The sequence below is a fragment of the Falco cherrug genome, chromosome 2 (genome assembly GCF_023634085.1).
Source record: "Falco cherrug isolate bFalChe1 chromosome 2, bFalChe1.pri, whole genome shotgun sequence".
NCBI lineage: Eukaryota > Metazoa > Chordata > Aves > Falconiformes > Falconidae > Falco > Falco cherrug.
In genome coordinates, this window is record NC_073698.1 from 95511987 (window position 1) to 96088702 (window position 576716).

Here is a 576716-nt window from a genome sequence, read left to right on the forward strand (position 1 = left end):
CTAAGTCATAAAAAAAACAAAACCCCAAATAAATTCAGAATCCCACCAAAATAAAACATGAATTTATTGGTTAGTTAAGTATTTAATTGTAGAGCATAGACTTTGGAAAAGGATCAGAGACTACAAAGCAAAACAAAAAAAATCTGCTCTTTTCCCCTAAGCATCAGGAGTAGTGTCTTAATTTAATGGTGAAGTAGCTTTTTAGCTTTTATTTCCCACTCATGTTCTCCAAGTTACAGGAAACAGAAACATAAGGTGGAATGACAGTAAGATGCAAAAGGCATAGGAAGTTATGTAAATATGTCTAAAACAAAGAGCTTTGCTTGCCTTGAGACATGTCAGAGTGCATACGTTAACTTAATTTCACTTACAGATAAAACTGTCTTTCTTGCAGCTAAGTCAAACTTGAGCCGATGATTCATTTCACTTTGCATAAAGACGAGGATGCCAAAACAATATCCCAGGCATGCAAAAGTGTAAGCCCAGAGATCTCAAGACAGGAGTATGGCTCAGGCACCTCTCTGCAGCACCTCGGGGGGGGGGGACACGGACAACATGACAACAAAAACCACCAAATTAAAAAAAAACAAAACAAAACAAAAACAATCACCAACTACATGTTTGTGTAGTTGCACTTTTGCAGTGGGAAGCAGGGCATTACCAAAACCTGCTTAAAGAAAAGGCACAGTGGGCACTGAATAGCTGCACTCTCACTCTCTCTGAGTTGTAGTTTTTATTTGTTCCGAGCCTTTTTACTGAACAGGTCAATCAATTCCCATTTTTCATTTTTTTCTTAACTTGAATATCTTGTGCTGATAAAGCACTTTCAAGTATGACTTTTTGAGTTTATCATTTTGTTCTACAGAACTCTGTAACTGCCATTATGGCAAAATTTTCCCCACAGCATTCTTTGGAATCAAAAATGTTTGGAAAGTTGTTACTTCAACAGTGATGACCCTTTCTGACGCCCCTCTGCATTCAGCAGTGTTTCAAAAAGCAAGCATTTAAAGATCAAGCCCACCAGTGCCAGTCTGCTGGTTCCTCTGGCCAGTCTTTCACAACTCATGCTAACAGGGCAATATTTATGATATATGTGTGCAACTGCAGAGTCCCAGCTGGAGTGCCATTGAAGGAAGCACAGACAGTGATTCCTGCCACATTTAAATTACTGACAAAGTTGCACCACTTAGCCTTTGCAATCTTTGAACTTGTCATATATCGAGCCAACCAATGAACCAACCCACCCCAAAAAAAAGCCAGCACACAAAATTGTATTTATATCATTACTTTAGGAACATTTCTGTGGTGGTATTCTAGATAGCTCTACCTTACTCAGTTGAGTTGCTCCTTATATTTATGATCCTGAGCAAGCATTCTAAGCTGCAAATATAGTGCTTGATATTGAAACTAAAGCTTGAAAATATTTGACGTTAGAAACAAATATCTTTCAATTTCCAAAGATAAAATTACTTCTCTTTCACTTACCTGATAATTCTTGGAGACCTTGGGTTTGGAGTTCAGAACCAGAAATACCAAACTACCCTATGCTCAGGGTGTTTCACAGCAGGGCAGGGCTGGAGATCATCTAGCAGATAAAACAAAAAGATTGTCTAAAATGTCTAGAATGAAGATAAATGCTTTTGTGAACCTGAGCTTTCAGACACTGACACAGCATGAAACATTTGGAAAATTTTCTCTCACTCCCAAGCACCACCCATAGAAAAGGCAAAGCCATCAGCGTTTGATGGAGTTTTTGCAGCGGGATGAATTATCGTTCCTCTGCCCAGCTGACTCCACACTTGCTCTTAGTTCTCAGCAGGCATGAGGTAAGAAATGGTAGGTTGTGTTTCAGTGAATAAGGCTTAACAAGAGAAAGTGGAAGACCAATAATTTATGGAGCAGAAAATGGTGGTAATTTACAAGCATTATAATTATCACCATCTAGCTGTTTTGACAGGACATCTGGGACTGCGCTTAATCCAAAGGAGAAAAGCTAAAAGTATGCTGTAAAGCCTTCATGCCACTGGAACTCAACAATGAAGCTGAAGATGACATGCTCCTATTTTCTTCTGCAAACAACATTTCCGTTCTGATAACTCTATGCACTTTGCAAGACGTTCTGGTAAGATATTCAGAAACGGAGGTAATTTTTCTGAAACAAGAGGAGCATACACTTCCATGTCAGGTTGCTTATGGTTGTAACTAAAAATATAGACAGCTTCTATGATGAGATGAGTTAAAATAGCAATGCACTTAGACTGAAAGGCAGTGACTTCACAAATCCCAGACAGCCCTATAAAAACACGATCCAGTAGTTATGGTAAGATGACAGTGTTGGCATGAATGCACCATTTAAAAACAATACAGTACATCTCTGAAGAATATCGATCAACTCAGATTTACTATGGGTGCACTGCTCACTACTCCCAAATGCTATTTTATAGGAAGCAGCCAATATATTGGTAAACATTTTAGAAAAAATTAAATACATTTCAAGTTCTAGTAAAATAATTGGAACCGTCTAGGGTTTGCTTAATTATGCAATTATTAACCCCTAAGTCAGTGATTTAAAACCTAAGTTAAATATATGAGAAAAGCCTGACATTTCATTTTAAATAAGATTTTTTTCAGAGTAAGCATTTGAATTACTTTTTTTCATATTGGAACACTCCTATATGTTATGAAATTATGTTGCCCTGCCAAGTTAAGATGCTTTAGTTAAATTTAAAGCAGACTTGCTACAATCACCAGAGAAAAACAAAATATGAAAAATAAAGCTGCAATAAAGAAATCTTCCTTGAGTCATTTTATCAAACCTGTGATTTCAAAGTCTATTAACAGCTGCAGGCCCAAAAAGAATGTGAAATCATTCAGGCTGACAGATCCAGATGTCCTTTACCACTAGAGGTGAAACTATAATTTCAACAGATCAGCCAATACACTGAAAAACTGTACTGTCAACTGACAGCCAGTGGTCAAATTCCATCTATATCGTATTATAGAATTATAGTTATTATAGAATTAAGTACATTTCAAAATGTACAACAAAAGGTTTATGAGAGTTTTGCTGAAATAATGTTCATCATGCAGCAGCTCATGCGTCACTTAGCAGCGCTTGCATTAGTGCTATGCAAAAGCAAGATGTACTGCATATGTACACAAAGTCTGTGTTTACAACCTGCTAAAACACTGTGATTAACTGCAGGTCTTACAGCAGCCATTTTCAGAAAACACACAAAAGGTGGACATCCATAACCTCTGCCTCAAAAATGCAGGGTGCTGGCTTTGTTGGGCCACATCCATCCTACCAGCCCCACTCCTCTACGGCTCTTCCGCAGCCTACAGCCCTTCCCTGCCATCGCGAGGGAGGCGAGCACGGGCGTGCATCACACGTGCAACAGTCCACACAGCACCCAAGAGACATGGATCAAGCCAGGGGTTTTGAGGAGGAAAACAAAAAAGAATTTGTGTTGGAAAGTGGCATCTCTGGAATGGGGGAGCTTCCCATTCCACCCTACAGATGTCCCATTGCTATGAAGAAAAGGAGAAAGAGCAAAATGCCAAGAGTAAAGAGAGGTCTGCTGTCCTCACCTCTCTTCCATTACTTCATTACCCGAGTAACTTGCTGATTTTTAACATCCATTCTACACCATTATCTGCACCGTAAGTCAAAGGGTCAGATGTGTTAAAGGACTCAGGTTTTGCAGCAGCAGCGATGATTACAGTGTCAGCCTTTCTCAGTGCCTGGCTGCCAAGACCCACCCCTGCCAGGTGGCAAGATGCTGCAACAGCCCTGGCATCGAGAGTCCAAGTTTTCAATGGGCAGAGCTGGGAGCAAGGAGGCACCTGAGCTGCCGAGACGCACCATGGAGAGGCACCTGTCTGAACGCCCACCACTCGTGTGACCACACCTGCTCAAGTCACCATTATAATGTTAGCCTCAAGTCACACTAGGGGAGGTTTAAACTGGATATAAGGAAAAATTTCTTCACTGAAAGGCTGTCAAGCATTGGAAGAGGCTGCCCAGAGATGCGGTTGAGTCACCATCCCTGGAAACATCCAAAGACATGTAGATGTGGCACTTAGGGTTGTGAGTTAGTGGTGGACTTGGCAGCGTTAGGTTTATGGTTGGACTCCATAGTCTTAAAGGTCTTTTCCAACCTAAATGATTCTATTATTAGCATCAGGTTGGGATTTCTACCCTAGAGTTGCCTCCTGCACTGCAGCTGTACATTGTATGGGGCTCTCGTAACACTGAAAGGTTGTAACCTCTGTGACAGGGAAGCGGGAGGCTTCCATTCTAAAAGAAGTTATTTTGTACAGATCACAGCCACCATCCCAACCACCCTGCTGCCGCTTTTGCGGTCAGGATGTTCCTCTGCCCTCTTGTTGCAGTTGTATTCCCGAGCAAAAAGAAATTAAAGATTCAGTGGACTGGAGAGAAGCTGCCTAATCCTTTAACCAGTGATGTGGAAACTTGATCAGAAGTATTGAGGCTTGGCTTCTAACTGCTGCTCTAACAGCTGTTTGCAAGTGTGCACAGAAACAAAATACTAAATACTTGGTGAATGTAAGTACAAAAATCCGTGCATCTAAAGAATTAGCTTCGGGAGTGGGAAGAAAGGATCAAGGTTTGGGGGTTAGGATGCTAAGTTACTCATTCCCATGTAGGGAATCTCAGCCCTTCATGAATTTAGGCCAATAATGAATATGACTGGAATGGCGGACTTGAACCACAGGCTCTCCAGACTGAGCCACCAGCCTTGCCTTCACCTCTACCAGCTGCTCCCACCGCCCTGCAGGTAACAGTGATTTATATGCAAAGGCGTATTTACTCTCACAACAACACTGCTTTGTCTATTTCACAGTTACAACAAAAATAAGCCCTTCCTAATTATCTATCCAGCTTCATATGGCACCTAGAGTGGCTGCCATAGCCTTAGACATTATCTTGCAGGAAGGTGCACACTCCTACCTGGTGAGGTCCTAGGAGGCTGATGATAATCTTAGACCATGAGCAGCCTCATTTTGCAACCTGCTTTCCTCTGTATTCCCGCTAAAATATTTTCCAAGTTTCTGATACATGCATCTTCCTTTGCAGATAACATTAGTTTATTGTTTACTTTTTCAGGGATCCATGAAAATAGAAGTACATAAAACTTTGCCAAAATGTTTAAAAAAATTTTTAAAAATTATTCAATCAGTGCATAAAACAAATATTTCTAGAAAAACAAATAAAAAAATAACATCCGAATCACTGCCTCAGTTTTTCCACCACTTTTTTGGATATGTTCAATGTCTGCAGAAACACCAGGGTTTTGTTCAAGCATGGTCTCCTCCCGTCCCCACAGCCAAATTACAGCTGTCTTTCTCTCAAAATCAATGAAAGACTGCTTATAAATAAAACATTTTTCCTTTTAGAAGTGCTGGTCCCTTTCTTCAGGCAATGTCCTTCACTAGCCAGAAACCAGTAGTCATCGGTTTCTTGGCTACCTGCTCATCTGGCAGAGTATTATTTGCCTGTCCTTATAACCCCAAGGATAACAAACACACAGTTTTGTAGCCCTCCGCTAAACACAACGGCTTTTCCAGCGTGCCCTAGGCATGCCAAATCAAGACAAGGAGGTTGTGTTGTAGATACAGAAGCAAACACACAGAAGTGGATGAAGATACATTTAGCCACCTACCGACCTGCGAAATCACCGAGGGATGAAAAGTCAACAAGTTTCACAGGCTTGCTGATTTTGTTAAAGCTTTTGGTAAAAGGAGAGTCTCCCACCACTGGCAAAACAAAACGACAGCCAAACCTTATCTTTTTAAAACACAAGCGCTGACAAAACTGGGAGCAGAAGATAAAAAAAGTTTTGCTTTCTTTCCAATAGTGACTGAAAACAAAATCCTGAAGCCTCTCTCTACGGATGCGTCTCCCTCAGCGAGACCAAAGACTGCTGTTAAAAAACAATTCAAACTATTTGCCCCCGGTTACAGGATGTAAGACTGTCCCTGTCTCCTGAGGAAAACACTATCCCCGGGGCTTCTGCACACACATTTGCATTTTTAGCCTTCTCTTAATCCACAGAAGAACCTTACATGTATCAAAGTCACATCTTGTCCTCAAATGCTCCTTTTTTCCTTTAAACTCTCTAGTTTATTTGGTGATTTATCCATTATCCCCACTTTCTTTGCAGCCTCTTGATACGATCTGTGAATTTGATGGATGTGTAAGTTTTCTTCTGTAATTATTTTAGGTCATCTATAGAGAAGTGAGCATTAGGCTCAACACTAATCTCCAGTGAACTCCACTTTGCAACTTTGCCACTCATAATTGCTTTGGATTCCGATTTTTCAGCCAGTTTTGTATTCATTATTATATTAATTACATATATATTAATAATTATTATCTCTGTGGGGTTTTTTTAAAGGAATTGTTTAAATTGGATTCTCTTCATGAAACGCTTCAGATTTTTGCAGAAATTTTTTTCCTTTATTTAGTGAAAGTACAAATAAATCAAAGAAAGGAACCAAGTTTATTGGGTTTTCCTTCAACCCATGTGGCCTGCAGCCCATTTGCTTATATATGACTGCTTACACAATGATTGCTTTCATACTCACTGTACTGTAAAGGCAGTATACATACTGTACACTTCTATACATAGCATACTTCTATCCTGAGCAAACTTCTAGATGTATTGCATGGAAGTCAGGATGTTCCACAGCATAATAGAATTTTACTTCCTGACTCACTATAATGACAGCTGCTTACACTTGCATATTTGCAAATACGGATATTTACTATCAGAGCAGGACCTGAAATGCCTACTCCTTATCTCTTCTTCCTGCAGGTAAGATGGAAAGAGAACTAGCTCAATATTTATATATCTCCTTATAAATGTTTTCATGGTACAAAAGTTCAAAAATTAAGGGTAACTTGTTGTTCTTCTAGAAAAAAAATAATTCTTTAATGTGTCCAGCCAAACATTAAGCATTAATTAATTGGATACCCCATAAAGAAGTGTAATGCTGGTCGCATACATCTTTCTCCTCTAGAACACTCTTTAAATAGCACCCCTTTTAACAGCTTGTTAAATAGCTTTCCACCAAAGAGAAGAAAGTATAGAAAATGTTTGATATCCAGATCAACTGGACCCTTCCTTCATATCAATTTGTGCCTTGTCCAGTATCACCATGAGATGACAGAGCAGAAATTCCTTCGCTTTGATGACTACTGCTAACCCCAGTATTCAGGGCTAGACGGTATGCACATCTCCCTGTCCTCAGAGGCAGCTGTACTTACAATTTTCAAGGTATTATCAGAGGCAAAGGTGCTGACTTCACTTTGCTCTAGCACATTTCAGCTAAAGCAAAATAAATGTTATAAGATGACTGGAAACATAACCCTGCATTCAAGGAAATGGTGTTGTCAAACCAGGGGACAGAAAAGTTTTTTTTAAAGTGTTTTGACTGATTTGCCTCTTGTGCTTTCATGTCTGCCACTCATAGCTCCACAAGACTTGTCAAATTCGTTTTGCTTAGAGGAAGATGTGAATTTGCTTCCTGTTTTGCTCTGAGATGAAATCAAGGAATAGGGAGGTGTCACAGGAGTCTTCTGTAATCTTTCCATACACTAAATATTTCTCCCTCTTGCACTTGGACAGCATAATTAAGAAGTCCTCATTTAGAGTTTGAATCTTTAATCATGGTTTTCCTAACAAAATCCTCTTTGGTTTGATGGACTTCATGTTAGTTCTCCTCGAGTGAACCCCAAACTGATTACTTGGCACAGAGCATTATCTAATTAATTATTTAGAGAAACAACTACCAAATTACACTCAGAGATTGAGCAGCATATGGTGATTCAGTTTTAATCCTCTACTGCAGAGTCTAAATCCCAGGTGGGGGACTACTGTCGTCTTCTGATATTAATCTAATTGCATCTATACTATCCCAGAAAATGAACTTCTTGTCCTTACAGATTTTTCATCGTTTCATCGATAGTGACAGAGAAGCCTACACCCACACCAGTTTAGAAAGCATGTGTGACAAGTCCACAAAATCCACTTGTTCACCATATTTCTGAGCAGTTCTGTGCATTCTCAGCTCCGTAACACTCCCACCATCACCCCTGCAACGCCACCCTCAGCACTCGTTTGCCAAGGCCCTCGCTTCAGTGCAGGAAGCCCCATTTCTTACCATTTCCTTTCATCCACTCTTAGTACACAGGTGCCCCAGATGGACTTAAGGAAACAGAATCAGGGTTTGGAGATTTGTTAGCTGTGACGACTATTCACAAGTCTATTTGGAAGAGTAACTGGGCACATTAACAGCTAAGCTGACACCAGACACTCTGCAGCTTCATCTGATCTCAAGTAGAAGTGTCGCTGCATCTTTTGGGTTTGTGTTGTGGGTTCTTTTAACATAGCCTTAGGCTACAATGGCTTCAACATTGTATAGCTAGCAACAAACCAAAACAAAACGAAAATTACAAAGAAAATCTAAGCCCTGCTTCAAAATGCAGTGTTACATTTTTCAGCCCAAATGTCCATGCAAATGACAAATATAGCATTAAACAGACTAGAATGCGTGTCCTCAAACTTAAGGAGAGAAATAAAATATTTCAAAAAATGTATATTCAGAAATAACTCCTTTCATGATGCCCTGCAGCCATCTTCATCCGAGCTTCTGTGCGTGGCCTGAAAACCAACCTACCGCTAATCCTAAGCAAACCCGCATGAAACCCTGTGCTACATCCAGTCGCTTAAATCCACGTGGTGGCCCACAGCTTATCTGTCCTCAAACCCTTTCACAGCACCATACGGACCACACTCCCACCTCATACACCAGCTATTCTCCAAAATTCAAACACAGCCTTACAATCACCCACCACCCTGCAGGCACTGCCCTCCAAGCCAGGTGGAGATCAGCAAGGGCAGCCCCACAGCCATGCAGTCTGTGTGCTGCTACCCAGCCTCAAGGTGTCATAGACCTCTTAAACCCCCATATGTGGCTTCAACCCACGAAGTACAAAAACCATGGCTGCTTTCTCACTGGTGCAACAGGCTAGGTGAGAAGAGTGGCAAACCCAAGCCCAGGTTGCATCCTCTACTCTTTTTGTATCATAGGCTTCTGAACAGAAGAGCAATGATTGATGTGAGGATTTAAAATTTGTGATTGGTATGGAATTGGAGAAGAATGCAGTCCTACAACAAGAAGGATGCTTGAGTGGTGCTTATTTCTCCCTAAGCAGCACCAGCTTTCTCAGTGCTTTAGCAAGAACTGCTGTAGGGTGCACTGCATAGGATCTCCAGGACCTGAGAAAGCACACATTTTGCTGTCTGGCTGCACTTGCCAGCGTGACACCAGTAACCATGGTCCTAATGTTGCAGGAGAGACAGGCAAAAACATAGTGTTGATCCTACCGGTCCCTTACTTTTTGTTTGCCTGCTTTCAACTGCACGTTGTGTACACACTAGCCGTTACTTGCCAGCTCCCTCCCTCCACAGTTAAGTTAACTCTTCACATGTTTTGTGCAGTTATTTTTTTCCAAGATTCTCTCTTTCCCCTTTTGTCATGGGTTTCTGAATGCTCTTGTAGCAACAGCTAGGTAGAACAACAGCTAACCTCTGCCGGGCTTGGAGTGAGAGTGATTTATATCTACAAAATCCCCTAAATAAAGGAGAGCAAAACGATCAAGGAAAAGCCATAGGATGCCCAAAATCAATTTGAATGTATACATATAGTACAGGGAGGGATTATCTCACCCAAAAGTTCAGATCTGTAGTGGGACTTTGACCCACTCACAAAGCTCACGCCCTGGGCCCAGTATTCCTCAGATAAATTACTTCAGTATCTTCTAGCAGACTAGTGGCAAGGCTGTTCTCAAGGCATGCAGAAAAGGAATACAAAAGCTGTACGGGGAAATCAGAGCAAGCAAGTGGAAATATCACTCTCCAGGTCAATGAGGAAGAAAATTCTTTTTTCCAGGTCTGTGGCTCTCACTGCCTTTTCTGCGCAGTGAGACAGTGTTATGAGCAGTGTGAAAGGTGGCCTCACGCAGCAAGGTCTGTAGAGCACATAGCAAAACCTCTCAGGTTGAGTAGTTACCAAACCCAGACCTCCCACTTCCTAACCAACCTTTAAATCAGTGCATCAAAGGGCCTTGCCACCACATTTCCAGTCTGCTGCTCCTCCTGTTGCAGTAGCTGCTCTTGCTGTAATGCTGGTTGCACTGCCATCGGCAAGACACATGCATCCTCCTCCAGCAGATGCAAGTGCAAAGACTGGTGCTCAATCTGTACGTCCCACACGGCCTCGCGAATGGCCTGGCATGTGTACCAAAAGCTCAGTTCAGCTTTTTATTATTTAAATATCTTCACTGGAAAAAACTGGGCTGCTACAGCCATACAGATTGCTGTACTAGATTTGGAAAGAGAAAAGATTTGTGGATTGCTCCCTCTGGCTTACACAGATCTGACCTCAGCCTAGATTTTTCTTTAGACACCTACTGTCTTTGACAGAGCTGGGCCTAAGGCAACAGTGACAACTTTTTGTCTCTCTCGTCACAACCAGAGAAAGAGAAATAACTCAACAAGTGGGTCTAACAACATAAGCATATTAGTCTTGCACATACAGTGTAGAAACAGTAGAGTTCTCATCTTGCTTCCTGTTTTCTTCTGATGTTTATTTCATCAACTTCATCATCATGCAGAGGGTAATTCTGTTACTATGGTAAACAATTTATCTATCTTACTTTATTAATAGTCACTCCAAACAAGTAAAAAAAAAAAAAAAATCTACAAATTTAGATTTATGCCTTTGGCAAAGGCAGACTGTTTTGCAGATTAGCAGATATAACCGCCCTACCCGGAAAACCTTGCTATCCGAGGCTTGTGTTATGTTAGCGCAGATGTTCACAAATAAATTCAGTCTCTGATTATTTTCAGATTAATGGCATCCTGCTCTATTAGAGCATTGCCAAATCATCATTTTATTGGCAGTCTTGCAAGGCTTTGTTTTTTTCACTAAAGCTCCAACTCTAAAGGACATTTAGCCAAAAAACTCAGTTTTCCTTTCTAAAGTCTCAAGCAAGCCTTGTTGCAAGCTTGACTCATGTTACCCCAGGGGCCCAAAGAACAGGAGTTAATCTTCACATTTTCTTAATCATTCTCAAGACTTTTAAGGGTCTGACTCACGATTTCTAATGCCTACAGTTGGCGATACTGCATATACATTACATGTGTCATATCATCCATCTGCCAGTAAGCAAAATCTTTACGAAATGTCCAATTAGTTACTACTCACGCTGTTCCTAATAAGTGATTTTTTTTTAAATGCACAAATCTCTGATGCCAAAGAAGTTATATCACTGCAGCAGTCACTCACAGCAACAGAAAATAAATTCCTCATTAATCTGATTAAAAACAATTAGTAAAATCTACCTCCTACTCAGTCATGCATGTGAAATCTAAACAGAACTACTTTAGATTTCTTATCTCAGCAGCCTACAAAACAGAAGGTTGTAAGCATGAAAACTCTTACTAAATATCAACTATGGAAGCATTCGCTGTACTGCTGTCGTTAAAACACAAGTGTAAGAGGCAACTTGTGAAGGTTTATTCCATCTGAGGAGTCTCTCACGCTTACCGATGCTCCAGCCCACCAGTGGAACACCACAAGCACCTTCCACGTGGGCTGAAGGTACTTTGCGAAGAGCTACAGGTTACCTTCGTCCTTCTACTGAGACCAACACCTTCTCCAGGTCAGCCACATGGCAGCAGATTTGTCATATACTGTATTTTCAAGAAGCTTCTGCAAAAAGAAAGGCAGAATGTCTCTTTGCTCATGACATAGGATGATAGCATTTCTATGTTTAAATTAAAATTGATGGCAAAAAATGATGTTTTGATTACTCATGTTGACATTTTAATCAATTTTACACTTCAGAGAAAGGCCCTCATTTACAATACTTGGCATCGAGTTACCCAGACAACAGAGAGCCATGTTTAAAATTGAAAACATAGAAATACACACAGTAAAACTAATTTCAGGCATATTTAAATTATCTGATAACTTGACTAGATATTCACACCATTCAATTTACCTGACTCTTTCATTTTGGCTCTACTTTCAAGCCTACAAATAAGATCCTAATTATATTTAACACATTTGACAACTATACCTCAAAATTAATCAGAAACATCTGAACACTTAAGAAAACTATGTGCAATTTGCTTAACCTGAGTCAGAACCATTCTCCTCCTCTCCACAAATCTCATAAGCATGTTCTTGTAATTTTCTAGACTACTAGAAAAATACAAGCAAGGTAAGAAGAAAGGGAATAAAGTAAGAAAGTACTTGGGAGATGTCTTTGTTTCCAGGACTTTAAAAGATTAGTAACATTTATCAGATTAGTAATTATTAATAGCTTATAATTAAATACTAGGAAAAGTTTAATGAATTGAACATCTACTCAACATTCAGATATTAGAGGCGCAATCAGTACACTACTGCTGTGATGGAAATGTCTGTTGTTTATATTGTCAGGAACTACACACATTTATCTCTACATTTCTTGCTATATAAACACACTTTGTTTTCTGGCACTGCACTTGAAATATCCCCATGAACATATTGTATGATTCAACATATTTAATACCTGGGTTGCTTTCCCCAGAAATAGATCCAATATCTCGTATTGGTAAGAGAAAAAGTCATTCTCTATCAAAACCTTCCACCATTTCTGGGAACAAAATGGCAGAGAAATTACTCCACTTCTTAGCAGACACTTTTAAAGGTCAATATTAGTGCCAGGATTTACCAGTTTGCACTTCACAGATTTCTTCATTCTCTTTAACAATGATGTTAGCCACTTCACATGATGTGAGTGACCGCTCCCAACTGACATACATGGGAAACAACATGTACACACTTTTTTTTTTTTTGCCACCTTTTTATTTTTTTTTTTTTTACCAGACTGCTCCTTTTTATCTTTGAGCACATTTTTGTACTTCACTGATTTTATTCAGCTGGCTATAATACTTAGCCTTAATGCAAAAAAGTCATCTGCTATATGAATTAGAAGGGAAAAATACATAATGCATGCAAAAGGGAGAATGCATTGAGTTAGATCTCAGTAAGCATCTAACATCTGCCACTCAGTCATTGTTGACAGCATTTTCCCAAGGCAATATATATCCCAAACTTTGGTTTGGGAGTTGGGCGTGGTGGTGGTGAAGTAAAAACCACCAAAAATTGATGCAGAAGCACTGCATTGGTACCTCTGACTGCAGAAGTATACTACCTGTATTCCCTAATTTCATACAGAAAAATGATGCAGCTATACAAAAAGCTGAAAATCACTCCAAATTCCTTGTTTCATAAGCAAGCGAAATTGACTGCATAAACGCATCAAGGTTGTAATGATTATGATCAAACATATTATAAAAGTAACATATCATCTAGAACCACTGTTCCAGGGAACTAAATACACTGAGATGTATTAACATAGAGAAATAAAGAGGTAACTTGACATGCTAATGCAATTAAATGCAATCACCTCATGTCACGCAGGAGATTCTATAGAACACAGGACAAACATATTTCTTGAGACATTTGGCCTGAGTATGCTTGCATTGCAGTTATTTGGCATTTTCTCCTTGAATTTCGAGTAAAGTTTGTGCGCTCTGAAGTGCAAACTTGCTTTCCAGCTCTGTTAATAGGTCAAGAAGTTAAAAAGTGATCAAACACACGCCAGGCCAGCAGCCAAGATGCAGCTGGCTGTCCAAGAGCTGCCAGCATTCTGCTTTTGTACAGCTGGCTACCACAATACAGGCTTGACTTGACACTCAGGTAATGGTAACACATGTCGCTTCCTTCCCCTCCCCGCCCCAGAAAGCTTATTTCCACCCCTGTATACATACTTCTGGGAGACACTTTTAAGACTCCAGAGGGGAAAACGTCTAATTTTCAAGAAATGAAGGATTTAATATATACATATATATTTTAACTCCAATAACAATCTCCCCAGTATATTTCCCAAATGTCTTGATAACACTTTTTATGATGCAAACATGAAAAGCAGTAACAGCTTTTTATTTCCAATCAGCTTTTTATTCCCTCTTTGACTGCAGACATTCCACTCAGCACAATCCAGAGCAAGGTCATCCTGCACTACCGTTTGACAAGTTACCGCTAAACATTTCCAACGTAACGGCTGACCACACACACACACACACACACAGAGTCAGCCGACGCCAAACGCCAAGTGAAACACTACCATCCGCATAAGCCTGCTTTCAGCACGGGACATGGAACACGCTTTAAATTAGCCCTTGGTCACATCTGCCTCTGTCATCTCAGGGGAAGAGGGCACTACAGACATGTAGATGTGGCACTTCGGGAGGCAGTTTAAGTGGAGGATTTGGCAGAGCTCGGTTAACAGTTGGATTTGATGATCTTAAAGGTCTTTTCCAACCTAAAGGATTCTATGATACTATGCAAAAGCCTGAGCTTGGAAACAGGAGTTTGAAACGGAGCTTGAGAAACACGGCAACACAGTAGCAAAAGGAAACCCGCACCAACTCTAGACAGTGCACATGAAAGGGGTTCAGGGGTTTTTTGAAGCATGGTAGATACAAAGCCTAAAATTAGGAACAAACCATAAGAACACTAAAGTTATATTCTGTTAATAAATTTTTCTTTGGTAATCGCTACAATCTATGTAATGCATTTTACATACAGTCAGTTCCATGCATCTGTGCCACAATATCAAGTTACTCAGGCACCTTCACGCTGACAAAGTTAGAAGAGATACTGAAATTAGCAGTATTTGTGCAGACTGAGCATCTCACGTGCTTACAAGACAGCACACTTTGCATGCCACATCAGCTGCATTACCTGCTTCTAATCCTAGGCTGCAATTGCTCTCCGCTGCCTTCTCCCAAAAACAGCCATATTCAAAACCCTATATCACACCTGATGTTAGAGCAGCCTACTCTTGAAGGCAAGAGCAAGGACTTGCCTTCAGCAGAGAAATTTACCAGTTTAAGTATGCGCTATAATTACACTGGTATAACTTCCTTAAATACACAAACAAAAGACCCTTAATTTGCAACCAGAGCACGTGAGTTACGCAAGCAGCTATGCCAGCATATACTACTGCCCATTAACCTGCTTGCTCAGCTCAGCTCCTCCTCTGTAGGAGACTGTCTCTGAAGTCTGCTGGCAGACTCACTGATGTGCTCCCTAGCCCGCTTCAGTCAGTTTGCACATTTCTTCAGCTAACCTTAGCTGTTTTGACTGAATCGGGTTAGAAAACATTGATATGATTACCTCTACAAACAGCAACCAGCAAATGAGAAACAGCAGAGTGCAAAGACCTCTTTCATCAGTTCAGATGGATATGAACCCCATCAAAAATCTCATCAGTCAAGGGCATTCAAAGACTTAGAGATTCACATCAGCAATGTATTAAGCTCCCCCTAGCCACATTAGCCCTTGAATATTCCACTCAAAGTGAATTTTGGGGGTCATAAGTCTCTCTACATTTTAAGACTAATAAGAACTACCCTCCTATGCAACCTGGTTCAACTTTTTTGCAAGCCTCTTGCACTGCTTCAAAAAAAAAAAAAATCGGGTATAAAAATAGGAAAGCGGTAAAAGAAGAGTGGCAGTAGGGTAGAGTTGTCAAAGATGTGCATTACTGTAATAAAATACAGAAACCTAAACTTTTTAAATTCAGAAATGGTGTCCAGGGAAGTCATGTCAAAAAGTGCAAAAGGGTGCTACTTTTGAGAAAAGATTTTTTGTTGTTACGAAAGCAAGACCATTTGCAATATTATATCCAACTGCAGCTTTGAGAGAATTTTACAGAGAGGTTAGTTCACATAAGGCTGTATTAACTAGACCTTCAAATGTTTCCCCCCCATCATATATTTTGAGAATCATCACAGCGTAATGACAAGGCAATACCAACAGTTTTAATAACCTCTGCATGCAGAAATTATCATTTTAACCATTAAACACAGCCATACAATATGGTTTAAACTCTGTTCATAACTTGCCTTATACTCACAGGTACTAACAGTGGAACAAAAACAGATTTGCCATATTACACACAAACATTTCTGCAATACAAAGGATTGAGCATTCCAGGCAGTATTCCAAGATTAATCTTGTTAGACAGTCATTAGTATTTTGTTGAACTGCCTTTTTAGAAAAACGGGGCCTAAGCCTAGAATGAAATATGTTTGGAAAGTGGATTTTGAGGTACTTGAGTTCTACTAGAGATTCAAAACTTCTGCAATTTGAGAAAGACTAAAGCTTAGGAATTTTTTTTGGTTCAACAGAAATGCATTTAAAAAAAAAAATAATTTTTTTTTTTTTTTTAAAAAAAAAAGAGTACTACTACTACATGGTAATCTTTAGAACTAATGATCACCAAATCTGCATGAATCCATGCCAAACACTCACTCAACAACCATTAAGTTTAACATATTTTTTACTTTTTTTTTTTTTTAAAGGCAAAACCTAAATTGCTAAAACAGAGGTAATCCTTATCCTTTCAGTTCAAAAGCTTTCAGAGTGTACCAGTGTGTCAGGAGTGACACTGAATGTCAACAGTAGATTTCAGATTTTCTTTGGCCTCTTAAACTAAGCTTGCCATTGACATTTGAAAGATGACTCCTCCTAACTACTAGTTTCTGCAGTTCTGGGAGGAACATGTTGACTTTTGCATTACCGGTAAGTGTTCTAATGGAAGTTTTCTGAACTAGGCAGGATTACAGAGTGATTAATGCAGTACTCTATGAGCCTCGAGTCCTGTATTCTCCCAGTGCTTTTAAAATCTGTGTCTGTCTTGACACAGCAGAGGATTCTGAAGGCCAGAGTTCTAAGTCACGACTGAGGTTTTGATGACAAGACAAGAATGATACTTCAATTAATTTCTACTGGATGTGTTGTCAGATTTCTAGGAACCCATTTCTCACAGAATTCCTATTTCCAGAGCTAGTGTTTAAAACTGGCTAAAGAGACATCCTTCAAGTTTGTAGAAGACTCGGTGATACAGAAAGGGTTTCTCTCCCTATGTTGTCAATGCTCTCACCTCATTGTATGCACACTTAGTAATCTCAAAAGTACTAATCAAGCACAAACAAGATGGTTTAGACAGTCAACATCACACATTTACACAGCAGCCACTGTGAACTTTATTAAGAAAAGAAGTGTTTGCCAGTTAAACTGCCATCACTTTATCAACTTCTCTGCTTATTTGTAAAAAATCAGCTCTTTCATAATGGCTCTGGAAATCATTTATTGCCAGGTAAACGCTGGATCACTGGCAACGTATGCTCTCCTTGGAACTCTGGCAGCCTTACTATGAAAGGAGCTATAAACACCTTTGCAAAATGCAAAGCAAGCAACACATCTTTCATTCAAGCAACAAAGTCATTCTTGAGGCAGATGTTATGCTAGCCAAACAGCAAAAACACCTTTACATTAAGCAATCTTTTCTGTCATGACAGTTCCACAAAATGAAGTGCAATTTGTGAGGAAAAAAAAATGCTTAAGATACCACTTATGCATTCTCTTCATGTAACTGTGTAGTCAAGTCTTATTTCTCAGGCTGGAGAGGTTGAGCTAAAATGAAACACAGCATGATGATCTATCTTCATGAAAATGTCCTGTTGCTAATGCATCTGCTTTTGCTTCCTTTGCTCTTTAATAGTCCTATGCAGTCCTATGCATTAGAAGTCAGAACAAGGCTTCTTCGTTCATTTGGAGTCAGAGTTATATTCAGTTCTCTAAGCAACTCACAACGTAGTCTATAGAAATCTCTGAAAAGAAGTTCTCCATTCCCAAATAATCCAACAATCACAGAAGATATTTTCCTATTTCTTCAGCTCCAGAAGTTGTTTTAATTCCTTTTTCATCTTGTAGCCATGTGGCAAAATAGCATTGTCATGGGCTACATATAGTAAGATTTAATCTTTATTAATAGCTTCAGTAGATTGCCCGAGGATTTTTAGTACTGTAGTAGGCTTCACATGCAGCTACATAAGCAGATTCTGGGAAGAAATCATCATGGTATTCTGCTAAAAACCTGAGAAGAAAGCACACCAGAAAAAGAACAGAACATGAAACATTTAAGACAAAAAGCTATTTTCAAATTAATTTTTAAGCTTAGCAAAACCACAGCCTGGGAATTAAGAATTATTACACTTTGAAATTTGGCATACAAAAGGCTTGCCCTATTTTTACAAGTTTTACATAGTGAGAAAAGCCTTGCCCTATCATTCGCAAATCCAAATAGCATTAAAAAAACTGCTCAAGCTCAATAAAAACAAATGCACAAGTTGAAGCTACACTAAAAAAAAGAATGCAGAGAACTATCACAGAAGAAAAAAAACCTGAAAAGATCTTTCTGCAACTTGTCAGTCACCTGTTCAACATAAAATTTTCATTTATGTCAAAAACAGGATTTTCAGTTATCACTATGTCAGTGTTTTATATAAATGGCCAGTAACGATTAAGTCAAACCATATTTTTTAAAAAGTAAGTAAAGCTATGATTTGTTGTTTCTTGTGCCTGTGCATTTAGGGTCTCTGCCTCTCATAGTTTCTGATTTAAATATGGCTCTCAAAGACAAAATGCATCTTTTGCAAAACCAATTCCCTAATTTCAGATTTCTGCAAGCTGGTCTTCAAATATTCAAACAGCAAAGCACCCAATATTTTATCATGTCTTTCTGCCCTGCTAACATGCAACTCTTTCTTTGGTTTAGGACTGAAAACAAAAATAAACAGTTCTGCTACTAACACAAGTAATAAAGAGCTAAAATGACCATATCCTCTGTGTTCTTTCCTTTTTATAACAAAATACCAGGTATGCAAATTGGGGCAAAAGGGTAAAATGGATCTGAAGGAAATGATCAAACTGTTTTTCCAGAAAAAAAACACAGACCTTCAAAAATATCTGGATATTAAAGATCAGCATCAATAAAAATGGCAAAAGGTTAGCTACAGATTCTCTGTTTGAGTTCAGCTGGAAGCAACGGAACAATATCATTTGCAGAATCTGGTTTCTCTCAAGAACCACTGGCTAGGGAGACAACTTCACTACTGGAAGCTAAAAATACCAGTTTTGCATAACCAATATTCTGTACCAAGAAAGTCCAAATAAAAAAAAAAATGTATAGGTGAATGCAAGTAAAATCATAGCATTTCTCCAACCTCACCCACAGTTATACTGTCTGAACTAGGCATATCCTTTGATGTTAAGAGAGCCAAAGCATCAAAGAATACTGACAAAGTTCTCTATTTAAGGCAATCTAAATTTAATCAGGAATATATTAATTGCTGAGAGCTCACACATAAAAGTTATAGCACAAAAACACAGATAAATCAAAAAAGGTTGATTTTTACACACACACACAATCCTTGTACTTAAACATGGGCGTCAGACAAGTGCTAAACTGGAAGAATAACTGGTTACATCCTACTAATTCTAGGAAAAAAGCAGTGAGAAATACAAGCTTTTTTTTTTTTAGAAGAAATCAATCCTTCAGTGTGTCACCATTTATTTAGAAGGCACTTTGTCAACTTCTTCTGTACTTCCTTATTTCATAGGAGTTCTGTAATTAACATTATAGAGGGACCTAGGGTGGTTTCTGATGTAAAAAGTTTCAAGGTTTAAAAGAGGGAAGTGAACTGGCTGGCCAACCGATACATTCCCAGAAGATCAAATGGCAGCTTGGTTTTGGTTTTAAGTATTACCTAAGGAACTGGGCAGAAAAGGCTCCGTTATGTGACCCATAACAGCGTCTATCTATTATTTCTGGCAGTATTCAGCTGGGCAGGTACTGCCAAAAGAGAGTAAGATCTCTCATCTTTCTTTAAAGCAAGGATCCAACTGGCTCTGCCACAGACTGACACCACATAAACTATAATAATAAATGTGTAAGAGCTAAGTAAATTTAAAGTTCCACACAGTCTTCATTCATGCAATCCTACTCTAGCATACTTTTCACGTATAGGTATTCACACTGTGCTAGTTTCTCACTGGGTCCAACAGTAGCTTCCGATTTTATTAAATAGCACAAAGTAGAAGGGATTACATAATTAAGTTTGAGACATTATTAAAAAATTTCTATGAAAACTTTTTGCCAAATCAAAAAAATTGCTTTTAATATTACAGCATATTAGTTGCATTATACCAATTTTTCAGACACAGAAATAAAAGCATTTAAAGAAATGAAATAAAACCAGCAGCAAAATATTTTCCCCTGAAAGAACAAAAGACAGTCAAAATCAATGCTAAGTCACAACTACTAAGGAAATCCAAATTAAAAATTTGGCAAAAGAATAAACCAGAAAAAAAATAGTTTTATTCTTTTCTTGAATTAAAAAAAATAGGACAAATTAGATTAAAATCACTGATAGTTGATTAATACACTGTTTGAATGACATTACTTAGCGATTATTAGCCCTTGTCTTTAAAACCATTCACCACCTAATTTTCTAAGCTTACCAAGGCCATAAACCGTCTAATAGTTTATACAATGCTATTTTTCATGAGATAGATACCTCCCAGAAAATAATCTAAAGAAACACAAAAACAATTCACACAATCAGATCCTCCCAGTCTTCACTGAAACATGTCATTCATTTGCACTACAAACACACACCCCTTCCTCTAGGAAAACCACTACAAAAAAAGTACTGAAATCACAGCAGTTTAGAATCTAACAAAATACCTGAACGTTGTAACTGCTACAACCTCTGACTACTTAGCTACCAATCACTTACTGGGATATGTGGGATTAGTATGAAGCGAGTGTGATAAGGCTTAAAACTTAACAGACTTCAGTATAACTTTTAACACGCTTAGGCTGCACAAGACAAAGATGAGACACAAATGGAATTTAATAATTCTCCAATAGCACTTGTTAATGACTTCAAGAGATAAACAAATTACAGAGGCCAATCAAATTCCTAGTGTCACTGGATAACATTCTGTAAAACACAGAACCAAGTGCTAGATCATACTAGGGACTATATTTTAACAGAACATCAATAAAACAAAGGAACCTTCAGAGGACATTGAGTAGACAACAGTTCCAAGAAATTTAAGGGCAAGTAATGGGAAACAGGTTCATTTTCTCTTGCAAATTTCCTGACTTTTGCTTAAGATCATCAATCATAAATGCCAGTTTGGTGCAAGCTAAAGTGACAGCTGGTAAAGATGAGGAATTTTAGCTGAGATGCTTGTGGCACAGCCACAACTCAAAAAAATATAAAAATAAGAGCAGGCAGAATGCATGCAGTCAAATGTACATCTCTGTTCTTAATATAACAGTTGTGAAACACAAAATACCCCAGAGCTGACAAACACAAATTACTTTCTGCAGAGAAGCTGGAGAAAACAAGCAACAGAACACAAGGATCAGCTTCTGTCCCAATCCTTTGTATATTTGTACACAAAGCGCAGTAGCCCTTCTGAGGCTGCTTTCTATTCAAACTACATTGCAGCGCAGAAAGCTGGCACAGAAATATTAGGAGTCTCATAAGACTCTTAGCTACTGGGTATTTCACTAATGCTTTGCCCTCAGAAAAGCTGAAATAGCATAAAGATCAATTACACCGGCACCTGCAAGTCAGGAGCCGAGATTTAAAAACAGAGGGAGCTGTACTTAGCAAGCTGAGCCAATGTTCAGCTATAGATCAGAAAGCACATTGCTATTTAGCTATTCAGAGCAATGAATTGTTTCATTACTTTTAACTTGCAAACCTGATTAATTCAGTCACCTGTTGCATTATTGCCTTTTTCATTTTTACACTTTTTACAGAGTTCATATGCATACACCTACACATGAGTAATTGAGTTTTAGATGCATGGTCCACATAAACATCCTGCTGTTAAGACTGCACCTTTTTTTCTCATCATGATCAGCTGCAAAAAGAATACTTATGCTTTACACTCATGCTCAGAACATAGAGGTAACCTCTCTACCAAGGCTCCTAGAATAACAACACTCCAGGAAGGACTAGAGGGGATGGAGACAAGGGAAACAGACACAAGGGTGACCTAGCTTGAAGAACTTCTGTGTTCTGATTTTCAAGTGTGGTAGTCTGTAAGCAAGCTTACCCCAGGTGACTCCAAGCAATACCCTCACAAATACACTACCATCTGGCTGACAGTTATGCAGGCAGATCTAGCAAAAAGAGGCACGGAACCATCATTACCCACATTAAAAGCCCACTTGACACATGTATGTAAGGAACCTTTTTCAGAGTCCCTGAATTAATATGAGCTTTAAGAGCATCATCTGGTAGCAAAAATGTCCTTGTCTCAGCAGCGTCAACACAACCTATTACCTGAACAGCCCCTGCACGAAATAAAACATTCTTCTAAACTTCAGCTACCATCACATGAATAAGCTCAGGAGCAGCCTGGAAAGTGTGGAAATTATGAAGGAATGAAAACTTTACTGATTTTAAGAAGGACAACTTCAGACATAAAGGTGTAAGGAAAGTGTTAAAAGGAAAAGTTTCCAAGAAGGTGACATCTTACACACGGTACAGAATTCTAGCAGGTAAGCAGATGCTTTGATGAGATCAGTGGCCTGGGGTAGATGCTGTTTGAAAGGCAATTGTAATGATCTAAAGGAATTTGCTTAAAGAGCATGATGGATCCTAACTCTATGAGTCACCTCATCAAAAGAAATGTCATTTGCAGATTAAGAAGCTATCTCCTTTCCGAGACTACTACTCAGACGCAGGATTTGAAAGCTAAAAGGCTTGGTTTCACACAAAAGTGTATGCCACCACCTACCCCCCACCCCCTCCAACTGACAGGCATGTCTCCATCTATAAGGCTGTTCAAGGTAAAAGCTTGCCCATACAAAGTTCATCATCAGCCCAATGCAGTCAACAAAACAAGTGAAGCAAAGTTTCAGATGTTTATTCTGATATCCAGTGTCTCAAGAATCACACCAAAGGAACAAACAGGCTTGTTTCGTTGACTGGAGTCTTGTCACTCATCCACATACAGAAAGCAAGGTCATCTTCCTTGGCCTTTAAAGAGCAAGTGCAAAGAATTCCAAAGATGCCAAGCTGCCAACATAGTATTTCCAATAATCAGACTGAGTGAAAATTAGAAGTGATAACTTCTACTAGACCTTTTGGGAAAACAGCCCTACAAGAGCTCAATACAGCAGTCCTTGGCTGGTCTTGAGGATGACGACTCGCTTTTGGCAAGGCCAACACAGATCCCAGAATCAAGTCCTAGATTTGCTTTTTAAAAAAAGCTACCATAACACACTTAAAAATATTTTGGACAACTTTTCAGTTAGATGCATGACCCAAGCCTCTGCTATTATATGTAGCAATACATTCATTCAAATACCCAGGCACCTGACAGTTTGGCAAGCAGAAGGAAGACAAGCAATCTACATGGTGAAGTTTCAGGAATTATTTTTGGCAAAGCAATCAAACCTTAGTAAAGAACAGAAAGTACACACAAGCAGATTATGCAGTCAAACCAGTCAAAAAAAAGCCTACCAAAAATAAGAACCAGTACAATACCAGGTACTCATTGACTAAGAAGCATTCAACATAAAGGTGGCAGAAGTTCAAGAGGACCCAAAATAGCAATTACCTCTTTATCCCAGTCAATGAACACAGCAAAGCCCAAATAACAACAGTAGTAATGCCTAAAATAAGGCATATGGATTCACTGTGCAAGTAGAATTCCTTTGCTACAAAACTTTTAGGAAAAAAAAGTTCCTTTACCTGTTTGTGCCTATAAACACACAACTGTCCATTTACACTCAGAACCTTGGTTTTCTCACGTTTAGGCTCTTAATTCCATAAGGTTTTCTAGTATGTTGTAATTGCTATGCTGCACAGGTACCTTTTGTCAAGTAACCAATTAATCCCAAAATTGACAGGCAAATAGAAAAGCCCTAATCAATATAAGAAACAGTAGCAGAACTGCATTCTTTGTGATCTTGCAAGAAGTGATTTTTAATCACTTGCCATCTTGCAACTTTATTTAGTTGCAATGACCAGGAACTCCCTTCACAAGCAACTTCACCTAAATACAATTTTTTTTCTATTCCATTCACCATGTGCAATGATTCATTTTTTCTTTCTCAGAAAGCCACTAATAACCTCTCATTAATTGCACATTAGCACAGACTAGTGGTCATAATTCACCACTGCAGTTACATATAATAAAATTACGATACTCAAAAAATGTTGTGCTATCAAAACCAGAGATCGAAGTCTCAAAGTTACTTCAAACAATTTGTCATCTTTCTACGTACACATTTTATTATCAGAGTTGTCTAGTCTGGTCACATTCCGATTGGCTTCCTTCTCATAAAATGCTCAACAGTATTAAAATACTTTTCTACCCGTGGAGCAGAGTGGCACAATAGAGACAACCAGGTTGTAAAACATCAGGAAAAAAAACAAGAGAGACAACTTACAGGATATACTGAATTTGAAATATCAGTGGTGGCTTTTTAACAACACTGAAGTCTTTGACCATTAAGAATGCAATTTTCCATAATCTGAAATAATACATATTGGCCTCATCTGGAAAAATGTATTAGAAATTTAAGAAGCATTATTTTAGAAATACTTCGTCGCTTACAAAATACTTATGGCTTTCTGAAGTGCTGTACCATTTTGTTTTGCTTTTTTTTTTTCTAAAATGCAAATGACATTAACTGAATTACCTCAGTGAAGATGTCTTGCTATTCTAAAACCAGACATGTTATATTCTCCTAATTTTTAAGTATCTCCTATTGGTCAACAGTCCTGATAAATGACCACTCTGATCCCAAAACAGATTTTCAAGTCAAGGATGTGTTCAAATCAATGGAAACAAACTGGCAGCTTCTTGCCTATCCATTTCTCATCACTCAAGCTGCCCCTGGAGGCACGCTACGCACCTCACAGTACAGAGAAGTTGTAAAATACAGCACACAGAGCATTTAATTAAAAATACAGCTGAAATAATTGTATTAGTTAAAAGGCAATAATGATTCTATCTCAAAAAATATTAACAGGCAGAAGACTTAATCAGGGGTCCTTTGCTAGTAAGACCAGCAGTTAGTACACACCAGTTACTGTGTTAGCTCCCACTGCTTGCTCCTGAGGACTAAACTCAAGCTGTAAGTGAAATTCACCGAAACAAACTGGCGTGTTTGTCACTGAAGTCCATTTCAGGCTGTTGTTCTTCTGCAAGTATTATAAATTCTTTCAGAAGCTAAATAATTTCAAGGCAAAGACTAAGAGTTTTGCACTTAATTTGAGAAACTATTTTTTTTTTAGTTGTGCAAATTCTATAATTGAGAAATAAATACTCATGTTCTCCATGAAGAAAGTTTCATTATGCATGCTAGTAGAAAGCTGCACTAAGCACAAAGAGTACAGCTTCTACTTAATATGAAACTCGAAAAAAGTCCATTTCATACATCCCTTAAAAATATATGTTGCCTGGGAAACTGAGATCAATCTTGTCTAGCAGCAATCTAAGGGCATGACTGGAAAAAACTACCCATGTAGCATCTCAAAGTGAATTTAATGCATCTATCAAGTATGAGTAAACTCAAAACAAGCTTCCAGATGAAGTGTTCTATTAAATCTGTTTCTCAGCCCACATGAGATTAATAATGCAAATGTGAAATGAAACTGTAAATTTCAGCCATAAAATCTTAAGTCAAAATTAAATCAGCATCTATGCCAGAACTAAATCAGTTGTGTACCACATGAAAGTTTTCTTTAAAAATACATTAACTACTTTGCCTGGACTATTCTACCTAGAATTCAAAGGAAGATTCAGAAACAGTTTTATTAATGCAAGCAGACAGCTTCAATCCCTTTTCTGCTATTAGAAAAATAAAGGACAATGCTTCACCTTAGCCTCAAGTTTTCTCTTGTGATGAGAACCAGCTAATGCAGACGTATTTCTGTGATAAAAATCAAGTCTGAACAGGTTTCTAGAAAATTTAATTTTGACCACTTTCAATGACATATGGAAATAAATATCCAAATGAAAGAAATCCTGACGTGCCAAGAACACATTTTCAACACACTTGAAAAAAAGAAAAAAAATCTAATAATTTGCATTGGAGTTTATGTTACTTATTTGAATACGCAGTAGCATGCCCAGTAAGGAAACTAATCTAAGAAGAGTATTTATCACAAAGCTACCCAAGATCACATGCCTCCTACAGCAGTAACTGTAACATGGATGTTTTTTCAGGAAGGTTCTCAATTTGACCAGTTCTGATGAAACCAGAGAAATAATTATTTCACCACAGAAAACAAACCTTGAGAACTGCATCAGCAAAACATACGTGATGCTGCCTTAGAAAGCAGTTGGAAAGAAACACACATGCCTCGATATTTTGTTGTACCAGCTATGCAATATCCACACAATGATTGCCTTAGGGTGCTCATTCCAGTTTAGTTGTAGTCCGGTCTTAAGGACTGAATGCCCACTAGCACTGGAGCACACTACTGGTTAAGTGTTTTCCAAAAGGAATGCAGCTTGTGTACACAGCACAAGACAAAGCATGGTAAGCGGGAACTACTGAGAGATTTGCTTCAAAAGCACAGCTCTACCTGACCTAAAAACGCTTATATGGAAACGCCTTCTGATTATTTTTTTTTATTTCTACTTATAGATGACTACACATTTCAACAAGATGGTCAGATGGAAAAGTAAGACACATGGATACTACCACTAGTACTTTCAGTTTAATTAGCTCCCTACATGTACGGAGGCGGGGGGGGATGTGTTTCCTCCTTCCCCCTATTCCACCCAACCAGAGCTCATCCATAGACTCAGTATGAAGAAACTGCATTTAAGATGCTAAAGAGTAGAGACCTGCTCTGACCAAGTCAGAAGAATCTGAACAGGCAGAGGTTTGGTAAAAACTGATTTGATCCACAGCAAGTTAAGCACCCTACATAATATTCACACCAAGCAAAAACAGGTTTCCAACAATAAACGCTAACACTGTCCTGTTTAACGTAAAGGTATTTTGGATACTAACAAGGATTTGACAAAATAGAAATGTAAAAAAAGGAATCAGCAAAACTTGAAAATTAAATGCTTCAAGAGAAAAAATTTGTGGTTTGGAAACTTTGAAATTTAAGACAGCTTTTATTTTCAATAAACAATTAAAAGTAAAAGCATTTTAATAGTTTTACCTCCCTGATCTCTAACAGGACTTCTGATATGCTAGTACTACATTATGTTACTTCTCAGTAGGTGACTACTTAAGCCTTTGACCAGAACATAGTTAGGAGTTCCACGTTTGTTCCAGGTGTTGACCATTTACAACACTTTCTCCTCTAAATTTTCCCTTGAAAATTTATCTTCCACTGCATTGATGCTGCATAATATAGTGCCACACATTTTAACTACTGGTACAATTTCATGCACAGATACTACCTAAAGTACCTCACAAACAAAGCTGATCATGGTGCAGTTATGACCATACTGACTCCAGCCATGGAGCAAGCATGGTCAGAGAGAGTTTGGGTACCTCTACAAGCCACTGCACTGCATAACAGAGAAAACTTTCCGTTCAAAGCTCAGTTAGGACAGTCTTTTCTTTAAAAAAACCTACCATAATTAGAAACATTCTAAACCACAAGTTTCTCCCCCTGCTACTATAAAAGCAACATCAAAACTCTCAGATTATGCTCTCAAAACTAGCAATGCAGAGTTTGTATTTCCTCATAATACTTAACTAAGTCAAACTTGTTCTTCAATACATACTACCAAACAAACGTTTATACTTCAGTTCTCTATCGCTATGTTTATCAAAACTAGGGAGCTCAGGTTCCCTTCAATTTGCATTAAAGAATCAAAGAAATCTTGGTTTAATCTTTATTCAAATTGTTATTTCTAAAATCTTATATTAATTTTATCATATTATTGTTATTTCTAAAATCTTATATTAATTTTATCATATTCTTGTAGCTATAGAAAACTAACATCTTATTGTAAAAATCCTTTGTCATTCCAGGACACTTAGGATCTATTTAAGAATGTAAACATTGCTGTGGTACATTGTGTCACATTACCTCAGAAACATTTCGAAGTGTTTTACTAAGGCCTTTAGGTTTTTGTCAGGAAAGCACATCTTCCCCAGTATTTCTGGTAGCTTTACTGTAAATAAGAGAAATAATGTTTACACCTGTTCTTGTAAAAGCAGCTTCTAATTACTTTTATCCACTCTACAGAAAAGAAGAATATAAAAATTTCTTCTCCCTGCAGCCTCCGCTTTTCTTTGCAAGTTACTCAGTGATCCTTCAGTGACCTTTCAAAGACTCACTACAAAGAAACGTGCTGAGAAAGTGAATGCTTGGTTTAATGATGTTTGATAGTATATTGGAAGTAATGCTTGTTTGCTTTTGTTAAGTGAAGGCTTACAGAGCCAGTAAAAGAAAACCAAATTTATGAACAGCCTAAGAGATTTAAACAGATTAAAATGTATGTTTCTCCAAGAAGAAAACTAAATATAATAAAGCAAACGGTAAATCGCACAGATAAGATCACTGGAAGAAAAAAAAAACCCAAACAAAAAAACCACAACAAAACAAAAGCCCAAACAAATCAAGCAATTTTGGTTAAGCACATAGTTCCACATCAGTTTACCAAACATCCGTAGCAAATGTTGAGATCCATAAATATATGAAGGAGGTGGCGGTTGATCACTTGGTGGATAATTTTCTGGCATCAATTTCCAGGACAAAACCTAACACGAAACATTAAAATGTTGGCTGTGAAATCTTTATAGCACCATAAATAAAGTCTGTACAGAATTTAAAAATCAAAGATGAAATAAGTAATACAAACAAAACTTTTTCTTACATAGCCCTGCTCTGAGGTCCATGAAACCTTTAATCATTGAATCTAGGACAGTAACAAAAATCTGTTACCTCATTCAATTCATTGTTTCTTCTACCTTCAAAGCCAGTAAAAACTGCACTCCCCTCTTTGCTAGGAGTCAAAGTTATAGGTGAAGATGATCCACTATGGACAGGGGTTTCTTCAAAAGGGAAAAAAAAAACCAAAACAAAAGAAGTCAGAAAGATTTTATCATTTGTTTTATGGAACTGTAAACTATTAAACATAACTAAGGCCTGCTGCTAAAACGTTTAAAGTCTTAAATACTGGAATTCAGTATACGCTATCCTACAGCAGGCTCACAGAAAAGCGACTCCTTGAACTCTGTTGAGAAACACAGTACCGATGTACTGAGAATATTGCTTTGTATTTCCCCCTTTGGTTTAACAGCCTTAGAAACAAATAACTGATACAAAAAGTAATGAATTCCCATTGCAATCATTCAGTTCGCAGTCCACATGGCACTGATAAAAAAGAAGGAAAAAACCCAACAAGATGTAAGTTTGTGTAGAGCAACAATTTAAAGAGCAAAACCTACTTTTTTCCAGGTGCAAGAAGAGCTTTGGCATAGAAGCTGGGGTCTCAAGATGCCGTCGTTTAGGTTGTGGGGAAGCACTGCTTTCCGATAACCTGTCGCAGTTAGAGCTATGGCGCGTAGAACGCCTCAGCGACTGCAGAATTTCAGGTTCAGCTTTTCGTCTTTTTGGCGTGGCTGGCTCCCCTGTTGTAGGCTGGCTGTCAGTTGACTGAGGCGTCGGAGGATTCAATAGAGGAGGACTTGGGGAAAGTTCCTCCTGATTTCTAAGAAATAAAAGGCAGCTTTACAGAAGTGATCTCTAGATCAGTGGTTTTCCCCCAAAAGAGATTCTTCTAGGCTCACAGATCTTGTTAAATACTTACTCAGATTAGACAATCTCCTCCCAATAACTATCAAAGTGATGAGGCCTTCTTTTAAGTACTATTTTCCAGAAGTATATTTATTTCCAGATTTACAAGTTAATGAATACAAATTTACATTTCAACATAATTTTTCCCCCACAAAGTTGCAGCATAACTCTACACCAGTCAGTATAAACCCCTTTGGAATTAACCAGATAGAAATTCAGAACCTGAATTCAGGCAAGCAAGAAGAGTTTATTATCATCCTGATAAAACGCTCAAGTCAAACCCTGTGAGAATATCATCCCATTTTGAACACATAACCATATTTCATTGCATTTTCCTTAGGAGATAAGCAGTATTAGACTTCTTTTACTCAACATACCTGTTAGTATTTGTTGAGTTTTCTTTGATGGGAAGAAAGAATTTTGATGAAGTTACCTTCTTAAATTGAGCTTGTTCATATGGATAGAGCAAAATTAATGGAAGTGTGAAGTCAAAGGTTATTCGCAGCCCATCCACCATCTCTTTACATAGCTCAACACTAAAGCGGGGGCGGAAAAAAAAAAAAACAGATAATGAATTTCAGAGTCGCATGTCAATTTTTCAGTGTAGTTGTAGGAGATTCCCCTTTAATACAGATCATTAACATGTTAACTACAATATGCTGATTTCATCACTAAGTAATGATAAGTGATTAAAAGCATAAAGACAGCAATTGCTGTTGGTAACTTCAGAAATACAAATTTCAAAAGTCTGCTTAATAAGCTCTCACCGTATCATACAATTGCTCGGTTGTGTTACTATTTACTGGATTAATAAAATCTACAGTAAACCAAGTCAGTCAGATGTTCTTCATGTAAGTATTATTTTGTCTCTCCAAGTTTACAATGCTCAGAAGAGGCACCTGCCAGAGAAAGTAAGTACTCAACAGATTGAATCTTTGTGTAAAAAGCGTATGCAGAACTTGGTCTACAGCTTCTAAGATGCAGTTAAGGCTGTGCTTAAGAGATAGCCAGTGAACCAACAAAACCAGATACATTTGCACTGGAGATCAGTTTCCAGTGACCTGCTCCAACAGGACACTTTCAGAGCAGCACATTTAGAGGAATTTCAGTTTTAGGCTTGTGTAAAAGACTCACAGTGTTAGGTGGTGAGCAGATGCGCTGTTACAAGCAGAACCAAGAACACTGAGTGCAGCCCACTTGCAACACCTTCACCTCTATGAAGGTATTAGTCCCTCACATTTCAAGTGCATGTATGTGTATGGTAACAGGAATGTGATTCCGCCAAAATGACCCACATTAATAAATTCCATACCTCTTATTACCACTACATACCACCTGCTAGAACTACAGCTTTAAAAAAAAAAATACTACATATAAATTGGGTCAGGGAAGCATCATGTGCAGAAGCTCTATCACGTCTGAGAAGGTCAATTACCTGCTGTGTTAAAGCAGTAAGGGCAGTACATAAGCTGTCAGCTGGATCTCTCCTACTAATGGATCACTGAAATTATACACATTTTCTTAATAAAGACTGTGCTTTAATAAGGAAAGTCACTTAAACATACACCTCTAAAAATCATAATGTGCGTACAACCTTCTGTTCATACTTCTGATGTCTCATCTAACTTCTTTGTTTGGGAAATTACATTACAAAGAAAGGAAGTATCACCAATTGTCAAATAATGAAAGGCACCAATATAAATCAAGACACTTGCATAGACCACAATATTGCAAGCAATAGCAACCATTGAAATAGAACACGGTAACAAGTCAAGACTTCTTTTTGATAAAATCCAAGATTCTACCCCAGTGTAGACTTAGGTCAAGAAGCAGTCCCATCTAAGATTGAAATCCTTTAACGTACAAGAAAACAACAAAAAAAACCCCACAATACTGCCAACATGCAGCATTAACAAAAACACTGCATTTGTAGCATGGTAGAAGAATATACGACTCCGTTGAGAAAACTGCAAATAAGATGCAGGATTGGTGTTATTAAACACATTGTTTCCCTATATGTTGACTCTAGGATTTAAGATCCCATGGGGGGAAAAGAAAAAAAAAAAAAAAATCACCTGCACTTGAAGCTCTCTAAGTGCTTATATTAAATTTTTATCTTTTACAAAATTTGAATCTGTACAGTTTTATTTAAGCAGGGTATTTTCGTGTCAGATACTCTCTCAGTGCTCAAAAAGTTCTTCACAAACAGCAACACATTCTTCCAAAACGGGTCACAATATTTACAAGAACTGTATCACTCACATGATAAAAGAAGATATCGATGCTGTTGCACCATGACTTTTCAGAGTATAGGGACTCTCTCACTAATAAACAAACTGCCAGTATTACTGTAGTACTGTAGACAGGTATCTGTCAAATATTTTAAGCTCCTTCAGCATACATCACAGCATAAGTCCACAGAAGTGAACAGCCTTGAAACAGAACACAGACTGCCAGGCCATTCTTCTTGTGGACTAAAGATTACTTACTTCTTCTCTGGTGGCACATAATGAAGATTCATATTAGCATGTAGAGTCATCTGATGGTGCCGAGATCTTTCATTGGCTGAAAAAGCAGCATTAATAGCAAAATGTTTCACGTATGACTCCAGGATGGTTATTATATTTGTCTGACAAGGAAGCTTCACTAGCTAAAAAAGAAACAACAAATTAATATCTTAAAAACAATTAGTAAGTATACCAAGCTAAAACTGGAGCTTGTAGTGTACCAACTAGTTTAGTAAGTCCCAATTGCATGCAGTTATTTCAGGAGTGATTAATTTCAACCCTTATTTTGACCAACCCTTTACAAATATCTAGAGAAACAAAAACATGGTCAGATTAACAAGCTTACTACATTGCCAGCTTTAAAAAAAACAACCTGTACTCTAAAACACAATTGGGTACTGAAATGTTAAGATTCTTAAATATAATGACAACTCACTGTTTTAGCTATTGAGTTCTGCTCCCTACACTCTTTATTCTTCCTCATACTGCCCAATAAAGTTAAAAAAAAAAAAAAAAAATCGGGAGTTGTTATACACAAGAACTACTTTTGATGATCACACTTTGCACATTCATTTCATACCCGTTTTCTTCTGTTAATATAGTAACAGTCTTCCTCAAGCTTCTTTTTCAAGACTTCAGGAATTTCTATGCTTATTGCTCTTTCCTCCATGTCTCTTTTTGTATGAGTGTCTTGTTCTTCTTTCTACAATGGACCAATGCAAGAAACAACGTATCAGTTGTGCTTATGAATATTAGCAAAAAAGAACTTCAATAGTCAGGATACAATATACAATCAAGTTTTGTCATGCAGAAATAAAATTGTTTTATTTTTATAGTATAGTAAATATTTAAGTGGATGGCTTACTGTAATCTGCAAATTCATTTTTTAAAACTTTTTTTCCCCTTAGCATTCACTGAAGTATTTAGCACAAAAGAATGAACAGAAATTTGTCTGGTTTTGCTGCTTCAGATCACCCACACTGTAGTAGTTCAGTTCCACAGACCTTCAGAACAAATGTTCATGCTGTACTTTATTTTTAATAATGTAGAGAAAATAAATGTTTTTTTCTTGAAGTCAGTCTTCCACATTCTAATTTAAGACCAGACTTGACAGATCCATTTCACAGTAAAATACAAAAGCCGGAAAGGATCCTGCTCCTATTAGGATTTGTCCAACTTGCATAGACCAGTAAAATTTTACAGCACCCACAAATGTGGATAACCCCCTTTGCCACATTCTTTCTACATAAGCCTTCTGTGTAGAAAGGGAGGGAAAGAACCAAATGTGTATTTTTAGATTAATATCAAAGAATCCTACAAGAATATGGCATCTTCTACAATTTTCAAAAACTCAACCACAGTAAGCACCAGGAATAGGAAAATTACCCTTTTAATTCCAGCTAAATAACCAACTGTGGCCTATATTTCATCTACTTCAATTTTTCCAGAATTTCAAATACAGTTGTTTAAATTCTATTAAGGAGCTCATGAATATACCATTTCTGTCCTCTCTTCTATGTCACTTTCTTCACTTTTTATTTCTTCATCTGTTCCTTCATCACTGTCATCAGAAGAAGAACTACTTATAGCTGTGTAAAAGAGATTTCACATATTTATCTCACATCATTACATTGCAGAGGTTAAGACCAAACAGTTTCAGGACTCAATAAAAAAAAAAACAAAACCAAAACAAAGAACAACCCACCAAAAAAGCACAACTAGCTTGTCTTATTTAATGAGGATAAATAATTCTGATTTAATTAAACACATAAATATTATTTACAGCAAACTATAAACTTTCTAAAGATGTAAGAGAAGACATTTAGAGATTTACAGGAAGTATTCTTGCACCCCCTGTAACTGAAAACCACTCACTTTTAAAAGCTCCCTACATTTCTGAACAAATCTTCTCAACGCTTATCAGACTTTAGTTCTGAACAGGGGATTAATGTGCTAATCATCCAATTGGAAAGTCTGGATCTGTGCAGCAACAGTTGCCAGAACATCAGCCAAGTGCCAGCCAGTGCTCCTGCTGGCTTTCAAGCTACAAAGAAAAATCCTATGAAATTAAAGATCTGGCTTGACAGTGAAATCAGCCAGTCAGCTGACAAGAAACAGATCCTTGTGCCATGTGGACTGGGGTGGTAAAAAAAATAATCATCTTATTGCCCCCTAAAATACATAGAAACACTAGTAAGCAAAGTGTCTTCTTTCCCAAGACCAAATAGAAAACTGAGGGCTTCCTGCACCTATTAATACTACACTAAACAAAGCAGCATTAAGCTCTGAAATCATTGATTAGAGTGCAAGTGATGCAAGGAAAAGCCTCTGGAATACAAGAAAAGAGATGCTTAGCATGAAATATAGTGCTCACTCTACATATGACTGCCTCCATGTATTTCAAACAGGACCGTGATACTCTTTGTGTCATCCTAACAGCATGGTACAGCATGCACAGTACACCTAGCTCAAAAAGTTAAAGGCATCATGCTGGTTATCAAAGAATGAAAATAAGCTCACAGTTTTCACTACTTTCATCATTTTCTTCAGCAGGAAGGCTTTTTAATACAGAGTCAACACCAGGCAGCCTGCAACGTCTCTTCTTTCTTCCCTTTCTTCTCCTACAGAACATAAAATAGTTCACTGAAATTTGGCTAGTGTTATTTGTTTATCCTGATTACATTGCATGCAAATGCACAGGAAACGTATGTTTGTGTTATCTTCATTAACTGATGCCGGAATAATTTGGACAATGCTTATTTGAGAGTGGATACCTTAATGTCTGTACATTACCTCATATTCATGTTTTTAAGCAGTTCTTCAAGCCATGGCCAACCAATATTAGATTATTGCCTTTGGCTGAAAAATACTTCAGGTTTTCCTAAGTTATTTTTCAAGTACATTACTTTGGGAGGATGTAGAGCCCATACGCAAGCATTTCGCAGCAATAGTTTAAAATAACATAGCTATTAAGTGTTAGTCATTCACAGTGTTGTTTAATAACAATATGGAGGTATCTACCTTAGTATGAGGAGAGTAGCTCTCTAGAATGCACTGACTGTACTAAGTAGATATCTACCACCTACAGTGTGAGCTTAGAGGCTAAACTCACTCGTAGACACCTGGATGTATTTGTTTGAATCTGAAACTGAATGTCTCATTCATTTTGAAACCAAAAGGATTTCTTACATGCGAGCCACAGCCTTCCGTGCCAATTTACGCTGTAATCTGCGGTTTTCGTCTGTATCACGAAGAACATGATCTTCAGCTGCCCATCTATCCCAGCTAAGGTAGATCAAAGAAAATTAACAACAGCTACAAATACATGCCACTCATAGTTACTAATAAATTAACATATATTAAATCCAAAAAGCACTTTTTTAATGTCATTCAGAAGCAACTTCTTTATCACAAGGTTTGCATCCTTTTGTATCCACATGGCTTAAACTCTCACGTTGCTATCTAAAATCTCTCAAACCTTGATTTAACATGTGACAGTGTTTGTAGTACCGACACATGCTACAGATCACAGTCAGAGGCTGCACTCCTGTACTGTGGCCTTGATAACCGACGAATCCAGGTCTAGATTTAACAAAGTATAAACTCCTTTTATTAATGGAAACCTAGGAGCTACAAGTATATGCCAAAGACAGATATCCCATGAAGTTTAAACTCATGGCTATGAAACTGATCCACTGAAATTTATGGATACAGACCAATGTGTCAACGCCAGCAAGAATATTACAGGCATTCACAAAACCAAAAAAATACTCCCACAAACGTCAGTCTTTCGATATTCTGCACAATGCCTTTCTTTGCACAATAAAACAAAGAAAATGCAAGAACTGAAACCATGCACACAGGATCTTACCTTCTGTTCCAACCGTTAAAATGGATCAGATACTCTGGAATCTTTCTGCCTTTCTCATCTTTTCCAACAACAATGTCAACAATCTGAAACAAATATTGAATAGCATGTATTAAAAACCTTAGAGGAAGTAAGCCTTCCAGCATTTAGGGAGTTTATGCACAAAGAAAAAAAGAAGCATGCATTTATGGAAATGAAATATACATACAATGTTGCCAGTGAACACTGATAAGAGCACGATACAGATTATACTAAACGGTCAGAAAAAATAGGGGTTTTGTTGAGCACTTTAAATGTTGGGGACTGCTAACCATCTTTGTCCTGTCCTCAAGTGTCCCATGCTTTCAAGTCAGACAAAAAGAGATGCAAAACAATGCAGTATCACAATACAAATATAGAGATATACATCTGGGCTACTAACGTTTTCCCCTGTGTGCTCTCTTCATGCCGTCAGAGCAACAGACAATACAGCGCTCTCTATATAATCAGAAAACCTTCTCTGAACAACACAGAATCTTGGCCACAAAATATTAAAAGGCTTTATGAATGTCTGAGCCTTTGTTTTCTTCCTCTTTTTCACACACGTAAAATGTGTCAGTCTGAAAGGGCCTGCCCCTCAAAAGAAAAGTCATTTTGGGTGGATCGTTAAGAACCAAAGGAATAATTCTGCCTGCACTTGAACGGCTCTCAATAGACCATGTATCTCCAAATGCACCTAGTAGTTAGGCTGCAGTAATGTTTTAATTTGAGAATTCAGAATATAAGAACTATTGATGGAGTCAAGGACAGTTATGCTGGACTTTGCGGTATTTGAAAGTAAAAAAGAAAAGGCACCATCATCTTTTGCACCCAGCTGACCTCTAGGGCCGGCAATTAAAGCTGTTCAGGTGGTTAGAACATTTAAATATATATACAAACAAAAGTGCAGCATAAAATATGACAGGAAGGTGGAGCTCCTGATCAAAGATGTTTGAAAAACTGTAATCTACACAACTAGCAAATGTGCAACAAAGCACAAATCTGGTCAAGAATCTGGCTGCAGTACCTCCATTTTCATCCCTCTCCGTAACAAAACGAAAGGTAAAAACCACAACTCAGTTCGCTGAGTACTTGGCACTGAAAGATCACCTCGCGTCCCACTGATACCCTAAAACAAGATCAAATTTACATAAAGCTCTACAATTACTATCACTACTATGAAGGCCCGGCCCAGTGAGTCAGGCACCTCTTACTGCAATGCTCATGGTCCACCACCCACTGCCTGCTACCGTATTTCTGTATACTCTCCCGTACCACCCGGACCATCTAAACCGTTCTGAAAGGCCGAAGGAAGGGCAGTAAGCGCAGGGCAGCAGGGAGGGGCAACACGCCAAGCTGTGCTACGTAAGCGCGGGGATGAAAAACTTTCAGAGTTCCTTCGCAGGTGCCCAGCGAGAAGGGCCGGCGGGAACAGCGCCCCACACGCCCCGAGCCCCCGGGGGCGCCGCGCCGGAGGGCAAGGCCCCGACGGCCCGGGCTCCACCGCCCGCCCCTGTCACCGTCACCCCGGCAGCGGGACGCACCGCCCCGCCGGGGGAAGGCGCACGGGCTCGCACACGGCTGCTACGCGCGCCGCCGCCCCGGAGCGCGCCGCGGGAAGGGGGACAAGCCCCGCCGGAGGGGCGGGCTGGGACGCCCGGGGGGCGACGGCGGCGGCACGAAAGGCCCGGCGGGGACGAGCACCGCCTCGCTTTGTCTCCCGGCCCCGTGACGGCGGGCGGCCCTCGGCCCGCAGCCGCTTCGCCGGCTGCCCCCACCCCGGGCCAGCACCCGTTTGCCGCAACAAGTGCCGCCCCCCCGCCGCCGCCGCCGCCGCCGCCGCGGCCCCTCCGCCTCCCGCTCGGGGGCGCGCGCGGCGCCCGGCGGAGCGCGCGAACGGCAGCAACGGCCGCGGGCCGGGCTCCGCGCCGGCCCCGCCCCGCCGCGTGCGGGAGGAAGCGCGCGGGGGCGGGGAGGGGGGGCAGGGTCGCGCGCGGCGGGTCACCTTGGCATCATAGAGCACTTTGGCCTTGGTGGGGTCGGGCTCGAAGCAGAGAACTCTCTCCCCACGGTGGAACTTAAATTTCATTCCCCGCGAGGTCATTTGTTCATCATGGCGCAAAGGAGAGAAGCCCCGCCCCCTCCCGCGGGGCGGTGCTCCGGCCGGCCCCGCCCCGCCCCTGCCGGCCGCCGGCTCCGCGGGCGGAGGCGGGCTGCGCCGCGGCGCACGGCGTCCCCTGCCCTCGGCGGGTGAGGGGCGCCTGCCGCGGAGCCCGGCCGCGCTCCCGTGCCCGCCCTGCTGGTCACCGCGGGGGGAGCGGTGGCGAGGGGACGCGTCCCTCCGGGTGGGAGGATGGCCGCCTGCCCTGGGCCGGCGGGGCTCGGGCCGGGTACGGCGCGGGCTCTCGGCCCTGGCAACTCACCCGGCCTTGCCGCCCGTGCTGGCGGTGCCCCGCCGCCCCGTGAGCGTGGGGCTGTGCCCGCCGGGGGAGCGGGGTGCGGGGGAGCGTGCGTGCACCCCGAGAACGACGGCGGCCCTGCTCCCGCCCTTACTGCTTCCCCGAAACATCACCACGCGGTTTCCATTCCTTACGCTGTTTCTCCGCTAAGCGAAGAACCGCCCTGTACTTCCAGGATGACTATTTAATACGTTGTAATCTCCCCCAGGGTTTGTTTTCCTCTCTATGGTTCTTTCAGCTTTCCTGCAAGAAAATAAACTAGAAATAAGTAGGGTGATGGACGAGAAACTCAATTACTTAAGAGTCTGATTTATCTTTCCAATGTTCAATTTCAAATTCTTCCAAGTCTCAAACAGGATGCAAATAGTGGAAATTATCAAAATCAATTTGCAGTTTTCTTGCCCATGTACTTTATGCCAACTGATGCTTGAAAGGGGCTGGGGTTCAGTCAGGGAAATACTGCAATTTGCCACGCAATCTTATTAGATGCTCCCTCAGGCCATTACAATTTTGATGCCAGTTCTGCATTTCTGATTTACATGAGACCATGATAGAGCCAGGAGGCTTGAGCTTAGCCAAACCTGTAGAAACACCAGTTAATTCATGATTATTTAGCATTTCTGAAGTTACTTTTCTGTAAAAGCTGCTCAGGAGCTGGATGGCTCTAAAAAGAGAAAGGCAACTGTGCAATCAGGCATATGCCAGACCAGTGCTAATGGAAAGAGTAGTTCAAATCCTCCTTTCTTCCAGCCTCTGAGGGTGACAGCAAAGCTGGAAAATGGCAGGAATGCTCTGGGGGAAAAAACAGGGAACTGCTAGTGTATTACCAGAACATTTCTGAAAGGAAAAGGCAATAGGGGATGCCCAGAAAACAATTCTGAGAGGATGACTGCTCCCTGGGATAGGATGGACCCAGTACTCCCATTTCTTTTGATGCAAAACCTATGTATTTTTCATATTGGGGGTGTTGGGGGAAACCTGCTAAGACAGGGTGGAGTGGGAGAAGTCAATTGATGGAAGAGAAAGAGTGTGATAAAATTCAGAAAGTGTTCCTGAAATTATTCAGAGCTAGAAACTGGTTCCAAAAACATATGGATGCAATGTCAATTGCAGAAAGGGTTATTCATGTTCCCTTTTTTTAAAGAAAAAGGGAAATGGTGCTTGACATTTGTACAACAAAGCTGCTTCCAAGGGACTACCATGCTTTAAAAAATGGGAAAAACAAAAAGCAAGGGAAGAACAACAAACTTCTGCTTGTGTCCCTCCCTCCAACCTGGTGTTAAGAGTAATTGTTCAAGAGGAACCTCCCATGATTTCTGCACAGCCTGAAGTATTTCTGTGTTGTCTTCTAGATTCACCCTTTCCCTCCCTCCCCACTGGTCTCCACTTGCAGACTGTGTCTTCGTTGGTCTCATCTCAGCCTCTGCTAGTTCACCCCACCCCACTTTAAATGCTCCTACCCAAGCTACTCCTCAAGACATTTGACTCAAATTCCTTCTTACTTAGGTTTCCCAACACACACATACAGCGCTCTGCCATAGCATTTCAGGTCCAGTTATTGCCTTGTCTCGTCTCTCCTTGCTCCCACACTCGAGATACATGCACATGTGCATCTGCCCTTATCTCCCTGAGCCACCTTGCTGTAGATGAGCCTTGCCAGACCTCCCATCAAGGCTCCTCCTCTAGCAGGATTTTAGAAAACCTGTATGTGGGCAGCACTTCAGTGAAGATCCACCCAGAGGGAGCCCCGAGAGCAGGAAGGCTGGCATGCTGAAAAGTGGCCCTGTGATAGTGCTGCCCGAGCAATGTCTACGTCTACCAGATGAAATGCAGAACATGGATTTTTCAAAGGTACTGAGTTCTCTGTAGTGAGGATTGCCAAATGGCTGTGCAAAAGAAACAAACAAACAAAAAAACCCCAAAAAAACCAAAAAACCAAAACAACCACAACCAAAAACCAGCAATGGCCACTTGGAAAATGGTGGTTGTGCGTGATATAATTAAGATACAAAGAATCACTAACAGAGACTGAAACTAAAGCAATGATTAATGTGACCTATTGAATAAGCTCAGTAAGACGTAGCAAGCTTCCTGAGACACCTGGGATATAACAATAGACAAGGGAACTGGGGTAACAGAGCAATGCCGTCAAACTGTATAGCGCAGAGAAAAAATGAAGTTACATAAGAGCAAGTAGTGCACGTGTTCCCCAAGAAAGTTCTGCTGAAGTTCACCAACTTGTCGACCACCAGGGGTCTCGAAAGACCCCAAGAAAGACTCCTAAGAGCAAGAGTGCATACATGAGTGCCTTATGCAGATGTACATCATTTCAGGGAAGTAGTTATAGTATGTATTAGATTTCAGGTTCTTGCCATATTTTCAGTGTCATGCACATGCATGTACATACTGCCTGTGCAACACTTGTGATGAGTTTTACCTGCCATATAGCACATAAACAAAAGGTCTAGTGCCAGATATATCAGATTTAGCAAAGCTTGAAATATAGTTCCTTGCTCATATCCAGCAAGTCTGCTACCAGAAGAAATCAAAGGCAGCAGGGCTCTGTCAGGCGCAGCACCTTTGGGTTCAACGTCCCAAATGCCGAGCAACAGGGAGAGGAGTAAGTGCAACCACCGCCGGCACTTGTTCTACATTGCTGAACTAGATGAGCTGAAATGCATATTCTGAAGAGATTCCCAGGACACTGTATCACCTCCAGGAAAGAAAAGCGATTTTACTGTTCGTAAGGGTGAGAGACCGGCCTGGGAGAAGAGACCCTCAGAGAGACAGAGCAGCCCTGGAGAGGAGACCCCATGCTGCTGTGAAGCACACTGCCAAAGCATGCCCCACCACATCATGAGGGCTCAGGTTTCTCGAGGTAGTATCTGAACCGGCTGCCTTTACAGCAGGCTCAGAAAACGCGCTGCAGAGCACGCCGCGGTCACGCAGTTTGTATTCAACCGACCCAACAACCGGCGTTTGCCGAGGGGAGAGGGAGCGGGCCCCCTCCCACCGCAAGGCGCACAAGATGGCGGCGGCGCGGGGCTGCCGCGCTCCCCCCCGCGCGCGGGGCCGTGAGGCATGCTGGGAGCTGTAGGACGGCCCGGCGTCGCTCCCTCGGCCGGCGGAGCAGAGGCGGCGGGTGGCCGCTGAGGAGCGTGTGGAACCGGTTCCCGCCTCGTCGCTTTGCGCGCAGCGCTTTGGGAAAGGCGGGGTGTTAGGCTGGCCGCGGAAAGACGGGTGCCCGCGCCCCTGTGGGGCAGGGGGAAGCCGGGACTCTGGGCGGGCCGCAGCTGTGGGGCGCCGGTGGGGGCGGAGGGCGGCGGCCGCTCGAGCCGCGGTGTGAGGTGGGGAGGCGCCTGCGGGCCTTGGGGTTGCCGCTGGGCAAGCGGGCCGGTGCCCGCCGGCGAACTGCGCTGTGCGGCGCTTCCGCTGCCGCGGTGTGGAAACCGCCATGTCGCCACCCCCCCACCCCACCCCCCCGTCTGCGGTGTTAGGCTCCTAGTTGCACCGGTAGCTTTCTGGTTTTCCCACCTGCAGGCAAAAAAAAAAAAAAAAAGTGACAACACATTAATATACCTTTCGAATATGTAAGATACATTTGTCGTGTGAAAACCACACGGATTGATTTCCGATCAGTCAGCATTAAAAGATGAAAGTCTTAAGTGTGTTCAGGTTGCCACTGAGGAGTTTCCAGGTACTGCTGTTCAAGGTGACTGTTCACGATGTGGTGAAGGTCTTGGACATCTACAGCACAAACAGCAAAAGTGAATTTCCAGAAGCAGCAGTAGAGAGATATGTACACGCATTGCTTATAGTTAGTAGTAAATCATGTAGTAATTATAGGTTGGTCTAAGTCACATTAAACCATAGATGTGGCTGTATCTCTTAAGAAAACGATAAAGATGCATCTCAAACACTAGCAGGTCACCAGCCAAAATACACATACTTGCAAGACACCGATTGATTGGGCCAGGGGTTCACTACCTGTTTCGTCAATGTTTTCTGTTTTTCTGGAGAAAAAACATAGGATATGCATGAGCCCTATGAATATGATTACATCTTAAATGCATGTCAGCCTCTCCAACAAAGTCCTGGCTGAAAGGATGCCTAAAGCAGTGATCAAAGATGCAATCTTCTGCCATGTTTGCAATGTTGTGTTTAACAAATAAACAGTTTTGCCTCCAAGAAAGGCCAGCTCTGTCAGCAGTTTCTCCTAAAGTGAATAAGCTGTCTTATCCTAAATACTGGCTGACTGCTTGTATCAAAAAGAGGCAAGACATTTAGTGGAAGTCTGTTATATATGGATATTTTTGTTGAACTTATCCTAAAGACATACACAGTTAGTTTGACAAGATGTAATATGCTTAGTTCTGCTAGTTGTTATTGTTTGAATCTTCCCTGATACTCATTTTGTTGCCTGGGACCTGTTGGTATGGCAGGTGTGTAGTTACCTGGGTCATCTTAATTGGTCCAGTACTTAGCCCACACACACTGAATGGGAAGGCACATCAGTTGAGGGCAGTAGAGGCAAGTGGTGTTTGTTTGAACTCCAGCAACCATAGTGTTAGTGTGCTCTTTACAAATGCCGGTGAAACTTCTGCTATACTTAAGCAAACAATATTTTTTTATGCCTACAATGAGTTTTTCTTTAAAATTCCTCCTTCATTCTTTCAGGCTGGAAACCACAAGCAGCAATTTTTATGCATTCTGAGGGTATTTTGGCTTTGTAATGCTCTCTTCACATCGCCCAGATTGGAATCCCTTGAGATTCCGTAGCTTTCTTCCTAAACCTTATTTAACAGCCATCACCTGCACAGATTCTCTTGTGTGTTTTGTTCGTTAGAAAAAAACCCCTATTTGTTTTGGAGTTGATCAGAGGAAGATAATACATTATTTTTGGCAGAATTACATGCTTCCCTTTTGACCACTCATTTTTCACAAGTAACTATAACCAGTAGTTTTAACATTAGCATCATGGAAATTTTCCCATTAATATTACAGGACACTCAGAGGAAGCAGAGGACATCTACAGTGAATGGAGGAGCCAGTTAGAATCAAAGTACAGCTCACAAGAAATAGACTATAACCTTTAAAGAATATTTTATGCCATAAAAAGCATGCTGGATTGCAATGCAGATAATACAATTTCAATGTGTGTCTGCGCATTTAATGAAGTAATAGCCCAGTTTTCCTCTCCCTGAAGTTAATAAAAAATAGCTTGAACACCAACACAATGCTATCCTTGATTCTTTGAGGTAAGCCTCAAAAGGCTTAAATGGCAAACATTTAATAAAGGGAACACTCTTCTCCAGTATCTCTGAACTATACATATATATATATAAAACCTAAACTATTTGCTTAATTTTATTAAGGCAAACCATGTTCCTTTCAAATCTCCTAAAGTTAACCCCTGGTGTTTACACTCATTTCTGCTGTTTACAGTGGCTTCATAAACCTTCAGCCTAAACAGAGAAAAAGAAGTAAGGATTCTTCCCATGAAACAGCTCAAGAGACAACTCCTGACGTCACTTAAATGAAGCATACTTCCTTCTGCTTCAATATAATTACATTGTGAGATCTTAAAAATAATAACAAAGAAAAAAAACCAAAACAACTAAACACCTGTACTGGGCTTGCATGGCAAAGTTTTGGTAGCAGGGAGGGCTTCTGTGAGAAGATGTCGGAAGCTTCCATGTTCAGTGGAGCCAATGCCAGCCTGAAGATGGACCCACTGCTGGCCAACACTGAGCACATCAGCAATGGCGGTAGCACCTCTGTGACAGCACATTAATAAGGGGGGGGAGGGAAAGCACATTGCAGCACTCTCCAAACTATCAAGCTGCAACAGTGTCTTACACCAGCATATTCTTCATGCAGTCCCTCTGGTGCCTTCTCCTCATCTCATCCAGGGCCCACTCTCTCTTCTCTTGCTTCTCCCTCAGCTGCTCTCCCTTCATTGGCTCTCCACCACTGAACAGCACCAGCCACAGCTGCACCTTATCTACATCAGCCAACCCGTCCCTGAAGCCAGCCCACAGTTGTATATTATCAGTGCTAATTAACACAGCTTCATTCCTCTACAGAGGCAGAAATCTGCACCAGTAGAAGAGAGGAGTGGGACTATGTGAGAGCAACAACCCTGCAGACACCCAGGTCAGTGCAGAAGGAGGGGCAGGAGGTGCTCCAGGTGCTGGAGCAGAGATTCCCCTGCAGCCCGTGGCAGGGCCTGTGGACCCATGGAGAGAAGAGCCCAGGCTGGAGCAGGCTTGCTGGCAGGACTTGTGACCCATGGGGGACCCATGCTGGAGTAGTCTGTTCCTGAGGGACTGAACCCCATGGCAAGGACCCATGTTGGAGCAGTGTGTGGAGAACTGCAGCCTATGGGAAAGGCTTATGTTGGAGAAGCTCATGGAGAACTGCCTCCCATGGGAGGGACCCTAGGCTGGAGCAGGGAAAGTGTGTCAGGAAGAAGGAGTGGCAGAAACAACGTGTGGTGAACTGACCACATTAGAGAAATCAGGAATTAAGTTAAGCCCTGGGGAAAAGGGAGAGGTGGGGAGAAGGTGGTTTGGGGTTTTTCATTGCTGATTTGAATGGTAGTAAATTAAACTGATTTCCTCAAGTTGAGTTTGTTTTGCCTGTGACAGTAAATGCTGAGTGATCTCCCTGTCTTTATCTTGATCCACGAGCCTTTTGTTCTATTTTCTGTCCCCAGTCTGGTTGAGGAGGGTCATGGTAGTGTGGCTTTTGTGGGCACCTGGCATCCAGCCAGGGTCAACCCACCACAACACCCTAATTTACTGTAAAGCTACAGACATGTCTGGGGTAAAAAAGGGCTTTGCTTCCATATGCTACAGATGGGGAGATTATCATTACCTATAAAGGACGTTCCCCGGATGTTGTTTAGGTATCTGTTTCAAACTCAGAAGTTTCAGCCAAAGCAATTGTTGCTTCTAGGGACAAAGCTAACATTTCTCCTGCACAAGGGAAAAATTAAAAAAATGCTGGTTCTAAAGCCCTCAAGGTTTTCAGCAGGATGATGGCCTTAGTGTCACAAGTGTGCTTTCTGCCATCCCTGTGAGGGTAAGTCCAGATTCTTGCAACCAGGCTATGTTTGTAACACCACATGAAATATTTGAAGGACAGCTCTCCAGCCAAGTGCCCAGACCTGGCCACATCCACCTTGCAAAGCAATCGCTGCCCTTCCATAAACCTAAGACACACCTATTAGTATGTTTGTGCTTATTTTGTCAGCTGTTTCTTTTCCTGCCAAAAAAAGGCTTATTGGAGTAATGATTTCATAGTATGAAGCTGAGAACATGTATGCCGTGCTCCAGAGAGTCTGAGGGTGGTGAAAAAGGATGATGCTGTGCATGGGAAGAAGAGAGGAGGAAGGCTGATGTGGCATTTGCCTGGTGCATGCTGCCTGGTGGAATGGGCTGCAGATGCACCGTCTCCTGCTCTGGACCCCGTCTGGGACAGCGCTAGTTGACAGGAGGCAAACCTTTCCCAGGACACGTGCTTGCAGTTAAAGCATAATAGGCGATTAGCTGTACAGTGCTTAAGCTCATTTCCAGGCGCTGCTTTTTTGTAGTACTGTAGACATAGCTTTAGAGTCCTTTGGGCAAAAACCATTATACTGTATGTGATCAGTAGAGACTTCTTTAATTTTAGAAGGTCTCAGGCTAGAATTTCCTGAAGCAGTTTAAGAAGTTTCTGCTGCTGGCTGTTTTCTCCCCCACCACCATCACCTGTCCTGGCGCAGCTGTGCGCACAGCAGCACCACTGGTCTGCAGATGGCTTGAGAACTTATAGCTGTAGCAAAATTGAGCAGAAGCTTGGGTTGAAATGCAAAACATATATAGTAACAAATATTCTTTAAAAAAACATAAAGACTTAAATAACTTCAGGGGGACATCCCAATTAAATTGATTTCACTATTTTTGTCTTTGTTCCTGTCCTTAAAGTAATATTAACACTTCAAGACAGCAGGGAACTAAAGCTAAAACTTTCACACCCTTTTGGTTTAAATGGACCATGAAGAAATCCGGGACTGTGAAATGGTGCTGGCAACAAGGCGTGAAGCCTGCAGGTGTCCAGGCAGCAGGCTGTACAATCTTTGGGCATTCAATTGTATTTGCAGTTTTATCTTCAGATTTGCCCCTTGGTGGCCCAAGACTCTTAGAAGACTCTGAGCACTCTTATTCTCAGAGAGGCTTGATCATGGTAGCAGAGTGAGGTCAATGCAGCTGCAGAAGTATTTGAGGGGGGAAAAAGGATGAAATATTCATAATCACAAGTAATTTGATGGGTTTCCATTGAGGCTTTACAAATGCTCAACCCCATCCATATAGAATAAATGTAAGGAAGGTATACAGAATTTTGCTGTTCCCCTACAGGGTCTGTCATTTTATGTTGCTATGGAGGGCAAAAGACTGCAGGGGAAGAAGTAGAAATAGGGTGTTTATACATACCACATACAATGGTAATGAATAGTCTGTAGTAGACACAGTCGTCTGCCACACTCTGGGCATTAGGACTGTGCATACTTTCCTTGAAAAAGAAATTTCTCTCTTGGAATGTGAATCTCCCTTATTCCTGGCCTTCACACTGCAGCATCATAAATAATGCAGTAAGCTGCTGCCCCGAAGTCAGGAGCTTGGAAAAAGAAAAAGAAAATACAGACCCTCTGGCTGCCTTGATGTCCAGAAATGTGCTGAGGGAGGCAGAGTGTGAGAGGGCATGTGCAATTTGAGTGGGGAAGGAACAGCTGGGGTCATCGCAGGCGAGGTAGGTGGATGAGCGTTTTGTGGCTGGGCAGAAGTAGCCTGTGCCAGAGAGAGCAGAGGGCACCCCACACCCCCAAACTGGGCGCAGAAGTGGCCATTTTCTGGGTGTGTGGAGCACTGTGCACCAGCGCGTGTCCCCTGGCTGTCGGAGTGGGCTGCCCAGGGTGTGAGGAGCACCACCTTCCTTTTCCGTTCTGCAGTGCCCACAGCACAGAAGAGTGTTTTTTTGGTTTCTTCCTCTTTGTAAAGCCACTGCCTGGGTATTGATACTTGCAGGGAGGTGGTCCCTTGATGTGGTCTGGAGAAAAGTTCTCCAGTTCAGGCAGCTGCAGAGGCTGAGGTAAAATCCTTGATGTTTCGAGGGGACCTTGGGGTTCACATGACTCTTATTTTCCACTTTAATGTGACCTCTGGAATCCCAGCAATCCTACTCTTCTCCATGTTTTTCACTCTTTCCCCTATTTCTTTGTACTATTTTTTTGTCTACGCTGAGACATTTGGTTTTCCTCAGTTCTTTTTCCCACCCACCTCTCGTTTTTGTGAGGTAGGAAGAGATGAAATGATTTTTTGTTTTATAAAGAAAAAGGCTGATATCTCTCCTGGCATGGGAGATTAGTGACAAAATTTGCATCTGCTTTTTCACCAAAGTCTTTTTTTCATTCCCATTCAGCTTTCCAAAGGAGCTTGTGACCACCTCCCTGAGGCTTTCTAGTAGTGCTCAGGAAGGCTTCAGACAACAGAAATTCTGTGTAAGCAACTTCCACCCCGCCTGTGTCGCAGCTTCTGATTTCTTCTTGCGGCCTTCAGCTCCCCACACCTCCCACTCATGTGGTTGGAGTGCAGGTCCCCATTAATGCTCTTTGGATGTAGGCGTTTTTGCATGACTTAGAAAGGCAAGGGTGAGCCCATGCACGGGGTCAGGATTTTTCCTCATACAGCTGTAAGAGTACAAATTGGCAATTCATTACAGTAAATGGTGGCTGATACAAAAATCTGACACTGTGCACTTGTTCAAAGAGCCAGAAAAGTTGATGTGAAGTACAGATAAGCAAATTGCACCTTCTCTTGAACTATCCTTTTGCAAAGAGAGGCATGTCCTCATGCTGCCAAACATACTGCATAACTTCAGTTGATATGCTGATACAGTAAAGTCTTTCTTTCATGTGTCCATTCTTTTGCTAAGCTCTACTTTTCATGGTCATCTTATTCCAAAGAAGGGGAGAGACTTCAAAAAAGAACAAGATACAATGTGGTCTTTTATTCTGTGAGGTCACTCAGTCAACACCTTCTGTTCCTCCCTTTGCTTCTGTACCTTTACATTGAACGAGTCAGACAAAGCAAAGTTTCAGAACTCAAGGTAGTGTCATTGAAAGATGATTTAGCATTCTTGAAAGGTTTAGCTGTCTCTAGTACAACAGGATCTGGACTATGCCAGTTGTGGAACATCAATGTAAAAAAGTTACCAAGGTAACCTTTGGAAGGCACAAATAACAAGGCCTGCTATAATGAAGATATATTTTCTTGAAACATTCTTGACAGTATTTCATCTGATGTGACAAGTGTACTTTTGAATTATTTCAAAACAAACTGACATGGCAAAATCCATATTGAAGAAAGTGTTGCTTAACTTAATTACTTCATTAAAGAAATAATGGTGGAGGTAAGGTCAATTTTAAAGTTTTAAGTTCACGTTTTCACATGTTTATACTTTGTCCAGTAGTTTGATATTTTTATGCTTTATTTGACCCCTATGCTTTTAAGTGACTTTTTTATAATTTACAAATTTTTTTAGTCATCTCCTGAGTTATTTAGACCCTGAACATAAATTTCTGTAGTTAAAACATTTGGGGGATGTGTATTTTCTTTTCTTGCTTGCTTGGATGACCCCAAAATAACTTTAGCTTGAAACTTGGCATGTAGTTACTTTGGAACAGAATGTCATTTTTCTGAGTGCTCAGAAGGAAAATTATCTCTAAAACAGTGAAGGCCTCCATGCTCTTCCCTGCACATGTATTTGCAAAGGAGTCCTTTAGTTTGGAGTGTTGGTCCTGACTTCATGGGAAATAACCATGAATGGCCTTTGCTGTCCTCAGAGTGAGGATCTGACTAATGGATTTTGGAGAAATAAGTGTAGGAAGGGGTGGAGTTCTGGGAGCAGTCATGTGTCTTCCCACATTTTCTTCCTCTCTTCTCAAGCTGAGACAAATTGTTGTGGACAGACAATAGCTCTGGCTACGGTTATAAAATGAGGGATATTTGGCATGAGGTAGAAGCCAGAGGTAGGTTTATGAGTCAAGGACTAAGAGTGGTGAGGGAGCAGATGGTGTGGGAAAGAATTTGTGGAGTCGAATCGATCTCTGCGAATTATGCCTTTGTGGTGTAAAACCCCACCCTCTCGGTCTTCCTTTGCTTCCAGGCTCTGAGCAACTTGGAAACCAGTTCAGAAATATATTGCACATGTTCCCCATCCCCTCTGCCCACTCAGTCCATCCTAATTTAGTTATAAGGAAGGCTATGCAAACCAGTCTGAAAATGGGATTGGAAAAATAAAGCTTTTGTTTTCCCCACTCTCTCATTGCCAGAGACTTTCTCCCGTTTCTTAGAATACCACCCAATGTTAATTTCATAAAGCTGTCCACAATGAGCTTCCTTCAGGCTTCTCTTAACATTGTTTCACTGTGTATAAATACTACTGTGAAAAAAAGAAGCGATGAGGAATGACTCTGCAGGCTGGTGGCTGCGTCCTTCCCCCAGGAGGCAGGACCTGGACCTACCCCTGCTCCAGTGCATGTTCAGTTATTCACAAAGAATGAAAAGCATCAAGAGGAAAAACTGTCAGTCTAGTCTAGTCTAGCAGCTGGTGACCACAGCAGTTCTTCAGATATGGGGAGAAGTGGATTCAAATGTCTAAGGTAGAGAAACTACCATAGTCCTGATTTACACCCCCTTAAGTGAGTTCTTTCCAATGAACTGGGAGTAACAACTCTCTTCCTCTGATAGTTCTGTGATTCCTTTCCCCTAACCAAAGCTATCTAATACCTAGTATTTCAATTAATTTCAGTACAACTCACATTATTTTCTCAATTAATGGGATTTTTTTGCTTTCTTTTGCTTAGTTTTAGATAAAATTTTTATTATTAAAAATCTAATAATAGAAATGTTCCCACTATGTTTTATTAGTGAAATTCAGGAGATTGTTTATGCTAAATTAAAGCAATTACTTCCTCTTGTCTATTACTCAGGCTTCTATCCCTGGTACACAAAGAATTAAAAATGTGTTTTCATATTCTTTCAAGCCTTGAGTAATTAATTTCTCAACATATTTATTTTGTGGTAAGTGAATGCATCTTTGTTCTTTCTTGTCTATTCTGCCTTCTGGTATTAGTCGGTGTGCTCTGGACTAACCAGCTTTTCCCAGGGAGGAATGGTTCAGCTAAAGATTGCACAGTGCAATTTGTTTATTTTACCATTTGCAAATACAGCTAAACAGATGTGAAGCACCCTGAAAAAAGAAAGCAGGAAAGCTTCAGATGGTGGGCTCACCTATGTTGCTTGGCTGTTCTGCTGGAGACTGAAGATTCAGCAAAACATGTAATTAGCTCATATTTGAAATATCTCGTTTGGTTGGAAATTAAGCATAAGCCGAACTCAGTTCCTATTTAGCAAAGAGTATTAATACATGCTGAAGTATTAGTATCAACTTCAGTGTCTGGCTTAAACTGTGCTTAAATCTTTAAGGTTAAGACAAATCCATCTTTTAGAAAGAGAAAGCTCCTTAGCTGTCCTTGTCATTATATCTGTGCGCATAATTTGGAGAAATATAGGGACAAGATGAAAAACAGGAAATTAATATTCCCTGGTTAATCTAGATTTAGAGGAACACTTTTATACGAGTCCATTTAATGGACTAGTTAGACAAAAGGCAGCAGGGGATCCTCCTTGAACCATGGGAAACAATAAAAAATTTGGCTACTGGACAAAACAAAATAGAGGAGAAAAATTGATTATTGCTGTTAAAAAGAAAGAGAAAGCATTGAATGATTTTCCTGTAAATCCTGTTGTTATTACCTGTCTTTTTACTAATTGTTAGATCTTCAGACAGGAAAGTGATCTACATACATTAAACTTGTATTGATCTAGAGAGAGCCCCTTACAGCTGCAGGCAAGTGAATGGGCCGGTATAAAGTGACATTCAGGCTCATGCAGTTATGAGGCAACAGCACTTTAAATCATATTTTTATTTGAAGGCATGGCTTTTGCATTTGACTTTAAAATGATGCAGATACCTGAATGCCCAACTCGGCAAAATAGTTTGGAATCATCTGTTTGAAAAACACGTTAACTGATAAGATACTGTAAAGGTACTCAAGAAATGATGACTGCCTGCAGTCGTGCTGCTAACTCATGGATTGTAACAATGAAATGCTTAATTAATCTTTAGGAAAAGCAAGATCTTTTCCTTCACCTATTTTCCATAAGCTCTGAGCATAGAGCTCTTCACACCAGCCCTCAGGTGATGCCCTTCTGACTGGCAAACAGCCAGTTCCAGCGTGATCTTCCACTGATAGCATGCATCACTGTGGCTGCTGTAGGAGTAAAGGGACCCGGCGTTCAAGGGAGGACAAAACAAAAGCTGAGGACAATAATGGAAACGCAGGGATCACCAGTGTGACAACACTGAAGGCATCTGCTTTATCACATTCAGTGGCAGGAGGTGAACATCATCCCTGAATACAGTTTCTCCAGGGAGCCTCTGGGGCCCTTCAGGGCTGGAGAACAGAAACGAGGGTGATGCCCAGACTCTAAGGGATGGGACAGTGACAGTGATGTGGGAGGCTCTTGGTATCCTGCTGCTTTCAGACACAGGCCCAAGATGCCCAGGGGTCAGAACAAACAGCCATGCTAACAGGCACAGAAGACAGCTTGGTAGGTCTTTTGCTCATTTTTTTTCTGCTTGGGTGGGTTTTGTTTTTCTCTTTGTTTTGGGTTGTGGTGGTGGTGGTGGTTTTTTTGTGCTTTTTTTATCATCTTGTGATATTTGCTATCAGGAAGTTTAGTGTTGCCTGCTACATCTTGTGCTCAGCCTGCCAGTGGGATTCAGTCCCTCACGTTTCTGTGGAATTCAGATATGGGTATGCAGACCTACACCTCCCTCACCTATTCCGCAGTGCTGGCTGTGCCCTGGTACCCTCAGCAATTCATCCCACACCTCATATGGTGGCAACTTTAAGAGAGTGAATGCAGACACAGATATAAACGCTGATTTTTATTGGTTAAGTAGCTGGGTCTGCTTTTTTTTTTCTTCTTAATTTCTTATCCCCAAACCAATTTTCTGTCGTAAAGTGAAAAGAGTAAGGGCCTATTTGTTCTCTCTGCAAGTACTTACCAGTCCTTCTTTGATTCATACACAGTGTACTAGCGGTTGTAAAATCAAACTGAAGGTATTCAGGGTACCCACTGACATGTCCGATGGTCCTGTATAGGCTGCTTTCTCCTTTCCATAAGTTCGGGCACTTGTGAATATCCTGTGCTTGAACAGCGTTGGGGCATATTGGTCTGGATTCCCCTGGGCTTGGGTAAGATGCAGTTTCACTGATTAGAGTAGAAGAAGTTGCCAGGAGCTAAAGGACCAGTTAATGTCCCCTAATTAAGTCAAGTCAATGCAAGAAGTTTACCCCTTTAGAAAAGCTATATTTAATAGATGCCATACTAATTAAGGGGAGGGGGGGAGGAGAAATACAGTCAGTATGCAGTCAGTAGCTGCTTTGAGGAGCCCAAGGCCAGGATTAAACTTGTCAGAAACAGGGGACCCAAGTCAATGGAAAATGTAACAATCCTCTTTGATGATGATCATCTTGACAGCCTACTAGAAAAAAGGAATAGATGGGATATCTTGCAGCCGACTATCAAGTGTATAACGTATTATGCTTATTTTCCTTGCATGTGTCAGTTAAGAATGACTAAAGGTGACCAGCAAACCAGAGGCTTTCAAGCCCCTAGAGGAATAGAGATCCTAACCCGTGGTCCAGGTCTGTACTTGTGATGCCCAGTATCTCAGTGCCCAGGGGCCCTTGGGGAGCTATAGGATTCTCCTTCATCAATCATCAAATGAGGGCTGCCTTGGGAGTTTATGAGAAAACCTACAAATCCAGGAGAGCTGGTGTTGGATGGAATCTTCTTAGTGGGCAGTGGGTACCGGGATGAGTCTTGGGTCTTTCCAGATTGTGAGTAACACAGGAGGAGAGCTGAGAAAGGCTGAATAATCTATGAAGCAGATTGTTTCCAACAGCCCAGAAGGTTGTTTTTCCCAGTGCTGACAATGAAAAGACAGGATGTTGGGATTATAGAGATGCTAGCTGGAATAAGTGGCTCATTCCCATCCCATATTAATAGTGTATTTGGCATCCAAAGGATGACATTTTGCACTTAGATTCTTGTGTAAACTAAATCACTTTACATGACACTGGTGTTTTTATATTTCTACTTAATTTATTTATTGAAGGCAATTGTTTATATCAGGCTACTCATGCAATGTCCAAACTTCTTCGGATCATGTACACTAAGCTGTTAAGCAGAATAGCCTTGGCTACTGAAAGTGGCATAGATTTATATCTCATACATAACTGAGAATACCAAGGACTAGAAAAACGTTCCTGAGAAATTATTCAAGTACCTTTTGAAAAGGAGATACAAGAAAACTGACTTATACCTATAAAGCATCATATAGACAGAGCATAATACATAGGAAACATATGGTTTACGTATAGAGCATGAACTTGAAAATGAAGACTGAAAGACATTTTACTGATCGAATTCCCGAAAAATCAACAGATGGGAAAGACATGGTTATTTAAAGGCTGCGAAACGGCACAAATACTGTTAGACTCTGACTATATTTCAGTGAATAAACAAATGCAGTCCTTAGTGCACAGTAACATAACATGTCATTCTGACGCTAAGCACAGTCCGAGGTAAGGAAAATGCTTCATCTGGTTGTTTTATGATCATCTCCCACATTTTAAGCATACATTGAAGTGAAATCTACATGTGGGCAAGGAAAAAAAATATGTACAGCCTATTTACATTTAAAAGAGGATATTAATTCTTATAGTTTACTTCCAGGGAGGCACTGAAGTCCGTTCTTCTTCTAGCAGGCAAGCTGAGGGTGCTGGTGTCTCGGCACCCTGCTGAGGATGCTGTTGCTGACTCTGGGCATCGTGGCTTTTCCCAGCCTTCCCAGCAAGAGACCACTGCTAACCCCTGTCCTCGTGCAGGGAAACGGTACCTGACAGATAACCACAGCTTTCACCTGACTTTTCTGAGAATTTGCAGGGCATTTTTTTTTTTTCTTGTACAGTAGTTAGTTTTTCTCATTACAGGAAAGCCCTGCATACTGTTAACATGGATGTGGTAGCATGTATGAAAATGTCTTCACGCCAGGTTGGAATTGCCTTGCTGTAGCTCAGGTGCCAGGATTTAAGTGATGTTCTGCTCTAAGTTGGGTTCATACAGACAATTTCAGAGTAAAGGCGCAGCACTAAACTGATTATCAGATTACATTTTATTTTTTAAATGTTTACTGCCAACAGCTTACAGCCTGTCTGGAGACAGACGATTACATTTTCCACCTATTTATGAAAATAAATCTCTTTTCCTCAAGATGCCTTTTCTGTTTAAGCAAAACTAAATATCTGATTTTTTGAGAGACTTGCTGTGGTTAAATTGCTGCCATATATTTCCTGTAATAGTGATCTCAAATGAGTTTGAGAAAATAATAAAACTTTCTGTAACACCCTTAGTCCTTCTTAACTAACAGGGCTGAATACAGTCAAAAGTATAGTTTCTGAAATATTCAGCCTCAACCCAGCATGGTTCTGTGTTGCTTCAGGTATCATTTAAGCATGCCGTAATATTCCCAGGAACTCCGATTGTCTCTTCACAGATGACGTTATTATAAATAGGACATCATTTTTCAAACAGATGATTTCTGGTGCAAATGATTTGCAAAGGTGACCTTGAATTTGTGGAGACAACTACAAACCTTCTTCCTGGTATTTAGCTTCTTCTATTAAAGAGCCAAGTAAGGGAATGGACAGCACTTCATATTTTAACAACAGGAAAACACTCTTCTAGGATGTGCCCTTTTCATATTTTCAAGTGCAAAGCAAAGTGAACCTCTTGTACTGCTGAGAACCTCTGGACCTCTTGGTACATGAGCCTATTGAGAAACCCTGCTGCAGAGATTGCACAAACGTGTTATAGCACCAGTGTTTAGATCCCACTGCAGAAAACTTCATCTTGTTTAGTATTTCCAGCTGAGGGTGGAAAGATATCCTTCCAGCCTGGAATGATTTCTTGGGTATTAGCTAAACATATCCAGGTTTATGGCTAAACTGAAATGTGGAAATCATAGATTAATGCCCCTTTTTTGCAATTTCTCAGATAATTACTTAATTCTGAGCACATGAGGGGTTCCCCTGACCACACATGTGTTTTCAGAGGGGACTTCAGCTGCATGGCTGTGCTTGTGAGATGGAAACTTTGTATGAAATAGCTTGTTTTATTACGTGCTTAGACTGTGGTTTGACAAGATGATTTAGGGCGTTTCATACCATATGTAACAGGCACAAATTGCGAAGTGCTGGACAAACTCACTCTGCTGGTTCATACTGGTTCAAAAAATGTAGGTAGGAGGTATGTCTTGTCTTAGAGACTTGCGTAGTCTGAATTATTATATAAGGTACATATAAGGTATTATATAAAGTCTTATACGGCCTTCTTTTGGCTGAAGTATTGTTTGTCCTGCTGCAGTTGGCATAAAACCAACATATGTTTGCATTCTGAGTCAGCGTAATGCAGAGGTGTTCACATCTGCTATCATCAGATTTGTGTTGCCAGGTGATCCAGTAGTACAGCTTCTGTATCCATCACCATGACTTATGTCAGTTTTTACAGGAGAACTTAATCCAAAAAACAGCAAAACTCCCTCTGAAGTCAGGGGGCTTTGGATCAAGTCAGTCCCTCATTTGCCTTGCTCCCACAGGTTGAAACAGACTGGGTAACTTAATGGGTTTTTAAAAAATGCTTCATTTCTTAAGAGAACAGCTTTGACATAATCTCAATCAGTAAAATGTTATAAAATTGACTTTCCCACAAATAAGAAGCAGTACATTAGCGTTTCAGAAAAAGCATTTTATATTTAACAGTGCCACATCTTAACTAATTTTTAAACTGATGTATCTGTGGTATTTTTTGGAAAGAAATCTTCAGTGTAGTTACTGAAGTAGTTACTGTCTTGTTCATGTCTTAGCCCTGGGGAGAACAGGGAAGGAACTTGTGATGTGACACAATAACTGTCATGAGATCACCCCTGGCTCAAAGGTGCCCTCAGCCTAAGGCAGATAGCTGAGGCATCTAACAGTAGTATCTGCTTAAGCTACAAAAATTAGATGTAGTTTGGGATTTCAAAGGCTTCAAAAGATGGGAGTGTTTCAATATGGTTTTAGTTGTTGCCTGGCTTAATTACAGTACTCTGTTAGCACAGGCTGCTGCTGGTTTCTTTTCCTAGCAGCAAATGTGAACGCACTCCTAATTCTCCTGAGAATGATCCCGTTCCCAAAGTCATACTCATGATAAGGCTTGTGACTGAAGGAAAAAAATAAAAGCTGCTCACAAAGTTGTGTCTCGGATCTTTTCAGACCTGTAGTTTGATTCCTGAGACATGTTTCTCTACATTGTCTTTCAAAAGGTGTGCACCTGCCAGGCCAGGTGGGGCCAGCCTTGTCAAGATGGTCACAAAGGCCAGGAGGTTCCACAATGTTAAGTGAAACCACGTTACCTTGTCATTCCAGATAATCATTCGCCTGCTTACACATGTGCTTCTGGCTACAGAGTCACAGCATGAGACATGCCAAAGTCACAAAAAAGGGCTGTAGGGTGCTGTGGGAATAGTTAGCATTGGAAAAACCAGTCAGCAGATGTTTGCGGCATTTCATATGGTTCCTGCAGTTCTCTGGGATTCAGTGCAGCCCCAGTGCTCTGCATCATTAGATTGTAAATGAGATTGCAGAGGTGATGAGTTGTTGTTTTGGTTGAGTCTTTTCTGTCCTATATCTGCTCCTGTAATGAGGCCACAGTACATACTGGGAATCCTATGTGCTAGAGCATATGGTACCAACTGTGACGGCAGGAGAACTTGTTACATCTAACACTAAGACATTTTTTACTCTCTGCATAGGCTGTGCTACAGCAGCACAGAACTACTTGGAGTTCAGCGTTTACTCAAGCCAGTCTTAGGCAGTAGTTTTATTACACTGTGCGTACTGAACATGCATTTTTGCGGGGACCGATAGTGCTTGGGAATGGACGGGAGAGCAGCAGCAACACAGCACATTTTTCCTGGGGAGAGAAGCCGCAGCTAATTGACTTCAAGGCATGTGAAACACAAAGGCCTGCTCTCGGAGCAAGGGGAACTACAGCTTGCCCAGCAGAAGCTACAATGATCAAGCAAAAGCAACAAGTTTGACAGAGTTTCCACTTTCATTTCTTGAGCACCGGGGCCAGGGAGCCATAGACCTGAGGTCTGGGAAGTGGAAGGCGAAAAATTAAGCCAGCTTAGATAGTATTGCAGCATATAGACACATTGAAAAAGGACACTATTGAATGATGGCAGTACAAATTAGCAAAAATTTTGGCTGCAAAATTTAAGATCATTTGCTTCACCTGTCCTCCTTACTCCCACCGTGTATCATCTTACCCTTGGGATTTCTATTAGGACAAGAGTATTTCCACCTTTTCTTTGCTGATGAGAGCCATGGAGAGCCTTAAAGGTCAATTTATTTATTGCAAAAACAACATCCTGTTTTTAACCAGGTCCCATGCTGTTGAGTTAGGAGTGTCAGTGGTGAGAAGGTAAACAAAACAGCAGCAGAAGTGGGAAAGAGTCTCGTAGTTTGAGGGCGGCATTCGAAGCGGGGCTCCGGAGCAGAGCAGAGACAGGTGGCAGGGATGCCAGCAGGGGGCTGGGATGGGGACCTGGGGAGGGACCACAGTGGGGGCGAGCACCGGGACCAACCAAGAACGAAAGGCACATTCATGGCACTCAGAGGTGTGGTGAGGAAAGAGCAGGTGGGAGGACATGCAGAGCCCTGGGCAAAGGGGGAGATGCTGCTACAGGGAGATGGGGTGTAGAGAGGCTGTGGCATACAACATGAGTAGACCGTCATAGGAAACTGTGTGAAGACCCCAGCTGTAAGGCAAGGGGGGAAAAAAAGTGCACCTGGGTGTTTTTAATTTGACCCACAGTAAAAAAAAATTTACAAAAGTTAAAGCAAGGAAAGAATCAGAGCACGGGCTATGTGTAAAGAATAGAAAAGTCAGAAAAAACTTCAGAGGAATAGTTCAGATTTAATAATTAAGTCTGTATTGTAGGCCTGTATTGACAAGAAGCAAATGGTGTCCTTGAAAGGTGCCTTCTCAAATTATGTCTCTTTCTTATCAGTAAGAAATAGGGCTAAGTCTATTAACCTCCTCCAACTTTCTCTAAAAATGTTTTGTTTAATCTAAAAAAAAAAAAAAGCATATATTTTTTCAGAACATAAAGTTAGCTCAAACAGACTGAGAGTGCTTTTCCTTTTAATCTTTTGATTTGCTTAAGGAGCTGAAAAAATCGGCCTGAGGCTCAGCCAGAGCAGTTACAGGTATTTTGCAAGCTGCAAAAGTTCACCCCTTTTTAGTTAGTGTACTGGGGTACACTAACACGCATCTCTTCGTGGGGCAGAGTAGGAGCTTATGGAGTTACTGACCAGCACTGTATTGTAACTCACTGACACGACTTGGAAACGCGCCACGTTTGCATTGCTCAGCTAAGGACTCGTTCAGCACATCCCAAAGAGAATGACAAAGCGCTTTCGTACCCACGGGCTGCTGCCAAATGATCCTGAGGACTGCGCTGAACTACACCGCTTTGCAGTAGGGACCCTTATGCCAGCAACAGCCATATTTCAGCAATGCACTAGCAGTGACCTCTTGCTTTCAGCAGGCACAGCTCTGATGCTGGCAGAAGGCCAGGCGAGTGCCATATAGGGTGAGCTTTGCTGACTCACATGAGCCATACATCCTCCTGCGCTAGTGAAATCCTCAGCTGACCTGTGAACAACGCAAAGGAGGATGGATCTATCCCTAATGCTGTAACTCAGAACTCAGCCTAGTTTTTATGATATTAAAATCTTTCCAGTTAGTGCAGAACTGCAGAATGGGTCTATACGGCTAAAATCAAACAGCAGAGCTCGCATGTTTCTAAGTTTTCAACTTGAAAGGAAAATGAGTATCTAAATGCAATGGGAAGAAAGTAGATTAGAATTAACAGTATGTCAAAATTAACCATTTCAACATATGGTCCATTGGATGGCCAGGACTTGTTACAGTATTCCTGCTTATACTGAAAATACCGTTAGTTGGATGTGAGCATGCAGGCAGTTAATGGAAAGAATGGGCGGACTGTGTTCTCTTATTTAAGATACCAAACTGCTGCGCATGCACGCTTGAATTCTACTTTCCACTTTGAGCAGATACTAACTCACCATTTCCATTCCAAATGTTTATTTTGTTTATCTCTTCCCATCTTTTTCCCAGGACGCATGATTGTACTCAGAACAAATTCTCCCCCTCAAGCTCCACAATGCGTTAGAACTAATTTCTACAGCCAGAAGGACAATCTGTGTAATAATTTCTGTGTTATGAAAACATAGAGTGTACTGAAAGTTGGTAAAAATCGAAGTATTCATTCATTATTTGCTGTGTAGTCTTCTGGGAGATCTAAAAGCAATACATGAAAAGACTATCAGTGTCTCAGGAGGATAATGAGAACTTTTATTGTCCAGGAAAGAAAAGTTTATATTGAAGCTTAGTGGATACCAACGCTACGCATGTGAAGAGCCATCCTGTTTTAAAAGAAGACAGATGTTTTTCTGATGGTGGGAAATTTTCCTGGGATACAAGAATGATGTGCACCAAGAGAGCAATCAAAAGACAGTGTCTCACCAACTGTTCATGATCTGGCTTTCTGTCCTCACTCCACTTACCTGGGTTGGTCCAACAAGAGGTGCCTAGAGTTTATGTGACAAGATCTGTGATGCACTGGTGAGATAGCAGCTGCCCCCGGTCCCAAGTTTCAGACAAGGGCTGCTGCTGCAGTTCATGGATGCAGCACGTCCACAGCTACTAGTAGTGCAGCACCCGCGGCAGCCAGCTTCCCGACAGACTATTCCCTCTCTGCTTGAGAGCTGGGAAAAGTCTGACAGCTCCAAGAGACATTTCTGAATTGCAAATGTGGCTTTGAATGGAACAGACACATGTGGCCATTTATTTATATATGCTTAGACTGCTGACTTTCATTTAAGACTTGAAAATGAAATTAGCTTTTTTATTTACGTATGGGGGGGTTTTGTATTTATATAAACTTAGGTTTATATTCTGGGGGAAAGAGGAATAAAGATACTGAGGCACGATGCTTTGCCCTCCTGTACAGCAGCTGACAGAATTAAACCTAGCCACATACAGGTCTAATCATTGCCACAGTCTGGACCGGTGTGACTTGGATCTGGTGCTCTTGTCTCCTTAGACTGCTTTGTGAGCGGAGCCCTGGCTCTGGAGCTCACACCACAGAGGTGGACATCTGCCTTGTCCAAAAGCAACAGGTGAGCAGCAGCTCATCTCCTTCATGGTTCTGTCTCACTTTATAGCAAGCAGTCTGGCACCACACAGGGACTTGGACTCGCCAGACCTACATCACTGGGATGCTGCCACAGCTCTGCGGTACCCAACACCAGGATCAGCTCAGCTGTCTCTGCACTGAGCATCTCCCTCCCCCTGCTGCAACAGTGAAACTGTAGGGAGTCTGCCATGCCAGTGCCATAGTCAGACACATGCCATGGGTTCAGCTTTCTCTCATTGGCTTCTTGTCTGCACCTCCAGGATTTTTCAGGTGTTTCTTTTTGTATTGGTATTAGGAAGGCTTAGTATTATTCTGCTTGCATGTCTGGATGAAAGGAATTCAGTGCAGCATTATGGAGGCATAATATAGCCTAGCTACACCAAATGCCTCTCGGGAGGCAGCGTGTGGTGGCCGTGGGCTGGTTTGTACAAGTTATGTCTTGGGAAGAGCCAGGACAGTGTCCAAAGGAGAAATCCAACCATCTGGAATCACTTCTGTGAAAGCCCATAATTTCTAAATCCCAAAGCTCTAGATCCTACAGTCCATGCACACCCAAAAATACAATTAACATTGACAAAGGAAATGGCTGTATCAAACAATCTTGAAAAGAGAGCTTATTTGTGTTAAATACAGATTAAATTCCAAGTTTAAAATGGCAATCAAGTTTTTAATTTCTCCTTTCAGCTGTGGTTTTGTAATAAGTAGAAAATAACTGCACAAGCATTGGTTAATTTAGAGAAGTCTGTTCTGAAGGGAGATTTTGCAAAATGTTAGGAGTAATAAAACAAAGCCATTTTTACATTGTGCCAGAAAAACGCCAAGTTAACGAAAAAGTCTGGCCCCAAGCTGGACCACCAAAATAGAAACTAAAGATAGTGCTACAAATATAGTCCCAGAAATTGGTTCACATAAGTTTGGTTATCTTCTAAGTTAAAAAAAAAAAAAAAAGGAATGATTTAAAAATTCTGATTTAATACTACTTTGGAAAATCCCACTTGTACTGCAAGCCATCTCCATTAATGCAAAAGCCAAGACTCACTTTTTTTGTTTACACACAACCTTTATGCATGTACAAGTTGTATGACAAGAGGATTAGAATGTACTTCCAAGGCTTTACAGTAAAGCAAGAGAAATTTCTGTGCAAATCCTAGATTGATCCATTTTCCTTTCATGGAGTCAACCCCCCCCCCTCCCCCCGCAAAATCATAACATGATTGAGATGGGTTTTCAGTACCTTTTCTGTGTTACAGAAATTGCCATTTCTTGGAAAAAAACCAAGCAAACAACTTTTCTGATGCCGCAACTTGTTAAAATAACATCTTCAACAATGAAAACACTCGATTGGAACTACCTTTATATATAAATGTAATAAATGTACACAGGTGTGATGCTGAACATAAGAGGCCCATCTGTTGAGAAAAAATGGGAGTCATTTTTACACAGTTGCAGTAGAAGCAGCTTCACTTAAAACAGGTTGAGAGATACTTCTCTGGCATAATGCTGAATCTGTCAGGTGGCTAAGTTTTGGTTTAGAAACATGAGAAGTAGAAGCCTGTACTGTAAAGAACAGCACAGTGTCTCAGAGAACAAGAAACCTGAGAGGAACAAAATAAACTCAAGGACACAGAAGTTGAGCTTTTTTTACCCACTACCCAGAAGAGGTATCTGGAGATGCTGAAAGCACCTTCATCCAGAAGCTAGAAGGAATACTGGTATATTCGAAAATTATGCAGTATGAATAGTCCATGTTTACAGGAAATATTAAGAAATTGCACAAAGCCCTGGGAAACCATCAGACTACACAGAATCAAGAGTAGATAAAGTCCAGTATACATAAAAGTAAAGTAGCACACATGGAAGATAAACCATGAGTATATCTTGGAGGGCTTGAAATAGTTTCTATTCAGGGCGTCACCGTGGACTGCCCCTGGGAACAACTAAAATCCTGCTTCTTCCATCAGCTCCCGGAGCAAGATGAGGTCAGACAATTGTGGTGCAGCCCCGGCACAACACCACTTCATTTTATGTATCCCTCCCACGAGCCCTCAGCCGCAGTTCACCCCATCTCCCTCCCAGCAGCACTAGCAACCGTGTAAGTACTCGTGTGTGGTGTGGGTGCGTTTCCTACTTCACCCAAATCCTTAAAATGGACCTCTTAGGTGAAGGTCATTAACTAATACTAAGTAAACCCTCCCATCCTTTGCTATCTCAAACGGCTCACACCTCTTCACCGGCCCACCAGGGTACTGCTGGCTCATTGACTCCGGTCCTGCCTGTTCTCAGAGGGTGCAGCAACAAACAGGGAACAGCAGAAGATCGGGTAAACTGCCCTCTCTACAGTTTCCTAAACATTTCTAACCTTCACCACGATGTCTGAAATTGCTCTCCTTTTCACAATGGCATTTCTCCCACAGAAGGAGCTAGGGGGGCATACAACAACAAATCAGAAGAATAGGTCCTTTGCTTGTTGTTCATCGAGTAATTAATCAATAAGGCCACCAGAAACCTGTGGTGGAACTTCACAGGCATTAAAACACCAATACAGAAGTTAATTTAATGACCACTAGTACTGAGCAAAGTAAACTAACTAACAAAGCTATCTAGAGCTAACATTTCAAAGCTTTCAGGTTCTTGCTTGACTAGGCCCAGCATTTGCAACATTACAACATTGTTTTTAAAACACTGTATCAAAGAGGCACACATGCTCAAGGCAACATCCCCATCTCAAGAAAGTCACTCCAGCATTTTGAAAGAGAAGTAAAATATGTTTTGCTTTCTTGTGGCTTGTCAGGTTAAGCCACAGAGCCAGCCATTTTACCAGGATATGTTTTGTCAAATAATTTTCTCCTGCCAGAACCGAATCATCCTGTGCCCATGCTAGTCAATACACAGGGCATACGGTGACACACTGCTAGGTGATGCAAGCTATAGCAATAAGCAGATTTACCTTTTCTGGTCCTCCACCACCGTGAGACACAAACCCAGCTATAACCAACATGTTGTGGACTCCAGAAAGCTTAGTAGCATTCATTGCATTTTTCCAAGACTCATGAGGAAACATGTCCACCAGCCCTCCTCACCTGTTTCTTGGTTCCAGTGATTCCCTCTCACAGCAGCTTCACAGAAAAAGGTGTCAAGACTGAGCTGCAGGAACACCAGAAAAACATAAAAAAAGAAGAGTTTCTTCGTTTCCACGCTCTGCAGAAAGTGCAGGCTGGAGAGATCAAGAGAAGCAAAGAAGTATTGCGTATCTTAGAGCCTAGCAGTTCAGTTGTTGTGAACCAGTGGGGAACCACGTGGCCCATGACCTTGTTCTTAGCTTTTATCCACTTTAGGAAGCACTCCACAGCTTCCTCATACAAGAGGCAGATAAAGGATATGCTTAGACATTCCTCTCCCTTCTCGTGGGGAACAGCTGAGATTACTTACACTTCTAGGCAGCATGGGGCCACAAGCAACTTGTGCTGCTCTCAACAGTGTTCTAACATGCTTGAAGTTTGTTTTCAATGTTTTGAGAACCAACAACAACAAAAGTACCACCATGTTTTTAAATGCATGCTAAAAAAACCACAAAGCATTTCAAGCAATCTTAACACATAGGCAAATTGTATTGTTCTCCACCTTATTTACACTGAAAGATTCCATTTTATCCTTTTTCATTGGCAAACAATCAAAATGTTTAAAATAGAAGATGCATGTTTTAGGAAATGATGCATACCAGATACCACCCACTGTCCTCTGAGAGAGCTTTGCAACTGTATCTTATGTGTTATTATTTGTTGCACATTCCAGTTACACAATGAAAGTACTTCTTGTGTCTTTTTTTTTTTTTTTTTAAAGCATGCTAAGGCACAAGAAGAAAGATCCTTTCAGCTCCCTCCTTGAGCTACACGGTTCTGTAACCAGCTCCGTGAAGCGCCCTCATGCTTGGTGGGTCAGCATCACCAGCAGCCTGGCCAGAGCTCCTTTTTTCTGTTCATATTTTGGCCTACAAAGCATGTACAGCAGTAACGATGTGCACGTTTTGGTTTCTGGTACCAAATCTCATTGAGATACTCTGCCCATAGCTTTTCCACTGGCCAATACCACCTTAAGCCAGGTAGCTGAATCTTCTTTTCATAAATGGGAAAACAAAGGGCAGCTTGGGTCCCCTAAAGTCTTTTTTTTTTTTTTTTTTTTTTTTTTTTTTCCCCTCAATGCCACCAAAATTATTGTGCTGCTTCTGGAAATCCTCCGTGATCTTGCAGGTGTAAACTCACTCATTTCTCTCCACAATCCGATGTAATGGCTGTGAAATTTCCCCTGTTACCCACCAGTACTTGATAACAGTCACATATCTGGCTTGGGAGACTGCTGGTGAAGGAGAAAGGACAAGGAAAATGAGGTGGAAAGAAGGAAAATTAAATGCTTCTCCTCCCAACACACAGCGCTTTGAGAAGCCTATTGCCTCAAGTCCCTCGTTAGCTGCAGTCACACCCAGCCCAGGAAGATACACACGGGCATGCCCTGAACAAAGACACCCTTGGAGATTTCACCACCTCAGACTGATCTTTATTTATTCGCAAGAATCTGGAGTTACTAACATTTGTAATCCCTCTCTTAAGTTCTTGTATATACTTCATTCCCCAACTTTAAGGGAGAAAAAAGCCTTTTCACTTAGCACTGCATGGATCGTCCATGGGATACACGTATACGGTAGGGAACCATCTGCATACACTGGCGGTATTCCTTCTGAGGATGTGTGTATGTCATTTGACTGTTGTGGAAGGAAGAAAACCAACAGAGGAGATAAGGTAAGTATGGTGGAAGATAAATGCCAGAACGATCAAGCAGAAGGTGGAAAGTTCAGACAGAGGAGGTATGAACTCTTGGCCCATGTTACACTTTTCAAGGAGCTGTCTCGTCTGTGTTTATGCCAGACATCTATAGGGGAACATACAGTCCAGGTCCTCTGCCACCATGTTGTCCTGCAGCTTCTCAACTAAGCAGCCCCACCAGCTAGCACCAGCACATCCAGCCTTTAACTGCCTGCGACTGCCTCTGCTGAACAAGCCACACACAGTCACGGGCTGAGACTTCATATAGCCTCATAATTCTTATTTTGGGATGATACAGGACATTTATGGACACTTTGAACATCAGCTATGCAGATGGTGCTTATGATCTCTGAAGCCAGTTTAAGCCATACCTGACTTTAGATTGTCAGAACTGCCATTTTAAGTGGCATTTTCTATATCTGCTGATGCAGGTGCAGATACCATGCTCGTATTACAAGGTTCAGAAAACAAAAAATCCTGACAACTGAACATGATCTCAGTTTTAGGCTTTGCACAGAATGAAAAAAAAAGAATAAGCTGAACAGTGACTGAGTTTTGTGGAAAGGATTTTAGGGACACAAATGTTTGCAATAAAAAATTCAAAGAAAACAGATTTTGTTTAGATGTAAACATTCCCCTGCTGCCCTGGAAATACTAACAGAGCAACATTGTACTGAGACATGGGCAAGAAGCAAGTGTTCTTTAAAGTAAAGAGAGAGCAACAACCACCAAAAAAAAAAAAAGCTAAAAGCACTTATTGAAATATTTCAAGTTTACAAATATATAAGGTATTGTAAACATGTTCCTGCTCTTTAAATCTTGGCTGCTGGCTAGCCCATAGCCCAGTAAACTGCCAAACTGCAAAAATGCCAACTGGTTTTGATGAGAATTCCCAGAGAAAAAAAGCAAGAAAACCCCAAACAAATAAAATATATTAAAAAAAAAAAGTGCTGGACCCCGATTACATGGATACAAACTTTATGTGCTTTATGCATACTGAATTCCATGAAAGGGTAAAAGTCAAACCTGAGTGCCAAAACAATAGGAGAAAAGTAACATCTAGCTTTATAATTTTTCCAGCTGAGTTTTCAGGGACATAATCATTGTAGAAAGAACTGCCAAAAGCACTCCCATAGACATTATCAACTGTTGCAGTCCCTGTTAAGCATATGACCTAAAAAACAGTTTGACAACTTCACTAGGCAACATTTCCACAAACATCTAGGCTGTTAGCGCTGACTCACATCCCTGCCCTCAATGCTTACAACAGTCTCCAGGCTTTTAGTTTTGATTTTACCACAGGAGTGGACAGAAAGACCTGCTGCCAGCACCACCAGCTTCTCAAAAACACAGGAGCCTCATAGGCAGCCAGGGAGTTTCCCATGTGCACTCCATGCAGCCACACTTAAGAGACATACTGAATTTCTTCATGCTAGACCATAGCAACTTGGCAGAACTACCTACACGGGGGTGAAAGGCTCCGTACATGCAGACACTCCAGTCAGACACTGCCTGTACCCATGGCTGGCCCTCAGGACATGCCTGCCGTGTTCATCAGATTTTTATAAAGAAAGCAAGTTGGTGAGACTATGGGAGAGAGAGGAAGATGAGAAAGCAATGGTTTAAGCCTAACTTGAAAGTCACATTGAATAACTAACAGGATTTCATCACAGCCCAGAAGTAATGATTTTGCTAAACTGCAGATGCGACAGGCTACCCCACATGCAAAATGTTCTCCTGTCATCTTACCTTTAAAGACACATCATCACTAATAAGGCCAAACTACTAACATCACCTCGTTTTTTCAGATGCTCCAAATTATCTCAGACCTAATTGCTGCACACAGAAATCCCTTTTATCTGACTCTACCTTTGCTAAATCTCAACTCTAAACTCCCCAGCCATGTCAGCTTGCTCAGACTTAAGTATTTTAATCTCATGCCTAAATTGCAATACCTTTTGGGCTGTCAAGAGTCACACTGCACTGGTTTTAATTTGTTCTTTGTAATAACAATACCTATCAATCCAGCACACGAAAAAACACATCCGTGGAAAAAAAAAAAAATCCCATCTTGCTAGAAATCCCTAAAAACAGACTTAGCCAAAATTACTCCCTCAAAGTATGTGCTGCTTAATTCTAGTCAACTGTCAGAAAACTGTTTTCCGTAAGATGCTGGTCCTCCTGAACAAATCAATTCCCACGCATTTTACAAGTATTCCTACTTGGAAATTCCATCAGTCTTGGTGAAAAGCTTTGCTGCAACTTTGTACAAAGACACACATGATTTTTTGAGAGAAGCGTAAGAAATTGCAGCAACACTGAAAAGATGATATCCCCCCATTGTAAGTAATAGGACTTACAGAAATAGTATTAAAAAAAATATCCTGTGTATCATTGATTTATGCTGCAGATCACAGTTACTACAAGAGTAACAAAATCATGGCTCATTTCAACGTTAAATGTCTCACTGACACTTTATCTTCACACATCACTCAGTTAAAGGGTTGCCGACAACATCTGCTTTCAGACAGCAGGCATCTTCAGCATCTCCCTGTTGCCTGCATACCATTTAAGTGACGGCAATTTTAGCTTATGATCATCAAAAATAATCTAACCATGAATCAGAGATGAACAGAAGATATGCAATTCTGTACCACCCTTTCAACACAGCCAGCACATTGACTCAGCAAGGACAAGACATCAGAAGCTGTAAAGGTAAGATTCACCCAGTGCCAATCTGCAAAACCATGCAGTAACAAACTGTTAAAATTTGAAGAAACCCACTGAAGTCCGACATTTTTAACAAGAAACTTAATGGACAAGGAAATTTCACACAGAAGCTTACAGCACAGCAACAAGGAGGAAAGCACACATGCAACAATAAACCCCAAAGCAAGGATTCACAAGTACCACAATGAAATTATTGTGTGGCTCAAAGACTGCGATGAAGGCCAAGCTTACGAAGAAGGAGAAAAGAAAAAAGGGGGGGGGGGAGCCTCAAAACCACTGCTGCTAATAATTTGAAAGGCAAGTTTCTTTACGAAAGCAGGCAGCCATTTTGAAGCAGCCACTGACACTGGAGAGCAAGGCAAAGCCTTGGCAATTGTCTACAGCAGACACAGAAGACAGGGTGGTCCAACCCAGCACTAACCAGGAAACTAGAAGGTGACAGAGTGCCAGGAAGGGCACCAGACTGTATGAAGGCTGAAGAGAGTAACAAACCCAATAAATTCTTGGCAGAAGGACTCATCAAAGAACATTAGGAAGTGTTTCAGACTCCAGCTGGGTATGCTGCTCCCAAATGGCAAGAAAAACAAAACTGTTGCTGCTTTGCTGCTCTGAGTCATTAGGTTAAGACCCACAGTTGCGCAACTCATCAGTAGGACTGAGGAGACCAACATCTATCTGTTCATCCTTCTTCACTCCACATTCCCCGCTTCCCATGCCTCTCCCCAGGTTCTGCCACTATTACAGCAATTCCTCAAGAGGAGATGCCTGCAGTGGTTCAGGTGTAGCAACAATGACGAAGAAATGCAGCAGGGACCAGCAAGTAACAGAGTTCCAATTTCTTAAAAAGAAAGCAGGACAAGGGAAAAATAGCACAAGTGATCTGACCATTGAGCTTAAGCCTCTTCTCAAAAATGAAAGGTACTTTTAAAACTTATAATTCAATCTGTAAAAGTGCTCTACATTCTACTGTATTGAATGCAGATGTCTCAGCATTCACTGGATCAGAGTCCCAGTTTTGAGGCCACTAAAATACTGGTATTTCAGTATAGCAGCTATTTCATTTTCACAGATCAAGGCCTGATACCTATTGTCATCCCAACAACTGGCAAAGATGAATAAGCCATGACAACTACAGTTACAATGTTATCAAGACTTTATGTAAAATATTGAAAACAAATTTCAAAGGCTGGGTTTTTTTCTGTCAATACTTAAGATTCGGTTGTGCTTTGATAACTGAAACCCAGAATTTTTTTAAAACATCTGGTGACGGAAAAAATGATTACAAAAGGGCAAGCAGCAATATAAGAACAAGGGAGGAACAAAAAGGCTAAGATTAAGAAAGCATTTATGTATAAAAATTTATTTAGATGGAATCACAAACAGTTTAGTATCCATTTACAAACACTTCATATTATGCATATTATTGAAACTATCAAGAAAGGTAAAGGAGAGCAGATAATGGCAACTTTTTCCTGAAACAACTAAAGGCATACCCTTACCATCATGCGCGTTACTGGATCATAGTATTACCTTGATCATACTCCCTAATATGCAAGGGAAAAGGAAAAAAAGAACAGAATACCGAGATGCAGAATGATTAAATCGTGAACCAGTGAATATGATTTTCATGAACACCAGACTACAAAGGTCTAGTCTGATGCTCAGGACCTCAAGTATTCTATGAGGATAAAAACAGAATAATAATTTAGGTCAAATATGATCAAGAATTTTGTAATGTGTAATTGGGCTATAACTGATTTCTGGCAACGACAGCAATGATTAATGCATTTTTCAGAGAAGAATGGAGAGGCGATACTGAGCCTCACAGAGCAATTCTGTTGACAACCTGAGTTATTATACCACGTGTATGATACTGCTTCAAGTCAAATACACATTTGTGTTGCAGATATTCTCAATGAAATTGTAAAAGTAAACAGCTGTAACAAGACAAGTTATGATTTATTTTTTAAAAAAACAAATATAGTACATAGGTTATTGAAGTGTCCGGTTGTGAACTGCAAAGATCCAGGATTGCACACAAGTTTGCCCAAATGAGAAGGGTTAATCTGCACATTAAATTGGCTTATACTTTCAAAGTAGTATTTTAGGGCAGGGTTCTCCTCCGGGAGGACTGCTCCTGACCTCATTCAACCAATGTTCAATTTATTCACCTTCCTGAATCTTTGCCCTCTTTGGATAGTCTGTGACAAGTGCTGCGCTGCAGGAATTCCTGTTTTCCAGCAAACTGGCTTGCTCTGCAGGTTTGTAGTCCATTGTTACAATTGCTGATTGGGTAAAATGAATTTCCTACGTCTTCTCTAGCACAGCTTGCAACGCAACAGAAGCAGAGGTAAAAGAATGCACTAGAATACCAGAGCTCCACTTAAACACCAACGGAGTCAGGCTGTTGGCACCAATGAGAAATTCTGTATTTAACAAATCTGCAAATATTTAAGATCCAAAGTTAGTCAGTTTTATAAATAAACTCACCCACTTAGTCTGACTGCCATCCCAACTGGCCTTCTGTTTTCATGGAGTCTGGAAAAAGAAAAAAAAAAAAAAAAAAAAAAAAGAGAATGGTCTGAAGTCATACATACAGACATAGATTTGCAGGCATGAACCTCAGCTATCCTACGTACGTGCCAGTTATCACACTCAAACTAAAACTAGGGTTTCTCACTTTGTTCCTTCTGTGTAAAACAGTTACAGCTCTTCACCAGTGCCTTAGAGAAGACAGCTAGCTTCAAGCTGTCTTCCTTTACTTTGTCTTTATTGGTTAACCTTCTGTGCAACTGCAGAACCAGAGATACAGGCACTATTATCAAGCTGCAATTTAAGAAGCCTTCAACTGAAAGCGGAAATGAAATCCAGTCAGGCTGCCTAATGCTATCCCTTGAAATTATGAAAACAAAATCAGTTCAAACAATGTGAAAGAAAAGGTCTTTGTAAAACACCTCCTCCTCCTGACAGCATGAATGTGGAATTAGGTTCTGGCCGAAGCTGTGAACCCATGAAAGGCTATTCTCTTCCATTTTAATTCTCTGATTCTTTTGCCCAAACATGAAGGCACGTCTTACTTCTCTGAAGTAGTTTTATACAACATAATTAGAGCTTGCAAGGAGCTGGGGAGGGGCAGGGGAAACCCAGAGGTCGCCTCTAAGAGATCACCATTTCCTTGCTGCTGCCTTGCCAATGGTAAACTCCTGATTTATCCTAGGCCTCATCTACATTTAACAGCTGCTCAAACCATCATTTCAGTTAAGGACATTTTTCTCTTTTAAGCAGTTACAAAAGACTATGTGCTACCAATTAAAAACTGCTCTAATAATAGAAAGGCGGTTGAACCCACAATGAACAACTGCACAACTTTTGCTTTCCATTGTGCTGCTAAAGTGCTACTGTTTTTACAGACATTAAACTTTTAGTATTTTTAAAGTTACTCAGTTAAAATAAAACATGTCTCATTTTTCTTTACACAGTTTTGGAGGTGGGAGGAGGGAATCAATTCCACTGCTAAAAATCAACGGTGACATTTCCACGAAACCAAAGGGGATCGAGAGCTCTGGTGTACCTCAGCAGACAACAGTGCAAACCTCTGCACTGACAGACTGGCTGCGTGTGGAAGAAGTTACAAGTCTGGTTAACATGACAAACTGAAGATGCAGTCTTGAATGAGATGAAAACTGTAAGCCATTGCCCATCTGGTGCTCACAAAAGATCACAAAACAGTAACTGAGTAACTGAGCTGTTCCTGAGAATGGAGAAATCTAAACGGAGATATCAGAAAACGTTGCATAAATCTAGAGCATCAACCACAGAAGGCACCAAGGCCACAAGGCCTGCACTGGGACCTATTTATCTATATTACTGTGTGGTGTCTGCTCCCATTGTTGCAGGTTGGCTCAGTGAAGTCATTCTTGATAGGTACCAAAGCTGGGACTTGGTGTGACACACTAAACACTTCCAGATGCCCTGAAAAAGGGTCCTCCCTTTCCAGATCAGGCTAACAGAGTCAAACAATTTAGCCACTCCTCCGCACCGGCAATCTCTGGGAAACACTGAATCTGATGAGCTAGCAAAAACCCTTCAGAAACACAAAGGTTCTTCCTACAGTTCTAAAAAAGTTGTTTAGAAAGAAATAATAGCCAATATAACAGAATCTCCTTATCACCATCCAGCTGGCGTGAAACTCAGCGTTCAACATTTCCTGTGCTGCAGACTTCACAGACTACAGCTACTGGTATGAGAAGCAGCACAACCCCCAAAATATGCAGGCAGCCCTTTGTACCCACGGAGCTCGCTGTCACAGCCCAGGCAGTGGAAAGGGCAGATATTCCTATGTATGTCAGGGGTTACACCAATTCAGAGACCCTCGATGCCTATGCTGAAAGCAAAACCTTAACGTACACAAAATCCTACTTCCTTTAATCACAGACACCATCTTTTCCCACAGAACAGGCCAGACCTTGTGGATTAAGTCCACTAGTGGGTCCCAAACCAGGTTACATCTCCAAATCACAGTGAATTTGCAAGCTGGGGCCATTCATACTGAAGTTTATTCACATCAGTTCTCCTGGCCTCCACACAGCCTGCAACTACCACATGCTCCCATAGCAACAGAAGAGTCTGTACTCTTTGTCTTACATACGGACAACTGTATTGCTGAGAAAGTTAATTTTTTAAAGACAATTCGGGGGGGGGGGAGCGGGGGGAGGGGAAGGAAAGAAAACCAAAACACTTTTCTTCTACCATCTTCAGGAAAATGTAATTATATACCAAGGGAGGGAATTAGCGGGGGTTCCTAACTTCCGGTGGCCAGAGCAACAAACACTGCTAACAATTACTTGCTAGGAACGTGCTTTTTTCTCCAGCAATGCCCACACCTCCCACGGAGGCCAGTCGGACACCCGTGCGGCCCCATGACCCACCAGCTGATGCTGCAGCCCTAGGGCTAGCACGAGCGACAGGTCAGCGCTGCGACACGGGAGCTGCCAGCCAACTCAAGGGCGCCCCGGCTGCCCCCTTCTCCTCTTCCCCTCCGAGGGGGCCCCGTGCCCAGCCAGGGGAGCGGGGAAACACGCCGCCGGCCCGTCACACCTGGGTTTTCTCCTCCTGCTTGGGGCTCTGGGAGGGCGGCGGCGGTGGTGGGGCCGGCGAGGCCTGCGTCTCGCCCTCAGCACGCGGCTGCCTGCTGACGAGCGACTTGAGGGGCGCCATCCACTTCATCCAGAGGTCGAGGTCGACGTCCCCCCAGGGCAGGTTGGGATCCTTGGCCGCCCGCCGCCGAAAGTCCTCGTCATAGTTCATCCACGAGGTGCCCCCGTAGGTGGCATGCAGCTTGCGGATGGTGTCCAGGTACTTGAACATGGCTCCGCAGCGCGCCGGGTGCTTCTCGCACAGCACGCTGGCGTACACCAGGAAGGCCGAGACCCACTGGTCCAGCGTGTCCCCCGGGCGCGGGCCGTGCTCGGGGGCCAGCTCTGTGTGAAGCAAGGAAAACAGGTCAATGAACTCCCCCCGCCAGATCCGCTCCTTCGTGGCCTTGGCCAGCTGGTAGCCCAGCGGCCGCCGCAGCCCCACGTAGGGGGTGGCCGCCGCCTCCGCCGCCTCGCCCTGCCCCGCCGCCGCGGCCGCCGGGCCCCCGGCCGCGCCGCTCGCCGCCGCCGCCGCCGCCGCCTCGGCGCAGGGGCTGGCCGCCGCCGCCGCCGCCCCCAGCGCGGCCTGCCGCTCCAGCCAGCGCGGGTTAACGTAGACGGTCCGCAGCCGCGGCGCGGCCCCCGCCGCCGCCCGCGCCGAGCCCTCGGCGCCGGGCTGGAGGCGCAGCACGGCCAGGGCGGCCGGCGCGCCGGCGGGCAGGTCGCTGCCCTCCCGCCGCGGGGCCGGCTGGGCCGCCGCCGGCACCTGGAGCAGCGAGGGCGCCGCCCAGGGCGGGGAGCCGCCCCTAGGCCCGGCCGCCGCCGCCAGCGCCTCTAGGCCCGGGAGGCCGAGCCGCGAGCCGGGCGCCACCGCGCCGAGCACCCATCGGGTCTCGGCGATCCCGGCGCGCTCCCGGGGGCTCCGCGACCTCCCCTCCTCCCGGCGCCCGGCGAGCGCCGTCCCCAACGTCAGGGGGGCCGCGATTCCGGCCCGGCGCCGACGGCGGCTCCGCCGCCTCCCACGTGGCATCGGCGCGGCGGCTCCGGGCAGAGCGCGCAGCGCGGGGCGGGGCCTACGGCCCGGTGGGCGGGGCCCGGTGGGCGGGGCGGGGCTGCCGCAGCGGCACCGGCACGGGCAGCGGCACCGGGTGGCACGGGTCGGGCCGGGACCCCGCGGCTCTGCCCAGGCGGGCGCGGCCCCGGTGGGCGCGCGGGTTAAGCGGCGCCCGGGATGTCGCATGGGGCTGTGCTGTTCGGCACTCCGGTGCCGGCCTTGGGGCATATAACGTATACACACACAGTCTCTCTCCCCATCTCAAATACATATATATGACTATATAGTGTATATATACACACTATGCATATACACGATATATATCTAACCCCATATATATAGATATACATAGATATACACTCTATATGCAGTGTGTATATATATACATGCTATATATTGTCATATATGTATGTATATACACCCCCAAAACTGGGTGCCGGCTCCTTGTGTGGACTTCAGTTACACCCCCACCCCCGCAGCTGCTTCCACAGATGCCTCTGCAGGGCTTTCTCCTCGAGGAGCAGCTCTGAACACCGTGCTGAAATGCCTACAGATGGATCGCTGCCGCTGTAATGCAGACAAAAGTTCTGAAAAAAACATAACAGCTCTTCTGCCTCCACAGAAAAACTGGAAGAGCTGAATTTTAGTTTTCAGTCTTTTTCTCCAAAAAATCAAATCCCAGGAATTACAAAGTTAGGAGTTCTTCTGCAAGTAAACAGTAAGCTTTTTAAAATGCTTTTCTCCTTAAGGCACAAAGCTGTGGAAGGTTTTGTTGGCGAAGATCAAGGCAAAGAAGACATTAAGTAGAAGCATAGTATCATTTAGATTGGAAAAGACCCTGAAGATCATCAAGTCTAACCATAAACCTGACACTGCCAACACCACTACTAAACCATGCCCCTGTGTCCCTAAGCACCATGTCTTTTAAATACCTCCAGGGATGGTGACTCAACCACTTCCCTGAGCAGCCTGTTCCAATGCTCCATAACCCTTTTGGTGAAGGATTTTTCCTAACATCCAACCTAAACCACCCCAGGCGCAACTTGAGGCCACTTCCCCTGGCCCTATCAATTGTTACTTGGGTGAAGAGACCAACACCCACCTCACTAGTTCAGGTAGTTGCGGAGAGCAGTAAGATCTCCCCTGAGGCTCCTTTTCTTCAGGGTAAACAACCACAGTTCCTTTAGCTGCTCCTCATAGGACTTGTTCTCTAGACCCCCAACCCTGTCTGTGTCTGTTGTCACTTAGTCACTAGGTCATCTGCTGCTTTCAGCAGAAGTCCCACATCTTCCTTGTTTATTCTCTCACTGCTACTGCTGTGGCAGAAGCTGCTCTTGTTGCCCTTGACATCCTCTGCTGGTTTTACCAACAGCTGAGCTTTGGCTTCGCAAGCACCATGCTTGTATGCCCAGGGAATGCTTCTATAATTCTGTTCTATGTGCTAAGAGTAAAGATATTCCAGGATAAAACTGACGGCCGGAAAGTCATCGTTGTCAGATACACTCATCCCTCAAAATATTTCTGAATTCTTACTACATTATATATCCATGTCACTCTTGCTCATTTTCAGAAATACAGACTTGAAAAGTTGAGGAGGGATTTTTCAAGTTGCAGAGTCAGCAGACTACTGTGTAAGGTGGTGACAGGCAGTCAGACAGAACAAAGAATAAACATCTTCACTGGGTTTAAGCTTTCATACGACCATGCAAACTGTTAGGAAAGCCTTTCTGGCTGCAGAAGTCAGCACATCCACTGCCTGGATTGCTACCCCCAGCTCCAGGAAGGACTGCCCAATTCCTTGACTGCTATTGCAACCTTATGGGCAGCAGTTACATGAACAGCTTTGCTTTGGAAGAGAAGGGCCGATGACCAATATTAGATTAACTAGTGTTGTCTCACTATTCCTCTGCATGTATGGCTGCACAGCAGGTATCTTGTGTCTGGAGGTTACTGCTAAGGTTTGGGGACTAGAACTGTCTTTTTGTTCTGTGCTTGCACAGTGCCCACCAGAGCCCCGGAGCCCAGCTGCATGGCTGGTGCTGCCAGGTCTCACAATAATGCAGGTCATAGTGCTAATAAACAGCAACTTTAACAATAATCACTAAGTGCTTATACAGCTGTTGTCCCTGAAAGATACAGATAGCAACTCAGACAGGCAGTGAAACTGTCTACACGAAGCACCTCTATATGTATTTACTCACTGAATTGCAACTGTGATTCTCCAGGTCTCTGTGTCATTAAAACTATACTCCAGTTTTTCATGAGGGCTCTCATGGAGAAAACCAGCTGGGCAATAGTAAAAAAAGCAGGTGGAAATAAGAATGCTTTGTTCCCACTTAGAGTAGTTACTCATAAGCTGACGTATGCTCCTAACATTGCACTTACCTGATAGTTTCTGTCTCTCTTCACAGGTTGTGTATGCAGTGTGTAAAGACCTGAGTCTGCACTTGGAGGTTTGCCTGCTGGCAGCTGGCTGTGCCCAAGAGTATCAGATCTTCAAAGTGGGCAACACACCTTACTGAGAACAGCCAAACTGTCTCCAGCGGATTTTGGAGGCAGGAGTCACTGTCCTCTCCTCTCCTCTCCTTATGTGATGAGCTCCTCACAGCTCTGAATTTCCCCCTCTGCTTTTTTCCTTCTGTCTTCCTGTCCCTTTACGTTCCCACGATACATTTGTAGAGGACAAAAAAAAAAAAAAAAGTGAATAGTTGGAGCCACACATCTGTATAGCTGTAGTGTAGACGTGTCTCCCTCAACCAAATTGCTCGCATGGGCACAGAACCACAGAAACAAACTCAGAACATTGTTTTATGCTTCAGACCTTTTTAGTCTCAAGCATGAGACCCTATTGAAGGCATTAATGAGGAGGAAAAATGAAGCTTTAAACAGAAACAGCTGCAACCTTAGCTGTGGAGGAGCTAGCAGGCTTTGAAATTAGGCAATAGAACAGTTCATTAAAATAAGGGAGAAAAGCTCCTTTTCAGACAAAAAAAAAAAAAGGGGGGGGGGTAGGGCGTGGGAGAAAAAAAATCCCATTTGGAAATACTGCATAAAACCAGAACACCTCCCTTTGAAAGTGGATGGGCTAGCGTGCCGGTTCTCTCTATGAACCTTAACTAATGCCACAAAGGAAAGAACTGTCTGCTCCCTCTGTTGATGAAACTAGAAAACGCTGCCATGGTGCACGTAACCTGCACAGACTCCAGGATGCCTGGGAGGACAACACAACCCTGCAACAGGGTTTGAGGAGAAAACGCAGCATAAGGAGGAAATGACCCTTGTGTTGTGCTCAAACGCTTTTTTTTTTTTTTGCTTTTTTTTTTTTTTTTCCTCAAAATAGCCTGTCTTTTTCTAAGGAATTTGAATTGTTGTCTGCGATGCTTCTGTGGAGATAGTGGAGCTGGTGGTTTATCAGGTCAAAAGAGGGGTGCTTAGGCCCTGTGGAATCAGTAGTCTACCGGTGATTTCATCTGAGATGGGGGATTTTCAAGAATTGCACTAGTTCTTGGCTAGTCTGCCCTTAGGTGCCTTCCACTCCTTCACTAACTAGAAGTATAGTTCTAGAAGCAAAGCAGGATATGGGTTTGTGTGTTTTGCTTTTCATCTAGAAAAACATAATGGCTGTAGTCTTCACTGACAAAAGAGCAACAGCTCTGAACTGACCCATGAAGCTAGCGGTTAGCTGCAGCTTACTAAAGTTGAAACGCTACATGAATGACGGTGTGGGGCCTGCAGAAAGAACCTGACAAGCGCTGCCATTGAACTGCTTCCAGTGAAGGGAGGACTCTAATGTTCCCAGCTGGGAGATGGGGGCAGGAGTTGGATCCTGTGGCTGAGGGACTGTTTCCTCCACTCCAGGTGGGGAAGGAGCTGGCTGGCTGGCTGCCAGCCTTCATGGGGCTGTGCAGTATTCTTCCCCTGCATGCATTCTGTTGCTGCGTTTCTTTATGGTTTTGGCTTTCCCAAGTTTGTTCCTTTCCCCCGATAAAGGTTTCTTTCCCTATGCATGGTGAGAAAGCACCGAAAGTCGCTACAGAGGATCAAGCAAGTTTATCTATTTCTCTTGAGGAGGCTTGGCTTCATTGGCCCCACTCCTTTATTTTCTGCTGCCATGAGGTACCCAGCAGAACAGTTACGGGCCTTGTGTGCCCCACGCTGCCTGTGGGACTCCTGCCCACGGGCCTCTGTGTGGGGTTATTCTGCGAAGACTGTCAGACAGCAGTAGCAGAGCGGAGCGTGCCCTCAAAGCAGGCGTTCGTTGTGGTTGAATACATAAAACCATCTTCTCAAATTGGCACGGGATGGGAAGAGACTTGGGCCAGAGCACCCGGTGCCGGTTGCCCAACAGACGCGTGCTGTACACCACCCGCACCCAGCCCATCGCCGTAAGCTTTCACAGAAGACAGCAGCTCTCCCCGACGCCGCCGGGGAGGTTACGGGAGCCCCCCCAGCCACAGCCCAGCACTCCCCGCCATTCACCAGCGCGACGGGGCTGCGGCGCTGGGCTCGGCCGGGTCAGGCCGGGGCTCTCCCCGGCTGCGCCGCCGCGGCGGTGGCTCCGGCACGGGCACAGCTGTCCCGCTGCCTCCCCACAGCGCAACGCGGTGCGGCCGCAGCGCCCCGTCGGGGCCGCCCGGGGCAGCTCCCGGGAGCCGCGGCCCGGGGGCCCGCGCAGCGCGGCGGGGCCGGCGCGTCCCCGAGGTGGGCGCCCCGCGGCGGGGAGCGGGGCACAGCGGGCCGGCTCTCCTCGGCCCGGGGGCAGGCGGGCGGGCCCTGCCACACCGGCCGGGTGGGGGGGCGGCCGGCGGCTCCCCCGCGCATCGCGGCCGAGGGGGGAGTGACTCTGGCAGGCGGCGGCGAGCCGAGATAAAAGCTCCGCTGCTGCCTCCTTCCCTCCCCTTTTCTCTCGTAACTTTTTTTTTTTTTTCTTTTTTTCCCTCCCTCTCCCTCCCAGCAAAGTGACCGCGGCGGCGGCAGCCCGGGAGCAGCCCCAGCGCCGGCCGCCGCCATGAGCCCCCCGGTACCGCCGTCGGGCCGCGCCGCCGGGGGCTGAGCCCGGGCGCTGGGGGACGCCCCGAGAGCCGCGCCGCTCCGCGCCCCGCGGCGGGGGCCGCAGGCAGAGGCAGCCAGATCCCCGGACCCCCGCCGCCCCCGCCGTGCCCGAGGCTGCGACCGCCGCGATGTCGGCGCAGAGCCTGCTGAGCAGCGTTTTCTCCTGCTCCTCCCCGGCCGCCGCCGCCCCCGGCACCGCCAAGAGCCTCTCCAAGCGGAGGCTCCGCCAGACGCGCAGCCTCGACCCCGCCATCATCGGCGGCGGCCGGGAGGACGGCGAGGGCGCGGGACGGGCGCCGCGGGCGCGGGCCACCGGCAGCCCCCCGGGGGAGCGCCGCCGCCCTCGGGGCGCCCCGCCGCCGCCCGGCGCCTCCTACTCCAGCCCCAGCACCCCGCTGGAGCGCTCTCCGCCGGGCAGCGCCCTCTTCGACGAGGAGAGCCCCCGCGGGAAGCGGAGCCCCGGCTGCGAGCTGCCCTTCCTGGCGCGCACCCCCTCGGCCTCGGCGCTGAGCGGCCCCGCCGGCCCCGCCAACAGCATCTTCTCCTCGCCCCGGCGCTGGCTGCAGCAGAGGAAGGGGCAGCCCTCGCCGCCCGAGCCTCGCCCCGCCGCCTACGTCGTGTGGAAATCCGAGGTAGGCCCGCCCGCCCCCGGGGGACGGGCACCCGCCGCGCCGCCCTCGCCCTCGCCGCCGCTGCCCGCCCCGGCGAGGCAGCCGGAGCTGCCGTGCCGCCGGTGGCCGGGACGGGGTGGCCCCGCGGGGGCGCCGGCTGCGCCCCCCTCGGTGGTGCCCGCGCTGCCGCCGCCGTGCTGCCGTGCTGCCGTGCCGCCGCCGTGCCGCCGTGGGCAGCGGGCGCGGGTGCTAGCGCCGAGCGCGGGGACCCGCGGCGCTGGTGGGGCGGGCGGCGGCTCTGGATGTGCCCTCGACGGGCTCCGTTTATAGTTGTCCTGGGCATGTAAAACCGCCCCCTCCCAGTTTCACACCTCGTAAACTGAAGTATGCGATGGCTTCCAACAAGATAGACAAATTATTTTTCATGTGCACACCCAGTGGGCTGTGATTTATTTGACAACATACATGTGTCAAAACCACATGAGGAGCAATTGTATTCCAAGACAAATCCAGCTTTGCAGTGCAAATATTTATTCTCTTAACTTGGATGTCGTCGATGTTGGGCTGCAGATACCATACCACGTGGACGAATGTATTCAAGGAATGTGGCATTGTTTCTTGATAGCAGTTGCTCGGCGAGTTGGTTCTGCGCAGCCCTTTGTAGCAGGAGAAGAAGGAATTTTTTGTTTGAAGAAATTCTCTGTCCTGTCTGTAGCGATGAGGTTTCCTGCTTATCTGTTTAGTAGTTCCTCCTGGAGCTTTTGCGTTGGGGTTGGAAGGCAGCCTTTTCCTTTTAATTCCATTTCCATTTAAGATGTATTTATTTTAAGCAGCCAATGCCCACTAGATCTATCAACAAAACAACCCCGCTGTTTCAGTGGGATGCAGATGTCTTTGAAAAATTGTTATCTGACACAGGGATCTGGGATCCAAAGCCAAACTAGGCACCATGATGGCACAATATTAGGAAAAGTAGTTTTTGGGCAAAGGCTGCCTCTCACCCTGAACAAGCCCCCACGTCCTGCTGTTAGCTTGGGGCGTAAAAGTTGTTGACAACTGCCCATTAGGATGGAGCACCAGCACTTGGCTGGCGACTTCGACCACGGCGCTGGCTAATGTTGAAAGAGGCAGCAAAGATTTTTAACAGTTTTCAAAAATGGATTACTATTAAGTCTTGTGATCAGAAGTTACTCTTAGCTGTTTCATCTTGTTCCTCAAATTTTAAGATAGTTAAAAGTTCAAGATTTCAAAGAACTTTGTGGGGGCAGCAGTGACAGTGACAAAAAGCCGCCAGTGAGACAGCGGGCAGTGACCTTTAGTTGGCTGCTTGCCCACTTACAGTCTGATAAGGAACATCAAAAAGTGTTAAGATAGGTAAGATTTCCCGTGCAGTTTCCTGACTGAGTCCAACACTCAGAGCATGGTCTCTGACCTGCGAATGTAAGCGGATCTCCCTGTTTTCACTGAACCCATGTGAAGATGTCAGACACTCGGGGCGTATTTTTTCAGATCTTTATGTTGTCAAACCACATAGCGCAGCACATCTTCAGACTGCAAATTCAAAAGTACGATTTTGTTCCTAATTTGGTGTGTGTCTAGCATTTTTAAATAGTTAAATATTTTTGGGGTGTGTGTATTATATTGCTAATGATTGCAGTATAGTGATGTAATTTGTAGTTAAATTTGATTCAGCACGGCTTCGTGTGGTGTTACTGTTCTCTTACAAATTGTTGTTTACTTGGCGTTTCAACCTGGGTGAGTGTCTTTCATATATTTAAGAAATGGGTGTTTACAGTAACAAAGTATGGTCTTGTATTTTGGACATATCTTTCCTATTGGTGAGACCTGATTTTTAGAGTAATCGAGGCATATGTGTGAGTGTTGTTTAAAAAAAATAATCCCCTTTATGTTAGGAAAAAAACCAAAACAACGTGTGATACTGTTGTAAGAGAACTGTCTGGGGAAGGTCTGAGCCCAGTGCCGTCACGACAAGCAAGTATCCGCATCTCTATGCTGGGTCCCCGTGCCTGGGCTGGACAGGTGGCCAGGCAGCCCCTCTCCATGAGCCCCCAGTTGGGCACAAGTGTCGTGGTGGCTGTTGTCCCAGCAGTCACAGTGGTGGTGCTGCACTGCAGGAGCGGGGTGTGCTGCACCTGTAGCTGGACTCGCATCGTCATTGCGGATTTGTGGCACTGCGTGTCAGTTGCCATAGAACTTGATACCTGCTGGTTTCAGAGTTTCTGTTTTCAAAGCATTATACAGATATTAACTTAGTTGTAACTATCAGCAATGGCATGTATAAATTGTTTGACTCTATATTTTAAAAGAAACTGCACATACATAATTTTGATCAAATTCCCCCTCTTATTGCAGGCATGCATCCTAATGGTCATTCAGTTTGGTTTTGTCATAAAACAGCATTGTTCATAAAGGATTTAGTTGTTTGCTTCCTGTTTAGTCTTTATTGGAAAAAGACTTGTTTGGTTTTTAGGAAGTGAAGGATTCTCTGCCTCTGGGGCTTCGCCCTAGCTGTGGCAAAGCGCGTGTGCTTGAGGAGGTGAAAACCCCCCACATTTCACTGGGTGAAAAGGAAATTACTATTTACAGTACTGTAAGTTTCTAAGCTCCCATTATCCAAATTATGGCATTCTTGATAGGAAACCTGTAGTTCTGCTTTTTTCAACTTAGAAAATGAAATACATCAGAACAATGATTTTACTCAGCTGTAAAAGACAACCGAATAGATGGCTACAGGATGAAAATGAACATGGAAGGTTTTGGTTTGATTACATAAAATTCCCATCCTTATTAGCTGGAGGATAAAAGAAGTGTTCACTGCAAAATCTGTTTTCTTTACCTTCATTCCAACACCTTCAGTATAATTTCACTTTCTGGAAAATCTTCGTCTAAAACCACTGTGCAAGTAACAGGGTTATGCACTAAAAGTGGTATTTTAGGAGATACACGTGGGAATTATTTTCTTCCTCCTACTTTAATGCTATGGAGATTTTCTCTTCAGAACCTGCCAAAATAATAAGTTCTGCACAGAACCTTCTTGGCCTGCCCCAAGCTGGATCTGTGGCAGTGTCTGGAGGGAGATGGTGGCGATGTGGTTTGCAGCATGCGTTGGCACACCCTGGGGCAGCCTGGTGCTGCAGGGCGGCCGGGGTGGCACCACCAGGCACAGCCGGATTCAGGTTTTAAAGTGTGCACCGGGCGCTCCCTTGCCAGCTGATCTGTGATTTCTGTATATGAGACCAAAATGTCCATAATAGTTTTCATCTGAGGCCAGGAGAAGGATGGATTGTTTGTTTTATTTTTTTTTTTACTGCCCTTTGACTCTTCAGCATTTTATACTGCAACCCTGTCTACCGGCCTAGGGAGGGAAAGGTTGCTGCTCAGTTCATGCGGCCATTCATAAATAATTTTTAATGGAATGCCACAGTGCACAGGGGATTTCCAGTTTCAGCGGCAGGTCACACCTAAAGGCCTTACACAAAGAAACGTGTTAGGCCCGTATTCTTGAATCCACAGATTTTTGGATGTGAAGCATCATGTGACAGAGTTGTCTCTCACTTCTGGATGATCTGGCTGTTCTTTATCGATATGTGATTTTATTCACAAGAATATTTTACAGCTGTAAAGATTATTTTAGGTAGAGCTTTACTTTGCTGACAAACATTCTTTCCCTTTTCTATTATCTGCTCAGGTATAAGCAGCTTAAACCCCCTCCCCGTTCCTGGGTCTGTGGAAATCAGTGACAACATTTCCAGTGGTTTTAGTCTGGCAAAGACAAGGAGGATTTTTAACAAGAGAAAAAAGATGCTCATCCCCAATTCCGATCGGAATTGTCCCTTTAAGCCATTTTCTTTAAAGAAAATTCACTTACAAAATTAAGTCTGTTATGACTATTATGCTTTCATTAAGTGTTTGATAAGGTTAAGTGACTCTAAGTAAACTATGTATCATGTAAAAAGATGGTAGAAATATCTAGAGATACCTTAATGCCTTGATTCGGCCAACATTTAGTCATATGTTTATGCTAAAGTATGTGAATAGTCCCGTACAAGTTAAGGGTGCAAGTGTTTTACAGTGACTGACTGGAATATGTTTGCCAGGTGAAAAGCCCAAAACAGTTCAAAATAAATAGATCTGTGTGACGTCTCAAGTTGTGTTAATTGTGCTGATTCTTCTGTCCTAAAGACGGCAACGGAAAGCCACAGCATGTGGATAACAAATACAGCACACCATGTGAATGAATCTGACTAATCGCTTTGTTATGATAAACGACATCTACACACTTACACTTACAGGGCCTGATTATTTTGCTGTCGTACTCTGTGTGTTACTGGCTGATTAAGCATTAACATCTCCAGCTAACAGGCTTTTCTGGGGGAGAGCTGCTTTTAAAGTAATGGTAACATCATGTCTGCTGCCTTCCTGCTAGCGTGCCTGGCCGCCGGGAAGCAGGAGGCACCACTGTGAGTTTGCACAGTGCTCCTCAGCGCCGTTGGGTTGCTGTGGGTGGTTGGCTCAGCCCTTCCTCACCTTTTCCTCCTCCTGGCGTAGCCTGCCATGGACCTGCTTCCTTGCCCAGGAAGGCTTTCCGTGGAGCACAACTGGGCAAGGGGTTTCCCATGGTGCAGGAGAGCAGTGCGCCCTGAGTCCTCACCAGGTTTAGAGGGAGAAGCCAGGAGCTGTCCTGGTGTGTCCTGAGCTACTGGCTGGCCAAGCTGTGGTGAGCTGCAAGGATGTTTGAGATACTCATCTGCAATATCAGAACATTAGTTTAGCTAAATATTTTTATATCCTCTGTTTGAGTCATATGGAGTGATTAACTTAGGACATGGCTGCTGGAAGTAGTGAATGTTCACACCACTAGTTTCAGCTCATAGGTGCCCTGGGAGATCAGCTTCCATAAATTCACTTGCTTGATACTTTAAGAGTTTAAATCCATTGGGAAAGTGGTCTCAGATTCCCTATTTCCGTATCTCTTTGCTTGCCAAAGTTTCCCCCTGAGCATCACTGGTTTTTGTAAATTAATATTAACTCAGTTTTTCCAAGTTGCTGTGAGTGGCTAGCTTACTTTTTCTGCTTTTTTACAGCCAGTGCTTGCTTCAAAACTGTGCTGATGGATGGACATACATGAAAAATTATTTCAGAGATATAAATAAATAAATAGAAAAAAATCTTAATTCCATTAAGAAAAAGTCTTTAAAATTGGGCAAACGGACAGGTCACATTCCTGTAAGGATATCTATCCTCAGGTACTTCAGATGAGTATTTTTCTTTGAGGTTAGTAGGACAAATTCTTTTGGAGAGAAAGGACTGATCGCATTATCAAGTTTACAGGAGCAGAACCTGTTCATTGTAAATTTAGAGGAAGGAGAGCTTTTCTTATTTTTTTCCTTCCCCTATTCAACTGATAACAAGTGATTGATACATATTCTGAAAATTGTAAGTTACCAACAGAAAAGAGAAAAAGAAAGCAGTTTTCTCCTGTTTGTTAGGATGCATGAAGAAAATGTGAAATAGGAGTATATATGCTGCATCCCTTTTAAAAGATCTAGCATGAGATATGTAAGTGAAGTCATCCTTTCCCCAGTTTTCACTAGGTGTTGCACTTCAAGTGGTTCTGATGTGACAGCGTATTTGTCATGGGGGCAAAGCTGAAGCTTCTGAGGTGTAAAAGCAAAGCTGCTGCACTTGGAACTAGGAATAAGGCTTTGCCATAAAAGACTGCAATAGTTCACATGGTCGAAAGGCCAGTACTCCCCAATAAACTAATTTAACACTATACATGCAAATATTTTAATGGAATACCTCCTCAACATTTATTCTCTTGTGACAATGTCCTATTTACTGCTCTCTAGTTGCCATAGTCTTACAGGCTGTATCTTCACTGAGCTGTTTGCCTCATGTTTCTGACTTCATTGCTTCTGCATTTGCCTGCTTATTGTGTTGCTTGTTAGGATGAGATGCCCTAGAACTGTTTCCTTGTCAGGTGGAAAGTTTGTCTGTCTTTGGGAAGGAATTTCAGAGAATGTATCAGATTGCCATCAGCACTAGTTGTTCATTTTGCCATAGTGATCTCTGAAGAGTGATATGTAGCTCAGTGTGAGCTCAGAGTCTGTTTTACTTGCCCTTAAGCACTTTGATACCTAACCCAGACATCTTTCTCTATGGATGGAAGAGAGCTTTGAATGTATTCCTGTGTAGAGCCCCAATTAACCATCCAGGAAGCAAAATGGGGGTCTAGCATGTTTAAATGGCTTTTTGTCACCATTTTTCTTTGGTCTTCCTCCAGACGTTTAAAAAACTGGACACTCCCCCATACCCAAGATTGTTAACTTGCATTTTTCCCTTTGAGGGGGGGGCTTTTTAATGAGGTGTGTGAGAACTGTGTTTTGGAAGGCTTTTGAAGTAAAAAACTGTGTGCTGATATTTACCACTGAACTGTTCTGCTTTATTTTCTTCCATAAGACATGCTAAAACACTAGACACACAGACTAGTTTCAGCCTAAGTCCATCCTATTCAGTGCTGTAAGAGTTTTGTAACTGCAGAATTTGGTGGGCAGAAATGTTGTGGGTCTTGTATGAAGAGGAGTGCCATTAAAAGTAGCTAAATATATTCAACTTTTCTGAATTTGGCAAATGCACTCTTCCCAGTCCCAACTAAATTACATTTGAAGACATTTGGTGAAAATATGGGAGTTGACAGCTAGGACAGACAGAATTCTCCCCAAGTGTGCACTGCTTAAGTAATGGGAAAGGAACTTGTGAAAATAATAGAAATAAGACTGAAAAGTAATTTTGGGCAGCCTCTAAAATATCAATGGCCCAGACTGCTGTCTTGACTTCATGGTGGAGCTGGCAGTACATTTAGCTTTGCAGACTCTCTCGTATGACAAGAACTACAGCTGTCGTGATTTGCAGGTGGGGAAGTTTTCAGGAGTCTGTCTTCACTCTTCTGCAGTGTTGTGACTGTGTAGGCATATAGGTATTAAGCATACTTTGGGGGATTTTTTTTTCCTTCCAGATGTAAATCCCATAATGGAAATGAGCAGGGAGTCCTGAGCAAGTAGGGCTGACTACTTGTGATGGTATAGTGGTAGCTAGATAGTATCAGTGTCAGAGTTGTAGAGTTGAAATCTTAATGTAAAAAGGTAATGAGAATGAAGATTATAATGGCAATACTATTATAGTGTCATTAAATGTGATATAATGCTGCTCATATTTGATTTTCTGGTTATGTGGCATAGTATTTGAGAACATAAGCATTAAGAACACTGGAATTAAGCTGATGTTTTAAAACATAACTTTTGCACATCCTGGGTTACGCTTGTTTTTAACAGACACAGGTGTCTGGATGGTGGGAGAAGAGGCCAAATACTCCCTTGAGCTTACAGAAACTGGAAGGAGGGCAATAAGGAGGTAAGGGCAAGGTTCAGACTTCATTGGAATTTGACATTGTGACTTATCGTCCAATTTTGCAAAGTATTGAGCTCTCAGGCTTCAATCTGACAGAGTACTCAGGTGTGTGCTTTGCTTTTGGCTCGTGAATCCTGCTAATCAAAACGAAGTATCAAGCAAGAAGCAAAGCCTTTAATTATCATTCAGTCTTAGGAATTTTACTTCTTTCACCTCTCTTTAAAACTTTTGCGTCGGTCGTTTTTTGCAGACTTTTAAGCTCTGTTTGTTAAAAATAATTTCTATTGGTTTTTATCTATTCTTATCGTGTAGCAATAACACATATCATGGAAATGTATGTGCACACTTTCTGGTTGAATTTCAGCTTTTCCTAGGTGTATACAGACTGGCTGTTTCAAGTTACATGTCTGTTCCACTCTGGTTGTCAGCAAGGAGTTATTAAATCCTGGGGAGAGTTAAGAGTGTTTTTGAAGGATTTGTTGAGCTTCCAGTGCTTGACGCTTGCCACATTGTTGTACTGGAACCAGATGTTGGGTACCACATGTTCGTGTTTTTGGAGCTAAGTAGGTTAGGTGCTGTGTCTCTGGCCTATAAAAACAAACATCAGTTTCCCACCCTAAAGCTCTCATCCCTGGGTCATCACCCTCACAGCCCTGCCTATGGGAACCGCTTGCATCAGCCTCCCAAGTTGTGAAGCCAGAACACTGTCTTTTTCAGGATCTTCCTACCTGCTCTCTTCTGTATTGTCTCAAAGAGAAGACCTTCTGATTTATGGTGTTTATCCATGAGGACCCTTTGACAGTGTAAGGTTTCAAAGATATTTTTGAGAATTGCACTTAGTGAGGACGCACATGAGCACTCAGTCCCATGCAGAAACTCTCCCTGTGGCTGCTGAGAACCTGCTAGGACTTTGGGTAGGTCCTGCTTTTCTCTTTTCTCCCCTATTCATTTATGAATTCCTGATCCATCCACACAGACCTTTCCAGGTTGCGCTTGTCTTTTGTCCATTTCTAGTTGTCCTTGTTATGTATATCTTCAGTTATCCTCTGGGCCAAATGTCAAAAATTAGGGTAATGTGTCTTTCTGGCTTTCATCACCTGAAGTTTATACTAAAAAAATAAACTGCTTTACTGTAGCTGTAGCCTGTTATCTGGATCGGCCAAATGAAATGTTAATGAGTCCTTTTGTTCTCATAAATGGGTTTGTCTCATAAATGGACAAAATGGTTTTCAGCCAAATACAGAGTATGATACAGAGTTTGCTAACAAATGAAAGTTTTGGTTTTTTTACAGTGTGATTAAGATTTCTTTTGCACTGCCTTAAGTCTTGCTTCTCCAAAGGACTGGCTTCCTGGATTTGATTTTTCAGTGATGGGACTGTACCTCCACTGAACATCTATAACTGATTTTGTGAGAGGAAGACTAATACAGATTTTCCATTGCTATTTTCAGGTTTTATTTGCTTTATCCCTTTGTTTCCTGCCACTGTTGTAATATGGCAAGCTGGTTTTTGAGCACCGTCTTTTTCTTTTTTCTCTAAAGGGTGATTTCGATTGAGTTGCACCCTACTGAGAGTAATGTGGTGAGAAACCAGTTGGCAGTGCTCTGTTCAGTTTTCATTTGCCTCTCTCCCTAAAAGTCTAAAAATATTCTTCCTACAGGAAATGTTTTTCATTCTGTTATGTCTTTTGCTTCCCGTAGGAGGTATTTTTTTTAATTTATTGAATAAACCTTTCTGAATTGTATTCCCATAAGAGTTTAGGCACAATGGAGTCTTTGGGCAAACTGTCCGAGAGATTTCACCATCTTCTGTTTTTAGAAGATATGCAATTGTTTCTTTATACAGTGCTGTCAAGCTCTGGGACAAGCTGACACTTATGTGAAATGGGAGAATTTGAAGCTAAAGAACACAGATTAACACATCTGCTACAAGTTCTCAAATTTTGTTGTTTTGATTATACATATCTCATGTTTATCCTTCTTAAATCATACAGAAATCCCTCTTCTCTTTTCCCTGCCCTCGATTTTAAAAGGATTCCGGGTGGTATTTTGATCTCAATCTCATTACCACGATTTCTTTCCTAAGTGTATGTGTATATAGGAAGGCTAAATCCTTGTAACATCCTGGTTGGAAGTCGGCTATGTTTAGTTGTTAATTTAATGTGGATGACAGTGCACACTGTTATTTGAAAGGGGCGCTGGGGAAAGAGACTGGGATAGATTACATTTTCATGCTCCAAAATAAGACCCTATCTACTGTATCCTAAATTAGAACAATATGGTTGAGTTTTCTTGTGGCTATTTCATAACGTTCCTGCTGACAAAATATGGTGTGCCTTTTGCTTATTGCTTCACTACTGTTTCTCAAGCACGTGTTCGTGTCTTTGCATCTAGTGACAGCTCTTGTCACAGCGTGCCATGGGGACACATCTCATGGGTCTTCAGAAGGGGACAGCATATTCACAAATGATATGGCTGTGCCACAGAGTGGGTACCAAACTACAGCCAGCTGGGAGAATTAGGTGGGCCAGTTACTTAAATAAACACAATAAGAAGCTGGGGGTTTTTTCAGAGCTAACATGCTTTAATTCTATATTCACGAAAGAAATGTGATGTAATTGGCAGTCAACCTGTATTTAGGGTTTTAAAGCAACTTTTTAGTGGAATAATTAGTAAGATTTACATTGGTGAATTTGCATATTTGAAAAATCTCTGGCACACTATGCTTCTAGGTCTTGTTCTCTGAGGTCTGAGCACATACCATTTCCACACTCTGTCAAGGCTCAGGTGGAACCTTTCTGTTTCATAACCCTTTTCTCAACAGAGGCAGTGCAAATGTGACAGAAGAACATACTTTTCTTTCTTGGAGTGAGCTACGTAACAAAGCCTCCCACCTGTTTTTTAGCCCAGATGCAGCTGAATTACACTGCCTCACATGGATCAGAAGAAAAGCAGTTAGGGAAGTTAGTGAGTGGTGGAAGGGTCATCATTTGGAGAACAGGATGCCTGCATACAGGGTTGTATGGGCAAAAGGGTGACTGACAGGTGAAGGAAAGTGACTTCATCCTTGCCAGTCCGCATCTGAACTCCTTTGTACGAGGGAGATGTTGACATACTGGAGCAAGTGGAGTGGGGGGCCATCAAGACGTTTAGGGGATGAGAGAAGAAAAGGCTGCATTTGTTTCAGCCTGGTGAGGAATAAGGAAGGACGTAATTCCACTTTTACTACCGCATGGGGACTAAGGAGAAGATGGAACTGGGTGTTGTCAGTTGCACAATGACAGTCACAAGTTGCAGCAAGAGGAATTTTGAGCAGATCTAAGGAAAAAAACATGTCCAGCAGGAGTGGTTAAGTATTGAAATGGGTTGCCCGAGGAGGATCTGGAATCTGTCCTTGGAAATTTTCAACCCTTGACAAGGCAAGGCCCCAAGGAACCCAAGAAGATTTTGAAGCTGGCCCTGCTTTGAGCAGGATATCGGACTAGATGACCTCCAGAGGTCCTTTCTGACATAATCTTTTCCGTGATTCTGTGATTGAGAATAATTTCTTTCCACAGTAGAATGAAAACTCTGCTGTCTTCCCTTGTGCTGCAACATACCTTTGATGGAACAGAAGTTGTTGGGTTACTGCAAAAAGTATTATGCTTTCCAGCATCAGCATTTGAAGCAGGCTTATAAGTGTGATTTCTTTCATTGCATTATTCTCCAAAGTTTTTGCTGTACTACTACTCTGTAAGGCATACCCTACTATTACACTGCAGCTACACTGCTGGTGTCTCACAAATGCAAAAAAAAGTCAGGGTGTTTTTTTTAAAGATGTCAGAAAAATTTAGGAAAAAACCAACAATCAAGCCCTTCTTAAATTCAAGTGTCTTGCAGAAACAGTTTGACAGTGCTGTAGCGGAACATCAGTAGGGATTTGGCATGGAAGTCTCAGTAACTACTTGCCAGGTGGTTTTCCTGTCAGCTCATTTAACCAAGCCTGCCTGCATCATATTCCAGCATTAGGGAGCCCAGGGCTTACAAGGTATCTACCTTCAGGACAGTGTGCTGTCGGGACAGACCTGCTCTGAAGTTGAGCTCCATCTGCTTTTGTGGGTTATTTCACTTTCAGTTTAAAAATATTGAACATTTGGCAAAATGCCATGGTCTTTTCCTGCCCCATTTCATGGTAGTTCAGTGTGATCGTGACAGGCCATATGATGTGCTGCCTAAAGCATTTCAATTCAATGCCTGTAGTAAAATGATGGTACAGAAGCATTCCTGTCAATTTAGCTCTTCTAACTTTCATTTTGGTCACCTTCCTGAGCGTATTATAAAAGTAAAAATAATCTGGGAGGGAAAAGGAAGAAGAAGGAAAAAAAAATTAAAGATGTATGTGAGAAGGAAAGGGAATCTTCTGCCGAGCTTCGAACTGGGAATTGCATCAGATACAGAGAAGAATAGGTGTGGCAGTAGGACAGATCAGGCTTTGGCTATATTGTCTTACACAGCAACAGTTTTAACCTGATATTGACCTTACAACTTAGGAGCTTAAGGGTACAGTTATGTAACTGGGATCAGTCAAAGCTAAACTAAACTGCAATAGGCAGATGGGGCCACAGGGCCTGGAAAAAGCTGGCACCAAATTGGCTTGTTGAACTAAATGCTTCCACGCTGCTGTTTAAAGGGAGCACAGGTCATCATTTGCTGCTGTTTACGATGCAGTGGTGGGCTTTTTTGAGCTTCAGGAGAATGTTGGTCAATATCTGATCTCCTGCGTCTTTTTTCCTTGCTCTTGAGAAGCGATTTTGGCAAGTCTGCATTTAGCTGGCAGAGGTTTTGTCAAGCAGGTGCAGTCTCCAGCATTGAGTATGAAGTGGCTGACAGAAGGGTCTTCCCAGCAGTAAATGAAAGTCTTGATGGTTCGGAGTCATAACTTTTTGCTGTCTTGACAAGTACTTTTTTTCCTTGAATGGACAAGAAAAAGAGAAAAAAGGTGACTGTGGATTATGGCTGCATGGTTCAAACAAGAGGAGATAAGGAAGGGGAGAAGATGGAAACAGTGTAAGAAATGAATAGCTAAGTAAAATATCATTTGGGCTGGAAAACAGGATTGCCACTGAAGTGCCACCACCACCAGGAAGAGGAGAGCTTTGACTCCTGCTTGGGCATCCCTGCCCCGTCTCGCTCATGGTGTGACGTCCTGGTTTCCTCCGGGGAGCACTGTGCCCGAGGTGCCGTCCTGGGGCTGCTCCAGGCCTCACAGCTCTGCCTGCTGTGCCACCTGGCCCTCAGAGAAGCTCCAGCCCTGGAGCGGGTTGGTAAGATGCAAGGTTGGTGTCGGACCCAGCGGTGTGTGGTCCCTACTGGCTGCCGCGGTGTGTTGCACTCTGTGAATAGTTCCGCCATAGTTTCTAGCGATGACATTTTCTGAAGCCCCTGACTCACTTTTAAAGATGAACCTCGGGGTCCTAGGTAGTTTTTGAAACCTTATCCTAGATCTTTTATATCCTTACATTTTTTTACAGTAATGAGAACCTCTTTCCTTTCTTCTTCCCTCCCAGAGGAACAGGTCTGTAATGCTGAGGTCTTCCACACGAATTAATACCATTTTTTCGCAGTAAAGGGATCTTATGTCTTGTCCATATGTCTTCTTGAGCTGTTTCTCATTTCAGTAGTGCTTTCAGCTTGTCTCTCTAAATATTGTTCATGTTTTGTTTGTGCTTGTTTTGTAGTAATTACTGTGTGCTTTGGCACAACTTGCTATATTATATTTGCCTTCTACTATAATTTGTTGTTTTCAACTTGTGACAATCTATCCAGTGTTTTTTAGGAACAGGTCTTCAGGCTGTATCAGTGCATTATTAAATCACAAATGTATGCACTTTCTTTCTTTAATCCAGTAGCATCCAGTTTATATGGAACTTTTATATGGAATTTTCAAATGGAAATTCTGATTGCTGTAGAGTGTGGGATCTGGCATAAGTGCCAGAATTAAAAAGAGAAGATCTGCTGGTCTTTGGTAACTGCCTCTGTCCCTGTGATAGCTGGCCTGGAGGGACACTTGGGGAGCTATGCTGCAGTGCTGCATTTGTCAGAGCTTCCTCTCTGGGAGTCTTTTGAAAACAAAGCTCCTTGGTGTTTAGATACTGGGTTTGAGGGCTTGGTTGGTTGGGAATCTCTCTGACAAACTGGCTGAAAGCTGGATATCATCTTGCTTTCTATGGAGGATATCCTTCCTGCATCCTGAAGGCTGCCAAAGGCTTCAGCCCCAGGAGAGCCAGTGAGGTGACACTGCAGAAGGAGTGGGTAGAGATAATGGGGCATGATCCATATTGTCTTTGCTCCACAAACACCAGGTTTTACTCTGTGGCTTCCAAATCCCGATGACTGGGGTAGGGGACAGAGAGAGCAATCATTACTTGGCAGGTTGAAGAGCTGTTGCACTGTGGAAACAGTGGTATTGGGAAGCAATGACCTCATCTTTATGGCCATACTGCAGTTGCAGTGGCTACACAGTTTCTTAAAGTCTTATATGGCAGGTCATCTGTCCCAGGTGTGCTGAGCCCTTGGAGACCCTTCTTCTGGAACAAGTCCAGCTACTTGGATTTAACATTCAGCGTGGGATTTAGCCACAGAACGGTTTTGGAGCTGAAGACAGCAGGCTTAAGATGTCATTTGAATTACAGTTGAAAAGAATGAGATTCCTGCAGTGAATTATTTGTTTCTGGCTTCCTTACAGTTTTCTGAAATATGGTCCTTTGGTTGAGATAAAGGCATTTAATAACCATATTGCTGTGCTATAAGGTGATTTGCCCCTGTAATTAGAATAGGGCCAAAGCATTTGCAGGGAAGCAGGAGCTCTTCTTGTGCTGTGTCTTAACTCAGCCAGATGGAGCAGAAGCCAAGGGGAAAAGAGAAATATGGTTGGCAACATCTGGGGCAAATCAAAGCAAAGCTGGAAGGGAGCAGTTAGTTGGGATGTTTGCAAGAAGAATGTGGAAGATTCCTGTAGAACATAGGTAGCAGGGGAGCTACAGAGGGGCTTGCTTGCTGACCCCTCTTGAAAGAAAATCCAACACTAGAGGAGACTGAAGGCAGAAAAGCAAAGGGGAGTTTGCTTGGCTTGTTCCTTGGAGCCAGTGTTAAAGTGCCAGAGAAGCAGAGGAAGGGGTTTCCTTCCAGGCTGGAGGGCTGGGGATGACTCTGCAGCAGAAGCAGCTGCTGAGCTGTCAAGGACACAGAAGCAGCAGGATGCGGGGAGTGTAATGGGACCTTCCATCAAGTCCAAAGGTGGGGTGTTTTTTTGTTATTTTGGTTATTTCATAACTCAGCCTTTGCAAGCAGAGAGACTGAGAGTCCCTGCTGGGAAGGGCAGGAGGTTTGGGAAAAACTGGGACGGCTGAACAGAGGTCTGGTGACCACTGAGAATAGGGGGAGATGGAACTGGGGTGGCCATTGTGCTGATGCGCTCAAAGTACCATATATATTTTGGGATAAGTGTTTGAGTTGCTGGGGCTTGTTTTAGTGTCAAAGATTATTTTGTGCAGCGGTGAAGAGCTCCAATTGGCTTTGCAAGCCTTGATGAAGCCTTGAATTGAATCACTGAGAAGGGAAATTGTTAATTGCATCTCTACATTATCACACCTTCTCTGAGGGGTAGTTGCCCAGGAGAGCTGGACTGCAGGTAGTTGATGGGAGGAAGGGGAAAGGTTTAGGAGCATAATAAGGAACAAGGAAACTAGAGGTGCTTTGGGATGGCTGGTATTATTAATTGCAGGGGAATTATTTAACTTTTGTGACAAGATATTTTGCCTGTAATATATGTAGATATATATTGTTTCTTTCTAAACTTGCAAATAAAGTTTGCTATGTTATTTTTTTGCATGGAAAATATTCTTTGTGTCTGGATCTTTCTTTTCCATGAAGCATTGCCATATGGAAAAATGTTAGTTTAACCATTTCACAACAACCTAAATACATGTGTAGTCCAAGTTACTAAAAACCTGTATGTTACTTAGACAAAATTTCAGTGTACAATGCCAAGGAAAAGAAAAATCATGTAAAATGTACCATTTCTTTGTAATGTATGTCTCTCTGTTCTAAGTCGAGGTTTTATTGTCCATCTTTTTCTTTGTTCTATCAGGAAACATCTCCCAGCTATGAGATGTGGTTTCCTGGAGATGAGACACTGCAAAGCAGGGTGAGTGAAGTTCGTAGCGGGTAGAGCTGAGGCTCCTCAGACATGTGTTTGAATGCTCAGCGTGGTGAGTTAGTGGGATATTGCGTATGCCGCCACATCAGGTGTAGAGGACTGAAGGCAGTGGGTTGATCAGCACTGATAACATACAGCTGTGGCCTTGCCTCAGAGGCAGTGGGTTGATTGACATGGATGATGTGCAGCTGTAGCTCGTTCCCACTAAGTGGTTAAATAGCCCTGAGGATTGTGGGAGGGGGTCAATGGAGGAGGAGTAGTGTGGTCTGACCTCTGGAGGAAGGAGATACAGCACAGACAGTAGAACCTGACCAATGGTAAAGCCTTGTTGCAGCCTACTAGTTTGATTGTGCTGCAACAATTGGTGCCCATGTGAGGCTGGCTGGGTTGGACTCTGACTACAAGGACCAAGAACTGCCGTGCTCAATTCAGATGGCATTAGGTGTCCCTACCAAACTCTGCCAGATGCTTCTTACTGAGAAGCTTACAGAACAAGGAGGAATGTGAGTAGTTATGAGATAAAATAGTTGGAGGTCCCTTGCCTCTGGAGAGAATTGGAGGGCTTCTGACTTTACTTCAGAGTGTGGAACTGGTGATTTATGCTCAACTGGCGCAACATCCATGTGTAGAAAAGAATCGAGCACGCTGAATTTGGAAGAAATGAAGAAAATTTTTTTTCCATGCTTTGTATTAGGATAACTCTGGAAATACTCTTTCTGGTTTTGCTTTTGTTCTTCCCAGCTTTTTAGGAGATATTTGGACTAAAAGAGTTGAAACAGGACTGAAGACCATTGAGGGAGAAATTATTTAACCAGCTTGTGAAAGGATCAGCTGCAGATTTTACTGCAGGGACTAAGAAGGCTTTTGCCCTTTCGTTTTTCTTCCCTTGGTACTATGGACCACTTTGTAAGAATACATGTTTTATTTACAGTATGCACAACTTAGATCCTTCTGTAAAGTATCTTTTGAGTTCCTTCCGAAGAATGGGACAGAAGCAGTGAGCAGGAGGTCAGTGGGTCCTTAGAAGCTGCTTGGGAGTGGCTCGCTGAAGCACTGGGAAGGGACAAGGCTCAAAAAATCATTAGCTGCAGATCAGCCTGTGGATTTGGTGGCTAATCCACACAGGAGCATGGATAGTGTCTGCTGTGAGGGCTGGGTCTCTGTGCCACATGGCCCTGCTGAGTAGGGCAGTGGGGTGGGCTAGGATTTGGCAAGTGCTGCTGGGTGTTTCCCTGATGAGGGGAAGAGGATGCAGCATTAGTTATTTCTGGAAACTACACAGCCTAGAGAAATTATATTTAGCTGTTAGATAACTGGTTTAAACTGGGATTATGCCCAAATTAGGGACGAGACAGTAAAGCTGAGTGATAAGAGTATCTGTTGTTTCTTTGCTGATTGTAGGGGGTTGAGGGACAGAAATGAGCATCTGACAGCGTGAAAATCCATGCAGAGTCCAGAGGATTCATGTGGGCATCCCTGCACTGCTGATCATCTTGCATGCAGAGGTGATTCTTACATTACCATAGTGTCTTGGTATCCTATTTGTGGGTTAGGACATCACCCTACAAGATTATGTATAGACACGAGAGACTTTTTTTTTTTTTCCCCTTTTTCTTCCAGAAATTTTATGGAAGAGACAACAGATAGACACAGTTGCGCCAAGAGTTCTACAGAGACTGTATTGTGACGTTTGGCGGCCTCAGCAAACAAATATTTTGCCCTTGCTAAGTCTTAGAGAGTCTTAAGCCTTGGGAATAATAGGTTAGTAATACTGATATGTAGGGTTAACTTCCTCAAGAACGAGGGGAGGACTGAAGTGCACAAAACTGGGTATCAGAGACCTGACATGGTGGAATGGATGTAGGCAGTAGCTGAGGGTGATGGAGAGGATGGGACTAGTTAGAGGAGATATGTTTAATGTAATAACAGGCTGAGATGCAATGGAGGGCTGCATAGAAAAAGGCGACATCATCAAAGGCAAATAGTCTTTGCAGAGAGAGCATTCTGGACAAATGTAAGTTGGGCAGCATTGCGTTGGAAAGGCAAGGAAAGAGAATGCCAGAGGTAGAAGTCTGTGTAGGATTTCTAGCTGGGTTTTGCATTGAAAAGGCTGTGTATTGACAAATTGTGTATAAATATAACAACTTTTAGCTCCTGTCTGGAGGTAGGTGATGGGAGGAATACTGCATGTACTGACATTTGTTGTCTTCCTGCCTCCCTTTCCACAGGCATCACGTTTTCCCCCTGTCCTGGAGAGTATGTCTAGATGCACAGTGCAGCATGCTGTAAAGATCTCTGGTTTAAGCTGGGAAGTTGCTGTGGTGTAGGGCTGCTGCACGGGGTCTGCTGAGGTTCCAGAGTAGTGCAGCTATGGTAGCTCAGTGACTGAGCTAAGAAATCCAATAAAACCTAATAATGTCTTGAGGGGAGGATACCAGCTAACTGGGAAACAGCAGTAATAATAAAAAGTAAATGAATGTAAGTATTGGTCTACTTTTATCTCTAAAGTATCTTAAGTTTTTCATTAGCACACACTTATACCTTACTGGGGTATTAGATCAGACTTACACTGTGAAAGGAGTTTGACACCCTTTACATGTGAGATTACTGGGAGATGAAGCAAAAAAGTTCAGCTATTGCCCCAGTAGCGAGACCTCGCCATCCCACTTGTCACCTGTCCCAACTGGGACCTGGCTGGCTCTCTGACTGCCTCTTGCCCGGGGCAGTTTTACTCCCCTTCTGAAGAGGTGTCTTAGATCTTCTGTCTTGATCCCTGCGAGCAGTGTTGGCTGTTGCCCCATTGGTCTGCTGAGCATGTGGCGATGGTGCACCTTAAGAACCGGTTACTGGAGAGCTGTGGTAGCTGTGAAGGTACCACTCCCTTGGTGGGTTACTGGATCCTGGTGGCTGGACAAGAGGGGGATGCTGCCCTTTCAGCTGGCAAGTGCAGAGGCGGCGGTGTCAGAAAGGGAGGAGGTTGTGTGTATGGTTTTAATTATGCAAATCTGAACTCTAGACAGAAACACCTCTTTTTTTTAAGAGCAGCAAAAAGAAAGTCTCGATGAACAATACCAATAGGCTAAGTAATTCCTTTTGTTTCAAAGTTACTCAGCTTATTCCAAGGACCTTTTGCAATGTTTTCTTCACACATTAAATGTCTTAATGGAGAGCTGGCATCTTGCTGTGAATTATTAACACTTACCTAACAGGAGTTTACATGTGTTTGCCTTGAAACTTACCTCAGTAATTCTGTCTGCAAACACTGAGTTGTCAAGCCTGTGCTGTAGTAAAGGTGTGGATGAGGTAGGAGAAAGTGGCTGCCCGTTGTTTATACATAACTCTGTGCTGAGCCTCCTCCCGTGTTGCTAGCCATGAACTCCTGAGTTTCTTGCCTGTTTGTTATGACCACCTAACTCCTTCTGAACTGTTACTCTGCCAGCAGCAATAATTGTAAGCTTCTTCTCTAAATACCTTCTTTATTATTTCTCTATGAGAAGGACAAACCAGCCTTTAACCATATGGAGCTGGTACTCCAGAGTGCTTCATTGCCTGGAGCCCTGTTCCTGCCCCCACCTAGTACCTGTGGGGCACAGTCCAGGGTGCAGCTTTTGTTGTCTTCAGCACCTCAGCCCCCTGACAAGGAAAGGTGCACCCTGAAGCGTGACACTATCTTTCATTTGGATGGGTGTCTTCATGTTCTCCATTCAATACCTTTTTGTAGACACTGCCAAGCTTCCACCTTATGTAATGGTTAATAATGTCTCACAAGGAAGTTGCTGGGTATTACAGCCAAGGTTGCATGGTATGGTTCTTGGTTTTGATCCTGGTGCCCCCCCCCCCCCCCCCCCCCCGAACTGTAGCATCCTCCTCAAACCAGGTATTACTTCTGTGAGAACTTGCTTTGATGGGAGAGAAACTTGCTCCAGTAAAAATTGCTTTTGTGGTGGCCACTTCTTAATGCTGAGGGGGGAAAAAAGAGAAAACAGTGCAACAAAATCACCAGAAGCTGAAGACCCATTTTTTAAGAGGCCAAATATCTTACTTGGAAACATAAGTTCAGGAATGTGACTTGAATTATTGGTGACCTTGTCACTTGAGAAGATGAATTGTTATCTTTTTTCCTGGAAGATAGGTATTTCTGTGCCTTGGTTAGATCTTTGTACAAGAAGTTGAGAGTGGAAACGGGCAACTTCTAATTCAGGGTTCAGTATTTCAGCCTTGTTAGGGCACCAGTGGCTTTCAAAGAAGTCCTTGGCCTGGTAGTTAGCCATTACCAAGAGGAATCTAATAATTTACCTTTATCTGAACAAACCAGCTCATAAAAGGACAGCACAAGGATCCAGCAGTAGGTGCAGTGAAGTCTGCCCTGACAGCTCCAAATTTGTTGTGTTGAAGGCAAATATACAGAAAAGTTCCCTGTGCAGCAGTTGCAGCTCGTGGGGCAGTTGCACAAGGCCAGGCTTAGCCACCACAAGGTTACTCAGCGGTGTTGGTGGCACTGGCGAGACATCTGAACATGCCTGGCTGTCCTTGGGTGCACGTGCCAAGGCCCTGTGAACCCAGGCTCTCTGAAGGGCTCGCATGGACTGTGTGTGCTGTCTCACCTATGGTCCCTTCATCGGAGGCAGGTGTAAGTAAGGTACCCCATATACTGCTCCTCCACCTTTCTTCTCAGCTGAGTTACAAAGGTGTGCTTCACGTAGTGGTAAAATCAGGAGAAGGTGGCTGAGCTTTGCTTCTGAAATACCTTATTCCACTGGAAGAGTAGAAGTGATGGAGTTCTGGGCATCCAGAAAGATGGTGGGTTTGAAATGAGGGAAATGGGTATATGCTTAAAGCATTAAGGCATGTAAAAGCACTTTGCACTCCCTTTCTGTTAAATACATGCAATCCCACAAATAGAACAAGAAAAATTATACTGTTCAGTGACAATATGTAAGATTTTAAATATCTTCTTTTAAATTTTTTTCATCTTAAATGGCAGTTACAAGGGTGAATCTTAGAATTAACTACAATATGTGTTTCAACTTAATTGATGAATCTCCTTAAAATTGAAAATCTTATTTTTTCAAGTAGTTTAAAGGAATACAATTGACTCTCCTTAAAGACATGTGTATCAGCTTTTTGGTTGATTTCTGATCCTGGGCTCCAAATCTGCTCAAAGACATAGTAGGAGAGCTGCTCACATGCAGGATTAATTAATATTTATGGTGCCTTTATCTTGCTAGAATGTGCTAGACTTTGAAGTGCCATGCATGCTTTGATTGTTTTGCAAAAATACAAGGCACTAGTCTGTAGGAGAAATATTTCTAGTCAGAAAATCAGAGACTTTTGTAGCAAGCTCTGCTGTTTATTTTTTTTTTAACAAAATGGAGAGATTGGTGTGGCTGACAAACATGAAGCTTTATCAAGCAGCATGCTGATTTTAATTGGTATGGTTTCTTTATCGGTGGTGGTCTTACTTAAAACATGTCTTCACATCTTATGGAATCAATTAAATATTACTTTGCAAAGGGTATGGTGTTTCAACAGATGTGTAAACACCATGCTCTTCCTAACAGAAAAAGGTCACAAATAAGTCAGCTTTAAAATTAGGGTTGGCCATGTAATGCTCATGAAGGAAATACAGTCTTTTATACTGGAAAAATAGAGGGATTCTGTTCCTATTTTGGGACTGAAGCAATAGAATTTTTTGTCAGAGAATCACAACCATGCTCTATTTTTAATACATGTATTTATTGTAATAAAGTGAAAACTAATATTCAATCAAAAACCCTATAGTGTGATGTTGTCGGTCAGGGCTCTGTTGTGGTCTGTGCTTGATGGTATTTATTTCTGCCTGTGATAGGGGTTTGTTTTTTCAGTTAATTTGCCTTCCAGTAGTAGGGAGGACTGTATTTACTAGTACTTACCATGCCTAATCTAACACGAACACCTGCTGGGAAGCTGTAATACAGTGTCAACTGCGGCGGCGAGATAAGGACCTGATTTGTTTTTACTTGACACTGTTTCATATTTACCGTATTTCTTTTTAAAACATTTTGGAAATTTTGGTTTGGTGTGCATATTTATTTAAGCTGTCCCATCAATCACCACTGTGTTTTACTTCTATAGACAGTGCCGGGTCTGACTCCGGTATGTCCCTGCATGAGCCTTGATAATCTTTTGTGTAAGATGTGATCTGCCTCTTTCCAGACTTCCTACATCCCCAGGCTTCAGTACTTCATGGCTTAGCCAGATCTTCTTGGAGAGACTTGTTCATGTTGTGAGAGGAGTGAGCAGCATTCATTTAGAGAGAGTGTTGCTCCTATGACTTAATCCAATATACTGACTGGGAAAGAAATGCCAAATGTGTATGATTATTGCTATATCTGTTACGCTGTTTGCAACTGGTGAATTAACACATGAATACATTTATAAGGTAGTATTTGTGATAAAATGTTTTTAGTCATTGTTGGATGGGGTATGACATTTCTTTGCTTAGGTGCCTTACCACACCTTGGAAGCAGGTAGTTGACATGTCGTTCATGTTAGAAGTAGCATTCAACAGGATACTAATTACTTTGTCTTTATAGATACAATCAATATTATATTCTGTCCTCCTCTGCTCCCAGGAGAAGGATTAAACCCAGATAAAACTGGTATTAAAAGTATATATTCTGTGCATATCCAGAATGACAGAACAAATCTATGAACTGAGGATCTGTAAGGCAACAGAAATTAATGAGCAGATTTCATCTGTGTTGTGCATTTATATTGATGCTTTATAATCTGATTTATGTGGATGTATATTTTTAGGTATCCCTTGAATTGAAGGACATCACACATTCTGATGTTTCCATATAAATATAATTTCATTTGTATATGCTGAGATTGGAAACAAATATGTAGCTGAAAAGATAAGACTTAAAAGGACTACACCCATATAACATTGCAAGTCTATTTCTTGGACATGTGTCTGTTCCTTTATAGTTTTGTGCATGAATAATTTGTGTACATTCAAGTAAAGGACAAAATGTTTCGCACATTTGGCTTTGGCAGGCCAAATGGTTATGTGTGAAAACTGGACAATAATAAAGATTCAGTATTGGCTTCACATCTGAGGAAGTTCTAGAGCATAATACTTTCCTCCAAAGCCCTCTTTAAGCTTGTGTTCAGTAAATAGCTTCAGATCTTCCTGTGCAGTGCCATTCTAGCAGAGGAGGAGCAGCTCTGGCTCGCCAAGTACTGACCAGCAAACTGAGATGTGTGCATGGTGCGTCTGGACTTTCGGACAGGGGTGTGCTATGGAGCCCATCCCCATCTGCTAAGATGAAGAAGCCATGCTGAATAGGTTGACTCTTGCTTCCTTTGTGTGTAGCTTTGAAGAAATAAGGGAGTGGGAAGAGCAGGTCTAGTGCAAACCCAGGTCCTACCCCTTGGGTAGGGACAAGAACCAGCTGGACCCAAGGGTGCAGAGGAACTCCTGAATCTGTTGGAGTGCTCCACGGAGCTGAGTTAGCTGAAGATTTAGATTGGCTGTCCCCATCAAATCCTTAGGGCTCTTCCGTGTATTAGGAAGAAAGCACCATGTAACTGGTTTTATCATGTGACTTTCACAGGTACTTTTCATTTTTGCATGTATCCACTGCCTTGTTCCAGCAACAACATTAACATGCATAGTTACAGAAAAAAGTGTGCAGAGCATCATGCCAGAGAAATTCTGGGTGATCACGTAATTAATGACTGCTTTCCACTTGACTTTGAGAGTTGAAGTTATACAAGCAACTTTATCATCAAAAGTTTTTGGGTTTGAATACTTAACATTTGTAAGGTTTTTTTATATTTTTGTTAGGTGGCCTCTTTTACAGGGTTGCGCTTACCAACTGCCTAAATGCTAAGGCAGAAAGGGAAGGATGCTTTCTTTTTAATTTAAACCAGTCCATCCAGGTCAGAATTCTGGGAATGCTCAAAAAATAAGTTATTTTGTTAGGTGTGTGTATGTGTGGAAATGTGGAGTTGTTGCAGTTGCTTTTTATGTTGTTGTTTGGTTTGGCTTTGTTAATGGTGAGCTGCAAATGAAACTATTAAAATTCCACCCACTTCAGCACAATCTGTATAAACATGGGCCTTCAGAAGGCCAGAGCTCTTTAGTTTTAATCTGAAAAAAATTCACTCTATTTAGTGTCTTTGATACTTTGTTTCCACTCATGCTTTGGATTATTGAGGTCTGCTCAGCTGACATGATTCAAAACGCATCGTACTTGCCTGGCTAATGATAGCGGTAGGTGAGGTGTCCTCTCCTATTTCCCATCCTCAGTTTCCCTGAGGTCCCCTGTTGGCTTTCAGAGCTCGGTTGAATTGGGGCTTGGCTATGTGTGTGAAAATGCATGCACCCACAACTTTTTAAAATGTGTTTCATTTCTTTAGGGTACTATAACTCTGTGTGGCAGACAGCCTTCAGAGTAAGGAACAGACTCCCAAAGAAAATGTAACTAATTTGAAGTGATTTGGGGGCTCTCAGCAAAAAGTTTTTGCAAAGCTTTCTTGTCCGTCATGAGCAGGTAAACATCCAAACTTTGCCTCCTCACATTGCTAAAATAAGCATAACTGCAGACATGTGCTGTGGTTATTCAGGCAAGCAAAATTCCCTTTAATAACGGAAAAGAGAAGAGGTCACTTGGAATATTGCCAAACCTGTAAAATTTATCAAAAGATGTGAATCGCATCTGTAATTGCATTAGGAGTTAATGACAGTAGACTAGAAAAAAACAATGTATTCGGTTGTCTTTCCTTCTCAGGTGCTTTTGGCATTGTCAGAGTTTGTTAGTTAACCTTTTGGGTGCTAAGGATGTCATATGCTGTCTATAGCTGCGTTTAACCCTTTGTCTGCTTCTTGTCTGGGTCTTCTGTTTTATGTTTTTAAGTAGTCCTTTAGGTCATGTTTGGGTTTGCAGTTCAGGCTGGTTAGCTGGAGTGATTTTAAGTACACACTTACTAATTAATCACTGATTTTAAGTGAGGGATTTGATTTAAAACTCTTTGGATTGTATTTCATAGTTATTTTTCTTGCAAGATGGATTTGTATTGATTGACAGGTTTCACCTGTTGAGTATCAGTGGCAATATAGTTTTTTCCTTAATTTGGTGGTACTTTTGCTATTCAGACTGACAAACTGCGTATGTACTTATTATAAATGCTGAATAATGTATGTAGCATGCGTTAATATTTTACTCTTGGTGACATCTTGGAATTCAGTTCACGAGGCAGAGAATCAGTGTTAAAGAATTCTTTAAATACTGAGTTACATGTATGAGAAGCACTGAAAAGTGTGTAAACCCATGTTTTGCTGTTGAAACTAAGGGAATGAGCAGACAATCAGTTAAACAACAGTATGTGTACATTAAAATTATAATTTTAATTTGGATCAGGAGTGTGCATTTTGAAGCAACTCTGACCATCTGCACTTGTTGAGCTGCTCTGTCCTGAAGCAGCCTTGGAGCATGTGGGTGGAATTGCTTTTGCATGAAATCAGACTGAAAAATGCACTAGTGCATGTTCAGCCTACATCAGGTACTCTGGATGTTTGAAAAAGCAAGCAGTGCTTTGCTTCTACAGCTAAGGGAATTATTAACTTGTTAAAAATCCTGGGCAGTGTCTATAGGTAGGACTGTGTAGGTGTCTGAACGGACGGTTCTTGGCTTCCATTTCTTTCAGATTTTAGAGCTAGATCTGTCTCTTCTACCAAGTTTTTATAGATTTGGAGGGGGGGGGAAATCCTTCTAATCAGTTCTTCAGCCTTAAGGAACTAGTTCTTGAACTGTGCCAAACTGCAGAAAATGCTATTATCAGCAGAATAGTTTGTGATTGAGCAAACAGTTTTGCTGGTCTATCACTTTGATGCATCCTGCGGGTCCTTAAGCAGTTTGTTCTCCAGTTGAGCATTTTAACTTCCTTGTAGGCTTCATCAGCTGATATGTTCTGTTTGAATTTAATATCAATTCTCCTAATACAATGAAAAAACTTAAGATTATAGTAAATAAGATTTTCACATTCTAAAAGTTTGTTGATTATTCTTTTTGGGGAAACTTTCTGAGTGCTAAGGATGTCATACACTGTAGCTGAGTTAGAACCACTTGTCTGCTTGTCTAAGTATATCTAATTAGAAATAATATAACTAAAACCCATAGTTAGCCATCTTGTCAGTCACTGACATCTCTATTGTTCAGAACCCTTGGATGCAAAACATACCTGGCCCTCATATTTCTGGTCTTTAGGCTATTAAGAGTGTATTTTGGGGAAGGGTGAATATGGGTGTTATTTTGCAATTACTATTGCATCCTTCTGCAATAAAGACAGAATGCAAAAGATGCAAAGAAATCATGCAGGTTTTGTGAATTTTCCTTATCCTTGTGTCATCCCTTCTTGTTCTGTTTTGCTTTCTTTTATTCCAAAATGTCTCTTCCAGCACATGGCTGGGAGCACCCTAGGCTTAAGATGTAATCTTGCAGCAAATGAACCACTTCTGTGCTTGTACCAGAGTCAGCTGTGAAGTAAGCAAGGAAGTGGCAGGGATGGGTGGGAAGAAAAATCATGCTGTGCTGCCTCCCAGGGACAGTTGTGTGAGCGTGGGTGTCCTGTATGCTCACACTTGTCTGTGTTCTTCTGAGACAGCCGGCGTTGGGCTAGGGAAAGGCATCACTGTCTTTTGTGTCCCAAAAATAAAGCAAGGGAACAGTGCATCTGGGTGCTGGGAAGTCAGCAGCGGTTTCTGTGGCTATGGCTCACTGGTCTGCCCTTAAGGATTTCTGAAACTGGCCCTGTGGGCTAGCTGGGGCTGCAGGCAGAGGTGAGGGGCTCTGTTTTGGTTTCACAGCTTAGTACTGTGCGTAGCAGAGTGTAAGCCCCAGGCTGGAGCTGGCCAAGCAAGCAGCATAGATGCAACTTTTGTCTTGATATCCTGTGAGACCACAGCCTGTGTGCTCAGGAGGATGCAAGTTGAACTCATTCTTGTGCTTACCTAGCAAGAGGTTGCAGTTGTCTGTATATGCAACAACTGAAAATGAAGGAAAAATTTCCCTTGTTGCTTTTGGACTGTCTAGGGCCAAAGTAAGCACTGATACTGGAATATAAAAGAAGGCTTTTCTTTTAAGTGAGGTCTTTTCACTGTCTGTGCTTTTGGCTACTAAGGAAAGAATACTTTTAATATTTCATTCTTGTAGATAATAAGTGTACTTGAACAATGTGTTAAGCATCACAGCCCTTCTGAGTAGGGAGTGCTGTCAGCTCTTGGCTTATTTCCTCATGCAGTTTGGTCCCCAGTTTGGCTACAGCAGCACAATTTCACAGTATGCACACGGAGTTTTATATCCATTTTCGACAAAGTTTTTCTTTGGCATATTATGTGCTGTCATTTGATACTACAATTTTATATCCTTCCCTTCCCCTCCTCCTCTGCCCCTACTGTGTTTTTGATATCTGTCAAAGTTGCTCAATGGCTGTTTGCAGTTATTTACCTTTTTCACAACTCTTGTTCAGTATGGTTTATATTTTCTTCCAGCTTGTTGCGTTACGCTTTCAGGTCATTGCTCTCTACATTCCCTTCCCAGGGAGGTCATGGAGGATCAGACCTCAGAGATCTCCAGGAATTTTCTTCAGCAGAGTCCAAGGTCGTGAGGCTGAATGCATTGTTTGAATATCCATCCAGCAAGACCTTTGGATATGTGACCGAACTAAGCTGAGCACTGCTGATTGCAGCACTCATGATCACTCTGTGTTTATTTAACCCAGGCTGTACTTTAAAGAGATTTTTATTCCAGGCGTGTTTGGAATCCTATGTAAATCACAGTGGCACTGACTTCCTTATATTATCTCTGAGTATATCGCCACTGAGCAAACAGGGAGGCGCTATTTTTGCATAGTTGTATAATTAATGAGGTATTCTAATGCGTTTTAGATCTTATTATTTGGGAGGTTTTTGAGTGAAGTTACACAAGGTCAGCATTTCAGAAAAAAGTGAGGCTACATTTTATAGTTGAGGGAGTAAAGATGCATGCGTTACTGGTTCTGGTGGAATTTAAGTTTTGATAAAAATGTCCGTAGTTCTTCTGATTTCAGGAGGAGCTCTCTCCTAAATGGGCTAAAAACTGTTTTCCAGATTCTGCTGTTAGACAACTCCAGGATTTGCCAGTATGTGAACTTTGCCAAACTGCAGGCAAGTGATTCTGATAATGTTGCGGGCCGTTTCCCTGTGGCTATTTCGATCCTTGTGACCGAAGGGAAAAATGGTAAAAATCACATGTGTTTCCACTTAAATTTCTTCTGGGATGACATAAACAGTTATAAAAGCTAGTTCACAAATATTCATGGGGAAGGAAAAATAGAAACAGTAAAAGAACTGGAGTAGAGGACTGGAGGCACAGGGTTAGGATAGCTTCACCCTAAACCCAGCCTTTGAGGACACCCTGGTGTGGAAGGTGGGGCTGTCTAACAGGAGGTAGGGAGATGGACTGGGTGTCTCCAGGGCCATTTATTGTAGGATGTATTGGGAATGGTCATTCTGCCTTTCATACGTTTTACAAGGTTGTTTCTTTAAAAACTGTACAGAAATGGAAGAAATCTGCCAGATCTGCTGTGTTTGGCACTGCAGCCTTTCAGGGGCTTTCAAGAGGCTGGTGCTCAGAGCAGGCTTGGTGCATGCTGTCAGTCTGAAGGTGCAGGGGCTTTGGGTGTAGACCCAGGATGCTTTGGGATGTCAGGCAAAGAAACAGGGCTTTGTGGCTCACTTTGTGATCATGTTGTCTCTCCAGCTTGCTGGGATGGAGAATGGAGAAGTGCCCGTCCCAGCTGCTCACAGGCTGCTCCCATCGGCATGGCACTGCTCCAGGCAGCTGGCAGAGCCACTTCTGGGATCTGTGTTTTAAGTCTGTCGGCCAGGTTGGTTTCCAGTACTGCACTCTCTTAATGTGGCTATTTCTGCTGAAAAGGTGCTGGAATACTCTTGGGAGCAGCTGTGCCAGCAGTCCAGTGAGGTGATAATCTGTGGTGAAGGGGAGATGACAGGCAGCTGGGGCAGACCAGGGGCCATAACCTTTGCAGTCAGCACAGCTGGCATTGCCCAGCCGCATGCAGCCAAATACCTCGGCATCAGGAAGGCATTTAATACCCACTGTGCTGTTATTTCTCATTATATATACCAAGTATGTTATCTTTAAGTTCTGCGGTAAGAATTTTTTGTGCTAGAGATGAAACTCACACTATTGCGTTCAGTTTTGCAATGTCCATAAATTCTGGGTGGGATATAAAAACCATTCTGCAGTAGGGATAGTTGTAATGTAACTGTAGGCTCCACTGCAGCTATTTGAAACATTTTGAATGGTTATGGCAAAAAGTATGAAGAAATGCAGTATTTGGCCATCACTGTAAGTTAGTGTGTGCTGCTCCAGCAGCTCTGTGCTGGTCAGGCTGTGTGCTGTGGAGTCAGTCATTCTGGCTCTGGCTGTGGCTAATGCTCAGTGCTGTAGAAGAAGGTGAAAAATGAATAATGCACGTGCGTGTGCTTGTGTGAATACAGTCACAGAAGGAATTAATACACAGTAACTTCAAAGAGCACTCTCTAGCTAGCAGAAAATCACAGTTCAGCCCTTGGAATTTTTTTGTCCCAAGATGTTTGTCCGTGTTGCCTTACAGGGCACAGTTTGTAGTCTTCAGTGTATACAGTAAAAATGATGCAACCCCAATTTCAGATACTCAGCCGTGACACACAGCCCTGAGAAACACTCATTATTCTTTGGCTTTGCTCCTCTTTTTACTTCTTATTTATTTAAATAGATTACATTCCCATTTGGATGCGATTAGCTGTGGTTTGAAAGTATTGCTGTGGTTTGTCCTGTGAAAATGAGTGTAGTATTTAGCTGAACGATGTCTGTTTCATGACCTGAAACATCTTGGATAGAACACACAAGAGTGTCAGCGTTTGTATCTAACTAGATTTCCTGTCATATAAAGACATGAGGCACGTTTGGGGACTTTTCATGAACTTTCCCATGTGGAGAACACAGAATTTGGGGTTTTCTTGGTAGCTTTTCTAGGAAACAGATGTGTTTTTTTCTCTCTCGCTCTTGAGCTTCTGACTAAAATTAATGAATGTATCCAGAACGGGCTAAAACAGCAGTGCTCAACATTTTGCTGTAATGGGGCACATCAGAGCATCCTGCAGTGACCTGCATGGGTGTGCATGGTCCCCAGTGTGTCCCCATCCCATACCACTGTTTATATGGCTCAAAGAAACCCATATACAGCTGTGTTTTCAACAGTCAGCATTGTGACTTTGCCCTCAAACAATTTAAATTTACAGTTTTGGGATTAAAAATAACCAGATAAGTCCAATAGATTATAATTAATAATTATTTGTGCCATTTAATATGGCAAATTCCAGTTTTCTTAAAGAGACAGGATTATGTGGTTTGGCTTCCAAATTTGTTTTTCAAAATGCAAAACGGGGCATTTAAATTGCTGTGAATAGCTATGTTGCTGCTATGGACATGAAGTATTTTTCCTAATTTCATTTAACAGTTTTATTTTGGATACAAGTAATTTTGTTAGTGTTGGAAACGCGTGCATAGTGACATAGCTCTGATGTTGAAGAACTGAAACTCTAATTGACTAGCCTTGTCTCTCTGAAGGCAGAGTGTAAAGTAAACAAGAAAACACAAACCATAAATGGTGAAAAGCTTACTTTTGAATTTTAACCTCCTGAGCTAGACTACTGAAAATTTGTGCTGGGAACTAACCTCAGCATGAATGCACACCATTATTTTAGTGGAAACATACATATTTTTTTTTCATTCTCTGTAGTGGAGGTTTTGTTAAAACATTGTGTAACCGCTTAATGCTGTGTATTTGTTTCTTAGCACAAACTGAATTGTTCCTTGATTCAAATTGAAGTAAATTCTTAATTTGAATATAAACAGATTTTTAGAGTTAAAAAATAAGGTGCAAACTAAACTAAGCTCAATAGCGGTCTCCTCCTTGCTTGTTCACCCCTGGGATGCACCATTCTGCATCCCCAAGGGAGACTTGTGCCCATCTCAGGATGTCCCCTTGCCGAGGGTTTGCTTTATGTGCACTACTGCTCTCCTGGGCTGGATGGCAAGTGGTGCAGGTTGATGCTGTTAGGCAGGGGATGAAGCATATTTCTCACATTAGCCTAAGTGGCTTAAATAGAGGACAACAGAGGCCTCTTACCTTCAGGTAAGATATAACTAGCTGTGAAGGGTCTATGTTTGGGGAAGAAAGTTTCTAACTTTATTCTTAAGCATAGTTTCAGGAAGAATAGGAGCTCGTTGCCACTTCTTTTTTGTGAAGCAGCAGCCGCCACAAATACAACAAGACGGCAAGTTGTAAACCTGGATTGCATGTGTCTTCAGTCACATGAATTCAGGTAATCTCAGTTTTTTGCTGACCCTGTTTCCTTAACATTTTTCTTGCAGCTTAGGATTTGTTTCGTAATGACTGAGTAGCTACAGCCTTAAATGGGAAATGCCTGTACCTGTTACAGTGCTTTACACTGCACATTAGTAAAGGGTCTACCTGTAGTATAATGCATGATATTTTTGATGTCCAAATTCAGTGGACCCTGAAGAAATTTGTGACTGGTGTTGAATACAATGACCAGTGCAGAATTCAGCAGCAGAAACGTGAAAATGCTGTCTGGTGTCTCCTCTTTGCATTTCCATGCATTTTGGCCTTTCTGCCAGTATCGGAATAGCCTTAGATACTTTCAGGATCTTGCTTGTGATGGAGCCTGCTCTCATCAGCTGTACCCCATCAGGTCCTGGAGTTCCTGCTCTAAGGATGAGTCATGTTGCATGGTCCTCTGGACCTGATGTGAATCTATCTGTAGTGAAGAGAGAGACTTCACTGAAATTTGTGTCAAACCCTTTCTCAAGAGCTGGACCTACCTGAGAGAACCTCCATTCCCACAAGAAATTAGCACGATCTCAAAACTGTCTGTGTTTGCAGCTGACTCCAGCTCCCATGGTACAGCTTATCTCATCCCTTGTGAACGCTGAGAACCAAATCTTACTAGTTTTTCAAGCTGAACCTAGTAGAGGAGAATTTGTTCTTTTTTCTATTTTGAGGCTTTCTATTTTTATACTGCAGTGAAAAGCAGTACCTAGTACTTAACTGTGAACCTCTGATTTCTAAATGCAGTTCACTCTCAGGATCAAGGGAATGGAGGCTGGTTCTTCATTTTGATTTTTCATAGACTTTTCCAATCTCTTTGAGCCAGTGAATAAATTGTCCCCAAAAGAGAGCGCAAAAAAAATTTCCAAAATATGTATTTGTATGATAAGGATGGACTCCTGAACTTTACCTGGTTACCTATATATATTTTTTTAAATGGAATTAGTCCTATTCATTTTCTTATCTGCATTACTCTTTAAACAGCATTCAGATAGGCATGATCAAGGTGGTGAAACTGTGTTTAACCAGAATCCAGCACTGAAAGAAGGGTGATTCTTAGATCACTTTCTGAAACGCTTACAGTCCCTTCTTCTAGTATTTTAGCAGCATAAAGTAAGCCACTGCCTTTTCATGTTGCAAAATGTTTTGTAAAGGCATTTAAAGCCTCCTGTAGTCATTAGGATTCCTCAGCTGGATCCAGGGATATCATGCAGAGCTGCAAAAAACATCTTATGATTAAGGCTGCTATCTGGTGATGCAGTCTTCAGAAGAACCGTTTGATGCTTTCCAACAACAACTACATTTTAACCTATACCAATGATTTTTTCAATACATTCTGGAAGTCTGGTAGCATTTCAAGAGAGTGTGCAGGGTGAGGAGGCGCAGAATCTAACAGCCACATAGAGGTGAGGCTGCTGTAGTTCTGTGTCCTCAGGTCCCAATAGGCACACATTCACACTATATGTGTGTGTGAGCGTACATGGTCACATATGCACACAGGTCAGTGCAGAGGATGCACAGCAGTCATGCAAATATGAGTGGTATAGATGGCCTGATACTGTTTTTCATCTCCAGCTGTTTAAGACTAAAGTCAAATATAGACTTCTGTATAGCACATCTGTATAGATATATGACACATACATGTACATACATGTTTTCAGTCTAGCCTGTAGCTGCCCCTGGATCCCAGTCTCCTCAGTTGGTGGCACTTGGGCATGCAAGCCCCCAAGGTACAGCCCCACTGCAGTTGCTGGTACCCCAGCTGCATGGACCTCTCTGCCCATGGTCCAGCTCCAGCTGCGGCACTCGGATGCCTGTGTGCACGTGTGTACACATGCAGGCAGAATAGGCTGCCCACGGGTACGATCCCCTCTTGTGATGGCTTGGGGAGCAGTGAACAGGGCTTCCCTTGTGTCTGTGATAATCAGTCCTTAATCAGCCACCCTAATGAAGAGGCTATGTGCTCAGGCTGCATGTCTGGACTTAAATGTTCCCCTCCTTTTTCTTTCCAAACTGGTAGGACAGGCACCAAGCCACTTGTACATGGGTGAGGTGGTACCTGTAGTTGAGCTGTACAGTGTGCTCATTTTCATAAGGGCCTTCTTGCTGAACATTTGTTCTAACATATTTTGCATTTTTTTTGATACTCAAGTTCTGGGATTTTTCTCGCACCGTCTGCACACTGCTCAGAGAGGCTGGGCTGCATAGGCCGATAGCTTTTGAAAAGCTATAGCCAAAACCTTGTGCCCCTGCGGCAGACTGCTGGGAGGCTTTCAGGAAGGCTTTGAGCTTTTCAGTGGGAAACAGAGTGATGGGTTCACCCTGGAAAGATGATTCAGTACCCTGGAAAGAAGGAGGTCTCTGTGTGTGTCATATTACTCAGAGTCAGCTTTATCACTGAGAAGATTTAATGATAAAAGCATGTTTGCTCAAAACACAGATTTACAGGAATGGAATGAAGTCACTAAAAAAGTCAATCACAAAAACATATTACTGAGGGTACACTTAAAGCAAATTCTTCTTTTCTGCTCCAACATTTTGGGTAGCTTGTGAGGCTAACTCTTTTGCAGTCTGCTCTGCAAAGTAGTTAGAATTAAGTGGTAAAATATGCAGGTCTGGCTTCTGGGTGGTTCCCAGAGAGATCTGCTTTGGGTAATCCCCTCTGTCACTGGCTTGGGGGGAGTGAACTCCTGCTTCTCTTCTGCTGTGTCCCTGGCCCTGTTCCTTGTGGTGGGCCATGGGGCAGCATGTGGTGGTGCTGGGCCAAGGTCACTCACACTCACCATCTCCCCATAATGGCTTGACAAGCATTTCTATATAGCAGTGCTTTAAGTAGGCATTAAGCTGCTTTTGTCAGGTTTTGATGCTCTTAATGTGATTTAGAATGTGCATGTGACTTAGAAGTTTTATTTCATGACAAGATATGACTTCCCCCCCCCCCCCCCAATATTGATTGTACTTGCTATATGCTTTGCAGAAAGCTACCCCAGGTCCACAAACATGTGGAAAAAGGAACAGAGTGCCTTGGCACTGTGATCTGCTACTATCAAATAGATGAAGGGTAACATCTCCTAGGACCCTACCAGAGTCTGGTTTCTTACTGAGTTTGTTTTATTTCACTGCACTGGAAGTGCTCTTTCATGGAATGAAAATATTGAAGTGGGAAAGCTTAAAGAAAAGGAAGTAAGCTTATTAGAAATTTGGAGCTTAGGATCTGTTTTTAGAACTTCAAGTATTCAACACTTGGTTCAAATTAAAGCATAAGCCCTTAGGCTGAATCAGTGACTAAAACTGAAGGAAAGAATAAAAGGTAGACTGACCTTCAGATATTAAAAAGCATGGTTCGTTTTGCATTTAGGGGGAAATTAGAATGACCTCCTGTCCAAAATGGCGTGGAATAAATTGATCCAAGGTGACCTTTTCTGTTCATTGCACTGGTTGGCTGTCCTGTAGGACAAAACAGCTCTGGACCAGAATTGTGGGGCTGGCGTCACCAGGAAGGTGTATTGGTGTATGCTTAGTAAGATTGTCCTGAGTTGCAAGCCATTAAACTGTTTGGATTTCAAATATCAACATTTAGCCTGAAACAATGAACCAGTCTTGAAATCAGAACAGTTTTCATTGCATAACATGGGAGTATCATTGCAGATGGTTGGAATTCCAACCATCTGCTCTAGTGACATTAACTGTAGCCCTCAGATTTGACCTTCCAAAATACTTTCTGCAGCCTAATGTGTGAGCCTGTGTTTATGAATACTGAAGCGTTGGTTGAGTCATGGTAAATGCTGGTGTGCATGGTCTTGCTCCATGGAAGTAATTAAAATAGTTTGTTCCACCTGCTGGCTCTTGCTGTTGGTGTCGGCTGGAAGCAGTGCATTGACACCAGAAGAATCATTGTTAGAGAGCAGAGAATTAAGTCTCGTGACTTCAGTGCTTGCTTGGTTGACTTTTTCTCAATAATTTTTTTTCCTTGTCTTTGAGAACTGTCTTACGTGAACTTCAGTTGAACTGCTGAAAGGTCTGATGTGCTTGGTGAGACTGTCTGGCCTGTTCAGTTTTCCTTGTAAAATGAAAGGAGGTTTCCCAGTGACTACTGTGTTGATAGCACTTTTTGAAAACCCTGTAAGGATGTATTTATTTTTTATTGTGGAAAACACCAGGTTGAAATGAAGAAGCAGGAACTTAGCTTTTTTTCAAGGCCAGATATAGATTCCCCCCCCCCCCCCTTGATAAATGGGTTTGGCAGTTGGTAATCAATAGTTAAGACATTTTGAATGATTGTGGGATGCTTCACCAAGTACAGAGCAATTAATTGTTTCTAGCAGTGGTACTTGCTTAATCAGTGTTGGCAGTGGCTGGAGAGGAATATGGATGTTGTACTGGGCAATGATTAGGCTCCATGGATCTTTCAAATCTGGTAAGACTCCAGAAATGTGTAGAAACTCTGTTTTGTAAATTAAGATCAGAAACTATTATTAGCTTTTGTTTGTAGTTCAAGTGTGATGTCATATTTGGCATAGTGCTGCAGAAAAACTCCCAGCTTATGGCTCAGGTCTGTTCTTCCTCAACGTGGTGTCTTCATGTCTGCTCTCGAGGCTGCCTGCCTCTCCCAAAGAGGAGGTGTCTGTGCGATACCAGCTTGTTAGGGGCTGATTCAGTGTTACCCACCCTCATGGGAAGAGGGAAAGGAGGCTTTGCTTGGAGATGGTCATGACTGCATGATTTCCAGCCACCTTATCCTTACATAAAACTAGATCAAACAGCTTTAACTTTTTAGGCTAGCATAAAGTCCTCTAAGGCCAGTCCAGCTAGACAGCCCTGGGCTTCGTGGGAGAGGCACGCAGAACTTGCTTCTGCATTTTTTGACGTTTGTTCTCATCCTTCTATTTATACTGCTGAATAACTGTAGTAATTCAGGGTTAAAAAAGGCTTGTGGAAGCATAATATCGCAACAGAAACATATGTTATGCGGTAAAGCATCACAGGAAACAATGTTCTTCCAAGTTTCATGAAGTTGCAGTATGCTAGTGGCCCTTTTGTAAGGTATTTTCCAGTCCTGCCTTTTCACACAATGAGCATGGGAGCTGCTGAGTTTTGGAGTACTATGTTAACTAAAAGTCACTATGAATGTGGAGGAATAATTTGATCTGTACTCTCTCTTTTCAGTTATCTTAAGTTTCTGTGAATAATTATTTGAATAAGATTTTGAATATATCAAAAGCTTGAAAGCCTCCTGTATATTGTGACTATTGAAATTTAATTTGCTACAATCAGATGTAAACAAAATCTGTTCATCGGAAGGGCACATATAAGGAAAGGGAAATACTATTAAAAAAGCATCCTTTCAAACCAGACATGTCATCAGTTTGAGGACAATTTTATTCATTTTTTTAAATTTTTTCCCTTGTTTCTGAGTTCTTTGGCCAAGTATGCATAAGTGCTTAACGAGAATACTGTAGAGTTTGCAGTTAAAAGTAAAATACGTCTTTGTCATCTGACTTTTGTTTTTGATGTGCTGTTTTCTGGCCAAAATGTCCTCCTTGCCCTTTGTCCACAGAAATCTTTTCCAAATGTGAAGTTGTATTCTCTTAAAAGGTTGAAAAGGATGCAGTAGCCTGAGGGGCAGAAAAGCCTATATACAGTGTTGTAATAATGACAGATTTAAAGCCTGGTAACTTGTGAATTAATAGGAGTATAAAAGAAAGCATAATTCTAGAAATCAAGCACTCCCTCATTCCCAAAGGAATTGTACAGCGTGTTTATAGACCGAACATATCCTGAGAGAAGGCACTTCACACCATTGTTGTATTGGGCACAGAACTATTAGATACTGAAGAGATAAACAGAAGGGTAAGTATTATGGAGGTGGAATTTATATTTACAGCTGCCTCCTCTCTATGTTAAAGTTAGATTTCAGGAATGAAGAAGCATAGCTTTATAGGCAAGTGAACAGAAAAGGTAGCCCAAGGAATTGTCCCCTTACCTTTGTTGTGGCCATGAGGGGCCAGGATGTTGTCAATGCTGGCAGTGTGGCTGATGCTGCTGTGTTTCACCTTGAGATAGCTCCTGCAAGACCAACCTGGTCATATGTTGCACATGCTTTGCAGCATTCCCAGTCAGAGGAGCACCGTGCCAAGAACTTGGACCAACCCTTGGGGCTGCAGAGGTTGTGTGGACCTACTGGTGCCCACTGCAGGTTGGATATTCTCCTGGCTGGAGATATGACTACAGAGATGAATACAAACTGTCCCCAAACAGTATGACTTACAGAAAACACTTTACAGCCTAGTTTTGTGGCAGGCTTTTATTGACATTCATTTAAGATAAACAACATCATTCCTGTGTGGTTTTGCAACTCATGAGTAATGACACAGTGCTGGACTATTCCGTTTAAAGCCTTTAGACCATCATGGCAGTGTATGTGTTGTGTAAGGCTTTATATGGGTTTGTCAAAACTGACAGTTGTCTTAAAGGCAGTAACATTTCCAAAATATTTTCCCAAATTTTTTAGAAATAATTACTGTATTGTAGTGGAAGTGAAACAAATGTTCATCTCCTTATTGCCTGTAAAAGTGCTGCCTTGAATATTCAGCTTAGCCTGGCCAATAGTCCTTGTGTGACATGTCTGTCTTGCTATACTTTCTACTGTTTTTCACTTGGAGTGAAGCCCTTGGTTAACTCTATGAAATCTAATCTACTATTCAAATGTCCAGTTTTCAGGGCTCTGCAGAAAGTAACTGCACATGAAGTCCTACTCTACCTCTCAACATCAGTAGCTCTAGCCTGGGTGGTAAGCATCTCACAGTTATCAGGAACGGATCAAAACAGTGACACCAAGACAGCTAACAAATGTCACCACTTCATGTACACAAATATGTTTTATAGATAAGTGGTTTTAAAGAGTACACTAGTTTTTACATTAAAAAAACCCCAACCTTTTCCTATGAAAACTTTTAAAACTCAACACTAGGAGAGGTGAAAAATGTTCTTTGTACAATTGTGCTTGCCTTAGCGTTATGGTGTGTTAGAGATGACTTTCCAAGCATAGCAGCTGGGTTTTTCATGTTTAAAGGGTCTTGGTTTCTAAATAATGTACATACTTCAGTAGAGGAAATGAAATATGAAAACTGTAATGTAAATATTTTTAATCTCAAAAGCATGTTGCTTCTGCTATCTATGTACATATATACATACATACATGTATATGATTTCTGAATGTGCTGTCAGGTGCTATAGGCCAATGTTTCCTGAGAGTTTTTAAGTGTGAGACGGATGAGCTGGCAGCTCTCTGAGCCTGTTCAGTGCTCTGCTTCACATCTTTCCAGATCAGAAGGCATTGGGATTTATTGTGCTCTGCCTGCCCCAAGCATTTGCAACCTCAAGAGGTGACAAAGGACAGAAAGTGACTACTGGAGGACACTTGTGCAGTAGTTCATCTAAACTCCTGCAGTAATTAATTTATCTACTGGGGATTCATCACATTGCTGAGTGTTAAATAAACCCAGACATTTACAGTTGATGTTAAGAAACAGTTTGTCTTACGACCCAGCAGGAATTTTGTTTTGTGGCTCTCTACCAAATAGCTAATATGGGAATCAAGAAAATAGTTCCTGGATCTCTGCTGACTTTGTTTAATCACTTTTCGTCTGTTAGTGACACATACTTAGTGCAAAATAATTGTGAAAATCAGTAGCATATGGAGCATGTTACTAGCTTTAAAACACAACTTGCTCACTCCCAGGCTGAATGTTTATAGAAGGTGTTTTGTGAAATTCACTGTCTTAACTTCTTACTTAAGCAGTCTTCTAAAGAAGCCCCAAATATGCCAAGCTGTTACAGAATACTTACAGCAGTCTGACACGGCTTTTTGAATTCTGCCAGCTTCCCAACAGAATGTTATGCCAGAAGTATCTCCTTTTTCCTTTTTTCACTTTTTTCCTGAGGTGTAGTAGCTTCATTTGGAGTAGAAGATTCCTAAGGCTCTTTCATAGTGCTTCAGGCAAATACTTGTGTAGTCCAAATTTCAGCAGTTTATACTAAATTTAATAAAAAAAATCTGCAAATGTGATGCTTGCAGGTTAATTTTCCTCCTTGACTTTGCTTCTTATATGCTTGTGATGGTGGATTTGTATAAAGTTCCAAAGATGACAGTAACATCTCCTTACGTTATTCCTGGTGCATCTGTTCCCAATAGTATCTGCTGACCTTTGCTCTCAAAGGAAGTTTATGCTGCCCTTGGGTGTTTGTGCCAGCATTGCAGAATCAGCTGATTTATATAAAAGAGGGAGTTTAACTTATTTTATGGCTAACACAATGGTGAAATGAAGTTTTTGTAGTTTGCCTTAACTTTTACAGTGTTCAGTCTCTGTTCTCATTTTCTAAAACCATGCGAATGGCTGTTTACTGGCATTTCATGGTAATACAGTGAAGCAGAAGAGGTCCTTTTCCGTACTCCACTGCCTCCCAGGGTATCGTTCACAACTTGTGAAGAGGAAGGTTGCATGTGAAGGGCTACCCAAATGCCAGATTTGCCCTCACTGGACTACAAACTCTGTAACTGTATTACCTAGCAAGCACTTTTGACTTTCTAAAATTCTGGGTGGATTTAACTGAACTTGAGATTTCTTTGGTTAATTGAACACATGGTGGAGAACACCTGTGGTGATTTTTGCATGGTGGATGCCAGGGAAAGATGTTTGTTAGATGACAGCAGTTCATTTGATGAAATGCGGTCTCCATTGCTACTCTTCTCTCACTGTGTTTGCTAAACCTGAGTGCATACCCAATTGTTAGTTTTGCTCTTCCACATCTTTTAGCATTGGAACCTGGGGGGGGGGGGGGGGAGGGCAGGAAATCCAGTTGAGTCACTGTTATTTTTGCTCATCATACAGAGTTTATATTTTAAAAATAAATGAAGTTATTTTTGCAAAAGGGCAATAATGCATGTGAACATAAAATAGGAAAATCACAGTGGAGACAACTAATCTGTAGATGTTAAATCTGCTTTACAAATTAGAGTTCTACCAGTTCCCATTCTATCTGGGACCTTTCTGCAGTGAGACTTTTGAAGGCTACAATGTGTGTTTCACAGTAGATTGATGATAGTCAACAGTATATTTCTGCATTAGCATTTATTTTTCAAATGAGATACAGAAAGAAACTAGTCCTGTGTGTTCTTCAGATTAATTTCTGCTCTATTCGACAATAATGTATTGGGCCTTAAGGCAAGAACAGAACATGATGATCCAGGCTGACCTCAAGTGAGGCCAGCCGTTCCCGTATCTACCCCAGCATCTCGTGGCTGAAATAAACTTGTGATTTATTTTTTAATTACAAAATTAAATATATTAAAAGCAAATGAACGCTTACACTAGTATTAGACACATTTGCTCCAGATGTCAGATACACAACCTATTTGAAAATTTGATTCCTTTTTCTCCCTTAGCTTTTTCATACTGAATAGAAAATGTGTTAACTGTGGACTGGATGAAACCTTACAACATTTTTGACATACCTTATACTAGAAGTAAGAAGGGCAAGATGATATGCTAAAAACACAAGTGGTCGGGGGAGAAGCATTAGGAAACCAAGCACAAAATCAGAACAGGATTGGTGGACAAAAAATTGCAGCAGAGAGGTTGTTCAGGCCAAGTGTTGGCAGGATAGGGCTGGGAACTGTTACCAAAGAAACTATCTTTTCTTTGATTGTATTGTATGGAAGGGAGGAGGACGTTGCATGCTTTTTGTAAGGAAGTTGGGCTTTATCAGACAAATGCTTAACTCCATTGTGGTTTCTTTTTCTGACAAGTAACCCACAAAAGCAGAATTCTGGCTTTATGGGTCACAAATGCATAAAAGCTTATATGCACCATACATACACCTGTGAGTATGCATGAAATGTTAATTTGCTGTACCAGAAATTTAACAGTTAGTGAAAGTCAAAACCTAATAAGGTTATCTGCTTCAGCGTAACGTATTTAATTTCAAAACTACTGTGGTAAAGCAGGTCTAGGCATCTACGCCAATACACATGAAAAAATAATGAATACATTTTATACTGATTGGCCAAGTTCATCTTGCTCAAACTTCCTTGGCTCCAAAAATAAAATAACTATTGACCTAATTCTAAAAATGTACAGGATCAGCTAATATCTTAATTCTGATTTCTTTTGTTCAGACTTTGAAATGCTATCACTTGCAGTTGGCAAATGCACACTGGTAGGGAACAGTGCCATCGTGAAATGCTGCAGACTGAAAAAAATCACCTGCTTGTCCTGGAATGAGTGCCATCGCTGTCTGACGGAAACGTCAAGCTGGTCTCTCAGCCTTTGAACGGGATGAAGATGTTTCCAATGGGAGAGGGATTTACCTATACAGCGTAGGGGATGATGCAGCAAGAGGTGACACTTAGCATTTTGCATATGACTTCTATCCAAACATAGGACTGTTGTGTGTTTTTCCCTTTTCTCTAAAGGCAAACCCACAATCTGGGAAATATTAGAAGAAGATTGCTCATGTACTGGAAGAGATTCAGGGCAGCTGTTTGGTTTGGCTGATTCAATTTTAAAATAAATATTCCTAACAAAATAATAGAAAAATATATGTAGAATATTGTACCTTTGTTTGGCATTTATGGTATGGTGCACTAAGTTCTCATTAAAGTTATTGTTGTTTTTACATAGTAGCTGGGCATCGAGTCAGAACAATGTATGCTCACAAGTAACTAGGCCTGTGCCTGCAATATTCAAGCAATGTATTGGCTTTTCTTATTGCCCTTGCTTTGCTCCTTTTTTTTTTTTTTTTTGCTTGGGCATTAGGTTTGTGAGCTGGGTTTAATGTTGGAATTCAGTTACTGGATTGTTTTTCCCAGTTATTTCCCCCAGTCCTTTCTGCACAATCCATTGATATCTATATTGAAACTGGGCTGCAGTTAATCTTCCAGGGGTGGACTTACTGAAAAGGGAAATTGCGCAGATTAGTGTTTTCCCATTTTTCATGTTTATGTCCTTTGGGATCCCAACTCAAAGGTGAGAGAGCAAAAGGAAGATACACATCAGTTTATGATAAACGTGGTCCTTGTGAAATACTGCAGCTTGAAGATCGGAGGTATGAATTTCTTGCCATCACTAAATGAATTTGCTCTGCTTCAGCAAGCTGCTCCCAATAGCCAATTTGTTCTGTAGGATATTGCTAGTGCTTTTTATTCCTTCTGTTGACAACCAGTTCCTACCCTTCATGGGTGTGAGCAGGTTTATGGGCCCTGCCCTGTCACCTTGCCTCCCCTTTGAACTTGAATCCTTGGATGAAATCTGGACCTTCTTGTAGACCTCATTCCTTGCATATTTGTTTAATTTCATGCTGAATTGACTGTCTTTCTGCTCGGGCTTTGCTTTGATGTGACCACATTTTGTTTTCATTATTTAAAGTTGCAGAAAACCTATTTCCCGTTTCCTTGTAATTCCTTAATTTAGTACATTTTAGTGCATGTGTCCATGTTTCTTTCCTGTGTATATGATGTCAAATAGAGAAGAAACCCCAGGGTCACATAAAGAAAAGCTTTATCAGCATTTGCATGGGAATAACTCTGTCATTTCTGGGCAAAGACTACAAATTAGTTATTCAAGACATGATAAATGAAGGAGAGACTATTGTAAGAAACTTTTCTATCATACATAACACATATAAATCACTGTATATGGGCAGAGGAATACTTTCACTAATTTAAAATTCTTGTGACTAGAATGAATTCAAAATATAAATGTAAGTTTATTAAAATCAAATCAATTGAGCAAGTTGGTGGTTTTTAGAGCAGTTTAGGTGTGATGAAGTCTTACCAAAGCAAGATACACTCTGGGAGATGCTTGGCTAGATGGGAATGCTGGCTGACTCCTTTAAGGACCATGTCTCCATCTCCAGTATAGTTTGTCTGTTGTGAAGCCATCAGCTTCCAGAGTACTTGGGCCTGAGGCAGGAGGTGCTCTAACTAGGACTACACTGCAGTCCAGGGTTTCTGGCCCTTTTCTCACCTGTCTTCTCATTGCCCACCTTTGTCCTGGCCCTTCTCATTGCCCACCTTTGTCCTGGCCCTTCTCATTGCCCACCTTTGTCCTGGCCCTTCTCATTGCCCACCTTTGTCCTGGCCCTTCTCATTGCCCACCTTTGTCCTGGCCCTTCTCATTGCCCACCTTTGTCCTGGCCCTTCTCATTGCCCACCTTTGTCCTGGCCCTTCTCATTGCCCACCTTTGTCCTGGCCAATTAGGCACACTGTCATTGCGTCTATAGTGGCAGTGTTTATTTTGCTGAGAAATCAGAACTTACGTATTTTTGGCAGAACAACATTTCTGTCTCAGGGTTGATTTGTAATGTCTTTTATGAGGGTCCAGTTTGGTCAAGAAAGAAAATGAATGCACTTGAAGCACGCAGGTAAGACCCACAAAGGGTCGGTAAGCCAGTACACTTGATTTTTGTGAGCTCTAACAGGCCTCATGTTGTTCAGCCTGGATCACTAGCATACCTTGCCCCTTTGCCCCAGGGTCCCTTGGGGGCTGTGATCAACCATAAGTGTTGCTTCTGTGTTGGGGGCCCACTGTTTCAAAGACTAGATTTAGCTTGATGCAGTTTGAGCTCAGAAAACTTCAGTGATGTAAAGGACCACCTTTCAGGCCTGCAGAGATGTCAGCAGTCAGACTTATTTGGTGATGAACTTCTTCATGGAAGAGCAGTTACTTGTTGCACTTCTCTCCACACTGAGTCTGGTTTGTCCAGCACCTCCCCCCCTGAAATTTTTGGTCTGTGAAGCGGAGGAAAACAACTTCTTCCTCTGAGATACTTGTACAATCAAAATAAGCACCTCATTTGAAGCTCACTCGTGATCTGGAATATTAAGAGACATTCTAATGGAGGGATTAATTGTGGCTTTGGGGATGGGATATATTTGACTAATTGTGACCTGATCCTTAAAAGAAAAAAGAAAAAGCTGGGCACAGTTCTGATTTTGAATGTCTAATTTTCCACTGCTGATAGTGGGTCTAAGTAATCTGTTGCACTTTAGGAATAAGATCTTGGGTTTATAGTAGACAACTTTGTACAAACACAGTTCAGTAGCTGTCAAAAATGCAAATGAATTTTTAGGAATTATAGAGAAGAAATAAAGAATAAGTCAGAAACAGAGCTTTTGAAGCAGTTGCCTGATCCATTCTTACCTCCTCTGCTTTGGTTTACCTGGGAGTAGTGTCAGGGCCCACAAACCGGATTTATTTTAGGTAAAACTCACCCAGAAGATGCACTTCAGAAGCAGAACTAGTGTGTTCAGTGTGCAAATGGACATACAGTCTAATCTGTTCCAAAATACACCACACACCCCCACCCCGCCCCAAACTGGTGTAGGGGGTCAGTTCCTGTGCTCTGCGCACCTGCCCCCCGGTGCTGTGATGTGGAGGTACTGGAGAGGCTCCTGCTCCAGGCCGATGGCACGGAGGGACGTGCCATGCAGTTGTGCTTGCTGCATGGTTGTGTTCCTCTCCAGGTATTGGGGACCTGATACTGCGCTAGGCTAGACCTTCAGTCTGTTCTGGTTTGCAAAGGATATCAGGATCTTAATTTTAATGGAGACACTAATACAGATATTATTGAACAACTATACTTGGCGACTTGTTTGTGTCAGTCTCAACTAGCCTGGAGTGGAGGCAGCGTATACATCTCAGGTTTTCTGGGCCACAAACTTGCCTGAAGTGCCAGAAGAGCAATCCCTGGGGACAGTTAGTGATGGGAGCATTTCAGCTTGCCAGCATTTCATTTGTAAGAGCCGTTCAGTGTAAGGCACCTTTTTGTGCAGTGCCCAAACCACGTGCCATGAGACTGAAGGAGCATGTCAGCAGCAGGTGGGCAGCAGTAGAAATGAAGGGGGATATGTACAGACACACAGAATATTTGGGTAGCTCTGATTGCTCCAGTAATCAAAGGAGAACTTGACATTTTAAAGCAGGGTACTATGCAGAAAAAAAAGTCTTAAGAGAGGACTTTGGCTCCATGTTCTCAAGCAGTCTTTCTTTGGAGGTAGGTCTCTTCTCCCAGGTAACTAATGATAGGGCAAAAGGAAACGGCCTCAAGTTACGCCAGGGGAGGTTTAGATTGCATGTTAGGAAAAATTTCTTCACTGAAATGGTGGTCAAGCATTGGAAGAGGCTGCCCAGGGACATGGTGCAATCACCATCTGTAAATGTTCAAAAAACATGTAGATGCGGTGCTTAGCAACCTTTGTGGAGGATATCAGGTTCTTAACTTTAATGGAGACACTAATACAGATATTATTGAACGGTGGAGTTGGTGGTCCTGGGTTAACGGTTGGACTTGATCTTAAACATCTTTTCCAAGCTAAATGAGTCTATGATTCTGTTCTTTTTCATCCAGATGAGTTGCCTGCAATGACCCTGCCTACATGAGCAGTGAGGTTTTTGCAGGTGCTGGTCCTATTAATCTCAAGGTCAGAGGCCCTGGTACACTTAGTGTGTCAAACTTGGGATTTTTTTATATAAGTGTTCAATTTTCAGATGAACATCAATGATTAGTAACTAACATGCATACACCTGTGTGGAAGGAAGGATGCTGGTTGGGTGGTGAGCTGTCACTTCTCTCTCCTTTCGTTTTTCTCTTCACTTTTCTCCTTTATGGTCAGGCTTTGGCTGCAGTCCCTAGAACCAGCTGCTATCAGACTGTGGAAGATCTTCCTCTGATGCCAGCAGCAGCATCTGGATGCCTGGCATAGCTCTTTGAACAGTTGTCTTCATTTTTGATGTGGTCAGTATGCAGCTGGAATTTTTTATCCTGCCTGGATGTTTTTTCTCTTTGGCTCACCTTGAATTATTTGGAATTTATATGTTTCCATCCCATAGGGGAAACAGGACTCTTTGCAGTTACTTCTCAGTAGTTGTATAGAGGATTCTTGCAGCTGAAATATAGGGAGAAATAGTTTCTGCCTGTTTGGATGTGCTTCTTGCAGGAGAAGCACACTAAACCTTACTCTCACCCTGAAGCTGTTCACACTTGCAGGGTGTATGCTGGGACTGTGTGTCCAAAAGAGAAGCCTTTGTAGAGACGGTTGCAAATTGTTAAAAATACATTTTGTATCAGAAAATTCTGATTTATCCAAGCAGAGAATTTCTGCAGTGTGTATTTTTTAAAATGGAGTTTCGGCAAGGATCTTTCTTGGGTCTAAGGTAAGATTCCTGCTATCAAGTAAAGATATGAAAGCAATAAAAAAAAACACCCCATGGATTACTAGTAATGGAGCTCTACCTCCCCTTCAGTTGGGTATGAGGGAGCCAGGTTCAGGTTCCTGCTCTAGCTGATTTAGTGATGTGACAACCTGGCTGTGAATTTGTGGTGTTTCCCATTACAGCCTTTTGCTAGGCCAGCTGAGGTGTTAGCCCCATGTGCCTGAGAGACAAGGAGCTACAGCTGAGTCCAGGGCTTCCCTGAATGAAGGGATGGATTCAGGAGACAGAGGTGTCTGTCCCCAAAATGTTAGAAAGAACTATGTTTTGTCACACGGTGGGGCAAAACTAAGTGTTCATGCTGCATTTTTCTTCTGAAGGGTCTTGTTTGTGGTCTGGGCTGTACCTAACCACTCATTCTTTTTTCGTGCTTGCTTACTCTTTTACTGTGTGTGGGTCTGAGACATCTGGGGTGCAGGTTTCTTCATCCTAGAAATATGCCTCCACTGCCCCTTGCTGTGCTGAGACAGATCCTTGCCTGGCAGCAGTTTCCTTGGGCTCCAAGCAAACACGCACCCCACAGCAGGAGAAGCCAGAGGATTGCTACCAAATTAGGAGACGGGGTTGCTGGCTAGGTCAGCAGAGATACTGTGGAAATGTAAAAGACAGCTTTCAGATCTGCCAGCTGCTATGAAGTAGCCTGAAGTAGTTTCTGGAGCAACAGCTATTTTTGGAGAGGCAGTAAAAGCGAGCAAATGTTTTTGGGCTGGCTGGGACTTCCTTTACTTAGGGCTGGGTGGTCGTTGTTCTTGGTGCCTTCAGACAACTTTGTTTAGGAGGAAAAACTGCATTTCATTGTGTCATGAAAATGTGGTCTCTGAACTACATCAGGAAAGTCCTTTGTGGGAAAGCACAAAGCGGTGTGTTGGCACTTGCAGTATGGCCGCTGCTGGGCTTACAGCTGTGGGGCCCGGCAGCCCCTACGCCTGCCTGGCTCAGCTGCTCCCCTGCTGTACCAGGTGCAAGGGAGGGAGAAGAGGTTTTGGCCTCCTCAAACGCTTGCTTCTTTATGGAATTGGCCAAAAGAGCCGAGTGGAGCTATTCTTGCTCAGGAAAGCCTTTTGCAAGTGATGGCTTTGAGTCTTCACCACCCTGAGTCATTTGTGGCAGGAGAAGCTGGCAGTGAGCAGCTTGGGACAGCTGCTGCTGCTGGCTCCTGCTGAGGATGGACAGGCCAGGGACCGCTTTCACTTGTCTCCACTGGTCCCTGTCACCCAAGGTCCATCCCAAGCAGCAGTGATCCCCTACCTCCCTATGGCTGCGCCCCTGGGGGCTGGGAGGAAGAAGTAGGGGAGAGCTGGAGCCTCCCAGGTGATTTTGGGGTGTCAAGTGAAATAGGGCAGAAGTCCTGCTGGCAGGTGCACGTGTGCTCTGACCTCTTAAAAATAACAGGCTTTGTTTGGCTTTTGAACCAAAAAGGTTAGTCTATTTTGTGCTAACAGCAAGTTATCAGCGTTACTCCCAGGACTTCATGCGATCTTTGCTACCTGCGCTAGCTCAGTATTTCCCTCGCTTGGCAGATACGTTAACTGAAATAATAAGGGAAGATGTGACTGTGGTTACACATGGTGCTTGGCAGGGACTCTTTGTCCTGTACATTAGCCGCAGATTTATCCTTCTGCTATGTGTACCGTCAGTTTTTCATTTCCTCCCTTTATTCTGTATTCCAATTTCCCTACTTTTTTCTTTGCCTTTTCCCAGCCTTGTTTCTCCCTGTGGTTAGTGACTGCCACCTTTTACCTTGGATCTTTCCCTTGGCGTCAGCGAGAGAAGAGAGCGTGCCCACATACCATGTGCAGACATTTCACGCGCACATGTGCATTGGGATCCCTGCCCATGTGGGCATGTGCACATGCCCAAGCATGTCTGGTTTTGCACCAGTAACTTAACCTAAGCCAGCTAGCTTTTATTAAATCCACAACTGTCAAATAGGGCATAAGCAAGAACCGCAAACCATATGTTTCTTCTGTTTCAACCACACGCTGTTCTGACTGCGTTTTATAAGTAATACGCATATGCCCCTAGTGAAGTCATGGCAAGGTGGGATGTTTACTAGAAGGTAGTCTGGATTTGTAGTTTGGACTGATCTTAGCACATATAAAAATCTGTAGATCTGCTCCGTGTGTTTCAGTTATCATTACTATAGGTTTTTCTTTTTCAGCAGAGGAGTGATTTTTGAATAATTTTTAATACATTGCTTGTAACTTAAAAGCAAGGTTTCTGAAACATGTAGCTGCGGCCTCTAATTCCAGCTCCATCCTAGAAAACACACATTTAGTCAAAGAGTACTTTAGATTCCTGGACATTTTCCAGAGTTCAGTCCAATGACACTTTAAACACAAGCAGGAAATAGGAAATTTTCAGTCCTTTTCTCTCTTTCTAGCAGGCTGAGAAAATACAGAAGGTTCTCCCTTATTTTCATGGACAGTTTGCTTTGTGCCATACTCAACTGGCTGTGCTGAAGATACATAGCCAGTGTAAAAAAACCCTTAATTTAGAAACTGTTTACATTGGAGAATGTCCTTCTCCAAAATTGTGTTGCTATTTTTAGCTTTGTTGGTGCTGGAGTGTGGAGGATGACTAATGAGGACTGAACATTAGCAATGATCTTAGGCTGTGAATGGTAACCCCTACCTGAAACGTCCTTAAAAACATGCCATTTGAGGACTTAGTGACAGCTCTGAGTTTTGTTGAAAAGAAAGATCAGATTGGAATAATTTGCTTTATAGCACAAGTGGAGGAGACTGTTTTGCCTCCCACAGACCTGGATGAGCACACAAGGAGGGTGAATGGCTATGGCAAGTCCTTCCCATTTCTCCCACTTGTTGGTCACATCTTCATTTCCTTAACTCTGTGTATTTCTGAAATCCTAATTTGTTTTCTGAACAAGCAGTTCTAATCTCATAAGGTATTTATCAAGTATAGGCTGGACTAGTTATGGGAAATATAGACTGTATATTGAACACCTTAGTAGCTTTTCAAAAGGCAAGACCACTCCTTGGTTAAAAAGTTTTTTCTCTTTCTAAATGAGTCGCTGTTGTAAGATTTGTTTTCCTGATACTAAATGCAAGGCCCATCACAAATCCATTTCTGATCAGAAATGCTGTGGCCACGTGGAGCAATGCACTCATCCAATGTTGACTTATGCTTTTTCAAAATTTGGGGCTTAATTTTGTGCCAACAAGATTTTTCGGCATTTGGGTATTGTTCTGGCTTTCTGCAGCCCACATAAAAGCATAATGATTTGGCTCATGTAGCAAAAAAGTAATTGTGTGTCTGTTCCTGGTCTAGATTCAATTTCTATTGCTGGCTTATCCAGCAGTGTGCAGGGAGGGTATCACGGAGCACGGAGCCATGACCAAAGGCTCCTCCTGGGTATTTTCATAGTCTCTTTCATGATTGGATTAGAAATGAAAGGGTCTGTACTGAAATGTAGATCATCAGTAGCAAATTTCAGAGTATATCTGTTAAAATCTAAGGTGTTCACACTTCTCTAAGTACTTAGTGTACAAGGTCAGGCAGGTAGCACTGTGCCTCAGAATTCAGTGATTACCACCCCCCCACCCCCCATCTTGCTGGGCCTAGAAATAATTTACATTTCATGCCATGTGAGCTGACAGTGTGCTGCACTTCTGTGTCCAACAGACGTTTTCAGCTACCACAAACAGAATTTAAGAGAAAATACTGATGATCTTAGTGTATCATCTCACTTTATTGCAAGTGAGAAATGGAAAAGTAAAACTTGTTTTCATAATAATTCAGGCATACTTCCTGACCACTGTGTTACTACTTAATTGTGATGTTTAGGAATTTCAAAGGGAAAATACAATAAAATGAAAACACTAAGATTTTTTTAAAATATTTGTCTTGCTGTATCACTTTAGCCTGAAGTAGAGTACTGAGCAATGTTATATTTTAAGCCATAAAATTTTTGCTTTCAGTGGTGCTGTGTAATTGAGCTGCCAGCCTACCTCGTTTTATTTCTTTCATACTTTTGTCACTGCTTCTGCAGAAGTAGCACAAAATATACCTTTTCCCTGCTGTGATTAAGATTCATAGTCTCATGAAATTTTCGTTTTTCCTTCCATTTCCCCTTCCATGGTAAAGCAGTAACCGATCAAAATCAAGTCATTGCATTCCAGTTGAAAAGGTTTAAATTGACAAAAAAAATTCAGTCCTAAAAGAGAAGACAGCTTTGCTAGAACATCTGTTTCTTTGAAGGAAGGAATAGTGTCATTTGGGATGGAAAAATATGTATTTATGGTTATGAAATTGTTCTTTTGCGGTGCTTTGGTGCATTTGATACATTCCAGCACTGCATTTTATGTTAGTGAAGGCAGTTCAATGCCATAAAAGATGTGCTTGTGCTAGCTGGTAGATGATTAGCCTTCATAATGCGTTTCATACCCCCAAGAGTTTCTCCCTGTAGTATATTGCCACAGTAATCCCTTTTTTGTTACTTGAACAGCTGTATTGTCCAAAATGGGTAGATAAAAGATTGCTTTTAGCATTACATTCAGGAGGAGAAGCTCTGGAAAGGGGAATGGTCAAAGAATGTTTGCCCAGGCTGTGGGAAGCTCTGACGAATGGTTTTGGAGACCTTTGGTAAGATTACCGAATAGTTACAGCCACAAACCAATCTTCTCAAGAGGAGTGGTGGCCGTGAAAATAGCTGAGGACTGGTTTTGAGAGAAGACTCTTTATTAGTTGGGCCATCATGGAGAAGGACTTGAGAGCGCTGGTAAGTAAAGCATGGCAAGTTTGGCAGACATAAGCTTCGTGATACTGATTAACAGCATTGCCCTGGGCTTAAGCATGTGTTGATGCCGATGGATGAGATACAGTATGATCAGAACAGTCCAGATGAGGAGACAGGAAGATGATCAGACACAACTACACTGTTAGCTCGATGAGCTAGCTGGGGCCTGGAGAACAGCGGAGCAGAGCGCGCCACGTTGGCACTTCCATTAAGACTAAGACTTTTGAGTGAAGTGTGTAACCTTTTCAGAAATGGTGTATTGTCAGTGGGAGGCTGAAGTTCATATGTTTATTTAAAAGACCTGGCTGTGCTCTATTTTTAATACATTGATCTTTGTTCTTCTTTCCACTGTTTCTATTTATCTAATAATAGCTTCTTGGGTGGTAAAGCCAGGCAAAATAACTCTCAAGCCATGTAATTGCTGATAATGTGGCAGCTAGAGAAGAATTTACGCTGTTCTTGTTGGAATGATCTTAACTGAAAGGCAGCAAACTCTGGACATAGGCAGATCAACAAAAAAAAGGAAAATTTATTACACTTGGCTGCATCTGTTGTTGTAGTGAGTGGGTGTGAGAGAAATATTTTCATGATTAGCCTCAAGATTCATGGCACGGCGTTGGATCAGATGTTACTAATAATGTCTATCCTGTCTTCAGTTACTATGCTTACAACATTGATTGACTACAATTAATAACTTGTTCCGGGGTAAAACTATATTGTTTCCATCTCTATTTTGTCTGAAGTCCTCACTTCATCACAATCAGCTCATTTGTGACAGAACTCTGGGATTATGTGTCTGTGGGATTTGTGTGCTGGATTCATGGAGAGGGGCAGCTTGCTCCTGCTGCGGAGAAGTTCTCATGGATGCCAGCAGGGAAGTCAGGGTTGGGATGGGGAGCAAAAGGGCTGCGAAGAAGGAATGAGGGAGACACCTGTCCTGCTCTGCTGCCAGATCCCAGATACCTGGTAGTACCTGCCAGCTACCTTTTTTCAGCACTGTCCCCACTCCACAGGGCCTTTGCAACTCCTCTCTGGATACCTTCCAGAATATTTAAGTCTCCTGGGTCATGAAAGTTGGCTTGAAGGCGTTAGGTTGCAGGAAGGGACGTATTGTGCATCTGTTTTGCCTTTCTGTGATGCTGTGGGATTCCCCAAGAATCCCACCCATTTTCAGGTGGAGGAGGTGTCACCTCTTGTAAGCAAAGGGAGAAAATCCTCTTTGAGGCAAAAGATAGTCAGTCATGCGCTCTAGTAGAGTTTCTTGTCCTTAATTTTTTTAACAGAGATTAGTGAAACAAAAATAAATTTGTAAGAATTTAACTCTAGTGTTTTTTGGCAAACTTCTGTAAAGCTTAGGAAAATGGTAGTGATATGCAGCACACATACATCATCCACTGTTGGAAAGATCGAAGAAAAATCTTGGTATTATTGGTATGATAGAAACGTAATGTCCTGACTCTGTCATGCAAAGATGCATGGAGAAAGCCTGTTCAAGAGATTATCTGAATTCATCAGATCAACAGAATATGTCAGCTGTGAAGGTGGCCTTAAATTTTGAGATTGATGGAAATTTTGTGATGCAGAACATTTTAATTCATTTTCTGTGCATTTCTGTAAGCAGGTTGACTTTTTGCAGTGCTGTCACAGTGTTTGAAAATACTGCATCATATATGGAAGTAGCAATTGCTCATGCACACCCACTATGTTTGTTGAACTAAAACATTTCAGTTGTTTATCACATACAACACCGTTCTGACAGGCTGGCTGAGTACAGTAAAAAGGAGAAGAAAAATGTGTGTCCATAGCTTTCATTTTTCTGAATTGCCTAACCACTTTGTAAAACTAATCTCTTTAAGAACAGTGGATAAAATTCTCATCTCTCAACGTAGGTTGAGTTACCCCAGCAAACCTGGAATGACTCAGGAGACTCTCAACCTTTGCATAAGCTCGGTAGCGTGAGCCACCTGCTGGGGTGGAAGCTGTCGGGCTGCAGAGATGGGAATGGAAGGATTGCATCCTCCAGAGCCTTGCTCAGACTTCTCTGGGGGGAGAGGTGCTGAGTGGCTCGCTCACACTGGGCACTCAGTTGGTAGGTGGAACAGCCAGAAAGACCAAAAAATATTCAGAGTAGCAGAAAAAATGAGATCAAAGTGAAGCATCTTACTTGCCTCATTAGATCTGCTTTTCTTACTAGTTTTCTTGTCTTTTTATCCTTTTTCCTGTTTAGCTGGATGTATATTATAAATCATACGTATTTCCACTTATATGTGACCCAGCAGTGAACCTCCTTAAACATTTATGTCCAGCTAAATTGAGTAACTATTGCAGATTGCATCTATTTTGACTAAACCACATGGTAAAACATTTGATAAGGAGATTGTACATATTGGTAAGGAGCAGTAGCAACAAGAAGGTAAAAACAGAAGGGGAACCGCAAACATCAGAGAGGAAAATCTCCTGCAACAGCCACAGTACCTGCTCCATCCTTGCCCTCTTTCCACACTGAGGACCAGCACTTGTCTTGGCCAGCAGGATGCACAGGCACCCTTGTGGAGCAGGACCCAGCACCTCCATCAGCAAGTGGGCTTAATGGTGCTTGCAGATTCTGCAGGACCAGGGTGCTTGTGATTGGGCTTGTGGTTGTCATCCCCAAACCCCTTTTCTGAATAAAGCTTGTATGGTGCTGAGTGGGAGGGGGCCCTTTGGCCAGGGCCAGGTGCTGTGAGGTGCACTTCAGTACATGGGATGTGACGCCAGTAAAGCTGCGGGCATGGCTTTTGCCAAGTGCCAGTGCGACCTGTGCTAATCAACGCTCTTTGTCTTGGCTTGAAGTGATGTCTAGGGTGCCTGATAGCCTGCCTTGTGATCTGCTTGTAAATTAGCCTCTCCATGTATTCTGTCCATCCTGAACATGACCAGTTTCCTTGGACAGAGAGTTCCTGCATTGTAAATGTGTTAAAAGAGTTGATTTTACTGGAGTGGAGATCTGCTTCAGCCTCTTTTAGTAAAGGTCTTGAAAGTTCATAGTTTTCTTTTAAAGGAAGCAAGCAAGCAATGTTTTTATAAATTTTGCCTTAGCTCATTATGCGTGTTGCGAACAGGTGAACTGTCTGCACTGTAATGACTTTCTTCCAGGAACGTTTGTTTTGTTAAGTTCAGTTGAATTTTTATAATGGAATTGTTTTGCACATAGCTTTCGGTAATGCCCCTTTATGAAACTTCTACCTGCATGTAAGTCAAATTGTGTATATCTTATTACACTGTTCCTTTAAATGACGTAGTGACTGAAGAAAATTTACAATGGAGAAATATTTTACTATCATAACTTTTCTAAACAGCAAGTTTTCAGTAGTTTTTTTCTTGCCCCACAAAATAACAGCACTTAACAGTGGCTCTGGAGGCTTTATGCCTGTGTGTGCTAATGCTGAAAATATATTTAAGGTCATAGAAGCCATTTTTGCTGGATATTTTATAATGCCCCAACCAAACAGTGACCTAGATTTTCTAATGTCAGTATTTTTTTTCTTCATCTGATTATTCCAGTGTTATTCTTGTGTCTTATAGTACTACTAAATAAGAAATGCGAACTTTTGCTGTGAATCTTGGTAAAAAGTTGTTGCTTCTGATATGAAAAAAAAATAAATATCTTAGCTTCCAGCTTCACAGATATGTGTTACAGCTGGCTGCCTTGTAACTTGCCCTTGATTCAGTACAGAAACTTAAATGTGATTATTAATTATATACTAAGACATGACTAAAAATGTGTCCTTGAAGTAGAGCTTATAGTAAACAACCTATTTTTCCATTTCTTATCTACATAATAACAGTGCCTTGAAAAAAAACACCATACTTTCTAGGCTTGTTGCAGCACTTTAGGGTTCATCTACTTTAAAGAGATTTTTAACGCTGGGTCAGCAGCACTCTCCTTGTGGACTACTGCTGCGGTGAAGTCTTCTCAGCCACCTGTGTGCAGCATGGAGCTACCCTTGCTCTCCACTTTTGGCATGGCCTTGCAGGTTACTGGGATGCATGCTAACTGCCTTGACATTTTTTTATAAAGTGAGTAGGTCAGCTGGTAAAGGAGAGGGTCACAGGATCATAGAATGGTTTGGGTTGGAAAGGACCTCGAAAGTTCATCTAGTCCAAACCCCTGCCATGGGCAGGGACATCAGGATGCGCTGCCAGAGCCAAGGTTGAATCGAATGTATGGGGACTACACCACTGACCGGCTTAAGTGCATAAATGAGGTGTAAATTTTTATGTCAGCCAGACCTGTGGAGGCCTTTGAAGGCCCTGGTAGTGTCACTGTGATGATGTCCTTTCACCCTTTCTGATATTTGGTTCTTGTTCCCCGGTTGCAGCTTTGCAGCCTGCACTTCAGTTGCAGCTGAAGAATGCCACAAATGGAATTTTGCCTGTTGCTTCTGTTCCTCAAACTGTGATCTAGTCATTCCCCTACTCCCCAAAACACTGGTATATGAAGTGGGGTTTTCCCAGATGTCATTTTAAACTTCTTTTCCGCTTATTAATGACTGAAATGGTGGAAACATCATTGTCACACCACCATTTCTGTCGATTCTAGTTTTAATGACTCTTGATACTCTCTCTTTTCTTCTTTTTTTTTTTTAGGAATAATGTTTTTATATATATTATATATATATATATATATATTTATGTATATATGTAAGGATTAATGTTTATCAGACCTGGAAACGGTCCCAGACATCTAAGGAGAAAGAAAGATCATCACATGGTAAGGAAATCAGGGACTCGTATCCCCACGTAAATGCCAGCATTCATGGGCATGGAGATTCCTACTGCTGATAATGTGGCATGTGGTTTTGCCTTTGCCTTCAACATAACCCTCATCTCTGAGCTGGGATGCCCTGGCGATAGTCTGGAGGTACCTGGTGTCGCAGCATGGTGATTGAAGGTAATGGAGCTAGCCTGATTTAAAATACGCATTTTGTCCTTGAATGGGGGGAGTAAATAACCAAAACCATATCCAGTAGCTTTGAACATCTGTTCTAGTGCTGTCTGGGGCCCCATGAACAATTTATAACCTGAGAAGGTTTAAGTCTGTAGTTACTCATTTGGTGTCTTTCCAATACATTTCTGTAGCAACGCTTGATATTTTTCTTTTCAGTATACACTTGAATTTGATTTTTTAATGGATAACAGTACTTGTTTCAGAGGAAATGAAAATGTGCTTCTTAGGTTTCTATTCATAAATTATTATGAGTCAATTATCTTAATTAGTATTTTAACATAATCGTGATTCTAGTTTAACATAGCATTTAGCTAAAAAATCTAGTGTCATTTTCCAGGAATAGTTCAGATTTAGGCAATTCAAAAATATGAATAGCTTTTATTTTGTCATGGGAAAAGAAAAAGAAAGCAACAAATATTAAGGTGGCTGAGTCACTGACTGTCTTGTCTATCATATATAGAATACATGATATCATATAAGGGGAACATCCTTTTAATTGAAAAGGAAAAAATAAATCCCCAGCGCCCATGAAGCAACTCTTTTTCTTTCAAGCTTCCTGTCTAGACTTGTAGTTAGAAAAAGTCTCCAGGAACCGGCTCTTCCGTTGCTGTCTCTAGCACCGGGGTCCGCTCGCTCGGGCTGGGCAATAGGCAGCTCCGCTCAGGCCGTTCAGCAGCATCTCCTGCCGCCGCCTGAAGACTCCCAGCAAAACATCACCATTATAAATCAGATGCTCGCAGGATCCCTGGGGAAAAGATGGTTTTCTATCTCTGGAGATGTCGCTATAGTGTTTACATGGCTGAAGAAGAAAAGCATGAGACAGCGGTTGGTCATAATGAAGATATTTTAATGGTATGTGGGTGTCTGATAGCCCCTACGTGAAGTTCCCCAAAGGGCCTTTCATTATGTCTGATGGTTGGTTTTTTCTTTTTATTTATGTGTATTGTTTGGATTTTTTTTTGCTTAAAATATCAAGGGTAAAATCCTGGCACCCTGCTGCAGTTGATGGGAGGTTTGCCAGTTAGTTTAATGGAATTCTGTACATGTAAAAAGGTTTTATTCTGAATTCTTATGCTTTATATTTGATTTTGAAAGAAGCCCTCCTGCTGACGGAGCTTTGTTCAGTGTCGTGGGCTTTGGCAATGCCCCTGACTGCCAGGGCTGCCCGAGGGGCTGTGCGAGCCCACTCGGCTCCTGCACTGCCCAGTCCTGGTGTTCCAGGCAGGCTGGGCTGGGCTGGCTTCTGTGCTAGCCAGTGGCCAGACCTGGTGTAAGGGAAGGTAGGTCTGGGAAGGGTCATATTGTGCCGCTAGCTAGAGAGAGCTGGATGAGCTCTACAGCTTGGTGAGACATCTGTGAGAAGGCAGGGCCACTGGCTTTCAAATGTAAGAGCTGGGAAAGCCAAGCAACTTGGCATAGCTCCTGCTGGCACTTCCAGGTTGTTTGGCTCCCCCGTATCCAGTAATTGCTGCTTAAACGTGGAACGTCAGAGTAGTGTACCAGTTAAACCCTTAAATAATGCAGGTCCTCGCCTCGAGAAGAACTCGTCCCTTCATTTTACATTTGAATTTCCTTTGTGTGTGTACTTCAGGAAATGGCAGGAGGTACTGCTGTCATTCCTGGGACCACGTCTAACCCCATGGGTCAGTACCCGTTTGCTGCTGGTCTTTAGTCCCAAACGTCATTAGGAAACATCACTCTTACCTTTGCAGCTCCTGGTGGAGGTTTAGGTGTTGGCCACTCTTGGGGTGGTGCTGAGAGCCCCTTCCCCAGCTCTCCCCTGGACAGCCTGAAGTGCTCCATTATCTCAAGGAGAGTACATTTGGATTTGCAGGGAACACTGATGCGTAAGGAGGCAGAGCTTTTAAGTTCTCATTTTTGCAACAGGCAGCTAATGGAGTGGATTTTGGTAAGCTGTTTTGACATCACAGAGGAGCAAGGAAGCAAGTAGCCCATTTTCTTTTTCCAGTGCCAAAGCTCTGGGAAGAAAATATCTGGAGTTTGTAGCAGTGGGAATAGGGCAGGCTTTTGCCTGTTTCAGATGTACAACTGAGGCACCATGTCAGGTGGCAAAGTGCAGCAAACAGGGTTTGATCCAGATGTGAGTATGTTGGGACTGGAAGTGCCCCAGCAAATGGGGCTCCTGCTACACAGCCCAGCTTGTTTCTTGCATTCCAAATAGGATTTTAGGGTATATTAGCCTACGTTATAATAATTTGCTTTTTCTTAAATTCTTTGCAGAGATGACATGAAGGAGCACCACTCTTATATAATATTAAAGTGCTCAGTAGCAGGGAATGCAGTGTTTTTGAAGAGCCTACCCCGGCAGCAGCCCTAGGGAGAAGCTGTAACACATCTGACAATAACTGGAGTTAATCTGTAAACACAAATCTGTGGTAGCACAGGCAGGCAAAACAGGTAGGAAATAATTAGGTGTTCCAGAGCTCCTTGAAATAACTACAAAACAGAAGAGAGGAGAAAAAGAGAGCTTAAAAAAAAAAAAAAAAAAAAAAAAAAAAGGCAATTGGAGTGCTGTGAGGCAATGCAAAAGCCCAGTGGGAGAAAGTGAGTTTGTGTCCAAATGTGCATATGCAGTGATTTTTTCCTTCATGTGTTTTGCTTCAGAGCTTTTATTTGTGTGCCATGTTCTTGTTCCTAATAGCCTATCCTGCTTTTGTAAAGGGATGAAGGAGGATTTGGTCAGCAACAGCTGATAGTTATTAGTAAACTGTTGTCGAGCTTACATTGGACAGGGTACACTGGGAGTCAGAGACTGTTTTGAAGGGGAGAACTATAGCTGTGTCTTGGTACAGTGCATTAATGCTGAGTTGGATGACTGTGAAGTTTACAGATTTGGTGTTTATGGTAGTAAGGGTATGAAAATATTCTATGCCTGAATTTCCCATCAAGGCCAACTGGAGAAGATAATTCTTCCAGATGTCTTGTAAGTGCAAATTTGTTACTTTTCATAATAATGCTGTTATAGTGTGATCACAAAAAATCAAAGCAAGGCTATAGTTACAGGTAAAAAGGGATTTAAAGCAGGCTTCTGAGAGAAACTAATTGCATAGTCTCTGTAGCCTTTACATGTGGGTCCCATCATTGCAGTTTCTTGCAGAAGTCTTGCACATACTTGTTTCAGGTTTTTCTACAGTTTATTTCCCTGAAAATTCCTTTTGGCTCTTTTCACATCAGGCTTTGCTTCTGACCAAAGACTGACACAGACTCCTTATAGCCCCTGTCCTGTTTGCTATGGAGACATAGTTCTAGGAACCCGGAGAGCTCTCAAATCCAGCAGGCTGCAGGGTAAAGTGAAATGTTTAATCCATCCTAATACATTAGCAGTGTATTGGGAGCATCTGTTTTGGGCCCAGCATCCCGTTTCACACAATGTTTCCTTTCTTTAGATTTCTGAGAAAGCAAGCAGTGGGGTTGTCTCCTGGCATTCCTGGGAGCTGGCCAAATCAGGAGGCAGGGTGGAGGCAGAGGGAGATGCCTGCCTCAGGTAAGGCCAGGAAACCCATGCAGTTCAATTTTTTAAAATATCTCTGAGATGGGTAATAGGATGGAAGCTAGAAGGAGCTTATAGGAAAAGGGCTAAATTGTAAACTCTTCCCCTTTTGAAAGCTGAAGGATGTTGAGGCTGTGACCTGTCACATGATCCCAGAGAGGACTCAACTCAAGATGTTGATTTTTTTTTCCTCCTTTGGAGGTCTTGAATGCTTATTATGAAGAGGAAATGCAGGTTTCTTTGCAAGAAATAACATGGTGATTCTGGGGCTTCCTGAGAAGTTGGTCTAGGTATTTTATTGGGTCCTAGTTGGAATTGTTGGAAGTGCTGTGCAGAAGGCATAAGAGCTCTCATGGCTGCTGAAAGCCTGTACGTGTTCATTCCAGACTGAAGTGGGATGAAGTTTAGGGCTTATTTCCAGTGTCCTTTTCCCTTCCTGAGTTAGAAGAAAGCTTGGAGCAGTACCCTGATTTTGCTCAGGGTGGCAAGCCTTGTCTACCTACATGGTAGACACCATGGTTTCTGCCTGTCTTTCCAGCAGCAGGCCCTGCCTTGAATAGCGGGGGCATGTTCCCTGGACATTAATGGTGCAGATGGACATATTGGCCAAGTGCCTATAGCTGTACCATGCTGGAGTGGTTTTGTATTGGGAATGTGAGATGCAATGGGATTTGCACCAGCAGATGTCTGGATGAGGGATGTTGGGCTGGTGTGGGGTTGCTGTGGTGGAACGTGGTGCCCAGGCACCCTGGGGAAACTGATGCCCCATGCTGCCAGGATGTATGTGCTGCTGGGATATATGCGATGCTGTCGGTGTGTCCCAGCGGGGCTGGAGCTGGTCGCCACCATGGAAATTCCCAGAGGGGCAGGCTGTGCACAGTCATAGATGAGTATCATGGAGCTATTGACGTATGATCTCTGCTGCCTGTCTCTGGTGCTTCCTCCTTCCCATCCCTTGTAAGTAAAAATCAGCCACAGCTGCTGAATGGTGCCCTGGCAGGCTGCATCTCTGACTTTCAGCCTTTCAGATTCATAATTGCGTTTTTCTAATGGTGGCGGTGTGTTTTACTGTTTCCTCCCTTGTGCAGCCCACTTGCTCTCTTTACCTTCATTGAAGGTGGGAGTTTCAGGCCGGGCAGCAGAGTTCATAATTCCTCTCCTTTTGGCTTTTCTTTCATTTCAGTCATTTTATCTTATAGGACACTGAGGTCAGCATTACTATTATTAGAACATTTTCCAAGCTGTCCTTTAGCAGACCTTCGAAATGCAACAAATAAAGGATATGTAATGAGTCAGTCAGGACATCACAAAAGGCTTGACAAATGGGCAATAGCCCAGTACAATCAAATAAGAACACTGTAAGAACTCAGGAAAATGCTTTTCACAGACGTATCTCCTGATGTTTCAAAAAGAGGGTTTTTTTCTTAGGACTCTCTTTAATGTGAGGACCAGGAGGATCTTGGGCTGAAATCTACTCAAACCCCATAAAAATACTTGTCCATACATGTAATGAACTGGTCTCTGCTTTCAGCCATCCATTTAGTTTACATTTTGTAAATACTTATGGTCTAGCTGTTATTGCTCTGTATAAATAAGAAACTAGTGAAATATAATGGAGTTTCTCATCAGATACCCTCCAGAATGTGTTTGGTTATTCTTGCATGTGCCATCTGTTAGTAACAAGAAGGGCTTGGATTAATCAACCATAACAACTGGTTTAGCAATATTGTATTTTCTAAATAGATTGGTATGATAAGTATGATTATATTTGGCATGAAAAGCTGATAGATCTTGTTCCTGTGTATGTAGCTTTTTTTTTCTTCAAAGGGGAGGAATATTTTTCCCTCTGAAGAATGTCACTGTAGCTAGAGAAATGTACTAAAGAGGTGAATCATGTTTCATCAGGCATCCTAAAAATCTCAGACTCCCTATCAAGGCAACTCTGCCGTTCCTGAAAGAGTTTCTAGAGCAGACATCTTTTAAGTCCTGTATCATATAATGTATATACAAATTATCACATAATTGTTTCCGTAACTTTTGAGTTTCTAGATGGGCATTGCTCTTTTCCAGTATTTAGTGTTTTATGATTGCCCCCCCTTAGCTTTCAAAGATGACATTAATTTATTTATACTCTTCCTAAACTCAGCTTGAAGCAGATGAGACCCATATGTGAGCTAATAATTCTAGATATAGGCCATGGATGAGATCTGAATGCTTGTTTCTCTTTTCTCATTCTCCTATGAGCCCACATTGAGTATTTTTGCATGTTTCATTGTATTCAATAAAATAACCAATTCACTAGGAAGTAGTTAATTTGGGTTAGAGAATATGGCTGAACATGAAATAGTAATGAGGTATACCTTCAGTGAATAATTCCAACTGGAAGTACAAGGATACACGTTATTGAAAAGTCAAATCATTTGGCATCTTAGAAATCAAATGTTTCCTTTTTCATGTTGTGAAATAACACTTGACATTGAACATAAATACACTTTAAAAAAGAGAAAAAGCTAGCCTCTAACCTCCTAGAAGAAGAAATGGGGAAGTAGGAGATGATGAACTCTTTGTTTTAATTTATAGTGATATTGATGATGGGCAGTCATTTCAGGAAGAAAACAGAAGCAGTTTCTCTACAAGAAAATTGTATTTTCTGCAATTTTACAGTTTTCACATTGATTCAGAAAAATCTATTTATGGCATGATGTAACAATACCTGTTGTGTCTCAGTGCCATAAGGTATCCGAATCTTACTGCTCTATCGATTTAAGTATATATGTGTGATAAATAATACATATATATAAAGAAACTCTTTAATGTGTAGAATATTTAGCTGTTTCACGTAAGTGTCTGTTTCTTCCGTAAGCTAGGCCACAACCCCTCAGAAACTTGCTTGCCTTTATGCACAGAGAGACATTTAGTTTTTGCGGCCATACCCACAAGACACGACGGTAGTGGAATATGCGATTTTTTGTATACATCTGCTATGCTTCCTGGACATGTACATCGCTGTTCCCGCCTTGATTTCTGGTGATTGAAGAGTCTGGTCAGATTGTTCTGATTTGATAAACACTATTGAAAGTTTAAATATAATGTTACAGCAGATACTGAGATAATTATGGAAACAAATGTGTTTAAAGTCAGATAAGTACATCTGTGTTAAAAATATTTGACAGTTCTTTGCAGTTTAATAGAATTTTATTATTAAGGCTTCTTATATTATTTTAGATGTGAATTGTATATACAAATATGTATATACATATATTTATGCATATACATACACAAATACATAAAGTCAGCTGTGAATGATCTGGGGTTTGAGGTCCTATTTGAAGCTAGTCAGGGTGTAGTAGTGTAACTGGACACATAAAATGAAAAGTGGATGGTTTGAGATTTCAGTGATCTGCATATAAATGGCTTATTGCAATCAGTACCACTTCATGGATGTGCTATTTGCAGGATACCATCCCTGTACTGAAATACGAAAGTCCTGGGAAAAATGTGTTTACACAGGACAGAAATAGAAAAGGAGTGTATTCATAGCTTGTGCTGGAGAAAGAAAACAAACTGTTTGTGTAACGGTAGAAGGACTAAACTGTAAGATTCACATTTTGGAGGGGAAAAAATCAGCTAACGGTAATTTGTTTTAATCTCATTGCATTCAAAATGCACCCAGATTAGTTTTCTGTTAACTTTAACATGCAGTATTCAAGTGATAAATTCTAAATGAGAAAACATGACCGTAATCTTACCATAACCAACCAGCATACCTTACATACATATATCCCCCCATGTATACATCCACATATATATATACACACATATATTACTATACAAAATACTGGAAATCCTGTTGAAGTTAATGCTGCTGACTACTGAGGTAGCCTAGAAATGACATTATTCTGACACTTCATTACTTGAGAAACAGTATGGGATCATTCAAAATCCATCTGAAGATTCCTACTGCAGTTGAGAAAGGGAGTACGGTTCTCAGTCTACCATTTCCATATTGTTGAGTGCTTGCTTTGTGCCTTGAATTTCCCTTTGTAGGGCTTTTTAAAAAGGAAATAAAGTGACATTTTAGAACAAAAAATTTAATCCACATAGTAAGAAGTAAGTTAAATCCAAATGATAAAATTTAGAGCCTTTGTACTGTATGCATTTTAATGCTTCAGCATTTCTAACAAGCTATGAAGAAATGAACCTCCTGCCTTTGCAGGTTACACATTATTGAAAGCAATTCTGTATTAAGAATGCACAGTCAGTATTTTAAAAACAGCAAATCATATGCAGTATGAAAAGCCAGATTTTTCACCTTTACCCTTTTCTTGTGCTTGTTAGGGCTTTTCAGAGGTACAGCAGCCAAAATGAAATTGTAAGAGGGCAAATTTATCTTCAGACTGATCACTTCTGAAGTGTGACTAACTCTTCCCCCTCTAAAAATGCAGCGGCAGCCCTGCAGAGAGGGGGATTGAGCTTGTATGTGCCAGTAGCCACGCTGTAGCACTGACAGAAGCTCTCTGAAAGGTGAAGTTCACCACAGAAACCTTGGGGCAAGGTGATGCAGCTGCTTCTGATGCCGTGTGCCAGTGCCGTGGCCATCCCAGCCCCAGGGTCACCTGCCTGTGCGCTCTGTGCCGCTGCGCTCGTGCCTGCCGCCCGCCTGTGCCCAGGGCAGTATTGCTTTTGGGTGGAAGGAGCAAAGATTTGTGGTGCTGGGTTGGTTGTTTTCCTCAGTGCATCGTTATACCGAGCTCCCATTTGTCCCACTCCAGGTCTTGGGTGTATATGTATCTTTCAGATGTGTTTAAAGGTGACTCTTCACTCTAGTGCCTTTTCCAGGTCTTTTTTGTATTCCCTAGTAACCAGCACATGCTGCCAGTTCACTTGTCCACCCCTTTTAGTGGAGCTAATGCCCTTCTGTTACGGCCTCTGCAGTGCTTTGGGCAAGTCAGGTTTCAAGTGACCTCTCCGCCTGGCAGTGCTGGCAGTGGGTGCAGGGCGGTTAGGTGTGCACGGAGGGGCTGCAAGCCCCGCTCTCTCCCCTTCCTGCTGGCCAAGGAGCAGGTGGGGGGGAGTCTGTATTGTAGGTTGCTTACAGCTGCATTTTGACTCTAAGCTTTGTAAAATATGAAGCAAGACTTTCTAAAAGCCGTTAGCTACGTATTTTGACAATGCTCATCTCTTGCTGCTTTCAGTTTACCATCAATAGGATGGTATAAAGTGGGTGTGATTGCTTCTTCCATACGTACAAGGGAAGCTACTTAAGAAACAAAACTGCCAGTTGTGTTTCTCTTGAGGAGCTGGCATGGTGACAGAAAAGGAGCATATCATACTCTGCTTGGCATCCATTACTTCCCTATGCTAAACTCCTGCTTTTATTAATTTGCATGTTAATTTTCTACTTTGCCACTGATTATGCTCTAATTTTGTGCCTACTTAATGTCAGTTCTTGCCCTTAAACATGTTTGACACATGATTATCCCTTCTTAAAGAGAAGTTCCCATTGCTGTCCCAAAAGGAAATGTGTTGGCTGTGTAGATCAGGAGGCTTCACAGGTGAATAATTGTGAAGATCAAAGATCCTCACACGCACGGCAATCTTTACAGCAAAGTAAATGTTTCTTGGAGATGATGCTATTTTTGCTTAGTGTCAGACATCAGCCTGTTAATATCATGCTCTATTTACAGAGACTGTTGTCTTTCCTTCTCTGTACAAAAGCAACTTCCTTTCTGTCTCATCTGTTTCCACCATCACCATCTCTGGGACAGAAACAGATTTCAGCAAGACTGTGAACAATAAGGAGATGAGTAAGTAAACCACCCAGAGAGGAAATATGGAGAGGAGTGCCAAGCAGCCTGATCCTTCTGCCCTGGTGGGGATGGGTGGTGGAGGAGAAGGGCTGGAGAGAGAGTGGCAGCAGAAGCAGCTCTGCAAGATGCTGCTGCCAATGGAGCAGCCCATGCTGCCTCCGCAGTTTGTCCAGTTCAGCCAGTAATGGCACATGGATTCGTTTCTCACCGTGCTGTTTATGGGGCTGTAACAGGCTGTAACAGGAGTTAATGTACAGGTACAGGCACGGACGCTGTGGCTGGGAGATGTTAATACGAGCAGCAGGTTCCCTGTCCAAATGTAAAACGTGACCCCGAGGTCTCTCCAGCCCATGGGTAGCACCAGCAGGTCCTTTGCTGACATCCAAGGACTTCCCCTCCCAGTAGGACATTCGTGACTTACTTAAGAGCAAAACAATGAATATATCTCTATTCCTGCACCTTTTGCAGTGAAGTATTTAAACCTCTGAAGCTGTTTTTCACATAAATTGTAAATAATTTAGTTAGAGGCTGTGCAAGCTGGTTCCACAAGCCGCAGTGATTTATAAATTGCCATTTGAGGAGGTGAGCTTTTCTCGACCTAAACAGAATTGCCTGTTCCTCAGGAAGAGCCCAGCTCTGAGGATGCATGCTCCTCTTTGTGTGCCCCTCTCGGTTCTGCTTCCCAAGAAGAACTAGCACAGGCAGCACCAGGATCTGCAACCATCGGGGCAGCAAAGCATGCTTCCAAAGGCATTTTGTAGGCTTCCAAAATTTGCCTGGCTTCCTGGGTAGAAAACTATGCATGGCTGGTCTTTCATGCTGACTAACATCTTTTAGCAAGTAGTTTCACTGAAGCCAGTGGCATGTAAAAAAACTGATGCTTTTCTGCTAAGTCTTTGCAGGATTTGGGACTGTGTCTGCACCACTGCCTTCTTGCCCAGACACACATGCGCTGCACATATCCTCATGTTTTGCTAAGCAGTCCCATGTGATGAAAAGTGATGTAGTATTACTAGCCCAGATTAGTATTGTTCTTCTGTGAGAATTGACTGCCTTGAAATAAGGAACTGTAGTTGCATACGGGCATCCTCGCTTTGTGATGCTCAGTCTCCAGATGTGCTGTGTTGTAATGACACTTTACGTGGCAATAACTTACACTGGAAGAAGGATGCAGAAAAATATTTTCTAAAGGGTTTTTTGGAGGTAGTGCTCTCACAGGATGAATTGCAAATAATTACAGCAGTGGCATATGTCAAGTTTTAAATAGAAATCAGTGGGGCTCCTTGGGCTGTCATGCGATCTGGGAGCCTGGTTTTCAGTCTCCCGTGTGCACAGCCGGCCTGCCAGCCTAGGAGCTGTCAAGGAGGTGAGAGAGCCATGGGAAAACAGGCTGATTTTTTTTCTGAAAGGGAATGGGTTTGACAGTTTATGGTGAAATGTTTCATACTCAGAGAACTGTCATGTTCCAAGAGGAGAATGTTTTGCCCAAGCAGTTTTTAGCAATGTTGGGGATGGGGTTTGTGGGTTTGTATTTGGGTTGGGTTTTTTGTTCCTACATGTGAGTTAGCAAAATGTAGGTGAAAGCATAGCTAGGAATGGAAGGTGCCATTGCTTTATTGTGCTATTCCTCTTTCTCTCCTGTTTCTCTGACAGTGTTCAAAGACTGTATGTAACACACAAGTGATACTACGTTGTAGTTGCTTCCCTGTTGAGTGAAAGAGCTAAGTTTAGGTCTAGGTTATGTTTGTGGACTGTGCAAAGTGCCTGCAATGCCCTTGTGGATTTGGCCGACAGACTTAATGTTGCCTGCATACCACAGTGACAGATGCACCAGAATAACCTGGGGAGACGTACGTGTGTACCAGCAGCACCTGCCCCTGCAGTCACGGTGTATGCAGATGGGCAGTTCATTTTCTGGTGCATTTATTCAGTTGCTTTTTCATCATCTGGAGTTGCTTTAATTTCAGCTTTAAAAGTTTCTAAAACCTCTGTGAAGAAGGCAAGTTAGGAAAATGTGGCTTGATTCAGGGGAAAGGTATTGAACAGGTGGCTGACATTACTGAACAGTGGCATTGCCTCTTGTCTGCCCCTTCCTCCTTTCCTGACTTCAGTTGATGACAAATTTGGAGAGATGATACCATCCAGACCTCCATGGTATTTTAGTGTTGCTGTGATCCTGGTGCACTGGGTTGTTTTTGAAACCTGTTTCAAGTCCCTGTTTCTGGCGGTTTTTCCCAGCACTCTTGTTCATTTTTCTGCTGTTGTGCGTACTGATCAGTGACCTTCACACTAAGTCATGCTTCATTTTTGTTAAACTAAGTACACTGAAGCAACAAAATGAAGCCATTTGTTTTCACATTCAGGTTTCCCCGAGCATGCTGTTTATGAGAAAAATAAGTACCTTTGCAACTGAGAAAAAATGAGAATAATTTTCATCCACATTGAAAAAGAAAGTACTATTTTGTATTTATATACAACTTCTGACTGCTGTCATAACATAGTAATGAATGGTTGAGAAAAATCAGAAAGTATTTGATCAGTACACCAGTCTATAGTTTCTAGGTTTGGCTGGTAAAGCTTTCCTGTTGTTTTAGTCTTTATGCTCTGTCATGTTAATTTATTGCATATTGCTTTCATGGTATATAGTAGCAATCTTTAAATCCACATATAGCTCATTTTTGCTTGCTCGTTTTCTCTGTGTGCAAACCTACTCTTTTTGAACTCTGATAAAATCAGTTGCTCCACATGCCTTGGTGTCTTGTATGAGAATTTGCTCCTTATCGCTGTGCAGTAGAAAGCTTCAGGACTTTTAATTTATTCATAAATATTTCAGAGGTCTTTGCTCCCCTTGTTATCTGTTTGGTTTACATAGATAAAATGCCTAAAATGAAGCATTTGGCTGCTGTGAGAATACGGGCTTATTTGTAAACCCTCTGTAGAGAAGCTGACATCCCGTCAACGTGGGAATACACTGGGGGCTCCTGCTGGCTGTCACTGCTGTGGAGTGCCTCTCTGGTTCGGGGAACAGCTGTAGTTAAAACTCCTGAAATGCAGTGAGGTGAGCACAGTGAAGAGGGAGAGAGGCTTTGGGCTGTCAGATAGTTTTCTCGACCACACGGTAACAGAGGACAGCAATTGCTGAGTGAGTGCTGCCTTGCAAAGCAGGTACCTGGGAGGGGTTTGCGCTGCAGGAAAAAGAACACTTTCTAGATTGGTGCTTTATAAGCTAAAATAGTAGTGGTACAGCGTCTGCTGACAGGAGGCAGAGTTTGGCAGCTTGTGGCACTACAAGTGTGGAGGAGCTGGCAAATGCTTCGCTTTAATGAGCGAATCCAGCCCACAACTCCTACCGCCACACCTCTGGTGAGGCTGGGCATGGCTGGTGCCAGTGCCGTGCTCCTTGGGGGTGCATACGTATGCCCCCACCCACGTGCTTTCAATAGCCATGACTTGTTTTCTTAATTACCTGTTCACAGCGTGCGGAGCTGTGGGGTTGAAGACAAAAAGAGCAGGGCTTTGCTCTATTTTGTACTTTATATATGTATTATTTTTATAACAAAATAACAGGCTGTCCCATGAGGAAAAGAACTAATGAAATCCATTACTTCCTAAGTCTCACCCTCCTCCTCCTCAGCTGCTTCACTTGGTCCCCCAGTGTTTCTGGTGGTCCTGCTCCCCTCCTCCCCTGTGCGGGTAATTGCCGCTGGCAGTGGCTGGGGGGCAAACAGGCAGGGTAGCCGGAACATCCTCCCTGTATGATCGCCTGGCTGGCACGTGTACAGTGACAGGCAGCCCAGCAGGTCGAACAGACTCGTGCTGCACTTGCTTTGTGGTTTTTCCTTCTGGGAAACCCTCTGGACTTGTGCTTGCCAGCCCGGGACGTTATGAGTCTGCAGGAACACAACACGTCTCCTCTGTCAGACTCCTCCAGTGGGATGTGTCTCATTCTGGCCCCAAATGCAGCTGCTGTGGGAGGACTGACGGACAGGAAAATGGGCATTAGCCTCGTTCCCTTAGAAAACTGAACTGAAACTGGAAGAATTGGTATCAACCATTTTCCCAGTAATTTTGTGAAGCCTACCTCAATCGAAGCTGTAAATGCTTTAGGGCCAAGAGCTCTGCACATGTGAAAAGTGTAGAAGCATTTGGCGCGTGTCACATCAACAGTGACACCAGGGGGGTGCATGAACAGCAGGTGAGGTTGTATCACTGTATAGTGATTTTAAAGGCAAACCTATAATTAGAGGTATGGGAGTTTAGAAAATTTTGTGATACTGTCCAATGAAAAATTGTCCAATTTAAAATAGCCATTCCAGCAAGTTAAATAGAGTTTCTGCAGGGGGAAAGACTTAGCAGCACACATTGACTAACACAGTCCATGTCACTGCTGGACAAAGACCCAGGTTTCATGGGAAGTTTTATTACAGAATAACCCTGATGCTTTCTTTCTTGAAATCTTTAAAAATAACGGCACACCATGGTGCTTTAAAGTATACTGTTTTGTTGAAAATTTCCAGAGAAAGACTCATTTTCCTATTACTTTTCAATTCTGGGCACTACCTTTGAAGGAGACTGAAAGTAACCATATTTACTTGATTCAGGGAAGGGGCAGAGGTGGAAGAGAAAGCTTTGGGTCATGAGTAGTGTGTTTCGCCACGTTAATAATTTAAGATTTTCTCACTTGAAAGTGAGGCATCCTGATGTTATTAGAAGCCTGATGTTTTAAACATACTCAGTGGTAGGCACAAATGGATGTATTTATATGTACATCTGTCAAACATAGGTATTACATGACCTCGCTTCAGCAAAATGTTTTGCTGCTTCTTTGTGCTGAAGGAAAAAGAGATGGTTTGGAAACGCAGCCTAAAAATTGTCAAGTGCTGAAGATGCGAATGTAATTCTGTGGGTTTTTTCACAAACCTTATTTTTAGATTGGCCTGTCTTCTTGCTGGAGAACTGAATCACAAGTCATTTAAGAACAGCAGATAAAGAATCGCAAAACTTTGGGCTGGATGCCCTTAGCACAGGCTGGTGGACTGATTCTCCTGGAAGTATTGGAAACTGTCCTGGTTTTTGCTGAGGAGTGGAGAGTCTGGCTTTGGCTGCAAGTGCATTCATCTTGCAGTATATTGGGTTCAACTTCGGGGGGGAGGGTTTCCCTTGCCTTTTCAACTATTTCTTTCCTTTATTTTTTTTTTCCACCTTTTGGGGGGCTGTTTCTTAAATTCCATGTAGGTGCCTCTCTGAGGTTTCTTTCAGGTGAAGAGGTGCGTATACCCCAGCTGTTCCCACGCATTCGGGTCTGCAGCTCGGCAGCGCAGGTGCCAGGCTGGCCGCATCAGCCTTGTGTTGGCGGCACCGCTGGTGCTGCTCCCGCTGCTCCCCTGGCCCTGCCTGCACGTTCACTCCCCACCAGGACCTCTGCTGCTGGAAAAAGCCTTTCTGTGGTTCAGTGCTGCCCCTTCTTGCCCACCCTCTGTGCCACCTGTCATAAAGTTACAGAGGCTCTTACCCTGTTTCTTGTGTGTCTTAAGTTTATGCTTACTGGGGGATGTATGCATGTGAGGATCGCAGCTGTCATCTAAAATGAAAAAATAGGTGTTGAGTCTTGCAGAAGATATCTTGAAAGCTAAGGACAAATAGAAACTACCCAAAAGTATTTATTTTTAGCTTGTGTTGCTGTGTGAGTGAGTCTCATACAATTATGCTGTTTCCCCTGAACAGCTTCTGGTTTTGTGCAAGTCTGCCGGACGTGGGCGAGAGGGAGGGAGATGTTCCCACCAGTTTTGTAGAGACAGACCTCAGGTAGAAGAGGGGCACAGATGAGTGAGGCCACGTGGCAGTCAGGTCCCCCTCTGCTCCCAGTGCACCTCCGCAGGCAGCCCTGTGATTCCTCATGGACTTCTTCGTTCCATGTCAAGGTGTTGAGGTCCTAAGCCACGTGTTGGAATACTTTGGTTTGGCAGCACTGTGCCTACTGAGAAAGGTGCACCAAATGCGCCTGGCTTGGAGCTTCCCCAGGCCTGGAATCCCTGCTGACAGTGTGAGGCATGAGGGAAGCGAGGGGCTTGGCCTGTCGCGGGGTGCACAGGGGGTTCCCACCAGGCAGGCTCTGCTTTTAGCAGCTGGGAGCTTATCTGGGATGGGATGTAACAGTTGCCTCTGTTTGGCCACATCTCTTCCTGGTTCCTCTTTTCAACCTGGGAAGCGTCATTAAACCATCAGTTTAGTCTCACAATTAAGTTACAATTACAGAATGAAAAAACATTTCCCCCATCTTCCTCACCCTCCACTGATGGTCCTCATTAAAGGATACCATTTTCCTGTAAGCCAAGTGACATCCAGGACAATCTCAGTGTGGATCCAATTACTAAGCAGGCATTTGTCATTGCGAGGCTGGCTTTTTCATGCTTTGCGAGTTTTACTGAATATATTTAGTAACTCCAATTGTTTCTGGTAGTGCTTTTTTGTAAGCACCGTTGGGAATGCTTCTAAGTGTAGCTGCACTGTTTTTAACATCCTAGCATCTCTAGCTCACGCCGACAGCAATAGAAATTGACAGTGTTGAATGTGAGCCTGGGATGTTACTGGTTTGTCAGTGTGTCCAGAAACGCATGTAAAATTCCTTTGGGGTCAAGTCCACAAAATTATTTCAGTGAATCCTGGATGATAATTAACATACAGTTATTTCAGGCAGAATGAGATTAAGTTCAAGGGGTTTTGTGGGGTTTTTGACTTTCAAGTATTTTTGCCCATTATGCAAAGCACATTTTGAAACCAAAGCAATGTGTTGAGGAAGAACACTGTTGAATTTTGAAACTTTTGGAGCACATCAGCTGTTTTGGAACTGCTTGTGGATAGACACAAGTGTTTCAGTGGTATGAAAATTGGCAGGCAAAACATTTAGGTGCCGTGACATTTTTTATTTAAGGGAAGTCTTAAGGGAGCAGTTTCACCTTGTTGTACCCAAGCCTGACCCCACCAGTTTGGAAGACCAACCTTGTAGACCCCCAGGGTGAGCAGCTGCTGCCTTAGGGGTGGTTGTTGTGGGGAAAACCCCAGGGTGGCAGGGGTAAGTAGGTGCTTGAATCTGAAAGGGTCGCGAGTCCCACATCAGCAGCTGAAGGTGGTCAAGTGTTAACTTTCTTCTGAAGATGTGCCCAGTGTCCTGGTGCAGAGGCCTTGCATAAAAAAGGGTGTTTGGTCACTCACAACAGCACAGAGCTGCTTCGAGCCTCCCGCAAGGACATCATCCCGTGGACGGTGGGACTTCTGGTAACGGTGACTTTGATGAGCAGCACGGGTCTTCCCAAATAAACCCAGACCAGAATTAGAGATAGCTTTTGCCTTCTCAAGAACTGATTAATATTTGTTGCCTCATGCTGCTCTGTACCTTGCCAAGGGAATATCAATTAACTGACATCAGCAGAACGTGCATCTGCTCGATGCAAAGGAGGTTTGCTAAGGGAGATGTCACATTGTGTCTCAAGGAAATGATGGTGGAAATTGCGGGAAGTACTCTACAACTCGGAAAAGAGAGCTGCATCGGCCTTTCCCTGGAGGTACAGCATGGCCTGCCCCTCTGCCTGCCCTTCACCACCCAGGGAAGACATAAGGTCAGAGAAAGCCAGCACCAGTGTGGTCAGTCATGGCTTCAGTCTGGAAATGTCAGCATAGAGGAACTGCTCGTTTTCATCTACACCTGCCCACTTCATGTAGTTGGGTTTTTCTTCCTGTTCCTCACATTGCTTCCTTTGCTGTCTTAATTGCTCTGGAAAAGGTCATTTGGGATGTTATTTAGGGAAAGAATTTAATCTGACAGAGGCCAGGACTGAGTAAATGAAATTTCTGTTTGAAAACGGCTGTTAGCACGGTTTCCTGTCGGCTTCATTTTATCACCCTATTACTTACTATTAGAAAAACACAGCATAAGATGCACTTAGAAAACTCAGGTAATGCCTTTCCTTTTTATTCATTATTTATGTAAATCTTTAACATTGCAGTCCCTTTATTGCTTTACTCTGTACATTTGTTTCCTTAACAGAAAGTTACCGTTGAACAGTGTGTCGTTGAGACCTGTGCACAGCTTGTAGGTAAAATGATCCATGTAGTAACCATGACAGGCTGGCCAGTGCCGTGCACGGTGGCAATGGAAGTGGGAAACTCCATTAAAGCTAGGTATCCATAAACCTTCGCTTTGAGTTTAATTGTTAACATCAGCATCAGCTTCCAGTTAATGGACTGAAAAGCTCACTGGCAGAGAAAGCTGCGGTGAGTGTCGCTTCCAGGTGAGCCAGGAGCAGCAGTGGTCCTTGCTCCTCAGAAGACCCCTGTCCTTCAGGATGCCACTGGAGTTCCCTCTTTTTTGCCTCCATCTTACCAAACAGCCTCGTAATGATGCTTATAGGTAAACTTTAACTCATAAGGTATTTCTGCACCAGCTGCTGTTTGCTAAAAAGGCGCAGGTTTAGACCTGCTGTAGGTAGATTTTTGTTCTTAAAATGCCCTTTCCAGTTTGGTAGAGAAAAATGAATATTAATCTTTTGGGAATTGAAATTCATTTCTTGGGTGACCCTGGCACTGAGAGGGACAGTAGGGGTTCATAAGTGTTTGGTACCAGTTGAGGTGACCTTGGCTGTCCCACCTGTTGGCAGTCCAGCATGAAGCCTGTGTCACTCTGCTGGCTCCCTGGGAAGTCTCAGATACTCGGTTCATTTGTTCATTTGAAGTGACATTGGATGATTATGCTCAGGCCCCTGCATCCATCCCAAAACGTATGCACGCTCTCTGATGAGCTGAGTGTTTCAATGCCTCTGATTACTCTGAGATCACCCTGTTACTAGGGAGGAAAGAAGACTGAAGTAAGATGGGATTGTTCTAGAAAATTTAGATTCTTGATTACAAAAGCAGAAGCATGTTTACTGTGCAAGAAAAAAAAATCTATTCTGGATTATATTTGACTATGAAGCTCATCAGCAGTTACTCTGATGCTCAGCTGGCGTAGAGGACTGCCTCATCCCATCTCAGAGAATTTTGTGAAGCTATCATGCCTCTGTTCTTTTGGTACAGATGGAGATCCCAGCTGCTCTCCAGAGATACTGTGTTCTTCTCTTGATCAAGATGAAAGCTGCTCTTCCCTACTTCTTACCACACTGCTTTCCCTGTCTCTTGTCTTCCCTGCTCCCCCCAGATTCACATCATCGCCTGTTCCCTGTTGCTTGGAGCTGGCTTTCAAAGCCACAAGATAAGGACAGCTTCTAGGGTTTTGGTCTAAAGATGGCAGAAGAAAGAACACTTAAGAAAAATTACCTCTTTTGTGACATTCCCTGCTTTCAAGAGTGTCTGCTTTAGATTGTACTATTTAATATAATTCTAAAGCTGCAAAAAAACCCACCAAGATACCTGTTCTTAGCTGCACATGGCCAGGATGGTGTACCCTACCCTACCATACAAAGCTTAATCTTGGCATTTGCAGTCTGCGGATCAGAGGGACCCTTGGGCCATCAGGTCCAGCTTCCCACCTCTGCTGGCACTCAGAATGGATGGTTGGTCCAGTGGGCTCTGCACATCTCCCTTATGGCACAGGGTGCAGAGTTCTTTCAGCACCCAAGAGCAAACTGAAAGAGGTTTAGTTGTTGAGATCTTTAGGCTTGAACAGTACAAATCATATGTAGCTCTGATGCTGCGCTTTCTCTGGGAAAAAAAAAAAAAGAAGCTTTGAATTGCTTGTATAGAAGTTACCAGTATGTGTGTGTGCAAGGGTAAAGAGGGCTTTTGCAGGTTGAGGGCTTCCCCAAAGTGAGCATATATATTCAGGAATAGCCATGCAACAGCTGCGCATCCCATCAAGACCTGGGATGGCGTGATCCTCAGACCCTCACACAAACCTGGGCTGGCATGCAGAAAGCACACTGCCATTGTATGTGTGCTTTGGCAGGAGCAGTGTGCCCTGCAGCAGGCCGGGGGGGGGGGGGGGGGGGGGGGGAGGGGGGCGGCCCCTTGGGCTGCCCCGGGAGGGCAAATGGTCGGTCCTGCAGGGTGGGCGAGATGGTTGGAGCTCTCCCCCCGGCGGGGGGGGCTGTGCCACTGGTCTCCAGCCTGGCCCCCAGCAGCATCCTCCCACTGGACATGGGGGACTCTTGGCTGCAAAGAACTTTTTTGGTCTGTTATGGGGAGCACTTGCAGGAAGGGTGGATCAAAGGACCTTAGTAGCTCCAGATGAATTGCCACACACCTCGTTAATCCGCTAATAAAATGCAATGAATATCCTGCACTTGGAAAGCCAAGTGAGAGGCCTCACAGTCCCTCATACTGTGAATTTCCGACGTTGTCCTCATTTAACCTTGCTGTGCAGTGGCTTTTCTTTTTTTATTTCATTATTTATAGAGTGAATGTTAGTTCAATCCTTTCTTCTTCAGCAGTTGGTAGCATCCTCAGAAACAACAATCAAGTGCAAATCAAAAAAGAGACCCATATATTTTTTGAGTTTATTTTACAAACCTTTTTGTAATGGCTAGAGAAGAAAACACAATTAATAAGGAAGCAGGGAGTGGAAGCTGTGTTCTTTTATCTGAATGTTTGTTTTGGCAGTGACCTGGAGTTCTCTGAAACACTGTCTTAATTGTCTCTAAAGTTTGCCAACTGTAATTTTCTCTCCTATTATTAGAAATAAGGGCATTTTTTTGTTCACTGATTTATTTTCATAGCAAATGCTATGCTCTTTATCTATAATATGCTATATTTATGTTCATTAATATCCTGTTAATGTAAAAATCTAACTTTTTGTTAACATCTTGCGTTTAAGTTTATTTTATGGACCCAAGCTCTGACATTTAACTCTTAAGGAGCATTACTGCATCCTGAATCAGACCATGTGTGAGGGGCTGCTCCCTGCCAAGTGGTCCCCTCTGTGGACTCATATACAGCCCCATCAGTGTGTAGGGCTTTAAGGGAAGGAAGCGTAGTCAGGCCCTTTTGACCCATCTGAGCACGAGCATTTTCCTCTGGTGATGCAAAAGTTGTCTCCTACATGGGTAGCCTCTGTGTCCTATAATAAACTCCTGGCTCAAAGTGTGCAAGTGCTTGGGCTTAAATACTTAGCAGCCCTATGTACTCTACAGTTGTGTGTTAGACTTTTAAAAGTGAAATCTAAAAGCAAGGAAAGAGAGCATTTATTTCACCTTTGATATGGAATCAGTAGCATGGTTTTTTTCACATTTTCCCTGAAGTAGCTGTCATAGAGATTTTCCATAATGGAATATTCACATTACTCCCACTATTAAGACCACAACCAATAAAGACTAAAACACCAACTATTGCCTGAATAGTGAAAAAATTATGAATGTCAGCGAGGTCATTGCCTTTGCAGAAAGATTCCTGTGATTAGTAGCTCTGCTGCTGATGTTTCGTGTAGAACATGAAATGAGAAATCTGCAACGCCTGCCAGAGAGGCCAACTTTGCTGTACCATTTGGACTTTTAGGAAGCTGAGTCATTAGAACTGGCAAACTTTGCAAAGCATTTATGTTTGTGTATGAATATTCACACAAACAAAGCAACATCCCTGTGTGCTTTATCCAGTGGTTTTTGAGATCTTTGCAAAGGAGGCAGCTTCATTTGTTCCTCAAGATCTATTCTGCTTTTGACTGCCATGCTGCAGTGTATAGGAAGGCTGTTTCTATAAAGTGTTCCTTATCTCTCAGAAAAGAAAACACTTAATTTTCTATTGGGGTAGAGAATCCAGTCTTTAGAAAGCAACTTTCAATTTATGCTGTTTGTTTTTCTGGCAATTCCCTATGACCATTTTGCTTTAATAATTTCAACATGTTCCCTTGTCTTTCTCATTCTACCTTTTTCTGTATTGTTACCTGCACAGGAGCAAAATTTAAACCCTCGTTAGTAGTTTTTTTCCACATGGAGGCATTTGCAAGATTGAAAGTAGAGTAACTGGTATCTTTTGCAAGACTTACCATTCTCCCTAGAAATAGGGTATGAATCAGATTAGCATTTAGCAGGTTTTTTATTAATCTGGTTGATACATGTTTAAAACAGCTCTTTTTTTCCTGTATTTCTGTATTTACAGTTATCTTGCTAACTGAAGATGTACCTGGGGTCTTTGTAATTGAATGCTTTATAACATTAACTCCAGTGAAATTTTGCAGTATATATCAGTAATGTGGTGAGGGAAGGGAACTAAATTACAAGGGCATTATAGCTTTTAAATATTGCATTTATACTCCAGAAAAGCAATTAAAACTTAATGAAACGATGAGTTGGGAGTGTTGCAATAGATAGGTTGGGTGTCAGTTCCATAATCATAGTGCTGCTGCTTAGTAGTATACTGTATCTTAGTAAAGAAGCTGTTTGTAATAGTCTGTGCACATGTTCCTTGCCCACAGCAAATAACAAGTAATTCAATTTAGATTACAGTGAAAGTATGATAATTTAAGTCATATTACTTTGCTTTTATCTAGGTCTAAGCATATGTACTACAGCACATCAACTGCCACACTGTGGTGTGTGTTTATGTAAACTCTTGTAATGAACCATTTGCTTGAGCTGTTAATTCTGCCTAGCAAGGGAATCCCTAAAAAAAAAAAAATCAAAAACTTGAGCTACATTAAATTCCTCAGTCACTTTGTTTCATCTTAGCAAGGAGTACCTGACATTTAACCTGAAAGTGGGTTTTATGGACTTCAACATTCTTTGTGGTAGATCCACGTAAACCGTCAAAAATGTACTTTTCAGTTTATAGACTGTATTGAAGGCAGCCATTCCAACTTTTCATTAAGAACAGAGTTGAACTTTTCTTTTTTTTAAAAAAAAATTGTTTGCCAAGAAAGAAAAAGTAGTTTCTGTCATCCTGAAACTATTTGGAAATTCGGGATGATTGGCTGAATAGGTTTGAGTGGAAAAAGGTTTCAGGCTAAAGTAGTAATTCTTCTGCTTTTACCAATTACTCTGTGATTAGGAGATGGTAGTGAAGAATGGGTTCAAGGCCAAAAGGACTTAATGCCACATCAGTCATGTCTTAAGATAGTAATGTGATCAGCAAAATAAAGATATTTGGGGGTATACTGCTCCTTATCTCTCTTTTCGATCCTGTTCCTTTGAAAGAGTAAAATAAAAGACTTACATATTTGGTGAGCTTGAGGAATAATGTGCCAACGCGTTGGTTCTTAGTACATTTGCCCTGGGTCCAGACACGGACTGAATGATTACTTATGTACTTAAAACAGCTTGTAACTTAGAACAGCTTAGCACCTTCCCACCACCACAGCTGCTGCCTGCTCCCGTGCTGTTAGAAAACATGCCCACTGAATAGCCTTTTCAGTGCAAATTTAAATGTTTTCTTTGACTTGCAGTAAAACTATGGGTTGCTTTCCTTTTTAACTTCAATGAGAAAAGTTTGAAGTTTGTTGTTTGGTTTGGTTTTTTTTAAATCAGCCTCAATTTTATTTTCCTCCTGTTGAATTGCTGAAGTAAAAGACAAGCAAGCAGGTACTCACATGGTCACAATTCAGATCCATTTTGCCACCAAAGCAGGCATCCCCAGATGGGTCCGGTTCTCTGTAGCTTTGACCCAAGTGAGGTCATCTGTTTCACCTGAACTGCATGCTGACCTTGCCAGTCTTGTATGACACCACTTGCTGCTTGTGCTGGATGGGTAAACTGCCTAAGCTGCAAAGTGGGATGCGTACCCTGTGTAGCAAATCTGGTACTGTGATGGGCTTTTGTAACTTAACTATGCAAGTAAATTGTAGAGGGTTAGAGGAATAGCGCAGAAGTGTTGATGGCAATATGGACACTCTGATCTGTCTCCATTTAATAGTTCTGCTCCGTGGTGTCTCCTTGTTTGTATGGCTAGACTGGCTAGTGAGAGACTAAACCTACTGTTGTGACAGCATCTTTGGATGTGGTTGGAGAGAAGATCTCAGATAGGCCTTGACTTTTAACTCACCTGAAAAAAAGTATAATGAATTGATTTGCTAGAAACTTTATACAAGAGATAGGGAAAAAAATTTCAGTGATGATGTACATGTTTTAATGTCTTACGAAAGGATATAGTGAGATGCCTGTAACATGATGTGTTTAAAGCAGGGTTGGCTTTACAGCTGCCAGAAATTTTCAGCATGCTTTCTGTAGTACTTCTGTTCCTGGTATGAAAAGTTAAAAAATCACAATTTCACGAGAAAATATGTTTTTAATTATGTTTTATTTTGATAAAATTAAATCATTTTGATACAGGCAAGTCATAATAATGTTTAAGTTTCTACTTAATTACTGTATAATTGTGGAACATTTTTATTTATCAGATAACGTCTTTCTAATAGACAAGCTTTTCAGTGAAAATATCTTATCTGTTCGTGGGAACATGCCCTTGTAGTACCTGTAGCCCAGAAATAGAGTAGATGAATGTTATGAATCCATTAGAATTCAAAACCTCTGATGAAATTTTTTTTCAAATAATTTATTTTTTTAGAACTAAGTTTTCAAAGTGTGAGTTCCAGAGGATAAAATGGTTGTCATTGTTCAGTGTTAGCATATGGCATTAGAAGAATGCATGACATTTTAAAGAGAACAACAGGTTCCTTTTAAAAATAGTATTTAATTCAGGAACAACACTGTCCAGTGACAGATCACGAGAACAGTAACAAAGTGCATACTAATGCTGACTTGAATTTATAGACTGTATGTTTTATCTTTCTTACTAATCAACATGGAATGGACTGAGAAGAGATACTGGTTGTATTTTATACAAAAAAATACCCCAAAAATGAAGTACATCTTTTAAAGTCTCATTCAGTTGAGAGACATCACTTTTTTCCTGGTCTATGTTGTATCTGAACTGCTTTTAGTTTTGTCTGTTGTTAGAGAAAACAGGGACACTGCTGCTTATCACTCATCATAGATCTAGAAGAGTGTTTGGGGGGGGGCGGTGTAAAAGGTCACCACCTCCAGCCATCCTCATGCTCTGGGATGCCCCTTGGAGGGGAGAATAGTGTCAGAGACCCTCACTGTTACTGAGAACCTTCTGCTGAATGCTGCAGGGCACTGGAAAAAAGTTCTGGAGAAAATGGAGGCATTTTTTCAAGAAAAATGTGATTCTTCTGAGCTTTTCCATTTATAAAACCTATCCTTTGGGGCTAATGCAACTTGTCTTTTGGAGATTTTATTTTGGATAGGTTTTTTTTTTTTTTTTTTTCTGTGTGCTGTAAGTGCAACTGCTCCTGTTCTGGAGATTGCAACCCAGTTCTAGTGGAGATGTCAGTTTCTAGTTTTCCAGCAACCTAGCTGCAAGAGTTCATGAGGTTTTTTTCCCCTCTGTCTGCAGGCTCGCGTAGCAGTGACAGCAGGGACGAGCTCTGACCCAGGCAGTTTGGGGAAGGTAATTTTGTCAGGGTTGCAGAGCAATGAGGTGCTGCGTGCTCCATCCCAAGGTGCCTCCCTGGTGACAGGCATTCAAGTAGGTACATTCTGCAGGGAAGCAAATTGCTGTATTAATAGTAGGATGCCCACAAAATGCCCTTAAGAGTGCATCAACGACTATGTCCAGTGTGATCCTAGAAAGCTAGAAAGCAAGGCAGCGACAAGTTTAAGTAGGATGAAAAACAGATGTAGCTCAGCTGTAACCTGGAGAGACCACTGCTGTGGGCTGATGCTCAGTGCATGCTTGGGGAGGGTCTCTCTCTCCTTTTTTATTTCTAACTTGCTTAATTTGTGTTTTGATGCCTGTAAGTGCCACTGTGAAAGCCCAGTGCTAAGAGCTTATGTGTTATTAATGAGTTGCCAGCCTCTGAGATGGCAAAACAACAGAGCAGGGAAGGAACAGCAGACCAGGGTGAGGGTGGAAGAATCTCCCAGTGTATGCTTGGGACCTGAAGAAAAAAAAGCACAGGCATCACTTCTGGCAGAAGCTGCTGCCGCTGTGGTGTTCTTCTGCCCTCAACACCAACCCTCCAGCTGGAAATGGTACCAACCATGGAATGTGTCTTGGTGTGGCAAATGTAGGACTTCCCTCTTCAGGCATTTCTGTGCAGAAGACGCTGCATCTGCTGCTGTCCCAGATGTGGATGCAGCTCTTGCTGCTGGCGGCAATGGGTGCAGGAGATTCTGTCCCATGCTGAGAGCCCTGTGAACACTTACCCCTGCTGCAGCCATGCACGCTGCCGGCCTGGTCTTGTTGCCCCATGAGGAGCCTCTGCCACGATGCTGGCGATGGGAACAATTACATGATTTTGCTGAGTGTTTAAAGAAGTTAAAAATAAACACACTGGGGAAAAAATAAATACACTTACAAAAGACCACAATTACAAAGACTTTCCCACTCCTCCTTGCTTTCCTGTTCAAGTACTGATAGGTTATCTGGTGTGGGGGGGTGGAAGAAGAAGAGCAAGGGTGAGGGCAAACAAAGAAAATTACTCCCAAGTTTAAGACTTAGAAGAAATCTAAGCTGCTTATACCATCTTTTTCTTATTGTGTCTTTCCTCCCAGAAAAACACAAGGGCTGTAAAAAAACCAGGTGTTGTGAACAAGAACTGTATTTTGTTAGAGATGGAGCAGAGCAAGGCAAATTACTTGCAACATACTTTCATATATGTTTCTGCTTTCGCAAAATGTCTGCAGAGTTGAAGCTTTTGGTTTTAGTTTTTAGAAAGGAGTTTCTTACTGGCCTTATGCATGGTTTTGCCTTTATTTCAGTGTTGCTTTATTTTGTTCCCAAAATCTGGTGAAAAATACTGAGATGCATGTAACTTTTTTTTTTTTTTAAACCTTGTACTAATCCTGCTGCATTGGGAAAGTTGCTTTAGGTTAGTCTGGGGGTTACTGAGCCTCTTCAGTGTAATCAGGATGAATGGTGGATGCCTTTTAGTCTCCCTGTCTTCTTGGCAGACAATGACAAAGTTGAGTGGGAAAAATTCAGTTGCTAATGTTTTTTGGGGGAGTAAGAAGCTTGGTTTGGGGGATGGCATGTTTTGGTTTTATGGTTTTTTGACTGTGGCCCACTGCTGCATCCACGCCACAGAGGCTCATGTAAATAAACATGCTCTTGTTTTCCGCCGCTGCCATTTGGCAGCGTGGCATGCAGTGGTGGTGTGGTGGGCAGTGATTGACTTTCATGTGTTCAGTGAGTTGAGTTTACAATCAATTCCGAGTCCTGCAGCTGTCTGTCCTTCACCATCAGGCTTGGTGATGCTCGGAGCGTTTGCTGGGGTTTTGGTTGGAGAACAGTTATTCCCTGGTGTGCCATAGCAGGTGTAGCTACTACCTCTGCCTTGCATATCGTGACTGTGACTTGCTCACCTGGGTCTCTTGTTGCCTCTGTGCATCAGGGCTGGAGCCAGGCTGCCAGCAGCATGTCCCTCGGGGGCACACAGAGCCACCCCCTCCCCAGTTTCACCCATTTGGCAGCAAATCTCAACACCACCCATCCTTCAGCTTGCTCTTGCCATCGCTGGTCCACTTGGGTTGTGCTGCTTATGTTATAGCTGGTAAACTTTTGTTATATATAATTTATACAAAAAGGACTTTTATATTTTGCTCTGTGTATGTGTGTGTGCAGCAGCATGCATATGCATACCTGTGCATGTGTATTTAAGCTAGCTGTTATATTTTTCAAATCTTAAAATACTTTGTAGTGTATTTGTGCTCTTCGAAATATTGGACTGAATGTCACTTTTTTTAAACTGGGCTTTATAAAAGTTTGCTGATTCTAATTTAGTTATTTAACTATTTAAATCCTCACTGGAATGAAACCAGCTGTCTCACTCTTGGAACATATATGCCATGAACTTCAGATGGATGTGTGCACATGAGAGCAGTCCCATTACTTTTGAAGGGAAAAATTAGGATCACAAATCAACACTTGCCTACCTGTTGGTAGGACCAGAGCTGTGAAGCATCTGCTGTGCTAAAAGTAAATGACAGCCAAACCCTTTACTGAGAATTTCCTGAGACTTCTTACTGCTTAAACGGTCATTTTTGTCCTGGGAATTAAAAGCTAAAATTATGCAAAGCTTCTCACTTGATGCTTTCAATCAGCAGGGCCATGTGGGAAGGTCAGTATGATGTGGTGCATCTCTTCAGATTCATGGCTTAGAGCTGTACGTGATGCTACCCAAGGAAGCGGAGATACTGGTGTAGCTGGGTGTAAATGCAAATGGGCATCAAGCAGCAAAATCTGTTCTAAGAAAATTTGATCTTAAGTGCTCTAAAACTCACTCTTAATTTCATCCCTATTGTCCTTCATGCTCCCCAGAGCTTGTTGTCTGTTTAAAAGGGGACTTGCAGAAGCAGCTTTCCATCCATCAAGGAGTGTAGAGATGCAAACTCATGGGAACCAGCTGCCTGATGTTTTGGAGTCAGGAACGCGGCTGCCAGCACCTTTCAGACCGTTGGGTGCCCCACTGAGCAGAGCAGGAGTTGAAAGGCCTGGAGACCTTGGGCAGCCACATTGTTAGTGGGCTGTTAGTATCAGTCTTACAGATCATAATATTTATGATTTTAGTGCAGTACAGTGGCATATAAATACTACAGTCTTAAATAAAACTAATCCTTCCAAGACTTAGATACGCACCTGAAGGGCCTCTCTAGACTTAGCAGCTCTTTGTATTTTGATGGAGTTTTTATTTCTCCTTATTGTGTTCAGAAGTGTTGCGTTATTCTATAGCTGGCAGAAGAAAAGCCAGGGCAGGCTCTCTGGAGAGTGCTGCAAGGGGACACTTCACAGCACTGCAGAGATTGCTAAAGTAAGTTGAAATACAGTCCATGGAAAATGGAGTCCGTGGAAAGTCCATGGAAATTCTAGTCCATGGAAAGTGTTTGTGTTGAGCAAAAAGCCTGTGTCCTGCAGAGGCAGGACTGAGGTGCTTCAGGTGGGCCCCCAATGTGCGGTTCTGACATACCTGCAACAAACCCCTGGGGATGCTGTGTCAGGAAGGAGGTTGCTCCAGGAGGCTTTCAGAACTTGCTGAAGCAAAATAATGAGGAAATGTTGTTTTCAACTTGAGCAGCAGCAGCAGCAAAGAGGGTTTTAGGGAGGCTACCTCACCTTGATCAACTACTGAAGTTTTTCTGTATATTGTGAGATACATGTATCTAATACATATGATACTGTAAGAAAGTTATTAAATGATACATTTCCCAAATATTTAATGCATTCAGAAAAGGGTCTGAATCCAACTTGTATGCTGTAATAATGCCCATTAAAAATGAAAAATATGCTCTTGCTGGCACTGTTGTAAATGCAGGCTAGCTATAACAATTTGTTACAATTACACAAAAGTTAGATGGCTTGTTCATGTATTGTGTTGTATACCTGCACCAATTCTTAGTGACTTCACACCCTACCTTCTTATGCCTTATGCACTTCCCTTCATTTGTGGCTACAGCAGTATGTCCTGTGCAGGAAAATAAAATATCATCTTACTTTGCAATGTTTCCTACATTATATAGCACAAGTTACCGAGAAGGCTCAGAATTTGTCTAGCAATGGCATTAAGCTTCGTCCTTTTACCTCCCCGCAAGCTTTTGGTACCCAAGGTGAGTCACTGGGGTCTACTTTATTACATCTGTTTTTTCCTTATTTCCCATTTTCGGATCTCATCAGCACTAATAGTGAACAAGAGAATAAACTGGATGTGTTACCTTATTGCTGCTTATAAATTTTAAATTGACTATTACCAACTTTCTGAGGCAAACACTAAAATATTTCTCATGTGCATTGCATTTTAATAACTGGAAGAAGAAAAGGATGAACTTTAGTTTAGCTGTCATGTTTTACTAAATGCTTCGTTTCAGCTGCTTGCAACTGCAGTTGCTTTTTTGTTTAATTCTGTAGTAACTGTGAAATGCTGTGATTGGTGTGGGTTTGTTTTGTTTTTTCCCCCGAAATAGAGGGAGCCTGCTTTAGAAGCATGTAACATATGCCTTTGGGATTCCATTTTCATTAGGATGCTGAACAGTCCTAGAGTTATATCTGTCTCTGCAGATTGCAACTATCTCTTTTAATGACACTTTTATATTAAAGAAAAATAAGGGAAATCTTCCAGTACTGTTAGAATGTTTCTATCTTCCTTAATTTGTAGGAAGACAGCAGCAGAAATCAGTGAAGGGTGAGAGGCAAAAACTGGGGCATCCAGACAAGCTTTCCTGGCTAAAGTAATGTGGAAAAAGATAGAAGTTTTACCTCTCAGATACAGAAGGGACCAGAGGAACTTCATTGTTGGTAATGGGAGCATAGCCCACCAATAATAGTAATTTCTGGTCCTCTAAAAGCGACTGAAGTCAAGAAGGCTTACTTGGAAGTGATAGATATTTAGGATCTGCAATACGAGAAGTGTGCTTTTCCATTAGAGTTCATACTGCAAGCAGTATGCTGCTCTGTGTCTTAAAGAATGGGGACTGTCTTTTCACTTGATATTTGTGTAATGCTGCTCAGGATTTATTTTATTCAGTGACTGTGGGGGGAGAAATTTGCTATCTTTAACATCGGAGCTTTTACCCTTTGATGGCCATCCTGCAAAGGTCACTCTCCACTGAGGACAGGCATATGTTAGTTCCTCCCTTAATTCTTAGGTTCTTTTAGGAGTCCAGAATATTTAAGTGCAGGCCTTTTCAATCAGCTTAAGCCAAATAATCATTAGTTGATAGGACAAATTTCGAGAAGGGAGCTAGAAACCGAAGGTTAGTTACGACTGCTCAGTGATATTCACAGCAGCCCCTTTTGCTGTGCAGGTGGAGAACTGGATGGAGAAAATGAGAAAGTATTTCATGGAATTGTTTGCAGAAAAAAAACATGCCACATTTTGAAGCTGAATTAACTGTGATTTGAACATTTTTAACCAGTTCCACAGAGTATACACTGAAAACTGCTGTCACCCACAGCCTGGTTTTATGCCTTCCGTCTTCAGGTTTTCACCCAGCAGCTGTGTGCACCTATCTTTCCAGTAACAGCCTCATTTATTTTTTTTCCAGTGAAGTTTAATACCACTCTGTCTCCAGAAGTGAATGGTAGTTGTTTGGTTTTTTTTGAGAGCTGGTTAATCCTAAGTATAACTCTAAAGCTACCTCAGCAGTAAAAAAAAGATACCAGTGTCTGGTGTTTGATTGTACTGCTGAAGCAGGGCAGAGCCAAAGGTGAAGTTGCATGCCTGTGTCAGAAGTGACGTACGTATTGATGCTGGATTCAGCCTCTCCTTACTCTTGTCTGCGCTGCCATAAGGAAGGTGAGAGGAAGGACAGCAAAGAAGGGTTTTCTTGGAAGGGCTCAAAGTGTAATGTGCTTATGATTTCTCCAGCAGTGGCCTGCCAGAAGGTTCTGCCCCTGTGTGTGGCACAGGTAACAGATTGGATCCGTAGTTATTAATGTTCTATTTCGTTTGCCAGTCTCAGCAGGGAGGACTCCTTGTGCATGGCTTCAGGTGCTTCCCCAAGGACAGCTTAAGGGAAGAGAGTAGTGAAAAGTTTATCTACCTTCCAAAATCCAGTATCATAGGTGTAAAATACTTGTTTTGTCTCTTCATTTTGTATTTTGGAGTTCAACTCCATATCATGGATACTCCTTAATTTTAATTTCATTAGATGACACGCTCTTAAACCATATCCCCTGTCTCTGGTCCCCTCCCTTTTCAAACTTTTAGTGTTAGAAATTCCTAAAATATAATAAAAGTATTATTTTGGCGTTCTTTTTAATGTTATCAAGGTTTTGGTCAATGACAATAATAAGTAGCCATTTGATTGAATTTAATTCATCATTCCGTGTGTTAGTTAATAAGAGAGACCATGCTAAATTTATTATGTAAAATCCACAGTTTGAAATGAGGAACTACCAAGAACATGATGCAGAAATGCTGTTCTTCCCAGGGAGATGCTGATGTTACATTTTATTATTCTGCTTCCTTTTTTTCCCATCATGTGATGAACCCTGTTTGTCCTGAGTTTCAAATGCTTTCTAGCGTCCAACAGAAACTTAAAGATTTTGATTTGTTTGGCTTCTCAGGCCCTTTTTAGGAAAACAAAATATTTGGGTCTGTGCAACAGATAAGCAGTAACACTGTGCTTTTAAAACATTGTATGTTCAGAACTGGGCAACAGGGTAATTCTAAGACCTTTGATAGGATGAAGGTGATAAGAGCTTATTTTTAAAAAACATCTGGTAATATTTTCCTGTAGCTACTTGTAATTGTAAGGACAATTGTGTCTTGTGCATGTCTTAAATTTTGAATAGTTCTTATTGCTGTCCGGAGAGCTGGTGATGCATTGCGGTTTTCTGCATTGTTTCAGGATAGGTACTGGCTTTTTCACAGCTGGACTGAACTGCCTTGTAATGAGTTGTAGCATGGTAAGGAAGAAGGCAGGCTGCAGAGCTTGTCTCATCGCCAGGTTTTTTTGTTTGCTTTTGATTATGATTAAATGCCTGTAAAAATAAGCCAGCGATTGAATCCAGTCCTTAATTTGAAAGGGACGAAACGGAACTGGGAGTAGGAAATGCCACACCTGAATCCCTTAACCACTAAAACCCAAAGCTTTTGATGGTGTCCCTTACTGAACCTTTTCTCGTCGCTGGAGGCCTGTGTCTTTAAGATAAGGCTGTAGGGAAATGTTCTGGAGTAACCCGCTTGGAGGGTTGGAGCAAAATCTTTTGTTTCTGTGGGAGAGGGCAAAGTGTTCTGCCACATGGGAGAGGGCAGCCACTACTTGGGCTCTTGGTGGGAATAAAGTGCTAATTTTAGCACAGTCAAGCCAAACTAGTACTGCTGTAATGTCATGGGCTGGAAGCAGCCACCATGGTGGTGTGTCTGCCACTCTGGTTCCAGCTGGATGTATTTGCTTCATCGTGGGAACAGCCATACAAATTTGTTCTTCCAAAACCAGCTCAACAACAGGACTCGCTCTGCAGCATGGTCTGTTGCTGCCTTTCTTGTCCCAAGCCCTTCTTTTTGCCCTTCTCCGTGACACAGGTGAGCAGAGATTCATCTAGTCTAACTCTAGATGTTTGCAACGTTGATGTCTGTGAGAGACTTATCCACCCTGGTGTCTCTTAGCAGTCAGTCCAGTGGAGATAAGCAGCATTTTATGTGCCTGTTAAAGGATGAGGTTACTTGTACCCTGCAAGTGCCATCTTTGCCTATAAAAAGCATCTAGATGAACACCTCAGATGTGGTAGGTTGAATCCCACCCATGTGTCAGTCCCCTGATGAGGACTTCTTAAAAATGACAGTTAATCCAAACAAACGGTTTGGTTTGGACATTTTCATTTGGGTGTATATTCCAGTAATGCTTTAGGTAAATAACCTGTATTTCACATTTGGTTATTCCGAGTACTAGAGTTTTGGAAGTGGATGGAAGTAAAGGCAGCCCAATGCATGAAATCTGCTCGGCTTTCTGGCCATCTCTCAGGATGCTTTCTGTCATCTCTCAGGAAGGGCTTCTGGTTGACCTATAAAGTGGTCTAAGAAAACATTCCCATTTCAGGGACTGTCTTTAGATGCCTTACAGTCTAGGCAGTGATCATGCTTTCTCTTCAAGCAAGTATAATGCTCTTTTTTATTCTTTAATTCAGAAATCCTTATTGCCTTTTTGTTGCCATAACTGTGTACGCACTTCTTAAATGAGAAGATCTGTATAGACGCTAGCTGTGACATTTGCTTGAATATTAAAAACCTAATTACAGATCTGTGCGGTCTTATTTGTTTTGGCTGTCACTTGTGCAACAGCCCACATCCTGTTGTCACCTGCCGCAGTATCTGCACTTCTGGCCACAGCATGGGTTGTGCTATCAGTGCGCTTTTCCCATGGAGAAATGTGTTCTGTAATCCCAGATTTTTATAAAAGGAAGTGAGATATGGTCCTATCATCCTGTATCTTCTGCTCTTCTGTGGAGCCATGTCCCAGCAAGCTTCAGGACACTTGGCAGGAAGGGAGTTAATGCATTAGAAAGGGACCACTGCAGACTGGGTGGGTTTGTTTATTCCCCTGTTAATCTTTGGTATTGCATAAACCTCTCTCCTTGATTTAGAAACTTTAAGCTAGGGCCCTGGCTTTGGGATAATAAAACAAACTCTTCCTGGAGAGTGGCAAAAATAAATAAAGTGTGTCCCTTGCTTTTGGAATATGTACAGAACAGTCATTTTTCTTCAAGAAAATATCAACAAAGCCAGTCCACAGTCTGGCCAGGATTAATACTAATAATCCATTTCACCTCTGGCAAGATCAGGTTGTGCTCTGCCTCTTGGATTTCAGCCTGGTGCTTTGCATGTTCTCCATGCTGCTGCAGAGAGACACTGGTCTTTCCTCAGATGACCATTGTGTTAAAACCTTGTTTTTGTGGGGTTTTAGGGGTCCTGCTATGAGGGCCATTCTTCCAGGCTGGACTCCACAGGAAGGTGGTGCTAGGGCAAGGCAACAACATCTTTTGCCCTCTTCAGGAGAAAGATTAGACTGAGTCAATCTTGGTGTTTGGCAGCGATGTTTCAGCTCCACTAGAAATGACGTATAATGAGCACAGAACGCTAATATCTTTGGGAACAATCTAGGGAGCTTTCTCTGCTCTGAATTTTCTTAAGAAACAACAGAAAAAGGAATATCACATCCTGTCCTTGCATTTTAAGGAGGCAAAATGTTGACTGGCTTAAGAGCAGCTCTTTCATCATGGTATATTTTACTTCAGTCACTTATGAAAAGAACCTGTGTGTCATTAAAGAGATACTGATGTTAGTGATGGCAGGATGCTGGCAAGAAAATTACCAAATGTTAAATTAATGGTAATTGTGATTAAACCACCTTGATCTGTTGAGGAAGTCTCTTTTAGGTTTCTGGTAAGTGCTTTTACTCATTAGTTTGGATGTAGATCTTTTGTGTGTATGTGTGGGTGTCTTTTAAATTGAGATGCTGAAAAGATAGGAGAGGGATACACTTGGATATTTTCCAGACTTAGACTCGTCCTCTTCTTTTCACAGAGATTATTCATGAGACTTGAAAGCACACATTTATCATATAATCACACTGGAAAATAATTGAAGACCATTTGCTATCACCCCTTTTCTTTACCATGTTATCTCCCAGAACATACCCAGAACAAGCTCTGGTGCCAGTACTAACTCTTGAGTTTTGATGACAGGCAAGTTAGTGCTAAAACTGTAGACATTGTAGCAGCTTTCTGTTTATCCCTCATGTTTGCAGGTGAGCTCCTATAACGCTCCCTGAGTTTCCGAAACCAATGAAAATGTTTTCTCATACAGTATTTATCACATTTTAAAACCTTGCAGCTTTCTACAAAATGGCTGCCATCAAGAAAAAAGAGAGGAAACTTGAGTGTAAACACTGATTTGCTCATGGAAAATATAAAAGCATTGAGGCCATTTGGGAGAAGAATTATCCACAAGATGATCCTATACTAGAAGGGACATCTGCTAAGTTCACGCTTGGTTCCATGCTGGAAATACTGCATAAGAAACAGATGCACTTTTTTGACAGATTATCTATCATAGTTTCCATAGTATGTGTGACTCCAGGAGGAATTGCGAGGCAAACATCAATACATAAATTGCTTAAGAGTTTATTGCCCCCAAAATAGTTTTTGAATAAGAGATGTGTACCAAAGCACCGTTAGCTGTTGCAGTGATACTGGTTTCTCCCTGGTGTGAGGGTGCTGGTGTTTTACTTTGGTGACTGACTGTGCCTGTAAGGCTCTGCTTGCAAAAGGCCTTCAGAGAGCTGACCTGACAGCGCTTACCCCATTGTTGCAAGAACTAAATGCCATGCTTTGAGGGAACATGGTGCATCTGCAGGCATCTCATGTTCCCTTTAGCCTTACCACAAGCTGGCTTTTTTGTGTTATTTTCAGAATATCTATGGGGTTTGCACATGAATAGGAAGCATTGGAAGGAGTGCGTTCTTCAGCGAGCTTTATGGACAAGAGTCATGGTTAAGGGCAGACAGCTAAATACCACACAGCTGCTCGCTTACTCCCTGGCCCCTAGTGGGATGGGGGAGAGAACTGGAAGAAAATTAAAAATTGTGGGTTGAGATAAAACCAGTTTAAAAGTTTAAATAAAACTGTTTTTAATAAAAAGAGTTTAACGCTCAGTAGTGTTGACTATGGCTTGGGAGGCATGGGCCAGGCCCCAGTACATTGCAGTGATTTGTGCCTCTCACAAGGCAGAATTGTCAGAGTGACAGCATACTTCCAAATGTTTTACTAGTTTTTCAGGATTCTGCACTTGCTGAGGAGTTGAATTCCAAAAAACGTTGGAGCTGCCCACAGTCCTAGGCACTTGCCCATGCTATCCCTTAAATATTTTTAAATATCCCTTAAATTATATTCTTAAATTGTTGTTTAACCCAAAACAAGACCCGAAACACATTCAGGAGACCTATCACTTTCGCCAATTTGCATCAGCTGTCCTGGCTGCGTGTCCTCCCAGCTTCTTGTGCCCCCCAGCCTACTGGCAGGTGGGGTGAGAAGCTGAAAAGTCCTTGACTTAGTGTAAACACCTCCTAGCAACAAGTAAAACGCGGGTGTGTTATCAACCTTACTCTCCTAAATCCAAAACACAGCACTGTACCAGCTACTAGGAAGAAAATTAATTCTGTCCCAGCCAAAACCAGGACAAGGTAACTCCTGGGTAAAGCAGCATTGTTGGCATTTGTTGCATTCCTTACACTCAGAGAGGGGGTGGCCACTATGGGCCAGTTGTGTTTGGTGGAAGGCATTTGTCTACAATCTGTCATTAAAGCTTGAAATCTCCTTTTATATGCTGACGAGACTGCTTTTGCTGGATTGGGAGACTTCAATTTCCCCTCAGATCAGTGAAAAACCTTGTAAGTGATTGTATCTGTGGCAAGTGTAGCTGTAGGAGACTTAACGTTCTGAGAGGAGGGTGTAGCACTGTATCCTCTTCTTAGTGGAGGCAGGTGGGAACATAAAATAACTGTAATCCACAAGCTTGTATCTTTTCAGACTTCGGTTTCTGGTGCTGATCCGTGAAACATTTTACTTGTTTTGTGTGAACTTCCTAAAAGTCTTTTTTTGGTTATTCACAACTTCTAAGGGCAGCTCCGTAGTAAAACATGAATATAGAGTTAAACATGAATGTGTGCTGTATAGAATAAAGATAGTAAATATTAGGCATCTAGAAAGAAAACTTTCAGTGACGCAGGTCAAAAGGGACAGTAAGGGAGTGCACTGTATATACCTTGCAGATAACATCTAGCAGTGCTAGCTTAATTTAGAAAAGTGCAAGGAGGAAAATCTTGCTTTGAAAGAGCTGCAAAATCCATCTGTATAAAATGATGACAAGAACGGGACTCTGAGTGGGAAATTAACATTTTCTTGAACAGAGATACTTTGTAAGATAAAAGCTTCACAAAAAGGTTGTTTCATACTGAAGAGTCACAGATCCCTGGGGTATTTTTCTGTGTTTTGATATCTATTTCACAAAATGACAATATGAAGGGGTTGACATAAAGGCAAGACTTTGTATGTATAGAGTCCTTTATTTCTTGAAAATCATCACTGGTGGATATTTTCTAAAAATAGCGTTACGAACTACTGAAATGCTACATCAGTTCAACAAAAAAGCCTGAGAAAAGAGAGATGATTCTAAGGAAAAGATTAAAGCACATCCCTTATAGTGCTTGAATCCTTGAAAAATGTACATCACGCTTAAATAAGAGTATCCTAAAATGTGCATTATTGACAAAAGATCCTGCTGCTGAGGGGCTGACAATAAGTGCTCTTACTGTCATCGTCCTCTGGGTCAGTGCTTTGTAAATCCATAATTCCCAGCCTCTGATCCTTTTCATGCAATTTTTCTTAGCTTTTAATATGACTTTATGTCTGTTTTCTGCCCCACAATCACTTGTCTCCTATGGCAGCTGTTTGGGGGAGTCCTTTAGAGTGTGTTTGATGCAATTTGCTTTTACCAGAGCTGCCTTTCAAAGCTTTTCTTGTGCTGGGATCCCTTTGCGTAGAGTACTGAACTCGGTGTGCATCTGGTAGGACACACTTTTTGGAGAGGTCACACTGAGCAGCACAGAATGGCAAACTGATGTGAACATTGTCACAAGGCATCTCTCCAGCCACGCTCAAGGGAATTTGGAGACAGACTGACGTTGCCTTTCCCTGGTGGTGTCCTGACTGTGGGCTAGTGTGGGTGCTGGGTGCAGGCAATGGGAGTCTCTGCTGCTGGCTGGAGATGAAGGGGCTGATACAAAGGCAAGGTCACAGAAACACTGCTTATGTCTTTGCTCAAGATTCTGCTTCTTCATGCCAATTTTTCTTACTTGGAAAATGAGGATGACATTAGCCGGAAAGCTTAGAGCAGTCAGCTGCCATCCTGAAATGAATATTTCTGCTTTGTACTTTCTTCCAGAGATATTTAGAAGTTAGTTACTCTTGGGGGAAAAAGACATTCTGAGGGTAAAAGAACTGATACTAATACTAATTTCTTCTATGCTTTTGGCATTTTGGTGGTGGGGCCCTGTCTCATTTTCTGGATTGCATTTGAGCAGGGCAAGAGGCAGAAAGCTGTTTGTGTGGATCTTGAAGGAAAAATGTCAGTGTAATGCCTGAAAGGTAGGACAGAAAAATCAGTAAGCGGCATGGCAGAAAGGACACTTATCCTCGCACAGCTTCATGGAGATGAGCCCAGGGAGGCTTTTCATTCTGGCAGTCCCTGTGCCAGAAAGTTGCGCTGGCTGGTGGTGTTGCCAGACTGCTGGCACTTGTCATCACAGCAGATACGGGGGTAGATGTTTAGACACATTTAACAGTGACGTTTAGATATTTCTAGATGTGAAAGACTCATGAAATAACCGATGAACCTGTTAATACTGTGTTATGCGTGGTTTTGTGAATAGTGAAAACATGACAGAGGAACTGGAAGTGGTATTTCAAACCAAGGAGAAATGCTTGCAGAGCAGCCTACTCAGTCTAGTCAAATAAAGAACTTTTTGAGGTGGTTAGAAGCAAGCAGTGAGTTTTCCCACAAAGAATAGAAAAAAAGAACAGAAGCATCAATAAAGACATGTTTAAAAGTCAGAAACAGAGATCCATAGTAAAAAAGCATGAGTCCTGCTTAGTTAGCACAAAGAAATGTACCAATAGTAAAAGTTCTGTAGCTATTTATAAAATAAAGGATTACATTTGCTCTGCAGAGATGGTAGAGCAGAGAACCAAAATGATCAAATGAAAAATACGCTTCAGTGATGTCCATTGAAGGAAAGAGAACTAATGGAAATGAGACTTGAAAGTGGAAAATAGCACAACCAAGAGGACAAATCAAGTGAGTGATTCAAAGGGTGTTTTTCTGATTATTGCCAGGTTCTTAAGTAAATGGAACTGCAGATGTGGCAAAAAAGATTTTTAATGAATATTGAGTCAGTTAGGATGGTAATTGTCCCTAAAGGAGCACAAGGCAGGAAATGTCAGCTTTGAGAACAGGTAGAAAAATGTGGTCTAGGCAATATGGATTCATTAACTGAGTTTCTGTATGCCCTGGGGGCTTCCAACATGTATTGGAGGAAAGACTATTTAGTGGAAATGGAAAACAGCCTAACGCTTTTCTTTGAAAAGAGCTCATTTTCAAGAAAGGGAAATGAAGATGATCTGATATTGCCTTGAAAATTCTAGGAAGTGTGGGAGATTGGTGTGCTGTAACTCCATAACCATAGAAGACTGCCTGTCTGTCTGTGCAAGCATCAATGGGATTTATATACTGAGCAAGAGGTCAGTCCTATGTACTGAGCCAGATGTTGGTCATGGTAAAAAATTAATTATCTTTTTTTATTAATGACTTGGAAAGTGGAGTAGAGACTAAGTTTATTCACCCTGCAGCCAATGCCAAACTGAGAAAGGAGTTCCTCTGCAAGCTTTGGAGGATGGGATTAACATTTGTTTTGGTCAGCTAGGTCTGAAATAAGATACAAGTGCAAAATACTGTATTTACTTATCAGCAGTCAAGGGCATGTCTCCGTGATAGGGGATGAATTTTTTGTTAGGCAACAGGTCTGCATAGAAAGATGCAGTGATTGTTGTTGCCTTGCATTTAATTTGTGGTTCAGAGTGGCATGTGTTGTAAGGGAAGCAAACATTGTACCAGCATGTATAAACAGGACTGCTGCATACAAAATTTGCAAAGTAATCTGCCTATTCTACTTTGCCCTGCTGAGGCTTTAGCAAAAAAGTATCGTGTCTATTTTTGGGCATCCTTCATCAAGTACAATGTGGGCCATCTTGAGGTAATTCTGATCTACCAGAAGTTTACAGATTGCTATATATATAAAAAAAGTCTGAAAGAACTGGAATTGTTTAATTTATGGAAAAAATTATGTGGGAGAGACACTCCAAATTTCTTAAATATAACCACAGGCAAAGAGGCAATATAATTCTCTGTGTCCATAGCAAATAAGATCCCCAAAAATAGAGTGAGAGACAGACATGTAATCATCAGTATTTCTCTGATGATAAGGATAGTGAAGCACTGAAATAGATTGCCTAACCTGTACACACCTTCCGGGGAGAGCAGTTTCATAGCTGTTCTAGGTAGCTGTTTCCTGGAATAGCTCAGCTGTAGCTGATCCTGGCTGCCAGGATTTTCCAGCTATGCCTTTGGTGACTCTTAAGTTCCATCTACAGCTGAGCACAGGGGGTTTATACATTGGTAAGAAACAAGTAGGGAAGGTGACAATGTGTTGTTCTAGAAAGAGGAAGACCATGTAGATGGACAATGGCTAGAGAGATTGTTGGTGATTAATTCTACTGTGAAGTGGGATACATCTGTACTTTTTACATCACTAAAAAATGCATGACAGATTTTGCTAATAAGCAGGCAAGAGAAAGAAACAAAAGACTGTATGAAGTCCTCTGTTACCAGCCTACTTTAGGCAGAAAATATAGCAATTATTAGAAATGCAAATTCTCTGGTGTTTACATAGTCCACGTATTCAGACACCTGGAAGACCTGTAGGATTATCTGCAAATCCCCCATGTGAGGAAAAAAGGCAAATCAGAGCTACTGGCCTGAGTGCATCTTAAACGCAGCCTTTCTCGGAAATGACAGTATGTTTCTTGGACAAAGCAGCACAGCTGCAACTGCACATGAATTACTTAGTCTAGCTGTTGCAGCAGGACATTTTTTCTACTTGCTAATTTATACATGATGTGGCACATGGAGCTGAAAATTGCTTATTCTCTATACTTATTAAAATAATGAGCAACATCTTTGCAAGCATGGTGGGTAGCATCATTTACATCAGTGTGACCAGAAATGCAGTTCTGGCACCCATAGTACATGCCAGACAGTACTGGCTCTGGCTCCTGGCAGCGCAGCCCTGCAGCAGGGCTTCAGCCCAAGCTGTTGGGAGTGAGAAACTAGGAGGAGAAGTCTTCTCTTCATTTACTGTACAGATATGAACAAATTCTTTAGCTGACATTGTTTTTTAGATATGGTTGATACAGTAAGAAACAGGAAGAATCATAGAATCATGGAATGGTTTGGGTTGGAACAGACCTTAAAGATCAGCTAGTTCCACCCCCCCTGCCAGGGGCAGGGACACCTGCCACTAGACCAGGTTGCTCAAAGCCCCATCCAGCCTGGCCCTGAACACTTCCGGGGATGGGGCATCCACAGCTGCTCTGGGAAGCCTGTTACAGGGTCTCACCACTGTCATAGTAAAAAATTTCTTCTTTTTATCTAACCTAAATCTACACTTTTTTCAGTTTAAAGCCATTCCGCCTCGTCCTATCGCTACATGCCCTGGTAAAAAGTCCCTCTCCGGCTTTCCTGCAGGCCCCCTTCAGGTACTGGAAGGCTGCTATAATAGAGTCTCCCTGGAGCCTTCTCTTCTCCAGGCTGAACAACCCCAGCTCTCTCAGCCTCTCTTCATAGGAGAGGTGCTCCAGCCCTCTGATCATCTTTGTGGCCCTTCTCTGGACCCACTCCAACAGGTTCATGTCCTTCTTATGGTAAGGGACCCAGAGCTGAACACAGCATTCCTGGTGGGTTCTCACATTTGCCAAACCAATGCCCAAATGCATGAATGGAGATTAACTTCTAGAGAGTACCTTTATAAGGCCAGTATTTAGATCACTAAAACTCGTTTGAGTAAGAGGTTCTTCTGTTGGTGACAGATTTGGCTTATACGGTTGCCATTTTCACTTTCCCACTAGTCCTTTTCTTCTGCATTTGTGAAATAAGCATTTTTTAAAATGGACTGCAAAAAGTGTATGTGTGGAGAACAGTTGGTATTAGATTTTCTTTGCTTTCTCCCCTCCTTCCCCCCTTCCTTTTTTATAATTTGGATCACTTAATGAAGCTGGGTTAGGGTAGGAATGGATCAACAGTTCAATTAGCAGAACTGAGAAGATGGTAATTTTAGGTAGGAGGGAGTGTATGAACTATTGGAAATAATAAGTGGATAGACTGGATTTGGCAATATTAGAGTAATTCTTGTATTATTATGGTCACTTTTGAATAACAAGTAATGACATTATAAAAACAACTTTACCCTTGGTGACGTAAAGAAAATCTGTGACTTGCTGTTATTGAAAGGAACAATTATTATTGAAAAAAACTTCATTGCCCCTATTCCAGCTTCCTGTTAGAGGACAGAGACCACAATTTATAGAAGCTAGTTCACAGAAGAATAGAAACAAAAATCATTAAGTCAGTGGAAGTGACAAAATTAGGTTAAATGTGGCTGCTGAAAGGAAACAAAAGGAGAAGGAAGGATTCCACCCTTGTTTCTGTGAGGAGGTTTTAAATACAAATCTCTCAGGGAAAGACAAATATGGCTCTTTAATCAAGTCTTTACCCGAAATGTACGTGCTCCTAGAAAGAACGCCACAGCAAAGGAAGTGGGTAGACAGCTTCATACCACAAAGTCATTTTACAGAGGGATTTCTCTTTTTCTAAGTGTTTACATTAATTCAGCAGTGTAGAAACCCACTGTGCCTTGTGTCTTGAACTTCCCTTTGCGCATGCATAGGGATGAGTGTGGGCAGCCCTGCCCATTGTGCATGCAGAGGCAGGGCTGGACTGGAATGTGTGGCTGCCCATCGCTGTGTGGGAGCCAGCTTGGGCACACTCTGGCCTCTCAGTCTGGACTATCAATCCTTACAAATGGATTTTTCTGCAATAAAAGCACAAGAAGCAAGGTGCTGTGCAACAAAACAGGCCATAGCCTTGCAAAGGTTTTATTCCCATTACCAGAGGGCACTACTAAAGACAGTTTTTGGATTTTCTATTTTGAGGGAGTGGAGGTGCAAATAGGAAGGTTTGGGTTTTCTTTTGGTTTTGTCTTCCTAGAAACTTTCCTTTGTTCAGTTGAGGCAGGTACCTCTATGCTCATACTCCCAACTGTGAAGATGTTGAAGCCTAGGGTAAGGTCTGGGGCAAAAAGTGATGGTAACATGAGAACAGAAATTCACAATAAGATAGTTGTGATATGCCAAAAGTGCAAAGTTCACTGTCTTATTGTAATTTTGTACGAGTCCATCAAGGATGAAAGCCTGATGTATGTTAGGTTTAATATGAGCCCATAAAGACGGTCTGTTTAAGAGGTTTAACATCAGTGTTTCTGAGGGAAGGAGGTGGAGAAAGTGTGTTGAGAGGAATGGGATAACCAAACAAAAGAACTCAGGGATCATGGTCTAAGACTTATGACCAAACCAGATTAGAATGAAACTCTTAACAACATCAGAAAATCTTGTTAGTTTTTTATCCTGTAATCTAACCCTCTACCTGTTAGTATTTATTTTTATAAAGTCCTGCATCATAACTGGAGTCATCCTTTTATTTCTGACATCCTAGTTTTTAAAATTGTAAAAGTGGGAAAAAAGAGAGATTGCTGAGAGATGTTCCTGTCCCTCACATATTTCCTAGTAGTGCTAAGTTGCTGTCTAAACCGTGACCCAAAATATTTCCCAACCCAGTGCCTGTGCGTACACAACACTTACATCCTTCCTGGCAATTGAGAAGTAACTTGGGTTTGTAGCTTCTTTCCTCGCTCCCTGTGCTTTGGTTTTACTGGAAGCAAATGGGCAGAATGGTCATAGTACATGGATGGGAAAGAAGGGGTAATTTGGTGGTGGAAATTATGGAATGCTTTGTAGAGCCCAGGTACCTTGTTCATGTGCAGCAAATAACATCCACCCTCTCGCTTTTCTCCTGACACCTGCAGCACACCTCATTGAGGTAGGAGGCATGTGCCTCACTTCATTGGGACTACTTAGATGCTTGCACACCCTGATGTTTGCCAGAGCTCAAACCTAAAAGCTCTTGAGTTATTTTATATCTAATTTTATCCTGTATTTCTTTCTGTTTCACATATAGTGACCATGTGTTTTTACTGTTTTAATCTGTCGCTTTGAATTTATTCTTTGTGGAGAGCGGTAAGTGATTCAACATCGCCAAACCCAGTAGAATGGATTAAATTGAGCTGAAATATCCCATTATTTTACAGCAATCTTCATTCTGAAACTCTCAGACAAGGCTATTATCTGGCTAAGAAGGGGCTGTTTTGCACATCAGCAGACTAGTTTAGATAGCTGTCTCAGGAAACTGGTTTAATTCTATAGATTCAGATCGATAAGGTCTGCCAGACGTTTGCTTCATTTTAACAACTTCGTGTAGTCATCAAATACTGTATGTCTAGGTAGTAATGCCACCCAGTGGAGAAGAGCAATATGGTCAGCTTCTGGCAGAGACCAAAACATTGCAAGTAAGAATTTTTTACTAGTAAAGATGTAAAAACACTCATTTTGAAAAGAAATTAAGATAATTTTTTTGGCCCATTTTCTATATTCAGTAATTTTCTTGCTATTTTATTATTTGTAACTTTTTTTAAAGGTATCTCAAAAATGTAACCTGCTACTTTGCTAATCATTTTGTTTTCTTATCATTAAACTAATGCCATTGTATTTTTAAATGACCCAAAACTTGCGCTGAAAATGGAGTTCATATAATGATGAGATTCCATTTTTCAAAACTTTTCTTTTAAATTAGTATAAAAGTTATGGTATTTCAATCTTTTAGAAAGAAAAGTGTTGAAAAAATATTAAGAGCTATCAAAATGTTTTGTCTTATGTTGAAATGTTTTTTTGTATACTTCATGTTTTTTATATACAAAAGAGAAAATGAAACATGTTGAAAACTTTTAATTCAGTTTACTATTTATAACATATTTTTCCCAGGATAAAAAGCTCAATTTCCATCAATTTCTACATACTTAAACTCAGGAAAATGGTTTCTGGTGGAAAACTAGAAAAATATGTGATAATTTTTTTCCTTGTGATTCATAAGTACTGGTTTTTGAAATCTTATCAGGAGTGAATTTGTTCTAAAATGACTGATACAATATAATTAGGAACTTGCAATCAAGTATGTTTCTTCAGGCATAATCGTATAATATGCTGTCAGTCCTGAAATTCTCAGGAAACCCAGGGTTAACAACATTCGCAAACGATGTAGTTTGGCAGTTTGCAGCTCACAGAGGTGTAAAAGCGCTCTGCACGTTGCCTGCCGGCTTACTGACTGTTACCAAGCAGTACTTGGTATTAATTGGTATTACAAAGGCTGCTGAGGTTTCTGTGATGGCTGGGGGGTTGCTGCACACAGGTTGCTGAGGGCAGTGAAGGTACCAGAGAAGGAGCACGGATGTGCTGAAGGTAGCAGTTACGTTTAATAACTTTAGTTCATCCTTCACTGCCGCCTTCGTCTGAAAGGGTGGGATTTTAGCTTAATGGTGCCTGCCTGGTTAGCTACTGAAGTCACTCAGGCTGTGAGCCCGGGCTGAACCCAAGTAGAGCAGCTCACCCTGACATTGTTACTGTCCCATCGTTATTGCTCCATCCATAAGTGCTGCCAATGTCCACTATCTGGTCTTACGGTGAGAGTTTGTTCAGATCTGCTCATGAGCTGCTGCAAAACAAGTTAATTTTTCAAGTCATTGATTGCTTGGCAGGTGAAAAGAGATCAAATTACTTTTAACATTTCTTGGCAATCTTGCTGTTTCTGTTGTGTTGCGAGGGAGACAGCATCCATCATGGCTTACAGCCGCACTGTTAGTCATATGCTGGCCTGGATCAATGCTGCCCGGATTTTGGATAATTGAATCCTCCCAGGGAAACTGCAGCCTTCACCAACCCAGCCAACTGATGCTCAACCCTTGCCAACCCACTCAACTTGATGGCTGTGTATACTCGCCTTGTTTGGAGCTGTAGTTGCAGGCTCATGAAATACCACTCCATAGTGTATGAGCATTTTACTAGTTCCTCTACTACAGTTTCAATTTTTCCATCACTGTTTTCCCATGTCCCGGGCTGATGCCTTCAGCCCCATTGCAAGTCTGTGGTCCCTCCTGGTGTGGGTGATTGGGGAGCTCAGGGCTGGGAGCAAGAGGCTGTCCTGCCACCGGGAACCACACACGAGCATGGTCAGAAGAAAGCAGGTGTGGACTTCAGTGGGACATCTCTTGTCTTGTCGCTGCTGTTTCAGCTAGCAAACCAGTTCCTGACCAAACCCTAGGCTTGATGATTTTTTTGGGTCCTCTACTCAAAACAGCTTCTTTTTTTTTTTTTTTTTTTGGCTGCTTTGGTTCTCTTGCTTGTTTTTTCACATCGCATATGGCTGCAGAATCACGCTATAGCCTGCAGCTTTGCTTTTAAAGACATTTTCCTAAAGTCAGCAGGTGTGAGTGGTTTTTAAATAAAAAAGCTACAATTTGCTACACTATTTTTCTTACATATGGGAGTAGGGAGAGAAGTGACCATGACTGGGACTTAGAAAAATACACTGCTTTCCTCTGAAGGTTGTCACTGAGTGTTCTTTGTAGTAGAATAATGGCTAATTTTTCAGAGATGATTAATTAGAAAAGAACTCTTCTGGGTGATTTTCCTTATTTCCTTGGGCTTGTACGTGATGTTTTGCTGTGACTCTGAATGGAATGGTAAGACGTGATTAGAGCATGTACCGATGGAGATGTATCAATGTCAGCTGACCAAAAAACCGAGGTCTGTGCATCAGGAAGTGTGTCTTTTACAGCATGTTTGCTGCTGATGTAGGAACCATGCATTTGAAAATATTTTGTTTCATCAGTATTGAAGCTGGAGTTCTCAAGGAAGCCGATGATACAGATATTAACCTTTCTGGACCCAGATTAGAGGAGTGTGTCCATGCTGCTATGTAAAAGAAAAGGAAACGTCATTCTTGTTTGTTTATGTACAAGCGTACACAAGTTTGTGCGTCTTTAACTATAATAGTTACTCCGGGTGCTGCATGGGACATCTGTGATGCAACGAGTGTTCAGTGATTCACTGATACAGAGCATGAGGATGTATGTGATGACTCACTTTTCCCCTCTCGCTTTCTTTTCCCATTAATCCAAAACAAAACTTAAGAACTTTTACCAGAATTTAAGGAAAGATTAATTCTAATAATCTGAGTGAGATGTATTTGATTGTAAATTGTTTCCCTTGAGATTCCCTTAAGGAAAATAAGATTCCCTGATTTCCTTAGATAAAGTAAAATGAACTAGACGAAACACTTGAGAATTGGTACAGGGATTAATCTTGCAGTAATGCTAATTTCTGATACCCAGCTACAGGAATGTTTGCTAGTTTTGGGGAAAAAGAAGATAAAATTAATACGAAAAAAAGTTTTGCTCTTCCAAACTGTAATTTTCCTTCTCCCATTTACAGATACAAACAGACATTTCTATTTGACCACCTCTAATATTCTTTTGGAAGGAAAAAGAAAAAAAAAAAAAAAAAAAAATTGGAAGCCCCTTTTTGGGAGGAAAAAGGTGGGCACCTGCTGTGCTGTTCGATGGTATCTGTCTTAGTAAAAGTTTTTGATGAGCTAGTCCCCCTACAAGGGTTTAGATTTTTATGTCTTTTTTTTTCCCAACCCCCTCGATTAATGTTTCCATTTGGCTAAAAGTGATTGAGTTTTGCTTAGTTTGCTATTTGATGATGATTCCGATTCAGCTTTTCAGGAAGAACGAACTGTATTTCACAGACCACACGAGGGAGTGCTGCTCTGCCTTTCTGGTGGCACTTCAGCTCCTTGGTTTTACATTTTCTTCAGCAGTTCTCAACTTTTTCAAGGCTGAAAGTTTCTCAATAGTTTCTTAATAACCCAGAACCTGTTTTTCAGGGGATAGCATTCAGAATTTACTGCTTGATAACGGCAGATCCTGTATGCTGGCTCTGCATCTTTCCACCCAGTGCACCAGCCACACTTTGAGTGTGTGCTTTGTGGGAGGGTGAGTCGGTGGAAAGCAGGCAGGGTTGGTTTATCTACTTTCTGCTTCCCTCTTTTCCTGCCTGTAGAATCACAAATGCAGTTAGATCTTATCTGCAAAGAGTCTTTCTATCATACTTCCTATAGCTCAGTAGTTCATATTACAGCGTTTGCTATGTTGGAAGTGTTTGTCAAACACCATTTATTTTGCACTTGAGATTTCAGTAAGTAATCTTCTCAGAGCATCACCATTTCTGCTTTACAGAGGGCTGGTTTGCTTCAAAGCTTGCATAGACAAATTCTTTGCAGCTGCGTTGTTGGCAGCCCTCAAACTGGCATCCTACATGAACTCAATCTAGGTGCTTGGTAGTTGCATGCTTATGAGTTGCTTGACTCTTTTCTAGTGCTTGAGGCAGCCAGGATGGGCTTGAAGTTGCAAGCAGCGCAGTCTCAAGCCCTGTGACATGAAGTCAGGACTGGAGCTGATGGCCATGTTCATATGTCCCATTGGACAGGTGGCTGCTGGATAGTGCCAGGACTTGTAACTCTTCAGATGTTAAAATGAAGGTTCTGGGGTAGATGCACCCAGAGCAAGACTTTGGGCAATTCATCCAGTACCTACATTTCCTTTGAAGAACTGGAAACTATATTTTGGAGGAAATGCTACCACACGTTGAAAGAGAAATGTGAAGAGCCCTGCAGAGAGCATGGCAGTCACCAATCAATCTGGACATGAACATTATCTGAGTGATGCCACAGGAGACCCCTGAGTCGACAGTCCTTTTGAAAGCACTATTTTGTGACTCTCTCCAGCAGCGTGTTCTCTCCTTGCAGTGTAATTCAACAGGTGTATTTCAGCTACTTTTCCTAGCTACAGATCACTTGGCACTACTGGGTAGAAGAAAGTACCTCTCTAGTGATGTGTGGCTTTTAGCACCCTACTGCCTCTATGCTGGAGATGGAAATATTATATCTTTTATTTCTTACAGTATCTTTTCCATACATTCTTGTTTCACAGAACTTCAGAGGTTGTGATTCAAAGTTATCAAGCAAAGCTGCGAGGAGTTCAAATCCTTATGTACTTAAGGCACTATCGTGTGGTGATCATACAGAAATCTGTCAGTTTGGCAATGCACTTTAGTTTGGTCTGTGGGAGTTAGGGCAAAGAAAGTACTCTGTTTGACAAGAGTAGTAAATGATCAAGTAACTCTCTCAGCGCTCCCTAAATAGCTCCAAATAGTTCCAGGGAACATTTGGTTCATCCCAGCTGAGAGATATGAAATCAGACTTGTGGAGAATTAGCTTCCTGGAGCAGTCTCAGTGGAGCAAATGATAACACGTGGCTTTGTGTAGTGATTGGATTAAAACCTAGAGAGGAACACAGCTGCTGGGTTGCACTTCTTATTATAAGATCAAGCACTACACTCCAGTGCTCTGCAAGACAGAGTAAACACTTGACGTTGGAATATCCATTTCAGTCAGCCAACTTGCAGATTGTTTCCACCATACTCGGTCCCACAGGAGATAAAGTCTTCATTGCCATGACTTGGTTCTCTTCTTCCTAAGTTTAAAAATTTCCAGATTTTGTGGAACAAATGCTTGCGTTTTCTGAAACCAAGTGCATTTTAAACTCTGTGTCCAAAAAACTTTATATAGTTCTGGTCAATCTGCAAATGACAATATGCCAGCCTTCTCGATTCTTTGTATCTAACTTGTCATTTTCCAATTTTCTTCTTTCCACCCCCCCCCGCCCCTGCAAAATCTCAGCTGCCCTTGCCATTGAAGTGGCAGCACTAATGTATCTGTGACCTATTTCCTTGATAGATTGCACTTTTTCTTTCAGAGCTGGCCCCTACAACTGCCGAAAATTTCTAAAAGTCTCTTCAGTTCCTGCTCTTGCATATTATCCACGATTTTGCTCATTAGATGTTGGGCAAACTGCTGGAGACAGTTCCCCTCTGAGAAACAGAAAGTTGGGAAGCACAGCTATGCCATCTAACTGATGATCTTCCAAAAACACAGTTGTACAACTTGTCTGCATTCAGTCACATCTCTTTCTGTTGGCCAAGCTTTCAGCAGGAGGCTCTATAAACCAGGAAAGCCTGTGTAAGATATGAGAAGGATTTTAACCTTCTGCCTAGCTTCTTAGAAAGATACAGCAGTTACTGCCTTACAGCCAGTCAAATGAACCTGACAACAGTGGTGATACTGGATTTATCAACACCACCTGGATAGCTGCTGCAGGGATGTTGTGACCACCTTTCAGCTGGGGCTCACAACATACTTCCTTGTACTGAGGGGTGCTCCCAGGTTAGATTTCTGCCACAGAGCGTTGATATGAGCCCCAGAGTGACTTGTTGGAATATTGTCTTTGTCATCCTCCAGTGCTGCTGTCACTACTGGTCTTCACAGTTCTCCATCACTGTGCAGTCCTGCTGGTCACTCTGTTGAGCTAAGGACCATGTGGGGCATGTTCTGCCAAAGCTCTGGCTTGGTACCTCCATTCTTTCATCACAAACCATATCACAGCAGTAGCAACATCCTCAAGAAATGCTGTCTGTACATGTATACAGTTGTGGAAATTTTTGAGTGAATCTTGTAATGACACTTGTTGGTTCGCAGTAATTTCTGTGTATTTCTGCCATTTGTGGGAGAATGTCTTTTTCTTATATTGTAAATGTTGGGTAAAAGTTACTGTTCTGATGCTGGGTGGGACATGCAGGAATATTGAGTAGCAGATTTTATCACAAATGAAAGTAAAACTTTGGTTTTGAGAGTATGTGGTTCAGTTCCTGCAGGATATTAGGAGGGGCAAGAGTAAAAATGAGTTAAAAAATGAATTAGATAAAAACAAAAATGCTTTGGATATAACTTGTGGCAGTCCTTAAACTTTGCATTGCTGGAACTGAGGGGGAAAGCCAGTGTAAGGATAACTTCATACTTGCCCACTATTTGTATGGTCTTGTTAAATGTGTAGTACTACGAGAGAGGAACTGGCTGAGGTTGAGCCAGCCTTTGCTCTGACACACCAGGCCTCAGAGAGGCCAATTCATAGGATAGCAAAGTTGTTTTTTAATGCTGTGGTCATCCTAAAGGTATCTTCAGACTTCCAGATATTGGTGCATTTGTGTAGCCTTCTCAATGCCACAGCAGCTCCAAAACAGTTTTGGCATAGAAAGGATTGTAAAGATATCTGAGGGATGCATTGGAAGATGAATTGTGTTACTGTAGGGGAATTTGGAAAACTGTAAAGTGGGCTAAAAATGGAAACTACTTTTAAATTCCACTGTAGGTGCACAAAAACTTGTCCATTAGTATTTCCTCAGCATATTTGTCTTAGCAGTACTTTTGTTTCATACTTCCATCCTTATGAGCAGGTTAGGAGCCAGTATGACATCAGTATCTTGGGAGTACCTGGAGATATGTATGTTGATCTCATGCATTAAAAGCAAAAGGAAAATTATTCTGCAAATAAGCATTACTACAGTCATCTTTACTGTCTAGATTCTAGGGAATGTGAGCTAAGACCAAATGTCATTAAGTTGTTTCTTCTAATGAGGTATAATGTACCTGGTCATACTTTCTTCTGCATAGTTTGATGTAGAGTATTATGAAAGCAACATTTTCCTTTTCAGGAAAGTAAACAAAGAATGGGAAATAATTGTTTATGTAGGTAATTGTGACCTTTGTTTTTTTCTCATGGAAATGGTTATGGCTTCTCAGAAGGAAACCTGCAGTGATGTAACAGGAGCATAACAGAATGGCACAGAGAATATGATTTCTTGTTTATGGAGTGAACAATAACTGTGAAACATTTGGAGGAAAAATTTATTCTTATACAGTAATGACCAGTAACAGCTGTAGTTTGAATTTGAATTTCTGGGAGGGGCTTTACCTAGAAATCCAATACTTTAATATTGCAGTATCAGATGTCATTACAACATTGATTAATGGATTTTTTTACCCCAGTATTGAGTTAAAGAGGAAGGAACTTCAACAAATAAAAGAATAAGACCAATTCTGTCAGGACTTGTAACAGAAGCCCTGGCATGCCTTTGCTTATAGCTATGTTGTAGTGTTCTGATGACACTTAATTTTGGAAATACTTTATGATCTTTGGAAAACTATTAATTTGCATGTAGATATATTGTTTTATTTGAAAAAGAGTTACTCTTTTGTACAAAGCATGATTTAAGACTTCATGTACAATTTTGGTCATCTGTATTCAAGTACAATGACCTAGGGCAGGAGTGGATCCAAGTGCTGCTAAAATCAGGAGGAGGAAGATCAGAAGTTTTTAGATTGCTTAGCCTCACAAAAGAAGGACATTGAGAAGGCGGTAGGATAATCCTTGCTTAGTAGGGACCAGATACTAGGGATGAAATGGAAGAGCACAGCTATTTAAGCTGAAGATTTAAAGGGCTATAATGTGGCACTGAATAACCTTAGGGCAGAAATTAGAAGATGGTTTCCAACCATCAAAACTGAGGCTCTGAGGCTTTTCAGAATGAAAGTAAGGGAAGTAAAGGCAACAGGTTTATGAAGAGACTTGTCTCCTCAGAAAACTGTGACTGTGGCCTGACCAAATACTGCCATCGTTGCCAATACCCAGGATTCTCAGCTCAGAGGTCTTCCAGTCCCTGAACCACACATTTTGTAGTTGTAGTCCAAGCCTGCTGTACTTCAGGCATACCTTTTTTTTTTTAATTTCTGTACAACAGCATGAATAGATACCCACAAAAACCACCAGGCACAAACGGCATGCACTCCAAATATATGCTTTCAGTAGTCTGTAAGAATTGCCAGATCTGTGGCTTTGACTTCAGATGCTGAAGCATCATGATAGCATGCTCTGTAGCAGCACCTCCAGGTGCAGGACCCTGCTTCTGACTGTCTTGACCATGAATGGCAACTACATAGGGGGCAAGGGCAGTGAAGTGGGTGGTGGAGTTAGGGACAGAGCTTGGGAGTCCCCAGCTAGGTGGTTACTGAAGCTCTGAACTCTATTTTGGAATAGTGCTCTTTCAAAATTATTGCATGATGAGCATGCTTTGAGAGGCCTGAAGAAGAAAGGGCTTACCTAAAGAAGGCATTGGGTCTGGCTGCCATCAGTTAGGAAACAAAAAAATGTATATGGCTACCTGGCACTGGTAAAAATGGTACAAAATCAACATGTGATGGTTCTGTTGGGTTTTTCTCTTCTTTTTTTTTTTTTTCTTCATTTCAGCACCAATAAAATTCTACTTTAGTTATGCTTATGGGGTGTTTTTTTTTACAGTTTCTTCTTATTGATTCTTGACTATGATTCTGGAAAAATACTGATGTAGGAAACCAATGGTTTTGGTGGGAAGGTAGTGCATTATTGTGACTTAGTGTGAATGACTGGTTTTGGATGATTAGCTAACACTGAACAAAGAAACAAAAGAGGCAAGTGAACAACATAGCAAATGTAGCCCTAGAGAGTGTCAGAGTTTGTAAGGAGGCTCTCATAAGCCAGTCTCCATGGTACATTGCGTACATTTCCATGGCCTTGTTTATACAAAGAAGTACTGAGTAGGCAGTTTAGCTGTTCTCCTTCCTCTCTCTAGGCAGCCTTACATTAGAGGATTTTAATAACGCAATTACCATTGTAGCTGTTTAGCACACCTACAGATTACCTTGCATTCCCCCACCTCTTCCCTAACACAGGAGGCATACAGCAGTGTGGTGCTGGAGAAGAAGAGGGACTGCTGTTCACAGATTTCCCCCCCTTCCTGCTCTTCACAGCAGGAATAAGCCTGACTCCATTTTGAGGGAGAGGAGCCACTCAAAGGGCAGGAAGGGGAGTCAGGGAATGATAAGACTCTTTGCAGGATAGGTACAATCTTTCAGAAAAGACTGGGTGGGAGAGGGATTAGGAGAGAGGAAGGTAATTGCAGGGGAGCAGTGGGAATGGAAAGGCATCCTCAGCTGCACTCCCGCTGACTCCTCCTGATCATGCTTTCCAGTATGGACATCATTGATGCCAGGATGGACAGAGGAGGCAAGTGATGCAGCTGAACTTAGCCATCCTCTTTCTGCATGGCTTCATGGTATTACTGCCTGTTTTAGGGAAACAGCTGTGACAGACCAGAGCACTGACTGGCACAGCATGTTTCACTACCTGGAGCCAAGGGTCAGCCTGAGAATGTGCCAGGCCTTTCCGGTAGGCCTTGGGTCCTTCTGTTCCTTCATGCACTGTCATGTCCCAGCTCGGCAAGTAGCAACATGTACTAGTTAAAACCAAGCTTTAACACTACTGTTTGGGAAAGAGGAGGGATGTCTTAAAGGTCTGTTAAATGTACAAATCAACAGTGTGTCACACATGCTCAGCAGCAGTTTTGTAACTGGGGTCTCATGGAGCTGGTAGGACCAAAATCAGATGTGTAGATAAGGCCCTTCTTCCCCAGCCATGAGGGAGTATGCGCCAAAAAGCTGTGCCAGAAACAAACAGAGACCCCTAGCCATGAGGGAATATGCGTCAAAAAGCTGTGCCAGGAACAAACAGAGACGCCTGATCTAAAGGCCTTGAAGTGTTTGTGAGAAGGGTCATGTGAATCTGAAAGCTGGTGGCAAATACCCTGCCCATGGGACTTGCACTCGCTGAGGCATGTTTATGTAGATGGAAGTTGTTTGTTCAGATGGCACTCAAATAGCTTTGCTCTGTTTCCTTGTAGCAGTGAGAGAGCTGCACATGGATCACATTCAGGAAGTTGGCCCTCTGTATTTTTTAAAAGCCTAAATATTTACAGTTTTCTTTCTGGGTGAAAGAAAACCAGGTGAAATTCTACGGAAGTCCATCTATCAAGAGGAATTAAATGAATTGACTCATCATGTTGATGGAGAGGCTAGCTATGTGGTTGCAAACCAAGGCTGAGACCAGCTCTGCACTCCAGACCTCTGCCAAGGCCGTTGGGTCACATCTGGGGTGTGAAGCTGTGCAAGCCTCGATACCCATGGCTTTTCCTGGCATGAAGACCTTGGGTGCAGGTAATCCCTCTGGCAAAGCTGCCTGCAACCCACTGGGTGTTTCTTTCACGGGCTGGAGGTTTCCTACACAGCAAAAGTGCAGTGCTGCTGAAACGAGAGTGTGCCAGCCAGAGGCAGGTTTGATACATCAGCCTTCCTGTGTGAGTGAAATGCTTGGGAGCCTCCATGTAGGGATGTCTAGAAATCTGACTTGGTAGATTTCCTGTATATTCATAAGTCAGTTGTAACAGGGCACTTGGGGGTATGCAATAGCTTTCCCATCAGCTTGCTTTTATACCCCTGCCCCCCCCTTGGTACTCCACTGCTGTGTGGTAGTGCTGCAGCACTCAAAAACTCAGTTTGTCAATGAAAAATAGCATTTGTTTTCAAGCGTCCAGAGGCATTGAAGAATAGTCTTGGGTGATTTTGTTTGCCCAGCTTGAAGCACCTTTAAAAAGGGATGGATTACTGCATGCTTTCCAGAAAAGGTGGTCTGCAACAAATCACCGGATTTAAAATCCTTCCAGTTTTTCTAAATGGACTAGCAATTTTTGATATCTAATTTAGGCCAGCAATCTTACGGCAGAAAGCACTATAAAAATGCCAGTACTTTTAATGTTGTCTGCCACTGGACTGGATGCAGTAGGGTTTATATGCTGTGGGAGATGGAGCAGAATTAGCATTTCATAGTGTTAAACCATGGCTCTTTTCAATGTGGTTATTCTGTATGTGTCCTCCTTCTTGCCTCCAACAAAAATATTGTAAAGTGTGGGTTGTGAGGGCAGGGAATACTAAAAATGCTATGAATGCTTTTTCACACTGCTTGGAAGAGAATTGGCTTGAAAACTTAAGCCACGGAATAGTTTCTTGCTGAATACTGGTTAGTGCTGTAGGTTTAGTGTTTGGAGAACACATCTTCAAAATACTTTTGTGAGGTAAAGGATGATGGCAGGGGCCACTGTGAGTTCAAAACCGAAGGAACTTTGGAAACCAAATTTTAAATCCAGAAATTACATCTAGTACTGAAGTCAAACATGTGGCAGAGAAATACCACTTATTAATCATGTACTAAAAAATAAGTATTTTGCCTGTGAATTTGAAAGGTATGAGACAAACCAAAATGTAAACACATTGGTTTAAAATAATCACTAAAATAATATTAGCTTTACATAACTAGGGTATTTTTTCTAATTTCAACTGTATTTTGGTCTTGTTTTCTCATTCCTCCTGGAAGAAAAGTGCTTCATTTGTCTCATACGCTTAAAGAAATGCCTTCTGAAATGCATTGGATACACCCAACAAATGTCTCAAAATGGCTGTCTACTAGTCCTTATCCTCAGTTCCTTACCCACTGCATCTCCTTCCTCACATAGCTTCTATTTCATCTTGTGTTACTGTCTTCCCACAGTAGCATCTACTCTTTGAGGTCCCACCCCTGGGTCCTTTCCCATCTCGCAGCGCCCAGTCGTCAATGCCTCTGCACAGCTCCCCATTCAGTGGAAGTGTGAGATGAAAGGTAAATTTTCTTTCTGAGACCTCTTTCCTGCTTAATTTACAATATACCACTCACCATCTACTCTAGGTTTAGGATGAAAAGCCTGATGCATTTTGCTTTCTCTAGCTGGTGAAGCAGAGACCTCACAGAAGGTAAAGGTACAGGTGGATATCAGTCCAGTTCCAGCTGCACTGATTCCCAGTAGGTTACCAGGAGGAATTCTGATTATGCTGAAATCATGCATAGTCACAATTTTCTCATGAGGTTTACAGCCAACCATAGAACAATAGGCCTTATATAAATACAGTGAATAATATATATTTTCACAGAATAGTCAGGGTTGGAAGGGATCTCTGGAGATCAACTAGTCCAAACCCCTTGCTAAAGCAGGTTCGTCTAGATCAGGTTGCATTTTATGACTACCATAAGAGTAAAATAGCAGGATGCTGAATAAATAATAGGGTATATTCCAGGAAAGACCTGAACTACTGGTGGAAAAGATTTTGAATAAGAAAATTAAGTGTGTGTGATAATCTGCTTTTTAATTCACTCAGGAAGCATCTATGTTCTTTCAAAATCAGTGGCAGTCCCATAGTCATTTTGCATTTTCTATTATTGGTATCTTGTATCATAGGAACTGCTTTTTTGGTCAAGGAGAACCATCTTGCAAGGTCATAGTTATGTCTCCCTAAACAGGGAGAGGTTGAGAGAGGGGAAGTAGTGAGTTAATGTGGGCAGTCAGACCCTTTCAGAAAGAAATTAATTTCTCATTGTCATGATTTCTCACTGCCCAAGCACTGGATGTTCTTCCATGTTTCATTGTTCCATAACCTTGTGTGGAAGAGTGTTGTTAAAAGGTTCCTAGTGGAGTTCGATTAAAAATAAGTGTTGAACTGAAGAAATTGGCACTGATGTGATCTTTCCTAAGTGAACAAGTCCAGTAGGGAGCTGTGAAGGATATCCTGTTTAGAACAGCAGTCCTCTCTGCAGGACTAGAAAGCCTGGACTGTTTTATCTTACAAACTCACAGAGATGAAAATCTATATTACTGGGAGGGAAGCCTTTAAAACTGATGGTCTCTCCCATTTTAGACTGAACACACGTCAGTGTCCAAAGCCTGTATAACATAGTTGTCTGTTTTCACTGTTCTCTTTCTCCTTAAGGGTTTGCGTGGAAATTAGGAGTTTGTAGTAATTTTTTTACCCATTTTTTCCTCCTTAGTTGCAAGTACTTCCAAAGGAGTTGCAACATGCTACTTTAGGTCCCAGTGTTTCAAACATTTACGTATCCCTAAATTTAATGCATATGGATAATTGCAGTGAGATCAATTGAACTACTTCTGTATGTAGAAATCAGCATACATGCACGTACATTTCTTGAAGAAATATGTTGGCTAACTTTTCTGAATGCAACAGTTCTGCATGCCAAAAAAGTTTGGGTTTGTGGTGTTTTTTTAATATACAATGGAAAGCGACACATACAATAAAGCCTCCAACTGGGGTTCAGTGTCCTCCAGTTTTGTGGTTGTTTTTCTCATGCAGACTTAATGATAGCTGAAAGCACATTGCTATGAATATGGCACTGTGTTGTTTGCACTTATCATAGTCATTTTCTGGAAGTAGGTTTTTTCATGTTCTTGCCAGAGATTAGGATCATATGAGGAAAGGAGAGTTATTACTCTGCTTGTCAAATTCACATAGAAATGTACCTGCCATGATGCAACAGTGAATCACCTTTTAAGCTTGGCACAGGTGAATAAAACTAAAGCTCAGGGAAAGCAGCATCTTAAATGTGACCATGTGTGGGACTGCAAAAATCCTTGACTAGGGACTGATCTTACGAGTAGTCAGACTGAAAGCTCATCTCTGCCAGAAGGGACAGGCTCACTTTTTCCTCACTTGATCTTCCCAATTGCATAGTCTTCCCTCTCCCATCACATCTTGGTATTTCTTTATGGTGAACGAGTTCATCTGTCAAATCTAGAGAAAAAAAAAACCAAACCAAAACAAAAGCGTGCCAGGTTATTCTTCTAGCATTTTAGAGAGTAGAAGGTGGCAGAAATAGAGTTGACCGGAAACTCCTCATTTTGCCAGTGAAGAAATTAAGTTGCCTTGGGCCTCATCACAGAATTGCAGCATTCTAGCATGTTCTACCACGCAAGGTAAAGTGAGAGATGAATTAAGAAGTAGCTGTCCCTAGATAGTTTTCTACATGACTGTTTGAATTAGCTTATCTATATTATATTTTATATTTATATAAAATATAAATATGTATATATATTATTCCAGAATAGTGCCCCTTATAGACTGGTCTGTGCCACTGATAGTTCTTTAGAATAACCAACTCACATAGCTGTTTTCAGCTATTTAACCCAAAGTGAACACTGAATATCAGGTTATTAACTGCTGCTGAACCCTGAGTTACTATTTTTAGTCACTTTTAGCTAAGAATGGTCTGGAAAGCTCCAAGCTAGCCCTTGGGTGTTTCAAAAACTATGACTTCTTACTGCACTTTCAGAGCTTGAAAACTTTCAGTGCTGAACAGTTTCAGTATAATGGATGAGAACCCCTTTGAGAATCTAAATTACTGCAACCAAACCTAATTATCACAGAGAAGTAGGAAGTTCAGTCTTGATGTGCCCTTGAGGCCCTGATGAGCACCAGTCACATAGAAACTCCTTTGTTGAGAATCTGGCATTATCATATTAGTCATTAAAACTAAGCTCATGGGAAAAGCAAAGAGCTAAATTAGCTGTTTTCCCAGAGGAATTTGTGGATTACTCATCTTTTTCTTGTGGCAAGGGAGGACAGTGTATTTGGCTAACCATGGGCTTATGAACCATGAATTTTGTGATGAGTGTCCAAGTGGACAGGTCACCATGTAGGAGGGACTGCTGTGCACTGCAGTGGCTCTGACTCCATGTCCCTGCTTTTCCCCCACTAGCAGGTTGACAGATTGTCCCCCTCATTCCATGACAGGAGGCTGCGCCATGAGCTGGCTCATCCTGAGCTGCCTTGCTGGTTAAACCAGAGCCAGCGCAAACCCAGGCTAATGTTTTAAGTCTTGGTCAGCATGTTGATCTGCTTCACAAGCCGAACTGGGACAGCCTAGGAAAGGCTTTTGTGGGGCTTTCCTCTCTGCAGGATGTGCCTGCTGCTTCCCTGTCATCAGTACGGTGGTGGTGTGATGCAGATGAGCTCACAGATACAGAAGGGAGCTGGCCTGCTCTCCAAGTGGCTTGTCATGGTCTGTGCAACCAGGAATAAAGTTCAGCATCAAGGCTGGGGGAAAAAGTCCCCCCATGACTTATGAGCATCTTCCTGCAGTTTTAGAAATGTAATGTATCCATCAAAAAAGCAGGATACCTTTCTGCTGTCCTAATGAGTTACAGCTCACTGAAGAGCCCTGTGAGCACCAGTGCATGCAGCAAGAGCGGAGAGGGGTGCAGGCACAGCACCGCCTGGTCCTGGGGAGGGAGGAAGAAGGTCCTCACTTTCTTTCCAGCAGCAAGACTTCAGGCTGGCTCAGTGGCCCTTTAGCAAGTACTTTATGGTGGAGGACACCAGTCACAAAACAGCAGGTGAGAGCACAGAAACAAGGTACATGCAATGGTGTCTTGGGGAAAAATATGATCAGTGTTTTAGCCAGCCACAGTAACCACAGCCTTTTTGGCCTTATAAATACCCAAGCAACAGAAATTGTGACCAGAGAGGAGGTGGTGTTTGGCTTAGAGCAGGTTAGGGAGCAGTGTATTAATTGACTACAAGCCCAGCAAGAAATGCCTCCATTTTGGTAGCGAGTGGGACCCCAGAGGGTGCAGGAGGATGTGTGTGGAGGGGAGCGGGAGACTTGTGTGGGTGTGCTTAGGACCCCAGCCCAGTTGCTGACAAACCCGTCTGGCTGGAAGGAGTTGGCCCCTCATGTGTGGGCCCTTCGGTTTCTGTGGCACATCTCGGCTGATGAACCCTTGCTTGGCAACGTAACACTGTTTGCTTTTGGCATTCCAGTTCAGCATGGAGGTATGAGACAATAGGGCAGGCAAAGAAGCTGCATGCCCCAATTTTATGGTCTGATAAGGGTGAAGGGAGAGAGATTGCTCCAAATCCCAGGCAGACCTCCCAGTTTTGTGTCACCAGGTTATCCAGAGGCTGGCCTAAAGATAACGCTACTGTCAGCCGCTCTCCTTCCCGCACGGTTAACATCACCCCTGTGACTGCAATGCGTTAAAAGGAGGCTGGGGAGAACAGGAGAAAACACTCGTGGGGGTGGTTAAAACCAGCGAGGAGATGCATTCGCAGCTTTTTAATAGGTCTTTGTTACAATCTAATTTTCTAAATCTGAACTCACCAGAGTCCTAACTTGAGCTGTTGTAACTCTAATTATTTGAGTCACATTTTGGTTATCAAAGTTAGTGTTCAGGGAACTGGAGAGCTGATGTTAACTTGGCAGCCCACTGGTGGAGGCACTTGTGTAAACACCCCAGTGTTACGCCATGTTGGTGCTTGGTGCTGTTTTCATTTTACCGAAGGATCTTCAGAAGTGTAAACTGGCTCGCCAGAAGACATTTCTGGGGTGAGGAACAAATGTTTTTAACCCAGGCTCTTGCTTCAGTTTCCTCTCTCTGCAAATGGCCACTGGGCAAGTCTGTCCTCACAAACCTCAGGGGAAGGGGAAGCCATCACATTGTCTCAAAGGAGAACCACACGCGCCCACTCACCACAACCACGATACAGGTCCCAGATACACACAGGCACAACAACCACACCCATCACACCACATTCCATTTTTGACATTAATCATGAATGTGTTTATCACAGGAGCAAATGTTTTTAACCCAAGCTCTTGCTTCGGTTTCCTCTCTCTCCAATGGCCAGTGGGCAAGTCTGTGCTCACAAACAGCATCACTTGCAAACCTCCAGCAGACATACCACACGAGCACCCAGGAGCAAGGGAGGCTTAGCCACCTGTTGCTGGCAGGTTTGTGCTCCTGCCCTACTTCTTAATCTTGAATGTCAGCACCCTGTGGGAACTGGGGGATCCCCCATGCTGTGGGCTCAGGGCAGGGCCTGGCAGCCAGGGCCCGTCCCACCCCCAGCCCCCAGGGCAGCCCCAGCTGAGGAGAGGCCGGGGCGTGGGCCCGCGGGTGGGCCCGGCTCCGCAGGGGCCATGGCCGGGCTGGGGGAGCTGGAGACCGGCCCTGCTGCAGCCTCACTGGGGCTGATGGCCGGGGGGGGTGGTGGTGGCAGGGGGTCCCTGGCTGGCAAAGTGAGGGTCTGACATGGGGTCCTGTGCTGGGGGCAGGGTGGGGGGAGCCTAGGGGCTGACATGGTAGTGCCCAAAGTGCTGCAGTCTTCCTGCTGAGAAAAGAAACACATTGCATTTGACTTCTGGAGGCAGCATCTCCTTGACTTTGGCACAAGGCTAGGCACAACTATGTCTCGTAAGTCAGTGCTTCTGTGAATTGTTTTGCTTGTAGGTTTTGTAACTTTTGATGCTTCCTTAATTTTAAGATGGTTGCAGTTTTACTGTTGTTGTCCTTTTATTCAGTGTGGACTAAATTAGACAAAAGCAAAATTTAACATCTGGTGGAATTGTGTGACTAGGTTTAATGCCAGAAGTTTAATGTTAGTAATTGTGTTTGCTGCGCCCTACAGGATTAAGCATTTAATAAGGCAATGATGAACCTCACAGAAAACCATTTCTGAATGTACAAATGATAAAAACACAAAAGAAAGTTGAAAAAATATGAGAGTCAACCATTGCCTGAAATGCAGGAGTGACGATATCTGAGTAATTAATGCTGCACAAAAGCAAAACATCTGCAAAAAGGTCTAGCTTCCTTGTGTCTCACAGACCATCAACCTTGTTGGCTTTGGAGGGGTGTTTGTATCACGACTTTCAGATAACAGTAACTGCTTTTTCTGCATTTCTTTTGTACGGCACTATTTATATAATGTGACGTGGACACTCATAACTTAATTCTGAAGGGGACCTGGGGGCCCCGTTTGCACTGTACCCATCAGACTGCTGTAGCATCCCTGCAGTCCCACAGGTGAAAGTTATGGTGTAGCACTACTCCCTTAACTGGGCTGATACTCCAAGCTCTGGGGACCCATTTACAATAGAACTTTCAGCCACTGTTACAGTATTTTAAAATTAGATGTGGTTAGATTGCAATTTCATGATTTAAGGCAGTCAGTGTTCCTTCTGCTTCCTCTGTGTCAGCACCCAGTAAAGACACAGTTGCATAGCAAGTTGTTGGATCAGAGAACTGACCCAGCTGAAACATCTTTTGCTTCTTTTTTGCTGCTGGGTGAATTTTCAGCAAGTCATTTCCTTTATCAGTCACACAATTTTCAGCATTGCAATGAAGAGGAGACTGAGAAGATGAAAATAGAAATGATGGGAAGGTGTGACCATCACTTTAGGAAGCATTTACACTGAAATTTAATTTAACAAATCAGGAAATGTCTTCATTTGTAGCTGGCATAGATGTGGCTCTCAGTGGGAGATAGGCAAACCTGTGCACAGAGGCATTCTTTCTTGTAGCCAAGCAGACATGCCTGTGTAAGCAACCTCCTGTGAAGAGATTGCATTTTGTATACTGACCTCATACTGCTCTGGGAAGAGAAGGTAATTGAGAATTACTGCCTCCAGGTATGCAGCTGGGGAGGTGGAGGAACAGAGTGGTAAGAGCACTCAGTGATATGTTTCTGGTGACTGCTTTTCTAGTCAAGCCCAGTATGTAATTTCCATACTGTGACCTGCCAGAGGACTGCCAGCAGCATTTCAGTTGGCAAGACAGTTATGCAAAGGGTTAATGAAGCATAAAGACTCATGTTTTAGGCAGCCAAGAGAGGAGCCTTTCTCTGGTGTGTCCCTTATGCCCTCCCTGTGTCCAGTCTACCTCTGAGCACCAGTGCTGGCAAGGGAACCTAAAAGCCTTTTTAACAGCAGTGAAAGAACTGTGAAGTGTCTACGCTGGAGTAAGTTGTAGTGCTGCAAACATGATTATCATGACCATCATCCTCTTGTACTGAAAAATGACTGCACCTCGTGGTCGCTGTTAGTTCTGTCTCCCCTTCTGCAGATGTCTGAGTTTTCTGACATCTCTGTTTCAAATCCATATTTTGGCATGTGGGATGAGAGACATCCCTGGGCACTAGCAATCAGGCAGAAGCACACCTGCAAGGTGACAAGGGTCAAAGGAGGGCAGGGGATGCACAGCCATCATGTTCTGGATGGGACTTCTCACAGGGATTTGCTAGCAGAAGGCATCCCTGTTGCAGTGGAGCAGCATGCTGTCTGCACTGGGAGGAGGTGCCTAACAAAGCAAAGTTAGTTGCCTTCAGCCATGATGCACCAAGCTGAGCAGGTGGCATGTCCCACAAGCAACACTGCACTATGTTGCTTATCTGTGAGATGTTGTCACAGCTGTGAGGAAGTAGGAGATGGAAGTTAATGATGAATATCGTGCTCAGCAGGCCATATCTATCATTATGTGTCACCATTGACCAGTGGCAGGATTTCAAAGCCTGCTTACAGTAGTAGAGAAATTTCTGGTTATTTGAGTGTGTTTAGAAACCAGCCCTGAAGCAGGAGTAGAATGTCACTCCCGTTTTGTTACCAGGGGCTGTTATAGTATGCTCTTCAGGGAATGGATGCAATATAGTTATTTGTATTTTGGAACATCATCTCCCTGTTTAAGCCTTGTAAAACAATGGATAAGAGTAAACAGAAGTCAATTTGCTTGCCCTTGCTGCTCTAGAACAGTCACTGTGGTGTATTTTACCTTGTAATTTTATATAAATTAATATTTTTGTCATGTTTACCAAAACCGTTTTTGTTTCCCCCTTGGATCAGCAGCTTTAAAACTTCTTCTTTCTGATATTGTGGTATGTTACTTCCTCAGGTTGTGGTGTTTGTCTGTCCTGGACTATGCTTCTTTTCAAGAAATATCTCATTACAAGTTTCTGTGTTTCATTTTTTTGTAACATTCTTACTGCAAATGGGCTGTGGTACAAATGCAATTGCACTAACGGGTGCTTCATTTTTCATTCCTAAACTACTTCAGGAGTTTGGTTGGTTGATCTCTTCTTAGCCAGATACTTTCAAACTAATGTGTCTCTGCAGTCAGGAGGTTGAGTCTCACCTTGGAGGACAGCACTTCCTCAAGTGAACAACTGTTGTTGCTGAGTGTTAATACTCAAAGGTACAGGAAAAAGCAGGAGGGTAAGGTTACAGCAAGCACTCACTTGGGAGGAAAAACCTGATTTCTAGTACCTGGTTTATTCTTGTGTCCTGTCAATGACTTCTCAAGCTAAATCTATCAGCAGTCTTGGCAGCAATGACAGTAACTCAGATATCTGCCAGCTGAGGATTCACTATGAAGAAGAATAAGATGGTGTGAGCCTCCTTGCCTCTGAGTGTTGCCTACCGTGGTGTATTCTCAGAGATCACAGCTGTGTGGTCCTTCCAGTCATGTAAAGGCTCTTTATGCTGCTCCTGCCCTTCTCCACAAAAATCTGCTTATTTGTTGGACTAGTTGACTGTGATGCTTATGCATCATAATTACTGTCATAATTTCTGGTCTATTTTCCAAACCTTATGTTCTGACCACCATTGTGTTTTTTAAAATAATAATAAAATAAAAAATTAGTTGCTTGTCTGTAAAGAGAGGTCTTTCCAGGAGCACATTTAGCATACGGAACATCAGTCTTAATTGCCACTGAGCTCTTGGATAAGAGCATTTAGACATTAGTTGAATGGAAATTGTATAGATGGGCATCTTGCCTTATGACTTCTTTGTCAAAGAGGAAATATATTTATTCAGTGTCAGAAAGCCTAATTGCATGGTAACTCATGGAATTCGGCTTCAGAGCATCATGATTTAATTAAACAAGGATTCTCCTCTTTTTGATAAATTTGCTATAGTGGAGAAATTACAGTAGCGATGTAGAGCTGCACAACAAAGAATAATTGATACAGGAATGGCAGCATCATCCCTTAGTAGTTTTATGTGGTAGCGCTTAGATGTCTTTTCAGGTGTCGAGGTACTTGTGCTAGTAAGCGGTAAACTTTACTTGCTCTGTACAACTCAGTCCCTTTCTTCCTCTGATCTGTAAGTGTCTTTTGAAGTCTTTTGGATATTTGGAAACAAGCACATCTAGAGATTTAGGCTGGCAGTAACTAAGCTCTAAAGGACTGAAAATCCAGATATATGCAGAAGGTGCAATGTGGTTTTTGTCTGTTGGTTGGTTGCTTTTTTTTTTTTTTTTAATGAAAAACCTGGGATGGAGATCTGTGCCATTGTATAGGATTTCATGGTCTTACACTCTTCAAACGTAAGCTGTCAGAAAACCAGTCTTTCTTAAGATATTTCATTACACCAAATCAGTGTTGAGGCATGTAGAACCAGAGAAGCAAACCTTACACAAAATGGGAAGTTTGTTACATTTATTTGACCCTCTCATCAATCTTCAGTTCTCTTTACATTTTGTAAATGAGTTAAGCTTGCTTTAGTTTAACTTTGTTGGTTTCTCTAGTACTGCTTCTTAGCTGATCTACTATGCAATAATATTTTTACTTAGCTTTGTGTAAGTTTATCTTTCAGCTGAAGTGGAGTTCTTTTGCCCCTTACTGTTATGGGCAAAGTGCTGAAATTCGAAGTTTCAGACTTGTGCTTCATGGTATCTAAAATTACAAGTACATCTCCCAACCAGAATATTTTCCAGCTGAAGTCATTCTTGGCGAGGCTGGATGGTCCAGGACATAAAAGATGGTATGTTGTATAAAACAAAACTTGATTCTATACAGCATCTTTTTTTTTTTTTTTTTTCAGCTGTCCCTAGCACTAATATGAGAAACTTAACTGAGATCAGCTTTTACTTAGAAATCATTTACCATGGTAAATTATAACATTTATGCTGCAAATATGTACATATGTTTAGTATTTATAATATTTACACAAAAATAAAGCCAGTGAATTAATAGCAAAAATTAACTTGTAGGCAAAAATGGTGATACATAAATGAGAAAAATTCAAGGATGAGCAGCCTAGCTTCCTGGGGACATATTTCTAGGTTTTGTATTCTGGGATGGAGTTAGGGGAGAGCAAAATAAAGGTGGTATTTTCTGAGGGTTTCTGAATGTGGGAGGGGGAAACAGAATCCTCATTTTTTACACTGGTTTTCTCCCTCCAAGTTTGTGCACTTATAACCAGAGGGATTTGAGAACACATTAGCCCTGTGGCCTGTGCACACAGAGCTTTCTGATTAAGTAACCAAACTCAGGCTGTCTTGTAGCACTGGCCTCCTCTTCCCTACCCATGTGCTCCAAGCTGCCGCCCTTGCTGCTGTGCCCACAAACTGCCCATGGCCTCGGTGGGCTCTACGCAAGGCTGCAGAACGACCTGTTTCACAGTGCAATTGCACAAGCAGGTACATTGTCACTATGGGGGTGATGGCTCAGCCTTGAGCAGAGGTGAGAATGAAGTATCAGGGAGCTGGGGACCAAAATTCCTTATGCTGGTGTTGTGCCAAAGGATTCATTTTGCAGAGGTGTGGCTGCACAGGCCTGCAGGGTCAGTTCATTTGGCCTTTGTGGCAAGTCTTCTTTTGACAGCCTTCCATGTTGCTTCAACTCAAGACCTTGGGTATAGATTTAACACGTGCAAAGAGACACCTAACTTACTTAGTGAAGTATAAGATACACTAAGTGGAATGTGCTATGGTCAATCCTCTGATTGACATCATGAGATTGACCTTCCTAAGCTGCATGGGGTTCACACTGTTTGTGTATTTTTAGCTTTGCAGTATATATGCCTCCAAGCCTACATCTGTGTTTAGTTCAGAGGTGAAATAAACCGAGACATGCCCCTGAGGCTAACTGGCACGTACCGGCTGCATTTACCACACCACGTAGCACTTCACCCTGCATCTCCTCCTGTCTTTGGACATTGAACTTAAGAAGAAAGAAACACAAAGAGAAATAATAACAAAGTGTATGAAAGAAAGAGGTGGCTATGTCACAGCCATCCAGAGTATGTTTTTATAGCATAAACCCAAGAATATGTGTGGCATCAGGGCATATGGGGGGCCCTGAGAGTGCAGAGCTTGTGGAGATACTGCTGGAGGACTGTGCTGGGTCCACTGTGTGCTATGTGTATCAGATGTGACAATTGGCTCTAGCAATTTATATTCATGCAGAAGCTTTGATGTGATTAAGAGTTTCTAACTTCCATTTTCATACATGGTTCTAGCCTGAATTCACTGTGTTTTGGAGCTGCTTAGCAAGACAATCTAGGTGATTTTCTCTTATTTCAAAGGAGTGTTGATTCATTCAGATGATGAGCAGGATTACATGTGAGCAATATTTACAATATTGAATATTACTTGGAGATGGGTTTGGAAATACTTTTGAGAGTTTCCTGATTGTGTGTCAAGAATGTACACTAAGTACATAAACATGAGCTTATCCACCTTCACTCTTTTACATGAAAACAATACAGCCCTTCAAACAAAGTATACTGGGAGATTATTCCACTTCTTGGATGGCTCAAGTCTTTTACTCAGACACGTAGAATAAGTAATATGGCAAAACTTCTTAATGTTGCTAACAGCATTTACAGTTTTGTCACCAGAAAACTTTAGAAGGAAGCACATGAATTAAAAATGTTAGCATATCTCATTTGAAATGACATATTGTGTGAGGAAAACCTTATTTTCAGCTGCAAACCTACTGCCTAGAGTATTTGTGTGCTTTCAAAGTTTTGCTAGCAAATGGGAGATATTTTCATTCCTAATGTACATTTTTTCATTCTGAGGGTTCAGCAGTTTCAGTCTCGCAGACCATATTTCTGGTGTACTGTCTTAGACAACATAAGGCCACATGCTGCAGAAGTTGTGTCACTGTACTGAGGCTCATTCCTACGGGTAATGAATTAATGCTGACACTCATGATCTCTGAACTGTCAGGAAGCCAACTGGTCTATCTGGGTGACATGATTCATATCCAATAAGAATACATTCAAAGAATTCAGGAGTTCTATTCTTAAGTACAGTAGGCTGTTATTAACTATTATTTCAGCCTCTACAGTTTTCTTTTCAGTTCTGTGAGGCATTGAGAAGCATCAGTATTGTCAAAAAGACAATATTAAAAACTGGGATATCTTTGCAGCAAACTTACTCTCCAGGATTTGCAGTTTGATTTTTCAATATTTATGTGGATTTGCAACTCACTTTTTCAAGATTTATGCAAGTACCTAAGGATACTTACTTGAAACTGGTCTCACCAAGGTCTCATGCTTTCTTTATTGCTATGTATAAAAAACTACATTTCTTTTTGGGGAAAAAAAAAATATTGGCTTCTAACATAATTTCTTTAGAAGCAGGTGCAAGAGTTAAGTGGACATAAGATTCACATAGGGCCAGGATAGCTTTCCAGTCATTCCCTCAAGGAAATGATAGCTGCGTCTCTAATTATCCCAACCCAGATCCTCCAGTGGACATCTCTGCTGCATTTTGCTGGCATGACTTTAGACATTGACTGAAGTAGGGGCAGCAGACTTGGATGCTGCTGCTCAGGGAAAGTGGTGTCTGGCAGAGGGACAAGATAGACATCTGGGGATAAGAGCACCCAACCGTGATCTGAGCCCACAGGTTCCATTTGCACCCCAAAAAAAGTTGCATGGCTTCTATTTAAATCTGTTTTAAAATTGGTTTTGCAGGTAGCACAACTGCCTGATAGGTATGCTTATTCCACTGAAGTTTTAAACTGGTTCGCTAGTGCTGGTACTGGTGCTTCTGGAAAACTGGTTGAGGGAAACAACCTTCCAAAAAAAAAAAAAAAAAAGTTTTTCTTCTGTTTGAATTCCTGATATCAGTTTTCTGTAAGCTCAGGCAGAAGCTGGTGCTAGTGGTGGCAGGCTGAACAGGGGCCTGCTGCAGCTCTTGGTGGCACTTCATCATTACCTGTAACATGGAATTACACCATCAATTGGCTTTAATTCACTGCATCTCCTGACTTAGGTAGATCAGTCTAAAATCCTGTCTCTAGTGTGTTGCAGAAGATGCTCTGGCAAACCCTGCTCCAGCAGTCTTAACAAGTTACTGGTCCTTCCCTCCCCACTCCATCTCCCAAATGGAGATAGCTGCCCTCAGTAGCAGGAGAAGAAAAGTTCGTCAGTTGGGTGGAAACTGTCAAATGTTGGCATAAAGCTACCTTCATCAGCAGTTTTAGCTGGGCAGTCATCATCCTTCCAAATCAGCTTTGGTGCAAGTGCTTCTGCAATGGAAATAACCACAGCTAAGGTTGAAGCAATGCTCACACTCACTTTCTGTGTTCAAACTGGGAGGAGGAGAAGACAGAGAGAAAGGGAAAAGGGGACTGAGTAGTCCCCATTGGAGGACAGGCCTGTTAGCCTGTGTTTTTACTCTGTTACAGCTCTGGTTGTTGTGGAAGATGACTTCATGAAGTATTTGCCTGAGCTTTTCCTTTAATAAGACCTTTTTTGATGTATAGATCTTTAATTAACCTTAATGTTTTTATTACCTGGGGAGTTGTTATATACAATGAGTCAGATTAGTAGGGAAAAAATCTGAGATGGGTAAGGAATTGGCTATTGGGGTTATGACAACAATAAGTGCTAAAAGCCAAAATGTTGGCCGGATGAAAGTTAGTAGAGAAATTCCTGTTAGTCTTGGGACCAATCCAATACAACAGACCTTTGGAATAAAAGAATTGTACTAATGAAATATGCTGATCACTCAAAGGTTGGAGGTGTAATCGACAGAAAGGTGGATTAAGATAGCCCTCTTTTAAAGGGAAGAAAGGAGATGGATTATCTTGTAAATCAGCCAAATGGAAGTGGTGTGATATGAGGAACAGAGTGACTTTCTAAGGAGGTGAGATTAAGAGTCTAGCTGTTTGGTTTAGAAAAACAAAGCCTGAGATGATTTGATTGCTACCTGTCTGGAGGATAAACATCAGGGAATGCTTATTAATCTTTCAGTTACAGTGCTGTCTTAGTGTATAAACAGATGATCAGAAGGACCCATTTAGACTAGAAATTAGAAAAAATTTCCAACCATCAGAGGAGCAAAATTCTGCAACAGCTTCCCAATGAAAGAAGTGGAGATGCTTATGCTTACCTAGTTCTGTCTGCGCCCTTGGATAGTTTACAGAAGGTCTTGTGTGATGTGGGTGTTCGTGACAGTAGGAGACTGGGCTTGAGAGGCAGAATTCAATATTCTTTTTCCTGGCTGGGAATATCTGGAAAAAAACCCATTGACGTTATTGTAAATTGTTCATAAGCTACTCAAGCTGCTTACTTCAGAGTGTGATCTTCCCTCTTCTGGTAATTTCATTAGGTTACCAGCAAAGCTGATGTTATTTATCACTGGCTTTCAAAATTAACAGCCTGTTGCTCTGAGCTGAGAAAGGTCACACCTCTCTCGGCTGTTGTTGCAAGCTGTTGACAGAGCTAGTTCAAACACTGTGCCACAGGTATGCAGTGAATCAGAGCTTTGCAAGTGCTCTTTGCAGCTCAGAGGGCTGGGGCTTTACCCAAATTTCTACCAATAATTTTGTGCTTACGAGATAAAATATTCCCATTGCAGGAAAATGTGCCAGGTGTCCGAGTATCTCGAAGTAAGCCTGTATGGCCACGTGGGCTCAGCAGGAGGCTGTTGGCACCCTCCTACCTGAGAGGTGCTGACCCATCTTCTTGTAGGGTGGAACATCAAAGATTTGTGAACTTCAAGCAGGGGCCTTGGATACAGCAAGGTACTGCCAATTGCCATGACCGTAGAGAACAGCCACATTAAAATAACACTTGGATTGGGTTTGAGAGTATTTAGATTGGGCAAACAGCATGTTTATTCTGTGCAGTTTCCAGGACTGCTCATCAGAGAAGTCACAGGTTCTACCTGTGAGTGCAGTGGCTCAAAGAGGGGATAGCCGAGCTTTGCTTATTTAGGAGTGAATTGTATTAGTCTTAGTTTTGTTCCTGAATTGATTTTTGTAATTTCTTGACATAATAATAATCTCGGTGCTTTAGCTGTGGCTGGAACCATGTCTCTGGGAACTCTGGTGAACCACTGTGTTTTTTCTTGCCTCCATTCTATACCTATAGGCCTCTTGTTGTATAGAGAAGAAAGTCTTACAAGAGTGGTCCATGGTTTTTTCCAAGGTTTTTCCAGTCTTTTGAGTAGAAGATGTGCCCTGATGGTGTTCTCATCCTAAAGATGATCTCCTTGAGTTTCTATTTTTATTATCATTTCACCACACCTCACAGAGATAATTTCTAAAGGATTTTGCTCGGTCCAACAACTGTGCACTCTCACCTGTACCAAACAGTATATTTATGCATACACATGTGTGCATATGTTTAAGAGAACTTTTCGCCAGAGAAATCTTGTATGTTGGAATCAAAATATCCCTGGAGATATATGCAATTCTGTTGCAATTCCTGATGGAGGTGAAGCCTGCTTTTTCCTCCTACCCGTCCAGTGCAGTAGGTAGGCTATGAACAAGGTAGGCTGCTTGATATGCTGAATGACAGCTATCCAGAGAGGTGGCATGACAGCCTGTTATTTCTCAGAAATATCTATTCAGTGGAAGATGTCACATTTCCAGACTTTCATTCCATTTTAAAGTGGAAAAAAGACAGAAATATGGATTTTTTTATAAGATAGATGCTTACAATTCATACACACCTCTAGTTCTTGAGATTTCTGTGATAACTATAACATGAAGATTGAAGTATTGTATTAGAATTTTGTTGACTGAGGAAAATGAAACATTTTTAAGACTTAATGAGCTCTCTTACCTATGCAGCTCCATATCTATATTCACCTGAGTGATGTTGTTGAAACTATATATGGTAAGGCACCTTAAACAGCCATGAATGAAATTAGATACATTTCAAGTGGTTTGAATAAATGGAAAACTATTTTTATTTTTTATAACTGGTCTGGGATTCTAAATTAAGGAACCATCTGTAAATTATATGTTTTCAAATTAAAATCATGAAAAGATAAGCACATTGAGAAATTTGTATTTTTTGTTTAAAACCTGTATTTAATATTATTTCAGGGGGGAATGGTGTTTAAAAAAAGCCAATCATTTTCTGTTCACGCCAACTGACTGATCACTCTGATAGCTCGGTTCCCCATATATTTATGGTTACCTGCAGTCCTGGGCAAGGCTCAGCTCTGACTTTGCTACTTATGCTCAAGATCATTCTGCTTCTGGGTTTCTCTAGACATATACTGTTTTCTGCCTGGGATTTTTTTCAGGGCAACTGTTGTGGATCTTTCTAGAACTCTTTCAATAGTCCCACAGCCTGAACTGAACTGCCACTCAATTGTGTAGCACCAGATTCAGTTAAATCTAGAGTTTTCTGTGAGCCTTTGTCTCAGTGCCATACTTGTGGGTAAATGCAGATAAAATCCACATACCTGCTTCTCTGTTTGCTGATGACTTTATATGCTAGTGACGTTACTAATGTTTTAATTTACCACCTCAAAATTTGCTGGGCATGCCCACAAAGACCCGGTAGATCTGATGCTTTCAGGAAATGCTGGATTTATTTCATCTACTCTAAGCAGGGACTATACACATATACCTGGAAAGTCCAAGCTTGTACAATAACATTCTTCACAGCTGTTTCTTGTTTCAAGTGGACTCATTGTGGGTAAGACTCTGGTTTGCAGTGGGATATTATTGGAAATTATTAAACTTCCTGGGACACTTCACCACCTGGTACTTACTAGACAGGTTACGTTATCAAGGTAAACCCAAATGATGTATCCAGTCTGTTACAAAAGCAGTCGTCAGTCAATCAGGCTTCACACATGCTTCCAGCTGCATGATCACCTTTACTATTGCTTCTTCCTCTGGGCTGTAAAGGAATCGCGTTCTCACTCATCACCCCTTCTGACAGTAAGTAAATGAAAAAGCAGCAAAGTGTACACAGTGGGGATACTGTAGCACAGAAGACTTTAGCTTCAGCTTTTGTAAAGTCATCACTGACATCACCACTGCTGTGGGGATTTTTTGTGTGTGTGCACATACATGTAGGAACCCTAGTGATTAGTGGGCTATTAGCAAAAAAAGGGATTTTGCTCCAAATGCTTCCTTGAGCATTGTTGTAAATGTGTCTGTGTTCTAAGGAAAGAAAGAAAGGACCTGACGAGGCAGACTGAGCTTTGCCATGCAACCTTAACAACTGCTTTATAGATAGCAGCTTTAAGTTGGTCTGAATTTTTCTGATTTTTCTCTGTAGCTTTTAAGCCCTTCTGATAACTGAAAATTGGTGACGGCTATCTTACAATAACTGGTGTGATTTGTCTGTAGAAATACGCTTATTTGTGTGGGAGAGGCAGTGACATTCTGTTGCAACAGAACTGGGTAGGATCCAGTACATCATGACCTGGGTCCTGCTCAGCAGCCCTCCGTGCTGCTGGTATATGAGTGATTAATTAATGCCTAATAAAAAACTAGCAAAGACCATGCATGATAAGAAACAGCCCTAAAGTTGTTACAGTTTTATAAAGCAGCAAAAAGTGTTAAGTTTATTCTGCATGCAGATAGGTGCTTGAAACATCCTTGCAACTGTCGCTCTTCATTCCTGCTCTGATAGCTGTAGGTTCATATAAATACAAAGTTTCTGCTAGAAGGGGAAGGAGACTTAAAGAAGGATGATGAAGAATTTGGAGATCTGTGACTGGTTCACTGTGAGTAGAAACTGAGGATTAGACCATACATAAGGTCTATGTTATCCGTTCAAGGCACTTTAGATACCAGCCAGCACCGAGAGCCTCCCATGGTGGTATTAGACTCCTTAGCAGGTAGGTGCGGATTTGATTTGTACCATATCAGTATGGCTTGCAATTCTTTAACTATTGTTTATGTTAATGCTGGACATGCGTGTTGCATGTCACTGGAAGTGGGCTATAAAGTCTAGGTAATTAAGGCACAGTGTTTTCCTTCCCAGTTCACGTATTTGTGAATTGGCCAGCCTCCCTGGGTCCCCATCCACCCCCCTGGCACCAAAGGAAAAACCCCAAAGGAAATGCATACATATACAACTATTGCTAGTCTAACAATAACAGGCACCAAGATACTATATAATACTTCACCTCAAAGCAACTCTGTAGGAAATAATGCTGCAGCATTGTGCCAGCAGTGTAGCAAAACTCAAGGTAATGCCTTAGGGATCTCATTTATTTTAAAATTAATCCAGTTTCATTTATTCTCCTTCTCATACTCATGAGCATCGATGTGCATGTGTCGCGGTAGTCTGTCTAGTGTTCAGACATGAAGATGTGTGCATCCAGGTGTCCTGGTCAGATAGATTGTCTCCTGGGTTCTTCACAGCTCGATGACTATGTTCAAGTTTCTGACAGGGATTATTCTCTGTTCTCCTTCTTACCTCTTGAGCTGCCAGGATCTACTCACTGTCCTTTGTCTCCTGATCTGGGAGCCCTACCTGAGGAATGAGTGTCCTGAAGATGTGCAGGGACCTTGGTGATGTGCTAGTCAAGATGCCACCAGCACCTGACACTCTCACAGCCCTTCCTCTGCTGCTCCTGTGCCAGACATTCCCTTCCTTTCCCCATTTGTACGGGCCTTAACTTACCTATTACAGTTCTGCGTGCCTCAAAATACCAGCCTGTGTGCAGTAAGGTGTCGGCATTGAGAGATGCTCTCACTCTGTGCAGCTGTGTTAGCGTAAAGCAGTGACATATTCGAGGTGCGTTAAGACTGAGGCAGGACAGCCCAGTCCTCTGGCTGTGCTGGTGCAGAGAGCCAGTATGAAGGATGCAAACTCTTGATGCTGTTTTTGTATCGGCACAGTCGTGTGTAACCTTAGGACAGTCAAGCTCAAGCTTTGATTATACATTTCACCTTAGGTTTCTCATTGTTGAACTTCCTGACTGATCAGCATTCATTTCTAACCTGTGAATGCAACTTCAATGTTTTCCTGTTTTCTGTATTCAGTGCTGTTGTTCAGTTCCTGCTACATTTGCAGAAGTTGCTGTTGTGTTTATGAAGGTACACCATTGGAGTTGCTCAGAGCACCTGAGGTTGGCTTTACTGCTGGCAGCACAGGTGGTGGTACGTAATGGACCTTGTTGCATTTGTTGTAACAGCACAGTTGCTGTTGCAGCATGTGAAACATGACATGAAATGGATTTGTTTTCCTCAAAAAAGAATTAGCTTCCCTTGTACATAACATGGCATCTAGAGGGCTTATTCATAGTACACAAAACTAAAAAGCCCTTTCCTTTTGCTTATAAAACAGCGACACATTTACTTCATATATGTATGGTAATAGCACCTACATGATGCTCAGCAAAATCAAGGCAATAGCATAGCAAATGATGCAACATTTCAGAAGCATAGCAGAGCTCTGTGGGAGCAGAAGGCAGTTTTATTTCAAACAAAACCAATTTCACACACTTTCACCCACTCTTGTATCAATGTACACAAAAACACCACGACAGTGTCTCCAAGTGGTTGTCTGGCGTTGTCACATCTGGCCAGGATGACAAACATCAAGGGATGCAGGTGAGTTCTCATCACCTCTCTTAGGTCCCTTACCTTTTTGACCATTCTCTGGTTTTTGGATGTGATGTTTGTACCTTGTAGGACCTGACACAGATTGTGAGCTTTTGTCTCTATCCTGTCCCTCCTCCATGAGTCATCAGTAACAGTGCTGATTTATTCGCTGTCTTTTGTCTCCTTGTGTGGGTGTCTTATGTCTCCAACTGTGGTCTTCGTATCTTCCCACCTCAGCAGCCCACCCTCATGGACTGAAGAGCAGTGTTTTCTTGATAACGTTAGGTTGAAAGAAGGATAGCCAAAGTCATCATAAAAACCACTTAAACAGCATAATTTTAATAGACCTAGCAGTACTGATGAAATATCCTTTAAAATATTAGGCTTAGTAGTACCTTAATGAGGCGCAGATATTGTTTACCTGGTTTTACGGATGAAGAAATGAAGCCGTTATCCCAAACCAGGGGTACCAAAGTCTTGGTACCCTTGCCTACCATGACACCTGAAATTAAACAGTGTTTATTATGAGGGTTTCTCGCTCAAGCAATAGCATAACAAATATCACTGGAGTGTTTGTAATGTCTCTTACTTTAGTGGGATTAGGGAATCAAATTCTGCTTAATTTTTTTTAAGACTAGCTTCTATATTTTAGTTATGTTAATAAAAACTGTATGGTTTTTATGGTTTAGTTATGTTAACAAAACCTGTAGTTTGACCGGTAGGGATATCTCATGGGGCAGGATTGAGACTTTATCTCAAAGGGGTGAAAGGAAAAACGGAGTTTTCCTAGGTTAAAACCTGGTAATGAATTAAATGACTAGAAGGAAGAGATTTTTTTTTAAAAAAGAAAAACAGGTACATTGAAAATATTTCTGACTCTTAGTCTTAAATGTGCTACACCAAAATCCGTCATGATATTTTAATACAGCTTTTATTAATCAGGAGATTACTCATTTTATACCAATGTCCTTAAAGCAGAAATGGTTGTAAAGCTGCACATAATTTTATAATAGAACATGTACCTTTGCTTCTTTGTTTTGAGAAAATATTAGAAGTCTGAAAGGTCCTGCAAAAGGGTTGTTCTACTCTTGTGGCCTGATTAGGTAAGCCTCAAAGACAGCTTCGGGGAAGAGGTCCTTAAAGTTACTTCATAATTGTCTGTATTTCCAGGCAGCAAAATAATTTATTGGACTTATATAGGGAAGAAGATTGGTCTTATAGCTTTTTATATACTTATCTTGGGTTCATAGAATCATAGAGTCATTTAGGTTGGAAAAAAACTTTGAGATCATCAAGTCCAACTGTTAACCCAGGACTGCCAAGTCCATCACTAAACTACATCCCTAAGCACCACATCTACCTGTCTTTTAAATACCTCCAAGAATGGTGACTCAGCCACTTCCCTGGGCAGCCTGTTCCAATGCTTGACAACCCCTTTGGTGAAGAAATTTTTCCTAACATTCAGTCTAAACCTTCCCTGGTGCAACTTGAAGCTGTTTCCTCTTGTCCTGTCAATTGTTATCTGGGAGAAGAGACCAACCCCTGCCTACAGCCTCCTGTCAGGTAGTTGTAGAGAGCAATAAGGTCTCCCCTCAGCCTACTTTTCTCCAGACTGTACAAGACTGTGAAGAGAATGTACTTTGAAATTCTTTGTAGTCTCCCTTGCTTATTCCAAGGAGAAAGTTCATCATTGTGTAGACAAAAGCCAGCAGAGCTAATTCCTGGTGTCAGACTCTGCCTGGTCATTCATTCTTTGTTTTATAACTGGGCTGATGGTAATGCCAAGGTGTATCTGGTCACAGTAGGATTAGGAGCAAGACTTGGGAAAGCAGGCAGTGTTGCCCCAGCTGGGTAGTGGGACATGCAGTGGCTCCTAGGTCAGCTTTGCTGCTCAGGGTTGAATGATCATTCCTGTGGGGACACAGCATTTGCAACAGTGTGTCCAGCTCAGGATGCAGCTCTGGAGAAACGTGGTGACTGAAACTTGGTGCAGCCCCAATATGTGAGCCCCCAGGAAGCACAGAGATAATTTTAAATCAGCCCTATCCATTTAACCACCTTTCTCTTTCTGTCAGCACCTTTGGAACGTTCTGCAATATTGGTTATTTTCCTTTTGTCAAGTGGTTGCTTTATATTTGTAAAAATATGTTTTATGGTGCACATAGAATTGCACTGAAAAAACCTAGGCCAAAGTAATGGGGTGGTTTTAAAACTAAGCACTGTGAAGTTGCAAGGCTGAATATGTTGCTACCCACAAGGCCTGCTAGCAGGATACCACCCCCACACATGCCAGCTCTGCTGGGAGAGCAGTCCTTGGGATTATTTCCTAGCCCACTTTTATCAAAAATCATCTGGATTAGCCAAAGAAGTTTTCCTGGTGGCACAGAGAGATATTCTTAATCGGAAAAAAAAAAAAAAAAGTTCCTTTATACTTGCCCTTGTGTTTCCTCAGTTTTGCATGTAGAGCCAGGTTAGCCAAAAGCCAGGGATCAAGTTAGCTTGAGCCATTTGGGCACGAGTTGGGAAGTGTTTGGCTGAGCCAGTGATCCCGCAGGCCTGGAGGGGCTGCCACCTCCTGGAGAGGGGCTGGGAGGGACCACTTGGGAGGGGTAACTTCTTCCTCCAGAGCACCTCAGTCCACAGAATCCTCCTGAAATCCACTCAGTGCCTTATGCCTCTTCCCAGCTCCATCTATTTTTATTAGACTATACCAATTTAGAAAGGATGTTTTGACACACCTGGTGTAAATGCATTGGCCTCGAACTTCTAGAAATAGTCACATCTGTCCAGAAACTGTGTGCAGAGGTTAGGCCTCAGGTAGCATCTTTTCAATTATAACTTGAAATACTTGTGTGTCTGCACACTGTATCAGCATCTTCAGTAAGTTTTGTTCTAAGGATTGAGTGCACAGTGTTTTTGATGCAATTATGACTGTGCTATCACTATGGAAATGTCAGACTGATATACTAACTGAAACAGAAAGCAAAGAAATATTTTAATTTGCTAGTCATAAAGCCGTCACTTTTCTTGAAGAGAGTTGTGTCCTCTGTGAAAGTGCATGACCTTGTTCCCATGACCCCTTTCTCCTCAGCATCCTTATTCCATCCTCTCTTACTTGCACATCCTCTGTCCCTGCACCCTGTGATCACTTCATCCACAGAGCCCGTGGAGGGGATTGTCAGGAACCTTATGTGGACTTCCTATAGGGGAAAAAGTTGCTGAGGCTGCTTCTGGACTAGCTCATAGCTGTATTTGTCAATGTATACCTTTTTTGTTTGGAAGAGCAGTACACTGCAAAAAAAGTGGTCAACCTTAAACTTGCACAATATCTTTTACAACTATGTTTCACTTTGAGAAATCTACTGTACATCGTTTCACTTTGTGCAAGGTATGTCATTTCTATGCATGGGAGCACTGCACATGGATGTCATTGGGACCCAGTCTGTCCCCAGCCTATGCTCTGTGCACCTCTGCACCTGCTCTTCTAGTTCATAGTCTATGAGCAGGGAGAACAGCAGCATTATTTGCAAGATCTGAAGTGTTTTATTCTCTGTGTTGATCATTGGCTAAGTACACGTCAAGACAGCCTTTTGGAAAGACTGGAAAATTCTGTGTGCCCACTGACTGTTCCTAGTGGGCTAAGTTAAACCTTCTTGATTTCTGAGTAAGAGTTTCCATGGAAAGTTGACAGTGATCTGGCTGTTGGGCTTGGCTGGTATAACTTTAGCATGTTAGCTTGCATTTCTGAAGCAAACAAATATGGTAAATTAACTAACACAAATCTCCTCCTGAAAAATCCAGTGTATCGAGCAAAAAGTTTGGATGAAAGACCCAGTATGTATTCAGGTTTCCAAGACTGTGCCATATTATAAATCCTCTCCTACTTTTGTTACATCTCCACGTTTGTGTAATCAGTGTGAATTTGGAAACCCTTCCAGGAGAGCTGGTGGAACAGGAAAGCCACATGATGGACTGCTGTACAAACCCCACTGCTCTGGAAGTGTTTTTTTCACTCTATCTTTAAGCACTCTTTGCTTGGGAGTTATTTGTGTCCAAATAACACTTTCCCACTCCGCTATCATCTGTGTTTTTTGCTCACTGGTGATTTCATAGTGATTACTTCTTGCTTACTTCAAGCTTTAAAGTATTTTCTTGCTGCCGTTGCATCCACGGATACAGCACAACTGGGATGCGTGCTGCACTCTGTCAGACACACTCAGCAGGGTTCATCTCTGAGTTTTATGCAAAGAGACATTAGAGGATGCTCTCCTTGCAGCAACTATGCAACCCCAGAAGATAGAGTGGCAGAGAAATGTATCTTGAGAAGAAAAAAGCATGGCATTTCAGATCCTGTGTTTAATTTGGGAGCTGGCAGTTAGCATAAGCACCCATTAGCTTGGAAACTGAACAAATGTGCTATGATAATTAGTGAGAAACAAAGAATATGGGACCCCTGAGTACCATTTTAATTAAAATAATTTTTCAAAGAAGAACAACATTTTAAATGCATGCTGTCTTGGCAGCCCTGAGAGGAATATTAGTAGCAATATGAACTAGAAACTGACAGTCACCTTTAGAGAAAGAACAGCTCAAATTGGTGGGCACAGTCAGATATGCCCTTTCCAGATCCATGTGGAGCTCTAACGAAGTTACTGCCCTGCTCTCAGGAGTCAGTGATTTCTCAGCTGAGTAACTGAACATGTGAACAGTTACACTTTGCTGTGATAAAATGAGTTTGCTTAAATCCCCCAGCTGAGGGGGTGCTGATTTCCAGCTGAGGTGAAGTAGGTAACAGCTGTGGCCAGTAGCTTTTAAACAGCTCTCCCTTGATTGCTTATAATTGCCTAATTATAGTTTAGGAAAATTAAAAAATATGCTTCTACTTAAAGTTAACACATGTTGGAGTTGGGGCTGCTGCCATCTAAATCAACTTTTATAAATAACAAAGAAAATGCATTCCTTTTATTCTCAAACACTGCTAGATCTGTTTCCATCAATTGCAATATTTTATGTCAAGTCAGAGCAATAAGTGCTAAAATGTAGAAAATACTGGCATCCAGAACCAAGATTCTAGGGCAGCTTCTTTTTCATTTGTTTCATCAAAAATTGGCAAGTGTATGAAAGAAAATATTTATCTTTGTTGTTTGTGATTCCAAGAGCCCCCTTGTCTACTTCTCCAGACTTTTTCTTCATTTTTGCTGTCAGTCATCACATCTGTGTCTTTTCAAGCCTTTGCTGGATGACCAGTTGCTGGGGTTGTTTTGTTTCTGCTTTCCAGGGACGCCTTACTCAGGAGCCTCCAGCTTTGAAGTGTCAGTGCTAGTAGGAAGCCTAAACTTAAACAACATCAGTTTTGTCATGTCTTTGTCCAAAGGCACCCTGACAGCTCAGAGGCTTCTCTGCTCATTTGTTACATACTGACCTGCCCTAAAATCTAGATGTTTGGTTTATGTCACCATTGGTAAAATCAATCATTGCATGTTTATCCAAAACAATCCTGTTATACTTCAATAATAATTCCTGTTTTCCCTGTTGATACTGGGACAATCTCTGGTACGATGTGGTGAGTTGGTAAGAATTACACTGTGACAAAACCCCGTAAACATATAAAAACTGTCATTTGTGTAAAAACACACACAAACTTCATATCCATTGCCTTTTGTTAGCTGAAGGCTTGGGTTGTGCAGCTATACTCCTTGAAGAGTGTTTGTGTCATTGTTTAATTACATAGATATATATGTGCGTATATATTTGTGTGTATAAACCCAGCATTTTGACATGGACGTACTTTGAGATGACTACAAAGGTTTAAAAACCACATAAGCCATAGCATTCAACTCTTTCATAATCAAGAATTCAAGTCACATCTCAGAAACACTGTTAGCTCATGGTTGCGAAGCTGGATGAATCACTGCTGTCAGCAGCAGAGCAGTCCAGGTTGGGGAGGTTTTCTGTTTCTGCTGCCTCCATGGCAGAGGCAGATGTGAGAGCAAGGAGTGAGAAAGAGGGGCTGAGGACCTCAGTGGCTTTCTCTGGGACTGGACAAGGTCTGTGATGGGAGGAAAAGAGACCATACTAAAAAGGGCTGGATTAGTAAGGGGAACAGTTGTACCTGAAATACAGGGACATGTTTAGGTCAGTATTTTGCCTCTGTGATAAAAATAGGGAGGGTGGAGCCTGCCCCAGAACTGAACACATCCACTGAATCCAACAGGTACATTACTGAGCTGCATCCCACAACACGTATCTTGGAAGTAATGCATGTCAAACTGGTCAGTAATTGAGGGAAAATTACCCTTTACTGGGGATTTAACAGATCTGACATTTGTTAATATGCAATGAGCAAGGCTGATGCCATAGAAAATAGAGATCCATGGAAAATTGAGTGAATCACTGTAACTGTTAATGGGTTTCCCAAGAATCTCCTTTATGCCTGGTAAGAACCTTTCTTTTACTAGTTTGAAACCATCAGAACAGTTTATCTGCCCTTTGGGGGTTATTAACATATAACAAGAACATCAAGATAATATCAGGAGCACGGAATGAGGAATAATAATTTAGGGATTAAAATGTAATAGCCTCAGGGGAACATGTGGACTGGGGACTGGATAGAGTGGTAAACCAAATATTACTGGGGGTTTTCTTTCCAGCTATGCCACAAATGGCTTTGTGGCCAAGAATCCCATTTAACTTCCCTGTGCATGAGTCTATAATGAAAGTATTCATGTTTGCCTATTTTAACCGTGTGTCAGATCTTTGCTGATTAAAGACTTTGGGATATTAGAGTCTAAGATATTAAAGATGTGCAAGGTTTATCATAGTATCTTAGCCACAAATATCTCCATACACAAAAAGCTAGCATGGAGTTGACCCTGTTTCCTGAATGAAGCAGTGCTTTGTTTTGTTAACACGTTGCCCTTCTTTCATTCAGAAAGATTTTTCCATAGCAAAAGAGCGCTTTTATGAAATGAATATTTATGAATGAGTGTCTTAAATTATATTTATTCCATTCCACCAACCTCATAGCAAAATGAGGATCTGGCAGAAAATGTCTGTATTGCTTCAGTCTATGTCATTCACTTGGACTACAGGATTTTTGCAACAGGGAATATCCCTGACTCTGTGCATAGCAAATTATCTTTTCTGAGCGCTTCATGTGTTGCTTTAGTATAGTAACCGTGTGGAGGATCAAAACAAAGGGATTACAGGAAGAGAGGGATTTGAAGCTTGATGTCCTATCTGTTCACACATGCATATAAAGCCTGCATTACTGCTAAATTCTTGGGGCTATTTTTACAGATAAATCATGAGCTATATGTAGGCAAGTTGACTGATAATACTTCTAGCAAGAACAAAAAAAGTGAGTGTAGCTGCAGTTTTAACTGCAATGGATTGATAGGCATTAGTTGCCTTTATACTGTAGCAAAAATATGGCATCTGTGAAAAGCAATTAAGAAAAAGTAATTTGAGTACACAGACATAATCAAATAGAAACCTAATGGCTTCACATTTGAAAGAATTTTTTTTAAAGTGACAATGGAAGCATTTAGTGAAAGGGCATAGTATTAGTGTGATCGTAAATGTAGTGCCTGGGACAGGCTGACATGGTTGTAATGAAACTTGGATTTAAAAGCTCCTTGGTTCTGCAGTTAGCTGTGAAAAAACACAGTGAGGGGAAGAAAAACATGTCTGGACTTTCTGTGGGTGGGTATCTGGGGTTTTTTTCTATGCATGAAGCAGTTGAGAACAGAGGATTTGTCATTTCTTTTGTCTTCTCAGTCAAAGTTTGTATCATTATAACTGTGTAATTTAAGAGAGAACAGAAAAGATACTAAAAATTTCTTAACCAGTTCAGAAATGAAAGATTTAAGCCGTACATTTTCCACTGAGTTTTGGAAGCCACTGGAAAAAAAAATCAAAAAAGTCTAGTGTCTGTCCCACAGAAAACGTGGGAGCAAACTCTATTTTTGCCACCATATTGCCACAATAAGTAACCCAGTGTTTCAATAATAGGTCATGACAGTATGAAATTGTTGTCACAGAGGCCAGATATAGTTTTTGAATAGAATTTAGGATGCCCACTGACTTCACTTGTTTTGTTCACTGAGTATTGATTTACACTTACCCTGTCTCACAGGAAAATACCACAGACCTCCAAACTTACTAATCAACTGAAAACATGTATTTGTTTTCTAGATATGCTTTTTAAATTCCCTCTTCTGTTATTGTCTGACATTATAAGAGTGTTGTTATTTCTGTCCTGTTTTTTTGGGATATGCCTTTAATACCAATATGACAGAAATCAGCTGAGTGTATAAGGATGGATATCTGAAAGAAGTGAAGAGCTGAAGAATCTTTATTTAAGAATCTGTTGCCTCTGTAATTCTGAATGTCTTTTGCCAGTCTTTTTATTTAAAAGTCAGAAATGCGAAGCCTTTGGTAAAGGTTATACTGTTAGCTAAATAAAGTATAGGGTTGGCTGAAGTTAAGATGCCTCTGTGGCTGTTGTTTCCTCTTCTGGCCCCTTACAGTACCCACCTGCTGCTGAAAAACAGAGCTTTTAGTTTCTGAGTTATATTTTTGCTCTCTACTCTACTGGGGCAGTTTGGAAATGTAATTTAATGTAATGAGTCACAAGCTCAGTTTCATCACATGAAGATCAGGTGAAAACAGCCAGCAATTATGCCAAGCAATTTTGTCCCACTCATCTCTCCAGCTCCCTAGCTCCTTCTCTCCTTTCAGTCAGAGTAAGTCACCTTATGCCAGAGATCTGGAAGCAACATTTGGGCACAACTGATTCCTGTGTTCTCTTCATAATAGGCCTGCTTGGTGCTTAAATTTAAAATAAATTTACAGATATTAGCTGAGCTGTGCACTGCTGTTGTGCCTGTTTGATTATATATGTGGGACAAAGGCTTGAGCAGCATGCCAGAGCCACAGGTCCCTTCAGAGGATCAGGTTCTGCTTTGGTGGAGCTATTAATCTCTTAGCAGTAGAGAAGTGCAGTCCTCCTCGCTGTCAAAGAGAGGATCCCAGTGCCTTACTGTAAACGGGCCCAGAGGAGAGGAGGTGTTGGTACACCGCTGGAGTCAGCATGGTGAAAACAGCGAAGTGGGAGCATTACAGAATGCATCTTGGACATGCAGACATCTTGTTTTCATTATATATTTCAGAAACACTAATAATTTATAATTTTTTTGTGTTGCTTAAGAGGGAAGTGATATAACTTTTCTCTACAATTATAAATCTCCAAGTGTGGCCTAGGTAACACAAGCTAAATGACCTTAACGTCTATGCCCTTGACAATATACTTGCAGTGCTGCTGTTGATTTATGCTCTTGTGTTTGTCCTGTTTTACAAATGCAAATATTTTCACAGGTATTTAAAAAGCCACATCCCTGTTTTATGTAAGATATATCCATCCCTCACCATTCTAGTTATACAGATTAAAGCCTGTAAAAAATTTATGCTTGAGCAGAGCAGCACACAATAAATAAATAAATCACATATCTAATAATATGTCCAGAAAAGAGCCTTTTAGTTGAATAAATACATCCGTAACATTTTTACAGATCATTGCTGCATCAGACTGCATGCTGGTACTCTGCCTCTTCTCTCTCCAGCTTTCCCCAAAATTGAATAAAATAGCAACAGACTTGACCTAAAGACCAGAATTCTTTGTGTTTAGGAAATGACACGGACAAAAGTAATGGACCCCAAGAATATAATTGTGAGCATATGTGGGTTTGATCTCAAGCCCCAGAATTCTCCTGGTTTCTGGAAGGTCTCTAGCACGGGACAGGTTCCTGAGCAGGACCGTGCAGTACCATAGATCTTCCCCGGCATGCTGAGTGGTTAGTGCAGACAAGTGCCGCGTTGTCTGGATGCAATGCTGGAGAAGGTATTCAAGCCACATATCAAACTGCTGTGGATGCTTTTCAATTGCTGCAATTAAGATGAACAGGCCAATTCAATGTAACATGCTGTATGGAGATGGCTGGCATGTTTCTCTGAAAATAAGATCTGTCGCTTTTAAGTATAAACTATTCTGTGCAACCTGAATTGCACATGCCAGGTCTTATTTAAAAGGCACAGCCTGAAAGCATAGCAGCAGGAAAGAAGTAAGAATGTCGTCATTCATCTTAGCTTTGAAGTCTAAACAACAATTTAAATATCTATTATTGATTCTCTACAGAAAATTGGAACATCAAGTTTAGCTGGAAATGCTGATATTTGCTCATTTGACTGTTGCGTGTGTGCATAAGTCTGAGCCAGGCCAGTGGTATGAATAACAGTGTCATAAAACCAGTCTAGAGCACTGGCCGTGTTCTGTTTCACTTTCTGAGGATAGCTGCAAGAAATTAATTGAGTTCACTAGCCAAACAGTTCACCTTTAATATTAGCTTAAAAAAGCACCAAATGTATAATTTTTACTGGAAAAAAAAGAATACATGCTCTAATTATCTTTCCTTTTAACCTCTGTGAATATGAGTATTGTCTTCACGTTGTCTAGGAAATGGATGCAGAGATGCTGCTGCCTGTGTTGCCTCCAGATGCTGCTTGGGTTTGGTACTTCAGGATAAGACTGGGATGCTTTGCATGTGCAAGTTAGGACTTCCACACCATGTGTCACTGCATGATGTAAATGTCCCTGCTTGGATCTGTTCTGGTTTGGGTGTGAACACTGTGTTGTGTGGCTCTGTGTGGCACACAGTGAAATGTACTTTCTCTGTCTTACTCTCCATTTATCTCTTCCCCTGGGGCCATGCCTGGGGCCAGCCTGGCCACCCTGCAGGGGGGGTAGGGGCAGTTAGGAGTGCATGGGGGCACCCCCTGTTGCCTCCCTCTCCTACCCTTTCCTTATTCCACAGGCTCCTGTGAACGTTGCACCAGTGCACCTGGTCCACTGGGTGCCCAGTGTCTGGGGTGAGGCTGGGTGAAGCAGGTGGCAGGATGCATTTTCCCCCTGCCCTCAGTTTTCACCATGCTGAGTGTTGCTCCCTGTGCATGCTGCTGTAGGCATGAGGCTGGCGACGGAGGGGAAAGCATCGGTGGGGAGGAGGCATTTTTCCCCATTTGGCGTTTGTCCTTTTTCTTAACCTGTTTTAGTTTTGTGTAATGGGAGGGCAGCTTATGGCATGCCAGGGGCTGCCAGGGCACTTGACCTGCGCTCAGTCTGCCAGCCAAAATCCTCCGCTATGCTCGGTTCCTCGTCAGACACGGTGCTTCAGGTCCCTTGCAGCTGGGATGTTGTGTGGCTACGTGTTTGGAGGGGGCCCACCACAGCGAAGTCCTCATCTTGATTACACCTCTGGTGTCGGAGTGGTGCCAACATCCTACCCACTGCCAGGGTTTTACTGAGGGAGACGAAGAGGAGCGACAGCTTTTGGGGTGGTGCAGCCTGGCAGCACTGCTGCAGCTGCTGTGGCGGGTCCCTCCTGGTGATGGCCAGGCTCTGCCTGCCTCCAGCAGAGAGAAATGCCTGTGTCAGTGCACATGTGTTTCTTTTTTCCCCAATTTAATGAGCTTGTGACCCCTAACGGAGATGCTGCTGTTGTAATGGGTGCTTTTTGTGGTGGCGCATGTAGCTTTTGGCACCACATAGGCAAGTATGGCTGCGTATGTGGAGTATCAGACACATTTGCTTTCTCCTGTTGTGCTCCATTAAGATTAAAAAAACCCCAACAAACAAGGAGTACTTTGGTAATTCTTATATAAAAACCAGATGCGTACAGTTGTTAGCTCACAACTGTAACTCTGTGGTAAGAGGCAATTGTTCCAAGAAGGGGTCTCATGGAAGCAGATAGGGCCAGCTCCTTTAGAAACCCTGTCAGTGCTGTGATGCTGTGACATGGTGCCAGCACCAGCTGGTAAGTACATCGGCTTCTGGCAGGGGATCAACAGAGGGTATGGTTTGAACCACGGACTAGTTTTAACAAAAAAAGCATCTTTTTGTCTTACTCCTTTGTACTCTTTGTACCATGGTATTGTCATTATACGGAATGGGATTTTTGACCTATTAAGTGATACAGTTGCCATGTCTATATTCAGTAAAAAGGAACAAATTAATGGGTGTGACCACAGTTTCTGTGCAGCTGAGGCAGACTGCGGCATGGCCAGGAGTCTCTTATATCTGTGGTGAAAGAACAAAATTTAGCCAAAACATTTTAGACCATTAGCAGTTACAGTACAACATTCTGCCATTCAGACTCTTTAAAAATCAATAGCAAGGTATGCACTCATTTTTGTGCAGAGAAGGTTACAATTTTCTTACTGCAACAAAATTAGCATTAAGAGCTGACTTCACACAGACATTCGTATGCTGGCATGAGTCATGAACTTGAAAAGGAGTCTGCCTAGGTAATTAATTTTCTCTGCATTCTTGCAGATCTTGTTATTTGCTCATGTATTTTTTTAAAGGATACTTTTAAGATTTATTTTAACAATAAGACTTTGGGCTGAATTTAATTTTAATAGTACTCTTCAGCATGACCTGCAATACAGGAGATGGTGGAAATTCAGTTCTATATTGATGAGCGTTTTGTGCTTTAAGTACTTGCTTGGCATTGGGTGGATGTGCCACAGAAGACCAACCCATGTGTATGAACTTTCACAAGTTGTTCCGTGCTTCAGCTGCCATCTTTACATGGGGCTAATTATATTCATTGTAGAAATGTCCCGAGAGTTGAAAGTCTTTGTGAAGAAGCCCAGTTTCATGATGGCAGAGATTCCCCGAGCAGTGATCGGAAGTGTCGCATATCACGAAGCTGTGATCCTGCAGGGATGGTGGAAATGCCATTATACATATACGGAGGGAGCAGAGTCATTTATCTCATTCTTCTCTAGCTGTGACAGTGAGGAAAACAAGCACGGGCTGGTACCAGCACTAACTCTCATAGCAATCACCTATTTTCCTCTGGAAATCTCAGCTGGGGACACTCCTTAAAGTGTTGGGAGATGCCCTGAACCTAAGACAGCACTGCAGAGCCCTCTTCTCTCCACCATCATTATTACTTCTCTTACCGGTACTGCCCTGTAGACGAGAAAAGGTTCAAAATATGGGGCAGAATAAATTGGACCTCACAAGTGCCATCTCATCAGGCAGCGTTCAGTTGATGCTGAAGGTCACCTGAAGGCTGATAAACACAGTCTGTGCACATGAGGCAAATGAGAAGTTAGTTTGCATCCCTGTGAACCTCTCTTTTTGACCTGTTTTGATGCAGTTTAGATACCCATCTAATTGTGCTGGCACAAAGCTTCTGAAGGCTTTCAGTGGTGCTGCCTTATTACTACAGGTGCAAAACAGTATCCACAAAGAGGCAGCAGATTCAAAACATGCTCTCTGCCGCTGAGCACGTCACTGGTGTACTTACCATGTTGAGCCTCAGGAGGACAATACTGAATTTTTGGGATATAATAAACACAGCATGCTAGATTTATGGATTCTTGTGCAAATACTGAGTCAGTGAATAAAAATAAAACCACCTCTACAATAAAAATGCTTATATTAGCAAATCCATTCTTAACAAAAATACATGCTTTTGGTCCTAAGAGTTGCTGGCTTGGGAAAGTACATTTTTTATAATACATTTTTTCATTAGATATGTAAAAATGTATAAAATACATTTGTATTTTTTTAATGCTTGGGTGCATATTTTAATGACATATTTTGGACACCAAGTATTTATCTCTTGGGGAAAAAAGTTAATTTTTTAGCTTACTGAACTCCTGAGTAATCAATTGGTTGCCATCCATAGACACATGTATTCTAAAATGATGATTAATATAGTTTATAAGTGCTACTGTGAGAGTCAGTTTGGAGCAGCTGAATACCTAATGTGATAAGAAGCTGTGACCAGTTGTATGATAATGTGATGTTTTTCTTAAAAAACACTTTTTAAAGTGCTGTAAAACTTTTCTGTAGTTTCTGTCTGATACTTCTTTGGCAACAAGAAGACATCAAACTAATCAAACCATTTGGTTTACATTGGATTTGTTCGTGCAAAGCTTAGTTTTATATAGGGAAAGAAAAGGGTTTGTCTGGGGAGAGATTTCTGGAAAAATCTAAGAGGCAGAAGCACCAAAAATTAGCAGTACTTTTGCTTCCATATGGGGCATGCACTTCTCCCACCTGTTCTGGGTTTGGGACAGTACTAGAGTAGACCCATTCCATTTGACCATGTGTTATGGACATCAAAGGTGCAGGAGTTCCCCAGCTTCCCAGCCTTCCACGTGAGCACACTGAATCGTTATAAACAGGTTTGCTTTCCAGAGTCTTACGCTTCTGAAGGCATTGCTGCCAGAAGAGGCCTCTGGGTGGGTGGCTTGGGTTGTTAAGGAACACCACCTTGGGAGCAATATACTCAGATAAAGGCCTGGGAAAAAAGTATCCCAGCCGATATATGGATCAGATGCCAAAGTATGTAGTAAAACCAAGGTAAAAAACCATAGTAATCTGTTTCTACTGCTGATTGATAGCTGCTCACTAGGTGTCATGACTTTGTCCTTCTCCTTGGATTTACTCTTTTCCATTTTTGAGAACCCATTTTGCAATATCTTTCTTCATCTTAAATGTAACAGATACGAGAAGAGACATCTGTGGTGTTCCTTACTTTCCTGGATGTCTAGCTGTTTGAAGAAAGGCAGGCTTGAGAAACCATCTGGTTGATCTTCCTGGGCAAAAGCCAGACTTCTGTCTGGCCTCACCTGAGGTTACTGTCCTCCTCACAGGCTTAGCATAAGAATACAGTCTGTCACCTCCGTATTAGCTTAAATACCTGATAGAAATGAACATTCAGGAAAAAAGCAGGATGATTACGTGTCCCAGTACTGCGTTGCCAATGGGCTGCCTTCGATGATGTCCACATCTGTGCTCCACCAGATACTCCACTGGGGAAAATACTGCGTGGTCTCTAGCTGCAAAGGCTTAGCACTGAACCTGCTTGCAGTCACAAGTTGTCTTTTGTCTTGAAAATGAAACTGGTGACATTTTTTCTGAGCTTGTTTATTATTTTTTTCCTCCAAGGGTACAGCCTTTTTCTCCAAAGCTAAGGGTGAAAACAAGCATGAGTTTGAGAAAAATTCCCACTGTTTAAAATAATGCTTAAATGTTATTTCAGGACAGAAGAAATTAATTGCATTTTATTAAAACATCTTAAACCTGGTGGGAGTACAGTCTGATTCCTGGCAACTGTTCTTCTCACTCAAGCTATCATTTTTAGAGGCTCACCCTTTTTCTGAAAAACTTTCTAGGCTAGACACCAATTCCTCTGCTGACTTGTATTTATCTGTCTCATGTATTTGTTTTCCATTCTCTGCTCTGGAGGAACGGAGTGTCCATTTCAGGTTCTGGTTGCTTTTTCAGTAAACTATGAATTTATGCTGTTTGTACAGCACCTGGCAGAGAGAGGTCTCTGCTCACGCCTAGGACTCTCCAGTATCATAGCCATGCTAAAGGAACTGCACTGCTCTAGGAATATCACCGGTGCAAGTTTGGAGAGGCTGGTGGCTCCATGCGTTTTCAGGTCTATCTGGCTTCCAGACAGTGTTGGTGAAGTGATCCCGATTTATAGTTGTTCTCCATTGCAAGAGGGGAGGAGGAGGTGTTGAGAGGGGTGAGCTCCCCAGTGAGATCTGGGGAGAGGTGGGAGTGGGCTGCACGGAAGCACCATGCATGGGTACTGGTTTTGCGGGGAACCAGCAGCTGCACAGACATCTCCCACCCAGTCTGGGCTCAAGGTCCCTCTTATGTTAAACAAAATCAGCATTCAGGAGGCTGTGTCTTGGTATATGGCAGCTGTTGTGTCGTCCTGCTTGGTAAATGTTTTGGCATAGCTTCAATATGAACAATGTGAAGGGAAGATTCCTTTTACTGTATTGTATTTTAAGGAAAGGCAGAGTGATTTCCAAAGGTAGTCAGGCAGGGAAAGAATTGCCAACAAAGAAGATTTTGCTTCCAGCTTAGAGGGGAAATTTGCATTGCCCTGTTTCCTTTTCCATATATACATGGAGATACATTATATATACCCACAGAAATTATTTGCTTTCATAACAAAAAGTTTTTGTTTGTTCAGCATGCTTTGGTGTCTAACAAACAGCTTTTATTTTAACAACAGATCACTCTAACATGTGCAGTGAAGTTTTGGTCAGTTTTTATGGCTGTCTTCTTGCCTCTTAGATGTGACTGGAACCATGCATGGCATCTCTGGCAAGAACAAGTTTTGTCTGAGGAGCAGTTTTGAAATCTCTTGAGCTTTTTTGTCTCCAAGCAGAGCAGTTTATACAGAGTTCTGCAGCACATCCATCCTGGATACTAGCTAGAAGAGAGAGTGTAAAAGTCTCAGTCGAATGCAGTTTTGTGGAGCGACCTTTGATGCATGACTACATTGAATGGAGAGGACAGAAACATAATGTCATGAATGATTTGGCTAAGTTTTGGCTAAGTCTAAGTTGGATCTTGGAGTGTTTGGTCTCATTTCTCAACTCCGTACTTATCTTCTTTGCAAGTTATATTAAAAAACCCTCACCTTCCTGCACTCACTTTCTCCTCAAAAGGCTATGTGAGGAACTCTGTGTGATGCCAAAAGCAATATTAGTTTTTGGAATCAGCTTTCAGGATATGCTGAAAGTTGTGTAATCAGCACCTTACCTCTCAGAAAGAGTGGGTGCTTTACTCTCCTACATCTCAAAGGCGTGGAGGGCCTGGGAAAGTGTTTTTTTTTTTCGGATACTCAAGAAACCTGGCTACAAAATTAAATGGTCTGGAAGCATATTGAAAGTTTCTCCACCCTGGGTTCAAAGCTAGGCCCACTTTGACATGAGACACTTTTTCCAGGCTACAACAACATTTTTTTGGAAATAAGAGTCAAAAGAAACTTTTAAAAACATCATAGTAAATGAAAGAATACCATAGAAAAATGTAAAATAGGGTTATGATTTTTGTTAAAACGTAAGGCAAAAGCACTAGTAACTCAGTGATAAGCAGTGAAAAAGAAATGTGTGCAAGTAGAGGAGTTAGTTGTTGGCAGCACTGCCTCATCCACAGGAAAGCTGGGATTCAGGGTAAGGGCTTCCAGGTGATCAGATGTTGTGTCATGTGCTCTCGGCTTCAAAACTGTGTTCCCTCTAGAGATTACAACACTGCTGTCCTAAAATGAGTGTGCATTCAGAAATCCCCTTAACATTATGTAGTCATGTTTTTACCTGCATTTAATGATTTGGAAGAGGAGTGAGTTACCATAATGCCCAGCCTGAGAGCATACAATGGTGCAATTTCAATTTACTTCGAAGTGTTGGGCAGAAACTGCAGGGGTCTAGAAGTTGCTTCAGATGTTGCTCAGCTTTCCTTGCTGCAGGCGCTGCACCCTGTGTCTGAGCAGCAAATGGGTGGTGGATGTCAGTACCTTCATTGCCTCGGTGCATGTGAACTGGAGCTCTGACTCTCAGATATGTGGTTTCTTTTTAGATAGTTTAAGTAATATTTGGGTTTAGATTATATTTATGAAGCATCTTGAAGTCTGCATAAGATAGGTCGTTCAGGACTATGTGCATGTAACCAACTTGTCCCTCCTTTTCAGCAGCTGCCTAAGCGAGTTTTGCCATTAAACATGGTATGTTTTGGACTGCAGTTCCACAGCCCAAGTGGTTTGGCAGCAGCGCTGGATGAGCAAGTTCGTGCCCCTGGCACTGTGTTTAGGATGGTGTAAACTGGTGTAGAAGTGAGGTCTGCCTTTAATACAGCTGGGAGCCAGGTCTTGGGTGTCAAGAAGTCCTTAACCCTGGTATTGCTACTGGCCCACAAGGCTCGTGAATTGCTGAACACATTTTAAAAAGCAATATGCATAGCAGAATAGTTACTAAGTAGCTAAATGTGACTCAAGAACAGATTTATTATGTTCAGTGAAGAATCCTCCTCCTATTGCATGGTCACTCAGAAAAGAGTTTTGGAGCCAGGGTGCTGGTCCATGCTTCCCAGAGAAGGAGCTGGGGCTTTGAGGGGCAAGCAGGAAACCAGTGCTGGTGCTGACAGACACCCAGCTGGAACCACTCCCTGCTCCCAGCCCCCGGAGCTCACACCAAGCCAGTGTTTGCACAGGGCTGTAATGAGGAAAGGCAGTGTATTGTTCGTTACTTGTAATAACAAACTCCTGAGTCTCCAGATAAGCAAAGCACTTCAGAGTAAGCTAGATCTGGAGATTTGGACTGGAGCATCCTGAAGGCAGAAGCAGAGCCATTCAGATGGTATGCTAAGGGGCAATACCAGCATGTATTTCTGCTGAGATCTCCCCTTTGTAAATGGTTAAGTAAGCAAGCCAGAGAGCTGCTGGCCAGTTTGTCTCATTTTGATATCTAGCATAGCGAAATGCAAATAGGTTATTCTGTTAGTGGTCAGATGGTAACAGGTTGGTATATTGTGGAGAACATAGATTTTTAGAAAAAGAACAAACTTTGCAAAGATTTTATATTCCTTAAGCAATCATAAGCTTTTTAGTAAGGTAGTTTATTTGAAATTCAGATCTGATATCATCAAATTGAAACTGAGTTTAGGAGTTAACAAAGAACATTTATGCAAATACCTTTGTATCAATGGTAAATCTGTATTTCATTTTGTTTGCATTTTGCTTTCATGAATGATCTGGAATTTTAAACTAGATGGTTATTACAGTTTGTGGAAGGTTGCAGTTTTGGAGCACTGCAACTGCCAAAGGCAGTGGAGAATTCTAGCAAAACCTGCAACTTCCAAGAGGAAATCCAACATCATAAAGTTATGTCAATGAGGGGAAAAAAATCCCAAGTGAAATCTTATCAATCAAAACCCAGAGAAAAAAAGGTTATATAGTAACAGTGCTGAAGAGGATCTGGGCATTAATAGATAACAAATTAAACGCATGACTGTAATTTACAAAAAAGGCAAAGACTGATCTGGGCAAGGTTCCTAATGTTTCTGCTACATTTGATCCAGGATTACCTCCAGTTCTTCCCTGTAGGGGCTTAGTTTTATATTCTCCTCAGGCTTTTACATAAAGCTTGCAGGATCATGAAGCACAGTTTACAGATAACGTGTGTTAAAGTAATTGGATGTTTTAGTTTCAGTTTGTATGCAGTGGGGGTTTCTGTGTGTGTGCGCGCATGCACACACCCTGGATACGTATTTGGATTATCACAGGTCATGGTAATGGTTCTGAGTTACATTTACCCTTTCTCTTAGTTTTCAGTCCTCAGAGTGATTTCTTCTCTCTGAACAACATAGGCAACACCAGGAATACTCTGTGGAAGAACTGACAACAAATAAAAAGCCTCTCAGTGAACAAAGGACAGGGATAGCCCAAAAGGTTAGGAAAAATTACTTCAGGCTTAAGGCCAGCTTCCATGAGAAGACAGGTAGAGTTGGAAATACATGGTGTAAGAGAAGGGCCAGGAATACTTTAAAATTATTTTTAAACATAATGGTGGTATTTTTAGAAGTAGTAACAGAAAGAAAAGAATTACTGCAGGTGACCAAAGAAATAAGCCAACAGAAAAAGGGTGATTCAAACTATGTATTAAGGAAAATATGTAAGACTGGTCAGAAAAAAGGAAGGATTTGCATCACCCATGGAATCTGGTGTGCTCAAAATGAGCTTGGTTCTTAGAGTGGGTCTAAGGAAACCTTGTTTTCTGTGGAAAAACTGGGCTTCGTTGAAACACAATATTATGTCAGAAAGTGCTTGCCATACTAAAACAATAACTATTTTTCAGGAGATTCCCTTAAATTAAAAGCAAATTACTAAATGTTGAGATTTTCTACTTATGATTTACATTAGGAGCAGCAAATAAAAGCAAAATTTTATGTGATGGTAAGGGCTTTTCCAACCAGCTCCCTATCTGGCTTTGCTTGGGTGAGCAAGATGTGTCTGTGTAATGGCGCTAAGCCTTGGTGAGGTGGAGATTACAGCCGTACAGGTCTGTCAGGAAATCAGGCATCTGAGAGGGCAGAATACCTCACCTGCTGAGCTTCAGTGGTTGCCCTGCTGTGGGGATGCCCCCAGGTGCCAAACAGCGAGGGTGGCAGCAAGAGGGAAGAGAACAACCAGGAGCCCTTGTCTCTGCAGGGTGGCTCTGTTCCCCAGAAAACACCTTTCTTCCTTGCAGCTCTGAAATGTGTGGAGGGAGAGCAGTCTCCATCCCCAATGACTCTTCTAAACCATTTCCCTGCAGGAAAGGGAAACTTCTGCATTTTTCTGCCTTCCCTTCACCTCACTGCCATGGGCTCCAGGGAAGGGTGGGGGAAAATGTGTCAGTGGAAAACAAGGAGTAAAGCTGTGTCATATGTTGTACAGCTTTTTTTGAATCCTTAGAATTTAGGCCGAGCAAAAATAACTTTAAAGAGAAACAGACAGGCTTGAGTTCAGGTCTGTGTCTTCAGCAGACTGCACAATTATTTGACTGGCAAACTCTGCAGTGTGATGGGTTAAGGAAATGCCCTTTTGCATCTGGAGAATGCGCCTGAATAATCTAAATTTAGCGGTCAATTATAAAATTACCAAACAATTAGGTTTCCTCCCTAGTTTGTGCTCATAAATGGCAGCAGCCAAGGCATGCACGGGTGTTGCATGTCACAGCAGCAGTAAATGAGCGGAGCTCTCTGGGAGAGTGTGTGGAGGCTTCTTCAACAAGCCCGAGTGCTCGGCAGGCGAGGGAGCAGAGAGGGTGGTGACAGCGGGGGAATGTGGGGACCGCCAGTGGCCTCCATGGAAGGGCACGGATGAGGCTGTTGCTTTTGTTAACTTTGCAAAGCAGTGAACATTTCCCAAGAGAGCCTATCTGCCTTTTTTTGCAAAATATAGGACTGGCTTTCTCCTTCCCAGTTGGTAAGTGTGCTCTGTGGGCTCTGGGTGCCGAAGTTGTCTGTAAACTTTATCCTTTCTTTTCCTCCTACCCCCCTTGTGTCTTCTGTGACCAGCTCTGTAACATGCTTGTAAAAGCTTTGCTGTTCCTGATACGCCTGCTGTTCTTCCTGGTGCAGAGCTCGCTCCAGGGAAAGCACAGGGGCCACCTGCCCTGCAGCCATGTCTCAGGGAGGCTGGAGAGTGCTATGCATGGGGCTCAGGTGGGATTCGGGGCTCAGGTGGGATTTCCAGGGAGTGTTTCTGATGGGTGGGAGTGTCAGAAACAAAGCTCCTCCAGGCTCTACTTCTCCCTTTCATCAATAAATTCAAATGGAAGTCAGAAGAGCCATCCTGCAGAAGGTCATCTTCTCTTAAAGGAGGTTTGCAGATCAAAGGACTGTGTTTAATGTTCATGCATTAAAGCAGTTTTTTTTGAGCCGAGTCTACACCAATCCTCTGGCCCCCAGTTCAGGAAAGCATTCTTCTTTCTTCAGAGGACTTTGGAGCACCTGCTTTCACTTGCAGATCTGTTTTTATGGCATCCTGTTTCTAAAGTGAAAGGCAGGTTAATGTCCAGTGGAATGGTGGCTTGGGTGAACGGCTGTAGTGAAACCTGCGACTACATCCCTTCCAGCTTAACGAGACCTAAAGGCCTCTTCTGCAGATCAGCTTGGTCCATCTAAAGCTGAATCTTGATGCAAAGCATAAACTAATAGATCAGGAAAAGTTTAAATGAAATCTGAAATCTAAAATGCACTAATTTAAAAATCAATATTTAGTTTTAATATTTTTTCCTATTTATTGTTTGAGTAGAAAATGTCACCTTTACTGATTTCATTTTTTCTCTTTGGTCCAAAAGCAACTGCCTTTGCAGCCATTGTATTTTCCTGCCCTATATTTCTTTCTGAAGACATTCAGCTTAATGGATCTCTGTTTTTCCTTCCCTTTTCAGGCTTTATTTTGCAAGCTACTCTATAAAGAGTTCAGCATTTGTAGACCTTTGCTAGTGGCATGGCAAGAATGCTAGTGATAGCGCTGCATTTTCCTAAGGGACTCATTGATTACAGATGAGGTAACGAACTCCTGTGAGATGTAGGTACATTAGTGTAAGAACTGGCGTACTGGCTTAAGGTGAAGAGGATCCCTAACACCATAATGCTGTTTTCTATGGTAGGCTGGAATGATGATTAAAGAAAGTGTAGAAGACAGTAGAAGAATTAAGAAGTGTAAGACTTAATGTATGTTTTCCCATTCCTGATGGTTAGCCATTGAGGGTCTCCTTTAACTAGACAATAATCTGAACAATTTTGTTTAATAGCCACTTATGGCTGGGAACTTGTATATTTGGGTTTTTAACCCATTTTCACTCCTGATTCTCACAGCTGTGACAGCGAATTCCACGATGGAATTATGTTTGGCAAAGAAAAATACTTCCTAATGCTGATAGGGCCTGTCCTTTTGTAGAAAGGGAAGACAACAGGTAATGTAACCTCTTTTTGGAGTTATAAGCCCTGAATATGCAAATATTCACAGTTGCACAGAATGTTTAATTACTCCGGTTTAATTGCAGGCCACTTTTGAAAGGCAACCTGTAATCATCCATTCCTCCTGCTTCCTCTGCATCAGCTGTAACAGTTGAGTGGCATCAGGGGGGTCCACCAGAAAACTATTACTTTTCCTTCAGAGTAGCCTTACCACACAGCCACTAAACCAGCAGCATGCAGAAGAACATGAGAAAAGCAGAAGTATGCAGGGCCGCTCCTCTGGTGGCAGCCCACCACTGGATGGGTTAAGCCCACCCTGAGTCTGCACAGGGCCTCAATGGCAGGAGTCTCTGAGAAGTGTAGAGCAGCATATACTGTTTGTCTAACTTACATAGATACCATAGCTTTTCAGGGCTTTCTCATTAAGTGGACTACAAAAAACCAAACAAATTTCTCACTTAAATTCTACTCTCAGTGACACGGGCACAACAACCACCTAAGTTTCAACAGAACATAGTTTTTAACTGCAGGGAGTACAACGGGCTCGTTCCTATTGTGCTTGAGTAGGAGGAGCCTCATAAATGGAGTTCTCCAATCCGTTTCCCTGATGTCACTTTGAAAAAAAAAACCCAAACCCAACTATACTACAGATGATAGCTAAGAGTTTCCCTCCTTTCTATGATTGGTCTTCCAATCTTAAATTGAGATTTTCCATTACCACACAAAGCATTAATGTACTGCTGTTTTGGATAGTACTGGCAGCATCTTTATGTTCCAGCGCTGTACAGAAGAAGTAAGAATTTACTTGCAGATGAAATGACAGACACTGTCAAGTTCGCTTAGGTATTTGAATTTAACTTATAAATTTAAATCAAAAGAACATTGATTCACTTAATTTCTTTTCCTTTTTATATAGCTTATATTATTTAATTACAATAGTACCATTTTTGCCATAATGGTATTGCTCATTTTATAATATTCAGCTGAAAATAAATGTGACAGTTAAAACATTAAAAGATCCTGAGTCAGCTGGAAAAGCCATGAAGCTCAGACCTTAAAGGATTGGCAGGTTCTAATAGAGATATATTTCTTATATCTATTGACAAAATGTAATCTGATTTTTTAGAACTAGGAGGGAGGGGAACATCTGAGTTTCCCTTCCTCCACTTAATAGATCGACAAAACTTTGTTAGGAAAATAAACAGAAAAGGCTCTGAGTTACACATGAGCTCCAGGGGAATCACAGAATGGTCAGGGTTGGAAAGGACCTCTGGAGATCATCTGGCCCAACCCCCTGCTAAAGCAGGTTCTCCTAGAGCAGGTTGTACAGAAACGCATCCAGGTGAGTTTTGAATGTCTCCAGAGAAGGAGACTCCACAACCTCTCCGGGCAGCCTGGCTTTTTGCCATGGCTTTCTGTCCAGTTGAAATAATACGCCTGAGAGATGACTTCTCCATCGGAGACTCTTAGCTGGAACTGAAGTCATCCTGGAGGTAGCAGATGTATCTTTGATATAGCAGATGTAGCACCCAGAGGTGCAAGGGTTTCTCTGCCTTTGGCTTAGGAGCAGTTTTCCACAAGAAAGCAGGAAGAATCCCATAGTTATGATTTCCAGGGATCACTGAGGGATTCACCACAGTGCCCTAAGGCTTTGTAAAAAATCACAAGGAAAAATGTGAAATTAGATTTAGACAAACGTTTAAGCGTGTACAGAGCTTTAAAAGTACAAACAGTCTTTGGGCTACAAACATACTCGAAGCTAGGGGAGTAGTTAGCTGTTGCCTTGAATCACAGCCATTGTCAGCAGCCTGTGATTAAATAAAGAGGGAAATTTGTATTGCACTTTGGATGTTTCACAGTGGTTTTGAATTAGAGTAACACAATACCAAGAGCATTCATTCACAATTCAGTAGGGTAACTGCAGCAGTCTAAACCCCGTCCCATTTATCAGAATAATCCAGATGGTATATCTTCTTCTGGATCCCTCTAGGCAGACGGAGTAGGTCACTGCAACCATCTGTTCATCACTGTACTGTGCTGGTAGGTCTCAGACCAGGATGTATGACAGCTGGCTGCTTATGGTTCAAGCAAGAATCAGTCAAATCTTCTCTGACTATCAGTGTAAACCATTCAGGCTAGCTAAGATGCTTTTGCTTAAAATGAAATAAGGAGCAGCACAAACATTTTTCTCTTTGGGGACCCATGGGATCAGTAATTTCTGTTAGGACACTGATTCACCCAGGATCACAAGAGAACTTCTTGTGCTGATATGGCTGGGAGCCTGAGGGAGCAGAAGAGTCTGTCATGGGTGGTTTTCAGCCATGACTTCTTTGTTTCATGTCTGTCTATTGCTGGAGTGTTGATCTGTAGAACAACATCAGGCCTGAGCACCATCAGCAGCAAAATACTGCTGCCTGCTTCTCACAAGTACTAACAAAAAGTGAAAAACTTACCTTTTCCAGCTGAGACAACCTGCCTAGGACTTTCTTCATGTGAACATTGCTCTCCTTTTCTTTGGTATTTCTTGTGAGCTTGTAGCCAGTCTCTCCAATCCTTGTGGGATAGTTCAAGGGCCATAACTTCATGGTAGGGCCAGCAGCAAAGTTGTACTGGCACAGGGACTGGTCTGCATACTTGGCTGTAAGTAGAGCTAAACCAGCAGGCATCGCTTGGACAACATTGCTGGGTCAACCGAGTCCCCAGCTGTATGTGCAATTTAGTGCTGTCCTACTAAACAGTGGAAGCTTCTGGCCACTGTGTCTTCAGCTCTGAGAGCTGCGCCAACAGGCATTGGAGCCTGCTCCAAAACACCCTTGAGTTGGGGGCATTGGTCACATGAAGGTGTCCATTTCTAGCTAATGATCAAGAAGTTTGGTCATCCCTGTTGCATTGCCATATCCATTTCTTCATTCTTTATTTACTAACACTGTCATTTCTCACATTCTCTATCATAGGAAGATTTAGCAAATTAATGAGACATTTAACTATCATGAGTATAATTTAGTGGGAAAACGTGAATTGCTTTGCAAATTTCAGCTCCATACCAATGGTGGATGGAGAGATGTTATAGATGAAAGCAGGGGAAGGGACATTTTCCCATCTTGCTGCCAGGCACACGTATACCTGAAGGGGAAGCTATAGATCCTTTGATTCCTGACAGGTATCTGCCTTTAAGTACTTAAGTCTAAGTTTTATGGGTAAACTTTTACATGACATTTCATTGAAAGATCGTCGTTAAACTGAAGTCTTAAATAAGAGATATTGCTTGGGCTATCAAGTTTACAAACTACAAAACCTTTATGTACACTAAAAATTGGGGAACGCAGTTATTACGGACAGAGTGATATTCTTACAAAGCTGTTATAGATGGTCATAGCAATTTTGAATGGAAAAGGAAATAAAACATATCCATTTGATCCCTGTAATTACATCAACATCAGGACTTCAGCTACATGAGTGAAAACTTACACTTCCATATTTATTTTGCAATACAGGTCCAACTTTGTATGAGACTTGAGTTAAAGCAGACATGTAGGAAAGGAAAGGCATGAGTGCTCCTGGTTGGGAAGCAGGAGAAGGAAATAGCTGAAACCCCTGTTTCCTTTTCTCCAGCTGTGCTGTCTCGCTCTTTCTAGCTCAGAGACCAGAGTAGCAGATTGTGAAGCCAAGTGGTAAAAGAAATGAAAGAGTTAAGGTGAGTTTGAGAGAAGCAGGGCCAGTGTAGATCTGTGAAAGGAAAATGCTTCCCAAAATGGATCAAAAATAACAAATACAAAATGTACTGAATGAATTTTTGTTTTTGCTGAAGATTAACTTAATTTTTTTAGAAAAGAAAAAACTACTTTCTCTAACAACACGAACCCTGTGTATATTTACCTGAGGTTTATAGAAATAGCTCATATGACAAGTCTGGCTCCATAAACACCTAAGAGGCCTGGATCAGCAAAATTCAATCTGGAAGCTGTCTATAATTTTATGAAACCTGTCTGAGGTTTCTAAGTTAACAAATAAAGTCATCTTTTCTTTGTAAAAAGATAGAACAGTTTTATAAATGAATATGAAAGTCCACAGAAATCAATTTCCAGCATTCAGTGCTGAATTCAGCTAACTTTTGGTTTGATTCTACCGATAAATAAATGCTAACTCAAGATCAGATACATGAAGTGAGGGCTATTTGTAAATATGTTTAATTATTTTTTTGATATTTTTTTGTCTTTTTTACTCGGTGGAGACTTTCAGCAGTTTCATGCTTCAAATGCTTCAAAAAATCTCAAGAAAGAAGTTAAAGTAAGCAGTCAGCTGCTCTAAGGCCGATCAAATAGTGCTTTTCTGCATGTTTTACTAACAGATGAACAGGCGATCCCATTTATAGAGCATACTACATGTTGACAGAGTGCATTACTTCATTTTGCCGTATTGGCAATTTGAGATCTTAACAAAACAATGCTGAGGTCGCTCTCATTCTGTATTGCCATCCTTGGAATGTGGCTTGGGTTTTCATTAACTCTGTCGCTACAAGGTACCGCAGATGGGCGCAGATTTTATAGGGGTGATTAATAAACATCAGAGAGCAGAAGGTTGTAAACAGCTTAAGTTCTTTGTCCCATGCGGATGAATTCCTTTTCCTTTACACCTCTGGTGTTCTTAGCATCTTCTGGACCCTTGGTCTAATTGGAGGTGAATGGGTGGATAGCTTGCAAGGGCTTTGATACCTCCCAGCTGTTGTGTGAGGAGAATTGGTCTCAAACTCCTGCAGCCAGTGAATATAAGCTTCAATATAAACAGTAACATTTTGGAGATTCAGCCCGGCACTTGGCTCGCAGCATTCTGGCTCTGCTTAAGAGCACAAATCTCGTACAGGACCACTTCCAAGATTTCCCCTCAACTTTTCAATCAAGAGAGAAGTAAAAAAAAAAAAAAAAGGATGGGGGGGGGGAGCGGGGAGGGAAGAGCACAGCTCTGCTTTGCTGCTGCATTATTCCTGCTTTCCCCTATGCTGGCTTCATTGAAATAGCCGGTATTACCAAGCAAGAGTAAAACTGCAGTGAATCTTTCCAAGGCCTGTTCTGTACATTTTTCTGAGTCTTACTAGGACAGTTAAAGCAATACAACTCACTTGAGAAGAATTTAACTACAAAGTGACTGGGCGTCCTTATTGCAGGAGAGCAGGCTCATGGGGGATTCTTCAGAAATAGCTGTAGTGCTTTCAATTCATAGCTTACCTTTTCCAAAACAATTGCCTGAGAATAGGCCAGCATTTTTATACAACCCAGCCTTTTCCATGCTGTTGTGCCCAGGGGGATATTCCCCTCCCAGATTAGCATGTCATTGCTCAGCTCTGCATCTATACCACCTCTGGATCCCTGGATCTGGGAGCCTATGGGCTGTGCCCTGCTTTCACCTTCCTCCCACCCCTGCAATGGGAATAGCCCCAGTCTGGGATATACTGGAATAACTGCATCCAAGCTATGAGGGATTCAATATACTTACATCAGCAAAGGTTCCTGCAGCTTAAGACAATACAGCTCTGCAAGCAGAGAAACTGCTTGGACAATGGTGCATGTCTTATATGAATTGTGTTTTCACGTTCTTGTTGCTTTTTAAAAATCACTTTCTTAACAGTGCTTGCACTCAGGACTCTAGTTTCCAGGTAACAGGGAGCACCAGAAACCCAGGCGGTGGGTGATTTAGCCTTTCACTGAATGCAACTGGGAAGCAGTTGTGAGCACTAACATAATATAGCCCTTCAGTTAAATGCAGCTTTTTTGGCATGAGGACTGATTTGTGAGGGTGAGGTGCCGTCTTCACAGCACAGCAGTCACATATGGTGCAACTGTCCTCACAACTGCTGCAGGGGAGAACAAAAGTGCAATACACACACTTTTGCTGTATATTTACTGGGCTGCGTTTTCAGCAGTGTGCACTGCTAAGTACTGAGTTAGTCCAGGAATCCTCTTGGGTAAGGTAGTAACCCATTTTACCTGGACATATAAGATAGGCCTTCCTGCAAATCCCTTCCCCAAGCTCCAACCTGCGTGCATTTTGGTTTATGTTTTGGGAACACATTGAAACAGGCTATCCAGCCAGCTGGGCAAAAAAGGGGTTTAACGTAGTCATTCTTTCCTTCGGGTAGAACAGCCTGAGGTAGGGCTCTGTACAGATGTGTCTGCAATGGCAGCTTCTGTGGGTGGGCACACATAGTCAGTGTACTCAGCTGGGTCTGGAACTGTGTTCAGTGGATCAAACATGGTATCTGCTTTAGACTGACATATCCCAAACTCTTTCTACTCTAGTGTTTGTATAGAGTAGGTCTTCAGTGACTATAATGGGGACCAAGACACCTAACTCATGCATAGACACCAACAGGTAGCTATCTGAATCTGAAGATGAATTCCACCTGGAACACTTGGACATGGTTGTTTTGGTTTGTTTTTTTTCCTCTACTTTACAATGTTTTCAGGTTTAGGGCAGGAGTCATCTGGTGTGTTTAAGATTCTGCATTTCCCCATCTCTCCTTTGAGTCCTGAAGTAAGTTCCTTCATATTCTCTCTTGTTTGTCGTGACAGGTCAGGGGAACTTTTATGCCTGAATCATTAGGTGATTAAAATTTCTTACGAGAAAACAAATATGCTTTGATGCTTCTGCAGCCTTGTGGTGAAGACAGCAATGGACTTAACAACCCGGGAAAATGATGCTCAAATAAAACTCATTACCGTTTGAAGCCCTCAGAACTCCATACAATGAAATTGTAACCACACCTGTTCTTCTGACCAAAACCAGACCATGAATGTAAATTGCTCGAGCACTCTGTAAAAATACTCATTGTTGACTCAGTGGACAGCCATATATACAAGTTTAAAATACCTCATAAGGAACTCAGTGTGTGAGGTTATTGCATGTGATTCCATTTTATAAATACAAAAGAAGAAACATTTCAAAAGCCATTAGTTACAGTAATGAGGAGAAATTCACTGCAGTGGAAAAAGCCAATTTGCTGGCCTTCAAATATTTCATTTGCAACTCCCTGAATCCACTTCTAATCTGTCCACAAAAACTATCCCTGGGCTGCAAGCAGGCTGCACGGAGACTCTGGGTTTGTGACACTGAGAAAATCCTGCTGGGCTGTCCCACAGCCCAAGGCCCAGGACTGACTCAGAGTGTTTATCTTTGGTTAAGTCCGTCCAGTGATCCCAACCAACATCCAGTGATCCTGAAAATTCTGGGTTCCCCTTTCTATTGCGGGCAGCCTGGCATAACTGCTCTGCAGTGGGCTCCGGGCTGTGGGGCAGGCTGCCGGCCAGGGCTTGGCACTGCTGGAAATGGCACAACCCTGCAGCTTGCCAGTGCCAGGACCTCAGGGCATCACAGGACTGTGGCAAATCCTAATTCCATAGTAATTCCCAGGCTGGCTTGCTGGCTTCCCAGGCTCCCTGCCCTGGAGCTGAGATGTACTGGGATGCCTCCCAGGGACTGTCACTCCAAGGACAATTTAATGAGCACTACTCCAGGGCTCGGAGAAAGGGGAATTTTTGTCAGGCTCATTGCTAACCGAGCAGACTGCTTCATGATTTGTCTTTTCCTATCTCAAAAAAAGTGTAAGACTTTACAGTTCACAAGAAGTTTTAAAATGTTGGCTTTAGACTCAATCAGATGAAAGTAAAATTTTGAAAAGCAAAGTTTCTTCTCAACTGGAACACTATCTTTTCAACCAGTTCCAGTGAATACTATCAATAGTAATACCCTGACTCTTAAATTTACAGTTGAAGTCTAGAACTGAAGAACACAAGGTCCATCTGTTTACATAATCCCAAAATTATTGACAACTACAAAAACATGATGTTTGTAACCACTTCACATATAGCCTGAAACTTATTAAACAATGACTTCATTTGAAGAGGTTTGTTAACATTATGAATATTATTATTGTTGGTCACAAGAGGCTTGGTCTTATTCCAGTCTTGAAACAATTACTTTTACGCTGCAAAACTGGTTTATGAATTGCAACATTAAATCAAAATATACAGTAGTCATGTTACTTCTTGGGAGGTTTTATTGTGTAGTTATTACTCTGCACTCTAAATGGACTTTAAGAATCCTATACTATACATGAAACAATTTTGAATAAACTTTAAGCTTGTGAAAGAGACCTTCCCCCTCCTAAATTCTTGTCAAATACCCAGATGGTAAATTTAGATAGATGCCCATGCTTCTATATTCATTGTTGATAAGCATTCCTCTTTCTAGTCAGAGTGAGCAAATCATGTATCTGTAGCTGGTTTGTTTCTTCAGTCTTTAAAATATTTTTTTTCATATAGCTGCAGTTTTTGTAAAAATCATATGTAATGAAAGAAAATTGTGCTTTTCTTCCTCTTCAGTTCTCAGAAGACATTTTAGGGAGAAGGAAAATTGCTAGTGAGAGCTCAGCCCGGTAGTGCAGTTTACAGTGAACATGAGTTGCAAGGAGATAAACAAGGAGGGAAATACATTGAGATCTACCCACTTTCAGGAACTAGAAAAATCTTCCAGTGAATTGTTGTTTTCCCAGATGTGTGTCATTTACAGAGATGAGACATCACTGAGATTTTTGGCTTGTATGCCTAAGCCCCTTAAGCTGTTCGAAACTCTAAATCTGGAAGTTACATTTGCTTCCATTTTTTCCCCCCTTATTTTCCCCCTCTTCATCCCCCCCCCCCCTTTCTGTCTGCCTTTTTAGTTTGTTCTGAAAGCAAGGAAAGCCAAACATTTAAAAAAAAACATAGGCCTGAAACTCTGTAATTTATCTTCACATGAAGCAGTAAGTAGTTCCATTTATTTAAATTGCAGCCTTTGAGGAGTGAAAAAGATGGCAAGATGGCAGCATAACTGGTAGCTTCTTCTGAGCTTTAAAATCTGAATGAATTCTAGCGATCCACAGGGTAAATGCTGATCTTTGTTGAAAAACTATTTTGTGCTATGTGATAGCATCATATTTTTGATTTACAAGTTAGTGGTTTGGAATTTTAATTTAAAGATATTCTGGTGAATTTTCACTGATGCTGGAGATTAGAGACCAATGCGCAATCATAAGGAATGTGAAGTCGTTTAACCTTCTTCTAAAATTTAAGTCTTCTAGATAAAATTTCTTTGCCAAGCTGCTGACAACTGATAGCGCAGTAATGTGTGCAATCCCATACAGGACATAATTGGCCTATGAATTATACAGTATATATACAGTAGCCTATAAATTAAACAGTGTAGTGATTTATTGGATGAAAAAAGTATGAATGTGGTAACTAGAATTACACACCTAGGTGAAATTCTGGTGACATCCCAGTGCTTACACAATCCTGGATGCTTGCTAACACACTTTCACGAGAGAAAAGCTTTCCCTTGTGACTGCTCCATGAGTTGTCTGTTTCTTATACCCAGTGCTTACCAGAACAGCTGGTTTTGGCCCCAGGGCATGTTATCTTGAGTCTCACCTTCCCCTGGAGCTACTTCTGCATTGCTGCTGCTCCTTCCCAGGTGGTGCCCCATCAGGCAGCAGTAGCTCCAGCTGACCACAGGCTGGGGGCATGGGGAAGAGCGGAGGGGAGGGCCTTCCTCTAGATGCTTGCTGATGCCATTCCTAAGAAAAAACCTGCTCCTTCTGCCCCACCCCACCCCACCGCATACTTTACAGGTTTGGGTTAGTAATCTGGGGCCCAGTGCACCCTCTTGGGCTTCATAGAGTTGGATAGCGTGGGGGCATTACGTGGGTGTGCACAGGGTGCAGTTCCTCTCAGCTTGTACCACCCGGTGCAAGCACAAGATGGGTGTTTGTGGCCGCGGAACACAGGCTGCTTTGTACCTGCTCCCGAGGAGCTAATTTCCTCTCCCCTGGTATGAGCAACACTTGGGCAACAGCTCCTTGAGAGCTCTAACAGCGTCATGCTCTTCTAGCATATCAGACCTTGTGTAAAGGGGCTTCAGACACCTAGGAAATTACAGCGATAGGTTCTTTCTAAATAGGATTGCTTTTGTCTAAGAAGATTTATGTCACTGTTGTGAAAAAGTATCTCAATGAGTGAGAGGGCACTTCGTTCTTCACAGGCGCTAAGTACTATTTCCCTTAGTTCTGTTACAAGCTGGTGAGAAACTGTCAACATATTTTGACAGGTAGCAAATAAACACTTTTAAAAAAAGAAAATAAGCTAGTTATGAACAAAGGATTTCTGCGGTGTATTATCCCTAAATTCTGATTCCTTAGTTTCTAGCTGTTGGTTATAGAGCTTTATTCCTTTGATTTCCTTGTCTGTCATCTTTTCTCTCTCTTCTTTTTGGGAAATAGACTTACACTGTAACTTGTAATGACTGAATGAACGTTTGGCCAGAATAAGAAAAGTGCTAATTCCCTGAGGAAGAAGTGTGCTGCCAGTATCACTCTTGGACCTGGTTCAGCAGCCACAGAGGCAAGTCTTTTCCAGATTTGGAGTTAGTGCTGTGTAGAAGCTGCATTCATGTGCTATTAGAAAGGTCAAACAAAACAAGACCTTCATGCTTGCTTGAAGTTTTTTCATGTGAAGATGTCGATTGTTTTTTCACCCAATAAATTAGATAGCCTCTGTTTTCCAGAATGAAAAGAATCAAAACACTGAGATTATTAAGGACTTTTCTGAAAGTCAAAGTGAGATTTAAGGGCTGATTTCATAGTTGGCCTCCCAGGTGGGCTTCCTCTCAACTGCAGATGCCTGAAGGGCAGCCATCTGAACTAATTGTCATGGATTCCCATCTAAGTAGGCACTTCAGTTTCTGTGACCTGTTTTAGACGTCTACTTGAAAGGATATAAATTGTCCACCAGCTGTGTAGGTTTCTTCCTGTGGACTAGGGGAGCCTAAGGTGATGAGCTGGGATGGAGGTTGTAGGTGTTTACATTTAGGTGAGACAAATCCATTACTGCCCTAAGGACCAAGCTGGCTTTCCTCCCATAACAGGGTGGATTTGGAAACTTTTTCCTACCTCATCTGGTGTGACATCAGACAGCTTGAGTCACTAGTTCCAGGAGTCATGGCAGAGAAGTGGAGAAGTCACTTCTCCCTGATTTCATAATTGTGTGCTGTCTGCAGTTGTATAGCTACTTTCCTTTGTTTAATAGCAATTAATGTTGAGAAAGCACTCGGTTCATAGAGTAATATTGTAAAATCAAAACCTGGCTTCATTAGTGATCAGCACAGTGAAATTGAATTACCTACTCATTTCCCAGCTGCTGTGTTAGAAGCAACCAAGTTTTAGCTGAAATATTATTCATTCTTCTTTGCTGTTGTCAACAAGAAATGATAAATAGGAGGGAAGGAGTGAAGGTTTCACTGTAATCTACATTTGCAGTTGTAAAGCACGTTACAGCCTCTTAAGGCAGTGTAAGGGGGAATCATGGAAAGCGTTAACAAAAAATGCAAGGCAGCAGTACCTCATACAATAGAAATGATTTAAAATTAATTACTGAAAAATTTCTGGTTTATATTGTTCTTTCTTGATTGAGTAGCCTTGGAGTGAATATTCAGGAAATTAGCTGTTAATGCTTTGTATCACCTGTTAAAGAGAAGCTGACCTGGAAGGTTTACAGTTCCCAAAGTGAGCTGCATGCATTCCTTGGGTGCCCATTATCAGGTAAATAAAGGAGGAAGGAAATTTGGAGGGAACACCAGGGAGGAGTCATAAATAATGTGACTGTGGAAGGGGAAAAGGTAGTCAGAACTGCCATGAAAGATCCATATGTTAATCCTAGTTGCTAAGTGGTTTAAAAGAGGGACGGTTGGTTGCAAGCAACTGAGCAGTGCAGCTCAGTAGGTTACTGCTCATTGCAGACCCGTGGTGTGCTCTAAATCCTGTGCAATTTGAAGTCAGATGAACTCCTTGGCCACCATAAAGACAGAATAGGCAAGCTTTGTAGTCACAGCCACAATAACTTGCTTTCAAAATCCAGACAGCTTTTGTTTTAAGGTCTGGCCTTCTGTAATTAGCAATTAGTTTTAAATTTTGTTACTAGGTATACAAAAGTCTTGAACTGTACTGTGAAATTCCCGATAGCTGCTACTTACCAAATACTTTTAATAAGGTTTCATAAGATTTTATAAATGAAATGACTTTAAAAATCTTTTCTCTGTATTTTTCATATTGCATGGACAGAAAAAAACCTCATCTAGTAAAGCTGCATTTTTCTAGGTCGAAACCTCGTGCCCCCCTCCTCCCTGACTGTAAGTTTTTGCCCGTAACTCTTTCCTTATAGTTGTAAAAAGTTCTGATGCACTTTCCTACTTACATATTCTTTATTTTTAATCTTAGCTGCACCAATGTAAGAACCTGTCACTATTACAAAGGTGCTTCCATGCACGCTCCTCTTTTGCCGCTGGTATCCTGCTCCTGGCTGGACAACCTCCCGCTTTCCTTTCTGCGAGCTCTGGCACTCATCCCATCCCTCGGAGAGCTGATTCAGCCTGCTAAATGGAAAGAAAACCGTGCGCTCCATTTGCTGTATGGGGTTTGAGACAAGCGCCCAGGCAGAGGGAAGAGAGGCAGTGGCAGCATGCGGCTAAAAGTGGGGGATGGGGGATGAAGGATGAGGGTGACAGGAGCCAGGCTGCTTTATGGTTGGCAATGAATTGCTAGGTCAAACGAGTTCAACCTGCAAAAACCTGCAAAACCTCACCTTTAGTTCTTCCCCTCTCTGGCTTCTCCCTCTAGGGGATTCTTCACCTTCCTGGCTTTATGGTTTTCTCCCTTTTTCTAAACTAGGTTTCCTCAAAGTTTCTCATCTGCCCCTTGGCTAATCTTTTTTCTTCTCTGCCTTCCAGTTGGGGGTTTTTAGTCTCCTCCATGCTATTCTTTTCACCTCGGGGTGTGTATTGAAACATGGTGGTGCCCCGCTCCCTCCCCCCCCCCCCCCCCCCCCCCCCCCTTCAATGTTTTAGTCCTTTTCTGATGTTTAGCATTTCCTTGTCAGAAGATGGGGCTAAAAAGAAGGTGGTGATGCTGTAGAGCTTGAGGGTAGAAATCCTATCCACCTCTCCCCAGTCTAGTTTGCCTGCTTGCAGTTGCTTTCTGTGGTCAAATGCCATAGTTGCAGAGCGGAGGAAAAAACGTTTGGAATAAGAACTTACGATATATGTAGAGTTCTTGGGTTGAAACCATCTCCTTTATATAAAAAACCCCCAGAACTTCAGAAGGGAAAATGAGGCACTCGGATCCTTCCTCAACACACACCTGCTTAGGGGTCCTGATGATTTGAAAAGTTTGATCTGTAAGGTTTTTTTCTGTTGGAGGCTGCTTTCCAATACGTGCTCTGCAACTGCTCAGATATCTACCCTGCCTCATTTTCCAGGAAGGGGAGTAGCACAGATGGTTCACCTGAGAGGCAGAAATGGACTTTATGGGTAAATGCAGATATTGTATTCTTTGTTCATCCCAAGTTAACTGAAAAATAACTCCCTGTCCTGGAAACTCCTAAAAATGATGTGCTCTGCAATAGGAATTAAGATCCACAGAAGATTCATAACTGGAAGCTTGTTGGGTACAGTACATCATCATCAGAGCTCTGGTTCAACTGATATATCTTTCAAGCATGTATTTTGAGTTATTTTACAATTATTTTCCCAAAGTACCTTTTCTTTTTCTCCAAAAGAACTATGTTACCTTTGCTTATTAGATAATGTAACACGCTGGTAACACATTTACCTAAATTGTAGGTTGGAAACAGTAAAAGTAATTGATTTCATAGGTGTCATGTAGCACTAGAATAAGGCCACTTCCTCCGAGAACAACTGCGAGTAGTGGGGGGAGTTACTGTGCTAGCCAAGATTAGTGCAAAACATTGAAAAATGATTAAAAAGATGAGGAGGGCTCAGGAAATCATCTAGCCTGTCCCCAGCCTCACTCTGCTGAGGTCATGCCTAACTGAGGGAGGTTTATGTATTTTTAAACACTTCCATTGATGGAGATGCCGTAGTCTCTCCAGGCAAGTCACTGCTAATTATAACACAGCAGAAATCAATTTTCCTTCAGAATTTGTTTCATCTTCTACAGTTTGTGTAAATACACACTCAGAAGATGATGAATAGGCCGTGGAACAGCACTTCATTTTTCAAACCCTACGTGTTAAAGAATCATGAGCCTCCGCTCCCAAATCGCGCATTATAAAAGCATTAATTAGAAAGTTAAGTTTATTTGCGCCTCACTCCTTAACCTTTCGGTCCTCGCCCGCCGGACCGGGCCGCCCCGCCAAGCTCCAGGTGCTGCGGGGGGGCGGTGCGGGCGTCCCGGATGCTTTGCCCTGGGGATGCGGGGCGGGACCGCGGGGGCCGCGGCTCCCGAGGGGCCGGGGGGCTCGGTCAGCGCCGCCGCGGGGCACCTGGCCCGGCGGGGACCGCCCGCGCCGTCCGAGCGGGGCACGGAGCGCCTCCCCGGCGCCGCCCGCCGCTCCCCGCAGCGCTGCGGGGCTCCGTGCCGCGGCGCCCCCCGCAGGAGGGATCCCCTCGCCCCCCCCGGCGGGTGAGCCCGCAGGTGCGGGCCGGGCTGAGCGCCGCGGGAGGGGGCGGGCGAGTCACCGGCGCTGGGCGGGAGGACTGAAACCGCCGCCCCTCCAGCGGCGCCTCCTTCCCCTGCTCCCGCCCGGCTCTGCCGAGGGGCTGCGGGCTCCCGCGGCGGGGTGGGGACGGCCGGGGGCGGGCTGCGGGCAGGAGTTGCGAGGAGCGGCGCTGTGGTCGGGGGCCGCCGGGCGGGAGCCCCGCGCTGCCGCCGCCGCCGAGGGCAGAGCAGCGCCCGGCGCCGCCGCGGGGAGGGGAGGGGGAGGCAGCGGCCGCTCCGCCCGCGCCCATGGGGGACTCGGTGTTCAGCGAGAAGCCGGCGCTGCGCTACGCGGTGAGTGCCGGGGCGGGCAGGGGCGCCGCGCTGCGCGGGACGGGCTCGGCCGGCGGGGCCGTGGGGACGGCGCCCACGTGTGCCGCGGCCGGCGGGTGGGTGGGCGCGTCCGCCCGCCAGTCCGTGCGCGGAAGCCGCCCCGCGGCGCCGCCGGGGCTGAACAGCGGCTGGGGGTGTGGGGGTGGCGGCCCTGCCCCGGGGGGGACCCCGCGCCCCGCCGCGATGGACACGGCCTCGGCCGCCCTCCGCTCTGCCGTGCGGGAGTTCCGCGCTTCGCTGTCGGTGACATGAGAATATTTTTTGAACGTTAATAAAGGAGGGCGAGGGGAAGCTGGGCTGCAGCCGCACGGAGCGCGGCGGTGCAGCCTGCCCGGGAGGCGGCGGGGGGAGCCGGGCGCCCTGGCGCGGGGAGGCGCTTTGGGGGGTCCCGGGCGCCTCGGCCGCCCGCCTGTCCCCTTCCGGGCTGGCGGGTGCGCCCCATCCACAGGGGAGCCCTCCCAACCTGTGCCGGCACCGCTCTGGTTGCATTTGAGGTAATAGCACCATATTTTATTATTTCCCTCACAAGAGCTTGTGCTGTTGAGAAGCCACTTCCTTTCTACCAGCCTTATTAGGAGCATTTTCTCGGTTGCTGGGACGGCAAAAGAAAAAAAAAAAAAGAGAGAGAGAGGAAAAAAAAAAAAAAAAAGCCGCGTTAAAACAACCAGCTGCCTCCTCTCCTGAAGTCATAAATAAGTGCTAGAGCGAGTAATAGCATGCGAGGTCTGATGCTGCTCTCCTTTGCACTCATGTAAATAGCGAACAATTTTATTGCTGGCGGTGAGGTTATGCAGGAGCTGTCAGAGCAGGCTTGCTTTTCTGGTCCTGGGGAGCACCGCAGCCAGTATTGCCGGCATGGGTTGATAAGTTTTTGGTTGCTCTTTTTTGTTTGTTTGTTTGTTTTGTTTTCTCGGGGGGCAGTTCATGTCCGTTGTGTTAATAATCTTATACCCACTCAACTATAGATACAGTGTAGTAACACTGCAGTTTTTAGAGGTAACAGCATGTGTGCTACAATAGTTACGCAGAAGCAAATACATTTTGTATCATGTATGAGTAGTGATGATGATTTTACTGGGAAACTAGTTATCATGCATCAAATGAATTGGGACCTCTTAATTTAATGGGAGAATTGCCCCATTCATATTTAGACACATGGCAGAGCAGTGCTGGTCACGTCCCATGCTAGCTCCATGAAACTTTTATTACTTCCTGTGATTGTACTTGTCAGTCTACTATTAACTGCTAGTTACAAACACGTTATTGTTTCTGTCAGTTGGGTATCAGTCCGTTTTCTTGCCGGCAGCAGATAGTGCATTAAGTTCAGGTCAGCAGGCGTGGGAAGAGAAAAAAAAAGAAAAAAAAAACCCCAACCAAAAAAGAGGGTGGCTGGCTGCCTCAGATGACCATTACCACTGTTGAAAAAACACTGTTCTTTGATTGCTCGATCTTGCAGCAAAGGGGAAATTGTGCACCTAAGAATAATACTTTAAAATAAATTATTTTTTACCGTTTTAAAGATATATTGCAATAATAAAGTAACCACACATAGATACATCTAGGAGGTAGGTGATTTTTGCAGGTGATGTTGCTGGTTTTCTTGGAGAATATGAGCCTGGATGCTGTGTGTTATCCATGCATACGCTTAATGTGAAGTCTGTGAACAGCCTAATTGAAAACAAATGCTTGTTGACCTGCGGATAAGCTAAGACTTTAGAGCTTTGTTGGATTGAGGCCTTAGTAATTACTGCTAAAATGTAATTTAGTAATATTCTTGTTAACTTTCAATAATTTTGTGGTGTAAATACAAATCAAGTTCATGGATTGTTTTGATAACTGTGAAATAAAAAATATACAGTTCTAGTATTTAGTAGCAATTAATTTTTTGGCAGAAGAAATTCTGCTTTTTGGGACCAATAATTAAAAGTTTAGTGATTTTCATAAAAGTGCATGAGGAAGCATCTGCATTAGCATCTTGGTTCAGCTCAGCAGTGTGCATTTGAAGGGAATCTCCCAGTCTTCCCCACTCGCCTGCCTTGGTTCATGTCTCTGAGCAGTCCCGGAATGTGGGAAACGGCGGCGTTTGTTCAGGTGATGCTGAACTGGGGGATGTGCTCCTGGTGCTGCCCGGTGCCTGGAGGGTATTCAAGACTTGGGACCTAGCTAGAGTCAGCTTGAGCGTAAGCTTCTGAAATTTGTCTGGTTTGGACATGGAGTCCTCTCTATACCAGCTCCCTGGCTCTGCAGTGCAGTGCTGCCAGTGCAACATGATAATGTAGCTGTAAACCTACAGGGACGCCATTGCTATTCTGAAGCTTCATGGCGTATTTGCAAGCATAGCTTATACAAGCAAAGACTTAATAAAGACTGTAGTGTCTGTGGGGATGATCACATAACCTATAGTGCGTTTGATCCAGCATATATTGTGAGTGGGATGACTGATAATTATGTCACGGTTCTGCTTTGAACTCGTCTTAGGTGTTGACTCACCAAAAAGTTCCAGTAGGCAAAGAGATAATTTTAACCATTTTGTTCAGTGAAAAGTCGGTTAAAAGAAATCAGCTAGTGAAAATGAGTAAAAAATATCTTGCTGAAGGAGAGTAGTTAAAAGAAGGGGGAGGAGGGGAGGGGGGAAAAAAAAAGTTAACTTACTCCGAGTCACAGAAACAATTTTTTTTCCCCTTCTAATACCTTTTCACCAGCCCAGAGACCTCTTCTCCCGTTCTCATATTTATATCCGTATAGTATTTTTAAGAAAACTTGTAGAAAGTTAAATAATATCTCATCCTTGCTGTGTCTTGCCTGGACAAGCTGTACCCTTTAATATTTAGACCTAGATTATTTTTACCTGCCCGCTACTCCTCCAGCTGAATTCACTCTGATTTACAAGCTGGTTTTGCTATTGTGGTGGTTATAGCTGATAGTAAGACCTCCCGATGTTCCAGGAACATTTTTCAAATTATTTCATTGAGAAGGATGGTCACCTTTTTGACTTGAGATTTCATGCTGTTGGTTCCTAAATGCATATGGGTTTTTTTGTTGGTGGGTTTTTTTGGGGGTTTGGGTTAGCTTTTTTTTTTTTCTTTTTAGCAGCAGTTTAATGGGGCAATTAAAACCTGCTTTGTGTATTTTGGCTAAAACACTAGAATGCAATATTGTACTTCCTTTAAGAGATCCATTGATCCATTGATAACTTGAAATGCAATTTTTTGCATATGTGAAGGAAAAGCCTCAAAATAGCCTCAGGTGTTGCCCAACCAACTGGCCCCTCAGTGGTCCAAAGCAAGAAGCTTGAAGTATGATCTGGTTTGGATAAAGCTGTTTTAATCTTGGCGTAGCATCTTTAATCTTGTTTTATCTTGAAACACTTACCAGAAGGGATTTCCCTGAAGGGAAGGAACGTTTGCCCTGATGAGGAAATTCTGGCTGTCTCTAACCAGAGAATATGAGAAAATGGGGAGGAGCTGGGATTTGGAAGCAGCTGCCATGACCTGTGGGGTACTGTGGGGGATTCATCTGAAGAGAAGATGCGAGACTCTTCTTTGTGGCCAAAAATTGGGAGTTCTGGCAGCCAGAGCAGAAGGGATGCGTGGGTCCCTGGAGGACGCAACTATGAGTTGGTTTAACCCTCTGAATCCATTGCTGACAATGACGTCACTGCCAATTCAGATGTCGGAGAGTATTTTGGGAAAAGAAGGGTTTTTCCCTGCCTCCAGCGGTATTTGGGGCATTGTCGTGTCTTGTGCGTTGGCCCAGCCTGCGCCCAGCTGACCCTTTGCTGGTGTGGTGAGCAGACTTGCTGCTTGCTGTTACCATCTTAAATCCATCAGTCTGTGTGGAAGGATGGAGGAAACAAAAGGAACAGTTTGTGAGGGGAAACTATGACACTAGTGAACCTCAGAATGCCTTCTGGAGCATAGAGGGAGTTAAAAAGAGGATAACAGACATTTTCCTCTGATGTTCTAGTTTTAGCGATGCTAATTTTTACTTGTAACAATTACATTATGGAATAATTCAAAATGGAATAGTGAGATATGTGTGTTGACACTGTACAACTGTAAGCTAGAACTGTAAAAATCTTGTGAGGAGGACCCGAGCACTGATATCCTCCTGTGGGCTTACTTGCGTTTTGCAAGAATCCACTTTTCAAGAGAATTTCTTGCCTTTCTGATTTCAAGACACATTGGCTGATGACTTGAGCCTTCAGCTCAAGTCGTGGATTTTAACAACAAAATTACATGCCGCAAGCAGACCACTTTTATTACTGTGATTGCAGGAAATCCTACAAGTAATTTATCTTACAGGACTAATAAGTGTGCTGCTGTCACCTAGACCATTTGTCTGGTTTCTTTTTCTTCCTAGTGTGCTGACTGGCAAGAAGCAGTGCAGGAGCAGACCAGACTGGTGCATATCCAGATCAGCCATAGTGTACACTTGCAGTCAGGTTTGGTGAGGTGGAGGAAAGGCTGCGGGATTCAGGCAGTACTCAGTATGAGAATAAGTTCTTGCCCACTGCGCTCTGAAACTTACAACGTCTCTGCTCCATGGGAGGTAGCTGCTTATTTTCTCATATTCTGAGTACTCAAAGGCAGAGTTATGTCCTTCAAAAAATTTAAATCACTCTGTAGGTGCCGTTTTCAAATTAGGAAATTGTGAAGAAACCTTCTAACTTCATCAGATAAGCAAGCTAGAGAATTAGTAGCAGAGGTATGGTTAATGTGAAATCTCTGGCATCTGACTCTTAGATTTTATTCAGCAGGGGCTTATGCTGACTTCATGCTCATTGGATCTTTTGCTGGAGGAATATGATCTCCGATGGCTATTGAGCTCAATCCTTCATTCTTCATTTGGGTGAAATTCCCAGTGTCGGTGATGATTCATGCTTACGCTTTTGCAACATTTGAATATATATATATATATTCCTATATATAAATATAGGAAATGAGCACTATTTGTCGCTCAATAGTGAACACCAAGGCCAAGCTTTGATTGGGATTGATGGAACCTGAAGTGAGTCCAGCCAGCTGTTCTCTGCTATGCGGAGCAGTTAATGCCAAAGTGCTGGGATGGGGGGAAGTCAGAAAATGAAGAGCTCTTGTGTGTGTCACGGGCTTTAAAAAAGTTGCAGAATGTAGATTTCAATTCATATCAGGTCATCTTTTTTACAGCGCTTGAACTCTTGATGTATTCCTGGGGCTTTCCACACACACATGGATATGAGCATCTTTCCTCTCATGTGTGCAGGAGAAAAGGTGGGGCAGATGCAGTTTGAGTTTGGCAAGGTTTGCTAGGTCAGGTGCAGACCCATGCTGATGTGGTCATATTGGTCTGTCCCTGGGTACTGGCCCGGAATAGAGGTTGCCTAAAGTATGAAGAAAGTGGCCATCCTGTCTATACACAGCAGAATGTAAAGCTTTCCTTCTATTCAATTTCTCTGCCTGTCTTTACGTACTATAATCCATCACTGCAGTGCAGTTATGATTCTTGTAATAGTATTTACAAAGGTGCTGTTTAATAAAACTCTGTGTGAGTGGAGTTTCAGTGTTTTTATTCAGAGGCACACAATCATATTGCTCTGATGTGGTGGTATGTTTCCCTGGTACAGTTTACGCTGATTTTCTTTCTCAAAGAGGGAATGTAATCAACCAGCAATAGTGTTTTATAAAGCTGCTGGATGGCTGAGGTTTTGAGCTCGTGATGCTGAGGAAGCCTGTCTGAGCAGCAAGGTCATATGTGGCCAAAATCAGCAACCTGTGCCTGGAAGGAGGGTTAGCCATGCAGATGAAGTGCAAGATGAGAACTGAGGATTTCAGTCTCTGTTGTGTTCCTTTTTGGTGATTTTTGAGCAAGGCTCCTCTCTGGTCCTTTTTTTTTTTTTATTATTATTATTTGTTTTTCTGCAGAAATACTTTTCTTCCTAAATGGACTGGCATGTGGAAACACATGCTAATCTTTTAAAGTTGTTCAGATGTGAAGGTGGTTTGATACAGAGCTACCCTGAAGTGAAAACGTTCGACTCCATGTGGTCAGTATTCCCCTCACAGCCTGATGTTTGTATCTCGGTTCGTTTTCACGGAACCTTTTTGAAATTCACGTGGGCACATTTTTATACTTCTTTCAGCCTGAAGAGCAAAGCTGTGTAAATGGAAGATGATTGAGGTCACAGATATGTTTAGATAGTTGGTTCTACTTTTATTTATCTTCAGCTGCTAATCAGTTACCTTGTATGCCTGAGTGTCTGCATAGTACTGTGAAGGAGGCTACTTGCTTGAGAGATTTGTTTTTATTGACTTAAAAATAGTAAAGTAGTTTTGCTAGCCACAGCTTTTCAAAATTTAATTTACTTAGAATTAAAAGGACACTTAAGAAATTATCTGTTTTACATGTCAGGCTTACAGGGTTTTTTGACCGCTTCTGAACTTCTTTCATTTGTCTGCCAAGTACCTCTGCCGTTCGCAGAGTAGTATACTTGTGCAAGAGCCGTTTGCTGCTCTTGTTCTAATGCAATACCTGTACCTGCAGTAGAAATACAGCTGAACTCTCAGTGGCTTGGAAAAGATGTACTCAGCATTCGAATTTTACACTATTCCTGCCTTTCTGCGGCACTTGAGAATGTAGAAAGCCATATCAGTCCGTGCAGTGCAATGGCTTTTTCTCATCTAGGGAATAAAGGAGGTGTGCATGCATTATATTGCTTACAAGAAGAATTTGGCAACCTTTCTGTAGCAAGTCGTAGCTGATGAATCCACATGGTTCATACCGAGTTTCTCTAAAGGGGTGTCAAGTATTAATGCTCCCTTGGGAGATACCAGGGTCTTAGTGGGCATGGCTGACTCAAAAAGAAAAATAAGTAATGTTTTTCTAATGATTGCTATCTAAGCATTATTGACAGTGCACAGTTAAAAGAATTTCCTGAATTTATCCTCCATAAATCAGAAAGCATTAGGAATTGCTAATGGAGAATTGAATGTTACAACTTAAATAGATGGTAGTAGCGTTCAGTTGCTAAGGACAACATAAGTAAAGTCTGGGTTTGTTCGGGCCTTGGTGCTCTCAGGTATGCAGGAAGAGCAAGTGCTGATCATAACTACCTGTAAGATAAACTGATGTTATTTCATTCTTGGATGCTGTACATTTTTGCAGCAGGCAAATGAATCTTTGGAAATTATACTGGAGGCCGTTTGATATTTCATCATATGATTGAACTGTTTACTTTTCAGTAATGTCTTATATTTTTGTGCATTACTTTATCTGAATCTGGTTATCAATCACCTTTGCTATGCTGCCTTGAAGGTAGATGACCCTATGATTTTTATAATCGCTGCTGTGCTGTGTACTTCCACTATACTAGAGCCAGTCTTCACTGTTTATTTTTTTAAATCAAGCATCTTGAATGGCTAAGTATGTCTATAGGTACCTGGTGGGTAGCGCCCAAACTTTGGCCCAAGTGTCGGTATATCCTGAACCTTGCAGTTATTTTCTTTCAGTGTTGATAAGGGTATAATATTTATAAAGGTTTACATAGTTAGAGTTGATTGCATTGTCTGAGTTGTTAGATTTGATTGAGAGACCAAGATTGGGTTGTGTTTGATGTTGATTATTTTCTCCTTTTGCCTGTTAGTTTGTAAAAGCTCCTGTTATGCTCATCTATACGTGACTTGGCGTATAGATTCAGTATCCTTGCAAGCTGAAATTCTCATTTGAGTAGATTACTGTACTTTTTCCAGTCTGGTCCTATTAATAAATATCCTGAGGCTTGAAAAGCAGTTTGTTGTTTAAACACAAGCTGTGGAAAAGAATGTGAAGATCATCGTTTGATAGATGGATATTAAGCTTGCTTCGAAACTTGGAAATACTTTCATACTTGACAGGTGGGGTCTTGAAAGAACATAGTATGTAGTGCTATCTGTATGAAAACCAAACCCATAAACAAATTGTGTAGGAAGAAAACCATAGGTACTTACAGCTTGGTCCTGTTCTTGCTGAAGTATGTCCCGCTCTTGAAACAGATGTTGAGTCCAGCTTTGTGCAGAGGCCACACCCTCTGTTTCCCTTGGCAAATTGTCTCGCATTCCAGTGACCCTCTGGGCAAAACATCCTTTAATTGGTACTGTGGCCTTAAATGTTTCCTTTTTTCCTCTGTGGTAAATTGTCTGTGTCCTATATCATTGCAGGCTGTCATTAATATTTGCATATTGTGATTATAAAAGGCTTTTGTAGCTGCACGTAATTGAATGCTGGAAATACTCCCCATTTCTATGGACGTTATGTTAAATAAAAGCAAGTGATTTATTTTAGTACAGAGTACAGTACTGAGGAGCTTGTGGCAGAATGTCGGAGATTTTGTTGGTTTGCAAGCAGAGATATTTGAGTGATTGGGGAACCCCCTGATTGCTTCCTCTCCCAGATGTCTCTTTCTGTGGTCTTTCCTTTTAAGTGCTTTCGTACTCTGGTTCATAGCCCATTCCAGCATCTGAGCACATCTGGGCAAGTGGTAGAAACAGGTGGTAGAAGAGAAGGCACATGACTTGGCTTTTTAGTGGAGGCCTTTCAGAGTTGCAGCTGCGGAATCTCTTAGTTCTTGCGCTGTCTGCAGTGTCTTGCAAAGGTAAGGGTAGAAGCAATAACCGGGTGGTTTCTTTCAAGCCACGAGAAGCAAACATGAACCTCAGGAGATGCTTTTCCAGTGAGAGATGTCACATATCCAGGTCTTTGGAAGATGTACATATCTCAATGACATATTTTCACTGGAAATATATGATGTACACCTGCATACCTCTTAACATCATCTGGGTGACAGGCAGTGCACTGTAACACTACTGTTCAGCTCTGGAATAGGAGATTCATCTGCTGACCTGTGTCCTTGTAACCTCTGAGTTGAATTGCCGTGGTGCTGCATGCCTGGACAACTGTTGGAGGAGCACTGGAGACTGTTGCTAGTAGAGATGCAGCACCATGTAGCAGCTGAGCATTGCATCCATCGCTTCCAGTTCTGCATGAGGTACAGAAGCCTAAGCCATCCAGGAGCAAAAGGCAAAAGATTTCACCTACTCCCATGCGGTGTCACACGAGCCTGTGAGTCAGTCCTGTTGTCAGCATGCCCTGGCAGTTTTGGATTTAAAGCCGTTGCATTTTACAGAGGCAGTTTGTAGTTCCTCTTCAGCAGAAAGTGAACTCCTGCTCAGTTTGAGTTTCAAAGCACACAGTTTTTTCTGTCAGGCAAGGATCTTGCCTGTGCATTGTTCTGGGCTCCTCTGCTTTCTTGTGGATGTGTGGAGCCAACAGTTGGATGTTCTAGCTGGAAGAAATGAAGTTGCTAGTGATGAACTTTGTTTTCAGGATTAATGAGGAGCCTCAATATGAATTCCTCTATAAATAGTTATGGATCTTTCTTTCTTTCTTTCTTTCTTTTTCTTTGTTTTTTTTTTTTTTTTTTGCATGCAATTGTCCTGAAATGTATTCAGGAGGTTTGATTTTAGATTGATGTAAGTCTTAAATTTAGTCTTAAGGCCACGGGAAAACAGACTAATTAAATGCAAAGTTGAGAACTTCACTGCCGCCTTACCTGTCTTCATCCAGAATGCGTCTGCATTTCAGTCAGGTTTTTCCATGCATGACTGCACAGCCTGTGTGAAGCAATGTCAAATTCTATGAGAATGTCAGATGATAAAAGTGTTGCAACAGGGCAGAATTAATCTCCATCAGAATCACAGAAAAGGGGTAAAAAAGAACAAACTGAGTCCTTCGTAGTTGTACGTTACTCTGTCAAATGTTTTTGTTACTAAATTTAACAAGGAGAGTGTGAGTTGCTTACGTTTATTTACAAAAGAGATGCTCTTGTCCTTTCTGATCGCTGATCAGCTGATGATTTACCTTCTGGCTAATTATTTTTTTTGGAAATTCTCCCTGCTGTGAGCTCTCTAATGGAGGATAGTTATTGCAGTACATGTGGTTCATGGCATTGGAAGTGGTCCTTGCAAGTCTTTAATTATCTGATAGCACTGTGGGAAAGCCTTCCTTGATATGAGAAGTCTGGGAGACTTCCTTTATTGAGTCTTTCTGAATGAATTTGGACAATTTGTCTGTCAGTGTTACTGAACAGAATCATGTATTTTCCTTCTGGAGAGGGTATATAATGGTTGGAGAGTACTTAAATCCTTCAGTGCTGGAACAGCATTTCTGGCTATAAATTAAGGTTGTCATATCGTACCTGCTAGTCTGTAAATTAGACTGAACTGGAGTCAGGATTGTGAGTCTTCCAGCAGTGGGATGAATTTGGGTTTTTCCACTGTGTGGCACACCATTTTGTATCCCTTTTCATTTACGCATTTCCGTCATCCATTTAAAGTTATCTATTCTGTTTGCATTGCTGCAGGCTTTCTCAAATGCAGGTAAGCAACACCTATTTTTATGCCTGTAAATATGTCACGGTGCCATTCAGACATGTCCTTTGAAGTGATGGGGAAAAAAATGGCACTTTGGAGTCTCAAATTTGTTGTCTTTCAGTGACTTTTAGGTTTTTATAGCTGAATGTGAAAAGGTGCCTTTGCTAGGAGCCAGTCCCGTACACTTAGCCAGCTGAAACCTTGGGCTGTGCTGCTTTTTATTTTATTTTTTTTTTAATTTCTTATGTGGTGTTGCCCATACAAAATACTCAGTAATTGTTACTGTGCAGCAAAACTCTTGCAAGGCAGTTGCACCTCCCTTTCTGCTCTGCAGGGCTGAAAATGGTGAAGGGCAGTATTTTAGTCCTTGGAGTAAATAGAGAGTAATTGAAATGCACACTGAGAGTAGATCTGATGACTAGCAAGCTACTGAGTTTTTTTTCCGTCTCTTGAGCATAACCCCAAACTGTTTGGCAAAAAATATTACTGCCAGGAAGATCCCTTGCAGTTATTATCTATGACTATAATGTGGTACCTATTACCTTAACTTGCATGTGGCATTAAGCAGAGTTTACTTGTATCTGGCTCATTTTCTACCACTTGTTTAAATTACTTGCCCTTTATGTAGAATTCATGCCTGAAAAAGGAATTGCAAGTGAAGAAACATCACTGAATTCCTTTCCTTTAGTAACATGTTCCTGAGGGTGGTTTTTTGTTTATTGCTTTTTTTTAAAGTTCTCTTAAATTCTGTCTCTTGCAAGAAAGTGAGAAAATGAACCATTGTGAAAAATAGATGCTGTATAGGTTGTCCAAAACGATGTCATTAAAACACTTGGTAGAGCACATTATCAACCCAGCCGATCCTGTATTGTTTCTAGTGGAATATTTACCATTTTAAATCAGTTTTCTAGTCTTTACTACATCTTTGGTGTTATAATAAATATAACAATTGGCAATTGATAATTATTTACTTTAATGTGTGAGGTTTTGCACATTAGGTCATCCCTTTCATTAGAAGTCACAGGAAATAGCAGGGTTTCCACTTCTTCCAAGTTATGGGTGTGTGTGTTCATATTTAATTTGCTAACATATGTTCTCTAAGATAGGTTTGTTAGAACTGAGATCATACTGTACTCCTTTGTCAACTATATTCCTTTTGATTTTGCTGGTGTCATTTTGCAAGGTGGGGCTTTTGTTTGAACCCTTCAAATTCACTTGTGCTGGAGGGCTTCAGCTGCAAAGATGTAGAAGGTTGACGTTAAAATTATTCCTTTTGTTTACCCGCTTGTCTTGTACGGATTGTTACCGCATTGTGTGTGTTAGTCTTGTGTGTTTGAGACACTTGTATGTTTGATCTCTTATCTAACACCGTTCTTCTCTTAAGGGTGCTAGTCAAGGTTTCATTTTACAGGGATGAATGTGTTGTTTACTTACAAATGCACTATCTAAAGTTTTCTGAAATGCTGCAACTTTGCTCACACTGAAGTCTGGAGTGAAACAAACTTCATCTTCACTGAATGCAGATTTCAAACATTGCTTCTGAAAATCCCAGCATTCGCATGGCTGCTTGACAAGGGTAGGGATGGTTTCAGTGTATTCTCCGAGTTGCTTGTGAGGTCTTTGTTTAAAATAAGTTTTTTCCTTTTTCCTTTTCCGTTGATACATGGCCTCACTTCTGCCACATCATTCTGTGTGTGCAGCTCCATGCGCTCCCCTCTGCTCCCCAGGACAAAAAATAACTTACGTGGTAGTACCTCTTTCTTCAGTGCAGGCATCTGAAACATCTGTTGGAAATTCCTGGGTTAACTTGTATCTCTGAGGTTTGTTTTAGGTTCTCGAAGCTCAGGGGATTTTTGAATTGGGGTGGGGTGGGGGGTGGTTGGTTTTTTTGGGGGTGTTTTTGTTGGTTTTTGTTTGGTTGTGTTCCATTCCCCCCCAGTAATCCAGCCAGTAACTTATAATGAAAACTCAAATTGTGGAATAATTGGTCCTTTTCTCCCTAAAGTGCCTTGTATACTGTTGTTATGTCCTGTATAATTATTACAGTTGAGAACATGGAATTTTGTCAAACACCTTTTATCAGTATTTTTAGTTCTCAGGACTTCATTAGTTCTCCTGTGGTCAGGAGGATGTTTAAATCCTGTTTCTGTTACTGATTTCATTAAAGCAGCATGTCCTATAAATTTCCTTTAAAATCATTGACAATGTATACTGCAAAAATTTGGAGTTCTTTTTGTATAAACTGATAGTGGTGTGTGCTGTACTAGAAATACTAGTGTTAAAAATATGTGTTTCTTAAAGGCAAATTGCAAACATTTTATTTTCTTTCTGACAATCAGCACACAGGTGGAGTTGAATATTTGAAAGGAAACTGTTGATCTGAAACATACCTTGTAATCTTAAAGCTATTTTAGTTAACTACAAATCAGAAACAGAGTATACCCTTGTTTGGGCAACCATGCCAGATCCCTAGGGTAACGTGTTGCCCCTTCTCTTTTTTAAGCATGTCAGTTCCATGGTTTTAAATGAAATCAGATTTATAAACTGATGGGAGCAGAGCTTGTACATAACTTCTGTAAAGTGTTTACGCATTTTGGTGCATTCAGAGGTAATAGTGGTGGGAGTACGTATGTATGTCCTTGGTTTTCACAGATAACGTTGTTATGTTCTTGGTGATTCATCTTGCTGTTTTCTGGCATGAAACTTTTGTTTTTTTGTTGTTTTGTTTTATTTTCCACTAGTGGTAACACTACTCATTTTTCTATTCACTCAGTAGAATTGATATTTATCTGTTAAGGATGCGAAAGGAAGGGGAAGAAGAGGTGGTCACATTTATCTGGGGATAAGTATCTGCAGTTAATGGAGTTACCATAAGGAATTAAGGTGTCTCGCTATTTGTATTCTTTAATTCTGCTTGAACTGGCCTCTACCTATCCTTGTGGATACATCTTAAAGCAAGCTTGAGTGCAACTTAAACAGGGGGTGACTGGAGCAACACAACAATAAACACTGTGACTCATCACCATGCATATTCAGGTATTTGGACAGAAATTTAACTCTTAAGTGCAGTTTCTTAATCTGGCTCTAAATAAGCAGATAAAGGAACACGTCTTTTTGATTGCGAGGTTGCTTTTACATGAGCTTGCTTTGAATCTCCTCAGGACTTCTCTGCTTGAATCGGAAGTGAGAAAATAAATGGCTCTGTATTCCGTGTCACCTGTTATAGTTACATTTTATGATGAGGTTTCTTTGCATTGGGATTGTCCTTTTTGTCTGTGTTGTGCCGCACACAGTTCAGATGGTCCCAGCCCTATGAGTGGTGCTTTCAGCCTCAATGATGTTATAAATAAGCAAACCTAGTGAAGACGGAAGGTCAGGATTATTCCAGCCCTGCTGCATTGAGCTGCTTTGAGCTACAGGAGCATTCTCATTTGTTTCAAATAAGGAAAATAATGGTGTTTTGGATGGGCACTCTAGTCTTACTGATAGTTTAGTTGGGTGTCTTCCTGAGTTCTGTCCTGCCACTAGCAGCCAGTCGCTGCAGGGCCACCACCTGTTTGGCCAGCATGTGCCAGTGTTTGATGCATGCCCTCTCTGAGTGACTGTTAAAAGAGTTCCTTGTGTAGAAGCTGTGCTGACGTTCAAAAAAGAGTTGAAAAGCCCTATCCTCTTGTGTTTGGTGAATGCTGAGTCTTTTCAACTAATTGCCAATGGCTTTGTGAAGACTTCAGCTATGGCTTTGTTCTCTCAGCATCACTGAAAAGCAACACTTGGAGACTGAGTTACACATCCATATTAATCTTTCTGGCTTATAAACAACCCTGCTGACACAGCCACATTGAAGTCCAAGCTAACGTGCAGACCTGCCTTCCCAATATGTTAGCAAGGAGCAATGCTCAAAAGATGTTTCTTTAGGAAAATAAATCCTTGTAATCACAAGCATGTCTGCTTTGTATCTTTCTCTTGCGTGTGTGTATATATATATATAAAACAATGTATTACAGTTTTGTTTGTACTTTAATGCTGTTTGTATATATTGTGTGTTTTTTTGGTTTTGTTGGTTTTTTTCTTTTTCTGCTGGAAGTATTTCATTCGAGGTTACCGCAAGATTACCAAATCACCACATTATGACTGGTATTTAATAAATGTCATGGGCATCACCGCCACATGAGCGAGCGAGCCAGGCTTTCTGGTTGGCCTCTTGAGGGTGTAACAGAAAATTGTCTTGCCTTGCTAGAAGACGCTTAAGTTACCTTGCTGAGACCAAGTTCAGTTACCCATTTTGAATTCTTTTCTTTGTGAGTACAAGTATTTCTTGTATCCTGTAAAAAGAGTAGCAGCACGTCATGTTTTGATGCAAAGTTAGATTTGCTGGTGTCATATCTAATTGTGACTGTGGGCTGTTGTGGTATTTTCAGTGTTTGTGTTACTGAGACCTCACATGTGAGTTTTGGACAATTATTTCTCAGAAATCCTTTTCCTTAAAACCCCTCCCTTTTCAGGGGTAGCTTTCCACAAAAATAATTTCAAATAAAAAGAAGGAAGAAAAAAGAAAACTGCAGTTTTGACAGCATCAGAAGTAATTGCATTAGTTCTGGAAATGAAAAATGTACCAACTTGGAGAAGAAATCAAGGGCCAAGATATATGTATCAGTAAAGCACAGGTGAACTTACAGTAATAGCACTGATGCACTTTTACTCACAGCTGTGCTTGCAGAAGCATTCTTCTACAGTGCATAGGCTGAGTCTGCATAAAAGCAATTTATCCAGAAGTTTTTCAGATCATATAATAGTTGTGACAGCCTGCTTTCTGCTGCCTTCTTTTGATGCTTGTGTCCCTCTTCCTTGCTTCAGGATCAAAACTGAGTCTGCCGTTTGACCTTGTGCTGGGGAGAGTCTGTGATGACCCTACAGACCCGCTCTTGGTCCTGTGTTTTCATATTTTGTCAGGAGTGTTTGGTAGTTTCCTGGCTCGCTTACACTTCCCATAGGTTTATACACCCTTACATGTATTTAATTTACTTTCTAAATGACCTCTGACACATGTACCTCTAGTCCTAGTAAATCTATGTAGGTGTAACTTGAGCACCAAGGAAGATCGTACAGTGGGGGGAAAAAAAAAGAACATTGTTTCTTGAGCTCCTTTAGGCATCCGTGTGCACTCCATTGCTTCAGTACACATCTTCCTCCCATTTGTAGTAGGCTTAGATTGTTTTTAGCACTCACACTTTACTCTGTTTCCTGGAGACTGATGCGATTTAGCACTGCAGAGGGACCAGAGGAAATGATTTCTTGACTGAGTCTATTAATTATTGTTCCCCTGAGAATCTGTTTCTTCTTCAGAAAGAATGGCAATAGCAAACAGAAAAAGGACTCTGGAAACAAGCTAGTGAAATTATTACTCATGAGTATGGCAAATTAGGGGACTGATCCTTTTCCTGAAGGTTTCAAAGAAGCATGTTCATTCTGTTTTGATGTGACACTTTATGAGAAAATCAGTCTTTGAGCCTGTGATTCTTCATACTTCCTTGAAGCTTGAAAGTTATTTCTGTGGAAGGAAAATATTTGGAAAGTTTAGCAAAATTCTATTTGGCCAATATCTAGGAATGTAAGACATGGGGGACCTCCTGGGCTGTGGATCCCTGCACCTTTCTGTTGCATGCAGCTACGCATAATCCCTTACATAAATGGAGTAGGCTCTATGTCTCAGATGCAGTTGTTTTTTTCTAAAGTTTACTCCCAGCTGAAGGTCTCTTCCAGAGCTCTGTGACTGATAGTCATCTTTTTCATATTGGCCTAAATTTATTCTTGGGGCAATGTGAACCTTTAGCTTAAACTGCAGTTTTTCTGCCCTAGTACTTATCCGAGTTTTTCCCCTTCAGTTTGTTTTGGTTCAGGAAGAGGAGCTGGCTCTTCGATGTGATGGACAATTTAATTCTGTGCCTCTACCTAGAAACTGTCCTTGGCACTGGTTGCTTTCTTCAGGTGCGGACTTCATGCACAGTGGAAACAAGTGGCTGCCTGGGATAGCAAAGTGACAGAAGCTCATATCAGAGCCTGAAGTCAAAGAGAAAATGTCCTCTGTCCTGATCCGTCCCCCACCACAACTATAAATGGAGCCTGAGCTTAGCAGCTGACATCAACATTACAGCGTTCTTCATTTAGATGAATGTTGCCCTTGGTGACCTTTTCAACTCGTGGCTTTTTTTTTGTTTGTTTGTTTTTTGTTTGTTTTTGTTTTCCCATCTTTTAAATAGGTGCCCTAATCAGCTTTATTCTGTAGTTCCTCAGAAGCATCATCCCCTCAGAGACTGGGATCTGCTGCTTCCGCAGGTGGAGGAGAGGGAAGCTGAGCACTACCTCACCTTTCTCACTCTGCTGGAGTTTCTCTTGAAGTGTGTTTTGCACTGCTCCTGGATTTGGGGACAGAAGAAGAAGAGGTAGCATTGGTAGGTAGCAAGCTATAGACGTGGGCGGTGAGAAAGGAAGGCCCCTGCAGCCCCTCACCTTTGTACCAGTGCCCCTGGCATGGCCCAAAAACTTCTGGTACTTGGAGTAGCAACTGTGGAACAAGCTCCTAGATGCTTCCCTACCAGATAAACCCATAGTAAGTGAAGCAAATATTTATTGCTGTGGGGAAAACTTTTACTCATGTGAACAGATTTCTTTTGTTTGCACCACTATTACTATGACAATAACTGATTTAATTTGAAGGAAGCCTCCAACTTTTACATTTCCCTAGCAATAGTTATGATACATTGTCAACAGGAAAACGGCATTTCTGCTTGGAATGTAATATATGTATTTGGTGAAGATGACTACAACTTAAGAGAAATAATGTGAGCTTATACAGTCTCTTTCCTCTCCCTAATTAGTTGCTTCACTGTTGCTATTCTTTCTGTTTTGCCAAACTTGAGAAAACAGAAAATGAGTTTAAAAAGACACAGAACAGCACATACTGTTTAAAGCAAACTTGTTGCAAACTGAGTTAATTTAAAAATTACATACATTTTCCATTCATATTGGCTTTATTTCTTTCTTATGTGGCTGCACTTAAGATTTAAAATCATTATCTTTGTGCTGTGCACGCTCACCAGGGATATGTTGCTTTTTATGGGGGAAATTAATTCATACCTGTAAATGTTTTTTTGCGTGTCATGAATCTGAATGGGGAAGAAGAGGAACAGATGTATGTATGCCTCATTGTTTAAAGTGTAAGTGTGCCAACTCTCTCCTACATCTTTTTCCCCAGGGCTGTAAAGTTTTAGTAGCACTTAGCAAAGGAATTACATGCCAATATGATTTTAAGGACAGCATAAGGCATTTTGAAGTAATGACTCATGCGAAGTGTTAATAAATACAACTGCACTCGTATTGCTTGAAGCTGCCTTTGTTACACTACAAAGGTGAGAGGTGCTTCTGAAATGCCAAATCAAGATTAAACTGTCTTCAAACTTGTCCATCTGTAAACATCTGTCTAATGGAGATAAGACTCTTCTGTTAGGTCAGATTGGCTAATTCTGTGACCCTTTTTGGCAGAAGGGCTCCACAAACTTTAATTAAAGTTTTAAAAAGCTTGGTGAAGTGCACAAAGTTTTCGATTTCTCTATCACTGGAAGTACTTCAAAAATGGGTTGTGAGTGAGTTTTGCATGTTAGTTGTGCTTCCCAGCTTGTTCACGGGGTGCCAGAAGAGTGTGGGAGTGGTGGGAAGGTTATTCCAGTTATTGGTGGCCTGGAGGGCCTCCTGGATGATGGGGTGGAGCAAAGACCTGTGCACTCGCCCTTGTCCTGCTTTATGTTTCCAGGCGAGGTTTAAGATGTGAGGTGCAGTGGGATGGTGTTAGGAGTCTGCTGTAGATGTCAAGTTCAGCTTTGGTCTAGAAGTCTTTGATGTTGCTAGAGAAAGAAATACGACTGGGAGATACATATCTATGGGAAACTTTTATTTCTTGTGGAAGATACTATTAATAAATGATAGGAAGGATATTTCTGGATGTAGTAGTCACATACTTCTTCTCCTGATGGTTATTGAATGAAAAGACCGCTCTGTTTCAGGCTTAGCTTTGGTATGTAGGAGCAACCTTTGTGGAAGAGTTGACTATGAAAACAGTCCTGGAACAAATGTTCTTCACTTAATCTATTTCAAATAGGAAGTTGAACAAAATACAATCAGAAATTAAGGGAATTAACTCAACTGAAGAGATCAGGGGAGACAATTTTTTTTAAAATAACAAAGTCCCCAAACTGTCAGAACCACACATAAAACATTTTTTTGGAAATGCAAATGTAGGAATAACTGCTTCAGAATAAAGGGTAAGCAGGGATCTGCAAAGCAAGCTGTGGCTTGGAGCTTAAGGGCTCTGAAAACTGTTGAAAGTCAAGCTCAGCTGTTTACAGAGGGAACTGATGCAAATTAAAGGTGTTCTTCAGACAAGAATGGGGACGGAAATGAAGCCACAATGCATTGAAAGTATCGTATACCGTAAAAATAATCTAGATATGATTGCAAAGCTAGATATATTTTCTACCTCCACTCTCAATAGAGTGATTCCATTGGAAATGCTATATTAAAACCAAGATAATTTGTGTTAATTGAGAGCCTGAAAAATAGAATCTCTGATTTAGGAATAAAACCTAAGTGTCTGATGTTCTCAGGATACGGGAAGCATATGATAGCTGTCCCTAAATAAACGTAAGAATGCCACAGGTTCAAAACCCCTGTTTATATTTTCTTCCTCCTAGCTATATTGAATGTTCTTGTAAAATACATTACTCTCTCTCTGCAAGTCCTGTGTTGAGTGTGTCATTAGGCATCATCTTAAAATAGTGTAGTGGACTGACACATAAAACTTAAAATGTGATCTCAAGCATTTTTGATAAATCAGTCATTTCAGAGCTGGTCACGTATGACTGGAGAACAGCAAATACATTTCTTGCTGTGAAGCAAAAATGTGACTCTGGCACCTATAGGTTGATTATTCTGACATCTGTTGTGTGAAAGGCTTCAGAACAAGGAAGTCATTATTAAAGACAAGGAATAATGATGAATAGAGGATGAGAGGAAAATGAAGCATAATTTTGCCATAGCAGATTGTGCCAGAATAATTTTGATGGCTCTCTTTAAATTGTTGCATTTCTGAGAATGTGTGGGTGTTGTGGTTTGGTTGTGGTTTTGTTTTTTTTTTTTCTCTTTGTTTTCTAAACACAAGCCTTGTAGAATATATCAGGCATTAGATTTTTGGTAGAGAAAGGTTCATACCATTGCAGAGAGTACTCTTACAGTTTCACTGGGAATCTGAAGTATATTTCCAGTGCCCCACGTTCAGGAAGATAAATTAATGTCTGAAGGAATTGTAAGAAAACATTTACAGACACAGAGGTGCTATCGTCTTGAGGACTGGAGAAGAATAACTTTGCTTAGCCTAGTGAAAAGGGAAGATGAGAAGGGTGTGATTATTATCAATTAATATATCAAGGGAATAAACAGAAAGGAAAGCAAATTCTTTCTGTTACAGCAAATGAATTATAAACTAGGCATAAATAAACTCAGGTTAGCCATTAGGAGGCTTCTCTTATGGAAGCAGGGTATTTCTTGAACAACCTCTCAGTGAGGTAACGCTCACCGTCCTCTTCTCATGTTCTCTCATCAAAAGTGTTGTCTGGAATAGGAAATAGTCCGCTGAGGACTTGTGGGGTCCACAAAAAGTATTGGTTTTCACAGAAGGACTATTTCAGATTAAAAAGATTTGCATTGAGGAATTTGTGGAGGTTTCTGGGTAAAGGATATTAGCATTGTGTGTATTTGTTCACAGGCTCGTGTTCTGCTCTGAATAAATGAAAAATAGAGCCTTGAGTATCCATGGAGACAAAATGTGCTGGAGGACATGAAAACTGGAAAAGTTATAAGATATTTTCATCTCTAGACTTTTTTATTGAATGGAATGTATTTACAATGGGGGCAGATCACTTTATAAGACATAAAATCTGATGTACCAACTGGTCTTCTGGTCTTTAAAGTACATTAATAGTATGAAGGCAAGAAATGAGAACTTAAGCAAAAATTGGTAAAGTGCGTTTGGAAAATGCAGATTGAGCTTTAGTGTCACTGGGGCAGAAAAGTAGCTTGTAGTTTCAATGCAATGATTTAATCCAATTCCATTTTTCCCACTTACCCTACAAATGGTAAAAAAAGGGGACTTTTAAATTTTCATTTTATTTTATTTTTTTTAAGTTTTCTGCTAAGTGGAAGAAATGTCACCTGGCCATCCCTTCCCTTCCGGTGAGGAATGAGATGATGGTTTTGTCCCCATGTGTATGGGGACGGAGCGCATTTTGATTCTCATAGAGGGATAAAGAATAGCCCTGGGAAGCACTAGCAACCCAGTTCAGCAAATATGTGAGGGGTTTTTTTTGTGTGTGTGGGTTGTTTTTTTTTTTTTTTTAAGACAGAAGTTCTGCAGCCTTAAAAGGACTTGTTTAAATTTTTGTGTGTGTGTGCTGAATATGTCCAGTTTGTAAAGAGCCAGTGCTTCTCGCATCCTTTTAAAGTGAAAATTATAGAATACTTCGCATACTGTTTCTCACCAAAATGCAGATTCTATCTCTTGCTACAAGTGGAATCATAAAACTGAATTTAGTGAGAAACAGCATGTAGACTATTTTCATAATCTGCCATTTAAAAATGGGTCGGGAGGCCAGGATCTGTTGGCTTCTAACAACCATGACATAGTGCACTCAGAAGGAATCCCCTCTCCTCCCCCTCCCCCTGCAAACCTAAACAAGTCCTTTTAAGGCTATATGAGAAGGGTGGCCGATAACTAAGGATATAGGTGCTATGTAAATCATTAAATAAGTGAAATAAATAGTATGAGGACTGGAGTAAAAAGAAAACCAGAAATGGCAGCAGAAATGCAAAACTCCTTAGAAATTAGCTGGAGGTTTGATGCATTTCATGGCTTCTTTGCCTTAAAATTGATTCAGATGGTTGGGGAGTGCATGGTATATTCCTGTTGTATAAACATAGCTGAGCTAGGGTCTCGAAGAAGGATTTGAAGTGTTTTACAAACACTTGGGAATTGGCTTCCATGAATTGCTAAAGAATGTAGTGATGGAGGCTTTTTGAATTTAGTGCATATGGTTTGCTAATGGGAAGCTGAGTGGCAGAGGCTCATTTGCCTCTCATTTTGAATGCTTCCTTAGCTGATGGTTATTTTGTAGCAGGCAAATCCTGTGAGCTTGTGAGCAAGGTGAAAAATGGGACTGCTGCTGTAGGACAACTTCATTCTTTCCTGTGTGCATTATATGTCTGGATTTCCCTGTTTCAAGCTCTTGTGATCAGGTTGCCCAGTACACCAACTTTCCTCCCACCAGGCGCTGTGCTTTATTAGCCATCACTGGATTTAACGCTCTTCCACTTCAGCGTGTTGCTTTATTATGACATATGTGTTGGGTTAATGGGCATGAGGTGCTTGGCTTTGCAAGCTGATACAGCAATCTCATTTTCTTTTTCCTGTTCTAAACTTTATTAATTTAGATATTAGGATGGGTTTAATGCAGTATCACTTAGATTAGCAAAACGTTAAAATCATTCCTGTAAGTCAAATCCCTTAATGCATCGTCTCATCTGTGAAACTCCTCTGGAATGGCCTTGGCTTAGCCAAGGCTGCTTTCTAGCATTGGTAACAGGCTGTGAGCTGTGATCTGGCTATGAATAAATGCAATGCAGTTAAGTCTACCCTGATAAAATTTTTGGCATTACTCCTATTGTATGTGGAACTTAAAAAACATACTTGATTGCTGTGTGGCTTGTAGTGTACTTCTGTCTGCAGGACACTGATCCTAATCCCTTTAATGTGAATGGGAGTTGTTTCTTCTCTTTCTGGAGTCAGCTGAAAAAGTCTGCAGTCTGTTCCCTGCCCCACTCGCCCCGACATTGCTGGTATGTCAGACACTCTAGTACTGCATAAGCATTCTCAGGTGTCTGTCTCATTTTTCTTCTAGAAATGGCTTTGCATAGTGGCTCTTTAACTGGGCATTGACTTCATTTGTAATCATCATGACATGGAGGGCAGAACAACCTTTACTATTTTATAGGACTCCTCAGTATTTTATTACTAATAATAATTAACATGCCATGCCACCGTACAGACAGTACAGGATGCAGCTATATCCAGTTGTGGATAAATGCTTGCCAAACATGACAAGTACATCCTCTTTAACTCTGTTGGTAAGGAACACTAGGCTGGTTGAAGGCATAAAGACTTCTCATGTTGTCCTGTCTTTAAGTAAAATTCCATAGCTGATGCTGTTCTGACGTCAGTGAAAGTAACGTGTCACATTTGTTATGGAGTATGCAGTTAACTCGTTGGGCCCATTTGCATCCCTTTCTGTGGGAAGGTGTGGTCAGGAGACACTGAGTGGGGACAGAGCTTTTGCAAAAAAGCATCCTGGCAAGAAGGCAAGGCAAGAGACTTAAGGCAACACTGTTCCGGGCTGAGTGTCGGCATCAGGCAGATGCCAGTATTTGTGGATTTTGAATGGAGCTGCCTGACAACAACTTTGAGTCCAAAGGGAAGATACTACTCTGCTCCAGAGGAATTTCAAGGCAGTGAGATGAACAAAAGCTCCTCAAAGGAAGAAATGGCCTGGCTTATCTTTATTGTTTTGTGACTTTAGAAAACATCAGTTTTTATGTTGAGAATTGCTTTCTTTGATTTGCAGTAAAAGACCAGACTGTTTCCTTGGATTTCTTCCCTAGCCACACAGGTTTTTTTGCAACTTCACATTCATTTGGAATATAAATTCTTTGAGTCAGCCTCATCATTGGCATGAAGCAGTAAAATAAAATCTAAGTGTGATGGGTTTCTTTTAAATGGAAAGGTTTATTAGCTTATTAATTTCTTGGGTAATTTGGTAATGAATTACTTGGGCAAATGTTCTTATTACATTCTTTCTTACTTCGTTTTTTGTTTGTCCCCTAAAGGAGAGCTCTTGCTTTTGGCAGCAATTTTTATTGGCCAAATTTAGATGGAGTTTTAGTGTGCAGCCAGCATGCTTTCTTGTGCTGCATAATGAAATGTGTGCGTTAACATTTTGAATTATGAAGAAATTCGTTTACATAATAAGTTTTGAATATTCTGTGGAGTGTAACTATCACAATAGGTACTTTTTTATTTCAGCAATGGACTAATTAGTGTGTTAATAGTCTTTAAAAATTCAAGACTGATGGTAAAGGTTTGGGGAAAATAGCACGACGTACTGATTTGTTTTTCTAAATGATATTTTGCCATATTTTCTCAGCTGATCAGTAAGCTACTGTAGATAAACAGAAACTTCTATCTGACAGAAGTTTTATGGGTTTAAAACAGCTCTTCTTTCCTCTGGGAAGGGTAGAGAGGGAAAGTATTAACTGGCTCGAGTCTACTGATAAGTTTCAATGAATGGCACTGTCAGGTTAACAACTGTATTTCTCCGCATACATTCCTGCCAGTTTTACAAGTACTGTCTAATATGACTTGTACCAGGGAAAAATTAGAAGTTATCTTTTTTTCTTTCCCATTTTTTACAGAATTAGAGAATAGTTAAGATTGTAAAGGTGCCTCTGGAGATCATTTAGTCCAGGGGTCCTCAAACTATGCCCGTGGGCCGGATACGGCCCCCCAGGTTCCTCAATCCGGCCCCCAGTATTTACAGACCCCCCTGCTGGGGGCTGGGGGGGGAAACCAAGCAGCCGCAGATGACTGCGTGCCACTGCATCCGCGCGCCGGCCCCCGGGTTAAAAGGTTTGAGGACCCCTGGATTAGTCCAACCCCCTACTCAGAGGAGGGTCAGCTACACCAGGTTGCTCAGGGCTGTGTCCAGTTGTGTTTTGGCTATCTCCAGAGACAAGACTGCACAGCCTGTCCGAGCAACCTCTTCCACTGTTTGACCACTCACGCAGTGAAAGTTTTTGCTTATGTTTAAGTGGAATTTCAGTCTATGCCCACTGTCTCTTATCCTGTCACTGGGCACCACAGAGAAGAGTCTGTACTTCCTCCCCCCATCAGATATTTTCACATGTTGATAAGACCTCCCTAAGGCTTCTCACCTCCAGCATTCAGCCTCCCCTTGGATGAGGGACTTTCCCATCCCTTAATTATTTGTGTGGCCCTTTGCTGGAGGACTTGCTCCAGGAAGTCCCTTTCTCTTTTGTACTGGGGAGCCCAGAACTGGGACCCCACGTTCAAGGTGTCTCACCCAGGCTGAGTAGAGGGGAAGGATCCTCTCCCTTGACCTGCTGGTGACACTTCTCCTAATGCAGCTTATGCAGCTTAGGAAGCTGTTTGCCGCCTTTGCTGTGAGGGCGTATTGCTGGCTCGAGTTCAGTGTGCTGTCCACCAGAACCAGGACCCTTTTCTGTAGAGCTGTTTCGCAGCCTGGCAGCCCTGCTGCATTCGACTTGCATGCTGGACATTCCCACCTTCCCCCCAAGTGTCCCTAGAGGTTTAGCAGGTCTGCCATGACGTGGGCCTGACAGGCAACCTTGTCATGGAGTTTGCGTACCTTGGTGCAGCATGCCAACACTGTCCTACGGGCAGCGTAGGCAGTCTGCGTACCCGTTAACTCCCGTGGCATTTGACATCTGTAGGTGGCTTATGCACCTCATGATGGCTGCTTGATGTAACTGGAGCGCTCCGCTAGGAAGTGTGGTCCCAGGGTTGACATCAATACTGTGTGCTCAGTCCGTGTACACAGTGTAGACAAGAGCACACGAGCTTGGTTCTGCACTCAGCTTTCTCTGTTGTGGGTATCTTTGTGTCTCACCAAAAAGTGAGCTAGTATCCGTAAGGTTTTGATACAAGGAGAATTGCTGCTCTTCTCAAAAGCCAGTGTAGATCTGTTGTTATTCTATAACCACTTTCCCCAGTGGTTTATAGGTGCAAGTAATCTCTTTTTTTAGTGTTGATCTTTCACTTATAATAAGGAAAAAAACCCAACCCACAAACTTGCTTGTTAAACCAACAAAAATTACTAAGATTCAGGAGCAGATGTGGTACCTGGAAGCTAAAAGTAGTTACTGTCTAAGTTGTGCTGGATTGTAGCTCAACACTACATTGTGTTTTCATTTTTATGAAATGTAGGAAGCTTGGAAGGCTTTATGCATGTTTTGGAGCCAAGAAATCCTGCATGCAGATGTAAAAGACATCTTGTGAAATCTTTATCAAATGGGAATAATGTTCTGAAATAAAAGCAAAGAAATCAAAGATGCTCTGTAACATTTTCTTTGCAAATTTATGCCACAATGCTTCTAAAAAGGCATTAAATATGGGGTTTTTTTGTCAGATGCAAAGATGCAATTCCTAAATGCATAAGAATCAAAATGATAATCCTGGCTTTCCAGTCAACTCTTCTCTTTCTCTAAGTGAGGAAAACTTATCCATGTAATGCCAATACATGGAAGAATTAATTGCTTTAATAGGTGAACAATCAAAAGTACTGAAGCCTTGCAGTCCATACTTGCAGAGAAAGATGTCAAAAAACCAAATAGATTATTTTTTCCCTTTTCATTTTTTTTATTGTGTAACCTTGTATCAGTGATGAAAATGTCTAATATTGCCTCTGTATTTGGAGCAAAAGTTCTTAAATGAATATGAAGGTCCTATGTAAAAGTTTTTTTTTCCCCCTTGACTTCCTGCCAGCAGGTTTTTGTTGTCTCAGAGATGTACAGCATTTAAAAGGTTTAGTCATTTTAGGCTAATAGTGGTGTTGTAATCCTGAAATATCCATGTTGCCCTGAATTAGGAGGATGAAAACTCCAAAGCAGGTTGTTGTTTTGCTTTAAATATTCAGCAGAATAATGAAGAATGAAAATTTCCTTTAGCTGCTCATCGACAGGCAGTCTTACACGGTAGCAACTAAATAAGGACTAGAAAAGAGACATGCCCAAGTCTAAACATTATAAATTATAAATGTTCAATAACTCTTCTGGAAAATAACAGTTCAGTCCAAAAAGCAGATGGACTTTGAAATGAGACTTAAAAAGTATTTGTAATGGTAGTAAGATCCCATGGAAGACTGGTGGTGTCTTCTAACCACAGATTGTTGTGATGAGCCATGCGTAGCTGTAGTGAAGAAGAGCACAGCTGTTGAAAGAGAATGAACCATTTCTGGAGTCCTGAAACAGCTGAGATAAAACCAGCTGGACGAAGCATCTCCACTTGGTGAAAGGAAAGGGGGAAGGAGAAGCAGACTGCTGAGCTCTTGAGGGGGGAAAGAAAGTGTTCTCCCTTTTCTGCTAATCTTGGATGTTCCTCATGACCAGTCAGTTAGCCAAATATTTCTGTTTTACAGGCTGAGGTGCTTTGTCATCTCTTCGTAGCCTTGTTCTGGGCTGTGAATATATGCTCTTGGAGGTGCGCAAGAAGAAGGAATGTGCCTGGACTACATATGCTGATGTAGAAATGATTAATGTTTTAGGAGACTTTTTTTTTTTTTTTTTCCTAACAGTGGCTGTTTCTGCTTAAGCTGAGCAGTATTCGTTTTATGCAATGTTCACGAAGTTTTTGGACTGAACTGCTAGTACTTCTCAGTACTCCACAGAGGAATCTCTACAAGATCTGGACTGCACGAAGTGCCTATGTCTGAAGCCTGATCATAAATACATAGATGTATGAAATGAGATAAGGATGCATCGGAGAAGTACCTGTTCCCTTTTAAAGCTTTCTGCTCTCATTGAAAAGTTTTCCCCATTGCTGTCCTGTGTGCAAAGGGCAGTTGTGTCTGATAAGCAGGCTTCACATTGCTCCTTACTGCTAAGATCCTAGCCCCTGGGTACCTCATTCTTCACTTCCCTGTTACAGCCCTCTGGCACCTTAGCTCCACTGGAGCTCGTTACAGCCCTTGGTGTAGACCACAGAGATGTTCTTCCTAGCTGAGGCAGTAGCCTCAGTAGCTTAAGTATTCACTTAAGCTCACTTCTATTGCTTAGTGTTTGCTGAACCTGCAGAAAGTCTTCCAAGAAGTTATCCTCTGCTCATGAGGGAGAACACTGCATTTATGATCCTTGCCACACATTAACCTAATTTGTCCTTTTAATTCTTAGGAGCTAGGACTTAATGATACTCTTTCTAGCTGGGAAAGAATGAGTTTCTGTTTGACTCTCAGTAGCTAGCAATGTCACATGGTTAATGTTTGGGGGGCATTCATGTTTTGCTATATTGCTAAACACAAATATCCCACTGGATATTTGGAAGCTGATTTGTTGCAGTACCAGTTGGGATTTTAAAATGAGAAAGCTCCCAGGTCTGCCCATTTTGTGGGGCTGCTCCCCAGAGTCTGTGGCTGTGTTCTTCAGTCTGTCAGAGAAACTCTTTGTCAGTAGAATGAAATGAGTATTAGAGAAGACCTACTAACTCTATCACTGTATGTATCTTTACAGAAGACTTTATAACTCTCCCCGCCCTGCAGTTCCCTTTGAAGGTGACCAAGGCTGACTGCCATGTACACAAAATCCTCTTTAATCTTGCAGTGTGTGTGATTATTCTTACACTGGGTGTATTTGTAACTGACAGGACCAGGCTTGGTGTATCACTGCATGAAAGAAAGGCTATTGTGGCATATGTCAGTTAAATCATCTAGGTGGTAGAAAGTACTTCTTTTGGATTTTTTTCAGATTCTGCTTTAGGAATTGCCTCTTCACTGCTAGTGCAGAGAAGGCAGGTGGGGGCAATTTTGAGGGGTAGCAATCTGCATGTGCCTTGTGCATGGTAAATGGCCAGGTGTGTGGTGCTGTACTCGCAGGTTACCTGCCGCAGTAAGAGCGGGAGGGATGACTTCTTCTGAGACTTTTGGAGGTGGGAACCTAGCACAAGAGGAGCCCCTTGGGAGTGTGCGATGGCAATATAAATTTTTGTTAGTGTAACTAACTAAAGTGTTTGAGGTGGGGTGTTGAAAAGGCAGAATGCTTTTCGCTTGTGACTTGTCACCTTGGGTGAAGAGATTGGCTCCATCTGTTGTCATTTAAGATAATCACTGTTCTTCAGACAGCGTGATGTTTTCTGTCAAGTGGTATTATCATATCTGCTTTTGACTCTCCATTATTTAAACATTCTTAGAAGCTTACAAAACAGCTCTCCTCATGCATCTGTATTTTATTTGGTAAAGGTGTTGGAGCCCAGTCCTTTGTTGTCTTCACATTTAACTTTGAGAAGACATCACTGATGACAGTCAGGTTAGGGAAGAGAATGAGGGGATTCGGTCATTTAAAAAAAATGTCTAGAGGATTCTCGTTGTACTAAATTTTTATGTGTAATAAGAACATTTCTTTTTATATTGATCTGATTAGCACCATGACTGTGTCCAGCAAGAATCTGCCTGTGGTGGCCTGCCTGCACCTGAAGTGCCTGTGGGCCAGGGGGGTTGTGCCTCCCTGGTAAGGAGAGGGGTTGGCGTGACAGTTGTGTGTCACACGGAGGAGACACTTGTGGAGGAAGTGTGCATGCAGTCCCACGACACGTTGGGCTGCTGATGTAATTAGTTTATGCTGAGAGAGGAACTCTTAATTACAGTCTAGTAGGATGGCAAACCACAATCAAAACAGTGACATTTGTACACGATGTGAAGCAGCTCATTTAATCCTCAGGCAAATCTCAGAGGTCAGGTCCTTTCATCCCATTGCCTCGTCTTGGCAGAGTTCCAGTGCCGAGGGATAGTCCTGTCCTCGCTCTGTAATTCCTCCACCAGACAGCCTCCCCAGCCAGAAGAGACTGTCTCTCTCAGCCATATTACCTCTACAGACCTGGTGAATGCATGCTGTGCTGGAAACACATTTTGGTGTTGCTTAGTTGTCTTTTAAAGCAGTTCTCAATGAGCTGCTTCCCTTCAGCCCCCGATCTCCTCCCATCCTAGCCAGGGTTGCATACATTCGAGAGTTTAGGGAGTCAGGATGCGAGGAGGCTGCTGTGGTTGGTGAGAGATGAAGGGAGAGATGTGTAGGTTTCCAAACACGTACAACGAGATGGCACCACACATGAATGGGAGGTGGGAGGGCTGGTTTACTGGTGTACGGGGTTTAAGGGGAAAAGGAGAGCTAGCAGGCTGAGCAAATGGCAGACTGTGGGAGGTAAGGGCAAAGGCAAACCAAGACCTGAGAAGAGAGAGAAGGGCAGAAGGATACAGTGAGTCTGAAGCTGCTCTGCCTGTTCAAGAGAAATGCAGGCAACCTCCTTTGATATACTTTGAGGAAAGCTGAGGGATGACCTCAAACTTATTTTGGCCAGTGCTGTCAGAAGTGCTTGTAAATTGTTTGTCTTCCACCTGATTTTTAAGTTCTGTGTGCGTGTTGCTCTGTAACTTGACAAATGACAGGAAAACCAGTGAAAATTTAGCTGTATGCTAGCCCGGGAGTTTTCACAAGCAGGGAAGCAGAAAGCATTGGCTCTAATAAAACCTGCACCTTCTCAGAGTTACTTCCGTAATGGTGGTGTACTGAATTGCCCAGTTATGTTCCTTGTGAATATGACATTCAAAATATTTACAAGAGCCGCTGCCTTGGAATGTCTCACTTAGCTCTGGGATGGTGGGGACTAGCGGCTGGAGTGGCCTCTGCTGCCTTGCTGCCGGGTGGGGTGGCTGCAGGGAGTCTCCATCTCGTCCTGAGCTTTGCTTTCCAAGGAGTTTATTTAACTCTTGTCACTTATTTATGATGTTCTAGCCAGCTTTTATGGGAAAGTGACATTAATTCACGCAAAGTTAGCTGTAGGCGTATATAGCTGAAAAGATACCAAGAATTGTGTGGATTGGAAAGGCAAAGATATAGTTGAAGACAGAACACTGCTTTCCTTTCCCAGAATACACATAATCAAGGAGATAGGATTACATTAAATGGGTTGGCACCAAGAAATGAAAAGCTCTTTTAGGCTTGGTCTTGAGAGATATGGAAAGTTCTTGTTAAGCAGTAAGCATCTGAGGAGCCTCTCGCCTTTCAGGTACTCAGACCTTTGCAGGATTGAATATCTGGAGACAGTTTTTATTTTGTTTCATTCATATCTAGTTGCCAAGTTGTCTAATATCTCCTTGACAGGGAGAGACAGGACCTAGGCAGCTCGTATGGAAAGATGTATTCCAGAATAAATGATAGTTTTGTTGTTAAATGTTCTTTCAGGTCTTGTAACTTTTTTAAGAAAATGACTGAAGCCATGGCAGCGGCAAGTTTCTGTGCTTCTGTCAGAATATTCCCATCAGTGCATTATTTTTGCTGACATGCTGTATGACTTTTGAAACCTCAGATTAAGGGAGAACCCTAGAAGAAAAGTGATTAAACGTCCTTAGTTGCTCTGAGGTACCTGCAATGCAGTTCTGTTGCATTATTTGAGGTAAGAATACCTAATTTTCAGCCTGTTTCACAAAAAAACTAAAGATTGTGCAAGGTTACAATAAATAACAGAAACAAGACTTTTTGAGAGGTTTGATGGAGTCTGTCTCAGATGGAAGATTATCTTATCATATGGATATGTTCTGCTGCATTTTCTATTACATGTGACGTAAAAGGTTTGGCTGTAATTTCTTTACAGTTCTTTGACTATGTAAAGCAGCTAATAATGGTAGAAAATGTATACTCTGAAGATCCCCGGTGTAAGTGACTGTGAAGTCTAAAACAGCTTTCCTGAAGAGTTTATATTTTTGAAATGTAAGCAAGTTACATCAAAGTAAATTCAAACCTTACGTTGCTGCATATTGGCTATTAAGTAGTTTCTGCCCATTAGAAATGCTCTTACTCCATGATACATGAAAAGTGGCTTGTTCTTTTGTCACTAAAGGGTGACCTAATTCATATTCATTATGGGATTGCAGTATGAGCACAGGCTTCTCTGCTGTAATCTTACCACAGAGTTTACCCAGTGGCAGTGCTGTAGCAGCTGCCTGGTCTGCTTCTGTTTTAAGGTAAGAAGAAATCAGACAACTACTAATGAATGCTATTTGAATAAAGAGAATAGAAGCATGGGAGGTGGTATAGAAGTTGAGAAGTTAATGCATATGTTTTCAAAGTAATTTTTCTTTATTACATTGCTAGGATCTAGCATGGGTGTAAAGGAAGTAAGGAAGACACGTCAAAGAGTCAAGTAGTTGAAGAGGAAGAAATGGGGAAAGGAGAATGCGGAGCCCGTCCAGGCAGATGAGATGGATTAGAAGTATTACAGGGAAAAGAGACGGAGATCAATGAAGAGCAGGTCAAATGACTCCTGAATAAGCAGTGGAGCAAGTGGGTCATGCGTTGATAGGTGACCAGGAGATTTTGTAGATTAAGAAGTCAATCTTTATTGAATGGAAGAAGTGAGTAATGGTTAGCTACAGTGATAGAGGATGTGGGTTATATTGTTCATCTTTATCTACTGTGAAAGTAGTTACACGGGCAGTTCTGAAGTGTCAGCATTAAGATAAAATCCTGCGTGACTGACCTCACTATGTGTAGTCCCCCTGACTTCAGTAGAGTATTTCTACTCCTAAGTTTTCAGTACTTTACTAACCAAACTGACAGCATGAAATAAACATACCTGAAGAGCTCTTGTAAAAAGTATGCATTTTAAGATCTGGGGCTATAGAAAGGTGGCTTCTTTAACATTCACAATTCTAAGCATTCTAGTTCACTGTTGAAAACAGGGATCAAAGAAACACTAGATTTTAATTTTCTGTAGAGAATAATGGCTTTATAACAGATACTAAATTATATTTGTCCTAACTTATGGTCTGTTGGACTACTTAAAGTTGAGGTGGAATCTCCCATCGTGGGGCAAATGTAACATTTCAGGAGAACCGAGTATTCTTGCTCTTTTACTGACTTTTTGTGGCATGTTACTTAACTCCTCAGTAGTTTAAATTTCACTATTTTACTATTGAGTCAGAGAATATCTGGTATTGTCCTTACTTATTTCAGTTATTAAAGATCAACAGCTTGCTTTATTACACTTTTTCTAGGCAATACATGCAAAATGATTTTCTTAGACATGCCTTTCTAATATGGCTCTAAAGCATTAGAAAAGTAGTCACTCCAAACTAAGCAAAGATCTGCCATTTCTGCCTTGCTGGGTTAATGTTACCTGGGTTTAGATTTTATATTGCTGGATAATATCTTTTCAGTGAAATCTTTTAGTGAAGCTGTCAGACATATTGATGAAATTTGTCTTTATATAAAACATTTCTTTATGAAGTTTTCTATAATCCCTCCCCAAGTTCACATCAATGTGCTGTATATTTATGAAAGGTGCTTATGGAAAGTTAGTAAGTATGTATGTTAGCCTGTATGCATATTAGGATAATTAGTGTGCTGTGGATGAAAGAAAAAATGAATGGCAAATGAATATGTGTGTATGCCTACTTTGCCCTCCTTTTTGGTGGAATTATTGAGCACCTGGTGTCAGGAGGGGAATGGGTTGTAACTTCATTAGAAGAACTTAAGAAAAACCTTCCTTTGTTGTAATTTCTCTTGAAATAACTGTTGTAGTATAGTCTTTCATTTACATGTATATGATTTAAAGTCTGTAATATATACATTTCTCAAATGCCTTCATATGTAAAATCACCTGGGAAACTCATCAGTCTAATTGATGTAGTTGGTATATTGTAATTCTTTTTCTTTCTTTGTGCTGTCTCACTTTAATCTTGTTGGGTTTTTTGTAACCTGTTGACAGATTAAAATAAATACTTAGCTAGTAACAAGCCTTTATTTTATTTTTTTTCATATAAAAGCTTCTAATTGGTCATGGCTTGGAGACACTTTGTCCCTGTCTGTGCCAAACTCAACAGCAACCAAAAAAAACCCCTAACAACAACAAAAAAATCTAAACATAATTAAGGGTTTTGTAAATCACAGGAGATACATGGGAAAAACTGTTAATAACTTAAATTCCATAATTTGTCTTGTGCCACTTACCATAGTGTGAAAAGTGGAAAAACTTCTTGATTTTCTTTGAAGTCACAAAGAATTGCATGTTTTATAGTGGCATTCTTAGAACTTATTTTGCCTCCACTTTTTTGTTACAACTTTTTGGCTGGGCCGTGATGTGGGGCAACTGACCTAATGTGCAAGATACAGAGAGTGAGGGGAAAGCACTAAAGAATATTTTATATCCTGGTACAATATTTCTGTTCCAATAAGATATTAAAAATAATACTTAATAAAGGAAAGTGGAAGAAAGTTGGAAATATAATTCATAATAGGAGGACTTGGCTTTAAAAACTTGAAATATTTGCACTTCATAATTTGCCTGCCTTTGTTGCCAGTAAAATTATTTTCAATAATCTCTGTGCTTTCTCAATACATTATGTTGTGAAAAAGTAATTACTGAAAGACCTAAGGTGGTACAGAAAAGCTATTCAGACCAAAATGTTAATTTTCATTCAGGGACACAGTAAAAAAAATGTGTTTGAATTGTAAATGGTTCCCACATGTATAAATAAAATAGAGAAAAAATAATTCTGAATTCAACTTTCATGTTATGTTAATTAAAACAGAAGCTTAGCTGAGTAACTGTATTGGGAAATACTTTTAAGATGAATAAATTGCCATCTGTTGCTTACCATAAGTGTTCTGTATAGTTTGTTTCATACAGATTCTTTCTTGTTTTGCAAGTGGTGAAGCTTTGGGGTTTTTTTAATTGCTTCTACAGGAGGCATTTTTCCCTTGCTGCCCCCGTATGTTTTACGAAGGTGGTAAATTAGCTTTCAGTGCTCATTTGTTCGTCCTGCTGATCCTATCTTCAAATCCACCTGGAGTCTCCTGTGAGACCCATGGGATGCAGGTGTGAGGCTATGATGCTGAGGAACACCTCACCCCCCGGGCAGGCACCCTGAGCTCCCAGCTCTGGTGTAACCGGCCTCCTGCTCACTCTTCGTGTCGCATTTTCCATGCTGATGCTCATATCCCAGGGGGTGTGAGCGGGCTGAGAGCTGGTGCAATGCAAGCCTCTGCTGGGTGATGAGTGCGGTCCAGTGCTCTGAAGTCACGTAGGCTGGGACACCTGCATCTCCTGCTGCTTAGGGGCTGGCTTGAGCATCAGCTTATTGGCATGGCAGTGGTTATGAGAGCAGTTGGTTGTAACTCCCCTTACTTCTTGTACTTCCCAGAGGAATGCTCTTGCTTCTGTTGGAAGCGTTGAAGGTTTAAAAGTGAAGCATCAGGACGGACTGTCATTTTTTGCAAACCTGACCTTTGAAATGTATTTTTTCCCAGTTGGCTTTTACTGAGGTGAAGGGGAGCTGTGTGTGGTCAGTGCTCCTGACGGAGCCAGCCGTTCGCTGAAAGAAGGAGCTGTTTGGCTCAGCAGCAAGAAGCAGTGGAGGTTCAGGTCTGCAGGTGGTTTTCTGACCTCTCTCACTCCTCCAGTTCACCAAGGGTATTTCCTACTCTTCACTGATGGATAGACTTGACTTCGCTTGTCACCATGTAAAGTATGTTTTTATAGCTCTTAAGTGCGTAAACATGTATTGCTACAGAGTTACTAGCATCTCTTTACTTTGCTGCTGCTTGTGGTACTAAGATGCTTTTACCAAGGTCTAATATAATAAATTATAATTCATTAAATAATTGTTTAGGAATGTACGACTTGAGCTCGTTATACTTGTGAGGGCTAGTTTAAATTTTGTTGGTAAATGGAAACTATTTTCCGTAGTAGTTTCGGACTCTGAACAGCTGAAGCATCTGCAAACAGATTCAGCAGAGTGAAAGCAGTAAAACCAGGACTGCTTGGGCTCCTCTCCTCCCTCCTGTGTGGGAAACATGATGTTTTCTAACCAGATAGTGGGAATGTTTTCTTCTGCAGGCCTGAGTCACTTGTGAAGAATTCTGAGATTAATGCACAAGATTAATTTTCTCACTGCCACCTTCTCCATTGCAAAAATGGAGGTTTGCTTGGCTTTGTATTTTTCTCTTGTTTCTTGCAAAACTTCAGGTACTCTGAGCATCTTTAGTACAGATTCAAACCCAGGTTTTCTCTGTAAAATCTGTCCTTTCCTTTCAGCAACTCTAAGCACAGAAACTGATGTAAGTTTCTTTCAGACTTAGCTTTTTTAGAGTGCAGCAATTAATCTTTCTGTTTGCTCTGGTGCATTTTGTGCACTGGTGCAATATACAGAAAACATTCTGTTCTCAAAGAGCTGGAAACAGGAGATTTTACTTCTTCAGAGTTCTCTAGATATACAATATCAATTTAATTAAATTTTGTCCATTTTCAACATAATATTAATGATATATAATCTGTAAATACATCTGTTCTCAAATGGCATTTATATTTAGTACTGGTTTCTCTAAAAGAGATTATGCTCACTGTCTTCTTTCTTAATTAAGCATTAAGAATTATTGAAAGAATTAGTCTTAAGTACTAAAAAGAAGAGAGAAAGGATGCCTTCTTGGGTTGCTCTAGAGCAAGCACTACTGTCTACGTATTGAATCTCATCAAAGGCTCATGGCTAACAGTGGGCCAGTTCTTAGTGCAGGTGATTTTCCTGTGGCATATACTGCACAGATGTTCCCGCTGAATTTGAGTGAAAAGACTTAACAACTCTTTCTGAAATTAATTAGCTGCCTGTTGAAGTAATTTTAGCAAAAGCAGTAATACAAAAATGAGTTAATGTTCCCATGGCCAATGCACCCTTGTTGATATTTTTTTAAGGTTTAACACACATAGTTGAAAGCCATCTTAAGTGAAAGGAGTCCAAATGGCTTTTTCTCTGTCGTGTGTAGGTAACAACATGCTCCGTGTGCTAGCTCTAAAGGAGCAGGGGCAAAGCTCCAGGTATCTTCCTTTGCACTTTGGCCTGGGCATAGGTTTCCAGCACGAACTGCAACAGCTTTGTCCTGCTCTAACCATCACTGCTGCTTTCCAGGCTGCGGGGGAAATGCCTGGCTTTCCTCCTGCCCTCCGGTGTCCCAGTGCTGCTGTGCACAGAAGAGGGAGAGGTGACACAGAGGTGATGATGACAACTGGCTCTGGGCCAACGAGTGTCTTTCTGTCTCTTGTTTGGTTAAAAGGAAATGAGTCTGGAGAGCTAGGAGGAAGAAACTGAGATGCTTCAAATGAGTATGTGTGTAACCTGGTATCACAGGTACCCCTGCTGTGCATCATGTGGCTGTGCGCCTGCTAATGCTGGTCGGTTGTGCTCTCTTTGATGTTCATCTGGTTGGAGAAGTAATTATTCCAGTCAAGCCTACAAAAAAAAAAAAAAAAAAGAAAAGAAAAGATAATTTCCATTTTAGATAGGTTGCTTTCTCAAAGAGGTTTATTTGTCATGAATGCATGTAAAATCCTACTCCGCTGATATCATTGAAATTTCTGCCACATTCTTCGTTTAGGGTAGATGTTTACTCAGGGTACCTGTAGTATTGAGGGGCAGAGATAATCTTGCAGGAAATGTCCCATTCTGCTCTTTGGGATTCTGGTTTTCCACTGTGATGAGCGGATCATGGGGGGCAGGAAACACTAACATTAAAACTCTTGAAAATTTGTCATTTCATTGAATCAATGAGAAGGCCTAATTAGTAATTGAAAAGATAATTAAAATTTGACGGGCTGCTAAGATTTGTATGTCACGCTGTCTTTTTCAATAGTACTTTTCTTTAAATTATTCATGACTTTTGGGGCTTTTTTTCTTTTCTGGCTTCTTGCATCTGTTTGATTGCTTATTTCAGTTCTTCGTATGCCTTGTATTTTTCTTTGTCTGTTGTTGATACCCTATGTCATTCTGTGGTCTCCTTGTTTACGTTTTCCTGCTTTTCCTCCATAGTACTTATACTCTTGACTCTGTTGCTTTCCTACTCAGTCTCATGTTGTGTACTCATAAACTCCCCATTAATTGTTTCTTTCGGGTATTCAAAACTTGCTTCTACAATTCATGAGCTTTCTTTTGTTTGTTTCTTGTTATACCAGAATCAAGACTGGTCATTATTTATATTTACTGACATAATTTTCTGAGACTTTTGTATCATTATGTAGAAACAAAGGCAAGCATATATTTTGTGTGCATAAAACGGTTAGAAATGAATTACTAGCGTAATGGATAAAATCTTCCTCTTGATTCCAAGAAAGTAATTTTTTCAGTTGAGCTCTCTAGATAACCTTGTTATTTTGGATTGTCCATATTCAGATCATCCCCTTTCTATTTTCCCCATATTAGTCCATTATTAATTTAGGACTTATTCTCTGATCAATGACAAAGTTCAGATAACATGGATGAAAATTCTGATTTAGTCTAAGTGGGAGGGGAATTGGTCTTAGTAAGACTAATTGAAAATACCTGAAGCACCACATAGATCTTAACAAGCCAGCATGTCAGGTTAAACCCAAGAGGAAACAGACTGAACCATAAACTGCAAAGGGCTTCCTGAGCATCTGGGGCCTTCTTTGAAGACATTTTTTTTATTTATAGTGTATGTTACCCCAGTATGTTTCTAAACAGATAAGACAGAGGAATCGGAGTCATAAGAGTAAGGAAGTGTACTTGAAATTTAGCATCAAAAGCCTCATACTGTGTTTCAGCCTGACAGTTGCTGTAAAGCATTTGGAGAACAGAAAGGATTAAGCCCTGGATCTTGAAGGATGCACGCTCATACTTGAGTGGTGAGTAGGAGGGTGTGGTCTGCATCTGAGATTGATGGTGGAATTCCATTCCTGCCTCTACAAATGGTTCCTCTCTGACCTTAAAATGTTTCCTTGGGGCTAAAATAAAATCTGGAGGAAAGTGTCAAGCTGCAAAGTCATAATAGATATTTGAAATACTTAGCTTTTTCTGGAGAGACAACTACAGCCTTGAGCATGTGCCTGAGCTCACTGTGCTGTGGGAAGGATGAAGCAAGTGCCATAACATAGACCTGCCAGAGTGCCCGACAGGACTGCACAAGACCCAGAAAATTCTGGTACTCCAGTGTAGCTTGGCAGGAAATGCAAACTCCAGTTTCTTGGAAAAGCTACAAGCCACTGGATTAGAGAATAGCCTAAGATCAGGAATCTCCTCGTTTGTCTTATACTGGCACTGGTATATAGGTTGGGATGGTTTTTTTTGGTGGTGGTGGCTGTTGTTTTTTGGGTTTGATTTGTTTTTTGGTGTTTTTTTTTTTCTTTCCAGAAATATATCCCCACATCTGCTTAGTATGCTGCCCATGAGGCTCTTCTGTAAAAGAAGAACCTATTTCCATGTGTTTTGAATGAAGGCTTTGGTCATCCTTCTGTTCTGTGAGCATGTGGCCTTTTAGATGTACCTCTGGGAGGCCACTTTCTGAACTTCCCTCTTTTGAATCACTGCTCTGTGGACCTTAGGGTGGTGTGGCAGGGCCAAGGTATGGAGGATTGACTAGACTGACATTTTATTGATCATGCCAGAAGGGCTGTAGATGCCTGGGCAGTCTGAACACCTATGTACGGTCCCTGTTAAGCATCTAACACAAACCTTTCATCTTGGCCTTCCCACATGTAAATTGGAGCAATTATTGAGGACTAGATAGTTCACACAAATGTGGATTAGCCCCCTCTGCTGCTCTGTGGATTCCATATGCTGTACATGTTTCTACTAACTTAGCTTACAAACTAATCATAATTGATTTGTTCTTACTAGTCACAAATCTCAAATGATGTGAGGTATTATTTCCACTTGATTTCAAATACTCAGCTCAGAGGAGAGTAGAGATGTTGATTTTTAAAATAAAATCAAACACAGTCATTCTTTATGCTCTCAACATCTAGCAAGAAACAAAGGTTTACCTTCTGATTTTTCTCTTTATAGGATCTTCTGTAACAACTAAACGATAATCCTTAGGCTGAACTCTTCTACATTATTAATATGTCTTTTTGAGGTCTTGCACTCTTTATGCTAAACTACAACAACATGGCATTGGGACCATCAGTAGCAATTGGGACTACTTTATCACCAGTCTTCATCATTATTCACTATGTAAAATCTTTACCCAGAGGACATGTACTTATTCTTCAGGGACAAATACAACTTATGATGTCTCTAAGACATTCTATGGAGTGCTGCTTTTCAAACGTTTCAAAAGACTGTTAAAAATGCTGTGGAAAAGCCTAGTCACCAAAAACCTGAACATTTCTGTCTCTCTTGATTTACAAAGTACTGACTGAATCTGCAAAATAAATACCTTCAGGAACAATACGAGAAAAGTTGTGAACCTGAGTCAGGCTATGTTTAGCCCTTCTGGAAAGGTTTTCCTTCTGTCCAGCCTTTTTGCCAGTTAAGACATTAGTAGAAAATCGTTGATAAACAAGGTATGAAAGCAGAACAAATGTGTGGTCTTGCTCCTGCTAACATTTCCTGGAAGACTGATGTGAACTTCCTTTAGGGCAAGGTTGTGTCCCTGTTTATATACAACAGGGAGAGAGAAGGTATGGGATCTATACTGGGGTGCTGTAGCAGCTCTGCCTTGCTGGGTAGCTCTCACTGAATTCCTTTCTCTCCAGCTAGCTTAATTTAGCTTACCGACATTACTAGGGACCCTTTGAACGTGGCGTCACAGTTTGGGATTCTACTTCCTGGATTTTTGCTTTCTTGAATGATGTACAGGCAGACCCAAGCATTTCAGAAGTGAATATTGATTTGGGGTACCTCAAGTTTAGGTTGACCAACCCAAGCCATTGATTTTTTTTTTTTTTTCAAAGGTTGAGGGCTCATCAACAAATGCACCTCAAAGAGCTTCACGAAGTGAGTGGTTTTAGCCTAATTCTAAGGCAGTGTATTTATACAAAAAAACATACCCCATGTCACAGAGGACAAGATTGTCACTTTGCTGATTCCTGGAGGCTTACTTGCTGTTAAGATTTGGGAGGGGGAACACCAGAAGCAACACACACTATCTATCCAAAGCAGCAAGCTCTGTTGTATAAGGAACAAGAACAGACTGAACCTTTAAAGTCACACAAATGTTTCCTCTGGAGATCCAAAAATGTGTGAAGTATAGAAGATCCCAATTTTTGACAAAGACTCTCATATTTATACATCTAATTGGAATAAAATTTGGCTGGTTTGCTCTTTGCAAAGCGTAAGTAGGACTTCAGTATTTTTATTAGTTACATTGGTAGTTGTAATTTCTGGGCTGGATATTCTTTAACATTCAGTGAGGAGCTAAATTGACATCCTTGGCCAATTTTGTGTGTCACATGTTGCTACATACTAACACTACTTGTTGTATGAGTGTTGATTTGAACAGGACAAGTCTCTTGCTCAGAGTAGCCTGTCTGGTGCTAAGGATGCCTCAGCTTCAGGAAGCACGCTATAATTAAACGCCAATAGAAATTGTTAACTTGGCAATAGCTCAAGCACATTATTGCAATGAGGCCTTGATTTCTTTTATGCTAAGGTAATGCTAGAGCAAATGCTTGATTTATCCTGAATTTACAGGACTGTGACAGATCATAATCTCGTTCCTGGGCATTAGAATACTTCCCTGAAAAATAGGAGGAGGGTAGTCACTTTTTATCATTGTACTGTTGTTTTTATTGCTAACAGGGTATTCTTCATATTTTATTCTGAGTATAGTCCTGTGGGAGCTGCAGAGTTATTAGGCAAGGTTAAAAGCACCAGAAAGGCAAAAAGCCTGGGTCCACTTAGGAACAACATAGGGCAGTATTGCATATGTAATAAGAATGGGGAAAATTCCCTGCTTTGTAGATTCAGTAGGATGTATGAATTTCCAAATGTGATTTTGATGCCTTTTGTTAAAATAAGACAATAAATCCTATCATTGTCAAGCTACATTTCAGAGATGGTAGAATTTTTTTTCCACCCACCCCCTGTTTGCCTCCAGCATTTAGCTATATTCTTGAATCTAAACAGTATTCTTTGAATTTTTGTACTTGGATTTAGTATTGAATAAAAAACTCACAATATTCCCAGTGAGAAGCAAACAGAAGATGCAGTACCTCAAGCTGTAGTGTAATTTTGTTACCGAAGATTCTGATGTGCATCTGCTTGGTTAAGCAATAAGGTTATTTATTCTAATGTTTGGACCAGGTGGTAAATGAAGTGAATGTCTTGTATACAGAAAATTTTTACACTGATACTTAGTCATTTCAGAATAAAGGAATTTGCACGTTACTCAGCTGTTTGTTCTTCCAAAAAAATTCAGCCGCATGTCTCTTGAGTTCAGTGCTAGAAACAATAAATTTATATTCATCAGCTCCATTGTGCAAAATTGTACAGATATGGCAGTTAATATGATAGTGCTGAGCAATTTGCTTCTCGTTTGCTTAACTGAGGATGGGATTCAAGCTTCACGTTCTGAGTGCCTTTCAATCTGGTGTATATATGATTAGTGACAGTGAGTCACTTCTGATGGGAATTTTAGCTTTTTCTCACGTGATGAGATAGGGAGACTTTCTGCTCCTCCCACCACCAGTTTAAAAACACTGCACAAGACAGAAGGAAGGAAGGAGGTAATCTTTCAGGTTTTCAGAGTTGCACTCTAATGAAGGAAGTGAGGAGATAGCCAGTCCACTGACATTTGCTGCACAGGTGTCTGCAAACCAACCAGGACAGCTGAGGTTGGGATAAAAGCGTAAGTAGATGGTTACTCGCTTGAGAAGCTATCCATTCTCACTGTTCATTTGCATAATTTAACTGGGAAGACTAGTCCAGAAGAAGGGGGGAAGGAGGATTTGGGAAGGAAATAATTCTGAAGGTGCAAGAAGGCAAATCGTGAAGTAAATCCTATAGGAGTTCATTGTAGGAACTAGTGGAGCTCTGGAGACGCGTTTATCCCTGCTGGAAGCAAGCTGGGGAGAATATAATGCTTTGTGTACCCAGGTTAGCTCAGAAACTTGCTGTAGCTGAATGTGAAATAATGAAGGCGCGTCTGGGGAACTTTCCCTGTGATTGTAGAAAATGAATTTTACTCCGTTTTTGTATGTGTGTCTCTGCATAAAGAATATAATATGTAGTTTGATTATGAGATTCAGTTTTCACAGAATTCATTCAATGGAGAATGGCTTCCAGTATTAAGGAAGTTTAAATGGCTGCAGTTCACGTGTACCTAGAGGCCTGATACTTGGAAATGCCTAGGCACGTGAATGTGTGAGAAGTCCTCAGGGGCATTTTACAGTGTCCAAACAGACTGCTAAGTTAATAACTACTGATTGCAATAGGGCTTAGGCAACTGGCTTGCTTCTGTTTTAGAAAGCCCTGCTAGACCTCTGTGTGTAATTTTAGACTTCTAAGTAATATTAAAATGTGGTTTGATATTTAAATGTATATGCTGTTTGTAAAATTTGAAGTCTACCCCACATCACTTGTGACGGAGTACAGACCTCCTGCAGTGCCTTGTGGTTTTTAGCTTCTGCGTCTGCATCATCTGTTTTATTAAGCTGCAGCAGTAAGATAGGACAGGGCAAGATCACTCGAGACTGACTTCTGCCACTATAGGCAACTGTATCGTATAATTATTGTCATTATGGTACGGATATTCACTATAGATAACATTACTGACTATTTGGTGACCTCTAGGAATTTAGTCTTGTATCTGCTAATGCCTTTTGGACTAGCATGTATTTTGAAACTGACTCAGCAGAAAGCAGATAGCTACAATGAGTATAAGTGTCAATTACCATGACATCAGTAATGGCGTACCTGGTTTGGGTTCAAGTTATTGTTGGTCTTATGTCTAATTCATTCTATTATGGAGAAAAAAAGATATTAAATTTGTATTACTAGAAAGTAGGAAAAAAATTTAACCCTTGGGAAAAAGAGTATTGTCTAAAGCACACGGTGCCAACACTTTAGAAGGTGACTTCCATAAAAAGAAAAAAAGATTTGAGAATGACTCTAATTTATTGTGTCAGAGATTGACTCTTTCCCTTCTTCCCTCCTCTGTTCCTCACAGTTCCTGGAGCTCCGTTTGCTTTTCAGAAGTATAACAGCATACTCAGAGTGGCTCAAAAAGTTTGTTTCTGCCCTAAGCTGAGAGCAGAAAGATGATGAACGCTTTGGTGGTGCACTGCTAATGTGCTGATCTGAACACGGGAGAAGACAGGTCTTTACAAAGATGAAAAATGAAAAGATTATTATAACCTCTTCATTAGTACTAATCTTTGTTTTCAATATACTCTGTAGTCATGTTTTCTTTTCTGAAGAACTCTGTAGCTTCTTCACAAATGGCTTTACTCTGTTGGTTTTCATAATTCATTTTTCATTGTTCAGGTGAAGTTGTTGAAGTGAAGATGTTCAGGTCGAGCTCCTGGCTGCTATTAAATGCACACTAAATACTAAGCATGCATGCTAGTGGGTCTTTGCACTCATCCATCAAGCAAGGATAAACTGTTAGCAACCCTAAAATAAATTACTAACTCTTCTGCAAGGCTGCCATCTTGGAATTCAGACAGTACCTACAGTGTGGCTGTCTGAATAGGTCTGGCAAGACCAGAGAAAAAGATAGGAGTGGACAAAGAAAAGCAGAGCTGTGTACGTGTGGGTGAAGAGGAGAGTGTTTCTCCTGTACTCTGGCTTATTTCTTCCCTTCTCCATATGGCCTTTTCCATGTTTCCCACACATCTGTCATGCAAGGTTTGAAGTGACCCTCCCCTCTTGCTCTCCGTTGCACTCTATGGAGTAGTAAACAAGTTAGAAGGGATCAGTTAGCAATGGCACTTCCCGCGGATCAACCAGCACAGGGCCACCTCTGCGCCAGGTTTGCACCATGGGCTGCCACTTTGAACTTACAGATCTTGCCTTGCAGCCTGCTAAAGGACATCCACCCGACTGCTCCCTCCCTGATGGCATCTTCAGCTCAAGATCCCTACGGTGCATTCTTGCATCTGTTCTAACTAAATGGCACCTGGAAAAATGCACCTTTTTGATCACGACTTCTTACTGTAATAACACCTACAAGCTCCTGTGACAGCTGCTTTCTAAATGCCTTGAGTAGAATATAATGTTTTGTTACTCTTCTGAAGTGAGATCAGAAAATTTACTCGGTACATTGCCTTCTCTGAGTTCCCATTTTCTGTACGGCAGTTTGAGCCAGTGCACAGAGACCTTTGTTTTTAGTTTACCTTCTCAAATCTATAGGTCATCAAAATACACAAAGGAGATTTATCTGTCTTTTTTCATGACATCCTTTAGATTATATAAAGAACACTGAGAAAGAAATCATGAAAGAAGATTGAACAGGAAACCTTGTTTTTCAGCTGCTGGGAAAGCTTAGAGCCAGGTCTCTCCATCCTGGCTGTTACTTCCCATGTGATGCTGAGTGGGTGTGAAGAGCCTTTCTAGCATTCACCATTTTTGTCAACTCTTGTTTGTTGAATGGGCAATTTCTTTAATAGTGGTTCAAAATACTTTGTGATTTTGTGCCTGATGGCATGATATAGCTCTAATAGTGATCCCAGTGGGAACAGATAGGAAAAATCTACGAATTCCCACTAAGTTGTAGTCACATCTGACAGGTTTCTGAAAGCCAGCCGTTGCTCTTGCTGATCTAGAGAAGATATGAATGCCTTCAGCTGGTGGCTTGTAGGAGACTCACTTAGGGGCTCTTAAGTGTCTGGTGCATCAAAGAAGGGCAGCCACAGCTGTGGGAAATTGTGGGCTCTTTTAAGATACCTGTAGGAAACTCAGTACAGGTCAAGGCAACCGGATAGGTGAAATGGTAATGTCTTATTTTTTTAGGTTTTGAAATACTACTTTTCTGTGCTGTCCACAGAGCTCCATTTACTAATCTTCAAAAATGGATTATGCTGCATAGAAAATGGTCAGTGTACAACAGTTAAAAATAACTAAGTGATGCCATCTGCTGTCTTAAAATCTTATTTAATGTTACATTTGATGACTGAATTGTTATCCTAAGAAGAAATGGAAACAATCTACACTGATACTATGATGTCAGAGCTATGACATGCTATCTGATCGGTATCAAAGTTATGCAATATACATATTGATTGACATTCTATAGTCTACTGTATTTAATCACAGAAAGAAATGTGATGCTAGTGTTGATCCAAAATAACAGTGATCAGTGAATCTACTTTGCAAATAAATGGAGGGTTTTTTTTCAGGCTGCTTTGTTTTTTGTACTTCTGAGAGGAGGATGTAGAATAGAGGGCAGGTTGGAAGAACATGGCACATCATCCCTTTAAAGTGCATGTTTATTAAAATTAATTTGCTTTGTAGTGACTTTTCATGTTACCTCTATATTTAGTACAGCTTGTTACCCACAATGACTTTACTTTTAGATCCTTGTGGACAGAGTTAGTTTATCTAACATGGACTTCTTTAAAGTTGAGAACCACATTTGTGTAAGATGTATTACTCAGAGAATTCACCCATCATCTCAAAAAGGTAGAACAGATCATAACATCCAACAGCTGAACGTATATACACAAAGCTAAATTTGAGGTGAAGTTGACTATGGACTACAATGCTCAGCCTTGAAATGGTAGCTCATTCAGAGAATTTTGAGTGGTTATTTGTTTCATGTACCTGTATGGATTGCTAGGTTGGTTGGGGTTTTGACCGTGAGGGTTCAGGATGCATTTTCTTCGAATGCGGTGCTGCCAGGTTGCAGTTCACAGGTTGCCACTTAATGAAACAGTAAAACATCCTAGACTGATCTGAAGGTCCTGCAGTCAGCAGTGCTTGGCAGGTATAAATGGGCGTGGAACCAGAGAGACAGGATTTAACCCTTTAGCTCTTTATTATTTGTTTCTTTTTGTAATGGTCTGTAGAGTACTGAGATTATCTCAGTTCCCTGTACTTATTTTCACTTCAGTGAAAATAATGTGAATTCTGTGAAGTAGACTGGATTCCAGTATTGCAGCGACTTGTAACTTCTTTTCCTGATATCCCTTATTTAGTGTAGCATGGATAAGGATATGTTTGGGCATAAATGTATGCAGACCCACAGTCTGATAATGAAATGCATAATTTCTTGTGGTGGCTGGTTTTTGGGGACTTTTTTCCCCCAAGTATCAGTGCTGCAGTGATGCGTATTTCTTCCTGTATGTTAGAAAGATACGTAATGTGTGCTTTCTTACTTTTAGATGTAGTGTAATTTTCGTGGCAAAACTAATCCAATATGTATATCCATTTTCAGATGTAGTACACTAGAAGTCTCCCATTCAAACTCTATAAAAATAACAGAAGTGCTTCAGTTGCTTCCTCCCTCAGTATTTGAGACCATATCTACACGATTCACAAATGACCAACAGTGAATTAATTCCACAGCTAACAGTCCCTAGAAAAGCCTGATTTTCCAGCTGCCTGTTAAATCAAAAGGTCTGCAAATGAGTGTAGCACAGACCACACTTTGACAGAGAGGAAGCTATGCATGTATTTACAATCCTTCTTGTAGTTTGCCATGCCTCTTTGTTCTGAATTTCTGTAAAATTCATTCCTCTACAGCTGGACTGTCCAATCTGGAGCATCCAGTAATTGTGAGATGGATTGAAAAATACAGAGCTAGATTTAAAAAATATGAGCTTACTGGTTCTTTTGATTTTTGTTTTCTGAACATCCACATATTTCTAAAGTTCTCTGCACAACTCTGCAGGCTCAAACTCTGCTTTAAGAGGCAAAATAAAATGCAAAATTGAGATTTCTGTGTAATCACGGGTTGGGCTTAAAACCACAGAAGATTCACTGCAGTTCACCAGGTTCACTGCGAAATGGGAAAGTGTCCATCAGCCAAAAGGTGTGACAGTATAGAATTGTGATGCATTTACTTACTTGCAAATCTGCTGCTGTTAATGTAGCCCCAAGTAGGCATGAACGGCAAACTGTGTGTTAGGCCTTAACTGGGATAGTCTTCAAACAAGTGGTGGTGGTGGCGGAGGACCTAATCAGGATAATATAATCCGTGAGTTCCTATTCTATTTCCAGGGCAAATGCTACACCCGTTAACTAGAGCATCAGTAACAATATGAGGAAATGTTATGCCCTTGGCTGTAAAGAACCTTACCTGAAGGCAACAGATTTGAATCTTGTTGAAAAAAGCAGGAAGAGACTCCGTTCCTCATGAAAACTCAAGGAGCTCTTGAGGTGATATTTTAAAGAAGTTGCAAAAGCATACTCGTGTCTTAATTAACACATCCTTCTCAGGGAGCGATGACTGGCTGTTAGCAAAGTTTTTCTGGAAATGTCTGGGCTTTTTGGATGACCTGTGTCTTCTACCACTCCAGGCTGGCTATATGTAAAACTGAACTGCTTTGTATCTACAGGGTAATGCAACATCAGGGCGGCCACAGTGTTCGTGATTCTGTAAGGTGATGTGGACAGTGGAATATGGATTAAAGGTATCGATGATAGGAAGGAATGACCAAGAGGTAGGGAAGATGGTGGAATGAAAGAATAAAAGGAAAACCAGGCTGTCAAAATTGGCTTCTTTTTATTCTGCCCACCAAGACTTCTTACACTACACTCATCTTCATGATAACAAAGTGCGTCATAAATTCAGGATGTAAAGGCGACTGATATCTTTCTCTTATTCCCTGGTGCAGTTTTTACTTTTATGACTTGTTCTTTTCCAGCTGAGTGCTATTTCCAGGGAAGCCTATTCATGCATTTTAGAAGTGAGCGGTGCTTCAGGAACTCTCAGATCTGACTGAAAAAATAGAAAATCATAAGTACTGACATGAAGACCTAGAAATGCAAGGAACCGTGCACATGATGAGTGTTCATAGTAATTCTTGCTATTCCTGTTACAGGAACAGAAGCACTTCAATACCTCATCTGCTTTTTGGTTTTGATGCTGAATTGCCAGAGGCATCTGATTCTGAGTGTATCCTCCAAATTATCAGAAGCTTCTCTTAGGCTTTGAAGTGCCATTCTGAGCACTGTATTGTGGGTGGGGGTTGCTTCGTCTGGCTGCAAACCTCAGGTCTATCTGACAGATGTCATCACAGCTGACTTGCTGCAGTCTCACACCTGGCAGGAAGAGGATTGAGTTGAACGTGGTTGCAAATCATTATTTTTTATCTTTGAGCAGTAATACTCACTACGGAATGTTGATCTCTGAAACAGAATAGATCATCTGTTACAGACCTATGTACTAGGTGTCAAAATGCAATTTCTCTGGTAAATACCAACAAAAGTGCAGCAGTAGTATTGAGGATGCTTAGATTATGTGCTTGGCTGAATAAATACCTGGTCAAGATCATTGGAAAGATTGCTGGGTCAAAACATGTTTTTTATCTTTTTTGTTTTCTTTGCCAGTGTGACACCAGGATGTTTAATTTTACACACAGTGTTTCTCTGCAGCCTAAGGTTTGGATGATGAATATCAGCTTTTCAAGGATGTCTGATGCTTCTGGGATAGGTTGCAAGTCTGGTATAAGATTTTATTGACTTGGAAAGATTTTCTTTAGTCCCTTCAGCATTACCCTGTTTTATTACCTCAGGTTATTTCTATAAACCTGCTTGGTGCAAATTCTGCTGCATTGAGTTTCCTTATATAACGTAACAATTTAAATAGATATAGTGGTATGATAGCTTAGATCAAAGTTAGGATTCAATCTATACTTGAGATAATTTGCATTTTAAAAATGAAGTTCCATGCATAGTTTGTTGTCAGTTTAGAAAATAATAGAGTTATTTCTACTCCCTAGGCCAAGCAGATTGAGGTATTAGGCCAATAAGCCATGTTTGCTTATTGTTTTGAAGTGTAAATACTGCATTTGGATAACTTTTTGTGCTTGTTAGAGCAAAACTCAGGCAGCTGTAGTCTTTAAGTAAAGTTAGGTGTTCTTCTGAGAAAGGGGAATACTTTTTCCAGTTCAATAATTTTCTGTTTTTTCCTTTCCTTTTGCTTCCTGCTTGAATTTCATCACACAGAGTAAGACACTAGCTTCTTTGAACTAAGCAAAGGCACTCTCATTTCCTTATGCTCTTAAAATGGGTATAGTAGAAAGAGGAAGACTCACTGAGCATACTGTTCTGCTTTCCTTCTCAGCAGCGTCGCAAACATTCTGAACAGTTCAGCAGTGTATGTAATGCATGGTTGCTTCAAAGGCGGTGGGGGGGTGGAGATCACCTTTGGCTGCAGCACTTCATTCATCTGGTTTGTATGTGCAGTGCTGTATAGGAACCATTAACTGTAACTCTTTGGAGAGTGTGAATTACAAGAAAGTGGGTATTTATAGTTTCAGAAAATGTCCCTCGGTGCATGTGCATTGTAAGGTATTTCTTAATGTGTTTATGTAGTTGCTGTCATTTGTTAAATTGCCAAACATTTAATTGTAGTTGGTATCATCAGATCTGAACTCCATCCAGCACTTATTTCCCACTTGTAATGCTTTTGAGTTCAGCGACTTGCATGCGTGCTGCAGGAAATTGAGGCCAGAGATTGACAGTGGCTGTGGTGGTGTGCCTTGGGAAGAAGTTAGAGCTAATGTATACCATCAGCTTAGGGGAGGGAAAAAAAAATAGTCACAAACCAAACCAAAAACCTACCCTGTTTAAAAAACTCTCTTTGTTTTTAATTGCACTAGTATTTTCAGGCATAATCTCTTTTTGTTTTCTGTTCACCATTTAGCTACTTGGCAAATACACAACATGCTGGATGACCGGGAGAGGAGTTAAACAGCATGTTGGCTGTGACAGAAGCATCCAGTAGATCTAGGTTACTGCAGTTCAGACTTTAGCAGCTTGGTAACTTTAGCAGTTTTGACTTGCAGATCTGTCTTCATATCTACAGTATCATAACTTAAAACTTTGGGAAGAGAAGACAAAAAGCAATTCATCTTTTGTTTCTCTACAGTAACAACATTCTAATGGCATATTTATAGCTGTTAGTAAGAGCAGAGCGGAGTTAGTTTTTAAAAACTTGAAGAAGTTTGGTCATGTTAAGCATGTAGTAATTTATAATTCAGTATTATAAATTCAAATTGGTCTAGCTATGATCTGATCTGATGGCTGCAACCTTTATTATGTGACACAATGTGTGTATGTGGCATTAGCACTCTGCTTAGAGAACTGACGTCTTTTACATCCCCTATCGTTGCGTGATAAATCTTCCTGCAGTGGCCCTTGCTGTCCTGATGCTCTCTATTTTCAGTCACTTCAGGTTTGTGAAGGCTCACTGGCACAGTGGAGTTTTACAGATTCCTGCTGACCCAGGGTCTTGAAGGAAATGTAGAGTCCTCAAATGTGGGAACAGAACCTGCAAGAATCTCTAAACTTGGCCGCAGGGATAAAATGACCACATCCATTAAAACATGAGATAATATATCTCCCACGCACTGAAAAAAACCAAAACATCAAAAATGCAAAACCAGGCTAAATGAAAGCATTATCTAGTATGTCTCAAAACAGTGCTGTATGTGTTTATATTTTTTATATTATTTAACTTAAATTGATGTTCTCTAACTCTGCATCTCCACCAAAGGAATGTTGTCCTGGGTGCGCGGAACATGCACATCAACTTGAAAGAATAAACAATTCTTCGTTGCCATTTTTTCTGAAAAGTGAAGACAGAATGTGATTTCCCTTACTGCCTTTAACTCTTTCCCCAGGTTGAGCATGTGTCGTAAGTAAGCAAACAAGCAAAAAGAATTTTTTATTGGAACAAACAAGGGAAAGGATGAGCTAAAGCCCTGAAGACATCTGAGCTTCTGAAACTTCTTGCCACTTTGCGTCACAAATACTAATGTTCAGGATTTTGCACTGTATGAAGACCACCTGGAAACCTGACAGTGGTACTTCTCAGTTAAGCCTTGGGGTGAGGTGGCCTTCTTTGGGAGCTGCACGGGTACGATCTCCTTGCTGAAATCCCGAACATTGAGGGTGGATGAAAAATATAGTCAAAATGACACCCAAAATGACACAGTTCCTACTTTTCCAGTTTCCCTTGCACCTGGCAAGGGCACAGAAGCTATTTTTGAACTGTCTAGACTGTTCTTCTAAAAAGAATCTCTTCTTTTTCCTCTTCTGGTTATTGGTCATCAGGAAGAAGGAGTTAACATGTCTTATTTGTGAATTTGCCTGTGTGCTGAGCCCACGTAAATGTTTTATGGACCATTTTTCTAGAACTGTTCTAAGAACACATCTCTTCAAGAGCTATGCATTTATAAAACTATCTTGCATGTAGTTTAATGTCTAGAAGGCCGACCACCAAAGTAAATTTTCATGTGGCGTTTTGCTTATACATGTCACAAAGATAAAATGTGAATGGGCAGCAGAGTAATTTAAAGTTTAAATTTCTGATAATTGGTTATTGGAATTATTATTATTGATTATTGCAGTGTTTGATCATTTCTCTTATAGGCATAGCTTGTTTGCTCTGCTGTCTTCCTGACCCTTTAGGTGAGACCTTTCATGTTAGAGATGGATGGTGGGATAGGTAGAAAACTCAGCAGGCATCAGTGTGTCTGCCCAGTAGCTCTGAAACATGGCTGGAAGGATGCTGCTGTGCTTCTCACCATTTCCCTCTTGGCTGTTCTTTCCTGTTACCGCTGAAAATCTTGTCACTGCTTCTCTTTCTTCTGAAGATGCTTTTCCCTACTGTTGACATGTGATCCTTTTTTTTTTTTTTTTCCTTTTTTTTTTTCCCCCCTCCTTTCTTTCTTTTCTCTCCCCAGAGAAGTGTTTCGGAGCATTCTAGATTTGTTATGAGAGTATTTGTATGTTCATACCTTCAGCCTTATGAAAGGTTGCTTATGAAATACCATAGCTTCTTTAGACAATCTGGTACAGTAAGAGACAACTCTTCTCACCAATGTCACCCTATTGTAGGGTGTATGTAGGGTTGCCTTGTCAAAGCTAACTGGGGTTGGAAGTTGTGGATTCCTGCGTTCTGGGTACTCATAAACTTCTTGGAGTTGATTTTTGTGCTAGCGTGGAAAATCTGACTAAAATGACAGTAACCATCCGGTTCTGAATAGAATGGGGAAGCAATGGTACACGATGTGGGCTGGGGAAAAAATAAGTAAAACGTTCCTTGTCCCCCTAAGCTTTGCCTGTCATGTTGGCTGGTAAAGATGCTTTCCCATCTGATCAGCTGTGTCCAGCTGCTGCTGCTTTTCTTGTTCCTGCTCTGGTGGTGTGTTTACAGACAGAGCAGACTCTGCTCCCTGTCTCTGCTGGTATCTCTGTCTGACAGAACTGGTCATATTTAGATGGGAAATTCAGCTCAAGTATAACGCTAAGCTGGCGTGACTCTGAACTCACCTGCTTCATGGCTGCTGAGCTTACTGTGTTGTACAAAGAAACTCATGGCAGGTCTCCATCGAGATGTGAAAAATGCTCTAAAATTTTATTCCTTGTAACAGAGTGTTATTATTACTACTGCTAGTTAAGCATTTGGACAACCTACTTGTAATGACCTGATCCATAACAGTAATTCAAATGTTAACTTTAATAGCAGTTGAAACATGAAAGAGCAGTGGATGCTAACAGCAGCTAAGAATCCAAAGGGGAACAGGGAATGACTGGGCAAAAAATATTTAAAAATATTTATATATATATATATGTAGAGATAGTTTCACAAAACCTAATATGTTATATGTTAACTGTGAGTTAATTCAATGTCAGTTTGGGCTGACTTGTTAATGGGCAAGCAACTGAAATAGCAGTTTTGCTTAAGGTTTTAAAATACTGTTATTTCTGGAAATAGGCTTGTTGCTTATTTCTCACAAGCAGCTATCTGTCTGATTTTTATCTTGGGGGTGGCAAAACAGAGGAATATACATGCATCTGAGTGCTAAGTTTCTATTGAATTTTATTTACAATATATTCCTTCTGAGGCTGTCTTTAAGGAAAGGCAGAACTTCTGTAGCATATCTAGTTCCACAGTGAATTTAAGACAGCTGGAATCATGCTTAGTAAGGGCATTTGATGAAGTCATTTACCCTCTCAAATATGGAAGATTTCTTCCCAGGACAAAGCTCGGAATATGTTACATTTTTTTGAGTGCATATATGAATGAGTCCACATCTTGACATCACAGCTTGATATTAATTATATGTTAGTATAGTGATGGTGCTGCTTCACCTTCCTTTCTCCTTTCATGTTGAAAAAATGCTAATCATACTTGACTATCTCAAGAATGCTTGTCAGTTGTTCATTTCTAATTGCCCACACTGCTTAACTGGAGGATATTTTCTGCACTGGTCAGATTCTGCATTCAGATAACCAGGTAGCAGTGTTAATTACTGAGTAACATTCTGATAGCCAAGTTCTCTAAAAGATAGTGAGGGGTTTTCCCCTCCCCCTTTTTTTAAGCTGTATTTTCCTTTTTGTGAAATGTATTTTGAGTCAAACTTGGTTCAGAGATGTCTTTAAGACCATTCCTCCTCCTCTTCCAAGACTACTGTCCACTCTCTGCCCTTTCTTCTCATAACTGTCAAGCTATTAACCACCAGACTGAGACTCTGTAACTCGGTTGTGCCTGATCTTTTGTCTTTTCCAAGCCTTGTCATAGAGTTTTCTGTTGCATGACCAGTGGTTCCATCACAGTAGCAAAGGCATTTCTCCATGAGTAGATATCTAGCAATTTAGTGGGGGAACCCGCATCTTGGTTCTGGAGCGGGAGCATGCCTAGCTGTAGGATGAGATGGATGCTGAGACAGCCCTTACTTTATGACCCAGTGGTCAAGGCGCTCCCGTGCACTTACCTGAGTAGATGTGTGGTGCAGACTTGATGGGGAGGGAGCTGGCACTTCCATGAAAGAGATGTCCTTCCAGCTGTCTGCCTGGGTAGGGACTGTGAAGCCTTCAGGAGACAGACCTGCAGGAAAATAAAAAAGGGCAAGTAATCCAGGCAAGTGTTTGGGCAGGCTGCATCCAAGCTGTTGTAGCGTGAGCTTCCCTGCTCTTATGTGCAGATCTGTACGTAGATGTCATGGTACAACGGAAGCGATAGTTAGCCTTCTGTCTTTTCATAGTACAAAATTAAATTTGACTGGGGAAATTCTTTGTTGATTAAGACTGTTATTTTGGGAACTGATATTATAGTTACATCCTAACCATAGCTCAGAGCTGGATTCCTTCCTCTAAAGAGGAAGAATTGACTTATTTCACCATTACTGTTCTTTAGTTCTTCAATAAATGTTTAAGATGTTGCAGTCTCATAGTGGTTTCCTCCATCATAATGTTGACTTTGTTATTAAAATGTGATTATACTGCACTTTGAAATACAGGTTTTTATTTCATATTTTTTGATTTTAATTCTGGAAGTTCCTGACAAATGCTTCTATATTTTAATGGTGGTTGATATCCGCAAGAGGGTGTCTGTCAGACCTCATATGCATGCTACTGTACTTGCAACTCCAAAAATTCTTTCTTTGGATTGAAATTATGTTCTTTACTATATTTTTTTTTAAGCAGGTAGGGGGAGTTCTTTTGTTTGTTTCTTCTACAAGCTACCTTTGAAGGAGATGGCATAGAAGCCATTTGTGCAATTGCAGTGCATCACCTTTAAGGAACAGGTAGCACCTGATATAAATGGAGAGAATGAAAACCTGAAAAAAGAAACAAAGGGAAAATAAATCCTTCTTTCTCAAGAAATTGACTTTCCTTGCTTTTTTGTTACCACCACAGGTGGTTCTATGAGAAAATCTCTTAGTTTAAACTTTCTTACATTTCCTTGCCCTATCGTAAAGCTGTTTTCTCCTATTTAGTTCTGTAAAACTTTGTTTAGAAATGTAAAAAAAAAAAAAAAAAAAAAAAAAAAGCCTAAAAGTTTATAGTGCTATACTGTATGACTCATCATGCTTTTTTTGGGAGGAGGAACTTGTTGTATCCTGGTCTGTATTCAGAAGTAGCCAAGCTACTAGGTTCAGGCATTTGAGGGGCGCCTTTCCCTCCCCCCCCCCCCATCAACCCATGTGCACTCAAGCTTCCTGTCTCAGGAAATGGGTATGAACTTCTTTCTCTCTCTCTTAGTCCCTGGTTTTTTTTTCATCCGAAAGCAGCTGAGTTTCTAGTAATCAGCTCCAGCAGTGGGATATGTGGGGTAAGAGGTCTTTTTTTCATTTGTAGCTAAAGCAGAACTCAGAAGGAAATGTTATCAAATATTTGCCTGTTTTATAAGAAAAGGTTCACTTCATTATTTACAGGTGGACTGAGTTAATGTCTCGCAAATTAAAAATCTGAAGTTATAAAAACCTTTAAAGTATTTAAAAATCTAGTTCTGTAGGCAAATTAGTTCCTCTTCCACATTTTACAATTGCTGTTTTTAAAGTGTCACCTTTTTTATATGTGGGTAAAACTTGGCTTGAACATGTGTCCCTTCACAATACCTGTTAGTAAAATACTCTAGTATTTGATGAAGCAAAGCTACTTTTTGAATGTTATCATTATTCTAAAACAAAAGAATTCAGATTAAATAGGTATGGTACTGAAATTGAGATAAGTTTACAACAGAAAATACTGTTGGACCAGCAAAAATGGGTGATACAGCTCAGTGTAACATGAAACATAAAGCTGTAGACTATAGAGGAAGTATTTAAGGGAATATTAAGAAGCCTTTTGCTCAATGTCTGGTCCTCACAGCTGGCTATCATGTTTAAAATGCTACATTTGAAGAGGTTTGTGTAATCTGTACAATTTTGTATAAGGGTAATAATAATAAAAAAGTTAGAATGGCTGTAACACTAGCTGTGTGTCACTTTTTTTAATGTGCTGGCATCCCCAATGCATTCATCACTGTCTAGGCATGAGCTAGAGGTATAAACTGCTGCAAGAGTTGTCACTCAGGGCAGGTTAAGTAACATCCAAATGCTCGTACCATATACAATATCTCACTTCTGAGATGGAGCCTTAATAATCAGCAGGAGGTGTTGATCACTGATGAGCAAAGACCTTTGCCATTTTGTATGGCAGTGGCAAGGAGAACGTGTCTTCCTGTAGTCCTTGGTTTTAGGCAAATTATGATGAACTGTCTCTGTCTACGTAGCATGCATAATTTGCAGTTTGTGGCCATGTGTCTTGTGAGTGTGCAGCACACGTAAGCTTCTCCCAGAGCTGAAAATTGGATGTGTGTGCAAGTAGTCAGTGAGCAGCACTCTGAAAGTAATTTCTCCCAAACGCGTATGATATGAGTCACAGACAAATGGCTATGGAAGGGGAGTACGAAGGCAGAAGGGATTCAGGAGATAATAACCCATATAACATTCCGGTACAGAAGGTGCATGTTTGCACATTCTGCTGGAGCAGTTTAGTATCTGCCTACAGCTGTATGACCTGTGCTTTATGGCTGTTGTAGACAAACCACCACAGTGCTTAGTGTGACTCCTTCCATTTCTCCTTTAATGTAGATCACTGAGGTGACTTGAATTGACTGAAGAGTGAAGCACAGATGTTAAATAATGGCTGGCTCAACTGATTTGCCAGCTGTAAAGTGACAACAAATTTTCCAGGGTCAGTGATTTCTCAGTCCAGTCTGTCCACACCTGTGACAGTGTGCCTCTGTGTGGCTTCCTAACAGCGTGGATATTTTTCATGTTTAGGATGAAGATCCTTGGTGAGATTCCTGACTGATCTTAGCTGGTGAATTAATGTGATGGAATTGCTTGCTTTGCTTCATAGTTAAGTACACCGTAGTTAATGAGGCCTTACTCTGTTGTACCTTTTTTAGATGTAAATCTTACTGTTCTGGTTTAGAAACCTTAGTGCAAGTTACAGCAGCCCCTGTTTATGGCTCTGGAGTTCTTTGTTTCAGCCTTAAGTCATTCAAAACGTCTCAAGGTGGCCTTGAGCTGCTGTGTGTTTCTTCATTCTGTGCAGAAGGTCTACAGATGGGGTAGTAAAAAGCAAATGGTATCTTGCACTTCCTTCGGGAGCGTGCATTAGCATGGTAGCCTGAGGCCTTGTGCAGGTGTGTGGGATACCGCAGGGATAAGGGATGTGGTGAAAGAGAGGCAATATCAGTAGAAGTGTGAAAGGAGGAACAAGCACAGGAGAACAAAGTTGCTTAGAGCATCTGCTCAGACACAAGATGCAAAAGAGAGAGACCAGAAGAAGAACTAGGGTATGGGAACAGTCTAACCATCTCATAAATGCAGGGGGAAAAAAAAAAAAATCAGTCTGCTGGTTTGGGATTTTTTGTTAGGAAGATCAGCTGCCACTACTTAATTGCAGTTACTGCTTTTGGTGGGCAGAGCTGGGAGCGAGTCCCTCAGCCCTCCTCAGTTGGTTGCAGGGAGAGATTGCTGTTAAGCTGGGGAACAGATTGGTTCAGTGTTGCAGTTCAAGCTGATGGTTGTGTTTCACTGCTCCCAGGAGTCAAGTGACCTTGTTTATGCTATGTAGCTGGGCCAGTATGCAGCTGTTTCCACTGTAAACGCTCATGGAAGGCGAGTTTCAGGGTATGCTTGTGCATATTACTTTGCAATTAATTCTGTATGGACACACACGCTAACCCGTCCTCCCATAGTTGCCAAAGTGCTTTCTGCTGCTGTAGGCAGCACTTTCAGTTCGTTTTTGCCTTGTCAGAGAAACAAGTGGGTTAGTAGAAAGGAATGAAGGTGATGCTTGTGGCATGAAGAAATGAACTGCAGGGCGAAGTGGCTCAGACCTTTCAAGAAAAAACAAGAATAATTTTCTATGGTACCATTAATCCCCTAGTTTGCAAGACACTTCACAGGAAAAGTATGATAAAACTGCTGTGATAGGAAAAGGCAAGCTTATCCAAGTCTGAACTTCTTTTGGAAGAGTAGAATTTCTATATATTCCTGAATACGATCTGTGCAATACTACGATGTTCTCCTTTCTAAACAGCAGTTAGAAATAATCATCCCATTAGGTATGAGAACAGATTTTTTTGCATTAATAAATTCTGAAACCAAAAACCATTTAGGCATGAAAGTATTTTAGAAACAGAATGGTGCTGCTGGGGATTGAGAGTGGTAAGAAGGTGCGTAGGACCTCTCATTTACTGTACAAACATCCTGCCCTGGGTAGTGTCCTTGAACATGTAAGGGCTTCCCAGGGATCTGTCCCTATCATTGCTATCGGCATGCTGCACAAAGGGGAGGAATATGTTTTTGCTTTCTCATGAGATCTTCTTCAGTCATGTATGATTTGTCTTGTTTCTGACAGACCTTTCTCAAGGGCCCTCTTTATGCTAATGTTTCCTCTTCTTTTGCTTGTAGCCTATTCAGATCTGTCCAGTGGAGGAGAATTTCAGCCACTTGAGAGAAGGCTTGTTCTCCTTGGTGGCAGAGCAGGGATCTCCTAGGAATGGCTGAGAGCAGTGGTTGTGGAGAGGGGTTGTCTCTTTAGGTGTTGGGTAGGAGACCTGTCTTTGCCTTTGCCTTTCCTGACCTAGAGACGTTGCAACGTGTGTTATGTGATGTTGTCCCCATTGCATGTGCCTTTCCCATGAGGAAAGGAATGAGGGAGGGAATGACATTTGACAGATGTGTAGGCATTTTTCTTAAAGTTGGAAGATGTGGTGATGAAATAAGCTGCATGGAGTAATGTTCTCTATAACGCAGAGAAAGACGTAAAAAGAAGGGGGGGGGAGGAGGTAGAGCTGGGGGGTGGAAAATAAGATTTTAAGGATTTCAGGTAATTATCTTTATGGAAGCATACCTTGGAGCAAAAGCCCTGCAAAGGATTTGTCAGCTCCTTAGAGAGCCTCTTTCTTTTTAAACAATGCGAAAGTGCCAGAAGCCTGCCCTTTGGATGGGGGAGGACTGTGTTGTATGTGAGTGTTTTGGAGAAGTTCTGTATCTTGGAGGAAGAGGAACTGGAGTGTGGTTTGACAGTTGCTACAGCAACTAACGTTTTTTTAATGGAAGGCAAGGATAAGTGATGGTATAAAGTCTTGTGTAACTGACGTACCTTCCCCCGCTTCCTGCCAATTTTCCAGTATATTAAAACAATAAGTAATTTATGAGTTCAGCTGAGAAATGGCTCTTCGTTTGCCCAGCTCAGCCACATTTGTGAGACTACGTGATCTTTAGGGAGACAGCAGAGAAGAAATTATTTACATACCAGAAAGGAAGGATTCAAGTATCTCTGAAAATTATACTTTTCAAGGGACAAACGCATTCCTTGTTCTGCCTGAAGAAATTTTGTTAGATGTGGATGTCAGTGGGCCAAGGCTTCTTCATCTCTTTCTTTTCATCCTCTCCCTTCCTCTCCACTGTGATTATTTTTTGCAAAGTTTTAAAAACTCTCTTTGGTTACCATGGAGTTATTTTTTAATGTGGGAATGATGATGTATTGTAGAACAAATGGAGATGATGCAGACTTGTGGCAGGAGGTGAGTTCTGCTGGCCCTCCCTGCAGCAGTGTTGCAGAACCAGCCCTGGCATAGATGTGCTCTAATAACTGCTGTCCAGGGAGAGAATTTAACCCTTATAATTCTCTCCCAGGTGGCTGCTAGCTTCTGGGAGGAATGATACCAGAGCAGAAACCACCTATCACATCCCAGAGCATACAGACAGTCACTTTAAGATATAAAAAAGTGACTTAATCTGCGCTTTCATTCACAAATTTAAGGTTACATATTTAAATTTAATGGTGGTTTCAGTTTTACTAGTGAAATTTGGGGGCATTTTCCAGCTGAATTTCAAGGAAAAAGAATGTGGCTAATGCTTGGTTTTTTGAAATCTTGCTGAAAGTCTTAGGCTGCAAAGGGTCAGTTTTGTAGCACTTTGCCTCCCCCTTGGGTTCTCTATGTAAGACCAAAATTAATTAATTCTGAGTTAAGAGTTACTGATTTAATTAAAGACTAGGTATTAAACCATTAAGTGTCTTTATAAAATGAATCATAAATTGAGAACGATTATGAAATCTTAAATATAAGGTTTCACAATTTTTACACCACTCTTAAAAGCCTTGTTTTCATGAACCAGATATGTTTACCTAGTTCTTTAGAAGTAAGATTTATGTTGCAGATGTCCTTGCTAGCATTTTGAGCATTAACAAGTCATAACCAGAGCCCCTAGGTTTGTAGATTTGAATCCCGTGTTTTGTTTTGCAGTTAAAAAAGAAAAAAAAAAAAGTTACCTTTGGTACAATTCATGACAATTTTACACTGTGCGCTTACTAAAAATTATGACTGAACTAAGAACCAGTTTTCAAGTGAATGACACTGAGGTATTTAACTGGAATAAGTTCACTGCTCTTGAGTTGCTGAGAAGCAGTGCATGAAGCATGCACATTTTTTTGCACGGATGAGAAAGTAATAAACATTTGCTACCAATTTTATGCATTTTTAAACTTGGTAGAGGACTAGTTACTACCTTCTTGCCATTTTGTGGATTCATTTGAGATGAGAGAGATAATAAGTATTTGAAGTAAAGGAAAGACTGACAGACAAATTTCTTTTCAGATATTTGTGTGTAGTGACCAGTATTTATTCAAAGAGAATTCTGCAGCTTTTGAAATCTGTGGCAGAAGTGTCTTCCTCCCCGTAGCATCCTTTTTGTTCTTTTCTTCCTACAGCTCTCTCTTTCCTCTTTCATCCTTCCCCAGACATTGAGATGGCTCATTGTTTTTCTTTCTCTAACTCATTCACTTGCCCCAGTGACACAACCCCATCTCCAAATCTCTTTTACTCTCACTTGTTCAGGCTCCTTCAGGGGTCACCCTGCTGCAAAATTCTCCTTTACATCTTGCCATCTTTCCCATAGTAATGCAAACCTGCTTCTTAAGATGAGAGAGATGAAAGCATGTTGCACTCCTGATTCTCTGTGCTATTCCAACTGCTGCCCATCTCCTTTCTTGTTTTCATGTCATTCATTGACTCAGCTACTTGGAGTTATTTTTCAATTCTCTCTGGACTTCTTCCAGGCTGGCTCTCATCCCTTCTCCTGCATCTGACTGCCCTCTTCCAGCATCCCATGACTACCAAATAGCACTGTGTTCATAGAGGGATGCCAACGGAACTTCTTGTACTTTATCAATGTGCATTGTTTTTGCTCTTTAAGTCATGCAAAATGGAAATCTTTCAGCACCACTGAATTGTTAGTGTGTAGGTGAAGATACTTGATTTCCTAGGAAACTGATAAGGGCACCTGTGACATGAAGAGGTATATGTAGTAGAAAATGCTAACATTTTTGTGCTTATGTTGTTTTGAAATAGGCAGAAATTTGTTGAGATAATGTGATGGTCAGGGAGTGATTACAAACACAGTGAACCTCCCATTCCTTTGAAGGTAATGTTATCTCCTTTCAGCTGTATTTAACTATGTTTCAGATAAGCCTCCCACTTAATGCTGTGGATTATGCTCTAGCATGGGTGAACGTGCAGGTATTTATTTGATTTTTTTTTTCCCCAAACTGGCTATGCTGTTGCTTTTTGATAGAATTCTTTGGCTTCTGATTCTTGGGCTGGAGTGTGCTGACACTGATGGAAGCTGTAGGCATGCAGCACACATTTGTAAATGGTTGCAAGAACTACACTTTTAGATTTATAGAGCGATTGGAATATTTTAGTGTCTCATTTAGTCAGCCACTTCAGACTTTTATTTAGATAAATTGAAGTTTCTCACCTGAAGAAATGTTGGTATAATTTGAAAGCAAAAGGAAGTTACTTGTAGTTCGTCAGACTAATTGGTCTTTTTACTGGCACCAGTGAAAAATGTAGGAAGGTTGAGACAAAAATATATGAGGATATTCAGAGAGATCTCACCAAGTTTAATTTAGTAACCCAAGCTAGTGCTACTTAAAAACCTCTTGGGCATGGATATTACACATGCATTTTTGTCCTATGAAACATAAAGGAAAAGCACTATTCTTTCTTTATTTTTACTTTTCTCCACACACCCCCATACCCCCCTGATGAAAAATGACATGAATTTATTCACAGTTGTCTTGAAAGTGAATTCTTGCTGAATGGCTGGAAATAGCTACTATGAAGTATTTTCAAAGTAGCATTAAACCAAAGACTTTTCTGCCTTCATAGTGGCAGTATTACAGACCAAAGGAGTTGAACAGAAGCCCTGTAATGCAATTGATTTTAGTATTTATTGTTAAAAAGCAGCACTCCTGTTGTCATCTTCAGCATTTTTAAAGACAGAAAACTGTCATTTGGAAAATGGAACAGAATGGGTCCGTGTTTTCCAGCAAATGGTTCTCTGTGGTTCTTCAATGAAAACAGGTGCTCAGCTGTTAAAGATAGGAAGCTTCATATGCAAAATTGCCCGTTAACATTACATGTAGCAGGCAAAATTCTGTGTCTTTCAAAGGGAAGCTGACCTGGCTCAGATTCACCTCTTTGTGATAGGATGGCTTTTTTCTCCAACGTTTTGAAGCATATATTAGCACTTGTCTTTCTGTAAGATAAGTGCATGAAGTCACCTGAGGCACCACTGCATTTTGTAAGGTAGAAGGGAAATTGATTCAGTTTATACTGATTTTACTCAGATATCAAGTTTGCGTGATTCCTCTGGAGAGGTGTATAAAACTGTAGGTGTGACGGGGTTTCTGTGCTGTAGTTTAGTGCTAATGCATCTGTAAGTGCACAGATTTAAACTGCAGACTATAAAGGTCGTTAGATTTAAAACAGAACAACCAAAAAAAGCAAAAGCAGTGAGAGTATGTGCAGGCTGTTGGACCCGGCTCCACAGCAGTGAGTGTAACAGCATCAACTGGGAGAGATGTCTCCTGGCTGGCTCCGTGCAGGCTACCCTGCCCAAGGCTGAGCCTAACATCAAAGGGAGATGCTAAACCCGCAGCAGGCAGAAGAGGGAGGGAGCTGAGCAAGCAGTCAGGGAGGTGATGCTCAAGGTGTCAGTGCAAGTGCTGACAAGCTGGGAAGGCTCCGAGACATGCAGAGGGGCAGACCATGCCCATGGCTTCTCCTAGGCGGATGCTGGTGAGTGTGGCCCCTTCCTAACTGGCTCCTTTACCGAAGGAGCAAGGCTTTGTGCAGGGGGCTCCATATCTCGTGGCTAGCAGAGAGGTTACACTGTGAGTCTGCAGTGAGGATGATGTGCCTTCCCTGGGGACTGTCTTGAGCCATCCCTTGATTGCGTCCCATGAAGAAACAGCCCCTTGGCAACATCGGGGTTCTGCCGAGGCCACCCTCTTGTGTGGGAGCTCCTGACAGAGACACCTGGCAAGTGCCTGGTACGTGGGAATGCAGTGTGGGATGCAGGAGCACATCACTGTATCGCTGGAGCCTCTGGAGGAAGCTCTTACGTAGCATGTGAAACCTGGCGAGTCAGTGAGTAAGCTGTAGCCTTACGTAAGAGCATAGTTAAAGAGTTAGCTGCAGATAAGGGGTGACTGAGATATGTTGACTTTTTTTAATCAAACAATTGATGCTTTGCTAAAAGGAGTTGGTTTTGAATTTGTTGAATCAGCTGTGGTCATGGCCTGAGAGTGAAACTTTTGACAGCTCCAGCCCTATTTGGACCAGTTGCAGTAGGTCTTGTTATCCAGGACTCAGTCCGGTATATGGAGAGTTATGGAGTGTTATCTCTGTTGCCTAACGTCTGCATATGATAACTTCTGGTGATGTGAGGCTGCCAAAAAAAGATGGAAAGAAGTTCTGGTAGCTTTCTAAGAAAGGCACTCAGCTCTTTAAAGGAAGAAGCTCTCTTTGATATATGATATCCCTGAGTGTTAAATGCGAGTCCAACCTTGCAGCACAAAGGGCTGCAATATTTCTTAGCCCAAAGACATTTGGAGAGTTTTCAGTGAGGCCTGGCCTTTGTTTCTAAGTATTTATATGATCTACGTTGCCAGGAATATTGATAGTTACATGCAGTTTTACAAAGAGGTGCATTTAGTATTTAATGTAAGAGCAGCACTTATGTAGGGGCTGTTACTTCTTTATGGCAGTATTTTATTTACATTCACGGGTCTGATGAGTCTTTCATCCTGTTCTGCCTTCCAGCCGTGGCCCGTGTGTCGTGGTGAAGCAGTGGGTTTCTCACTGCCACCTTGCCTGTGCTGCGGTGGTGAGATGTCTGGACTGTGTGCATGTGAAGTCTCAGAGAAAGAATTTCCATAGCTCTCACTGCTGTCTGTGCATGCTGCCTAGGTGGTTACATATCTATCCGTCTATTTATGAATATATAACATTGCTGTTAGGAGAAGCTGGTGTTCACACTTAATCACTGGGAATTCTGTTAGCAAAACCAGATAGACCAAAATAAGGACAGGAGCATCAGCAACTCTACTTTTAAAGCTCATTGATAAACAAACCCAGTTTCTGCCACCTTAATTTGAAAGTGCAATCTTCCTAAACACAAGTTACAGAAAAAGAGCAGCCATTTTTTAATGCATTCCTAGATGTGCTTGCCATGGAGCATCTGTATTAGCAAAACCAAATCGTGACGCATTATTAAAAATACATTTTTTTTTTTCCAAAATAATTATTGTTGCTTTATCACACTGTTGTGAAGTCACGTGATTGATTTGGTTGGAAACTTCTTCAGAGGTGAAAATCAAGCCAAGCTGTAACAGAGTGTAGCAGCTTTCAGCTTTTGAGGGCGTTGCTTTCTCTGCAGAAACAAGGGAGGCCATGGAGAAAAGCGTTTGCTACTTGCAATGAGATTCCTCTTCTCAGAGGTGTGGGTCAAAGGTAATTTGAGGCTGCTCCCTTTCTGAAGTGGGACGGTTGCATTGTTGAGCGTGTAGGTTCCCTTAGCAAGCGGTTGTCCTGGGCTGGAGGAAGGAAAGCTAGGAGATACGATGACCAAAGATTTACCCTGTCTTGCCAGCATGTACAACGTGGAGCACCCCCACCTGGAAATGAAAGCGATCTGGGGGATATTGTTGGACCAAGATGCCTGGGTCTGTGTAGTTGCCATTGTTGGTTTGTTGTTTTTCCTGAAGAGTAACAGGCTATCTTTCATGGTGATGGCCATCCCACCTAACTTCTTTAGCTTATCTTTAGACTGAATTAAGCTGCACCATTTTTTGATGGTTAAACTCTGCTTATGGGTATGTTGTATAGGAGATCAATGTAGAATAGAAGCTGGAGCTTTTTTCTGGTAGTTAAGTACGCAGGAGCTTTCACCAAGGTTTTACAGCTGGATAATAATCCCATGCAGTTACCTTGCTATTACAAAACCGCTGCTTGGCAGTGGAGTGGCCTGTCTGTTCAAACTGGACCTCAGAAATGGGTAGAATAACTTGTGGCTGGAAACAGAAGATGGCTGTGGCAGGTTAGAGAAAGCTAAATGGAAAAGTTTTCACTTAATGGGATTATGAAGAAAATCTTGATTTGCTATGCATGTTGTCAATCTAGAGACTTATTAACATGGTCTTAAACCATCTTGGTTTAAGGCTTTGGTCACTTGTGGATCATGCACCTCAGGCTGTAGATGTGCTCAGAGGGATATAACAGGACATGTTTACTCGTAGAGATACAGTGCTGCAGTGCCTGTATCTGTTATCTTTCAGGATCTGTCAGTCAGATTATCAGGTTTGCAAAATGATAACATATCTGGCGTGTTGGCTGAGGTGGTGGCATGGGTGATGGATTCCCTTGGCTGTGACAGCCTGAACACGCAGGATGGTGGATGGCTTGGGAGGGGAACACTTGGGTGCACTCCTGCCAGTCTCTCTGCTCTCCCTCTGGGTGCTTGCAAGATGCTGTAGTGCAAAATAAATTTTAAGCACCGCCATTGCAGTGTTGCCTCAGAGCTGATTTCTGTCCCAAGGTTTAGTTTTCCAATTTAGTGTGCTATTCCTTGAAATGTCAGCCACCTCCGGCGTTATCCTGCCTCAGCTGTAAAGTTTTTTTTACTTTCTCTGTCTTTGCTCGGCTTGGGAGGCAGGGAGGTTTTGGGACCATTCCAGGCTTTTCTGAAGTGGCTTTTTCCAATGTCAGGCAGGGTCTGGCACAGAGTCAGCTGCTGCTTCCTGGTTCTCACCCTTCTTTGCAGGCAGACGGATGACCTGCCTTAAGGGAGCAACCTTTCTTGGAAGGTGAAATCAGACGCATAAATTAAATGTTGACCATAAACATACCTACGAACATATGAATCCCATGTTAGCACTCTGGTGCAGCTTTCATTGATCAGTTAATTAGTATTTGCGCAGTGCTTTGAGGATGACAGCGTTATGTACATTTCTGTTATCATTATAGATTAGCATTTACATCAAGCCAGAAGCATTACTGAGATAACTTATCCATATTCTGGTGAGAGGTGTGTGTGTGTGTTAGGAAAGCTCAGTGAAGAACAGAATGCATCTGTTACAGTTCAGAAGAGGAAAAATTTGATAACTGAGTGGGAGTCGTATTAGACATCTTTCCTTGTGCTGAGGAAGAATGAAGATATTAATTTACCTGTCTACCTAGAACCCTTTGTGGGTTGTAATGTCAACTAACTTTCTTCCTTCTCTATTTCTTTTCTGGAAGACTACTCTCTCATTTTATTTTGCAAGTGCTTTAGTGCCATCAGTTTTACCTTGCCCGATTATCAGTGGAAGAGGATAAAGGAAGACACCCTCTAAGTGGCTTACCAGTCTCTGCAAAACATGATCAAGGGAGGCTTGATCCACACCCCTCAGCATTCACCAGGGCTGGGGGAATTCCACCTAGAGGGGTGAGTTTTCTGTTCCTTCCTCATTTTTGTTTTTTGTTTCTGATCTTTTCTGACCACTCCATCTAGTCTTTACTATTACAACTGTTTTTCCCTGGTGCCATGCTTAGCTTTCTTTGGGTTTATGCTTTGAATTTACATAGCTAGATGTGAGAGAAAATGTGATCTGATAATAATAGCAGGCATGCTTTTCGATCACGGTATTGCATATCCATTAACTTAGGAGAAACTCACTTGGGCCTAAAATAACACTTGTTGCACGGACATAAAATTAAAAGACCAAGTCATATGAAATAGGAGCCTGTATCTAGAAATCTTCATGGCCCTGACCTTACCAATGGTTCTCTTCATAGAGATCCTGCACTTACGTGGACCATCGCTGACTTCTGGGCTGCCCGTGTAGTTGGAGAGAGTTTGGGAGGTGATCTTGTACAATGGGAGTAACCAGGAGGATGGCTGACCTTGCTCTCTGTCCCTGCTGCAGATGAGTTTTTAGTACCTTAGAAGGCTTCAAAATCATTCCTCTCTCTTCATGAGTCAAGAACTTCATCAGTTTACAGGGTCTATGTGGACTTTAACCTCTAGGTTTTTAAGATCCATGGAAAATTTCCACTCTTTAACATACGATAACATGCAGACTCACTCAAGTTAATGGCACGATACTTCTCTTGGGAGATCATTTTCTGATTGCTCTTATTGCAGGTAACATTATCTATGGACAAATAGTATATGATGGGTTCCCTTTGCTCCTGCTCAGCAAAGAGATGAAACCTCCCAGAGCAGCTGCATTCCACAAACAGCTTTGAGTTGCTGGGAATCCCTGTGGAGCTCAAAAAATTCTTAACTTGGTTGTTTTTCAGAGAATGTTTTTCAGTCATTTTACATGACTTTGATGGTAGAATAAAAGTGATGGAAAAAAATACCTGAACAGCTTCATGCTGTTTTTCATCATGTTATTGAAACATACCAATTTGGTTGATTTTAGCTGTCAGGAAGAGAAATTTCCCATGGATGCTTTAGACTGGAGAATACTTGTACTTTGCTGGAATTTTTAGGCAACAATAATAAATAGTCCTTGCATGTGAACTTACATCAAGAGAAACAGAGATATTAATCCCTTAGGGGAAATCATAACTGTTTTGCTTTCTAGATGAATGTCAATTAATTTCATATGGTCTCACACAGATTTTTTCATCTTCTTTTTGTAATCTCTCATTCTCTTTTATTCTTTGCTGTACATCAGTGTCCCTTTGCTTTCCCCAAAGTTTCATCTACCTTTTTCTCTTGTCTCTAGTGGGTTATTCAGTACTTCTCACTATTTCAGCCTGCATTGATTCTGTATTTTAGGAGACTCCTCCATCTTCTCTCAGGTTGCTGGTGTGATGCCCCCTGCAATCTGCTGGAGGCTTCCCCTGATTCTGTTCTTGTCGTTCTCTCCCCTCTGTGTTTTCTTCCCTAGCCTGTACCTTTCAGTCTCTTTACAGGATTTTCTTCCAGTTAATGGTCTCTTGCCAATTGGCTGTGACTACAGAACTAAACAAGAGCTTTTCAGACATTGCGTATCTCTGTCTTGATTTCCAGCAGTGTCCTATGCCAAATATGTTGTGTCTTTACAGAGATTACCTTTTCCTGCAGCATTAAGTTAGTAGCTGTAGGAAGAAGGAGCTCAGCAAGATGCAGGTAACTTTCTTAACTTCTTAAAGTTGTCTGTTCCATGCAAATATGTTATGCTTGTATGCTCTCATCCTCTGTGAAAAGCTGTATAGCAAAGGTGAAGGTGAGGGAATAGGACTTAAATCCAGGTGTGTAATGTTCTTTCTGAGAAATGAATGCAAAGCTAGTGGGTATGTTGCTTGATAGTAAGTTGAGCTTATCTTGTTTTTCCTTAGTTACATGTTAGGAAGCAAGGGAATAATTCTCTGTCAAGTGGGAGCTAGCAAACTGGGAAATGCTACTTTCAAAAGTTAAACATGGTGGATACATGGGGGAGGACTTCTGAAACACTGGCATTAGAAAAGTGGCTGCAGTTCTATAGAAATGGACTATACGCGAAGGAATAAGATTGCTCTTATCATTCTCTTAAGTTGTCCACTTCATGCCTTTTGTCAGGGTAATCATAAAAATGGACCTTTCTGAAATAATGGATGGCAGCTATAAATCATTGCAAGGTGGTAAACACACCTGCTTCTAACTGATAGCTGGTTTGCTCTTACAAAATCCCTATCTTAGGGGACAGTTTTCAGAAATGTGGATTCAGAGAAAGGCATTTCTTGTATTGGCACATAACCATTTGCAAACATGCTTTCCAGTTGGCTGTGGCTCTGAGTTGTCACTTGTGGCCTTGAAAATCTTCTTCTAATGAGCCAACGGGCAAGAAGCTTTAGAGATCCCTCAAAAAGTTGATATGCAAGATTTTGGTTGCCCTTTGGGTCTGGTGGCCTACATGCAGAGGGATGTTGCCTCAGTCTTTTTTCTAGTCTCATTCAAATGAACTGGTTTTATATCTTCCTTTTTCTGATGCCAGTTTCGGATTCTCGTTTCTCTAGAAGTCTCACTTTGGTTCTCAGAAGCAAATGAGGGCAATTAGCCTGATCTTAATTTGCAAATTACCTTTAAGAACAAATTAAGCTGAATGTTTTCCACTTAAATTCAGTGTTCTTGCTTCTACTTGTGCTTAAAGGTTAGTAACTTCTTAATCAGTACTCAGTTAGTCTATCCAATACTGCTTATTCATCCCACCCTTTTTTTTCTCTCAATACTTTTCCCCTTCCTTTTTTAATAGTCTTCTTCCATGTTTACCCTCTTTTATTTTTCACTGCTTTGCACCATTTCCTGCACTTCGTGGAACTGAACTCCAGCTTCGTGCAGTTGGCTTTCCCCAGCTGCTGCCCCGTGGGGCAGCCCCATGTGCTCCATCCCAGCAGATTGAGGGCTGCACCATGCTGCTCCAGGGCTGCTCTGCTTCACAAGAGACCAAGCATCCTGCCAGCAGCGCTGCTGCTCCTGCAGGACTTGAGATGGTAACTCAGCACAGCATTGTGCCAGGCCATGCAGGCGGGTGAATTCAATTTGAGATAGCTTGACTACCTCCCAGCGGCTTTGGGCAATGCACAGAGGAAGCCTGAGTAATCCATTGTGGAAAGGAGATTTTGCTTCCCTCATCACTGCTGCATTTTAACTCATATGAACTGGGTCTCTTGTGTTTTGCATATAGACGTTCATTGTTGTAATCAATTCTTTGAGATCCAGGATCAATTCAAGGGAGGTGAGTAGAGGTTTAGACTCTTCTGTTTCTCTCATATTTCGTGGTGGGGCAGTCCCACGTGGCGGAGTTACAGATGAATTGAAGTACATGATCCTCAGTGCTGCAATAGCTCCTTTCCAGTTCTGCCTGTTTCTTCTCTGTGGGACTTTGAGATGAGCTGTGTGTAGCTTCCTAGGGCTGGAGTGGACACTAAGGAGTTATCTAGCAATGGGGCTCTGCAAAATGTCCTGTGTGGTAGATAAAAACCTTGTCTTTTTACATAACAACACTTGTCATACATTTACTTTGAAATTTTCAATACTGTTTACTTTTTTACAGTGCAAACATCCGTACAGAAGGACATTGTCAATATGCAGAAGAAAGATTTCAGTGTATGGGCAGCATAATGTAAAGGTTACATTTTGCTTTAATTAGAAAAGCAAATAAATGCTTGGTTTGGAGTCAACTAGAACTTCCCCCCTGCCTTCTCTTTCTAGGTGGTTATTGTTATTCTTAAATTTCTTTGGGTTTTTTAACAGAAAAAAGGGTTGGTTTTTTTTTTTTTTTGCCATGCATTCTAAGAATTTAGAATATTTTGGTTGAAAAGATAAGTGGTTTTGATAGTAGAATTCTGGCTTCTGTTGGCTTCAGGAGATACTGCCTTAACCATTAAGCTAATAAGACATAATCTTTAGCAGATCTAACATCATGCATGAAAGAGATGAGAACAGGAAAAATTATGCCTTAGGGGTTTTGTTAGTGATCTTGAAGAGAAGAGGGCCAGACCCTGATGCCTAGACCTGAAGCCAAGACCTAAAGCCAGGTGGTATAGATGGCTCATATTGATGCTGCTGACAGCAATGCCTCAGTAGCAAGTTTTTCACGGAGACAGTAGTTCAGGTGAACTCTCCTCACTTCTAGGCTGGCTTTGTTGCTGTTGAATGAAGCAAACCCACAGTGCAGAGACCTTTAAGGGACTGGAAGTAGAGCCTCTGCACACCTCTGTCTCAGGGGTCGTCTGCGTAGTGTGGTGGAGGCACAGGTGCTTGGTGGGCACAGCCTGGCCGGCAGCAGAGCTGGGAGCCGTGCACCCAGGGTGTCCCTAGCCCAGGGTGTCCCTAGCCCAGGGTGTCCCTAGCCCAAGCTGTGCCTGCGCTGGCTGCTGGGACCCATTCCAGGGACATCTCAGTGGCCAATGCTGGCTGCTGGGGGCTGTATCACCGCGTTGCCATGGTCAGCTCCGTCGCCTTTCTCCGAGCGAGCTCCAGCACCGCTTTCGCTGTTGGAGTGGGCTGACAGGCAGTGTGGTGCTGGCTCCCCGAGTCTGTCCGGGGAGGGGATTTTTTTACTGAAATCATTGAAGTCTCTTTCTTTGTTTTCCCAACTCTTTGGGAAAGCGAATTCTGACAAGTGTGGTGTAAATCCTCCCCCACCATGCCAGCTCAGTGACAGTCCTCGCTGCACTGGCAGCAAATACCTTTCTCCTGCCTTTCCCTTAGGTATGTCTGTTGGGCGTGCTAGTATAGCCTGCAATCTGGCACTGTGCCTTTCATAGAAGTAACTTTAATGGTATAAGCCTGTCAAATTCAACTTAAGATTATTATAGCTAATAGCTCCCTGTGCGAGTTGTGCCTTTTTACAGGAATGTAAATGGTTTAGACTCTTTTGTGATATGGAGTGAGTGAAGCCAATGATTTTAATGTTTTTTATTGAGTGCTCAGTTCTCTCAGGAAATAAAACTCATTAGTAAGGGAAGGAGTAAGGTATGGAGGTGTTCTCAGATCATTTGTACAGAAACCCCACAAAACACAACCCCCAAAACCCCAAACAAAACAAAACAAAAAACCCCAAACAAAGAAACAAAAAAACCCAAAACACCAACAAAACAAAACTAGAAACAGTCCGTGGAGATTTAATCCTCAGTTCTCTGTGCTTTTGCTAGAAGGGCAGGATACTTTGTGACAGTGTTGTGTTTTCACTGTCTGAAGTCAAATTCAATCACAGTACAAGTTCAGGGTGTGTATTAGGTATGTCTGTATTTTAAGTATTTTTTTTTCCGATTAAAGTTATGATATAGTCTTTATAATTTGCTATATCATAGCTCTTCAAGCCACAGTGTGATCATTTTTCAGGGTAGCATGTTTATTCTGCTCAGTCACTGTACTATTTTCAATACAGAGTGTAACACCTCAAGCTCATCTTTTAAATCCCAAGCTCAACAAAAAACATTGTGTGTGTTTGTTGTTTGAGGTTATTTTTAAAGTGTTTTTATTATCAGCTAGTTACACACTTCTGTTTTTCCAGTTAGAGTGCTCACTAAGGATGAGGGTTAATGGAGGCATGCACCACTGACTACAGGAGATGGACTGATTTTTGAAAGCAAGTGAAAATGCCTAAAATACTTAAGCTTTTTTTTCTGACTTCCTGGTATCTTTAATCCTGAAATAGGCGGGAAAAGAATGAAATTAAAATGAGCCTTACAAAGGGCTCTCATGCAGTGGTGATGGGTTTTGTGTTTTGTCTCTCTTGATGATAAGAAATGAGTTCTAAGATACAGAAAGAATGAGATTTGTGGCTTTTTCCCAAGTAAAAACATTAGTGAGCTTTAAGTGTAAAACGGGGAGAAAAGCAGGGAGCTAAAAATTGTGGAAGCTTATTCACTGTTAGAAGAAGCTGGTATAACCTTCCTGTCTTCTGAATCAAATAGTAAGGATGTACTATGTTGCATGCTTGGTGTCTTTTAAACATAAAAGAGCATGTTATTAACCCTTCTGTGTCACAAAGGCCATGATGTTAGTATGTTTATGTTTTCCTGTAGGATGCAAGGTCCTGCGAAGTGTAGTATTTCCTTTGTACAGCATTGCACAGTTTATTAATACCCATTTATTCCTCTGAAATTGTATCTAACTTTGTGAGGCTTTCACAGGACAGACTCGAGGCTGTATTGATATGATAGATCTGCAGTAAGGGATCTGATCTGACAGTTGTCTGCCTGGCTTAATTACAAATCTGTTTAAAATTTGATTTTTTTTTTTTTTTGCTTCATTCTGACAGAAGTTAAACTGATATAAACCAATTCCAACCTGTCAAGAGTGTGACTGCACGCTGTGTTGTATAAATTATATGTAAGTCACTATATATTATTTAACTAACACACTCTGTGGCCATAACAGCTAGGAGAAGAAGCTTTCTTATTATTTCCTTCTGCTTTTTCTTGTCATTGGACCTGCTGTGGCTCCAGAGGCATGTCGGGGGGCAGCAGGTTCTTGGGGTATATGGGCAGATGGGGAATTGCCAGCTGCTGGGGGGCTGCATTGGTTGGCTGGGATTTGCAGGATGCTGAGGCTGCTCCGCCAGGTTTTGTTGTTCACCTGCCTGCGGTTGTGCTGTTTGGGCTGGCGTTGGCAGGCTTGGTTGGTGGTGTGCTGCTGGTGAAACTGGATGCAGCCTGGGGATTTGCATCCACTGGTGCTGGAGTGCCATGAGGAGTGTGTGTTGGAGAGGTGGTAGGCTCTGCCCTTGTGGATGTTGCTGGACTGCTGGCAGCGTTCGTTGGTGATGTAGGTGGCTCCCATTGACTCATAGGCATAGGACAGATGCATAGATGGAGAAAGACACCCACTTTACTGTGTTCTTGCCATTATTTAACATGCACACTGTGGTGGCACATAGAGGCTCTCAGGGATGGCCCCTGTTATGCTGTCTAGACCATATAATAAAAGCTCTTGGACCAAAGTTTGTGTTTAATGTGGTTTGATGTTCTGCATCTTTTCGAACCACAGAAGAACATTATAATATTCTCCAAAACGGGGAGCATATTCTTTTATTGTATACCCCCCTTCCCCAAGTGGGAGGATAATACAATAGAAGTGTAATGGAAGAAATAAGCAAAAACACTCACATGGGACTTTTAAGGGAAGAGTGTGTGTATAACACAGTACAGGGCCATACCTGTTCACGCAGAGTATTGCCTCATAGATTGTCTTCACTCGTGTTTGAATTCCAGCTGTGGAGCATGCAAGGAAGACTTTCTATTGCTTCTTCCAAACTTGTGTCCCCATGAGGGTACTTGGGTGTTTCATTTTCCAGGTTCCTTGATGCAGCACTCTTAGATGCTTGGCATTTGGATGTTCTTTCAACAAATGTAAGTGCTGGTGCAGGAGTAATATGCCTCTATATTACATATTCATAGGCCATCAGTATCTATGCCAGTCTGTCAGTGATGGAGATTTTGAGGGTTGTGGATAAAGAAGAGCAGAAGAAGACTGAAATGTGATACCTGGGGTCTCATCAGGCTCTGGTACCACTTCAAAGACATTAATACCTTCCAAGAAGGTATTCCTTCCTCCAGGGAAGAAAAGGAGACAACAATAATTCTTAGGTATGTCAGCTTAGCACATTTCATTGGCTAAGAACAGATGGCAAAGCCAAGCATTGTGTTGATCATGCTGTTACACTCTGAGTCAGTTGTAATACCTATGATGACATCATTTTCTGGAGAAAGTTCTCAGTATCTTTTGAGTGCTGAACAGTATGCAGAGTACAGGAAGACAGAACAATTTGGGTAAAATCATTCCATGAAAAAAATGCTCAAACTTTGTGTGGCAAAACATACAGAATTTGATTAACTTATGGCAAAACAAAGATGCAGATCTTAAAACCGAAGGGTCTACTAGAACGTCTTTCAGGTGAGCCAAGAGCCTGGAAGCCCTGAAGTTTCTGGTCTAGAGTTGCCTACATGGAGACACTGGCCCAAAGTCATAAATTTTGAGAAGTCCTGAATTTGCTAAGTGAAACTAAGGCAGATGGAGACATTCTGGTAAGCTTTTTCCCCCGTCTTTTTCCCCAACCCAGAAGCACCTGCTGTAACACACTTTGAAAGTTTTATTGTGGACCTGATGTGAGCTGAAACTAAGTTTTAAAACTATTACTATTTCATGAGAGCAAAAACCACTGTTTCCAGTTCTGTTCCAGCTTTGCTGCTGCCGTCTACAAGGTTAAAACTTAAAGCCATCTGGTTTTACAGGAATGGGAAATATTTCTGTACTTGCTAAAACACTAAAGTAGGAAAAAAAAAATCAGATATCATAGTTTCCAAAATCTGTAATTTTCTTTTTCTAATGTAATGATCAAGTTTTCTCTTACGCAGATAACCTTTTCCAAATATTCAACGGTTCTGAACTTTCTGATGAGGTACAGGCAAAAAGTACTCCCTAAAACTCAACAAGTTTTTTTTGTTTTCTGTTCCCCCCCGCCCCCTTTGTTTAAAGGGTATCATGGGCTTTTATGACCGTGGAGTTGCCTGAACACAAATGCATGAACATCTCCCGTTTTTAGGTAAATTTCTTTGTCATACAATACCGTAAAACCAGAATTTAATTTACTGCATGAGATTCAATGTTCATAACAACTTTCTGGATTGATAAACCAGGACTGACACTTGAAGATATTCCTTATGGTTGGTATGGTTTCATCTTCTGAACTTGCTTTGAGATGAATCTTTTCTGTCTGAAGACCCAGGTGGTCAGGTTCGCTTTGCAAGTGCTCTGGTTTTATTTACATCATTGGAAGCTGGTTGACGCTGATGTAACACAATAATGAATCATTTTCTTCCTGCTACTGGTTATTTTTAAAGTGAATGAGTATGCCAGGAAGGATGAAAATATTTTACTTCCTAGATGGAGTTGGTAAGGAGGATGTATTGAATAAGGGTAGCTAGAAAAGGAAACTGTAAGATATACTTTGTTTACCTTGGTGTTATCAAGTAAAATTACTCTGAAGTAACAATAGTGCTTGGCCTGGGTCTTGCTAACAGTCTTTGAATTCATGTAATGAATACTGGTATATAGTGGTGACAGATTTGTCTCACTGAGCTACTGGTAGAGCCATTATGGGTAGGATTTTTCAAGTTCAACATATAAGGCAATTGTCTGGTACCTCACTGTAGTTGATAGAAAGAGCGAGTGCCTCTTTAAGTCAAAGGATGCTGGAATAGGTGAAATGAATTGCTAAATAGCTCAATTTCAGCCATACAAAATCCATCCTACATCTATGATTCAAGAGAATAGCTGCACACGCTAGACAGCAAAACTTCTTAAACTAAGCATCTACTTAAAAGTTTTGCTGACTGGCAGATTTGCCTTCTGTCTGAAGTCATTAGGAGCTTATTTTTACATGAAATATTAGCAGTCAAAACAGTATTGCATCTCTGCTTCATTCCTATGGAAAGATTAATAGGATTGGAGGAGTCTGGAAAAGAAGTCCTGCCCTTTGGCCCGAAGCATCTGCCAACTCTGGCACATCACGGCATGGCACGCCAAATAGGATTCCAGGTCTCAGGAGGGTCAGTTTTCATCTACAGTGCTAATCTTTTTCCTTTCCTATTTATGAAAGTAGGATAATCTGAAAGCAGTAATGGCACAGAGCTGTGAAATGCCATGCGTTAACTCTGAGACCAAGCTGGGCCTGTCTTTGCTAACACTCCCCTGCGCACACCGACCTGTCTGTGCGGTGCTGCGCTGTGGCCCTTTGGCTCCCAGAGCACCGGCTCAGCCAGCCATGAGCACTCGATGGAGTGGTGCCAACCTGCGTGGCATTTAGGTGGGTCCTGGCTCTTGAAGGGATCCCTCCCTGCTGGAGGACAGCTGTCAGTGCCAAGGCTCCTTCCCCAGCTGGAGGCATTGTCTCATGATGGGTTGGACAAGGCATTCCCAAGAGGTCTGCTAAAATTAACCCCGGTCAGAGCGTTTAGCAGACCAGCTAAATCTCCATTCTTTCCTTTGGAATTTTCACTTTGTAGTTCTGTATGTGAATGGTTGAAGTTGCATTGCAAAGAAAGAAGAGTATTCATTCTCAAGCTTGACAAAACTGACAACTGAATTGCCATTGTAGTCACAATGTGACTGTAATACTCATGGCATGGTCATGATCCAGCCCTCCATCTTTCTTAATTTTTAATATCTGTAACAAGAAGGAAAAAATAAAATACTGCTATGGTTATCATTATATCAGAAGAAACTAATGCTTGTATATTAGCATCTGAATCTGAATTTAAAGAAACAATCTGTAGATATCAAGGAGAAATCTTCTGCAATCTATTTGGAAAGCTGGATTGTTATTAAGTATTTGGTGAGAACAGCAAATCAGTGATAAAAATAATTTGGATTTTGGAATTTATCTTTAGACAGGATACAAATGTTTGAACTTTTTTTGGATTTGGTCTCGTCGTTCCTGCAGTCTCTGAGGGCAGTTCCCTTTAATTTTGAAGCCCAGTTCATGAGTACTAAGAGCAAAAGGACTAAATGTCATTTAGAAGTAATGTAGCAATACTTGCCAGCAGCACAGCTTTAGTAGATTCTGAGAGAGGAATGTGAGAGCAGTCATAGCCTTAAAAAAACAACAATAGGTTTTAGCAGCTGAAGAATCTGCAAAAATATTTGAGAGCTGTGTTGAGGTTTTGCTCTCATGATTTTTTGGGGGATTGGTTTTTGAGTTTTTTTGGGTTGGTTTTGTTTTTTTGTTTTGGTTTGTTTTTTTGGTGTTTTTGTGTGGGGTTTTTTTTGTTTGTTTTTTGAAAAGCTTCATAGGAAACTTTCAAGAAAAAAAATGTTTACTTAAGAGCTGCCTTGAAGACCACTCCCTCACTAGAGTTATAATCTTCTTTCCTACTTTTCCTGGCTGTTTTATCTATCTTAATGGAATTTTGTTCAGAGAATGTAGAATTTTGTGCCAAAATGGTAATTCACAGATCATTTATTATTATAATGATGTAGTGCATTTGTCTCGCTAGAAGTATTATCTGAGGTGACCTCTCTGCAAAAGTGTGCATCAAGGTGAAGGAGGTCGTGCTTTCAAAGTGCTGCCTTAAACAGAGCTAAGGAATGAGGAGGAGTTGGTATTTCCACTGCAGGAACCTGTCCTGTTCTCGTTGCTTTCAGAAATAATAGACTTTCAATTAAAAGATTTCTCAGATTCAGTATTGGACGAGGAGGATTAGTATCTATTTGCCCACAGTTTTAAGCAATCACAGAACTGTCACCCTTGCCTTACCCAGAGAGTGAGCACCCAGATCTCCATACTGGGGACATCCTCACCCCAGGGAGGAGGAGGAGTGGAGTGAATGGGTGAATTCCTGCATTTGGATCACAGTCTGAAAGGTTTTTTGTTTCCCAGCACTTAACGACTTTGTGCCTTTAAAAATAAGGCCCTCTCAAGGTCTTCCATCATTTCTATCATCACAGCTGGGAGTTGAAGAAAAGTAAGGTATTTTGCTTTTCTTAAAATAAGCCAATTTAGGTCATGTCCTGTGCTAGTAGTACTATATCAGGTCATGAAAACAAGCTTCACTTAACTGTGTGGTTTGATAATACTCAGAAATCATTTCAGAAACCAAAATTGTGTGACTGAAATTTCAATTTTGATGTGTAAAGCTCTTGGCTTCTGAAGTATTTAGGTATGTATTTTGCCAGCCAGACATGGCGTTTCTGCTGTGCTGGTGTGAAAGTTCAGGACAAAGGAATCCAAAGTTTTCGTGGTGATAGAAGTTAGACTAATGCATGAATTTTTAAATGATGTTTTCAGTTTTATCACCATTAACCTTATTAAAGTCTCAGTAAGGAAGAACATTGCAGAAACGCTGAGTAGGTTACAATTGTTTTTTCATACCATGAAAAATAAAATGGAATAGTAGTGTAAATCAACCCAGATATTTTCTATTGCTTAAAATTTTCGTGTTCTGTGACCATTCTTTAATTAGATGTTAATGTTCTACATTAAGTAGGAGAAGAAAGGGCTGAACACTAGTTTCGTTGGATAGTAGTTAGTCAAAGTAAAATCACTAAGTGAAAAATGCTCATCTGCATTAACTGACAGGGAAATGACAAATATATTTTTTTTTTGCTAGCACAACTAAACTCCAAAGAAAATTTTTATGGACCCTAAACTTCCACTCTGCTCCACTTACCCGGAGCCTGTTAGTGTTTTAAACCCCGTTGATCCCCTTTTGCTTCTGTGTGGAGGAAAGTGAGAATACCCCTTCTGCTGTTGCTTCTCAAGGACTAACAGCGGGATCACTTTCTATCCTGCCAAAGGGTGTGGGAAATATCTCTTTTCCTTTGGAAATATCATTTTCTCCAGGCTAAAGGAAAAAGATTAAATAGGCAGCAATAGGTCCTTCTTACGCTTCTCTAAGTAGGAAAATAAATGTGATAGATCGTAGGCCTGCTTATTTCATTTGCCTTTCAGAAGCTGAGGTAAATGTCAAAACTGTTCTTTTGTGCCAGGAGAACAGGATTGGGGCTTGGAGACAGCAGAATCTCCTCTTAGGAACGAGGAAACTGTAGCCATCAGGGACCCCGTCATGTCGAAACAAGTCCTTCATGTTTTTGATTTGTTGTTCTGTTATCAGAAGAATTAGTGCAGGCATGAAAATAGGGAACAAAAATTTGTAAAAGAATATACTGAGCTGAAAAATGTGGTTTAAAATGTGCAATGAGGAGGACTGCTACCATCCATGCTCTTGCAGAGCTAAGGACTGCCAGCAGCCAAATTTGTTGCAAGTCAAATACAACAGTGTGGCCAAAGGGAAGAGATCCTTTGTATTTTGAGAGATTTACTGATTTGGCTGTCATTGAGCAGCACACGTCATCTTGTGCGTAACTGCTTGGACATAAAGTCCCACTGACTGGCGTGGGTTGGTGAGTAGGTGAAAGAAGTACTTACCACTGTCTGTAAATAATACTAGTACCTTCCTTCATCTGTCTTTGTTAATGGGAGGGTACAATTTCCTAGGTACTTTTCGAGATGCAATCCCACGACCTGCTTTGTAAGAAAACAGCATCGAATGATAATAAATGTATAAATCAGCTTTGCAGAAATAACTTGCTTGACTTGGGAAACATTGAGTCTTCTTGTCATATGACCTTAATCTGGATGGAGCTCAGGTGAAGCTTGGTGCCAGGTTTAATAGTGTGACCCTGTCAGTAGGACTGAGAGTACCTTGGAAAGACTTGCTTAACACAGGTAAATGTTAATTAATGGTATAGCACTGATACTAATGGCAAATGTTAGTTATTTTTTGCTGTTAGTTACAACTTTGCTACTACCTGGTATACACACAAGTTTGCATAATTTCACATAGTTTGGGCAGAGAATGTAATATTACCTTCTTTGTACAAGTTTGAAGAATTAATCTCATCAGTCATAGGCAATACTCTTATTTTCATTTGCATTCCCAAGATAAGGCAATAGGCAGCACAGGTCCAGCACAAGCATTGAAGCAGAAGGAGAACCAAGGAGATGCTTCTCTGTTTCTCTCCTTGCTTTACTCTTGACAGCACAGCTTCATGCCTTCTCCCACTTAGTTACTCACACTCTGCAATATACCCTTTCTTAGAGATACACCTGCAGTTGTGGCATTTATGTATCTGCCTTTCTGCCCCCTGCTCTGCTCTACTCTTTGGCCATATCTGCACAGAGAGATTGAACCGTGTCAGAGAGCATCCTCCAGTGCTGGGACTCAGTCATCTGTGCTGTCAGGTTATCACCAGTATCTCTAATACAGCTTAGGTCCAGACCAGCTCTCTGAAACAGTTCCTGAGTCTAGAGTTAGCACAGGCCAGGTATTATTTATGCCGGACCATTTGACATGGCCAGTCTGCAGAGAGAGGCAGTGTTAACAGTGTGGATTAAGGCCATTCCCTGCCAGCTGGGTTGCTGATGGGGCACGAGCCCAGGCATGTGTAGTTTGTGAATATAAATTTCAGCCTCTGATTATGGGCTTGCAGTGTTCTCCATCCTGAACTGAAATCGCATGACTCCTCAGCTCTCAGCCTGAGCCCTGAGCAAGAGAACGGTTTGGTCAACTGTCCTTACCAGCAGCAATAAGCCACAATAGCGGGAACATCATGGGGCTGCTGAAGCTTATCAGGAGGCTGAGCTAAGGTACCTAACCATAAATTTGCTCTTCAACTGGCAAAATGCTTCGTAAATACATTAATTCAAGCTTTCATCACATTCATAACTAGCACATGGTGTCTTTCATTAGCTGCAAGTTAACAGTGCTATCACAAGCAGTAATCGCACTGCTGTTGATGTGTCATCATTTGTTCAGCTGCATAGGTTTGATCACGTACATGCTCCTTGACTCTGGAGACACATGTTTTGTCACTTTCTGTTTGTAGCTGCTGAGGGCTGCAGCTGTACCACCAGACCAAGGTCGCATCTTGTGTGGGTCCTGGGGCATGGTCTGGCTGCACACCAGCTCCCTCCTTGCAAAGAAACCCAGGCAGGTTGATCAGATGGGTGCCTTGTTAAGACCCTGCAGCTTCCCATCCCTTGTTAAGACCCCTTTGCACTGCCTGAGGGGGGTCCAGGTGCCGTGGTGTGTCCCAATAAGCGTAGGGATGACTCTGAGGGTCACACGCTTTCTCATACGTATCTGTGAAACACAAGCATCTGTCACTGATGTACGTGAAGCTGTGCTGGCTCTTCAGTCAGGATTGGCACCTCCTTTGAGGACAGTGGTGTCTGTCTCCACCAGCACTTACAAGCCTTCCTAAGATCTTCAGAGCATGGTGCTGTACAAACAGGAACAGTTGGGAATATTCCCTATGGCTGCGGTACTGGCAGGGTGAGGTTAGCTCTTAACCCACAGGGAAACACTCCACCTGGTAAAAGACTGTGTAACTAGCTTGCTTTATGCTTGGCCGGGTTGGTAACTTTATATGGAAACGTCTACAATATATAGCAAATTAAAACGGGTTACAACTTGTTACAATGTGTTAAAAGTTTTGGTAGGGGTGGGGTTTTTTTGTTTTGTTTCAGTTTTGTTTGCTGCTGCCTTAGCAGGGCACAGTGGGAATTCTGCTGCCCAAGCTCCCCTAGAGGCACGCAGTAACTGGGTCTGGGTGGGAAGCGGGGAGCACGGGAGAAAGTTACAAGGTCTTCATCCTTGTAACAGCCTTTTTTCCTGCTTCTCAGCCTGTAACAAGTGAGAAGTCTCATTCTGTTAATGCTATTTTGATAACAAACTATTCTAAATGTATTGGTATTTTTCACTTAAACTGCCGTTGCATTGCATTACAGATGTGAATATTCATGCAAACACACATATCTACTTTCAGATTTTATGTTGACATCCCTACAGCTGCTGCAGAGCCCCAGCCGTATCTCTGTGCCACACTGGTTTCCCCTGGGTTGTTTTACTGGGGAGGCAGTCTCCAAGACTTAGAAAACAGGTCTAGATCCAACACAGCACAAAACCCTCAAGATAGCTTAGATTAATGTTTCTTGGCTGCTGGAGTTTGAAAATCTATGGTGGCTGTCAGCAGAGCCAATAAATTCTCCATCCTTGGCTTTAGGTAGTAACATAATGCCGTTGGCCAGGTAAATGTCTGCCCGCTGGAGTTTATCTTCTGTACAGAAGATACATCTTTATACAGAAGTTACCTGCTTTTTACAAAAAATAACATCTGTGATGAGGTCTGTAGTATCACTGAGAGCAAAGGAACAGATTCTAACTGTGTTTACATGAGGACAAATGCTCAGCGATTTAATAGGCTTATTAATTCTAGCTGGAATGAGGAAGTCTGGTAGTAAGGTCAGTGGGAAACAAACATTCAGTGTAATTTTTTGCATTCAAAATGTGGGTCCTAAATTATGAAACAAGGTACTCAAATAAAAACGTGTGGTAACATCCTGATTAATAATGTGTTTTCTTCAACAGCAGTGTACTACAACCTTTCAAGCATTTTGTTTATAAAAAAAATTTCCTGTATTTATTTCAAGCATAATTGTGCTGATTTTATGGCAGCGTAACGTAAACCTAAGCAGCTGTAGGTACACAGATCAGTAGACTATCAAAAGCCTTTTGTGCATCTTGCGTTAGTAAGGGCAAAGAAAATAAATTTATATTTTCCATTTTGATGGTTACAAAGGCAATCCGTGGTGTTGCCTAGAACAGGTCTCTATGGCCAGCCCAGGGGCTACATTATACAGCAAAGTAGTTACCTGCTGAGAGGCTGCTGTGTTTGATGATAGAAGTGTTTGGGAGCAGGACAGAGTTATCCCTTGGGGCGCCGACTAACCAGTGGTATACAGCTTGGACAGCCATTTTCTAGAGTTGCCTCAAGTAATTCACCACAGGTGGGTAAAAAGGGAACATGCGGTTTGCAAAGGGTGATCATCTTTAAAATCATACTGCATCTGAAATGCTGTATGTGCTATAATACAGAAGAGGTATTAAGCAGAAGATAAATGACAGTCCTTTTCCTTCTTCATCCCTCTGATTTATTGTTGTATGCTTTTGCGATGTTAATAGGTGTTCAGTGTCTCATTTGTCTTTGTATTGTACAGCAGTGGCTTTGCTTTTGTGCGAGTCCTGAAGGGCACAACGGGAGTAGTTACCAAAAAGCAGTAGGACTAGAGAAAAAACATAGAAGAAAAACAGGAAAACGGTGTTAGAAAACTAAATGGATGACAACTGAGGTTGATTGTGTGCCTTCAGACTTTCCCCTTGGCTCACTCCTGTGTCCCAAGGATGGCGATGAATGCCTTGGGGGGGGAGGGACGCTGTGCTGAAGGCTGTGGCTGCATACCCACCTCTGTCAGCTCTCCCTCTGGGGGGAGGATCAACTGTTTTTCTCTCTTGCAAGGACAGCCTTCTAAAGGGACAGTGACAGTGTTGTGGGATGGATGGTTCGCTCATTGCGAAGTTCGGTAACGTTTATCACATACCTAGTTCCTATTGCAAACACAGGGTGAACTTAAGTCCATTTTGTGAGGCAATATGGTTGAAATGATTAGCTAGTCTGGACAGTAGTCCTCCTTTCTTGTCCAGTGAGATAAATGAGCTATGTCAGTGCCTTTTCCCTCTCATTTCCCCTTCTTTTTGCCCCCTCCTGCCCTCTCTCCCCCCTAGGTTTCTGAGAAAGTTTTTATTTGGGTAATCTAAAGTTTTAAAAACTGTTTATCTTGCACAGTCTGAAATGCTTCTTATCCTCTCATCCATGGTACAGTGAAAAAACAAGTAGGCACATTTTGTAAAGTCATCTTTATCTGTAGACATGATGGATGACTCTTAGAATTACTGTTGTAACTACCAGAAGATTTGAAAATAAATGAGAACTCAAGACATGTGGTCACACTCTAATAGTTGGCATCTTAGTCTTTTACTGAAGATCTTAAGGCTTGGGTACAGGAGTTTACTCCTCTCTTTATTATGCAACTACTTGCACAGAACAGCTAATCCAAGTAGAACTTGTTGATTCTCATCAGGAGCAATGCTAGGAAACAATATTTTAAAAAAAACAACCAACCCTAAGACTTTCTAGGTTGGTAGAAAATCTTTATTGGTTTGGAATACTACAATAGATTTGGTCCTCAAAAACAGACATCTCAGATACCAAAGATGAATATTTCAATGTGCTTTTCTGCATATCCATAAAAGACTATATGGGAAGGAAAGAGTGAAGTTAATTTCCAGGGAGAAATGTTTCAGGATACTGGGCATTTTTCCACTGAACCATCTCTGTGGAAATCTGGAAAAATTGTTATTTCAGTTCTGTACAAGAAAATAACGCTCTAACTGTGCTTCTCTTTCCCACCATCAATAAACTTGAGAAAATTCTTCTGTAATTATTAACTAGTAGAAAAAATGAGGCTTATTTTGGAAAACAATTTAGGAGATGATTTGCTTTTAAACAGAGTGCTCTTGGAAGTGTGAGCTGTGGATGGTATTTGTACTATTGTCTTCTGGTTTGCTTTCAGATAGAAGGGACTGTTAGCATTTTGGAAAAGATGGGGGAGGAGGACGACGTTAACTGTATCATTGCAATCTGTGGATGTTCTTTGTGTTTCTGTATTGCATGCTTCCCTGTGTAGTCCACTGTAGCCTGAATGCCTTCTGTGTAGGACAGGCTGGCAATAACCAAGTCCCTAATGGACTTGAAAGGGCTCTGGCTCTTTTTCTGTTTTGGGTTACGGATATTTTTTTTTTTTGAAAGAAGACAGCAAAAGGCAGGGAAGTTTAAGGCATTATTTATTTATATTGGTTTCTGATACTCACTGTTAAATACCACCACAGTGCATCACAACTCTAATACATCAATGTTTATGATGAGTATATCATTGCTTTATCTGGCATTTTATGCTCTGTACTGCAGGGAGAGGGGGAAAAAAAAAGCAAAAAAAAAAAAAAAAAAAAAGCATGATCCTACTTTCAGTGAGGCTACTGCAAATCTGCCATTCAATTTTGTGGGAGTTCATGTCATTAATAACAGAACTCATGAGGATGATTTTCAAGGTGAATTTTTGTAGTGCTGGAAATTGTTCTTGCAGAGGTAGTATAATTAAAAATTTCTACTGACTGTTGTTTGTTTTGTAATAGCTCAGCATGTGCCCAGTTCCTAGGGGAAAAGATTCTTGTAGCAGCTGAAGAATGCAGCCTGTGATCTCCTTCTTCCCAGGGATGCTCCACCCAGCCCCATCGCTATAAATGGCAATTGGACTTCAGGGAATTACAGCAGGCAATGAGCTAAACAAAGGCAGGTTCATCTGCAGCTAACATTTTCACGGCTGAGCAAGAAATTAATAAAATGAAGAATAACCTTGAGCTGTTTTCTGAACATTGCAAGAGGTGCAGCTTCCTCTGCAGCATGGTCTGGTCTCTGTAATGATGGGTTGGTTCAGTGAAGGTGGTGGCTCCCACAAGCTCAGTTGAACCACCACTTCTTTTAGAGGACCGTGGGAGGGGCTGCAGCTGAATGAACATTTGGCCTCAGGAAACTTGTTAGCAAGTTTGCCACAGAACCCCATGTTTTAAACCCCATGTTTTATCAAGCAGCATTGGAGATGGCCACTGATAAGTATGTTTCTTCATGTGTCTGCTGCCTTGCTAGCTAAGGTCAGAGCTTGGAGGAAACTTAGCAGTGCTCAGCAGCCAAGGAAAATGGTACCTAAGGGAGGAATACAGCTCATCTTGCTACACGTCTGCAATTTAGCCACAGTGTAGGCAGACACCTCTGAGCTGGCCACTGTACACTCCCTCTCTGCAGGGGAGGAAGTGGGGAAATAGGCATTTCTGAAGTTTCATTCTTACCTCTGTAAACCTTACAAAATTAGTTGCTTTCACCAAAGTTCCTGCTTCTTACCACTGTTTGGAAGTACTAGTTAAGAGTGTCTAGTTAGAGCTGCCCGTATTCTGAAAGCAATCCAACTGTAGGTCTCGTCTACCTCATAGCTAGTCTGTCAGCATTTGAAACATCCATAATTACTCTGCACTTTTGCCATTGCTAGCTTTAGTTAATCTGTCAAATGGGAAGAGTAAAACTTCACAAAGTCTAAGGAAGGGATTCCTCAAGGATAAGCTAATTTATTCTGTAATGAATGATGTATGGGTGATAATAACAGTAGTAATAACACCAGTAACGTACTCTTCCATTAATTCTGTGCTGTGTGAGGAGTCATAGAGGAAGAGCATGTTTGATGTTTATTCAGCAGAAGGTTTGAACGGAGAAGTGTAAGGGAAGTAGCCTTTTATGGAAGAATAAAGGTACACATTTAACATGCTTCATTTTATATTATGCCCTCAGTTTCTGTCTGCAAGCATTATTGGGTATTTGTATCCATCTTTACCCAAACAACTCTTGTATACAGTGTACATAACTTCTTCAGCCATTGTCAGCTGTGTGGTGCAGTTGACATACTGGAGGGAGGGGATGCCATCCAGAAGGTTCTTGACAGGATTGGGAGGTGGGCCCCTGAAAACCTCATGAAATTCAACAAGGTCAAGTGCAAGGTCCTGCACCTAGGTTGGGGCAATCCCAAGCACAAATACAGGCTGTGCAGAGAATGGATTGAGAACAGCCCTGAGGAGGAGGTCTGAGGGTATTGGTGGATGAGAAACTCAATATGGCCTAACAATGTGCACTTGCAGCCCAGAAAGCCAACCATATCCTGGGCTGCATCAAAAGAATTGTGACCAGCAGGTCAAGAGAGGTGATTCTGCCTCTCAGCTCTCGTGGGACCCCCACTGGGAGTGCTGTGTTCAGCTCTGGGGCCCTTACCATAAGAAGGACATGGACCTGTTGGAGTGGGTCCAGAGGAGGGCCACAAAGATGATCAGAGGGCTGGAGCACCTCTCCTATGAAGACAGGCTGAGAGAGTTGAGGTTGTTCAGCCTGGAGAAGAGAAGGCTCCAGGGGCACCTTATATCAGCCTTCTAGTACCTGAAGTAGGCCTATAGGAAAGCTGGCATGTCGTGTCAGGGTGTGTAGTGGTAGAATAAGGGGCAATGGCTTTAAATTGTAAGAGGGTAGGTCTAGATTAGATACTAGGAAGAAATTCTTTACTGTGACAGTGGTGAGACCCTGTAACAGGTTGCCCAGAGAAGCTGTGGATGCCCCATCCCTGGAAGTGTTCAGGGCCAGGCTGGATGTGACTTTGAGCAACCTGGTCTTGTGGCAGGTGTCCCTGCCCCTGGCAGGGGGGTTGGAACTAGCTGATCTTTAAGGTCCCTTCCAACCCAAACCATTCTATGATTCTATGTATTTCATGAACTGTCAATCCTGCAAGATACTGAATGCTTCTGTATGACCCAGAGCGGTGTTAGGAGAAAACACTACTAAAGCAAATTTCAATTTTCATTGCATGAATAACTAGGCACTCAAATACAGAAGTTCAGACAGGGGTGACAGCAGTTGGGACAGTGTTGCCCTAGATATCTCCCACCAGCAGAAATGTGCCAGTTCTGTCCTGCCACAGCCCCTGGGGAAGGAGCAGCTCAGGGAGCTGCCCATGGTTTTTCTAACACCAGGAATTCCATCTGCATGCTTCAGAGGAAGAACCACTTGGGTCCCAAGAAAAGTAGAGTGATGAAAATGGTTTTAAAGTAATCAGATGGATTTAAAAAGCACATTTGAGTTCCTTTTCTCAGGTTCTCACTTTCTAAAAGAGCAGAGAGCACACCTGTGGGCTTCTCTCTGCAAGAGCTGGAGCTTTGCATAATCCTTATGTGATTTCTTATGTAAATGTATACACTGAGATGGGCCTATACTTTCACATACCTCCTGGAGATAAAACTTTAAAGCAAATACCGAATACCACAAAGTTAACTTGTAAAAATACCATGAAATGTCAGAGTGTTAAAAATGCCTTTAAAATCAATGTCTTCCTTTAGAAATGTACCCAGATTTCAACTCGGCTCTTGGAAAGTCATTTTTGTAGCTGAGGATATTTATTCTGTTCCATTTTTTGAATGGGATGCAGCTGTTGAATTCTTCAGACCTGAGTAAAGGACTTAAAGAGCTTTATTCATATCAGATTCTTTTGCTCTCCTCCTCTGATTCCGAACTAATAGCCACAAATTCAGCTAATGGAAACTGTTTTACTGCAGCTAAGCTTATGAAGTGCTGCTGCTTTGTCAGAGTGACTTTTCTGAAGAGCTGGACCCTTATGTGAGAATGCATGTGTAATTATATTGAAGTGTGTGGGTGTAGCTTCCAGAAGAGGCTGGCACATGGTGGACCCCCCCAGTGCAGCAGCTCCTGCAGGAAATCCCTGGGGATCCAGAGAACAAAGAGCACATCTAAGGCAATCAACTAAAATTTATCCACAGCCTGTTAGAAGCTTGTTGCAACGATACTTAAGTGTAATCCCTCTTATTTCAAAATACAGGCTTATGGCTTGAGTTTCCCTTGAATATACTTTGTGATTATTAATAAGCTATATCAAATAATCTCCTTTAGGCCATTAAAGGGCATAATGAAGATAAGAACTCTTTAGATCCCATAAACCTCAAAATTAATTTGCTCTCTAGACCTCTGCTATCAGAAATCTTTGACAGTAAGCTGTAATGCTGAAATGATATTTCAATGTTGGTAGGTTTTGATAGAAATTCAAAAGCAGTATGTTGTGCTGCTGTGTGCCTGTGGGACAGGGAGCTCTTCGTACTGCGGTAGTGCAAGACCCAGCAGCAAAGCTCACCTGGCAAGCAACTGTTGATTTTACAAGGATGTTGCAGTGAAAGCTCTTTAACTTCCTAGGTCTGCACGCCTTATTTTAGCAAGAGCTTCACACTGGCTTTTAAAACCCACACTCTTAGTTCCTTCTTTTTTCACTAAGTACTTACCTCAATCAATAATGAACAGTAAAATTCAGAGAGGTTTATGTGGATCTTTCAGCTGACTAATGTGTCTTTTAATTACAGTATTAATAATGTTGATAAGAGGAGGTGAACAGCTGCTGTGGCCACTTAACATAGACAGATTAAAATAATTGGATCAAGGACATCTGCTAGATTGCCATTAAAATTTTTAAATAGGAGCAGAGTGCATTTGACAGTCACCAACAAAAGCATATGGGGGACAAGGGAGGGGAAGAGAAGAAATAGAAAAGAGGGATAAGAAAATGGCATTGGAAAGCTTTCATGCTCTTCATTCTTCTGAAAATAGGTTTTCAGCCTGTTTGTGTTCGTTTATGTTTGTCTTTCATTTGGAGACTGTGGATGGAGACATATCTTTTTCAAATGCTTTAGGAGCTGGGCCTGTGCTCTTTGAGCTTTAAGTTTCAGAAGCAAGACTTGGAACTCTGGAGTGCTGGTTGGGCACGTGGGGAGCTGCTGTGTCCCTCTGAGAGCTGGACAAGGTCCTTGCTGCACCCTCTTCTTACTGAATACTCTTAAAATCTAGTGTATAATTTTCCAAAACATCATTTGAATCTGCAATTCTGTGTATACTCTGCTTTCTGCTGGCGAGAAATCCAAACATGCCCAAAGATGGGAGTCTGTGCTTGTGATTCAACAACTGGTGAGGTGTGGGCTGTACGTAATGCTGCTTATTGCATGTGGGTTTAGAACTTCAGTAACGGGAAAATCCACTGTATGACTTTTATAGAAGTGAAGTTGTATAGTGGGGTTCTCAGGATATTGCGGTGACTCAGAGTATGTTTGCTTTTCAAAGTCTTCAGTAAAAAATAGAGCGTACTCTTCTCCTGCTATTCAGAGGTTACAGCAGCAGCACCAGCATGTCTGAGCAAACCCAGCTTTGGTTCCTCCAGGATTGCCTTTCAGCCCTCCATCAGCTTACCAGACTCTGCAGCTCCCAAGTTTTTCCTTTTCTAGAAACAGGGATGCTGCTGCACGTTCTCTCTTAATCTGTCTCACCGTATGGGCTTTTAATAGAGCCGTAGAGCCTAATATAACTTGTCAGAGTACTTAGATCATTTGTTTTGGAGTCGTCAGTTTCTGCTCGTAGGTAACAGTTAAAATCATGAGATAAAACCCCAAGTTAGAAATATTTAATCGGGTTTTATGTGCTTTCTGCTTTTTAGAGTTTGTGAGGCACAGGCGGACAGTCTCTGGTGCAGGCAGGGTGCTTTGTGGTTACTGAACCAGACAGCTTGGATATAATTAAAGTGCCTTTTTTTGCATATACAGCTTACTACTGCTTCTGTATTTTCACGGGTCTTAGGATCGCATCAAGCAAAAAAGTTGTTGTATGTCTCTTATTTATTTTTGATTGAATGGTATCATCCAAACTTAATGCATATAACCTTGCATGACTGTGAATGCCCAGTCTGTCTCTCAGGCTCGCTAGTATAGTTCAAAAGGATCTCAGCAAAGGCTAAAGTAGTCAGTATTTTTTGATTATTTTTTTGTGGAAGTGCAAAAATGTGATGTGTTTTTATTCAAAATAGCTCTGCTATGCCTCTTGGAAGCTATTCTGCAGGGGGAGTTTATACCCTAGGTTCTTTTTAATGAGCTGTAAGGGACTTTCAAGGTGCAGTGCTATCCCTGGAGGTTAAGGAAGGAGCCTGTTGCAGGAACCCCTGCTCACAAGGGGAAGGGTAGCCAAGCATGCAAGGCGCTTGAATCGCAGCTGCCCTGAGGCACCCTAGAGCATTTTGGACTAAAAGCATCTTAGCTGCAAACTTTTTTTTGAACTTTTTGACCAAGCCATCATTTTTTTCCACAGAAAACATATCTTTCATGAGTATTTAAGACAAACTCCTGATTTTTTCCACTCAAAAAATGAGATTTTAGGTCAATTATGTTTCTGAAGCTATTTTTGACAGTCCCATGGGGCTTTTGTGGCCAGTGTTGATCATTTGTGTAAAAAGAGATCAGCCAGAGGAATTCTCAGCTGCCTGCTAATGCGGTTCTTCCAGCCCTGTACCGCTTTGGAGTGAGAGTCAAATCCTTGGAATTTTTCATAATTAAAAAATGAATTAAAAGTCCCGTACTGCTTTTCTGTGAATTATGAAGTTACAATATCAGAATCACTTAACCAGTTTCTCAATAAGAGTTTAGGCCAAGTTCAATATAAAAAATTAAGACGAACATTTTCAAGTACTCTGGGAAGAAATGAAGCTGAAGTAGACAAAAAGATGTTGATAATTTTCTTCCATTTTGTTTCTGGTAGGCTATATTTTATATAGCCTCTCCATAAACCGTGAACATTTTGTATTATAACATTCCACCCTGAATTGTGTATTTTTAAATATAAAGCTGTGCGTTACTGAAAAAAGACCAGTTTGAAATGGGGAGAAATAATTCCCCAGATATACTGGTAGTTAATAGAAATTATATAAAAATACAATCATTTAGGTATAAATGGTGTACCCCAAAAGACCCTGATTTTTTTAATTTTTTTTTTTTCACAGAATACTGTTAGCTACTGAATAACCTGAAGAATCCTGGTTCAAAGCAGAACTCAACAAGTATTGCTGGACTTCTCAGTTTCTGAGAAGGAGACCTTTGCTGTCAACCTCTAGTTTCAATAAATAGGAATCGGAACCTCTAGTTCCAATAAATAGTTCCGGTATAGTTCCACATTTCATTTTTGATCCGAGGTAAAAGAACAAAACCTTGTCTGGAGCTCATATATACAAGGTGGACAAGCTACTTAGATTTTTCACATCCACTCTATTTTATCTTTCTGCAGGCCACCAACAAAGGTTGATGATTTTTAGATTCTTTGCTTGCAGGGCAGCTGCTGTGCAGAGTCTGGAAACGGCAGTTCCTTCATCGTGTGGTTTGAGTGAGTAGGTTCATGAAAGAGCATGTCCCCATTTCCAGTTTATATAAATAGCAGGGTTTTGCTCATTAGAGGAAACTCAGAGAATAATGACACAAGGGATATATGGGCTGCACAAACTTATTTTTGAAGAAAGATTGCAAGAACTACAAATGTGCAGCATAATTACAAGATGAGCAGCAGGACGCTGATCTCTGGCTACAGCATTTTGACAGGGAGAGAGAAATCTAACTTCAATGCCCTGGATTTGTGTTGGGAAGTAAGTATAACCAGTGACAGTACTTTTGACAGAAGGTTATTCAGCTCCCTTTGCAGCTGAGATAGCTTTTTTTTCTCCTTGGAAATCTTGTATGGTGTGATACTTAGTGTGCAACACACTGGCTGTCCTTAGCACTGCTCAGCCCTGGGTAGTGGTGTGGAAAGAGACTGGAAATGGAGGTGAGGAGCTGCATGATTTGAGGATTTGACGTCTGATCTAAGAGGCGCTGAAAATGCTGAGGCCTGTGCATTGATTTCCCTGGGCTCTGGATAATAAGGCTCAGAAGTCAGGGGCATCCAATGTCTGTGCTTGCTGCTACCAGGCTGGTGTGGGTGGCCAAGGTATAGAGCCAGGAAGGGCTGCGCACATTGCTGAGCTGTGAGTGCAGGCTCTCTACCCTGGCAGGTGGGAGGCTCTTCAGCCTACCTTCATTTAGAGGTGCACGAAGCATCTGGGTGGGTGGGTGTGTGGGGGAATTTACATAATCTCTCTTGCCATTGCCATGAACTCTAGCCCGTGCTCTCTTTTGTTCCGTGAACGATGTGATGAAGCACTAAGTCGTGCCAGCAGAGAAAAAAAGTTGTCACACTGAATGATGACTTGGTGAAATGCCACATAGGGCAGAGCTGCCATCAAAATCAATGGTGATTCACTGTTTGTTTTTCACAAATTTCCTACGCTGCCTGCCCACACACTATAGATGACAGCATTCTGTATGGGGACTGTGAACGTGACAGACATTATTTATGAAGCAGCGCCTTTATCAAGGATTTTTTTTTCCCCTAGCAAGCTGTGTGAAATGCTCGATCTCTGTGTTGCTGTTGTCAAAACCACATTATACATATAGCTGGCCTGCTTGCTTGAGTAGAAAGTTTTCAAAGGTGTTTTAAAAAGCTCCAAACTAACTGTGTGAGAAGATCAGTTGGAAACCATTGGGTGCTCCTTGCTGTGCTCCAAGGAGTCATGGCAGCTGTGTCCAGCACTCTTTTGGCTACTCCTGATAGTAGAGTTTGGGCAGTTACAGTTGAATTTGAGCTTGCAGAGCCATGGGGGAGAAGGATTTCTGAGGGGAGACCTGCCCCTTCCTCACCACTCCCTGCACTGCCTCAGGACATCTGCTCTACAGTAAGAAGCAGGGAACCCAGTCACAACTTGTCTGTGTGACTGGGCTTTCCCCTGGGCTGGGCTTTTGACTTGCTTTGAAGAAGAGAAAGGAAAAGATCAATTTTTACCCCCTAAAATTCATGATATCTGGCAGCAAAAGATGTCCTGGCAGTTGCAGCTGCTCCAGCTGGATGTTCTCTTGGATGCTCAGTTTCAGGTAAATGGCATTATTCTGAACTTATTATTTTATAGAACAGCATAGTTGGATGCAGGTACTTAATTCAAACCTGGTTTGATCAAATACTAAAGGACACTGAAGATGCAAGAGAACTTAGTTAACATGTAAGGAAACTGAATAATCTCACATGTAGTGGGGTAGATAAGTGTGTTGGAGAACATATGCTGCATGTGGTGCTCACATTGACATCAGGTTTAATTTTTCCCATGCTTTACTTAAATTTGAAGAAAAGAGAACAGCTTTGATTTAGTAAGAGAAAAAGCTGGCACTACCGATCCCTTACCATGCTCTGGAGATCCATTGACAAACTGAGAGCCCTCAAATGCTGCTTATTTTCAGACCAGTTTCATGACTTTGCCTGTTTCCGTAGTTGGACCAAGAAGAATGAAACTGTGGAATAAGAAGCGGTGTTAACATTTTGAAACCAAACTGCATAATCAGAGTGATCTGTGTTTGAGTGGCTTCTTCAGGTGGCTTGCTTTGAAGTCTGCAGTGGCTCGTTTATCCTTTTCTGTGTGCTCTGTGCGTGAAGGGCATGTAAGCCGGGCAGTTGTGAGCAAAATATGCTGAGGGTAAAGGGGTTTTGAAAGCTGATGGAGTGACAGCTGCATAGGTTCAATTTGGCAAGCAACAGTTTCTGTAAGCATCAGGTTTTATGGCCATGACTCTGTTATTGTTGCATTTTAAAATCTGAGTTAGCTGCTTAGAAGAAAGTAGAAACCAAGAGCTGTTCATCTTCTGGCTCAGTCTGTGAGGAGCTTGTAACTCTAGCAATTGTTTCTGTTTTCCATAACAGTGGGAACTTTATGGGCTATTTTTCCCTTTCTCTGTCCAAAGTAAATGTGCTGCTTAAAAACAAAGAAAGAAGTTGTGGACTGTCTGGCAGGCACGCAGTTTGAACTTGGGGTGCCTCAGGTTGAAGGGGCAGTTCACAAAATGTACCTTTCTCCTGAAAGTTGATGTTGCAGCACAGTGGTTTTATTTGTGTGGATCCATTTTACATTTCTTGCTTTGGAATCCGCATTTTTAATGTTACCTCCGTGGTAACAGACAATGATGAGCATCAAGGTGCCCTTTAGTGGTCTTTCCAGGTATGTGCACTGATCCATCAATGTAACCTATAGCTATACATTCATTCAGAGCAGTTTGTATAGTTCTAGTGTAGCGGAGGTGGTTTCTTAAAAAAAAATTAAACCAAACTCTTGTTTGGTATTTAACTTAATGGCAAATCAGCAGATTCATGCATGCAAACAGGATATTTTTTTTATAAGAAATGCTGAAGGCAGTGCTTCTCGATAATCTGAAGCATTAGTGTTTGCTGTGCATTGCACTAAGAGAGCACACACTGTTTCAATACATAGAAAACAGAGGAAAAGTAATTACATAGATGAAAAGTAATGATAATAGTAGTGAGTGGAAAGCCACCTCTTTGTACTCACAGTATTTTCCCTCATTATCAGACTTTCTGTATTTTCTGAACTTTTCCATAGAGAATTGCCTTTGCAGGGTCTTCAGGAAATCAACAGTCATCAAAACAGCTGCCAATGTGGGTGGAATCTGATATCCCAGATCTTAAAAAAAAACACAAAACAAAGCAAGAAACACAGTCCTAATAAACTGGAGTAGGTTGACAGGGCAGTGCAACTTACTTAGTGGTACAGACTTTTCCTGGGCTGCCTGGCATCAGTGTGTAGGACAGGGTAGTGTTTGCACATGTGAACATAGTGTGAGTGTGATAAAACCAAAATGGAAGCGTAGAGTGATTATATAGCAAAAATTAAGTGAAAACTCGTAATCCCTAAAAGCTAATTGCTTGCTTTCTGCATGTCTGAAATGTGCCTGACCCTGTGTCCTAGAGGCATGCATACTCTGTGTCACTAACACCTGCAACACTGCTGGCTGGTGATACAAACTCGTGACTCAAAGAAAACTAACTTGAGTAAGAAAATGGCTCCTACAACGCCTTTATTTAAGCCTAGGTTGTGAAAGATAGAATGTGCTTGAGGGAGCACACACAGTCACAGCTCGGAGTGAGTGCGTAGCTGGTGTTGGAGATGTCCAAGTCAGGTCTGAGAGTAGCCATTCCCATGATGAGTTTGCAGGTTGTTCTGGAGGGGGCTGACAATCTTGACCAAGGTTCAGTATAGTCGTGGGCGTAGGTGTTAGTCAGCAGCCTCTGGATTAGGGCATTTTGCCGGGATGGGGTAAATTCTGGTTCAAGGTCTCCCTCTAAGCCCAGTAGTACAGACCTCTTCCAGAGTCCTCTGTCCCTTTGCTGGGTAATGGAGCTTCTCTTTGCTTCCAAAAATAAATATTTTTAAAAAAGTCTTGCATTTTTTTCCTATCACCTAAATCGCACCCACCCTCACTTCCCCCAAAAAAGAAGAAAAAAACCCCTAGAATTGTTTCCCAACCAGACGTTTTATGTAGGTGGTCAGAATGGCTACTTTCCACATGCGCAACAGATCTTATTTTCTTTAGACCCAAACCCCTTTCTGTAAGCAATACCAGTTTATTAAAAATACTGGTTTGAACCGCTTGAATCAGTAAGTAGGAGTTTGTATTGAATTAAAGGCTCTACTCTTAGTCAAATCCCGGTTCCTGGAGTCATGGAATTATTTTAGTTCATTATGAGATTCTGACAGTATGCTTAAGTCACATAATGTAATCTACATGTATCTTAAAAGCTCAAAATCTAGGCGGTAAAGTGCTCATATATGTATTCTTAGCTTTGTACACAGTACTTGGGCTGACAGGATTTTTGCATACTTGGAGATGACAGTGCATGCATGCTCTGTTCCGCATTCTCTCTTTCAAATGGTAGATCATTTACTTCTCTCTAAAATATTGCAATTTTTTCTTTTCTACTGAACATAATAGAAATAGATGCTGCTTCTAACTGTTCAAAACATTGGCTCTGATCACATTAATACTTATTATTGGATGCAGAAATACCTAACTTCTGTGCTGTGCTAGTAGAGATCTGCCTTGTTTCACCAGGGCATTATGTATCACTTCAGGACCAGTAAAGCAACAAATAGCATGTATGATTATATTTGTTTAATTCAAATTGTTGAAATTTATTTCAACCTTATTTTTCCATGGGCTTCACGTTAATCTCGTTAGGTGTAGGAGAAAGAGCACTATTTCATATTTGAAATCTTTCATGTTATGGTCTTTCTAAATGTATGGATGGCATTCATGGCGTGAGTGGATACTGCAACCTGCAGCATCAAGTAAAGGTTGTCCTCGGGACAGAGCCACCTTTCCCATGAGCTGGGGCACAGGAAGACACAGAGGGGACATGAGAGGACATGCTGTTTTTCAGTGTATCACAGGCTGGTTCCTTGTTCAGCTTCACTAGCAGCTGAACATTGAGGGCTGTTGGGAGTGTGTTTGTGTTGGTCACAGAACCTGGGCTCTATTTAACATAGCTTTGCCACTAAAAATAATATTTGTGCAGCTATTGTATTTGATTTTGGGTCAGCTACTATTGGCTTGCAGAGTTCACATTATTCCTGCTGAAGCAGGAAACTTAAAATACTTGAGAAAAACATAGCACCAGCCTCTCAAAAAATACAGTATATGAACTGATAAAAGGGATAAGAATAGTCTTAATCGACCCAGGCTATCCCAGATCCTCTTACGTTGAGACTGGTGAAGCTTCTGACTTTTGTAGTGTAGCCCATTACTGTGGTCTCAGGTGGTTTAATTACTGCAGTTCAGCTTGTTCCTGCATGCAGTCGTGTTTCTAACAGTTGTGCATGTACTCTCAACCTGCAAAATTCAGAGTATTGTAATATAACTTAATTCTCTTTTAGTAACAAAAATCTGTTTATGTGAAGACTGACAAAATTTCAGCTTGATCTTACAGTTGCATCTAGGCTTTTTAAGGTGTTCTGTCTCCATTTCGGCACCTCCAAAAACATACTCAGCCCCTCCTAGTTGTAATGTGCTGCTTCTGGGTAAATTCTGCAAAAATATTGATATCTGCTGAAGTAAGCAATTCAGAAAATCTGAACATGTATTTTGATGCATTTTAGTGGAGCTTTCTTACTTCTGGAAGTTGGTTTTCTGGATGTATAACAAAGTTCAGCACAGAGTGGGTATGTTAGGGATGAATATTTTGCTAGGCAATACCTTTGTACATCATTCATGCTTACTGATGTCAGAAAAGGAATGAAATACATCTCCATTACACATCAATTTCTTTTAAGAGAATGCTTTTTAAATATTCTAAACATGAAATAGTACCCTGAGGCATTTGGAAAACTTGGAGAGGTTGTTTGCAGAAGAACAGGAAATATTTTCCCTTTTATTTTAGCAGTTTTAATATTGCTGTGAAAGCACGCTCATTCTTTTATTCCCTGTTTACCCTTAGACTAAAGTTAGAAGGACTTTTTTTTTCTTCCTTCTTCTGATAGATAGAAATCACTGTTGTAATATTCTGAAATCGATTTCATGCTGTCTTGCTAGATGATGTATTTCTGCTGTGTGTGTGAATTCTGTCCCACCTGTGGGAATACCGGCTTTTCAGTGTCCCACAGAGTTTGTCTTGCAGTCCTGACCCTGAGTACATGAATTTCTAGCCTTGGGAATGAGACAGGATGCTAGCTAGCTAGGAGTGAGGAAGTATGTGTCTTTGGCAAAGCCATGGCTATATTATTTGCCATTAAATAGTTCTGATATCTAAACCACTGTTTGGTAAAGTGTGATCTTTTTGACAAAACTAATAGCTTTTTCTGTACATACATCATTTAATACACATAAGTACAATATAGTATGAGATAAGGCAACTTTAATGCAAGGCTCTGAACTGTATACAGGATCATCTGGAATGTTACTTACTCCTTTCCTAGTGGAGACATTATATTAATAATTTTACCACTGACGTCAAGAGGAACAGGATGTCACCCTAGATAATGTCCTTAATGAAATCAGTCTTTCTTAATGAAGATTAATTGTTGGGGCCCCATACTTTGTGCATCGATGTTCAGATATCTTCCTCTGAATGCTTCGATGTCGTGCAACAAGTCTTGTGCTTCTTTGTATTTAGTATTTAGATGCCGTTTCTTTAATCTGAAAGACTTGTCTTCTTTTGTGATGCTGGCAGTCCCTGGGGAGCAGCTGTATTACACCAGAACATCCTAGGGTGCAGCAGTTTGTAATGCCAACAGTGGCAGAGACAGTGCAGGGTGGCAGAGACAGTCAGGCTGTAGCACACTCATACTATCCAGTTGTAACTCTTCATTTATCTGCAGGTGGTTATCTAGGATGGCATTAGTAAAGGACTGGCCATGTGGTCCATAACTGCATGTAATGCTAAAATGGATATTTAACATAGTAGCCCCCGCCCCCATTAATTCTCATCCTGTCCAGGAACATTGTTCTGTACACTGATTTCATATGATGGAGTATATAGCTGTACTGGAGTGACTGGCTTTCACTTCAGAACTGGTTTTGGCTCATACTAACAGCAACACCAGGGAAGTGAGGAAGAGGGGGATTACCTGTACCCACAATCAGATTGTGAGAGTTTATGCCTGAAGAGTCTGGAAATAATTTTAGAGAGAGTTGAAATAAAAGACCAAGGTAAATGAAAGGTTTATGAAGTGGCAATGATATGCAACTTCATGAAGCTTAAAGAAATAATTAAGCAAACAGAATTAAGACATTGTGATGCTATATTTGCAATGTTATTTGCAATATAATCTTTTTGTGTGCAAAAATAGTGAATTCTTTTGTAGTGGAGACCCATCTAAATACAAGCACATAGCCAAGTTTTGCTACAGTAGGAGAAAAGCAAGTAGACATAATTGGTTTTGATCTTAGTGGTTTCAAAAGGATTTGAGAAAAAGACTAATGAAAAGTAGACAGCTAATCTGATAATGGCGTTTAGCTAAATGAGTACAGACTGAAATCATTAACAATATTGCAGTAAGATAAACGTTGCTTTCTCCATCTTGCATTAAAAATTCGTGTTACCTAAAACTGCCGTGTGTGTGGATTGTTATTTTCTACCCTGTGCACAATGCATGTTACTCACTGAGGCTTAAAACTCTGCGGAGTTCAACAGGGGTCGGTCATCACCCATAGATTTGCATGTACATTCAGGATTCCTTGCAGTAGTTGTCAGTCAGTATTGTTCTGTATTGTACGAAGGACAGAAGACCTTCACTAAAAGACATCTGAAAGACTGTATGTTGGAGGCTCAGGAGAAAGAGGTCAGGTACACAAGAATAGCCTACACATGCTTAAGAGTAATTTAAGCACATAGTGTTACTTAAGTCAGGATGTACCACTTAATGTTTATTTGGAACCACTGAACATCCGACCCATTAAAAAAAAAATCATGTTTGGACGAATATTAGTGGAACTGCAGTCTGTGTGTTATTAAAAATGTGCTTATGACTGTGGACAAGAAATACGGGAAAAATGGACGGATTCTTCAAAGGCACAAGTTGCAGTTAATCAGTCATCCCCTCTGCCGAGTCATCTGCTCTGGTATTTTAGTTAGTTCTCTGATAAGTGAAGGGCTCGGCTGAGGGGAGGAAAGAAGTTAGATGGTAGTGGGGGGGCCAGAGAGAGTATGCAGCTGAAGCTGGAGACTTGTGAGGGAAAAGATGTGACTGGTTGGTAGAAGAAACCAGAGAAGGCTTTTAGTCTGATTTAAGGTTTTGTAAAAAGTCAGTTATGAAAGCGCCCTTGCAGTTAGCAGTTTGTGTCCTATCAGGCCGATCACTTTATCCCAGAGCAATATTTCTGTTTGCACTCTTCTCTGTTTGTTTTTGTGATGGTTTTGGTGTTGGTTTTTTTTTTTTTTTCTTTTCTTCTTTGTGATGAAGGAGCCATTTGCAGGCCATATTCTGATTTACAATCCTACAATCTAAATAACAGAGAAGCAGCTGTGTATGTATGTCTGAACACATACGCATGAACTTCAAAAACCAATTCACTGGTTTGGTGCTTAAAGATCTTCTGCTCCGCTTAAGCTTCTGCAAGGAGCTATGTCAGGCTGATGCTTAAGTTGAAGGCTGAGGAAATGTTCCTCCTCATACAAAGAGAAAAACAGAAGATATTCTCCATGTCTGTCCTGCCCTTTCCCTCCTTTTGTTGCCCCATGGAGTGGAGAATAGCTTTAGGCAGATGTACTGATTTAATTGTCCCCTTTCTCCAAGGAAGCTGGACTTTTCTGGACCTCCTCAAAGCCTGGTTGATTTTGTAGTAATTTTCAGGCTGTACGTAAAATTGTACAGTGCTTTAGAAGGAAGGTGAGGCTTTTAATTTACCTTGTGTCACGCAAAGCATTGGAGTCTTTGAATAGATTAAATTATCAATTACTGTGTTTTGTCTCGTAGCAGACAGTGATATTTGTTTGCCAAATAAAACAGACTTTTTCAAGGAAACATTTCTTGAGCCTCTCACTTCTTTAGCAGATCAGGAGATTCCACTGGCCCTAACACATGATTTTCCAAAAATATTTCAGTTAATTATTAACGTGTTCCATTAGCATAGTAAAAACCTATGTTAATGTGACCTAGCAAAGATTTTATCAAACCTCGTCTAGTGTAAGAGAGGAATGTCTTCTTTAGCGCACAGCAACTGGACAGGGTGATTTCACATTCTTTTTCACTGCTTAGCGACCTGTCATGGTGTTGGAAGGTGCAGAGCTTGCATCCCACCACTCTTAGCCAGACAATGCCAGTGAGCGCCAGGGACATACTGTGAGCTTGCAGACTGCTAGAATAAAAAATCTGGTTGGAAGGAACAGCCCTCATAATCTTGTTGGGAGCTTGCTTCTTTCCCTTGATTTTAACTTCTCAGTCTCCTGTAAAAAAAGGAGGTGGTGTGCTTCCGTATTAAGGTGCAGTTAGCCTGGGTAGGGTTCCTGAGCCAGTGCCGGGTTGGCTGCTCTGCTTTATGTACAGCAGCACAGCTTGGTGCAAAGAGGCTTACTGGGTCCCCAAAGTAGAACATTAACGCAGGGCTGTACCACAGCTAGCAGGCCCTGCCTTTCAGGGTTCAACTGGTTTGGCAGGGCTAACGTTTGAGCTGGGCGTTGCTCTGCTTGCAGTTACGGAGCTAGCTCAGAGATAAGGCAGAGGATGCGGAGTTATGTCCAGAGTTAGATTTGCCCTGGGTAATTTTTATCCGAAAAAAGGGTAACAATTCAAGGATTCGGGCACAAATCAGTTAAGGAATATATTCAATTTGTGGTAATCCCTAAAAGCCCCATGCACCCCTTGTTTTTTATGCTGTATGGGAAACAGGATACATCCTAAACAGTATAGATATTCTGTTACCTCAACATTTTCTAATGGGTATACTTTTTGCTTTCCATTCCTGTTTCAAAATTAAATATCTCTGTTTGAAATTTTTTTATGGTAGACGTATCAGTGATATTTTTTTTTACGGAAATGCTCATCTCAGAGAAATAGATAAGATAAAATACCCCCAAACTATACCATAAAGACTTGTATTTCTCTCTCTGTACCATTTTGGCTGTAGAATATTTTGTACATTTTATGTTCGTGAGGGTTGAATTGCATACTTCTGTACTTATAAAGTTTCTTTTGCATTATCAGGGTTGGAAAGGAATTAGTTTCTTAGTATACATTGTCTGGTTGTGGATTCTGTTCTCGATCACTTTTATCTGTAAATGACAACAGCTTTTTAAAAAATGTAAATGTTTACTTGCAGTTCTACAAATAAGGTTTATATGACTCTTGCTGCTTTGGCTTTGCTTGAGCTAAGCTAATCAGCTTGGCTTGTGTCACTGTGCAAACCTTTAGCCTGAGATTACTAAATCTAGCTAATCAACAGTAAGGGACTAGAGGAGCAAGAAGAGGTGAAGAGGCAAAAATGAAGGAACAAATTCCACAAGTCAAGTAGTGGGCTAGCACAGAAGTTTGCATATGTGGCCCATGTATATATGTACATATAAATGCCGTAAAGATATTGAACGTAATGCATGCATTGATTGTACAGATGTGCAGTCGTTCACACTGAGGTGACAGCTTTATCTATTGTGGTTGTCTAATGACTTACAAAAATTACTATGAAAAAAAGCTTCCTTGATGAAGTTGAATGTACTTCATCCATCATAAGAAACAGTGTTTAATGTGTGATTCCTTTGATCTGTATTGCTAAATGGTGCTGCATCTTTGGGAATTATTTTTGTTTCATACGTATATGTGAATACACACCCGTAGTTGTAGGTATGCATATATAGGTACATGTGTTTGTATATGCAAATGTATATACAAGTTGTATGTGTGCACATATATACAGGCAAGATATGTGGAACTGTGCACAAAGATATCTATGTACAACGGGATGCATAGCTGCTAAGTAAGGTCTAATTTTACTGGTTTTTGTAATAGGGAGCTTCAGCCACTGTCTTTTAAAGTCAATGGACATCCTTTGGCTGCAGGTGTATGGACAGAAAAGATGACTTATAATTGAATGATGAAAAAATAAGCACAGTGAAGGTACAGATGTTGAAATTTAAACTGAAAATGAGCACTTAAAGTGAGAGTGAAGTTTGTTAATTTTAAGTCTGCCATGCTGTGATGAAGGGCAGGTTGGTGGATTTGTCTTTACAGCTCAGCTGGTGGACATCAGAGTTTTTCCATTATCTACAGCTGCATCAGGTTATACCTGCTGACAAGTTTGTTTATTTTTTTTTTGTTTATTTGTTTATTTTTTGACATGGTTAGAATGAAAAACAATTTTTTCTTTCTTTCCCTGTAGTGCTAAAATGTGCTCTTTGATGATGTTTTCATAAATTCTGAAAGTCTAGCTTGAATTGTCAGCCTTTAAGCTTATCTGTGTGCTGGCACTTCTCTTTGACTGATAATTACTTCTCTCACCCAAGCTAAATACTACTTAATAGCTTTTTGTATATGTTATCACAGGTGGGAGATAGAACAGCTAAAGCTTTTGATTTGCTTTCCAAGCATAATTGGTACCTTACAGAGTTGTAGTATATCTCATGTCATTTTCCTGTATAAATTTTAACACACATGTTGTTATTATGGCTTTTCAAAAGTGTGGAACAGCTTGTCCTTTAGTCAGTCTTGGTCTAAACACAATATTGTCATACGGAGGGGATGGGATGGAATGGGATTTGTCAGAAAAGAGAAGGGGTTCTGCCTGTGTGCTTTCTGAACAGTCTGGTGGAGTGGGATTAGTAAACCAAGGAAGATAAGATGTGTGTTGTCCATGGACCTGTGGAGATCTGCATGTCTGATTGACAGTGGAGAGAAGGGAACGAAGTAATGGCAGGGTACTGTACAAAGAAAGCAAACTCGGAAAAGCAGTCAAGAGGGTTTTTTTCTCCTCCTTTGTGCTTTTGGTTTTTGGAATGCTGATGTTTTTGCAACAATACTTGGTTAAATGGTTTCAGACAGAATTGACTTTTTGTTTTGCATGTCTGTACTCCTTTTAAGGAATGCTGCTCTTAGGAAAACAAAGATATTTGAAAGGTTAGAGATGTCCAAGAAAATGGCCTTTTAGAAAAGAGGACCTGTGTTGTTTTTCCTAGCAGTAAAAGAGATGGTTCTGTTTATTAAACTGTGCATACCATATGATGCTTCATATTTTTCCATTTGATTTCCTGTAGGGTGATTTCACTTGGAACAGCATGTCAGGGCGCAGTGTTCGGCTGAAGTCAGTTCCCGTTCAAAGCCTCTCGGAGCTGGAGCGCGCTCGGCTGCAGGAAGTGGCTTTTTATCAGTTGCAGCAGGACTGTGACCTGGGCTGTCAGATCACTATCCCCAAAGGTAAGGACCTGATAAACTGACTCTGTTTAGATTGCTGAGCACTGACTTCATGTCACAGCAATACAAGGGATAAAACACTAGGTTGTTTATTCCGCAGACATTGTCTTCTATTTAATTTTTGCTTAAACATAGTAACTATGTAAAAATGACTAGTAAAGCTATTTGGCTACTATGTTCAGTTCAGGCCACCTGGGGTGGGATCATCTGATCAAGGACAGATGTCTACAGGGTAAATAATCTACATCAGACCTATTCGTGCTAGGATGCCTTGATACTCAGTTGAGAGAAAAAGGCTTTTTTTACACTTCTTGACAACCAAAAGTACATGTCTATGTAGGTCAGATAGATCGTGCCATAGAAGTGGCTTTTTCGCTCTGTATTGTATTGGCTCTGGAGGAGACAGAGTATCACTAGTTCAGACAGACAGTGAGAACGTCTGCATCAAATAAGATTAATCCTACCCAAGTTTTCATAAAGACAGTGGAGCTTATTTCCTAGAAAACAGGTTGATTATCAGCCTAAAATATTGAACTCCTAAGGAACAGGAAATTAATTGAAAAGGAGCAGCTCAGCTATCGGAATCCTGATGCAGCATTCGTGCACATAGTAGACCTGTACTTAGGTTACTGTAGAAGAGATCTAAACCTCACTAAAACTAATGCGAAAGTTTCCATTGTTTCCTGTAGGCTGGCGGTCAAGCCTAGCTTGACAGATGTACAACCATCTACAATTTGTACAACCATCTACAAATCTAGCTTTCCTATTGTTTCTCTCCAGTTGTTGCATACTTACTTAAGGAATACAGTGGACCACTGGATTCTCACCTTTGGCTATGAGCAGAGGTACTGTGTGGTAGCACAAACACAGTGATGCCACGGGAAAGTTAAGCAGAAAAAGGTTGTCCAGTCTATGAAAATAATGGTGTGGAAAAGAACAAATGTGAAAGACACCAGCTTGCATATTCATCAACTTTTTAGGATCTGTAGAAAACTCCTGCAAAACCAACAAAGTCCATCAGCTCGTAGTGAGATGGATATGATCAACTTCAAGCTCTACCACAGCTCCCCTGGTCCCTCAAAAAATGCTCCATGAATATGAAAACAATTTTACAGGGTATTCATAGGAAGAACTGGATCACTAAGGGCACTTCAATATTTTCTGGCACTCTAAACTGTCACTGGCAGTTCCAGTGGGAGATGAATATACATATATGGAGGTAACACCATCCAAGATAATAGAGTATACATACGTATAGAATCATAGAATAGTTTGGGTTGAAAGGGACCTTTAAAGGTCATCTGATCTAACCCCCCTGCAATGAGCAGGGACGTCTTCAACTAGCAGATTTCTGAGAGGCCCATCCAACCTGACCCTGACTGTTTCCAGGGATGGAGCATCTACAACCTCTCTGGGCAACCAGTAAAAAATTTCTTCCTAGTGTCTAATCTAAATCTACCCTCTTTTAGTTTAAAACCATTACCCCTTGTCCCATCACAACAGGCCCTGATAAAAAGTTTCTCCCCATCTTTCTTATAAACCTCCTTTAAGTATTGAAAAGCCACAGTAAGATCTGCTTGGAGCCTTCTCTTCTCCAGGCTGAACTATTCCAGTTCTCTCAGCCTTTCCTCATAAGAGGGGTGCTCCAGCCCTCTGATTGTTTTTGTGGCCTCCTCTGTACTTGCTCCAACAGGTCCATGTCTTTCCAGTGCTGAGGACCCCACAGCTGGACAACACCACTCCAGGTGGGGTCTCACCAGAGTGGAGTAGAGAAGCAGAATCACCTCCTTCAACCTGCTGGCCACACTGCTTTTGACGCAGCTGAGGGTACGGTTGGCCTTCTACGCATTGCTGGCTAATGTCCAGCTTTTCATCCACCAGTACCCCCGAGTCCTTCTCCACAGGGCTTCCCTCAATCCCTTCACCCCCCAGCCTGTATTGATGCAGGGAATTGCCCCAGCCCAGGTGCAGGACCTTTCACTTGGCCTTGTTGACTCTCACAAGGTTTACATGGGCCCCTTTTTTGAGCTTGTCCAGGTCCCTCTGGATGCCTTCCCTTCCCTCAGGTGTGTCAGCCATACCCCTCGGCTTGCTTATCTGCAGACTTGCTGGGGGTGCACTCCGTCCCACTATGTCACTGATGAAGATGTTAAACCATACTGGTTCCGATATAGACCCCTGTGGGACGCCGCCTGTCACCAATCTCCATCCCGACATTGAGCCGTATTCAGAAACTTTGAGCTTTGGAGAGTGAATACTATTTTTGTGTTCTCATTGCTGTTTCCTGCTGGGAGCACCATGAAAAGCCAGCCATCTGGAAAAGCCAAGGTCCCTTCTTAGTCACCCCACTGTTCCTCTGCAAGATCCTTTGGAGCCATAGGCAACTTGGCACAGTGCTGCCAGGGCTTGCAGACTAGTAACTGTCAAATCTTGCAGGTTCAGATCACACACAAGAACAGTTGTTATTTTCACAGTACATATATTTGTGGGTAAATATATAATGTGTAAAGAATTTTATATATATTGTGACTGAAAAGTATAATTTTAAGCATAAAACCAAAATAAGAATAATATGAATTCTGGTGAAGCAACTTAAAATAAAAGGCACTTCACAAAGTCAAGAGCTTGGGCTTCTGTTTCATTTGTGCTGCTTGGCCCCATCTTTTCATGTATCTTTTGTTTTAGTTTGGTTGAGGAATAAATTATCTATTCAGTTCTGCTATTCAGGTTAGATGTACCAGTGAAATTACTGATAAGAGGCAAATTATTTCACATCTACATACTTGCTCTGAATGACCAGATCATGAATTTTTCTGTGTTCTAAGGTATGCAGGGTTAATGAATAGCCAGTGCAACTGAGTTTTAAAATGTTCTAGTACCGTCTGTTGAAGGAAGCAAAGGTAACAGCTAGAATTAAGGTACATCTAGTATTTAAGGGTCCATCTCGTTTTCAAGTCTGGCACCAATTTTGGTATATTGCAATAGGTGTAAATAATAATAATTCTGTCACTCCATCATGCTACATCTGTGCTGGTGCTTCGGTAGGAGAATAAGAATCTGTTTTATTCTTAAATTACTACAGGTTGGTTTAGGCTCTTTGCAGAGACACCCTGAAGTCCACCTCATGTTCCCACCACTCTTGTATGGTGTGGGCTGAAAAATTAGGATAAGGCAGTACAGGTAGCCATCCAGTTGATTTGCTAACATCACAGGCCTGTAAATGCAGAATTACAAGTTTTAGCAGTGTGAAACTGGCTTGGGCATTTTGGGCATGCAGGAATACAAGTAAAATAAAACTCCATCACAGCCATTTGTGCCTCAAATTAAAAGCAGGCTGAAGGCTGTTAAACATTTTCTGTTTAAAAATTTGGAGGAAAAAAAAAAAAAAAAGAAAAAAGGTGAGATATAGAACCAGTACTGTCTGAGAGAGCTGGAATAGGTCTCTAGGTCTGGAGAGATCCAGCTATAGCAGAATGTGTGCTGCAGTGCTCTTCTACTTCATAGAATGCTACAGGGGAAAAAAAAAATCCAGGAGTGGTTGGTGGGACAATCTAAGTATTAGAAAATATAGAAAGCTGTTTTAAAAGTTGGGATTCTTTGTGGTTCTTTGACTGTTCTTGAAAACTCGTGAATGAATGACATTAGAATGTGCTTGTGCCCGCTGGGCTTTGGCTTCCTGCAAGCATTTGAGTAAACATTTACTGGCATAGGTGTTGTGGAAAGTAAAAATTCGTTGTTGTTGGATAACAAGTGTTTGTGCCAAACATGCTTGTGTGCATGTTAAGTCAAAGTACAAAAGTATCTGCCTTATCTTTATAATCAGGCATGCCAGTTACTGGTTGCTCCTTCATTATGTTTCAGTTCTGCCATGCTCAGAAGCGCCTTTGTCACAGCAAGCACAGTTCATTAGCACTTAGGGCACATCTGGCGATTCCCACACTTCTAGAGGAATGCATAGAATGTACTATCTCATATGTAATCCCTCTCCTCCACTGTACTGCAGCCATTACTGCTAATGAAGTGCATTACCGACATCCCTCAGTTAAATATCCTGTAGTCACAGAGAGGGGACCACCTCCCACAGGAATTTATTAAACCAGCAAGTAATTTAAAATATGCTACAATTGCACTGCAGTAGGCAATTCAAATGAATTAAAACTGATCAAGAGTTATTATTTTTATATTTATGACAGAGATGCTTCAGGTTTTCTTGTTCTCTTCTTTTTCTGCTTCATATATCTTTCAGATTCTGTAATTGACATTTTTTCAGCTCCCATGTCACTCTCACATCTGCCACCAGAGACTAGACCAAGAATTATTTATCTTCTCCCTGCGTTAATGTGTTAAGTTGCAAGAGACTATCATTTCTGAGCAGAGCATTACACAGTTTCTCCACCAGTGCAGTTATTCTGTGGAGGGTTTTTGATTTGCTGTCTGACGTTCTGAATGGCACAATACAATTCTGGTGACGCTTTTTTACAGTTGCTGTTTAGAATACATTGTGTTTTTCTCATTTCAGGAAAGTTAATCTTGTCTTTATAATAGGAGGAAAAAAAACCCTTCATGATGAAATTCGCTTTCGCTGTGCTTACATTTTGGTGACTTTCCAATTGTGTGTGTACTTGTACGCAAGTAGTGAGAAAAATTAACCTTTTACAGTATGTCTTCATGAAAAAATAGTGAGTCAGGTAGCTTCTTCAAAGTAAAACTGGGATCAGAGCAGGAGAGCAGCGCATTTTCTGCAGTTCATAGCCTGCGGGTACCTCTTGAGCAGAGGAGGTATTGAATAAGGCTTGGTTGTATCAGTTTCCTACTCTCTTCTCCTCCACAGTCCTCTCCCACTTGACTGAGCCTGTGTTTGGGAGCACTGGTAGGCACTGCTAAGGCTTTTTCCGTTAAAGCAAATGAGGAATTAGGGCTCCGACCCTAATTCAACTCCTCAAGCATCTGCCCGGGTTTTAAGGTACGATGTGAACCTGTTGGTAAGGACTTGAATAGGGTTTGGGAGTCAGGGGTCCCGGTTGCAGTTTTCACCTCTCTCTCTTCAAGAAGAGACAGTGACTGCTTATGTTCTTAACAGCCCACAACAGGTTGCGCTGCTGTCTTCCCAGCTTTGCAATGGGGCTGGAGAAGTTGTGGAGAGAGAGAATAAATGGGGGGGAAGCTCCGTACTTATTCTAAATAGTGCAGGTGTGCATTTACCAGTGGGACATGTAGGCATACATGGCTGAGCTGCTTTTTGTGCTTACTTGTTAAGAAGATAAATAACGTGGAGATACGTGGATAATTAGGAAATATAGCATAAATACCACCATGGAAAAAGAGAAGAGGATCACTAGAAAATAAATACTATCTGCAGACTGCTGAATCTACATGGCCTATATTCTGAGGCATCTATAGGTGCTGACTTTGATGCGAAAATTAGGGAAATATATAGCAAAGAAGTGGGAAAATATGTAGGTACTACCACTGTTAAGACAGTAGACATGCTGTAGCTGAATTGTTACAGAAAGCTTGACCATCCCATGAATGTCCCCAAAATGTTACTTGAAATTGGTTTAGAGGTGATGTAGCATGTGATTAAGCTCATCACACTGTAAGTTAACCAAAGACTTGTAAACAGTGGCTCATGCTAAATGGTGGGGCATCTCAGTGAAAATAAGGGCTAAACTGGATACTTGGCTGATACTTAGAAATTTGGAGTTCTGCCTGTTTGCTTCTTTTTTCTTTGACCAAGCAAACTGTACAGAGTGAACTATTGTGTCTGGATTTCTCATATACTGATTTCTCATTTCTTCTTCGAAAACTTGGCTGTTGGAAGGGAAGGACAGGGATGTGGATGCAGGAGGAACAGGTAGAATCTGTGTGTCTTTTAGGCCTGGTTCACAGAGTCACAGAATGGTCAGGGTTGGAAGGTACTTGTGGAGATCATCTAGTCCAAACCCCTGCTAAGGCAGGCTCATCTAGAGCAGGTTGCACAGGTTTGCATGCAGGTGGGGTTTTCTCTCTCCAGAGAAGCAGACTCCACAGCCTCTCTGGGCAGCCTGTTCCAGTGCTTGTCACCCTCAAATTAGTTTTTCCTCATATTCAGATGGAACTGAACTGCCTGTGCTGCAATTTGTGCCCGTAGCCCCTTGTCTGTTGCTGGGTACCACTGAAGAGAGTCTTGTTCCATTCTCAGTCCCATCTGGAAAGAGTCTGGTCCCATCCACAGTGTGCCACAGGGCCAGCCCCTCCTCAGCTCTGTGAGAGAGGCCTCTCTGCTGCCACCAAAATGGTGTGATAACCCCTGTCTGCTGAGTCCAGCTATCTTCATTGTTCCTGTAGGCTGGGCGGAGTCCTGACTTTTCACCAGAGTTTTGACCTCTCCTGATGTTGGTGTTCATGATGGCTACTGCACTCCTGAGGAATTTTTGTTGATTTCAGTGGTGCATAAACATGGGAGCAATACATGTTTTCTCATACATTTGTTTACCTATACAATGACAAGCAGAAATTTGGCCAGTATCTTTAGTAACTCAGATAGAAATGGCATCTTTACTTCTGATCTTGACAGCAAGTTTTTTTCTCTTCTGATCTATCTTTTTGTATAGAAATGACCACATTCAAATCCTCATGTATCAATAATATTTTGTGGTTTATGGATTTGCTTATTTGTTGCCAGTTTGTCCCTTGTGACAGCACAAGTGGGGTGTGTTTTCTTCATAGTGTCAGCAAACACTAATGGAAAATGATTGATGTTTTCACATGAATAAATCTCTTACAGTTCCAGAGGTTGCTCAGTTGTATTTCTCACTGGTAATACTGTCCTATGCTGTGCTGCACAGTAAGCATCTTGGTATTATTAGGTAAATAGCATTATTACTGCAATAACAATCCAGCTGCCTGCATCATCCTAGGATGCAAAAGCAGCATGTCATATATGCGTCTGTGCAGCAAAACAGAAAACTCATGTGCTGTTATCACACCAAGTGTAACCTCCAAAGTTCTGGGGAAGGGTTGTGGCTAGCACAGATCTTAAAGAGTTAGGAGCATGGAATTTCCCATTCCCATTTCCCCAGGGAATTTCCATTCTCCTTCCTCTTGCCTCTTCCATAGAGAAATACAGATGGGCTTCTTGATAAAGCAGAAGCACTGGTGCCTGAAGTTGGATCTGGGAAAACAATAATTAAGTGCTGTTGACTACTCAAAAGTGTATATGATATTCTTCTATTGTATTTCTTTGAAAAGTTATAGATAAACCTGGGGGGATTTCTGGATAAGCACCAGAAAACAGGCGTATTGCTATTCACGTCTCTTTAATACCACTGTTACTTTTATAAAGGTGTCACCAGCAGTGCTTGCTACCACAGCACTGCCCCATATCACTTTCAGAAGAAAACATTCCATTAATTCTTGCCCAACCCTGGCTGCTAGGACTGGGACAGAGCATCAGCAGGAGCCACTTGGGAGGAGGGGTGGAGACATTGGTCCGGTGGGGAAGGAAGGATCTCAACAGATGATGGGGAAGATGTAGATAAGAACATTTTCTTCTTTTACGTAAAATTGCTGTAACCTTTTCAGAGGGCTTTATATTTGTATTATAAAACATGCTACATGTTGCCACTTGTGATTATTTATTTTGCTCTTGATGGGTAGATGATCATTCATTATTGATCCATATGCTGCCTTCCACTTTGGGAGCACAGGCTGCCTGCCTTGAGGTCTCAGCTTCTGTAGGAAGAAGAAACCAGTAGGCAGATAATCATACTGGTAGGTACCTGTTTTTCCTCACACAGTGATTGTGCAGTGTTTCAAGCATAGCAACTGAGAGCGCACAGACCAGACTTCTCCCTTTCTCTGTCCCCACTTTGTTAAACGTCAGATGGCAATGGTGTTTCTCAGAGTTACCAGGCTAAATTAGCAAGGTGTGTAAAGGCACGTGCATTGCCATTGCCCACACAGTACAACTCAGACTGAAAACTGACTTCAGACAGCGGAGAGAACAGGCACACAGAGCGCATATCTGATTGTGTGTTCGCTTTGGTTTGATTTGTTTTGACAAGCTTGGGGCAGGCTATCATTAAGACATCACATAAAAGTTGTGACACTTTTTCATATGTATCAGCCTGGAGATTACTTTTTTACAGCTGCAGCTGGATCTTGCGACTGCATGTTTGAAATTACCTGCTGGAGAGAAGTATCTTTCATGGGCTGATAATGAAAAATAAAAAGAGAGGCACATTTATTTTTCCTGCTGAAAGGTGGCCATTGCAGTAGTTACAACTAGGACAACTGCCTGTGGTTTTATTGCACTCATATGTTATAGCTCCAGCTATGAATCAATACTCTGTTTTGACATAGACAACTGTGCAGTGGTTTTGGCCAGTAGAACTTAGTCTCAGCACAAGTCAGGGGCAAGGGGACAGTAAGCGAGGCCCAGGACCTGTGTGGATGGGGTAACTGCTGACGGGCTTTTCAGTACAGAGGAATTGGTGGCCAGCAGTATGAGGCCTGGCTGATACAATCGTTGTCCCTCAGTTCCAGAAAGGTTCAACAAATCAAAAGACCCTCTGCTTTTAGGAGAGAGCTGCCCCCTGCCCCGCTGATTTGTGAGTTGAAATGTCCCCTGAATCACATAATAAAAATAGGGGCTCAAAGAATGGATAATTTTGTAGATGTGTTTAATCTTAGTTTAGCAGATCTGTCAGCTTAAGGTTGCAGAACTGATGAGGCCTCCTGATAGCCTGATGTTCACCTTTAAGTTGATGACATATTCAAAATAACTCTTGAAGATGGGGAAGGTGAAAATACTGAGAGGACTTGGGAGGTCCAGGAATCAGAAATGGTTCTTGTGATGAAGAAGTTTGTAGGACTAGCCAGTTATGGGACACTGGGGTAAAGGAACACTACTTAGAAAAAGTTGTTCTTCTGTTCTCTGTAAAAGGGGAAAGAAATAAAAAATTACGCTGAATTCTCCTGTTAAAGTTCAGAAATATTAACTTAACATGGATGGAGTAGAATTTGAGTCAGCAAGAGGAATATATTATCTAGGTTTTGCACAGACTTTCACAGAATATCAGTCTTTTCCTTATTAAACATTTTTGGTTTTAACATCCCAAATTATTTCAGGCCAGAATTTCAGCTGTGAGGAAAGTTGATGCAGGAACTCTTGAGTGTGCATGAAGTCAGATTTCAGAGGTTTGGGCTCAGTCAGTTTAGAAGTTCTACTAAGCAAGCACCCTCAAAGTATCTTTTTATTTTTCATATGTCATTCTTTCCTTATAATTGATAATAATGATTCCCAGTATTAACTCATGTTTCAGTGGAGTATTACAGGGATGGTATCAAACTTCATTTTTTTGTAGGAAGACTGTTAGCCCAAGAGTTCAGTCCCTTATCTTCAAATTGATGTGTTTAAATAGCTTTGTCCCATCTCATCTCCAAAACGCAAGACTGATGTATCTAAGGTTGAATATTGAGGTTATGTGTTGGCCCAGGATTGTTAACAAATCAGATGCAACAGATTGTAGTACATGCAGTAGGTTGAGCTAATGCTGGAACATCCATCTCCAATGAATTATCTTGCATTTGTTGGCTTGGGTCACAGCCTTAATGTTATGTTGATGTAGTGTTTTGGTTTTAACATGCACCGTGTACCAAAGTCTATTTATGCTTTGGTACAAGAGTTGCATACTTTTACTTTGTACCTTTGGGTTTATTTTAATGTTCCTCAAATATTTTGGAGTGAAAATCGAAAGGTGGGCCACAGAATTTGTCCTCACTTTCCAGAACTGAGACTAAACGTTACCCAGCTTTTTTAGCTAGTGTACAAAACTTGATAAAAGATTAACTGCCTTTACTAGGAAGTCTGTTCACTGTGTTGATGCCACCTATGTCAAGAATGTATATCCACACACTTTCTTGTCGTTAACAGCAACTAAGTCATACACGGTGGTTTCAGTAATTACAGCAAGTGTTCCATCTTCTAAGAGAATCGTTTGTGTTGTGTTTGGTTTTTTTTTTAAACTTACTGGGATATCTGGGGAGAAAGAAGGTAACCCTTAATTTTATTGCAAAGTCTAGTTCTCAGTTTATTGGATTAGTTTTAACGAATGCAACCTAAGGTTGGGTTTGGAAACCTGAACGCAGACTCAGTCATTTAAGGGAAGGTACTGCTTATGCTGCTTGAACACGTGCTGGCATACATTTTTGTATGCACATTTTGTAGCCAGTTCCACCAGGTGTGTGACACTGTGCATCTGTTCACAAACTGTGTGTTAGTCTCCTGTACGACTTGCTTTAGTAAGGTGATGAATTTGAAGGAGCAGGGCTAGATAAGTGTGTGATTACAGACTGAGCGCTGAGACAACCCTATCTCTGAAATAGAAGAATACATGCATAATTGGGTTTTCTGAATTTTTATTGTTCATTGGTGCACTTTGCCCCCAGTACGTTCCAGTTAAGCTCTGAATAAAAATAGGAATTCAGAGTTACGCGTTCTCCACTTCTTGTTTATTTTGGCAGGGAGTAGGTTTTTTGATCTGTTTTTTGCTTACGTTACTCATCATTGTATTTCATTATCCATTTTCCTTAACACTGAGGCTGACTGTGATTTTTATCTGGACTTGCATTTTTGTGAGGACTCCAAACTGTTCATTGTTTTTAATCACTGACCATGTTCTATATTTGTAGGCTGTTGTAACAGTGGAAAACATCTAAGTAAACTGTAGCCTATATTTTGTGGAGCTTTGGGATTACAGACTGGGTGCTTTGGAGTTGGCATCAGTATATCTTTCAAGTGAAGAGGATTATTACCACCCCTTTTAATGCCAACCTCTACTAATTCTTCTCATATAAATACTGTCTTTAACATGGTCCTGTGAGTCCATGGATTTTCTTTCAATGTAGCGGTGTTCACGAGGATTGTATTAAAGACAAGAAAGACTGTGAGCTAAATTCTGCTCCTTTATGCTACATTACTATATCTTGGATTTATTGTATCAGACTTGCTGTATCAGACTTGAGATGAAAACTGTATATGTTGCTGATTTTTAGATGGAAGCTTCCCCTCATCCTTCCAATTCATATTTTCCATGGAAACATGGATTTTTTTGAGGATTTTTTTTTTTCCTCCTGAGAAAATAAAACCAGTATCTCTCAGTGTGAAAAAAGAAAATAAAAATGACTTAATGTTTTAAGCTAGGAGAAGTCTCAGCTGCTTGTAAAAGCATGCAGGCTTGCACTCTGCTGTACAGGAGTTTGTCAAAGTGAAGGTGACAGGAGGTTTTCCAGACAGGGAGATAAGCAAGCCCAAAATTATATATTTTTTTCTCCTAATAAGGAGATTTACAGAAATTTCTTCTTGTGATTTTTTTCCCAAATTTGACTTTTTGCCACCATTGAGACATAAAAGACTTAGCAAATTGATTCCCAAGATTTTCTTGTATCACATAACACGTTTTACCCCCTACAAACAACAACAAAAAAGTTTGCCTTTTTAATACTTAGTTTGTATTTTGGTAAATAGCTAGGAGCTTTGATCGAGAAGCAGCATGCATTTTCTGCAGTGCTGTATGAATACGGAACAGAAGGAGAAAATGCCAGGCTTCTTGGTGAAATCAGTGGCACCTTTAATCTGAACACAGAAGAATGAGTGTGTAATGCAACACCTTAAAAAAAAATATTTGTGTAACTTCTGAGAATCTACCTGTTGTGTAGGTGTGGTTTGTGAAGGTGGAGGAAGGGAACAGGGACAGCAATTTGATTCCTCTTGTTCGTTTTCTAAATCTGTATAAGAGCACTAGTGTAACAGTTGATAGTGTTCTGCCAAATCTGTCTTTAGTACTTGATGTAGCACTGGCCCTTTGTTTTTCAACACTTGACTGGGCTGCCCTGTGCTTTCTTTGCAAATATTCCGTGTGTGTGGTGATTCTATAGTGACTTAAGATTTTGTGCTTTATTACAATTCAAAGCCAAAGAATAAATACCAATAAATATATCCCATGGGAGAAGCTTTTGAATCTTTGTTAAGAACACTGACTTTGCAGCCTGCTAATTTCCATGTTCTACTTGTCTTCGGCAGAGCTTTATTTTAACATATATACCTCTGGTATAAATATTTCAAAACTTTCAGTTGAAAATTAGATTTACTTTTGTTACCTTATGTGTATTGCTCCTTTTGAAAGTGCAGCAGGGATGTATTTGTGATGAGAGTTTCTTCTTGCCTTAGGTAGAAGAGTTAGTTTCTAAATTTTCTTCAAAGGCATGGTTTCAGTGGAGTCGTTGTGGTTGGTGCCAGAGGCGCAAGATATGTCTCTAAATACTGATTAGGAAAGATAAGGTGACTACAGATAGATTTCTTTTATCAGAGCTGCAGTACTATATCTATCTTTGTACTGGGCTTTTTACACTGAGAAGGCTACCTCAAGATTTAATGGAGAACTAATCTCCTGCTGAAGGTTTTTAGTAATAGGTTAGATAAATGTCTATGTGACTCTATTTCTGTGCAGGAAGTTGACCCAAGTGTTTTCTGCAGAGGTCATCACACCTTTTTTCTTTACATTTTAACACCTGTTCCTGTCTATTAGTAAAAAAAGATACAAGCTAGATGATTGATGATACAGAGGACAGATAATTATTACAGTGAAACATTATAAGAAAGATCTGTTGGTCATTTCTGAAAGGGATATCATCTTGATTATTGGGGCCACCAACCTGTCCAGTGAGAGACCTTTCTGCACCATGATTTCACTTCCTTGCACCAAAGGCTTCTTTCTCACTTCATTTCTTTGTTAAGGCTCTGAGCAGGAATATTGTGGACTAGTTTAATTAGTCCTGGAGGAGCAAGTTATTGAAGGCCATTTTATTTTCTTACACAGCTCTTGTAAGGTAAGAGTCTGACAAGTATGAAGGGCTCGTAATAACGAAATGGTGGTCAGAAGACAGGGGAGACCTGGGTGCCCTGAACTGCCTCTGTGAGTGGGTCCCCCCAGTTCCAGAGAGTTGGGGGTTTCCTCTTCATTTGAAGAGCTCAACCCTTGTTCACACCAAGAGCAACCTGGGGGAAAGCTTTAAGGGAGCTGTAAAGAAACTTTGTTGCTGCTTCACCTGCCAGTGTTGGCATGCAAGCCAGCTTACCGATGCACGAGAAGTTCGATGCCAGGTAAATGGTGGCAATTTAATGTCTGGTCTGCTTCTAGCCTGCCCAGTACTGTGGGATTAAAGTTATTTCTCTTTCTTATCAAATTGAGAGTCGCTTTGACTAGGAATGGCATCAAACTATCAAACTACTCTCTACCCTCCATATTGTAAAACTTTTTATTTAGGTAACTGATGCCAGGAGACAGTCAATTTTCCCTTGCCCCTAGTGGACTGAAGGCAGTTTTCGAGCTGTTACTTGTGGTTTTCTATCTCAAACTACAGCATCAAGGCTGCTGTTCATTGATTGTTTGGAATTTGGTGTTCTAGTTTTTTGGGGTTTGGGTTTTGTTCAGTACAGCTAAAATATTTTATTTTACTGTAGTTGTTTTGATGTAGTAGTATACATAGACAATTTTTGACCTATTTTCTGTCAGTTATGAAAGCCCTCCAAGCAGGGGATATTTTTCAGTCTTTCTCAAAGCTTTTAAACCTCTGCCCATCATCGTGGTTTCTGAGTGCCTTCCATGTGGAGAGAAGGACAGCAGCAAAGTATCTGATGTACCACAATCTGTTTAAGTTAGGATCTTACTTACCTTTTGAGTTTAGGAAAGCTGCTGCCACACTGCAGATGCTGCTACAATATGAAAAAATACAGTGCCTGTATTTTGTCTTGTACCTGCTGCATCACATTACTGTTTTGTGACTGTCATCAGTCTCAGTGTAGCAAATACTGCCCTGAAGTATAGAAGGAGTGGTTCCCTCTAATTTCAATCTACCCAGAGGCAGGTTTTACTTCCAATATTGACACTAGGCATGTGCTCCATCAAAAGACCTTCCCAGAGAAAAATGTATAGCAAGTTACCCTTTGGTTCACTCCCTCTCGGTTGGGTAATGCCTGTAGGCTCACCCCTTCTATTTTCATATTGCTTATGTGCCAAAAACCATAATTCCTGGTTCCCTGGTTGAAGTTGTTTACCTTCCATCTGTGCTGCAGCTGGCAGTTCTTCGGAAGTTACTGTATGGGGACAGGGCCTTTTAACAAGAAGCTAATCTAAATAAATATTTGAACATGGACTTTTATAGTCACAGAAATGGCTAAGTAAAAAAACAGCACCACCTTCTTCAGTAGGGTGGCTCCAACTGTGCATTCGGAAGCAAATTTGCTTTGTATAGTGACCCAGCAAAGTGACTTCAACCACACAGTGCAACTGTCAGTGAACGAAGCACAGTCTTGTCTTGTGCTGTCAACAGAATTTAGCAGTGCTTTCTGATCGCAAGGTCTCTATTACTTATGGTAATGTGCAGGCAAGAGAGACTGTAGCTTAACGTTTGGCTCACAGGCTGCGTGTGGGAGGCTAGCTCTTGGGAAATGCGTCTGTCTCGATGAGTGAACTGACAAGTCCTCAAGAGAGGTCATACTTGGTGCTTTGTGGTGTCAGTGGTAGTAATTTTCAAGACAGAATGGATTACACTTTTAGAAAACACATTCTATTTTTTTTCCTCTTTAAATGCAATTAGATCCAATTACTAATGCCTATTAAGGGAAAACACCCATGAATATAACTACTATGAAAAAGCATTTTAGAAAGCTCACAACATCATTCTTTTCATCCATTTCTGTTTTGTTAAATGAGCTATGATCTTCATCTCTCACATAACCCCTCTCCTTACGCTGTGTGAAAATAACCCTTAATTATAGAACACAACAAATTTTCTTCCCTAAATGGGCAAGAAACACAATTCTTTAAGCAAAGGAGGTTAGCGATAGATGGGAAGGTGAGTTCTATTTAATCAGTAACCTGATAAGCAACAGAAGATCTCTTTTGTCAGAAACCCACTAAGTTAAAGTCTCTGTATGAATTTATGAATTATGTGTTTGATTAACAAAAAAGTGTCCTGGCATCTAAAGTAAAAAGAACATCCTTTCTTATATATAATCCACAAGCCCATGTATAAGGAAAGAAAGTGCTGAGGAATCATAATTTTGTTACAGATTCACTTCAAGCTTATTGACAAGGTACTTCCCATGATCTGAAGCCTAATATTATAATAGTGTCATAAAAATTACTTCGAAAGCTCAGGTGCTGTCATACTTTCTTCTGCATATTATACTAATTACGAAAAGCATACTGGATTAGGGCTTCACAGTATAGTGGCTTAATATTAAGAGATAAAATATGAAACTGGTGGCTAAAGAGTTCCTGAACCTTAAGTCTAGATGTGCCACCAACTTTATCACCTTGAACAAATTCTGTGTACTTGGTGATGCTTTTGCTTATGCTGAGCAGCACCTGCATCTACCAAATAGACTTGTGAATTTTCCTAACTTTAAAATGAGTAAAGCAGTACTGGAAGTAAATAATAGTAACATGATTCAGCCTGCACTGTCTCTCTTGGAGTCATACATGGCGCTGGTAGGTGGTCATGTGTAAAGCAACAGAGTAATCTGTCATTTAAAAAAATACAAAGTTCTCTTTCTTTAGCTTTTAGAGTGGAAATTTATATATCATCAGCATGAAAATGGCTTCTTCTTACCTAGTTTTTAGAATCATGGTCTCAGAGTAAAATTTAGGCCCTGAAATGGACTCTATAGAATCTAGGATTTGAGAGTGTAACTGCTAATTAAATGGTGTTAGTGATGACACTGCAGGTTAATTTCAACCCTAACCCAAAATTTAAAAAATAATAATCCCAGAAGTCTAACTCCTCAATTCTTGTCCAAAGTTGGTATGTCAGTGCAAATACTCTTTTGTGTTCTGTAGGCTGTGGTTCACTGAGAGAGTTCTAAAAAGATGACCTAATTTTTCAAATAGAAAAGTCTTTTTGGCATTAACTGAACCTGGAAGTGCTCAGCACTTTGGAAAAACAGGTCATGTAACAATTTAATATGCACTCAGGAGTTTGATTCTAGACTCTTGGTCTTTTAAAAATTCATCATGCTAGTCTTAATATATAGATGCCCAGAGAGTGATGTATGCATTGCAGTGAAAAATGCAATGAACATAAATTAGTGAACATTGAACAAACCAAGTTCATTTCTGGAGAAACTAATCTGCACAGCTGTCTGGGAGGGTGTTCCTCAGAAAAATCAGAATGGGTAAATGAAGAAAAAAATTGCAGCTTCCTTCACTTTGACAGTTGTTGTCTTTTGAGTACTTCTCTTGTTAATATTCTTGAGTGGAATCTGTTGAAGTAGTAATATATTGTTGACCTATAGAAAGAAGCCTTTAGTTGATAATTATAGACAGAAAAGGCTGGATAAAAGCCCAACATTTATCACTTTGTGGTTTAAACATTCCCAAACTGTGAATTAAAATACCAGTCCATATTTAATAGTACTTTGGGCTGATAGAATACTATTTTGCATAAATATTTGCTTTTAATTTTAAAACGTACAGTAGGTATTATGCATGGGTAATAATGCTTTGCCTGTTTCCCAAGGATGCTTTGGATATTAATTATATTCTCAAAACAGACTGCAGATAATAAGGACTAAGCATTATTGCTATGAATTGGGTTAATTTAAGATGTAAAACTGCTAGAGTTGCACATCTTTAAGCATGTTATGAATATTTCAGCAGTGTTCATACCTGATGTAACGTGAATCAACAATCATTTCAAAACATTTATTTATTTTTTTTACAGAATATAGATTTTAATTATTCATGTCTTTTGCTAGGGAGGAGGAGAGCTGGAACTGACCTTAGACCTCTTGGCAGATCTGCTAAGCTTTAGCTTTTCACTGAGATTCCACTCAGTCTTATTTTCATATGCAATTCTTTCTCTTGCCATGGGGTAAACTGTAAATGTAAGTGGTTGTAGCTCCGCTGCCTTCAGTGGAACTGCTCCCATTTGATGAAGCTAGGTGTCTGTCTTCTATCACTCAGCAATCTCTTTCTTTGCTGGAGTGCACAGGGTGCACTCTTCTGTATTTTCTGGTTTGTCTCCTCCAAAATTGCTTGCTGCTTCTTACATTCCTCTGGGCACGAGTATCACTTGTATCCAAAAATCTAGGCTTGCAGAGGCAAATGCACAAATGTTGTCCCAGCCTGTCATTTACTAAGGAATTACGTCACTGCTGGTGTTGAAAGAATCATCCATTAAGAACAAGGTTCATGAGAAAGTATTGATAGTTTGGCTATAGAAGTTGTTAACCTGTTTTTGATGTGGATATGAGTGCTCTTCGTTTCTGTATTCAATATTGAATAGCATTAATTTTTTGCTGTATTTCAGGACACTGAAACACTCCAGAAGTTGCCATTGTATAGGTATAATAGTAAAACACACTATTTTATATCCAATTTCAACTTTTATTCTCATTTTTACGTCTCAGTAGACTTCAGTAGAATGTCGGCTTAACAATGAATGGGTCTTTGGAGAATAAGGCTGTAAGGCTCCAAAGAAATAGAAGTCATTTATCAAAAGCCTACTGTGATGCAGTAATTTGAATTTATAACATGAAAAATAATTTGGAAATTATTTAATATGTTTATAAAGCCAGAACATAATAGTGGTGGGTAACCTTATAAAAACCAGCAGTACTGTCATGTATGTAAGCAGGCTACCGACTATTCATATTGCCAAGAGGTGAAAGAATTTCTGTAATAAACTCAGTCTTATCAACTGGAAATGTCAGAAGGTATGAAAAGACTGAGTATATTAATCAATCAAAGTATGACTTTGAGTTATGAACTCGTCATGCATCTACAGAAAAGGAAAATCTAATCATAGACTGTATCAGGCAATGAATTACCACCATTATACTGCTGAATTCTCATCCAGAATACCTTATCCATTCTACTCAGACTTCCTTCAGAGAGATGAATTCTCACCAGAGCAGGTGAAGAAAAAGGAGAATTAACATAACTGGCTAATGATGATCTACCTAAGCGACAAAAACCAAGTATCATAGTTAAGTGAGTGCTGGGAGCAAATATGCTCTAAATGCAGAGTGCAAGTGTGCCAGTGGAGTTAATCAAACCATAGTTACATAAGGTAAAAAAAAAAGTTAATTTTAAAGTAAAAGGATATTAACTAGCTGTGAAAAACTCAGAATTTGTCCAGCTGTCTGTTGACTAATTATCTGGACATGGCTTTCAATAGCAGTTGAGGGAAAACTGTGGGGAAACAGCTTGTGTTCTCTCATGACCCCTAATTGCGGAGATGAGAGTTAATTGATGGAGATCCACTTCACTCCCCTATGGTATGTTCCCTGCTGTAAAAGAGCACTTAAGACACTGGCTTACATAACTAGAAAAACTTGTTGAGGCAGATTATTTGGTGACCTTCTTACTATAGAAGTGAAACACAGATACAATGTGTTCATTTTTGAGTTTTTGCCCTATTACAAAACCAGTAAGGTAAAAGGTACATTCATTAATTAGGTGGAGTGGTGCTTCTGTTAGCATTAGCATTAGTCCTGACGTTAGACCCTTTATAAGTTTTTGGAACTTAAAGTGCAAGTTAAAGCAGGCCCATGTCTTAATCCCTGGTATTTGCTGAGACCTAATAAATAAAATGCATTTTTGTTGGCTTTTCATTATAAAAGATGCTGCTGAAGGAAATAATGACAGCCAACCTTTTGCCATAATTGTTTCAAGAACGAACCTGCCTACACTGTTGCTTAAAATCTTTGGTCTTTAATACCTTAGTGAAAACTTGGATTATATATAGGGTGTCAGAACAATAATTTCTCTGAGACTCTAATCTTTCTGAACCGATCTGGACATGCTGTGCCAAACTGCAAGTTCCCTGTGTGAGTTCGGATCAGATGGGTTGTGTGAAGGTGGTCAGCTATCACAAACTGGTAAGACTGGTATGCAGAATTTATCCTGGAGGTTATCAATCCTCCCTTTCCAAATACTACCTTCAGCTCCACACCTGAACCACAGTCATGTGACCATGGCAGAGGGCTAACCAGTACCTTTTAGGTTTATGGTATGTTGCTATAGGAGCATCCAGCAGCAAACCTTCATTGTTAAGTCTTCAAAATGAGCTTACCATTCCGCCATGTAGGCTGTGTGACCACGCGTGTGTAGAATGCCCATCAGCACGCAGTGATGTATTTTAGTTCCCCGGTAAAGCCTCATCATGTGGGTGAACAAAGCAGCACTCCTTTGGGCTGAAGGACTGTAATAGTCCTCAGCCTTTGTGAAATGTACCTCAACACCCTTCCTGACCCCAAGTGCTGTGGCCATCTCACTCCATGTTCTTACCGCTTGTGCCGCGGTTTGTTCAGCATTCTTTCTCCTCACTTACTTCCCTTTTCTTTTTTTTTTCCTTTTTCCTCTTACAGATGGACAAAAGAGGAAGAAATCATTAAGAAAGAAACTGGACTCATTAGGAAAGGAGAAGAACAGAGACAAAGGTAAAATAAAATGAGTACATATTTACTGGTCAGGCCTTAGTTTTGCATATGAGATTTCTTCAGTCTTACATGTATACATTATGAAGTAGGAGAATGTTACTGGTGTGCTGCCCAGGTATTTACTTCCCAGGTGAAAAATACGTTTTATCTTTTCTGTTTGTCATTAGTATTACCCAGATCTCTTCAATTGAAAGCTTATTTCCTGGGAGAAAGGAGGAGTTAAAGGACTGCATCTTTTCTTCATTGCTCTTTCTCCCCATTTTCACCATTCATTGCAGAGTGTGGTCTGGGTAATATAATCCAGTTGTTTACCTGCCTTTGCACTCTCCTCTTTCAATTTGCAAAGCATGTGAACCCAGCCCTGCCCAAGCAAGTCAGTTGGTTTGCTTTTCTGTTTTTTTAACCTTAGGAATATAGCTGTTGTTTAAAATACATAAATGCTTCAGTATTACCAATCAGTTGGATTTTATTAGACTCCATGTGACACGGATTTACAGATACAATTGTACTCTTTTGTGTGGACACTAATCAGCTTTGTGGGCTGGGTTCTAATCCACTGGACTTGACCTGTAATTTGCAGCCATTTAAACTAAGTCTGGATGTTGAGAGCTGAAAAGTGTCTCTGCCATTGCAGTTTTCTGCACGTAGGTGCATCTAATTTTGTGCTCCTTCCTGGAAAAGAAGTTCTGGAAAAGTGGTGGTAAAACTCAGTATTAACACCCCAGTTTCACAAAGGTGCACACACAAAAGCACAAATTTGTAACAAGAGAAGTGATCTGGTAACTCTGATGTTATTGGTTGTAATTGTTTGGCAGAAGGATGGAACTTCAAAAGTCCATTGAAAAAATGAACATCCCCATTTCAAAGTTACTTTAGATATTTGTCAGCAAGTAAATGCTTTCCTTTTAATTTTTGTTAGTTTGATGACTTCATATATGGGATTATTATTTTCTTGATTTTAAAATGGCTATGGAAAACGTTTGCCTTTCTAAAACTGAAAGTCTCCTGACATATTTGTTTGGATAAATCCAGTGGCCTCCCATGTTGCATTGCAAGTACCAAATCTTTCATTTTTTATGAGAATTGCTTGATGTAGGACTGAGCCCATATGCAGAGGGAGTCTTGAAGGAACACATTTAGTGGTTGAATGTTTTTTATAGCCACCTTTGGGGAATAATCTATTTTGTACTGCTCCTATCAAAGCATTACATTTGGCTGCACTGTAATTAATTAGTCATTATGTTACTTTGTTTTCTTGGTTTTTTTCCTATAGTTCTCCGTGCAGTTAGAAGTGCAAAGCAACACAGTTCTGTTGCAAAACCTTCCCTACTTTTCAGTGCATTTGCCAGACACTGATCTTCATAGTAGTCTGTGCAGTGTTCTGCATCAGAAATGGCTAATCACTTACTGCCTTTTTTTTTTTTTTATCTTTTAAACATTCTGTGTCTCACAAATTGTTGATGCACTGAACGCTTTTATTTCCCCCCTCATATGGGTAGGAGGACTTTGATAGTCTCCTATTTAGAAGCTCTTTTGAGAGTTAAATATAGTTTATCTTTTTATTCTCACATTTTTCATTGCAGTAGCAGATTTGAGCAATAATAAATTGATTTGATAATTCACCGAAGACCAAATTTTGTCATGTCACCCAAACCTGGTGGATCTTTGCAATTGCAATTCCAGAGCTCCTTTAATGCCTTTTTGGTGTGGTGCCTTGAGAAGTGATAACTTCCTTTGGTGATGCATACAAATGCTTAACCTGGAGTTGCTCTGTATTCTTAACCCAGAGTTGCTCTTTATTCCTCTAGATTCTTTGCTGCCGAAGATCTTTCAAACAATTTTTCTTACATTGCCCTGTACTCGTGATTTCCTTACAGCCTTGTTTTATTTCAGCTGACACCTGTTTCTGATAATTACACAACTGTACTGGTTGAGCACTTACATACAGATAACGTTATTTTCTGCTGTTACATTTCTGTTCAAGGATTTTTTTGTTTGTCTGCCCTGCATGGTAACATTTATACTCCAATCAGTTAACAACTTTGGGGATACTTTCTGGTTTTAATCTGATGGATTTTTCTGAGTGCACTTGGCTCTTTAGGGCTCAGTAGTTGCCCACAGCAAAGGTCAGCACTTCGTACTTATTCATCCTTGTATGTATTTATCTACTTCCTGTTTTGCAGCATTGTCCATATCTTCTGGTTAACTATACCCAAGCGTTTTTACACTATGCTGAGTCTCTTAATTTTAATTCCTTTTTTTATCTTTTCTTCCTTCTTCTTTTAACTTCAGGCATTTCAAACATGTACCCCTCTGCTTTATCCTCTTTCTCCCATCTTCCACTGCCTTATTCTCATTTATAGATATGTCTTACATGCTCTCTCCATGTATAAAATACTGTAGGAGCACCCCCTGAGGAGAAAGTACCTCAGCACTGTGCAAACAGCAGAATTTGTATTTCTTTCCTTCCTTCAGGACATCAGGTTGATCAGTAAGAATAAAGAGGGCCAGGAATTTGGAAGGAGTCAGGTTCCCAACCAAGTTGTGTCAGCAGAGTGAAAATAAAGTCATGTTGGCTCTTCTTTGTTGTCAACAGCAAATGTTAGGCAAAAATAGCCTAGACAGCAGCATATGGCGCCCTGCTTCTCAGGGTTTCTGTCCATGGTTGTTTCTGGTGTACTTTTCTCTGCCCTTCTGAGTTATTAAAGATCATCTGCCCCATGGATACTTGCTGAGCAGACTCTTAATCCATGACAGCCAAGGGGATGGTCAACTAGGAGGGTGCTGGATTGTGCCATGTGGGCCATTAGCCTGGCACAGTTGGTGAAAGGTGGCTGTTTCCCTGTGGGAAGCAGCAGCACCAGCATCTCCCCCAGCCTCAGGAGTTAGGGGGGACAGCATGACCCAGCTTTCAGGTGATGAGCTGGCTCTGGAAAGAAAAATGTAAGGCCTCATGCTGCTGGTCGCCATAAGGATAAGCTTATCCAAGCCCCACTTTCCCTGAACAGTGGTCTCTGTGCCACCCAAAGTCAGAGTTAACCTCCCTCAGCATGTGTGTCACAGCGAGCTACAGGTATTATCCTGGTCTGTTCCACGGTAGTTTTTTAACAAACATTTCTACCATTGATTTTATAAAGAGAGTATCTTCCATTTCTGGGCAACCAGTCCAAAACAAACACTCCACACAGTGGACGTGGGTGTGCTCACACAGAAGGAGGGAGCACTTAGTGCAGGGCCGGGGCAGGTCCCTAGTCCTCATGCCTTCCATCTGTTTCGTTTTGAGTTTTTGTGGTTTTGTTTTGGTTTGGTTTTTCTTTTTGTTTGGTAACTAGTCCAGCTGCACTGTGATGAGAGGGAAACAGCAAGACCAGGCTGCAGGACATCAGAGGGGAAGCAGGAAAGCTGATTTCCAGAACATTTTATAGACGAGTTGTGGCTGCCTTAACGCAAACAGCATTTTTGTCCCTTCACCATCACTTTTGTAAGCACAGTTGCAGTTTGAAGAGTACGTAGTTAATTCCAAACATTTTGAGTTTCCTATATCCCATCCTGGGAGACCCCACATACCAGGACAAATAACAGCTGAAGTAGCTGTGTTGTTAGCTTTTGCATGGAGTATGTGCCACCTGAAAAGCCTTTTTTTTTTGTGTTAATAGGTAGGTTCCTGAAGGTTAATCCTGATGATCACACAGCACCATGTAATAGTGCCCCTGGTGCAGGAAGCCATGCGTGATGGAGATTTTGCTTCAGGGTGCATGAAATATGAGCCTTGTGCAGCTTGTAGTGCATGCGGCCAGTGTTGTGTCTTCAGGTGTTGGCAGTTCCTGAGAAGGAACAGGGAGGACTTTTGCATCCTTGGTCTTGCCTGACAAGCCCTCTCCTTCAGCACTGACTTGTACTGAACCACCCTAGAATGTAGAATTCTGGAGTTGTTCTCTCTGGGGAGGTACCACCTCTCTCCAATTTGCGCCCAAGACTGTTCTCCTTCACCTCACCCCACTGAGTATCTGCACTTAAAAGACATAACCAAAAGTATATAATACTCATTTCTTCTAAGACTATTTGGAGATTTAATGACTCATTTTAGAACTTGGTCCAATCTGTGGAGTTTTTAGTCTCCTAACATCACTTTTTATTTAGATGGATCGGTCGATCAATCTATCTGTTGAGAATTTCAGCAAACTCTTATACTTCTGAAGGCCAACAAAGACACACTAACGTAGAATTAAATGCATTTAAAATGAGATTCATGTCTTTATTTTGTCCTTTTTTACATCTGCCATCATCTCGTTAAAATGGGGAAAATTCTAAAACAAGTGGTTTTAAAATTGTTTTTACATCTCTGAATGACTCACCAGAGCAGGATATAGCAAAGCTTGCTGGATATAAACTGATGAAACAGGAGAGCTGCACTCTGCCCAGATATTTAAGCAATATTTTCAGCTTCCATCATTGAGTGTCTTTGCTTTTCTCTAACCAGCCTCCTTGTTATTAATGGCCATATTGACTCTCAATCATGCAGTGTACATATACCTCCAAACATTTGCTTTAGCTGCTGACAAACAGTACTTGGGCTGGAGGAGCAGTAAAATATCAGTGCTGCTTGGAATAAGAAATTCTCAGGATGCTCTGCATGCTGGCGACTCAGGACTGTTCCCTTACCGATTCACCACTAATGTTGATGGCAGCAGAAGCGGAGCCTTTTGTCTGTCTCCTGCCAGTGATATGGGGGTCAGCGTAAGCATGCCTACTTGGAAAGTACACACAGGCATTCCTGAGAGAGATGCTTCCCAGAAAGGATTTCTCCTAGAAGATTTTGTCAATAAACCAGCTCCGTATTGCCTTGGTTCCAGTAATCCCTACCTGCTCAGAAATAATAATCACTTGTTACGTGATTTGTTGAGCAACTGAGAATCATCCTTTCTGCTTGTGCTTCAATATAAATACTAGGCAGGTTCATCTGAGGGGCCTTGGCAGAGCCACTCTGTATGCTGGAGTTCCTGGGACATGGCTTTCCTGACAGCTCTGTGGCATTCGCAGATCCAGCAGTAGATGTTTGATTTTTCCATAGCTCAGAACTCCTGAAAAGGTCTTCCACGTTTACTTCCCAGCTATGCAGGGTAAATTTAGAGGTATTTCTCAAGACCTATGCACAGAACAAGTCTGAGTAATTGAGAAGAATTGAGAATTCAGTCCTTGAAGGTCAATGAGCTCTGACTAGCTGGAGAAGGGAGTAAGTTGGTGTCTTGTATGCTCTTCACTTTATTAGCATCAAAGGCCTCATTAGGGTCTAGAATATAGACCTCACTGGTTCTTAATAGACTGTTATGGTTTGTGGGATGGAAACCACAATTTTCACCAGCTGAAACTTCAGAGAAGTCTTTGAAACTATACGTGGACATGGTGATGAGGTCAAGTAAGCTAACTGTATGGGTCACCATCCAGGATATCATCATTTGATTAGCAGATAAAAGAATTTCTGATCACTAAAACTCTTATTTGTTCTGGCGGGGAGTTTTTCTGTGACATGCTGCTTTTTATTAGAAAATGCTGATTTACCACCACAGAAAGATTTCTTAGGAACATACCACTTTTGATTAAAATTTTAAGGAACTTATCTCAGCTGCAAGATAGACTTTCTGGTAAGAGAAGTTACGCATTTCTGCAGAATAGCAAATTGTCTCATTCGCCAGTAAACACTAAAAAGCCAGAATGGATCAAAAGTCAAGTCCTTATGTGCTGCCTGGCTAGGTATATGAGTCTGTGTTTCCAAGCTGATTGACGAGTCTGCCATGTTGTTTCACATTTTTACATGGTGCTTTCTGCAAAATTTCTAAGTTGCCCACTCTCCTAATTGACTAAGTGATCAAATCTTTGTTGAATTTACAGAGAGAAACTAACTTAGTAGCTTTGGCACTCACTTAGAATATATATTTTATATATGGTATATATATACAGACCAAAGTTTGAGCCCCTGCTTTAAGGAACATTTTTTCATACAAATACATACATCTCCGACAGTGATGATCCCCAGCCTACAGCAGTAAATAGGAAGTTGGTACTTTTACTTTGATCGTGAGACCAGAGCCTCAAACCTAGACATCTTACATCTGAGTCAGTGCCCTTTCTTCCCCATCAATGGATTGCTAAATACTTTGCATGACTACAACCTTTCTTTTTTTTTTTTTTTTTAATGAATCTGAAATGTTGAAAGGGCTGGCATTCACTGTAACGGGCATGACATTACCTGTCCAACGGGAAGACTGTTGGGATTGAATACTTCTGAAGAGTGGTGGGCAGAACATGCTCACCACCACCACCCACGGTGCGCATGCATACACACACACACACAGCTTGAGTTGTGTACTCAACTGAGTACTGGCAACTTGAGACTGTAGCCAGTATGCGGAAGATGCAACCAATTCTTTTAATTTCAACAAACGAGCAAAAAGTTACTGGTTTTGCCAATTCTTTAAAGTAATTACTACTGCCAGCCAGCATCACTTCCATCTGTATTTAATCTGAAAATCAGCCAGTTGTTTTTCATCCAGCTCTCCATGTCTGCCAGACATTGAGAAATCGGGGAAGTGGTTCATGTCCTCTGAGAAGGAGGCGTACAGCAAAGCAGCCTAGAGTAGAGGCTTGGTGTCCTTACCCTGCTCTACGGGCATGCTGAACAGAAGCAATTAAAAACTTGGCAAACCACACCTTGGAATTTTCAAGCAGGAGCAACACCTACCTCAGAATACCAGCTTTTACATAACACAGTCAGGGAGAAGGTCATTTTAATGAAATTACTTTAATGAAACAGTGATGAGATCTTATCTCCTGCTGATCTTGTCCCAGCTGATCCTAGTGTGCTGTAGGATCAATGGCATCAGCATGTTGTTGGGCATCACTGAGCTACATACTGCTGTCATATACCAATTTGAAGCGTGAATGGGTGTAAATCAACACCAGAGAAATATTTTATGTTCAGGATTTGTGTTAGTGGCTGTTCTCAGGAAATGTTGTGGAAGGACAGATGAATAGGGGTGCTGGAGTACATCAAAGTACCCGGTTAGACAGCCAGAAGTGGAGACATGTTGCATATGTGTGTTTCAAGTCTGTGATCTTAAATATTCATTGAGACGATAATTCAGAATAGTAAAAAATGTCAATACTAATACTCTCATCATTTTATAAGCACACTCTGCTGGGTACAGGAGGGATCGATCTAACTCTGGACTCCTGGAACGGGCAGTCCTTGCGTTGCTTGATACTCATGTGATGATGTTCTTTCTTGTCCTAAATTTAATGCAGGTGGGTTTAGATGTCATTGTACTCACAGGTCATCTCCAGATTTCTTGATAAGTTGTGAGGCTCTGCTTCCTGGTTTAGTTTTGCCTGGCCACCAAAGTTAGTTCATGTCTTAACATTTTATACTTCTAAAGAGCAGTAATATTTCTCACCAAATCAGAACAACAGGCCTTTATCTCTTTAGTATGGTGGGCTAGTAGTGTCCTCATTCAAGATTCATAAAATATACTCTGCATTGCCTTAATTTAATCTTAATGATAATGCAAGCCTAGATAAAATTTGGAAGTGTCATCAAAGACATAGTCAGACCTTAAGTCCCGGGAGGAACTTTGGACTTTAATCATTTAGTCGGTTGTAGCAAAGTAGTATACAAGGATTTTATTGTTTGCCTTTGCTGTTTTTCCTTTTTTCATACTTTAAAAAAAAAAAAAAAAATCCATTTTCACCAGGATGAACAAAGTCAATAGCTATTTTTTCATTCCATTTGGGTACAAAAGAATTCTAGTTAGCAGTCTGGTCCAGTGGTTTTCATTCTACTAATCTCAGATAGGTCTAGATATGAAACTTAATGATGAGAATTTCAATGTTAGTTGTTTTAGCTGATTCCCTGCAGAGCATTTTTCTGTTTTGTAAAATATTTGAGCATTTTACTTTGAGATCTGAAGTATATGCTGGTTTTGTACATTACAGTTATATTGATATGGGATGGGATTATGCTTTTTTTATTATTTAAGAGAAACCTGTATTTTTCTGTATTTCTACGTGTCCCTGTATATCTTTGTGCTGTTACAAAGACCCTTTGTACTGATACACCACTATTAAACTGGTTTAATCTTACAGTATGTTAAAGCAGTATAGTTCTTGTATATATTTAAAACCATCTGCTTGAAGGCTTAGTCTGAATAGTGGATACACTTACAAGCTCCCTGTACAGGTAGGTGCATACTTACCCTCCTGACCTGTAATGAGACCATGCATGTGCATGTGCCCCTTGACTCGGGTGCCCTGCAGCACTTGTGAGAAAGAAACCTGGTGAAGGGGTCTGAGGCACGAACGAGCTGTGGCACAGGCCAGTTTGGCTCCCCAGTCTCAGTGTGAGGTTACCAGAGCCTTGGATGGCCCTTTGCCATCTGGATGTAGCCAAAGGTGTCTGACTTCCAGTTGCTTTCAGTGGAAGTTAAGATCTTAATTAGGTCTGCTCCCAAGTGATTTTCCAAGGTTCTGTGTGGTGTACCTTGCATGATCCAACTGGAAACAGTCTTCAGATACTATGGGGCTACTATTACCTGGCACATGTCCACTATTATTTTATTGTTTGAATGCTGCTGCTGCTGCTGTTGTTGTTATTATTATTATTGTTTTCATTATTATTATGCAGTCTAGTACCTCACTGGAATTATTATGTATTTAAAGGGACTTCAGATTGGTTTTCTTTTTAACAGCTTAAAACTTAATTCTTTCTGTACTAAATAAATACCAGACCTTCAGTAAATGTTATTTTTTGTTGTCGTCGTGGCAGAATTTATTCCCCAGGCTTTTGGAATGCCCTTGTCCCAAGTGATTGCTAATGACCGGGCCTACAAGCTCAAGCAAGATTCTCAGAGAGAAGAGCAAAAAGATGTTTCAGATTTTGTGGCCTTCCTCTTGCCGTTCGGAACTAAAAGGCAGAACAAAGAACTTTCAAGCAGTAACTCATCTCTTAGCTCAACCTCAGAAACGCCGAACGAGTCCACTTCTCCGAACACACCTGAGCCAGCGCCACGAGCAAGGAGGCGTGTAAGTAGACCCATCACAATGTGGTGCGTGCCCGTAGGTCTGGAGGGTCTAGCTGGAGCAGATAAAAACCCTGATCTATCTGTGGATTGTGGAGTATTTCTTCTGTCATGTTCAAACAGTAATGGTTTTGTTCAGGTGGAAGCCAGCCTGATGAGTCCCAGAAGATTCTAACTGTAGTGGAAATCTTTCTCTGATGCTGATGGGAAAAGATCACATGGAATGTTCAAGTCTGTTCCAGATTGCAAAGTGGCAGAGAGATTATTTAGAAATCTTCCTGTTCACTCCCTTTGGCTACCTCCTTCTGTCTAGTTCTTTTAGATTTAACAAATTCCATCCACCTTCAACCTATTTTTTTTTCGGCTGGGGAAGACTAAACCTGTGTGATTGATATATATATGTATGCTTCTGTTAATGTAGCTCCACAAATTTAGAAATAAATCTTAACTATTATTCCTTATCCTAATATTAATAAAAATCCCCACGGTCTAATTCTGATCATGTTCTTGGTGGTAAGTAAGAGTAAATTTTTACGAGGCTCTTTGAAAGATATTTCTACACACAGGCTATGAAGAGACCTTTGGCAGCAGAACCCAGTGCAGTGGTTTGAGCTGCAAGTTAATCCTGCATGTAAAATAGGTACCTGGTAGACCATTTCTTTGCATGGTTCTATTCTTTGTAAATAGATTTTATGCTCTGAGCTGTCTGGTTTTCCAGTACTGCAACTAGTAACAGTATTAGATTTTTTGGGTTGGTTTTTTTTGTTGTTGTTGTTGTTACATGGGGTAGAGGTTCTGGAATTACTGCTTTTTAATTTCGCTTGCAGTGGAGGGAGAAAAAATGTATAATAAAATACTTCCAATAAAAACCCCTGTTAAGTGATCTGAGAAAGAATTTGGGGTAGAAGAACAGATGCTAGGACATAAAACAGTTTCTTAGGATCCTCACCTTCTTTCATTCCTAGGATAAAACCTGCTTCAGAGAAATGCTATGTAGGGCTCTTCACACCAGGGTGTTAAGAAGGGTAGAACTGGAATAAATTGCAAATTAAGAGAAGATTGAAGAGTCCCATGACCTGCCTTCTTTCTCTCTAGCTGTCAGCTGAAGCTTGAAGTGTCTACAAATAGCTGAGGGCATGATACTTTGAATATGTTTGCATTCTTATGTACGCGTAATCCACATCTATTGGCCTGTCCAGACCATGCAAACAGGCAGTTGCGTTCACACAAAAGTGCAAAGTATGCTTGAATGTAAGTGTGAAGGGAAACCCACTGACTTCTTCCAGAATTTGCATAGGCAGTGACAAAAAATAGAAATTCACCATATACACCCATTGGCTTCAGAACCTGTTTTCATATGAGGGAAGGATAATGCATGTGTGAAGCCTGTGGGTGTTTTGCTTGTTTGGTTTGGTTTTTTGTTAATGCGAGGGTTGCAGCTTTCAGGGTGTTGAAACTGAGGCTTTAGTCCATAGCCACTCATGCAGTAGTGCATGCTTCACCTGCAGAGAGCTAAGAGTAAACTAAGGTGGGCAGTGTGACGTGGAGGGAGCTGGCATTTCCTCTTGGAAATTAACCTGTTATTCAGTAATGTACTTAATGAATTGTCAATTATTTAACATTAATAGCAGCTCATGTTCCATATCTTGTCTGTCTTTGGCCTTTATACTTAGGCTTATCAGTGTACTTCCTCTATTGCCTTGAGGTTTTTTAGGGGACGCTAAGGAAGCCTTGCACTTATCTTTTGTCTTGTGGGCAGTGTTGTACTGATTATTTTTGATTATATCAAGGCAAATGCTTAAAAAAAATAAAAGCGATTCATTAGTACATGCAACTGATACAACCTGTTCTCACACAAATGCTGCACGGACACCTAGAGTGCAGTCCTCTTAAACTTAAATTAGAGGGATTGTTTACCACTGTACCATTCACGTTACTTGCAGCTCTGTCACTTGCTTTTCTGTATTCCACTGAGTCTTCTAACACTCAGCTGAGGCTTTCAGTAAGGGATATAAGATAATGCTGGCTGCAGAGCTCATGGTAGGAGTGCTGTGGTTATTTCTTCTCCAAGAGCTAGATAGTAATCACTGTTGCTGTATTTTCTGTGTAGGATTTTTTGACAAGCAGTTGGGAGTTGAGACCCTGGTCATCCAGCAAGGCACTTTCTGTATGCTTATTATAGAGCATATTCTGGCTCTCTGTTAATGTATTATTATATATATACACATATATAAAAATACAAAATGTGCAGCCAGAATTTATTCCAGTATCAGAAGCTCAGTCATACTGCTTTATTGCTCAAGTAGCATAAAGTATGGAGTGACAATGGATCTGCCATGGATAGTATTTGACCCCATACATACTCTGTAATATTGCTCATCTTTTCAAAAGAGAAAAAGTCTTCTATGAGCCTTAGAAAGTGAAGAAAAGCTGCACCTGACCTTTTTTCCACACTGTCCTCTGGTATTGGTTTTCTTTTTGCTTTTTTCATCTCCTCTTTAATCTCCACATTCCTTCATGTTTCTGTGTACTTATTTTAAGACTTGCCCAGTTAATTTAGATTTTGAGCTTGTCATGGTGGAGCAGAGACTGGTATCAGTTATGTGTAAAGGTAACACCTAGTGGATGGAACTTGATTTTTCTTCTCTTTCTGGATGTTGTAGTCCAAGTAGCACTGTGTCTGTGTTAATAGTCCTGGAGTAGAGGGCAGCAATGTGCATGATCTGCATTGTTCCTCAACCATCATACGGGTCTGGCTGAGCTTGAGCTGGATCCATGGAGTATGTAGGTAGGGTTTTCCTGTGCACGTAAAAATTTAAAACCAGAGCTGGCCTTGGTATTGACAAGCAGTTCTGTACTTTATCCACAGAACTCAAGGTCACTCTTCCTAAAGCCAGCTCAGTGCACCAGTTAATCCACAACTTTGATACAATGCCCAAGGATAATGATGAACTCACTGTATTTACATCTATTTTAGGGATCTGAATCCGACTTAAGTGACTTTGTGATAATAATGATTCATGAGGAGAGGATGCTTTGCAGCCAGGGAAGGACCAGTAAAGGCAGGCTCTAAAGGAGGGCACCTGTCATACAGAAACTGCGTAGTTGCTGAGCGGTGAGGATGGTGTTAGGATTTCCAGTGTCGGTCAGCTAATTTTAATGTCTGAAACTCCAAAGTCTAAAAACAAAATAGAAAAAAATTGTTCAGTTGGAATTTGACACACATGGATCATAGCCAGAGATTCTTACTTGGTTTGGGTGGGGTTTTTTGTTTCCTTTTGTCAGGAAATGGTAAAGAGAATCAAGCAAACGTACTTCTGAGAGACATCAGAAATCAAGGTCAAAGTTGCATTCTAAAGGGTCAAGTAATTTTTTAGAGATGTGGGTCCAAAAAAATTTTAAAAACTTCAGTATGTTTTATTTATGTCTTCCATGACTTATAAGAAACAGAACCATACCTGATAAGTTAGATGCTTTTATTGTAAACTAAAAATTTTTAAATTCAGTTGAAATCTCAGTGGACTTTGTATGAGTTGTGTATGAATTGGAAACATTTGTGAAGTTCATTTGTCTAGGCTGATGAAGAAAATACTTCTAGAGCTTGAAATTCCTTCACAGTTGTACAGTTTTCATTTAGTAGACATAGAGATCTCACCAGCAGTCTATGAAGTGCCCGTCAGCAGAACATTGTGCTTTTAAGAAATTAGAGTTGTCAGCAAAGTTTTGAATGAGAATTTACATTTTCTTCAGTATTTCTTAGGATGACATGCTGGATCCCTGTACAGTACATTTTATGTTATGGTAAAATGTATCCTTCATTTTGGCAAGAAAATTTAACCCAGTGTTTTTCTTTTGAAAAACTTGTAAGCCTAGATGCCCCCTAAAATGTTTTTACTTGGTAAATTTAAATAACAATTGAGGGAAATGGTCATTTTGAAGTGATGGTAGTCTTGTGGTTTGAAAAAAAAATATCTTACTTTTCAAGTGTGAACATTGAAGCATGCCATAAACCTCCTACTGCTTTTACTGCTTTATCTTTTGTAGGCTGCTTGAACTTCTGTGCCTTGCTGTAACCCAAACATAGTTTTCAAACTTTCATTGGGATTTTAATTATTTTTAAATATTGATACATAACGTAGAATTATCTAAAAAATATTATCCCTCTGCTGTGTCTTTGTTCTGTGAGTTCTGCGATAATGTAGTTGTATGTATTCATGTTGTTAGTGAACTGTATGTGTTGTATGGCTGAAAACCTATTTGCATCATTTCACTGATGCAGTGTCCTAAGCTACAGGAGAAGTAGGGAATCAGGGTTAAAATGTGTATGTATCCCTGTACACATAAGTAGTATATTGCTGAGGTGCACAGAAAGACCATGATTCATCCTTGTCCTGCAGTATGTGCAGGCCTAGAACAATAAAAGTGTATGCTGAGTGAGCGGAAAGCGTTTAGGTTTTTCAGTATCTAATTTGTATTCCTTGTAGCATGGTAATAATAGCATTGGTACCATTGTGATTTTCCCATCCATTACACTGGTGTTATAACTTCATTAATTCATAAAAACTGTGTAGCAGATTGTATTTTTCTATTAGTTTGTTTAAAATAAAGGTAGGCAAAAGTCTTGTTAGATAAGGTCCTGCAGTGTTTCAGTTTCTCCAGCCATACTGATTGTTCATGTGTGTGTATTTTACAGGGCGCAATGTCTGTGGACTCTATCACAGATCTTGATGACAATCAGTCACGATTGTTGGAGGCTCTCCAGCTCTCTTTGCCAGCAGAAGCCCAGAGCAAGAAAGAAAAGGCAAGAGATAAGAAACTAAGCCTGAACCCTATTTACAGGCAGGTTCCCCGGCTTGTCGATAGTTGCTGCCAGCACTTGGAAAAGCATGGTAAGAATATTTCGTTTTCCCAGGAGTGGCAGATATATTTTTACTATAATATAAATAAATGTGTATTTTGAGAAGCAAGCATATACTTCCAATTGCAAGGACATCTTTGAAAGTCAGACACTTTTCCTCCTATTTTGCCTCTTGCTGAAGATACTGTCTCACAAATAATTACATATATATCTTCCCAAAGTAAGGATCTGTTCTACAAGGTTGCAAACTGGCCCATGCAGCGTGGAGGAAGGGACATTTCTTGGAGATGGTTCATCTCATACTGGAGTGCTCAGCTTTGCAGGAACAGCTCTTGGCACAGGTTTACTCATACCTCGAGAATTAAATTCTGAAATGTGCCAGTCAGGCTGGAGTCATTCTTTGCCACCAGTGAATCTTAAGGTATAAGAGCTAACTTACCTATTTATACTACAGTGCAAGACTCAACTAGAAACAGCGTTTCAAGGTAGAGGCTCAGAGAAAGAAAAAAAATCCTGTGTGAAATTATATTAAGCTCCAAGAAGCTTTTTCCTGTTCATTACAAGGCTTGGAGGCTGGCTACTCAGTTTGTCCCTGGCTTGAGTCCTTCTGACCAGCCTTAGGCTCAAGCCTGCTCTGTCCAAAGGGAATTATAAGCTCCTGCCAATGTTCCCCTCATGTCTTCATGATCGTCCAGACACAAGCCTCCTACCAGCTTTCTGTAATACAGAAACAATAGTTAATCAAGGTATCTGTTCAACATCTCTCCCAATGTAGGTTAGTCTTACAAAGCTTTTTAATGAGAATTGAAATAACTTGGCCACAGCAAGACAGAATTATCACTTGGCCTGATAATAAACAAACCATTAAGTAATGGTGACTGCAACACCCAATGATGCATTTTATACGTAATTTGACCAGAAAAAAAATCATTTACTGACTCTGAATGAAAGGCTTTTGCAGATGAGGGACTGCTATTTAAACAACAATGCTACGCTTTTACAACACATAATTGAAAACCATGTTGTTTACACATATATAAAGACAAGTTGTGGAAGAGAGTCATTGTTAGCCTTTTACAGATATTAGATACCATGGCTGACAAATAAGTGCGGGGACGATTAAGTTTGAGATGAATGACTTCTGTCCCTTTAAGCAAGGGTAGCTGAGTTTAGGTAACATAAAAGTGTCTGAGTCAGCCAAAAAAGCCGTCCAGCTAATATCCTTTGAATGCTGTGATTTTATGTCACTTGATCATCTCTGATAAATTTTTTAATCCACTTAACCCACTGTTATAACAAAACTTCTTTTCTATACAACATTCTTTACTAAAATATTTGCTTCACAGTAAAGTTTCCTTTTAAAAAAAAATGATATTTTTTGTGGATTTTCTAAGAGTGCGCTGTAGTACCCCATGACACAATAATCTGAGATAATTTGGGGCAAATAATTGATATTCTTCATTTTTCAGTTTCATCCACCATACACAAAACAGTCATTGGGATTGGTTGACGAGAAATTTAAAGATTGCAGAAGATAGACACTTCTGTCTGCTCATTGGCTTTAGGAATAGTAGATGACTTTCTCTTCTAGCAACAGTCCTGTAGCAACATCATTCCAGACTATGTGATGGACCAAGCTTCTGATACTGAAAATACTTGCCTGTATGCATAAGTCCTTTAGGCCAATGTTTCAGCAGCAAATCACCTAGGGATTTTTCACAAATACTATAAATGATCACTTTGAACATTATATGACAAAAAATGATTGTTTTTAACCATAAAAGACCCTGGCCTTGTTCACCTTCCGTTTTCCGTGAGGTCATGTACCAGAGTTGTTAAGGCTTACTTCCTGCAGACCCGCAGTGTAAAACAAATCCTGTATGTTTGGGCGGGAGCTGGTAACCAGTCTCCAGTTTTTGGCCAATATGAGTATCTCCATCTCAGATGATTCCCTGCCAATGTTCCCGAGTTTACTAAATGTTTTTACATCAGTGTAATTTTCTGTTAACCAAAGACAGGAGAATATTTGAAGCAAGGTGTTGTGTTAAGACTAAAAACTAAAAGGCAGCATCCTATCAGAATTTCTCTGATAAAAATTTGAAACTGCTGCAAAGCTATGCATCTCTAGCAAGGAAATGTAGCTTCATGGCTGTTAAAATGCATTTGTTTTGCAAGGTTGTATCTCCTGTACGTCAGTAGAGAAAATGAATGTTGCAGAGTAACTTTTGTTAGACCGTAAACTTGTCAAAGCTAATAGATAATTTAATCTTTTTTGCAAAAAAAATGTATAACTGTAAAATGATGTTATGTACACAGCTGGTTTAAGTCGCTAAGATTTCCATTCAACATTCTCATTGCTAAAGACCACATCACTTCTAAGGTGGTATTTACACTCAAATTTTTCAGTTTCTGTTACTCAGCAAAGTTCACCCATTCAACAACTACGTTATTGTTTGTTTGATATTCTGTATCGTAGTATATAGTATCTACAGGGCTCGAGGAAGCTTTGAGCTGTTTCTTTATGGAACAACAGGCAACACCCATTTCCAAATCACTTCAAGTCTAAACGACACAAGATGCACACCTCCTGCACTTTACCTGAAGTACAACACTACTTCTTTATAGCTTTCTCTCTATATAATAGCTCTTCCTACCCTATAAACTGCACACAACTCCCAGGTAGAGTTCTTCCCCCTCATAATCTGCCGGAGTTCTCTACTTACATCTTTGAAGGAAACTCTCAGCTTTGTCTTGACAGGCACTACAGAGCCAGCAGGTAACCCCAAACAGCAGCTGCTTCCTGTATCCAAAGACACAGCTTAGTGCCCAAGTATTTAGTTATTTTATTGCCTGTTTCCTTTGATGTCACTCCTGAAAATGTCACCTCCAAACGCTGAGCAGTGCCTCCCTCTCTGCATACCTCTGTCCCTCATGGAGTAGCCATGGCACTACCAAAATGGCATCACAAGAAATGTCACTGAGATGCCATTTTGCAGGTTAGGTGATGTGAGATTCTTAAAAACTGCAGTGGATGTCTTCTTAATCCAAGACAACTGAGTTTTGCCTCAGCATGGTAAGTACGAGCTTGTAGAGAAATACACTGTGAGTTTTTTATTCTTTTAAGTACACATTTAGCCCAAATTGCTTTGGTTTAATGTAATTTTCAGCAGGAAATGAAACAAAACAGTTATCTGATGTGCTATACTTGCAGGTCTCCAGACAGTAGGAATATTCAGAGTTGGAAGCTCAAAAAAGAGAGTAAGACAGGTGAGTGATATGGATACACTTTTCCTTCATCAGCTATGATACAAACAAACTTGATTCCTTTCTGTTAAGTGATTTCCTCCCCATCCGTCACCTGGTGAAATTCAGGCTTTCTGGGTCAGTGACTTTATTGTTTTTTTCGTGGCTCACAACAGGCCATTTCCAGCCATCTTTTACATCTGGTGAAATTCTTGTCAGGTTCTCAGCAGTTTAACAGTCTCTGTATGTTTTGCTCTGGAGAAGCAGCACAGGGTTGGAGATCCAAATAGACTACAGCAATGAAATTTTCCAAAGGTTGCACTGTAGGGAAAAAAAAACCTTGGCTGCTAGTTTTATCTCAGAAACAGCTGAAGCTCCCAAAGTAAACCCAAACTGTAAATCTTTTTTGGAAAATTCACAGTATGAGAAAATATGCAAGTACAGAACAATCTCTTTGACCCTCATATTGTTGCTCCAAAATATCACCTTTCTTTTACCCGTTAAACTTGAAGGTCAGAGCAGACCCATCTCAGCCAAATGTTGAAAAAGTAAACATGGTGTACAGTTAGGTTCCAGAGACAAAGTCAGAAGTGGGTATTTCTTCAACCCTAGATATTGCATTGTTATTCCCAGAAGTTGGGAATACATGTTGAGCTAGAGCAGTAGAGAGCAGCTAATGGTTGCATGTTGCTTAGGGAGGGGATGAAAAGTTACAGGAAAACACCCCTGCCAGGAAGTGTAAGACCAAAAAGATCAAATAGAAGAAAGCAAAAGAAAGCTTGACTGCATCTGATCCCAGGAGTAATAGTTCTTTGTTGCAAAAACTGCACAGCATAACATTTGGCACTCTGGAAGGTTACCTTGGATGGCTAAACTGACTCGATTCTGGCTGGTAGGACCGTGTAGCCTACTGATTTGTAGTTTATTCTCTAGCAGTTTCTATTGCTGAGTGGCTGGCATAACACAAAACTAAAATCATTCATGTTCTGCAGAGGCAGTTGTTAGATCGACACTGAACTAAAGTATTGAAAAGTAAGTTGCCTGTCATTTGCATTACAAGCTTCAATGTCAAAACATACATTGTCATTCAGGGGCGAGTACAATTGCATCACACCTCTGGGGAAAAAGCAGAGGGCTTGTATCATTTACTTGTAAATGAAGCCTCACTTCAAACATTAATGACTTTCACTTCCTTTTACTGTGTTCTCAAAAGCTGAGGAAATCAAGAGATTTGGGTATTTATGTATTCTATTACATGGACTAATTTATTGAACTAGGTGAACTAATATATTTCATTAAACAACATAGAAGCATCAGCTTGGCCTTTGCAGTTACAATAATAAATGCTGTCAACATGAACACATGGGAAAGTCTGGATTCAATTAAAATTCCACTCATGTTCTGAACCATGGAAAGCCAAACCCAGTACTCAGATTTTCTTGTGCTTTTGCAGCTGTTCATTAGTTTTTCTGGTGTAGAAAGTAGGCATAGCTTTGTTTCCCTTCCTCCCGCAGTTATAAAATACCCTATTTCAACTGTAGTTTGTTGCAGTAAATACATAAGTAAATGCATGTGCCAGCAGGGTTTTTGTTTGGTGAGCAGGAAGAGAAAATTTAGGACAAGTGCATCTATTACAAACTGCTGCCTCTATATACAGCGGGGTGTAGGACAGAGATTCCTGAGCTAGCGTTGACTTAAGGTGGTAGGTCTGGTACATCAGGATGCCAGGTACCAGCTTGTGCCCAGGAACTATACAGATGCTTGAGCAGAGCACTGTTGCTGAGCTTAGGGTGGGCAGCCCTCTGTGCCAGGCCTGGTGACCTGGTGGCAGCTCTGCAGGTGAACCAACTGCTAGACCCTGAGGTTGAGGAGTGACACGGCTGGAGCTCTGCTCTTGCATCCCTTCTCTCAGCACAGATGTCCTCAGCTCTCACATCTTAAGCTGGAGTGGGTGCTGTAGTTCACCAGCTATATTTTCCACAAGTCTGAAACTGTTCCCTGTGAATCAAGTCTGAGGGACCTAAAGTTTAAACCTGGAAATACAGTTTTTAACAGCTGTGGTACCTGGACCTGAAATGTGTCCATCTTTCACCAATGATTATCTGATACTGTGCTAATTAGGACTTCTCTGAGGCCTTACAGGATATCAAATCAGAAGTGCCATATTCAAGACTGTAACAGCGATTTATGATTTAGACAGCTATTTGGGAAGTCTGAATTCCTGATGCAGTGCTAATCTGTTTCCTCAGCTGCTTTGGGGCAGTAATTGCAGAGCAATCTTCTGAATAGAGGTAATTTATGGGGCTCCACAGGGATGTTCTGCATTTGCCACCAGTCTGAAGAGCAGAATTCAGCTGGGAATGAAATCCCCAAGTTGGTGCTGGAAAATCTTTGACCGCAAATCAGCGGGGGAAGCATGAAGAACAATGTCTGATCTTCATAAACATAATTATTCATTATTAGTAATAACTGATATTAATAATGTTAAAAGTAGTCTTAGTAAATAAAAAAGGAGGCTGTAGTTTTTATAGAATACCTTTCACGCCCATTATGAAAGCGTGTTTTCAGCTGAAAATATGGGATTTTCTGCATTCTTCCACACTATACACACTCAAGATAGATTTGTCTGTGGTCAAGGTTTGCCACATATTATCACAGACACATAGTTTGGTTGTGACTTACCTTCTTTCTTCTTTTTGAGATGTCTGTAATAATCTTGGTAAAGAAAGTGTGTACCTCAAATTTCCTCTTGTTTAGTAAGATTTGGATATGCTTACTCTCTGAGAAGATATATGTGAGATCATGATACCTCATAATATTAACAAAGATGCAGAGTTTTCCTAGGAAACAGTTTTAAAACATGTTGACTGTTTTCAAAAGGAACAGAGTAAAAGGTGGAGCTCTCAGTCTGAAGAAAGTATTCTGTTCTTGGTGCTGGGAAATCTCTCCAGAAAGGCAGGCTTTTATCTTTTCATAATGCATGTTGGATGTGGGAGAGGGATTCTTATGCCTTTGGGATGTGTGATGCCTCTGAATTATACAGGATTTGTCTGAGGACTGTAGTTGGAAAAGAGTAGCAATACCTCATAATGGTGTTAGCTTGCTGTCTGTTAACTCCTTGATGATCACTTGGTGAATATAACTAAATTAGGAAGGCAGAACAAGATGTGTGTGGATAAATGCTGCTGTGAAGTCTTAGTGAACCTGGCTGCTTACTGCTTATGCTTAAATACAGTCTTAAATCACAAGAGAAGTGTGAGTTTGATGGATATTAACATTATTTATTAATTTTTTGGTACGAAAACATAAATTTTTGGAAATGCAGTTTTAGTCCTTCTGGTTCTAAAATGTAGGAATAATGCAATAAATGGTATAAGAAAGCCTTTCTTGCAGTTCTCCTTATTCTCCCTGGTTTCTACCTTTGATATCAATCTTTTATTTCTGCAAAAATTATATTTACTTGGGCACATTTTTTTCATAAAAGTGCGCCATATATTAGCTGGAAAGAAAGAATTGTATTTTATTACAGTCTGGTACAAACCTTAAGTTATATATCATGGAATAACCAGCAATTAGACATGAATTACAGCTTTGACCTTACCAAGAACCAGTCATGTCCAAGCTGGAAAGTGAAAATGAGTCAATCTACATCTTAAGAGGTTTTCTGTGTTGGGATGTACTAATTGGGACAACAAATGACTGTGGTTTTGTGTCATGATCTTTTTCAGTTACGTGAAGAGTTTGACCGGGGCATAGATGTTGTATTAGATGAAGAGCACAGCATTCATGATGTTGCTGCTTTGTTAAAGGAATTTCTGCGTGACATGCCTGACCCGCTTCTCACCAGAGAACTTTATACACCTTTCATCAACACTCTCTGTGAGCTCTACAGCGTCTTGATGTAGTGATTTTCAAAAGCTTACCTGTTTGAATTCTTTGTTCTCTACTAACCATATTCTTTTTTTCTTTGCATTTAATACTCTACCCTTGATTTCCTCCAAATATTTGTATAGTATAAATTTGCTGAGGTCTTTCCTTGGTTTTCATATTGTGTAATTATAGCCCATAAAACTAAAACAACAAAGATTTAACTTATTATACTTATTTCTGCCTTTGTATATAGGTGATTCGTGTACCTGTTAAATTCTGACCCTGTCATTGGTTCAGCAATAGCCGATGACAGAGTCCCATTTGAATCCTGGTATCTTAGCACCATTAATGCTTTTAATTTTTAGAGCTGTTTACTGACCAAAATTCCTTTCTGGCTTCACAAACCTAGCTTCAAAGGTTCAAATTTTGTTGTAGTTCATGGTCCTCAAAGCCATCGTATTAAGTACTCCCAAATGTGTTGCCTAAGACCTGAGTCACAGATTTTGGGCAAAGTAAAGTTGGACCCTTAAAGCTTAAACTGCTGCCTCATATGTGTTCTTCAGATTCTTTCAAGCCCCCATTTCTGAGATCCTGCCTCTGTCCCGCATTTGTCACTAGCTACCATTGCGTTTCAGATGGTTAAAGTGATGGTGGTTGCAGAATGCCCCTTATATCTCTAGTTGCTTTTCCAGTCTCCCAGTACCTCTGAAAGATGTGAAATTGTAAGAAAACCCATTTAAAACTACTAGAGTGTAAACCTGACTGGAATGCTTCCCCACAGTGCCTGGTATATACCAGCAACTATACCTAAGTGCATGGAGTAAGTAGAAAATTAAGCAGAATTTTTGTGTCCAGTGACAATGATGAAGTGTGCAACATGGATTTTGCTCTTTTATAGGCTGAGAAAACATCCTATGAGCCTGTGAACAAAAAGTTGACCAACTAAGGCAAAAATCCCCTAACAGTATTTGTTACACCTTTGATAATTCCTTAGAGTATTCTCTTTTTCTTTGGACATTATAAGGAAAATGATCCTTAAACAAAGCTATTCTTATGCCTTCCTTTGGGCTGGCAACAGTGTATTTGTTCTGCCTTTAGGTTAGTTGGAGTAATTTTCTTAGAATGTATTTTTTCCCCTCTTAGTATTAGAGCCAGATGAACAGCTAAGCACCTTACAGCTTCTCATTTATCTTCTACCTCCCTGTAACTGCGATACCCTGCACCGGCTGCTGCAGTTCCTCTCCACAGTGGCTGGCCACGCAGAAGACACCACAGACAAAGATGGCCAGGAGGTAAGTCCTAGTCACTTGTGTCCTTTGGCTTTGCTTAATTAATGATCAGAAAAGAGATCTTTAAAGCTGTGAATCAAACACGATGGTGGCATACCCCTGAAAGGTGGGAGACTTTATATTCTTGCCTCCACATTTGCCATTTAGTTCTTAGGGCTGTGGAAGTTTAATTTTTATATGACTTAATTAGTAAAGCATCCACCACTTCCTTTGGGAGATTCACAGTGTAATTTGCCTTATTAAGAACATCTAATGTTAGCCATCCATCCCCACCCTTGTTTTATCCTATTATATTCTGTGGAAAAAATACTCACATAGGAAAGTCTCAGGCATTCCAGAGTGTGCTTTTTCATTTTCTTTTCATTCTCTGTTGTTGCTTTCTTATATGACCTTTGGACATAGCAGTACACTTCTGGGTTACCTTAACTTCCGTGTGTGCACTGGGTAGTGAAGAATAAAAAATACAGACGGGAACTCCAACTGTGTCCTTGCAACTGACAGACTTGATCACTAGTTGGAGTCAGGGTCCATCTTTGCCTGTTTTCCTTCTGGCCTCCTTACTGTTGCATTGGGACCAATTTCAGTGGAGAGGTTGGAGGGCACCCACCCCACAGAGACAAGAACACCCATAGCCATGTGGCTGAACTGTGCTGAGCATTCATTCATGCGTGTGCATCTGCGCCATTCACACTACAGAAGATCTGAAAATCCAGGCTTGCCACATTCAGCCAGGAAAAATGCTTGAACTAGTGGGCTGCTCTGCAAAAGGTGGCAACTCTCAGCCTTGAAAGAGGTAGATACAGTCTGTCACTGCTTGACGAAATCGTACTGGTTTATCTGTGGGAAGGACTTCTCTGTCCTCTGAACTGCAGTGGAGACTACTTCTGAGGTTACTTCTGAGACTCTTCTGAAACTCCTGGAGAATTTCGTCTTCCAGATGGAAAACCATGGTGACTTCTGTCAGATTTGGACACCTTTTGCAGTTGGCTGGTTTTAAAAATTGGCACTTTGAGACTGGCTTTTGCCAAATTTCTGTCTTAAGTCCTAACTTCTGATGTGCTGTATGTGACTTCAAGGCCTATTGCGCTTTTAAATCCACTTTAAATGCTGTTATTTTTGTCCTCAGCAAGGAGTTGATAACAAACTACACCGCTATGATGGAAAACATTTAAAAAGAGCAGCCTGTTAACAATTTTACTGTGCTTAAAAACATGTATAAGCCAGCTAAGGCTGTGGTCCCCCTGGTCCTGCAAAGAGTTCTCTGTTGGTTCTGGAATGTACCCAAGAGGATCTTGTTGCAGGGCTAGAGGATGCTGCTTAAGAGAGTTGGTTTGGTCCAATAGTTGAATTAAAGGCATTTTCATTCTTAACAGTAGATCAGCTCTGCTACAGGTATTTTGGCAAGACAAATTTATGTAAGCTATCTTGGCAGTTTTGTGAGTATCAGGAATATTATGTGCAATCGGATACCTTTATAGATAATACAGTATTCTGCTCACAATTATTTAAGCTATTAATGAATCATTAGATGAATAAAGGCATACAGGGCAAGAGAAAGTATTTTATCAGATTGTTTGCTATCACTGGAAGGAAAACAGCCAAGCTTTGGCACGCAGGCCCTCTTCACGATTTCAAAAGTTCTTCTCTCACAAAAGATGAAGATGGATGACTAACATTGTTAAAATTACTTATTCGTTTAATTTCAGTGGATATGTTTAAAGCATTTTTTTAAGGGATGCCCCAAGGCTGCCCTTAAGACTCACTGTTTGTACAAACAGCCCGCACATGCAGATCCAGGCCCAGCCAGAAGCTGCCCCTGGCACACTTGAGGCACCGTGTGCCTGTGCGTCCTTAGTGGCTTAGTACTCTGACAGTGTTTAAAAAGCAGGTCACCTGAAAAACAGCCAGGTGCACGGTGCACAAATAAGGGAGTGTGCCATACTAATAGTCATGCTGGTATGAGTCTCTAAAACAAAGAGCCAACATGTTCGTTATGACTGCCCATGCGCCTACTTAGTGCTGATGTCTTTCCAAGATTTCGCATCAGTCCCACCAATAAAAGGAAAAGCTCTTTTTACTGTCATCTCTATGCTGTCTAGTTCAGCTCTGTAAAAAAAATAAACTGGGTACAGTCAGTGCACAGTTGTAAGTTTGACTAGAGTATTCAGTAAATAACCAGCTTAAAACCCAAAATTATACTACTACCTTGAAAAACTTAATTTGATACCACCCATTTCTTGAAATGCAATGTTTACTGCCTCTTTTTGGTGCTTCTTCCAGTCCTTTTTTAAAATTAATTAGTTCAAATGTAACTGAAACAAATGAAAAATAACTCTTGTGATATTTCTTTATTCTGTAAAAAAACCAAACACCTACAAGAAATACTGGGTCAGCAGCTGAAATTCACTTACAGTCTTATATAGGCAAACTGCTGGCATCTTCTGCATTCCCAGAATAGCAACCAAGTGGAAACACAGAAAGGAAGCACATGACCCCTGTTTTTTGCTCTGTTAAAAGAACAGAAGGGGAAAAAGTAGTCTAATCACAAATATGATAATGAAAATTTTGATTTAATAACCTATATGACATTTTTTCAGGTAATTTCTCTCTAGTCTAGTATGTATTCCTAGCTTTCTACTTTCTCCAAAATTAGGTTACTATTGCTTCTTTAATCACAGAGTTATAAAAGTAAGGAAAAACTAAAAAACCAAACCAAACCAAAAAAAAATCCACCCAACAAGTAAACATTTGACATGTTCTAGGAAGCAAGCAAAAAGACAGGAAAATACAAATAAAAATAATGAGCATGCTCTCTTAATTGTCTGAACTGTTTAAACAGGCAGAAGTGTGTTTTCCCTTCCTGTATCTGTTTCAAATCATGAGTGCTAGTTGAGAAAGCTAACAGTTTTCAGTATTTGGTCCTAAGAGACAGTAATATGTTGAGATGGTGAAGTAGGAGGGAGGTTTCCCCAAGTTCAGAAGTATGCCACTGACAAGCTTCCAGGGAATTAAGAGTAGGCACCACTTCCACCTTCTGTTTCTCCAATCCATTTGAAAATATATCCAAAAAATCCACAGTATTGCAGAGACATCCAAAGAAGGTGTTTCAACTTTTCTGAAAATTCTTAATTTTTTTTATTTGACTAGCACTCGGCTTTGCTTTTGATGAATGAAGCATCTGCCAAATCACAGCAGGGGGGGAGAGAATGTGTGTGTGTGTGTAGATGTGTGTGCATGCATATCTGTATACATTAGACCCTGGGAGGCACCACCTCATTTGCATTCTGTTTTCTAGATTACTGGGAACAAAATGACATCACTTAACCTGGCTACCATCTTTGGCCCTAACTTGTTGCACAAGCAGAAATCTACAGACAAAGAATTCTCAGTTCAGAGCTCAGCTCGAGCTGAAGAGAGTACTGCTATCATAGCTGTCGTACAAAAGATGATTGAAAACTATGAAGCCCTTTTCATGGTAGGTGCATATTTCTTCACATTACTTCTATGCATTTTTAAGTGAAATGAAAAAAATACCTGGTTAGTATTAGTAGACTAGGATGAAATAAACTGTCAAAACTGCATTAGATTAGGGTCAATTATTATTAGTAGAAAAAGTAATCATCTATTGAGGAGAGTGCTTTTCAGTAAGCAACGGTATTAAAAATACGTACTTATATCTTGCCTGGAATGGTTTCTACGTAGAGAAGAGTATCTTCCTTAGAAGGTTTCTGTCTGTGGAAATGCTGAGGTTGGCTATTCAGTTGTATACCAAAGAGTGCACCAGCATTGCTCATTGGTTTTGAAGGCAAGACTGAAAATGACCTTTTAACTTTTAACTATCAGTTTTGGAAGTCAGGGAGCCAATTTTTCTGCAGAGAGTGAGAGATCCTTGGTTAATTTAAGGAACATCCTGTCCTACCAAAGGCATTCTTGTTGGTTGGACGGGGAGGAAGGACAAAGCTTTCTCATTTGTCAGTTGGATGAGAGGAGTAAAACATAAATCTGTGCAGGTCCTGAGCTCCTTTCTGTTCTCTTGCTGAAACAAGGAAGTTCTTCGTAAAAAGGATGATGACCTTGTACTTGGACATGTTGTTTACTTAAGATGCAGCTTAGATAAATCACATTCCTCATGCCTAGCAGTCAGCTGGACAGTTCATTCTGTGGCTTTACCTTTTCCTCTTTTTGTCTATAAAATTGTAGGTCAGATCAATGTGGTTTGTGCCTGAGAATGCCCTGCTCTGGGGTAGCAGAGTCCAGTCAGACCTAGTGGTGGGTACTAGCCTGCCTTCATTTTAATAGGCATACACCTCTAAACAAAATCAGCAGTCTTGAAAAGGCAAAAATAGCTTTGGTTGTTGTGTCTTGAAACTAAACAGCACTGTATGTTACACTGAGGAGATCGATTCCCAAAGCAGAAGGAACACTGCTCCGGCAAAGTTTCGTGCTGGATACCTTGATGGGAGATGGACAACCCTGGACTGTGGGCATGTGAGACTAATGGCCACATAGTACTGGAAGGGGAAGGTGTCTACCAGATTTCAACAGGGAGAAGAGCATGAGAAAACAGTCACGAGCTCTGCCTATCAGTCTTAGCCTCAAATGAACTTCTTGTGGTTTTCTCATTGTTTCCCTCACACTGTATTGCCTTTCATTACATCCTTTGCTTTATTTTTATTCTTGTTCCAGTAGACACTCAGCAATCTCTCTCTTTCTTTCTCTTTCTTTCTCTCTCTTGCTCTCTCTCTTTCTCTCTCTTTCTCTCTTTCTCTCTTTCTCTCTTTCTCTCTCTTTCTTTCTCTCTTTCTCTCTTTTTCTCTCTCTCTTTCTCTTTCTCTCTCTTTCTCTCTCTCTTTTTCTTTCTCTCTCTTTTTTTTTTAAATCTTTTCACATTTTGGGGAAACTTTAGGTGCTATTTTTCCTTTCACAGCAGGAAAAGACAGTGACAGAACTGCACTCCTGTGTGAAGGTCTGCTGGCCCAGAGTATGGATGGCACTAGCAAGTTTAAAATAATACTTAAATAAGCATACTTGCAATACTTGAAGTTTTCTTATTGTTTCTCTTTAAGAACATTTTACAGCACAGCCACATCTCGGTACTTAATACTTAGGCACACGTTCTGATTTTCAGTGTGGAAAGAGTGGGGCTAGGTTTAGACTAACCTACATATGGTCTCTTTTAATTGTGATGAATTTGTGCCTTTATCTCTTCAGTGCTTGCATTTTCATCTGAAGGTTAAATGAAGTGTGCAGGGAAAAAAAAGTAGTTTTCTTTTGTTTTCCAAAGTAGCTTTTCAGATTGTGGAGGGAGATTAGAATCAGATTTCAAAATGAGAAGCTAGCTGTGTATAATAGAAAGACAAACCTATCTCAGATGCTCTCCTGAAAGCTGAACTACATTGCTGTGAAATTTATAGAAATGTCTAACAGCTGAGCGTCTCTGGGTGCTTTCCCTCTTCCCATTGACATAGTTTAGCAAACAACATGGCAAGTTCTGCCTGTTTCTGGAGTAATATCTAAGCACACACATGATACTTGATTGTGTTAAATTGCTTATTGTTACTATCTTGTAAAGCTTCTACCAGGGTTTATTTCATCTTTTTCATGCTTTCAGCAGCAGCACAGAGAGACTCTTTGTATTCTGAAAACAATTAGCCCAGTGCATCATTTCGTAATAGGTGCATTGAAAAGAAAAGATCACATTTGTACATGTAATTGTAATAAAACTCCATTCATTTGAAATCAAGCAGCAGCGATTTGTTTTCCAAACCCATAGCAGTGGGGCCAAACCAGAATTGCTGTTTATACTTGACATTTGTGCTGCTTACAAAAAGGAAAACATCTGGACTGGAGCATTCAGCTACAGCTATAACATACAATGTATTGCTGCTAAGGTGTTTTGGGGTTTTGTGGCTTGGTTTTTTTTTCCCCCTGTTACTTTTGTGTATGGGATGTTATAAAACGCTGATTGGCTTCAGCACTGAAACTGGAACATTTGTGAAATAAAACGTAGGAGACCAAGATTTGTTGTGGCACCCAGACCACAGCCTCGGAATGATTCTGACCTGTTGGTGGATCAGGAAGATTCTGTTTGTCAGAACCACCAAGGATAGTGGGGACTGTTTTTATTAAGCATTTTTCATTCATATCAGTAATACACAAATGTGGATTCCATACAGAAGATGGATTTTAATCTTGCTTCGTTGACATTAATGATGTTAAGGCCTCTCATGTCCAATTCTTAACCATTTCAGTGAGTCTTAGGGATGCATTAAAATGTTTTATGGGAATATATAAAGGAATGTTCTTTGCCAGTCTCTGAACTGTGCCCAGCAGCTGAATGCAGGGAGTCACAACTCGGCTACACTGTGTCATTGACTTGGCATAGAGGATGGAGAACAGCAGTTTAGTCGTGCGTTTTCATCTCTTAGTGTCCAGATCCAGCCCTGCGGCAAAGAAACACTACATAGTATCTGGAAGGTCTTACTTTCACTGTTAGAGGCTACAGTAGCCTCCCTGCTGCAGAGGCAGTGGTGCACTGCCTCTGTGCCACATCAGTAGCAAGGGACAGCACAAAGGAGACGCTTAAAGGGTCCCTCCACCCTTTTGTGTCTCAACAGCTGTGACTATTATGTAGCACCCAGCCCCCAAATCTCAGAATATCTCCTACTTTACTGGAGTCCTGACAACCCCAGAGCCCGCTGATCTGTCCCAGTATGTGCTGAACAGCTGTTACCCCAGCAGTGCGTTGGCTTCCTTCCCTTCTGTCCCTGTATTTCAAGTTCTTAGCCATCTACTCAGCCACAACTTCCAGTTAAACAATTAATAATAGTTATAGCAGCTCTGTAACATCTTCCTGAGGTACCAATATCTCTATAAGTGTAAGTTTATAATTACATGCATGTAATTTCTACACTTGCAAATTCATTAACCGAAGTAAATTGCTGCACAGGAGGAAACCTAAAACCCAGTAGACAGCTAGCAAGGACACCGTCAGTACAAATCTGGTTGAAGGATCATAAATTAATATGCAAGTCCTATAACACAATAGAACTGTTAAGTTTGGGTTTTGCAGATGTTTTCAGTTGGAACTGAACTAACTGTTGGAACTTTTTCAGATTCATTTTTATGGAATGAGAGACTGATATTTTAACTTTTTTTTTTAATAATGGAAAATATATTTATATTTTTCTGACACAGTCCTCTCAGTAGATTCTTACAAGTTTAGCAACTTCATAAAAAGCTGAACAGTAAGTTATATAAAGGAAGACATGGATTCTGCTTTATCCTCAATCTTTATCTGGAGTTTTTTCTACTCTATAGAAAGGCTGTCTAAACAGAGAAGTTACAGCGCAGCAGATTTCCAAAACTGTATTCCTATAAAAAGAAGATAATTTATTTAAAGACTGTTGTATCAATGCCTTTCAATAAAATATTCTTCCAGCTTTAGAGGCTAAGTACAATTTTTAAAAAAGGAATACATGGTCACACAAGTTTCTCATGTTTTGGATAATTTTGAATTAAATGATGGATATCTTCATTTATTTTCAAATTATTTCCTTTTTTAAAGAAATACGCCTTTTCTGTAACTTGACTCCCTAAATACCTACCAAACCGAGGTGTTCCCCTGAGGAATCTATTAGTAATTCTATTCCTATTCCCCAGGAAATGTCAGGGAGCACAAATGGCCCATGCAGTGTGACCTGAAGGTCAAGAGATTCAGACTCTGACAAATTGCACCCAGAAGCATATTGCACAGTTGATGACCGCTTGCTGCGTTTGCCTTGCCTCCAGTTCTATCCATCATGAGTGAACCTGGGCTGTTAGTTCAGGTTTCTCAGATGATTACGTCTGTTTCAGTGCTTTGAAGGTTGAGTTGAATGTTCCACTGTGATGTGGATAAACTCACTTAAGGATTTGTAAGACTCACGTAAAGCACAATTGGAAGTACCAGGTTTGCTTGGGCAGGTTTTGGAGTGCGATTCCTGCTACCTGCTCAGGAGATGTTGCTATAGCCTGCAGCAGCTGAAGCTATCAATAGCTTTATATCTCCATATAAAGCGCACTAGAGAGAGGTGGCAAAAAAGAAAGGCCAAACTCCAAAGAAGATGATGCAAATCCTGGTGGAGCCTGTTGCTACTACCTGAAGCCCAGAGAGGCTGGACATCCAACAGGGACCCACCCATACATCTAAGTTATGGACAGATTAACTTTGTAATTACTCAGGTTCTGATTGAGCATAAAACAGGAATTTAAATGCTTCTAGATCTCAGGATTTGGCTACATGGATACCTGAACATTAAATGTTTGTAAGACTTAATTTAGAAAAATGTTGGCCTTTGGCAGCTCTCACTGAAATGAAGCAAATTAAGAACTTTATTGATAGAACAGTAACCATGCAATTTCCATATGAGGACATAAATAAGTCAAATGCCACAGAATATATGAAGAAGTATTCTCCTTCCTGTGTAATTACATTTCACATTTTTTTCTAAAAGAAAAGAAGTACAGTTGCTTGGAATGGAAATCGGTAAACGTCCCCAGACCTGTGAATAGGGATTGTAAGGTGAGGACCTTAAACTGAAGCTTTTGGGATTGCAATACATGAGTGATGCTTCTGTTCTTATCAGAGATAGTACCTAACTGAAATATAAATAATATAATAACTATATATAAATAATACCAATGGGCTGTTCAACAGTGTTCAGCATTTGACATTGTACGAAGTGGTCTTTGGTCCTTTTCAGCCTGTTGTTACATGCAATTTATCTTTTAAATGGAAGCTTCTGAATATTTATTTTATATACTCTCCATAAATGCACTTGTACTTGGTCTTTTAGATTAAGCATAGTACCAATATCACTGTAAATTAAAGGATATTAATCTCCAACTATTTTTTGTTGTCTTCATAGGTTTCCCCTGACCTACAGAACGAAGTGCTTATTAGCCTGCTAGAGACTGACCCAGATGTTGTGGACTATTTGTTGAGGAGGAAAGCTTCCCAGTCATCGTGAGTAATCTGTTTTTTCATCATCCCTGTTTCTGCTGGGAATTTCTTTCTCCCACTAGAAGCATTCAAAAGGTTCTAGTTATCCACAGCTCTTCTGCACTCTCTACAGTGGCGTAGAAATATCCTCCCTATTACACAGACTCTGCCAAAGAAATTATGACTCTTGTACAGTGTTTTCTAAAGACAAACCTTGTTTCCCTATTCAGAGGAAAGGTTGCGTTCTGCTGCAGAGAACAGAATGACATGTACATAAAAATATCCAGTGCACTGTTACCGGACAGGATGTATTCTAGTAATCTGCTGGTTCATGTCTTCTTGGGTTTGTTGTAGTCTTCAGTAACAGGAGACGTGTACTACACTATCCTTGAAACACACCCTAGAGTGCCTTAACATCATCACAACTAGATGTTTCACCATTTGTCATTCTTTTCCTATTGTATACACGTAGGACATTGTAAACAAGTCAACTGCTGCAACAGCAGGTTTACGGAGACTCTTTGGATATTATTTAATTGTAAACTCTGTGAAAGATCTGAAGAGAAAAAAAATCACACCAATCACTACTGCGATTATGATACATAACATATTCCAACTTTGTGTATGGTGTATGTATGCCTACACTCATGTGCCTTAACACTATGAGTTTGTACATTTGAATTAACAGGATTCCTGGTTTTCTCATGGGAAATACAGTCATTGCCTTTATTCTAGTGAATCCCAGTATGTCAGACCCCAAAATCACAAAATTTCACAACCTTGCTTTAAGTAATTTCTAAGAGGTTTCCTAGACTCCAAACTCTCTGGGACAGATTGGACTTTGTCTTCCTCTGTGTGTGTAAAGTGCCTAGTGCATTCAGAATATAATTAAAATTGAATTTGTACAGCCAGGTAGCTATGATTTTTTTCTCTCCCTCTGAACATTGTATAGTTGGAGGTAATGTAATAGTGTGCCTGGCTTTAAATGAAGAGGTATAACACATGGGGGAAAAAGCTTTCCTTAATTATAAAAATTAAAAACAAAAATACATGCAGTATATATCGTGTTGTAAAGGATTTTATTAGTTTGTTGACTTAACCACATGAGCACATAACATGCAGTAGCAAATTATCACAGATCATCTAATTTGTGGTAACTGTCTCGGTGTGTTTCCTTAGTGTACCACAGACCTGAAATAATTTCAGTTAGTTTGTGTCTGACTGACAAGTAACCATTTGTATAGTTAGATCACAGTAAATGCAGGATAATTTGAGGTGTGTTAGCTGTCTATTACACTTGTTTCACATTTGCCACGAGCCAAGACCACAATTAGGAGAGACACTGCAAATCATATTGGTAAAGTCTGTAGAGACTTCTTTCTTTAAGCCCTCAATTTGGAATGATCATACTCTTTCTAACTCAAGCTAATAAAAACCTTCATGCTGGATTTCACCATCTATATTATTTAAAGGCTTATATAAAATTATATCTCACATATGGCTACGCATATCAATTGAGCACAAATTTGTTGCAAATCATTGTGGATGTAACAGATTATTGTTAGATCCTGTTTCCTTTAAGTTAGTTGACCTTTCCTTGAGCTTCCTTAGTTTTTAGCCAGCATGCACACCTACAGGAGAAAATGGATCTTTTGTACAAAGCTGGTCACGACTGACAAAAGGGGTTTTGTAAGAAAACATTATGAAACCAAATAGGAGCACTAGTACCAATTTACTCTATTTTCAGTAACTGGCAGATGAAATATCACTGAGATAGGCAAAAATTCACTGTCATTTTTCTTCTACTCTGCTATCATGTAAGTTATTTATTCTTAATGTTAATGAGATGTTTTCACTGTGATTGCAACTTCTTTGTTAAGATATTCCAGGGAATTAGAGGGAATATTGCTTAATGTTACTACTAGGAGTGTGATGCTCTTAAGAGATTAATTTATTTCAGAACTTAATCTCCATTTTGAGGCTTGTATTTGTTGGTTATTTTTCCTGTAAGAAATGTGTGGCAGCAGACAACAAGAAGATGTTTGTCTTGATTTGATAAAAATGAGCCTCCAGAATACATCCTTACTACTCTTGGAAATTTCCTGGTCGTGTACTCAAGATCTAAATTTAGATCCATGGAACAGAAAACTTTACATATTCTTGAGACAACCTTTGTCAGAAAAGCTAGTTGGCTGCATAGCGTAGAGTATGGAATCAATGTCGAGACTTTAATGTCATATTAATCACTCTGAAGGTCCTGCTTCTGCAATTGCCCTCACATTTCTGCTTTTGATGTCATTACAAATGCTTTCTTCGCTCTGATCTAACAGAGAAAATGCAGTCTCTTTTCCTCCCCAGAGGACAACAGTTCAGATGATCCTCAACTTTCAGTTCTCTTAAGAGCTGAGCATCATGAATGGTGTTTCAGGGAATTTGTGGGAGTTCTTCATGGTAAAGCACTAATTACCATTGGCGGCAATTTTGAAGTGTGCTTTTGTGGATGACTTCCCAACTTTTTTGTATGTTGGCTTGATGACAATGGAATTTGAGGTTTCCAGCTGTAAGATGAAACATCTTTAACACAAAAATAAAATATGTTTCTTACAATTATTTACTGCTTATCATGGTTAGTGGTCCTTTTAGCGTAAATGAGTTTCAAAGTTGCAAAATTTTCAAATTTCTGTGATGATGGGTTTTAATCCATCCTAACCTGTGGCACAAAGACGAAGCCATACAATAGGCCATACAGTATGCATAAATGCAGTTTTCAAAGCTGCACAGGCTCCTTGAATCACTGAGTCCTCTACCCTGCATGGCAGTAGCAACCACGTCATAGTCCCATAATAATCTGTTTTGTTAGTGGTACCTGCGTTGCTCAGATGTGGGTGGGAATTACTACTGCACATGCTGCCAAACCATCACTGTATGATTTACCTCTTGTAAAACATAATTGTTTTCCCACTCAGAAGCTTTAACGTATAACAGAAAAGGATTTCTGCCAAAACCAGGAAGGGATTTCCTGTTCTGATGACCTTGATACCAGTAGGAAAGTAGGAAGGAATATCCCTGGTAGAAGTCATTATTATTAACATTTTTCCAGTTCACCCATGCAAGTAGACTCTGGTGGATAACATCAGTGCAGAAGTTAATGCCAGTTAAAAAGGAAAGCCCAAGACTCCTTTATAGTGTAGTTGATTTTTGTTTTGGAATCAAAAATAGTATTTTTGAACACATGTGGCAGAAGGAACATAGGTTCCTTCTGCAGTTTCAGTTTGTATGTAACCACTTTTTAAATCTTTTCCTTAATGTAGTTCATAACCGCTAGGAAATGCTTCACTTGCCTTTCCATTTCTCACATTTGATAGTACATAATCTTCTATTACTCTTTGTGGACACTGTAATCTGCCCCTATTCACAGACTGCGTCTAGGCTAGTGGGTACTTTGTGCAGTATTTATGTTTGCCTCCTGATTTAGTTTCTACCCAGCATGTGGATAGAGAATTTCACAGCTATGCAGGGAAAGATGAAGTTTGAATTTTAGTGAACATCCATTTGCTTCTGAACTCTAACCATAAGGCAAACAGATGCAAAAGTTTTGTTTTAAGGAATATGTGAGAATTCATTCTTTATTTGGAAAGATGCAGGCCAAATTCTTCTGGAAGTTGTGTTTTATTTTGTTCATGAAGAGCATGGTGAAGCTGCAAATGTATGAGAACAATTTCCAACTTTAAAGCATTCAATCCATTTTGATAGTTTTTTGTAGTAAGATTGGCAGAGTCCACTGGAATTTTCTTTGATTTTTAAAACTATTTTTTCTAAACAAATTTGGAAGTGACATTATATATATAAAATTGTGTGGGCTTACTAGCAGAAACGGTAAATGAGCTTAAACACATGAACATTTGGATCTTTCCAAAGACTTGACAGTTTCCATTCAAGTAAATTTTTATCAGGATCTCTGTCTTGAGAAGAGATAGACTATAACAGATCATTCAAGGTAAGACATGAAATCAGTGTTTCACAAAGCTTGAGTTTATGTTCTCACATTCTTTCATTTCCATTTCTGTTTCCCTTATTCCTTGTGTTACCTTGCCATGGCTAAGTGGTGGTATACCTCTCTCTTTATCCTGTGTAACACAATTAGGTTTTGATCCTGCAAAGATTTACATGCAATAAGCCTTATTGGTGTCACTGCTAAGTATGTCTGTATGCTAGCAGGGTGAGGTTTAGATGACATTCAGTCTGGAAAGCTGGAAAGACCTATTTGATCATAGGATACCTACATATATCCAACATTTCTCCCTTTTTCTCTCAGGTATTTCTGGTTCTTCTAAAATTGCCAAGACATTGCTTAAATCTAATCTTAACTCACACTCACTGTACAAGCTTTTTTAGAACCTAGGAGGGCAGAAAGAAAGGAGTAAGGGAGATAAAAAGAGAAAAAAAGATTTGTGATAGAATTGTACGTGCTTAAAAGACAAGAAATCTTCAGTGTGTGGCTGTTTCTGATTAGTGTAATTTATACTGGACTCATCTTCAGAGGAGAAGTTGAGATAGGAAGTTACATAATTGGGGCATGATTTACTTTTTTTTTTGTTGTTTGTTTTTTAATAATTCCCCAGCATTACTGTATCAAGCACATTAGGAAGCCTGGGACAGCAGTACTTTGCCAAATGGCAGCTCTGGGGTTTTGAGTTTGCCCCAGTTAATGTTCAGGACCAGTTCAGGGATGGATTTCTTGCTGGAAGTTACCAAGGAGGAAATTTAGTTGATCCATTCCCAAAGCTTTATGATTGCTCTTACATGGGGGGAAAGGAAGGCATATTGAATCAAATAGTAATCATGATGTTGATGTATATATTTTACATTTTGGGACGTGCAATGTGTAAATCAGCCAGGAAGAAAACCCGAACAGCTTGAAAGTGGTGTTTTTTCATTATTTCTGTATTAATATTTAGTGTGCTGTGGCTAGCCTGTCTTACTACTGTGTGTTTTCTTTATTTTCTTTCTTCAGTTTTATTTCATTTGTCTGGAAAGAGGGTTATTGTTCCATAACAAGCAATGTGCTTTGGCTGCTTACTGAGTTCAAGCTCTCTTTGGATTTTACTCTGAGAAGAGCCAACCATTTTCAGTCCACATTTACAAGAATGAGCCACTGTCATATCATAGTCAATTAGGGCAGATATTAACGTGAGGTCACTGTGAGTAGTTTGACTCAAGAGAAGTGAAAGATAAGCATCTAAGAAACAAAGATCAAAGTGCAGAGAAGTGAAGAATGAGTAATAGAAATATAAATTAGGGAGTGCCAACAGGAAAAAACTATTGTTTGTTTACAGAATATTTCTCTATATTCTTTGGGAGGTTCAGTGACTCGTGGACTGCCTCTTATCTGTGTAGTAAAATCTTAACGTTTCAAAAAATCACCCTCAATGTTCCCAGCATGTTTCAAAAAGAGAGCTGTCTCTCTGAGCCTTGGCTGTACTTTATGGGGAGGTTGTTCGCCTTCTTTTGTCAAAATTAAATGCAGACCATGCTCTTGGTGACATAAAGGTGAAAAGGTAAAAGACATAGAAGTTATCAGCAGAGCCAATTGTTTGTTGCCCCCATCAGAAGTACAGTAGATACATCTTTTTGTCCCCTGTAGAATATTTACCTTCTGATGGCTCTAGAAGAGCATCCTTACAGCGTGAGAGACAAGCTAAGGAGTTTTTTTGATTTCTCTGACTGTAGTGCTCAGAGTGGAAGAAGTGATTTTAGCATACTGTTTAGCATCAAACTAATCTTTCCTATCATGCCCTCAGATTTACTCTTGCAACAAGCTAAATTGTCAAGGTAACATAAGGAATTGATTCACTGTTTAATTTCCTGTGGTGAATTGTACGGTTGTGTGTTTTTTGTTGTTTTCTTCCTTGACAGCAGCATCTTTTGATTTTTAGTGGCCTCTGCTGGCCACTTCATGGCAAAAGTTTTACTCATAGAAAATTCACCTCTGTACTGCTTCTGAAGTGTTTTCATTTCAGCAGCTGTTGTCATACTTCTGTATTTGATTTTATTTTTATTATATACAACTCATATGTAGCTGTGAACATAAAGCATTTTTTATTAACAGTAGTTTGTTTATCAAAATTTCTCAGGAGCCCTGAGATGCTGCGGTCAGAAGGTTCCTACTCCACAGGAGGAAGACATTCTTCCACGGACTCCAATAAAGCTTCAAGCGGAGACGTCTCCCCTTATGACAACAACTCCCCGGTACTCTCGGAGCGTTCGCTGATGGCAATGCCAGAAGAGGTTGCCCACAGCCCAGATAAGCTGTTCAAGGTACCCGAACAGTACACGCTGGTTGGACATTTGCAGCCTAAGACAAAGGAGAATTCTTCTGCATCACAGGCTGGAAAAGGTAGAGTACGTCCTGCTCGTTTTCCTCTTCCTCAGTGACCGATGGGGGGTTCTGGAGCAGCTGAAAAAGTGTCATTTTTGTATTATCAGCTACCAGGATTTGAAGGACAATAGTATAAATAACCTTACAAAAAATGACTGACTAACATTCTTTTGTTGTGTTGAGCCCAAAGGGTCTGTGCTCAGCCCTCCTCCTTAGCTCAGCCAGCTGTCGGGGATGCTCTTGGTATGGCATTTATCAAAACTTGGAGATATTATTTAGGAAAATAGAAATAGGTATTTCAAGTTCTGCTCCATTAATAACTGCAAGGTTGTGGTCTGGACCTTGGAAAAATCTGAGACTTTAAGATGTCAAGCTACAAATTTTCTTCAGCACCCTCTCGCTGGAGAACACAGCTGATCTGCACAGTATTACATCTGCTACCAATTACATACCTAGCAATACGAGTGCAGGAATCCATAATTTTCAAAGCTATCTAGGGAGCGCACACCTGAATCATTTCTTCTGTAAAGATCTGTGGTTTAAACTGATAACTCACCGGCACTTCAAGATGTGTTTCATTTAGAAATATTTTATTAAAATAATTTACATTCAAGAAGAGCATATTTAATGAGCCAAACTTTAAGAACTTTCAGTGCTCAGGGGTGCAGATAACTGTTTGGTGGTATTTTTAAAGCTGTTTTAGAGGTACTGGTTAGGCACTTAATTCCCCTTGGAATTAATGAGATTTGGACTATTATTGCAATTATATGCTTTATAAATGCCAATGGGCATTTATCTTCTGTATTCAGCATCTGAATTTCTGAATAGGTTTCAAAATTTGGTCAGATTTCTATCAAGTTATGAACAGGAAATTACATTAAGTTTTATCATATTAACCATCTTTTGGACTTTACTATGTATCACAACGATACTGGACCATGACCAATTAGGAAATTCCTTTCCTGCCAGATGGAGTCAGAAAAAAGGATGAAACTGTTATAACCCAGCACAATGCCTGATGCGCACATTTCATTAAATCTCTGTTCTGTGACAGCACTTTTGCCTAAGACCCGAGGGATGCTGCAGGTTGATAGAGCGTGCCTTACAGTGACACCTGGGGCTGGGCTGCCTGAGGAAGCTTTGCCATTCTTTCCATAAAAAAGCACAAGGGCTACCTTCTGTTGACCAAATCCTCCTGTTCTTGTGCAAATTCTCCAACTGACTTCAGTAAGGCAGAGGCCTCCGGGGAAATTCCACTCTCTCAGCAAACTCGGGCATCCTGCCGGTACAGAGTTTACTGAATCTGTTACAGGAGCTGAGCCTGAAACAGCAAGTAACTGAACAAGTACATTTGAGATGTTTGTGTTAGGTGTATGGTAAGTCAGATGCTAGTATATGTTAACAGCTCTGATACCTTACATAAGGTTTTACTGTTCCATTTGTATGATTCTAAATAATGGCTGTAAGAGGAACAATTCATCATCATCATCTTCCTGGTCTTACTGCTATTTAGGTGTTTCCGAAGATCATTTTGATATCTGGGGCACCTGGCATTCAACGCTGAAAAGTGGCTGCAAAGATCCAGCAGTGACAGGTCAGTTATTTCTCAAGTTTTAAGCCAAAATCTAGCAAAGACATAAAACAGTTTCTTGGGTTTGAGAAATCGCAGTGAAACCAGTAGGATAATTCAAATTGTCCCGAGTCGAACTTTTAAAAAGTGACTGTTCAATAAAATACAGAGGAGCACAGTGGTTATACAAATGTGGCGACATTTCAAACCATCACAAGATAATTATTAAATTAATTTAAAAAATAGTTTTATATTCTTCTAAAAATCATTGGAAGTGGACGGCCAGTGGGGATTTGAGAGTGGCTGCCACAGTGGCAGAAGCACAGGCTGTGAGGTTGGCAGCCCTGGGTGTTGACCCTGCTGCTGGGTGGCATGGGTCCAGCAAGTCCCTGACCTGTCCTGCCTGTGTTTTTCTCCCATCTGCACCTGCCTCACAGAGGAACTGTGAGACTAAAACACAGCCCTGCTTTTCAAGCATTTGAAGGATGTCAAGTGCTGCAAGGCTTTATGTCAGAGCAAAGTATGAATCGCTGAGTAATATATTAGACATGGTTCAGAAAGATGTAGGGCTGCTGCCCTGTGTCCCCATGCTCAGCTGGTGGTGAGGCTGATGCACCTTCAGTTGCATTGCCTGATGAGAAAAAATCCCATCCCTCTTCTACAGCGTGATGCAGGGGAAAAACAATAACTTATTAAACGTCACGTAAATGATTATGCAGACTGATGTCTTTCTGACTTGGCCCTCAGGTTCTTATGGGAACATTTATGAAAGCAGCTTGCTGCGACCTGGACAGTGCTTTCTTTCCCAGGGGAACCTCGCCATGTATTCTCCTCGGTGGCAGGGCAGCTCCTGTGAGTTGGACACTGGCAGGCAGGTCATGCGAAGGAGCCAGACGACTGCTGCCATTCCTGAGTGTCAGCTCCATCCCGCGGTGTCTCGGGTGTGCAGTAACCCACAAATGGAAGTTGGCAGTAGGAGTTCAGACCTGTCACACTCGAAGTCGGAGCAGCATTTGACTTTAAGCAGTGTGGAGGACCTCAGTGATCGTGACTCAAACGCAGGTTGTTCTCAAAGCACAGCCAAGCCCTCCTACAGAAAAGAGCGGCCACCACCACCCTACCCGGGCCCAGCGAAAACAAGCTCTGCATTGTCACAACGATCGAGCGTTTCTTCAACGTTGCACTCTTTGTGGAGACTTCAACGCCAAGAAAAAAGTTCAGGGACAAGAGCAGCTGGAGGACCGCCAGCCAAAGACCCTGACCAGGCCACCTCCAGGCAGGAGCAGCCAGCGCTGCACACCCAAGCGGGTCACATCCATTCCATGGCACCTCACAGTCAGAACAGGAAAAATGTTTCCGAGGCAGACTGGCATGATTGGCAAAGGGAGAGGTGGCAAATTTGGGAGCTATTGTCAGCTGACAACCCTGATGCCCTCCCAGAAACTCTTGTATGATCAGACTCGGCAGAACCACCACTCATACCTATGCCTCCGTCTCATAGGAAAACAACAGTGACAGTGGAAAATGGGGAGGGCTTGTTTGTTTTATACCGACTGAATTGCATATACGTTTTTTTAAACTTTGTTCACTTTAATTTCTTTAACAGCACTGTCAGGCAGTCCATTTACAAATACAGTATGTTCCTGTTTTTCAGCAAGCTTTTGAGAAAAAACAAGATGCAAATTTTAGTCTAACTCTGTATGCATACTCTGTGTATAAGATAAAACTTGCTTTGATGTTGCTAAAATTGTATTTATATATCTGCAGTTTTGATGATTGTATATTCTGTAATGGGTATTGTATGATAATCATATATTATGTTTTCATATACAGATGTCAATCAATCATGACTGCTTTTTTTAAAAAAATCACTGCACTTACATTACCGTGATATGCATTGGAATTCTATAGAAAGTGCACAAGCTGGTTTCTGTGCTTATATAAAAAACCCCACCCTGTTAAAAGGGGGAAGTTGTTCCTCTTCTCTGCCTATTGAAAAAAACACTAAAATAGAGTGGAACATGAAAAGCCATATATTTTATAAGGGTAGTAGTGAGCTTAGAGGGGAAAATACCAAATATTTTTTTCTTATAAATATATTTGCAAACAAAATTAAAATTTGATACAAGATTGTACAAATATTTTTTTAGATTCTGGTAGAAAGCAGCTCAGAGAATCAACTAAGAGCAAGACCGTGCCTAAACCAACTAAGGATGTAGTGCAAAGGTCTGCCCTGCCATTCTAGAGGAAAACCAATGTTATGTATACAGGATATAATATATATATTTATAAATGTATGATTTTATGTATTGTTCTGAAACAATAAACTGGAATCCAAATTTTAGAAACCCAAACCCAATAAATTGAGGTGTGTAACAACTAAGAAAGGATATGGCTTTTCCTTTGACATAACAAAGCTTCAGCATTAAGAAAGTTAGAGAAAGAAAGTAATAATGCAGACAGACCTATGAAAGGGAGTCACACAGAGTTTCAGAAAGGAACATGGAATTTGGAGACGGTCACAGCTGCATTTCTATAAATATTGTGCCAAAGTCTGGGTCAATAGTATTTCTTCAGTAACTGTATGTTGCGTTGTTAAATGTTGCTGTTTTATACACGTTCTGGTGTTTTTAAATTGCAAAATTTTTTATGGCCAGCAGGTGGCAATGTACTTCAGTATTCTAGAGAAAGTTATCACTTGATAAGGGAAAGTGTATCATATAAAAAGAATTTTATAAAACATATTAGTCTTAATTTTAATGAAGTTGGAGACTTATTCAGTGATGTTGTCTTTAAGTTCTTTCTTGTGCCATAATGACAGAATAAAAAGCTAAGCAAAACACTGAGCATTTTTTTTGCTCCTTTTTTTGAGGTAAGGTTTATGTAAAAATTAATGTATTTTTATTACATTCTTGAGTATCTCTGTGCATGTCGTGGTTTAACCCCAGCCGGCAACCTAGCACCACACAGCTGCTTGCTCACTCCCCCTCACCTAGAGGGATGGGGAGGAGAATTGGAACATCTAAAAGGCTTAGGAGCTTAAGGACCACTTTCAAGTAAGACTTAAATATACAAGATTCAAGGTTTTACTTGAGTTTTAGGCTTAAAATCCATCATATAAACAGTCTGCCCATCATAGCTCCATTTCCCAAGTAAAGTTATAAGATAAAGCACCAACGCAAGTAGAAAGGGGCAGGATTTGGCCTTTGACTGTTGTAGCACTGTCAGGCTCTTTTTATAAATACTGCATTCAGACTGAATCTCAGTTCTCCTGGTGGTTGCAAGGCTTTTCCAAATACTATCTTGATATGAGACTTGATAGGAGAAGGTTCTTGCATGTAGCCTGTTGCAGCAGCTCTGTGTCAATTTATTACCAAAAAAAAGTCCCACCCCAAATTAAAAAGAGTGGAATATAAAGAAGGACAAAAATGAGCTCTCGTGACCAATCTTCACTATTTGATCTAGTCTAAGGATTATCTCAGCCTTGATACAAATTTGCTACGGGAAAGTAAAGCTCCCTAACAGTCCTCAAAACCAGCCATATCGTAAATCCTGCTGCAGAAGATAACTCTATTCACTAGATGTCCATCTCTTCATTATAAATCCCTTTCTAAATACAGAAGCATCTGCACATTTTTAACATTTTTAGTGAAAGATGTCTAATGATTACTGACTCCTAAAGAGCTTGCTTTTTGCCAGTACCTCTCTCTGTACATATATGTCTATACTACCATCTATATGGAGTTTATGTGAAAATGGAGGACAAAAAACAAGGCCACTGCTGGAGGACAACCTTGTCTGCACACATTTTGATATATAATTGCTTGGAAGAAGAGAGATATAGAATAAATTCTGATGAATTAAAGTAACACTTGCCAAGATTACATTGTTTCTGTCCCTTATTTTCATTTGAACAGGACAGAGCAAAATTGTAATGGGCAGGTTAACGATGTAGTAATTTTTAGTTATACCTCTTTCCAGGTTGAAATCGGTGACATAATTTCTTTTGATGTCTTTTTTTTTTTTTTTTTTTTTTTTTTTTTTCAGAAGAAATGTAGCCATGAAAGGTGGTTTCTGGGTTTATGTTAGCTTATAGATCTGTGTGGGCTATTCCATTTTAGATCTCCATGATGTTTTTCATCCTATGACACATGCTTTTGTACTGCCCTTAATATTCCTCTTACGGGAAGAGTCTGTAGTGTGGGGATATCAGAGCCTTTTCTCTGACTTGGGAAGCAGGATTCCTGTTGTAGCAAAAGGGTCACAGGCCTCTGCTTCAGTAAAGAGCGTGGTAGAGAAGGTCTCTTCCCCGAGGTCTCGAGGCCTCAGGGCAAACTCCTGCAGCTCAGTTCCCTCCCATCACTTCCTATTGCACTATGCTGGTTCTTACCTAGGACTGGAAAAACAACCTCTTTTCCATGTTGGGGGAGAGCTGGGAGGAGTGTGCTGCACTCACAGGTGAGCCCAGGAGAGATGAGATGTGGGTGCCCCAAGGATGGGGTGCCTGCGTATTGCCCACGGGGCAGGGGCTACTCTTCTCTTTTCTATTGCAGAGACAAAAAAATTAGAGGAATCGGCGCAGCTCTAGATACAAGCCAAATGTGACAGGGAACCTCCAAGCCAACGGGAAAAAGGAAAAGCTCAGACTTCAAAATATTACTTTAAAAATTACTGTTGCTGCCATCTTTTAAAACAAGATGTGGTTCCACAGTGGACTCACCCATTCCAAGACCATGCTCCCCTGCTGAGGGGTAAGTTGCACCTTCTCCCTCTTCACCAGCCTCCTATCCCATCCCTTACAGCGGCTCTTGGAGTGGTGGGAGGAATCCTGAGACTTGTTGCTCTGGCTAAAACTTGCCCTGTACAAGGAACACATAAAATTCAAGTAGCTCAGTGGTTTTTACAAGTGGTAGGCACAGGGGAGGAGAAGCGGCAGGGTCAGAGGTGGGGGAGAGGATGGTGGGACTGGCCACCTCCTCTGGCAGCAGCCTGCAGTTAGCCCTGTTGAAGCTACCGGTGCAGCTGCGGGGCTTGCTGCTTCAACAGGTAGGCAAGAGCCCGGCCAAGCACTTGAGAGTGGCTCTGTGTGACAGACCCGAGCCATTCCGACAGCTGGCTTGGGTGCTTGAAATCCCTCAAGTACTCTGCTGTCTACATCAGGAATCTAGGCTGTTACCATGACTTAGATTAATGCCACTCAGAACTTCTCTGCTGTTGAAATTATGCGGTTCAATGGACTGGGATTTGTGGTCGTATGGTCTGGGCAGAGGGGCGCCCTGTCTTGTTACTGGTTTTGCTGTTTCACAGGCATCGGTTGAGGTCAAAAACCTCAATTCCAGCCTTTATGGAGCACCATCTTGTTCTGTAGTGCGGGTCTGGCAGAGGGTTAGGGACTTCTTCCTCCTCTGGAAAACACACGGGATGTCTGAGCCTCACCTTGCTCCCTCGTTTTGTCTCTCCCTTCTCTTGGCATTCATTTATATTAAAAAAAAAAAAAAAAAGTAGCTCTATTGTGTAATGCTGTAACCCCACAGAACTGCAAAGCAGTGGAAATGGTTCTCAGTTGCATTAAAGAGTGTCTTGACATCAGTAAGCCGTTTTACAACATCACTGAGAACAGCGAACTACTGCTGTGCTACAGTCGCTTTAGGGGAAGGTTCTCGGTGTCTGGACAGTGCTGCAGAGACTGCAGAGCTATTCAAGGCATGTAGACACCCAGAGTGCTGGGTCATAAAAAGCATGATCTGTCAGAGCAGCATTCATCTAATTTTTCTGAAATTTAAAGTATCTCCAAAGGTGGTATCTACATCTGGAAAAGTCACTCACAAGCTCCCTTTTTGATTCAGTGGAGAGAGCGAGATATTTCTATGCCACCATCCATACGGCCTACTTGAGCCTTTCTTAGAAGGACGGTCCCCTTTGAACGGCTGGTCACTAGGAAAGCCTGTTTCTTTCCACTGCCTATATAAAGGAAGCCTAAATAAGTTGCCCCAAATAAAGAGCTGTCTATAGTAGCCTTTCAAGTCTGGCTGAATGAATCTCACCCTACGGGTCTGGTAAAATAGAAGATGGATGGCGATCATGGCAACAGTTAGAAGGAGCATTTAATAACACCATTGTCTAATGCCAACAAATTCTTGCAGCCTAGTGAAAGCAACTTGTTCAGCACACCTTTCCAGCTCCTGGGAAAAGCGAAACTTATCCAGAGGCCTTGGCCATGTTGTGCTATCCCCTGGGCTCCCAGGAGAACCTGGGACTGGTGGGGCTGGCAGAGACAGTACTGCTCCTGGGGGCTTGGGAAGGCAGCCGGCAGAAGGAGGTGGCGTGCTCAGCTCTGTGGGTGCTGTAAGAAATCCAGGCTTTTTGGAAAGTGAGGGAGAGAACACTACCTGGTCTGGAATTGCGGGGGGGTGTGTGTGTGTGGGGGGGGTGTTGCCTTTTTTTTTTTTTTTTTTTTAATGGGATTTATTTATACACTGAAAATTCTGTTTCCAGCTGATCTAAAGGTGTTCAGGAATGGGACCAAGATTCAATTAATTTTTTCAGCAAATTAAAAAACTAACATGAGATTTATGAAAGCAACCCAATTTGGGCATTTTAGAAATATATGGGGGAAGGGGCTTGTGCTGAATCCAAAGTGGGACCTGCAAAAGGAGACGGGCAGGTAGAACCTTCCTTGTGAAAGACGGGGGTTAATTCTCTTTCCTCTGCTGCTACGTAAGCAAATGTCTTTGCCACTGGAGTTTTAGGATTGCAGAGGGAGGGACAGGAGAGCTGTCTTTGTCCACTTCTCTCTAGAACTGCATTTGGGAGGGGGTGAAAGGGTGTGTTAGAGCAGGCAAGAGCAGTTTCCCCAGCTGGGTGGTTGCTGTGGTCTCAGTGTGAGGACTTGAGCCTCAGACTCTGGACACTCTTCTAATACGTATTTAAACTTTTAAATAAAATAGAACTTTTTTAAACAGTGTCTCTAAAACAAAGGGGATATGAGGGGTCACAATTTCCTTTTGCTGAGCTCACACTTTCCCATTTCCCTACATCTAATTCCAACCATAGCTATGAGCTCTACATTAAAAAAAAAAAAAAAAAAAAAAAAAAAAAAAAGTACAAGGGCCTGGAAAACAAAAGCATTTGCTTCAAAATCTGGGGTGGCAAAAAAAATCAGATCTGGGAAAAAGATCAGAAAATATCTGGCCCTGTCCTACCAAACAATGAGCAGCCCCTTCAGCCCCTTCCTCTTCCCTGTGCATGTGTGCTGGGGGCACTGAATGCTGCCTGCCAGGCAGGAGCCGGACAGCGGCCGAGTGTCCAGCTGTGGGCTTCACGCTCAGGTGCCAGGAGAGGAGGGTGAGTGCAGATGTGCTTAGGGCCATGCAGGTACTGGGCAAGGTGCCGAGACCAGACCCAGCTCCCTCCTGCCTGGCAGGTGAAGCCCTCCGTGTAGTCAGGGCACAGGGACATCCCCACTGCTCTGGCCAGGTAGGACCCTGTGAAGCTGAACCACCTCTGCCCAGACCAGGTGGCTTGTAAACACAGAAACCACCACTCCCAGCTGGTAATCACCAATAGATAGCTCCCCGCTTGGGTGCTTTACCTCCCTGGTTAGAAAGGAAGAATTCTTACTGCATCATCTTAAAAACATTCCAAATTCGGTCTACTTTGAAAAAGGGCTACCAAAAAAAATCAAAGCTTTCTTTAGAGTTTAAAAACTCTTCAATCATGAACACAACCTGAGCCCTCATGACTATTTTCAACCTCACAGAGGTGAATAGACAAGTGTCCATCCAAAAAGAAAGAAAGAAAGGAAAAAAGGAAAAGAAGGAAAGAAAGAGAGAAAGAAGGAAGGAAAGAAAGAGAGAAAGAAGAAAGAAAAAAGAAAGAAAGGAGAGAAAGGAAGAAAGGAAGGAAGGAAGAAAGGAAAAAGAAGCAAAGAAGGATGGAAAAGAGAGAGAGAAAAAAGAAAGAAGGAAAGAAGGAATTAAAGAAAGAAGGAAAGAAAAGGAAGGAAAGGAAAAAGCTTGGACTCAAAAGTACTTTCTCATGCAGAAAATAACAAATGCGCATGGTAGCCTGCCAAGCAGGGTTAGGGAAGTAAAAACACACCGTTCACTTGAGGACAAGAATCATACAATCACTTTAGGGAGACTGGGTGTTGACTATGGAAGCAGTATCTGGCTTTTCTCCTAAAAAAAGGTTTAAAAGGGTGAGATGCTGAACAAACCCTCCCTTACACCCACAGGCTATTTCTATAGCTCCCAATAGCCAGCTAAAGGTTACCAACTCTGCCTTTGCCCAGGGTGGTATTGACATCGTGTAGCTGTGGCCTGATTTCTGATAGCAGGGAGAGCTGTAGACCTAAAAGAGCTCAGAGCTGTTAGGAAGCTCTTCTGAAATCTTCCTAAAAAGATAAAAAGACCCTGGCTCCAGTATTATCAGTCACTTTGTGAAAAAAGCAGTGAGGTTGGGAAATAAAGAAAAAAAACCCAAAAACGGAGAGCTGTGGAGTAGCAGTGTCCTCCCATGGGGGCTGTTGGTGGGTAAACATTATTTTAGACCCTATTGCTGCTACCTCTGTAAGCTGACAGTGGTAAATGAGTGGTATGACGTGGGGAGCTGGAAGACTCCCCTGTAAAAAGAATAATGCCTCTAATAAAAAAGTAAATAAATAAAGACAAAGAGAGAATGTTTGCAATGGAGGATGAACGCTGTTTTCTCATGACTGCCACTGACAGACCAGTTTCTGAACCTTCAGGCTTTCCCATTCTTAAAGAGTCAAGATTTGCAGCTAGAAACATCCAGGATCAGTGTAGTAGAGTAGAAGGGGGGTCTGGGAGTGGGAGCACTAGAGGGAACCCAGGAGGTGTGTTGAGGCCCTGCTAGCTGCTGTGTCGTGTCCTCTGTGCCTCTGCAAGTAATTCCGTCTGATCCCTGGTGCTGGTGAGAAGATGAGTGTGAAAATATGTGTGAGCTTTGAACTTTGCTGCCATGGCATTGCTACACAGGTGTTGGGACAAAGTGATACTGCCTTTTGTTCTGCTTTTCTTCTGGCCTTACGGCTCCTGCATTCTTCCTTGTGCACTAGCCAAGACTGAAGAAATGACCATCAATATGTCCCTCCTTCACAGTATTTTCCTGTCATCTGCTGATTTTAACAATACTCTTGGGATATGCCAGGCATATTTAAGCTCATCTAGGTCTCCCATTCCCTGCTTAGTGGATGGGACCAAGGGCAGAGCAGCAGCTGCACATCACTTGTCAATGGACTACATGAAGCTTTTGGGTCCTGCTTTCCTCAGCCCTCTCCCATTTTCTTTTATCCATCCACCTGGGAAGGGGATGCTCAGGCTGGATCATGCACTGGGGGAGGCCTGTGCTGGCAGACTGTATCTGCCCGGGGAGTTATGGAGCAGGGGGTGTCTCTGGAGCTGCAAGGCTGTGCTGTTGATAATGGTTTTGCTCAACCACAGTGGCTGATCTAAGGACTAAACCTGTCAGGGTCAGTGTTTGCATCTCCACAGGGCTTGGAGGTCAAGGCAGCAGCAGTCCTGTGCTACCTGGAGCCTGGCTGCTGGACTGGTTTCTGAGGGGAGGGTGGGTAGTGCACGTACATCCCTCCTGCAGGCGTGGATACCTGAGGTTAGCTGAGAAGCTGGTGCCTTTCCCCAGGGACAGGGAACTACACGTGAAGATGGTGCTGCCCAGTACTCAGCATCTACGCTGACACCTCCATACCCTGGGACCCTTGGATGGTTGCTCAGTGCTGGAGACTAGGTTGCCTGAGCTGTTTTGGCTTGTGTTGCACTGAAACACCAAAGCCCCAAGGGTTAGGGCATGTGGGTATGGCCCATGGTGGTTTAAGGCATAGGGAGCCTGGGAAAGCTTGAGGTGTGCTGTACCAACACCGCATTTTGTGCTGGCAGTAAATTGGAAGCCTCGGGCTCTGGAGCTGCCCATTGGGCACCCAAAAAAGGGTCTCCCCTGAGAGCCGGACAAGCTGACTCAGGAGCCTTGGGAAGGCAGCAGTGTCACCCCCCTGGAAAATAAGCCCTTGCTAGCTGGTAGAAGAAGTTTCTGTTTCACTCCTATTGTAGGAATAAAAGGAAAGTGCTATGAAGACAAAGGGAAGGGGCTGAAAAGAAAGGAAGGATTCCAGAAAAACACCTGTGTTCATAAGGGAAATTCCTTACTCCTGCCCACGAGGAGACATCTGATCATCACCACAGGTAAGCCCTGAAGCGATGGAGGGACTCCCACATCACACTGGGATGGGGCAGGACAGCGTTCAGCTCCCTGCCACGTGGGCTCTGCCTGAGGTGCCTGTCTTATTTGTGGCTGTTGTGGGGGGTCTTGGTTTTAGTTAATCTTTCCCTGCTTTGCCCCTTGGTCCTGCAGACCTTCATATGCACGTGAACCATTGGATCTGCCTTGTGTATGAAAGAGGGAGCTGAGGTCTGTATGCCCCTGTAGGGAGAGCTGTTCAGAAGACTTTTGGTTTAATATTCATACTAGCCTTAGGCAATTTTCTACTCCATGTTTTAGGGAGTGGGCAGGGAGAACGTGTAGTTGTTCTTTCCTCCAATAACAAGGGATTAGCTTAAGCACATGGGTAAGGAACATTGGGGATGCAGATGGCAATGTAAGAAAAAAGTAACTGGAAGATACTGGGAAGACAGAAAACCACCATGTCCCTTTTCATAGAAAAGATTAAAAAAAATATTCTGTGACCATTCTTACTTCAAACAAGTGAGTGGTACCCAGTGTCAAGTCTGATCAGTCCCCATCCAGTGGACTGGGACAGAACTGAGTGCAGTATATGGCTTATTGGAAAAGGAAAAGGAAAGACATTTGGGCATCAAAGACCATAAAGCCATTTTATTCATTTAGCACAGCTTTGCAGTCATGCACGCATAGGTTTGTTCGCCTTGCTCTTCTGTACTGAAGCTCATTTCATAGTTGTAAAATAGGTAACTTCTCCCTGGTTGTGGAGATATGTCACAGCATACACAGTAAACCCCTTAAAGCTTGTAGGAGCTAGATAATTTTTGAGTTTTCAGGACATGATTTGTATTTACAGCTTAATAATGGGTTCCATCCCCACCCTTTTTTTTTCTTTCTCCTTTTTTTTTTTTTAATACCTAGTGTTACTATAAACTTTTCTAGGCATAGCAAAGAGGGCATTTCTCTGCAGTGCTGCATATTAGAAAAGAGTAGCAGAGTCTACTGCATGTCCAGTGTAGGGCTAGGGTTGGACTCGGTGTTCAAAGCCTAAAGCTGATCTGTGCTGACCCTTACATTTACCTCTGAACAAATCTCAAGAAGTTTCTTTGGTGGGAGGAAGCGAGTGAAAAAAAAAGGTGAACCACAATCATGATGCTTTTGCCTTGGCAAATGTCCACTTCATATCTTTGTAGGCAGCTTGGTGGATTTATTCTATAGCCTCCTCAGCAGCCATAGAGATGGCCCTCCCTGGCAGCAAGCACCTCTCAACTGTAACTGCTACCATGAGGAGTACACCTAACTTTCACCCTTATGGCTGCTGTCCATGTCAGCCGTGCACAGCTGTGTGCAGCAGTAGCAGGAGCAATGCTGACCCTCCCACAGGGCCCTGGGGCTCCGTGCTGTCTCTGTACCCTGGGATTCCATCTCTCCAGGGCTCTGGTACCCCTCCGCAGCACATCCCTTGCTCCCTGCAAGTTTTGCACAGGACAAGAGCCTGTACAAGGAGGTGGGTGGGCAGCGTATCAGCCCCAGGAGTTTCCCAACCTCAGCCCAGCTCCAGATGGAGTCTCGGGGTGGCCATGCACCCACAGGCTTTGCTGTGCAACCATGTCAGATCCAGCGACTGGAGAAGACTTTTTAGAGTAGAGATGAGATTATACCGTAAGGGTTAGCATCGTATACCCAGAACTTTCTCCGCTTGTTTCCAATCACCCAGCAGAAGATGTTTATTTGGCAGGAATATGCAAACACACTATCAGGACACTGAAGCAGGCCTTTCCACTTAGAAAGTTTCTGTTCACTGCACAACTGTGTTAATGTACATCCATTATAACTAGATCAACGAGAGCCATGCTGAATGCCTCTATTCTTCCACCCAGCAAACAGGCTGCTGGGCTGAGTTCCTCATGGCTGGAGCCCAAACCCTCCAACTTCATCCCATGTGAAATAGATGTTCAATGAGGGTGGAGACAGGGGTAAAAAGCTTTTCTTAAATATGTTCATATGGGCCTTGCCTTTCAGCTTTTTAGTTTTATTCAGTAAATTAAGACACAAGTCACATAGCTAGGCAAGCTGAAAACTCAAATATCTATTGCATGTCAGAGCTTGTGGACCTTTTCTTTATGAGAATTTGGGCCATGTTCCCACAAAGGGATTAACCAGGGTAAGAGTCTCATCGCCTGGCTCCCTCTGCAAGTCTGGGTGCTAAGCTGCCTTTCATGTTTTCTGAACTTTAGTCTTGTAGATACAGCAGGACAAACATAAAACTAGCTTTGTTTGCAGGACCTTTTCTAAGGACGTTAAGTTCTGCTTCAATTTTTCTGCTTGTTGTCACAAGTTTAACATCAGGGCCACTCTGAAGTGAACAGTGGAATGCCCAGACTGCCAAAGAAAGTCAGTCCGTTTAGAGATTCATATTGACAGGATGCCATTGCAAGCGAGATCAGACTCACATAACACCAATCATTTCATTTGACTGAATGCAAGAAACTGTTATTTGGAGAACTGAGACTGCAGCTGTTGGAAGAACACATATATATAAAGCAAGTGTGCGTGCTGCGAGAGAAACAGTACCAAGACCCGTGTGTGCTCTTCAGGCAGTATCTGAAGCACTTGATGGCTTTCTAAGTATAATGTCCCAAGAAGTGCCCTCATGGCTCACATCTACGGTAAGGGCAGACTTGGGGGCTATTCTTTATTAGTGGCTCCTGAGACCTCCACTATCATGGGAGACAGGAGCATGCATGGGAGCACATGTGGTAGAGTAGAAGCTGAAGCCCTGCACAGGTGATTCCACCACCTTCTGTCTTACCGAAGTAGGATATTGTCCTGTCTGTTTTGCAATGCAAAACGTTAAGATGAATATTCCAAAGCAGCCCATTACTATGTCAGGATGCTCTATGATTTTAAAGAGGATGATGTACTATGGCTTTCAGTCAGGCTGTAATTTCTTCCAGATTTTGTATTGGCCAGGAAAACCACACCAAAAGGAATGAAGCCTTGAAGGCTTTCAAGCGATCTGTTAGTACTGCTTAGAAAGAATCCAGCAGAACATGTGAATATTTATCACAGCTAGGTTTCAGCAGGGATAAAGGAAGGAAAAGAGATTGCCGGTAAGTGGCTCAAATCCTGGTATTTTCAAGAGGAGCTCCTAGGCATTAAGTCTTCCAAGCATATGGAGGGATGAACTGATTTAAACAGTTCCTCAGTAACACCTGAGGTTTAATTAGGTCAGGCACAGCCTCTGCTGCTTTAGCTGTGCCTTGGATGCAAGCAGTTGTGCAAGCAGGAGTTTTAGGACAACTTCTACTTGCAAGTCATGAGTTGCTATGCACATGTGGAAGTCTCACCCAGTGTGGTGGTGATCTGTCCACACTCAGCTGCTGTGGGGCTGTGATGGTTACATGACAGATGCAGTCAGACCTTGCTGGTTTTGATGTGATGAAAAGCGAAAATCAAATGGACAAGGAATACAATGTGACCTTGAGGGATGACTGGGATGAAATGAGGCAGTGTCTGAAGCACAAGTCATACCTCCAGGTCCCTCACTTTGTGCAGACCTATGAGGGGAGAGTGGAGCCTTGGTCATTCATGGATGGTGCTTGAGATTCAGCAAGCTAAGCTTTGCCTCTCGCAGGCTGACTGAGAGTTAAGTATTAAAATATTACAAGCTGTATGAGAGGCCACTGTGTAACTGGATGAGCAACGCACTGTCATGTTCCACCCAGGATCAGATGCACTTGGTGAGGACAGAGGGGAGAGCAGAGAGCATTCTCACAGCACTGTTTGGTGGCTGGAGACCTCCAGAGGTCATCTGGTCCAAGCCCGTGCTCAAAGCAGGCCAGCTTCACAGTTAGAGCAGCTCTCTCAGGGCTGTGTCCCATCAAGTTTTGAGGCAAGGATTTCAAAACTTTTCTGGTCAACCTGTTCCAGTGCTTGACCACTGTCATGATGGAAATGTTTTTCCTTGTATCTTGTCAGAATTTCCCTTGCTGCAGTTGTGACCACTCTCATCCTGTTACTGTGCATCTATGAGAAGAATCTAGTTCTGTGGACACATCTATATCCCTGCAGTGCCAGGGAATATAAGGGAACGGCAGCTGAGCAGTCATCCCCAGACTGCACTGTGTTAGGGCTGGGGAAATACCATCTCCTGAAGGGGTCTTGCTTCTGCATAGAAGAACTGCTGCAAAGATGAAGGTAGGTGCAAGTCCAGAAATTCTATGTCATGAGCAGTCACAACTTGTTCAGGTCTTTGTATGAGCAAAAATGACTGCTCTTCCTTCTGCTTACAGATTGTCAGTGACAATACTCATACTGCACTGACTGTATATCTATATAATATTTTTCCTCAGCAGTTGTCGGTGTCTTGTAGCCATTTAGCACTTCAAGCACAGTCTGAGGTTATAACCACAAACTGTGGTCATGGGACACTGGGAACACAAAAGAAACTTCCTTGGTCATCTGTTGCTCATCTTTCTTCAGATCTTCTTTTACCCAGATTTACTCAACATAGCACGTTACCAGTAGTTCTCCCTAAGAAGCTATTTTGCTATTTTTTTTTTAATGGTGAATTTCTAGGGCTCGTAAAGGAGGAGCTGCTTCAAGGACACATCATTAGGGATAGTCAGGGTACATCCAGATTATGAAATGGAGAATTGAGAAAAGACTCACAAGCTAAATGGTTTACCTTGTAGATCTACAAGACAGAGCACAGCTCTGAGTGGAAATACTAAGTCACATCCAGCTGGTGACAATTCTGGCATGCTGTCAGGCACAATGTAAGAAACTTCACCTTTTTAATCAGTTGATTAAAATCTACTGTGCTCGTGCAGTTCTGTGATGGGGGTAGTTCTACTGCTTCTAGTTCAACAGCCATCTACAGTAGTTCGGAGATTTTTGCATGTAATCCCTTTTTGTGCCATGGGCATACCTATGCTCAACCTACCTGGACAAATTACCATTCTGTTTTCTTTCTTCTTGCCCCACCCCTATCAAAGGAATCCTTGCTTGTCCCCTTCCATCCTGTGAAATTTTTCTCTCCACAAAGTCTCTGGGACTCCCATTCAGAAACTGAGCATCAGTACTTAACATCATGCAGTGACTGAAGGCCTTCTGTATTGTGTCTTCTGGCTTCATCTGGCATGGCTGCAGGATAATCCAGTGACCTCTTGCTGCCCTGCCTGGTGGTGGTACATGTGTCCATGACAGGAAGTCCCAGCACCCCTCACTGATGTAGCCAGACATAGGAATGGTACCTAAACACTTTGCTGCTGAAATCTAGTCCTTCCAGAAGACTGCTCATTTCAGTACTGAGTTGCACAAGAAGCTTCTGTGCAAGCAGTTAAGTCCTTTGCTCTCATCTTACTGTGCCTCCAAACAATTTTTGTGCGAATACCTTCTCCTGGGACTGGAGGGATAGGCAATTGCCTCCCTCCTTCCAACCCCATCTCATTGTACCAAGGGCAGTTGTTGCAGCCTTCATCTAGCATTTCCACCCTTCTGTTCTTCTCATAAAACTGTTTCTGAATAATTTCTTGCTTTCTCTGTTCTCCATGTTCTGTACAAATTTGTTTTCCTGTTCTGCCCTATTATATACTTCATGCTTTCTATGCCTCTACATTTCTTGGCCATGAACTCTCCAGAAGCTTCCACATTGCTCAGAGTAGAGTTGTCCTTTGGGGCCATCCTGTGCTCAGCAGAGTGAAATAAGGATGGTGAAGATGTAAGGTAAGGGTTTTATCTGAGACAGGAGTTACAGTGCATAGCATCGCTGCTATGAGGGACAGGAATGGAACATGAATGTCCTTCCTGCTCAGGGTCCAGGCAGGCACTGCCGTGCAAAAGAGAAGAGTTAGTTCCCCCCCTGCTACCTTCTGCATCTAGAACTGCTCCTCCCTAAGCCCATTTTAAGAAATCCTGCCCAGAGGGTCTGTATTATCGTCCTTACTCTCCAAAGCCTTGCACTAGATTGATTTGGCAAGATCAGTTACACTCTCAGTCCCAGGATATTAGTTGCAGGTTTATTTTCTGGAACTGTACCAAAAGTTCTTGTTAAAGATATCAACTATGAATTGTTTTTCTTTATTAGGACTAAGAAATATTGTATTTACTAAATGGAAAACTATTCTGACTCAAGAGATAAATGCTCTTATGGAGTGCTGCTTTTGTATAGGCAAGCCTGGAGGGATGGGCTGGAAGATTCTTTTTAATCCCTTTGGAAGCAGGGTTGTGCAGAGGGATTATTTTCTTCAAGGAAAAATGCGGATTTGGCATCCTAAAGCTATTTGTCTGAACTTGCTGGGTAGCGTGCATTCTGTTGTTTTATGCTAGATGAATAGAAGGCAGTCGGGCATCTCCATAACTTACTCAATAGCCAGTCCAGCAGGAATGTGGAAGACCCAGTTTTGAAAACTTTCTCTTCCTGAGCAGAGTTTTCACCTCCTTCCCCCACTCCTCCCCTCCCACCTTCTGTAAGGACAGGGTATGAACTCCAAGGCTAAAGGGTATTTGGAGGCAGATCTTCCTCAGGGTGACTTTGTAGTGCTATGCCATCCATTATTAACATGCAGATATTTATTGGAAAAAAGTATATGACAGGACATGCACTGAGAGGTGAGACATGCTGGGAGTGGTAGATGCAATCCAACTCCTCAAGGCAACAGCCCAGTGTTTCCACAAAGCTCTGTGATGTGAACAAAGGAGAGAGAACCGTGTCTGGCTGACCCTTATCACTTGAAGAGCAAGGCATGTAGGAGACAGATGATAAAATTAAATAACCTTACATAGAGAATGGGATTGAACCTAAACTTTCCACACCTCGGGTGAATGTCCTCACCATTCAGCTGAAGGAAGGTGTGTTTGGGGGAGCACCAGTACTGACTGAAATGTTTGGTTTAGGTCCTGCCAAGTGTTTGCTTGATTTGGAATGAAATGTGGGATTATTTCCAAGAAAACAAAATTAAAATTTTCAGTGATCTGCTTTTTTTTATTTAGGCCAGCTCTTTAACTGAAAATACCCATTCCAGGGTACACAATGCTACCAAAAAGTGAAGTGCTCATTCATATGGACAAAGGCAAGAGCACAGGTCTTCAGGTTGTTGTGCCAGGTTTTCCCAAACATCTTCAGAAGGACAGAGATGCTCGTCATGCCTTGCACAAGAAATAAGTTTTTGCAAGGAAAGAAAAAATAGCTTCTCTCTCCTTATTTTCCTCATCTCAGATATTTTGGACCATGCTGAAGCAGGGTTTTCTCCTATAGGTGTAGCCATTCATTCCAGTGAATTTTGAATTGGTTCCTTGCTAAATAATGTGAAAGAATTAAAGAAAGAAGAAAAGCATGATCCTAGGTGAAGGAAGAGCTTGTATTCCTCTTGCTCACTCTCGTGGTCACTTGCTGCAGACGATGACTCAAAATATACATCATTTACTTTGTATGCTTGGCTTACTGCACTCATTTTGGTGTCTGAAGTTTTATACATAATATGTAAGAAATCTCAGAGGACAATGAAATGTTTTGCTTCTTTGGGGTGGAAACAACTGAACTCTCTCTAGGGTTTTTGAAACAAGGCCACGTAAAACACTAGGCTTTTATTTGCAGAGTTGGCCATGTAAATTTGTGCTGAAAACTGAGACTTTCTTCCAGGTGTGTCTTTAACCTGTCTTTCTATTGTAACATTAAAATCTGGCCCTCACAGACTTCTTCCAGTAATAGCAGCAGAGCAATTGTTAAGAAATTTATACTCACTGAAAACATACAAGACATTGAATGTGTTCAGTCCTTGCAGTGAAGTTGTCTGCCTTTGGAGACGGCATGCCCTGTGAGCGCTATTGTGAATGCAGTTGAAGGCACCTGCATATATAGGGAGGCCATATCAAAGTTGTTAGTGGTCCTTAATAATAGATACTTTATATAATGCAACTTCCACAGAAAAAAACGGGTCCATCAAGAAGGGGATAACCTGGCATTCGCAAATTTCAAATTTGATTAATGCAATTGTAGCCAAGAGTATATGTGCATGTAGGTACGTAAAGACTGGGGTAGGAGGGAGGGAATTGCCAAAGTGTCAGTTCTTCAACTTGAGGAGATTTTATCCTATTCTGTAGCTGTCTCATCCAATTTAAATATTACTGTCTCGATTTTAAAGCCCTCGGAGGTAGGTGTGCATGCATTTCTGGAAGCCCTACTAAACATCCTCTGCATTGTCAAAGACGAAAATTCAGTTTAAATGACTACCCTCAGTCCCTATCTGCACCAAATGGATGTTTAAAATCTCAGAACGGATCTTTTCAGATTGGGAATTTTGCCTTGCTAGCTAGTCTGAGCATCTGCTCTTTCCTTACTTCCATGTAGCATTGTGCATGCACTGTTCAACCCTCTTCTTACCAGAAAAGCAAAGCTCCAAGCGTGCTTGTGTGAAACCTGTCTGCACACATGCACGCTCTCTCACCCACTGGAAAAAACCCATTGCTTTGTGCCTGGAATAATCAGTTTCAGCTCTTTAGCTACGTGAAAGGAGTGGAGGTTTTTCAGAGCCCGTTGCCCTGCCTGCCCAGGGACTTCGTATCTGCTCAGGGCAGTGGGGAATGGAATCTGTCTGCCAGTAGGTTTAGTCCTCCTCTGAGCACGTTCCACCATGGGTTTCTGGCTTGGGAAAGCCTTTTTTCTCTTTTCCTTAGCTTTTGCTTATGGTATAGCTAGTTAGACTGAACACTCTCTGGCCTTGGCTTATGACACACATGAGCCTTAACCAGCTAATCATTTTACACTGCCTTTCCTATAACGTATCTTGTTTTATCATTCACTTATGCTTTCCAGTGAATATATAGGTACAATACAAAATACATAGAATGAATGTAAGGAGATGTATTATTTTTTCTTATAATACTGTCAGAATACTGTCACAGTCAGTTTTAGGTTCTTTCTCCCACAAGGACTTAAAATCCTCCTGAAGTTCTGCATGTCTTTTCCTGTCTTGGGTCACTGAGTATAGTCTGCAAGTTTCCTTTACTAGAAGAGAAATATAGGAATAATCCAATTTCCATCTTTTTAGTAATTAAGTGGATTTCTAAACTTGAGTGACTGGAAATCTCCTAGCATATGAGAATTTGTTCAGTGAACTAGGAAAACTTTTTGAGCTTCAGGAATACATACATTTATTGAAGGATCTATTCATTTACCCTCATTCTCCTCTGTCATCAGGGTTTTGGCAGAATGGGCAGAATTTTGCACCAAAAATGCTTAGCGCAGTTCCCAAGAACTAACAACCTCTCCAATACCCGCGATAACTGTGTTACTACTACATTTACTTCACGTGCACAAACCATGCCTTCTCCTCTTCCCCCATCCTGGTGCATGCTCCCTCTGCAGCCTGAGCCCTGGAGGGTCCCTCCCTGCAGCCCCAGGCCTCTTGCCACTCTTTGCCCTAGGGCTGCCTGTCTCCTTGACAAGCAAACTAGAGCCCCTCAAGCCTTGCTTGCACCCGACACTGGTTGGCAGCTGGTTTGTGACCCTGTGGCACTGGCACACCAGTTGGCGAGCCTCTCATTTAAAGGAAGTATGTGCAGTGCTTGCTTTAGCCTATTAGAAGATGGTGTTTTCTAAGTGTTGTCTGAAGAGGGTGTAGAGGAGGGCTGATGTCCAAGGGTGATCTAGGGAAATGCAGAGCTGTTCTCAGGTCCTGCTCAGCGCCTTGGGGCTGGGACTCTGATTGCTCTTTGGTAGCACTGCCTTACTAACCTCTTACCTTAGTCCCCTTATCCAAGAGTTTTCATATTTGTATACAGAACATTAGGTCCTTGGACACAGCTGAGCTCACCTTCCAGCGTGCTCAGAGGAAAGGTGTGTGCCCTGATGACCACTGCATACAGCTTCCTCCTCTGAGGACTGACACTATGGAGGGTTATAAAGGTAGGAGAAGGAAAAGCAGAAAGAAAAAAGCAAGGGCCACCTACCCGTGTACTTTGCTGAAATGGAAGGTGTCTGCAATGGAAGACAAACTCCACTATATGCCTCTGAGCCAATTTAATTAGGTACTGCCTGGCGTCTGCCCTTACACAAGGTCGGGTGTAGGCTGGCTGTTACACGGACAAAAATCACATTAAGTTTGGCTTTCAAAGTTATGTTGTTTTGTGTAATAATAATAATTAGTTGAAACAAACTTTTTGAACAGCTCTGTCAGTTATAATTTTTTTCCTATGGAGAAATCTTTGCTGCAGGGATGAATTTCAAGGAAAAAAGAAAGTATAAAAAAGTCACATTCAGCAGTAGGAACACTGGTGCAAGACACTGTTTCTTATGGCTCAAAGGAAAAATTTTGAGTTGACCTTCCCAGACATTCCATGTGTATCTCTCTGTTGTTTGCGCTTAGTGGCAAAGGAATTTTACACATGTATGTTTGGGGTTTTTTTGGTGTGCCCCGGGCAGGGCCGGTACCATCAAGATGCTCCACAGGCAAACTGATGAGCCCTCTGTTGAGAGGGTACTCTGCCACCCTCATCTACAGCTGTGTATCTAACAAAAACATGCACGCACATTCACGCACCACCAACCCACCACCGCCACCCCCCACACACCCCCCAAACCTTGTGTTTCTTTATCAAGGTGAGGGAACAGGACAAAGTCCTGCGCTGGCCTACATGGTGCGCGCAGCCTTTGAAGTTAATGCTCTCATACCTGGTGCGACTGCTAAAGAGACTGACCTGCAGTATTACTGTTTTCTAAACTTTACAGTTTTGGGGTCAAAATACTTGGGCAGAACCTGTAAAATAAAGAAAACAAAAATAAGCATGGCTTGGTTGCTGCATGAGGACTTTCTGCAGCAGCCCCCAGGAGCCTGTCATAGGCTGAGGGAGCAGTCACCATCAGCGTCCATCAGGATTTTCAAAGTGCCCCTGGTTCTTAGGGAAATCTGCAGTGAAATTTCAGGTTTCAGAGAAGTGGGATCCTACTTACTCCTGCTTTTCCCGTTTCTAACGCTTCATGCTCCTGAGCGTTTTGAGTCAAATATTTTCTAAGAGGTCAGAGTACTTTCCTTCATACTGTACGCTTGGCTTGGAAAAGATTTCTACCTTTTTCTTCCGTCTTCTTGTTTTTAAGGACACACTCAGCATTATGTCATTTGGGCTGCGTGCCAGTAACAACAAATGCATAGGGAGTAAACGACATTATTCTATGTCACAGCAAGAATAGGAGTGTTGCTGTAAAGCATAGTGCCGAGGAAAACTTTCGGCTCTGTGCTGAGATAATTGAATGAACCCCAAACATAATCCTATTAAGAAATTGATTATGAAAACCTGAACCAGAATTGCAAACAGGGTTCTCTGTATGACGTATCTTGTCCCATCCAAATGAAAGACTGGACAAATCCTACAACCAATTTAGAGAAAAGCAATTGCAAAGCCCTACAGAAGATAACTGCATGTTCTATTTGCAGTTTAAATTAAAGATGGAGACCTAGTCATGCAGACAGGCATAAGCAAATTCTTGGAGTTGATATGAATTATTCTGTTGAATTACTTTATCCAGAGGATTATATAGATTATTTATTCTATGGATTTTTACACTGGTTTGGCTCTACTACAATAACAAAGACTTGACTCTTTAATTTTAATTTAAGTATCTATACTTCATTTGTTAAGCAAACATAGCATGGCTTCTGCTTTGTAACTTGATGTGGTTTTATGTTTCTATATACATATACAGAGCTGAAGAATCCAAACTTACCTTTGGCAACCATGTGTGAGGGAACTTCAGTTTTTTATTCATTAAATGTGGGCCTAAGATCCATTTAATTTCTCTGTCTTTTTCCATAGACCATTTTCAAGTGGTGATTCAGCTGAACTTTTGGATGGGATGAAAGTGGTCTATGTGAGCCTTGTTTCCATGCTGAGAGTTTAGGAGGAGAGAAGTGATAGGAAAAAGAACCAGATGAGGCTTAAAGAGCCTCATCTTTTTTCTTTAATTTTTTTCCCTGTGGTGTGCAAATTTTGTGTGTAGTGCCATTTGTCCCTTGCTCTGTCTTGGAGTTTCTAAACCTTTAATTTCTACTTCCTCAAGTGGGGTCCAGGCGGAGTATAGAAGTCTGTTTGGTTGTTCTGGTACACCTGAACAGTGGACTAGGTCTTGGCACAGTTAGGTGTGTTCAGCAACAAAAGCAGAAAACGAAACTCTGTGTTCATGCAAACACTTCTGTACAGCCTAAGTCACCCAGAGCTCTATTTGCAGTTTTAGTTCAGGTTTCCATAATAATTTTCTTTATAAGATTGTCTCTGGGGTTCATTCAATTATCCAGCCTAGGAGAAGTCATGGAGGACTCTGAGCGTGGAGGGCAAGGTCCACTTTGGAACCTTCACAGATATAAGCTTCCACTTCTTCCTTCCTGCAGGGAAGCTGAACTTGCACTGAAACAGTTGGGAATTACGCACAGAGGCAGAAGACAGAATGACTTTTCTCTAAAATCTTTTTATTGTTTCCAATTTGCCTGCTCAAAGTGGTGAAGAGAGGGAAGGCCTGTGGTAGTGTCTTTCAAGGCACTTGTGTAAGAGCCAGAGATGTGTTGTCCTAATGTTACAAGTCCTAAAAATCTACAGGGGAAATACTAATGTGGGCTTTAATAGACTAGTCCTTCTGTCTTCAGGGGCATTAACGCCCCTCACAGCAGAGCAGTCAGTTATACTGATCAAAGCCACTAACAGGCAAGCATTTCCTTTCTCCAAGCAAGGCAAAAAAGCAAGAGATGCCTTTTTTAGCACCCTGGTAGTTGTATTGCCACCTTTCTAAGTGAACCAAAAAAACTTCTGGGGCCAATTCTTTCAAAGAATAATTTTCTACAGTAACCTCAACCTCAGAATTTAAGCAATACTTAGAATGATGCAACAGAAGCAACACATCAGTCATTTCTCACTTTCCGTAGCATCGTTGCTGCATATACTTTTACTACACAGAGACCAATTAAGTCTTTGCTGTTCTAAGTACCATGGAGATAGATGGACAGATAGACAGACAGACAGATTGATAGGTAGATAAATACATAGACAGATATAAAAGTCTTTGATCAAATTATATTGAAGGATGGGCTGCATTAAAACGGAATTATTTTTATTTATAGAATGCAAGAGGGAAGGAAGAAGACAGCAAACATGCTCATACAGAAACCTTAAATACTCCAGCTGAAACATGACATGCTACAGACCATTTGCAACAGTAAGAATGTTCAAATTTCTACCTTTACTCTCATATTCTAGGTTTTAATTTGGGCAAAAACTTTCATAGAAAGTTTTAGGAGGAGAAGTTTAAAAAAGGCATTTCAGAATGGCTTGTAATAAAAAATCATTTGCATGTATCTGTACTATTGGTTTTCTGTTATGCTTTTATTACTAGGCAGTAATGGATTCTTGAGATTTCTGTAAAATTTGGACAGTCTTGTCAGGCAAATTCTTTTTTTCTTTGAAGAGAAAAATTTGGCATTAGCTAAACTTTTCAGAACATGGGTGTTTATTTCTGGTAGGATATGCACACTGATGATGAGAGTGTAAGTGGTATAAAAGGTACATGCGATCTTTGTATGGTGTCAAACCTCTGAAATGCCAAAGTTCATACCTCAGCCATAGGTGAATGGGTTAAGTAAAATGAAAACAGCCTCGGCGTTTATAACAAGGTTAAAGATCAACCAGAAATCTTAATGATTAAAACTAGAAAACCCTCACATTTGCACTTCAATTCTTCTCTGACATAAAGAATGTTAAAAATCTCCAGAGTCTGCTTTTGTTAAGGTTTTAGGTCCCATAAGCAGACTGGTCTTTATTCAGATGGGGATACAGATTTCTGAAACTGATCAAACTTTTCAGGGATTAACCAGACCTAAAAAGCTTCTGACCTGCTTGAGGTTTGCTCGCGAGTGAGCTGCCTCCCTTTGACATTGGCTGGGCATAATGCCACCTGGAAAACAGACACCTGGTTAGTTGTGTAAAGATGGAGAGGTCCTGTGGAGAAGGACAACCCACCTGCGCAAACCAGAAGAGCCAGAAGGAAGCTGACAGGGCTTCTGCAGACCTGTGCCCTAAGGTGCTTTACATTTAATTGCTGTCCCTCATACCTACCTGTCTAAGAGAGTACTGGAAATTGTCACTCGCTGGTTTTAGCAAAAAAACCTTGACTTTTAACAGTCTGAGTTTTATTAGCATTATTGGAGTACCTTAAACAAAGCATTCATTGGCTAAACTAAGGCTAAAATTTGCTCTATAGTTTCAATAGGAAAATATTAATTGCATCGAAGTGCAAAGTCATTTTAAGCAAAAGTGGTGGCTATTTTAACACAGAGCATATGTGAACATCGTCTCCACTCAGCTTCTTGATCCCCTTGCAAGTTCAAGTAACTGCAAAGTTAGTGTGTAGAGCCACTGTCACCTACGTGAAGTCTGTGCTTGTAGCTGCTCTGTTGCAGCATACCAGCCTTCGGAAGAAGGAGTGCTGAAAACAATAGCCAATGCTCATGCCAAAAATACTTTTGATAGAAAGCAATTTTTTGAAGTGTCAAGCTGGCTTTGAAGCCTGTGGATTGATTTTTGTTTGAGTGTTCTGCTAGAAATAGCACTAGAGGAAAAAATACCTTTACTAAGCTACTCTCCCCTTAGAGCTGCAAGTGTGTCCAGTTCTCTGACTTACTATATGCTACTTTTAATCACACTTTTTTGGTAAACCAGCCTGGAAGAGGAGGGGGAAAGGAAAAGGGATCATTGTTTGCTTCTGAGCCCTAGTGTCTGCTAGGAATTATTAATGTTTGTTTCACAACGGGGTGTGAATTACTTGGTTGCAGTCAACCATTGTTTGGAAATATATTTTGGAATGTTTCCTTTATGAAAGGTTTTTATTTGCTTAGGATCCATGATTCTGTATTTCTTTCAGCTGTTCACATGTTCTGTCGCTACAGTGTTGCTCACTTTCATAGTAATGGGTTCAACTAATAACCAGACATGCGGTTCAAACTACATCTTGAAGCATTGTGAAAATGTAACTCCTGAAAGCTGTATTAAACCAGGATCTCATACATTATGCATTCTGCTAACAGTGGTCCTGGGATTTAAATTTTAATAGAAATCTTCCATTATTTCCTGGAAATAATTAAATAAAAGGTGGTCCTAAATTTTTGCAAGTGTGGTGAACATATTTTTGAATGTGATGATTGGGATTGAACTGTTCTGAATCTTTTTAATATGTTGGAAGACAGCAGTTGTTTTTTCCATTTTGTCTGACCATACGTGAATAGCTACATAAAATGGATCTGACTTCAGTAGTGCTGGATGATCTGGGAGACTAAGACTTACTTTTGGCAGTGGAGGGGAAAGTGGGGTTTTCTTTTAATAGTGTTGATTAGAACTGGATCACTTCCAGATGGATCAGTTTAATCCAAATATTACCAAAACCACCCCCAATTTGTCAGAGGAAGGAATGCGCCTGTGGGAAGGACATAGAGGTGGTTGGGCTGGTACAAGCATTACAGTTGGAGTGCCTTTCTCAGACAGTGCCAAGATTTGACGGACCAAGCTGAACACTAAAATTCAGACTCAGGCTTCTGGCTTAATGTTAGAGCTGAATACCCAGAAGTTACTGCTAATGGGACTGTATCTGTGGCTCGGTAAGCACTTGTAAAGACAAATTTTGACTTTGGGACTTAATGTATGTTGGCATTCTGGAAAACTAGGGTCATGGATGAAAATTAAACTTTTCTAACCTTGTAATTATTTTTCATCAAGATGTTGATGTTTCAGCTCTCTACCAACCCCATGCTGCTGGTTTGCAGGAATTACCTTGCTATATTTCCTTCTGAATCTAGTTCATTTATGTGCAAGTGAGAAGGTTACCTCAGCAGAAAAATCTGGGAGGTGGTGATGTGTGGCCTTTGTGTCACAATTGACATCTTTCATTTATTCATTACGTGGAGAGGTACAGATATGGATTGAAAAAGACCTCCTGAATCACCTAGTCCAGCCCACTGCTAACCCAGACAGCCATATCCTCTACATCTGATAAATTTGTCTTTACAGTTGAGTTCTAGTCCCACTGCTCTTTCCGAAAGGCAGCTCCATGGCTTTGCTTTGTAGACGATTAGAGGCCTTTCTCCAATGACATGTGAACATCCTCAGTCAGAACTGCCCTTGCAACTGCTTTGCAGCATCTGTAGCTTACACCTGTGCAGGAGAGGCTGTTTTTCTGATCTGAAAGTTCTTTATACCCTTTAGCTTTAGTCTAAATGCCTGATCCGGACAAGTGCAGCTGCAAAATGGCATCCAGATTTGCCTCCTTCTTTCACCATTTTTCAGCCTGCTGCTTTCTATGTTCTTGCTACAGAAAATAAAAGGAGTTAGGGCTGAAGTATGTCAGGAAGCTATTCCTGTAGAAGAGTTTGGGGTTTTGCCTTGATATTTCTTATTCGCAAACTATTTATCTTAAGTTTATTTTTCATTTTGCTTTTCCTCAGGTTTATCTGTTGTGTTTGTTTTGGATTTTGGAAGGTAAGCGTAGACCTTTGTGTCTGCAGTGTCAGTAAAGCTTGTAGTAGACCACTAGAGTACTATGGTAGGAGACCACAGTACTCCGTCCCTTGCTTATATCCTGCTTTGCAAACTGGAAGTCTTCCTCTCGCCTCTCCACACACAGGCAAAGTGGATGAATTGTTGCATTCCTCTGACTAGTCTGTTACTTTAACTACGCTGAGTGGTTCCTTTAGCAAATACCATCTTGTTTTTCCTGCAAGTCATTCAGTTAATCATAGCACATGAAATTCAGTGTAGAAGACAAACCTAGGCAATCCTGAAATCCCAACACTCCCCAGGTGCTTGGTCATCTGTCGGGGCTCCTGTGTGTCCTGCAGTACTGTGGCTCCCTTTCCCTTCAGCTGCATCCTCAAGTTGGTTGGCCTGAAATGCTTGTTTCTCCTCCAGAGGAATTCACCTTTATATTATTTTGCATCTCCTGTACAAGATTTTATTTTCTCGCTTTTCCTTCATCTTCTGACTTCTGATGCATGTGGGATGTCCAGAGGTCAAACAGAAGAGTGTCATGTGTCCTCTTTCCTGCCCCCTGTGATGATAATCTCTAATAAAGATAATTTTAATTGGCGCTACTGTGACAGCGCAGGACCAATGGCTTCTTATTAAAGATGAGACTGGATTCAGAGTTTATAGTTGCACTTCCAGTTTCTGTTTAAGGGAAACCTTTCAAAAATAACTTTTATTTTGTAGGAAAAAGCCATTCTCTGTAATGCTTTGTTTTCTGATCCTGGAACATTTTGCACTGCATATAATTTTGGACTGTTTACATATACATAAGATTGCCAGGTCTCTGTTGAAAATGATATTTTAGAAGCATGGAGAGAATTGGCAGGCATCAGATACTACTAATCTTACATGTACAGCATTTCTCAGCTTTCTTCAATGGAGAGTGAGCCAAACATTGCTTTGCTTCCTGGTGATACTGCAGTTTTATACCAATAACCACTGTGAAATAAATACAGTTACATTTATGCCTGTGGGTTTTAGTGACTGTATATTTGATAGGCTGTTTTCTAAAAGACCTTATCCTTTTACGTTTGAAGTCAGTTGGGATTTCACATCTTTTGTGCCCAAATATACAGCATGCTTAGCTAGTCAGTCAATGAGTTACCCTCTGCTCAACTAAGGTGCAGATCTGATTAATTTTTTTTCCCTTTGTTGGACATTATCTATTCCAGTTTTCTCTGACACTGTAACATAAATTGATTGTTTTCTTTTGAGTTCTCCTGGAAGTGGTTTAAAATGATATTGGAAGCTGATACTGTCAAGGGTAAGAAAAGCAGAGCTAATCAGTGCTGCGCATACTCAGCTGCTATCCTGCTTCCTTGCTAAGCTTTGGGAATCCTCAAGGTGTATCAGACTGGAGCTTAACTTCTCTTATTCCACCCCCACCCCCCACCCCCTCCCTTTATCATAGTTTAGCAAAGTAGTTCTTATCAGCCACTTAAAGCAGTGGGCAAAGGAACCATCAGGTGACAGTGGTCCCATGAGGTACTGAAGACAGTGTTCCTAAGGCTGAATTAATTGGGATTGCTTCCTGCCAGTGTCCCTGGGGGCAAATGGGGATGAGTGTGCTCTGAAATCATTCCCTTCCCAGGCCCCCTCCCCACAGGCAATGGTTGGGAAGAAGGAGACCCAATTGGATGGGCACTGGAGCTATTTCCCATTAGGGGGCAAACTTAAACAGCAAGATTTTGGAATGAAGTGTGTGTTATTTGGACTGCTCAAAGTTGTTAAACATGGGAGAGAAACAGCCAGTTGTGACTCCCCCATTTTTTATATGATGGGATCGGTTTTCAGAAAGGAGAATGGATATGAGTGCCCTATGCTGTAATCACTGGCTGTAAGCACGCTGGCAGGAACCCCAAAACTTCAGTCTCTCTGGGATGCTGAGAGGTACAGGTGAGAAGGGAAGGCCTATCTCAGTGAACAGCAGCACCGTGTCTTAGTTTTCATAGTCTCTCTTTCATAAAAACAAAATTCAGGTATATTCAATTTGTAAACAAGGACACCTACATTCAGATGTCTATATATAGGTGCCCCATCTGGGCAAAGTGTGCTCAACAGATATTAGAGAGCTGTTCAGGAGATCAGTTACAGCTCCACACTTTTAGATGAGGTGATCTGAGCATGGTGGGCACACTTTTAGATGAGGTGATTTGAGCATGGTGGGATATGGAGACACTTACATATAGCCATATGTACGTGACTTTAGCTGGATCCTACTCTTTATGTCTATTGTCTACTTTGCTAGTTTTTGGGTTTTTTTTCATTTAGGGCAGCAATACCTACATTGTCCCATCAGAAATCAAAGAGGACCTCAACAATACAACAGGGGCTGGCACCAAATCCTTGTAGCAGCTCGTTCAAAGGTGGTTATACTGCCCACCTTTCTCTTGCCATCCTGGCAAAGGCAGATGGACTTCTCACATTCCTCAAAGAACTTGGGCTAGTGGTGCAAACTGGCAGTGCTGGAGGGAGAAGAGCAAAAGCATCAGCTGCTGCCAAAGCCAAAGCACAAGGAAAGCAAAAGGGTAGCTGATGCCATCTCTCCAAAGAGCCTGACATCCACTCACCTTTAAAAAGGTAAGATGCTTCCTGTGTTTCTAATTATTCAGAAGTAACTGCCTTTAATATTATTATTTTTACAGCAAGATTTTACTTTGAAAAAAAGTCCTGTCATCTGTACAGCTGATGTTAATGAGCATGCAAGTTTTGGCTCAGGGCTGTTGTAGGCTAAATGAGATGAACTGAGTCAATATCCGTACCAGTGAAATGAATCCGGTAACATTTAGATCAGATGTTTTCCCCTCACTCCCCTTTGTATTCAGGCCATGTTTCACCAGTGTACTGTACTTGGCACCTGAATAAACACTGGCAAATATTTATAATTCCCTACCTTCTCATAGGGGCTTTCTGAGATCTTTCCCACAACTCTCCCATATAAAACAGTTGAATCCCTCTTCTTTCTTAATATAAACATGGAGGTAATGTGCCCCCTGTCACAGCAGACATCTGTTATATGTATAGTAGTTATTCTGTAGCTCACAGATTAATCATTGTACTCCATCTCATTTTGCATTGCAATCTGCAAATTACAACGATTCCTTGAAGAGACAGAAAACAGGTTTGTTCTTTGTATTATTAATAAACTCTAAATCACTCCCATATTCATAACTGGGTTTATGTGTTTAGTTCCATTCTCCAGATGACAAATATTGGCTGCTAAGGACACTTTACTAAGATGAGCTTTGCTAATTGCCATGAGTGAAGCTTGAATTGAGCATTAATTAACTATTTCTGTAAAGGGCTCATAACAGAAAAACCTTCTGCGCTTGTGTAAATTTATATTTAACATCCCATGACAAATGCACGCCTTTCAACAATTGGTTTGCAGCTCTTGACAAATGTTTCTATTTCGCTCTATGAGTTCAGTCACTGCATCAAAAATAGCCATGTCTTAGATTTGCATTAAGACAAATTGCTCTTGAAGTGCATTTCCAGTCTTCTGGGGATCAGCATGCTTTCTCTAAAATGAGGATCTTCCTCCTAATTTTTCCTGAATGAATATGTTTTTATATAACAAGAGAATTAAAAATATCCATGAGGGCACTGCAATAATTTATATGTAGGGGGGTAACACAGTACCAGAATTTGTTCCAAACCAGTGTGTCTCTCTCTGTGCTTTTTTTGGATGAGGCTTAAAGTTTCCATTACTGGAAAGTAATCAGTTACAGCTGGGACCCATTCTTGCATTACCACCCTCCAAAGCCCTTTGATATGAAAGAGAGCTTGGTGGAATGCAAGGTCAGCCCTTTTGTGACCATCTTCATCAGCAATTTTATTCTTTAGGATGGAAATTTGGTGTTCCCAGTATAATCCTAAACAGATTTATTTTAGGTCTGCAGTATCTCATAATGGTACATACTGGAGAAGCCAATGGCATTACCTTGATGATAAACCACCAGAATGAAGAGTTCATCTGGTCCCTTCGTCTTCCTCCTTCTTCTAACAGTACTGATTGCAAACCTTGCAGATGATGGTGGTCTCAGGAGACTCAGGTCTTAGGAGACAGCAGAGATCCACACTGTTTATAACCATTCTCTCTTGGTGTTCTGAAAAATGAGCTGGCTCCTGCAATTGCTTGGATCATGCTACAAAGACTGCTTCTCTATGGCTGAGCATATTGTACAGTCTTCTACTATATGTTAGGATTTTAGTTTCCATATATGCAAGTGGTTTCTTCTGCAAATATTTGAAAGCTAAACTGAAAGACGTGGTGGGCACTGCACCCAATTCCTGGTCTCCAGAAAAATGATATTTTAGGCTAATCTGATGTTGAATAAATGCTAGGAGAGCAATACACCCATCTAGCAGGAGTGCATAAGGACTGAAAATAAAATTACAGCTATGCATGAAATAAAATATTATGGGTGAGTTCTTTGTTTGCTTTGCACAGCATAGCGTTTTTAAGGTCTTGGTTTCAGAACAAAGAAGCTTAGCCTGGAAAGAAGAGTTCAAATGTGATTTCCAGGAGATACCTCCAGAGTATTCCTTTAAATATATACATATATATGTACAAGTATATTTTTTTTTCTATAGGCTTTTGTCTGACAATTAATTTCCCTTTGCATTTAATTTGCATTACAGCAGTACTCATGCAATTGTTCTTGGAGAAGAGTTGTGCAATTATATGTCAATTTAATCTATTTGTGCTAATAGAAATAATTCTCTGTGGTTTTCTTGGCCCTGTTGAGTTTATGCCATGTACATCCACTTTATTTTCCTCTTGTCCATGGTTTATCTTCATTAGTCTCAGGTTTTATAATTCTTTGTCCTTCATATGGCTTGGATTTTATGCAGAGCCTGGGACTGTACATCGGGAACTAGCCTGGAATTCAGCAGAAGCAGGGTTTCTTTTTCTCCTCTTTTGAGGCTTTGTGACTCCAGGCAAGTCCTTCAGTGCCCCTGACTCCTCCTGAATTTTTGTCTTAGAATCTGAGAGTGAGCTCTCCAGGGACTCTGGCTTTGTGCCCACACAGTGACTTGAGAAATCTATCTGTGAGTGTCTATGTGCCCAAAAGGTGTATGCCTTAGGAGAAAAGTTTTCAGCAGAAATATAAGGATATATTTTTAGTGCTTTTTCATGACCTGCCAAGTCCATCTACATGCTTGTCGTATGCCACAAATGTTTTTGCAGCTACACAGAGGGAAGGATGCATCCTCCTTCCTGGAATGGAGTCCTACATAGGGTTCACTTCTTCAGGGGCATTTGTATGCTCCCTTCCCTTCAGGGCTGTCTCATTTATTGTCTGTGCTGTGTGTTTGTTTACAAATCTGAATCGTGCTGTGTAGATGTAGAGATTCTGACACCTTCTTACGGATGGAGGAAACCACAGCCAGCGTATGCTGCCTTGGGATCTGCAGAGTGCCAGGTTTGGGTCAGTCAGCACTGTCTCCAGCAGCTGGATCAGTGGGATCTTTAAACTACAAGATCTTGCTGCCCACTTTTTGAAACAACTCTGCAATTGGTAGTTAATCCTGTAGATTGCAACCCTATACTGTTAGACTGTTTAACCCAATACCTTTAACCTTACATATTAGGCTGGCTGAAACTAATGATGAGGGTCCCTCGTCTGGGCTCAGCTCTGGTGTGGTGAAAAGGTGAGTGAGGGTGGCTATTTCGGTTCATGCTCTGAAATTACACATCTGCTCTGAAGTTTTTGGGTGCTGTCCTTGGGTGTCTGGCAGCTGAGAAAGCTGCCTCAAATGTGCAGTGGTTTGTAAACACAGGCTGGCAGATGCATTCAGTTAAAATCGAATTCCAGGCTTGCGGCTTATCCTTGAAAGGCTTTCTTCCATCTAGCAGCACCACTGAGCTCTCATCCAGACTGAAGCTGAGCCAGCTGTCTGGGAACCCCAATAAAAGCAAATGACTGGAGGAGAGCTTGCCTTTCTAGCATTTCCAGGCACAGCAATGAGAGGAGTTCATGGAAGAAAACTCCACCCAGGCCTATTAAACATTAAGATGCTGATGCAGCCGTTGGCTCAGGAAGTCCTAGATTGTGCAGTGCCAGGAACCGGTAGAATATACAAGGGAAGTGTCTCTGTCTGCTTGCCTTGTCTCTTACTCTGTTCCAAAATATTCACTACTTTGAAATCAGCTTCTGAATTAAATGGATCTTCGGTGTGGTCCTGTAGAGCTGGACTTCTCTTCTTCTTCAAGTGTTTCCCATATATTTGAAAGCATTGTGTGGTCTCCACAGAAAGTTGGCAAGGGACCCAGATCACAAGCTTGACAAAATGTATGCATTGTATGACATTTAATATGCATGTTTTAGTAATCTCTAGTGGACCAAAGGAGTAATCTGGACTGGGTGGAGGCAGTCAGCCAGCAGGGCTGACTAAGAAGAGTAGGAGAGAGACTTTAAACACCTAAGTTGACCAGTCCCATCAGTGTTCGTATTTAGATCATGTGTTCCTGGATGGTTATGTGCAAACTGGGGTTGGAGAAATCTTGCTGAGTAGTCAGAAAAAATGAGCTAGATAGATTGTCAAGGGGCACTTGAATCAGCAGGAAAATCTGACTACAGAATATAGGAGGCAGCTGGGGAGGTAGGGGTGTCTCTGAATTCAAGTCCCAGGACCTACAGCAAGGAGAGGCAGGGTTGGAGTTCTTGCAGAGTGGAGATGAAACAGCCAAGCAAGAGCTTCCTTAAATATGGCTGAGTATTTTCTTTATGTTTTACTAATTTATCTTTCCTTTCTGTGCTTTTATCTATGAACCTTTATTTAAATCTTGAAAAGTAGAAAGTCCTGCTGAAAATGCCTATGCATTTGTCATTAAACCTGTGTGGAAGCGAGTGAAGGTGATGCTGGTAAGCTTAGGGTATGGTGTTCCCACGGAGGTGGTAGGTCAGGGTAAAGAAATATACAGATAATGTAAAGGGTTTGCAAAAGGAATTCAGAGATTGTAGTTTGCTTCTACTGAATCATCAAAATATGGGCTTAGTTCTGACATACCCTCCTCCTTCCTTCAAGAAGGGAAGTAGCGGGGTCACTCTGAGACCATCGCAAAGTAAGGGTCTCACACTGAGGAGAAGAGGTGCCATTAGCATCTTGCATCTAACAGCACTTATGTATTATGGATCATGCTATGTCTTGACATATAGCACAAGTAACATATATGGGGCAAATCACTTTTTTTCTTGGCCAACCCCTATGTGTAATAGGGGGCAGAATGATAAACTTAACCAAAGGCAAGCTAGAAAGAGAAATATGCTAAAACAAGGTGAGCTGGTCAGAGAAGAGTGGCAACAGCAATAGAATTATTTTAGCTAATTATAGAGGAAAAAGCAAAACTAATGTAAGGTTTCACCCTGTTCTTTGGCTATGCTCTTCAGTCCTGCCTTGCTTCTGTTATCTGAGGAGCCAGTAGGCCACCCTGATCAACCAGCTGGAATTCGCAGTTGTCAGAACGGATCAAATTGATGGTTTATTAATAAAAATAACAATTTGGTGTTATAGTCCTATTCATTATTGCTCATTTGCTGTTCTTTTCTAAATTAATTAAACTCCCCCCAACTTTATAGATATTAAGCTTGGCAACAGTTCAGTCTTTTGAGTGTATGGTGTACACTCCATACTGCAATGTGTACTTAGTTACAGCACTTAGTAATACATTGTGGTAATAAAGGGAACTTTTTCAATAATAGCACCTCACACACTGTGTAGACCAGTTGAGTGTATGGACATGAATTGCTGAACAAGTTACCATTAAATGTGAGTAAGCAGTCAGTGGAAGACTCTGCCTCTGAGATACAAGCATTTTCCTTAAGTAGCTGATATTACTGAATGCTTGACAGGTCCACTGTATCATAGTCTTCGTGAATTTCCTGCCTTTGAAATTCCAAATGGGTCACTTCAATCTCTATAGATACATTAATTTTATATCTGCTTTTTTCCCCTTAGAGCTGATTTTTTTTTAATTAACACTAAATAAATAATCTTTACAAAGTGTTATAAACAATAGCCATGAAATCCAGTGGATAACTGGTTTGAACATCAGCTGTCCATTTCCTTTTTACATCACTGGGGGCAACCCTGTCTGTGCTTTGTCGCATGTGACCTCTTCTGCTGGTCCCCTCTTCTCACATACACCTCTCCCCTCTCATTCAAACCATTGTTATTCCAGTCAAATAGCAGTCTATTAGGTCCCAGTTTTTCAAACCATACAGTAATTTCCCATCAACATCAAAGCAAATTACTCTGATTTAGTTTCTCTTTAGAAAAGGAAGCTTTCCTTTATTTTCCCACTGGAACTCATTCATCCTTGCTAAGCACTGCTGCAGATACCATTCCCTCCTTACAACCTCCTTTTTTTTTTTTTTTTTTTTTTTCAGTCGGGCAGTTTTATTTGTCATTTTAAAGAAATATGTCAGTACAGCTCTCACTCTTGCTCTCTTCAAATGTAATTGGAATAAATTAATTTGGCCACACACAAAATGGTTTTACAAATTAGCTTTGAATAATTGGAAGGGTCATGACAGAGCAAACAAACAAATTTATTATATTTTGTGGCATTAAGGTCTCACTTTCATATAGCTTCTGGAATACTCATCTCAGAGCTTTAAATTAATCTCAGTTTTTGTACACTTCATTTGAACTTCTTCAGGGCAAAATTCTCCCTTCATACATTGCTAGATACAAATTCACAGATGGTCTTCAAATGCCAGCAACTAATACGGGAAGTGAATATTTGGCATATTTTCATAGAAAGAAAGAAGTCAAAAAAATTTTAAATGAAAACCCATCTCCCTCCAAGCTTGTGTTGAAAAGTGAGCTTTCTACAAATTTCTGAAATTTCTTTCTGAGAATTCTAGATTTCCCTTAAAATAGGAGAGGAAGAAGGTGAAAAATATGAAGGAATTGTCAAACTCTATAAAATCACAGACAATTAAAAAAATATTTCCTTCATATAATTATGCATTTTCATCTGTTCCCGCCCTCACTCAAAATTGGCTTGTATTTATGCTTTCAAGACCTCCTTAACTGTGTTTCCTGCCTGGGTTTGGAGAGAAGAGATTTAATGAGGCAAAATGACTGATGAGCTGATGTTAACCATTGTCATCAGCATTTGTTGATCCCAATTTCATAGGCATTTATGTCCCATTGTGAAAGCTATCCAGCTTGAATGAAAACCTCATTCAAACTACCATCTTGCATGCTCTGATGCTAGTCTGGTAGATTACTGAGGCAAAATATAAGTTCAAAGGGCATGTTTAGATGTAAATTGATGATTTCCAAAGGTTAGGTCACTGAGGTTTTCTAAGGAGCTAAGAGCAAGGCTCAGTGTGGGATTTTGGACTTGCTGTCACTATAGATGAGGACTTACTGGACCTACACCCTTGGCTTGGGCATATACCAGCAAAGAAGGAAATGAGACATCATGAGACGTAACTTTAATCCAGCTCTCAAAACACTTGTGAAAAACATGAATTCATGTGTGTTTCTGGAGAGATTCTAACAGATTTCTGTGTAGTGTCTTTAGTGTTTTGAATCAATTTTATCTTCCAGATCCTTTCATTAAAAACTAAGTCCAAGATTATTTGGTGTGGTTTTGCTTATTCTCTGTTCTAATAAGTAACAATGAAGGCTGGGAGGCGGACAGGGGTCAGAGGAGTTGGTTTGGTTTTGTCTTCATACCTAATGTTGCAGACTGAAGATACAAGCTATGAAGAGAGAGTTGAAGCTCCCAGCACTTTTTTGCACTGTGTATGACCGATTAATTATTTTGAAAGGTAAATACAGTTTTGGCAGCTTCTATTTAGTTCATTGGCCAAATTTTCCAATGTAAGTAGGATTTCTACTGAGGTTAATTAATTAGAAGGACTAACAGTAAAGTGTTTCTCAGCTTCATTATTTTGAAATAAAACCTCAAAGTAACAGGTTTGGGGTAATTAGTGGGGGACCCCCCCCAGGTTTTAGCCAGGAATAACATAATGTATGGCAAAACCTGAAATCACCATTCACCTAGGTTTGTTTTCTTAAGTAACTCATCAGGATACAGAGTTCTCCTGCATTCCCATGCCTGTACAGCAGCCAGCTGTGGAGATTTTGCTGGCTATCCCCAGGCTCACAGGGACAGGCATGTAGCAACCGAAACTATGTGTGAGAAAGGACACATAGGAAGAAGTTACAAAGCTCTTTGCAGATAATGAGCATTTTTTCTACTTTACAATTAAATATTCTTGTTTGGTTAGTATTAATCTTTACAATGAATAATCTTTACTGAAGTGCAATGTGAAAAGCAAACAACACTGCAGTTCTAAGGTTGGGTTGTTTTTTTTACTGGTACTGCTAGAAGAGTTAAAGTGCTTACAGAGGGCACCAGGAACTGTTGGGATTGCTTCATATAACTATTACAGGATTTGGGATAGAACTTTTACTCTCTGCTCTACAAAGACTAGAAAATCTAGTCTATTGGAAACTAGAAAGGTGTAGAGCAAACCTTCCTTGTCACTACCCTTCCTTCTGACACTGCCACTTCCTCTCAGTTGGATCAGATCACAGCTTGCATACCAGCTTGCAGTCCAAGCTCAGAGAAGATGCCTGGGCTTAGATGATCTTGATCATGCCTTTTCTCCTGTGATCTTAGGGGCAGTCTTATTGCTAAAGCAGGGAAGTAGTATTCCTCTTGCTGATACAGAGTATCCACCCTTTCTTTTTGCTGGCTTTACAACTACTGTGCATCCATACTTCTATGCTGTAATTTTGTAAAAGGAAAGTAATAACAATTATGAATAGCTGTTTCCTCAAAGAGACTCCCTGATGCTTAGATACATGCTGAAAAGGGCTTGAAGAAATGTGAGTCACACATGGCTCTGCTTGCATTTTGCAGTGCTGGGCAGGGTTTGACAGATCATCCTGGTATCCAGTGCCAGGTGCCAGGGATCCGGGACTGTGGGTATTTATTAGGGTACACTGATACTGGAAACTGTTCCAGTAGGCACTGTACCATGGCTGTGTGAGGTGGGCTCTCTTCTCACAGGGAGAACAGACAAGTTATCCAGAGGGCAAGGACTTGGAAAGAGTAGTTTATATGACCAGATGGAGCCACTGTGATAATCTGGTATGAGCTTCCAGATAATTTAATAAGAATTGGCAAGAGCAGAATGTCAGTTCCTTGATTTTTTTTTTTTTTTTTTTTTTTTTATGAGAGAAGAGAGTGGTGAGCTGTTAATTAAGAGGGAATTAGTTCTCTCTAGCTCTGGATATACATGCTCAGTGATGTACTTTTCTTTGTTCTGGACACAGAGCATTGTGCTAGAATCCCACTGACCTTTAATTTAATAAATATTTGAGACCCTGAATGCCACAGGAAAAAAGCAAATGCTAGGTTATCCGTGGTAGCGGTGCAGGCAGTCTGTCTAGATTTGCTTGCTGGAAAACTTGGTCTTGCTGCCTGGCCCCTGACCAGTGATGGAGTAACAGCTCAACACCACGGAGTGCTGAGGGGCCTGTGTTAGCGAGTCTGGTGTCTTCTATTTTGGATACTGGCAAAGCTGATAAGGTTTAAATAGGAAGTCACAGTACAAGTGTCTGGGGCATGCTAGGCTTGGCTTTTGTTAAATAGATGTCCACAGCTGAAACACTGTGGTAACTTCTCTCAAATCTTTCTTTGGGGCCCAATCATACCCATGACATGTATTCTTCCTTCAGTCAGGGACCAAATATATTCAGGGGGTGCCAGAGTGATGAGAGCTCAAACTGCAGAACGTGAGGGCAGGTGAAGGTCATTGAGGGTTTGACGGGTAAGAGCAGATTCCTGAGCAATTCATTCAGGCCTTGCAGTGGGAGCAGGGCTGGGCCACTGTACTGCAGGGACTGCCAGAGTGCTGCTCAAAGCAACCGCTTCTCTTCAGGTATTACCAACAATTAGGAGAAAAAAATAGCAAACATCTGGAAGAGGAGCAGTCTGAGAATTTGCTTCCTTTTAATGAAATTATCTCCTAGTCTGTGTACGCATTTCTGTGGGACTGCCATTTGTTTGCAGAGCAGTCAGCTAAATGAACAGTTGAATACCCACACCTTTGCTCAGCACTCACTTGCTGAAAAGCACCGTGAGAGTGCTAAATGGTCTTCTTTTTAACTACTAAGCCAGTTTAAACTAGTAAAATTCTTCAGTATATTTTTTGTTTGTGAAAAAGTGGTCATATAAAATTATCTAAATTATAATCATTAGCAAATTGCAGAGAAATGTCTTTAGGACTTAAAACTCCAAGGTGTAGGGAATAGAACTGTAATTTATAGACTGGCACACCAGTCCAGCCACAGGCAACTCCAACAGTTGCTTTGCTACTCAATAAAATAAGTGCACAGCTATCAGACTAATTATAGCATGCAGCTATGTAGAAAACTGAAGCCAGACAGTGAGCCAGGATACCTTTGGACAGAGGCAGATCCACAGCCCACCGCAGCCTGGAAGAACTTCTGCATTTTAACCTGGTGTCTCCCTAGACATGTTTGCAATACTGTTTATTTTGTACAGCTTCCTTTTGCTCTCTCGCTCCTGCCTCAAGTCCCCTAAAGATATAGCCGCGTCTCAGAAGGGGAGTTACCAAAGGTGCTTGGGATGCAGCTGCTGCTTTTGTTTTTTGCTCTAGAAGAATGCAAAGCCATCCTGGTGACTCCCACTTTTTTATTATTAGGTTTCAGCAGCTGCCTGACCAAGTGAGGGCAAAAAAAGAAAGTATTACTATTTTCTCCCTCACACTCTCTCTAAATGGAAAGACTAGATCCCGTTTCATGTATTTGCTGCTGGGTTGAAACTGTGATTAGGGCCATGGTAGTGTGTAAAACTGTTTTGGGTGAACAGATAACACAGGTGATCCTGACACCTTCCTGGAAATGTCAGGTTTTGTGAAAGGTGACCAACCTCTGACTTTTCCTGAAGGTTTGTGAGTTAATTTGTCTGCCTGCCTGTGTTTGTGTTCCTGTAAATAGAAGTCAAGTGCTACTGCTCATTTTAACTATGCGTGTACATAGCCAACAGTTTTGTCTCAAGACCCTTTTCGATTAATGAGGGTTAACTAAACTTTTGGGAAAAGTGCTGTATTTTACAAGCACAGCAACCAGTGTGTGGCAGGCAGGTTTGATGGGCTCTGCTCTGGAGAAAGGGGAGTCCTAGGCTGCAATGCTGGTGTCAACAAGTCACTCCATTCTTCTTCAGAGCAGGTTGTACATATTCTGTGTTTGGATTTCTTTTGAGAAAAGAAGCAAGCTGGCCTTTGGCTTCCCTCTATAGTGACGGGCTGTGAGTGTTTTCTAGCATGTGCTCACACCTTGGCTCCTAGCCGAGTACCACACAGGCACCTTCACTTCAAGATGCAAACTAGGCTTGCTGAATTTTGGAGTCTTAACCTGAACTTCACTGCCTTCAGCTACCTCTTAATCATATCTTGATTTGTATGTTTTCTTAGAGAAGACATTTCAAAAGATAAAACAGATCTGGCAGCAAAAGAAAAAATACAGGGGGTGGCAGTGAGAAAAACCCTAAGATCATACATCTGGAAAAAGCTTTCTAATACATCTTGACACATCTGTTGCTTCAGAAGAAAAAAATCTCCTGGCTGCAGTGGGACCCTGCAGCTATGTGCGTTGGGGGCCTGGCTGTATAATTTGTGGTGTGCAATAATTCTGTAATTATATTGCTAATTGTGTGCTACCACTTTTTTATAATAACAGAGTGGAGTGATTTATGACTTAACAGTTTTACAGGAGCTTAGGCAGGCTGTTAACTGAAAACGAGCACTTGCAATATAGCTCCTAATAACTGCTATTGTTAAGGGCATGTTATCAAGCTGCATGAATGCCTTGCTGGAAGGTGTAGCCTTGAAGAAGTATTTCAGACTCAAAATCTCAACAGTACAGTGCCTTTGTGGTCTTGCCTGTAGGTACATGAAAAAAGGAGGGAGGATGGGACAAAGGATAAGAGTAAGAGGAAACAAAGTCTAAGAAATACCCACAAAGAACTCCAAAAGACTGCAAATGGTAGGGAGAATCTGAATTTAAAAATGGAAGAGGTATTTGTAGTGAAAACTAGAGCAACCAGATTTTGCAGGAGGCTGAAGTACTTCTTGGTTCAGTAATGAGGAAGAACTGGCAATTTGGGAATTAGACAGGACCTTTTCTAGCAACACTTAGAAGATCTAGAAATTAAAAACTGGATTGCAGAGGCAAGTTATTTATTTTCTTTTCATTGATGCTTTGGATTGATGCCTTTTCCGAGCTGAATTTGTGGTTGGGGAGCCACCGTTGTTTTCTCTGTCCATGGATATAATTTATCTGGGTGCTGTCAAATCTGTTTCTGTTTCCTGAGGTTGCTTTACCTTGGCTGGAACAGAAAGGAATAGCTGCACTGAATTGTTCAAGCAACATATGGTATTGGTGATTTTGTTCTTCCAAACGTTATAAGATGGAAACATACAGTGTTTTACAGAATTGAAGGGATGAAAGAAGGAAAACTGGGAAAATAGTGTCTTTCATGCTTAATTACATGGAAATTCTATGTGTAAAAAGAAGCACAGATTGGCCTTTTTTTTTTTTTTTGCTTCCCCAAGAAATAGAATATCCAACTATCTGAGCCAGTGTGTTAAGTGCATAGCAATAACTACCTGTCAAGACTTTTGACCACATACTGCTTGCCCTGGGAGTATTATAACTGTTGAAAGACAAGCTGTGGTATGAAAAGAGCAATTCTTCTTTCAACTCTAGGTATTAAAAGAGGAAACACATCCTATGTTCTTCCCTCATCCCTGCAAGTGTTGTTTTATGGCAATGGTTCATTCAGGATTTCAGTTTTTGGAGCTGACATTTTACTACCTTTGGCTTAGATTTTTACTGCTTGCAAAGCTGAGTGTATAGGCTTATCATTTCAGATATAACATGGCCTAGGTTATGAGATCATTATGAAAGATTCTTCATTATGAATCATACAAGATTCATAGAATTAATTTATTTCAAGGGTTTTTACCCCCTCATTTCTCCCTGGAGATATTTTCAGGCCAGTTGGTTCTGATAGGATATAAAATATATACAGTACTCATTTTGTACTCAAAGTTGCTTGACACAAAGATCAGTAGATTAAATGGCATATACTTTTTTTTGGGAAAATCTTTAAATTTGGAAATCATATTAAAGTGAATATATCTCAAAAATTAACTCACGGTATGTGTATGATTACATGTGTAATTTAAGCGTTCTGCAAAATATGATACCAGACACATTATCTAACTCAATCAGTATGAGTTGTTTTGGCATGTTCAGAATTTGCCTAATAGACTGAAGTCAATAGATAAGAATAACTTTTTCAGCATGTCCAGACAAAGTAGTTATAAAAGAAAGAAGAAAAATTAGAGCAGTGGAAATATTTGAAGCAATGGGACGGGGACCTGGAATATGAGAAGTGAGACAGAATATGTGAACAGAAGTGATAGTTAGGTATTCATTCTTTTTATTGTTCCAGTTAAAACAGTTCAGGTCTGCTTCTGCTTCTCTCAAAATTTGTGGCAAGATCTCCGTTTTCTTTAGTAGGCTAGAAATGTGTAAGTTCTAGTATACATGTCCAATATATAGCTAGCGTATATAACTAGCAATAGTTATTTTTTTCTTTTTCAGTGTGATGAAGCTATTGACTTTGTGCTCTTACTCATGAGAGTTGCACAGTCTGTGATGAACATGTGCCATGACTATTACTGGGAAAGCATGTAGTTCTGCTGATAGGAAGGTAGGAGATGATTGTCTGCTAAGAATGGATTTTGATTTTATCATTTCACTTACTGATCAAAATACTAAAATATGTACAGCCTTTCAGAGCTCTAGTTAAATACACTGCATTAATTAACAGAATTTGCCTTAGTTTCTCATAATATTATCCTGCTAACAATCAAAACTTCCTTTAAAGCTTGTCTCCTGCAGTGTTCCCTTGCAGTTTAATGCAGAGCTTCCATTCATAATCTTCACTGTTTTGCACTGTACGCTGTTCTGTAGACCCTACAGCTACAAACTGAAGTACCTATCCAAGCTGAAAGCCAGGGGAAAGAAAATAAAAATCCCAAGAATATAGGCTGATGCTCCTTCCTCTTGCTTATGCATTTCTCCATCTGTGAAATGGGTATACTACTACTTGCTTTGGATCTCTGGGTGAAATGTTGTGTGAAAGATTGCCAGTATTGTCTTTTGCTCTGTCCTTGCTCATAGTTCTGCTCTCTACTTTGAAGTAACAAGTTACATGAGATGCCTCTGGAGGTAATTTTTGGTAGATATGATTTCAAGGAATTTAAGAAACAACTAGAAATTTGTCTGGACTAAATAGGTGCAGAAAATTGATGAACATTCAACTTTTTTTTTTTTTGTGAGATATAAAATACGTTATATGATATAGTTCTGTAAAATGCACATTTCATACTATTATAACTATTTATTCCTGTTATGTCTTTTTGTTTTATAAGTGCATGTGGGCTTCTGCTCATCAATAAGTGTTTTGTAAAGACAGGCATATAAAATTGTAAACATTCTCAGTTGGTTTAAAATATATATTGAAAAGTATTAATATATTCCAGTCTTAGAAAACATAAATTTGATATGAGCATTCAAAAGGCACTTGGTGGAGAAAATAATTCCTGAGATATTAAAAAAGGATTAAAGAAATACAATACCATTTCTTTCTTGAGGTCAATGCTACGAAATGACAAAAATACATTTATCAACATTGAATAGCCACAGAAACCCATCTGCAACACTACTATGCTCGCACTCTTCCCACAGATTCACACACAACCTCGGCATGTATGGTCCTGTGCAAACACCATCTTAAAGTTGCAGCAAGACATAGGGATCTCCTGCAAAGACACAGGCCTTCCTTGGCCTAGTCAATAGACTAGGCTTCCTTAGCCTGGGTGTGATCCTGCACGTTATGATTCAGGGACGTAAAGGTAAACACCTGTTGTGAACAATGCCACTCTTCTGTACCTGCACCTATAGTCAGCAAGGCGGTGCAGGACCAGAAGCTACCTTTAAGGAATAATTCCCATAATTTGGACTGAATCACCTTTCAGCCACCATGCCAGAGTCTTAAACTCAGGCAGTGTGGGTGAAGGCTGACCAGGCTTAATTTCACCTGATATCAGTGGCTAACCTTTTCCAGTTGCTGAGTCTTTTATACATATGTAAGGTACCTTTTAGATCATTCTTCTAACCCCCTCAGAAAGGTACTCAGTTGAGCAGCGCTATGCATGTGTGGTGTAGAAGCCTGGCTTCCTACCTGCACTATGTAGAATTTGCTGAATCTACACATTTGTGACAACTGGGGGATCCTTTGGAAAAAAAGACACAAAAAGTTATTTTGCATCAGTATACTGAATATACGATTTCAGTAGCCTTCAAAAATACTTTATGCAGGTGTCAAGCTCAATAACATTTCAGATCAGAGAGCTGGACTTTCTGAACTAATTTTTAGAGTTGCTTTCAAAGTATAACTCTTCTGCAGTGCACAGACCCTTTAAAATCCTTAGTCAGCCGAAGTGTAGTAGTCTGTCAGACATGAGGGATATGGACTGTTTGTTACAACCAACTAGGATTAGCTCCTGTCTTTCTCATTAGTCAAACTTCTAATGCTAGTTAAAAAGTACATTTTTGTGACTTAATAATTTTAAGCTGGAAAATATGGCCACAAAGCTGGACATTGAATAAATCTAGTCCTTTTAATATGCTCTCTGCACCTTAACAAAATACATCACAGTGAGTTAATAATTACTATTTTTATGCTGTGTTATTTTATGGAAACTATCTCTCACCAGCAGGAAAGTACAAGGACTTCTAGGAATCACTAGGGTATAATGAAACTTGCCAAAAATGTAAACTAATACAGATTTTCTTATGAACCATGAAAATATTATGTTTAAACTAAAACTGTAACCTTTAGCCTTTGTATGAGAACAGCAAAAAAATATGAACAGGGATTTTACAAAAAAGTGTGTGTATATAGACATCTGAGGTCTCAGGCCCTATTTTTCTATTAAATAAATATGGCCTGAGACCTCAAATGTCTAGAAAATACCAGCCAACTAAACTAACATCAGAAGATCAATCAATGATCTGTGAGTAAGTGAAAATCTTCTAGTCTGATTAAATCTGCAAAAAGAATCTGAACAGTGGGGTCACTTCTTTTTGCTTCTCAAGTACCTTAGCATGCACTTAATTGCAGCAAGATACCTTTCCACCTCCATAAGGGCATTTTTTACGAGATTTTTCCATTTTGTTCTTCCTCCATTCAGTAAATCAACAGACTTCAGCCAACATACCAGCGATACTCTGGTAACAAATGTAATCTACCCAGCAAGCAGCACCCAGCAACACAATATCAGGACAAAAGAAGTATTCCTCCTGAAGAGACAAAAATAGTAAGTTCTCAGGATGATACTTGCTAGGGTATTAGAGTGCTGAAATATACCAGGAGAGCACTTCAAATTCCTAGACTGAAGATCAACTATGGGGGTGTGCAATCAAACCAGGAAGCCTATGATTTATTTTTTTTTAAATAAATTCAGTTGTGGATCAATCAAAAGCATTTACTGAATCCATGTTAATAATTAGTTTTGGCAACAACATAAGAACCAAAATTATTTTTCTCATTTTGAAATTTAATCAAAAAGAGAACCATTTCTGAGGATCAGACACAAAATCCAGAACACTGTTGAGTATCTTAAAAATGGAATGGTATGACTTCCCTTTTGCAAAACTTGTTTCCCTTTCAGAATAGAACAACTTTTTTTTTTAATCTTTTTTTTTTTTTTCTAAAGGGAATACAAGGGTTAAATAACTGGAAGGAAGAAAAGGGTGAAATGAATGTTCTGCCTGACCCCAAGCATTTTTTTTATGGCTTTGCTTCAATAACCCAGCTAAAATATCCCTTGTTAACACGATTCTAAGTACAAAGTACCTTAAGAACAATTCCCAGGAGATGTTGTAACACCTTGGTCAAATTGAGTTTAATGTCAAAGCGGCTGAGAACATGTTCATTCTATGAAAAAAGAGGTATTTCAACATTTCCATCCTAATTTTGGAAGAAAACAAATGTTGAAATATTAGAATTTCCCTCAGGATGAAAATTCTAATATTTTGCTCAGCTCTAGTTTCCAATAACTCTTACACTTTAATTTTGTAATATTTAACTTAATGTTTCCCATGTGAGTATTATAGCACTAGTAGGTAAAACTTTAGTCACCTCACAGATCAGGCATGCAAAGGAAAACAATTCGTGTATGTAGAGGGATAGATTTCTCCCTTCACAAGTGCCTTCCTCTTATTTTCTCTGCTGATGAGATGTCAGTTTATTACAGACTTGATGAATGGAGTTTCCTTTCTCAGGAAACAGTAGTCAGGCCTATGGAAGCATTTATGTAACAACATACGTTCCCTCCGTGGAAGTTTCCTTATTATCCCTTCCCTTGGCTATGTTGGACTGCAGTCAGGACAGCCTGAAGGGAAACGGTGAAGTGCGGCTGCTGGGACATTTGTGGGAAACAAAACTTAGCAGTCCTGGTCTTAAGAGCTGTGAAGCCACAATCAACCCCTGCTTGCAGCTCTGTGGTGTGCAGATCCCTTCTGTGCAGTTAATACCTCCGTGCTCAGAAAGCCTGGTGCTTTTCATGCCTGGGTAAGGCACCCTTACATGCACATGCACTGAGCTCGATTTCACTGCATGTGTCATGTAAAATGTGTCTTTAGGGCATGAGGTTGTTTCCTACCAGCCTGAGCCCGAAACAGCCAAGGTATGCAGTTGCTTCTGGTACTGGGCACCTCAAAAACCAACTAACCAAAATGAATTGCAATGTGAACTAGATCCAGTTCCCATTCAAAGTCAGTGCAAGAGAATGTGAGTTTCTCCATAGCATACGTTTCCCTAGATCACAACATATTTCACAGATTGACTTGATCTAACTATCTCAGTTTTACAGACTGGAAAACAGGTGCTGACACAGTTATGGTTACCATATCACCAATCACGTTCTGTAGCAGAATTAGGCCTGGAGCCTGTGACACCAGACTCCAGGTCTTACACTGCAATGTTTAACCATGGTCATCAATAGGTGTTTCACTGGAGGTGTGTTACAGGTCTTGGTCTTAATTCTGTTTTCCTTTCTGAAACACAATCAGTGCCTGTCTCCTGTCACTGCTGCTGGAGCTGCTCTTCACTGCTGCTGGCGTGTCTTCCTCCATCATTTATACAACAGCGTGTTTCTTCAATTTAATAGATAAGAAGGGGAGGGGAGGAAGCAAGGGATGAGTTCAGCTACTGAAATAATCCTTTACACCATGACGGGTTAGATTGGCTCAAGATTAGACAGTAATAAATCCTGTCTCTTTCTGCCCTTGCAACAGCTAAACCAGAGGAGAATACCTGGCTTAATCCCTTCAGTGTCTTAACTCAAAATAGTATACATATACAATGTTTTCTGCTGGTTGTTGTGGGTTTGTCTTCTTTCAGCTTGGACCTCTTGTTTCTGTACTTGAACTTGGTGTTTCTTCCATGCTGCATTGAGACTCTCTGATAGAAATTATGGTGGTGGGTCAAAATAGCACTATAGATCAGATGCAGTCAACCTTATTAAAGGGTTGTGCTGGCATGTTGATATGCTGGTTTCTTGTCCTTGCTTTCCCAGCTGAGCCTAAGTATATGCTTTATGGTACAATCTGGCATATTTTCATTTTTTGTGGGCTCCTTTGTTCTGTCCCTCAGCTGGTTGCTTACCTCTTCATGAGCTGCTGCTCCCATGGGTGGTGTAGAGCTCTCCAGCTCTGATTCCTGGTAACCTTGCTGTGATGTACTACTCTGACTGCAACTAGTGGTAGTAAAGGAGCAGAGTACCACAGATGTTGTTTGTTCATAAGAGTACAAAATGAGGAGAATTATGCTTTATTACTCTTTCTTCTTCCACCTGCCTAACAATCAATTTCTTTCCTCATACCCACCTATCTCAATTTCTTGTCATAATCTTATGACTAAACTAGCAGGAACTATAATGTAGCTTTTTGTTACCAGGATCTGGTTTTGAAGGTATACTATTAAAAATATCTTTCTGTCTTTTCTTCATTGGTTAGAAGGTCTAAATTTTATGTAAATACTTTTTGTTGTTGTTGTTGTTTTTTTAATAAAATACACCACCTTTACTGAAATCTGTAATAGATGAACATCTGATATTTTCTTATGTTAGTGATAGCACTGGAAAGTAGGGGGAAGAAAAAGAAAAGGAAATGTCTTGCTGATGTTCTTGTTCTGTTCTTGTTTGTTCTCATTTGATTATGAGTGTTTTGTTGTTTTTTTTTTTAATGTGTCCACTACTCCTAGCTTACTGTCTCAGTGACTCATCATCAGCATCCTTTTCAGGATCATTTCCTGAAAAATGGCCCCATGTATTTATGATACATTAAGCCTTACTGATCATCTCACTCCTCCTTATTCAAGCCAGCACCTATACGTTGTCAGCTAATCTGTATATGCAAACATTGTGGAATAAACTGCCAAAAGGAACAACTAATGACGAGTACTGTAGTTCATGGGCTCTCCTGCCTGCTATTCATCTCATTTAGTTGGCTTTCTCTGCACTTTGAGACTGTTTGTGTGTTTTGAATTAATAAACTATTAGATTAAAATATGTAAACAGCTTGTGGAAGCCAGATTGGGATCTAAAACTCCTCTCCATCAAAGGTCACTTCTCCTGCTGGGCTGCAGAATCATGGTGGGCTCTTTTGTTGGTTCTCCCCTTGCCTGATACATACCTTTTATCCTGGTCCATGTGAAAGATGGAAAGTGGTTGGTCTGTCTGTCTCTCTCCCCAGCTGAGGAATGTCTGGTTATGACTGTCTCTGGCAAAGTATGAGTTGTGGCTTAAAAAAGCTGAAATGGAGAAATGCTCTAACCATTTCTTGCAAAGAGGTAGGCACCACTACTGCTGATTTTATTACAATAATGAAAGTGTTTTTAAGGAGTAAGTCAAAACTCCCACGCCCAAAGACATGTTCTGGGGGAGCTCAGTTCTTGCTGGAATTTCAGACTGATTGTATATATGCATGAGACTTCAGAAAGGTCAGCCTCCACAGCATGTGGAAGTTTTACTTCTGAGCATCAATTTCTTCCTCCTTCCTTTAGTCCCTGAGTACATAATTCAGCTTTTTCAGGTGTAGCCCAGGAACCAAAACTACTGATACGGTATGGCCTGAGGTGGCCCTTGTACAGATACAGACCTCAGCTGCCACGCAGACCATTACTAAACTCCTAGGAACATCCTTTACTGTCAGTCTCAATGAGGGGCACCTTAAGAAGCAGTTAGATTAAGTACAACTTAAAATAGGGGCAATATTTTTTTTAAAAAAAACCTCCAATGTTCGAGCTTGGGTACAATTATGATTAACTCATTACCTGGAGAAAACTACTGAAGGTAGGTGTGGAAATATGTACTACAGTTTTTACAAACAAATATATTGTGCACCCTAACAATGATGGTACTAAAATAAAAAGCTGTAACAGCAAACATAGAAATACCTTAAAACATGCATAACCAAAATGGAAAATGATGTCATTGCTGGTTAAATGTTCCCTAATCTTCAAATTATTCTTCCAGTGCATTATGCTGCTTGGCAAATGTAGCCAAAGAGACAGATCCAGGAAGTTCATGTTTCTAATAATATAATACATAATGACGTTTTCCATCCTCTCAGCATTCAATTCAGCAAACTCCTTTTCAGGGAAACATTCCTAGGGTACATATAGCCAGGAAGGACTCTAAACTGATGGTGGTGGTGAGGCAGAGCCAAGGTTGTTTCCATGCCTTTAATGCACACTTCTAAGTGTTTCAGGTTTGTTTTATCTTATCTCAGAACTTTCCATATGTCCTATTAATAGCTCTTAAATTCTCAATATTTCCGCTGTTGCTTACAAAGCTTTATGTCTGCAAGTTCATTACTTGTGCGTCATTCAACGTTAGCTTTCGGTGTTTTGTTTCTAATACGCTTTATCACAATTCATCTATCACATGTGATTCTTGAAATACTAAACCAGTCCTAAGAAGAATTTAATTTATTGAAAGTGCATCTTTTGTTTCTGTTTTCTAAAAAACAAATGCAGCTGAGTTGACCTCTAATACAATTCTGTGTGAAAATCAAAGCCTTCCATGTATTACCTAAGTTGCTATTTCAAGAAAAAATAAGGGGAAGCATAAGATAAAAAAAAAAGAAAAATGTTTTTCTTCTTAATGACTTGATATTATGTAGTTTTATCAGTGCTTTTGATAAAAACTGGAAAATGTATTTTGAATTAGTTAAGATGTTAAAGTTGCACAGTTCCTGAAAATATTTTATAATTTTTTCCCTCCAAGTTTTCTTATAAAAGCTGAGTTCTCCATTTCCCTATTCCATTGTATGTGATGTGTAGCATCATCACAGTCAGTTCATGAGGCTGTCAGTAGAAGTCTCTTGAGATCTTTCGTGATGTCAAAATGATGGCAGAGGGAATATCTATGCAAGTTCAGCTGCTATAGGTAAAACAAATGAAGCTTGCTTTAAATGATATTTTGTTTGAAGCCTATCAACCGTAGCAAGGAAATTCTGGGTTAATACCTCTAGAACACAACCTAGTTCTGCTTAGCCCATTATGAAGAACATTTACATCCCGTTAATGAATATGACAATGGGAGCTGAAAATCCTGAACCTTTTGTGCTAGAGATTTGTTAAAGAATATGACGAGACAGTTTTCCCGTTGTTTTCTTATCTGTTCAAATAAGGAAAGGAAGCTGCATAAATGCAAGCAGATAATATGTATTTCTTAAGTGCTAGGTAGTAAATACTGTATCATTAAAAATTAATATCACAGCTATGATAACACAGAACAGTGATCTGCCCTGAACAGAGTATTTGTTCCTTTCTGAGCCAAGGAAGGTTGGATAAATACATATGCTTTGCCGAATTTATGTAACCCATTCTGAGGAATTACAGTGATAGAGATCTCTGACCTTCCTTAGGCAATCTTTCACAAGTATGTCACAGTACCTACCAACCTCATTTGCTTCAGTGTAAAACCTTTTACTTCTGGTTCCGTGGGTAATGAACTTGCTAAACAGATTTTTTTGAATATGTCATCAGCCCTTTACAAAGAAGATACTTTTATTTTGTAGACTGATCAGAAATTTCAAACATCGCTTATATTAACTATAGCTGTCACACATCCACCTGTTTTTTTTTTCTTCCAATTTGAATAAACTTAGGTAAAATAGTCTTTGTTAAATGTTTTTATTTTGATTTAGTAATACAGGTTTCAGAATTATTTTTTTTTCTTATCCAGCTTAGTATTGCTAGAATGAAAATAAATGTTTATGGAAAAAGGTTAGTGATCTAATTTGCTTGGGAGGTGATGGGTGATAATTGATGGATCCAATATAAAGGTGTTCATAATCATGGACAAAATTCCAAAATCCCGCTCTTCTTTACACTTGAATGCTTCATTTCAGACATTCAGTATTACATATATTGTGGAATACTGTATTTTTGAGGAGAGGTTTTTCTGAGAGGGCCTCACTCACTGATAGCATTCAGGCTCACAAATTCAGTATTGGCCCAGTCAATATGAGTGTGCTGAATTGCTTTACAGTCATGAGCAGAAGTTCCATCTGTTCTTCCTTTGCAGTAGAAATAATAATATTCAGAATAAAAATATTGCTATAGTCAGAAATGGACTGCTTTACAAGAAAAAGAAAAGAAGAAAAAAGGTGTCCCATTTAATTCCTCATTCAAAGGACTGGAACCTGTGTTTTTTGCTCCGACTCCTTAGATTCCCAGCACAGCTCAACAAAGACTTTCTTTGAATTTTAATAAAAGTAGGAGCTGTCTTGTTTGCAGTTTAACTCTTGAGGAGGCACACAGCAGGGGTAAGCAAACAGGGCTCTAGGGGTTGACCTAGACAGAGGTTCCTCCAGACATGCCACCGCTTTTTCCTCAGAGATAAAAACCAAGAGATTACAGATCAACAGTAAACTTCCTTAAGGTGAGGCCCATGGTCTAATGGCTCTTTCTGTTTTACAGGGCCCAGGGTGTGTTTGGGAAGGGAAGCTATTAAGACAGCTGAGGTTTGGTGATATATTGTATTTGGTACTTGTATGGGACAAAGGGATCCTTTGATTCCTGCTCACTTCTATCCCCTCAGTTGCGTTGGAGGGGCTGTGCTATGAACTCATTAAAGGACCAGATGTACTTAAACCCCTCTGCAAACAGTTTTGTTGTTATTGCTGCTGCTGTGTCTTAAAAGCTGGGTCCATTCTGGGGCCCCCAAGCAGCAGTTTGGCCCAGGTGGGGGAGCTCAGGGGGAGAGGTGGCTGGGTGGTCAGGGGCTTGGCTAGCTGCTGGGAAAAGGAGTAGGTGGAAGTGAAACAGTAGGGCTCCCTAAATGATGTGATTGCCTAAGGCAGTGGGCTACAGAGATGAAGGGGAATGAGGAAATGGTGGCTGCTGACCACCTGTGGTGTGATTGCTGACCGGCTGTTTGAGGGGTATCTGCTCACCGAATGCCTGGTGCTGCTGCTGCTGCTGCAGAGGGAAGACTCAAGGTGACTGGGCACTGCTAGAGCCCATCTTTGGTGGGGCAGCAGGATCCACAGGCCCAGCTTAGGGGATCCTCCAGGCTCTGGCTCCCTTCTCGCCATGGTACAAGAAGAACTTTTCTGACAGTGTCTTCTCTGGTTGGGCCAGTACTGCTGGAAATGCAGGGGTGTAGGAAGGGGTGACATGAAGGGCAGCCAAGGGAAGGAAGGGGGCTGTTGCTGGAGGAAGGAAATGCTTTCTTTGGTGAGAATGGGGAGGACAGTGAGGAGGAAGAGAGGGAGGGAATCAGGAGGTCTAATGTGTGTGTGGGTGTAAGGACAGTCTAATTTTGGCACAAAGGTCTGTCTGAGCATAGTGGGAGGTGAGGGCTGTCCTTGTGCTGTAGTAAAGAGGAACATTTTGTCGGATGGTTGGGCTGGCAGACAGCAGGGAGAGATGGAGGTCCCTGTCCCCACTATTCACCGCTGCTGGTAAACTTCCTTTCCCCTTCCTGAACACCCGCTGAGATTGCCCTGGCTACCATCCCACACAGCCCTAATGTTATTTCCCAAAGCCATTCAGTGATGCAGATGCTTGTGAGGAGCTTCCAGTAGCTCCAGACCAGTTGTTCCTCTGTCTGTCAGGTTCACACACATGTAGCTTTGCTGGAAAAGTGGAAAATGAAGGAAAATTCTCCTACTCCATGTGAAGGAGCTGTGTATTTTGGCTTTGTCCCCATACTGTGGGACTCCTCTTGCAGCAGCTTGCTGACTTCAGGCAGGCCTTGGGAGGCACACCTGGGCAGGAGTGGGGCCAGACTGGAAGCATCCACTGAGAGCCTGGATGGTAGGGGGTGCTTGGCGTTCTCCCTACTGTGGGTGGGGGTGCAGCAGCCCCTTCCCAGCTCTCCTGAGATCCCCTTGATCACATCTCCTAGGGCTAACTGCCAGGCTCTGCTGAAGGATGAGGAAACACGCATCTGCTAGTCATGTGCCCTCTCATAGATGTAAAAAGTTGCTCTGACGGATGCAGGCTATTTCTTATCGGTATTGAATTGTTCAGTGCTGATGTTGTAGAGAGAAGAATCTAGAGGGATAGATAGCGATGTATTTTGCCTTGATCTTCTGACTTGTATCTCAGCCTGCATTATACCCTTGCAGCTTTTTTTCACGCCTGAGTGAACTGGGAGGGTTTTTTGTTTCAAGAAAATCCTGGGGCTGAGCACTTGAGGCAGGTGTGTTTAGTGTGTGTTAATGCAGTGAGGTGCAGCACTGTTTGCACTAGCATGAAACGTCATGACTTGGGCACAACAAGCGGCAGAGCTACGCTAACAGTTCTCTGGGGTGTAGCTAGCAAATAAAACCAAGTCTGGTAGTGCATGCTACTACATCCAGACACTGGCTGTCCAGTCCAGAGCCTGCTCAAGTGCATCTGGATAACTCTGCGTCATGCCATGAAAGTGTCCCTGTTCTTCTGCAAGGAAGAAAGATGATCTGAAGAAAAAAAGAGGATTGATAAGCGGTAGAACAAAATCTTAAAAGAAAATTTTGGATGGGAATAAAGAAATGGAGATATAATTGGTAAGCAAACAAGAAAAAAGATACAAAAAAGTTGTGAAAGTATTAAGAAACAGAATAACATGGAGACCAAAATGCACAAACGAAGGCAAGAGATGTTCTTTAGATGTCCTGAAGCTTAGACTACATGAAGCAGAATACAACACATAAGTGATTGCAGGGTAGCATGCACATTACACAGTATGTTGGATTACTGGAACGCTGTTCATAGCCCAGCTGTTCATGTCTCCTGGGCTTTCTTTGGCCTTTCAGCCCATATCTGAGGTTACTTCTGCATATGGTGTCCATGAACAGGTGGCAGCCTTCATCTTCATGCTTCACACCGACTGAAGTGGGTTAAAAACTATTCCCTCCTTGTAATTTTGAATTTATTCACAGAATGAACATGAAATGAAACAAGAAATCCAGACCAGATTTCTCTGCAATTCTCAAAACTCTCTTCCAAATATAGCTGAGCATGCAGGTTAGACTCCTTTTCCTATCCTTCTTTTCCAAGCAATTTGTAACACAGCAAAAAAAGCGCAACATTTTAATCTGGTTTATCATGTGCTCCCTTGTTAGTTTTTTGGACAAATGTTTTCAACTAGTGCAATATAATTTAGACAGGTACTGCCTATAATAAAAAAAAAAAAAAATCCTTACCAAAACTAAAGGTTACAGTAGGCACACGGTATGCCTGCCCATCTCTAAGAAGAATTAACAATCAGACCAGATGGCTAAAAAAATAAATAATGATTCAGGAAAGTTGAGAAAGAAATCAAATACATTAATAACCATGCTTCAGTCTTCTCCAAGAGCAAAATGATACACTATGAATATACAATTGTCTAATCTTCTGTCATAATAATAATGTTCAGTTCAGACATTCTTTCTTTTAGGCATATGGTATATCAGGCTTTTCTTTCCAGCAGCAGAGTCCCTAGTGGAGTGACTGCTTTGCTCTGACAGTACTAATACAGACATCCAAGACTGAGGAGCTGAGAAAAGCTTGTTCGAAATCGTTGGAGACAGATGCTCATAAGCATTGTCAATCACATCTCTGTCTTTAGTTCTTTAGATATTCTTTCTTTTACAAAGTAATTATTTGTGTAATAAATAATAAAAGTAATAAAAATGTGTCTTTGCCTGTAGAGAGTTCTGGTAATTATACTTGAGGTAAAGGTACAAATAAGGTATATTCAGTTTCTGTAAGCAGTATTCTATGTACCTTAAGGGTACCTGTGAACAGATAGCTAAACCAGCCCTCTTATTATAAATGAACACAGGAACTCCCCCCCACCCCCACCCTTCATTGTCAGGAGCAGAATGAAGTTGTTAGTCTTATATTTTTACTGAAGTTTTACCCTTTTACCTTGCCTAATGATAATTTTCCTCTTATTTTAATCTGGAAGATGAGAAACTGCTGTTGTTTTGGTACAAGCAGGATTTTCCTGACTTTTTTTCCTAATTTTTTGCAGCCTGGGAGTTTGTGCAGAGCCTAGGGAAAAGGGCTGAGTAGGTAAGGAAAACATAGCTTAAAATTTTGTGTTCCTCATGAGCAAATTAGTCACAGTTACAATTAAATATGCAATGACATTTGCAAAGATATACAGTACAGATGAATAGAACCTAACTCATTCTCAGCAGACTTGTTCTACCTGAAATGTAAGTACTAAAAAAAGAATAAGACTTCTTTTTCCTTCTGGTGTTCCTCAAGACTCCTTGCTTTGAAAGTCTTCCCCCAACATACTATGGGCCTGACCCTGATATGCTTGTACGAAATTGATTGTTACACTCTCTTAGTAAAGAAGGAACTTGAAATGCAAACGTAAATAACTGATGCCAATATTAAGCAATGTTGTGATGCCAAAGCTGTGTAAAGAGGCCTCTGTGTAAATGAAAATCAGACTGTATGTTTATGTGAATAACACATCTGCAAAATATCCATAATACAGAACATAGCAGTTGTTTAATTTTTACCTAATTAGAGAGGCTTGAAAACATCTGGTAGTTGACACCAATCCATTTTTTCCATTGTATCCTTTCTCAGTAAGTTGGGAATGGAATATAATATATCCCATGAGATGCTCTTTAGTTTATGACAGGTGTGCATTTCCTAGCTGGTCATTTCATGACACTATTTGTTTCCCACAGATACAGCTGGAAATACATTTATTTGGCAGTAAGAAATTGCAAGGGAAAGAAAAACTGGTTTAGGAGGAAACTTACATCAGACATGTAGATAAATAATGTTTGCACAGAAATCTCAATGTGGCATTTCATAACTTTCACAGGCATTTGCTTCATCAACGAAAATATCATAAATTTAATAAAGAAGGTTGGTGCATAATTTCCAACACCAGTATAAAAAGTAAAGTGAAATGTATGTTGTCAAACTATAATCACCCTCATAGCATACGTAACTATTTTTATTTAAGCTGTGAGTGAGTTACTCATGTTGTGCTTTCTGCTGCTTAGAGTAAGGGGAATAGTGAAGTTGGCCGTCTGCTGGCCAAGGGGTGGTTTGGGCTATGTGTGCGGTCCATGGGCACGGACCAGGGAACTGAACTTTCTCCTCCTTCCTCTTCCTAGGAGATGTGGGAGCCACTGGGACTGCATGAGACTGGGGAAAAAGCTTAACATAACTCAGCATGGAGACTCTCATCTTTTGATTAAAGAAAGAACAGCTCTAGCAGTGTTGCTCGTGGAGTGTGCTTTGCTTTAGCAATAGCATCAGTCTGTCACTTGGTCTAGACTAGTAAACACAACAGGGCCAGACCATTACCTGGCCCTGAGGCCAATATATGTGGAGCAGCTCACAGCTATGCTATTAAACTCTTACCCTCCAAAACAGTCATGCAGACCACCTATTAACAATGGACCCAAGTTAACTTCCAAATTATGCCTGGAAATGGTTTGAGAGTGTTCCCCATAGCATAAGTCAAATCCATACCAGAAGCGAATGACACACAGAGCCAAATTGTAGTGCCTGGGAGCATCCCCTTGTGCCATTTACTGGTATAGGCACAGTCCAAATCTTACTGTTTCATTTATTCTTCTCAACTTGGACTTTCCCTAGAAAAACATATGAGGCCAAATACAAACCTGTGAAAATGTCTAGTTTACCCAAACTTCATGGCATTAAAAAGGTGATTTCGCTAGTCCAGGACTTATTTTCTGGTAACACTGATTTTTTTTTTAAACGGGAAGCTATCTTTTATAAAAGCTTCTACAGATCTTTTAGAATGGAAAATGTCATGTAGCCCCTTGCCATTTAAAAAGAGGTAGGACGTGAGTGTGTTTTAATTGCATGTGAGCATCTCATGAATCATGTGCACTCAGATCGCAGGTGGTGTAATCCTTCTGCTGTATAGCCCAGACCCTCTCCTTGCGCTCAATCAGAGGAAACTACTATTTTAGGATTTTTCCCCTCAGGTGCATGAACGAAGGTTGTTGATCTTCTGTATTGGATTTAGCAAATTAGTAAAAATTTAGTCAAAACTGTGTAAATGTGAAGGGGTTTCCACCCCCACCCCCATATGGAATATGGAAGTACTTTCACTCCTGGTAGAAACAGGCACAATTCAAATGCTGCTGGATCTAGAGAAGTGAGGTTGGTGTGGGGTTTTTATAATTATTTTTCTCTGAACTCTTCATATTTTCTCTCATTTCAGTTGTATTTTTTCTAAATTTAAGCTTCTGTCTTTCCTCTGGAGTTCTTTCTTGCCCTGACCAAACCCCTCCTCCGCCTCCAAAAAGTCAGTGCTTAATCTGATGACATTGTCAAAATGGATTTATGGATTTGTTTACTAACCAGGATTCAGAATGGGATGAAACAAGTTTGCCTCTGGGAATGGATATGGCTGATGCTGTTTTCCGAGAGCTGATTTTTGTCACAATTTTTTAAAATGGATTGCTAATAAAAAATGTTTTGTAATGAATGGGAATTGAGGGTAAAAAGCTTTGTTCTTATATAAGTTCTGAAAATGGCAGGCTGGCATTTCTAAAGCTGAGAGGTGAAATGTAACTGCTCTGTGAAAAGCATTTCCTCTTTTCTTTTTGGCATGTTTTCACTTATATCCAGGGTGGTCCTGAGGATTTGTGGGCTCAGGGAGAACAAGAAAGATTTCTCATCAAATATTCCACTCCCTCCCATTTCCCTCTTTTTTCTTTGTTTCCTTTTTTTTTTTTTTTTTTTTTTTTTTTTTGGTGTGTGTTTTTCCACTCTCTCCTATTGTGACCAGGTCTGAAGAGTGGTATCTCAAATGTTTAGTTAAGAGTATGTCCTGTACCATAAAAGGCACCATGCACAACCCTCAGCCCCATCAGAAAATGCACTGTCAGCACAAGCTGTCTTGGGTTGGTGCGTGGGAGCAGTCGGTGGGGGCTCCCTGTGGGCTCCCAGCCTTGCTGGGGGGCTCTGCTGCTGCTGTTCCCCATGTGCCCCCTCTGCCTGCCCCAGGGTGAAGGGGCATTTTGCATTCTGTTCTTCAGGGGGCAGGGAGCCCACCCCAGGGATGAGTGTCTCTTTCCCTTTGCCCTGTTCCTTGCAACTCCCCTGATAGCTGGTTGTGGTTTTTTTGTTTGGTTGGTTTGTTGCTTCTCAGAATTGCACTTGCACCCTCATCTTTAGTGCAGCTGCATTTTCAAGTCTCTGACTGAATCTTCTCCCAACTGCTTTTCTCAATCACTGTAACCTAATATTCCCTGGTTTTTACACTGAAAACTTCAGGCCTTGTTTCTTCCAAAATACACATATTAATGCTATTAAAAACCCCCAGACCTTAAACCCTACCCAGTGACTTCAGAAAATGAAGGTTTTTTATCCATTGTGGGAGGAAAAAAAATCTTGCCACTTCCATTTAATAGTATCACAGCCAAATCCAATGATGTGGGAGAGCACGCTGGCATTGAAATAGCCCTTGCTGAGGAGAAGCACATTCCACAGGAAATTGATTTTCATGTCACCAACTTACGCATATTTTGGAAATTAGGTTCTGAACCACAGGGTTCACAGCTGATTTATTTGTCTTTATTTTTTGCTAAACTTCTTCAAGTGGATTTTTATGGAACTAACAAGTTGCCTCTGCCACGGGCTGAGGAAAGGGTCGTGCAATGCCTGTACAGTGCAGTGCGGTGTGTAAGTGGAGGCCCAGGCAGCTTTGTGAAATGCATAAGAACTGTTGATGGCAGCGTATGCCTAAAGTCCACCAAAAAACTCTGGGATTCATAAAGCCTAAAGCTGAAAGGCGATAATGTGGTCTGCTCTCTGTATTTCACAAGCTGCTACGCTTCATCCCATTATCCATGTTGAACTCAGTGTTTCCTGTTTAAGTTAAACATGCCTTCCAAAAATGCAGCCGGTTTTGATCTGAAATTAAGCAAGGTTTGCTTTGATAGCTTTTTTTCGATGATTGACGAAGTCCAAACAAGTGATTATTTTTAAGTTAACTTTATCTGGCAACAGCTTCTGATCACTGAGGATTATGCTGTTCGATTAATGAGCCTGCTGTTTTTCCCCATGATGTATCCATGCTGCAGCCCTGTCACCTGTCAGTCTTCCCCTTGGTAAGCTCAGTCTTTATGTCTGCCTCTTGGAGATATTTTCTCTACCTCAAACCTTTTCTTTTTTACATTTCACAGTTCTTTCAATAGCCATTTAGGGATGCAAAATCTGGATTTGAGCCAGCATCTTAATATGTTATTGTGTGTCTCCTGGTAGTTATGTCAATTAAGAAAATCAGTTCTTTGGCATAGCATATAAAAGTTGAATGCATTCAATGAATGATCTCCATATACATTTTAATTTAAGAGTATGAATCCAGTCTGTTTTGAGTGAAACTTCCAGCTGGTGACAGCTTGCCTTCTGTCACATCAGTACGTATATGGCTGGTACTGGTTTTGCAGGATTCTTGTAATCATTTCAGCCTATGCCAGAAAGAATTTTTTCATGAAACTGCTACATGCTTTAAATTAAAAATTTCTGTTCACCACATACTGTGAAATGTTCTCTTCATGTTCTCATCAGCAGTCATAAGGTGTTTGTAATTCTACTGGTTCTTTTTTTTGAAAAAAGAATATTCTTCCAATCTAAATTGGGTTTTGTTTATGTTTTCTTTGATAACATGCTTTAGTGAAGGAGTGAGAGAAGAGAAAAGCCTGGAAGGAGGTACAGATAACTCCTTAACTGGTAGGGTTGTTTCCTTTCAGGCTGTAAATTGGTGATAATAAAGGTGTCATTCCCATGCTGAAGACCTTCTCTTAGCTTAGATGACTTCAGTGACTCAGCCTTGTGGCATCTCCTTCACCTTTTTGGCAGCCCAAGGGAGATAATGCTCCTCACCAAAGAACTCTTTTGCCTTGCTTTGCTTTCCTCAGCTGGCATCGCTTTGCTTATCGGAACTGTTTCACTTAAGGAAGTGTGCATCCATAAACTTGGCAATGGTTTTGATAATTGCTGTTTGTATTGCACATGGACCGTGCTTTTCCCTCTCATTACTAGTCTCTTAATTGTGTCTGGAATTCTGCAAATGTGAGGAATTCAGGCCAGACATGACCTGGATTTTTCAGGCCAGTTGCACTTTGACCCTTTTTAGGAGATGATTGAAGGGCACTGCTGGAGTTATTAGTTTTCTTTATCCCTTCCCACCCCCCTCCTTGAACTAAGCCACTCTAAACTATTCAGTGCAAGATGTCTGATTGCACAGCAGAGTTAGTACTAGGAGAGCATGCCAGTGACTCTGAGAGTAATGTATTCCTCCCAGTTATTAAAGAAAATAGAATTTATATCAAAGAAATACTGTAAAGATAGGGATAACTTGCTAAGTGTTGTATTTTATCCATGAGGTTGGGTAGGAGAGAGATTTCGTTAGCGGTTCATGTGTGTCTCCCCACTCCCACTTAGAGCAAATGCTCTTTGTCTTTGTCAGGATGCTGTATTCTGCGCATAGCAAATTGCTGTTTCTTTGTCACTTACAGGTAAAGTTCAATCTTCTGGCAAATTGTGTATTACAGCTCTTGCGGGAATGTTTGTAAAACTAGTTTGCTTGGGGTTTACTCTTTTCTGTGATTGAGGTCATGAACTAGGCAGATGTTCATGACACACATCCCATGATGTGCTCAGTGACACTACCTGGGGAGCTACAGGGGTGGTGTGTGACCTGTTTAGAAAAATATGTGGATGGAAACTAGCAAAAGGTACTCAGGATGTTTGTGTCCTAACATCTTGTGTCCATTACTTCCTAAGATACCTGACAACTAAGACTATAAATTTAACAGTGCTGAAAAAATTAAGTTTCTATTTCTACCCCGTTTAGTAAGAGGCTCTCAGAAATGTGCTTGATGTGGCTGAGCAGATCTCAGTGTATGACATTATTTCTGTATTTTCATTAATACTCAGTTTTAATTTCACTGAACTAAGTTGCCGACGGCTGATGTGTGGAGTGACCCTAATTCTGCAGAGGCTGGAGAACCCCAGGAGGTGGTTCTTGCTCCCAATTGCCATGTTCTTCTGAATGAGCTTGGTAATCTGAGTTCCCTACCTTTTACATCATGGGTCTCACTCTGTAGTTTTCTTCCATTAAATGCATATTGGAACTAAAATGGTTAAATTAGTATAACCTTGTGCTGTCCTCATTTGGTGTAGCAGTGATCTGAGTGGATAACCTGTAAGTAAGTGCTGAGTAACCCTTGCCTCAAACTGTGATAATATAGCCAGTAATAAACAGCATCATAAAACTGACATCACTTAGCCAATGTTTTTCTTTAGACTTAAATGATGGTTTGTATATGCTTCAAAGAGAGAATTCCTCCTATTAGAAAGGCTGGGAGAAGCCACATAGAAAGTAAACTCATCTACAAGTACATGTTTTGAACATGTTTCTAGTTAAACCATTTAAAAAGAGAGAGAGAGAAATAGGGTAGAAAAAATAAATGTGTACAACTCCTCTGTCTTGTGCATTTTGCAAGCAACAGCCAGAGGGATGGTACCTTAAAGGTTCACTGACAGCACCATGGATTTATTTTGCCTCATATTAATACTGTTAATATTTATGAAGAATGGGTTGCTTATCCAAAACATTTGCTTCCTTTCTAAATAAATCATAGTGTTAAAGAGCCAGTCTTGTGGCAGGTTGTTGTTCTGGATACAATAAAAATGCATTTTTTTCCCATAGCTGACAAGGAGATACTTATTTTCAGTTTGACTCTAATCTGTCTCCATGATAGTAGCATTTGAAATCTCAGGTTGGAACCTCCCATTAGAATGAAATTTGCCATACTAAACATTATTTAACTATTTAATATGGTATTAGTTAAATTCTGGTAGCAGGCAGTCACAAATGACTGTACATATGTGCATAAAGAAGAGTGAAATCATTTGCCCAAAGCCACAAGGTAATGAGCTATTGGCAGAACTCAGACATTTAGATTTTTATTATATTTAGACTTATTGTTATATTGTAGTAATATATAACTATATTATATTATTATTTAGGTTTATTATTATTTATTTTAGATTTATTATAATTTATCTGTGATTATAGATTCTTTGAGCTGGTCCCTTGCATCTAGACCTAGATGCTGATGGACTGATGTTATAAACACACATCTCTGCAGAAGAGTATCTGCTGAACTTCCTCTCTGAAGGCCAGACTACAATAGCTGAAAGCAGCTTTTCTTAGTTACATACAAACAGGTACATAAAGTATTAAAAACGCAAGCCATGGAATAGATCTTTGGCGTTTCATGCAGTTCACTGAAATCTCAGAAAACACAACTTGAATAAGGGGCTTACTGCTATATAGCCTCAGGAGTGAAAACCCAGGCTCTCCATAGCTAGCTGTAATAGTGTTCCCTTTTAAGATATTGACTAGTTTATTTATAGTTACTCTGCTTTTTGTAACAGGGATAATGTCAATGACGAATGTTGTAAGGAAAACCCACTGTTTTTAGAACTTTTTAAAGATAGGCTGTTATATTCAGTGTTTAGTGTTATAAATAGTAAGATGATTTCATATGGGGAGAATTTTCTTTGCACAAACATTTAAAATGTTTTTAATAATTTAAGAATAAATGTTTTTGGGTTTGCATCCAGCTTAGAATGAAAATACAGACAGGAAAAATGTGATGGAAAGGAGTAATGAGAGCACAGGAGAAAGATAAAGGAATGACAGTAGCAACATGACAAAGGATGAGAGACACCCTGTTGGGCAGAAAGGGACAAACCTAAATCAGCTGGGCAAATTTATTTCTCTATCTATTTATGTATTTATGTATGTATTTATTTACTTACTTACTTACTTACTTACCTGGGAGCTGTATGGTTTTCGTAGGCACAATATATAAATCAGAAAAGTGCCAGCGCTTATAGGAAATTAATTTGCGGGCCATATGTGGCCAATGCATTACTGTTTCCCCATTCTTGACTTAGATTAAAACCTACCAATTAAAAGTACCCACGTTTCTTATGGGAGACAAAGCAAGGTTGTCTTGCACACTCTGCACTGCCTGGTGCTTGGCGCTCCCCTGTGCTCAGCCTTGCCTTCTTGCCATGGTAGATATCACAGGTTTCTCCCTTTCTGGAAATGCAATGTTTGCATTGGATGGAATTCAGGACAGGGGACAGTGTGTGTAGGCATTAATTATAGGAATCTGGTTCATAAACTCCCCCTGTTAGAAAATGAAACACAGTTTTCAATTTTTGTGAAGCTGCTATTTCCTCCACACCTATTTTCTTATTGCAAGAGGTTTGTACTAATTTTCTGTGAATTAATGGCAGTCAGTCTGCATTCAACAGCAGTATGATAAACCAGAGTCTTTCAGGTCTTTAAAAAATGTCTTTCTTTGTTTCCACAGCTACAGTGGTTCCTCTTAAAATTCATGGAAGTGGAGCAGAAATAGCAATATCAACCTGGCGTTTCACTGCAAGGTTTGCTGATGCTTGTTGAATTAGGAAAGCCTGAACACAGAGACTGCTTTAGGACAATAGACAGGGTGGAGTTACACTGATCCCCTTCTCAAATGGTGCCCACAGGGGATGGCATGGGAACGGCACCAGTGGGAGCTGGGGCTTGCGATCTGGCAGAGGACCTGGCGGGCTGCAGACACGGCTGTGGCAGGGAGGCTTGGCCTGCTGGAGAATAAAGAGCTAATGCTGTGTTTAGCTACAGGATGACTTGTCAGCACATCACTGGCTGCTTCAAGCCTGTGAACAGATGTGTTACATACAACTTTGTTGGATTAGTAAAGCAAAAGGAAGGCAAACACTGGGGACTTGGGATGAGGCTGGGTAAAATCCTTAAAGGAGAGCTGCTGGCAACCTATTGTTTACTTTGGACGTCCTCACAAATAGGAAAAAGCAAGGAGTTTTAATTTCTTAATCTTCCAGTGTGTAGTAGAATCGTGGTTGTTAGGGGGGTTCATTTCAGCCAGCCATATTATTTGAGGTGTCTGCAGCCTCTTCTGTAAAGCACCTTGCTGTAGAAAAGCTGATAGATGAACTGAGGAAACTTTGTCATTATGGTACTAAAGCTAAGTGTGTCAGCTCTTGCTTTTATATTGTAACTGGTATGCCACTGCAAATAAGGAAAGTAAAAGTTTAGATTAAAAAAATACACAAAACTGACTTTTCCTTCCTTTCCTATACCGTCTGAATCAGGTCTTTGCACACAGATGTGCAATTAATCTTCCTTTTAATCAAGTGCAAATTATAAAATGAAAGGCAAGATATTAAGCTCTTTTCTCAAACTGCTGAGGTGATTAGGTTCCAATTTGATGTTGTTTTTTTTTTTTAATTTCCTATCTCTGTTCTACTGTTTTGCCTTAAGAAGAATGCCTTAAGAGCGTTAGCTCTATAATTGCCTAGACCCTAACACTACCTTTCCCAAGTCTGAATATCCCCAGACACTATGCTGGCTTCCAGCTTGTACTTTTGACATCTATTTTTAGGCTGTCGTATTTCTGCCTTTGAACACTAGCTCAATTACAATCCAGACTGAAAAAGCTGAAACTCTTAATCAGTATTTTGCCTCATGTGAGTGCAGATGATCCATCCACAGTTTGTGGCTTTATGCATAGTGCTACCCCACGGATGGATTCTGAACTTGGCATGCGGTACTCATCATCAGCCTTTTCCAGAACCCATTTCTTCTTGTCAGGGTGGCAGTATGTCTGCCAGCACTGTCACCTCCAGCGTCTTGTGTCTTGTGACTCCTATGCAAGGTGTCATGACTTGTGGTTTCCATGACAGGTGTTCTCACCCTCTCAAGTGAGCCATCATCACCACCTTGCTCCAGTTTGGTAAAGTTTAAGGCTGAGATCCTTTATTTAGGGTGAGTTATGGTTGTGAACATCTTCCACTACTCCCAAGATCTGGTATTTTTGTTTGGCTTGTTTCCTGCATTATGTTGCAGAGACTTAAGCCTACTTAGATGCCTCATCATCAAAGAGAGAAATGTTATCAGGAAGGCAACAGTGGTTCCCTTTTCCCCACTCACTCAAACCCATAACCACTGGTTCACTGCCCCCTTCTGTGGGGCCATCTGGCAAAAAGGATTTTGGGGTTTGCAGGTCCCCTGGAGCAATTCTGACCTGCTTCCTTCCAGCACCCTGGGAAGTTGGGGAGTATCTGTCTCGTGGTCTCTAACTGCTGACTGTCATTTGGTGTAAACTGTGGAAATGGGGACACTTCTGAGCCTGGTCCCACTGACACTTGGAAGGAAACTGGAGGCTGCTGATACCCTGACCAGGCAGAAACACTGCTTAAAAAAAAAAAGAAGGGAAACCAGCAGAAGGGAATCTTATTTTTAAAATTATTGCTGAAGTACTTGACATATAGTGATTTTTCAGAAAGTTCAGGCAAAGGAAACAATATCATGAGACATGGAATAGCACAAAAAATTAAGAATGAATGATATGCCTTTGAGTAAGGATCAAAGACCCTGAGAACAATTTGTAAATTATTTAAAATGAAAAGTTAGACTACTGCATCCGCTAGAGCTAAACTGAATCCTGGGTAACAAACCAAGTAGTGCTGGAGTCAAGATTACTAACAGAAGGCTGTATCTAGGTTAGCCAGAGTAACAGGAGCTTATCTGCTGATACTTCAATGCCTGTACTGCACACCATTTGGAAGTTTTGCTTTGATCTCGATGTAGCCTGGGCCTTTGGACTGAATGTCCATTGCCATTAGCACATTGAGGGCATTGCTAGTTTTGTTACATCTGCGAGTTCAGCCTGTATGCTTCAGTCACCCAAACAAAATGTGGTAAGTGGAGACACTGGGAGACTTGCTGCAGAAATGCACTCCCTCAGGGTGTTGGTTCAGAGCAAAAAGTGTGCTGGGGCTATAGTGAGAGGTAAAAATTAGTACCTGTCAAGCAAAATAAGTCCCTGTATACAGTTCATGAGTTGGATCCACAGAACATCTTGATGGGGTGGAGGACGCACGTGGGGTGCTAGTCCCAGGCTCCACACAAAACCAGTACAGGTAGTTGCATCTGCTGAGACAATGCAAGCCAAGATAATGCTCAGCATCTGGGAAAACAAGCCAAGACTCCAAAAGATTCTACCATTTTGCAAGGTGGCAGGCAAAGATCCTTCTCTTGGAAAGCAGTATTATCTCCCTATTAGTAATCTGAGCTCTGGAGGGCATTGTGCAAGATGCTAGACACTGTCAGTTCAAGTACAGGAGCCAACATGATGGTAGGAACAGTGATATTAATGCTGAACAGCTCCAGTCTAGTCCATCTTGCTTCCCTCTCCTGTCCCCACCTAAAGCAAAGACAGAGAAAAGTAAGTGTGTAAAACCAAGGGCTTTCACAGTCTCACAAAGAAAAGAGAATTAAGGAGGACATCTTCTGTTTAGCATGGAGTCCCGAAACTCTGAGGGAAGTAACTGAGGAAGATTGTTGTGGAAAGGTGAACTCTTTCTTTACCGTGCAATAAATAGTGAAAAAGGACAGCTACTACATAATTGGTCCACTTTTCAAAATAAGATTTATCCTAATCCTCAAAAAAAGGTTAAAAAGAATGGTTATTACTTCTTATTAGTATAGCAAAAGACAGTAATGTGCAAGTTTCTGTAGCCCTATCTAACTAGCTGGCAGAAAGTGAAGTTGAAATTAGTTAAATACTTGTGGAAATTACCCTGAAGTTGCACAGTTACACTACCAAATGGTACCTAGGAAGCATGGGCTGCTGTTGGTTAACTTTTCTTTTTTAAACAAAAAGCCAAAAATCAAGAGCAGCTGCACTGCCTAAAAACTGGTGATAGAAGCAGTGGGGTCAGTTATTTAGAACTAAATGAACTATTGACATCTCCCCATGCCCATGCACACACAAAGGCTAAGTATGCCTAGAGTTTGATATGATGCTGTATCCTCCCAGCTGCTGATCCTGTGCAAAAATGTCGAACATACCTGTGATGATAGAAAATAATGCAAAAAGCAGGGGTGCTTCAAGAGGTGGTGTCACTGAGCCCAGATTACGGTGCTAGGGATAACAATTTTTCCACAACCCTGTGTTTAGCTGCTTTGCCTAGCAAGGTCTGAAAGAGAAAACCGCTCCCTCAAAGTGGTTTCACAGAGCCAGAGCACATTGCATATGAGAAGTAATAGGCTCTTACAGTTCAGTGTCTGTAGGGAAACCTGCAAGTGCCCACAACTCACAGCAGAGTAGTAGGTCTCCTCAGGACTGCAGGATGCCATGGGAGGAGGCCACCCTCTCTTCCAGCAGCAAAATGGATGAATTCTCTATGGTCAACTGAGCATACATTTTCCAATTTTGGAACAAGCTCAGTTGATGCTGGAGTAGGGGATCACATACCATAACCCATTGCACTGTGCGGACACATCCTTTAGGTATTGACCCTTTCAGGATAACTCCTGAAACGTCCTGCTTAGTCACTCCGCTGAACCTGCACTTGGACTGAAATAGCAGAGATAATGTTAAAGGCAGAGCTCCATGGGTCCAAGCTAAAATTCACCGAAAGTCCCAGGTCAGAAATGAGCTAAAGCATCAGGATTGAACTGATTTAGCTGATGCTCTGGCAGGCTTCTGCAGGAGAGCTGCTTAATGGAAAAAAGAGCATAAGGCCATGTGTGCCAGCTACAAAGGGTCACTGAGTTATACGGTGTATTGGGTACCTGTCTCATCACGTCTTGTGCACTTTGTGGATGTTAGAAAAGACCTTTATAGCGGGGTGTAGATGTATGCAGACCTGAAGTATATTGCTGTGTTTGTAAGTGAAGGGAGGTAATCATGCACAACACAAGGCAAATGCTAACTGTGTACTACTGTGTGTGCTCAGCACATAGCTAGGATTCCTTAGGGGTTTTAGGAGACAGGCAATCCCCTGTGTTTTTGACAACAGTATGCTTACAAAAGGAAAAAAAAAGAGAAATAAGAGGTTTAAGACTGCTGCTTACAGACTTGAAAGTGTCACCTGATGAAGCATTACAGATTTTTCTAGAAGTCTTTCATGGCTTTAATCAAATTTCATACTGGCCATACAAATTAAGCAAAAAGGAAATAAAATTTCAAAGGGAGCTATCCTTCAGGAGTATATGCTGAATATTCTTCTGAATGGAAAGACCCTTCTTCTCCCCTGTTTTAATTTATCAGGGGAAAACTGATATTCCTGCCTTTATTCCTGCAAATAAGTGTGGTAGCCAGTAGCTAGAAATCTTCTAATAGAACTTTGCAGCAAAAAAATGTGCTAAATCAATGTATCCAGAATGTTTGTTCTGGCAATAATATTTATTTGACTAAATCTCAAATAAATAAAAAAATATATTTGACTAAAGCTCAATAAATCTGGCCTAGATTTCTAAGGAAACTATTCCTAGATTTCTGTTAGTTTTAACCTGATACAGGGAATACACACATCAGTATTTTGAGCAAATGACTTTGAGTTTTCGACCAATTGCTCAGTAGAAATAACTTTTTCAGCGATGTTGTTGGTAGTGTCTGTGACAAAGAAATTTTCTCTGAGCGGCTATAAATGTCATCCATGAAAATTATTTTGGTCCAAATTAGGTACTGAATAATGCATATTTATAAGTGCGTATAGATAAGGGAGGAATTAAAAGCTCTTTCAGAGGCCTGTCAAAAATAAAAGAACATTTTTCTCCTTAATGTGTTGGGATGAAGTTAATAGTAGCCCTTTAATTTGACATCTAAGAGGGTTACAGTGACACAAGTCATAACTAGAAACAAGGAGTAAAAATTACACAAAACTGCCAACAGAAGCTAATTTCTAAATTTGCAGGTAATGCCTCATTTGACATGCACACAAAGTAGCCAGTTTTAAATGGTGGTGTTACTATTTGTTGTGCAAAGCTATAATACTTTCTGCTCATGCCTCTTTAGTAGTTTATCTTTTTTCTTCTATGCTGTTTCTGAGATTGAAAAAGAAGTGTGGCAACACCCTAAATATTTCAGCGTAATGAAACAATATGATCTGAATGAAAGTTGAAACTCGTGGTTTTAAATTCGGAAATCCTCAGGACTCAGAATTGTGGTTTGTGAAGTTGTCTTGTATGCTATGCTGGGTTATTGTGAGAGCTTCTATTTTCCTTTAATATTATGTTTCACTGATTAAGAGATTCCTTCACTTGATACATTAAAGAAGGGGTCAAATTAAATTAGCTTAACTCACTAAATTTAGGGATGTGTCTATCATGATGCCATTGTTCCAGGTTTTCTAGCTTTCTTTTTCTTGCCTGTAAAGTTGATATTGCAGAATTTTTCAGATGTTGATGGCCAAATAAATCTTTGCTTGTGTGAGACTCCTTAACTGTGGAACCCCATCCTGAGAGGCTGATTTTTGTGACAAGCTGATATTGGGGGAACTCACTTTTGACAGGCATTTCAGACATTACAAGCTGAGTTTTCTTCAATCAGTCTCCTACTAATCTTTCAAAGCTGCATCTAGACTGTTCTGCTGGGGCATACTGTGCATGCCCTGGTGTTCTGGTCCATGCATCACTACAGACCTTGCCTGACCTAGGTATCTGGATTTCTTTTCTGTGAAAAGTGTGGAATGGTGTTGTATGTTTAGGTTTTGTCCTGACAGGGAATTGACTGGTGCATGAAGCCAAATGCAAAGCAGAGAAATGTTCTCAAGTTCCCTGATCAGATACAGCCTGAGACCTTACCTATGAGAGTAAGTATTTATCCCATATATATGCATTTCTTTGACGTTATGTCATTAATAAGCAGCAGTGGATTATACTGTCTGACATTTCCATTTTTTTTTGCATTGTTAGAAAACCTGAGATAGTGGTTCCTTTAAATTACTCCAAATTCTCTAATGTTTTTCATATTTAAGCAACTAGATAGGTGATTATAGCTTTTGAGATACCAAGTGACTTGTCTGAAATTAAATTAAAGCTGCTTTCCTGGCTGCTAAATTATGTGGAGCGTCTAACACACATGCATGCTCTCTTTAACAACATTGGTCATTTTTTATTAAAAAATTATGATGTAAATAGGCTGAATGGAGACAGTAGATTAAATCTTCTTGTAAAGTCACCCAAGAGGCCAGGATTCCCTGCCCGTGTAAAAGATAGTATGCTTAATGTTATTGCAGGCATTATAAAAGAACATAGTTTTTTATAGTTCTAATAGCTCTACTGCCTTCCGTCTCTTGCTGGGGATCAAAAGGTCACCTGAGCTTTGTGAGCCTCTTAGAACAGGGTGGAAAAGCCATACTAGCTTTTGTGGCCCAGTACACATTATTGTTTACAAGACAGTATGGTTTACAGAGAAATGTTGTGCCAAGAATCACATGTAGCCCATTTGACCTCTCAACTCAAATGAATAAGCTCCCTTTAAAGCTGAACTCTTTGGAACAGGCTCTAGCATGAATCTAGAATGAACATTTAATTGCTCTTTCTCTGCTGTGAGATGCATAAACTCTGTGACAGTTCCTATAGGAGTGTACATTATGTAAAAAACCATAATTTTCATACTTCCATGGAAAAGACCAAGGCTGTTTGCTGTTGACCACAGCTTTTTTTACTGTTGGGTTTCTCAGTGGGAGCAATACTGGCTGGCTTGAAGCTAGTGGAAATTCTCTGTTTAACCTCAGTGAATTTTATAGATGGTAGAATTTATTCCTAGTGAACTAATTTTGTCAAATTTATTAGTCAGCTGGAATTAACCATGAGAATTGTAAGTAGTCTTAATCTAATTTACATGGTATAGAACATGAAAAAGCAACAATGGGGACATTATTCTGCTAAGTTCCAAGTAGCCAAAGAGGACAGCAGACAGTTCAATAGATTCTGCACATCCAAGGACATAAGTTACGATAGCAGTGTCATCCCACCATAGCCTCCATACATTCTCTTGACTAATTTCCAGCTATAAATTTATACTCCGAAGTCTTCACCTTACAATATTGCTATGATATGGATCTTGATACTTGAGACTCGTACTTTTCTGTCAGCCAACGTATACTGATCTGCATGGCAAGTCCCTGTTCCTAAGGGATTACCATAGCAAAGCAGTTCAAGCACTTCAATTAAACCAATAATTCAGATGCCTTTTGTTCTCATTTGCCAACCAGAGCTTGAGCTGAGTCTTGGTGGACAATGGAAACAGATATTTTGTGAGGAATCCACATCTGGTGTCTGCCTAACCTAGGTTATACCAAATGTGTGTACCTTTTCTCTTGTTATCTCCCCCTGAGCAACTCCATTAAGTCTTTCATACCGAGGTGTGTGGCACCTGACAGCCCACACGTGTTTTGGAAGAATCTCTTGCTACTGCCACGTGGGTGGGCCACCGCACGAAAAATGCACTTGTAGCCATCTTTTGAACATTTGGCTGGCAGGGTGGGGAATACTATTTCAGGTATTGGCTAGACTATACACCTGGAAAATGAGAGGCCTGTGCTCTAGAGTCCTGCTTTTGCTGGGAGAGCATCCTATCTATAGATCCTCTCTCCAGGATAACCTGGCTGTGGGGCTACAGGGAAGAGTCGTGTGGGCTGGCAGGGAAAGCCAGCACTACCTCTGCAGCTGAATGGCCAGGGTGACTTTTTTGGAAGTAGGACAGTCAGTCCTCGTCTCGCACTGCTTCCTTGGAGGCAGATGAGGGAGAAAGAGTCTGTCATGACAGGATGGTTGTGCAGCCTTTTATATCTGGCCTCCTTTATTCAAAAAGATCTTGGCTGCTGTGCGTGGCATTGTGTAGGCTGTAAGGATAAACTTTATGCCCTGGATGAGACTGGTACTACAGAAATACTCTTATGGTCATCAGTTCTGTTTGGTTATGTATGGGGGGCTCATTACTCAAAATGGCTCATTTTTGGCTCAGCCTCTGAGGCAGGTGGTATCCTTGTGTGCCAGGGAGCCTGTAAGCCCAGGGACTGCCTAGCTGCATCTTTGGACTTTTCGATTCCTGACTGGAGATGAAGTTCCTGAAAAGTTAGGAGCCCACAGCACCTAAGTGTTGTGGTTCATACTAGGTGTAAAAGCCAGTTTACTGGTTTATGTTCTCTCTTGAAACCACTCTGTAGCATCCTGATAGATGCTGGTTATGGCTGAGCCAGCCTGTTTGCGCTCCCTACATTTGGAACTCTGTTTCCAGCAGGCCCAGGTAAACTGATACTATATTTTTCAGTGATGGAAGTATGCAACAGAGTGGGCAAATATCATGTATCCAAACCTGTGTTAACAAAGTTTCAGCAGAACTGCCTTAAATATACTGCTGACAATATCTGAAATGTAAATATTTAATTAAAAAAAAAAGTGCATCTTGGTTCCTTTTATTTCTGTTTTAAGTGATGGCTAGGTACACAGGATTAATTTGTTTGACCAATTTTCCTGTTACAATGGTATAATCTAATCCAGGTAAAGATACACAACTGTTCAAAGCTTTTAACATTTGCTTTCAATGTTAACTTTCCAGCTATGGTTAGAAAAATAATTCTTTCAGAAAACTGATCTGCGTTGCTTTCTTTTGTAGTGCTTTTGGCTTCTTTCAGCTCTCTTCCAAACCTGCAGTAATGGCATTCCTCTGTTATTCATATTTGCTTTCACAAATCCTAGCTAAAGAATGCAAGAAAGCAAGCAAGCATGCTCTCTTCTAAATCAGCAGTGATTTTAAGGGAATGGAGCAAAAATACCATTCTGCTACACGCTTTTGTGAGGTGCTTTCATTTAGCTCCTGTTAATTAACATCATCCAACTTCTGAAACTGTATTCATGTTGAAAATGTTCTTTTTCTCTAAGTATTAATAGGAATATCCTTCAGGAATAAGAAAAAAAAATAAAACCTAAGCTTTCAAAGTGGCATGGTTTACTTTGTTTAACACAGGAAGATGGTAGTGCTAGTATTTTTCTTGATATCATTTTGTAAAGGAAATATTTTTCAGTCAAAACCACATTTATACTATCTTAAGGCAAATAACCTGTAACACTATTAACGTACTCTTGCACATTATTTCAAAACAAGTTTAAACAAGATAGAACAGTGCATGAAATGTATCACAGCTGTTACATATACACTTGAGTTTTGATTTATTTCTATTACAGTAAAACCAACTTTTTATAAGCAGATGTTTCATGCTTTTCATTTTAATGTATGACATACATAAAGATTCGCATATCCCTTAAATAATGGTTTTGCCACTGTGAATCCTTATCACAGCTGTTGAACAGTGACTCCAGAGCAGAAAATTTCAGCAAAGACAATATAAAGTCCATGACAGCTTCATATTCAGATTGAAACCTCGTTTGGAGTCTCCTAAAGTAAAACTGTCAAGTTTTTCAACTTTTAATACAATACTTTGGTGTTCTAAAGTCTGGTTATATCTACAAGTGATAAATGTCAACCCCAATGAGCTCTGGGAAAAGGATGCCTTAAAATGATGTCACTGTATGCAACTGCTGCTTAAGAGAAAAGAATAAAGTACAAGCCACAAGCTGAAAGTCTTGGTAATTTACTCTAAAATAAACTTAGGAAAAGGTGACATAAATTTGTTTCAAGAGAATATGGGTGACAAAATGTCTAATGTTCAACTTGTATTGCATAGTCTCTATTAGAGATACCGGTTTGTTGTCCTTGCCTTCAAATTTTTTTTGTGTTTGTTTTTTGTTTTTTGTTTCCACAGGGTAATAAATCAAAAAATGCTCTTAGATGTCTCTTTGGAAAACTCTTGATTTAAATTCTTTCTTCCATTTCCTTACTTCTTATTTGATTTTAATATTTTAATTAGAAGAACAATAAACTCCTTTAGTAAAGCTCTGGAACAGGTCCAAATCAAAAGCTTAAGAACAGCATGGTTAAGTCTTCTACGGCTTTCAGAAATTTTAATTAGGCAAGGCAAAAATACTTTCTGGTCATGTTTTTATGGTTATTGGTTGTTTTACTCTGTCTCCTACTTACTATGGACTAGAAGAAAACAATTTGGATTTATTCTTTTTATTTTCTTGGGAAATGCTAAAATTTGAAAGTCAGCAAAATATGGAGAAAGTAAGTCTTCCATTCAATGTCAGAAGGTTTTCTTTGCCCCCTTTGAAATTATTTTTTCTAACAGATTGCAAGGATTAAAATTATATATGTATGTATATAAAGCTACTTGAAAATATTGATGTGAATAATAAAGGTCTGATTTTGTTACATTTACTTGTGTATTGAGTAGTACACTTTCTCCCATGTTTTGCTCTGCTGATACCAGATGAAACTTTTTGAAAGGTGGAATATTATTCAGCATAATCAGACATTTGAGAATCAATGCAAAATAATTTTAAATTCTTAAACTGGAAATAGTCTCTCAACTTTCTAGAAAAATATATCTCCAAGTACGTAAGCTTGGAGATATATTGTACTGAAAATATCTTCTTATAAGTACACTTTCTCCATGCCTTCCATTTCTTTTTTTTTTTTATTCTAAAGCACAGGAGGTTCTGTCAACTCAGGCATTACATTTTAACATATCCGTTTAGAAAGAAATAAATGTTGGGTTTTGTGCTAGTGTCTCCTTATAGGGGTATATTACTAAGGAGAAACATACGGCTATGAAAATGGTAGAAAAGAGATGTAGGCTGTAATTCCACAATGACTGTGTGCATGAAGACAGTGGGACTACTGATGAATAGAAAGTTAAACATGCACTTTATATTTTTCAGTAACAACTTTAAAGGAAAATATCTGCATGGAAGGCATGTCATTGTAGCAGCTGATGTCGTAAGAAATTATTTTTCATTGCTTCTGAACCCTTCTGTTGTACAATAGTCTGTACTTCGGCAGGAAGGAGAATGTCTACATCAGTATGTACTCAGGAAGAAGAGAAAGATCACATAAAAATTTTGCAATGTCTAAAACGTGTAGGTTGCTTGCTCTCTCTGCTTATTTCATAAACTGAAGTAGCTTATTTTCTGTTCTAGGGTATGTGCCAATCTAACACTTCAAGTTACTAGGTATTTCTTACATGTCCCAAGGCTAAGCGCCGGAGATGCAGGTTATGAAAGGAGCAGTGGAATAATATCTTGATGCCTTTGAAACTCAAAGAGCAGGATTTTGCACAAGATTTTAAAAGGCTTAGGTACTTACTGCTATTATGATGAATATCTCAGTTATATCTAAAATAATATCCCATATCAAAGTACCATTGTTAGAGACCATTCAAATTTATAAGGTGAGGGAGTCTGAGAAGAGTTGAGACAAGATGAAAACAGAAGTGAGGTCATGTTGATAACATTATTCTGGCAAGTAGCTAAGAAATAGGGTAGAGAAGAAGTAGTTCACACATAAACTTTTAAAAATAGAAATGCACTTTATAAGTTATTTTGTGAGAATGTGCCTTCGTAACCAAAAGTTCTTGTTTAGAGAGTTGTTTTAGAAGTTCTAATATTTCCAAATAATTATGTTAAAAATGTGTATTTGGTTTTTCTACCAGTAGCTGTGTTTTGATAAATCAGGCTTTGCCAAATATTATGAAAACTTTGGAAATACAGCTGAAAAAAAGAATCTTTTGGAAAAAGAAAACTTTATAGTTCATGATAAAAATCTTTTCACTAGTCACTAGATATTTGGCTTAGTTCAGGCTTTGAAACTAAACAGCTCAAATGCCTGAAAGACGGCTATAGATCTAACAGATAGAGATATAACCATGAGACTTTTTTCCTTGAAACATACAGGGAAATGTGTAAAAATATGTAAAGAAGTGCACTGGGTTAGAAGTGGATAACAAATCCACTAGTCCTGCACTCCCTTATGCTATCAACACTATGAAAGTAAGTTAATAAAATTAAATTAATTTATTAAAGACTCCTACTGCAGTAGAAGAATTTGGTCTGGTTTTTGTTTTTGTCATTTTTCCTGTTGCAAATCCTTAAATGTTTGGTCTGGGGCTTAATTTCCATGCTGTCCACATGTAACAAAAAAGGCCTTCCAGAATAACCATCCCTTTCTGGTATTTCATGTGACAGGAGGGAAAGAAAAGACCCTCTATACAATGCTGAGCTTAAAAACAAGCTTTTCATGTTTGCAAATAAGTGAAAGCACAATGGCATCCTGTGTTTCAATCTCGGGTGTGTATTCATCATGGATGCTTAATTATGAAGCATAGAACTAAAGCTGAACTGTGTACCCCTGGTTACAAGACCCAGGGGATGACTGGATTCACTGCTTGGCAACTTGTTCCTCAGGGGCCAATTAAAAGCACGCCAGGTAAAGTTAAATTAAAAAATATATGTCCTGTGTACTACAGACATTTTACTTATTGCTGGAAACTGGCATCAAGAGAACCTCGGTAAACTGCCCTTTTTATTACCTTCTTTATATGAAACATGTAGCAATACCTGTAAATTCCAGTTTGTGTCACCATTTATTGTCAGAAATACAACAGGAGGAAATTTTAAAATACATAGTCCTTCTGCTATCCTTGTGAAAGAAGACGTATGATCTTAGCTGAGAAACTGTCTCTGCACTCTTACGGCCCCTACAAGAAAATATTCCACGTCTTTCTCTGCTGATGTTCATGTAGAGCACCATATGAAGGAATTTCAGATTTTGTTTATGTCAGTAATTTAATCTCAAAGTCATAAGAGCGTGTTTATTTTAGCTCTGTTGGTGATGAATTCTTTCTGCTTTCAGATAAATCACAGTTAAGAGAGTTGTTGAATAATTCATCAATATCATTTGGAACACTTTACTATATCAGATCTCAGAAAACATACCAGAAAATGAACAGGAAAAGCATAAAACACCCATAATGTATTGCAAGTGTATGTGCATGAAAAATACGGTTTTTGTCTCTTTTTCATTTTTATCTAGTATTATGCTGGTATGGTTGGTTGAGTTTAATAGGAGTAGCTCCCAGTTTGCAATGGTACAAATAGTAAAAGAAATAGGAATATGATCTGATATGCATGGATGAAATGGAAAACACAAGAGCAGATATATCCATTGCAGTAATGTATTGGCTCATGTTTAAACATAAATGACAGTATCAACAAGCAAACAGCCATTAATAAGCAGCTGCTAACCCCGTTGGAGATGTTATCATATGCATGAGTACTTTTTGCTAATGAGAAAATGCTTCATTTATCAAAGTAATGTTGGTCTCATAGAGATGTAATTCCAAACTTCTTGTGTTGTACTAGGAATACCAAAGGAAATAAAGGATGAATTAATCGGTATTAGTAGATGTGAACAGATTTAGAAAAAAAAACTATTGAGAAATCTGCACTCTAATAAGACTGGAAAAGTCTGTAGCTGAGAATTTGTGGATGGTTTGCTAACAAATTAGTGGGAAAAAATATTTGGGGGGGGGGGGAATAAAGGGTGAGAACACTGATTATCTGAAAAACCTTATCATTTAGACTTTTGGTCAATAAAAATAGTCTTAACTACTCATTTAAGTGCATTCTGTAGGTAACTGGGAAAAATAAGCATTTCCAAAGGGCCATGCATTCTATCTTGAACATCAATGTTTGATGTAAGTGATATGAGCTACTGCCCGCAAGCTCTCCTGTCTCTCTCTGGTGAATGGGAGAGTTGCTTCCATGAGGGTCCCACATCCCTGCAGCACACACATATATTTGTTATTCATTAACACTAAGTAACTTACTGTGCTATTGTACAAAGTATACAAAAGACAAGTAACAAAGAATGTGAATGTGATGCCTAAATTAGTAATCAGATATCAAAACGTAATTCATATTATTTGACCTTCCAACAGTCCAAGTGCAAAGATTAAGTGGTGTTAGTTGTTGCACATAAAACGCCCATTACAGGCATTTTTATTTTTCCAACAGAACAAAGCAGCTCTATATGAATATTGTTTCCCTTTAAGGTCTTACATATCTGATGCTCTGAGACATCTGGACACACACAAAAATTCCTGAGCTTATAATCTAGGAAGGTCAGGCTGAAAACTTATCCCAAGATACTATGACAAATATGAAAACAACAAAGTCACCAGTTAATTTCTAAAAAGTTCAGGGGTTTTAATTTTTTTTTATTTATTTAACTATTAATTCAGCTTGTTGGCAGAACTCTATGCTAAAAATTTGGAAAACAGATATAGTAACTATTATCTGGCCTTTGTGTTTGTAGCAAAACTGAAAATATGTGAAGAGTACCTGAAGACTTGAAAAAGTCTTATGGGAGTTAGTAGTTGTAATTCTGTAATTCTTTATTATAGCCTGTGGCTGGCATTTTGCTATGTTTGTTGTATTCATTCTTGACTTCTTGAAGTCAGTTGGCTCTAAAGCTTTTAAAATAAGTGTTGAGTTTGGGAAGGGTATTTATTAAAAAAAGTCTCATCAAGGTCTTATAGAAGCTTGTGAAATCATGAACTAATAAGACCTGATCTTTGCAAAAGTCAGACAAGCTTGGGCTAGAAGTACGGGACAATTATTTTCTCTATCAAATCAGAATGACTGTTGAGGATACCCATTAAATTGCCTGTAATTGCCAATCTTAAAATATTTTTATCATGTGTAAGGAACAATAGTGCTGTTATATGGGCTATAAATACTGAGTAAGGAAATCCCTGCTAAAGTGGCTCAGAGTCAGAGCAGTGGAGAAAAAGAGAAGAATGTGACTCATGAGCAGATTGAACAGAACAGTAGTTTGACAAACATCATGGAAACTTGACTCTGTTATTTGTTTTATTACCTACATTCATCTAAGGATTTTAATATTCAGGTAGTGATCCCAAAACTATGATCCTGAAGCCACCCACCATTGGCAAGATTGTTGAAAATGCCAGCGCCCAATTCCCCCCCCCCTCCCCCACCCCCGGCAATCATATCAAATATTCAAGTTTATGGCATCTATATAGTTTCTAATCAAGGGTGTAAAAGTGCCAGGTAAATTGTCAGAAATTCTTTAGGTTGGTGATGTACAAATTTGAGGATGTACTAGGAGAGATATTCCTGACTGGCAGTGGGACTGCTCTCATTGGAATGACGTTACGCACCGTGCATGTCCCATGCCCTGAGAAGCAGTAGCATTGATGTAGCATGCCAGCTCCACGTGGTTGCTGTGGTTTGGTGCACCCAGACAGGGGGTTAGCTAGAGGAAAAGGCAAAAGGGTACAGGTGGGAAAACGGGCAGCATGAGAGGAGAATACGCAGCCCTGGTCTTACACGTTACATTTCTGCTCCATTGGGACACTGGTGCTTCCTCCCTCAGCTTCTGCATAGCAGCCAGGAATGCTGGTTGCATCTCCCCCATGAGCACAAAACTGCATAAAACTGCACCAAAAAATCAGTTACTGTAAGATGCCATTTCCAAGACATCATTACTAAGACACCATCTTTGTAGAATTTGCTGAAAGAGCACAGTCTTTTGTTTCTGCTTCACCAGCAGGGTGACCAGACAGAGCCCTTTCTATTGGAGTGGGTGTAGCTGTTGGTATTTAAGAACAAAGCATAAATTAGCACTTTGCTTCCTGTTGATCACCACTTTTAGTTAAAGAGTTGTGTTATCTGGTACGTGAATTCTAAAGAAGCCTTCTTTTTTTTGTGCTACTTACAGCTACTTACTGAACTACTGCATAGTATCATATGAAATATGATTAGACACAGAGAGGTTTAATTATAAAAAGAAAGAAACAGGAGTACCTCTTCCTACGAGTGATTCCATTCTGTCTGATCATTTCTGATAAGTTTTATTGTTTGGTTCCCTATTAGTTGTCTACATCTAAGTTCTCTCTGAAGCATCTTATATTATCCTACTATGAATTTAGACCAAACTTGAAATGTTGAAAAAGGCTTTTTTACCACAAAAATTTGATGTGACATATGGAAAAAACCATACTTCATATTGTCAAATAACCATATAAGCATAAATATGTAGACTTCTATGCATCTCTACCACATACCTAAAAATGAGTTTCATTGAGGTAACTGATATGAAATACCAAACATTTGCAGAACTCTTATCAACAATATGGGAAAACAGAAAACTAGTGGTACTTGTTATATTTTAGATATTAGTTAACAACATTGATAAAATTAATGCTTTCCTGAGAACATTGAAATCTAAATGTTGTTTGCTTTAGGATAATAATTTAGTGTTACATGACAGGGTTTCTGTCAGTGATTTCAGTGATAGGAGAGGCAGCCAACACAAGCTGGAACATGGGAAATCCTGGTTATGAGGGTACAGATTTTTATCCTCAGAGTGGTTAGACAGTTGAACAAACTGCTCAGAGAGTCTGTGAAAACTCCATTCTTGGGGCTACACATTGACTGAACAAAGCCTTGAGCCAGGCGGTCAGGTTGGACCTGCTTTGTGCAGAGGTGTTCAGACACTGTCTGAACATATGGGACTGAAAACCACAAATGACGGCTGCTAGGAAATACTCATTGTAAGGCATATTGTCTGAGAGAAGGCTGCTCGTAGCTGCCATGTCAATACAGGTAAGATCCTGTTAAAAAATTCAGCTAAGGAGATGAGTTATATTTATCACTACATGAGCTTTTCTAATGAAGACAAATCATTAAAGAGGTAAATCTGGTTGCATGATTTTTGGAAAACAAGATGATTTGCTGAGATAGCATGACAATGCTGTATACAAGTGAACAAATTGGGAATAATTATTTTTCCTACACATTAAAGTATCCTGTGGGGCACCCTAATGTATTCACATCCCTGTGCAGTTGACAGGTAAGGTACGGGATATATGTGTGTATGTAAGAACTTTGCACTTTGGGATAGCAGCTGAAGACTGGGATACCCTATTGTACATCCCAGTCACAGATGGCATTCAATACTTTGGAAGTAACTGAGTCAAGTTCTTGGCAATGTTAATTCAGACTGTAATTCAGACCATTGCCAGGTTGTGCTGGTCACAAAGTGTGCCTTGTTGGAAATGGGTCACTAATACAATGCAAAATAATTAATTCAGAATGTCACAGGATTTTAGGGACAAATATAACCTGACTTCCCAGCAAAAAGGCTTTGGAGAATTACTGCATTTGCATTACCTGACAGTGAGAATTGTTGCCAGATAGACCTCAAAAAAAAAAAAAAAAAAAAAGTGATTATCCATAGCCTGGCCACCCAGTGGGCCTGTCTTGGAGCCGTAGACTGATCCTTCTGGCTTATCTGGCACCTGGTCACTGTTCTTGGTGAGACTTCTTGGTGTGCAGCCAGTGGCTGAACAAGGCAGACAGCAGCAGGTTCCTGGCCGCTGCTTCCAAGATACCAGTCTCCAAGGGAGAAGCCTGAAAGTCCTGGTGTTAACTTGGATTCAGCTTCCAGCCCTGCCTAAAAGCCTTGAAAATCCTGGCTGGAGGCAGATGAGAGTTTTTGAGCACTCCACCATCCCCACCACCCCCAAGTATAGACTTGAAATTTGGAACCTGGGTACGCTGAAATTAATTTTTGGGAAACTGGAATAGTCCCACTGTTGCTGCCTTACTGCCAGGAAGCTGGAAATTCTGGCATCTTCAGAGGCTGCTGAGGGAAGTTAGACAATTTAGGCATTTTCAGATTTAACAAGAAAGCCAGTTTCACAGAACAGCTGTGTACAATGTTGAAGTCTAGATTGCTTCCAAAATGTCATGTTTCACTGTTCCTGACATGAAAATTTGTATCAAACTCTGACTCCTGATAAATCTGATCTTTTTGTCATTTTGTTTTCTTTGTGGTTGATTCATATGGAAACAATATTATTAATATTATTTTCCAGCAGGAAACTGTTTTCTGATCAGCTCTGTCTCTAGATAATCTTCAATTTAATTTTCTAAAATCATGCTCTGTCCCAGTTCTTATTTGTCTGAGTCCTGAGACATATAAATTACTTTACCAGACTGAAAAGATCTAATTTTCTTGGGGGGGGGGGGGGGGGGGGGGAAGAAAAAAAAAAAAGAAGACAAAGATGACTAAAAGTGTCTGTCAGAAGGAAGCGTAACAAATTGCTTAAGTCTTTTAGAGGCTCTGCTTTCAGAAGAATCACTGTCCTAAATTGTTTTCAGGTTTTTGTTCCTGTTATACTAAATGAGTGTTTTCTTCAAATATCAAAACATCTATCTCTGACTGTTGCGGTCAGCTCAGACTCTTCAGAGGTTCAGTAAATGGACCTGGTTTCTTGTCTCCCCTCTCAACAAGGGAATGGAAACAAATCCTTGTTCCTAAGCATGACTTTGGCTAGGTAAGCCGAGTTTTCATCAGTTCCTGGCCTAGTATAAAATATGTATGACATATAAGTTTAGAAGCACCTGATGTTAGAAGAGTTCTAGATTTTCTAGAAATTATGTTAGAAAATAAAAGAATTTTCTAAAAAAAAAGAAAATGTGGTTGGGTGTAGCACCAGCAGTATTCAAAAGAAGTAACAAGAGAAGGTGGAAGCCTGTGGGAAGGATTATAAGCTTTGGAAAAGCAGCAGACTGATGGCTACTCTTTGGAACAGTTAGAGGATGCTGAAAAGGATGAAAATATTTGAAAGCTAAGCCAAATATTAATTTAAAAATAGTAAGCAGCTATGGAGTTAATGTCCATTGAATATATGTTTCCATATTGTCTAAGGTCTGCTCTCCATGCCTGAGCCCCAGCCTCGTGGCCATGGTGTGTACTCTGTGAAAGTGTGTGTAAGCACTTCACAGCAGGAAAGAAAACTTGTCCCAAAAGAGCAGCACTGCTTATATGACTCCTTATAATAGTTATACAGTTTTAAACATTGCTTCTGCAATTCACGGTTGAATCACCCAAGCATTTTACCCCCCATAAAGCCTCCGTAAAGGAAAATTTTGTAGGCTGCAAGTGGAGGCTTTCCGAGAGCCTTACAACAGAAGACCCCAACTTCACAGCCAGTTTAGACTTTTCCCAGTATTCAAATAAACTGTAGACAATTTACTCTTCATTGTCGTTGTTCTTTCTTCTTATTTCACTCCATCAGACTATTTTATTGTCTTCTAATAAGAGCCGTTGGCAAACCGCAACAGATTATCAGCCAAAGCCTTAACATCAAGTCCAACTCCTGTCCATGACTGAAAGCTGCATTTCATTTCTTAAGGAAGAATTTACTGAATGTCAGCCTAGCGTTCAGATGCTATCTAGAACAAGTGGGAGTGACTGTTCTAATACAAAAGTGAACTAAGTGAAATTTAGTAATAAGTGGGAGTGAACTGTATAGAAGTACTGTCTTTGTGTATGTGAGGCATGGCCATTATCTATTAAGCGTATGTTTTCTGAAGGTGCTTTAAGTTTCAGTTACATGGGGGGTTCTCTGCTGTTGCAGAATTACTGCCTCTTACATCCTAATACACAGCTCCAGAAGCTGAATTCTACTGAGTAATGCAAAACTGAATTATGTTTAAGATATATAACTGCTTTTTTTCCATCATCTATGAGTTTTACACTGGTTGTTTTGGTAGTATAGTCCATGATCATCCAGAGACAGAGGAACCACATGAAACAGAAAGCTTTACCGAAGCGACGTTTTAGATGAACATTACTCTTAAAGAAGCTGTAGGTCTTGGAATCTACTGAAGGCAACAACCTGTAAAAGGGTTTCCTGCTGTATAAGCTGAAGCAAGTTAGAAGTATGTTAAAACAATAAAATGTTTCTTTTTCAAAACAATCATGGACCAATTCCATCTCACTGTTCTCATTTTGAGTTAGCTGGCAAATGCTGTTTGAAATATCCCAGTATTTACACTGTATGAAGCTGGTGCCAGGTAGGTCAGCTACTGAATGAACAGAAGAAAAAAATTTTGCCTGCGCTATTTAACTTGAAGTGTTGGGACAAAGTCAACAGCATGGCTTTAATTTTTCGTTATTTTTCCTGTCTCTCTTTGTAGCTTCCACATGGCATAGTCCCTTCTTTGTTTCATGCTGGAATGCCCAGGAGTGTTTATTGTTTTGTTGGCCAGGCCTGAGTTAGGATTAACAAAGGCTAACACCAGACTGACAAAAAAATGGCTAGAAATATTTTGCAGAAGTATGGATTTCTTTCCTTCATCAAAATTTAAACAATCTGCCAGATGTTGTTAATGTTGAAATTAGAGGTTTCTAGACCTGATCTGTTTCTTTCTGCTCCTGTAAGAGTTTCTAGACAGTTTTTAGACTCTGATTCTGTATTTTTTCTCTTTTAATAACACTTGTGAAAATTTGGGTTCTGCCTGGTTTGTGTTAACTTCCGATTGATGTAATGTTCTTTCTGTGAATGAAGAGCTGTCTATTTGCCCTAAAAGCAACATCTATAATTTATGTACTTACAAAAAATTGTTTGGGTTAATTTTCACAATTTTTTTAGATTGAATAAAAGGTTGATAGCAACTGCTTGTAACATTTGACTATTAAAATTCAGCCTGAAGTCACCTATTAGTTCACAGGCCCCTGTAAAGCCACAGCTAGTCACGACACCAGAGATATACCTGTTGTTTCAAAGCTGTGCAGATGGTGATGAGGTCTGTCAGCCACCTCAACGACCTTTATGAAATTTAGCCTTATGACAGGCCTCATTTCTCTTCTTGATCCCCAAGTGGTCCAGTAGCACCTTTCCGCAATCTTCTTTCCAGTTTCTCCACCCTGTGTTATTTTCCTCTACTTGTGGTAGCTGAATGTGGATAGTATTCTTTCATGGCAACACTGGGGGAGGGGGGGGGGGGGGGAGGAAAAAAGTAAACATCTTATCTAAAATAGAAATGCAACTCTGCTTTATACTCACAAAGGCAAGAAAAATCTGAAGCAGGGCTGTCTTGTTTCTTGCTAGAGTACAAGTGCTGGTGTGGCATGCCATAATCAGTAATCAGTGAGCTCCTGTTGTGTGCATGCCTTCAACCATGGAGATTCGCAAGATGATGCTTTCAGATTGGAGAAATATCCTTTAGAGACTGCAGTATAGCATCAGTGATAGCACCAGAGCCACAATTACCAAAAAAACCCCAAAAAACCCAGCAAAAGAAAAATCAAATTCATGGAAAGACAATTTCTTTTTAATCCAGAGATCCAGAGTACATATATACACTAAACGTTCTCAGATGAATGGCTGAGTTGGCACTCAGCTCACATCATCCAGATCTTGTGCTTTTCTAGCAATAATCCTTCTGTAATTACACATTTGACATGTGAAAACTGCCAATGTGGTTTGACACTGCTTAACAATGTGTAATCTTTCATGCTACAATCTGTAATTTTCTTAGCTGTATGAGAGACTATATGCTGTCAACTCTCTGCAGTATGGGTTCATTGGAACTGACAGGCAGCATATTTGTTAGCTTATTTTTCCTTACTCAACATGGAACTGTATATTGAATTCAGACTCCGATTACGTGAACTTGAGAGGCAATTTCTACAGTTAGAATACTGTTAATTCACTCTTGCTGTTGTAAATCTTCAGAATGGATGGACTGGGATTACTGTTGCATATGGAAGACAGCATACTGGTCTCTGATTTTCCATCAAAAGCAGATTATCATTTCCAATTTTAGATATCTGGTTTTCAGTTGATTTCCTTATAAGTAATGAAGAATTTCTGTAAGCATTATAAAATAAAGGGACTTTGAACTGGAGACAATTTCAGAATGTTTGACTCTCGGTATTAATTAAAAAATTATATATGGGAGTTTCCAGACTCAGAATCCTCTTTTTTATGATTTGTACACAATATCATGAATGAGAGCAAGAGAACAGGCATTCGAGATATGACCTCAGTTTTCCTTCATCTTTTCCTCATGTATAGAAATGTAATCATCTGACTGAAATAGCAACACAGCCTTCTAGAATGGGAGAAGGGGAAAATATTCAAGATCATACAACATAGTATGATGGGACCATTACAGAAATTGTTTTCAAAGGTTTGCAGACAGCTCTTGTATTTAGAAGACCAAAAGTAGTGCCTTAAGACCAAATGGATGCACTGAACATACGTTAAGAGGTAATAGTCAGCATACCTTACTGCTTACTCCTTACTTCTGCCCATGGTGAGTCATTATAGCTCCCATCTTTCTTCTTGTGTTTTAACTTTTTATTTGGGCTAAGTTCTATAAACAGAAAAGTCCCTGTGATATTGCCAACTTCATATCTGTTCTGAACCATCACAATATTTAGATGAGTAACCTGAATGTATTTTTTTTAAGCTGCTCCCCTTAATTACAGGACGGTTTGTTTTACTAATGGCTTCTAAAGGCTTTTGCAAAATGTCCTTTTCTGCTAGTTTTTTGTTTCTGCTCCCATGAGTATCTGTGAAACGCTCTTTTTTTATATACTCATTTTATACATTTTTCAGTATCTTGAACATTGTGTAAGCAGTTCAGCTGCTTATTTCATGAGGCTGACAAATAATAGTGAATAATCTGTGTTTAGGTAGCAAGTAGGTGGCACAAGCATTGTTTGCTATGTGCATGTAATTGTACAAATTGAGAAGTTCTCTGCTAATCCATCCAGGTTCAAAAACTGTTTTCACATAAAAACTAAGCTTCTTTAGAGACATTAATACATTGTAATGAGTAAAAGACTGGTTGAAAAAATGTCATATCATTTGTGACGGTTTCCTGGAAATAAGATTTAAGTGAAGAAGAAAACTGAATTAAGAAAATTAAGTTAGAGCTGTGAGTTCCACAACAGTTGTCCATTTTTTAAACTTTATGTTCTTCCTTCTATTTAATTTCCTACTACATGCTTTGCTGCTCTTTCTCTTCTCATATTCCATTGTTTTCAGAAGGTTGAAAGAAAAGGAAAATAAGTACTTCAGTTTCATAAAGCATTTAAGCTATTCTTTTGGGAATACATTTCAGGATGGGACCTGAGTTATTTTTGTTTTCTATGCATTGTTTTTACATTACTACTTTGTGTTTTCTGTATGCTTTACATTTTATGTAAGCACTGAAATCTTCCTCTAATAATATATTATGATTATTTCCACCAATTAGTTGTATGAATCAGCTATTTCACTTTCATTCAAAGTTTATTCAAATTAAGGGAATTTTTTTGGTATGGTCTTGTATGCAATGACTACAGTGTGAACTCCCTCATGAACAAATATGCACAGGTTAACTCTCAAATGTTTCCTTGTATTGAAGCAAGTTTAATGTTGAAATTAATACTGTAGCACAGACAAAGCCACTTGGGTTGTGTTATTACTTGTATCAGACACTTCATCTTCCTCCCAAGCCCTTCAATCTGAAGAAAGGACACTTTGGGACTGACATTAAAATATAGTACTAAACTGCTTTATTGTCACATCCCCACTGAGATGCCATCACCCTTCTTACAGTCCTGGCATCTCTGTGTTTGAAAAGCAATGGTTCAATAAAAACAATTAGAGAGGTGGAGGATGATTGAGTGACATCTATACTATACGTACCCACATGCACACATCATTTCCTGGCTCTTGGAGCAGCGGAGGAAAATGTAATGTTCAAACACTATGTCGCTATGGCTGGCTGGTTTTTTGCCAAAGACAGATCTAGTTGCATGGATTTCAAACATGCTGCCACTTTTGGGTTGGAAATAAAGCCCTAAAAATCAATAATTGGGCTTCGATATTAAGTTGTGTACAGTAATTTCATTGTGGTTTTATTAGATCAGTAAAATACCCGCTGTGGGACAGTATCACAAGGAACTAATTCATGTACCAAGCTTAAAGTCTAATATATGCCTAAGAGTTTAGAGAACAGGATTTGAAGGAGGTGGAGGAGCTATATAGAGGTTTTAGTGTTTAAAAGAGTTTTCTAATGAGAAAAGAGTAACAAGAAACTAAAGTCTAATAAAGCAGATATTGTAAGATTTGAAGTTTCAAATTACCTTCATTTGCTTTGTAAATTGCTAAGGAAACAAGCTCCTGGGACGCTTTCTCTAATATGCCCCTTGTCAGCCTGTGTCTCTTTCCTCCCATCCATGCTGTACATACAGAACTGAACAACTAATGACGTTGAGAATACTTCACCTTATTTCAATTAAATTTGAAACACCGTTTGATTAAAACAACTGTGATTGTGTTTGTTTTAAAGGTCGTCATATGTCTGCCACCTTTACTCATGCTAAGTCTGCCTGCAATTTGTGAGGTTTTGAACAAGTGAATCTTTGTGGTGCTCTCTCATCAGCAGTTCAGGTTCTGCTCTCACTTTTGGTTGTGTGCAATCTAGCGAGTGACTTTCCTCTATAGACACGGGATCTGAAATCATCCTGGTGTTTGATATTACACTGTATTTATATCACTGTGCTTGGAAATCAGAACTCCAGCCTCAAGCAGGTAATGAAACTCTTAACGAGAAGTTGTTCCCACAGACCACAGTTCTTTCAGAACAATAATCATACTGGTCAAAGATGTGCAGAAATAAGTTGTTTCGCTGGCATAGCTGGGTTGGCAGAAGTCCCGAATGTACTCACAGCTATGCCAGCAACACAGCATTTTTTTATTGTGTGAGGGAAGGGGAAGATTTATTTATATTGCTGTAGATTTGAGCTTTGCCTTATAATGTGTCAAAATGCAGTTGTATATTGTGTTTGAAAGGAATAGTCCTGTAGTGATAAAACACATTAAAACAAAGAGAAGCATTAAAGAATACATTACCACTAATCATTGCCAGATGAAATAGATGGCATAGCAGGACTTTTGTAGTGGGATAGCGATGATAACACCTGACACAGAACATGAGGACGAAGTAGAAGGAAGCTGCGTAACACCAGTTTTGGTTTACGTTCATCTATCAAAACAGTTAGTCAAAACTGAAAGAAATTTAACTCTAAATTCTGAAAAATATTTGAAAAGTGGCAAAGGAGACTGTGAAGAATTATTGTGAGCAATTTCACAGTCCTGATGTATTTAATCACAAATGTTTAACACCTCACAGAGTTGACCTTAAAATGACAAAGTTATATCAGTAATTTTCTACTAGATTTCCCTCAGTGCTTTTCCTGTTACTTCTTTTGTGCTCATGACCAAAAGTTACAGAACGACCAACAAATTCTGGTGATAGTGAAGTGCAAATGTGGGCATGAAGTATGTGACTACAGTGCGACAGGTGGGGTGAGCCTTGAACCCCAGAACAACATTAACTACCATCGCTTTGATGAAAAACACGATATGATGAAATTGTTCACTTTCTGTGCAGTCAGGTATCACAATGTTTCTGCGTATTATGAACATCCTATAATAATTGTGTATACAGGAAACTAAATAATTGAAGACAAAAATGCAAATAGCTGTGGAAACACTATCAGCACATTCCAGATACAGTCTTTGATATTCATAATTTGTTTTAGATATATTTTCTTTCTGCTAGAAAAATCCACAGAGCTTGCTTTTGTCTGTGCCAGATGCCTCTCAGACAAGAGGAGGTAGTTGCCAAATTGCTCACCATGCAGTAGAAATGGCAACTGAAAGTGATTACACCCAGCATATGGTCTGAAGGCAGACATCTGCTAACAAAGATTAGGGATACTGTGGCAGATTCTCAGTTGTTCTAATGAGCCAAATAATCTTGAACATAAGTCCATTAGAAAAAGGAAAGCAGCCATCAAGGTGTTTTGCATCAGACCTGCCTCCTCCTGTCTCTCTCCTTACAATCCTATGCTTTGCCAGCTTGGGCATACAGTGGTATCATGGGAGATGTGGGTGTATTTGCCAGAAATATTTCATAAAGCCATTTTAATTAGTTACAGTAGTAAGAATAGCAGTTCAGTGAAAAGGCAAACCTAAGTTTTAGTGGAATGCAGTAAGAGCTTAAGGTGCGCATCTGGAGGTTGGAAGTAGTATACAGGCAGGAAAAAGGCAAGTCCATTGTTTCTCATGTCTGGAGATTATGTATATTCTTTGTCCTTGCTCAGTTTCATCATTGGCGAGGCAGCACTCTTCCACACACATCAGCAACGTGGTCTCCTGAATTGTAAAGGGAGAAGTGAAGCTTACTTGCACTTACAGACTAAAGGACTCAGGGCCACGGGTTCTAGGTGGAAATAGTTCAAAGTATCTACATGATAGTTGTCTATCTCAGTCTATCACAAGGTGCCCAATTTATTAAACACTGAGGAACCAGACACCAAAGTTGCAGTCATAGTGGCATGCAATACTGCATCATCCCATGGGATGCAGAACAGGTGTGCTGGTGGATGGAGTGGCTTGAAACGGCATAAGGGAAGGGTGAAGGCTGGTCACTGAGGAGCTCTCTGCTGACAGGTAGATCCAAGAGTGAATGCCAGGGAAAGGGAAGCAGCTTTGAAAGCTGTATGTGTGCTTTGGGGGCTGCAAGTTTTAAGCTAATGGCAAGAGTAGTAGCTGAAGATAAGGAGGCAAGAGATCCTGGCAAAGGGGAAAGTAGACATAAAATCCCCAAATTTATGAGGTAATGTTACAGCACTCTCAAAACTAGCCAGCTGCAACAAGGCTTTTACCATCACATACCAGGTTAACTTCAATAAGTAGTTAGCATGCCTTGCCCCAGCACAGCCACCAACCCCCCACAGGGTTTCAAAAGCTCATCTACTGTTTGTGTTGTTTCTTCATACTCTTCAGGCCAGTCCCTCTGCTACACCCTTCTCCTTGTGTCTCCTACATCCAGGGCACTCTTTCTCCTCCCTCTGCATCTTCCAGGTCTCTCTTCATTCACTACTACTACTCCTCCTCTTCTATACCCCTTAGAGCTATTTAACTACTTAGCAGGAACCAGCCACAGCTGCACATTACCCACATCAGCCAACCCACCGCCCCTGAAGCCAGCCCACAGCTGTATATTATCAGTGTTAATTAACCTGCCTTCATTCCTCTACAAGGTAAGAGTGGTGATAGTGGTGAAACAAAGTAGCATTGATTATATTGATCACACCAAATGAAGTTGGTAAATGGGGTAAAATTGGGGCAAGGAAGTTTGGTAAGTAGGCTGGTTAGTACTACTTGCTGAGCAATGAAATTGCTGTTGTACCATAATCTTGCTTTGAAGCAGATATCCACTTTTGAGACCCTCAGCAAAATCAGGAAGAAACTCAAGGCTGTGCAGCTCTGATATTATCAGTCTATTATCAGTCCTTTGCAAAAGTAAGAATATGAAGAAAGGCCTATCTTCTACGTTCTTTATTTTCAAGTAGAAGACTACTTTTCCACCAGATCATTTTGATATTCGGATACTTCATGCTTTTTTTCACGTACTTAAAAAGAATGTGTCAATTGGTTAAGAAAGCCTATACACCATGCTGAGGCATGAGCAATGGTATTGAAACACCAAATGTTTGTGAGAATGTGTGATATGTATACAAATCCACGAGGTGTATGTATATTAATCTATATCGTGCTATACATGCAGGTTAAGTGTATATCTATCTATATGTAGACATAACTGTAGATATGGATGTGTGTGTATCCAACTATAATTGAAATGTATACAGCATTATTAGGCTTCCTTCTGTTTTAGGGAGAAGATTCTGAAGTGTCCTCAAGTGTATGGCAGAGTTCATGTCCTCTCTAGCTTTATGAGGAAGGAACCTCCATGATGCAAGCCAGTTTTTCTGAGTCTCTGGAGTGTTAAATGATCCATTTTCATTATAGTTTGTAAAGTATGGTGGAAGTGTTCCAGTAAAGAGGGGCAACGTTTAATGTAAGACTATTAACATCATTCCTTTTGGCTAGGCAGGTAGAAGGTGTACGTACTTTCCTATTTTCACACACTTAAAACAACCTATCTATAGAGTTTTAAATTTAATTAATTTAAAATTATACCTTAAGAAAGGTAGCATTAAGTCCCTGATTATTTGTTGGTTTTCTATATACTTCTTTTAGATCTCATAATCTAAGCAAAAGGTTAAGGATCATAAACATTGTTCAAATTCAATGTCTTAATCAGCTGATGTTTAAATGAATTGAGAATCTATGAGAAGAAGTTACTTGACTCATCCACTACCTAACAAAAAATTACAGATGCCTGAGCAAGGGTTAAAATTTTTCTGGTTGACTTATGGAAGATATACAGTTTTCCTTGTAGCTGCAAATATCAATGTGCAAGATTGTTTTCATTAACGTTTCAGAAGTTGACATGTCACGTTTTGTATTCTGACCAAAGGTTATTGTCCTGCCACCTGGTCTGGAGATGACATTTTGTTATTCTCCTCATGTAAAGTGGTAGCACAATGGAATTCAGACTTCTCTGGAGTCAAAATCACCTATCCTAATTTCAAGTTACCAAGTGTCTGGGTGTACGACCGTTCATGGGTCTTATTTTTCCAAGTGAAACAACAAAAGTGGACACTTCAACTTGGCAAACACTGAAACAGTTCATACTCATGCGTGGTCCCCTATAGAAAATAAGAAGTTAATTTTCCTTGGTATGTTTGCTCAGATGCCTGCTGGGTTCTGATTGGATACTCAAGCCAGATGCTAAAATTGAGGTGATAGTCTTTAATCCACAATTTGCCTGCATTTGTGTGTTCTGGCAGATTGTATAAAGGAGTATCTTCAAGATATTTCAGTGTGCAAAACCTCTTTGCTTTTTTTTCCTATTTCTGTCCAAGCCTAAACACAGTGAAATGTTTTGGGCATCCTTTAACATGTTAAATAAGAAAAGCTGAGGCATCAAAGGAAGCTGAGTGGGTAAGAGCTGTCATCAATATGCCTCCAGAATTAGAGCTGAGGTTCAGTGGTTTCATTTAGGTGAACAGAATGTCTGTATTCTGCTGAAATTCCCCTCTTGTCTCCTTCATCCATATGTGAGACTTTTGTTTCTATTATTCTTATACAAAGGAAAATCACATTGTAAACAAAGAAAAATAATCATATATGCAGTATTATGTGTAATGTATCTGTATCATCTCCCTGCAAGTGTATGAATTGCAATGGTAGGTGGTGACAGACAAGGGGATGACACATCCTTTGGGTAGTTAGACATTTGTTGTTGCAACCGACTTATTTTCAATCATTTGAAGACACATTTCTGCTTGTAAATTGTTCTCCTAAAATGTATTCATGAGTCAATGTCTTCAATTAGAACTTAATGGAAAAATGGATGAAGCATTAGATAATTCTTTCCTCCCCTAGTCATGCAAATAATGTTAGTAAGTGCTGTCTTTCAGACTTTCTTTTTCTGTTTACTTTCAGCTGCTAATTAGTTGCAGCAATCAGAGTTGTATTCTTTTGACTGTAATAAATGGAATTCCAATAAGTAAGATTGAAGCTGTCCTAAAAATAAACTGTGCCCTAGTAACTTCAACCAGTGCATAGACTTGTCAAGCTGTTTGCAAAGGGATGCTTGCAGCACTTCGGTTGTTCTGTATTGTTCTGCAGCTGACACAAGGAAATGTGTAGCTTTGGTATCATAACGGTAGAAGGTGAGAGGAGTTACCTGGGTAAAGCCTGTGCAATAAATAGGAGGCTTTTAAAAGTACATTGTGGTGAAGAATACCTATAACTGCATAAACTGATAAAAAATAAATCTTTTAAATGCATCATAAAGCAAATTATGTGTGTGAGTAAGAAGTTATAGCTTTATCACATCAGAAACCTTGTGTCATTTAGATTGCTAAACAATATGGTTAAATAGTAAATATAAATGCTCCCTTTTAAAGAAAGAAAATTACTGATTTGGGAAACCTACCCTGCTTTCCTGCTGAGCTTGAGTACAGAGCAAACACACTGTCCACCAAAACAGTTAATGGAGTACTTACTTCACAAAGTTTGCAGAAGCTGGTGAACCACAAACTTGGAATAATTACTGTTGACATGTTCAAGGACATATCTTACTTTTCTGTCTTAGAAAGGCTTGATTTCTACTGCACTTTTGAAATGTGTTTAAAGCAATTACTAAAAACAGTGTCACTCTACTAAGAATGTCAGTAGTGGATCCTCAGCATACCTTTAATTTAGAGGTTGGTATGCTATGATAATATTATGGATACCTGTATCAAAGTATTCATGGTAAAAAAAGCCACAGAAATTATTTACTAGATTTATATCTAGTAAGACTTCTATAAGAAGTTGTATAGCTGGTTATTTCTAGCAAAAGTGTTTCAGTTGCTTTCTTCACATTTCTGTTCTCCCTGCAGGTCTCGTTCATTCAGAGCATTTCTTCTTCTCACTGGTAGTGATATTGTGACCTATAATTTTGTATCATTATCACATGGCAAAAGTTGAGCGAGTTCGCTTGGTCAATCCTTTATAATCTTTTTTCAGGTTCTAATTAAAGTCAACTGGCATCTGGAAAGAAATGTAGCATAACCAACCTTTGGTCTATTGACACCTGTGAGATCTAGAAATAGGTCAAATATGAGCTCTTAACAGGTATGTAGTCCTTTAATTGACTCTTTCCCATGAATTTCAACTGAATGTTTTTAGCATTTGGCAGTTTCGCGTTATTGATGCGGTATGTGTCTGAATGTTACGCTTTACAGCTCTAAGATATGAAAGGCTACTTTCAAACCATTGGTTTACTGAGCTCAGGAAGTGGCATTCTTAAAGCTGAGACAAGATTGGATGGATGAAGCTTCTGCAGAGTATGACTGAATCTTCCGATTTTGTGGTGCCTACTTCCCTTCTGACTTCTGAGGTGAATCCCACTCTGCACCTTGGAACAACCATGAGCTAAACTGACAGCTGGGGTAACTGCATGCACAGACACAATGCTGGAATTACAACATGCAGAGAGATGCTCATCTAACTATACCGGACAGTTCATGCTGATTATTTGGTAACTGTATTTTGCAATCCTAAAACTATACTTAAGTTCAAGAGGATTTATTAAAAAAAATATACTGAATATTTTATATAAACTATAGCAAATCTGCAATTTTTATGGATTTAGAAATACTCAGTGCATTATTGTAACTCCCAAGTTCTAATGTTCCTGCTATGGATCATCTTTTATATAATTTCCCAGCAGGTGGGTTTATTTGCAGTTCAACAAATTTTGAAGGCAATGGGATGTATTGCATAAACTGAAAGGTGCAAGGCAAAAATTGTAGTCGGGATGAATCCTACCAGACCATTTTTCCATTCTGTTACTGAAACTTGCCAGCCAGTCAGGTCATGGATTTTTTAGGGATTCCCTGATTTTGGGCAGATCAGAGAGCCATGTCAATGAAGGAGGTCATTCTCTTGGTTTGTCTTGTCACATACACAAGAAGACATAGAAAGAGGGAAGAAATGAGAGAACTCCCAGGTGTGGTAAATGGCCTTGTTGAGGTAGCCTGTTTGAAAGCTTGGTTTGAGGGCTGGGGTTTAGTTCTTGAAAGATGTATTGTGGTTTGCACTCTGATTTTTCAGGTATTAGCTTGGACAAAAAATTATTAAAGGTACATTTTTATTAGTAGTCTGGGGGTCTGACTGCACCACCATGAAGATTTCTGCTGTTCTTTTTGTAGATGTACTGAAGTTCTGCGTTCAATCACTTGATTCATTACAACTGAGTGAACACCCAGAGCTGTGCCTAGACATTTTATTGAAGCGTAACAAAATGGAAAGCAACATGTGGAAGGCAATAAAATGACACCTGTTCACTAATCCTAAACTAGCAAGGAACGAGAGTTAAAAATAAGTATTAATTTGTTGAGTAAACACTTACTTCTATCTACAAAAGCAATAAGGCCCAAGATGGCTGAGAGGAATTAGCAGTTCCTTCACCATAGAAATGATAATTTAAAGAAGCATCAGTTTAAAATGCTGTACTGTGTTACTTATAAAATGACCCACAGTATTGAACAATCTTGGGCTGGGGGGAAAGCCCATCTGTATTAGCTCTTGATTACTCATCAAATTTTTGAGTGTTTATTTGTTTGTGATTTCTGGCTCCCACTGTGTAGGAAGGCACTTAAAATTTTTATAATGTGACTAATAGATCATTGTCTGTGCAGGCTCTACTCTTCAAAAAATTGCTCAACTTTTAGTGTGCAGATGTTATGGGTTATCCAACTATACATTGTTGGCAATGTTGGCATCCAGATGATGGTAATGGTAGCAGTGTCTTGCTGCCAACTTTTTAAATGCGCACATCTCTACCATTCTGCAGCCACCAGGAATTTAACTAGAGGTTTTGTCTGATTCCATGTTGTCTGCATTCATCTTCATGCATTGGGGCAGAGAAAGGCTTGAAGAAATCCAGGACAAGATGGTGGAGTTGGGAAATGGGTTGACTATATTTCGCCCATACCTCCTGGTTCCTTTAGTTAGCACTGCCAATAGTTACTCCCTTTACGTTCTTCATTTTTGAAGCTGTACAAATATCCTCGAGTTCTTGCCAATTTGCAATTTCCCTGTGTGCTTGAGATGCATTAGAAAATCCCTGTCTTCCTGTCATGTGACGTCTGTTGCTCAGCCTCCCTCAGCTTGAAGTCAGTATGTCTGCTTAATGTAGCAAATTAATTCAGCCACTTTGCCTCAGCTGCTGCTGCATTCCCTTTGGTGGAAGTAGGCTAAAAAGCTCAAACACTGGTAACTCTTGGCAACTTTTCTCTTATGTCCCATGCCTGAATCAGATTCCCTGCTGTGTTTAGGAAGTTTTGCCTCATGGTTTCTCTTCTGTATGTTGTAAAGAAGGGAAAATATTATGAAGCCCTGGATACCATATATATGTGTGTGTATATAAATATATTTATCCTTTAAAAAAATGAATGCATCATATATTACTGCATAAATGGCACAATAAACTTGTTTATCTTATGCCTAGTAGGCATAGCATAGAAAATGGTATGATGAGATTCCTCTACGTGAAACCAATTCCATTAATCTCCTTCCTGAAAGAATCAATACTATGCCTGAAAGTAGTGTTCATCACTTTTTTAGTATGTTACATCATAATTTAGATTGCTGACAGTCATCTTCTTATTTGGGGGTTCGTGTGACATGGACAGAAAGTACAGAGTCAACAAACTTCACTGTACCAAAACACTGTGCTTGGTTAACATTTGCGCATCTCCAATAGGTCAAAATTCAGTGCAGTAGGGACAATGGAGTGCTGTAACTCTTTTCAGAGAATTGAAGTGAGTCGTTCCTTTGTATTATTTTAAAACTTTTAATAAGATTTCCCTATCTTCTCAAGCATTACAGTAGAAAAGCACTATTATATACGAGGGTGGGGCTTTTTTCTGAGCAAATAAAGTTTGATAGCATTGTTTGGGAAAGATGGGCTTTCTTAATTCTATCAAAATAATATACCTTTGCTCATATTACTTACTGTCTCATATTACAGGTATTTCAGATTGACTTACTTGGCAAAAAGTAAACCTATAACATCTGCTTAACAGCATAGAGTAATGATTTACATCAAATATAAGCACACCTCCCCAGACAAGCTTATTTCAAGAGCTGCTGAAAATCTTCAAAGTTATATTTTAATGAAAGGCACAGTTCTCAAATTAATGGGGAAAAAAGGCATGTAAACTAAAGAAAACACTATCTTGACTCAAATGTCTACCAAAGACATCAGTGACTTTCTATTAACAATGTAAATCCTGCGTTCCCCTTTGCATGTTCTGAGGAACAGAAGCAATTATCCGGAACTGAGGGTCCCCAATAAATGCAGAAGCAGCAGTGTTTTAGAAAAGGTCTTGCTGTTACCATTTGTGCTTTTTAGCACTTGCATATTTCGATTCTCTTCAAATGTTTACTTTGGAACCAGCAACTGAAGTAACTTGCTAAACTAGAGCACAGTAGGTTTCTTGGTTTCTTGGCTGTATTGCTGGAGCTTACCTGTGAAGGGGCCAAGACTGTACTCAACTAGTATGGCTGAGGGCAGGCTTAAAGGCTTACAAGTGAATTAAGACACATACTTTTGAAATGCAGTTCTGAGAGTATGAGGATACATGTCAGAGCACAACCTAAAGTCAAAGGACCTGCCACGTTTCAGTTTGGTCTCAATCTCTTAATCCTGCATCCAGTTGACTGATGCATACAGGAATGTGAGTGAGTTCAGGGTATAGGAGTGATGAGGTGGAGGATATATGTTCAAATAGCCTGGGCAGTAGTTCGGTTTATATCTCGTTGCACTTTTTTGACACTTACTTCAGTTAAACTGGTTAAGACTCTCTTAAATACATTATGCTGGTATAAAATTGGTAATAGGCCAATATTTGTGTATTAATTCTACCAGTCTATGTATCTGTACTTGTTGTAGTATCTCTGGCCCCTGTGTTCTCAAAAGTTCTCCCCAGCTGAATTGATTTCCTCTGAGTTTTTTGGTGGTGGAATAATATTTAAAGTACAGTGTTGGGAACACTCAGCAAAATTTAAAGATTTTGGTAGCTTTTTGCTTTCGAGTCTTGTATATGTAACACAGTTGTCCATTATTTTTCATTGCCTGTTTGAGCAAATCATTTATATTTATTTTTTGTTAAAATCCAGTAGCTTGACTTTGGAGCAGGAAAACAGCAACATTTACTATAGAAAGTGTTTTCAGATAGAAATTATGTCTATAAAGATTTCATAAGTTTTTCATTGTATGGTGATCTAGTACAATATCATGTTCAATATTTTCCATGTAATTCCATGTTAAAACGACCCAACACTGTAAAAAAAAATCCCCACTGGGGAGGAAAAAATGTCATTGCATAACAAAATTAGATTAATATATACACTTCCTTAAAAAGGTCAGGGAGTCAGATCTACCTTTTGTTTAGGTGGATACCAGGTAACACATAGTAGTTGATGATACTTGAAAAGGCCACCTGCAATTAGTAAACTAGAACTTTGCTGCCAATTGGTTTCGCTAGAAAAAACTGACTTACTGTGAGTCAGAGCAGAATATATGTGGCTTTGTCTACACACTGGCCCAGAGTTCTGTATTATTTGTACTGTGAGATAAACAGTTTTTTTAACCCAAAGTACAACATCTCCACTCTGGAAACTGCAAGAGTAATGCTGTTGAAAAGCATATCCGTTGTACCATTTGCTGTCAGTAGCTTCTGTTTTCCTACTTTTGCTTCAGGATATCAAGAAAAGATGTTGTGATCATAGATACGGATTTACTGGTGGGAAGCAGGGGCTTTTGTCTTTCTGTTAGTATTATTTCTTATGCCTTCTGCCTTTTTTTATGACCAGAGACATTGTTAGGTACATTTGCTCAAGAGATCTAAGTAATGCAGAAATTTGCATATTGGCTTCTCAGCACATGTGCAAAGAATTGGCTTTGCCCAGACTTAAACGTGTGACCGTGGCTATCTATGCCATTCAGTAGTCACCCATGTCTGTAATCTTTCTAGCTCATGTACCTTCCTTGGCTACCTGGAATTTTCCAGATGGAAATCCATGCAAGAGGTGGTCCAGGCTGCTGTGTCCCTTGACAGAGCCCTTCTCCTTCCCTCTGTCATTGAGACTACGACTGCACTTGTCCCAAACACTGACACAGACTGACTATCAGCAGGAAGTAAGAATGATCCCCTTGGCTTTTCCAGGCTGTCTGTATCCCAAATGCAGGCTTCCTCCTCCATTACCACCATCTTGTAGCATATGCTCTTTTTCTTCCTCAGTGTTTCTTGATGTGGTCACCCCATAAAGGCCCCCTGTGCCAAATACCGCAGCTGTTTGGAATGATCTTTTGGACACATGGGAAACACAAGAGTGTTAAGGACTGGTTTTAAATCTGGCAAACAAATCAAAGGAATATCCACAAATGCTTCAGACTGGCACTATGTCCCATGAGCTATAAAAATAATACCTAAGTGACAAGAAAATTCACATGAAAATCAGTTTTCTTTCCTAGACTCTTGGTTGTTGCTGTCCATTTTGATGCCTCCAAACTATAACAGGACTACAGGAACTGATTGTGTATAAAGAATATTTAGCTTCTATAGGAATAGATCGTGTGAATTCGCAAGGGGCTGTAGATCAAAAATTCAGCTTTGCTATAGCTCTTTTGTGCCACTCATGATCCCTAGAAGTTGGAAGACTTCATTGAAGCAAATGTAATTTAGTGTAATGGGTCTCCTCCAACTTTGTCAAGGACTTTATCTCTGGTTGGCCTAGGGCAAAGGGGAATGCCCCAAAAGTGTAAAGCCAAGTTAAGACGAAGCGTAACCAGTGTCTTACCCTCTCTAAATGAAATTCTTTTTTGTGGAGCAATATTCAAATGCTAAAGAGTAATCAGAATGATATACTGTATTGAAGTGCTCTTACAGGGCTCTGTGTAGCAATAGGATTCAGACTGTGACAAGAAATTTGCTTGGTATATTGCCCAGTAATATTTAATCATTTTCCTTAAAATATATTTTAACAGCTAGGTTTTTCAGCTTAAAAACTGGTAAAGGAATTTAAGGGGTTGTTTCCATGGTTTACAAAACCACATTCTATAAATAGATTTTCCTACTGTAGAAGTCTATGTCAATTAATACTTCCAATTAAGCCTCAATAACATATACTCCCTGAGAATCTGCATTTGTGCATTATGCATGGGAATTACGCATAGTAATTTCATGGACTATAATAGTCGTCAGCCTACCCTGGGATCAAAGTTGTGTCTTTTTTCTTCCCCTGTGTTTATTGGCAGCTTCCATCAATCGCACCAAGGCAATGTCAAATTTGAAGGGTCACTGCTGGGTTACCATGAGTATTATTTTGGCATTTTTGGAGTAGTCTCAGACAGCTCTCTGTTATTCTGGTCCATCTTTTTTCCTTCTCATAGCTCTTCAGGGTTCCATCTTCAGACCTTATTAGTCTTTTGTTGTTTTTTAAATGCTGGTATCTAGGTTACAGTAGCCTTTTAAAATACTGGATGTAACATGCAGATGACAAGACTTCCTTTCTAAGCTGTCCCTTCCAAACTTGATTTGATTCCTGCAGTTTCTGAGCTGTCCTGAAGACTTATTTCTGAATTTAGGCCAAAAACTGTACAATATTTTGCTTTAGTGAGTTTTTTGACAAAACATAAGCTTTATGTGTGGAACCCACTATCGAGCTGGACTAGCTCTTTCTTCACAACCCCTTTGAGGATAATTTTTCCATTTCCTGTCACTACAGATTGCACTCTTGGAGGCAGTTTTAAATCAGTAATGTCTTTGATGTTTTTCTTTTACCATGCCAGGAACATTCCCAGAGCGACACTGATGCTCTCCCAGGCTGTCCAAATGTGTATTCATGGCAGGCTTCCGCTAAGCTGCTGTAACGCTCTCCTGCTCTGTTTGCTAGCTTGCCAGATGTGAATAAGCTCCAGTTAATTGAAAAGACCAGATTTTGAATAGGTTGCACTTAATTCAAAATGCTATGGCCAGATTGTATATGTGCCTAAAAATTATGTTGCTAAATTTTAACCATTGCATCACTCTTCTGTGAAAACCAAATAACAGAAACTATTCTCAGATGCTTTGAACTTTTTTTTCTTGGGCTTCCATTGTCCTTAAAAAAAATGTTTATTGGATCTTTCCAAAGCAAGCTGAATGCATCTGACATAACTGCAGGTCAGGTAGAGTAAATGGTCTAGTTGTTTTTAAATGACAGTTGGAAATGAGGTGCTAACATCCTGAATTGTTTTCTGTCACTGCTGTAGAGTTGCATACCTATATATGGGAGGAATTAATTTTCTATCTGTCACTTTAAGAGCTTCTTTTTCTTTTGCTTGTATCCTCCAGCATACTAAGCTAGAATTTAGACGTTTTGCTCAATGGAACTTTTGTGGTTATGGCAAAAAAAAATTGAAAAAAATACTTAGTTTTGTGGTCATTGCTTGTGTGTCATATACTTTGCAGCATTTCTATTCCATCCATTCTGAAGCTGAGTGAGGCTGTTTGTGAAAACCAGGTATAAAAACTTGTTACACACTTTCCCAGGTGTCCTAGTCCCCTGAGTAACCACATTACTCAGGGGTGGTGTTGTCAGAACAACTGGTTATAAAAAAAGAAAACTTCAGGTCAGCACTAAGGAGCAAAAAAGAATTTCCCATTCACCTCAAGCTACAGCTGCCGGGTGCGGTGACTGTGTAATTCGGAAATGGCATATCCTCCCCTGCCCCTTTAGGTGTCAGGGTTTCTGCCCATCGAGAGTCTTGCATGAGAAGCCACATAGGCTGGGGATGCAGCCCTTCTCCTGTGCCACACAGTCCTCTTCCTTAGCATGCTAGTTTGTCTGAGCAGAATGACATGCTGACACTGCTTCTGGCACCCAGTTAGTGTCCCTCCCTGGCTGGTGATACACGCTGTCGGGTATCTCTAGTCACACGGTTCTCCTGTGAGTGTCGTTACAGACCAGTAGAAGTGGGTGCCACAAACAAGGCTGAAGTTAGCTGTTGGTCTTTGAACCATTTCTAGTAGCAGAGTATGCAAGTAATATTGCAAGGCATTAAGCCAGGTCTTCACTGTTAGTTGTAATTTATTTACCAGCACTAACCCTCAAGAAAAGTAAGAGAACACAAAGAGTTCATATAACATTAAATTCATTATGAGAAACTAAGACTGCAGAGACTCCAGTAGTTTCACAAACTGAGTGGGACAAAAAGGAATTTTGAGCTGAAGGTTGATACTCTATTTTCCGCTATTGGCATGAACTAAGGATGAAGTATTATAAAATTAAGATATTTGGGATTTCCAGCGTCTATAACCTTAATAAAATTATGTGTGTGTATACACATAATTACATGTGTATGTCTTATCTGCCTGTTCTCTCTCTGCCGCACAACCAGTATCAAATTTTACAAAGAACAGAAGGAATTTCAGAAACTTCAGGCCAATTACTGGCTTGTGCAGTCATTTACATCAGGATAAATCCATATAGCTACTGAAATGAGGGGACACAGGTCTTGCTTCTACTACATCTACATCTTTTGTGTCGGCACCAATGCATGTATTGCTCCATGGGGAGGGCAGGACAAGGAATGGTTCAATCTAAGGCAAGTTCAATCAGGAAAGGTGTCTTCCAGCTCAGTCACTTCCCTGACCAGTCCCATTGCTAGGCCATTTGGGCTCTAATTCTGGTGCCGGGTAAGAACAAGGGAAGTACTGATGCTTCGTGGCAATGCTGCAGACTTGCATTGGATCAGGATCTTGAATAACCTCACTAGATACTCAAATACTATTTCGCAGCTGTTGTTGTCGTGTTTTGCTGCTACTCCCTGTCCTTAAATAGGGGATTTCCAAACCCATGGGTAACTTACTCATCCAAACCTTTTTTGCACACCTGTTCCTTTTGAGGCTGATAGTTTTATTTCCCTATTGGAAGGTAGCTTCCCAGAGACCAGTACTGTCCTAGACATTGCTAACAATGGTATAAAAGCTTCACAGATAAAAGTGAAGTGGTTTATTCATCTGCTTTTTGTCATGATTAAAATATTCAAGTGTAACAGAAAGACAGATTAAACCAGAAATGGATCATCTGTTTTTCTTTCAGGCTAGTTCTACACTTTTGGGTTCTCCTTGTCTCATCTGGCAAACCACCCAGTCAAAATGACAAGAGTGAAAAATGGATGGTTTCACTCCCCAAAGCAAATGTAGTCCAGGTGTATTACTATATGGTGCACAGCATGAAGGTATCGGATGAAAACTCCCAAAACCACGTGAAACAAATACCAACTTACTTTAAATGTACGTTTTGAAAGATGGCCATGAGGAAAGCCTGACTAGCACTGCAGCTGACTTCTCCTCATGTACAGGAAGGTTTACAATTCACATTTGCTTAAAGATTTCATGCAGCTTTACTAACACCCATTCATGGTGCTGTGTACCAGAGGAACAACTTGCGATAATGCCTTACACAAGTAACAAAGGAAATACTGAGACAGGCGCAAGCGGAGTGGTGTTTATAGGCCCAAAAGCTAGCATGCAGTGACATTCTGAAAATGCCAGTGGGAGCCATATACTCCAAGGGAAAAAGAGATGCCTGGTCTGCTAGGAGATGCATGCTGTTACAAGGCCAGGGACATTCCTGTTAACATCTCTAAGGTTCATTAGAAGTACGCAAAGAGAGTGAGCTCTCCTGAAAAATGAAACAAAACATTTAATAGCAATATAGTAATTTTTCCAGCCAAACTGTTGCATTGTACGCTCCATTTTCCATTTTGGAATAAAATATTGATCCATCTGCAACACTTCAGAAAACCTTGAATAACTGCCTCACAGAGACATGAGGGAAGCAAATGTCAGGCACAGAGTTTATTTTAAATGTGTGGGGGCAGCGTGGAGGACCTGGCTCCCTCACTGTGAGAATCGGTAAGGGGAAAGGCAGTAGCTGTGGAAGAGGAGCAGGGTCTCATATCATCCAGCCCCTCCCTGAGCTGGAGCCTCACCCGTGGCCTTTGGAGGCTTGGCTGTCTTCTGCTGCCCCACCACCTGGAACTGGGCTGACATCCTACCGAGGAAGCCGAGCCTTGTGCTGGCCGTGACTGACAGGGCCACAGCTTTCCAGGGCAGCCAGGGGAGTGGAAAATAAACAGATCTGAGGAAGATCGTTGCTGCTGGTGCAGGTGGTGGAAAACAAACACAGCTGAGCCCCAGAGAAAGGTCTTGTCTGCAGCCACTTGCAACCCTGGATGGAGTGGGGCAAATACAAATCTAGGAGATCAGCCTCTGTAACCTTTGTTGTAGCCTTTCTCCTTCCTGGTGTAAATGGGTGAGTTGAGAAAATGAAGCTAGGAAAAGAGGAGAAGGCCAAGAAAAAATGAGGGACGAGCAGGCTGATTGCAGTGAGCAGCAAGCTTAAATACGTGGCTTCTCCTGGCCTCCCCAGCCATGCTTTCCACCAAGGTGCAAACTGCAATAACAGATGTGTAGTCTGTGAAGTAATTTTGGAGAGAAATTAAAGTACTCACAACTGGATAATTAGGAGGTAATACTATTAACAGGTTTAAAGACCTCTAACTAGTTCTACCTGACAGGCAACGGGAGGAGTCGGTGGCAGGACTGCAGCTCCCTGAGCAGCCTTCGCACCCCCAGCCCCACCGCGAGGGCTGCTCGCCGGCCCCACGGAGGCTGGGCACGGGCTGAGGGCAGCTGGTGATGGGCTGGCACTTATCTGGTGACACGGGTTGTCTCAGCTATCTTGTTAGTGCTTCAGTGGCTTTGGCCAAGCTGTTATTTCTCTAGCGACCTAACTGGTTCTGCACATGGATCCCGTAGACGCCAGTGACTGTTCACCGGTAGCATGAGACTGTTTCACGCAGTGTGGTCTGAAGCGGTGTCTGCTCTGTTTGATGGGATTTCATCACTGGACTTGAAGGTGGCAGGGCAGTGGGCAAGGAGCTGCAGTGAAGGTGGACCAGCACTCTGATGATGGAAACAACTTTCAGTGGCACCTAAATGACACTGGTCTATTACTGTGATGCCTAATGCATGGCGTGCTGAAATGACTTGTATTTCATGATAAAATGCAGTGTTTCTCCTCCTGTGTCCTGAGGTAGGTAGCTTTTTCTTTTGCTCATAATGACTTCCATGCCCCTCTTGTCACTACAAGCATTATTTGTGCTTTTATTTATGCAAAGAGATTTTTCCAACATTTAATCTACGGCGAACTGCTCAGGAATTGCATTACATTTTTTGTCATCTAGTCCTGCAGTATTTCCATAAAATCTGACCATAACACAGATATGTGTAGTACATTTAAAACTCTATAAAGTCTTCCATGTGTAAAACAAATTAAGCTCTAATACTGCATTAGTGGGAAACCAGGTGGGAGACCAGGATTCTGCAGTTGAACTCTGTGGGAACATTGCTGCCTTTTGGAGGGGACATGTAGGATGATGCATTATATGCCTGAGGTATGTCTGAAGCTATGACCTGCGAAGTACCAGGGCAATAAAAGAGTTGATATTTCAAAAGATAGGCTGGCAACAGTAGATACTGAAGTCAAAATGATGACAGCTTGTCTACTTTGAGCTGTCTCAGCTAGAGTAACTAGCTAGCCTGGGTGCAGATATTAGTGCGTTATGACATTACGAAGCTCAACATGGATTGCAGAACTCACCAAAAAAGCCTGGTAAGTAAGCAGCTCAGCTTGTTGTTGCTTGATGCACACTTGCACACCTGAGCTGGCTTGGTTAAAAGTAGACATCCCCAAGAGAGCACATCTGCCTTATTTGTACCTCATGTGTGATCCCACAGGACTAAAACTGGAATACCTCAAACACCAACCATAAGAATGAAATCCTAGTCCTGAGGTTGCAGTAGCTGGTGTGAAGGATGACTTCAGCTCTCAGCCTGCTCTAGTGAGATCTGTGACTGTTGGTCTGTAATTCTAAAATACAGAAACAATGGTTTTGCACTTGCATGTTACTCAAAACACTCTGCCTTGTTTCTGCTGTGGACAAGTTTCACTTGCACGTTATTGAATGATTCCTACAGGTTTTTTCCTGGCTGAAAGTGTCCTGTCAGGAAATGACTTCGTAAGTGTTCACACGCTTTCCAAGAGCAAATGGTTTGTTAGAAACAGCTCATGCTTCCCTTTTCTTCCACCACCCAACCAGTTGTTTCATTGTTGTCACATAACTGCTTCAACTATTTTCTTGTTTCTGGAAGAAAAGGTAAGGAAAATCTGACCCTTTCTTCCCTCTTTTATCTTATGCAAAAGGATTTTGGAATAGATTTTCAAGGATACAAATTGTGTGCAGGCTAGTCTCCCTCTTTCACATTTTGTTATGCTTTCAATTTTGCTTTTAGTGTATTATCCACTCACATCCTTACACATTAGGCTGTGCAATTAATTATATTAAAAAACCCATACGTTTAGGAAATGCAAGTCCTATATTTGTAATGAAAAGACAAGTAAGCTGATTTTTCACTGTTCTGAGGTTGTTAAATTATGAAATCTTTTCTTTCCATCTTTCTCTTTCAATTAGCCTTTTTAAACAGAAGCCAGAAAGGCACACATGGACCCAGTGTTTAGTCTGAGACTGTGAAAGCTGCACGTCTTCTTTTCCTAGTTCACAGCAGAGTGCAATCTTTTCACAATACTCTTTTTCCTTGTTTTTCTTTTATGCAAATTTCCATATGATAAACTTAAAAGGGGCATTAAAAAATATTGAGTATTTTTGCAAAAAACTCAATGTAGCTTAAACAATTGAGTAATGATGCTTTATTTGTGCATGCATGCAATTAGAATAGAACTCCGGTGTAGTCCAGAAATATTCTGATGCTCAGATGACCTTTGTTTTTCAGTATAGAAATGGGAAACAGCACTTTAGTGCATTTTTACCATCATGTAAAAATACAGTTGTAATCTTTGGGAAATCTTACCTGTGGTTAGGGTAGCCTGCTTAAGAATTTTGTGGAGAGCTCAAATCCAGAATTTTCATAATTTACACCTTATTCAGCACAGTACCACTTATTCTTTAGGCTTCTCAAGTCTGACAAAACCCAAAGCTGGGTCTGAGATTCCCGCATCAAGCCCTTAGAGAAATGTAGGTGTCCGATCGTGTAAAAGATGCATACTCACGTGCAAGGCCATGCTGTGGAAACTCCTCAGTGAGCTTAGCCATATAATGCCGGCTCCTGCAGAGTCCCGTGGCCTGTCCAGCATAGCACTGCTGTTCTGGCTGCCCTGCTCTGTGCTGGACACCCCAAGGGGCAGCAAATATGTGCTGCTCCTTGCCAACAGATGCCAACAACTTTAGAGAAGTGTGAGATAGGCATAACATGGATACAGACTTGACAGGTCTGTATTCCCTACCAAGTGGCTGGCTTTTTCATTTGACAGAACAGTCTGTCTGGAGTCTGGTAAACACCTTCCAATAAAATTTTTATTTCAGTGAAATTTTTTTGTTTCTAAGAAATACATATGTTTCCATTTCCAATGAAGGAAAAAAAAAATAAATCCTCATCTAGCTCTAGTGGCTACCAGGACCAAGTCTGAGCATCCCTTACAATCCCATCATGTCAGACAAAAATCCATATACCCTGCAACCTATCAGATTTCTGTAGTTGCCATGTCTCACAGATGGGCTTTACATTATGTCCACCTGGTCCATGGGGTAAGGTTTATTGCAGATACACCAGGAAATTAATGTCCCACCATAAAGGGACTAAGCAGAGAAGACCCCAGTTTCCCAGAGAAGCAGCTGGAAAGCCAGTCAATCCCCACAGTGGGGATATCCGCACCACTCATCCTGGGCAGGTGTTCCTGGCACAAACAAACCCGCTGCTACAACTGGCAACCGGCTGTAATGACTCTCAGCAGAGAAACCAGGTGGTGAATGGCCATGGGGTCTGCATCCCCATTGCCCCTCAGCAGCCAGGCTGGCATGCTGTGTTGTAGACCGATGGGTTTGGCACTTCCACTGACTACAGAAAAATAAAAAAAAAAATGGTCCTTTCTGCTTTTCAAGTATCTCTTGCTATTTGCCTTTTAGGACCTGTAGTCTGGTCCAGAGAATTGTTGTATATGTTAAAAATACAAAGGGGATAACATGGCAAACTCAGCAAAATGCTCTTTTGCATTTTCAGTGTCCTCTGTGCTTTGCTGGGTCTGTCAGTCTCTCCAGCAGGAAACATAGCTGTAACTCAGGAAGGGTTTCAATTATCTTCTTGTTTGCTGGAAATAAAAAGAAACCTCAAGCTGAAATGTCTCTGAAGAAGAATCCCAAGGGATACATACTTTATACCACAGAAACCAGAAAGAAGAAAAAAAGAAAAGAAAAAAAAAAAAAAAAAAGAATTCCTAACTAGCTCCAAAGCCTCCACTGGCCAAACCAAAGGGGAACAGAACATTAGTAGCTTTGTTATCTATTTACTAGTGTCTTACTGTCACCCATGTCTTAAAACCTTAGTAACATACATGCTGGGGCACCTTACTTGTCAATGAACTGGCCTGTTGTATCTTCAGGGACTTGAGAAGGACAAAAATCAGAAACAGAGTTTGTAAATATATTACAGCTTACTGCTGGAACATATGAACCTCAGGGAATTGTGCACTGTGGATGATTATAGAAAGGTCACAGTTTACCACCTGAATAGTCTCCCCTGGGTTTTAACAGGGGAAAACATCTCACTGGCTGTCATCGTTACATGAGTAACTACAGAACAGTATATAACACTCTTCTTCTTGCATGTTAACACCACTGCTCTCAGAAAGCAGAGGAAGTTCTGCCTTCTCCCAGCCTTCCTGAAGGCATTGACCAGGGATAAGCCTTGAGCCTAAGCAGTCCTTTTGCCTAACAGACTGTTACTTCCATACTTTGGGAGCAAATGTGACAGGATGGGTTGAGCCAAACATCCATTTAATATGTACATAATCCTCTGTAAATGAGAATACTGGAAAGAGTTTTCAGGTTACTCCAAATAACCTGAAGCCGTCGTACAGTCTGTTGCTCTAGTGCAGACTTTTCCCATTGCTGCTATTATTCATATGCTATAGACAGCAAAAAAATGTGGGTCCTGTCCCGTCCCCCCCACCCCCTTTTTTTTTTTTGATTCATAGAGGGTTTTTTTCAGGCTGTACAGGAAGCCGTAATGGTATACATGCCACCTGAACTCCGCAGAGGTGAAGCGAATGTCAGCAGTATCACCTCTTTTCCAAATGGTTCAGTAGCCTGTCAACAAACAAACAGCTGGGGTCACCGCAGCTACCACCACCCCAGCCTGGAGTTAATGGGTGATTGATTGTTCCTGTTGCTGACAAAACAGAAATATGTTGCAGATATCTAAAAAGATAAGGGTAAGGAGTTGTCTTTTGATCTTGTATAAATAAGCAGCTTAAGCCTATGCAGGTCCCCACCCACCCACGCAGATGAGCAGCAGCTCCAGCTGATGATGTAGGACAAGACCACTCAGTTACTGAAACCATTTGTGTTGTACTGAGGCTGCTCAGGAGAAAGCAGTGCATTGGGTCAGCTAGATACTGCACATCTCTTTGAGAGCTGGTATCTGGGAGGGTATACTGGGAGAAGACTTGAGAAGGACATTGGGAATTCCTTCTTAGAAATGTGGGAGATGTTACAGATTTGGGAGCACAGTGAGATCTGGTGCAAAATTTTCTTGTGAGCTGGATGCTATGAAAGCATTCTTTTTTGAATAATCCTGATACAAGATCACATTTTCAAACATTGCTGAGTGACTCTCCTGTTGATTTTTACTGTTGAAAAAACTGTTGTGAATTTTGTTGGACAGCCATAACATATAGCAAGTGAAGTGCTCAAATAAAGAAATGGAAGGTGGTTGGGGTGACTGAAGACGTAAGGAAAATGTTATGCACAGAGTAGATTTACCTGAAGTGGAGCTTGAGATACCTGTTAATATTGCAAATATTATGAAATATTGTAAGTGGTAATGCTCGATGAACATAAACAGCTAAAGCTTTGCCTCCCCGTCTGCTCTGAAATACCATGTTTCCAGTATCACACTATCATGGTACTTGTGTTTGGGCTGTTGATTCACTAGGAAAGCACACCGTTTCCTCATTATTGAATGACCTCAAATGGTAGTGTTTCAGATATAAATCTACCATTACAAGTACTGACCTAGCATGCTTCTGCTAAGCCTGTGACAGGTGATGAGGTCATAGCATCCTCTGTTGCTATCCTTCCTATTTCAGGCTTTCAGCGCAACATAAATGAAGAATGAGGGCATCTTTTTTTTTTCCTTTTTTAAAGTCCAAGTCGCCTTCAGGCACCTGGCTTTTGAATGGGAGGAGACAGGCTTTTGAAACACAGCTTCTCTTATTTGCATATTCTTAGTATTAAAGAAGGGCAAGTTTTACTCATTTTCACTTTGTGGTGTGTTAGCTGAAATACACTGAACTACTTCAACAGCAGAATTAATTACTTTATGCAAAATGAAATCAGTATTTGAAAGTTTTTATGTAAATTCTGATGCTTCATTTTGGAGTACGTTTCAAGTAATAACATTTCCTGTTAGCTTTTTATAATCAGTTTTGGTGCCAAGGCATGCAGAAAGCTTATATTCTGCCATAGAAAGCTGAAAAAAAATAGGGCTTTTTTTCAGGGAATGAAAGTTCTCTTCACTTCTTGGCATTGCTCACACAGATTTCTAAGCATCTTATGTTATTCAGGCACCTTCAGGCTATAAAAAACATATACTCCTTTAAAACTCTCCCATTTTCCCCAACCTATGAGCTCCCAACGCAAAAAATTTTGGGGTTTTCTTCTGTAATTGCTATCATTCTAACACTGTTCTAAACTCCCAACTCCTTAATTGAAAAGAAAATTACACTACCCTCAGTTTTTAAAGACAGCTGGTAGTATTTCCAAATTCATGAAAACATGTGCTGCAGCATTTTCCATAAGGGGTTGAACAATTTTGTCCACTTCTTCCTTCAATTACACCCTCAATATTATGGGGAGGGAGAGTAATGTGAGGTGTTTAAGCAATAGGAGTAAAAGGGAAGAAATAAAAGTAGATGTTGTTGCCAGAATAATGGAACCCCAAGGACAATGACTACATTTTCCTACCTATAGATCAGCTTACAGACTAAGAGTTTCTTAATGGTTAGATTTAATTAAACTTCTTTTTCTGTATCTGCCATTAATTGAGCATCTATTTCCACCTCTGTGATTAACATGGACTATGCCAACATGTTTGTGCAGTGTTCTGTAGACTTTTTAACTGACAACTTTTTTTAAATCATTCAAGCAGTTCTAATTCCTTTTAGAATTAATCAGTGTGGAGCTGAATTGTAATCACAGACCTGTTGGTTTTCTACTTCTTAAACAAGAGTGTGGTGTGCTGCAGGAGAGGTGAAAGAGTAAGAAAAAGAAAAAATAAATAAAAGGAAAAAGGAAAAAGAAAAAGAACAAAGAAAAAGAAAAAGAAAGAAAAAGAAAAAAGAAAGCCAAAATTTCTAGCTTTTTGCTTTTCTCTGCTCAAATAAGTTAGAAGGGTCATAGCAGTTCTGTAAAATTAAAAAAAGAAATAGAGAAAGCTAAAAAGTAAGATAGCTAGACAACTTCTATCCAGAAAATATTTACAAATATGAATATACTTGGCCAAAATAACCAAATAGCCAAACTTTCTTAATCACCTATAATGGCATCTCCTGCTGGCTCCAGGGATCCTGGTGGTGGAGATCACCGATTACAGGTTATTTGATGATTTGGTTCTATTTCTCCAGTGGCAGATGTACTATACTTTCCTACTGTATGACTACTTGCAGTAGTTGCTATGATGATGTCAAATTTTACAGAAAAATATGTATCTGAAGGTGGGAATCAGCTGACAGTGTCTGAGCCAGCAATCAATATTCACTTTACAGTCCTTGGAGAAAAAATAGGCACTTAGAGGGCATAATTCCTAAAGCAGATGTCTAAAATAGCTCAGCTAAACCGAGCCCTGGAAGTGCTGATTTCTCTCCATCGAATACAGCAGCAGCCTATGGTGCTTAGCTCAGAAGTGGAGGCACCACAACGTGGATGTCTGGGATCTGGCAAGATGTTTCCTATTTAGGGGTCTGATTTACAGAATATGCTGCTATAGGGTAAGGTGGACTCCATATATACAGAGCTGATTATTCTTCTGCTACTCACAACACAAGTATCTGAGAGCTGACTTGATGAGTGAGTTCAAGCTTAATTCCTCCCCACCCCAGCATGCTATACCAGGTGTTAAATGCTGCTTGAGAGAGCCAGGAGCTTGGCAGGGCAATAGTATTCCTTTGCCTTGGGTTCATGACTGGCTGTGCAGGTCCCACGTGGAAGGGCCACAAAAGCAGCAGTCGGAGCAAGGGAGAGCAGCATAATGTTGGAGTGGCCTGGCATGATAAAGTCCCCCCTATTTCTTCCCTGTGGGTCTCTTGAAGCTTGCGTTTAATGATATTTAAAAGCTACACCAGAAGAGTGTTTATGAGTAAATGTAATCCTTGGGAAGAAGGCTTCAGTTTCAGGAGGTTCAAATGCCGCTCAGCAGCAAGCCTTGGTCAGCAGGAGACAATGGAATAATGGAGGAGACATATTTCCTTCAGAGTAGGTGAAAATTTGCCTGTGTTATCTCCCATCTGCCGGGCTTCAGCTAGGATCCTTCAGATACCATTAAAAGAATTTTCAGACAGTTAGGGTCACTCTGTATGCTATGAATTAAGTTAAAATAAACTGAATTCAGAGAGGCTGTTTGCATAGCTAAGGAATCTTAAAATTACTAAGACTTTGAGGGACTGGATCCTTGCTATTATCGCAAGCCAAATACCGGAAGGGGATTTTTATATGTGAAGTCCCAAACGAAGTCTCAGAAGTATAGGCTGAAAGAAGTTAACCACTCCAGCCTTTTACATATTTTACAGGTTTATCTTCTGCACTATTTTGAGTATATTATCTAATCTCCCTTTAAGTATTTCCTTTTCTGATATCTCAGAGTTTTCTTTTGGCAGACTTCTCCATTGATGAGTAACTTTTATTTGGAGACTTGTCCTCACACCTAATCTAAAGTTGTTATGTTTTAGGTGAATATTCTCCATGGTCAACCATGATCAAGTCTCTCTCTTTCATCTTGTTTCTCTCAAAAACTCCTTAAAAGTTCCATATTTTGTTTAAACTAGATGTCCTTTCCATCTTGTTCCTTATATCTTGCAGCTTTCTTAATGTTCTTCATCCTTGATGCTTTCTCATCTTCACAGTGTGAAGGTCAAAGGATATCCTAAGTGAGGCCTCAGCTGTCATGTGAATATGTGATTTATTTCCTCCCTACTTTTAAGTACAGTTCTTTGAATATGTGTTCTTTATATACCAGTAGTATTTCTGATTTTCATTTGTATAGACAAAGCCTAAAAATGCATTTTAACTAGTTACTTTCCATAAGTGTTTGGAACAAAAATAATTCACTCTGTACTGTAAATAATGACTGAAACAGATTGCTTTTCATTAAAAACATTTGGGTTTGCAATATATATACGTTCCGCCTTATGTGCTGTAGAATATTTCCTTCCCCTTCCTGATCTGGGAACCCTATGACAAAAGCTGCTGTTGACCAGTCCTTCAGCTTTTCTACATAACAAGGACCTGTAAAGAAAAGCTCCCACATTTTCCTTTAAATACTCAGAACTCCCACAATATACATTTTTGCCTAATCTTTACTGTCTTTCCCTAAGTTTTGATGTCTTTATGCACACAGTTAGGCTCAAAGAGTGGATTTGCCTGAATATGGGCTATGTAAAACTAAGGATCAAAATAGCCCATATGTTCTACCAACAAATAATGTGGTTTTAGTCAAAATAATATGCTTATTATCCATTTTACTCAATATTTTCTTAGACATGTAACTTATTTTCACGTGCTGTTTGGCTAGCAGTCATATTTCCTAATTTGAGGAACCTAACTGAAGTGTGTAAGCCAGGTGCGTAGTCACCCCCCCGTGACCAGTTGAGAGGTGCACCTCTCTCAGGTGATCCACTTACCTATGGTCTGAGAAATAGTAGTGTTGCTCTTCCAGAAACTGGCGAAGAGCTTACTGTGACTGGGCTCAAATTTTCAGTACTTCACTGCCTTTATAGTCAGGTAAAGTGAATTTATTGGGAAGAAATGGAGTTGCCAAGCTGTGAGTACTCCAGAAGTGCAAGGGAAAGTGTAGTGGTGACACTTCCCTTTTTTTTTATGTTTTATGCTGCCCTCATGGCAAACAAGGGAACATGCAGCCCTGCACTGCCTTTCTTACCCACACCTGCTCTGGACCACCTCTCTGGACTCATTTAGGATTTTCCGGTTCAAACACCTTCTTCCACCTTCTGCAGTATTACATGGGATGCAATATAAAAATCCAACTTAACTGTATCATTTATAGCATCATCCTTCTCCATGTAGCTCAAGATCATGTTATTGATAGTCATGTCAGTTTAAATACTAATGAACATTTTTTAAATCCCTATCATTAGTATAGTATGCTTAATATGAAAGGTACTACAGCTAAGGACATCTTGAAAGGACTTTAAAACAAAGCCTCAAGCACAGCTGGTCAGCATTAAGCATCACAGTGCTTACAATCCCCGATGTTGATGTTGATATGAAGACAGTTTTTGCTATCTGGAGTCCTATGGCATTAAGAACTGTTTTCCAAATATCCTTCCTAGTATAGGTATTCTGAGTGTTTTTCCCCTGGACCCTAAGGAGTTTCCACAGTTCTGAAAGCCTATTTAATTGTCTGGTTTGTTTTCTGAATGCCATTTTAATCCATCTCTAATCTTCATTAATAACAACATTATAATTACTTCATTAACTTTTCCAGATAAAGCATTTAAGCTCTTCAGGAGCAAATAGCTTTTTGCTGGATCTTTTACTAATTGCTTCATCTAATACCACAACCTTGAGCTTTAAATGTATTTAATGAAAACATAAAGCTCTTGTTTAGTGTAAATGTGTTACTGAAACCTGAAGAACGAGTGGTGCAAGGGTAAAGATAGTAACTTGTTGTATTACATAGCTTTTAATGACGCATTTTGAAACACTGACAAGGAAGAAAGCTCAATTCATTTCCCAAGGGTTAAAATAATACCCTTAGACATTAGCCTTTAACTTGTTTTGACATCTTTGTTCCTGTGTAAAGGTTAAGTAATATGGTCAAATTTTATAAGTAATGCTTTATTAACGAAGTAACTTGCATTAAGGTTGTAAAATTGAACACCAGATCAGGAAATAATAAAAAGTAAAGGTTGTATCATAAAGTTAACTGATCCGTAGAGCTAGTGTTCCCCAGATAAGGTACGTGCTCAGCTGCCTACAGTACGTGCAGTTGTGAGTTACTGCTGCTGAATACCTTAACCTTTTAGCTCCTTCTTTCTTGAATATTTTCGTTTACAGCCTGAATGTTGAATGAATGTAGGCTCTTACATTAACTTTTGCTTTGCATTTGTTGGAAGAATAGCATATCAAACCCCTGCGCCTCCTTTTTGCTGAGCATACAAACAATATGCTGTGTCTACGTATCTCTCAGTCCCAATTTTGATTCTAGCCTACCTGCTAGCATGGAAATCTTGTGGTTTTGCCTGAAGAGCTTGTGTACATATAGTTACAATCTGGGAATGGGTGGCTGAGGGACAACTTCAGTTGCTTCTCAGATGTGTAATTGCCATTTGGATACTTCTAGTGCATTTCAAGGTGAAGTCAAATGACTTCAGTGGGCCACTGCAGAAGGTAACGTAGCATGATATCTTGACTTTTCCATGAATGCAATGGAAGCATTTACACAGGCTACTCTGAAGTATCATCTAAAAGGCAAAAGCTGATAGCTGATGATTGGGGGAAAAAAGGCAACCTTGAACAATGGGGTGGTGCAAGCATTGTTCAGTAGTAGCCAAACATCAGTATGTTATCAAGACAGTTTTAACCACAAAGCCAAAACACAGCACCACGGTGGCTGCTATGAAGAAAGTGAACTCCATCCCAGCTGGACCCACTCAGCTGGGTTTCTCCAGCAGTCTGCTTGCTCAGAGAAAGCTGTACTCTACACGCATTTTGTTCATAACTTTTTCAGATCTTAATTCAAAAGTCTGAGTGTTACTGCATACCTGTATTATACATCTGCAGTGTTACTGCAATGATACCTTACAATGCAAAATTAGCATCTTGTGTGTGTAAATTATTTAAATGGCAGTGCAGGAATAAAACTTGTGGACTTAGACATTGTAATATATTCTGGGTTTTAGGTTTTTAAGCTAACAGTTCTTTTGACATGGAAAGAGATGAAATATGCTATTGCACATCTTTGAGGAGACTTGTATGTTAAACAAAGGCTTTAGAACTGAATCTACCTTATTTTTAAGGTACTCACTGCTGTCATTCTAACTGAGCACATTACTTGACTTGAGGACTGGATAATGTAGCTGAGAACAAACAATGAACTATTGAATGAATGATCTTGTTGCACCCCACAAGAACAGAGCATGCATTGTGGGATGCTTGGTGATGCACATCTCTGGGGGAAACTGAAGATGTAAAGATGCAGATACCAAGATGAGGTATGAAATCTTGTCCATATCAGAGTGAAGGAAGTGTTGCTATTTCATGGAAGGAATTAGAACTTTGAGAATGCATTAACAGCTTAATTCTGGAAACTGTGGGGCAACAGTGCTGTGCAATGAAACTTGAGAGATCTCTGTTGCTTTAAATTTACCTGGCTAAATTTAGCGAATTTATTTAGTCACTCAAGTGTGGACAATTTCAGCCTACAAAGAACTTCAGAAGCAGACCTTATTATCAAGTAAGAATTCAGTAAAAAGAGGCTGAATCTGCTGTATTCCACCCTGAGTTTTAATAGGGAAAAAATTTTCCAGGCAGATATTTAGACACTCATGGCAGGATTAGGGACTAGCATTATTTTTATTAGGGGTTTATATATATATATATATATAAAAATATAAATATAATATATATTGTATATTATATATTATATATATATTTATATATTTGTTTAATATACAAGAAATATATATTATGGGAGTGTATGTATAAGAAATAAATTTCTTGGTGTACTGCACTTATCTATTCCATTCAATCAAAATTTACCATGGGAATTTACACTAAGTTTCCTTTTCTGGTACAGCAACATAAACAGTGACAGGACTGAGTATTTAAAAACCGGTCAGAAATGGATGAAAGAAAATCCATCAGTCATTTCACAAGAGAAAATATTTCTTATAAACTGTCTTTCGAGATGAAGAAAATATGGCTAATAGGGCGTGCAACTGAAATGGAGAGAAACACGGTAGCACGCTGATCAATCCTTCAGGTTGTGCCCAGGACTGTGGTTCTTGGCTCTGCTGGACAAAGGTCATTTGGCTTACAAATAGTTACTATCTAAACAACAGGAACTAAACCAACCGCAATAAACCATTTGTGTGAATCCTGCATAGGAAGCAATCTAATGACACTCTGAACGAGAGTGTCTAATGCTCAGCTTTTGCTGGAGACAACTTGGAACACTGTAACAATGAAAATCACACATTGTCATAAATCACATTCGTTTCTCATGAATCTTTTAATTCCTAACATTAAAAATAACACACTTTAGAAGTATGCTCAGAGCTTTTAATTTATACTCTGACTCTGAATGCAGGCTCAAACCTACTAGATCTCTTCCTGGAGAACAGGAGAGAATGGTTACAGGGTAATTAATGTTATCTTGGCATTACTTGCAGATAATGCATGTGAGACCGTAAAGTAAATGGAAGTAATACATCTAGGTTGCTCTCAGCTTCAAGAATTAACTGGATTGCTTCAGGATTACGTACATTTTTGGAAAAAAAAAAGAACATAGAAATGAAAGAGATCTGACTATGATGTCTACTATGATAATTAACTGCTGTTAATTTAGCAGAGGCATGCAGTGAAAGTATAGATACTTTTCATTCTGATTTGTTTGAGGAAAAAATGATTGTTTTACTAGAAGTGTTTTTTAAGCAAAGGGATTCTCTCTGACATAGGTCCCATATACAGGACTCGGAAAAGTTTTCATGCTTGTGCCAGCAATCTAATGAAATCACAGTTTGGGGATCAGTAACTAAAGCATGGGATTTCATGCCTGAGTATATGGCCCTAAATCCCGTGACTGATTCACAATACGATGTCTGGGTCGAGGGATAGAGGTAAAGGTGGTATGTCAGGTGTAGAATATGACAGCTAGTAAAGTTTTTGGCTTGAAATTAGTGGAACTAAAGCATATGCACAGGCATTGAAGAAGTGGTAGGAAAATCCTTAACTGAGGGAGTGGTTTTGGATAAATGAATGTGATACTTACTGTGGGCTCTGGGCTGGCTAACCGAAAAAGCGCTAGCCTAAGGACAGAAAGCCATATTTGAAGTAACATCTATTTTAGCCTAATAGCCCTTTTAAAATTCCTTTGCTCTTGCGGTTTTGGGAATCTGATGGATTTTAATTGGCTTGATTCATGTAAAAAAATGGATATTTATTCAGGATCTGGTCACAAGCTCACTGGTGGTAAGGGAATACATGACTGTGTAGTCCAGTGCGAATGTTTTGTCACAGGAGCATGAACTTGGCAAGGTGAAAATACTCTTCTTATGCAGTGAAGCCACAAGTGGGTTATGTGTCCTGAAAGAGTCTCATGAAGACCATTACACCAGGTCCCTGGCCCATTTTCCTGATTCCCTATATGTTGTACAGAAAGACTATTTTAGATATATTTATTGAGTGTCTTACAACTCTTATTGGTATTGTTTTTCATTTTTCTCAACTTCTAAGCCAAGCTCCTGCAGTATCATGAGGTTGAATGTTTATGCCTCAGGGGAAGAGGAAAATACTAACTAAAGAAATATTGAAACCATTAGGAATAGTTTTTCTGCGGAGTTTATTATTTGATGATCTTCAAGTCATATATTACATGAGGATAAGAAAAGGTGTAGTCCACTGGAAAATGATCGTTCCCAGCTTTTGGGTGGTACTCTGTCATTTCTAACGCTCCATAGATCACCAGGAAGCCAAATCTGTGTCTTTTGTCTGTTTTGAGTTACATGCAATACATCTGGGAGAAAGAATTAAAAAAATGTTTTAGGATTTAGTGTCCTTTTTCCTTTTAAACATCAGCCTCTCATCATTTGATCAAACAATTTAACTTTTTTCATTTTCACTCATTTTTTATTTTGGTTTCCTCTATGCTTTGTTTTACTCCTTTTTTGTTTTTTTTTTCTTTCTTCATGCTTTTTGCTGTCTATATCCCCCTGCACATTTGACAGTGTTTTAGCTTGTGAAAGGGCCATAGTTAACAGGTGAATCTTGTCTGAATAAAGGGAAACTTATTACATGATTTTCCCTGTATTTTTAATGAACTGCCTGCTGAAGTTCTTCAAAATACGTAAGTTGTGTTTGCAGAAGGGGGTTAGTGGGTAGGCAAGAGGATTAAAAAAAATATGTGAAATACATGTGTCACTGCTCTGTGGAGTACAGTATATGCTTGTCCTGGGTACTCCCTCGATCTCCGTATTTCTCTGTTTAGATAGGACAGTGTCTGTTAATCTATTGCCATCACACCTCTCTGACAAAGATCTATCACTAGAAGCTTAACTATTACACTGTCTAGAAAAGGAACTGGAAAAAAAAAGTATATCAAGCTTTTCTTATACTGCTTCTTTCTTTTGATACCAGTATCACAATCCCTGTTTCCTAGCCTTTTCATGTAACATTTGATAGATGGTAGTCTTCATATGCAAACTCTGGTAGGGCTGGCATTATTTTAACACTATCAGAATGTGTGTGCACATACCACATCACCTTGTGTGCTTGCCTTGAGTGAAATGTAGGCTAAGGAGAACATTCTGTAAAAACGTCAAGTGTTTAACGTAAAGCTAATATGGTACTCGGTATTGTTACAGCTTTAAGTAATGTAATAGTTTCACAGTTGCTCGAGTGCTCAAGGAAAACTTTCTCCCCTCTGAAGACCCTTCACAGCGCTGCGCCAGCAAACTCCAGGCGCTCAGCCCCGTTTGGTATCGGTGGAGTTAACGAAGTTAAGCTTACCGCCAGTCAGCCTCTTCCAGCGGGAATGCAATTTGTGTTTACCTATATAAGGAAACCTGTTAGACTTAAAGGAGCTCAGCAGGGCTGCGGCTGCCGGCAAGCGGGGCAGGACAGAGCGGGGCAGGACAGAGCGGGGCAGGACAGAGCGGGGCAGAGCGGGGCGCGGCGCGTCCGGGGCGGGCGGGGCCGGACAGAGCGCGGCACCGGCTCGGCAGCGCGGCTCCCGCCCGGGCAGGACTGTCCCCCCTCTCCTCCAGCTTCTGGAAGAAAGAAGACAAACTGTCAGCGGGCAAAATGGAGAAGCAGGTATGTCAGGCGGATCCTCGCAGCTGGAGGGTGGCAGCGTTAGAGAGCGGAGGGACTCAGGGCGATACAGTTGCTGTTCCCTCCTAAAATGGCTTGCGTGGTTCGTAAGGGCTGCAAAGTAAGAGTCTGCTGCTTGCGTGCAGCAGCAGCTGTGTGAACAATTACTTTAACTTATCTGACTTTCCGTGTGCTTCTAGTTCGGATGCACCTTCTTTTTATTGGAGAGACTCTAAAACTTTCTTACCTCTGATGGAACACAGATGTGAGCTGAGACTGGAAGTAGGGCGGAGATGCTTTGGTTAGCTGGCTGAAGCCCTGCAAACGCACGATGTTCTGATCCTAGCGTGTCTGGGAAAAGAAATCCTGGATTATTATATTTGTTCTTTTTTACCTGAAGATGCACGTTTTGTAAAAGGTGCGCTTCTTTAGCATCCCCAGTCTTTCAGCGCACTTTATTGTGATGCATATGAATGCAGCTAGACAGCATAGCTGGAATGTGTTTGCTGGAATACAGGGTTCCTGCAGTAATAAAAGATTTTTCAGTGAGTTAAAAAATAAACTGCGGGTACTGTTCTAGGAAATGTAAGCAAAACTTGTTCTTCTGCAATAGGGATTGCCCCTGTTCAAAACAAGCCTATGGGCTTCTTGGGAAGTATTTGCATATTCTGATAACCTTTACAACATGCTCCAGGTAAAATTCTCACAGAGGTAAACAGAGATTGTTCCTCGAAGATTTTGATCAGGACATAATGAAAAATAAAGTTAAAAATTTTAAGTCAAAAAACTTTTTAAAAACAGCTCTCTAGTTGCAAGAGCACTGCTGTGCAGTCTTTCAGGACAGTCACTGTTAAATATCAGCATGCTAACTGTGGAAGCTCATTTGAGTTTTATGCAGCTATGGTATAAAAGATAAGAATGGAAAACTACTTTCAGTTATTTCTCTGAGTACCTTCTAAGAAAAAAAGGAAATGCAGAGAACTAGTCAGAAACAGGTGACTGTTTCAGCAAAAATCGTGTTTCAGCATGGTTTTGCTTTTCTGACCTTAGCAACTGATAGACATAGGATTGCTTTTCACTTCTTTTCATGGTTATTCATATTTATGCGTGCACATGCATGTGAACACACTAATTATGGGAGATGTAGCTACAACTTTACTAGGTATTAAAGTGGGAAAGTAAAATAGATTCCTGTGCCTAAGGGTTTAGAATCTTACAATGAAGATGATTATTATTTTAAAACTCTCTTCCTTCCAAATATTTCTGATTTTTATGAATGAATGTCTACTTGAAATTAATAATAGGGTATTACCTCGTTAAAATTCATTCAGATTAAGGAACAGTCAGAACTGAAATTCACTTGTGTAGATACAGATTCTCATTCATATATAAGACTTTTCTAAACTCCTGACTTTATTCCCATTAATACCTTACTAAACATTCAGTCATAGTAGTTTCAACAGAGACTTCTATAGGAGTATCAACAATATAAAGCAGGTAGCAAGTTCCTAAACACTGCTTCAGCACTGAAGGTAATGGGTTCATTTTCATGAAACATCTTTGGTCTCTGTGGCAAAGAAATCTGGGCTGGTGCAGCAGAACTGTAAATTTCACTTGTTTCGCTTTTCATTCTGGTGGTTTTGCAGATAACCTTTATTATTGTGAATTGAGTAGGAGCACAGACTTTTAGAAGGGGTGTTACTAATCAAGGTGTGAATTTAAAGGGCAGGAGAAGACTCCAGGGAAACACATTTTTAAATCACCTTTTCTTGAGTCTTTCTGGTAAATTGCATTGCCCTCATTAGTTTAGTGTCTAGCTATGCTGCAATTATTAATGGTCTTTTGATTTCCCAGTGCAAAGCAAGGTAGAAACCTGATTCAAAGCCTACACTGTGTGTTCTGGGTTGACATGAGCTTATTCTGCCCCAGGATCCGAGCAGCCATCCTTGCAGCCATGCTAGTGCAGGGCTGGTCCTGGCTGCAGCTTGTCCCTAGGTGAGCTTTGCAGTTGTGACTTTTTCAGGAGGACATGTGGAGGTGTGGGACCTCATCCCTTTCAGCCACAGTACATGCCTTGCATCCTCCTCTGCTGTCCATGGCATGTGTAATGGTAGAGTCTGCAGCATCACAGCGGGGTCTGCCTAAAACCAGTGCCTGCCCTGGGATTTTTACCTCTGCTTGGTGCTGTGTCTGTAGTGTTGCATGGGTTCCCATTGGCTTGGATGCACAAAAACCGAATCCTTTTCAGACCAGGGTATATGGCTGGAAGATACATTCCAGGGAAATTTTGTCCTTGTTTACACTAAGAGAAGAATTTTAAGAAGATGAAGTAATTTAAAGTATAGGTCAGATCTTGTGTATTATCTCAAATCACAAGAAAATCTAGGAGCTATGGCTGGGTTATACAATGACCCTTCTGCCTGAGCTGCTGCAAGCCAGCCTCCTACCCTAGACACTGGTCTCCAATTCGTGTTAATAGGTGACATGTTTCATTCACTGATTAAAGAAGAAAGAACTAACATTCATTCTGACCCTGTTTAAAGGTTAATTTTTCATTCATTTATTCAAGGATTCTTTCATATCGGCTCTAATGACAGAGCAGTGTTCAGAGTGCAGTGATGGTATTGTGTTGGATTGTGTATTTTGGAGATGAATGTGCTGAACCCAGGCAAAAGCACCGAGCACAGCACGTCTGTGCATACACCTATGGTACCAGCTTTAGTTCTGTAACTGAGACAAGACTGAAGTGAAACAGAAGGAGTTGGATTTGACAGTCTGAAGTTTAATGCGTGATTGAATTGGAATTTTTGTTTGTATGCCAGAGATGAGAAGCATCAAAGTATTTATAGATATGGCAAAATACTTGGTTACTTGAACCAAAATTATCTTTTACCTCCCTGTTGTATTACTGATGGATTAATTCATAAGAGCTATTGCTCATTTGTCACTTTTTAAAATGGAGAGTGCTTGATATATTTAGCATATAGTATCATAAATTTTTTGTTCAGAAATGAATGGACATACTAAATGTCTTCAATGTTTTCAACATATAGTAATCTGCTCATCCTACAAAGAAAGTTGAGGGTTTTTGTATGTTTGCTTGACTTACAACCATCACCTCATACTTTCATTATTTGCTTGATGCATAATTTGAAGCTGAGTGCTCTAACACATTGGCAAGAGGCAGCTAGGCACATCACATTTTTTTTCTGGTATCTTTTCACTTATTCAATAATAAAAAAAAGACTAGGCTTTCAAAGGTGTAACTGGAGAGCTTGAAACAATAAAAGAACATGCTGTACTATTTGCATGCTCCCTTTAGGGTTTTGTTAAAGGCTTTACCATTCCATTATGCTATCATTTTGTAGTGTAAGCATTTTATATGGCATGTGTGATTTCATTGCCCTTAAGTGACCTTGGTAAATTCCTTATTTCCCCTGAAGCACATGCCTAATTGAAAATTGCCATCTGCAGTTGCAGAGCTCTAGGCAAGAACTCTAAGAATAATGCAAGAGGGAAATGGTGTTCAGAGAGTGGGGCAAGAGCACTTCTTCTGTACATTTCACTGTATTGCATGAGGTTAAATCTTTGCTTTGAAGATGAATGATAAGGGATTATAAAAGGGCATCTTAATCTCTCTGCCCACTTAATCTGCTTAATACTGCTATCCAGAGATCATGTGATCCACAAAAAGTATGTGTTGCCCTGTACCTTTTTTTTTTAAAAAAACAAACAAACAAACAAACTTGTGTGTCCCTCTTGTTCCACCCTTGGGTAAATGTGTCTGGAGTTGAAAGTTAAAAATATCATTCCAAATCTGAGCAGTGCTTTCTAGTCCAGCTGCTGTTCTCATACCACAGTGCCTCACTTGGCTCTGCTGTGCTGCTGGGTTTGAGAATGTAGTTATGATGATTGTAGTCTGCAACCACAACCTAAAAATGAGACCTTGTGTTCCAAGCTAGAAGCCTCTAACCTAGCCTTGCGTTACAGCTCCTGTGAGCCTGTGTGCTGAAGAGTCATGCAAATGAAGGAGGTAAAAGGCTGGGCAGTGTAAAGCTGAGGAAGAGCTTAAGGTGGCACTTTCTTACATGACAGGGCACTAAACTGTGCCCTGGATTAAAAAAAAAAGTCTGTATCATCTGTATATTTATTCGCTAATATGTAATGTAATTGTTTAGGACAGCAGAAGTTCAAGAATTTCAGTTTAAAAGGTTGTGAAAAGTTTGTGATAATGATGTAATACTGCAGTTTTATCATGCCTTCTATGTTTAGTTACTCTGAAAAGTTCAGAAAACTACAGGGCTGAAAATTTAGCCCCTGAAATTCTCTAGCCCTGCGTTATCTCACAAGTAGTCTTATTTTTGAAAGCTCATCTTTTGACTTTACTTGTTTCTGTGTTAATTCAGAGATACATTTCAAAACTATTTATCAGAGTTAAGGTTTTGAAATACACACTACTTTGAGACTCATACAGGAAAGTATTGAAAATATGCAAGATGTGTTAGGATGTGAGTTTATCAGCTGCTTAGAATATATTTCCCTGTTGTTTTGGTGGGGTTTTTCCTTCATTAAAAGTATTAATATTAAATCTAGGTTTTGATGGTGTAATAAGTAAAGGAATGCATAAACACTTCTTGGCAAATTTTGCATGGTTCCATATTTTAATTTTTGTCATGTTAAATGTATTATATGTTCAGCAAGATATTTAAGAACATGCTTGAGACTGAAAGTCTGTACATAAGCAGATGCATGTTCCCTGATGCATCTATATCTGGGATAGTAACACATGCTCTGTTTCATATGTGCCCAAATTCTCTGCTGAAGTTTTTAGTAAAAAGTTACAATTCTCATGTGACTCTATGCACAGGGACTGAAACAACTGGTATCTGCTTTTAGGTAAATCAATTAAGACTCATGGGCTTTTCCTTGAACAAATAGACATCTTTCCCTTACAGGTTTTTGTAAAACTCCTTTGAGAGGTGGGTATTAATTTGGCACTTTCTTTTTTTTCTTTGGTAGCTTCACTCTATGACGGTTCTGATGTTGATCCTCTGGATGTCAGATTTAGGGAGATGGCATAAAAAAGAAAGCAGTTGGTTTTGTTAGACAGCTTTATACTAAATTCAGCTCCATTTAGGATTTGATGATGTTCACATGCGGTGGTATGAACCAAATGCTATTCTTGACACCTCACACATAGTTCCAGTCATTCCAACAGGCTGAGAGCACTCTTGTTGGTAACGCACTGGATTACAGAGCACTCAGGGTATCAGCTTGGAAGTGTCACAACTTGTCCACCCTGCTCCCCCAGTGATGCATATGCTTCTGCTGCTGAGTTTCTAACACTTCTGTTTTGTGGCTGCCTAGCCCGGAAAATTCCATACAAAACCTCAAATCAGCATGCCTGAGGTGGATTTTCTGGGGCACATTTAATTTCCCTACATATGAAACAACAGTAGTGTTCCTGCTATGTTAATTCTGTAAAGTGAGCCATTGTTTTACTGCACCTTTCATATCTTTGTCTCCTTCACAAGAAATTCTACCCCAGTTTAGCTGAGGAGTTTAGGCATTAGCAATTAATTATGAATTCTTACCTTAAGTATGGCAAGGTACCCCAGGGTGGTTTGGGATATCCTCTTGGTTGTGGGTTCAAAGTTAGGCAGCTGTGCTTAACGCTCCAGTGGGCAATCCTGGCTATGTTGCATTTCGCCTTTGATACATTGCCATACCACTGCCATTAGCGCAGTGCTTAGACTGCAAACATCTGTTTGCTTTTATTGCACATGTGTTGCTTAAGATGTTCTGCTTCTACATGATGTAAATCACTGGACTCAACCAGCATGTATGATTCGTTTACCAAATAAACCTTAAATTGTGTCAGTAAAATGTGTCCTATGGGATGACATATATGACATACACAGAAGAGAAAACTGACAAGTTCACTCACCAATATTTCATATTTTAGTGGGGTTTTAATGGTTTGAAGGGAGTCATGTAAATGTCAGTAGAGAAGGAAAGTTTGCAGTGAAAGTGGCATACATCCATATACCAGACAACGATGATGGGAACAGAAATGCACTTGATGTTAGAAAACAAATTGATGAAATCTCTATATCCTTCATTCTGTAATCTCACCATATTCATGGTATGAAATGCAGCAAACACTTATAAGAAAAACCAGATACATTTTGATATTGCTATATGTAGTACAGTGTTTTCTTGAATGGAAATATTACCTGGATCTTGAAATAAGTTTAGTTGTTGATCTGAGCAACTTTTCTGCAATACCCTGTAGGTACGTTACTATTGCAGAGACCTAACATCTTGGTTCTAATATGTACCATTTCACGCTGCTGGAATGCACAACAGGATTGTTTTGGTTTAGATTAATGAAAATGAACTCAGTGAAATGACTTACAGTTGTTAACTTGCATTTTTAATTTTGGAGGTTAACCTAATGTGCCTTGAAGGTTTTAGTGCTTATGTTTCTGTTCCACGAGAAGTTCAATTTGAACATCTTGATTATGTCACATGAGAACTAAGGAAACAAAACACGAGGAGAAAATGGAAGATTACAGTCGAGCAGAACCATCAGCTGAACAGGCCTTTATTCACCCACAGACACTTTAAAGTTTTGGAGTATGCAAAATTACTGTAATATAATAAAAATTAAAATCAAAAGCACTCTCTAGAAAGGGCTTACAAAACTGAAAAGTTTAATTGATGGAGTCAGCATCATCTGCCAAGTTTCCAGTACGTCACCCAGGCTGGGGGAGCTAGAACTAAATTTGAAAGTACTTTGACTAGCTGGCAAGCTAGTCTGACACCAAGAAGATATAAAAGAACCTAAAGAAGCACGAGTTGCCACAGTCACAGAAGAAAACACAATTTATCTATAGAAAATGGAGAATAACTTAGTCAGCAGGAGTATCTGTGGGCTACCGCAAATTAGAAAATGAACATGAGTCACACATGTGACAAAATGTTGAAATGTAAAAGCCATTCTCGGAGTCATTATTGAAGGTACTGTATACAAGAGAATGAAAGCTAATTATTTTGACCTGTTCCATTGTGATAAGTCCCCAGCAAGAATTTTTCATCTGGTTTTATACATGATACTTCAAGAAATATACAAAGTTACCAGAGAAAGACTAGTGGAAAACTAACAAAAAATTGTAACAAGAAAACGTGAAATAGATTACAGGAACTAAGTAAGTTTTATTGGAAACCTGGATTCCCAGACAGTCCTGTACTAGGACTCTTAAGAACTAATATTCTGTCCAGCTGCCTTCACGCAAAGGACCAAGAAGGAGCTGAGCTCTCCCTGTTGCCCACTGTTGCCTTCATATGAGAGCAAAGGGTGAACATGCCAGAGCTGGGGATGGCCACTACAACTGTGCAACTTGTAAGTTTTACTATGAAAGTGCTACTTGCACAAACTCAGCTGGGTGGTTTACTGTCTAGAAAAGAGGAGAATAAACTGTATAGTTGATGCTCCCTGTGAGCAGGGAAATGACCACACAGACATTCTCAGACCTAATTTGTGTGATTGCTCCCTATGACTTTGGTTGTGTTCCCGGCATGGAATCTGGAAATGTTTCATGATTTCAGACCCCAGTATTTCCTATGGCCATGTCCCACCACCGTAGTTGTGCTTAAGCTGGGCCTGCATCTGCTTTTTATCTCCATCTTATACCCCCAGTTACCATACCCTAACCAGGTGCTAGTAAATCAATAAAGTGACACTCTCTGGTGCCTCACAGGTGGCCCTTACCTGCAAGGAAGAGCAGTCTCGGCCTCAGACTCGTGTTACGTCTACAGTGTATGTGACAGTGGATGCCCACTGCTGGCCTCTTCACTCGTTCCAATACTGTAGACTTATTGCTTTGGGATTTGGGAACTTTGAATAGCTACTTTGCTTTTAGCTTCTACTCAGTCATTAATGTCAAGAGTTACTGACAAGACTCTCATTTTAACATTAGTGTTTAGTAACAACAAATAGAGAGATTACATGAATGAATGCAGAACCTAGTAAAGTCATGGCAAAAGTAAACGGAAATAGTTATACATGTGAAAGCGCTGCCATTTACTCTACAAAATGCATACCTTTTACTGGAGGGAGTATGTGATGTAGTCATAAAAACCAGAATAGCACCATCTATGTAGATGTAAAGCTAGCAAGAATGTAATTGTTGCAAATAAATGTGGGGAAGTTTAAAAACCCCCTTGTGTTAGTGCAGGAGAGGAGACTGTTCTCCCAAGCACTTTATCGAAGTATAAGGTAGATTGGAGTGTTGCATGACAAGGCTTTCCTTGGAGAGCAAACTGTAGTGTTCGGTTTGTTGTGTAACATGTGTTATTGATGTGCTACGGGCAAAAAATTAGTACATCTCCCATGTTTATGTAGCAGTGCTGAGTCATTGATTACTGTTGATCAATACTGTACACCATAGTGCTGTATCCATTTAAGTCACTAAGAGATTACAAGGCATAGCGTTCGATCAGTTGGGTCCCGAGTTAAAGTCAATGATCGAAGACTTGGAGAATGTTAACACAGTAAAAAGAACAACAGGGGAATGGAAGTGAGATTAGTTTCTTCTATTTGATACTTCCCATAACCTCATTCTCATGACTCAGCATTTCTGAGGTCAGTTTTTTCATGAGATTGGGTAAATTCCAAATTCCTAAAAGATGATTGACTTAATTGTTAGTGTCTAGGTCATAGGCAAACACTGAACTGCTGACATTCCTAAAATTAGAAAATTAGTTCATATCATCAATTTTGGAAGATAGGTGATTATTTTTATTAGCAGAAAATGTTTTTTACTATCACAAGCATCCTCTTGAACTAGTCCATATATTCATTTGTCTGTGAATAGAGTATTTTGCTCTAATGGGGAAGGTGCAAAGGGGTTGTGGCAGGGATATTTGTTAGCAGAACAAACTGCTTTCTACCACGCTGTTCCAAGTCATCTCTCAGTGGCAGAGGCTGAATGTGCTTCCCTCCTTACTGCAGTCAAGGGGCTGTTCTTCAGAACTGTTTTTCAGACCAGTATTCAGCCTAAGTAGTGAGATGGCCACTGTGAATTTCACAGCTTTCTGGGTAAGGCCATGTGGTTGATGACTGGGGACTCCATTGTGCAAAAGGGATGCCCTAACGCATTCTGCTCATTCCTGTTGGAAAGTTACTGTCTTCCACAGTGGTCTCTGACTTAATCCAATCCTTATTCTGAACATACAGGAAGGAAACATTGTCTCAGGCAATGTATAACTGCTGGGAAATACTTGTTTTGTGATGGCAATCATTACTATGACTTTCAATTACTGTCTTTTGGGACAGAAACATATTACATTTTATATTCATAGGCAAAATCACTATCTGACTTTCATTTTTGAGGTTTAGAAGTTCTGCACTTAAACATATTTTACAAAAATTAAATTGAACCAGGCTACTAAAGTATTTGGTAATTGTAGGCAACTGTATAGCCATATGTCTGTTCAAAACCAGCTTTTCGTGTTTTGCCTGGAAGAAAATCCTCTTTAAAATGCTTGGACAAGCTGAATCTAAAGCTAAAACTTGTTTGGAAGATGACATTATTCTGAGCAAGGTTCAATAGTTCTCCTAGATCAGGACTGAGACAGGGGTTTTTTTTCAATGGTTTTATACTGTGAAGATAGATGTCAGAGTAAAAATCTAATGAAATATGTGACAAAAAGTATCTTGTCCAGTAATGTGCAAATATGGTACCAATATTCAACAAAAAGCAGCCTGTATTTCTAAAGAGCTGGGCCTTGGTATGTTTCCCCACTGAAGTCATTAAACACTGGATTGAGAAAGCTATATGTGTTATGAATCAGGTTGGACTCAACTTCTCAGTGTGTGAAGTGTGGTGTTAAGCTTTGGCTGCTGTGCCTTTCGTATTCGGTACCTCAGAGTGAGACCTACAACATGGCCCTGCAGGGGACGATGGGCTGTCCTCCTCTTCAGTTCAGGGGACACTTTTAGTGTTGATGGATAGTTACATCTGCTTGGAACTTTCCTCCAAGAGTAGTTGTTAATACTATTCTCCCAATAACTGAGCAAAGCTTGTTGTTTTTTAAAATACAACTAGAGATCCTTTTGCTTGGTTTATCTTTTCCATGACTAGATTGTTCAGGAAACACAAGATGTGCTCTGGGGATCTTTCCCTGCCAAAGGAGGTGCTAGTCTATGATCAATATGTCCCACAAAGGCAGTGCTGTGGCCACGAGGTGGCACATCTGTGTGAATATAAACTTATTCCCTCCAGTAGCACCTGTGCCACCGGGAGAAAAATGGTATGAGAATCTGGACTCTGTGATCTTCTGGTGATAGTTGTGACCAAAGGAAGGAGCTACCCTGATGTGTGGGCCTTACTAACATAATTCTTCTCATGTTTTACATTATGCAGATGTTGACCAAAAAAAGTCCTAAAGCACTGGATCAAGGACATTTTCCTCCCATATGGAGGCTGCAAACACCTGAGAGATGAGACAGATGGAAAACTAAGACTAAAATCAAAACAGGCTTTCAATAGCCTTAAAAGCTTTGTGTGAAGTTACACACCTCCGTAGGCTTCTGGCACTTGTGTTAATTTGGACCTCCTGAATTACGAGTAGGTGGAGACAGCAGCTAGGTACTGAGATATTTGTACAAGTACCAAATCAAATTTCTGTTTATCTTGGATTTTTAAAAAACAAAGGTTGTACAAATTAATCAGAGTCTTTTACTGTGATTGTTTCACATGGCCAGACTCTGAAGAAGTCAGTTTTACCATTTGCAGCTGATTCTTAGGTCTTGTGTTCAAGCCACTTTCTATTTTCTAGTACAGGGTGAATTGAGTCATATCTGTTGACTGCAGTGCCAGGAAGGTGACAATGTTACACTTTCCTAACCAGGAGAGACTACTGTTCTCAAAGCTTTTTTTCCTGTGCCCATGGTCTAATTCTCTTGGGGGATACTTTCTGGTGATACATTAGGCATAGCTCTGGCTTCCTTTCTCTGAATGATCAGCATTTTCAAGGCAGTAATATTAGTCTGCCTGCAGTTCTTATGGAAGAAATGGATAATTTATGAACTATTGGGAGCAGAGCCCTGTGCTTATGAAACCATAAGACTGCAAGGTTCTGAGCATATGAATTAACAGTTTAGTCAATGGAAAGTGAATTTTTTTTTTTAAAGTTGCAGATGTATGATAAAATATCTCTGTTTTATCAAAATCATCAACAGTAACAAACACTGTTGATTTAACATTTAAGAAATGATGGCAGTTTTTCTATTAATTCCTATGCTTATGTTTTAATTCCTGCCACTGCTTTCTCACGTTCTCAGACAGGCTGAAGTTGCTTGCTTCTGTATGGTTTCTACTGAAGGCTGTGTTACACCTGAAGCATGACTCCTTTGTTCTCAATTGCACTGACTTGGTTTGCCTTAAGTTTCTGTGAAACTGTAGGGCAAAAGAGGCTTTTAAGATACTGTAAAAAGAGAAAGGATCTTGACTTTTTGTGTCATGCCTTGTTAGAAGCTCTCACTTGGTTTTGGACAAAGGATTCCAGACAGCTGGCCACTCTCCAAAGTGTCTTATGGCTTTGCTCTTAAAGTCAGAGGTCCCAGGTGTAGGAGACTTAAATAACAGGGGGTTTAATATTAAGACTATCATTTCTCTAAATCATGTTCCCTTTTTTACCCCCTAATATAAGATATGAATGGTTCCAATCTAATAAATAATTGCAATCATAAATACACTTTCCTTGTGCCTCTTCAAATACTGCCGTGCCAAGCACCACTGTTCACGTATGTTGCAGAACATAAGGTCATTCATTCTTCTGTTTTCCTACAAAAAATACAAAACACCTTTCTGCTTCAAGAGATATTCTTCACCATACATATTGCTTTAAAAGTGAGTTGCAAGCTAATCAACTGAAACAATAGGACCAAGACTTCCTTTTTCAGTATGGTGTAGCTTTTCCAGTGCAGTGTTTATCTGCCTCATATTCAAAATGGTGGCTATAAAGCATACAACTGTCTGAAAACATTTCAAAGGCATGCAGAAGAGGAATTCTTTACAATGTTTCATCCCAGAATGTATAACAAAGGATGTTGAATGAGTATTACAGAAGCACTCAAACTGCATAGATCAACATAGAGAAATTAATATATGGCGTGTGACAATTTTTAGAAGAACCTGTATCCAATTATAAATTCCTTTTTGGGTTTTGAGTAACATTTATGTGGGATAGTCTTCCAAGGGAAGTGGTGAAAGACTGTGTACTAAACCATTGGCAAATGAACTGTACAAAGTATTTGAAGACTCTTCAGAAGCAGATCTGAGAAGATGTGCGGACGTGATGACACAGTGGAGTTCCCATGTCACAGTCTTGACTTGCAATTTGACAGTTGTGCAAATCAGAAAGTGCTGTCTCCGAAGCATCAGGGTGTGCCAAATTTACAGTGTTCAGAGCATAAGAACTAGCTCTCCACCCCTGTTATTGGAGAATTTTCTGATTGAGCAGTTCAGTATTTGGAAGTATTTTATGCATTGGAGGTTCAAGAGAAGTGTGTACCGGTTTAAATAAGGACAGATTCTCTGTATGAAGCACAAGAAGTAACAAACTCTGAAATAGCAAATTCCCACCAGTTGGATCACCAGTGTGTGTTATGAGAGAGACCCCAGTCTTATCACCTTTTCTCTCTATTTCATGGGGTGGCATTAAAAGCCACTGTGTTTTTTTATAGCTTGCTTATAAAGAACATCTCAGCCACATACTCAGAAATGCCGATAGCCCCATTTCACATTCGCTGAAGGTCCTGTCAGATGTGCAGCATTGCTCTGCATGTGGTATAGACAAAACTTGCCTAATACCTGTGAGCATGACACTCAATGCTGTATTCCCAAAGTAGCCTAATTCTACTTAACTATCAAAGGAAAATGAGTTATTTAGGTATTTCTGGTTTATGTTGGTTTATTTATTATTTTTTCATTAATTATTTTTTGTTGGAAAGTGTTAGTTGGTCAAACCCCTTTTTTTCAGAACTGATTAATTTTTACTACAATTCTGTTTTAAAGATTCTGGAGCCTTTTTATGACTAGCCAGTAAAATGGTGGATGTGGAAGAGAAATGTAGAAGCTAGCTTCAAAAATACAGATGGGTTTGTTTTCAGTTTTCTGATACAAGCTTTAAAAGTCATATCAAGTTATTGACAGAATGGGATCTTAACACTGAATCTGTCATGTCTTGGATGGGTGACCCAGATGTTGGTTGCTTTGGGCTGCTCCAAATAGCTCCTAATGTTCCATTTTGTATAATAAATGCACCTCAGGTGAGTGTTGTAAGCATTTTATGAGAGTCTGAAATGAGTTAGTCTTCCTTTCTGTTTTCTTTGTCTGTTTCAGACCACCATAAATGTACTTAGGTGTATAATGAGGCATTTCTGAAAGGAAATTATTTTTTTTGTTGTTTAGTTCTGACCTGGCAATAATATTTCTTCCTGTGCCTCCTTTCTTTAGAGTAACTTTTAAAACACCCAGTCTGTTGGAATTACTGCATGATGAAGCTGGCAAATGTGGTCCTACAAGGAAAATGTTTCTGCTTCTGCAATGACTACTCTATAAGGGAATTTGAAGGGACCTTGTTTTATGTCGAAGAGGTTCAGCTGGCAGCTTCTTATACAATGTTGTATGTTCCTGGAACAAGTTCAAATGGCTTTTAGCTTGGGGGCGTTTAACCATGTGAGCTACCAGCTTCCCTCTTAACATGCACCACTCATGGGACCGCATTAATAGGGCACCAACACTTCTTGCGAGGCCTCTCTTTTGAAGACGATGGCTATCCTGATTCATCCACAGCTTCATCAGCCTGTCCCCTTGTCTGGGGCCCTGAGCATTTGTCCTCACTGCTGCAGATGTTCTTCTTGCACGGGTTTTGATCCCCCTTTATCAGAAACTCAATCGCTCTTTGCTGAAAGTCTGTTTGTTTAGTAAATGTGAGCCCTTACCAAGCAAGGCTTGCAGTCTGTCAGGAGCAAGGGTTCTTGAATCTAGCAGCTTTACCTGCCGTTTTTCAACTGCATGCATGTGTGGTCACACTGAGAAAACTAGTATGTCACTCCCACTGTAACGGAGTGCTGTAGTCTGCAGTGAGCATGACTGTGTCAGCTGCGCAAGCTATCTGTGATGAATTCATCTCGCACAGCATTAAAAGACTTACTGTTATCTCAGAACTAAGTAGTGCAAAGAAATTACACCTCACGCACAAAGTTTCAATGTTTAAACAATTAAAAAGGGTTAATGGAAGCATAGCATAGATTTGAGTACAGTTTGAAAAAGCACCGAAGCATCATTCCCATGGGAAACCGAGGAAAGTATCACAAATCAAATTTATTGTAGATATTTCTTGCTGTGTTAGGTTATGTGGACCAGAACAGGGATCTAAGGCCCTGAACCTGCAAACACTTACACACTTGCTTAACTTTACTACATAGTGTAGTGCCATGTAAATCAGTAGGTCTACTCGTGGCAATAAAACTAAACATGTAGGAACGTATTCTTAGGACTGAAGCCCGATATTTGATTCTCAGTCCATCAGAAAGCCAGTGAAGGGTTCTGTAGGATGGCTTAACAGACCGTACTGGTAGCTAGAGGATTTTTTCATCTGAATTTTGAACAGATGGCAAGGAGCCTATACCTTGTAAACTGAAAATATCAGTAATACCTCCCTGTGAGTGTAGCAGTGAGTGAAGTCTCAGTGCAAGGATGCAGAAAGAGTAGAGTATGACATATTTTACAGATGCCGCCTTTTCCTTTTGCTCTTCCCACAGTTCTTCCAAGATTGTCCCAAAAAATGTTTTGACAATGTTAAAAGCTTTTCCCCTCCCTTTACCTATCACAGTTTGTTAGCCAGTATTTTCATGCAAGATTTGAAGTGGAATGTTGTAAAGTTATATGCTTTTAGTCTGTAAAACTCTGGACTCTGTCCAGCAGACCATTTTTACATGGCCTGGATCCTTTTCAGACAAACAGGATCTGTACTAGGGTGCAAAATTTTAGACAACTGATGCATTATTTAAAATAACTCCAAGTTGGCTTGCTGCCCCTTAGAGGAGTCTGTTAAGACTCCCCCACTGCTGCCTAGGAACATATTTGTGGAGACAGGAATTGAGTGCCAACAAAGTAACAAATTTGAAGGTAAGCTTTCTTTTCTCTGGCACTCTGAGAATTTCTTTGGAACTTACTAGCAATATGGGTAAGGGTACTTAACGCTTCTAGATCAACATATCTGTAATCTCAGGGAATAAATATTTTATGATTTATAGAAGGCAAATGTGTCACAAGAGTTTGGTTTTTTCCTGTTAGTGACAGATTCACTTCCCAAATTCATGATGTCATTCCCAGCACAAATTTGTTCCTTGATATGCTGCAAAGTACTTCGATTCAACCCTCCCCCAGAAATGTTCTGCTGCCGGTAGCAGCTCCTGGTTTGTGTGTGCATCAGTGAAAGAGCAGGAAACCAACTGCTGAAGGGGAGTCCCACTGAACAGTTAGTATTAACAGTTTTTTTCCATTCATAAGGATTTTGATTAATATCTCTAACAAAGGGGAAACTGTCTCTAACAAAGGGGAAAACACCTTATTTTAAAGTGAAAATGAGACTCTTTATTTGTTGAACTAACTTTGGATTCTTTACAGTCCAAAGCTGGCTCATACCCTACTGGCTCACAAGTGGGCCATTTTCCATATATTTATTTCCATATTCTTCCTTCCTTCCTTTCTAATTGTTATCTATTATTTTTGAAAAGTAGATAGATCTTGGTTATGTCTATATTCTTTAAGTGAGAACAATCAATTTAGAAGGGTTAAATGTAATAGTTATGGATGAGAACTAATAAGCACATTCAGAAGGAGTATTTCTTGATGGGAAGACATATTTGGCTTTAGCCTTTTTACAGTAGAACCATAAGAAAGACAACAAGGAGGGTCTGAAAGCATTTTCCTGGAGTTGCAGTATTAGCTGTCTTTTGAGCACTTTCCAAGCACTGCCAAGTCAATGGTATCTTTTAAAGCCTGAAAACCAAAGTTGACAATTCTTTTTATGGTTTATAGAGTTGTAGAAGAAAAATATGCTTTGAATTATGCTTGAATAAGATCTTAGAAAAATTAAATAGGGGTGTGACTTGGCCCTTGGTTCCACAGAGTATAAAGAGAAGCCGTGCATGTGCAACAGAATGCAGAATTTGACTCTTTACAGATTCTACTTAATGGAGGAAACAAATGAAATTTCTGCCTTTTTTTTTTTTTTTCCTTTTCCAAACTCAGTAATAATTATTACAGGAGGTGTTTTAAGTTTCCATAGGCTGTGAAGATGACTACTGAAAAATAAACCAAGAGTGAATCAATATGAAAATCCTTTATTAATCACCTTGACAAATTTGATTGCTAACTTTGTTATTAAAGTACCCCCCCCCCCCCCCCCCCCAAACTGTAGGAAGTGCTGATTTTAATTTAAATATTAAGACGAGAAACATAGTAAGTGGTAAATAGGATTTTCTGGTAAAAAGTAAAATAAGTGTGTCTTTTTTTTTTTTCTTCTTTTTTTTCTCTCTGGAGAATTACCCACCGTATTAAGCAAGCAAAATGTAGGAACACTTCTTGCAGTGTTTCAGCAGGAAATATGTAGCTTTGGCTGTATAAAATGACAGTGCTCAGGAAGGTAAATATACTGAATTACTCCACTAATAGAAAGGAGATGGCAGTACAGTAGTTTTCCCCCAGGCACTGAGTTTCACAGGTGCTGTAATCATGGTGGGCTACAATGATAGTACTGTAAATGCAAAAATAACAATTTGCAATTAGATGCATTTTTGTGTGAAATGTGATAAATCAAGGGGTGGAATTTGTCAGGTATCAATTCCCTAACAGCAAGAATGTTTATCTAAAGTACAAAAACCTCACAGCTGAAATCACTATTTCCTCATGTTTTCACTCAGCTCACAAAAGAAATACTAAAACGCAGTTCTTAGAAGGAAACTTTTTGTTTTCTTTTTGCTTTCTTTTTGCATTCATTAGAAAGCATTCAGTATGTAGGTTTATTTTTGGCAATAACCATACCTTTATCTGCCTGCTTTCTAAACACTGTCAGTTTGTCGTGGGGGGTGGCACTGTGTTGGTACCCCCTGTTGTTTACCTCCTGAATTGTGAGGGGTAGAGTTGATAATTAAGGAAGCTCTTGCAAAGACTTCTGCCCAACCATTACTCTTGGTTAGAGAAGTGTTTCTTCCTTTAAGAGAGGATGCTGGGGTTAACTGCAGCATACTAGGTAGGTATCACCAAATTTCCTTTGATAATGCTTGGAAATGTGTTGTTTAAAAACATGTAACTGAGAAACAGTAACTCCACAGTGATGAAAGTTACCTTACCTTTGACCTAATATTAGAAGTCACAACTTTCCTGGGAATTGCACTTTTTTGGTGAATTTAAATATTGCAAGTCTTTAGACTGTTTGTTGAAGGGAGAGGTGTTTGCTCTCAAATATGGAAGTAAAATTAACAAATGATTTACGTACAGAAATGTGGCATGAAAGGCCTGGCCCAGCTGCTCTGGAGAAGTGAGATCTGGCCTTAAGGAGGTGCCCTAGAAGCATCACAGAAGTGGAAGAGAAGAGCTGCAGCTGGGCTGTGGCGAGGCAGCTTTGTCTGTCACCTGGCTCTGAGAGACCTTCCTGCACCCATGCTGGCGGTGCCAGCCATGACACAGCCCCTCACGCTGGGGCTGAAGTGTGCCTGTCCTCTCTTTGGGTGCGCGTAGGGTCAAAGTCCAAACCGTGCAAGCACTGAGCCCAGTGGAGCCTATCTGCTTAGCGCTTCTGGGCTGATTGAAATCCTTCAAGGTGCGACTCCTCGCCAGCGTCCTATGTGGTGTTTACTGGGAGGGATGCCAGCTGAACATGACCTCTGGGGTAACAGGAGAGTCCATAAGCACAGAGGAGACATGTTGATTATAACAGTGATATTTTATGTTTTGTAGCATTAACGTGCTTCAGAGATTGCCACATTTTGGTCACATATGGGCTAAAAAGATCATCCTTTTTTTTGTTTCTCTCTCTCTCTCTCCTTTTTTTTTTTTTTTTTTTTTTTTTTTTTTAAACTTGGTTCCCACTGAAAAGTGAATGATTAAACTGCTGTGGAAGTCCTCCTTATCAAAACACCAGACAGGGCCTCTCTCATTTTCTTTTTCTGTTCATGGAAGTGTGTGAGTCATCCACCTACACAGCATTAATTTTTCTTATCCTGGTGAGTGCCCTGTGGATTCAGAGTTGAATTATAGGGTACATTCAAAGCTCAGTTATGTTTTCTCTTCTTCTTGCCCCCCCCAGGGAGCTCGGGCCATGGAGGACAAGATGATGCAGCTCCCCAGTGGCAGCATGATGCCAGGAGTGGGGAATCAGTGTCTGGGTCCAGGTCTCACTAAATGCAGTTCTCCTGGGTTATTTGTTTGTAGGATCTGTAAGGTGTGGGACCAACCCCATGGTTTGTCTTGCAGGGGAGTTCAGAGGAGCAAGAACCCAGTGACAAGCAGTTTGCTTCCCTGGGGGATAGTCCCAGACCTGGCTGTAGGGGTGGTTGACCTAAGCCAAAGTTTGCTACCCTGTATATTCCTGTTGCCTGAAAGTGGTTTGGTTTACTGGAGTGCAAGAAAGATGTTAGTGCTTGCACATAAAACATAGATGAAGCATGGTTACTGGTGAAGTGTTAACCAGAGTCAGGCAACAAATGGCTGTGGTGGGTGCAGGATCTCCTGCTAGCCTCTGCAATGGAAATAAGTTTCCACTCAGTGTAGCTCTGACTGACAGTCAGGACACAGAAGAAAAACAAATAGTAACTATTATCTTCCTGCTGAAGCAGCTCCAAAGTGAATATAAACTCCGATTGTTTAGAGACTATCAATTAAGCTAAGAAGTATTTAGAGCAGGTGCAGAAGAGATAATGAAAAGAGAACTTTACAGTCTTGTATGTTTAAAACAGTTTGGCTTTTTGATGTTGTGTTTACTAGGAAAAGTATTGAATTGATAGTTCAAGCCTGTGATTCATTTATGAACAGTTTTTAGTTTAATAAACACACTGCAAACATCAAGAGAGAAGGTCTAAATGATGGGAACTTTAATGCCGGAGGATGTTTTATTTATGACTGCAGTAATATTGAAAGAACATTTGAACTTATGGATAGAAGTTTATGGACTTTCTTGTTAACCTTTGATTTATTGAAGTATGGTTATGCAACCTTTTATATATACTTAACTCCCTAGTGGTGTCTAGAGGCATTGCTGAGAATGAGGCTTTCTGATGTTAAGTCACTTTGTATGGATGTGGTTCCCGGGAACTTGAAAAGCCATTTCAGACAAAGGGTAAGAGAAAGGGAAACATTCGTTATCTTCTCTTTACAGAGGAGAATCTGAGAAATGGATGAGTAAGTGACAGAGATTTTACAAAGAGGCACACTGCTTCTACCAAAAGAAAATTTAATTGGCTTCTCATAAAAGAATTCTGCAGATGAAACAAGAAGCTGAATCCTCATCTCCCAGTAGTAATTGAGGATAAATGTGGATCAATGTAGCTTTTTCATCTCTAATCTTGGCAAAGTCTTATATGTCCCTTCCTGAAATAGGTAGCAGTATGAATTTAGCTTTGTTTGTTTTTAACAACTCTTGCCCTCTGTTATTCCAAGATTTGACTGTTAGTATTCTGCACTTTCATGCTCTCCACACTTTGTTCTCTCACTGAAATTTGCTGCAGCTTATAATTGGTTTCTTAGATTTGGTTTCCGTTCTGGAAAGGCAGCTTTACTGTTCAGGGCTAAAGGTGGTAGAAGGAAACACTTTGAGTGTTAATCAGAAATGCAGCGCTGGTTTACTGAATAGCCTAGGGAAAACTGCCAGCTTAGTTATTAAACCAGTAAACAGAAACATATCTTCACTGACCACTAGAGCCTCCATCCAAGCCAACCATCCCCTTGGTAAATACATTACCATGGTAAAACTAACTACTACTAACAGAGATGAAGCAACTTGATAAGCAATGAGTTTGTGAGCTACCACGGCACAGCAGAGCGCACCTGCATTGCACAAAGGCATCAATATCAGAGAGCGCTCTGCATCCCTGGGACAGTGCAAAACACAAGTGTTTGTGCCTTGGAGGCAGCATACAGCACGGGGGTGCCAGGGCACTGTGGTGCAAAGTAATGCTGATGCAGGGTTGCCTTCCATCACCTCCTGCCCCTCCCATACAGCTCTGCATGGTGCCTGGGCTGTACTGGGGAGAGGTCTGGTGGAGATGTTGTATGACACATCCTATTTCATACATCTTTTATCTTGTGAAGGCTCCCTCTAATAAGTCCAGCAATCAGCCCAGACTAGAAGATGGCGTTGTTCCCCATGGGAGAGAGGAGGTAGAGGTGAGACAAAGAGGCTAATGCTGAGAATCTGAGGTCACTATGGTTTTTATTTCCTGGCCCTTCACTGACTATCTCCCTCCAAAATCCCAATACGATACTGTCTAGTTCAAATTACTGACAAGGAAGACTTTCCAGTAGTGAGAAAAAACTGAAAGAGAAGAAATCAGCTGCTGATACCAGCTGTGAAGTAAATGCTCCCAGTGATTTCATCCCCTGTCTCAGCATGAAGAAAATAAATCCTTTGTAGAGGCAGCAAGGTTACCTGAGACCCACTGTGTTGACCAAGTGGGAAGGATGATGTGAGGATGAGTCTTAGTGTAAACAGAAGCTGGAGCATCATGGACTGGTTAAATTACTTAAACATCACCTTATCCGTAACAGAAACAGGCATGCATAAAGACAGATAGGAACATACAGTTCTTTACCATGGCTGAACATACGCATTTATTAATGTAAAAAAGACAGAGTTCTATTTCAGTCAAGCATCATATAGTTTGCTGTTAAATTCAGTTACACTGAACATGTATTTGTACATTTGGTTTTAGTTTATCTCAAACTGCCATGCCATTTGTTTTCAGTTGATCTCAAACTGTCTTGCCATTTTTAGGCCTTAAATATTTATAAAATCTATAGAACACCCCCTTTTTTCCTTTTTTTTTTTAGTTAACTAAATGATTCAGTGATGCTTATCTAGTATATTTTAATAAAACACATATATGTTTTTACACAAAAATAACTCCAAACTTTCTCTCTGCTAAATCCTGCTAACGAAGAACCCTGTAACAACAAATCTGTTTTCCTGCATATATATATATATATACACACATGAAAAAAATATAAAAGGAAGACAGAAACAGGAGTAGAACATTTAGGCTTGTACTTTCAGTGTTTTATAAAGAAGAGATGTGAAACCACACAAGAAAGACAATGTTTTACATATACTGGTAGTAGCTTTCAATTTTTTTATGAATGTAAGTATTAATTTAATTACTCCCTGAGTAAAATGTAGGGCATAAATATAATATCACTGCACACCAAAGGTTCCCTTTGAAATAAAAAGGGATTTCTTCTTAAAATTTCTAGAAGTATGTGTCAGCCTAGATGTGGATTACAAATTAGCCGCATATACCAATATAACTTTGTATATATTGCCATATAAATTTACAAAATACTCTGCTAACTACCATGGGGATATTATTCATTTTTAAAATTCAAACATTAATTATTTTACTTTTCAAAGTGCCAAATTACTTTTCCCCATGCAGATGTAGTTTAAGTCCTCAAACCCTAAAACAATTAGGGAATTAATACTAAGATTAAAATTTCTCAAAATTAGTTTTTTGGCATGATTTTAAATAAATTATACAGGAATTCTTAATGAATCTTCCATTGAGAAAATTTTGCTCATGTTTTTTGTGTCTGTCATACAACAGTTCAACATTCCTCTGATTTGCATAATTAACTTAGATTTGTATTGACTTCTCAAGATATTTTTCTAAGCCTTGAGGATTTTGGACTAAAATACCATTTTAATTTGTTTATTAAAAATGCAGGCACTCTTTCCCTACTCCCTCTCTCACCCCTTTCCTTTTCTCTTTACCTTGTTGTTTTTTTTAAACCACATGCAGTTAAAAATAACTGTAATGTCTCCTGCAAACTTTCCCCCAGAATATGACATTACCTGGCTTGAATTCAGAAAGTCACATAAGGATTTTTCGTTACCATTTCATCCCCAGAACTTATATTTATAGTAGAAAACACTTTCTTCTGATGTACAGTTATGGTACATGCTGGAGCCTGCAAGAGCCGGAGAAGCAGCAGCCTGTGGTGGGGTGCTGTGTGCTACCGCTTCCTGGGAGGGGGGCTGATTTTGAGGTGAAAGGAGCAACCCTGAAGCTTAATTTTCTTCCCCCACCTTTCTGTAGGTCATGGCATATGTGGGAATAAGTCACCTGCTTGTGTTGGTGTGCTCTCATTTAGTACCCACCCGTTGTGCACCCTGGAAGAAGGGAACGCATCCCCACCTACCTGGCTTTGCTGCAATAACTCATGAAGTCTGATTATTTCCAGAATGCCTAAACTTAGAGGATAGGCTCTTCTGGGCAGGAGTCATATTCCGTTCGTTGAAAAATTCCTGGTCAAGCCACAAGCATACATAGGTACTATGCTGGCTGTCTGTGCTCTCACCGTTTGGATGCTCAGGTGGTCGCTCCGATAGATGGCACTGCTTGTTTCAGCGGTGCCTTCAGTCACTCCCGCTGTGTTAAATGGGAAGTAATTAACTTTTAGGAGGTGTGTTTGTCATAAAAAGCAGTTTTTCTATGTGGGTGTTGGTTCTTTGTTCTTAACAAACTGAGGAAAAAACTGTCTGTCTTGCTCTTGTGTGCTCTCTCTCTCTCTCCATCCGCACACACACCCCCACCCCAGGCGTTCGAATAGCAGTGCTGGAAATGCAGAGCAGTAGAAAGTCCATGGAGGGTGCAGGTGAGAACAAAACCTGTGTGCACCTCTCCTCCCGCTCTGAAATCAAAAGGAATTTTACCTTCATATAGATGACTTAATTTGCATCCCTGTGATTTGAGAAACCAAACATCTGGAGAAAGTTTATTCATTGCTAATGGCCATGTTACAGGGAAAAAAACCCCAAATGTTTCTTTACTTAAGTTTGGAAGCACACAAAATTAGACCTGGCCGTGGTTCCCAGACCTATGAAAGAGGTGTGGATAAATACCTGGTTTCTTTGTGACTGAGTGGGAACCAAACTATTACATCAATGCAGCTGCTATTCGAGCCATCTGTGTTGTTAAAAGACAGAGATCAAGGGAAATGGTCTTTCTTTAGCTTGGACAGAAATTCTCCTCCGAACAAGGGGCCAGCAGGAGGCCAGGGCAGGTCTCTGCTAATGGGGAAGGTCCCTGGGTGCTGGGGTGTGACTGGAAAGCTCCTGGGCATGGTTTTGGCCTGGCAAACCAGCATTGTCTTCCCTGTTCCCAGGCATGATTTGGGTGCTAGGATGAGCCAGGGATAACCCTTGCAAGGGGCTATGCCTGTGGCCACCCAGTTTTGGAGGGCAGGAGAATTTAATAGTGTGAATGTGAGTTATTCCATGCCTGTTGGCCTCAACGCTGGAGAGCAGTCCCAGGCTCACTTAATTGACTCATATAATTGTAGACACCGTGTCCCAACAAAGCATTAAGCAAACAGGGGAATTTACCCTTTCTGGATGTTTCAGCCCTAGCAATGCAATGAATAGCAGTGGTGTACCTGGTGAATATTTTACTACACAGATTTTTGAAAGTAGCACTGCTCTTGGCTGCACCTACAGTGCTTGTGTTATAAGAGGCTGTAAAAGCTAGCTTAGTCAAGAGAAATAACAGCAAATGGGATTGGGGCTCAATATTTTATTTAACTGAGAAGATAATACAACCTTGCAGGCTGGCCTGGGGTGAGGGAAGCACAGATAAGCTACCTGGCTGCGTTATTGACTCTCAGGGTGACTTTGAGCCAAATACTTCATCTTCAGTTTTCAGAATGAGTAATGAGTTTTCCTGCTAGCTGTACATGCTTCTTTATGGTGTCATAATTCAGGACCTAAAATGGTGGCCTTCCATACTAAGGCTGTAATTTTTTCAGGTTTGAATCTATAGCATGGAAAAGATAATAATGGTACTTTTCCCCATCCTTTTTATATCTGGTCTGACATACTTATGTTCTGACGTAAGTTTCTTGTAACCAGAACTGCTTCTTACTCTGTGTACCTGGTAGACAGTAATGATCCGAAACATCATGTCCCAATCACACTTGCATCACATTTTGGCTGACAGAGTATGCTTCTGATCCTTAAAATAGTGTTCATGTTATTTATATTAACTATAGAATATATTTTTATAACCTATGCATATAACCCAATGTACAAATAATAAAAAAAAGTTTAAATCTGTAAACCAGACTTCATAGGCAAAGAAAAAACCTATATTTTAATAACAACATTACACAACAATAAACTGTTAACCGCTCAGCTTTTACACAGGATTAGAAAGGAATTCAAGCAGGTGTGGTAAATTATAGGTTGAAAGAAAACACCTATAAAAGTACAGACTCCTTATTGTTTAATTTCTACTGAATTTCCAAAACTTGAGTTAAGACTTTATTTACATTTTCATTACAAGCTATTTTTCAAGATCTCATTTAATAACTTCAGGCTATAAGTCAGCAAGTAAGCTATATACAGACACAATTTTAATTTTGTAAACCTACTTTAAATGAGAAAATTCTAGCAGTAAAATCCTCTGTAAAACAATGACTGTGATAACCTTCAAACAGCTTGAGGATTAGCATTTTTGTTGGGTTTTTCTACTAGTAAAAGGGACTTTTCTATAATTTTGACTAGAATTCAGGTGTGGCTGTGTACTTTTGCTACCCGTAGTGACTGCCAAACATCACACATGCGAACCCTGCGTGGTACCCAGAGTGCAAGAGGCAGATGGGTGGCCGTAAGCTCCTCAGTAGCTTGGAATTATTGGCTAGTTACTTGCAACTTTAAAAGCCTATTTTTGTGAATCTTCAAAATAGCATTTCTATCTTTGTTGTAACCTAGTGTGGTGCTTATTATTTTTGCAGGTATTTAAAATCATAATAGCTTCTTTCATTGACTTGTTTGGGTGGAAAGGTAGGTCAGCCAGAGAATTGGTCTAGTCTTCTGTAGCTTTTGCTAATAAAACTGTATTGGCTATTACAGGTCTGGATGCAATGCCAGTTGGTCTCATTAAAATGACCTTTACAGGTATAGTTTCTCACACTTCCATGTTTGGAGCCTGATCTTACATTCCTCATCTACCCTGTCTTAAATTAAATTCATTGAAAAACCTAACTACACAAAGAATAAAAAATGGAACCTTTTGAGAACAGTGGTTCCCTATTAGCAACAAAATGCATTCTGTATTCTTTTTTACATATGATGTTTCTCTTTTTCAAAATCTGAGAGATTCTGATGCTAGACTTCATCTGTAAGGTAGCAGTTCTGTGCTTAATTATATTTAATTGGAAAACACAGTATCTATAGAACAACATCATAGTTTTCTCAAGTTAATTTAATGTAGAGTTGTTGGCCTCATTATCACCCTAAGTGTCCTTCCTGAATCCTCACATATAATAGGAACTCCTGTTCGCAGCAGGAGTCCAAAATCGGGAAATATAACAAAGCAGTGAAAGAAAAGGAGGTTGTGTCCATATAATGTAAGACAGAGACTGAGAAGTAGCCTGGCACAATTTAATGAACTTCTGTCTGGATTTGCCTCCCTTTTCTTTACCCATAATAGGGAAGAAGCTCAGTACAGTACAAAACCAACACAAGTCTTCCCTACATGCTTTACTTTCTATAGATGTTCTCATCCAAACTTTATCTGATATGAAGTATACAATTCAAACATACAGGCAAATGCCAGTGGCTGTTAAAATCTGTAGAAAACAGTACTATAGAAACATTATTTGATTAAAAGAATTAGAGACATTATTTGCAGAAGCAAAGACAGATGTAAAGATTTGCATAAGGAAGAAAAAGAGAAAGTCCTTAAACCAAACCTTCATGTCCAGAGTCCTTGAAGACTACCAGTGATTTCAGAAGGAATCTGATTTTGTCCATGAATTGATAAAAGACCGTTGCCTGATTTAAAACAGCAGAAGTTGAGTTTAAAGGAGGACCATGAAGAGCATGTCAGATGATAGAAGAGTGAAGAAAGGAGTGACAGGCACAAAAATGTGCAGGTCATATCTACAAGAAGGATAGGAAGGGAGAAGGTTCTGCAAGGTCATCCAGAGTAGGTCTATGGAGAACTATTTAAAAATAGATGAGCAGTCAACAGTGGCCCTGGACAAGAGGCAAAAACATAGGATAAGAAGGCTCTGGTAGGCAATAGCTATAAGATGCTGTGCTCTGCCTGGTAACCAGTTTTATTAGCTCTCCTGATAACACAACAAAGGCATCCAAAGACATAATATTTGCAGCAAATAGTTTCCTTTGAATGGATACATACGTGACGCTGTCATTGTTAACTGAAATTAGGAATGATGTAGTTGTACAGGCAAAAAGAAGGGTTGGCTAGGTTTTGCAGTCTTACAACATATAAACAGAAAGTACCAAAAGATTTTTCCAAAATAATTTAAATCATGCTGTTTATGGCTCAGTCACTTAGGGAAGAGATATTTTTTTTTCTTTCCTTTCTTTAGAAAGAAAAATGTCATGATATTATTATTACCCAAGAATGTAGGGCACACACAGAATATCTGCTCTGAAGCAGTGTACATCTGCAGGACTTCTTTTGCTGCTAGATTCCCATGTGGAAGTCCTATGTCCATGTCTAATACTTTCTGCAAGCACACATAAGATCAACACAAACTTGTAAAAAAGGGCAAGTTTTTCCCCCTTCTCTGCTACCATGAGAGGACTTTTTCTCTAAGGCTATTGGTCAAAAAAGGTTATAACCAGATGGATGAGCTATAGCACTCCAAAAGCCTTGTTTTCGATCACAGTGCTATGGCTGCTGTTTGGTGGTCTCTTGATGGAGTGCCATGCAGGCCTAACTGGAAGTAGCTTATTGACCAGGACAGCCGTCTGGCTCTGCATGTTGAAGTCAGAGAAGACAGCCCCAGGATTTGCACAGCCCAACCTCAGCTTAAGTACATTGAGACAGTACGTTACAAATTAAAGTCAGGTAAATGCTAACAGCATGATCCAAAGGAAACCATGAAAGGATATTCAAAAGTATAGTGGTTTTGGGTTTTGGTTGTTTGTTTTATTTTATTTTATTTTTTTAAACTCAACATAACATCTATTTATCATAAAACATGTAATTTGACAGGTCTGAAAATATTCTTATTTTAAAAGGGTGACTAGTCTTACTGTTGGCTTGGACTGTCATTTCCTTTTTATTATTGCAAGGATATTTCTCTGCCTTTCTTTATTAAACTAGCTTAATTGAGAACCCAAATAACACCCATGAGGCAAACATAGGGGTTGATGGCAGCTGCATTATTAGAGTCAAAATCATTCTGTTATCAAAAATAAATCATGGTCTTTCTCATTCACAGGGTTACTTTCTAGTGTCCTTTTTTTTTTTTTTTTTTTATTATGACTTTTCTTCTATATGAAGACTTGACAACTGATAATGAAAACCATTTATAGTTCAGATTGCCTGGACAATGAGAGAGAGACAAAGCTGACTGCATGTTAGGAATTCAGCATTTGGGAGGGTATCACGATCAAATGCCTGGATCAAATGCACACTGCACAAAAAAGTGATTTTTAGAAGAAAAAAACAGGAAACTTTTAAGAATCTTTTATTGATGGTTACATGTAACATGCAAAAGGCAGTGCCAGCTCAGTACAACTTTTGTATAAAATAACTGATTGCTACTCATGTGATCTGCAGAAAACTGAAACATTCATAAAAAGTCAAATGTCACCGGGAAGCTGAGGCTTTTGTTTTTCAAAGCAGGAGGAACTGATCTTACAAAAATATTCTCTTTTGATGATTCCTCTTAAATGGCAGTGTGGCGGTGTGAGGCGAGAAAATTACTCTTGCAGATAATTTATTGTCAAAGTGGGAGTTTTTTTCCTACTCAAAGTGTTCATTACAAGTAGTACTATAAGCCTCATTTCTATTACACCAGACAATGATTTAGTTTTGTAAGTGAAAATAAAGATGGGCCAGCATCAGGACCAGCATGACAAATGTGGGAAATATATTTTCTGTCTTTGTAAGGACTGGGAACAATAGTTATGGGTTATTAGGCCAAATATTGCTATTCTCTGTGCAGTACAAAAGAGAGGAAAGCCACTCAAGAGGACAAAACAGTAGGTGGGAGGAGAGGCCTGTGTGGCCAGTGCGTCTCTGTGGTTAGTATTACCCAACAGTTGTTTTACCTTCAACAGCTCGTTTCTCAGTGGAAACATACTTTGACTGTATAGAGTTACCCTCCTGAAGAATCTATACCCTTTGGGGAAGTATGGGAGTATATGTGCTGTACACCCACTGGCATCATACAAAGGGCAGCTCTGAGATGTGGCAGACAGGAGGCATGAGCAGTGCTACATGGAAGGATATTCGCACTCTGGATGATGTGGGATTTGGGGAGCTGGAATCTGTTTCCTGACACAGGCTTTTGGTGTCTGCGTTCCCTCCTGCCCCTTCATGTGGTTGCTGTCTTCCTCCTCGCTTCTCACTGGATGGGGATGAAACAGAATGGTATTCTGCTGCTTCTCCTCCATCCACCTTGCCCCACACCCCACGATAGATGTGAGACTTCCCATTAGCAGCACTTTATCCCACCCTGCAGTTTTTTTCAAGGGGTGGAGGAAAACATGCCAGTCGCTGAGATACTGTTTGCAGAGAAGTGGGGACCCTTCTGTGTCCCCCGGTGAGAGCCACTTTCTGAAATATCTGCCCTCTGACATGGGAGTCTTTGAAAGGGTTTGATTATTCCCACTTTGAGCAAGGGGTTGGCTCAGATGACCTTCCTGCCTAAATCCATCTATGGTCTGTAATTCCATGGTGGCTGTTGGGAGGAAGAAAAAACCCTACCAAAACCACAAAACAACAAGATAGATACATGAAAGATATGGACATGTAATTTGCAGCTGTTAAGTATTAGTATGATCATTGTTGCAGTACTGTCCTGGGGAATGAAAACCTAGCGCTCCTGGATGAAGCCTGTGGTGGGAAGCATTCCCAGCGTGTCACACAATACTCCTGAGACGCTGATGATTTGATTATTCTCACAAATTCAGACACACTGCGTTGCTTAATTAAATAATGTAAACATGTACATGCCATATTTGTGCTTACCGTTTGGGGAGGCTTTTCAAAGTGGGGGTGCTTGAAGTGGGAATTTTGTCAGTGCAAATTCTAAACATGAACTGGTGAAAAGGTTAAATTTTTGAAACATCTGTAATCATTTGTGTGTCATACAAGTTAATTGGCTGTGTATGGATTTTAAGCAGTCAACTCCTTTTCTATTATGTTCAGACATACAGCACGTTTTGCATTCTTGAAGCCTTTTTAGTTTTCCTAAAGTTTGTAGAAACAGAACTTGAAATCCATCTAAATTATGTGCAAGATTCAATAATATAGCTACTAGCATAGCTAATATCTGCCTTTATTTTAAAAAAAAAGTCTCTGGTCAAAATAAAAAGGAGTATCAATATAGTTTAAGACCTAACTATATGGCTTTTAGGTAATGTTAGAAAAATGCAGAAGAAAATTAGTGGAAAAGCATCTCTCATTTCACCTGCATGGGAAACGAACCTGTGCATAGAAGTATGTAGTCCAGGCAGAAAAGTAAAGCATCTATTCTTACTACAAAATACAAATTGGCTTTAGGGCTTAAGGTCAAATGAAGCGAAATAAAAACCTTGTGGTACTAAATCAAGAGTTTCGTACAAGAGAGGTTTTCAATGCCTAGACTCAAATTAATTTAGAAATAATTTGCAACAGAAGTACAGATTTTGGTAAATGAGAACATTTGAGTATTTTATCCTTTCTGTTGGTTTATGGTGGCTAGTAATACATAATTACTTTTTTTTTTTCTTTTTTCCCCCCAGGGTTATAATACTTTCTTATTCCCTGCTCCAGTCCCTTTCTCCTATTGGTTTTCTTTTCTTCTTTGCCTATAATCCTGTGCTGGCTGCAGTGAAAGATGATGTCTTTAGCTGTGCCACTTCAATTTTCTTAAATCCTTCCTTCCCTTGAGCAGCCAGATGATTGATTCCTTCTCTTTAAATCTAAACCTCACAGCTTTCCTTGTCTCAATTTAAGTATATCTACAGTCATTTTCAATAGAATAAAATGTGTCCTACCTTAGCACAGCGTGGTCTCCTTCCTAGGTGTCTTCTATTTGTGTTTTAATTGGCAGTAACCTGAAACTAAGCTGTCACTTATGCATAGTGGGGGTATGGGATCATATGCCCATGGGCTGATGGAGTCTGGGAGCTTGATTGTATTCAGTGTTGAACTGTAAGATAATGAGAGAAAAAAATAACCCTGACAACTGGATGCCTTGTGTGAAGTCAAGAAATAAAGCCTTTCATCGTAGGTTTTCCAGTTCCTATCAAAGTAGATTGACAACACTAATAACCGATTCCGGTTTGGTGGCTCATGTGCAATATGTAGTTGTGAACACTTTCTACCATTGTCATTGCCTCTGGCAAGCTCTCAGGAAGGCCAAGGGTGTCATGGAAATGAAAAGGCAATGAGCTGAGGTGTTCATCCTCAGCTGGGTCTCAGGCATGGTAGCTGCAAGGTGTTAAGTGGCCTGTGCTGCTGCTCATCAGACTAGGCAGCTTGAAAGGAAAATTAATTTCACTGTACTGGTTCTCTGGCCTCTTTCCTGGGTGCTCCCAAGTAGGCTTCTGAACACATTTTAGAATAACTTAGAATAAAGCACCTTAATTTTTTTTTTTTTTTTTTAAGTCCTGAACTTCAGTTTATTTCACAGGTATCAAAGGGAATGGCAAACTGATTTAACAGCCCTTCACTGTCTGAACATGAGCTGACTTTTGGTTAGTCCCATGTTTGGTCTGCCTATCAGTTCCTGTTCTGTATGAAATCAGATTCTGTCAAAATTTCTCATTGTGAGCTTTGTTGAACCTTTTTAGTTATTTCATTGGGGTTTCTAATGAACTTCTCAATGCATGATATGTAAGGAGGATGATTAGCTGAAATCCTAATATGCCCTAAGTCCCATCTGCTGGTGAACAGCTGAAATTATGAGCAGCTGAGCTAGGTCCTCTTGCTGCCTGGTAATTGATTGTGAATATCATATCTGCCATGGAGTGTTTGTATTCTCTGTAGTGGCTGATGACTTTGTGTCTGGTAATAGGACAAAATCAACCATCCAAACCACTTCAAACTATCAGCTAAGATCAGTGATTAGACTCCACGAGAGTATAGCAATAAATGTGCTCTATTACTCTCTAATCTTCGTGACAGCTAGCGGCAGAGAGACTCTTAAATGTAATTTGTATGACTCATGGATGTTCATGCCTTTTCTCCTGGCTATTTGTTCGTTAAAGACTAGTGCTTTCTCTCACTGAAACTGGTTAAATGCTGCTGCTTTCAGTATCTTGCTGTTTGTGTTTCGCACGTTAGTACTCAAATCTTTTACACTCTGTTCCAATTATTAGTTCCTCTTAGAGTATATTCTCGGGTAATCCTTGGAATGCTTCCCTGAATTAATATTACTTTCAGTTCTAATATTGAAATTTGAGACTAGGAAACCCAAATGTAAGAGTAAGCAGCATCTGAGTTTGCTCTGGACTCAAATAAATGGGCATCAACAAGAGCTGGAAATCGTTTCTCGGTTCTCTGTCCTGTCTGATACTTACTCTCGGGTGTTACAGCTCATAAATCTCTGCAAGAACATACGTTTCAAAGCCCTAACATTTACCTGCTAGCTTTTCAGTACCGGTCATATTTCTTAACTTTGTTTCATTCAAATGATGAGTCACAAGAAATATCGGCTGCCTGCGCCACCCCTCCAGGCTGCAGGTGAGCTGCTGTGTGTGTGTACATGCTGCTCGCCCACCCTGTGCGGGCACGAAGGTTAGCCCGTGCTGGAAGTGCTGCTCTGACCGCTCGCGCTTGGTGCAGAACGTGCCCACCTGGGGCTCCGAGGCACCTGGGCCGAGAGAGGTCAGCTCGCTGCATCCTTATGTCCGTGGCTGTAAAACGTGAAGGCCAATGGGAATGCCTTCCTTTTGGGAAGTGCCCCAGGAGCTGTGGAGGAAACATTGGGAGGTCCGTGATGAGGCTTTCACAGGCCTGGCTGAGCGCTGCTTCAGGGCCTCCCAGTGCTTCTCTTTCCACCAGTGATTTACTGGGGTTTTATATCCCCTGTTTTTTGGGAGCAAGAAGAATGATTAAGCTATGGGTCTGCTTGTGCTTTAAATGATGTAATTGCTATCTTTAAGTAGGATGGCCCAAACACATTTTCATATTGTTAATATTTTTCTAAAGTACAAAGCCCTACCAAGTGTATGTATCTGTCAACCCTGGTCACTGAAAGCAAAAATTCTTGAAAAGAAGAAAATACCTATCAATCTTTTTACAAATTATGAATGAAATCAATTAATTGACTGCTTTTGTAATTACTCTTTCAAAAATGACATGACACTGAGGTCAGGGAGAAAAATTTGGGGGGGAGTTTAGACTGATTACAGAGAGTAGATGCACTGGTAGAAAACAACCCTTTGCTCTCAGAGGTCCGAACTAATCACATATGGAGTTCTGTACTATACATCCCGGGCAAAAGGAAGGGGTGAGGTGATAACAGATTGAAAATAGATTTTGTTTCAGTTCTTAAGCTATTTAGCAACTAATGTAAGAGTTTCAGGACATAAAGTTTCACTAGTAATACAGTGTAAATACATGTTTTCCATTTGTTATGAAGAGTTATTATGTAAATTAATGGAAAGACAGAAAAATGCCTCATTCTGTGGCATAGGAATATAAATCAAGTCTTTTGGTAGGAAACCTGTAGCTCAATAGCGTCCTGTGCAGATTCTGGAAGGTTTTTTCAGATGTTTGGATTATTGCGTCAGAAGTATTCTTTGGTGTCAAATTGTGGAAAATAAAAATTCAAGGGCACGAGTCAAAGAACCTCTATGAAATTGACTTTCCAAAACCTTTGAGCGACTTCGGCTTTTTCATTGGAACAGGTGTTGGCCCCAAACTTCGTTGCAAAGCCTTCGATGTGCAATCCTTCACAGAAAGTTCTAAGCGGCTTCACTTCGTGCAACATTTTTAGGGATTTGTAAGCTGCTCAGGAAAGGTTTTAACTGCTTATGAGGAATATAGATCTTTATTACAAAGAATGCATGCTATGTATGTAATGCGGTGGTGTGTAATGTGCTGAATTCTCAATGGGATGTTTTGCTTGGTCTGCATCACTTAAGCAGTCCTTTTCCCTTATAATCTCAACCTCTGCTGTAAGGTTAATAAAATCCTGCTCCTCTCCTCCACTCATATAACCCAAACAAACCCCAAACCATAGGTCAGGCATTTGCTTCTGTTGGAACAAATATTCAGTGTTATCATAATTTAAATAATGGCTGATGCTTCCTGTAGCATAACTCTTTAGAACTATGTAAAACATCATCAGAAGAGAGTTAACCTGGTGGTAGTTCCCCACAACAATGCAATGTAATTTATAAAGCTTATTTGATGCATGCGAGATCTGCTCTTTTCAGAAGTGGTAACTGTTCTGTGATAGAAATGGAAGCTCTGGTCGTAGGGTCTTATTTCAGTACCTGTACTTACACTGGGTTTATTCCTATGTGTATCAAAGAATATACTTATTTATATTTAGTACCCTTGGAAGAGAGTAAATGGAGGGTTTGGAATGACTGCAGTGGAGTCAGAACTACGATTATTGCTTTTACAAAGATGGTTTTTTGAGGACTATGATTCATAATGAATTTATTCACAGATAAAAACAGTTCTGTTTAAAATGCACAAACACATAAACACACGTGCATGTGCTGATTTTGTTGATTACATATAAGTATTTGTACGTTTAATGTAGAAATTCTATTGACTTACTAAATTCCTTAAAGACCTTATGGATGTAAGGCAGATGTGGATTTTTAACAGTATCATATAATTGTAATACAGTTTAATATTCTGATTGAGTATTTTTGAAAATGAAATGCATGGTTCATTGCCTTTTTCATGATGAGTTTGGTGTTAGATTGCAGAAGGTGTCTGCCTTTCTACACCCCTTTTCTGTCTTGATTGTGGACACTGATCTGAATTACAGGCATATATATTATAACAAAGTTTATTTATTTGCTTTCTGAAAATTTATTTATTCTTTTTGGGTGAGCAAAAAAATATTAGAATTGAACAGGTTGAAAATTTTGCTTTTTCTATTTCTGAATATTCAAAGGAAAATTTGCAATTAAATCAGTGTTGTCAGGAATTCATGGGGGGAAAAAACTCATCTAATGTGGGTGAATACACAGAATTTTTCTTCAGTTCACATCTATAACTCCAGTAATTAAACACACATATTAAGAGGAGAATGTCACAATGTTTTGTTTCTTTGAGAATTGTGGCATGAGAATAGAGTGCACATTCATGACAGCTGGGTATGTGACTGACCACAATAGCTGCAAAGGAACAATCGTACTTCATTAGTTCAATAATTTTTCTAAGAAGCAAATATCCATTGTAGCTCTGTGAATGAATAACATACACCAGATTCACAGCTTCAGGGGAACACCATTATTCACAACAGCTAATGACCAGGAACAAGAGCTTCACCCTCCTTCTGGCCACTCTATTCTGGAAAAAGACACTGGTAGGGGGTAGAGCAGTGCTGGGAAAAGACACTGCAAAGGCAGTGTGCAAGACAACTTTAAAGTTATGTTTTTAGTGTGATGTTGCAAGGGAAAACAGTGGAAGCAGCATGGTTTAGTTTCTATCCTGTAAGAAACCTAGTTGTTTTTGCTAAAGTTCAGTTGCATAAATTTCATAAATAGATAAATCTAAGTAGCAGGGTGTACACCTGTGTACTGGATTTGGGTAACCCTATGTGTTACCTAAACCAGGTCCAGATTTGATAGGACAAGGGGTAATGGTTTTCAAATAAGAGGGTAGTTCAGGCTAGATACAAGGAAGAAATTTTTAACAATGAGGGTGTTGAAACACTGGAACAGGTTGCCTAGAGAGATGGTGGATGCACCTGGAGACATTCAAGGTCAGGTTGGATCGGGCTGTGAGCAACCTGATCTAGTTGAAGATGTCCCTGCTCATTGCAGAGGGGTTGGACTAGATGGCCTTTAAATGTCCTTTCCAACCCAAACTATTCTATGACTATGACAGCAGGAGTGCAATTAATTTTACCAAATTGTAGCCTTGTACAACTTTGGTGACTGGTTTCAGCTAGTCATGTAGTGGCCTTTTATAGACAGAGTACAGAGAAAAACTTTCAGCAGATGCTGAATCTAGTTACAAATGCTGATGGTAGAGCAGGAATGGCTTAGCTGAGGATGGCTGGTTACAGCCCACAGCTCCTGGACTGCCTACTGTTCTGCATGTCAGACACTGAAATTTTGGGGAGCTGGCAGAAGAAAGGGAGGAAAGAGAGAGAAGGAATTCTTCAGGCAAAATTTAGCTGAAACATTTTATAGCAAAGGAGCTGCAGGAACAGCACCACCCATTCTCCTTATAATATTCCTGAGACACCTGCAGAGGTTTGAACTTTTAAATGCGATGAGTAGAATAAATAAGGAAAACAGTTCTAAATGGGAATTTATTTTTTACAGTTTCTTGAGTTTTGTAATCTGAATCTGGTAAACGTTGAAATAGTTTGCCTTTTTGATGTTCCAACATTCAGTGTTGCCTTGTGTTCAGGATGAAGCCCAAAGCTGGCTTTTTCTAACAAGGACTGCCAGTTAAAAGCTTGTTGTAGACAAGAGTGGTATTCTGTCATCCAAACATCACATTCAACCTTTTAGTTCTGGATTTATCAAGCTGATACTGACTGCTTTCTTCCACAGGATTCAGTGTTGTGGAAGATCATATTGCTGATCAAAAAATTGATATTAACAAATTAGTAACAGATATGTGACTTATCAAGTAAGGTTTGCTTACATAACTTAAAAGCATAGGGAGAATTAGTAACTTCAAGGGATTTCAGTCTTCAGGACTTTTTTTATTTAGGCATCTGTACACTTTAACTTACAGTGAGGGGCCGCCTCTACTATTATTATGGTATTTTACCTGCGGTAAATGACAGGCGTTATTGGTACCTAAAGATACATTACGCATTTTCTCACTGGAAAGCCTTCATTGCATGCCATTAGATGACAGCATGTGCTCAGTAGCTGTGGTCTCTTAGCAACTAACTCTGCCTCTTTCTTTTGAATTCATCTTTTGTGACCCAGAGGCAGGTCTTCAGACGTAAACCTCAGCCCACTTTTCTACTTCCAAAACAGCAGAAACTTGAGCATTTTGGAGTGCTTATACGAAGTCCATATAGTGCAGGAATATGTCTTTCTAAATCTATTGCATGTATTGAAAATGGAGATAAATTTATATTTCTTAATTTAATAATAAATGTATTATTAGAATCCTGCCAGGTTATAGTATTGTTGGTAGTGACATGCCAATATATTTTAATATTAAATTTGGCTTTAATAAAATACATAAGAAAAATCTGAAGATTTAATGCTATCACATTCATGTAGAAAATGTGTAACCCCTTTCACCGATGTGGATTTTACTGTATATACATCTGGGGAGGGGGGGGATGGTTTGGGTTTGGTTTTTGTTTTTGGTTGGTTTTTTTTTTTTTTTTTTTTTTTTTGTTATATATCTCTGAAACATGAATGGACAAAGGAGCATTCCTTCTAGGCAGGAGATTAGGGGCTATGCTTTCAAAACAATTAGAGGTTTAAATTCAGATCTTTGTGTGTATGCTTCTAAAGCTGCCATTGGATGTTTTTCTTATTGGAGATTTTATTTGCCTTTCACAGAATCACACACAGAATCACAGAATGGTCGAGGTTAGAAGGGACCTCTAGAGATCATTCCATCCAACCCCCTGCTAAAGCTTGTTCCCATTGCCCCTTGTCCTGTCGCTGGGCACCACTGAAAAGAGCCTGGCCCCATCCTCTTGACACTCACCCTTCAGATATTTATATGCATTGGTAAGATCCCCTGCCAGTGTTCTCTTTGCCTTTCAGTGACAATGTGTACTGGAAAACCTTTTCATTCCTAAAGAAAGCCCCAGGATCAAGAAATATTTTATTAATCAAAATATCCTATTCGTTCAATTAAGGAATGTAATAGTTACTTATGTTGTAATGAATCGTGGTCCTTCTAAACTCCATATATGTTTTTATGTCTAGACAGGTCTGCAGGAACATATGAGTATAATAGAATATGCCAGAATACACCAAAGAGATGTTTCATAATAAGCTTTTTTTTTTTTTTTTTAGAAACCAGGGCATGTATATTGTTTAGAAACCTTTCTGAAGTGACAATTCTGGTCGACTCTTCTATGTTAAGCTGATTAACTGTTTCTGACCTTTCAAAGTATGTTGTATATAATCCTAGAAGACCACCAGAGTTGAAACTATTCAGTTAGTTTTGACATTCCCATCAGGCTTTCTGTCTGTATCACAAGCAATCCTAATTCACTTGTTTTTAGTTAATTTGACAGGTCATTGTTAACATCATTACTAATAGCAAACTGCTACAAGTTACACATGTTTTGACAAGAGGAGTCTTCGAGACATGGCGATACTAGTTAATTAGAATAGAAGGAAAGTGCTTATTTCTTTTGCCCATTAACTGGGTATAGTCTTAATATTTTGGGAGTAGAAGGAAAGGAGTATGTTTACTTCAGGAACAAACTCACTGCTGACCGGCTGAAACCAAGCAAGAACTGAGATGGAAACTATCCTGACACTACCATGCACATCATCATGTTTAGAAAGTTTCTATTTCTGGCAACTATTTGTCAAGCAGATTTTGAACGAATAGTCACTCCTCTAATTAGAGCTGCTGCTACTTTATCTAGCATGTTATCATGAGTGGTTTTTTTTCTGTATAAGTAACTAATTTTATTGTTGAATGTGAATAAAAAGCTCATCTGCTGAGCTCTTTCCTTTACTCAGAGACAAAATGTTGAGAAGATACAGATCCTTACCCAGTGAATGCAATGTGGCCCAAACGTGAGCCTTTTAAAAGAGAGAGATTCAAAGACCATCCCTGAAAAGTCTGTCAGGTGAAGCGCTGTTTAAGAAGCCATTTGAGTAAATAAACATTTCATGGCTGCGGGAGACTGACATTCATAAAAGTAAAGAAAGATAAGAGGGTGGGATTGTGTGGTTTAAGTGGGAGCAAATTTCAACATGGAAGAGGAAATACAGCAGAGAAGTCTTGGTGGGAAGCTTGCGTAGAGACTTCTTTCTACTTCTATCCACCAGTCAAGGAAGCACGCAAATGCTAGACTGGTCTGAAGTCTATATTAAATCCAATATCTGATCAGTAAAAGTGGTCCTATCCTGCTTTGAGTTTCTCGTTTTGGTATGAGACTTCAAACTATTCTTTATGTAAAGTTTGTACTTTTAAACAAGAACAGAGCAAATTTTCAGGAAGTGGTAAAACTAAATGCTGCTTTTCCTTTTATCAGAAGTAATTCACACCAATGCTAAGCCATGGCTCCCATGTCTGACCCAGGGTGGCCACGCGAACTTGATGGAAATGGGGATCCTGCTGCAAATGTAGTGATGGGACTGGTGTGGAAAGCACCTGAGAGGGGAATCTGAGGCAAGTGAGTCCCAACACATCTACCTACAGCAATGAAATAGATTGCACTGGCATTGGTTCTCTCCGTTCCGGGAAAAGAGCAAGCATGTCAGGTTGCAGCTGCTTTGTTTGAAAGGTTTGGTAACAAAATTGTTGTGGAAAATGCTTTCAGACAGTAGCGGGAAAAAAAGCAAGCCGGTCATTTCAAAACTATATGCTTCCATTCTTTGAACGAGAAGAAAATAATTTTTTAAATCACTTATGGTATGGATAATAATAGTGGTTTACTTTGGTGTGTGCTAGGCTGTGTCTTTCCCCTGGCACGAGCTAGAGAGCTTTTGCTTGTTCTGTTCTTTCCCTTCCCAAGCCTGTTTTTGTGGCAATAGGATTGCTTTCTAGTCTCTAATGTCTTAATGTCTTTGTTTGCTTTACTCTTAATTTTATTATTTTCAAGAAAAAGAATGTGTTAAATTATAAATCTTGATAATGTTTTATACCTATATAGGTATACACCTACTATACTTTTACCCTATAATATTTTTTCTTTTAAAAAGGAGAAAATGAAGAAATTGAGGTAATGATAGAACAAATAAGAAGGGAGACAAACTTGAATAGTAGCCTGGGTCCAGACAGAGAGTGTGCTGTAGTTCAGCCTTTAAAGAAAAGAATGATTCTGAAGTTGCTTTCTTTAGGTAGTAAAGGAAATGTCAGTACAGCAACTTCTCTAATCACAAGGATTGATATTTACTTTGAGATTGAGCCTGCCTGTTTTTTAATTAGCATGCTGGAGTCACATTGCACTCAGCCCTACATCTCAGTAGGCCCCTACTGCAAGATTTACATTTCACATAGAGAAACAGTCTTGATAATGAAATGATGCTTTGCAGAGATATGTGCAGAGAAGCACAGCTGGATTATGTAAATGTGATTTATCCAAAGCTGTAGTGGATGGATTCTGTTACTCAGATGCTGATCTATAACTTGCCGATGGCTATTGTGATTTCACATATGTGTGTTCAGTGATGGGTATTAACTTTTAAGATCATTTATTTTGATGTAAGCCTTTTATGGCATGCATAAAAGTTAATATGTATTCCCTACATCTCCCCTGACAGCATTTTGTGATGTTTATCTTCTCCAGCTTTGTCATCAGTCACGGTGATTTTTTCAAAGGAGAACGATTCCTGCTGAAGGCATCCCATTTAGCACCAAATCAAGTGAGAGATGCTCAGGAATGGAAATGTAATGTGTGATACCTACTAGCTCTGTTGCAGTGTCAGTGTTCTTCTTTCAGCTGGGAAAACCTTTAACATTTTTCTCATTACCTGGAAAAAAGGAGCAGGATAGGAAGAGGAGTTTTGCAGAAAGCTTTACTGGTACTGCTGCAGTAGTTGAAGTTTCTGAGCAGGCTGTGAAGTACTGGAGAGCTGTTGGGATTTGCTCCTAACTCCTTTGACCCATGTTGCATTCCTCGCAACAATCACAGTTACCTGTGACAATGAGGACTCAGGGCCTTGGGCTTGCCAAAGGCAGGGCAAGGGGTTGGCTTTCCATCCCTTTTCTGTTCCTCCCTTGGGAGGATCAGAAGACTTTTTAGCCTGGTTTCCTCATTAAACATTGTGTGCCTGGTTGTGCTTTTTGCCATTCTTCCTACAATAGCTTCAAAACCCGACGGCCTGCTTCAACCAGGCTTGGCAGAAAGGTGCAGCCCTCTGATAGGATTCATTTCTACAAAGTTTCTGAGGAGCATGCACTGGGCAGGGGAGAGGGACACATGCTTCTGCCCCGGCAAAGGGCCAAGAGGTTGCTGCCCGCTGCTGCTGGTGCAGCTCTCCGCTGGCTCCGGTGCCCGGATCCTTTCCCCACCTGGGGCAGCAGCAGGGGGGTACCGCAGGCATGGGGCTGCTGTGTGTGCCCACCTCTGTGGAGGGGCGTGGAGGGAACAAAATGAAATCCCTGAGAAACCATCTTTAGTAACAGCTTTTTAATTGCTGACAAAACACAATGCTCTTCCAAGAAAACCCAGCTTGCTCTTAACCTGAAAATTGATGTTAATGTAAATAACGTCTCTGCTCCATTAAAGTAATCTGTAAGGGGGAAACAAGAGAATCAAACCCCCTCTTTTAAGCTCATCACTTTGGGGAATTTCCTGAAAGAGATTGAATCACTAAGTTCAAACAGAGAGAATAACATGCTGACAGCATGTTGCTTTTTTATTCCGCTTTGGCAAGTAAGAAGATTCGAGTATCTAAAATCCCCATTGTATTTTAGGAATGCAAGATAGGGTCAGGAATTGTAGAAAACTGAAGTTGCCATTGTTAGTTGTTGACCTAGGAGCCTGTTCTGCTGATTTTTGAACAAGTGGGCAGGCGCTAACAAGTCACTGAAAGGAAAATTTTGCAGATGGTTTGAAAACTATGGGCAGAGGTAGAGAAAGCAGAGAGCCAGTGAGGCTTGTAAATACATAAAAATTCTCCAAAATGAACACACATATTTAACTGATACATGTATGGGTATTTCTAGTTGAAAAACTACAGCCCAAATGGAGTAATTTTAAATAAAATGTTTTATAAACACTATAAGCTCCAGTCTCTACTTTGTTTAAAAATTATAATAAAGAAGGGTGGGATTTCAGCTTCTTCCATGCATTCAAAATGTAAAAATCTTCAGGTTTTAATAGTCACCTCCCATAGGAAAAAATGCATTTGAGAGTGAAAATTGTGAGCTAGGATAGACTAACAGGGCTATAGAAATATATAAAAAGCTGACTCAGACCAGGTCCAAATCTCATAAATCTTTCATGAATAGTAACGGGAACGTTAGACATAGATTTGATATTGCCTGTGCTGTACTTAGAGGGGCAGAGGCCCCAGATGTCCTCAGGACATCTAAGTCCTGGCTGGTTCTCTAGGGAATACCTTTTTGTATAGTTCCAAAAGTACTTCTAAGCAGACAAATTAAGTGCTTCTCCTTTTTCTTTGAACTTGAAACATCTTCTAGTTTGAAATTCTTTCCTTTGAGGAAAAAACGCAACTCAATAAGCACTTCAGTGTTTGGCTCCTCAACTGAAAGGGCCAATAGGGCTAAATTGCAATGATGTTTTAGTGGATTGAAGGGCTGGAATCACAATGGAAGTCTTATGCTACTGTAAATTCCATTTAAGTCTCAAAGAAAAATACTGCTTATTGACTACAGAATAACAGAAAGTCATTCTGCTTTCCCTTCTTTCTCCTTAAATTTGAATACTGAACAGCTTTTGCAGTTCAGCCTCTTTGCTTGCTGGGACATAGTGAGAGAGCTACTGGGCCAAGGACTTTTTGCTACATTCTTCATGTATACTCATGGCAGATCAGCTGCACTTATTTGCGCTATTCATAGGTTTTCTCATTCTTCCTTTCTTGATTTCTTCCTGGATGAGCAAAGTAACTGAAACATTAGATTTTAAGGTCTGTCCTCGCCAAGTGGCAAAGGTCCCCACTTCAAAATCTATACGTTTTTTCTTCAAATGGAATAGTGCAGTATTCAAGCTAACTGATTTTCATTTTCTGCTCCTGATGCTCTTGTTCTTCCTATACTACTAAAAGGCTGGTATTTCACAGATGGTGCCAATGACAGTAACTGTTGTACTATACCTCTCTTTCCCTCAGTACATTTGTCTGATGTTTCCCTTTATTTCAGTTTCTGGTTGTACTTCTTGTTAGCAACTTAAGTAGCTGACAGTATTAGTTTCCAACTATTATGTATACATGAATATGTAAAGATTAATGAAACCTAAAATTATTCCTGAGTAATTCATATTGGTTATTCACCATCATTCCAGTGGATGCTTGGAGGTTACTACAGCACGGTGTGGTGCTGACAATTAAGTTCTGTGGTCATATTTTCTGCATATGTTTATCTTGAGTGTTTTGCTTATTTTTTTAAAGCACAAAAGAACATCTGAATACTGTAACGGTATCTGCATGGTATCAGTTGGATGGATCCTCAGGTGCTTTCACTGCTATATCTCCATTGAAATTATTCCCACCCTGCCTCATATTTGCACAAGGTACAGATTGTGACACTGAACGAAAGCAAGCTGCCTGATGCCACACTGACAGTCTGTGGTAGAGGGAAGAACTGAGCCCATACACATGCCTTTACCATTGAACTATAATTTCTCTTGTTTTGTACTGTATTTTACTGTGTATAGGCTTTCAAAATAATGCAATGTTACAAATAATCTAAAAATA

General features: G+C 41.0%; 3 protein-coding genes and 2 long non-coding RNA genes across 18 annotated transcripts; 2 read left to right on the forward strand and 3 right to left on the reverse strand.

Annotated features, from left to right (window-relative positions):
• Positions 1-17170: 17170 nt before the first annotated feature.
• MSL3 (MSL complex subunit 3) lies at positions 17171-38366 on the reverse strand. Of its 6 annotated transcripts, none has more exons than XM_055701246.1 (13): positions 38215-38366; positions 36195-36277; positions 35513-35608; positions 34844-34944; positions 33821-33912; positions 32904-33026; positions 32306-32466; positions 30194-30352; positions 29468-29730; positions 28962-29071; positions 28678-28777; positions 28104-28188; positions 17171-18094 (listed from the first exon to the last, which is right to left on the reverse strand). In XM_055701246.1, exons 1-13 carry the CDS (start codon positions 38311-38313, stop codon positions 17995-17997), a joined length of 1572 nt encoding a protein of 523 aa, XP_055557221.1. In that variant the 5' UTR covers positions 38314-38366; the 3' UTR covers positions 17171-17994. The 6 variants fall into 6 exon arrangements, with proteins under 6 accessions (XP_055557221.1, XP_055557224.1, XP_005434567.3 ...); XM_055701249.1 differs by lacking the exon at positions 38215-38366 and adding an exon at positions 37417-37702; XM_005434510.4 differs by lacking the exon at positions 38215-38366 and adding an exon at positions 37237-37344.
• Positions 38367-38479: 113 nt separating this feature from the next.
• Positions 38480-65593, forward strand: LOC106630814 (uncharacterized). 3 transcript variants are annotated; one of them, XR_008730758.1, is made up of 5 exons: positions 38480-40519; positions 43673-43926; positions 44114-44436; positions 44755-44824; positions 60094-65593. It is a non-coding gene; the product is annotated as an uncharacterized LOC106630814 (long non-coding RNA). The 3 variants fall into 3 exon arrangements; XR_008730756.1 differs by lacking the exon at positions 60094-65593 and having other exon boundaries at positions 44755-45226; XR_008730757.1 differs by lacking the exons at positions 43673-43926; positions 60094-65593 and having other exon boundaries at positions 44755-45226.
• A 120-nt stretch (positions 65594-65713) lies between these two features.
• LOC102053618 (transcription initiation factor TFIID subunit 4-like) lies at positions 65714-75153 on the reverse strand. Of its 2 annotated transcripts, none has more exons than XM_055701252.1 (3): positions 73819-75153; positions 71212-71259; positions 65714-65930 (listed from the first exon to the last, which is right to left on the reverse strand). In XM_055701252.1, the coding sequence occupies exons 1-2, from the start codon at positions 75136-75138 to the stop codon at positions 71251-71253; spliced, it is 1329 nt and encodes a 442-aa protein (XP_055557227.1). In that variant the 5' UTR covers positions 75139-75153; the 3' UTR covers positions 65714-65930; positions 71212-71250. The 2 variants fall into 2 exon arrangements, with proteins under 2 accessions (XP_055557227.1, XP_055557226.1); XM_055701251.1 differs by lacking the exon at positions 65714-65930 and adding an exon at positions 70066-71125.
• Positions 75154-79883: 4730 nt separating this feature from the next.
• Positions 79884-416639, forward strand: ARHGAP6 (Rho GTPase activating protein 6). 6 transcript variants are annotated; one of them, XM_027798654.2, is made up of 14 exons: positions 92691-93318; positions 96132-96188; positions 353847-354006; positions 373421-373492; positions 382311-382567; positions 387257-387452; positions 390633-390688; positions 394393-394543; positions 395678-395826; positions 399119-399298; positions 404733-404830; positions 410941-411203; positions 412699-412779; positions 413503-416639. In XM_027798654.2, exons 2-14 carry the CDS (start codon positions 96153-96155, stop codon positions 414207-414209), a joined length of 2406 nt encoding a protein of 801 aa, XP_027654455.1. In that variant the 5' UTR covers positions 92691-93318; positions 96132-96152; the 3' UTR covers positions 414210-416639. The 6 variants fall into 6 exon arrangements, with proteins under 6 accessions (XP_055558086.1, XP_027654455.1, XP_055558087.1 ...); XM_055702111.1 differs by lacking the exons at positions 92691-93318; positions 96132-96188 and adding an exon at positions 79884-80594; XM_055702112.1 differs by lacking the exons at positions 92691-93318; positions 96132-96188 and adding an exon at positions 249326-249506.
• LOC129735362 (uncharacterized) lies at positions 295980-304597 on the reverse strand. The gene is made up of 3 exons (XR_008730911.1): positions 303504-304597; positions 297620-297819; positions 295980-297496 (listed from the first exon to the last, which is right to left on the reverse strand). It is a non-coding gene; the product is annotated as an uncharacterized LOC129735362 (long non-coding RNA).
• Positions 416640-576716: the final 160077 nt, after the last annotated feature.

Excerpts from the sequence above, each read along its gene's own strand:
- MSL3 (XM_055701246.1), bottom strand. The coding sequence starts at position 38,313 with ATGACCTCGCGGGGAATGAAATTTAAGTTCCACCGTGGGGAGAGAGTT. Across the intron at positions 35,609-36,194 it reads TTTAACGGTTGGAACAGAAG|CTGGGATAGATGGGCAGCTG; the intron begins GTAAGATCCTGT and ends GATCTACCTTAG. Across the intron at positions 29,072-29,467 it reads CTTCTTGCACCTGGAAAAAA|AAACCCCTGTCCATAGTGGA; the intron begins GTAGGTTTTGCT and ends TCCCTTTTGAAG.
- LOC102053618 (XM_055701252.1), bottom strand. The coding sequence starts at position 75,138 with ATGCCCCAAGGCCGGCACCGGAGTGCCGAACAGCACAGCCCCATGCGA.
- ARHGAP6 (XM_055702111.1), top strand. The coding sequence starts at position 80,091 with ATGTCGGCGCAGAGCCTGCTGAGCAGCGTTTTCTCCTGCTCCTCCCCG. Across the intron at positions 404,831-410,940 it reads AGGAAAGCTTCCCAGTCATC|GAGCCCTGAGATGCTGCGGT; the intron begins GTGAGTAATCTG and ends AAAATTTCTCAG. Across the intron at positions 412,780-413,502 it reads CAAAGATCCAGCAGTGACAG|GTTCTTATGGGAACATTTAT; the intron begins GTCAGTTATTTC and ends CTTGGCCCTCAG.